At 41.4% G+C, this 576716-nt stretch overlaps 17 protein-coding genes across 44 annotated transcripts; 7 read left to right on the top strand and 10 right to left on the bottom strand.

Moving 5' to 3' along the window:
- Positions 1-79628: 79628 nt before the first annotated feature.
- NOMO2 (NODAL modulator 2) lies at positions 79629-103328 on the bottom strand. Its single transcript, XM_063414098.1, has 31 exons — positions 103054-103328; positions 102705-102794; positions 101368-101413; positions 100847-100947; positions 100617-100723; positions 100352-100424; positions 99690-99842; positions 98867-99004; positions 98246-98335; positions 97526-97631; positions 96964-97114; positions 96135-96312; positions 95772-95913; positions 94784-94915; positions 93905-94041; positions 93543-93630; positions 93039-93102; positions 92196-92291; positions 90545-90754; positions 90181-90263; positions 89024-89183; positions 88768-88894; positions 88022-88135; positions 87248-87375; positions 86504-86645; positions 85626-85709; positions 84642-84752; positions 83190-83291; positions 82859-82978; positions 82199-82291; positions 79629-81425 (listed from the first exon to the last, which is right to left on the bottom strand). The coding sequence occupies exons 1-31, from the start codon at positions 103183-103185 to the stop codon at positions 81294-81296; spliced, it is 3630 nt and encodes a 1209-aa protein (XP_063270168.1). The 5' UTR covers positions 103186-103328; the 3' UTR covers positions 79629-81293.
- Positions 103329-103437: 109 nt separating this feature from the next.
- Positions 103438-127423, top strand: LOC134559764 (ATP-binding cassette sub-family C member 6-like). 7 transcript variants are annotated; one of them, XM_063414881.1, is made up of 32 exons: positions 103798-104133; positions 104329-104543; positions 104632-104796; positions 105150-105275; positions 105880-106017; positions 106263-106388; positions 106590-106651; positions 107440-107571; positions 107888-108100; positions 108893-109070; positions 109498-109659; positions 111152-111244; positions 111638-111841; positions 112189-112335; positions 113043-113130; positions 113367-113436; positions 114096-114222; positions 114692-114868; positions 115313-115480; positions 116483-116669; positions 117034-117097; positions 117581-117698; positions 118292-118499; positions 119169-119479; positions 120135-120334; positions 120436-120562; positions 121118-121219; positions 121952-122098; positions 122557-122715; positions 122943-123109; positions 123580-123774; positions 124308-127423. In XM_063414881.1, exons 3-32 carry the CDS (start codon positions 104770-104772, stop codon positions 124414-124416), a joined length of 4332 nt encoding a protein of 1443 aa, XP_063270951.1. In that variant the 5' UTR covers positions 103798-104133; positions 104329-104543; positions 104632-104769; the 3' UTR covers positions 124417-127423. The 7 variants fall into 7 exon arrangements, with proteins under 7 accessions (XP_063270950.1, XP_063270952.1, XP_063270951.1 ...); XM_063414880.1 differs by lacking the exons at positions 103798-104133; positions 104329-104543 and adding an exon at positions 103438-103623; XM_063414877.1 differs by lacking the exon at positions 104329-104543.
- A 125-nt stretch (positions 127424-127548) lies between these two features.
- ABCC1 (ATP binding cassette subfamily C member 1 (ABCC1 blood group)) lies at positions 127549-173671 on the bottom strand. Its single transcript, XM_063414876.1, has 31 exons — positions 173538-173671; positions 163231-163407; positions 162362-162487; positions 160978-161115; positions 159764-159889; positions 158325-158386; positions 157390-157521; positions 156137-156364; positions 155314-155491; positions 154423-154584; positions 153669-153761; positions 152207-152410; positions 149731-149877; positions 149292-149379; positions 148744-148813; positions 147920-148046; positions 146652-146828; positions 144926-145093; positions 144398-144575; positions 140143-140227; positions 139007-139118; positions 137875-138082; positions 136707-137017; positions 135656-135855; positions 135061-135187; positions 134594-134695; positions 133450-133596; positions 132353-132511; positions 130947-131113; positions 130169-130363; positions 127549-129053 (listed from the first exon to the last, which is right to left on the bottom strand). The coding sequence occupies exons 1-31, from the start codon at positions 173583-173585 to the stop codon at positions 128945-128947; spliced, it is 4551 nt and encodes a 1516-aa protein (XP_063270946.1). The 5' UTR covers positions 173586-173671; the 3' UTR covers positions 127549-128944.
- A 3496-nt stretch (positions 173672-177167) lies between these two features.
- Positions 177168-181257, top strand: CEP20 (centrosomal protein 20). 6 transcript variants are annotated; one of them, XM_063414054.1, is made up of 5 exons: positions 177168-177274; positions 177702-177899; positions 178505-178589; positions 179095-179234; positions 180810-181257. In XM_063414054.1, the coding sequence occupies exons 1-5, from the start codon at positions 177247-177249 to the stop codon at positions 180884-180886; spliced, it is 528 nt and encodes a 175-aa protein (XP_063270124.1). In that variant the 5' UTR covers positions 177168-177246; the 3' UTR covers positions 180887-181257. The 6 variants fall into 6 exon arrangements, with proteins under 6 accessions (XP_063270124.1, XP_063270123.1, XP_063270126.1 ...); XM_063414053.1 differs by having other exon boundaries at positions 179092-179234; XM_063414052.1 differs by lacking the exon at positions 177168-177274 and adding an exon at positions 177282-177426.
- A 5189-nt stretch (positions 181258-186446) lies between these two features.
- Positions 186447-242199, top strand: MYH11 (myosin heavy chain 11). Of its 4 annotated transcripts, none has more exons than XM_063414172.1 (43): positions 186447-186598; positions 192497-192855; positions 197558-197714; positions 205034-205061; positions 211855-211957; positions 213578-213598; positions 215829-215921; positions 216846-216909; positions 218113-218211; positions 219116-219259; positions 220615-220710; positions 221096-221214; positions 221385-221537; positions 221674-221847; positions 222020-222193; positions 222613-222727; positions 223342-223535; positions 223694-223815; positions 223924-223993; positions 224137-224297; positions 225113-225221; positions 226087-226218; positions 226501-226707; positions 227094-227231; positions 227890-228013; positions 228425-228596; positions 229180-229392; positions 229516-229660; positions 229754-229960; positions 230757-230861; positions 230965-231117; positions 231546-231794; positions 232026-232238; positions 232918-233130; positions 233801-233962; positions 234694-234822; positions 235325-235413; positions 235636-235759; positions 235911-236119; positions 236669-236777; positions 237399-237571; positions 238679-238706; positions 241511-241670. In XM_063414172.1, the coding sequence occupies exons 2-42, from the start codon at positions 192514-192516 to the stop codon at positions 238704-238706; spliced, it is 5832 nt and encodes a 1943-aa protein (XP_063270242.1). In that variant the 5' UTR covers positions 186447-186598; positions 192497-192513; the 3' UTR covers positions 241511-241670. The 4 variants fall into 4 exon arrangements, with proteins under 4 accessions (XP_063270242.1, XP_063270241.1, XP_063270239.1 ...); XM_063414171.1 differs by having other exon boundaries at positions 238679-238710; XM_063414169.1 differs by lacking the exon at positions 238679-238706 and having other exon boundaries at positions 241511-242199.
- Positions 242200-243383: 1184 nt separating this feature from the next.
- On the bottom strand, positions 243384-257627 carry NDE1 (nudE neurodevelopment protein 1). 3 transcript variants are annotated; one of them, XM_063414176.1, is made up of 9 exons: positions 257550-257627; positions 253057-253184; positions 252365-252518; positions 249109-249257; positions 248629-248765; positions 247428-247604; positions 246926-247017; positions 245795-245931; positions 243384-244691 (listed from the first exon to the last, which is right to left on the bottom strand). In XM_063414176.1, exons 2-9 carry the CDS (start codon positions 253140-253142, stop codon positions 244598-244600), a joined length of 1026 nt encoding a protein of 341 aa, XP_063270246.1. In that variant the 5' UTR covers positions 253143-253184; positions 257550-257627; the 3' UTR covers positions 243384-244597. The 3 variants fall into 3 exon arrangements, with proteins under 3 accessions (XP_063270246.1, XP_063270244.1, XP_063270243.1); XM_063414174.1 differs by having other exon boundaries at positions 257417-257560; XM_063414173.1 differs by lacking the exon at positions 257550-257627 and adding an exon at positions 257274-257543.
- A 3971-nt stretch (positions 257628-261598) lies between these two features.
- On the top strand, positions 261599-312586 carry MARF1 (meiosis regulator and mRNA stability factor 1). 7 transcript variants are annotated; one of them, XM_063414666.1, is made up of 27 exons: positions 261599-261841; positions 263473-263677; positions 265226-265891; positions 266874-267048; positions 267326-267552; positions 268363-268480; positions 269197-269369; positions 270179-270613; positions 271141-271310; positions 271416-271577; positions 271814-272003; positions 272693-272871; positions 273749-273829; positions 274162-274398; positions 275152-275271; positions 275597-275772; positions 276018-276238; positions 276906-277048; positions 278307-278440; positions 278965-279167; positions 279646-279873; positions 280667-280897; positions 280987-281199; positions 281921-281981; positions 282078-282218; positions 282745-282915; positions 283054-285518. In XM_063414666.1, exons 2-27 carry the CDS (start codon positions 263531-263533, stop codon positions 283284-283286), a joined length of 5235 nt encoding a protein of 1744 aa, XP_063270736.1. In that variant the 5' UTR covers positions 261599-261841; positions 263473-263530; the 3' UTR covers positions 283287-285518. The 7 variants fall into 7 exon arrangements, with proteins under 7 accessions (XP_063270736.1, XP_063270735.1, XP_063270737.1 ...); XM_063414665.1 differs by having other exon boundaries at positions 263470-263677; XM_063414667.1 differs by lacking the exons at positions 261599-261841; positions 283054-285518 and adding exons at positions 261850-262332; positions 311726-312586 and having other exon boundaries at positions 263470-263677.
- BMERB1 (bMERB domain containing 1) lies at positions 291085-335360 on the bottom strand. The gene is made up of 6 exons (XM_063414672.1): positions 335001-335360; positions 311365-311488; positions 296633-296706; positions 293736-293850; positions 292594-292676; positions 291085-291225 (listed from the first exon to the last, which is right to left on the bottom strand). Exons 1-6 carry the CDS (start codon positions 335104-335106, stop codon positions 291113-291115), a joined length of 615 nt encoding a protein of 204 aa, XP_063270742.1. The 5' UTR covers positions 335107-335360; the 3' UTR covers positions 291085-291112.
- Positions 335361-341335: 5975 nt separating this feature from the next.
- Positions 341336-348793, bottom strand: MPV17L (MPV17 mitochondrial inner membrane protein like). 2 transcript variants are annotated; one of them, XM_063414671.1, is made up of 4 exons: positions 348424-348793; positions 346987-347057; positions 345613-345642; positions 341336-345372 (listed from the first exon to the last, which is right to left on the bottom strand). In XM_063414671.1, exons 1-4 carry the CDS (start codon positions 348722-348724, stop codon positions 345289-345291), a joined length of 486 nt encoding a protein of 161 aa, XP_063270741.1. In that variant the 5' UTR covers positions 348725-348793; the 3' UTR covers positions 341336-345288. The 2 variants fall into 2 exon arrangements, with proteins under 2 accessions (XP_063270741.1, XP_063270739.1); XM_063414669.1 differs by having other exon boundaries at positions 341336-345468; positions 348424-348790.
- A 1434-nt stretch (positions 348794-350227) lies between these two features.
- Positions 350228-374940, top strand: PDXDC1 (pyridoxal dependent decarboxylase domain containing 1). 2 transcript variants are annotated; one of them, XM_063413983.1, is made up of 23 exons: positions 350228-350378; positions 356023-356096; positions 356590-356655; positions 357795-357878; positions 358828-358974; positions 359494-359683; positions 360219-360287; positions 360787-360865; positions 361338-361422; positions 362236-362284; positions 362380-362481; positions 362644-362769; positions 363476-363526; positions 364313-364376; positions 365206-365294; positions 365955-366060; positions 367033-367204; positions 367867-367985; positions 368819-368940; positions 370754-370846; positions 370936-371032; positions 372170-372274; positions 373047-374940. In XM_063413983.1, the coding sequence occupies exons 1-23, from the start codon at positions 350358-350360 to the stop codon at positions 373307-373309; spliced, it is 2373 nt and encodes a 790-aa protein (XP_063270053.1). In that variant the 5' UTR covers positions 350228-350357; the 3' UTR covers positions 373310-374940. The 2 variants fall into 2 exon arrangements, with proteins under 2 accessions (XP_063270053.1, XP_063270052.1); XM_063413982.1 differs by lacking the exon at positions 350228-350378 and adding an exon at positions 350394-350415.
- Positions 374941-375188: 248 nt separating this feature from the next.
- On the bottom strand, positions 375189-382201 carry NTAN1 (N-terminal asparagine amidase). 2 transcript variants are annotated; one of them, XM_063413986.1, is made up of 10 exons: positions 381914-382201; positions 380850-380952; positions 380697-380762; positions 379654-379762; positions 378625-378698; positions 377505-377558; positions 376685-376738; positions 376069-376166; positions 375699-375812; positions 375189-375502 (listed from the first exon to the last, which is right to left on the bottom strand). In XM_063413986.1, exons 1-10 carry the CDS (start codon positions 381992-381994, stop codon positions 375323-375325), a joined length of 933 nt encoding a protein of 310 aa, XP_063270056.1. In that variant the 5' UTR covers positions 381995-382201; the 3' UTR covers positions 375189-375322. The 2 variants fall into 2 exon arrangements, with proteins under 2 accessions (XP_063270056.1, XP_063270055.1); XM_063413985.1 differs by having other exon boundaries at positions 375345-375502; positions 375699-375849; positions 381914-382141.
- Positions 382202-383744: 1543 nt separating this feature from the next.
- RRN3 (RRN3 homolog, RNA polymerase I transcription factor) lies at positions 383745-398502 on the bottom strand. 2 transcript variants are annotated; one of them, XM_063414043.1, is made up of 18 exons: positions 397239-398502; positions 395138-395241; positions 394610-394666; positions 393699-393788; positions 393478-393607; positions 392994-393053; positions 392473-392536; positions 391931-392000; positions 390203-390301; positions 389499-389594; positions 388926-389061; positions 388046-388176; positions 387302-387432; positions 386827-387011; positions 386435-386543; positions 385863-386015; positions 385564-385651; positions 383745-385170 (listed from the first exon to the last, which is right to left on the bottom strand). In XM_063414043.1, exons 2-18 carry the CDS (start codon positions 395228-395230, stop codon positions 385012-385014), a joined length of 1851 nt encoding a protein of 616 aa, XP_063270113.1. In that variant the 5' UTR covers positions 395231-395241; positions 397239-398502; the 3' UTR covers positions 383745-385011. The 2 variants fall into 2 exon arrangements, with proteins under 2 accessions (XP_063270113.1, XP_063270112.1); XM_063414042.1 differs by lacking the exon at positions 397239-398502 and adding an exon at positions 395370-395527.
- A 143-nt stretch (positions 398503-398645) lies between these two features.
- On the bottom strand, positions 398646-402276 carry LOC134559360 (transmembrane protein 238-like). Its single transcript, XM_063414044.1, has 2 exons — positions 401798-402276; positions 398646-399150 (listed from the first exon to the last, which is right to left on the bottom strand). Exons 1-2 carry the CDS (start codon positions 402172-402174, stop codon positions 399141-399143), a joined length of 387 nt encoding a protein of 128 aa, XP_063270114.1. The 5' UTR covers positions 402175-402276; the 3' UTR covers positions 398646-399140.
- A 2453-nt stretch (positions 402277-404729) lies between these two features.
- RSL1D1 (ribosomal L1 domain containing 1) lies at positions 404730-409506 on the bottom strand. The gene is made up of 9 exons (XM_063414450.1): positions 409393-409506; positions 409126-409265; positions 408236-408374; positions 407481-407629; positions 407246-407347; positions 406569-406662; positions 406350-406484; positions 405407-405613; positions 404730-405165 (listed from the first exon to the last, which is right to left on the bottom strand). The coding sequence occupies exons 1-9, from the start codon at positions 409426-409428 to the stop codon at positions 404821-404823; spliced, it is 1347 nt and encodes a 448-aa protein (XP_063270520.1). The 5' UTR covers positions 409429-409506; the 3' UTR covers positions 404730-404820.
- Positions 409507-415194: 5688 nt separating this feature from the next.
- On the bottom strand, positions 415195-436402 carry GSPT1 (G1 to S phase transition 1). Its single transcript, XM_063414117.1, has 15 exons — positions 435936-436402; positions 426224-426271; positions 425807-425848; positions 424868-425095; positions 423810-423843; positions 423259-423336; positions 422229-422409; positions 421716-421870; positions 420621-420761; positions 419783-419876; positions 419365-419445; positions 418631-418804; positions 418104-418193; positions 417607-417775; positions 415195-416929 (listed from the first exon to the last, which is right to left on the bottom strand). The coding sequence occupies exons 1-15, from the start codon at positions 436234-436236 to the stop codon at positions 416877-416879; spliced, it is 1869 nt and encodes a 622-aa protein (XP_063270187.1). The 5' UTR covers positions 436237-436402; the 3' UTR covers positions 415195-416876.
- A 140-nt stretch (positions 436403-436542) lies between these two features.
- On the top strand, positions 436543-447268 carry TNFRSF17 (TNF receptor superfamily member 17). Its single transcript, XM_063414777.1, has 6 exons — positions 436543-436699; positions 441602-441659; positions 441775-441865; positions 445621-445672; positions 445816-445947; positions 446703-447268. The coding sequence occupies exons 1-6, from the start codon at positions 436543-436545 to the stop codon at positions 446957-446959; spliced, it is 747 nt and encodes a 248-aa protein (XP_063270847.1). The 3' UTR covers positions 446960-447268.
- A 571-nt stretch (positions 447269-447839) lies between these two features.
- Positions 447840-548421, top strand: SNX29 (sorting nexin 29). 2 transcript variants are annotated; one of them, XM_063414094.1, is made up of 21 exons: positions 447840-448447; positions 453836-453900; positions 454666-454718; positions 455153-455277; positions 456380-456560; positions 458314-458384; positions 459238-459486; positions 461437-461806; positions 462540-462658; positions 465358-465439; positions 465934-466016; positions 473034-473097; positions 474324-474452; positions 481434-481516; positions 484150-484256; positions 489439-489555; positions 490358-490413; positions 491341-491422; positions 503141-503281; positions 517672-517811; positions 529265-529589. In XM_063414094.1, exons 1-21 carry the CDS (start codon positions 448441-448443, stop codon positions 529275-529277), a joined length of 2337 nt encoding a protein of 778 aa, XP_063270164.1. In that variant the 5' UTR covers positions 447840-448440; the 3' UTR covers positions 529278-529589. The 2 variants fall into 2 exon arrangements, with proteins under 2 accessions (XP_063270164.1, XP_063270163.1); XM_063414093.1 differs by lacking the exon at positions 529265-529589 and adding an exon at positions 542983-548421 and having other exon boundaries at positions 447841-448447.
- The last annotated feature ends 28295 nt before the right edge of the window (positions 548422-576716 follow it).

Here is a 576716-nt window from a genome sequence, read left to right as displayed (position 1 = left end):
TCAATGCATGTGATCAAATGTCTCTCTGAATGAGTCTGTTGGATTAATGAAGCAGTGTGATGAATTAAATGATATTCCAACAAAGAGCAGATGATGATATTTCAAAATGGCAAAGGTTTTTTTCTCACATTCTGGTGTTTTCAGTGTCATTCAGTATTAGGCACAAATTCCAATTATGAGAGGATTTGAAAGTTCAAACACAAGGCTTCTCTGATCATTAGTGGGGCTTGTGCCTTAGGGCCACTTTCTGCAGTCACAGCTGAGAAGACAAAGATATAGGGCAGCACAGCCTTAATCCACATATAAACCAGAGCCAATACTTGGAGAAGAACCAATAAACTTAGCAAATTATTCTATAAAAAGGAAGAAAATATAGAAATTCTACATCTCATTCACAATTGCTCCCAGAAGCACCTCCTGAAATGCAGCAGCTCTGAGCATAAGCTGTCTCACACTGATAAGATTTGAACTTGGAATCTTTTGCAGGGCTGGAATAGGAGGGTGCTGGGTTTGAGAAGCTTTTTTACCATTTCTTCCCAGCAATTTCCATAGACATATGCTGGCAAACATCTTTTAATTCTAAATACCTCTTTCTAGCTTTTGTATTCTCCCCTAAAAAATGTAAAAAACAACTAGACATTGCACTCTGACAAGAAAAAAACAGATCACAATCTTAACACTTAAATAATTTGACTCTGAATATCTCCAAGAACAGCCAAATCAAAGGCATTTTGCAATCCTTAGCTTACTTTACCAACACCAAGCTATATATATTACCACAAGTGCTGGCCCCTCAGATTCACTCTCACGTTTTGGATAGGATTTCTTTCTTATGAAATTAAATCTCCAGAGTTGCACTATATTAAATGTGTTGACTCTGTTATTTACACTACCTTATCAAAGCACTTTACTACCACATGAAAGGTATTTCCAAAATAGGATTTGCAATCACAATGCCATCAGATGTCCTTAAAACCACAGTGAGAAGAGTTTGAGCAAGCCTAGGCTACCTACAGGACTTGTAGCATTTCAGGTTTGTTACAGAAGGACTCGGGCTCCTTTTGCATTTTGCTCCCCACAGAAGCAGAGCGTGCTCTCTCAAATAAAAACAAGGCAGAGACAAACCTGGCTCACACAACTAAAGTTTTTACAGGTGAAAACACACACAAATATCAAGATAAAATACACAAGATTCTGAAGCTTGTCCTCACTGCGTTGCCCTGGCTGAGGGTGAGAAATGACAATCTGTCAGCACCAAGGAGCAGTGAGGAGCCAGGATGCAACACTTCTGCCTTCTTTCTGCAGCACTATTCCCAAATTTAAAGAGTTTAATCCTCAGCCAAGAAAACAGAAGTGAGAGGTCTTAATGTGTGGCTAAATGGGAAAACTCCCTGCATTTACCCAGATTTGTATCTTCATACCTCCAAGTACACATTTTAAAGACCTCATCAACTTTGTCCTAGTATTGAAAAAAATCCCAGAACTCAAAGTGATGCTTCAAGGCTGAAATCAGGGGAGACAGAATGATGAGACCAGACAGTTCCTTGAGTTTAAACTGTTTTTTGTAACCCACAGCATGCAACACAGAGTAATCAAATGAGTTATTGACCTAGGTGGTACATCTTGATGGAAAAAGGTTTTGGAAGAGTTTGTGTAGAAGTTTCTTGCGCAGAGTGATTCACTTAGCCCTTAACTGTTCTATTACTGAGACAATCTAACAGAGTTAGGACTGGGATCTCCCATCTTCATGGGGGACAGGCTTTTCCATGCACACTTACTCCAAAATCTGCCTTATTTGTAACACTGTCCAGAGAGCATCAAGGAAGAGTTTCATTAATCAAATCACTGGAAACTCATGGTGAATTTTTTTTCAAAACAAGCCACAAACCTTTGGAATTCAATACATTGATCATGCTCTTTAACTTCCTTTCCTCCCTGTTTTAGCATTTGAAGCGGTGTTTTCTTTTGTGTCTGGCTATGTTAGAATAATCAATAAGAAATTATACTTTTGCTTTTTGCATTCCAACAACATATTTCTTACTGATTCATATTGATTGCAAAGCAAAACCAGAGAAAATGAATGGAAAATTTTTACAGTGTTCTTAATGCTGCCATCTAATACTGGAGAACTGCACTGCCATTGCTAACCTAGTTTAATTTGCAGAGAGCATTATTTTTAAGCGTGTGCATGTGGAGTTGTGTGAAGATTTTTGTTGTCAGTAAAATTAATTATCATATTATTAATTTTACTTGAGGCAATTTTCTTGATTAAGAACCAATGTTCTCTTTGATTACTCCAAGGGAGGAGTGACCACCTGTGACTGCTTTCTGTTGCTCTCCTATGGGTGAGATTCATCTTAGGTCCTCTTTTAAGTGACAAAAAATACATCATTTTTCCCCCTTTAAAAAGTGCTGGGCTGTTTGTCTTTTCCCTGCAACTGTACATCTTTTACACATGTAAAGACCCCTCTGCACTTCCAGTGAGGAATGAAATTCCCATCCCAGCAGGAGGCATGTCACCTTGCTTTGAAGGGAGCCTACAGCACCTCCCCTTAATATTTTCTAGGGAAAAAAAGAAAAAAGCTGCAGAGAAACACTGTCAAATACTTTCCATTTCTTCCCTTTCCTAGACTCCATTTTTTTCTCATCTACTTTTTGGGGAGGCACTTGCAAGTCAATAAAAAAAGTTATGTCTAATTATGCGACCAAGACAGCAGCAGGCAATGAAAGCCTGCTAGATAAAAAATGGTATTTCTGTTCAAAGTGTCAGTAATATACCATTGGAAAACTGATTGTCATGGAGAGTGGAAGACGGGAGTGGGTGAAATGATAGCCAAAGCATATTTTTTGGATGGTTTCCCCAGGAATTAATACACTGTCAAGTTAAAACTGTCCCCCTGAAAGGCTGCACCAAGCTAGAGAATTAAAATTTGAATGGCTTCATTCACATTAACATTACAGAGCAGGATTCATCCAGGGAAAGGGAGAAAAAATGAAAGAAACTGGTTTTTTCCATCATCATCACTTCAGGCTTTTTTTATAAAAATAAATGTCTCAAAAATAAGTAGGAAAAAATAGCAACAGCAAATTTGCATCCCAGAGAAAAGTTAATGTTTCTACTTGGCTAATTCATCACTGAATAATGAAATGCTGACAACAGTGACAGAGCATTTAAAAAGTTTAACTTGCAAATGCACCAGCACAGATTTCCACTAGAGCTGAGGATGCCAAATGCTTTTGGAAACCCTTGTGTCCCTTGTTTAGTGCTAAGTTGGAGCTCAGCCCTTGGAAGTGCAGATCTAGTTATGGACCATCACCAAAGTCAAACACTGATTTCCTTTCCAAGCTTATTTCTAAGTGAATCAACAGTGTCAAGAAAAAAAGCTAAAAAGTATTAGGAATTTCCTTCCTATAAAAAAAGCACCGAGTAACAAATTCATCACCTTGCCACTTTGGTTTCCTCCCATCAAATGTCTCCTACATACAACACAAAGGGAAAGTCACCTAAATACCAGGAAGGTTTAAATCAGTGCAGAGAGAGCAGTATGGAAATCAATATGATAGTCCCCTGCCGATATCCAAACAAGATATGAACAGCACAAAAGAATTTGAAATATGGTGGAAGTAACATGGTAAAAATTATTAATGCAGTTAGGGAATTTTCTCTAAAATTCTACAGTCACCTGGGAAGATCTGCCTGGAAGAACATGACTGCTACTAACATTCCAAATCATTTCAAATACAAAATAATGATCAAATCTTAGGAGGTAAAATGACAAGTTGCTTTGAAACAACTTTTACAAAAAGAGTAAGAGGAAAAAGAATTTACAAATAAACTGTGTGCTTTGCTACTCTAGGAGGGAAGCGGTGAGTGCCTCCTTTAGGAAGAAACCACACAGTTAAGACAAACCCGAGGGGTCAGACCTGTGAGGAGGGTATGACAATGGTTAAAAACCAAGAAATATATCCTTTATTTTCCTTTTTTGCCCTGTTCTTGGAGACCAAACTAAAAATCACTTTTAGTTGCCTGAAGATGCAGACATTGATGTACCAAGACTGAGCAGACAGGGCAGGAGCTCCCACCAGCCTGGTGTCCTTGAGCCAGGCACCAGAGCCCTTGAGAAGCCTGACCTCTCCTCCTGCAAAGCTCAAAGGACACAAAGTTTGGCAAAATGTCACCCATGCAGCAGAGAGACTTCCACACTTTTTGCTTCCCTGTTTATTGTACCTTGGTGTTTTGGAGTCCTGCTCAGATGGCATTCATGCATATAATTGGAACAGCGCCTTCTACATGTGTTGGTGAAGTTTTCAATCCTTCTGCTCCACCTTGGGGCTGCTTGGCTAAAGTCAAGTACTTCCTTACAGAGCAGCAGGTCCAGAGGAATCTGCACTGCTGAGGAGGGACACAGAATTTTCCCCAGTGGCCTAAGTCATTCTTAACCAGTGTTTTGCCTCTTTATTTACAGCTGTGCTTGACTAAGTTCTTCTGCAACGAGCATAAAAACACCTGAATAATTGCAACGACATGCAGTGATTGCACACACACTAATATTTCATGATAGCATTATTTTGTACCACAAAGCAAAATGAAATTGTGGCAGGGTGTTATGAAAAAAAATCTCCAGAGCTCGTACCTGCCTCTGGAACTAGCACATAACTCCTCACTGAGCAGTCCCAGGCAGTGATCAGCACAGGGCCACCTTTCTTTGCCATCAGGAGGTTTAGACACCTCTCTCTCCCCATAAACCTCTGACAGCTGCTGAGATGATTTTTTAAAATAGGTACAAACTGAGAAAACCTTCACTTGTGGAAAGTCTTTAAGAGATGATAGACAGGAAAAGTGGAGTTCCTGTTCTGAATATTCCACAACAACTACCAGAACAGCGTGCAACCAGCTAAAAATAACTCATATAATTAGACAGCATGCACCTTTTTTTTCAGCTTGCGGAAAAGAACAGATCTGAGGAAGCTGTCCTGCTCAGTGTGCTCTCAGGTAACCAGTTGTTTGCCATGGGATTGCTGTCTAAGATCCATGCCCAGCCAGTTCAGTGTGTCAGGGTTTCTGCTCTGTACTCAGCCTGACCTAAACACAGATGGGGCTAACCCAAACATCCAGTGTTTCCCTCTCGTGCTTCTCTTGACAAGCTTTCCACCAGTGGCAGAAGAGGACTGGTGTGGTGGTTTGCTCAGGAGCCAGACCAGCCCCTCCTCTGGCACAAGAGCCTCAGCCACAGCACACTGAGCTGGCAACTATTCACAAAAATAGCAACATTTGGTCCCCTATCAGAGGACACATCCCAGATGTGTCTGGGGAATCAGACTTTGCTGTAAGAAATGTTTTTAACCAACGGCTGTAATAATATTCTGAAGTTCATTTGATTAATATTAATTTACTGTACGCATATTTTTATTTTTCCTGGTAAGACTTCTCTAAAGCAGAAAATTAAACTATTAGGCCAATATATTGGCATGAGCATAGTTGCAGTCCATGTACAAGTGATTACAATTAAGCCTATAACCACAATTATTGTTACAATAACTGTATTTCATGAAAATCAGTAATAGATTATTAATGCTAAGGCCTTTTGTAGTGATTCAGACATGGTGCAATTTTTAGCTCAGCAATTACTTTATATTTGGTATAAAGCTTTTCTAACTCTGTATTGCTAAGAAACATGCAATATTTTTATTAATGTTAACATTTAGTACAAACATTATGATTTTACAATTACCACTGTTACCTGAGAGTTTACCTCCTTTATGTGGTTGCACTGGCTGAACAAAAGATATAACTTCACTGTGTGAACGTTATATTTTTTACATCTTTAGAGCACAGTGCCTGCAATGCCATTGCTATTGATTTAAAACACTGCTATTGCAGTTGTGAGCAGAATTCAACCCAGCCTGAGTCCCATTGTGAATGATGCCATAAAAGCACATAAAAAATGACATTCCCTTCTTCAATCTCTTTTTATGATTAAAAACGGGCTTTAGTTTGGACCACTGGATTTTGAAAACCACCCTGGACTGACAGAGTCATTTTAAATAAGGCCTTGTCAACAGCTTCATTTCTTTCCAACCAGGTGTGCTGGAACTGGCACCATCTCGAGACAATTATGTCATCACCTGAAAAAAATAAATGATCTTTTGCATACTCTGCACCTAAACCATGTATGATTTGAAAACACAAAATCATCCCCTGAAGTTCCCCTGGTTTCTTCCAATTCAGATTAAAAAGCACTTATGTATTTTGAGAAGAAAAAAGTGTTGTACCATCTTCTGGAATGGCTGTCAGAGTTTAGCACAATGAATGATTCACAGGACAGTGAAGTCAAAGTGCTCATAAACTTTTACAAGAGTGGAATTAGACCAGAACTCTGTGTTACAGAAAATGTCACCCTGTCCAATTAATATTCTCCTGGGAGCAACATTATAATAAAAGAAGAGAATTTAGCATACATGGCAAGGTATGTACAGCAAGTCTATTACTTCCAAGGATCTCCTGTCTTATTACAGAGGTATTTCAGTCTCATTACCCTTGGTGCTGGGGAGGTTTCTCGCAGTCTCAGGAAAGGCTGGAGACTTGCTGAAGGTCATGCAGGAAGTCTCCAGCAGCAAGGTGGGAGCAGAGCAGGTACCAAGTGCCCAGGCCAGCTGCTGGAATGTGCTGATCCTCCTGGTAATGTGGCACCATTGCTGTAAATGGGATCATCACCATTACCACGTTAGAGAGATAAATGAGCCCTTGGAAGAATTAGAGCTGCTTAAATGACCATACATCATGCAGTAACAGGCTTCTTCTCATCACTTTTACAGAGGTAGAATCCGATTGTCATGGAGAGAAATGTATTTAATTCCACACTAGGAAGTGGGAAGGCAAAGTTGAGTGCTTTTACATGCAAATCTGAAGAAAACTTATCAGCTAGCATTTCCAAAGCTGTTGTTGCATATGCAAGAGCCATGATGATATTTTCAATTCTGTGTTACTCATCTCTCCCACCTTAATTCTAGGTTGTTAGAAACTCCATGGAGGGGGAGGAGAGAGAAAGCTGTGAACGCATACATTTTGCAAAATATCATCCCCAGGAACAGAGAATGCTTTTCAAAATGTTTCTGAGAATGAAATATGTCTTGCAAGATCATAATCAATCACTGATAGTACCTCATCTGGAAATCCAAGTGAATAGAATCATGCTGCAAAACCTTCCCACCAACAATGTCTGCAACAAAGCAGACCACGAAGATTTGTGAGCATGCAGGACAAGTCACAATATGTTTATTGAATTCCTTCCATCCACGTTTTGATGACATCTAACTCCAAACAGGGGAGTCAGGTGTTGCACCACATGTCTATCCTTGATCTGAAAATTGAGCACAAAGCAGCAACAAAATGCACTCCACCAGCAGGCTTTTTTCTCCTTTTCCTGTACAAAACCTGAAAAAAACCAGCAAGCAGCTCCTCCTAGCACTCTGCTGGGGACACATCCCTTCCATACTCTCCAATACGAGATTGCACAGTTGGGTCCAACACCGTTGCTAAAAGTCAATGGGCAGCTTCATATTGACTCAGCTGCATATTTAGATTTGCAGCACACAATCTATTCTTATCAGTTACCATCCCTCGAAGCAGAACTGTGCATCCAGAGCTGGGATGGCAGGAGGCTCAGAGCCCTGGGGCACACCCTGGAGAACAGGGGGAGGTAACCTGTGAGCACACTCATGGTTAAGAATGGAATGGAAACATGTCTCCAAACCAAAATTCCAAAGGGAAAAGAGAGGAAAGTGGTTGTAAGGGTATTTGCTGAAGTGCTGATTGTCCAGATGACTCTACCATGCTGTAGCCCATTTCCTGAGAAGCCTGAGAACCCTCAGAACAGGGCACCCTGCAGGCATCAGGACTGGTGGGGGTGCACATTTTGCCATACATCAGGTGCCACACCTTCGTGTTGGCTAAATCTATATTATACCCTTCTGGTCATACATCATTAACTCAAATAACTTTTGAATTGGAGTCGACTTCTAGGGGTAAATGAACCAAAGCCTTCTCTTTTATTGCTTGTTAGAGCCCTTAGCAGGCGAGAACTAAGAATTTGCTTTGCTGACAAGGTAGTAAATCATTTCATTCAGTGTAACACTGAATAACCACCATTACTGTTGCCACTTTGCAGTAATCTCTGTTTCCCTATAATTTTATTTATTGATGTAATTTTACTACAATATTGAATATTCCATTCTGTTTTTCAAAGTTGGTTTTCTTGAGTAAGCACATTTTCTTAATTCCTTATTCAAAATTAAGGTATTTTCTAACACTTCCAATTAATGAAATATGAATATTTCTCTGTAAGTTTAAGACAAATAATAAAGTCACTAAACCGTATGCCTTTGTCAGATGGATATGAATATGTCCAAATTTATTCTGTTGAACTCACTGGAGGATATCTGATCCTCTAAATTGATAAAACTCAACACATGCTGCAATTACACTCTTCAGAAAGCTAAACCTGTGGCTACTGAGAACATTTGATTAATAACAAAGATCCAGCCAAAGTTGTGTTTGATATTTATATTTAGTTATATTTACTGGTCCTTCATCAGTTTCACTTCCTTCTTCATGAGGTCTAAGAAAAGACTTGAAAAGCATGAATCAGCCCTTCTGGATATGAGGAATAAATGCTGTAAATGATGTGAAGTGCTAGTACACTGTCATTCAGGCAGTCTGATGCAACAGCAATTAAAAGGTTTTGAGCCCACAGTTCTGCATTTCAGTCCTGGCTGCACAGAAAGAGCCACAACATTGATATCATGTCCAGTGCTACAGCACCCAGGGCACAGGGCACAGAGACACATGTTGGTGTTAAGCCACAGAATTAAATCCATCCACTCAGGAATAATAAACTTGTTTCTGTAATCATCTACACTCCGAGGCAGATGGGAAAAGTAAACTTTCATAAATACTTGAGATATTGGATTTTAAATTCAAGGGACTAGTCCTGAACTGCCACGTGTGAAGAGCAAACCAGAAGCTTCTGGGCAGAAGCTGATAAGGATTAAACAAACCAATTGTTACAGTAAATGTAAATGTTCCTAACTGCAATTCCTCCATTCTGGAGACAGAGCACTGGTCCTGCAAAGATGTCTCCAGTTATTCACATGTGTGTTGACTCTGCTCACACTGCTCTGAGCTGGTGGTGACACAGATATCCCCTTCTCTGTGCTCTGCTGGGGTTCACCAAGAGGTAATGCCTTCAGCATTAAATATCAAACTACACTGGAAGAGCTTTAGAGACAAAATCAGAAGCTTTAACTGCAGGAAGGCTGGTGGAACACAGGTCTGACCACAGAACATCCCCACCCGAAAATCACTGCAAAGCAGGCCTAGTCAGTAGCTACAGTGTTAACCTGCTATCAAGTCCTCCATTTCTCTTCATAAACACGAGATCCTGTCATCATTTTCTTTTCACATGTTGGCATTTCAAATGTGTTGCTTACAAAGGTCATCTATGTTTGGGGAAAAACAGTTTAATTGATTTTATTATTGCAGAAAAATAGAATAACCACTTGCACCTTCGTTTGCAGATAAAAAACAAAATTAATGGTTGCATACAGCTGAATTAAGCACTTAAAGTTCAGTCTACAAAATGCTGACAGTGTAAGCTTAGATCAATACCAAAACAATTTACACTTTAGGAGCACTGGCTCTGGCTATTAACTAGTAATTATGCCAAGTTTGCTGTTAAATTGCTTTAACTGTTTCCAAGGTGTAACTGAATTATGGCAAAATTCGTTAACACTGTCAGAGTGGGAGCTCCCAGCACAGTCCCAGGCATGTGACACCTCCCACAGCCCCAGCTCAGACTGGTCCCAGCTGGTCACTCCATGGGGGCACCACTCCCCTGAGCCACTGCTCCGCTGCAAACCTCGGACATTCCAGATTCTGGGGCTGCTGCACGCTGCAAATTATTCAGCAGGGTGGAGAAACTTCTCCTGGGTGAGGAACTGCAGCCAACACGAGCCCTGCTCAGCCTCATACTGGCCCTGAAGCAGTACAGGAATTGCTAAATTTTTTCCAATATTTTCACAACTTGTAGGGAATTACAACTAAACTTTGGATTTTAGTCTAGACTTCTAGTCTTCAGACTAGAGTCATGATCCTTCCCAGAAAACAAAGTCTAGAGCTTGGCTTTGGCCCCCTGCAGGAAAAAAATGTTAGTAGATGAAGTTCCCAAACAATTACATAAAGATATAACCATTTCAAGTTTACTTATAAGTGAAAGCAAGGTTTAAAATCACAATAAGTTCCCATTGTGCCCTGCATTCATCCCACAACAGCTGCTGAAATTAATCTCCTCTGTCATGGAAGGCTCAGTTTCTCCTTCACATATTACCCATGTGATGATGAAAAATGCAAAAAGAAGTTATGCCAGAGACAGATAAAGCAGAGCAATGTGTGAGGAAATCAGCTGTTAATCGAGTTGGTCCAGCCAGGCCAGGAAAAGGAGAACTAATTGCCTGCCCAGAACCTGCTCTGTCCCCTGTGTCTGGCTTTAACAAAAATACATTGTCACACTAATCCTGAATGTAACTGAGGAGTTTGTTTAATAATGTATAAATCAATGTGTACCAAAGACTTACCTGAGTGTACTACAGCATGTTCACACCATCATCTCCTCTAATTAATGACTCCTGCTGTGGGCTTCACCTCCCTCTGCTTTTCACCGTACTCCAACCCAAAAAGCAGCCAACACTTTATAAATAGAGCATGCACATTCAAAAGTCAAAAAACATCTTAGTCTCATACCTGCTGATTATCTCTATAGCTATATATTTGGCTTTCTTGTATGAAAAATAAAAACTGATGTGAAGAAACAGCCCCAACACTTAATAGACATCAGGTCCCTCACTCACATCTCCCTCAGCTGATGAGTTAACATTACCCACCACTGCACATGGGGTTTTGACAGCTTATTAAGACCAGCTTTAAACAGAGAGAGGTAGTATCAGATAAATTGATTGGGTGAATATGGCTGAATGAGACGCTACAGAATTTCATCTGCAGAGTTATTTTTAAGCTGTATAGAAAGCCTTGGTCATTTATTTGCTGAAAAGGGAAAAGACCTTCAGCCTGTTTGCTGTTTTTAATCAGCCTGGTTTGTTGCCAAACATATTATTTGAAGACAGTGTCAAAAAAAAAAAAAAAAAAAAAAAAAAAAAAAAAAAAAAAAGACATCACAAGGTGAGCTCTCACAACAGAGCTCAACTAATAATGTGATGATAATGTTTTAGAGTGGAATGGTTCTTTAGCTATGGGAAACATGATTTTTGAGGATGAACATATTACCCAGCTGGGTACCTCAACTTAGGCGACTTTCCCTGTGCCATCCACAGCAGGAGGGAGCCACAGACTGAGCAACAACAGCTGAAGTGTTTCTTTGGCAGCCTCTTGTGCACCCTGTCTGCACCAAGCACCAGGAAACAAAGCATTTAGCAGTTTCCTGTGCTGGACAGCATGAGAACAGCTGAGACTGACAGCACCTCAAATTTTAGTCCCTCCTTTTGCTTCTCCATCTCTTCCTTTCCTGTCATGTGTTACATCCATCTCTTTGCACCAATTCTGTTTGTTTCAAAAGGCTGCCCTGCCTTTAGCAAGTGCCATGGACCTCAGCTGCCTGTCCCACTTCCTCACGACAGCCACGACACAAACAACACCCTCAGTCACTGCTCCTGCCCAAAGACATCTCACCTGCCCTAAATTGGGACTTTTCACCCATCAGATTCAGAATCTCAAGACACAAACATCAGAAATAATTACAAGTAAAAATCTGCCGCCATGTCTTGAAGTGAAACCATTAATTCTGATTAAATCTTTTTTTTTTGCCACTGATTTCTACTTCCCCTGAAAAATATGGCATCTCCTGCCTCTTGTGAAAGGCTTTGACTGACAATACAGAAGCCAGAGAAATAGGAAAATTGTCTCACCCAGGACTTCTAAAGTCATTTAGTCTGAGGAAAATTTTATTTATATCCTTCTGATAATTGTAGTACACACTTTCCAAGCAGAAATGTCTCAGACATTCAAAAACAAAAACAAAACCAAAAAAACAGAAAAGCAAATACACTGTCAAATATGTCAATTTCTTGGGCTGATTTTTTTTTCAGAAACGTGACCAGAAAGTGCAAAACCAAGACTGCCAAGTCGATGAGAATCCCAAAACCTATCTTCTAAATACTGTAAATTGGACACTTACTTGGGCTTGAAAGATTAAAAAAAAAAAAAAAAAAAAAAAAAAAAAAAAAAGAGGGTCTAGACAAGACAGATTAGCTTTGCAAACTAGAGTTCTTCCTTTACATAAAATAAATTTCTTGATAAAAGATGAGGTTGTTTATGAGGCAGAAAATTTACAATTATAGCAAGACACTTGCAAACAGGGCTTAGCCTCAAACACTATTGGGAAAATAACAAGTGCTTTTCATTACTGGGGAGGGACTTCATTGCTGACCTTTTGTTTTTGGAAGTGGCAGTGATGAAATCACTTTCTTGTGGCTGCAAACCTCACTGCAAAGAGCACAATAGGTGCATTTTGCTTGTTTTCTCTACAAATATTTCTCCTGACTGGAGAAAGTATATTTGCCCAGATCAGTACTGTCCTCCTGCTTTTTTTATGCTTTTCCCCTACTCTTTCTTCACACTATTTTCCATCCACCTTACCAGAACTAGACAGAGGCAGTCCCATGTCTGCATATAACTGCTACATAACTCTGCACATCAAGGGAAAATCATCCCTAGGCAGAGATGCTCCATAAGGGCCCAGCATGAATAAGTCTCCATGATGGGCAGATATTTTTAGGTGCCACTTAGGACCTTTCCTGCATGCTGCAGATTTACAAAATCAGCAAGGCAAGCTCAGGAGGAGGAAGATTGTGCCTGGATCCCCTAGAGGGAAAAATCTTGTGAAGACAGAATAATTCATTCGCACCTCTTTCTCACTCCCTGCCACTGACAAGTTGCCAAAGTCACAAATCCCAGGGAGTGCTGCCAAGTTGCTTTTTCTTGGGAACCATTTTCAGGGTGGCTGTGGGACGAGCAGCCCTCCGTGCCTGGTGCCAGCCCAGGCAGCTGCCTGGAGAGAGGGCAGTATGTGACAAGGCTGAGCAGGGTGCCACAGCCTCTCTCCAGCAGGGATTCCTGGCTGTAGGACAGCCTGGCTGCCTGGGCTGGCTCCAAGGAGCTCCTGGCTCTGTCCCCCCTGCCTCTGCACAACGGGGCTGTCGCCTGTCAGCTGTGGCATTGGCAGAGACTGGCTGCTGTCCCTCTGCTCCAGCAGCCTCTCTTCCCAAACACCAGGACAACGCCAGCCTGCAGTTCCTGTGCAGGCTGTGCTCCAGCTCACTGGAACAGCAAGAGCCACGGGCACCAAACCACTTGTGCCCACTCAGGCAGCATCCCTGACCTGCTCCAGCTCCCAGCTGTTCTCCCCAAAATTCATCTCACCCAAGTGAGCCACTCAGCAGTGCCAAATGCCTCAGAAACCCTGCAGGGCCATCTGTAACACCACTCATGTAGGGAAGTGTGACTCCAAAGGTGTCTGGAAAGAATAGACCCCAGAAATCCTTGAGCTGCACTGGAGACCATCTCTCCCTCCTGGACAGGAGCCAGCATGAGCAGCAGTAACAAACTGGAGCACTGGGCTGGCAGGGGTGAGTTTGGCTGAATTTAGGGGGCCTCTCACAAAAGTCACATAATAAATTAACTTCTTGAGTGATGTAAAGCTCCCAAAGTAATTAAAAGTTACCCTCAAGGGTGAGGGTGGCTATGCTGAGCTGATCATCCACATCTCTCTACAGTAACTGCATCACTTAGGAAGTCAAACCTGTGATCAGCTCAGTTCAGAGATCAGCTAAGTCAGTTCTTGCATAGAATATGTCAAGTACCCAAAGCCTAATTTATTTTTTGTTATTTAGCATAAAGGAGGTTTGACTCCAAAGGAGTAGGTTCATTATTCATCAAATACTCTTAGAAAACTTTGTCAAAATAAATAGTCCCATGGCACATGTATATTTCTCTGCTGCTTTTCCTGTGTGCTAATAGATAAGGATTGACTTTGTGAAATTGCTTCAGCAAGCTGAGAATGTTGCATGAAGTGAGAAATTCTGCCCAGTGCACAGAGAATATGGATGTGTTATATGACTTGCTGTGCATAACACAGATACACAATATTCATCTCAGAGCAGCAGCCAGTGTAAAGCCTTCAAAGCCCAAACTGTTGTGCACACCTGATGCAAAAGCCCTGCAAAGCTGATGGCTCACTCCTCATGGAGTCCTGACAGCAAAAGGGAGAGGTGGAAAAATGTTTATAAATAAACAAGAGGTGAGGGAAAGCGGAGGGTACCAGAGGGCAGCAGGAGAGAAGCAACCAAACAGCATTAAGAGTATAAAGAGCTCTGTAAGGATCAAGTCTCATAATCATGAGCACCCTACATGTGTGGAGATGCACAGAAGGGATTCAGCTCCAAAAGAGCACAGGAGCAGCACAGCTGTGTGTGAGGGCCCGGGGAATAGAGATCTGAGCAGCACTGCCAAGGCAGGAAGGGGGTGTGTGAGGCAGGGCCTCAGGTCACACCACCTCAAGGGGCACAGAGGAACACTTGTAGTGACTTTAAAACATACCTAACTCTGGGATTTCCCTCCTAAGCCACTAAATTGCTACTTACTGCTCTTAGATGCCCACCATATATTTGGCAGTACACAGGAGAGAACAGTAAAGGCATGAAGAGTGTAACAGCTGCATCCTGTGCTTCATCAAACACTTAATCCATTTTCCCTGTGCTCCTAACTGTGTAGGCATCTGAAAAAAAAACCTACAACCACCTTTGTGGGAACAACCTCCTCTTCCAAACGTGTGCTGCTACAAGGAGCCTCCTTAGCTACACTGCACCTTTCTCTTTCCTGCCACAAGAGCACAGAGCACTGAGCTGCAGCACAGCTCCCCTTTTCCCACCAGCTCCATCTGCCCAGGGGCAGCGCCTGAGGCATCCCAAGCTGGCTCCTCCACCTGACCTGCATCTCCTCTCTACAGGAGAAGGGATTCTGTCTCCATCTGTACTGGGATTTTGAAAGTGCATCTGCCCAAGGGCTCAAAGAGAACATTACCTTGTTCTAAGAACGATGCAGCTGCCCCTCTCCTTGGCCCATTGCTTCCCTGTAGCAGCACAGGTCTCCTTTGATCACTCCTTGCCCCACACTCTGCTGAGGCTCTCAGTCTCCAGGGACTGGACCAGTTTATTTTGCATTAAGAGCATACTCTGTGAATGCAAAGATCTGCTGCATGCAAAAATCAGCTTTGTATGGGAATGGAGGTGTGAAAACAGCACTGAATAATAACAGCTGAGAACAAAGTCCATGCTGACCTGCAGCTGACCTTCCTGCTCTCAGTCACACAAGTGAGAAGTCCCTTTGCAAATCCTTGCTGAAATACCTCCTTTTCCAGGTCCCCAAGAAGATATCAAATGCCTAAAAAGCAAAATCACATCCTTCCTTTTTGTTCGTGCATATGCAGGACACATCCCTTGTGCCTTTGTGAGGGTGTGTAAACGAGTTTTCATGTGACCTGGGAGCTTGCTGACCAGTCAGTGACTCTGTGCTCAGTGCCGTGGGCTACCTGACCTGCATTTCAAAGAAACTAAACAGTTCTGTTATTCCAGAAACTCAGCTCATTACAGAGCACTGCTCTCACAGCAATCTGTGAGCAGCTCAGCTCCCAGGGCAGATGGAAAGTCAGTGGTGCTGCACAAGTGAGATGCTGCTTGCTGGTGATGCTAAAATTCTTGTGGAAAACTAAATAGCAAGACATGCTCAGCAGAAAAAGAACAAAACAATCCAACTTGATGAAAATTCTGCGTCTCTGCTCTAAATAATGCTGAAAAAAATTAGAAGCTAACAGTATGATCCTTTTTCTTCTTCTATTGTCGTTTTGCTAACAAATGACACTGGGAATTCTCCCATCCAAAAACCATCTATACCACCCTTCACCTCTGATAAGGATTCCCAGCCCCACAGCATTTCTCATAAATATCTGGTGGTAGCCCCATCAGGTGCAATTAAGACACTGATTAAAAATTAATCCCACATTGTTTGGCTTTCAGGGAACAATTTGTTTGTTTGTTTGTTTTTTAACCTAAGGTATTATGCAAAGGTATCCTTTAGTATTTACAGGATAAAAGGAATGTAAGTTAAAATCAATTTTCTTTCCATTTCAGCATCCTGCACATTCTCATGGTCTTTGGGACATCTGTATAGAAGTTGTCACAAACTTCTCTGGAGGAAGAGCACAGCTAAGGGAGTTCCTTGGTTGAAGATTTAGCATTAATTTTGTGGGCATGTTCATTCTGGGATTTGAAGACAGACTTAAAAATCTTTGGTCCAAAAGCAAAACTGAAGCTAGGCATTTAAAAGATGTATGTATGTATTAGGCAATTACTTTTCCTTCAGTTTTCAAAATGTTGCATAAATTGTTAATAACTCCACACTGAGGAAATAATTTTATCATATATGATTAGCTATTTTCTGAAGGAAATAGCAGAGTGAAAAGTACAAATTGACAGAATTCTACTATTTTTCCTCTTTAGAGTTGTAGATCAACATATTCATCTCATCTTCTTCCCTCTCTAATTATCATGCAATGGCATGTCTTGAAGAAGAGAAATGGTATGTGCATTTCTGTGACAAGTGAAGCAATTCTCTGACGTGTAGCTACAAAATCCATGAGAATCCATAAAAAAAAATCCAAATAAAAAATTTAAATAGCACCAGTTCTTCATACTGACAGAGCCTAAAATTAAAAACTGAAAGTCTAGAATAACTGCACAGAATCTACACACAGAACTGAAAAGCTGAAGAGAGCACAGCCTCATCTCATTTTATGTGATGGTTACTGCCATCCATCCAGCAGCACCTGTGATAGCCAGAGCCACAAGTGCTGAGACAGAAGTTACTCATTTTGGAATTCTCATTTTCCTTAAAGGGCTCAGAGGAAGAAGGATAATTCAGCAGTTTGCAGCAAACTGGCCACATCCTGAACAAAAGCATGCAAACACCATCTTAATTAACAGCACACAGTTACCTCTGCTCATCTAACTTCCCAGAGCCTGATACCAGCCTTGGCAGGTTTTCATAACAATAAAATGCAATAAATAAATTTATGTCCTGAAGGACTCTAAGCTGCAATGTCCCAAAGCCATGCAAGATAAATGATGTCTTAACTAATTTTCTGATTTATTGTTCCCCCAACTTTGCTCATTTTGTCATGAGAACTCATTTATTTATTTGGCAGATAGCTGTGTCAGCCCTGTTAATAGCCACTATTACCATCACATGAGCATGTTAGTGAAAACAAGTGTAGTTTCATTCTGATACTGACCTCACAGCGCTTCAGTTTTATTACAAACACGAGATCTGTCAGTAACAAAAATTGATGCACTTACCCACAGATTCAGCTTGTCTGCCACTAGCACTTCATTCATTTTTCTTTTGCAGAACTTCATCTTTAAGCAAGGGCAGATTCATAGTTCAAATTACTGCCTTGACACATCGTCTGTTGCTTTGTAAATTTGTACAAAAAACATAATTCCCACAGTCTTTAGGAGATAAAGGACTACTGATAACCATCACTGCAGGCATTGTGCTGATCTGAATCTATCTTCAACTGTGTAAACCTAAGTAGCTACTAGAAAGATTTCCTCATCAAACATTCAGACTGAGAATAATCTGCATTGAGTAACCCCATTTAATGTTAATAAGATGCTTTTAGGTGTCAGGACTCAGCAGATGGATTTTAGGGTGAGATTTTCCAAACCTCAACTGTCCGAAACTGAGGACTTTTTAGTATTTAATGGAGTATGTTTATGCCAGTGGTTAGAAAAATACTGAAACTCTGTCCACTCTGCCACTTGAAGTGTCTATATTTAACTGTATTATTTCTGAACATGACTCTCATTCTAGATGTCCTTGATTTGGTGCTCCTAACACATATAAATATATATATAAATAAGCACACATCCCTTCAAGAATTTTGTAACTGCTTGATGTTTCTCAGTTGAGTTCTCACTTCCCCAAATACAATTATTTGTGGGTGATCTAGGTGATCACTCTTCTTGGTTGCTTCTGGAAGAAGTCAACAGAACTGAAGTCAAGCTGACACTTCTGAGCTTCTCCTCTGCTGGAATCTCAATTCAGTGACCAAATTGACCAGGCCACACAGAATCAGATCCTTCTTAACTTAGGGCCAACATATGAATGCCTAGAAATTGTGGCAAGTACTGTAATGCCACATTTTCATGTACTAAGAAAAATATAAGAAGGGAATTAGCTTTTTGTGCATTGTCATTTCCTTTACACGAGATTTAGCCATGCTATCCCTCAGGATTTTCCTGCAGTAAAGCTTCACTATTTTCTCTTGGCAAGAAAGAGCTACTGATTTTTCAAGAGCACCCTCAGAGTGTCTTTGCAGCAGTTAGGTGAGATTCTTGGAGTATCTGCTGTTGGAACAGTCTGCATGGCAGGAGCAGGAACAATCCTGGCTCATCTCCTAACACAGGGAAACCAAACCAGGGCAGGACACCTTCCCCTCCCATCCCACCTTGTGCAGCTCTGCTCAGAGCTTTGGGCTTCATTATGCAAGGGAGAAGATAAAATTTGTTTACTATTATACCCTCTAGGTACCTCAGATGACACAAAATATTCCAGTGTCTCAAAGTGTTCTCTGAGGGAATGAGTTACTGGTGTTGTTCCTGTGGGGTTTTGATGCAACAAAAGTCATAGCTGAGCTCAACCATAGGACAGCAATGTCCTCTTGGAGGATGCTGGGTGTTTCACCTCGACTCAATCCATCCCATCTTCCCAGAGGCATTAGAAAAGGGGAAAAAATAACATAAAATAAAACACAAAACCACACAACAACAACAAAAAACAAACAAAACCAAAAACAAACCCAAAAACCTTGCAGTAAATCAGGTTAGTTGCTTTCTCAAGAGGCAATATGTGTTTTAAAAAGCCAGTACGTTTTATCCCTCAGAGAGAAGGTTAAGTACATTTTTTTTTCCGTTTAAATTAACATAACTAAAACAGCAAACACTACATTGTTTTCCTTAAACAATTTGTCGTTTTACAAGGTGCAGTTTGCTTGGGCTGTATTTTTGATATAGCTATGTGAACAACTTGCTTGCTTTTTCAAAACAATTTACAAACCTTTCTAACTTTCCACTTTGCCCAGAAGTTGGTGTGAGCTGCCTACCAACAGGAGAGAGACAAGAAAATAATGAAACAACAGCCAAAAGTCTTGTATTCACTATCATCCCTGTATGACATTCTCCAAAGCCAAAGAAAGCAGCTAATCATTGGAAACCCTTCTTTTTCCACAAAAGTATATTAAAATCAACATATGCACATGCAAGCCACTGTGGTTAGTGGGTGATGAACTGCTTTGTGCTGGATTCTGCAGTTTGTACAGAGCATTCTGCCTTCCCCATTGCTTTGCAATCTATCCTGTTTTACTGTCATAAACACCTGCAGCTCAGACAACTGCATTTAAAGATGGGCTTAAATGTCATGAGACTGGCCAAAAACATTCTAATATCAGTCTTAAATTAGAGCCTGAGCTGGGCCCAGGGAAAATGCCATCCCACTGCGAGGCACACCCGAAGGAGCGTTGGGAGAAGCTGCTCTGCAGGGCAGGGAGCTCGGGAGATGGACCAGCAGGGGACAATGCCTGGAGAGATGTGTGTGCATTTACACCTAAAGGAGGCATCAAGCAGGGGAAACCGGGGTGAAAAGCATGACCTGTGTGCACAGCAATGAATGGCAGAGGTGCTTTCATCCTGCAGGACTGGGCATCTCTGGAGGCAGGGGACAGCTTGGCCCCAGCTGCACAGGGAGAGCTCTTCTGCATTAGTACTGCCACAGACCCCTCGAGGGCTGTGACACACAGCTGATGCCAAGTGCCCAGTGCAGCCACTCCTCTGGAGCAAAAGGGATTTTCTCACCTGCCAGGCTCCACAGGGGTTGGCTCTAACAGTTCTGACATCTCAGTGTCACCACTTGGTTTGGACTGAGCAGCACATCTGTTCTGCTCTTCTCCTGTAAAAGATCTTTTGTTGTCTCGCACAGCAGAGATCACATTAAGCCTAGACTGACTCTCACTGCAACATCATCCTGCTGGATGAAAAACCCTCCATCATGTACTGTATTAAAGATAGTACTGACATCCACAGCAGAAACAGGGGCTGGGTGACACCTGTGTGAAGTTGATTCATGCCTTGCTAAAGCTGGGTCTGGTCCAGCTGACACAGTCAGCAAAGCTACTGCACTGCCAGTTTAATATTTTGCCATCTGCTAACTGAGAGCTCTGCTGCCTGCTGGGTCCCATAAAGACTTTTATTTATTACATTATACATGGCAACATCTGCCACAGGATTTAGCTCAGCTCAGCTTCCTAATTAAACAAACAAACACTACATCTCCTGTACATGATTGGGTCTAACTATTATTTATAAAATCGGAGACAGGTATTTAAAAGATACACATTGTCTGTTCCAGATGAATAAGTACCCCTCCCACCATTTGGGGAGGGACTGTTAGAATAAGCTTAAGGTTCTCAAACACTCATTTCTACCACAACAAAGCAACCAGAAGCTATTCCATTTGTTGTTGTTTTGCTCTTATTTTATTCCTTAAATTATTCAATTTTACACTAATTAGAAAAATCAGATTATTTCAAATTCTTGTTAGCTCCTCTCCTGAGTACTCTCTGTAAAAGCAGGGGAGAACACAACAGCCTCCCTCTGTGTTTGACTTCAGAGAAGAGACCCTGCCTAAGCAACATCACTATTCTGCCACCACAAAAGGCACCATGAGTGCACTGCCCAAGTCCACCTCAAACTTAATTGCAAAGGGAGGAATCCTTGAATATCACTGGCTACACACCTACAGCAAGGCTCTCCCATCTGTTCCAGTTACCTGCAGTTAAATCAAACTGGGAGAAAACCTGGATGAAATCCAGGCCTAATGAATGCAGTAGGAATGTCACAAGTTCTTCATTTTTTTTTTTTTAATCAGTCCTAAACAGAAACTTGAATTTTATTTCAACTTCAACCTTTCTTTTGCCAATCTCTATTCTTTTAACAAATCTCCTATTTTAAAGATTAAAGGGTATTTACAATTCCAAATACACCAGCTCTCAAAAAAATAATTTCCCCAGGTTTAACTTTGAAAAATCAAAGGGATAGTATAGCAGAACTAGTTACATTTTCCAGTCTTCCACTCTTTCATCTGTGTTCTTGTTTACTGCATTCAATTGCAAAGAAAACAAAAACAAAAACCATACCCAACCACAAACCAAACTAAAAAAAATCAAGCTACTACATAAGTCCTCTGTAGGAAAAACAACAACAACAACAGCAACAACAAAAAAACCACAACAAAACAAAAACCAACCAACCAACCAAACAACAAACCCAAAATTTCGTAACTCAAATTCTTTAAAAATACATATATCTTGGTTTCATTTTTAGCCAAGTCCAGATGCCCCAGGTGCCTCTGTCACACCAAGGCATTTTTTTCATTGTCTTTAAAAATTTGGTCTCATTCCTCTTTAATCAAGAAGCAGAAGCCATTTAATCTGCACCACAATGATAGGTGTGTGTTGATAGGTGTGTGCTGCCTGCCAGCACCCCCAGTCCCTTGGGGCAGAAAGTCATCCCAGTCAAGAAAGAAAATAATTGCTTTATTTATGAAAGTAACATTGATTTTTGTCTGTTAAAATCGTTGCCTTTACAGTATTTTTGCAAAGTCACTGATCCCCTGGATATTTTTTATGCCTGCACCTGGTGTTGAGGTTGGTGGCCACCCTCCCTCCCCCCACTGCCAGGGCAGGATGGGGATCCACAGGCTAAACCCAGACTAAACCCAGCAGTGCAGCTCCCTCAGGGGCTGGTTCAGGGCCACAGATCCTCTCTGAGCTGCCAAATGGGCACCTCTGCAGCCACAGCACTGCCCCAGAAATCAGTACAATATTGCACAGACTGCCAAATCATCTGCTGTTAAATAGCTCCACACACTGAGATATTCAGGAGTGATTTCACAGACTGCCCACCCACCTTCACCTCCCAGCACTACAGACACTCCCTACCTAAGGATAAAAAGCTCTATTGTACAACTCACTGTGGGTGAGGAGCAGAAAAGGCCTCAGCTCTGTGCTGACCAGAAATAAACAAAACATCTCTGAGCTATCAACCCTGTTTCCAGCACAAATCCAAAACAGCCCCTTATCAGCTCCTGTGAAGAAAACCAATTCTGTCCCTGCCAGAACCAGCCCAGGGATCATTGCTGGGAGATGTCCTGTGACAGGATTATCCTCTCCTCACAGGAAGACAATTCCAAGAAGGTACACGCACAATTTATTCTAATTATCTCCCACAGAAAGCATGAGAGATCTCTGTGTGACTATACAAAATTCTAGTCATTGCACAAAGAATTTTCTCCATGTAATAGATTCCTACTTTTTGCAGGGGCAGCTACATTCAGTAGGTTTTTCACAGGAATTCCCTCAACTGTAGCTCCACTAAATTCCTTTTGGTTCAAAGAACAGAACTCAGTTCCCAAACCCCTCTCTGACCCAAAGAGCCCTACATCTGTATCATTCTGCAATTTTCATCCACAGATTTCCTTGAAAGCACTGACCTAGTTTTTTCTCGCCAAAATACTAAATAAGAGTGAAAAGAAAAGAAAAGAAAAGAAAAGAAAAGAAAAGAAAAGAAAAGAAAAGAAAAGAAAAGAAAAGAAAAGAAAAGAAAAGAAAAGAAAAGAAAAGAAAAGAAAAGAAAAGAAAAGAAAAGAAAAGAAAAGAAAAGAAAAGAAAAGAAAAGAAAAGAAAAGAAAAGAAAAGAAAAGAAAAGAAAAGAAAAGAAAAGAAAAGAAAAGAAAAGAAAAGAAAAGAAAAGAAACAATCCTATCAAAAAACATACTGGAACTGCTGGGACTTTCACTTCTGAAGTCATACAGAATACAACTCCAGAAAATGGCAAGTGAAACTTCAATCTAATTGAAGAGAAAATTGGCAACAATCACAAAGTTCTCCCTGAAATGGCTGATTCAGTATGCATGGAGAAGCTAGATAAACATCACATGATCTCCCTGGACCCTCTAGACATAAACAATGCAATTAAAAGGAAACATTTACTTCCACTCTTGATGGTATTACCTGAGGGATAGCAGATGCCAGATAGTTCAGTGTTTATTAGAAGCAAGTAGCAAGTTTGGCAATTGGAACTGGCTCAACCCTCTCTCACATTTTTGTGATTTTATAACACCATATGGTCACTACAGATCTCTCTGACAATCTCCTGGTTTAAGTTGAGCTGTTTCACAGAACATTGAAACTGAAGTTAAGCATATTGAAGAGAGAACGGTAAGCAACAAAGATATTTCAGGGAGGGCTGCAAAATCCCTGAGAAATGCAGATTGCTGCTCGAATCAGTCAATATTTGTTAATAAAATGCTTAGTGCCTTTGGACTCTGGGTGTATGCAGGACCCCAGGCTCACAAAGCCCCAGCAAGGCTGCTGGGGTGAAGCAAAGCACCCTGAGGTGCTGCTGTGGTGACACAGCAGGGCTGCTGAGAGCCTGGGAGAGAAGCACTGGCACAGAAACCAGCCTGACCTCCACTGACTGCACTGACAGCCAGTGTTCCACTGACTGCTTCCAGGGAAATTCAAATTACACCCGTGCTGATGCTTACAGAGATTGGCCTGCTCATGGTGGAGGCTGCTCCTAAAACTGCACGTGAGCTCTGATGAAAACCAAACTGAGCTGGCAGAGCACAGGTAACTCCAGCCATGGTCAATTGGCTCATTAGGTGCCAATCAAATGCCACTCACTTCCCAGGGAATTGAGGGCAGCTAGAGCTCCAGCTAATCAAGTCCTACATTTACTGGATTATCAACAAAATGTATTTTCTAAAAACACATCAACATGACACAGCAATTGGTTTTGCCAGCAACATATTTAACTGTATAATTTATTGATCATATCTACAGCAAGGAAAAGAATTCACAAGTCCTTGCTCCTCCATGGCCAAGAGCATAAATATATAAATCATGTGAAACAGAAAAACTCAAGAGAGTATTTAAAGCTTGCTCCTATTTTAGCTCCACAGATTTAAACAACTTGACACTGTGGTAATGCAATGGGTCTGGGCCTCATTAATTTTTAATCAGCCTTTATCCACCATAGCTTTTGAAACGAACTGTTACTAATGACAAGTCATATGTCAGTCTAATGAATGGGATGCAAACTTCCATTAAAATAATGAAATTAGCTTGTTTGACTTTTGTTCCAGTTCCATGGCACTCAGCCCCAGGTAATTAGAGTTTGCACTACTTGCCCATATTAAAGTCTGTTTATTTACTTAAGGTCTTTAGTCAGGGCATCCCAATTTAGCTCATATTAGCTGTTTTTTTATGAATCTGAGAGTATTTGTCTTATTAACAAAGAGATAAATACATGCAGGCAGTGCAAAGTGCTAAAACATCAATTATGCACACATGGAACATTGTGAAAAAACAGAATAGAATAAGCACACAATCCCCAGTGATATAAACACATTCCAGCATTTCCCTGTGGCAGCAGCAATTACTTTTGGAAAAGAGAACAAGCTCTGAAAGGCATCTTGGCTGGGTATAATTTGGCCTCTTCCAGCAACCTTTGCCCTTTAGGATCCCAAGTATAGGCTAAAAGAAAAAACAAACCAGATTTCCAAATCTTACTGTGCTCTAGAGTGCAGGAGTCATGACACACTGCAGTGACCTTATTTTTAAACGTGTATCACTCTGGCTCCACATGTGCCCCCGAGGAATGAAGGCCTCTCTGACTAACTTGCAGAGAAAAGCTGTTAGCAATATGTTATTACATAAAAATATGTTACAGCATCAATAAAGTCATATTCTAACTTTGCAACAGCTTCATCCAAAGCTCCTTCAGCAGGCCCCTACATCCCATAATCACAGATAACATCTGAAAGTGATGTAGATCAGCCCTCTAGAGATGATTTTGGGGCAGCTGAGGTTTTGGTGGGAGCCTGCTCCTGTGCACAGGAGATTTCACTGCTGACAGAGGACTTCCTAAAGAGCAGCCCCTCTTTTGTAAGACTAAAAATAATCTGCAATAAATAACCTCAAGTGCCAAAGCAAGATCTGTTAAGGGAAGAACCATCACTAAAGCTACCTGAGAAATGAATACAAGTCTCTGTTGACTCAGAGAATGCATTGGAATCATTTTTATAGTTTTAATGTCTCTTAGATTCTCAGTGGACTATTCTGACCTGTCCTGAGGTTTACAAACAGTGACTCTGCAGAGTCAGCAGCCAGTCCTGCCCAGCCCTCCCAGGCTGTGCCCCACGGAAACCAGGCAGGAGCTGAACCCTCTGCACACACAGGGCCTGCCCTGCAAACAGGATAAAATTTTCCCACTCAGCTCAGGGGCAGAGCCAGGAAAAACCATGGATTCTTTTGCTGGCATGGGAGAGCCATAACTCTGTGTACCAGACACAGAATATCTCACCTGAAGAGCAGACAAACAAGGAATTTAACAGAAGACACCTTCTTCAAAGAGCACCTGTATCACCTAAACCCAAGTTTTTCCCCAAAAGTACACAGAATACTGATTTGTATTCTCTCCCCAGTACTTGAACTCTGGTCTGTGAAAACCCATGGAAGACAATTTCTCTCTTCTTGCTCTGACTGATGGATCCTCACCTCTCCCTACCCAGATCCCTCCAGATGTCTCCAAAAGATCTTTTGTCTCATTGCTAATGGGAAAGTACACAGCTTTCTAACAATCTGCACAAGATGAGGAGAAAAACATCTTTGCCTTTCACATGTTTATAAATTATGTGCTTGCAATAAATTGTATTCACAAACACAAAAATCCATCATTATTTATACAGAAATTCCCACTTGCTGAATTCATTCTCAAACTGAGCACAACGGGAATATCTGTGAAACAGAAACTTTTTCTTTCTTTCTTTCCTCAGACACATCCAGCCACCTATAAACAGAGATGTGGAACAAATACAAGCCAGGAAAGAGCTTGTGATTTAATGTGATTTAACAGCAAAGACTCTGAATTACCCCAGCTGACAGCAGTAAAAAAAAAAGTAACCAAAGAAACGTAGGGTGAGTGCCACGTCCAGTGACAGCCACCATGTCAGAGCTGACATAAATGCTGATTCTCCCAGCCCAGAGCCTGACACTTGAGACTGGCAGTGCAAAAGCCAGTTTGAGACTATCACAGCCTGCACTGAGGGCTGTGCTGTGTCACACAGGGCTGACTGCCTCATGCAGGAGGGATCAAGGAGCTGCCTTCCCCTCCTGCTCAAAGCACACGAGGCTTCACGACCTGCTGGCTGATAAAAGCCACCCTTGAATACATTTGTTGGGGTTTTTCCTGAACACGTAGAGTACACAAGCGTTAAAATAACATTTTTAAAAAGATAGAACAAAGGAAAAACTTTATCGGGTCTGCTTTCCTCTCTGTTGCTATCTTCCTCCTGAGAAACAAAAGCATTGACTTTACCAGATACTCTTCCTGGGAGAGCCAGGCACAGAAATAAGCAAGCTCACGTTCCTGGTTTGTCCCTCTCCCCACAAGGCAGAGGACACATTGATCTCAGCTAATTTGATTTCCCTCAGTCTGCAGTCTTTCTTCTTTTCTATTACATTAGGCCCCAATCCGTCTTTCAAATTACCTTTGGCAATTAACTGAGGTGGCTAATTCAGGGGCTTAATTGCTCTCTGTTAGTCATGTAATCAATGTAGGCAAACCTCTGCATTAGCATACCAGGTAACTCTGGTATAATAGTTAAAATTTTCAGTTAATAATAGTTAAAATGATTCAGTTTTAGGGTTTGATTTTTAGGGTTTGATTCTTATTAGAAATAAGTCCAGGTGACTTTCCCATATTAATGCAAAAGCTTAGCACAGCAAAGAGCCAAGCTCAGACATCCAGGGACCTACACCATCACTTCTACTGAAAATTACTTCCCCTTTCACCAGGGCCCTTTACAGAAGGTCACACAAGTGATTCCTGAGAGAATTCCTGTACCTCAGTATGTCAGACAGGGTGTTCCTGTGGCTGAACTCTTACCTGATGCTTTAGGGAGGATTTAGAAACAGATAATCACATGTACAAGAGGTCAGTTCCCAGCTCTCATTAGGTCAAAGTGAGATTGAACTCTGAAGCACAAAGGATTTTTTTTATTATTTTTTGTAGATTAAATAGTCCAGTTACTTCTGTAGATTCCCAGTTCTACCCTGCACTTTTGGATCCCAGTTAACCCTCACAGCAATGAGTCCTGTGCAGTGGGTGAGAATTAATTTCTTCTGCCATATCAGAATTTCCTGAACACCTGATAAAAGGTGTTCAATAATATTTGAAGGTAAATGGAGAAACAATAGTTTTAATTTTAAAAGCATCCTTAATCAATCATCAATTACTTTTCAATTACCATAAAGGAATCATCTTTTTAAATGTCTCTTTATGTAACTGTTCCCTCCTCCCCAAACCTGCCCCAGTTCTGCAACAAATTCAGGGACAGACAACTGCAGCTCACTGTGCACTGACATCTTCCCAGCTGGATCATCACTTGTCACATACCTGTGCATGGAAAAATTGTATTTTTTTATTGCAGCTGCACATGAAGTACCCCACAGTGACACCTCAGTGTCAGACCTGGGCAGATATTTAAATCTTAATATGGTACATTGTGTAGTTTAAGTTTTTCCTCTGGTATGTACAAGCAACAGCTGCATTTAGCAAAATCTATCACTTTTCACTTGTTTCACAAATCCTCCTGAATGAAACCCTCAATTCAAGTTAGGTCTCAAAAAATTAATGAGTTGGATTTGCAAGAATTGCTGTATTTTTAAAATAACATGAAACTTGTAAAGAATAATGACTGCAGAAACAAATAGCTAAAATAAGGCATTTAGGAAATGTATTTGCAAAGTTCTGAGTTTTTCTGTAGAGCATGCTAGCAGTTAGAATTATAAAAACTAAGATGAAATAGGAAAAATATTTCCTTTCTTCTGGCAATGCATAAACTGCCTTTATTTGGAATTACTGCCATAAATTTTCAGCACTGTCAAACAAGCCTGCACTGTTAACAGCATTCAGTGATTACTGTGAAGAGTAAGGTTCATTTATAACATACCATAAATACATAAGGAAAATGAATTTTTAAACGTCATTAAGCAGTATTCCACAGCTATCTAAAAAAACCCAAACCATTCTTTTCCTTGAAAGTTGTTTGTAACATTTACATTTTGCTAGCTCAGATCTAAAGACCCAGATCTGAAGTCAGCCTGAAAAGAAAAGGGCTTCCCACCAGGCTCCAGCAGTCCAAATGCTGGATTCAAATGTGTCTGAAGCATCAATGCCTCAGCTCAGGGGACACCCAGTCACATCTGTACACATTTCACAGAATCACAGGATTAGCCAGGCTGGAGCAGACCTCTGAGATCAAGTCCAACCTATAACCAAACACGACCTTGTCAACCAAACCTCCTTCTGCCTTTGCTGCACAGGTAAATTCTCTTTTTTAAAGGAGCAGTGACTTGAACAAGTTTATTTGCACAAGTTACCTGCAAATTGAACACAATATATAGTCAGGTATTTTATATTTTGCCACTCTTCCTGGACCCTCCCACTTCAGAGGGAGCTCATTTCTCTGCAACACTTGGTTTTACCTTTCTGTCAAAGAGGAAGAACATAGTCAGGAACACCTTCTATAATACAAGCAGTAGGGGTTCACAGACAGCGTGTGACCATACACAGATATCAACTAATTAACCTTCAGCATTTAATTAAGCCAGTGTGCTGAACTGAGCAGACAGCTGTAACTGCAGATTGCCTCAACAATTGTACAGAAAGATAACTTGGTGTGAAAAGTTGCTTAATTTAATTTTTTTAAAATAGAACACAACAATACATTTATGCATGTTCCCATGGGTCCCCTTGTCGGTTTTAGGATTCTCATCAGAGCAGTGAGGGCAGTGTAGGTGCACAGACACCCATGGGAGCAATGCCCACCTTATCCCTTGGCCCCACTGAAACAGGGAAATGGGGAAAATCCACAGGACTGGCCTGGGTGTGCAGGGCTGGCACAGACCTGCCTCGGGATTTCTGCCTCACCTTTCCTGCTAGCACTAACTCCCTAAATGCCAACCATAAATTTACTTAACAGGGTTGTAAATGCCATGCCCAGATTTGCTCAGTCTTCCAAGAAGTTCCTGGGAATGCAGACAGCATCATTTTTATTGCTGCAACAAATAACAATGAATTTTCATCGTTCCAAGGTTCTGCCTACAACTGCTCCAGGCAGGCAGGCAGGTGTGTGTTCCACAGGCAGCATCCTAAAGCTCCAGCTTCTCCCAGCTGCTGTCAGCCCAGCCAGTAATTTCCAAAAGGTATTAGAATATTCATAGCCACTTCCAAGCAAATTAGGCATGGGCAGTAAATCATATGAGATTAACTTGGCAAAACATTTTTATCCTTTCATGTGCAGCTGTTCAAATGTCTGTAGAGAAGGAGATTGTTTCATTCAGCTCTAATATTTGGATTTACCTTTGCAACACAGAGGTGGGGAAAGTATGAAGAGAGATCAAGAAACTCAAGTTTTACTCAGTATGCAAAATAGTGGGTTTTTTTAAAATCCCTAAAGCAAACAGACATACTTGCATTATAGACATCCTCCCTGAAAAAGGAGTGGGAAACCTCAGGATAAGAAGAGATCAATAAACACAAGGTTAACAGCAAGAAGCAATAACAAAATAAAACCAAACCAAAAAAAAAAAGTGTTATTTTACTTTAAAACCTACACAATAAAAAATGAAAATGCATATGGTAAGCAGCAATGGATTCCACCTGCCACATAAACACAAACAGCAAATAGCAGGCACACTTAAAACTTGGATTCTTCAGGTATTTGCTCACCTGAGTTGAACTGAAGTAAATTCAACTCAATTCAAATTCAAATTTTTGTGAGACTATTTTTTTCTTAATTGAATTAGGATTTCACTCTTCTAGCTGTTCCTAAAATTTAAATATAATCTTCTGTGGACATGGGGTGCCAGCTCTGCAGCTGGACTGACTTGCACTTGTATGCTCTGATACAATACAGGCAAATAGATATCTTCTTATACAGCAATAGAAAGAGAATTTTTGCTCATTGACCATCCTATGCTTCCCATTTCCCCCCACACAAAATGGACATGAATCTCTGATAGCACATCTCATGACTGAGATTAACCAAATTTAATTAACTCTGCTCTGACAATGAACCTTTGATCACCCTGCTGTTCCACAGATTTACATGTGCTGGCAAAAGGTACCTGTGCCACCCTCTGAGCTGTGAAAATACTTGCACAAACCACAACTCAGCCTTCCCCAGAGTCTGCAAGGGGAATTCCTGCCCTCCTCACCTTTCATGTGAAAGGAGTGATGAGGGACATTGAGGCCACACAAGAGCAGATATTTTATCTTAGACACCTCAGTTCTGCTCAAACTTTCTGTGTCTTTGCATTAAGCAGTCTCTGTTTGAAGGAGTGTCATATATTCCATAGTTTATTTCAGGATACTCGGATATGTTGTATTAGAGCATACTGACCACTCCTGAGGAACCCAACTGTTCCATGGTAACATGAAATTATCACCCTAAAGGCCATGAACACTTCAGCAAGAGCTTCTTCCATTGGTGCTGAATATACTTTGGGTCAGGCCCAACAGGGGGATATTAATTACCAAGATTTCACTAAAATAAAATCTTTTCTTAACCTACCATCTCCCTCCAAGTTCTCTTCCTTCTACTCCCAGCTGTCCTGCAGCTATCAGGATTGAAATGTGGTAGCAAACTCTTCCTCCTTGACAGAGCCAAACCCATAAAACAAGTATTTAAATGGAGAACAAAGCTTATGATAATTTTTTAATTATGATAATTTTAGCAGCAAGATACCATATTTCAGGTGCAAAAGTGTGCACCAAGGTTAGAATGCTGCTGGCTTTTCTCTACAGAAAAAACAAGATCATTTGCTGCATATTTTAGGGCAGAGAAACCAATGCTCTTGAGCTCCTGGTTCGTTTGCTCAAATATAATTACCCAGCTCTGTGAGCACAAACAAGACCTGTGCCAGTGAACAGAGCAGCTCCTGAAGCCTCTCTGGTTCACGAGCCAAACACTAACAGGGTTAATGAACTTGAACCTTGAGTCCAGCCAACATAAAACACAGAGGAAAAGCAACCTGTCTTGTAATGTCCCTGTCCAAACAAGTTAATATTGTCCTTGTCACACTCCACATCAGCCCAAGGCCCCTTGTTGAGCTCTCCTGGGGAAGGCTGGGAGAAGGTCAGAAACGAAGAAACTGAAATAGCTGGTAAATTATTTTTTATACAGTGAGAAGCTTGTTTGGGCTGGTTTGAGAGCTGGTTTGGGCTCACCCAGTGCCTGGTCAGTGCCTGCACACAAGTTCTGTGCTCAGTCTTGGTTAGCCTGGCTGTGGAATTTATTCAAGGAAAAGGAGCTGCTTCCACTCCGTTTCCATAACAACAACCCTGAGAATTTTTTCTTCATGTGAGTGAGTTATTGCTTTTTGTGCCTCCACAGTCTAGGCAGAAAAATTAAAATAATATGGTCTCAAGAAAGACAATCAAATCTTCCAATCCTCCCAACACTCCCACAGGCAGCAAATTCTTAGATTTCATTACTAGAGGTATGAATGGGTTGAAAAACAATCCTCATTATTTATTACGGAGAGATTTCATTTCAGCTAAAAACTTCAATTAAAGAAGATTCATTTGATGACCATGTTTGTGTACACATTAACAGGAGAGAACAGCCTAGTGTATTACTGCCTATCTATAGTCTTTTGAAAGCAGCTTTGGGATGTTTATCTATAAATTTTTTGGCTCTATTTCTCTCTGTAAATTACTTCAACTTTTATTTATTGGTGATACATTCAAAATATTTTCAGTGCTACAAAACAAGTAATTTTTCTAGAACACAAAGATCAAAATCTATACAAGGCAGATATTTAAAACATAAAAACACTGGTATATATCTTTGAATTACTTAAGCTTAAGCTGTAGTGTGTGCACCAGAACCCCACAGAATAAGTGCAAGGCTACCAATATAATTTCCATTGAAACAGCAGTGAAACTGCTCCTGTGGAAATTGGATCTGATTTGAGAGATGCTCGTCACAAAAGGAGGACACTTCAGAAGAGTCTTGAGCTGAACAGTTTGGTGACTGACTTTGTTCAGAAAATATTTGAGGATATCTGTGAGAAATTCTAAGCAGTCCCACCAGTGAGAAGCTGAATGTGTTCACCTTGTTTCACATCACTCAGCCCACAGTGAAATATTTAGGAGATGTGAAATGAACATAGAAAGCAGCTTTTCAGAAAAAAAAAAAAGGGCATTCTCTTTCCATCTCATTCAGTCTTGTCTCCTGAATTACAAGAACCACCAGATCCCCACATCACACAGTGCTCCTGGCACAGGACATAGATCATGAACAAAAGTAACAGCACAGGAATTTCACAGCACAGCACAACTGGGACACTTTTCTCAAAAACAGGCGACACAGTGAGACAGATCTCATTGTGAACTACAAATGGTTGCAATTCCACCGCCTTCCCTGGAAGGGTTGCTACAGCAGCTGAAAACTGGGCCCAGCACCAGACATTTTTATGATTGTGGCTACCCTGGGGTTGGCTCACAAGGGGCAGCTCTGATGGATGCTGGGCTCCTCTCAGCCCTTGCAGGCAGATGGGTTCACAAGCACGGCATTTGTGCTGTTATCAGACAAATAACAACATCACCCACAGAACAGGGAATGTTCCAGGGGCAGCTGAGCAGGGGAATCCAGCTCTGTCAACAGCAAGGGCACAAAGGGTTTTCTTCAAAGAGAAAAGAGGAGAGAGGAGGAAAAAGAAGCAAAGCACCTGTTGACTGAAATATGGTCAAAATATGAAAGACCCAGGAGAAGGCACAAATGTAAGGAAGCTCTGCCAGGTATGGTGCTTGCAGTCACTGCTCTGTAGAGCACAGAGCTGCCTGCACTGCTGGGCTGGCAGCCAGGAGCTGTGTGGGGCTAACCCCAAACCTGGGTGCTCCACGAGGTTATCAGGATTATCAGGGCAAGGAGACCAGCTCTGAGGAACCACCAAGCCTGACCCTGACCCCTACAGGGGAGGGCAATAAGGGTCACTGAGGTAGCTGAGCAGTCAGACCCACTTTATAAGGCTACACTTCCAAACCCAGTGTCTGAATATTCATGCTTACTATGAGGAGAAAAAGATTATTTCCATTTAACCCTCAAGTATGTACTTCAGCCTAATCTGAACTTTCAAACACTGATAAACTCGGAATGATAGCAATAAATTCAAAAGGCAGTGTGTTCTTAAAAGGAATGGGGGAATACAAGGAATTTGGCTGGTAATTTACACAGGAATAATAAATGCAGAAGTCAAACAGGATCTTCATTAGGAATCATTCTGGCCAGAGGTGTAAGTGAACAAAGCCATGCAAACTGTCTCTCTGAAGAGCAAGAACTGATGTCTGTGGGGAGAAAAAGGATCAGGAAACCATGAAGTGGCAGGAGCAGATGGGTTTTTTTGAACTGAACTTCACTTAGTTCCAACCTCTCTAATTCCCATTATTATTTTAAGGCAGAAAAAGTTTTCTTTTTCCAAACATAATTGCCTTGCTATTTTCTGTGGTATTCAAGTCTCACATTGTATTCTCCATATATTATTTTTGCTCCTACGTTATTTTCTTTTTTATAAAATTTACCAAGGCTGATTCTTCTTTCTAATCTCTCTGCAGTATCCTATTCCACTGCTAAAATGTTGCCTTGAGATGACTGATGACATGTTTGACATTGACATTTTATTGGAAAGAATATAGATTGCATCTTTCTTATCTGTTCCTAAAGCTTTTCCTCCATTCTCTCACAACACATTTTTGGGGACAATAGTTGCATCCCCATCAATTTTCTCCAATTCATTACATACTTCTTTGAATATTGACTTTCCAAAGTTTAATATTTGTGCGCCATTACTCTCTGTACATATTGTATCCTCATGAATATTTCAAATCCAATAGCAGTATGATCATTCAACCTTATAAAACCTCACCAGCATCTATCTTATCATACAGGTCCTGCTTCAGTTCCTGGGATTATGTCCAAAATATCCTCTGAGATTGTTTTCCCTTATAATTTGTATAAGCAAGTGAACAAACCCTTACACTAACACATGTATCTTTTCTCAAGCATTAAGCAATTATTACTCCAGTCAAACTTGAAGTAATTGAAATCCTCTGTCATCAGTGCACCATCCCTTTAATGAGTCTCCACAGGTATTTTTTGATTTTCCTGCTCAGGATGGTACCTTTAACCACTTCTGGACTCTATTTTGACTCCAGCACCTTAAGTTTTTTCTTTGCAACTGGAGTCCCAGGGACAGAAGTTAATTTCTCCATAAGAAAACAAGTATTAAAAGAAAAGGCAGCAAGACTGCAAAAAGGAATTTGTTGGCTTGCACCCAGCTGAAACCAACATTCACCTCCTGCAAACCACGCAGATAAACAATTATTTACTCATCCATTCCAGTTTAGGTGTCTGTTCTGTGTATATTTGGTCTGGAGGCTTGGGGAGGAATGTTATTGATCCTTTTAATGGGTAAGGACCTCGCTAAGTGATAAACTGTCCACCCACTTTCCTTAATTAAGAAAAATCCAATTACCATACATAAGTGTGGATTGGGAGACTGCAAATACCACCCATCAGTCTTCAGGAGTTGGTACATCTGGCAATGTGTTCCCAAACCATCTGTACAGCAGAGGACTCATGAAAAATGACAACTTCTGTCCTGGACTGAAGGACAGGCTGAGTGAGAAGCACCAGCCTGTGGAGATGGTCACAGAGCAGCTCGGGATTGCCCAGGTTCTCATCAGGAGAGGGATGTGCTCAGAGAAGGTGTCTGGAGTGTGAAGCAGAGAGTTCTCCAGGTCCTGTGGAACAGCCACACAGATTGATCTTCTCCCCTCAGTCCCCAAGAGAAGATGAAATGAAAAAAGCTCCTGGAGGTGTGGAGATGTGAGCAGCCCTGAGAACACACAGAACACACAGAGCTGCGGGGAGAAGAGGGCGCATCCCTGCAGGTGATGTGGTGCCACACCCTGGAATTCAGGCTGCCAGAATGACACTCACAGGGGCAGAAGCCAAGGAAGGAACAGATCTGCAACACAAAATCAAGACTGGGGCAAAAACAGGGATTGCCAGCCCAAAGAAGAATACACAGAAATCTTGGAAAAAAATAACAATGGAAGAGGAGATCCTCTTAAATAATAAAGCAAACCCTCCACTCCTTGCTATACTGCAAATCAAATTCAGGGCTCAGAGCAGAACAGGGCTTTATTTCATCTCTTACTTCCATTCCTGAAGTTCAGTCTGATGGTAAAGTTATTCTGCATTGATCAAAAGAATCTTCAGAAGGAGGACCACAGAAATTTAGATCCTCCTCCCCTAGGATACAGTGAGTAAGTGCTGCCATGCCTGTCATGCAATTCTTAGATTACTCTAAGAAAAACAAGAAAATAATTAAAGTCTGCTTTATTAAACAGGCTGACTTAAAATTTCTTTTAAATTTTTTCTTCAATCATTAAAAACACCATAAAGGAGGCAAATTGCACTGAAAGGTAAACATCTAGTAAGGCAGACAGAGACAGTAATAGCAAGACTGGCAAGCAAATTTATAAATGTGAATAATCTATATAGTACCAAAGGAACCATAGGAGTCTTAAGTAGTCAAAAAGATTCAGAAGACTGGATAGTAATAGAAAAAATGGAGTAAGTGGCCATATGAAGAAAAAAAAAAAAAAAGAAACAGGAGGAAAATGGGAAAATCACTGTAAATGCCAGGGCTAAAAGCAAAGGGTAGGACAAAAGGTGCATCATAAAGGAATTATAGGTAAAGCTGGGATATGGCGTTCTAGAGAACTGCCTTATACTTGTAGCAAAGTAGGAAACCAGAGTGCCAGGAGGGAGATCAGGCCTTAGGGAGTGAGAACTCCACCAGGCAGTGTCAGTGTAAGGCTGTAACTCAGACAAAAGCCACCACAACTGCAGTTACAGTCACACTGCAAGGACTGGTGCAGAGCAGGGAAGGTCTGGACAAAAGGATGCAAAACAGAAATAAAATGCATCACCTTGTTCTGGCCAGCTGAAGAAATCAATGAAAGTTAGAATAGAAACCTGTCCACTTCCATACGAAGTTTACATTATAAGCCTTTTTTTGGATATGAATAAAAGCCCCAATCTGTACCTCAAACTCTGTGAACACCCCAAAGGGGTGGGTGGCACCCAGGGGCAGGATCCTGTGGACACATGGCTGTGACCACTGTGTGATCCTGCTCAAAACATTCACATCATGCCAAATGCAAATGTGTTCTCCCTGGTGTTTGTCTCCTGGAGCAGGAACAAGGTGTGCTCTAATCCATGGGATTTGCAAAGAACCGAGAGAGCCAGCAAAGAAAACACAAAATTAAGAAGGGGCAAGAGAAAGATGCTTCAAACACCAAATTTTCATGCCTTGATTCATTGATTTATGTGGTGGACAAAAAGCCATTCACCAATACCCTCTGCTCCCTTGTCTGCATAATTCAGTACAAGCAGATAACACCAGCTGAGGTGATTTGTGAAGCTAATCTACGTTTTGCAATGTTGATGGTGGATGCCATGCTTGTCTTACATGGGTTAGCTCCATTTCCTTTAAAATCTGAACTGAATTCACTTCCTTGGACTACTACAGGTGTATTTCATTGAAGGGCTGAATTCTAACCAAATGAAAAAAATACCTATTTAAAGATGCACACAGGATTCAGCCCCCGATCCCTGAGCTCAGCAGAGCAGGGGTGAAGGCCACAGGCACAGAGAGGGTCTGGGCAGGGTGCAGGCAGTGATCAGCTCCTGTGTGTGCCATCCCCAAATCCCCCCTGTGTGTGCCATCCCCAAATCACACCCCCTGTGTGTGCCATCCCCAAATCCCCCCTGTGTGTGCCATCCCCAAATCACACCCCCTGTGTGTGCCATCCCCAAATCCCCCTGTGTGTGCCATCCCCAAATCCCCCCCTGTGTGTGCCATCCCCAAATCAGCCCCTGTGTGTGCCATCCCCACATCCCCCCCTGTGTGTGCCATCCCCAAATCCCCCCTGTGTGTGCCATCCCCAAATCCCCCCTGTGTGTGCCATCCCCAAATCACCCCTATGTGTGCCATCCCCAAATCCCCCCTGTGTGCCATCCCCCAATCACCCCTGTGTGTGCCATCCCCAAATCACCCCTGTGTGTGCATTCCCCAAATCCCCCCCAGTGTTTTCCATCCCCAAATCCCCCCCAGTGTTTTCCATCCCCAAATCCCCCCGTGTGTGCCATCCCCAAATCCCCCCTGTGTGTGCCATCCCCAAATCCCCCCTGTGTGTGCCATCCCCAAATCCCCCCTGTGTGTGCCATCCCCAAATCCCCCCCAGTGTTTGCCATCCCCAAATCCCCCCCTGTGTGTGCCATCCCCAAATCCCCCCTGTGTGTGCCATCCCCAAATCCCCCCTGTGTGCCATCCCCAAATCCCCCCTGTGTGTGCCATCCCCAAATCCCCCCTGTGTGCCATCCCCACATCCCCCCCTGTGTGTGCCATCCCCACATCCCCCCCTGTGTGTGCCATCCCCAAATCCCCCTGTGTGTGCCATCCCCAAATCCCCCCTGTGTGTGCCATCCCCAAATCAGCCCCTGTGTGTGCCATCCCCAAATCAGCCCCTGTGTGTGCCATCCCCAAATCCCCTCTCCTTAGGGCACACTGGGAATAATTCAGCTTTCCCTGCTGCCAGGGATGAGCAGGGAGCGTGGCTGGAGGTCAGAGGGCAGGGCTGGGCATTGATGCCTGCAGCAGGGTTTATTTCCTTTGCTGGCAGGCACTGACTGTTCCTTCTGCTGAAGGAAATAGTCATGGAAATGCTGCCACCACCTTAATTACAACATCTCCAGCTTGGTGCCAGATTAATGAGCGGCTGTGGAATAACATTTTTAAAGGTTGACTAATGATGGTGTAGGTAATGGCTGAAGCATGAAGGCATCTGCACCCAGAAATGCTCCAGGTTTGGGCAAATTTGTCCTATTACATTTGAAAATATGACAAAGAAGAAAATAAAAATGTGACTTGGGAATTGGGAAACTGATTTAAGGCATTTTATCTTCTTATGATGATCAGATAGGGGAAACCACCAACACTTAAAAGAGAATATTTTTAACCTGAAAAATCCCAAATATCACATCTTTCTAAGAAAATGCAAATGGATGATTTAGGACACCAATAACCATATATAAATGTTCTCTATTTCTTTGCAAACAGTGAAATAAGGAGGAAGTTTCTGACACAAGATTATAATTCTATTTCACTTTTTTTTCAGCAACACCAGCTTCCACCAAAAAAATGAAAACCAAATAGGAAAAAAAAAGTCTGCATAAAATAAAGATACACAAACATCTCTGAAGTAAAAAACAGAGAAAAATGACATTAGAAAGCTTTCCCATGTTCAAGGGACAAGTCCAGCAAAACTAAGGAAGATTAACTGCTCCAAATACATCTGTGGTCAAGAACCAGGAAAGGAAATAAACAAATACTTCCAGCTCATCTCTATGCATCATAAAACAAATTAAATTAGGTTTTTGTTCACTGTGTTGTGCAAAAAGTAATTTTATCAAGAGTCATTGTGATGAAGTCAGGCTGCTTCTCAATCACTGCACAAACAACTTTTTCCTCAAAGGTTGTCTTCCAAGGACATTTAAAATACAAACACATGTTTATGCCTTTCATCTCTAGCATGTTTACTTCAAATGTGTGCTGGGATACTAAATCTCCCAATATTGTTGATATTGTTCTAGTTTATACATTTTATTAAAACTAAAGCTGCAGGAATTCTCACTGGCATAAGGGAAAGTACACCTTTTATGACTTCCTACTGGCAGGATCAAAAGACATCTTGAAAAACAACCAATAAAGCTACAAATAGGAATTTTGTGTATTAGCCCACAGTTTCATAAATATAATGGAAGAGTGGATATGAAGCTGATATTTACATCTCTTCAATAAATCCAGAATGCCAGAAGTACTCTGAGAGTGCTTAAAAAACCTCAATTACAAGTTTTGCCAGGGACAGACTCCTTATGAACTTGTTCCACCTTCATTTAAGGAAGATGCAAAGTTTTGCTTTTTCTCAGAGAATACCATTTTCAAATGTTTGCTTTATTCTCTGTGTAGATACATTTCCTATTCATAAAGTCCGCACCTTACCCTGACAAGCTTTAAGTGCTTTTTTGGGTTTAGTAAGCAGGTTAAATAGTTGTCACATTTTCAAAAGAGATGCAATGGTAGATGCAGAAGTACAGGAGCAATTTTCAAGATGAAAGCTGTGCTGCTAGAAATGAGTTGGCATACATAGATATATAGATATATAGATATATATGGCTGTAGACAAGAAAGATTGATAGATCTATATTAAGCTTTTGCATTTTTGACAGTAGGATAGAAATATGCCAAATGATTTAGAGATCATAGGGAAAATATATTTGGAAGAGAAACTTGCAATAAAAACTTTTCTCCAAGAGAAAATCCTACCAAGCAAAGACATCTGGGAAAATTTTCAATTACAAAGTTGAGGAGGGGGAAAAAGAAATGTAAAAACATGGAAGTGATTTACTGACTTCAGCACAGTCAATTAATTAACAGAAAGTGAGCTTTCCACCTAATTCAAGCTTCATTTTCAAAAGGACATAAAGTCCTGTGGCAAATATTTTTTTAACCACAGCTGCTGCTGTGTTAACAATAGATGTTTTCAAATCTGCTGGATGTTACCTCTGTGTTTTACACTGGGAGCTGTTCAGAGCAATGCAGCTGGAAAGTCAGGGCATGCACAAGGGATGGAAGAGCTGCTGGATCTGAGCAAAGCTCAGCACTCCCACCAAGGGCTCATGCCCAGCTGGTGAGTGTCTGCTCAGGACAAAGGCTTTCTGCAGACACACTTTTGTGTTACCCTGCTTTCCTCACAGGCAAACAGCGCTGGAATGCTTCTCACACTGGCAATAAAAATGTTTCCTGGGAATAGATGATCAGGTCTGGCACCTCAGGCCAGAATCCCCCTCTTGTGCCCCTGTCAGCCTGCACAGCTGGGGCCAGGGGCACACACCACCACTGGAACACTCCTGCCAGAATTATTAAACTGTTCTCATTGTTAATTTTGTTTCAATTATTGAACTGTTCTTATCTCCACCCGTGAGTTTTACTTCTTCCACCCTCAGTTCTCCTCCCTCGTGGGGTGACAAGGAAGGACAAAGAGAAGTGAGTGGCTGCAAGGTATTTGTCATCTGGGGTTAATCCACAACAATTTCCATTCCTGACATTTTTTTAACTAAGTGGTGCACTTCTTGTATTTTTTTCCTGGGTGGATGGATGGCACAGACTTAGCCAGATAGAACAAAGACTTAATAAATATATAAGATTACATTATGCAATTACAACAAACATTCCTAACTGTAATATTGAACTTATCAATGGGATACTCTTCTCTAGTTAAGAAAGCCTGATACTGGGAAGTGGAAAGAATCACTCCGTTTGCAAGAAAAAGACAACTCTGGCTGTCTGTCCTGAAAGAGGAGTATTTTTGCACTTCTCTACATCTGGCAAAATAAGCTGAGCAAAGAGCAGTGTTTGTAAGATAATTGAAATTTATGGTTACAAGCAGAGAAAGACAAAGGTTAAAGACATAATTTTAACAATACATTGTACTTCACATACAAACCCAAGTGTGGCACCCTGTCATCTGCTCACTGCAATCTCTGCCTCCTCCCAGACTGAGCAAACAACCAAAACCTGTAAATGTATTGCTGCTAAAAACACAGGGGAGAGCTACAGCAACACACTCTTTCCATCAGTTAATCACACATTTGCTCACAGTGACCCACTTTCAAATCACCTTGGGATAAGCAGGAAAGGATTTTAGTAATAGACTGCTAACAAATGAAAAAAAGAAAGGTTAAATGAAAATTCAAGCCCTCTTTTTGTTTTTGCAAAATAGTCATTACCCAGCTGAAGAGACAAACAAAATTATCAAGCACCAGTTACAAGTTCACTCATAACCAATGGAAAAGATCTAAGGTTGGAAGCTTTAGTGTTGATTCTCCTTAAAACTTGAGGATAATGGCATTTAAAATTGCAGAATTATTGTGGCTTTATGTGTTCAGCCAAGGCTGGAATTCACCAGATGATGGGAGAGCTGTGCAGGTTTTCCCAGCTAAGCACAAGTGAGAGCTAGAAGAATTCACAGATTGCAAAGAATTATTTCAACAGTCACAGTATTTAAACTAGTAACCACAGAAAAAAACCCCAGCAATCAGGTGCCAAGACTGAGAACTCCTCTCTTCTTCCCTTTCTTCTCCCTTGTCTCACAATAAACAGAGAGAACTCCACTTGAATTAAGAATAACTTATTTAACATCAGAAGCAGAACAGGATAAAGGCTTAGATTAGATACAAAACTACCCAAAGGTACAGGCTAAGCTGTGGCAAAAATCAGTAACCCTGTGAACAAAATGTTCAATTAACATTAGAAACAATGCACATGTTAAGAGTTAGAGCTAAATCAATCTGTCATTTCTTCCATTTCAAATCTGTATTTGCATATGTAAACAGTGCAGCACTCACAGATTTATCTGAAATAAAATGAGAAAATGGGCAATTTCCCTCTAGAGGGGCAGATGTTTAAGTTGTTCTTGTGATTTTTCACAGATGTTCCCCTCCTAGTATATTTTAAATGGGATTTCTATCTCAGCTCTGAAAAGCCATGTCCTCATGCCAAAATGCAGGCAGCTGCTGGGGGCTGTGTGCACATTTTGTGATACCTGCACAAGCAGCCAGGACCAGGGGAAAGGATTTTGTATCCACATGTACCCACAGGTTCCCAGTGGGATGTGCCCCACTGGGCTGCTGCAGCTTTTCTGTGGTGACTAAGGACATCACTACCTGATCTTCTCCATAAAGAGTGAAAAATGTGGCTTTATTACAGATATTACAAAATACCATGAGGCCTCAGGGCGTGGGCTCTCCTTGTTCTGAGCATTGCACAGCCCTCAGCAAGGAGCTTCCAGGATAAAAAGAAAAGGCTGAAAGCTGGCAGTGCCCTTTCTGGTGTTCCCACACTGGCACAGGGGGAAGGGACACATTCCTGGAGCTTCCAGATTGCTAACACACGTGCTTAATGCCAATATCAGAGCCACTGGTAATTAGCAACACACAGCCCTCCCTCACTGCTCTTGCACCCTAAAGAAGAAAATGACATTTTGGAACACGATAGAACAGAAGGGGTAGGACAATCTTCTTCCTGAAAGTCCAAAATCAAGGACAGGACATAGAGGGAGAATGTGAAAACCTCTCCAAACCTTCTCCTAAAATAAATAAATGAAAAATATCAAAGGGCAGCCTCGTATGTTTTCCTTAAATCAGCTTCTTCACAGACTGGGGGCAAGGTGGGTGGGAGAGCTGCTCTCTCTCAAGGTGTGAGACATTCTTGAGTGTCCAGTTCATCCTGCAGGGCACTGTCACTCAAACAGTCTGCCTGGAACCACAGACATTCCCCCTGCCAGGCAGGGTAAAAAACAGAGTGAAACCAAGCAGTGAGAGTATCCTAAGCAACACAAACTGCACTCCAAAATAGCTGCTTCACAGCAGTTTTAGTGCTGATTCACTTGCAGAGATGTTAATCAGAAATACCATCACCTAAAGCTAAGGGCAGGCAGTGAGCAGAGAATGGGCAGCACAGGGAAAGGAAGGCACAAGATCATTTTGTTGGCCTGTCTTTGCCTTAGCAGCTCCCAAGCTCCACAGGAGACAGAACCAGAGCCCAGAAGGACATCAAGACAGAGACACGGGCAGGAAGAGCTACTACAAATCTGAGAGAAATAAAAATGTGCACTTCCTGAGGGGAAGGGGAAGAATGGAAAATGGGTGTCTGCTGTGCATTTCAGAGTGTCTGTAACCTGCTGTGCAGGCAGGACCAAAGCAGCTGGACCAGACTGTCCCATTGCATCTCCTGCAGGCATCTGGAGCAAGGAAATAAGGGACTGAAGAGTCACTAAGAACAGGTTGGGGAAAGACACCTTCGAGAGTGACACCTTTGAGAGTGACACCTTCGAGAGTGACACTTTCCTGTTCCTGTCAGCTGGGCATGAGCAAGCTTGTGCAAGAGAGCAATGGGACTTGAAAGCAGCAGAAAAAGTAGAGCAGCTTTCCTACAGCCCAGTCTCTTGCCTACAAAATTCCAGGCTCCAGCAGTGTGTGACCAACCTGGTATTTCACAGTCATGGATCACCTTCTACACAAAACTGCAGTAAATTTGATTAAAAAATTGAAATTAGAACAGAGAAGGGTGAAAAGTACACACAGCTTCATAGTCACATTCCTCTGCTTCTTTTTCTAAGCTTTCCCTCTTGCAACACCAGGAATGGCCAGGGAACTGGAGACAAGGTGGAGGGTGGAGAATGCTGGAAGGGACTCCATGAGACACAGATCCAGTGTTTCAGGATCTGTAAAACCTCCTGTGAGACCATCTCAGCAGGGGAATGGAGGCAGAGCAGCTGTACACGGAGGCTTAGTGAGCTAAATAACCTTTGCAAGTTGTCCCATTGACAAAAGGAGGTGGCAAGAACACGGATGCCTAAACCCTGTTAGAAAGCAGACAAGATCTGTATTTTCATCATTACCAGTTTGCAATCACACATAAGCACTTGGCAGAGCACAATCACCACCTTTTCTTGCCCAGCACCCTGGAGTCCTGCTGGAAGCTGAATTGGAAAAGCAGTGCTTGGGGAAGAGGAATGAGGTGTCATTTATTTATTCTTTCTACTGCAACTACCACAGCTCTTCCAAAGAAGTTCTCTTTTCTCAACTACCATTTAAAATCTGTTTTTCAGATGAAGAAATAGAAGGGGAAAACTTGGTGGACACAAACTCTGCAAGGGCTCCTGCTTCCCAGAGTTTGCCTGCAGGAGTTAACTCCCCTCCAAACTTCTTATTAGCACCACCTTTGGCTTTTAAAAATAGTATTTTCCTCTCAAGTCTATGATCTCATTTATCCTGGGTCTGAAGTTCCAGCATGAAATTTATCACATCAGAAGCTTGACTACCCTGGCAACACTCTGACAGAGCTACAAATACCGAGCAAGAGACAATAAGTGATTACTGGAGAGAGACCTGTGTTTAGAGAGAAACACTGCCTTGCATGAAGATTCCCCACCTGAAACACAGCTCTCACTCCAACTCTAAAAACTGCTCTAAGAACCAAATTTTGTTCCTGTTTTCTTCCCCTCTGCACAGATTGTAGCAGATGCATTGCAATTTGGGAACTGGCAGCCTGAAATTATTTATTTGGGGAACCCAGTGCCCAGTCCTTGGGGTGAGCTCCCTGGAGTATTGACCAGCCAACAAATGGATTGGGTAGGGATGAACATCCCTCCTTCCCTTGCCTTGTCCCCTGCCCAGTCCCAGCAGAGGATCAGCCCCTGGGCAGGGGTGGGTGACAATAATTAATGGAGCTGGCACAGATCCTGGTGTGACACGAGAAGAGACAGCCTCCAAAACACCCCCGAAGGAAGAAGGCATGGAAGGAGAACTTCACTGTTTACATCTCAGCACCTTGTACAAGGTGTTCCAACACAGACCCAACACCATGGGTGAACAGGACTGAAACCTCCCCAATCCCATTGGCCAAACCACAAAAACAGCCAAAATGTTTTTCTCTGAGAACCAGAAAGGCAAAACACCACCTGCAGAAAGATTGTTTAGGGAAAGGATGTTTGCCAAGATTGCTTTGGGGAGAAGCTTTCCTGAGAAGTTTTTCCCTTGGGAAAGGAGTCAGCAGCTACCAGCAGGTTAAAATCTGTCAAGCCCAAAAATATGAGGCCCACACCCAGGTGTGAACTGTGCAGGACCTTGGGCACACAGGGAGGCAGAGGGGCTGCCTGGCATCACAACCATGAGCAGAGGCTGTTTGAGATGCCCACCGTGCTGGGAGCTGCAGCCTTGCCATGCTGCTTTTCCCAGCCTCAGGTGTTCAGGAGGAGGACAAGCAGGGCTGGGAGTGCTCAGGACAGGAGCTGAGAGCTCCCATGGACCAGGGCTCCCATGAGCAGTCAAAGCAAACAGATAAATGCATGAGAACCAAAACTGCAGGGTTTCCTTCTCTGGAGTTCCACAAAAATAATTCAGTTGTAATTGGAGAAGCTGGGGATTCATGGAACATTTTCCTTTCCACCAGGCAGATGAATCTATGATTTGTATTCTCTGATTTTAAATGAGATTCTCACCCATCTTCAGTGGATTTGATTGATACAGCACATGAGGCCACTCAGTAAAATGATACAGTGTAGATCAAAGCATGAAAGATAATTTTCCCTGAAATGTATGTAGCTAAGGGTAAGTTATGGCTCTTTGTTTCACAGTTTATGGAACACAATTTCATTTAAAGCCTAAATCTGTCATTTCAGCATTGTTTATCAAAATGCATCCAATACCCTCTCCCCCAGAAGAATGGTGTCAAGTCAAAGGCAGAAAATCAAACCCATACAAAGACATTATTTCAAATATTTAACCATAAAATAAACCAGCTTGTGATTTGCATAAATATTATCCACATATGATGCATTTGATGCAAGCAAAAGCAATTCATCTGCAAGTTAAATATCCAGAGTGGCAAAAGGTGCTGTAAAATTTATGAGAGAAAGAGTGCCTGATGTACACCTAAAGATGCCATGAACTGCCTTCACCTGCTTGGATATCTATATTTCATCACTTTGGCTTTTGTCATGCAGGAGCTGAAGAATATTCACAACAATGTTCATTTTTAATCTTCTTTCTTCATTACCTGATTTTTGGCTCACTGGCATTCTGGGAGTAGATTTTTCCTCAAAATTATTTCCCTGTCAAATTACTATGTGCAACATAATTAAAGCCACTCCATTTTGGATTTATTTTTGTTTGGTTGGTTTGTTTTTTTTTTTCATTACAGAAACATGAGGATGGTTGGTTTTAAAACAACCTTGCAAACAACCCTGGCACTTCCCTTCCTCCCAGTAAATCTGCATCACCCCTTAGAGTAAATGTTTACAAACTTAATAGGCTAAAGTGAATTTGGGAGAAATTCCAGAGAGAAAAGAATAGTCATAAGAAAACACATGGAAAGAGGGAGAAGAGAGATGACAAAGATAAAACAAAATTCATACTACTCTATGCTCATATTTTAGGGTTTTTTCTTCTGTAAAATTTTCAGTGTAAATTTAATTACAACACCTTTCTGGAGAGCAGTAAGTTTCTGTCAATCACTTCAGCCCTGGTACCACCAAAAGGGAAATCACATGCCAAGTCTGCCTTCTGTTATCCCTGTGGATCCTTCAGAATCACTTTTGTGTTCCACCTGGAGCTGTTCCACTAAAACACACCCAGCTCACAGATTAAGGAGGGTTGAAGTCACTCGTGCTTTGATCCTTCCTGAGGAGCAGCTCCAGGGGATGCCCTGGCTGTGGCCAGGATGTTTCTGTGGCTGTTGGATTTGCTGTGCCTGGCAGAATCCTCCCTGCAGGGCTGTGATATGGTATGTGAGGTATGTGAGGTGTGATGATATGATAGGAGATATGTGTGATATGATAGGTGTGATATGTGAATGATATGTGTGATATGATATGTGTGATAGGTATGATATGATATGATTGATATGATTGATATGATATGATTCATATGATATGATTGATATGATATGATTGATATGATATGATTGATATGATATGATGTCATCACAGGTCACAGGTACATACAAGTCAATGACAATGCAGTGTCAAAGGTGCATTGATGGTGGTGTGATCTGGTCCTGCCCTGCCAACCATTAGAAAACCAAACCTCTCACTGGCTCAGTCACCTCCAAGGGACAACAGCTAAAGGAGAGGATCCTGCAGCCTTTCCCTCCGAGGGAATATCTGTGCTTTCACAATCCAGCCACGCTCACAAACACAACAGATCCAGTCAAAGCATATCCAAACATACTCACCTTAAAACATGTTCATGTTCACTTAAAGCACTCGCTCATGTCTCCAAGCTCAGAGCCAGGCATTGAAGAAGACATGAAGCATTAAGGTATCGTGCAGAAGCAGTGTTCAGATCTAGTGGACAGAGGACAGATGCTGTAAAGAATGCAAGGCACAGTTCAGTGCACTCACATCATCAAGGCTGACAGAAATTCAAGGAGTGCACACCCCTGAAACCCACTGTTTACTGGCAGCCTCGGGGGAATGGCAGGCAGAGCTCTCAGGGCTCTGGACCAGGTCATTCCTCCTCCTCAAGCAGAGGCTGGAGGAGGGGAAGGCTGGGGCTGTGCAGGTGAGAGCTTCTCCCACAGCAGCACCTCCACCACAGTCTCCATCCCCCCTAAAGGCTTTCAGTGGGGAGGGAGGCATTTCAGAAAGTTCAGGCTGAGGCCCCTGAGGAGATGGAGTGCAGAGAGAAGCTCTGCCTGCTCTTTACCCCACACTCTGGGAGAGCAGTGCACAGTGAGGGATGCACTGAGGCTCTGTGTGCAGCAGCTGACCCTGTACAGAGAAATTCTGTGCATTTAACACCAGGACCTGGACAGGAGCAGGGATTGCTGCTCTCAGAGGGAAGTACAGACACACCCCAGAGTTTATGTGCCAGTCAGGCAGGCAGCACTGCCCTTGGCTGGGACACCTGGTGTTCAATTTAATTAAGCTTCAGGAAGGGCAGAGGTAAAGAGAGGAACTCAGTCACCAGCCTGTGTCATTTCCCTCTGCTTCAGCACCATGGCTCTTTCCCCTTTCTATAAAAATATGCAAAATTCCCTGGCTGAAGCATGAAAAGGCTGAACAAACCCCACAGGGAGCCACAAGAAACACACTGCCTTTGCAAGAAACTTTTGAGAAGGAAAAAAAAAAAGAAAATAAATCATTTTAGATGCACTAAAATACTGTGATTAGTCTATTTGCAGATTCTCTTGCCCTACAAGGCAGCCTGCAGGGCAGTCAGCCAGCCAAGGTATTTAGGCAAGATATACCAGAAAACAGGATTTTTCTTCTAACACAATTTGTCAATGGAAACAAATTCATGTTATTACCAAGCATAAAACCCTGCACGAAGCTATAAAAGCAGGGCTTTTGTTCTGCTGCACAGGAGGAGAATCAGGGTTGCTTATTTCCCTGTGAGAAATGCCTACAGGAATCCTGCAGGGGGTTTTGTTAACAATACACTACTTTAACTATCAGCAGAGGGGCTTCATTTTAAATTTCCACTTAATAGGTTTGTCAGATTTTATAATCAGCTAAAAAAAGGTCATAAATGGCCACAACTCATTCAGCTACTTAAACTAGACAGAAAATTTTCCCTTGTCATAGTTTAATAGCAACGCATAAATATTAAATCTAAGTCAACCCAAAATTAGAGCAAGGTAAGAGATGCACAGATTTTCACCCTTCTGCCCAATGTCTCTTGATGGAAACATCACAAGGGATTCCTTCCTGTGGACAGAAAAAGCAGCCATACTTCCAGACATCGCTTATTTTTGGTGTGGAGCCACATCAGTTTGGAGTCTGAAGCGCTGGATAACATCTGGCAGTCCCTCCCCACCTCTTCAGCTAAATCTCAGGTGCTTGGTTATGTGCAGCTTCCCACCTGCTGCATCCCCCCCAGCAGGCAGGAGTGGTGGGAGCTGCCCAGAAACACAAAATCCCTGCAGAGCCCTGGAGGAAAAGCCTGGTGGGATGTGCTCCTCCAAGTCCTGCAATGGAACCAAAACCCCTCACAGCTTCAGCACCACTGATCATCTCCAGTCCTCTACATTATCTAGAGCCTACATGCTAATTTAAATTTTTTATTTTAACCTCAAAATGTTTTTCCTTTCCTTCTTCCTTCAAATATGTCAAAAAAAGGTGGAAGCTTTTTGGGATCTATATAAAGACTTTGAGAAAGTGGTTTTTTTAATAGGTGGAAAAGTGTTATGAATGCTTTTGGTTCCCGACCATTTCAAATGTCAGATTAGTCCTATCTATTGAAATGATCATTTCCGTGTTAAAAAGTAAAAAAACAAAAACAACAACAACAACAAACCCACGACCCTCTGTGTTTATTCATCTTCAACACACGCCAGAGGTTCAGGTCCAAGCTACCTTGCACCACTGTTCAGCTGGAGGTTCCACATCTATCTGGTCCAAAATCCCTGCTCTGTTTCACAAACTACACCACACAAATGCACTCCTGCATGGCAAGCATCAATCCATAAAATCTTTATCTGTCTCACAGTATCCTCTGATGTTCAAGCAAAGCCATTTACCTTTTCTTCTCACAACAGCAGGCTGTGCTTGCCAGCGTGAGCATCTGCATCACACCTGACAATAAATGGGAGCCACTCCTGGGAAATCCAATGATCTAATTGAAACAAGCAGGCTGTCTGGAAAAGCATTTATTATTCATCGTGGCTCCATTAATACTGTATGGCAGAGAAGTGATCACATTGAAAAGGTTACTGTCAGAGGAGTAAGGAATCTCTTTGTCAGTACAGGAAGGTCAACATCTAAGGCTGGGGCTGAGCAGACAGTCATTTATACACAGCATGGTGAAAAATGACAGAGCTGGAGAAAGGCCCACCACGGGAGCTTCACTGTGAATTATTCAGCATTATTCTCCTCTTCGCCATGGAACCTGACAATAGTTTGCATATTTTTAAATTGCCCTGATAAGGCCATGAGGAATGTTCTACTGATAAAAGTGCAGGATACAAATGGGTGCTGGATTTACTTAACTGCCCACAATAGATCATCTTGGCATACTTTTCCCTTTAAGCAACCAAATGGAGGGAAAAAAAGCAAGCAGTGTTTAACTTCCAAGTGTGTATCAGACAAATGTTTCTGTTTCAAGATAAAACATGAGATATAAGTGAGAAAAGGACAGCCCTACCAGGAAACCTTTTTCATATGTGCAAATGCATGTATTAAAAAAAAATTAAAAATCAAAGTAATTTAATTTCTTACACTAATTTCTTACAATAATTAAGAGATGACAACACACCCTAATAAATAGTGGATAGAAGTGTTTAAGATGGGGAGATAAGAATCTGGAAGGAGAGTAACTATACCTTCCTTCCCCAAACTCCATCTGCGTCAGAATAAATTCTGAGGTCTCTACACAAAATGTTCCTTCCAGACAGGACATGACACAGGATGTGAGGGATCTTTCCTGGAAGCATTCCAGCTCACACTCCTTTCCAGTAGCCAGGATTACTGCAGGAGGAAGCCAAAAGAACCTGAAGGGGTTGGATTTTCAGCATGACGATGCTCCCTGTGTCTCTGGCCTCTCTCCCCCTCATTCCAGGTTCCCAAAGCTGTGCTCAGGTGAGCAGCACCTACATGAGCTGCACCAGGCAGACCCAAGCTGGGAATTCACTGCTTTCACCATTACCAGATTTGTGAAAACGCTGTCAGTGGTGCATTCACTTTAATTCCCAGGAAAGACCAATTTCCTTAGCTTAACCTGTGAGAGCAGGGAGTGGAGGGAGGGGAAACCTAACATCTTGGAAAGGGATAACACCTAATCTGCTAACTTGCTGATAATTAATTAAAATGTTACCAGTTCTCTAATTGAAAAATGTTGACTGTATTCCCTAGAACCTTCCATTATTTTTTTTCCATTACATTAATCATTACAGGATACCTGCTACACATTACCCCTTTCAAACACAATCTTCCTGACAAAGAAAGTCAGGAATGCTGGCAAGGTCAAATACCCAGCTGAACCCCAATGAGAGCAGGCAAGCAGTGATTAGAGTGCTTGGTGAGATTTAGAAAGTGTCAGGCTGATAAATGGTGGCTTTCCAGATTTCAGGCAGAGCACATGCAGTGCAGTACACAAGTCAATACCTCCCCATGAATAATGTATTTGCCTGGTGAGGGGGTCCACATGCAGCCTGTTAGTTCTCTCCCACCTCACAGGAATTAACTTAAGCAAACAAGCTTTAGGTAGGATCTGTTTGTATGAAATACAGAAGGAAGGGGTTTTTTCTTATTTAGGTGATAGATGTTCCACAACACCTCAATCCTCTCCCTTTTTTTTTATGAGTTACCAAGATTTTACTTCTCGTTATTAATAATGGCTTTAAATATACACTTAATACCAGTGTACTGCAACTCCTTCTCAGATGCACAGAACCCATCACAACATGAATTCAGACTCACCAGAACAGTGAATAAACATTTTTCACAAGCATTTCTGTAGATGGTGCAGTGCAGGAGTTGCCAGTGGTTTGTGTATTAATTGATACCTTTGGAGACCAGGGAGAGGGGAAGGGCTCTGAGGTGTGTTCCATCACACCCAGGAGACAGCTGGCATCATTGACATCTCTTTCCTTTTTTCTACCTGCTCATCATTGTGTCTAATCAGTGTGAGTGGTCACACACTGGCAGCACTGTGGGTAGGAGGTATTTCACTCACTCTGATGCAGAGGAGTCACTGCAGAGACAGAACAAGTCTGCAGCCACGATTTAGGGTGTGCAGCACATGGGAGGGGTGCTCGTGATGGAGCATCCACGTGGAGAGGTGTAGCCAGTATGGCATGGAAAATGAGACCTCAGGGGAGTACTGGGGGCTGGAGCCCTGGGGGAGCCAGAGATTGAGGCCACTCTTAGCCCCTTACAGAGAAAATTAGGCAGACTGGAAATGAGGAGGTGTCTGCTGCAAAATAACATTCAACACTAATATTTTCCCAAGGTAGAGCTTTGTGGGGAAAGCAATAATTAATATCATCCTGTGCACAAAGGCAAATGAGGAGCACAGGGCTCTGATGGCAAAGAGAGCCTGTCCAGGGCACAGCTGAGCTGGGAGCTCACCTGAGAGCTCTTGCATGGCCAAGCTAATCATGGACTTCAGCCTTGTGTTACAGCAGAGCCTTATTATTCCTTATCTGGCATTCCCTGCTTGGATGAACATGACTGGGCTATGACTTCCAAACAAATTATTGCCCCTCTTCATTGTTTTAAAATGATCCTTACCCACAGAGAGATTATTCCAATGAGTCAGAAATTAATAAACAAAGAAGTGACAAGCCATGTTTGCTGATGGCACATCTCCAGTCACAGCCCTTGCTGCCACCTTCAGCTGTTAAAGCTGTTTAATATTTATTAAAGAAAAACACAACTAAAAATCAGGTAACCAGATGAAGATCCACACTAAACAAGTTACACTACCTCTAAATTTTTTTTAAAAAGGGCAATACTTCTGCTACAGTGTGCACAGGAATGGAAAACACTTCCTCAACCAGCATGCCACTGGACAGGAGGAGGAGGGAGCAGCAGCTGATGGACCCCAACAGTTTTGTGTGCTGGTGGAGAAAGGATGAGCATCAGCAACCTGATTGCCATGAGCAGCTCCAAAGGAGTTCAGGGCTTCAGCTCACTGCCATTCCAAAATAAAACACCAAACATGCTATTTCAAGGAACTGTGGATGCCACTTCTCAGGACCAATATTAATTCAATTAACTAAAAAGAAAAATAGAACACACCACAGTTATTTGTTTCCTTTCCCAAACTTTAGGAAAATAGGCCTTCCAGCTGTGCTCTGTGTACTGAACATGCCTGTTCAGCAATGCTTTAGTGGGGAAACCTGTGCAAACTTCTGAGCTGTGTTTGTGGTGGTGCATTCAGGTTTTCAGTCACTGGTGGAGTTCATGGTCCCTGCACATGTCCCACAATATATGGCTTGTCCTACACACACAAAGCACACACCATAACTGCAAACACTCGCCCATGGGACAGACTGCTTTATGGCTTAATATGCTTATGGTTGTAATAAAATTTATTTTAGGAGAAAGCAGTAAAACAAAATTTAGAGAGTAGAATAATGGGATAATTATGCTCTAAAACAAAATGGGCTTTCTTTATGTCACCATTTCATAAAGTCAAAACAATTTATTACAGCAGTACCTCAATAACCTCACTGCCTATTGGTCAGTTGCCACTTCCATTATAAATTCTGCTTTTCAAGACTTTCATAGAGAGCAGCAATTCCAGCTTCTATTAAACTAAAACTTGCCATATCGACAAGTTATCAGCACAAATGCAGTTCTCCACACTTCAGCTGCCTAAAATCCATTTTTAGGATCAGGATATATTTGGGGAGAGGGAGTCTGGGGTAGAAGGTTTGCTTGCAGGAACACAAGTGAACAATCAGGTAATATTAGCTGTAGAAATATCACAGCCCTTTGGAGGTTCTCAGTGTTTCTGGCATTGCAAGGATGAGGAAAGGAACAGATCCTTAGGCTGTTTGAAGGAAAGCCCATGGAACCAAAAGTAGGGGCAGTGGGGAAGAAAGAGGAAGCCCAGTAATTTATGTACTAGGAATAATCCTGTACCATGTGTTTGACAGCTTAGACAGGGAGGCCATGCCTTGAATTTCCCATACATGCAAAATTTTTACTCTCTACAAGTTGAGGAATTGAAAGCAGTTTCTTAAGCAAAGAGGAGACAAATGAAGCAGAAAAAGCAAAATACTTATAAGCACCAATAGGCTGTCAGCTCTGTATCTGAATCCTCATATAAACAGTAATCTCATAAAAATTAATAACAGACATTTCCTCAAGAGAAAGTTAGGAGCATTCTGTAACACTTAGCATGCAAATGGGACAGTAGTAACACATGCACTCAGGCTGAACGTTTGATAAGTTCCAAGTTTTTGAAATGAGTCCTACAGAAACAGATACTGTCATTTCTCATTCCTCCAATTGTTCCTGGCTCCTGCCTCCTTTAGAAGCAGCTGGAGGTTCAGAGTTAGCTCTGGGATGCCTCCCTCAGCACAATCTTTCCCCCTCAGCACAATCTTTCCCTTTGCCCTCCTGGTTTGGGCAGAAGCAGGCACAGACAATGAGCCCTGGGCTGGGAAACTCCAAACCCCACAGGCTGGGCAGCCCCTGCTGCAGGAGGAGATGCTGCTGGTGGCTGCAGCAGTGCCAGGCAGGGTCCAGCACAAGGAGAGCTGCACATCTGAGAGCCAGAACAATCCTGCAGCCAGGGACAGAACCTTCCCAGGATCCAGCAACAAAGCAAATCTTGCAGGCAGGAAGAGCCTTCATGATCTCATTTTAGCAAAACAATTTGCAAGCCTATTCCACATGTTATTTCTGACCATGTGCATGCTTCTTTTGTGCCTGGCTATTAAAATTGAGTTGGCACTCAGCACCTCCAGTATTAATCAGGAATCAGTAGCACTGTCCTGCTGGAGACATTCTACAGAGAAGAATGGTACTACAGGGTCATCTGGAAAATCACTGCTTCCTTCCCCACACTGTGGCAAGGCTGCAGGGAAGTCCACACAGTCTAAACTTCCATATTAATTCTGAAATTTTCCAATTTACCACTTCTTCACATCAAATATAGATTCGTTTCTTTAATTGCCCTGTATAAATTCATAGCTGAAATGTTTGACTTGCCCAGAACAAATTGTCTGTCAGGGTGATGTTTTGCAGCCAAGCAGATAGCTTAATTGGATATTTAACTTAACTGCAGGCTTTGTTTCTTCATATTTCGAATCTTATTCCTTAGCGTTTGCTGAATTATGCATTCTGAACACATCTCTAGATTGTCTGACTTTAAGTGAATGTTCTGTTATTCTTTGAAAATAAACATGTTTCACTGTTGGCTTCTAGCTCCCTGCCATTCCTACATGATTTCCCCATATTCCAAAAACCCATGACAGGCAGTTCATGAAACATAAAGCAAGTCTGCTGCCCCCAGTTATTTGGAGAATTCCATCTAGAAATATTTATTTGGAGATAAGGAGTGTCCTGGCAGTGGAGCAGGGCACTCCTGGATAGAGCAGAGGTTTGCAGGGGTCCAGCCAGTGCAGGCTAACCCAGCTGGCAGAACAGGACACCACCCAAAACTCCTGCTGCTCCTATCAGTCCAGACTTCCCATGTCAAGAATGTTTATTTATGGCCATAAACTTCCCTCGAGGGCTCAGTGGGTGCATCAGCTCTGCCCCTCCCACCAGAGCCAGAACCACTGCTCACCTCCACGTGCAGGCAAGCCCAGGAAAAACAGAGGGAGCCAAAGTTTCACCCTCTCTGACTTCCCATTGAGCTTTCACCAGGAAAAGCAAATTGCCATTTCAGATCCCAGCCTCCTTCTCCCTTGGCTGCTCTCAGGGTGGAGGGAGTGCAGTTCACTGGCAATTATGAACCACTCAGTCCATACAACACATTACCAACCTGCCAAACTCACACTCAATGGCCATGTCATAATCAAAGGAGGAACCTCTGCAATGTCCCTGCTCTCACCAGATCCTGAACATCCTCCTGGTGAAGATTTTTTGTATTTTTGTGTAATGATAAGTACATGAGAGAAAATGGAACATATCCTCAAAATTTATATCCCATAGCATATGGCAAATTGAATCAAGAGCTTGGTAAAGTGAATAAATTACATAGATTGGGATGCTTCTGATTTTATTATCAACTTTGTCTTTGGGCATCTGTTCTGTTTGAAAGCTGCACAACTTTTGCTGATGATGGCTTCTCCTCCTCCTGCTTAGCACAGTGTGTGATTCCATTTTCTAGCTGATTGGACGTTTGATAATAATTTTTCAACATCACTTATTCAGACATTATTGATTTTCAATTGCATCTAATTGCATGGCACTCAGAACCTGCAGGTAAGAAGCTTTATATTCTGTGAGATGAGGTCAAAATAATAATGTTTGAAGTCCAGCAACAGTCAGAAAACCCACTTTCATAAGTCTTTTATGCACCTGTAAGTACAAATACTTTTAGTGCCCCAACTAAAGCCAAGCAGCCCTCAAAGGTTCTCAGAAGGATCCCAGCATTAACTCACACCTGGATTTACAGTCAAAGCAACACTGGTTCTGCCTAGGACAGTCCACTGACACCCATCCAGGAGCTGAAAGCCATTTGCTGAGCTGATTTTTTCACTTTTATACCTTATTATTAATGACAGGACAACCTTCACGACTATTTGATAATTTGCTTTTAAACAAGTTTTACTTCATATTTTTCTTTTACTCTAATTACATGACAGAACTTGGCCTTTTTCAAGCAGTTCATTGCAATGCAATTTCTGATCTCTTCTTCAGGGTTGGAATACAGACTTCTGAGAATATAAATCAATGTGGAATGGAACAAATCTGCTCTACAGAACAGGGTGCACAAGATGGACTGAGTGTTCATTTTTAGTATGAAGGCAACTTTAATTTAGCTGGAAAGCTGTGTTGTACCCTGCTTTGATAAAAGGCTTGCACTGCACACAATACATCTCTGGAAATGCCCGTGTAGTTAGAACAGGAGCAGCAATGGTCTCATCAGTTCAAAAGCATCTGATGAAGGGAACCACAGTCATTTGACTAAATCCTGATAAAAATTAATAATGAACACCTACTGAAACCAAGACAGAGAACATTATACAGAGTAGATGGTGAATGGCACTATCTATACACACACAGAGCTGAGATGTTGCTTTTCAAACAGTTAATGAATAATTAATGGTGCACTTGATGAAATAAATTTGCTTATTTTCATAATTTCCATACTGTCAAACCCTTTGCACCTACATTTAAAAAAAGGGACAGGAGAAGGAGAAGAAAATGGCAATTTGTTTGAAAGGCTGCTTCATTAATATTCAAGATCATCCATTTTAAAGCAGCCATTTACAAATCAAACAGTCAGTGTGTGCCATTTTGCATACCAACGATATTATAATATGAACATCAAATTTCAATTACAAGCACATGAAGCCAAAATCAGCTCCCAAGCAAAAGGAGGATAGATGAACAAGCATGCTCTAAATTCTTAGTGTTGGACTTGATAGAACTTTTGAGCTTTCTCTCTGCTCCAAGAAAATTATTCCCTTGTCCCACAGGCCAATATGAAGAATGTATTTGGTTTCCCTAAATGGACCTGATTCTTTCCCACTTTACAGCAATTTCATATCAAATGAAAGGAAGCAAACTATCAGAAAATGAGCTCAGCAGCCTGGCAAATGCTTTTGTTCATGTTTTCCCACACACCCTTCACAGATTTTACCCTACCTACTTTAGCAATGAGATTACTTAAAAATATTTATAACACCTATTTCTATAAAATCCTAATATTAACTCCTGGACACAAAGCACAGATAAAATCTTCTTGTAGGCAGACATTCAGGAATAAGTGTCCTCAATTCAGAGTGAAACTTCTGCATTTCTTTTAGTGCACAGGCTTAAGAATGTTCAAGACAGTTTTATTCACCCAACCAGTACTGCTGACCTGCAGAGCACGTCACATCTGAATCTGATGTGGGTTAGGTCCCATTCCATTCAAAAAAGAGCTGCCAACTGATTTTTGTTACCATCAGAAGAGCCCATGTTTTATTAAAATCTCTCCCAGAAAAGTTATTTAGTCCTGTTTTAGCAATACAAGTGAAAAAAAAAATATAGTAGTGCCCTGGCTTTTATTCCCATGAATGCCTTTTAATCAAGCAACTTTTCACTCTTCTTTTTATACACTAAGTGGATTGAATTCATCTTTTTCACTTGAAGATACATTCTGAAACCTCTGAAGCATTTTATGATTTTTTTTTCCAAACCCTAGAATTTTGAACTTCCATTTTAAAAGTCTCCAGGACTACTTGCAGCAGATGTTTGCCTCTTGTTCCCCAGATTTCTGCTCATTATTGCCCAGAGTGCCAAATGCTGCTCTGGGGTACCACACTTCTCCTGGTTGTCCAGGATATTCCCCTTCCACCAGTCCCCACTGGATTTTTTCCCCCAGGATATACATTTCATTCAACATCTCCCACAGCCATGTCTTAACCTGCATGTGACAAAAATCAGGCTTTATTTAGCACCACTCACCTGTCACTCCCAAGCTTTTACATTATTTTGTGACCACTGAATAAACATCAATCATCAGGTCCTGGAACACATCCCAAGCAGATGATGCCCCATTGGCCTCTGCCTCTGAGATTTCTCAGTTTGCCCATTCTTATCCATGGCAGAATCAAAGCACTGTGGATTTCTAAATCAAATATCTTTAAACAGTTTAAGGAAGTTAAATTAATGCAATTATATCCAAACTTATAATCTCAGGAGAAAGCTCTAGGCTTGCCTAGGGGTTTTTTTCCAACAAAGCCATGTAGATGGACTTTAATTAAATCCTTCTACTTATAGAATTGATATTTCCCAAGAGCTTTTAGGTTTTATGCAACCTTATTAAAAGTTACACACATTTCAAAAATTCTGCTTACAACTGTTCCTTTCCTAGAAACAAAAATTGTTGCTTGTACCACCCACCACTCAAGGACTCTCCCCTTTTCCTTCTATTTCCCCTTCCACATCCTCACTTAAATATTTTAGCAGTTTTTTTAACCTGTAATTTACATTTACCAGCTTGAATCTAACTGCTGTACCTAAGAAAATTCAGATCTTAGCTGTAGTTTGAATAACAAAATCTGAGAGTGGACCTAGAAAAGCAGATTTTTCTGGAAGAAGAGAAATTTCCTTTTTCCACAAAGTTCACTCACAACAGTTTGTTCTTTGGTCGTGCAAGCCCTTTCTAGGGTAAGATTCTCCACAGGCTGAAACATGAGGAGCTTTTCTTGCTGCATGAGTCACTTCCCTACACCAGCACAAAAACCTCTGATGTTAGTCAGGATGTTCCTTATAATTATCTGGAGATGCAGATCTGCATGAATAATGCATATATTGGGTTGGTAACAGAACCAAAACATGTATTAGAAGTTCATTTGACTCATGCAAAAAGTAGAATGTTAAGGTTTTTTAAAGGAATACAAATGTGAATTCCCTTTTCAGGGAAAAGTTCCCTTTCAGATCAAGCTCTGAAGGATATTTGAGGACCAGAAGTTTAAGAACAGCCTAACTGCAAACACCCATTCCAAAGGTTTAACAGCCAACACTCCTGAAAAGTTTCCTGCCACTTATGGAATACTGGATTATGTCTGAGAAAAGACACAACACAAGTTTAGGAGGTCTGTCTCCTAAAAAAATCCAGCAAATTTCTAAAAAAAAAAAAAAAATTTAAAAAAAAAAAAATTTAAAAGTAAAATAATAATAAAAAAACAGTCCCAACTGCACATATATCTGTTGATTCCCTATTTTTAAATGCCAGTGCAGAGCTCAGAGGTGCAGCAGCAGTGTGGGCTCCAGGGCTGGCAGCAGCTCTGGTGGGGGCTCTGCCCTGCTGGGGACAGGTGGGAAGAAGTGATCCAATCCTTCTCCCTGGAAAATCCCTGCAGCCATGCAACAGGCCTAAAAGTTCTCATTCTTCATGAATTTTCATAAAATAATTTAAAGCTGAATCAGTGCCAGCTCAGGGTGTTTACACAAGGCATTAAAATAATTTCCATACAGGGACACTCGATGAGGCTCTGCCTGTGCAGCCACATCACAAAGCTCCTCACTATTGCACAGCTCCATCTAATCCCACACAAATCTGGTTATCAGCTGAGTCTTCACTCTTCTGTACCCTGTTTCAGTCCATGCAATTTTAATTTGGGCTATTTGGATTTTCCCAAGGTGTCTGTGAAGAAAAGGGCTTAAGACAACAATTAGATTTCAAAGCATATTTAACCAGACAGGGCAGCTGCATTTGCAGCCTGTCCATGTTCTGTAGAGAATTAAGTTCCCACTGGTAAGAGGACAGTTCAAACATCAGAATAGAGAAATGCATTTTTCACAAATGGGAGGGAGCTGTGAAAATGCACTGCTTTAGGTCACCATCTGTATTTCAGGGATGAGACCTGAAACTGCCTCCTTCTGCAGTTTCAGCATTAATGCACCAAAACTGCCAATGAAATGGTCTTAATACTCAATTTAGATCTTAAGTGTACTTTTATTCATAAATAAAATAAATTATAACACATATAAAACATAAGAGATGTGGTTCATTACACAGGAGTATAGTTAAATCTGACTGGGCTCCTCTGAGCTTCACAGAAACCACAATAAAATCTTCTTGGAATAAAAATAAATAATGTAAAATAAATGGCTGAGCAAATTAGATTTCCTGGTGTTTTATCTAATTAATCCCCCCTTAACTCAAATTTCTTAGCTTTTTAATTACCAGTTAATCTCATCCATACAATTAGGGGCTTTTCTGCTCATAGGGGCTTTTTTCTTTAAAGTTTACCACAATTTCAGTGGGTGTGGTGTTATGGGGTTATTGTTTGGCTTCTTTTTTAAAAAAGGGTCTGGCTGATTTCCCTTCATGGGCATAATATTGGAAACAATAACAATATACCCTCCCTGCTTGAAGATATTACTGTCTAAGAACAGCAAGATCAGACCATTTCTAATGCTTTGTCCCTGATATAAGAAAACAGCAAAAATCTTCCAGGTTGGCTATTGACCAATTTTACTGTAATGCAGAGAGTTCTTAATTAAGCTTACATTGGGATGAATTGCAGAACATCATTTGTGGATATTATGTAAGAAATTTTAAAAGCAAACACAACATTTTCCCCTTACTTCCCATACTTAAGCCAGAGATTTAAAACAGTATATTTAAAGTGACCCAAATTTATTCTCAAAAAGGAAAAAACAAAAGCCACAAAGCTGTTTGAATATGATCTATGCCATCTACCCCTAAACACTCAGGTTCCAAAATGCTGGTCTGCTGAGCTGATGTCTTGCCAATACAAATCACAATGCTATTTTTGGTTATTTATGAACAAAGGGGGACTGCAAAGCCAGTACTATTAGCAGCCTTCATTCATTTTTAAGTGTCTCACTCTTGCAAGGAAATTGCATTTTGGCACCAGGAACATAATTCACAATGTCATGCTCCAAATCAACTCCCATCTTGTTTGGTTTACAATGCTTCAACCAAAAGCTAAAAAATATAACTTCAAAATTGAAATTTAAATAGTATAAGGAGTTTTTCTGGTCATCCAAGAATGTTTCCCAACATGAATTCCCCAGTATTTACAAATCCATTTTTCCTGCAAGTGCAGTTTATACCTCCCTTACAGTATCCAGCCATATCTGTCAAACACAGAATACCTCTTGGGCTTTCCTAAAAACACATTAATAAATCACAAATTCTGCAGACAAATTAAATTTATTAAGCAGTTCATGCTGCTCTCAAGGAGCTGCCTGTACAACCAACTCCGTCCTACCTGGCTGCAGGTAGAGAAGAAAAGCAGATTAACAGCTGTGGGTAGGGCACATTTATTGGGTAACCCAAACATCCCACAAAGACCTCACCTGTTTTCATTTAGAGAAAAGAAAAGAGTATTAAACTGGTTTTCCACAAAATGAAAAAACCTCATAAATAAATGGGCAAACAAGGTAATTGCTTGATGCATTTAGGTGCCATTGAATGATGTCATTTGATGGCTGAACACCTCCCGAGGTGACAGAGCCCAGCTGTCCCTGGTGCCCTGCACATCCTGCTCCTCTGAGCCTGCTGCAGGTGCCCCAGGAATCCTGAGCCCCTGGCATGTCCTGAGTGCCTGTCCCAGCCCAGACTGCACCCAGAGCAGCTCTGGGATTTTACCCAGGGAGGGGCAGCAGGGGGTGGTGCAAGGGGAGCATTCAGATTTAAAGTTGTTTAATCTTCACCCAGGATAGATGTGAGGCAGTGCTGCAGGGCTAAGCATTATTTATTCTAAACATCTCCTGGCAAGAGACACTCCCAGCCTTTGAAGTGTAGTAAAAAAAAAAAGGCACAATTTAATATAAACTCAAGATTTATCCAAGCATCAGAAATTTAGAAGGAGGCATCATTTATCACGGTCTGGAGGCTGGGAAACTTCACTGCAGGTGCATTTATCCTGGCAGTATCTCTGATATCTTACAATTCACCTCTTGAAGGGTTAGAGTTATTCCACACACATAAGCACTTGCCAGTAAGATCTGACATCAAAATTAAAATGCAGTTGTGTAAGTGTAAACAACACCTCAGAGCCAAAAAACAGATGGGGTAGATGTTAGCTCAAGAGCTATACAAAAAAAGCTTAAACAGGGAGAGACTGACATCAAAAAAAACACCTTAACTGCATTCCTACTTCACCTTAGGAGGCATTTGACAGGATTATGTAAAACAATCAAGTTTTCCTGGGAAACCATCCCAGCAGATCACAGCAATATGCTCCATCTGATCTCACCATCTTTTCTGGGCACTTGTGTCAATCTCCAGAGCCATGAGGTGGCAGCAGGACAGATGCAGACATTTCATATATTCTCCTAAGTTTATTGTAGGCAAAGATGAATCCAATCATGCACAGTCACTAAAGTTTGACCCTTTGGGAGAGTCTGCATCAGTGGCTGCAGTTCAGATACACAGGATTTCCATTTGAGTAAAACCTTCACAAAACCTTAGGTGTCCCTGCCCACGGGAGGGCTCTGGAACAAGATGTTCTCTGAGCATCACCCTCCAACCCAGATCTTTCTAGAACCCTTCAGCTGCCTCACATTTCAGTCATTCAGATGGATCTTACATATTCCCTCCCACTCAAACCTCTGAGCCTGTGACCTCTGCCAGGTCCCTGGGGTCAGGGCCAGACCCAGACACGGAGGGGCTGAAATGCAGGAAGGAGAGAAGCTGAGAGTTTTAAGAGGAAAGGTAATGAGGACAGCCAGGTTCTGCTGGATTTCCCTGCAACAGTGACAAGTTTCAGGCAGGCAGTTCCAGTTTCTGATACAGCAACACCAATAACTTTAACCAGACCTGGTATCCCCAGGGAGGGCACAGAAGAGGCAGGGTGTGAGGAGGAGGGGCAGAAGGCCAGGTAGGATGGTGTGTGCACAGTCAGGGGGTGTGCACAGTGTGCATCATGTGTGGTTATAAAACCTGACCCTCTCAGATAACAACACCTCTGATAACCTATTCCCAGAAGGGCTTCATGCAATTATGCAGGGCAGAACTCTTAATCAACATTAAGGACACAAATGCTACAAAACTGATGCTTGAATTACACACACTGAAATCACTGAATGTCACCCATGCCTCAGCCATAAAAATCCCAGAAAAGGAGAAGAAATATTTGGTGTGCATTCAGGATGATTCACCTGGGCTTAGATTGCTCAAACAGAAATAGCTTCACTCTGAAGCTCTCATATATGAGATTTACCACCAGGGCCCTCCACATTTAAAAGATTCCACTAGTCCCTTTGCAGCAGTTGTCTCACCAGAATTATACAGAATTTTGTAATATCTCTGCTGAAGAGGAGTAACATTTGTGTTCATGCTCTGCAATATTTCATTTGTCATAAAAATCAATAGAAATGTCCAGAAAGGGCATTTTGTGCTCTGAATGTGCTAATATGACATTCACCAGGCCAAATTAATCTCCAAGAAACCACAGGCTTCCTGGAGCTTTGATTCAAAACGAGAGCCCAGTGTGTTTCTCTCCTCCCCCACCATCTGCAGCAGGGGAGATCCCACCCTTGGAGATGTGCAGCTCCCAGCAAAGCAGTTGTGACAGCTCCACTTCAGATTTGCCAGCTCTGTCTCAGTCACTCACTCCCAGGCTCTGGGTAAGAGACCCAAAGTTTGTCTCCTGTGATTCACTCTCCACCATCCTCTCCTTGCCCTGCATCTCCACTCCCCAGTGGAGTTTCACACACTTGGGCTGTGATTCCTGCAATCCCATTCAATTTCCAAGCTGAAAACTCCACCCTGGACATACCTCAGCTCCCCCGAGGGATTTCCAGGAATCCCATGCATTGATGGGATCCAAGAGCAGAAGAGGACCTTTGATTTGGTGAATTCAGACAATTTAGAGTGGGTTTATCACAAACCCACTGGCCTCAGATCTTCAGGAGAAGCATACTGGCTTCAGAGCCCTGGCCTGCTGCCAGTGGGCTTGGGCAAATGAAAAACCAGAACTCAGGAGATCTGCAGTTTCCAGAGGAGCAGCACCAACACAACATCACATCCAAAATCAATGATCTTCCAAAAGGCTCAAAGGATGCAGTGACAAGTTAGTGGTCACTTGCAGGCTCTGCTAAGGATTTTTCAATAAAAACACAATAAAGAGAACAGGTGACCCCTGAACCATCAGCTATAAAATCATTTCAGATCCTTTCCAAACCCTTCTGCCCCTTTCACGGGGCCGTGTCCTGTCCCTGTGTCTCAGCCCTCAGAGGGTGCCCAAGGGAGCAGCTGGCAGCCCCCAGCACTGGCTGTCCTTGGCTCCAGAAGCACAGAGGGGGTGGGCAGCTCTCCCACAGCCAGCCCTGGGTGTTCTCTCTGCAGCCACCCTCAGGTTTAGGACAGGGACCCCAGCAATCCCTTCAGCTCCAGTGCCCTGGAGAGCAGCTCATGAGAAAATAAATCCACAAAAGCAGCAAACAGCACCCAGCAGCAGCATTTGTTGCAAACCATCCCTGCTCTGTTTCCCAGCTCCAAATGGACCCACTTTTCCCTTGGAATTCTCCTTCCTACACACCAAAATCCAGGAGCTGTGCCCTAGAGGATAAATTACCCCAGGCACAGACAGAGCTGAACTGAGGATCAGAGCACCCTGTGCAGGGGACAGGGCAAAAGCCTCATCTGGGTGCCCCCAGAGCAGGTTCCTTGGGTGGCCAGAGGGAACAACCTTCCTGCAGTCTGTCCCCAGGCAGCAGAGCACCAGCTCTGCCCAGGCAGGCAGCGAGGGAGAGGGAACAGCCCTGAACCAGAGCTCAAGAAACAAGAACTGCCTGTTCCATCCCTTCAAAAGGCAGAACCCGTGTGTAATACTGTCCTGGTGCCTTGCTGTTGACCCTGGAAAAGCACAAGGGTTTTGATCTCATGCTGCATCATCTCTAGAAAAAATGAAGGGCTTTGGTTTAGTGTTAAAAAGCTTTTACAGACTAAATTTACAATTCATCTAAAACAGTATCTGCTCCATCAGCCACAGTTCTGGACAGGTTAATGCCAGCCTGTCACATTTCTCCATGAGTAACATCCTTATCTTGCCCATGTAATTCAACTATTGTACATAAAAGCAGTGAGGAAAAACCCCAGAAGATGGAAGAATGTTAAAATAAAAGAGAATTAAAATGCATTCCAGTCAAGAATGCAAGTGCTCAAAAAACGGCATACTACTCCACAACAAAGCTGTACAAGCAAATTGATTATTTTGGTTCACTGACAGAACAAAACCCCAGTTTTTACTGACTGCAGAGGGTTAATTTGCCCTTCTTACAACAAAGGTGGATCCAACCCCAGTGCAGTCACAGGTGCTTGTTGCTGTCACAAACTGCAGGAGTTCACGTAGGAACACGAGCATCTCACAAACAACTCCCTGCATCTGTGGACACATATTGAGGACAGAGCACAGCCATGCTTTCCAGGAATTCTCAAGAGACCTAAGGCTTAGAAATACATTTTTCTTTTAAGTGTCTTCATTTAGTGTAAAGAAAATTCCACTGTCAGATAGAGGGGGTGGTGAAAGCAAATTTAATAATAAAGTTCAGATGTCAAAGCTAATCTGTTATTCTAAATTTTAAATGTGACATTTTGGAAATTACTAACATCAAACAGATATTATTTAATTTCAACATCTGTTTGGAGGTTTTCTCTTCCACAACAGCTATTTCACAGAGAACCCACCCTGCATCTTCCTGAGGATACTATAAATAAAACACTCCAAAAAAGTCTCTACCCCAGTGATTCTCTTTTCCATCACAATTTGCCTGCAGTGTCATTAAAAAAAATAATCTATCACACAACAAAACCTAAGTGGAGCTCATGTGTTCAATCAGCACTCCCACCTCACAGGAACAAATTCTATTTTCAATAAAGTTAATTACTTTTCTTAACAGTCCTCCACTTCTGCATTCACAGCTCCCATTTTAAGCCATTGTATAAACTTCTGCCAGGGTAACCCCTGTTTGAAGCAGATTAACACAATGAAAGTATTTTAAATTGATTGGTTTATGATTTATGAAGGATCAGAGCATGGCTGGCAGTCAATAAGTGCCTGCTATTTAGGAGGAAATCTAATTCTTTGGTACATTTCCAGTTAAAACTGTGAATAGTCTGTGTTTATACAGTGAATATTGAACCTCCCAAAATGGGAGAGCTGAGGCTGCTGTGACAGGAGCCCAGGGTTTGGGGGAGCAGCCAGGTTTGAGAGCAGGTCTGCCCCTGACTGCCACAGTGCTCTGTGCTGCCAAACACAGGAAAAACTAAATTAGTAGACAAAATATATATGTGTGTGTATATAAAAGCCGTGATATAAGAATCTTATCTATTTTTTCCCACTGAAATATGCAAATTGTTCTTCTCCTTGACTGCAATTTCACACAAACCCAGTGCAATCAGGAATTTCAGGATACAGAACAATTAAATCTTCCCCCCAGGGGTGACTGGGTGGCCAGAATGGGCAGGATCCACCCTGCCTGCACTGCCCAGTGAGCCCCACCTGCCTTCTGAGGAGCCAGCAGGGGTTTTATTCTCAGCTCCACCAGTCAGAACCCTAAGAAGAAATCATGCCCCCTTTTCACTTGATAATCCCATGTCTTTGGACTGACACTACGGTGATCAATTAATTAGGAAGATCTTATCTCTCCCTGGCTTTACACACTGAATAGTTACTAATGACTTCTTTTAATTCTCATAACAGATTTAACTGGGAACAGTGAATAGCTAATCCATACCTTTTAAAGTCCCCCATAAAAACTACAATGCAATCCATAGGGACTATTTATATGCTAAGAGAAGAGTTTGACATCTAAATGCACTAAAGATGAGAAAAGAGGATATTAATTCTTATTTTACAAGTGTCAAGCTGTTTTTCTAGCTTTTAGAACAAAGAAAAAATGGTAGATCTGAAGACTGAGCCAAGCTGGTCTATTTATTTAATAGGAAGAACATCCTTTCTGTATCAAACTTGTGCACAGAAACAACTTTGTCATCACCACATACTTACCCATGGGGTTTTTATTTTGCAAAATTGACCTGCTAGGAAACCACCCAGGTGAAACATCCTCCCCATCATGGCAAGCAACCAAAAGGGTAACTAACAGAATTACAAGCCATCAGCAAAGCCCTCTTTTCACATAATCCCATGGCCACAGAGACTGAACACATTTTGTTTAGTTCCCTTTTCCACCATCCCACAGGCAGCAGCAGCCAAGGGATTTATGGTTGCACAGTAAGGAAAGGCAGTGTCATACTCCTCAACATTATATCTCATTATAGCCTGTCTTCATCATTATATCTCATTATATCCTGTCTTTGGCTTTTATTGACTGACTTGGGTGCCTTACTCCATTTTGTGGTCAATATCATTTCCAGCTGCAGACAGCAAAATGCTGCAGTTTTTAATAAAAAGAGCAGATGTTGGGTGTTGGTGTGCACTCCTAGCTCTGTCATTCAGTAGATGTGCAAGGGTGTATTCTCATCTCCAAATGCATTCCAAGTGCAGTTATACAAACTGCTCAATATTTCTGGATTAAGTAAAACAAGCCTCTTGTGGCTAGAGAGATTTGTTCTTCTAAGTATTTAGGTTGTTGGGCTAATTTCCTTTAGATTACCCTCCACCCTTAATATTCCTCATTGATAAGCCAACACTTTGTGTATCAGCCAAGGAGTTCCTCCCATCAGAGTTTTGCCAGGAGCCCCCTGCACTACAGAAATCACCTCGTTCAACTCTTCTGCTGCATGCTCTACAGTATTTGTGGTAATAAACATTTGTCACTAAAAAGGTGACTGGGGAAATCACACTTTATTAGCAAAGCAAGCTTCCTGCTCTGCACTCAAAAAAGCATCAGGTCTAATTATGAATTTCACAGGAACTGTGTGGTACAGTAATTGGGATGAATTAGAAGTGCCTTCAGCAAGCTCCATTTAAAGAAAATTAAGATAGTGAAAAGTAGTATTCATTATATTTAGCCATTAGTAAATATTTTCAACTAATACAGTAACAGCGAAAAAAACCAATTCCTAGAAGAAACCTTTCGGTGTTTCCTGTAATTATTGAAAATCAAAATATATTTGGTGGAAAGAAAAGTAATTATTTGCTTGCACTGGCAAACTTTGCAGCTATGCAGGGTTAGGTTTTTCCCCAGTTAATGAAACATTGCTCCAGGAACCAAACTCATTGCTCATTTATTTTCTCCACACTTATTCACTCCTTAGATTAACAAGCCATTATTCTAGAACCAAAATATGCTATCAGTGTGTAACTCTTAACACTTACTGCAATGATGCACAGGCATTCATAGAGCTGCACACTTTCAAAGGCATTTATTGCTAATAACTGCTTGAAATGTGATGCTCCTGCATCAACAGCCAAGAAGGACAAAAAAGCCACCAGGGAGGCACCAATTGCCAATAGGCTACAGAGTGTTCACTGCTCTCATTTAGCTCTTTCTCTTTTCATTCAGGAAAAGAAAGCCCACAGCAAAATTAATTCCCACAAGCTTTTTTGATTTGGAATTTTTTTTTAAATTGTCACATCTAGTCTGTATATTAGATGCAAGATAAAGTAGCTACAGCATCTTGTGATAACATCACATAAAAACCAGTGTCATCATAAACCTGAGCATTTCTTTATCTCTGATGTGATTTGTACATTTTGTCCTTGCAAGTGTAAATTACCTTCTTGGCCCTGTTGTTTTTTCCTTTGCAACTCTTATCACTGGAAGTCATCACGTTATTATCATCCACCCTTCAGAGACTGCCAGGCTGCTGATAACACACGCAGTGAAGGCTTCCATCTCTCCATCTAAGGATTGAGGTGGGCAGGAGGGGGCTAGAGGAGGAATTGTGCCATTTGAAAACATAATTGTCAGTGGCCACCTGGCCTGTGTGCCAAGCATCTCAAATTGGAGCTCAGGTGTTTCCTGTACCACGACTGCAGCCCTAGAGACAATCACAGTTGTCATCAGGTGCTAAGAATCCCCTCATTCCATCAGGCAAATTTTAATCAAGTGTGTTGCTGGAACATCAAATCTGGCCAAAAACAACCTGAGGCAGATTTCAGATGGGATTTTCAAGGGCTCCAAGGAGTCAGGCACACAACTCCACACAGGATTTGCTTTTATTAGAAAAGGACTGGCCTCCCTCCCCAGCTCCAAATCCATCCCTGCATTCAGAAGTTCCCCAGGGTTTCTGTGCTCCATCCCTTTCCAGTAGCTCCTGCTAAGTGGAGTGCTTGCAGGCTGAGCTGGGGGCTGGAAAACTGCAGCTCAGGTTTAATCCTGAGGTTTAGCTTATCTCAGTTGTGAAGGAAATGATGGAGCCTGAGTGTGCGGAATGTGTGAGGAAAACATGTACCCAAATAATTATAATATGTCATTAATGAGGATTAAACAGTAATAAAATTACTTGCAGAGGGTTCAGTCAATTGCTGGTATCTTTCATGTTAATTAATACTTGGCACTGTATAAATACTCAGAACATACTTTATTACATTTGTACAAGACAGATTCCAGAGCAATTTTAGGTACCTGCTAATGAGAAATAATGGTTGTCTGAGCAAAGCATTGGACTGAGCTGAAAGACAAAGCTTTGTTCCAGAATTCAAGAGGTGTCCATGATTCCCAAGAGTGTCTTTGACTCCAAAGCTTTGGATTCCAACCCATACTTAGTGCAGGTTGTCAAGCTGCTCAAGGTGCCAGAGCTCTGCCATGCACACAGTACATTTTTGTGTATGTTTTGTGGGTTTTGTTGGTTTTTTAGGCCAATATCCTGTCTTGGGATTAGCCCAGAAATGCATCAGTGCTGTGTGTATGAATATATTGATCTCTCTGGTGCAGCTTTTCCACTCACCAGTAAAAGACAGGCTTCATTCATTTTTGAAGATGTAAATATAAGCCCTTCTCTCCAGACTAAATGCTGAAATGAGTTTGTCTGGCACCCTCATCTCTCAGTGACCACCACAGCAGTCCTCATTGCAGCACAAATCCTTTCCAGAAGGGACAACTGGGGCCTATTTAGCTTCAGTCTGGCTGTGTGGAATAATTCATTTGGACAGTCAGTAATGCTGCTCTCTAAAATGCCAGCCAAACACTCTCAGAGACTGGAGAAGAGGCCCAGAGTAAAACACTGGCTTCTCCCCTGCTGTGCCCTTCAGGGGTTTGTTTAGAGCAGTGGGGCACCCTGCATGGGCCTGGGGTGCCTGCAGGATGAGCTGACCTGTCAGGGGAAAGTTGTCCCTGCTGCCCCTGCACCTCCAGAGCCCCAGATCTCCCCATCACTGGGTGCAAGGGGTGCCCTGCTGAGAGCAGTCAGAGGGAGGTGCAGGACTCCAGGCTGCTCTGTTCCAAAATGTGTTTATTGCAGAGATGAGGCTACAGCAGTCCTGGGTCTGGGTGAGACAGAGCCCAGCCTGAAAGCTGCCAGCTACAGCTGACAGGCATGCCTGAGAGACACTTAATACATTAAGTTACAATACATTCTGTCTTTTTCTGTACTGAATATGCTAGTTTACAACATCCAACTAATAAAAGACACATATCCTGTAGAATCTACATGCAGCCTGTTAGAAGTCCTACATTACCATACTGTGTTACATTTTAAACCCTAAGAGCTGCTCTCTAGACCCCTTTTTTTCTTCTCTGCCAAACTGGCAGGGTCTCCCTGACCCCTGGACTCTTTATCTTGCAGAGGCATCCCTTCTGTTTGCCAAGGACATTGTTCAATCCACAGGGACCTTCCCTTCAGCCCATTCAGCCATTGTCTTCCCAGTTGTTCAGTCACTGACTGGCTTGGAATCTTACACATCAAAACCAGCTCTCATTTCTATTTCACTTACAGGTTTCATATTCTCAGATTCTTTTGCCAAGCAATCATGTTTGTAAGATTTCCCTGTTTCACCTTCCACAACAGCTGGGGAACTCTGCCTGCTCCTGCCCATGGAGATCATCCCCTGCCACTGAGGATTTCTCCTGTCCTTTTCCCAGTTACACTGCAGGTCACCCACTCACTTCACCAAGCTGGAACAAACTGCCAAAGTCACCCAATGAAGGGGAGAGGGGCAACACCCTCTCCTTGCCTTCAAAGGGATAAAGTGTTTGCTGTAGCAATAAGATTTCTGAAAGAAATTTGGTGCTCAGACTCATTTTTATTTTCCTACTAACAATGTAACTGTAAAACTGAGGTCAGGTTGGCCTTAGAGGCCAGTCAGGATGCTCCAATTCTTCGTGCTGTAAGAAAACAACCAGTCCTCAATAAAGTAGAAAAAACTCATTTTTTCCATATCCTCCCTAGATCATCAGGATTTTTTCTGGTCCTGCTGAGCTCAAATGATGACAGCACTAGACAGGTTATCATCACTCTGTCAGAGATGCTTCAAGCTGCCAGCTGCTGCTACTTCAGCCTATTTTCCAATAACCACAGCTCACCCTGCTGCCTGCCAAAGCCTCCCATTGCTGGAACAGCCACTGCCAGCTGGCAGGGTTCCTCCAGGGAGGAGAAGGGCTTTGTTAATGCCTGCTTCAGCCCTCCCCTAGAGGAAGTGTCACTTAGTGACAGGTCCCTGTCAGCCTGGAGTGACTGGCAGGCTCCTTGCATTCCTCTTGGGAACTCATTTTGTTAATATGTGCTTAAAACTTCTAAAAGCCTACAGGTCAAAAAAGCTTTAACAGCAGCTCTCTCCAAGCAGAAGGACGAGTTAAGGTTAACTGCTTCCTTAATGTGCAATAGTAAAATAGATTTACATAGGGAAAGTCTCCTGGTTTTCAGCAGCACTTTTCTCCTAGGGTAGCTCCACCACAGAGGAGACGTGACCTTGTTCAGGCACCCTTTGAACTAAGCTCAGGAAACCTTTCAGGTACTGCTTGCCCAGAATCAGCTCACTGAAGGAGCTTTCTCCCTGCAGCAGGGAGGAAAATCAAACATTTTGTTACAGGGTTTTGCTCAATAATGAATAGGTTTGGTGAGCAAGCACAGAAAACCTGGCTGGGACCAGATTGCACTGGTACAGCCCACAAGGAAAGGAATGGAAGGAAAAACACCACAAACCTGCAGCAAACAGGAAAGCCTGTCTCAAGCAAAAATCCATGGGATAGAAACACTTGCAGGGATGTGATTTACTCAGGAACACCAATACTCACCAGACAAAGCAATACATGAGCTAAATGTTTGCAGTCTGGCAGGACACACTGGATGCTGTGGAATAAATGTCAGGATAAAACAGGAATTTCCCAAACCAATTTAAATATTCTTAGCAATAAAAGCATAGTGTTAGGGGTAGGACAATACCACACAATAGCCCTATTTGCAAAGCCTGAAGGGTCACTAAATGCCTGAGCAGGAATGCTCACTGCACAGAGGGTTGGCAGCTACATCCCCCCAAGGACAAGAGGAGACACATCCCAGGCACCTGGGGGAAGCAGCAGCCCCCACAGCACAGGCAAGGCAGAAACCTGAGAAAAACGTGCTTGGGGGTGTCCTGGGAAGGGCTAAGAGCTGGACTCTGTGTTCCTGGAACAACTCAGACTGTTCTGCATTCTGTGCTTTTGTGGGAGGGAAAAGCTCACACACCCTGGAGCTTGCTGCTCCTTCCAACTTCACCTGCTGCCCCAGTGAGAGATTTCACCTCTCCCTACAAACCTCACGTGGAACCCATCCAGGATCTCACTCTGATCTGGGGGTCCCACCCAGACACCCCTGCTGCCACCCCTCCAGCACTGGCTCTGTGTGGGACACTGGGACATGCACAAAGCACCCTGCAAGTGCTTTAGATTCAATTATTACAGTCATTAAGAACCCACGTCAAGATTTATCTTCCTCCCATGTCCCCATCAAACAAATTGTATGCTAGTTTCCAGTTATTCATTCTGCAGAAGCCACTCCATCAGTGAACTCATACAGTAATTTTGCACATTAACTCCACTCCTGCAAGACAGATTTTTTTTTTTCCCCAATTTTCAGAGAGGGGCTGCTCAGCCAGGCAGAGGCTCTGCTGCCCAGGCACTGCCATGGTTCATGAGATCAGACCCTGCACCACACCAGAATGTGCCTCCCAGCCAGCTGAAAATAAAAGTGACCTCGAGCCAAAAACAGGGGCCTCTGAAGGAGTTTTGTCACTCTCTGAGCCAGAGGAGAGTGTGTCTTAGAAAAACCTGATCCTCACAGCAGGTGCAAGTTCCACCCCATCCTCAGAATGGTTCAAACATTATTGCCAGCTGAGTATGAAGATCACAATGAGGGGAGGAGTAGACTGAACACCCAGATTTCCAGGTTTCTTGTCAACTTTCCGTACAATTAATAATTTATTTTTAATAAACTGAAGACATTTTTGGTTATGTTTTTGATGAAAGACTGCAATATTCAAGTGCCTCAGAGCAGTAAAAAAAAAAAAAAAGGCAAAAGGAACATTATCCAACATAGTGAGACAAAACTCAGAGAAGGTAAAGCATAGGAAGGGAAAACAGCAGACAGAAATGAAGGTGCCAATACAGATTATGTGGGAGAGCAGAAATAAAAGCAAAGATCTTTTCAAAAACCTGTGTCCCTGTCCTAAAATCGTTATGAATCTGCCTCCGTTTTTTCAAGACAACTCCTTCCTCAACTTCCAGAAGAGGAGGAAAGCAGCACCAGCTGGCAGTTCTGAACTCTTTTCCTGCTTGTTTCCATTATTTGAAAGGATGCATTCCAATAACTCTGCATTATTTCTGGTTGCACTATTTGCCTCTGTTGAAAAGTGCATGAGTAGGAGAAATTCTAACAGCTCTGAAAAAAAATTAAAAGCCTCATTATCATCCTCTACAGGTTCTGAGCTTTCAGTCAACACTCAGAGTCAGGAGATCTTGGTATGTCATCCCTTTAAAAGTTCTGCAGCAGAACCAGGGTGGGCAGAGCCTGTGGCCCCCCATGCCTGCCAAGGCAATGCTCCTGAGCTGATGCACACTGATGTTATACTCAAGGGACTCTACTCTTCAACATAATGAGAATTGTATCTCCATTAGGATGAATTTCCAGACTAAAGGATGTGTCTAATTTTATTTTAATTTGCTACGCAAAGGTAATTGACTTGATACTGAAATTGCTGTCACTTAATGTTTATCATATTCAGAGCTGATGAGCCACCTGAGGAGTAGGAATTGCTCCTCTCAGGTTTGATTTATTTATGAAATCTTTTCTCCTTACTACAAAGGAAAGAGAAGAATCTTTGGCCCATGCCCAGGACACACTCTGAGCCTGTTGTGTGTGACATACCAGGAGTCACAAGTTTGTACATCACATTTCCAATGCAATCTGCAGAGATGTCACACTGCTGCTGCAATGGATACGTTAAACAGGAATTCAGTGGTGCAGCTCTGTTTTGCCTCCAAATTAATCCATTCTTTGGCTCTCCAGTACAGCTCATTGCCCTGATCTGCTGCTCTGCACACATCAGCACCAGTGCCCAAAACCTGCACAGCAGCAGTGTGTGCCCAGCCCAGGCACAGCCCAGCACCCACAGCTCCTGCTCCAGGAAGGATCAGAGGTGTTTAATCCTCAGTTCCCACTGTACAGCAAGGCTTTCCTCTCCTTCCTGCCAGCATCCAACCCCAAATATCCTGCTTGGCTCACAGCTTCTCAGCTTGCAGTCCTGAGGGGGAACATGGGCACACTCAGGATTATCCAAGGCAGCAACACAGACAGAAGTTGCTCTAGATCACACCTGACAGATGATCTTCCTTTTAGGTCACAGCAGGTCAAGATGAAATATTAACTTTCATTTAAAAGTTACATTTTAATTCTTGTGTGCTGCCTGGGATCCATCCACGATTACATCCTGCTAAGAGTCCTCTAAACTACCAGCCTAGACCTGTTTTTGTTTTCTGTTTTGGGGCATGTGTTATTGGGGTGCCTATTAAAACTTCTCTGCTTTGAGACCAAGAGGGAGGAGGTAGAAGGCAGAACATCTGAGAGACATCATTAAAAATCCTCGAGTTACTGCATAGCAATTTTGAATAGCAATATTTACAAAGGTCTAGGGAGTAGCAGGTTACACATACTGCAGAAAACACACAGAGTTTGGGGAATGGCAGCATGGCTCAGTGCAAATGGAGAGCCACTTGTTAGTACTCCCTGCTGGAGGGCATATGTCATCACCACATGGCAACTCAAGGAAGTGTGAAATAGGATCATTATCCACTCCTGCCCCCCATTCTGAAATAATGATAATGAAAACAATCTATTCCTCAGTCCTCCCAGGAACAGAGAGACTTGGAGAGGAACAAGAATATTAAAACAAAAAATACCAGGGGAGAAAAGTGATTTTTCAAACTCCAAAGCAGTCTACAAGCTCAAACACTTCCCTTGCAAGTGCATTTTCAGTTTAGTAATAATTAGCTCCCCAGTCAGGAGGAGCAGTGGTCAGAGCAGCACTCATTTCCAGCGAGTGCAGCTCAGTGCAAAACAGCACCTGAGGAGCCCAGAGTGAGCAGTGAGCTCAGGGCTGAGCACAGAGCCCAGAACACGTTTGCAATGTGGGAGCTGTCCCAGGATTACAGAGCTCAGGAGTTTGCTGCAGGCTCTGCCTTCTTCCCAAAGGACTCTCCAGAAGACACAGCAGGAACAGGGCAAGTCACACATGCAAGGGTGCAAGTCTGTAATTCACTGTCCACAGAAGGCAGAAGCCAACACCAGTGAACTTTTTTTTAATTAAATTAAAAGATCTTGTTCCTTTAACATTATAGTATAAAATTTACTATAAAAGACATAAAAGTTATATATAAGAAAAAGTTACTCCATCACTATGTTTATTTCTAATCTTTTTAAATGTGTTTTATTGAAATCAACACATTTATTAAATTATCACCTTTTAAATTTTTTTTTATTATTATTATTCCCAGTGCTAACCAGAGTACTCTACTTGGCTTCTGTAGGAAAAAAATGTGATTACATGCAATAAAGTCACCAAGTATTTTCATCTGGAATATAAATGGAAGTAACCTTTCCAAATAGAATATATTAACATATGCCAGAGAATCCATTGGTTATTCTGAGACTTCTTTCTTTCAGTCTTTAATCACTAATGCTATCATTTTAAAGTCAGTTTTACAAATGACTAAAGGACCAATAGCTCTCCTGAGAATGTGGGGTTTTTCTCAGTCCTGACAAGGTCTCACAACTCTGTTATGTTCCAGTTACTATTTTTTAAGCAGAATTGTTGTCCCATTCCCTAAAATGATAAACAAAGCTGATTCTTCGGAATTCTATTAAGCTCCTTGCAAATGAAATAATCCTCATCTGAGAAGTACAAATATGCAGGTGGCCTATTATGTCTTATTCTTTCAAGCAGAAGAAATTAGAAGGAACCAGAAACTAACAAATACCCCTAGGCAAGGTTTGCAAGACCCTGAAGAAAATGGAGAAGCACATCTGTTGCTCTTCATCCCTTGCACTATAGAGAACAAAACTGAGAGAATTCCCCCAAAAAGGGGTGGTGAGAGGAGAGAGGAAACTGAGAAAGTTGTCAGATGCTGAGGAGCTGCATTGTCACAGTGCCTTAGAGACCAATTCTCTCTGGTCTACCTTCAGCCAACAAAGCTCATGCTCCTGGCTTTAGGAGAAGATGCAAAATTAAGGATTTCAGTGCCATAAATGCTTTGTCAGTCCCTTTTTCCAAGAAGCACCACGCTGTCTCCTGGAAGGTATATCCAGAATTTTGTCCAGAGCTGGTGTGGGGAGAGGATCCTGAGCAGGGATGGTGTGCCTGGGCTGGGCATTGCAGCACTCGGAGCTGAGCTGGGCCATCACCCTCTGCTCTTGGTTGCCATCACACAGGGGGCACACTTCAGTGCTCAACACTTGGAGTGGGAATTTGTTGTGTTTTACCACAACCCTATGCTGAAAAAAAAGTAATTGGACTGGCTGTGGTGAGAGAGCTGTGAATAAACTGGTCTTAGTGATGGGGATTTAATTATTCTGGTATTGACAAAAATGAGAATTAAAGGAAGAATCAACCTGCCGACTTCCACAGGCAGTAAAAAACAAGTTTATCTTTCAGTGTGTATTGAGCTCGTAGCTATGATAAATTCAATAATGGTCTGTGGGTGTTTAGTGCTTTATGATAACATATCATTTGGCTTCAAGCAATCATGGTCTTGGGCTATGAAGCTAACAAATAAGACTTCAGACAGCATTATGGTGCTAAGCTCAAATATTCCCAGAAAGATGGGGGGAGAACAAGGAAGAAGTGATTTTTAAAGCAAACAGAGTAAATAATGCAATCAGGTTGATCCCAGCAACAGCAAAGCTAAAAGTGATAATGGAAGTTACTGGAGTAAAGCAACAACATATCAAATATAGACAGAAAGCAATTACAAAAGGTATAATAGAAAATTGAAAGGACAAGCTAACTGATGTAAAAAGCTCACAAAAGCTCTGTAAACATTCAAGGGGGAAAAGTTGCTAATAATAATCCATGAAGGCTCAGGGAATACTAATCAGCCTTGAGCTGTTCTTCATTTGTACAAGGACATATGGACCCATTCCAGGTTTAAATAAATGACTGAATGACAGAGATTAAACTCATTGATGTTATTTTCAAAAAAAAAAAAAAAAAAAAAAAACAAAAACAAAATAAAGAGTAAGAATTCTGGCATCAGTCAATAATGCACCAGAAATAGATTTACTGGAGTTTGAGAGATTTTCTAAAGCCATTAATCTATCTGCAAGGAAAACATGACTTACCACACATAAAGTGAACCCACCACTGGGTGTGATGTGGGCCAATGCTGTTGTGCTCAGCTCAGGAAATTTGCTGCCTTTCAGGCCTCTTTTCATCACTCATTTTCTGCATTTACCTTTGCAAGAAGCCAAATTTAAATTACTTTCAGAGTGGACAAAAATAGAAATACAGATGCTGTACAAAGCTGAATAGCAGGAAAATTAGACAGCAGTCATCTCAGGGTTCAATTCCACATTCAGCCTCAGCTTTCCTGGACTCATCAGATTTCTGGCAGGATTTCTAAAGCCATCTCACCTTCTAAAGCCTCACTGCCTAGTCCACGTTTCCTCAGCACAGGGGTACTCATTATTTATTAGAATTGCTGCTTCTACAATTGCACTTCCAGTGTCTGAGGAACAAAGTTCCCGTGAAGATGAGCAGCAGGAATCAAATTGCTGTCTCAGATGGGCAATGCTGAAGGCCCACAGATTTGCCTGTCTATTATACAGGAAAATACACAAGGATAACCCCACAGCTCTGAAGTGCCATGTCACAGCATGGCCTGTTTCCTAAACTTCATCTCTTTCTCTCCTTGGTGGGTGTGAGAAGCTGGCAAGGTTCGTGTTCTGCTGAGTAAAAAGTAACCTGGTAGGAGGTGGGGAGCCTCGGTCACTTTATCTGTATAAAGAAACAACACAGATTTGAGAGGTTTCCTCTTGAAATTCTGCCCTCAGTGGGAAAGGAAGCACTGAGCTCTCTATTTTAAGTATTTGTTTTCTTGCATTTAAAGCACCTAAGGTTTTTCTTAATTGCTATATCTCTAACACTGATGCTCATGCTAATCAAAAACACTTGTTCTTGGAGTGTGACAGACAACTAATAAAGAAATTTAGAAATTAAGCTGAATCATCTATAATGAAATTGTAAAACTCAATATTAATGATCCATTTCAATCTTAAACAATTGAGTTTTGGGCATCACTGATAAATCAGCCAAATATATGTAATATTCATTGTTACTTTTGACAGAAAAGTAAGTAAAATGCAATGCTATCTTTATCCAGAGGGCCTTTCTCTCATTTCCCACAAAATTCAGCCATTTGCCCATATTTAGCTCACCAAGCAAATGAATTAATCATTTTTTCACTACTGTGCCTGCACAAAAGAATAAACAATGAGTCTTGAAAGATTTCCAGTAAGTCAACACAATGTGTTAGTCCATCCTGCATTTATTCTTTGTATTAACATAAATTAATGAAAGATGCAACAAGCAGCTTTAACTGACATTTTCAATCATCTGGACAGGGCCAGCACTGAAGTCCTAAGAGCACAAATCAAGCCTTAGATAAGCAGGATAAGAGCACCGTGGGCACTGCAGCCAGCAGGAACAAAGGCAGTGCTGACCCAATCCCCCATTTCTGCACTGAGGCTCTCCCAAAGGAGATGTACAGACCCTCTGGCAGTGCCACGGACACACACCTGTCTGTCTGTCTGTCCTGCTTCATGCTCCTGGCTCCGGGCACTGCACAGACCACACTCAATTTTCTGCCTGTGTATCTGATTATTGGTTTCTATAAATAATTGAAGATACTGATTCCTTGGCATTTAGTTCTGCTATAGAAAATTATGCTTTAGTTTTCTCTGTTTTCTCAAAGAGTACAACTTCTCTGCCAGCTGAGGAACTTCAAGCTATAGTTTTCATTATGAATTAACACTTCACCACAGTATAAACCTCAGAACATGGGACTCATAGTCACAAGTGTGATGCAGAAGGTAAAGAAAAGACAATTTTGAGACACAAATTCTAGATTTAGAAGCAAACATTAAATTAACAAGATTTGTCACTTTTCCTTTTTTCTCTTTATTAATAGCAGTTCCAAAGTTTAAGTTCACTCATCAGTCAGTCTCACAGTTCAGAGATCACAATATCTGGAACTCCTCTGAGGCACATGGACGTGTGCATTTCTTCCTCATACATTCCCCAAAGTAGCAATAACTTTCTTAACATTCACCAGCTTAAAATAAAAATGTACTGAAAATGTACAATTTATTATAAGTCTTAGAACACCTTGTCTTTTACCCACATATTTCATCACAGCAACACAAAATTCAAAGTCATTAAGTAGAGCATGATAATTTATTAGAGCTTCATCTCAAGCTCTATAATGCTTTTTCAACATTCTACATTCTTGTTATGGTCCTGACAAAATTTCCCTCTGAGAGATCAGAATCATCACCAAATTAAGTTATAATTATTTAGGCCCAAAATCTTGCAAAGTGCAACAAAAACAGTGTAAAACCTTCAGCATCCAAATTTCTAAAATGGTAGGGTTTGTAAGCTTAAACATTTAAATGTAAGGGGACTTTTATTTCAAGTACTGTAAAAGAGAAACATTGCCACTTACTGGCAGTACCAATGTCTTTGCAATATTTGTAGGCATTTATGTGCATCTTCCAATGCTCTGTTAACCTTTATAGTATTTGTCAATAAAAAGCCCCATTAACATTTAAACTGTGTATGTCCAACTACCTACTTCAAGTAGGAATCAAAAGAGAACCTGTTATTTATTACAGACTACATTATTGGGATTGTACATATTGGAGATTTCAAAAAACTCACATTCCTTATAGATAAAACCCAAAAGGTAAAAAAAGGTTAAAAAAAAAAATCAATCATTAATTGGGAAAAAGGCTAAGCATGGCCTGAGCAGGAGATGTGACCATGGTGGGTAAATGGTAACACCAAGAACACAGTACAGCTTGGGAAGGAGCAGTGCAGCCAGCTGAGCCACCTCAGGAACACTGGAGGTATAAAGAGATCACACTGGGCAGGAAATTAAAACTGAAGCACTGCTTTTGCAGTAGGAACATTAGAACTTACTTGATATTAACAACTAACCTTACCTGACATCAAGAATTTGTCTTCATTGGGCAAAAATTTAATCAAAGACAACATAATCACTGGACAAGAACTGAAATCAGACAGACTCCTCAATCAAGCTGCTGAACTGGAACTGACAAAGACATAATTCACCAGTCCAGCTATGTTTCCTAAAATTCTGTTTCAAGCAACACTGATTTAGTAGAATCCTTGTGTGCTGCTTCTGTAATGTGGGTATTTCAAAAGGTAAGGAAAAACTATTCCAGAATCTAGAAACTGAAATCAAGTATTATCAATTATCACTGCTTTTATAAATCATTAATAAGGACAGCATGACCTGTTCCAATGAAAAGGCAAAAAAAAAGCATTAATTGTCTTCAAGTATGAGAGATGCACTCACAGTGAGAGCAGAGGCATTCATTTAATCACTTTACAACAAGGAAATCTATAGACTCCATAGAAAATTTACAACCAATACAGAGCTAACATGACAAATGGTGCTCATGTAGCAAAACTAGAAAATGTCAAGTCTGCAAATTCAACAAAAATGTGTTTTAGTGGCTTTGTCTCCTCAGGCTCCAGTGTGACAGAGCACCACTTCCTCCCACCCCTCCTTCCAGCTCACGTCCGTCTCGTCTTCTGTTTCTTCGTTTGTCTCTTTGCATCCTCTGAGCCCCCAGTGTCAGAGCCTGCCTGGCCAAGAGCACGGACTCCCTGCAGCCGAGCTGTCAGCTGCAGCAGCAGGGGAATGAGCTGGGAAACAAAAAAAAAGGGGAGGAATTTGTGGTTACAATGGTGTGTGAGGTCTGAATGGAATTGTTCTTCAGACATGTAGCCTGTAACAGAATCTATTGCATCGATGGCACATCTACAAAGACATCAGAACATGGCACCAAAGCTTGGAGAGGAATCAAACCAAACTTCTGGGAATTTCTGATAATCAAAACCTAATGTGATTGTCTGAGAGGAAATCAAACTGCACAGACAAATTTAATTTCTCTTCTTGGTAAAACAGAAAAGTCATATCAGAAAAGACTAGAAGAGCACAGCTTGATAACAGAGGGGGTTGTATAGCAGGTATTTGAATTCCTCTTGAGAGCTTTTGAACTAGGGAGGGTATAAAGGGTAGGGTATAAAGCTAAAGAGACCAGACTTGAAGACTTGCAAGACGGTTTCAAATCTGATTGCTCCTACAGCCAATAAAATAATTATGTTCATTCCTATTATCACTTAGTCTGGTTATCTGAATTTTAATGATGCTTATTGTTTTGTTCTCAGAGCAATCAAATGAGAAGCCAAAATTCAGCCACAGCACAGGAACTCACCTTCACATTAAGCTTTTTTAAAAGAAGGTAATTGTCAAAAAACCTGGCTACATTGTGGCTTTTCTTATAATATATCACCTAAGGGGATTGTGACTGCACCTCCCTCTGGGTAACAGCCCAACAAACCCTCACTTAGCACAGTGCAACACATCCATTGACAGGACAATGATATCTGGGAGAGCAGCACCACCCCTGCCCCACCTTGTCGTGGTTGTAGCCAGCCAGCAGCAGGAGCAGCGTCAGCGGCAAGGCGATGTAGGACCCTTGGGCAATGTCTTGTTCAGGCAGCTTCCTCTGCAAACGGCACAGCACGGATTTTATTTATTTGTAACAGTTGACTGTGGAATCCCTTAGCTCCAAGAAACATCAGCAAAAGGATCATGAGGCATACCCAGCCCTTCTCATCTGACTTCCTCCCAAGTGCTGCTCTAGGATTTACTTTATTTCCCACTTCCAAGCCACCCTCTGGAGCAGTCACTCAGGTATTACCCCTTCCTGAGGTGTGCTGCTTTGTAAAGCCAAGTCACTGCTGGTCAGTCTCCACTGACAGACAGCCTGGTGTGCTTTGATTTATCTGTCCCGTGCTGCCCACACCTGTGTGACCCCACCAAAGCCAGCACAGAACCTTCCAGGCACATCTGCACCCTTCATTTCCTCCTGCTGCTCCATGTGTCCCTCCTGTTCCACTGGCAACTGAACACACAGCAAATCTAAATTGATTGCCACTCTAATGCCACTCATAAACCTCTTTATATTTACACGAATAGAAAGCTTGGCCAAGAGCACAAAATACATGCAGGTTGTAACACCAAATACTGCTCCCAAGGTGATCATTGGAACATGGAAATATTTAGTACTTACAGTGGGACTGAAGACCAGTGTAATGTGTTTATGATATCCTATGGCAGTGAAAGAAACCTGAGGCAGGGTGTAGTCATACTGTGATTTAGACAATGTAGAATCCAGTAGCACCACGTAATTCTGTGGGTAAAAAACACACTCAGCATCAGGAGCAGTCCAAGATAAAATCATATTAAAGGCAAAGGTCAGTTCAACAGGCTTCAAATGTTCTAAGACACTAGTTAGTCCAGCATGAATACAGCTCTGCAGGCACACCACAAGTTACACTGCAGTGTCCTTAGAGGGAAAAAAAATAAAGTGTTCTAAGCTAATTTTCCAGCAATATTCTTACCTCACCATCTCGGAGTAGTGGTGGGAAATGAAAAAACAGGGACAGGCCTAAGTTGACTGTATGAATTGGGTTGTCAAGATTTTCACTCTTGTAGAGCTTCACCTGTAAGTGAAGAAGAAAGCACAAATCAGGTATTTCCAAGCCTGCACCACAGTAGATATTTCAGACATCCCACATCTTCAGGGATAAAAGCACTTCAAAATTCATCATGTGTTTATATAAACAGAAAGTTGTCAAGCAAGAACACCTGGAAATGTTCTAATCTGGGATGTGAAAAGTCACAGAAAGAGTCTTTTTATAGAACCTGAAATAATTTAGGAACAACTGCAGTCTGACATTTTCACATACCCAGTGTATGAAGAGCAGTCTGTGCTGTTGATCACAAAACTGCTCTCACTTATCTGGATCCAGCCTTAGCACATCTTTCAGAGACAAGGATGTCTGCACTGGAGGCCAGGGTGATGACATGCACCCATCAACAGCTCACGTGCAGTCCATGCAACACAAGGCCCCAACTCATATGAAGCAGGCACAGGTTTGGGTAACTTCCATATAATGAAATTTAGATATCAAATCCTATTTGCTTAGGCTGAACTGCAAGGGTTTAAATTTCCCCAGAAAGATGAGAGTCAAGCTCAGGGGCTCTTCAGTAAGGTGACACAGATTCCCTTCACACCTGCTCTGAGTGTTGGATCCTTTGGATGTCTCCCAAAAAACCCAACAGCTCAGCAATGAGATCTTGGCAGGTGAGATGCATAACAAACTAGTGTGAAAGAAATCCAAGCACTGCATTTAGATTTAGAGGTAACACTTTATGGAGCTTTTAAACCTGAGAAATGATCCTGTAATTCCTAACCCCCTAACACCTCTTGCAGACACTTCCACCATTTGCTCCCTAAGCCAAAATGATCAGAGGTGTTTAGCAAACTTTTTCAGAACACAATACAGTGTTTTGAATTTTGAAAATTTCAGCTTTCCTATTTGTCTCATACTGTCTATTATTATGCACTTTTAGATTCACATGTCCTGCGGTATCACTGTATTCACATGGTATCTTCAGGTTCTGACATACAGGTCAAAACTTTCAGATGTTTCAGGAATTAATGCAGTTCTCCAATACAAATTACTCATTTCAACCTTGCTGTCTTGAACTCTCTACAGACAGAGCATCCCTAATCAGAGATATAAGTCCCAAAATGAACAGGTCAACCAGAGAAAGTATTTCTTCAACATATTCCCATGAAAAATGGAAACATTAAAACAAAGCATCAGGAACACTGCAATCTTCATTCTATCTGAAATTCAAATTCACCTTCATTAAACTATTAGTTCTGGTTTGAATAAAATGTGTACTCTGGCTACTGAACCATTTCCAGTGACCCTGCAAATAAAAAAAATCACTGTGAAAGCAGTAACAAAAACACTTGACAAAGATGAAAGGCTTGAACTTACACATAATGTGGAGAGATATTCAGAAGCTGTAATTACATTTCCACTTAAATCAAATTGATTAATTTGCCGGAACGCTATAATATTAACATCATCAATGTCACTGTTCCCAACCTGCAATGGAAAACAGACTCAGGTTTTTACCAACACAGAAACAGTTAACAAAGGACAGCAACACAATTGTTAACACAAATATCGCTAATCATTTTCAATATAAAGTGATTTTTGTTCTGTATTAACCACATGGAAGCTTGAAAGCTTTCCCACTGCACGTCCCTCTTCTCCAGAGTGCACAGCTTGCAACTGCAGACTTGGCATTATCAGCATGAGGTTCCTGACATTAAGCTAAACTAAGTCTCAAAAGCACAAACTATTCTGGAAAAGGCTGAGGTACATCCACAGGACTGCCTGATCTCAGAACATTGGTCTCAGTATTTTGCATCTGTGCTGAGAGATGCACAGAGATGTTTATACAGTTGATTAATGTGGAATATTTAACAAGATTCCACCAGTTTTCAACTCAAAGTTATTACTGCATTTTATAAAGACTTGCTAGTCCAAATTACAGCTTGACCTACATCAAGACTGCATGATTTGGACCCAATAAAACAATATCTATCAGTCCATAACTAAATACAACTGTAGGACCATAAGACAATTTATGACTTCCTCAAGCTACCACTGCTTTGTTCCACATCACAAAGAAATGTTGAAAGGTATTCCATACATTTATTCTCTTATTCCTGGATGCACAGTTTTCATGACTGTGAAAGAAACCTTTTCACTTGTTTACTGTTTGGGCGTTATCTCACTTCAGTTTTGAGCTATGGTGCTGACACACAATGTGGGGCCTGTTTTTGGGAGCTAACTTGCTGAAAGGCACTTGTCTAAACAGAATGCCTTCACCACATTGCTGCTGACAGAACAGACAGAATGCCTAGACAGACCCATTTCATATTTAAGTGATGCTACAAGAGAAAAAATTACCTCAATTGCCCGATGCTGTGGTAAAGCTCTTTCAATGTGATCATTGCCTTCAGCTTTGAGTTGGACATGATACACACAGCCAGGCTGAAAGCAACATTCAGATGATAAATCCCAACACTGAATAACACATACTTTAATTTCAAAGAGCAGTAAAGGGAATTTTCTAACATTCCATTTAAGATACTGCACCCAAACAGATTTAACTCTATGCAGTTAAAGTTTTTCCTTATCTCAAATAGAAAATTTAACTCAGTAACACTATTAGGAGTGTTTACTGTCAGAAAATAGGAAAAGACTATACAGAACTTTCATTAGTTTGTTACATCACAGTATTAAAATAAATCATCTGCTGTGATGAAGGAAAACACAGGATTAAAAGCAGATCAAACACTGCCTTTTACTTGAGGAAATTGTTGACTCCTTACATAATGGTGCCATAAATTCAGCTTCCCCATTCCCTTACTTCACACACATCACACTCACACCCAATATCCTGCTAAAAACAGGCTGTTGTATCTTCACAAGAGAAATTAAACACTTCCCTGGATTCTTTTACCTATGAAACTTCCCTGCTGGCCACCCAAGCAGTGACCAGGGGATTGTGTCGTGTCACACCAACTGCTCAGTGTCTGTGGAGGTTTGTGGAGCACAGCATGCTGCCAGCAAGTTCACACACTTACACAAGCTCTTCTTTGCCCCTTTCATCAGACTCAATGTTCACTACATGACTGTGTTTCTTCACACAGAGACTCAAGGGAGTCTGAGTTAGCAAACATGATGGGAAAACAGAAACCAGTGGCTACTGAGCAGAACCCATCTCACTGCTCCACTGTCACACAGACAGAAAAGTGAGTGACAGAGAGCCTCCTACTCCTCACCCGAAGGCCACGGAGCCTGAACTTGCCCTCTTCATCAGTTATTGTGTCTTCTCCATAGATGCTGCAATCCTTCTGTCCCACAGCTTCCACTGACACTCCCTGCTCAGGCTCTCCGTTTAAAGAGGAAACTGTGCCGTAACAGCTAAAGGTATAAAGAGAACCAGTTGCTATAGATGTGCTGATGCTGATTTAATGCATATTTTAAAGACATTTTATTGTTATAACTGATGGAAAAAGTACTTAATGTACTTACCACAGCATGCAGAATGCAAGAGGTCTTTATAATGTGTATGTAAAACAGTTTAAATCATTAAAATTTGCTGCAGTTCAGAGCACAACTTTAGGAATCCAAGTTCCCTAAACTCCAAGAACAACAGTTGTTTCTTACCCCTGAGGGCAAGGAAGGGAAGGATCTTGAAGTCAGGTATCTGAATTGGACTATCATACCTAGAACAGTCCTCTCCTCTCCCATCAGACACAGCACAAACCATTTCCAGCCACTGAGACAGTGCTTTCATAGCTATATTTCTTCCTACAGCTCTGCCATCTGGGCTTAGCTATACATCCATATCCAGGAAAAAAGGCCAAAAGAAGTACTTATACACAGCATGTTTAAGTTAAATTGAGACTAGGAAAGTCTCCTCCAAACCTGCAAGAACAGAGCTGTGCTGGGAGGAAACACAATTGGCAGAACACATCCTGATACAGCCCATAGAATCTTCCATGGATTCCAGCCCCACTGACCTGTAAGCTGTTCTGTAACCAGTTATCTGGATTTTGAGATTTTGTCCTTCCTGCACTTCAATCATCTGTGATGATGGTTCGAACCGAAATTCTTTCATCATGGGTTTAAAGTAATATTGACCTGGGCTCTGCAAAGAGACACAAAACAAGCTGTTTACTCACAGTGATGCAAAAACTCACCAACTCCAAACAAATATGCTTTGCAAGAGCTCTCTGAAACACTGATGTCCTCTGCTCCAACCACAGGTTGAACCTGTCCCAAAATGTGAGCAGTGACAAACAGGGAGCACATTGGGCAATAAACTGATGGAATTCCACCTGATGGCAAAGTGTTAAGAGACAAAGGAAACTACAGCCCTAAAACCTTACAAGGCCTCAAGGACAGGAAAGTGACCACAAAAGAAGGATGTCTGCAAAGAAACTACTCAAGCATGTCTACACACATATAAATCAATAATGTAATTAGATTTCTTTCCCCCTAAAGAATCTCCAATGATCATCAACAAATTGGCTTCTTTCATGTTTACAGACTGCAAATCAGTAAGTGAGATCAGTCAACACCATCTATGACCTGTTGGGGAGAAACCCCTTGCCATGTTTGATTTCAAATCTTTCCCTTGCTAAGATTTTAAGTGCTGTTTATTCTCAGAGATCTGCATTTCTCATCATGGGTTAGGGTGTCAAAGGACACCTGCCACTCAAGAGAGCCCTATTTGGGAGGGCAAAGTAACAGCCCCCCACACAGCCACGCTCAGAAGAATCATTTCAACTTACCAGATTGGAGAAGGTCAGCATGCCGTTATCCTGTGTGAGGAGGTTGGACCGAAACACCCCTCCACTGAGGGACAGGAGAACTCCAGCAAGAGCCTGCTCATCCTCTGATTTGATCTGTTTTTGAAAACCCAGTAATTTAAAGTGTAAGTGAGGGTTTCTTTATGGAGAAGGGTTCAGTTGAAAGGTCCTTGCAGAGTGCACAGGTGGGCTGGCTGTGAGAATCCAGCTGTGAGCAGAACTCACCACATCTGTGGTGCCCCCCTGCCAGAGCCCGGGGCTGCAGCACCCTGTGCTCCCACGGCAGTCACACCCATGGCACAGCACACTCCACGCTGTGCCACCACAGCAGCCACTCTGTCCCACCCCACAGAACACAGGGGGGACAGAACAAAGCACCCAAAGAACCAGGCATTAGCTGGACCAGACCACACCTACACCCTGAGGGATAAAACTCCTTAAAACAGGGTGGTCCAACTCTGAAAAAGCAAATAAAGCCATTCTTCTGGACTGCAGGCTCTAACTTTCAGTCTATAAACCTTGCAAAGTGTCTTCTGCATCACAAGTCATGGTCTACAACTGAGCTCATCTACTGAGATTTGTCTCCTCATGACAAAAATTATTATCCAAATAATAATAAATTATCCCAAAACCCCACACCCATTTGTCTTTGGAAGACAAGGATTAGATTTTTGCCTGTCCAGCTCCAACTGCACACACTATAGAACCCAAAATGTTGTGAACATTACCTCAAATGTCACCCCAGCAAGAGCAAAAGCTTTGAAGTCTCCAACTGTTCCTTCTACTGCAGTCAAAACAAAACCTTCTTTCTGAGCAGAGATTGTGTATTCCAAGTCACTGTGGAGTGGCCCAACGCTTCAAACAAAAGGAGAACAAAACTTGTTTCAGAAATCACATACACATTGGATATCACATACACATTGTCAAGTAAGCACTGTGTTTTAACTAAAGAATCCAAAGGTTCAAAACAAATCTGTTCATTACCTGTAAGAGCCTTTGTCATCAGTGAAAACTGTGATGAGTGCAGAAGTTGCTCCCTTCTCACTGATGACAATCTCAACACCTTCCAATTTAGGATGAATTCGCCCTTCCAGAAATAAGCCTGCTTTTCCATGAATCTCTATCAGCTTGCCAGGACAACTCTCTTGGTCATTGTGAAGGGGATTTAAGATAAAGAAAAAGGTCAAAAATACACTTGACACTGGCTTACAACAGGAGTTTAACTACTTCCAAAGTCATCAGTGGGTGGCCTTCTATCTTAAAACAAGATATCAATCCACACAATTTCATGGCCTCTTAACACATCTTACAACATCTGAACAGTACCAAAAGGAGTAACTACTTTTTGAAGTTATAAACACATCCCCAATGAAACCTTACATATTTCTGAAGTTGTTGGACGTCTCAGTGAGTCATATACACTGCAGCCACACGGAGACAATGGCAATGAAATTTCCTTCTAGCCAGATTATGCTGAGCTTCGACCACATTTTTTGAGTTCAAATTCAGGTCAGCATATGTTATGTTTAATGACATTCAGCCAAGTTTTATTTCCCTCCCTCAAATGCATTTAGAATGTGCAAACGGAGTCACATGAAAAGAGGCACTTAACATTTCCTAGTGATTTCAAACAAAATATGTTCAGTTAAGGACCTGAGGACAAGATGGACCTTGACCAAACAAGCAGCATCAATAATTGATGATAATCCTGACAATTTTTAAGTTTATTTTTTTGTGAATATTTTTATTACTGTTATCTAGTGGGAAAAAAAAAAGAAAACTTCAACAGAAACTTGAATTTGGTAACAAATTCAAAATATAAACCCTGTTTTTACACAACTCTTTTTCCAGGTCACAGTACTATGAACAATTCTGAGAATCTGGTGTAATACCCAGAAACCTGGCCTTCCTCTTGTGCCACGTGGATTTTCAGCACTTGGGAGAATATTCTGCTGATAAAAACGGTACTTGCATCCTCTACCAAATAACTTCCAAATTCCAGAATTAAACTGGCCCAAAGAAATAGCTGCAACTGAAACTTCCCTAACATTACTTTTTGACTTATTCATATGTTTATCTACACAGATACATTTCAACCACAAAAATCTAATCCTTTAAAATAATAGACTACTTATATTTACCTCCACTAACAACTGCTTCCACATAAGGTGGGTAGAAAAGCAGCTCTTTTGATGATGGTGTTACAGTAATTTTCTCTCCAGACCTGTAAAACACAAATAAGATATAATTAGAAGAAAATTCAATATGCAGCCCTCATGTAGAACAGAGTGCAAGAATGCAGCTAAATACTCCAAGAAAAAAGTACCAACAACAATCTAAGCAAAATTCTTACTACGTGGCACTAAGATTCCTTGCAGCTCAGAGTCACCAAAGGCACCCAGCCAGCAGCTCTGTCCTACCTGGAACTGTATCACTGTTCTGTTTGGCAGAAACTCCACACAACAGCACAGAGAACACATCTTGTCCACTGGAGATTGCTATTACCTTGCCCAGTATGAAAATTCATATAGAAACGGTCCTTGGAGCTCCTCCACCATCTCTTGCACGGGTGGCTTTGTTCCTTCCTCCTCCTGCCCCTTCTTCTCCCTCTCCTGCCGGCGGCTCTCGATCTCCGCCAGCTGCTGCTCCCGCCGCAGCTCCTGAACAGACTTCAGGGGCCCTAAAACCAAGGCAGGTTCACTGTCAATGGATGACCTGAAAACATCAAAAAACAAAATCATCTCCTTCCATATGGAGAGGTAAGAGCTTGTTGTATCTGTTAACTACTGCATTTACACAACTGCAGATAAATCCCAGGATATATTTTAAACCCATCCCTCTTTAACTGCCCCGTTTATTCTGGTAAGAGCACTGGAATGGTAAATTTTTAGGCAAAAGGATCAGTTTGCCAGAGTAGCTTTAACAAGGACCTGAACTAAAAGAGAAAGGCTGAAATGTCAAACCAGAGAACAAGCTTAATACAGAAAGGATGACTTGTACAAAATAAGTAAAAAGACTGCTAACCAGTCTTATTTTTAAAACATACCAAGCCATTATCAAGAACTGGTGAGGATCAACTTTGTGTTTGGTTGAGGGTGTTTGGGGTTTTTTGTTAACTGAAAGTTAATGGGTCACAGCCATGGATCTGGTACATAAGACTGGTAAAAACAAGTGGCTTGCTTTTAAACCCAGAGCTGTTCCCTTTATGTTGATGGCACTTCACAAATTGGACTTCAGCTGAAAAACCTGAGGCAGGACTGATCAGAGATATCTGTGGCAACTACGCTGCCTTCAAAGCACTAGCCAATAGTCTCCAAAAACCCAACCAGCTGAGAAGGTTGGTACAACATTCACCTCCTCACTAAGTTGTTTTTAAAATCCTAATGGCTCTCTGCTGTCTCAGTGTCTCCTTTCCAGCTGCTGGAGTTGCCCAGCAGTTGCAGTGATAGGGTCATTAATCTTGGAGAACTTCAGGCAATGCTCTGCAGGTAATGTTCTCTGAAAAGATTTTTTCTGCATTCAAAAAAGTTTGAGAACCCATAGTCTAGAACAAGTAGACACCAGCAGAGTATCAATAAAACACTCAGCATTATCAGACACTTTCAGGCAGATTTGGCACCTCATACAATTAAAGCTGTTCACACATCAGTGCTCCCTAGTGAGTTGTCTGTTCAGCTAAACATAAATTGGTGCATTAGTGTGTAATCACTCTGCATGCTTTTCCTTTTATAGCCCTCCTCACACTAGTTACAATGCTCTAAAGCAGCAGATTCTCATTCTGAGGAAAGAGAAAAGGGAAAAAATAGATGCCAGTGCCTTAAAGAGCTCAGACCTAAGCTAAAACAATACCCTCTGAATTCTGAAATATCAGTGCATTAATATATATAAAAACTCAGAAAATCATTCATTTTTACCAAGACACAAAAGCAGGGAGGGCCAATGTTGAAATGATGAGAAAATGCTCAAAATGAAGCTGGATTTATCTCTCTTCAAAGTACTCAAAGCACATCTTAGCATTAAAAACCTCTTGCAGCCTAGGCTAGGATGCCATCCCCTTAGAAAGCAGCCACTGCAGTACTAAAACTGGAGTAAAGCTTTATGAGGGAAATTTCTTTTTCTTCCACTTTTTATAGCCTCACAATTTCTTTGTCCTTACTTAATGGTGACAGTCACATCCATCAGTTTATCAGTTACAATCGTGCCAAGGACATGGTGGCGAACTGCAGTGAGCGTCAGGATACTGGGAGAGGACCTGCAAACCAAAGGAACAAAGACATGAGCTCAAGGTCCCCTTCCCAGATAAGCAAATCTTATTTAGCAGAGTTTGTGCTCCCAGCCCAGAGACTGAAATGCTCCATAAAAGACGATACAGAAATTACACAGCAAAGCTGTAGTGCTGGGATGGTCATCCATTGGAAAGGGAGCATTTCCCAACTCCAGCCCCAAAGCAACTCCTTCCTTTGTGCCTTCTGCTTCGTCTCAAGCTAAAGCTGATTTGATTGATATCATATGTCAAAGTGTCATTAAACACATCACCAGACCACAATCTATAAATAACTAATTAAACTTGCCTGACCAAGGAAGATCAGCACTGCTTGCTTGATAAGAGTGCTAAGGGTGAACATTTATTCAGCTTGCAAAAAATGGGGTGAGCAGAATCGAATCATCAGAGGGTCATGGCACCAGTGACATGCAATAGTGCCAAGTGCCTCTTAGGAATCTTTCTGTCCTATCTTTTGCCTTTCAGCTTCCAGAAGAGACCAACAGTTTTCACTGAAATAACTCTTCTCTGTTACAAAGCAAACCCAACACTAAATAGATAGAAAGCTGACAAAAATACCCATCTGGAGTAACTAAAGCATCTTTAAACCCTATCATCAGTTGACTTTTATTAGAAAGGACAAAAGAACACATCCTGTCCTGCTGAAAGCAAGCAGGAGGAGGGAGCTTTCTGGAAAACCCTGCTGGAGGTGTAAGGTGAGAACAGTCACACTCTTACGTGTCGTAGGTGTAATACTCGTGCTCAAACTGGTGGCAGGAGCGCGGGGTCACCTCATACACACCTACAAACACAAGGCAAAGAAAAGAATGAGAAAGCCATAGCTGAATTCTCCAGTCACACCAGAGCAGAGCTACAGAAACACTACAAAATCTAACTAGGTATCTGCTGCCTTTCACACAGACACCTTCTAATGTGTCTGACAAATAGAACCCATATGAATGAGATTATTTTAACATGATCTTCCTTCATCAAAGATGAAATACTTCCATCACCAAGAAAAAAAAAAGTAACATTTTATTTCTGGAATATAGATTTGGTGAAGGACTAAATAGCAGAAGAAATGGAGAATTCTAAAAACTTGGAACAGATAATTTATATACAGATGTATTAAAACAATGCCTTTCAGAAACCACAACAATTTTTTTTTAAGTTCCCAGTTCCCAGCAGTATTTGCTAACTGGCTATTTCTCATTTTTTAAACTAGTATTTTACAGCTGTTACCTGGCTTTGAAAGACAGAATCTATTAACTCCTTTGGACAGGTTATAAACACCAACATTCTCTGGTCCATTTCCATCCTGATAAAATTCCTGTGAAGCCACAGCACAATTCACTATTAGCAACTACCAAACAACAAAATGAAAACAGTTTTTGCCTAAAGATACACCAATGCCATCTCTTTTGTAACACCTAACATCACAAGACCATTTTACCAAACTTAAAAGATACATCCTGAAGCACTCTAAACATCAGTGTTCCCATGCTCTGTGGCCCTCCAGAGACAGGAGAAAGCCTTGATTCCAAGCATAATCCTGTCCACCTTCCCAAGGTCATTACAAACACACAAGAACATTTCCTACGTACCAGTGTGATTGCATGAGAAAGAGAACACCTCAGCATATATCCAGTCTGCCTGAATTCTACTCCTGATACATCTTCCTCCAAGACTTCCAACTCCAAAGATTTATTCTTCCAGCACCAGTCTTCATGTACAATGCTTACTAGAATATACACCACACAAAGCATTTTAGGAATGTAAAACTGAGTAAGTAAGGGCAGGTTTTGTGATATAAAAAGTTTGTGTCCCTCTAGCTTCCCTGACAATCATCTTCAAATATAAATACAGGACAATGCCTGTAATAACAGACCTGGCTCACTGCAGCATCACCAGGAAGCCAACACATCTATCAGGAAAGCTGTGCTGTGAAAAGGAATGATGAAGCCTGCCCACCCTGGAAGGCTCCTCAATGGCCACTACCACTGTGACAGGCAAAGCAGCCTAGAGGACATCACAACCTAACCCCAGCTTAACCTGGTGGCAAGATGTTCCCTCTCCTGTATAAAGAGTGCAATCTATATTCTCCTTCTACACCCTTCCCTGGAAAACAATTTATTTTCACAGGCCAAGGCAGGCTGGCCAAAATACATATTGTTCTTAGGAGCAACACTCTGGAAGCAGAACTAGAGTGTGTCCCTGTTCTTAGGCTAGTTTATGACAAAGCCCACTTCCCCCACACCAGCCATGCAGACCCTAAAACTCAAGGGAGCAGCAACCTTTGGGCTGACAGAGGGTTAAACATCCAACATTAAGAAAAGCTGATGCACTGTTGTAGGGTATTTTTCCAGATTCTCTCAAGTTTTACACCTGTATTGGGCATAACTGCAAATGGTATCCATGATAAGTGCTCAGATTAGGTCACAAACCGAGCCAGCGAGGTGCCCCCGAGCAGTTCCCGCTCCTACCTTTGTACTTGCCCGGGAGCACGGCCTCGAAGGCGAAGGGCAGCGAGTCCCTGCCCGCGGCCAGCTGCAGGCTGCGCTTCTCCCCCTGCCGGCTGAGGGCCTGCAGCGTCACCGTCAGCTCACCGCACGAGTCTGGGGGAACAGAGAGCCCGGGGCTGCACCCACAGCCACACCGCACGGGAACCAACACTGAAACGCTGACTCCCTCCCGGCAGACAACCTTCCCAACTAAAACTTGTTATTAGGCTTAAAACCACAGGTTTACCAGTGGTTTTTTGCATTCTGCAGGATTTTGAGATTGCTAATCATATTCTTTTATCTAATGGCAAGAAAAAACCTGAGATCAACATTAAATCCCTCAGTTCACTTCACTCTGCAGAGACTTAAGAGCCCAGTAAACACCTGCGGGACAGAACACAAAGTGCAGGGAGGATTCAGAGAGGAAAAAGGAAGGGTAAAAATGATAAAAATCAGGCTCCAATCATCTTCTGAAATCAGTGGTAATCAAGGAAAATGGCAGGAGAGAGAAACCTTGGACTAAAATAAAGACAAAATGCTTATGAAAGAGAATAGACATTGAAAGTTTCTGCCAACAGCTTGAGCATCTATCCTACAGTTTTAACATGCACTGCTTTTGTCCCTTTTTTTTGGTAAACTTTTTTTTCACCTCCAGTACTTCTCTGATTGATGTACAGTATCCCAAGTAGCAGTCAGGAACATTTCCTTCCAGAACCCAGCCATCTTCTGAGTAAGGAAGACTTCCTTATCCCTAGCAAGTATTAAAAGTAGGTACATAACTTAACTCCAAACTTTGTTAAGGTTCCTTATTAGGCCACAACCTCTCCCAAGAAGAGCTGCTTTTTCCATTTACATTTACTGATCTGCTGATGGGACTAACCACTGTAGGTGTCCTGATGTCAACAACACTCACACATGCAGTGCTGAAGTTCTCCATCCCATTGCCATTTCAGTTTCACAATGGACTTACCTAGACAAGAGATCTTCCCTGAGACAGATGCCAAAAACTGAGAGAAGGTCACATCCATCACTGGTCTGTCAGTAACAGTGACAGGGAACATTTTGGGTTTCAAAGCCAACCCTGCTCTGGTCTCAGCCTCTGGAATAATTACCTGTAGAGTAGATGACATCAAGGCATCACCACCTTTCAGACAGTGGTCCAAAAACAGCCACTCTGCTGTCTTCAATGCATTTATCAGAAATTAGAAAATGGAAATCAACTGTAAATCCCAGGCAAAGCAAAACCAGCCTCTCCAACATGCTTTCCAAAATTTCAAAATCTTCTAAATCACCATGACAGTCCTACAATGAAGAAAGGAAAGCTCATTCTTACCTGAACATTGTATGTACCCGACTTTGCCTTGAAACAAAATGCTCCATGAGGGTCAGTTTCTGTTGTAACCAGTGATGCTTTGTCTTTGTCTTCAGGTATCATGGTTACCTTGTATTTACTGATCTGTTTGACTGTGTCAGGGAATCGGGTAACCGAGATGCGGCCACACACACTGAACCTGTTAAATAAAAGCCAGTCATCAGAACAAATACCTTGATTTGACAAAGATCACAAAAAACTACTTGTTTTAGAACTTCCTTAAAAAGTAAATCTCACTATGTTGAGGCAATAACACAGGATTGTACAAGGTTTCTCCTGAAAGAGAGATTTGCAAGCAACTTGCTTCACTCTTCCCTGCCACCAACCCAATCACTTCAAGACTTTTTCCTTTTTTTTTTTTTTATGCTAAGCAGGCAACAGATTTAGGACTTTCTCCCCTCAGGTTTTAAATAGTTTCAAATGTTTTGTGTCAAAAACCTCAAATATGATAGGTAATCCATTGGAACACAACCTTGGGACACCTACACTTGTGAAAGCACAAGAGAAGATGACAAATAGGAAGCTGGTAAGTTTTGCTTATTGCCTTCAACAGCACAAAATATTCAGTTACTGAATAAATTATATCTCATTATTTAGCAGCACACGGGTTTTTTTCTAATTGGCTGCACAAAACATGCACTCATGCTGCCCTATTTACCTTGAATCTCTTCAGCAACATTTAGCTCCTGACAACATTACACAACTCTGTGCATGGCATGGGAAAGGATCACCCATTTTCACAGCCTCATCCACACATCAAACTGCATTTTCACCCTGCACCAGTCCTTACCCTGTTGCAATGATGTTTGCCAGCTGAGGTGTATTTGGTGCAATCTTCACAGTAATGGTATCAAAAAACAGGTGTTCTTTCCTGGCATGAATTGTGTATGTTCCTGTTGTGATGTTCTCAAGGCGGAAAGAGCCATCAGCTTTTGTCTTCACTGTAACAAATAACAGGAGTTAAAAACCAGAGCACAGGTTGATCTTATGTATCAACACATCCAGAGGGCATGCACTGCTTTAGGCTATTTCTAATTCATATTACACAACAAATAGTTTTATGCCTTTTTACTAGATGAACCTCCATTTCCGTATTTCACAGTACAATTTGGCATATGGTTGAAAGCAATTAAGATATTTTCAACTGCCAAACAAATGAACATTTAATGCTCTCATCTAAACCAGAAAATGCAAGATTTATCAACTGCATGAAATCCACTCTAATTTTTCAAATAAATTGCAACAAAAGCAATGTATTATCCTGAAGGGTTAATTCCACACCATACACTAGCCCTGTACTTGAGTTTAATAAAGGCTTCCCTGTAGCAACAAAGATCTAGAGCACTGCCTACCTTTAATCTGATTGTTCAGAGTCACAGTAGCATCAGCAACTCCTTCTCCTTCAGGACCATTCAACACCCTGCCTGTGACAGAGAAGCCCATCACATGGAAAACAGGCTGAAATAGAAAAAATTAACATCAGTTAATTTTGAGCTCGGGGCTCAGGAAATGCAAACACACACCTACAGCAATCAACACCAACTGTTTTCTCTCCACACACGTATAAAGGAAACTTATTTACAGCTCTAAGAAAAAAGTGTACCAGGATAATCACAGTGAAGGTACAGACTGATCTGCAGGCATACTGTTCCCCTAAGTACACAGCACACATTCTCAATTTATCTGCACTGGTACAGCTCACAGGGCTGCAGTCATATTGTCATTACACAAGGCACTCTGCAAACCAGAAAAACCTACAGGCCCTTCTCCAGAGATGTGACAATCTCAACAAGAAAACAGAAGCAACCTGGAAGATTACTGCCTGTTTGCAATATGGACATGACAGTGAACACACAGACAGCTCTGCCCTATTTTGTTTTTTCTAGGAAAAGAGACCACAGTATAGCAACACAGCACAGTACTAGAAACTGTCCTCTACCTGCTGTGCATAAACAAGTGTCTTCAACTTCTTACAAAGAAGTTTTTCCACAATACAGCTGCTTTCTGCTAAAATCAGTTAGGCTTTACAGCAATGAGTGGCACAAAAGGATTACTCCCTCTGCAGGCCTTACCTCGATCTGTAAACTGTCATGCTCTACAAGGAAGTCCAATCTAGATGGAGCAACATCAAAGGTGATTCTCTCTCCCCTGTAGAATGGAATCTGAAAGGAGACACATGGCTTTGACTCCTAAGCTGTGATGACAGAATGGTTTTCCTCTACCATTTTTCATGTGCTTATCACCATTAGACACCTCTACCAAGGGTCAAACAAGCTGCAAAACCTCCTGGAAAAAATTACTCAGAGCCATGGAGACACAAATACAGGCAATATTTCAAGACTGATGAAAACCATGCAATTATCAGAAAAGATAGAAATTAACCCCGTAGCCAGAATACAGCATATTTGGATGTGCAAGAGCTTACAGACAGGAGACTGTATGATTGCTAAAAGGATTGAAGGAAGGAGAGAAGCCTGAATCCCATTTGTTGGGCACACAGACTGTTGGGCACAGGACCATCACTGAAGGCAGTGCACAGAGAACATGCTCCCACACTGTCCAGTTGTAAGAAAGAGAATGGGAAAAAAGGGAAACAGCTTAAAGCAGAGGAGGTGGCAATAGCACACTCTGGTTTAGAAAGTGAAAGTTAACAACCCACTGAATAGACAAGCAATGAATTTCTAGTCACTTACCACAGTGTATTTCCCACTCGGCAGAGAAAGAAAGCTGAAAGATCCATCTTCTTTTGATACAACATTGCACAAATAGGATAAAGACTCATCTTTTGATTGGAACCCATCCACAGGAGAAATATTGCAGCCCACAACATCCTGCAGTAACAAATGCAATACAATTTTTTATCTCAAAGAACACAGAAACTAATTGGGGGGGGGAGGCGGGATATAGGAGGGTTCCAAATACTCAACAGTGAATGAGTGATGGGAAGTATAAAACCATTTTAGAGGCAAGGTTTGATGACATGGCTTAAAATTCATGTATAGATAAAAGAGGAAAAACAGCAAATAATCAACTTCATGGTAACAAGGACAGAACACTGGGAAATTCAACATCCCCAAAACTCCACCATGTGCCTTCACATGTGTCTTAACTGACTTCAGTTCTGTGGACAGGGTTAACATTGCAGAACAGAGCTCAGCTCTGACCAAGAGTCTCACACTCATTTCTTAACACACTTGTAAGGGGGCAATAGAAGCTGTTGAACTTTGTCTTCCCATCAAAAGGGCAAAGAGTAATTAAGATGTCATGCTGAAGACAAATTACAGCTACTGTACAATGAATTATGAAATAATTTCACAGAGGTCACATTAGATTACAAGGGCCTTGTTGAGGGGAAAAAAAAAACACACAAAAGAACCAAATGCAAAAATACAGTTTGAGAGGTTGTACAAGCCAGTGAAGGACAGGTGAGTATCAGGGCAATATGAATCTAGAAGCTATTTGGTTCTTCTTATTTATAGCCATGCTCGTATTGAAAAGGTACTGATCAACCATTACCTCTTTAGAGACTGAAGAAGAGAAAAGGAGGAACATGACCCCTTTCATGGGCTCCCCATCACTCCTCACAGACCCAGAGACGTTGTAGCCTGCAACAATCAGGGGGCTGGCAGCGTAAGCATTGGAACTGGTCACCCGCACCACTGTCCTCGACTGAAACACAGAAACAAACATTTTCACCAAAAGCAGCCATCGAGGCTCATTTACAGCACCTAAAGGATAATCAGAGACTGCACATTCAACAACAGCAACAGAAGCCAGAGCAGCACAACTCAGAGGGTCCCCAGGCTACTCAAGACATTAAGACACTAAAGCAAAGATACTTTCTAAAACAGTATTTTCTCTGCTTCACTGATTTAGGAAATGGTCAGGATATCAGAGCTCCTCCAAAAACAAGCAGTCTGGGAGGGAAGGATGTGAGCTACAATATTCTTGCAAAACGTACAGGATCAGAGGATGAAAAGCAAAAGCCAATCCTTCCCTGGCTGGCTTCACCATCTCCAGACTGGGTCTGTGTGAGGCAGTTTCTTGACTTCTTGAATTGGATGTAGAAAAACTCCTGCCCACCCACAGAGGCCCTTCCTCACACTAACTGACCCAGACAAGGTCTAGCACATCCATCCTCTCTGAACAGGCAAACCAGAACTTCTGTAGGTTCTAACCTCTTTCAGCATCCAGGTGGGATGGGACGCAAAGATTTCATATTCACCAGGAAGCACTTTAAAGAAAGCAAACCTGCAAGGCAAGAAAAGGATTATGTCTCTTCAGAAACAGACACAAACATTTGTTCACAGAAAAACAGTTCAGACTCTATTCACATGATAGAAAAAATACTTCAAAACTCTTACAGTCCCAGTCAGTATGGCTGCATTGAAAGGATCTTGTGCAAATGAACAGATGAATTAAGTATGCACCACCCACACTCACTTTCCTCCAGGTTGTGTAATAGTTGCTTGTATGTTTATGTCACTGCCAGCATTTCTCAGTACAACCTGAACTCCAGCAGGACCTAATGTCTGACCTTTGCTGAGAACCTGTCAAAATAAAAAGAAACAGAAGTATAAATGAATGAAAATAACGTGTAGAGCTGAGCCTGAATGTTTTCATGAAGGTTGAATTAGCATAAAGTGGAATAAATAAAGACAAAGGAGTCTAACCTTTCCGTTCACAGAAAATCCTGTGAACACAAAGTTAATATCACCTCCCTTTGTGCAAATGTCATTAATGCCATCCACATGGATGTCTACGCTGGTTGGTTCTGGAAGAGAAGAATGATGAAAGAGCACAGTAGTTAGTGAGAGAGCAACCACAAAGAAACTCTGCTTCAGCTTCACACAACTGTCACAGAAATGTATTAATTCAAGCATGGCAAGTGTTGCTCTGAAAGTCTTTCCTCAGTGAAGTTAAAGCACCCCCAAATCCTGATGCTGAAAATCCTTTTTCCCTCCTCCCACTGCAGGCATTTTTGTCAAAACCCCACATTCCTTCAAACCTGTTCAGGGGTTACTTTGTCAGTGTCTACCACCCTGGTACAGTAAATACATTTCAGTTATTAAACCTTGCAGTATAGTTTATAGGTTTGGAAAAGTGCTCCATTTTCCCTGCCAGCTGCAAGTTAGAGGTAAGTCCCACACTGCAGATACAGTGTCCTATTGTAAGAAGACATACAAGCACTTACCAAAACTCCACCCTAGGGGAGGCTCAATTTTAAGAATGAAATCCCCCTAAAAAATAAAAAGCAGTAACTGTCTTCATTGATCTAAATACAATTCAGCTGAAGGATGAAAAAGAAAGTCAGAACACAAGCATCATGCTGCAGAGAGGAACACAAGACTCGAGTATACCCTTCCCCACCGTTCTCCTTTCCCCCTGCTTACTCTGATACTCTGTTCAAAGCAGCAGCAGTATCTACCCAGACAGGCTGGGATGCTGGGCTCACATCCAGCCAAGAGAAGAAATTAAGTATCACCATGTTTATCCTGCTTCCAGCACAAACCTGGCTCACAGTCAAGCAGCTCAGGGCTAGGAAGTGTTCAAATCCACCCTCACCTGCCCCAAGAGATGGGCCCTGAATCAGCCCTTGGTATTTCAACTGGGTAGCACTCAACCATTCTGCCCAAACACAGAATGACAAAATTTCAATCCTTTCAAAAGCTCTGATCCAAAAGGGATCAATCAATACAGGGATCCTTTCATATCACAGAGCACCACGTTTTCTGCCACATATATTCTTAAGTGCATCCCTGAAGAAGCCCAAAGGCCTAAGAATGAAATCACCAGGACCAGAAAGCATGTTACATTCTTAGATTGGAAGAGAAGGAATTATTTGGTGGCTGGACAAGATGACCTTTAAAGGTGCCTTCCAACTCAAACCATTTTGTGTTTCTAATTCTGAACCCTAAGTTAATTAGCTCCTTAAAAGAGCAGAACACCTTGCCCATCAAAGAGTATCTGGCATTAATTTAATCTAATTTTAATGTAAACACCTTTCCAGTCTAAGTAGACATCAAATTACTGATACAGTCTGAGCTTTCTGGTTCATTATTTCATCAAAACATTTTTACTATCTGCAGTTAAACATTCAGGTTTTTTTCAATTCAGTCATATCAAAACACCTTCTCATGTACATTTACTTCCATTTCTACAGGTAAAAAATCTGAAAGCTTTGTCTGTACTCTATAGGAGCTGGTACTTATTGTGCAGTATTTGTACAGCTGCTCTCAGCTGCTGGCAGGAATTCAGGCTCCCAAGGCTGCAGTCACTCCAATAAACAGCACAAATACAACACTGCAGCTACAGTTAGCTGGTTTTTCTCTTAATAATTCGCACTGGCAAATGAAGTCTTTGCATTACAAAAAGAAACAGTTGAAACTTTGATCCAAACCAAACTAAATGATGTCCTGATTCAAATGTTTCATGGGTGGGTGTCGCTCTGAGATTCAATGTGCCGGCAGATGGAGGTGGAGGCAGCTGCTGCCTCCAGCAGAGGGGACGGTGCAGGTATTTCTGTCTTACCTTGTCATAGAGGGGAATCATGAAATACCCATTGTTCGGAGCACAGTCTGTCTGGTATTTCAGAGTACCGTGTTTTGTATATAACTTAATCTAAAAGAGGCAAACAAAACAGATAGAAAGATATTATTTAAAAAGGCGAGGAGCGCTGGAACCAGGCTCTCTCTAACCCAGCGCTGTCACACAGCAGCAGCCGTGCCGGGGACAGCGGGACACGGCTTATGGCAAAGGGGCTGCAGAGTGCCGGGGTGAAGAAGAGCCGCAGCTCCGCCGCCACCTGTGCCCGCGGCCCGGGCGGCAGCGCTGGGCACGCCCGGCAGGCAGCCGGGGCCGGCGGGGCAGCGGCGCCCACCTCGATCAGGGAATAGTTGATCTCCACATCCGACTTGACGAAACCGCCGCAGCCCACGACGATGTCCTCGGAGCCCCGCGCCAGGGCGCAGCACAGCGCGCAGAGCAGCGCGGCCGCCGCCCGGGGCCGCATCCCCTCACGGCCGCCACAGCCCGCAGCCAGCGCTGCCGGAAGGGCCGCGCCGGACCGCCACAGCGCCTCCTGCCGGCCCGGAGGGCGCCGGCCGCTGCCCGGGGACGCCCCGCTGGACACGCCCCGCTGGACACGCCCCGCTGGACACGCCCCGCTGGACACGCCCCGCTGGACACGCCCCTGCCCGGCCCCGAGCCCGGCCCCGCCCCATATCCCCGCCCCGAATCCCGGCCCTGCCCCGAGCCCGGCCCTGCCCTGATCCCGGCCCTGCCCCACGTCCCCGGCCTTGTTCGATATCCCGGTAATGCCTCCAATCGGGATTATGCGTCCCCTCCTGCACCTTCGCAGCCTTTGAAGGCGTAGCTGGTGCCAGGTCACTTGGACAAAAGGAGCTGTCGCCTTCAGCCTCTATGTTCACCTTTTGTGATCGTAACTAAGGTCAGATAATTTCTACAATAGGAGTTGCTCAATAAAGAAAAGAGTTTTGTGTTTCAAGCATTGCGTAAAGTTATGGCAATATGAATATGCATTAAACAGGTGGAGAATATGTCTTAGGTGGGCGTGTTCATGTAGATTTTACTGCATTAAAAAATATTGGTGTTGCCCTCTTGGCATGCTAACTTTGTGAAAAGAATAAAGAACGTCTCCTTTCTACAATGCCCTCAGTGTCAGTGCTCCGAGAGCTCCTGTAATCGGCCGGGGCGGGCTCCGCCTCGCAGCGCGCTGCCGCCGCCGGGGCCGGACTTTGGCCGCAGCGGGACGGGCCGGAGGGCGCCGGACGGGGCTGTTCGCTGGTGCCCCACGGAGCGATCGGAGCTCTGCCCGGCAAGGGAACGCCGCCGGCACCAGCCGAGGGTGCCGGGCCGAGGGTGCCGGGCAGAGGTTCCCGGGCTGAGAGTGCCGGGCGGAGCGCCCATGGGTGCGGGCACCGCGCTGTGCGCGCCCCGGGTGAGTGAGCGGAGCCCCGCGGGCCGGTGCGGAGCCCCGCGGGCCGGTGCGGAGCCCCGCGGGCCGGTGCGGAGCCCCGCGGGCCGGTGCGGAGCCCCGCGGGCCGGTGCGGAGCCCCGCGGGCCGGTGCGGAGCCCCGCGGGCCGGTGCGGCTCTGAGGGGACGCTGCCGTGAGGAAAGTTGTGTTTCCGGCAGGGGCTGCCGTGGCGCGGACTTCGCCTCCCCGGGACGAGTGCTGGCCCGCAGGCCGAACACACCGCTAAGCTGCAGTAAATGCCATGAGCTGCGAGTGAGGACGCAGCCCGGAGCCACTACAGAAATACCTTTAAAAGGGCTCTAGTGAGGCGATCAGTCCGGGCTCGCAAGGATTTCCATTCCCTAAGTTGACAAACTCCCGTCATAGTCTGCAAGTCATTATCTGCTTCCTCTTTCCGTCGTGGTATTCCTGTCCCCAGCCTTGCTGTGCATCATGTCCTTCACTTCTGCTTTGTGTTTCAGGACTGGAACCAGACATGGCACGGACTGCCCTGGTGCTTCGAGAGCTCCATCACTGCCTGGATCCCTTGTGCCTATCTTTGGATCTGTTTTCCTTTCTACTACTGGTACCTCCGACACAGAAACAAAGGCTACATCAGGATGTCCCACATCTTCAAAGCCAAAATGGTAAGGGTAAAGCATAGGGTTTGGTCCTAAAATCATCTCAACTTTGATGCAGAGCTTAACTTTCCTAAATTATTAATTCTTTCCTGATGAGCCATCTCTGTGGGGTTTTTTGACATTTACCGGCTCAGGTCAGTATAAATCAAATAAAGTTTTAGGAAGATATGGCATGATATCTTCTCTCCTGTTCTTCCATGTGATTCCCTGACACTTCCCATAACATTCTCCCATAACAGTCCCAAACCTGATTTTCCATCTCTCCAGTCTTACTGCCCAGGCAGCTCGGATCATTCCATTTGGTAGATTGTCTCAGCATTTCAGTTCATCCCAGTGTGTGTTTTTTGTCTCTGCCCCAGGCCCTTGGATTCATCCTGGTGATACTGTGTTTTTCTAACGTCTTCTTCATGGTGTGGGAGAAAAGCCAAGGAATCCCACGGACCACAGCATTCTTCATTAGCCCTGCTGTGGTGGGAGTCACAATGGTAATTCCTCCCTGGTTTGTCTGCACGTGGCCAAGCTCAGCCCTCCTGGGACAGAGCTTGTATTTCCCATGGTTATCGCCATCTCTGAGCACAAATTGGGCTGATGGGGAGTGGGGAGGATGCACTTTGTGCCTCTCTCTGTGTGACACATCAGCAGGTTGGAGTTGGCATCTCCTGGCAGGAGATGAGGTTTCAGCAGGGTTTAGAAAGAGGTCTCACAACAATGAGACAAGATTTCATTTCTCACAACCACAGTATGTGATTTAGTATGGTTTAGAATGAAATGCGATTTCTGTTCAATAAATGGGTGCCTATTCTCCCCTTCTGTCATTGCATCTTCCTAGCCTAAATCCTTCCAGCCTGTTGGCCCAATTATAATTTTATTATTTGCCTTCTCTGTAGACATTCTTGAGTGCAAAATTGCACATACAGCCTTTCAGTGTTAGCCTCTTAGGAACAATACTGCAACTCTGAACATCTTGAAATGTTTGGCCTAGAAGCCAACTGATTTTTCTCTATTTTTCTCTGTTCTCATTAATTTGATAACAATGTTTGGCATTCCATTACCAGGTATTTATTTGGACAAATCTGTACCTCCTCACAGGTGCTTGCCTTGTTCCTTACCCAAGCAGAAAGAATGATGGGCATCCAGTCTTCAGGAGTCCTATTGATTTACTGGCTGCTCTCATTTGTGGCTGCACTTGTGATGTTTAGTTCCAAAATTCAGCATGCCCTGGAAAGAGTAAGTGAGATCACGTTCCTTTAATGTGCAGACTGCAAAGTCTCTAAACAACAGGGCTGGTTTTGTCTCATTGACTGCAAGGGGGAGAATGAAATTCCTCTTTTAAAATATGTGCTGAGAAAAATTATTCGTGACACTTGATATTTGTGTTGGATGTTTATTTGTAGAGGTAGAATATGACAAGCTCTTTCTCTGCTGGTTAAACATGAAGGTTCTTACCTCATTTTCAGTATTCTGTTTCTTAGGGCTTCCTGGAAGACCATTTCCACCATGTTACAACTTACCTTTATGCTGGCCTGGTGCTAGGAGAAGTTGTGTTATTCTGTTTAGTTGATCACCCTCCCTTCTTCTCTAAAGCTGACAACAATCCTGTAAGTATAAGGTGGCTTTTCCTAATGCTTTCCTTCATTGCTGAAACAGGATTTTAAATATATGGGGATACACAGGCACATGAGTATCTGGGTGGGTGGGATAACTCTGCTTTTCCTGGGGAAGCACAGAAGGGAACTAAATTCATCTGACACATGCCCTTTTCTATATTTAAATATCACACATGTTTTCTCTCCTATCAGAATCAGTGCCCAGAAGCCAGCAGCTCTTTTCTTTCCAAAATCACATACTGGTGGTTCTCTGGGTAAGAAAACAGAAGATGTGGTTTTGCTACAATATCAGAAAAAAGCAGCAGCATCAGAGATCAGAGAGGGTGCAGATGGCAGCCAGTAGGAAATATCTCAGCCCCTGAGTTAGCTTATGGAGTGAGGATTTAAATTATTTTTTTAAATTATTTCTCTTGTGAGGTATTCTCACAAGATCAAATTATAAAAATGTAATTTGTTTTTCTCAAAATAATTTAAAATGCAAATTTGTGATTCTAGGTAATTCTCTTCTGCCTCCCAACTTGAGGAGGCAGTGCCTCCAATGCCTTCCCAATCTTGAAATAGATCTCATCAATCTCAAAAAATAACTGTACATCAACCACAGCCCTCTCTGCCTGCCAGTTTTGCTGTAACAAATGCTGGGAAAGGGGAAAACAGTGAAGAGGGCATGGGCCCAGCGTGCTGCTGAGCATTCAGAAGTAAAACAATTATATTCCTTAATGTCCACTGTGATCAGGTCTCATCTGCCTTTCATGGAGCCCAGAGAAAGTTAAACTGAACTTTTTTCTCCACTGCCCAAGACTCAGTGTGGAGTAGAAATTAGGGCTGACTTACAACTCCCCATTGTGCTGACAGAAGATAGCCTGGGGATTGAAAGCAAAACTGCTGTTCCTGGACATGCATCAGGACAGTCGTGAGCAGGGCTGTGATTCAGTGCCTGTGTGTGTGCTCTCTGTGGTGCCCTGCCTCGATGCCCCTGTGCTCTGCAGTGTCACACACACCCCAGACCTGCTGTGCTCCCCTGACTGCAGTCTGTGTCCTCCAGGCTCCTCTGGAAAGGCTCTCAGCAGCCCCTGGGGCTGGATGACCTGTGGGCAGTGAGGAAACAGGACTCCTCTGAAGAAATTGTTGCCTGGGCAGAAAGAGAGTGGAGGAAGTGTCAGAGCAGGACCCAGCAGTGAGTATTTGATCTGGAGAGCACATCATGGGCTCAGCTGGGCAGTTCTAGATGATCTAAGCAAATACCCGGTTCACAGGTACTGGTGTGGGAGTCTCTCTGTGCAAAATGCACTTTCAGGTGTTAAAGTTTGCTGGAAAACATCCTTCCACTCCTGGAAGCATAGAACTTTCTGTGAGAGGGGTCAGTTTTTGATGAGCTTTTATACTGGCCATGCTATGAGACCCAGTGTGAGATATTTAGTGATTTTTTTGACAGTACAAAATTCCCAAGCTTTCTCCAGTTATAGGTAACTTTCTCATTGTTTGTCCTTCAGGAAAATGGAGTCTGCTACATTTAAAAAGAGTCAGAAAACTGAAAGTGGCATAGCAGAAGCTGAAGAGACAGAGGCTCTACTGCAATCAAAGCACAGTCAGAGCGGGCCCTTACTGAGAATGTTTTGGAGCATGTTTGGAACTTACTTCCTTCTCAGCACTGTCTGCTTAGTTATCTGTGATGTCTTCTTGTTCTCCACCCCGAAGGTGTTGAGGTTTGTGCACATTTTTTATGTATTTCTGTCACAGGCACAAGATTGTGATTGCATGAGCTCTGTGTGTCAGCACCACAGACACACAAACAACGACCTTTTGAAATTGGCTCTTGCTGGTGAAAGGAGCTCAGGTGTCATTTGTGCCAAACCACTGTCAAGTCAGGAGGAAAGGACACACTGTGGGAAGCTGTGCACACTGTCTGCACTGCTGTGCTCCAGCCATTTGACAACTTCAAAAAAACAGGAGTTATTTGATGGTTCTATATATCACATCACTTGCCACTTGTTGTAGCCTTAAGGTTCCATGTTCCCTGGCTAGTAAAGAGCACAGCTGCGCATCCTACACATCTTAAATAGCTTTTGTTAGTTGATAAATTCTTTGTGGATTCTGTTGGTACAACACCAACCCACATTACATTATATTTTCATGGGCAAAATCCTTTCTTAGTCATTAAGATTAGGAGAATTTCTGGAAATGTCAATGACTCCCTTAGATTACAGCTTCCACTTTGCATATTTCTGACAAATTCATGAAAATCAGGAGCCATCTTTAACACTGAAAATGAGGTCTACTCAGAGAGGATGCTGAGATCAGAGAATGCTTCAAAACCACAAGTGGCTAGATTTCAAAAATCAGGATTTTATATGTTCCAATTCTTCTGCCATTTACTGATAAACCTCAGCCAGGGAGAATACAGAAAAATCACCAATACTTCTGCCAGTTTATTTTTGTGTGTCTGATATCTCATGGGTTCTTTGTGGACTCAGCAACATTTTGCTCCTGTCTTGCAGCCTTTTCCTGAAGTTCATGGAAGATGAGGCAGCCCCGAGCTGGCTGGGCTATTTCTGTGCCTTCAGCATGTTCCTGCTGGGCTGTCTGCAGAGCCTGTTTGAGCAACGCTACATGTACATGTGCCTTGTTCTGGGGATGAGGCTCAGAACTGCAGTAACAGGGCTCGTGTACAGGAAGGTGAGGCTGCAGCTCCTTCTTTAGCTTTGCTTTTTTCTAGCCCTACCTTAGCAGAAATGATGTACATTGTTCACAGCAATGTCAGGGGAGATGTTGTCAGTTCTAGGATGTAGCTGTCCTGTATTCATCTCTGAGCTGTACATGGCAGTACATTTTTCAGAGCTTCCTTAAGAAGGAAAAGCCAAGAAAAGGAAAGATCAAAAATCAACGTGAACTTTCTTGTGCTGTAGATGATGGCTGGGGGAAAGGAGTAAATGTTTCATCTCAAAGTGAAGTCACATGGCCCAAGTAGCAGCATGGTTTCAACACCTAGGATTTCACATTTTTCTCCCTCTCTTTGTTCTCTGTGAGGAAAAGAATGTTGTTTGACTTTTGGACCAAAGCTGTTGTTTGATGCTGTCTTTTCTTTCTTCTCTGCACTGTCTAGATCCTGGTTATGTCAAATGCCTCAAGGAAAGCAGCAACCACAGGTGAAATTGTTAATCTGGTCTCTGTTGATGTGCAGAAGCTAATGGATCTGATTGTCTATTTTAATGGGACCTGGCTGGCTCCTATTCGGATTATCATCTGCTTTGTCTTCTTGTGGCAGGTAAAATATGACACTATTTATCAATCCCTTTCTAGTCTAAATACCAAAGGAAAAGGGAGGCTTCAAAATTCTACCTACTGGTTTGAATTACTTGAAATCGCCATATTTTTCTTACCTCTGTAGCATGGTGCATTCACTTTTCTTTCTGAAAGATATTTTTGTTGATACAGAATCCTTGTCTGATCCTTCAGTTCATTTTCTCACCTGTGTATTCAGCATTAAGTCCCTTTTAGGAGACTGAGTATGGTTATTGTGAGCTGACTGATAAACTCCTGCTTCAGATTTTCCTGTCACCTCTCTTTACAGCCAAAAGGTGGTGGCCCAGTGTAGGCTGAAAGTCCAGTTCCAGCTCCTTGGCATAGTCCCATAATGGGGAATGATCTGAAATAGCAACTTGACATACTTCATCCTGAAGCCTGATTACCACAAAATCAGTGAAAGAGCTTGAAGCAAAGTTACATGCCATTCAGAAAGAGTATTGGATGCTTTGAATTTCATAGGTATCAAGGAGTTTAGCAAGGAGAGAGCAAAACCTGAATTAGAAATCATGGATGGTAATCTGTAAGATCCGCTTTTAATCAATGTATGGTATTTCCTCAGTAGTACAGAGCCCTGTTGTTCAGTCCCTGTTTTTGGCAAATGGAAGTATGAGCAGTATAGGGACAGGTGATTCACAGGAGCTTTCCAGAGGCCCTTGAGGGCTTCCTTTACTGCCCAGGATGGATTGTGCCTCGTGCCTGGCAGGATGCTGTGACTGAAATCAGTAGCTGTGGTACAGACTGGTGAGGAGTCACCATCCCTTTTCTAATGACGCTGACAAGTTGAATGTGGCTGGAGCATAATTCCACTTTCTCTGCTGGTGTTTACAGACCATTTGTGCAGACAATACCTGTATCTCTGTGTCCACCAACACTCCCCTCTCCAGCCATCCCCAGGGAGATGCAATAACCCATGAGAAACGAGTGCTGATATATAATTGTAATGAACGCTAGGATCCCAGAGCCGTCCCGAAATGTTGGCACGGGATAATGCCACCATATCATCTCATGCAGACAAGCTGGGTTATTTACACTGCAAGAATACTTCGTGGAGGGTTTGGGGTTGTTAAAGCAAACCCGGTATTGTCTGGGTCCCTGACTGTGTGCAGCCACAAGATGTCCTTCTGACCGCAGCCAGGGACTGACAGGGAGAGCCGGGAATGGCTGGAATTGCCAGCGTGCCTCTGGCTCGGCTGCAGCAGCGATCCAGTTCCTAACAAGGGAGCGAGTGAACTCGGCACAGCCTGATGACAGCAGTTATCCTGCCTGGGGAGTTAACAATCCACAGCTCAGGAGCACAACTCCCGGGAAAGGCAAAGGCAAGACTGCAGTGAAGGCTTAGCCACAGGGATGTTATGCACAAATTCAAATAAAAGGGAGAGTAAGCAAGGGAATGAAAAAGTCTTTCCTAGTCATCACCAGAAGTTCCTCTCTTTCCTTTTGTCTCCTGGCAGCTTCTAGGGCCATCTGCCTTGACTGCAGTTGCTGTATTTCTTTTTCTTTTGCCTCTGAATTTTGTGATCACCAAGAAGAGGAGTCAGTTTCAGGTACATTTTGCTTCATGAAAATCAAGTGGTTTACTGACTTATGTGATTACTTAGATTTATTATTCATGCTTACCATGACTGACTGAAGTAACACAGGAGGATTTGGAGCCTGCAAAGTTTATTCAAATTTAGAGAAAGCTCTTCCATGTTCAGCCTTTTACAATGTTTGCCCTACTTTTCTGTTGTTTTTATGTACTGCCAGTAAAAATAAAGCTCCGAAGATGAAAAGTAAAATATTGCCCAGACTAGAAGATTCTTTAGCAAAACAGTATACACAGCTCAACTGTAGGGAAATTTATTCAAGACTTGGAGGAATAAGGTATTTTTCTTCAGAATAATTGCACCATTAAACATTCAACCTGTTAAATGATAAAACTCAAACATTTATTACAGGAAACCCAGATGAAACATAAGGATGAGAGGGCCAAACTCACCAATGCCATTCTCAGTAACATTAAAGTAATCAAACTGTATGGCTGGGAGAAAACATTCATGGAGAAAGTGCTTGGAATCCGAAAGCAAGAACTTCAGGCCTTAAAAAGATCTCAGATCCTCTTCTCAGCATCCCTAGTTTCTTTCCATTCATCAACTTTCCTGGTGAGTGGATTACCTACATAAAACATGTGCTGTTACTTCCCGTTTTCTTTGTACTCCTGCCTGGACAGATTTTTCCTATGGACAGCTAAAGATTTTATCTGCCTGCAGGAGCTGGAGGCCACAGGAGTTGCTGTGGCTGCTGCACCAAAACCTCCTTAAAGCAGAACAAACATCCAGTGATCAAACTTGGTGTGTCACCAACACACCAGACCTTTGCCTATGGTACCTGCAGGACAGGCACCTAGAGGTGATAGCCTGGATTTAGCCAGATGGCTCCCAGAGTCCTGAAGGGCCTGTCACCCTTGAACCCTTCTGAAGTGCTTTGCTTGTGCTTTGCTCCCTTTCAGATCACATTTGTCATGTTTGCTGTGTACACCCTGGTGGACAACACACACGTGCTGGATGCTGAGAAGGCCTTTGTGTCCTTAACACTGATCAACATCCTCAACACTGCCCACTCCTTCCTGCCCTTCTCCATCAATGCTGCTGTCCAGGTTAACTGCAGGCCCTGTTCCTCTTCCTTTGGCCATAAGGGGTTTTTTACTTATCCTCATTAACAGGTAAAAGCAGGGATTTCTTAGGGCTCTGCACATCAGCTATTTAATTGCCATTGTGAAATGGTGCAGTGCAAGGGCTTGCAGCTAAAGGTAATTAATGGAATTGCTTTTCAGAAAGGCTTCTTTATATTGACAAAATAGTCAGCAAGAATTACTCCTAAATCTTTTGTAGTTCAGCACAAGCACCATTAGATCTCAGAGGGGCTTCCAGTTCTGCTTTTAATCACAGAAATCAGAATAGGTGGAGCAAAATCTCCATAGGGGAGACCCTGGTAGTCCAGGCCACAGAGAAAAACAATTCATAGTTCAGGAAGAAATGATGAAATTAATTTCCCTCTTACACTCCAAGACTGTCATAGATTTTTCCTGTACAGAAGCAATCACCGGAAAGATTACAGGAAGAATTGGACAAAAAAGTACCAATTTCACTGAACCAGAAGCACAGGGAAGGATATGAGGAAAACGTTTTCCTAAGCTAAGTGGAAATAAAGGCAGGTAGCATAAGAAGGAGCTGCCTTTGACCATCTAAGCCTACAGCATCTGCAGCATAGCACTAGTCAATATTCTTATTGGGTCTTCACTTTGGGTTTTTGCTCCCTTTCTACTCTAAATCTCATTTTCTTCTGTGTGCTGCTTCATTTCAGGCCAAAGTTTCCTTAAACCGCTTAGCAGCTTTTCTGAATCTGGAAGAACTGAATCCTGCGAGCCCAAGCAGAAACACTTGTGGCTCTGGTGAGCTTTTATGTTAGCACCTTTGTCTTATAAGAGAGTAATTTCCATGGTTCAGCTTCTAAGGGTATATACCATAGTCAAGAGAAAAATATTTGCCCCTTTCTGCCACTTTATCTCTCTGGCCTCATTATTTCTTACAATGAAAACTTATGGGGTGATTTACCCCCTCTTTTCATTGGGACATTTCTGTAGCTATCTTTGCATTTACAAGTGGTCTGTCTTTCTTCATGTTTCAGTACAGGCAAGTATCACCATAAGAAATGGGACTTTTTGCTGGAGCAAAGAAACTTCTCCTTGTCTTAGAAGGTACAGACTTACCTTTAGTCACCTCTCAATACTGTAGGTCGGGCTGGATGTTATGCTGGATAATTACTCAGAGCCCAGATGAAACCAGGGTGGAATATCCAGAGGCTTCTGAGTTTGCTTCATATTCAGTGTTGAACTCTGAAAATTATAAAATCAGATAAGACATAATATTGCTTTTATGTTGAGGAGCACATAAATGAGAAGGTACCTGTATCTGGATGTTGCCTGTATCTGGATGAAGACTGTTTTCTTGATACAGTTTTCTTGCCCAAATATGAAATTACAGTGATTTAAGGTCAAAAAAAATTAGAACAGATGGAATGCAGTTATTATATATGACACTACTACGTGCTTATTTCAAAAGGCATTGACATTTTAGAAAAGCAGAGCTTTGAAAAGTTCTGATGTTCAGGAATGTTCTATATCCAGTGCTTTGGGCTAGCCTGTCTCCAGAGAGGGGATCTGGGTATGGAACTCAGATGAGGATGTGGATGAAGACTTTCTGATTGGAGGTGTCTGAAGGGATGAAATTGGGATTTACTCGATACATACCCAACAACAGCATGAATTTTGACAATGACTACAATTCTTTATTACAACTGTTTTCTTTTCAGGAAGTGTATCTAAAATGTGGTAAGAGGCTGATCTTTTCCCCACAGCATAGAGCTCAGCGTGCCCCAGGGCTCCCTGCTGGCCGTGGTTGGGCAGGTGGGTGCAGGCAAGTCCTCCCTGCTGGCAGCGGTGCTGGGCGAGCTGCAGGCCACCGACGGCTGTGTCATCATGAAGGTGAATTTTCCCCTCAGCATTTGCTTCTGTAATTTGCCTGCTTCCAGGAACTGTAAGGTATTAAGCACGGCATTAAGTACTTGAGGAAAACCCATTTAGTGCTGAATTTTAACACAGGCTGTATGTATCAGTCCACATTTAATTATCTGAAGGTGCTGCAGACCTCTCAGATGAGCCTGAACTCTGGGGATAGGAGCTGGAGTAGTACTTCAAAGATCCAGTTCTATTTCCCCCTCTGACAGTGAGCTGAAGTGTCATCCTGGTAAATGGCATCCTGTACTTGCACCTCTGTTCACTCCCCTGTAAGGCAGTAACAGTGCAGACTCACATTTTACAAAGCCTTCTGAGAACTGTCAGTGGTGATCATTCCACACTGCCATAACTGAGAGAGCTTTTCTTCAAAGATGGGTTCTCACAGTGTCAAGTTGAGCTTAGGGAAAAGTTCTCTAACATTCTTCTACTTTTATAGGACACTGCAGCTTATGTCCCCCAGCAAGCTTGGGTCCTAAATGCTTCAGTGGAAGATAATATTCTGTTTGGGAAAGAGATGGATGAAACGTGGTTCAATAGAGTGACAGAGGCTTGTGCACTGCACCCTGATTTGGAGACCTTTCCTGCAGGGCAGAAGAGTGAAATAGGAGAAAAGGTACTGCCTTGGGTTTAGGTTTTGGCCAACTTTTCCCTCAGTAGCTACAACTTCAGGTGTCCTGCTTAAAACATCTGCCCCTGAGTAACTACAACTTTGGGAGCTGTGATGAAAACACAAAAAAACTGAACTCACGAGAGGCAGGTGCTCAGGAATTTCTGGAAAGTTGGGCCATGATGTAATTTAATTTATGCCACCTTCTGACAGATTAACCAGAGACATGAGAGGTGTTTTAAGACAAAAATCCACACATCCAGGTTGTTCTTGGGTGCTCTTTTGCAGGAGTTGTTCAAGAGACTCTGCCTCTGCAAGAGCCCAGTGTGGAAGGAGGGAGGGAGATGCATGGATTTAAAAATCAGGAAATCATAAAGATCCAGTAAAAGGGAGGGAGCAGTCAGGAAATACGCTGTAGCTTTGCAATAAACAGAACCCATTTCTTTTCAGGGAATCAATCTGTCTGGAGGGCAGAGGCAGAGGGTGACCCTGGCTCGGGCCGTGTACCAGAAGGCCTCGCTGTACCTGCTGGACGATCCGCTGTCCGCTGTCGATGCCCACGTTGGGCAGCACATTTTTGAACATGTCCTTGGGCCCAGGGGTTTACTGAAGGACAAGGTGTGCTATGAACCTGAACTGTAAACAATTGCACAAGGGCTTTGGTTAGCAGAGCCCCCAAAATGTTTCCAGGAGGGTGGGTAGCTCAGTTTATCAAGGCTCACAAATGCTTTTACAGTGGCAGCAGGGGCCTGAGGAACCTCTGCAGGCCACACAGCACCTGCAAGTCCTGCAGGGAGTCTCCCCCAGGAGGAGGAGGACTGTCTTTATCCTCATGCAAACCACATGCCTTGTGTCAGCCTTACTTCCACAGCAAATTGACAGCTCTTTTGTTCTTCTTACAGTTCTTCTGTCAACATCCTTCCCTCCTTTTGAAATTTATTTCCAGCACAGTTGAAAAGAGCTGCCTGATCTTTTCCAAATTCTATCACCATGATGTCTAATCCCATTACTTTTGAACAGTTCAGTGGCATCTTTAAAGTTCTCATCACTTAAACACTTCTCCTCCATTCTTTTTGCACTGGTTGTGTTTTGTTTTTCCTTAGTATTCCTCTGCTGTCAAGCAGTCTGGATAATAAACACGGTTACATGAGAAGGGATGCTAGGGCAGCTCTATACTACAAATTGCCTAGAAACACTTGATTCAATTTCACATTACAGAAGGAAAACAGGAAGAAGGCAATTTCTTGCATTAGAAAGTCCAATTAAAACAAACATACCTGATTATAAATGCCTTTCTCTCCATGAGGACTGGTTGCAAGCATCAGAATATAATTATTGTATTGAAACAGGATGACTGGCTAAGAAGAATGTATCAGACTTAAGGTGTACTCAAAGGGCTTCACTGTATATTAGAAATGCAAAAATGTCAATCTATCTAGGGAAAAATTACTTCTCTTATGTCCTTTCCTCCAATTATCTGTACAAATATGCTCAGAAATTTAAGTAAAAGGAAATGCCCTGTAATTCCATTCAGGCTGATGAATTTTTGAGGCCTAAATTTGATTCTGAAATACTGATACCAGTACTGACAGCAGAACAACTGTTCCCTCTTTATCCAAGCAGACTCGTGTGCTGGTGACTCACACAATTAACATTTTGCCTCAAGTGGACAACATTGTTTTTCTGGTGGATGGAATGATCTCAGAAACTGGTTCCTACCAAGAACTTCTACAGAGAAATGGGGCCTTTGCAGAGTTTCTTCGTTCACATGTTACTGCAGAAGAGAAGCCACGTGCTGGTTTTCCAGGTAACCCAGATGGGTTGGAATCATTCTTCCTATCAGTCAATTGTTCCCTTCATATCATATCTGGTTTATTATGGACATTTAAAGCAGAAATCCAATCACACTAAGCTGTTGCTTTGTGTGGGGAAAAATATGCCTGTCAAATCAGCTGACTCATCAGCTCAAAATTGGTTCTTGAATCCATATTAGTAGACAATCATGCAGTAAACTATTACCTACTGTATGTGCCATTCTTCAAGCCTCACCTTGATATTTCTACCTTCAGAAACAATTTTTAATGAATCTTTCCTCATATTACCTGTCTTTCAAAGGCTATGTAGGACAAAACAAGATTCTAAAGCATTTAGAAACTACATTTATTTCACAGCTATGGGAGACACCAAAGGCACTGTCACCACTGGAAATGGCTCATCTCAGGAGAAACCCCTCAGGTAAGCTTAAAGCAGTCTCAGGCACTGAAGAATTCACTCCAAAAGCCCATGCAAGCCTACATGGAGGCTCTTGCTGAGTGTGATACAGGTTTGGGATTGAGCTGTAAATTAATAAGAAGAGTAAACACTCACAACTGAAGAGCAGGTAAAAACCTGCTGCTGAACGTGGGAGTTGACTGACATTTGTTCTGTATTTCACAAGGAGGCAGAACAGAGCTCAGGCACAGGCTTCTTGCTCCATTTGGTTGCTGATCCCTTCCCTGTGGGGTGTAAAGTCACACTCATCCCAGAGCAGCCTCAGAGAGTGAGTGCTTGAAGCCTCTGCTCCTCAGTGGCTTGACAGAGCCCAGCCCCCGTGACAAACAGGGACAATGGCTGGGGTCACTCTGGAGGACCCTGAAAACTGCAGCCCCCAAAATAGGCATGGATTTAGGGGTGGATGGGTGGCTAAAAATTGAAAGGATTTTTGTTTTCTTCATGAAGTGGTGATTCAGTAAAGTCTGCTGTGGGAAGGGGAACCATTCCTGTGAGCCAAGACTGTACCAGTGCTGCAGGCACCAGGGGAGGATTAACCAAGGCAGAGACAACCCAGCACGGCAGGGTAAGCACTGCACCTTCCTGCACATGAAGGACACATTCCATGGGGACAACACACTCAGGTCAGCTCCCTGCCTCAGCCAAACCACAGCCAGGGGACTCAGCTGAGCCATACAAGTTTGCCCTATAACTGAGACAAGGACATATTACACTGAGAACAAATGAGGACAAGAAATCAGAACCCCCAAAAGAGGCAGCTTTTTCTTTAGGGAAGCCCAGCACTCGCCAGACTGGAATCCCCTCACTTCTCCTGATCAGCAGGCCCCCACACCAGCACCCAGTGTGAACATGGCACTTCTCTCAACACCAACACCACAGGAAAAACCACTGCCTGACATAAAGAAAGCCTTACATGCAACCCAAAAGCAACATGAGCCTATTGCAGAACATCCATCAGCTGATAGTGATCATTAATGATTTCTTTAATTACGCCTTCATTATTCATCCATGAGGAAAACAAAACAAGAATCAACACGGTTGCCATGGCTGGCACATATAACCGAGAAATGCCATAAGAAATCACTCCTTGCTTCAGAGCTGCTTTTTTCTGCTAACCACCTCCATCCTCCCAAGCTCTCCTCCTCGTTTCCTCCCCAGGTGGGTGCTGGGGTGTATGGAGCCTACCTGCAGGCAGCAGGCCGTGCCCTGTGTGTGTACATTGTCGTGTCCTTCGCGTGCCAGCAGGCCGTGGCCTTCTCGCGGGGCCACTGGCTCAGCCTGTGGGCAGAGGACCCTGTGCTCAATGGGACCCAGCAGCACACACAGCTCCGAGTTGGAGTCTTCGCTGCTCTAGGAGCGGCACAAGGTTTGTTTCAGTTGCTCACCTAATTTTTCTCTCTATTCCTGCCTCCCTTTCCCATATCCAGGATGTTTTGTCAGAGTATAAACTAGTGCGTACCCTTGGGCTTTCAGGTCCCTGGGCTTTTGGCCCCAATCCTAAACATTTTTTATCTCTTTTCATCCTTCCAGCATAAATTAATCATATCAAAGTGCAAGTGGGGGCTTTTCTCCATGCTGAATGAAATCTTGGCTTAGGTCATGTAAAAGAGAGAGAAAAGAGGAGAAACTTGTGGACTTTTACATTTCTTTATCTTTTTCTTTTAAAATAGCTACAATTCTTGTAGTTACTCTATTTAAAAAGAAAAAATATCACTGAGCAATTTAAAGTAATCCCAGTCAAGCTTATTTTGTGATGAATAAATAATTTGTCCTGCATGTTCCTGAATCCATGCCCCCCATCAAGCTGGCTTAGAAAGCCTTTGGCCACTCTATACCCTACAGCAAGGGCAGCTTACCCTGCAGCTCTGAGGCTTGGTTTAATTCCTGCTCAAGAGAGACTGAATCCCTGTTGCACCTTCCTGAATGCACGCTGGTGCAGCATTCACAGGACTCAGTGGCAATCACCATCTAGCAAAGGAGAACTCCAAGGTGGTTTTGTTCAGACCTAGCACTAATCGTTTCTTTTCTCTTACAGCCCTTGGCAGGTTTGCCTGCACAGCAGCAGTGCTGCTGGGGGGTGTCCTGGCCTCACACCAGCTCTTCCTGCAGCTGCTGAGCAGTGTCATGAGATCCCCAATGCTCTTCTTTGAGCAAACACCTGTGGGACACCTGCTGAACCGCTTCTCCAAAGACATGGATGCTGTTGATTCTGTCATCCCTGACAAGCTGAAGTCTGTTCTGGGATTCTTGTTCAACTTACTGGAGATCTACCTGGTGATTGTGGTGGCTACACCGTGGGCAGCACTGGCCATAGTGCCCTTGACTGTTCTTTATGCAGCATTTCAGGTAGGAGCTCACAGATACACACAGAGGAGAGGCTGAAGCAGCACAGCCACATCCCTGCAGAAAGCCTCCTTCCATTTCTTAGGAGTGAAGGCAAGCAGAAATTAGCTTCATCATCTCAAGTTGCATCTGAGCAAGAGTAATGTCAGTCCCTTTCCCATATCACCTCAACCTCAAAGAGCCCTCACAAAGAGGCTTGTGCCTTTCTGATGTCTGAAACAAATCCTACCTAGGGCTGTATCTGACATCTCCATTAGTGTAAACTGCATGAAAACCAGAAGCATTTTTCATTTCCTTCAGAATTCCTACACTACTTTTTAATATATCCCTGTTTGCCAGCCAAGACTGAGCAAATACATCTCTGTTCTCCATCGAGCAAAGGGCTCAGCTGCAGGAGAAACTGAGTGTGGAGCTTTTGTGGGTTCACAGCATCCTGGCTCCTTTGCCCCAACCACAGGGTTATTCCTAATAAAGACAGGATATAACAGAGGTAGGAACATTGCCTCACCTTTTAGGGGCATCTCCTGCACAGAAGGTTTTGTAACACAAGGATAGTACGTACTATTGCACTGTTTGAGGCCTCCCCAAATTTCCTGTGGAAGTTTCCACAGAGGCACGAGCCTTCTAATGACTCTCCCTTCCATTCCCCCTGTACCAGCACTTCTATGTCACCACCTCCTGCCAGCTGAGGCGCATGGAGGCAGCCAGCAGGTCACCCATCTACTCCCACATCTCAGAAACCTTCCAGGGCAGCAGTGTGATCCGTGCTCACAAGGACCAGCAGAGGTTTATTTCAAAGAGCAATTTCCTAGTGGATGAGAACCAGCGGATTTGCTTCTCTGGAGCTGTTGCTGACAGGTACAAATCAGCCCAGCAGCTGCACGAGTGTTCTGTAACCATGTGTTGGGAGAAGAGGAGAGGATACCCAGCAACAGCTCTGTGCTCCCCTCCTCCTGCAGGTGGCTTGCCACAAACCTGGAGTTCCTGGGCAATGGCATCGTGCTGTTTGCAGCCCTGTTTGCAGCCATGGCCAGGACACAGCTCAGTCCAGGAACTGCTGGCTTCTCCCTCTCCTCTGCTCTCCAGGTAACTCAGTGTGCAAATAATGCCATGCTTGCCTTTATCAAAAGCAACTGCATTTTAATGTCCATTATGAATTATTTCTGTGCCTTTCTAGATGCCTTTTCTTACCAAATCCTGCTGTCATTGCTGAAACCCAGAGCATCTAGAGCACATGGCTCCTTAGGGAATGCATCTCATAAACACATGTATGGGCCATCCTCTTCCTACTGCTTCTGAACTTATATTTAAGCCAAAGCAAGCCCTGGGCAGCTGAAGCGAGGTCTTCAGCACCTCTCTTACCTGCTGGTACACTAGTAGCACAAGAGCCTAAGAAATAGCTACACTGTCTTTTAGCATCCAAGTCAGTAGCATTTCATTCTCTATAAAAAGGCTGAAGGGGCTGGACCTGGCTTTCACTTCAGCATTTTAAGGTTTTCTGATGTAATCTGATTTCTGATAGAATTAGCTGATGAGGAGATCTTTAGAAATAAACAAAGTAAGACAAAGTACCATGTTAACTCGTGAGCACAGGTCAGGGCTCATTTTATCTGCCCTAATGCTTCTTTTCCAACGTGGCAGATCACTGGTGTTCTGAACTGGATGGTTCGCTCCTGGACAGACGTAGAGAACAACATTGTTTCTGTGGAGAGAGTGAGAGAATACCTGAGGACTCCTAAGGAGGTAGCTAATCCACTATTGACTTTACTAGAAGGAGCTGAACATCTTTGCAAACTCAATGAGTCACTTTTCTGTTGCACTTGAAAAACATCTAGTTTTCCCCTTCTAAAGGGCCAGTCATGTTTCCTTTAAAGAACTGTAGAATTTGGGTTTTATCCAACTGCCTAGACTCGTTTTATAACCTCTGATCATTATTTCCTTAAGACAGTTAGGCATTGGATTGCCATTAAAATAGCTTCACTTGTTAACACTCATGGAATGAGACATTTCCTGCCCATATTTGGAGTATTTATTAAGTGACTTCAGATGTAACTCTCTGATAACTAAGGCTCCTAGATAGCCTTTTAGCTGCTGAAGTCTCCAGTGCAGTAATTTTTGTTCTGTAATCATTAAAATTATATCTCCATATGCTGCCCTGAGAGAAGAGGCTTTCACAGTCCTGTTTATAGAGGCATATAAATTTTTTTTATTGAACCACTCAGTGTCAGAACTCTGACATGCAAGCAACGTTCATCCCCATTTTCAGTAAAGAAAATCTGACCAGCATCTTTGGATAAAGAAAAAAGCCAACATCTGCAGTATGAAAGTTAGAGGCCTTTTTCTGGTTTTGAAACAGCAAAGACATTGGAGGGCAGTTGGCACAAGTGTCTTCATGAATTTCCCATTCCAGTATTGCCACTTAATTGGATAATTTAAATCAGCCTTCAACACTGCTCTTTGTTTCCATCTCTTCAGGCACCCTGGACTCTGAATGGCAAACTTCAGGGGCAAGTTTGGCCCACTGAGGGAAGGATTGAATTTAGAAACTACAGCCTGTGCTACAGGCCAGGCCTGGAGTTAGCACTGAGGCGTGTCAGTGTGACCATCAACGGGCACGAGAAGGTAAAAACCTCTCCTGTATCAGTGTGAGCAGTGCTGGGCACTGCCCAGATCCAGGGGATACAGCCCCTGCCTGCACCCAGCGACAGCAACCTGGCAGCTGCAGGAAAGCAGGAGCCCATCTCCCACACTGCACACCTTGTCCAGATTATTACAGCAAAGGAATTTTGGCACTTTTTCAGTCTAGTTCCACATCAAGGCCCTCTTCAAACTGCTAAGTCTTGTAATTATTCTTCCCATCAAAGGCTTTTGTGGTTCCTTTTCATACAAAACAATTGCAAACTATAAATGCTTGCATTTAAGAAAGTATTGCCAGACTATGTGAATCACAAACAGCCCTAAAGATCTGATCCATGCAAAGCTGTCTCTCATCAAAAGGCCAAGAGGAACTATATGACATGTTTGTCTAACTGAGGAAACAATCAACATCAAAACCAAAGTCCTTCCATTGCACTTTACAGATTGGCATCACTGGCAGAACAGGGGCTGGGAAATCCAGCCTTGCAGTGGGGCTGCTGCGACTGGTGGAGGCTGCAGAAGGAGCCATCCTCATTGATGGACAGGATATTGCCCAGCTAGGTCTCCACGACCTCAGAACCAACATCACTGTCATTCCCCAGGTATGAAACTCATTTCCAAAATCCTTGGCTGTCTTGAACACCTGGGAAGGGTTTATAAAGATTCCGTGAGAGGTGGGACATTCAACAGTTTCCAAGCTGGAAATAACCTCTGTGCCATGTTCATCTGCTATTTAATATAACATTAGTCACAGATCCCCACCCAGCAGGCAGGACCCAAGAGCTCATTTTTATAATTGATTTCAGGAGTTGTTTGTCTCTGTGCTCAGGATCCAGTTTTGTTTTCTGGCTCCCTAAGAATGAATCTCGACCCATTAAACCAATACACTGATGCAGACATCTGGACAGCTTTGGAACTGACTCAGCTCAAGAACTTTGTTGCAGATTTGCCAGAGCAGCTGGAATATAAATGCACTGACCAAGGGGAGAACCTAAGGTACCTTTATCTGCAGAAAGACAGTGGCAGGGCAGTGGCAGCCCCTGGGCTAGGACAACAGAGCTGGTTGGATAAGGAGGCTAATTCTTTAAAAAAAACCAAAAATTCTTCAGTGATGTCCAGACTGCAAATTGGCCCATTACTGTCCTGTTTAGCAGCATGAAATCAAACCATAAAACACTAACGAAGACCTTTCAGACTTAATCATTGTGGTGGTTTGCACTTGTGCAGTACTTAAAACCCTGTAATCTGTTCCAAGTGCAGCTCTTCTGGGTGCCATAGCAATACCTTCCCCTCCCTTCCTTCGGCTGTTTCATGCTGTTACCTAGCTGCAGTGCCACCAGCCTCAATCACTCAGAGAAAGGGAACAGTCCCCTTTTCATTACTGATTTCAAATGAATCATCTGTTCTGACCCCAAGGAAAAGTGACTACTGACCTCAGCTTACCATCCCTCTTCCTGCTTTTGCAGCACTGGTCAGAAACAGCTGCTTTGCCTGGCCAGAGCAGTCCTGCAGAAAGCCAAAATCCTCATTCTGGATGAAGCCACAGCAGCAGTGGATTTAGAAACTGATGCCCAGATTCAGTCCATGCTGAGGACTCAGTTCAGAGACAGCACGGTGCTGACCATCGCTCACAGGGTGAGCACAGTCCTGGACTGTGACAGGTAAGGACATCCCTGAGCAGGGGCACACAGGCAGCTGATGAGGCTGACACACCACCGTGGTGGTGAACAGCAGCTTCATTGCTGTCCTCTGTGTTTAAACCTCTGAGCTTTGCTTTAGAGTTTGGAGGATCTCTCTTAAGGCAGCAGGGCACCAACAGGTTAATCAGAGATCCTTTACTCCCACACCATGCCTTTCATGCTGTGTCACAGCCCTCTCCCTCCCACTGACAGCAACACCATGACTACAGCTCCTTGCATCACCTGAGAGTTGTGAAACTAAAATACCCAATACCCCTTCACAAATCTCACTCCAGTCTCAGCTGCCAAAACCCCTCCTCTCAAACTCAGCACTTAAACAGTCACTCATCAGAAACCCTTTCTATCCTAGCACTGTTTCCCAGCTGAAAAGCTGTGGGAAAGCTTGGCTGAATAACCAGCAAGGACTGAAACCTATTTTAAAACTAACTAGAAATTATTAAGTTTATTATAGGTGCTGGTGTACCCCAGACTTACCCTTCTTTTAATGTTCACAGGATTTTAGTCCTGGAAAATGGCCGGATAGCAGAGTTTGATACTCCAGAACACTTAATAGCTCAGAAGGGACTATTCTACAGACTGATGGAAGAATCAGGCCTTGCATGACTCACGAGTATCCCATAGCACCACCATCATCAGAAGTAATTGACCTCATAATTGAGTTATTTTGGTTTCTCTCTAAAATGGCTGACTCAACCAAAGCTTGCCAGAACTGCAGCGAGAAGATGCAAAGGGGTAACTTGGGATACACATTATTTCTATAGGAAACTCAGCAATTCCACTCTCCTTATGCTTCCAGATACCAAAACCTCACTTGACAGCTGAAAATGAGCCAGTCACAACTTACTTTTCTGGTATAAAAGCAAACAAGCCAAAGAGAAAGACGACAGCATTCCCAGTTTATACTGTAAACAGAGTCCAAATATCCATCATACCTCAAGATTTCACAGATTATTTTTAAAAGCAAAGAATATCTTATGGAGAGCAAGGCAGAATTTAACTGGTAGCAAGAAAACTTAGCTGTTTTCAGTTGATCTGAAGCTCCAGGCAGAATAAGTGTTGTATTTTGTCAATGTCCTAAGGACTGCTCACCCGGGCACTGTTGTTACACAGCTGTGGACTCCAAGGCAGCAGCTGGAGCTCACCATCCAAAGGGCACAAACACTGGGGCAGGAGGAAGAGGAGGCAGGATGCCACTCAGCAGGAGAGCCCGGCTGGGGATCAGATCCCTGCTCCAGCAGGAGCCCAGCAGTGCAGGACAGGAACGTGGCTGGCAGTGGCAGCAGAGCATCCATCACTCCTTCCACCCAGGGCCTGGGGCATTCCCACTGCCACGTGCAGGTGCTCACAGCAGGGCACGTCCAAACATTGACACCATTTCCAATTCGAATTTGGCCACGAGGAATTGGCAGGGTTGGAAGTGCCCTCCTCTCTGACCCCTGCAGCACACGAGGAAAGCAGCAGGATCTCACCTGTTGTCCTGATGGTTCATTCCTGGTTTTCTCCTTGAGTGCAAGCTGACTCTTGCATGTGCCACCCTGGTGCTGCAGAGCCTCTGGCATGGTCTCCTGTCAGATGTAGCTTTGACAAACCAAAACAGAAGCAGAACCTTGGGCTTCCCACAGTGTCTGCAGCCAGAGCTGTCCCCAGGTCTCTCCTCAGGAATCACAGGATAACAGTGACAGACAAACACACTCTGTGAGATACTGCTCTTTACTGTGACTTTTGTTAAACCATCCCTATTTTTCTAGAGAGCTGAAATAAAAATAGAATCGACTGTTGAAATGGATCTCTTCAGTAAACTAAAGCAAATAGGAAAGGGGCAAGGGGGAGGGAATGGGAGAGTTCCTGCTGCAAGAATCAACCCAGACTGGCAAAACCCAGCAGTTCATTCTCCAACAGCTGCTCAGTGGCTGCTCCACCCAAATCAAGAACAGTTTCTGCTGGGGAAGTGCCTAAGATATTTAGGTCCAGTGCCTGCTGCCACACTGGTGCTCAGGTACCAGGAAAGAACTTTTTTCTCTCTACTTTCTCCAGATCTCATACGCGAGGGCACAGACAAAACAATTCCAAAACCAGATACAAGTTAGGAGTGGTCCACAAAGGTTTATCAATGGATCTCAAAACCTGAAGCATTTAGAAAAACTGAGATAAAAGTTAGGTATTTTTCCTTTTTAACTGAGGCCAAAGAAGAACAGAATTGCCCATGTTGCTGGGCAATTCTGAAACAGACATCTTTGAGCATTCCATAATCTCCAATATAAACATCTTCAAATGTTCGTTTTCTGTTCCTAAGTTGGTAATGAAGAGGGAAGGCAACAGGAGACAATAATGAAAACAGTTTTGCACTGGTGACCTTTGAAAGGGCACATTTTTGCTGTCAGCTAACCCAAACTAAGAGCAAGCAAAAATACCATCAGCTTTCACACATCAAGTTGTGCTGGAAAGGCAAAAGAAAAGCAACTCCCAAAATTACATATGAAAAACCTGCCACGTTCCAGATGTGCTGGAGTGTCCAGAGATATGTCCAAGTACTGTGATGAATCTGAAGCTCAAGTCTCACAGGAGTTATCTGGAAGTTGGTTGAAGCAAAATAAATAAAGGAGTTAACACTTGGAGATATCATGAGGGAAAGAAATGCTACCTTAAAAAAATCCTTGCCCTATGATTCCAAGTTTAAGGCAATACTGAAACTGCTGAAGCCAGAAAATAAATCAAATGTGTCATGCATTGATTTACACCAAGTTCATGCCAAACACACTGTGCAAGTGGCACTCCCAGTCCCCAGATGGTCACAAGATGCACAGGAATGCCAAAATGTTAGAGGTGTCAGTGACCCAAAGCACAGTTGTTCCTGTTGTCACAATGTGAAAGGATCTTCGTGTGGGTCACGACTGCAAACACTTTCACAAGTAGCTCTGTTCACACACATGAAATAGAGTGGTTGTTGCAGGTCTTAATAATTCTGAGCTGGTTTTTTGGCAGAATCAGCTTTTCCAGATGTGAGAATCTTCCATGTTGCAGTAAATAATGTCAGCCAAGATACATCAACGTGCACTGAAATCAGATACAGTGAATTCAGCTGTACAGCAGCTCCTCTCCCTTTCCTTGCCAGGGCTCTCCTAGGATGGGGTGGAAGGGGAGGATGCAAAGTGTTCCTGGAGGATGACTGATCCCGAGCAGGAAAGGTGTCTCTGGTATTCACAGTTCCTCCCCTGGGTCTCTGCAGGGAGCTCCATCTCCACCTCAGTGTACATCACCAGCCACAGGCCCCCTGCTCTGCCCTGCACTCTGTTCCTATAAACCACGTGCTCTCCAAGCATCCTCCACCCTTCTGGCCATCACAGTGCTGCACAAGGGTTTGGGGATTTGAAAAAACTCACAGCTCATCCCCAAACTCCCTTACTAGCTCCTGCTCGTTCCATTTCCACAGAGAACATTCCCAGCAAGCTCAGGATGTGGCAGACACAGGCCATGGACACCACTGGGGGTGACAAAGGTGCCCAGCACTGTGACTCCTGCTCTGCTGACCCATCACTGTGACCTGCTCTCCTCAGCAAACCACAAAACAATCCAACTTTATCACAGCAGTTATCTACACTCAAGGCTTCTTACCCACCACCCTAACAACCCCAGAATGATTACTCTAAGCAGGACCAACAATTTCTATATTCAAGGCAAAAAGCTGAACTGACAAAGCAAACCCTTTGTCAAACACAAGGCAAGAAATAACACGTGTTCTTTCAAACGATTTTTTACTGCAAGTTCTTTGCAAATATTTGCATTGTCATTACAAAAAATACCAAAGAAATTTTCAGTCTATTCAATTTCATAGAGTCATAATTTACAAAAAAATAAATAGCTTTACTCTAACGACAACAATTGTCTAGTATTAAGGTCAGCAATATCAATCACAGAAGTCCACATTCTCAGTGCTGAGCATTTGGATCCATCTGACTTAGTTTGCTTTCTTCCAGCATTTTCCTTTAAAATAAGACTAATCAGAACATTAGAAAAGTAACTTTTTTCTTACCACAAAAAGATGAAAATTCAACATTGATCTTGAAAACCAGACTCTGTTGCCATTTTAATTGTTAGACCCTTCCGACACACAACTTAAAAAACACTATTTTTTATTTTTTTAAATAACTGTAACAGAACATTTTCCCACAAAATTTAAGAGTCAACAGCAGCAGCATGAAGGGCATGTTTCTTTGATATAAGGCTAATGGTCCTTGATGTGGCAGAGCTGCTGTGAAAGCACAGAACTGCCAAAGCCAAGGATGGTACAATCGACGTCACCCTGAGCCTGCAGGCTCTGCCCAGGCCAATCCTCGGTGCTCAGCCTCGCCCCCACAGCAGCACTGGGCACCCAGCCCTGAGTGAAAACATCAGGGATGCACACAGCACCACACTGCTGCAGTGTTTGCTTCTGGAGTGATTGTCATTGTGGACATGCTTAAATACTGCTTTGAAGTTGACTGCGCTTTCTCACATCAGCACTGCTGACGTGACGGAGAACTCGCTGCTCTAGGCTGTAAACACATGAAACCTTTAGGACAATGCATAAAGCATTAACCATGTACAGTAAATGCCATAATGAGAAAAGTCTGGCACACGTTTTATTTCACAAGAAGAAAAATCTTTGGACTATAGTATTATATGCCACAAAATGTTCCAAGTGCATCCCACAATAGTTGGCTCATGAAACGAGGAATCCGCAAACAAGCAAATAACTAGCATTTGCAAAAATGTTTTAAACAAAAAAAAAGGGGGGAGAAACTTCAGAATGTAAGAGCAGATGAGAAGAAAAAGCTTTTCCGAACTTCTCTGATTAATCACTCCGCCGTAGATTTGAGCATAAAATGACAGGTTTCAGGCAAAAAATAGGAGTCTCTGAAGTGTCTTGCACAGTGGATGAGCTTCTCCTAAAGGTGGCTAAAATCAATACTAAGGAGAAATAAAAAAAAAACAACAAAAAAATTTGCATCTTTATGTTACTTCCATTGCCATGCTCTGGCTAACTTCACTGTGTCTGAAACTCAGCTGTGTGGTTCAGTCCAGCTCAGGGGAAGTTGCAGTTCTCCAAATGCACCACCTCCCTCTTCCCACAGTAAAAAGCCAAGTTCAGATGCTACACCAAGCCTGAATCTTTGGCCATGCTATAGAAAATGCCTTTTTCCTGAAGTAGTTGGTCTGGGGTACCACACTCCACCACTTCTCCTCTTTCCAGGACTAAAACTCTGTAAAACAAGGAGATGGGGAAAAAAAAACCAAGACAGAACGGTCACAAGAAGATCCAGAAAGCCAATGAACATGGATATATGTGTACAGACAGAGAATGCAGCACAGCCATTACATGCAAGTGAAGACAGTGCTGACTGTGAACAGGCTGGGGCTCTCACTGTCCTTCCCCACCTCTCTGCAGATGGTCTGTGGTGCATTGTTCATGCAGCACATGGTCACCCTCTCCTCCTGCAGAGGAGATGGCACTGCTCTCTGAGCCAGCAGAAGCCAGCTGGCAGCACTCCTTGTCAAGGTGTGTGAGGGCCTGTAAGACCCTGCAAGGGCTGGGATAACCCTCCCTTAACACCTCTCCACACACAGCTTCTGTGACAAACACAGACATTCAGCTGGCACAGGGAAGTGCACGAAGTCAGTGGTCAGCTCACTGCTCAAACACTGTTCCAGCTCCCCCAGGGAAGCCAAGGCACTGCAGAGATGGTCACCAAGCCCCAGGCAGGGGCTGCTGCCCGCTGTCACCACTGCCACAGCTGAGCTGGGTGCTCCCCTGCTGCCTCCTCTCTCTGATGTGCCACTACTGACAGCACAAACAGAGGGCTACAAAAGCTACTCTGAAATCCTACCACTGGTCACGTGGCCATTCTGTGATAGAAGGGACAAGAGAGCCTAAAACTGAAATGTGAGACAACAACGTGAGCCTCAATCACACCTCAGCAAGGCAGCCAAGCATGAGGGAGGCTGTATGAACTATAACCAGAAGGGATGGAAAGTGAAACACCAAATAAACCTCAGAGGGCAGGATCTGCCCCTTTGGACTCCCTGTGCTTTCTGTGCCTAAATTAGGGCAAGACCCAGGAACAGACTCCTGTCCTTGCCTCTTTCCCCTTGCCAGTTTGCCCAGGCAGAACAGCACACCAGCAGTGTGACAGAGGGACAAGAGGAGCTCCCCAGGCCAGCACCAGCCACCACAGGCCACAACACATAATACCCTACCCCCAAAACAGGGATTCCAGCAGCTCTGTGCAATAAACACCCAACCAACACAAAGATTCCCATGTGAGTGGAGCACAGTGCAGGTCACACAGTCAGCAGGGTAAAAGCAGCACCACTTTACCTCGTGTAGTCCATGATTGTGTTCAGACGATGGGCTATAGTTAATACAGTGCATTCTTCAAATTGAGACTTTATAGTTGACTGTATGAGCTTATCTGTTTCGAGATCAACAGCAGCTGTGGCTTCATCCAGAACCAGGATTTTGGACTTCCTGAGCAGAGCTCGTGCCAGGCACACCAGCTGGCGCTGGCCCACACTGCACACATGGGATGGAAGGTGGGGAGAAGAGTCAGAACAAGTTTAGAGCATTTGTTAGTGTTCATTTTGAAACCTGGCAATTCCTGGTTCTAAAGATCAGGTGGGTATTACTATTTCCCTGCAGAGTATCTAACAGCATCTGAAACTACATCCCCCTCAAATGAGGTCCTGGCAATGTAGTAAGAGAATACGAGTGGTTTCAGCATAACTGCATCAGGCTGATTCACTGAACCAGTGCAGTGTTGAGGACTGGACTTCAAATGGTTTCTACAAACTGAACCTATAAAACCCTGATATAAGGTGCAAAAAGTAGGTGAACAGCTTCCTTAAAATAACTGCTGCTGCCTAAATGCTTTCCAAGGCTGCCCAAACCTCCCAGCATTCAACGTATTTCTTAAATTATTTGAAATTCCCAAACTCAAGAGCTGAAAACATGTTGAATAAAACCTAGTTGGTTGATTGCCTGGTCACACATTAAGAATTCTCCAGCTGCTTCCCCACATTCTCACACAGGGCTGGGCCATTAGAACTTTGACAAGCACACTCATGATTCAGTTCAGCAGAGACTTTCTCTGACCTACCTGAGGTTCTCACCACCCTCAGCACACTCATGATTCAGCTTATCAGGAAGGGATGATACAAAGTTCTTCAGGTGAGCCAATTCCAAAGACCTCCAAATGTCTTCATCGGAGTGTTGGTCGAAAGGATCGAGATTCATACGCAGAGAGCCAGAAAACAATATTGGATCCTGGTCATGGAAAGAGGCAATTGACAATGTACACACACCATGGCACCTGCTCCAATAATATTTCTTAGATAACACAGGGAAACAATGTGAACAGATGCAGTTGCAAGCAAGCTAATATACTGAATTTAGGAGGGAGGGCTCGTTTTTTCCAATAAAAATTATTCTCCCTCCTTCTTATTCCTTACTCTTCTTGGGGGCCTGACATCTTCCCTTTGCAGATTCTTGCAGTCCAGACCTTTCCATTAGTCAGTAACTCATGAATTCAGAAGAAAACCCCAACAAAACAAACAAACCAAAACACCCAAACCCCAGCCAACTTTCTTTTTACTGGCCTCTAGGCTAAAAAAGAGGCCTTCCTGCTCAACCTTCTGTCAGCAGGGACTACCAGGTCAGCTTTTCACTTCTTAGGGAATTAACCCTATTTACAGATAAATAAATATTATTTATATTTAAATAATATAAATAGTAAAATTAAATATTTCCAAACTCTTCAGCTGCAGTATGAATGAAATTACTCCTTTTTTTTTCCTCAGGACAGGAAGAAATACTACTTTGGAAGTACTGATGCAAAACAATCAAAAGGAGAAAGCGAAGTGCCCCCACAGATTTCCAAAAGAGGTGTTGCAGAAAACCTTTTACAGTGAACTCACTTGTTTTTGCCAGTGTGCTGCAATGTTAATTCAAAACATCACATTTTATAGTCTTACTTTGAATCAGAACAGGCAATAAAGGCTAGACAGTAAGGACAAAACCACTTGAGACTAAATCTAATGCTCATAAAGCTGTATTTCCAAGCATTTAGGACTATCAAACCCACAGCTGTGGGCTAGACTGGGATGGTTATGTGCAGGTTTCTGTGCAAGAACAGCACTGATAGCACACTCTGTGCCCAGTCACAAAGGGGTCCCAAGCAGGTGGGATCAGCCCTTCCCACTCAGGCTGAGCTGTCTGGAGTGTGTAAGTGATCTGCTCCTGAATCCAAAGGTTCTGCTTCCACAGCATGGCTCAGCCACAGCCAAGGTCCTGCTTGTTACCTGGCACAGGCAAAGTGAAACCAGCCTAGGGAAAAAAGCTTGGTTTCAAGTCCAGGAAACAGCAAGCTGAAGTGACTGAACTTCATAGCCCACATCAGAGGAGGAATAACAATTTTCTCTTCAGTACTTCATGGAAAGAGCACTGGAGTGCAAAGAGAGTGCAAAGAGCAAAGGAGTTCTGGTGGTGGCAGGGTTTTGCACCTACCTGAGGGATGATGGTGATCTTGAACCGCAGGTCATGGAGCCCGATCTTTGCAATATTAATCCCATCAATAATAATTTCACCTTCAGCTGCTTCATTAATCCGAAACAAACCCAAAGTAAGTGAGGATTTTCCAGCTCCTGTTCTTCCAACTATTCCAATCTGTTGGGAAGAAATACAGGAACAACTTACTCTGGGAAAGAGCTAAAGCATTTCCAAGCATTTCCACCTGAAACCAACGCATTGCCATGCTTTTGTGGTTATCCACATATCAACAGCATTCACTTTCACACTATGTTTTTTACTTGCCAGTCAGAATGAAGTCTTGATCAATACTTTTCAAATAAAAGAGATTGATGCTTTGGTTGGCTGATACACCTCTTGCCATCTGCCCATTCTAACCACCTGAGGTAGCATTCTGCCCAAATTTGTAGGTAGAAAGTGCACTCAGAAGAAAACAAATGCCCAGTTGGCTACCACAAATAAGGAAGCTGGACAGTAAATCTGTCATACACTGTCTTGCACAGTACCTTTTTAAGCTGCTGTGCAAGATCACACAATTAATAGACAGCACAGAATCCACACAGGACTGGGGTGGGACATGGGTGAGTGCATGGGCAAGGAACCAGGGGGATAAACACACCCATCAGCTTGGCCAGATCCAGAGAAACTGCTTTGAAATCCCATTTTTTTCCTGCAGTTTCATCTTGCAGCTTCTGCTCACTAGATGAGGCTTCTCCCCTCTACTGTAGGCTGTTTTCCTGAGATTATAATTAACTTAGTCTCTGTGCAATCTACTCTTTGCTTATAGCAAACAAATTAGCAAAATTCCCTGGGAAGGGGAGACAAGACAAGATAAACCTCACCTCCCAATGAAACTAGGCCAAATGATACTTGGCAGCCCCACACAACAGTGTCTCTTTACCCACGATGCAGAACACACCTTGCAGAGGCTGAGAGCCCACAACATCTGCACCTACAGCAGGGCTGATACCACAGAAGCTTTTCTAGTTCTTAAGAATCCCAGAATCCCACATAACAGCACAGGGTTAAACCTCTCTTCTGTGAACTTCACACTCTACTGTGAATTCAGTCCTTACCTTTTCACCCCCATTGATGGTAACATTTATGTTTTTCAGAACCAGGTCCAAGTCCTCGCGGTAGCGCAAACCGTAACCTCGGAACTCCACCTTCCCCTCCTCGGGCCAGCTGCTGGCTGGGGCTGTTTGCTCAATGCTCCACTCAGCCTGAAAGAGCCACACAGACATCTCTGATCAGCTCCTGCTTCAACCAACATGGGCCCAGAGGGCTCAGGTTACAGTTAAGAAAAATCCTTCTTAGGGGATAACTTGCAAAAGGAACTGTGATGAGAAGAGAGGGAGAGAGTTGCTTCAAGACAGATGAAATGGTGAGTAGCCAAAGGCTTGGCTGTCTCAAGCCCCGCTTGCTGGATGAATTTTCCTCTTGCCAATGGCAGAATCATGCAGGCAGCACACATTCAGACAACCTGTCTGTGCACCCCACCACAGCAAGGAAACTCTGGGGCAGCCACATGTGCAACTAGAGGCAGTAGAGCTGAGACTCTGCACTAAAACATTAAAAAGCTGGTAAAAAGCTGCTGCCTCAGCCTCCCACAGAGGTGAGAAAGGAAAGAACACACCCTACTGCATTCACTGCCAAATAAAAAGGCTTTTACGTGTATAAACACTGGTCTGCTACCAGAACTTAAGGAAAAAATCTAGGAAGCATCTTCATACTGTTTGGTTGCAAAAATAGTGACCCAGATCAGGGTCAAGTGAGAGGCAAGGCAAAGAGAAGACTCAGGGAACTCTGTACCCATAAAGGGAACAATTGCACATGAAATGAGTTATGTGCTTTGAATCAAAACAAAAAAAAAAAGAAAAACCTTTGTATTCCCCACACTGAGTGCAAACAGAGAAGCACATAAAAACACGATGGTTAAAGTCTTAGGAAACCAAAACATTTGTGCTGCCCTACTGCTCAGCCTTGAACAGAAGAGCACATTTCCTAAATAGCACTGTGTAAACACCAGTGGATACACCACAAAAGCACCAACGGGAACTTCCCACAGAGACCCAGGCTGTCCCTGGCAGGCACTCCCAGCCCTGAGCTCTGTCCCACCCCTCAGCTCAGAGCACAGGCCCCTCCGCCCCGTTCAGAGGGCAGCTGAGACCTCAGAACAGGGCACGGGCTTCCCCAGGTGTGGTGGACAACTCAGTGTACCTCCTTCTCCATTTCAGCATATTCTTTGACTCTTTCAACAGCAACAATGTTGGTTTCCAGCTCGGATGACATGCGAACCAGCCAGTTCAAGTACGCTGTAATCTGCAAGGAGGAAAGAGTGAGAGAGCAGTTCACACTACACAGGTTACCTGCAATAAATGAAAAACATGGACCAACCAAAGCACTGCAATTTCACAAAATGCATAACCACAGGCCAGTTCTTGGCTGATCAGTGCTGGACAGGAAGAAAGCCTAAATGCCTTTAAGATGCACACAATGAGACTCCTTGGCCATGTTCCCTCACAGAGGGCAGCACAGAAGAAACTTCTCAGCATCTTCTCTGATATCATTTGTAATTATTTTCTATGTTCCTTATATTAGTTTCCCATCCAAAGCCATACCAAGGTTCTTTCTGATGCAGTCTAACGATTCAGAGGTTTTGCTCTTTTTGGAAAAGGCAGAATTACCTGCAGTGAGTAGGACACTGAGAGGCCAACCAGCCCCGCGCTGAGTTTGTTGCGTGCAATGACTGCAAACAACGCTGCAAACAGGACAATGCAGTTCCCCACGTACTCCAGACGGACAGCCAGCCACCTGCAGGACACAAAAACATCCTTCCACTACTCCACCACAGAGATCAGGGATGTGGGCAACAAATGGGCTGTTACACATCTTTTTTGTAAGATTAAAAATATGGCATATGTGTCCTGCTAGTGACACAGGCGCTGCAAGATCTGTGAGGTTCTGCTTCAGCAGCATGTGAACCTAGAGGCATCCAAAATTAACAAGTCTTCCAGGTGCACAAATTCCTGTCTTAACTACAACTGCTTTCTGAACACAGGGATCAATAAACCAAAACTTTAAAAAGAATATAACCCAGAAGCAAGGCAGGAACTCTCGGAAAGGTGAGAGATGCAGGAGTAATTTTAATTTCATCGCAGAAGTTTGAAGGAAACATCTCTGCAATGGATTTATCCGCAGAGAACAAGTATGCCAAGAGCTGTGACTGATAAGGAGCACAGCCAGCACATCCTCCCCAGGTCGCTGCAGCCCCACGGGTACCTGTTTGCAACAATGCTGGGGTAGTAAGCCTTCTGGTTCTCATCCACCTTCATGTCGTTCTGCCTGATGAATCGCTTCTGCTCCTCGAAGGCGCGGATGACGCTCACCCCCAGCAGGGTCTCGTTGAAGTGGGAGTACACGGGAGAGCGGCTGACGGACTCCAGGCGCTTCAGCTGCCGCGACGTGGCCACGTAGAACCTCTGCAAATCAGGGCAGGAGAATTATGGCTACACCCACACTGTGTCTGGAAGGACAAGGGGAATCACAAACAGCCCCCGCTGTCTGGGCTGGTAGTGGCAGAGATTCAGCTGACACATGGGAATACACACCTTCTCCAAGGTCTGAAGGACAATTAGGGACACTCTGCTGCCTTTAAACAGCTGCCCATCAACCCATCTCATGCCAGAGCCATTTTCTCCTCTTCCTTTTATCATCAAGTTTAGTTCAACAGTATAAAACACACATATCACCACTTTAAGGTGTACTAACGGAGCCAAAAGGATTTACAAATTCAAGAGCCAAAGTCAAACCCCAGCTGCTTCTCTTCGATCTGTGCTGGCTCCACCAGTTTCTAGGAGTAAAGCCAGAGTGAAGCAAGCACACCCTGCCCACACAGGACAGAAGTGAAGGGCTGCCATCCACTCTTTGCTCTGTAGACAATATTCTGATGAAACAGGCACATGAGCAATACACACACATCCCTCTACAGGCTACTCCCATGTTTGGAAAGAAGTCTTGCAAAAGCCCATGTTTTCCGTATTTGGGCTCTGAGCAACAAGCTGTGCAAAATTTGCCACAGAAACTAATGGTATTTTTATAAAGTAGGTATTAAAGGATTAACTTTTGCACAGAAGTCATTTTACACTTGACAACGGAAGGAAATGTCGTGCTACCATCAGATTATCAGTAAACCATGCAAAGCACTGTCAGTCAAGCATGACTCAAATCCAACACATTAAAATCCCTCCTCGTGCAGGGTAAGAAGTGTCTCAAATAACAGAGGATGTGAATAACCAGGCTGGTCCTAGTTCCCCCAGGTAACACCCTTTACCTGCACAAACAAGTAGAGAAGTCCCAGGGGTGGAATGATGACAGCAGCTATGGGTGTGGCCAGCAGGATGATGATACAAGCCCCAATCACATTAAACGTGGAGCCCATGAACATCTTGATGATGGGTGGAATGGTGGAGTCAATGGTGTCTATCTCCTTGGAGAAACGGTTCACCAGGTTCCCGCTGGGGGTACGCTCAAAGAAACTCATGGGAGACCTGAGGACGTTGTGCAGCAGGTTAAGGTGCAGGTGGCGTGATGCCAGGATTCCTCCTATTGACACAACCATGGAGTAGCCAAACACAGCAATACCTGAAAAGGAGACTCATTATTAACTGCTGCCACCTCTCACACAAAGCATTTTCCTCGTTTTGTCATCACTCAGCATTAGCATGTCTCTAGCACAATAATCCTGAGAACTACAGTTCACTTCAGGCAGACTTAGGAAATATGTCAAGTAGTTATAAAAAAAATAAAACCAGTCAAAATATCATATCCTTTTATGATAATAAAATTTAATCATATTCCTTTTATGGCTTCTCCATTACAAAAATTTGTAATTTTTGTATTTCCCTGAGCAAAAATCTTTCCCTGAGCAAGAATCACTGAATTTGCACTAGGCATTTGTTTTTTAATGTGGGATTTTCATAGCAGTTCTGAAGTGGGGTACTTGGACTGTTGGGTTTCACAGCAAACAAACTCTAAACCACAAAGAGGACACAAAACAAAACATGACTGAAGCAGCCTCTGTGCAGTGCCCTGGGTGGAGCCACAAGCAGCCAGAGCAAACCCCAGCCAGGGCAGTTTGGGCTGCAGGGAGGCAGCACAGCCACAGCCTGCTGTGACAAACTGCCCCTGCAGACCACGCCAGCACAGTTTGCTGACAGGCCAAGGAGACACTTGTGAGATCAGATATTTTGTCACAATTCTGGCTCATCAGCCAGCAAAAAACTTCTCACTTTGAGAAATGTCATTTACAAACGAAAGGAAAAACACTTTTTGTAACTGAATAATTGTATATGTTGGTTTGCTTGCTTTTTTTTTAATTCAAGCTTTTAATTCTTCCATGAAGATCCACACTCAAATCCTTAGCAAAATGCTGTTGCAGGCACCAAGAGCATTAGAAACACTGAATCAGCAAATCTTAAAATACACAAGACCAAGCAAACCTTGAGAAATTCCCAGTGCTCCATATACTCCCAGTCTGAGAGTTGTGTTCTGCTGTGTCCCATTGACAACAGGATCATCTGTCCATAAACTCAGCCAGTAGTTGGAAGCCAAGGAGGCTACATGATTACACATGAAGAGGAAAATGGCCAAGAAAGACATAAAGAGTCCAATGGCTTTCATGTAGTCCCAGTACACTGATGCCTTTACCTGGAGACAAAAGACAAAAAGAAATACTCATTTTGCAGCTAAGTCTCAAAACCAGCAACTCCCCTTGTCCAACACCTATTTAAAGTCAGTATCCTTCCATCAGGCCATGAAAACACAGCAGCTACACTCCAGAGAGCCCTGCTTGGGAACACATGCTGCAAAGCTTTCTGTGGAGACACGCCAAACCCAACATTCCCCCTGGGCAGGCACACATCATCCTTCCCCTGTCATCCAAGGGAAGGGAGGAGCAGGGAGGGAGCTGCCTGAAGTAACACAGAGCATCAGTGGCAGAGCCAAGCACTTCACGGAGGAGTTCCAGTTTCTGGCTCTCTAACCACAAGATTATAAAGCCTTTAAACCAACCCTTGCTCCACATGGCTTGGATCCTATGATCTATCTTTAACCAACAACAAGCAATCCAAGCTTGGATTCAAGCAGCATTGCTAGGAGCTGTAAGTGCCACTTTCCCAGGAACCTCAGTCTCAGGTTTCTCAAAAAGCCCTGGGTACCCTGGGATTAGATACTTATGTCTACAGTGGAAACTTGGCTTCAATTCATCTGAGTCCACTGCAGCTCACTTAATGAAACTGCAGTTTTCATTAGGTCACCTAATTTGTCACAACCTCTCTCCAAGGAATAGCTGCAAGGTTTTCATTTCTCCATGTACACTTTGATGTGGTCAGGCCCATCCTCTCACACAGAAATTTTGTGTTGACATTCCTGCTGCAGGCAAACATGGGGCTCAGGTTTGGGAGCAGAGGGCACAGCAACACTTCCATCAAGCATTACACAACAAGCAGCAGTTCAAGAATTCACTCAGCCCACTCTCACATCAGTTACACGGTCTTCAGAAGTTGTTTTCTTCTGAAACAGATTTTTCCAGAATTGAAAGAGGGCGCAGGAAGTGGGGACTGGAGTCCTTACCCTCCCAGTCTTGGCTGTGTCAGCCTCTGTCAGCTTCCAGGAATTCTTCTCAGCAAGTGGCTTCTGCAGCTCTGCTGTGCTGCCCTGGTGCTGTGGCTTCCCAGTGTCCCTGCTGTACGTTGAAGAGTTACTGAGCTGCCTGTTTGAAGACATTCATTTTTTAATCTTCCCTTGACACAGGAGGAGTGCTACCTCCCAGCTAGGCTTTGACAGTCCACAGCTCCATGTCAGTGGTTCACACTGCCATGGAGATGTCCTAAGCTGCCCTCATGGGGCCAGAAGTCCCTCGAGTGTCCCTCCTCCCCTCAGTGCACCCTCCAAACCCTCCCTGACAGCACTCAGTACCTGTGTTCAGGTGCAAGTAACAGGGTCACCAGATAAAGAAGTCTTGGTTGCACAATCCCACTCCACAAAGAAAACGCTTTGTGACCATTAAGAGCAGCCTTTCCCAACCCCATCATCAGCACAGCAGCTGCTGCAGTGCAGAAAGGGCACCCACATTCCCCTCAAAACACCATTTACCTCCCAGGCACTCATTAGCTTCCAGAAGTACAGTGTCTAGAGCACCATAAGAATAAGGCAGAGCCTAGGAGATGGTTTTGGGAAGGTATGATCAGAGAGATTGCAAGCAGAATAGCAGCTGGGTCAGACTAAAAGCCCTCTTGGCACTTCATCCCATCTGAGAGCAGTAAAATGCAGAAACCTTGGGAACACACACAAAGCTGGACTAGCCAACGCAGCACTCTCCCTTTTACACAAGCCAAACCCGTAATATCTCACTACTACACCAGAGCATCTTCACATGGAAGGAGTATCAGGAGAGTTGTGTGAGTGCAGACGTGAGTGTGCAGCAGTCTGTGCCAGCCTGGAGCGGGGCTGGAGGTTCAAATGCCACGTGGCAGCAGCTGGGAGCCAGGGCAGCACCCAGGCACCCCGAGGGACTGAGGGCAGCCACTGCAGGAGGGACCTGGTACAGACACAGCAGCCACAGCCCTCTCAGGCTGCTGCAGCCAGCACGATGTGTTCTCCTCTAGCAAATACCATAGCCAGCAAATGGTGTGTTTATTCACATCTGAGTGACTGGATGGAAAGGATGGGGGGCAAGAGCAGAAAAAGAACAAAAGGAGAACACCCACCTATGTATCAGCTTTCCAGGGGCTTCATTCACAAGGACTCCATTCTCCATAGGCCTGCCTTCCTTTGCAGATGGACTATTTGTATCTGACAGGGTGAAAAAGTAAACATGAAAATGGTTAGGCAAAGAGACACAAGCATCTCATTTCAATCCTAATCACCAACTGCAGTCTTAACATGCAAACAAAGCAGGGAACACAAGTATTTACAGATAATAATAGAAAATTGGCCAGGTGAAAAATCAATACAGTTCAACTCCCAGCAGGGTAAATTGCCAAGACAGGAACATTTATTTTTCTAGAAAATATAGGTCAGTAATAATGTAATATAATTATGAGGACGTATTTTATGTTCAAGCATGGAACACCAAGTCACATGTGACCCACTCCATGGAAACAAACCCAACACTCCAGCCACTCCTTTTCAAACCACAGCTTCTACATAGTTAGTTAAAAATTATTTTTATTTTAAAATGCAATGTGAAGACATTCTTCAAATGATGGAGTGAAGCTGTAAAAACAGCAGGCATGTGCTAGTAACTTTGAGTCTTCCTGCAAAGCTGAACAAGAAGAAATGTGCAAAATCCTGGTGTTTCAGGCAATTGCGGGAATCAAATCATTTTAAGCAAGAGATCTTCCCATGAGTTGTTATCCCACAACATGCCATTTGTACCAAGATGCAGCACACACAAGACAAGTGTCTGAAACACTCCAGAAAACCTGTCAGCTTGAAATATTAACCTTTTCTGAGCAGTTTAATTCAGTGTAATGCAGTGCCATGAATCAAACTTCTAGGTTCAGGTTATGTCAATTTTCCTTATAAAAACCAAATGTCTGACTCCTAAAGAGTTAACTGTCAGTACATGGAATTCTGTCTTCATGTATGGAAGTTAATTCAGAATTTGCAACAAAGAGTTCTGCATTTTTTGAAGGACCTATGCACAGCTTATGCAAAGGTATTGACCTGAATATGCTCAAAAGATACTGAGGAAAATTTGTGTAGATCAAGTCTGGCATTTTCATGTTTTTATATAAAGCAAAATATATGCATAAAACAGATCAGCAACAATTAAGTGTGGGCTGCTTTCCCTCCTGTGTCTGCAAACTGAATACTGGCTCATTACTCTAAAAACCCCAAAATAAAATGTTCAGCATGGTCTTAAAAAGACAAAAAGCAGAAAATGTGGAAAAAGTTCAATTATTTAGTTCTTATTTATGTGAAGAAGATCAAACCAAGATGGGACTGCTGGTTATTTTAAGCACTTGACAGCATTTGTTTTGAAAGGTTCCCATAATGAAAAACAACAATTCCAGCAACATACTGCCATAGAACATTGCTGAAGAAAACAAAACCACAAATAAAAATAAACCACCCTCCCCTAAAAGCTCAAATTTGACTTCATGTTGTAGGGTATGAGGATTTCTTGCTTCTGCTGCATTTAGCTCTGAGAACAAAAAACAAAATGCTCGAGACTGCCATAGTAAATCTGACATTTGCACTTAGGGTATAAGCCCACTAATGAGGGTTGTGCTGAAAAAATTACCCAGAAATTATAAAAGGGAATGAAAAATACCCAGAATTATAAAAGTACCCAGAATTATAAAAGGAAACAGCTGTGAGTACTGAATCCACATTTGAGAACAAAAGGGACCCTCAAGGCTCAATCCTGACTGACACTTCTCCTGGCACACTCACTACACTTCTAGGTCCAGGGTGTCTCTTCGAAAGCTAATTTAAAGTTTCCTCATGGAAGCCTCTGAGACACAGAACTGCTGCTGCTGAGTTACCTACAAGCTGCCACACAGCAACTGCTGCAGCTCACACAACTAAGGACATGCAGGCCATGCAAATACCTTCTACTGTGCAGATAAATTCTTCTAACAATGACTCAGGCTCTTGTAAATAAACTGCAGCTACTCATATTACTCCAAGGCAAGCACTAATACAAAGCCACATGGCAAACAGTTACCTGTTTCCAGAGGTTGAATCGTTCCTTCTAATGAAGGATTTGACTCTAAAAGCATACATAATTAACTTTTTTCCAGAATACACTCTGTCATTTTCCATCTTTAGAACCTCACATCCAAGTAGAACAACCCAAACCACAAATCCCAAGGCAGAATCGAATTTGCTGAAATGGACCTATCTTTAATCCCAAGCCACAAACACAGTTTTCCCAGCCAGAGAAAGCCCACGAAGCTGAGGATGGGAAAGGCAGCAGTGCAGCACACAGGCAGAGGCAGCCCTCAGGAATCCCAAAGGGGGAGGAAGGCTGGGAGGCAGCAGGGATCAGAGCTGCAGCCAAACTCAGGGGCTGGGCAGGAGGAGAGGCTTCCCCACCCTCGGGGCAGCAGATGGATTCCAGAAAGCACCAAGCCACCGGGTCCCAGGCTGCCACCAGGGAGCTTCAGACACAGGGGAGCCTCCCTTGGGAAGTGGGTGTGCAGACACCCTCCAGCCAACTCAGCCTGACTCCATCACACACTGCTGTGCTCATCCAAGAGCCTGTGATTCTCAGAGAGGCTGACCTTTTACACATTCAACAAACATGAATATTATCCCCATGAATCAGACAAACAATGCCTCTACTTTTCACTTTTTACCACTGGCAGAAGATCATTTGACTAAAACTGATGAACAAATTTGCTGCCAATGGGCCAACCCTGTGACAGAGCAATCCCCTCCAGATCACCAGGGTGGTACTGAAGTTAGAAGTGCCTCTTACTAGAAAATTGCAGAGAAGCACTGGCTCACTTTCCAAAAGAAAATTCAGTAATTAAATGGAAAAATAAAGTAATTTAATTTAATGAAAAGGATTTCAAAACCTGCTTTTCCATATTTGAAAATGGGATAAGACAAAGACTAAAAGAACAGGGCTATTAAATGAGGCAGATCTTCATATTTAAGTTAATTTGTGAACTGCCTAGGGAAGCACAGAGGAAGTTAATTTGCCTATGAGTTTTGCATACACTGAAGACTGCAACAAGTCTGACTGTGCCCCAAGAAGCTACGGAAAATACACAGAATTTGACTTGATTCTGCTCCCACAGTGAGACACCCACCCATGCAGTGTGTGCTGTTTAGAGCACCCACCCTAACCAGAATCCCAGTCTGCAGAGCAACAGCTGGGAGAGACCTTTCCTAGAGGAATGCAACCCACAGCAGGGCAGCCTGAGCTTGGGCTTTGAGATGACAGATCATCCCCAAATCCAGCTCCTTGGCAGAGGGAGCCAGCAGAAGATGCCACCTTGCACAGGCAGGAACAAACCCTGCCCTCTCTCAGACTCCAGGGGCAGCCTGGTGCCAGCCTGGATTGCAGAGTTTTCAAGAACAGGGCAGAGCATCCCAGACCTCCCACAGGCAACTCTGCCACGGGCACCAGGAGCAGCTCCCTGCCAAAGGAAGTTCTTCAACACATCTTTAACACTTGCCAGCTGCATCAGTGCAGGTAAACGTGGCACCATTTCCACTCTGCCCCTGATGGACGCATGAGGAGCACCCAAAAACCACCTCTGTGTTCCCTCCGGGGAATGGGAAGGAACCAAAGGTTTTCCCAACAGATGACAAAGCAAAAAGCAGGCTCAGGCTCAGGCCCTTCCCTGTTCCAAAGCCTTCTCTGCAGCACTCAGCATCTGCTCCCAAACTTTTGTCATCAACTTAACCCCAGCCAGCACCATGCAGACACCCCCTGCACTTCTCAGCAGGAAATCACCACAGGCAACCCAGGGAAGAAAACAGGCTGCAGGCAAAGACTGAGTTCCCCTACTAAAATCCAAAACTGCAACTGTCTGTAGATAAAAGAAAAATAAATCTGAAGTGTATTCCTGTACCAGTGCAGCTCTACAGCTGTTTTGTAAAGCAGAAGCAGGAGTCAAGGACAGCAGCTAGAACACTGAGCTGCTTCCTCCTCCTCCCCATCCCCAAAGGAATTAGTTGCATAATGAAGACCCATCTTAGCAGAGACAGGAAGGGTGTATAAACCCCAGCTGCCCTTTATGCAGTCTGGCTACCATCTGAATTTTGCACTGAGAGGAAACTTTACTACAGAGCTGTTACACATTTCCCTAATTTTAAGAAAGAATGTGTGTTTAACCTCACAACCTTCAACACCCTCAAGAAATAAGCACCTCTCCCAATACAGGCAATGACAAGAAAGAGTAATTTCTTTTAACTTTCCTACCAGTCCTACAGTTTTTCCTGTAACAGGACTCACTTATTAACATGACAGACATCAAGAGAGTTTATCTGTGAGCTTACCACTGTTTTCCATGGTCTGTTCAGCATTAGCATATGTACGAAGAAACTCAGCAAAAGCCCCATCCTGCTCCAGCAGCTCCTGGTAAGAGCCCATCTCAGAGATTTCTCCATCAGTCATGACCAGAATTGTGTCCATTTGAGGCAGATAGTTAACTGCATGGGTTACCAAAACCCGAGTCTAAAAGGCAAAAGAATAAAAAAGGGTTTCTGTCATCTCAGATCAGTGAATACCATGGTTGAACTACTGCACTTTACTGCCTGAATTCTGTGTATAAGAGAAAAGTAATGAGGGACAGGTATGCAGCATTTTTAAGAGAACATTGTCTTGATTTTTCCATCAAATAATTCTGAATTACAAAAACCTTTCACTACAAAAATGTCAGGGCTTTATAAAAGTCCTCAAAAAATTGCAGAAGGACCCTTTCATTTTTCAGATGTTAGAAACAGAAGTCTAAATATGCAACTTGACAAACTTGGAATCCTTTGAACTCAGCCAAGAAAAAGAATTCTCAAGACATTATAACATACTTTATTTTTCAGGATTCCTTTTGGTCCAATAACTTTTTCAAAAATATGTTTCCCAACATGAGCATCAACAGCTGATAAAGGATCATCAAGTAAATAGACATCTGCATTGCAGTAAACTGCTCGAGCAAGACTGACTCGCTGCTTCTGTCCTCCAGACAAATTCACACCCTGGGGAAACAAGAAAACAGGATTCTTTATTTACAGCTGAAAGAAGATGTACTGCTATAGTTTATGAAAGACACAAGTCATAGGTGGTTTATTTAAATTAGAGGAATTTCAACAGTGCATGAAACAGATCTTCACAAATCATTTCAGTACCACAACAGCATAAGCAATCAGTCCCAATCCTTTTTGCAAGGAAGTGTCTCTCTTCTGTTCTCACTGTCAGTGAAGGGCTAGCCAAAAAGAAATAATATTTGCTAGTCTTGTAAAGCAATTAACCCTGACTGGCCCATCTAACTCTGCACATTCAGAGGCTACTTTTCTTCTCAGCTGGATTTCTACAGTGTGATTCAAGGAAAAAACTCTGTTCACACTGCACAGTGTGACTGGCCTGCTGACCAAGGAGGAAGAGAAAGCTGCACCTTCACTGCACGTGGGGCTGTCAGCTCTGTGCCCAGCTGGGAGCTGCAGCCCCCTGCAGCCAGCCCTGCAGCCAGCCCTGCGCCCAGCCCTGCGCCCAGCCCTGCGCCCAGCCCTGCAGCCCCCTGCAGCCCCCTGCAGCCAGCCCTGCAGCCAGCCCTGCAGCCAGCCCTGCAGCCAGCCCTGCGCCCAGCCCTGCGCCCAGCCCTGCAGCCCCCTGCACCCAGCCCTGCGCCCAGCCCTGCAGCCAGCCCTGCAGCCAGCCCTGCGCCCAGCCCTGCAGCCCCCTGCAGCCAGCCCTGCAGCCAGCCCTGCAGCCAGCCCTGCAGCCAGCCCTGCAGCCAGCCCTGCGCCCAGCCCTGCAGCCAGCCCTGCAGCCAGCCCTGCGCCCAGCCCTGCGCCCAGCCCTGCAGCCAGCCTTGCGCCCAGCCCTGCAGCCAGCCCTGCAGCCAGCCCTGCAGCCCCCTGCGCCCAGCCCTGCAGCCAGCCCTGCAGCCAGCCCTGCAGCCAGCCCTGCAGCCCCCTGCAGCCCCCTGCAGCCCCCTGCACCCAGCCCTGCAGCCCCCTGCAGCCAGCCCTGCAGCCAGCCCTGCAGCCAGCCCTGCAGCCAGCCCTGCAGCCAGCCCTGCGCCCAGCCCAGTCCCTGAGAGCAGCAGCTCAGGGAGCCCAGCAGACACACACACACCCCCCTGCCAGCACAGCACCATCCATGCACCTTTCCAAACCCCACACCACACCTGCTGTGCTAACCAAGGGCCAGATTTGGGGTGATGGTTGTTCTTGTGGACTGTGATTCAGATTTTTTGGTGGGGTTGGAGGGGTGTCTGCTTGTTTTTAATGAAACGGAAGGGTTCAGATGATTTTTCTCTTCCTGTTTCTGTATATTTTTCTGCTCTATAACCATGGCAACTTAGAAACAATTAAAAACTGTCACTACAAGATGGTTCTGTATTTGTAACTGAGGACAGGTTTCCTCCCCTATGAGGCTTAAAGAGAAGGAAAAAACACTGTTCAAACCTGCCTCTTGCTCCAGAGGATCTCTGCTCTGAATGTTTTAAATTCAATACAGCTTCAACATAAAATAAGAGTCATAGCCTTAACTACAAGCAACAGCACTGTTATGGTGGAGTGGGTATTGAAATACCTTTTCTCCTATTTCTGTTTTGTCTCCTGAAGGAAGAATCTCAATATCAGGCAGCAGGGCACAAGCCTCAACCACACGCTTGTACCGGCCCTCACTCATCTCCCTTCCAAAGATAATGTTATCTTCCAGAGTTGCATTTTGGACCCAGGCTTGCTGAGGAACGTAGGCTACAGAGCCCTGCAAGAAAAATAAAGTTCAGTACTTTAGACTAAGCGTCTGCACAGAGAACCAAGGCACAGCGGGGCTTTGTGAGGCAGGCAGTGTTAATCACCTCACAAATTACCTACGGTCATTTCCAAACAAAGCAGTTCTTGGGCTCCCACCTCCTCCAAAATGTTATTTTTATAATCCTCTCTACAAGTGAATGTAACAAAGTGCATTGGTGGAAAATAAAGGACTTCAAACAAAATACGATTAACATAAACCTGGAGGAAACATTTGTTTAGAGAGCGTTTGCACAATTACTGCGTGTCAAAAGTCATTACTTCTTTCATATAATTATAAATTATGTTCTGCACAAAAGAGTTTAATCTGGAATGCAAGTGTTTAACAAATGCACCCCTCCAAGAGATTTCTGCAGAAAGCAGAGGAAGTGGTTTTCATATAAAAGTCACTTCAAAGGAGGAGACTGAGATAATGGCAGAGTATTCTGCTTTGAGTATCAGTTCTGCCTTCTCTTTCTGCACTAATAATTAGTGATTCAGATCTCAACTACTTTATTTTTCCACAACAATTTTGAAGGTGGCCAAACCTACAGACTTTTAAATGCGACAGATTTGTTTTGCTCTTGAAGTAATTTTCTTCCCAGGTCATTTTTTCCCTGTTAGCTCTGTGCAGTTCTATGTCTAACAAAGACCAAACTGCACCAGCAGCTTTTCCCATGTTCAGGTATCTGGGTGCACCCTCTGTCCTTGTAATTCTCTGTTGTCTGAGAGGTAGAACCCAACACTGCTCTTCACAGAGAGTATGTAACAGGATCTCCCCCGCTCACACCCAGCTGCTAACAAGACTCACCAGAACACTCATCTTTGAGTGTCCATTGGTTTATTTGGCCAAATCTGACACCAACAGATTTGGATTAACAAATTTGGATTGCTTAACAGGCAATTACACAGCGTGCAGGCTAAGGCACATACATGGTTTGCCATGGGAGCAGACTAAAAAGTGCCTTCCTTTGAAAGGTTCTTCCCTCTTCAGACCACTTGGAAATCTAGAATCCCTCTGGCGATACCCACAAAGAGCTGAACAATTCTCCAGACATGTCACACCTTGACCACCACGTAGCCTTCCATTTTGTCCATCTCCCCCAGCAATGCAGACAGCAGTGAAGACTTTCCACAGCCAACTTGACCAACAACAGCCACCAAGGAGCCTTCAGGAACAGTGAAATTAAGGCTGAAATAAAGTGCACAGAATTCAGCCTGAGACTGTAACTGTTTGAAAAGCCAAACCTCTCACTCAGAAAGCACCTAGTTCTCCTCACACTTGGAGCATAGAACATAATCTTAATATGTAATTAGCCAAAAGGGGAAAAAAATAGAAAGAAAAAAAGCACTGTGACCCAACCTTGCCAAGATTTCTCTCAGGTGCTCTATGAACACAAATGTAAATACAGCGGTTTTGTCCCACAGAATTTGCCATTTAAGGCCCAAGAAAAAGCAGCCAAAGTTAAGGAAGGGAGCAGGGCACAGGGAGGACACAGCATCACTGTCTGCTGTGTGCAGCCCAGGATCAAGGACAGCAGGATCAGGCTGTGGATGGAGCAGCCTGTCTGCGAGGGGCTGCCCTGGCTGCATCCCCGAAATGGAGCTCATCCCATCTGCAGCACGGAGCCACAGCCTGAAATCCCCAGCAGCCCTCTCCTCCAGGATCCCTGCATCTCCTGCTGCCCCCCTCTGCACTCCATGAATGCAATAAAATAAATCCCTCTAGTTCATAAAGCCCCAATTGAAAAAAAATATAGAGGAGTGGTATTATTTGTTATCCTTCTTTATGGCAACACACTCTTCTCCATATGTACTTTATAGTTCAAATAGAGATCATTTATGATGCAGCAAGCTTAAGCAGTGGAATAAAGGGCACCAATCTTTACCTGTTCAGCAAAGGAGGATCAGCTTTGGCCCAGCTAAACGTTGCATTCTTCACAACTATGCATCCTTCAGCTGCAAAGAGAAAACTTGTATTTATAAAAGTACCAATGCAAGCAGCTAAATCGTGTGGTCACAATCCAAAGTCAATCCAAACTCACATGGGCAGAAGTATAAAGCTACTTTTTCAGGATTACAACAACCCACTGCTCACCAAAAACTTGTGTTCTGCTATTACTGAATTTAGCAAGACAGCAGAGGTTCCAAGGCCACCCTTACTCAGGAACCAGGAGGTACATGAATGTCAGCCACACAGACATAACAACTAATCCAGCTGCATCTCCAGCACTGCAAAATCAGTAGTGGAGAGGAAAGAAACTACCTGAGAAGGAAGAACCTTTATACAACTTTCATTTTACAAACCCCCTTCTCTGTTGTCTGGCTCAAATTTATCAGCAAAACCCACCAAAAATGCAGTAAATTTGTTTTAGAAAGCAAAAATAAACCACCCAAAACCTGCACACACTGATTTGCACCAGGCAGAGAAACTCACCCCCTTTGATGGGACCCCTGACGATGCTGTCTGGGTCCAACTCTTCATGAGACAGGAACACCCTGAGGCGCTTCAGGGAGACACTGGCCTGCATGGAGAAAGGAAGCAAAACTATTTATACCCTGCTGGTTACACTGAAGTGCTCACTGTTTTGTGCCACATACACAATATATCATTATTATGCACTCCTAATCCCTCCTTAAATACATTGCACAGCTGCTTGGATAGCCAAACCTTCACTCCCTAACCCACAGGAAATAGGGGTGATATAAGGAACACCTATCCACCATAACTGGGATTATTTTACCCACAGGAACTGCAAGGTCCCTTCCAGAGGTGGCCACATTTCCTCAGTGCTCCTCCTCTAAGCAGGGGAATGTAATCTTTCTACCCAGGGCCTCCTCCTGCACAAAAAACCTGTTAATGACTGAAGTCTTACTTCCACTATGTTGCTGATGACCATAGGCAGCATGTTCAGTGGAAACCTGAGGATGTTGAATAATGCCAGAGAAACAAAGGCCTTCTGAGCATCCAAGACATTGTTCTTGTCTATCAGGACATACACAGCAAACGTGGACAGGGCAACCTGGAACCAAGAATAAAGGCCATAGTGAGGGCCATGTCTTAAAGCCACCAAGTCACTATAAACCAAAGAAAGAGGAATGATCTGATAACTTTCTGTTCCTGACAACATTTTTTGCAAAACAAACATATGATTAAAATCTGCTGTTGTAAAAAGAAGGTGATGGCTCCTCTAAAAAGAGGCAAGTGCTCGCTTTCCTCACACAGCAAAGATGAAACCACAAATGTCCCAGGCTATTTGTGGTCACACAGCAGGAGAAGGAAAGCAGAGGAATGATCACTGGCCATTTTTCCTGATCTCTTTCAGTTTCATGACACTGCTCAAAGTATCAGACACTGGATCAGTAACATATATTGACAGAAAATTTAGAAGCACTCCAATAATATCCTATTTTACACTTTGTAGAGACCACCACAACCCTAGATTTCCAAATACAGCCCACTTTATCAAGGACAAGAAACTTGAAATGTTATTGCATTGCAAAGATGAAGCCTTTTCTGTTGGGAACTGTTTCAGTTTCATACTGAACAAGAAAATTACACTGAGCTATTGTTATCATGAATCATAAGCTATAAAAATAATTCCAAAAATCCATATACTCTTTTTTTTAATGTGTTGAATAAATTATAGTAAAATTAAAGCAAACCAAGTAAAAGCAGATGTTTGCTTTCACAACTATTCCCTTCATAGTGTTTTCTTGTGTGATAATACCCTCACACCTCAGCATATCACAAGATCCAGCATCTTTTTCCCACAGACTGCCACTTTAAAACAAGAAATCATAAACCTCTGGCATCCTCCCTCCTAAAAGACTTGAAATAATGAGCTCTCCACCTAAGGAACAGTCTCATCTAAGCACAGCATCCATTGAAGGCAGCAGTATTTCTGTTAAAAAGCTGACTGCTGTGAAGACATGCACTGTTCCTGGTGCAGCAGCTGACTCAGCTGTGCCTTGTACAGTAGCTTGTTTGTACAGCCCTTGGTTTGGACAGCCACATCCCAGGGAGAAAGACCTCCCCTGGAGATCAAAAACAAGACAGGCCCAAAGAATAACCTCACAAGCAGCATGTCTGCACTCTCATGTTACCAGCAATTAGTCAGACACACACCCTTATCAGCACACCAAGCAGCAGGGGAGGTACAGCAAAATAAATGGTTCCCTGACACTGTCACTAAAGAAAGTTTTTAAAAACTCAGGCCTTGGAAACAGGAAGGAGTAGAGGATATAAAAGTTTTGAATGTCAAAAGTGCTTTCAATAGGCACTTGCAATAATTTTTCTCATTAAAACATACAAAAAAACCCCCAAAAATCCAAGAAACAAGATGTTGAAGAGCAGCCTTGCACTTTGGGTTGTGCAAAGCCCCGTGGTGCCAGTGCCACACATCCCCCGTGTGTGCTGGAACAGAGCTGCACATTACACCAGTCTGTTCTCTCCACAAAACAGCATTAGGGAGTCCACCTGCAGAGTTTTATTTAGAAATTTCATTTAATAATGTATTTATATTATGATAATCTCAGACTTCTTTTAGAAAAGCATTCAGTTAAGAATGCAGCTGATGTTTCCTGCCCAGGGCACTGCTTCTCTGCCTTTCATCATGCCCCGAGCTTAATGTAAACACTAAAAATGTTTGCAGGGAAGGAATCTGAGCCTGGAAAGTACACTTAAACACCTTCAACTGGAACAGTACATATTTTATCCTAATGTAGTCATGGCTTTTAATTCTTTCTGCGGACAAGAGCAATGGCCCCTTGTTCTAATAGGGTCTGAGGCAATTTTGATGTGATCTCACTCTTCTCTCCCTTGTATTAGTTGAAATGTAAGCTAACCACAAACATGGGAGGGATGTTTCACATATCATGGATTTTTATTTTTTTAAGTAGGAATTTGAAGCCATCTCAGGCTACACAATGGTTTTGCCTCTTCCCTCTTGTTCTTACACAGATGCTGGGAGAATCCTGGCCAGAGACACTCCTGGAGCACAGCATCCCATTCAGTCAGGAACTCTTATGTAAGGACCTGCTGCTCTCAGAAACACACTGAAATTAGGGAGTTTTTAAATTCTCCTAAATCTGACCACATATTTCATCTTCGATTCCTCAAGTACTCTACTAAAACAGGAGGGGATGCAGAGGAGGTTTTTATTTTCCAATACTTTGGCCATTAACGTCTAGCATCCATCCAACTGGAATGTTACTGAGTTTCAAAGAAAGCACAGAGAAGTGTGACCCCTAAGTGTTCAAGGACCCAACATCATGGAGGGCATTTTGGTGCTGCCTTGGAAAGCCCAAACCCAAAAAAGCAGAAAAGACTTCTAGATTTGTTTCACTTACCAAAAACGGAGCACAAACCCAAGTGAAGGTTGCCATTGCAGCAAGGTAAGCAGATTTTTTTAGGACTTTGAGTTCTTTCTGTCTGATCTCTAATACCTTCTCTCTAAAGGCTAATTCCCAAGCATAAAGTTTCAGAACTTTAATCCCATTGAGAATTTCATTCATCAGCTTAATTCTGTCGTCTTTGCTCTTCATTTGAGCCACCTAAAAACAACATTGCAAAAAATAATTAACAGAGCACAATACTTGGCAGAACCTCAAAGTTCTGAGCTTTGTATTTTGCAATGGCAAATTTACCTCATTATCATCTAAAGCTTACTAGCTTCCCAAGCAGGAAATCTGAGATACTATCTGAACAAACAAATATGCAGAATTAACAAGACGTTTTCAACCAATTGAAAGAATGCCTCATGTAACTACAAATCCAAACCAAGATCAAAACAAGTGTGGTATTGGTTTAAGTGTGATTAATCCTGCAACAGGGAGCCCTGGGACTCAGGTACAATATGCAGTTAAAAAATAAGCCAGTGTAAGATGTGCAGCTTGAATGTAACCTTGGAGCAAACTTCCTTTTGGTTCATTTTCAGCACTTTCTGATGGTGTAATAAGGTAAAAAGCTTTCCATTCAGCCATTCTTAAGTTTTCATCTTCCCACAATATTGTCATGAGGGCAGTGCAAAGCTGAACTGCTGTTGAGGCAGCACAGGCAGCCAGCAGAAGGCACTGGTACAGCTGTGGCAGGCCAGGTATCCCCACTTCTCCCCTGCATGGGAGTATGCTTAATGGGGTATTCTTAATGAATTTCTAGAGCTAAAAGGTTTCACTCTGATATATCAGTCTCCTCTGACATTCAGTAAATTCAGCTAGTAGTGAAGTCTGTACCACAACACACATGGTGGGGCTGTTGGAAGTGGTTTTAGTGCCACAGAAAACTTGAGTTTGTCTATGCTTACTTATGCTCACTCTCTGTAACAAACTGATCCTCACTAAATAAAATCAAGAAGGATCAAAAACAGCCAACAATTAAGATTTCTTCACCTCTCCAGGAAACAAACAAAAAAAGGAACAAGCCACACATCCTGGAAACATGAGTATTTCATTCATGGCCATTAGGTTCATTAGGCAGACAGTGGTTTACCTTTGCACTTTAGCTCTTAGGCAAATTAAAAACTGAACTAATTCCTAATAATTCAATCACTGGACATCCCATGAAGCTGCCTAAAGTGCTACCTTGGTCCTCACTACTGCAGGTTTTTAGACCATTACATACAGATAAGCTGCAAGGCTGAAAAATATTTTTATTTTTTTGTGTTTATTCTGAATACACAACATCTCTGACCTTTCTTTCCCTTTGCTTTTTTTAAGGGATAGATACAGAGATGGAAAAAAAATAAAAGGAAAAACCTCCAGGAACAAGTCAAAGAGTAGGTGTTCCTTAAAAGCACTATATAGAGGTGCTAACCTGATAGGTTTTTGTCTTCATTGCCATCACAGCATTTATTGGAACCAGGAGGATCATGACAGCCACACCTGCCAGCACAGGAGGACCTAAATTCTGAAAAGTATGTAATTGTAAGCATTTATTCAACCAATATTTTAAAATCTTGGCTCAAAGTAATGCATACATTACAAAAAAATTATTCTGAAATAGGCTTTCAGCTTGGAGGAAGATCAAGTAGGAGCTTAGGTTAATATCTATATACTTTGACTCTTGAAACAAACAAACATATATATATATATACACACCCCATATAGAAGTACATATAGATCAATCTCTCCCCAAACAGTTCTCTATACACACACAAATGTTTTAACACTTTCCACTTGCTGCTGATTTGACTGCTCTTCTGAAGAAGAGTCTGCCCAGTGCTGTGTGAACCACAAACAGCAAACATCTCATAAGGCTCCTCTGAGCACAGAGCCAAGAGCATTTTTATTCAATTCAAGGGACAAGTGAGATACTCCAGGTGCTGCAGTCCCCCAAAAGATGACAGTCCCCCTCTGCATCCTCCCCAAACGAACTCAGATGTGCAAATTCAGAACCTCCTGCTTCCTGCCTCACAGCAGTGACAGAAGCAGATCTGAATGGCTTCTTTAGAGACAGCATTTCCCACTCACTGCTGCAAGCCCTGCAGTGCTCTGAACAACAGCCCTGTGCAGTCACAGTCATGGAAGGAGCACACTGCCAAAGCCAGGAGACAACACACAGAGCTCACCCGCCACAGCAGGTACAGCGCCAGCAACACCTGGAAAGGGGCAGACCAAATCATGTTTATGTACGTGGCCAAGTCCATGAACCTCTGAGCATCCACAGACATCAGATTCACAATCTCACCCACAGTCGAAGTCTTCCTAGCAGAATTTGTGATAACAAGTGCCTATGTGTAGATAAAAAATAAAAAAACAAAACAATATGAGGACACATTTCATCATTTGCATTTTCTCCACAGAATTCAAGTGCATTACAGAACCACTTCTTTAAAATTTCAAGCAATCATTTTCCTCCTTTGTATTCTGTTTACCCTGTACACCTTGCAAAATGAAAGTTGTACAGTTTGAATCAATCAGCTGGGTTTAAGCTAACACAGAATAAAAGTCAATAAGCAAACTTTGGGCTATGGGCTGCTGGTTTTATTGCTTGGAGGTCATTTACTTGGTTTGTTACATGTTCCTGTTTTAGTGTAAGAATTGGAATCTTCATTTCCCATGACACATTTTTCTCACACAGGGCTATCAGTCCACAGCTTTCTAAAATGTTCCAGCTCATTCTAAGTTGAGATGGCACTGCTGGTAAATCCCAAATGAAGCTGTAGATGTAGATGTATCTTTAATTTCTGCACCAACTGAAGCACTGCACACCCCAAGTCTAAATTAGGAAAGTTTTCTTGACAGTGAGAAGAAGCGTATTAAGTAGCAAATTAGAAAACTGCCCAGGCTTAAAGGCTTTTATTTCCAAATGTGACATGCACTTATTTCTTTTAAGAGTTAAGAATCAGCATACCAGAGTCTCCTACCTTACTATTCAGACTTCAGTGATGCATTCTCAGAGTCACAAATATTGCATATTTGTAGTCACAGTATTGTTACATACTTAAAGAAACACCTACCTTCCGATAAATGACACCAACAATGGCTGTTTTGAGCCTCATTCCAGTTACAAAGCAAATATGAAAATACTGGTGAAGAATCAGTGTCTGAAGACAGGCACAAACAAACAGCAGCACTGTATAAAAGTAGCCTTGCCAGTTTGGGGCAGCTTTGTCATTTACAAAGTTGAGCAGCAATCTGTGGAGAGAGAATTGAGTTCTCTTGACAGGTGGAAAACAAATGTCATGGTTTCAGCCTGAGGTTATTTCAAACATTGTCCAGGTCATGCAAGCACCTGAGGTACCAAACTTAGACAAAACACAAACTTCTTAGAAACTGGAGATCATTTTGTATGAGCACACATCGCTCCCTCCTCAACACACCAGTCTGAAACATAAATAACACAGCTGACATGCACAGCATTCTCTTGGAGCTCCACTGAAAAGTCTCAAACCCCCTCCAGCTGAAATATAATCACTTGCAGATCCTTAACTTCATAGCTCAAAGCAATACAACCCCTCCCAGCCCCTCAGCTCCCTGTGGCATCACACACTTGATGTGTAGGCACAGAATAATTACAGATTAGAACTGAGTAAACTCTCCTTCTATTGCTGATTATGTTCCTGTCCTGCCTTCCTGGTGCTGAAAAGGAAAAAAGGTCAAACATTTATTGCATGACATTGTAATTTGAAAACCAATGGGCCAAAATCCTGTTTGTCCATGTATGACATCTCCTCCTCGTGGTATCAGCTCAAGGCAAAGCAGCTTGGGGAATGAAATACCAGCATGTTTTAAATCCTGTTCACATACTTTTAATACAGTAATAAAGTATATAGGTCTTACTTCAGAATTGCTGGGCCTGCAAACATCAAGAGATCATGTGCAGCTTTAAAAAGGAAGCTCATGAGAAAATATGGTCCAAAGGTTTTGTATAGCACCTTGAATAAAGATGCTTCAGAGCTCTTCTGAGATGGTTTTATAATCAAAGCTTCAACCTCTTCTGTCACGTCACCATTTGAGTCGCCTGATTTTTGCTGCTTTTTGGGTGCATATAACATGTTTAGTGGTTGCCTGAAAAAAGATTAGGTAGAGAATATAGCCTTTATTCAAGCATAAAGCCAACTGGAAAAATGTTCACTATACAAATGAGATGTAAAGGAGCTGCTCATTGTGATTCTTAACAGTTTAACTGAGTTTTACTGTCAAACATTTTTAATCATACAACGTAACTAAATGAGTTGGCTGTTCAGAAATGGCTTTCTTTGCTTGGATAGGTAACATTGCTGTAAATCTCTCCCTTAAGTCTGCCCTGGGGAATGAGGAATAGAGCTGTAACTCACAAGCTTAAAGAGCACAGGACATTATTATCCTAGAACCCAGTATGCTGAACTTTAATCAAAATCAATGCTTCACTGTACTGTCAGAGTTTAACAACTGAAGTCAGGCTAATGCCAAGACTTCCCAATGGACTGAACACATTCCTCTCTCACATCTGGCTTATGCTAAACTGCTGCTCTGAACTTCTGAGGACAAGCTGTATGTAAAAGGCACTGTGTAAGCAAGCACACAATTTTCCTTCAATGAAAAGGTGCTCCTATTTGCAGCAGCCAAGGATGATGAAAGCAGGATGGAGACTGCAGGCATGAAGTCTTTCTAATTTTAGTCATCTGGCTCAGATGCTCAGACTCCCTATATAGTCAAAAGAAAGGAGTAAGCTGCTCACTTTTACATCCTGAATTACCCTCCCGAGGCTTTGCCAACTACAGAGGGAGCCCAAGCTCCTAAATCACACAACAGAAGTTTGTGTCCAAACATTCCCCCCCGGGGAGAAAAACCACACATCAAAAGTCACAGGAATAAGTTTTGGATCATGAAAGACTAAGGGAAAGTCAATGCAGCTCTCCATAAATAAGAATCACAGTGCCCTGCTTGGTTCCTGCTCTCTGTGCACCCAAGGCCAAACACAGGCAGCCACAGGGGCCTCACAAAAGCAAGTTTGGTAGCAAATGACAAACACCTCTGAGCAGAGGCTGAGTCACTTGAGCTTTTAAACCTCTGTAGCCTGCCAAACTGAAAGCCAGGATAACTGAACTTACCTCTTGGTCTTTGACCACTCTTTTGCCCAATTTCTAGCCAAACCTGGCACTATTTCCTCTGATTTGTCCTCTTTATTTAATGACCACAAATCCTTGGCTTCTAAAGGGCTCCGATAACCCTGAATCATCAACCTGTATTGGAAAGATCAGCAATATTTAAATTTAAACACTAGAAATGTTTGTGTATACACAGAGATAGACATATAGATACAGCTGCACAGCCCCAGAACAGAGCCAGGATTAGTGCCTGCAGCAACACAGGTCCAGATGCTAAAACACACATCCTCCTGTCTTTACTGGGAGAACAAGATACCAAAACTTCTAAGGATCCAGGATATGCCACTGAATTCAAATTCCAGGGAAAATAAAAGAAAGGATGAAGTGATCTCATTTGAAAATCAGCCAGGCAATTATATTCCCATGCCTAGCAAGTTTCAAAATCTTTATTAGCCTTTAATTTCACAAAGCAATTCCTTTCATCTAGCTTTCTGTTGGAACTCTGGCCAAGTACCAGCCACAACTATACACCAATATTATTTTACATGCTCCTGTGTTTTAGCTCACAAGTCATACAGCATGAGTAAAATTAAGTTAATGGAAAAAAAGAGCCTATTAGACAAAGAGAGGTAATAGTTTTCAATGTCATAGTTTCTAAATATAGCAGACAATTTCTCCTTCCTGTATTTCCCAAAGAATGCTTTTTTATTATATTCCTTCATCAAACATCTTAAATAGAGACTGGCAAAATTTCAAAGACTCTACAAAGGAAGTAAAAAAATGTATTAATCAAGTTTTTAAAAAAACTAATTTAAGCTATCTAGAAAACAAACAACCAAAATTGTTGTTGCATTATTATTCCTAATTTAACTCTGAAAGCAGGAACCTGAAGTGCCATCCAACTTGAACCTGTGCTTTATGCAACAGTTTGATCTTACCCAGTGATCCACCAGAATGTGATTCTGGAGAGGAAAGAAGCACTGAACTCTGGGCATGGATTCTAAAGGAGAGAAAAAGAAATCAGTCCACATACAGAATGACTGCAGGGCCAAGAGAAACAAGCAAAGCAGAAGAGATGTTTGTGCAACTCCTTTTGTTTACAGTATTTTTTCACATTACTAAAGTTGCCATTGATGCTGCTGAGAGCTTGTTCAGCTCCAGCAGAGCTGCAGGGCTGTCAGCAGCTCCAGCAGGGCACACAGGAATAGCAGTGCTCCATATCAACAACACAACAAACAGCTGAAGGAATTTCAGAGGCCAGTGCAGGCCATGCAGAGTCTCCAGTGCCCATGTCAATGCAAGGTATGCTGCCATATGAGGGCACAAATATGTTAATTGGGTTAGTTAATGAGGAAGGGAAAATTCAGTTCTCCTGTTCTAGCAGTGAAGTGCTGGGACTCCATCGACACAGATGCACAAATGAAAAAAAAATGTAATTCCATAAAAGCATCCCAAAACACCCCTTAGGAACCCTGCACCTCATTCATCAAATATGTATGGGAAACTAAAGTATCAATATACTCCCAATCTGGCTGGGTTCAAAGAGCACAAAGAAAGCCTGGGAGAATTTCAAAGGTATGAAAAGTTCATTTACTGGTAGAATTTCCCTGCACATTTCTCTCTTCCCTCTTTCAGAGCTCTGAACAGCATCTAAAGAATGCTAAACCTACTCCTCAGGCACAACAAACCACTGCTTTTACCATCAAACATTACTGAAGCAACTCAGTCTATCTACAAAAGTCACCAAACATCATTAAAGCATTGGAATTAAAAGAGCCAGAGCCAAGTGTTTCAAACATTTGCCATTTTTAACTCATGTTTGTGCAGCCTGGCTTCTCCTGTACTGTGTTATAATCTAGCTACACAAAACAGAGTCTTGTATTTCCCCTTTTTCACAGAATTTTTTTTTGCAACCTTTACAGGAAACAATAAGAGTACGTAACAGACAGATGATTTTGTTTCTTGGAAGGGGGTAAGAGTTTCACATTTCCAAAGTATCCAAACACTTGTGGTAAAATGATTGCAAACAAATGCAATACCATTAATTAGTGAATAAATAAGTGTTCAAAGTCAGAGAAGGGTGAGGGGGCAAAACTCTCAGTGTTCAGCCACTCCTGCTTTCCTGACAGAGAATCTTCTATTTCAGCAAATACAGGGCATACCTTCAACAGCACCAAAATGTAAAAATATTCTGAATTTTACATAAAATCATTGCTCTTTTTCTTTATATTTTTTAAATCTACTTGCAGGTGGAAACTCTAAGTTTAGGAGCCCACTAACTGGACTTGGTTTGCATAAAGCCCAAGTTTAAAACATATAAACATGTTAGATTACTTTTAAAATCTAAAAAATTTCTAATCTTTATAGACTCACTCACAGGATCATTTATTGTTTCAGAAAACAAAGGTGGTTGCTCTGGAAAACAACACAGGATGAGTTCTACTAATACCAGGAAAAAGTAGATGCAGAAGGTGCCAAAACGAAATGTATCCTCATCAGCACCCTGCAAAGGAAGGTAATAATAGTCCAGTTAGAAGGCTTGAGGAATTTATTTTAAATAACATGTTATGATTAAACAGAAAACAGCTCCTTACTGCAAATTCTGCAAACTACTCACCCCCATGCAAATTAAAGTCAATGTCTATTTTGGTAAAGGGAAGGTAATGAGAGGAGAGGATGTGAAAGACACATTTATTTTTATTCAATCACTACCATTAAAAGACAAGCATGAATTTCTCATGTAAAAAGTTCTCATTAACCCATGGTTTGTGCCAACACAGCCCCAGTTTGAGGTCAGTGTATTCCTTACAGGAGCAAGACATTTATGCACTGGGTAGCAATGACTATTGAAAGCAATTTTTTTAAAAATTAGGATACACACAGAAGATAAGATTTAGAGGAGCAGATTTTACGTTACACTTTGTGTGCAAAATTCAGAGGTTCTCTCACTTTTTAGACTGGGACTGATGTATAACATATAAAGCCAGAGAAATCAAAGCACAGGGATAGATGGACACACAACTCCAGTAAAATCCCATTCCCAACAGCTTGAAGACAAAAGTTGGCTGAAAGTTCTCAAAATTGCCAACACAGCTTAAAGGTTTCAAGAAACAGAAGTGCCATTTTCAGTAGCTCCACAGTTAGTCTGATATTTGAGGTGGTCTACAGGGCAAATTGGCATAAAAATATTTCACTTTGATTTTGTCCAAGCAGGTGAGAGCACAGCAGCACTGAACAAAGCGTTTCAGGAAATCCCCTGCAGAGTCAACAGGAAGGTGACGTCACTCCCAGCCAGAGCAGTTTGATATCAAAGATTACACAGAATTTGAGAGTACTCAAGCAAACACATCCGCTTTCTCCAACAGCCAACCCAATTTTCTTGCCAAATCCTGCTACAGTTAAATTCACTATGAATTTATGAGCATTTCAAAACAGAAGACATTAATTCTTGCTTCCTTTGCTGTTACAACCCAAGGAATGAAGGTACACTAAATGAATCATTAACTGATTTGACTGGCATAATTACCAAGCACCTACTCTATCAGTGCAGCATTTAGGATTATTTAGTGAATGAGGCTAAAAATCACTTACCGTATTTAAGGCATGTTTTATTTTGGATATAAAAATCAGTGTGGCACATAACAATGAGATGAACCAGAAGATCGTCATTACACCTGAAGACTGGACTCCTTTTATTCTTTCATATTGTATTAAAAATGTGGCCAGCAACTGTAGATAAACAAGGTGAAAACATAGTCACAAATTAAGTTTTACAGTATGTTATGCACATGTACAAGGTATCATGCTAAAGTCTGATTATTCAACATTTCTAATACAGTATCTCCCAGACCTTGTAAACCCCTGGAATTTTAAATGCAATTCAAAAATACATTTAAATAGGAAATTCTCTCAGTAAAGATAAGGAGTGGACAAAAAAGGAAAAAGGAATATGCATTACCTAGAAATAAACAATCACATACAAAAAAGTACTGTCAAAAGCTGCCAACCTTTACTTCTCTGATTCTATATCACAAATCAACATGGAATTATGGCATTTCCTGGCTAGTTTATTTAAAAATAAATAGATTTTTTTTGCATACAAGCCACAACACCAAACAACACTGACCAAGTATTAGTCTCTTTCTGTATTTTGCGTGTTTTCAGAGTCCTTTAGGAAGCTGGTACATCTCACTTATCTACTGCAACATGCATTTTCAATCAGCCTGAGGAAAGCTTGACAGTGTCATTATTACATGACCACAAACTACTTAACAGCTCTTGCATTTGTCAGTATGTTTGAGGGCTGTTTGGGGTTTTTGTTTGGTTGTTGTAGGGGTTGTAATGTCCCCTTAAGCACCATGTTTAGTCACTATGTTCCAGCTCTGAGATAAACCTAAGGCACCTGACAGCAAATGACTAGCAAGGCATCTTCCTGGAAATGCAGCTTGCAGGGATTTTGGTGTGAAAGCAGAAAACCCCAGCACATCTAGGTCAAAGGAGGGAGCTGGGGACACCTGGGTGACTTGTGGCTTTCCAGGCTTTCCCCTGTGCCATCAAAGATCACACACACTCAGTGTTATATGAGAGTCTGCAATGAGATACTTCACCAATCTCCCCCCAAGTTCAGTGGTTTGTGTTAATCTAGGTTGAATCAGCTCTCTTGAGCTGATTTCTCTACCCATGCCTGAGCCAAGCCATTAAATGGATGCTAGCTCAGGCCCACCAAAGAAAGACAACTGAAACTGCCTTGGGTGCTGATGTGCCACACACTGAGCACAGACAGGTGAGAGTCTGCTTTTTCTCATTTCTAATTAAAAGAAAGCAGGTATTTTAGAGTCAATATTTCACAGCTCAACTACACAATAAGTCTGTATATAAAGGCTGCAGCTTAAAGGATTGCAGCACTGTGAATAACACCAAGATGGTGTTATTGCTTACAGCTCTGCATGGACAACGGCCAAGCAGAAGAACTTACCATTGTTATACCCAGTACTGTAGGGCTAACGAGAAAAAATGGAGCTTGAAAAATATTTCGACTTCTTTCCCAGAAAGAGTAGAAAAGGTCTGCCCAGCAGACTATCCACAGTATTAAGCCCAAAGCCTGCAATAAAAAAAGTGTCTTTAATACATCAATTCACAAAGATAATGTAGCACAATATACAGGTGAACACTAGAGATTTGTGTTAGAAGGAGCCATAATCAGATCATATAATTTGGACAATTCTACCACATGCACAGAAGAAAAGCAATTTGGCTTTAATTACTGAATTCCTACTAGAAGAAAAAAGTTTACTGATTTTTAATACCATGTAATTCAGTCTATTGTGAAGCAGAAAGCTCCTGAATAACATCCTGGAGAGAAAAAAACCCTCTCCAATACACCATGTTATTACAGCCCTTCTTAAAACTTTGCACTTATTCTACAGGGAAGAAAAAAACCAAAGACATTGAGAACACATTTCAAAATAGAAGTGGAACAGAACACCTGCAGCAGCTCTAGAAATGTAGGCTGTGTACCTTAAAAAGCTGACAGGACAATAAATTCTTTTATGATAGAAATAAGGGTCTTGAGATTGAGTTGCCTTAAAACATTCTTCTCCAGCTGGTCTTTAAATGGATTTGCATGTTTGTTGCTATGCCAGGGTAAATTTCAGAAAGTCTAATAAAAGGGCAATGGAAACAGGAAGGGCTGGGAAATCAAACACAAGCAGAACAAATAAGTTATACCTGAAGTGTGCACACAGGTCAAGACTGATGCTCAAAACAATGCAGTGCTAAAACACAGCTGAAAAGAGATTCCAGTTTCCAAACCAGGCTGGAAGGTCTGGTTTCACAGTCACGTACCGTTTTGGCTTTGTTAAGGGTTGACACTTGGATGTAGCCCCTGTCATGATGGCGAAGGTACAGGAAGTACACTGGGAAGCAGAGCCACAGGTAAATGCAAGGAATCCAGACCAGGACTGTGTTCTGAAAGCACAGGGTGAAGTCTGGATCTTCTGTGTGCCATGTCAGATTCCAGTTCTGGGGAAAGAAAACAGGCCAAGTTACAGAAAAAGCCAACATTGAACTTTAGTATTTGAAAATCAGAAATAGGAACTCAGAAAAAAAATCAACAACAATTTACAACTGCTCTGAGTTAGCAAAATCTCTCGCAGCAAATTTTACCTTAAAGTCATTGACCTCGCTGAAAAATTATCACATGCAACACTTTCTCTCAAGTGCTGTAGATTTTTGACTCTCCGACAGAATAATGCAATGCACAATATTGCAGCTGTAGATGGACTGCAATTATTCAACAGCCAAAGCATTGCTCCCAGGCTTCTGTTCAAAAATCACTGAGCCAAGAGCAGCAATCCCATGCCCAAAGGCTTGTTGATTATAGTGTTAACTTCTCACTGGCAAAGCATTTTTTCAGGCAGTTGCACAGCTTACACTACACAAAACACCAGTACCACCACTGGGACATGATGTCAGTAATCCTGCTCCTCTATAAAAGCCTGAGGTGGTCACTGAAACAGGTGCCATTATCCACATTTCATAGATGAGGAAACAGAACCAAAAGGAGCTGGAGTGCCTGGTCCCTTTATTCCAACATCAAAGCCAAAGCAGATCCCACTGCTCAGAACCACCACACTTTGATCCTTGTTTGTCCCCTTGTTCCACTGAATAAACAGCTTCAAACACAAAGTGAACACAGATCTAAAGAGGAGCGGAAGATACCTTTTCCTTCCCCATTTCCCCCAATTTCTATCAGAATCCAGAACTTGATACAACAGACAGCATACACCGGACACCCAGCTGTAATTTTCCTCCTCTAATTCCACAGCATTCTAAAAATTCTCACTCCATATAATTTTTTTTTTTTTTTACAAAATCTCTGAGCTTACCTACAGCAAATTCAAGGGAATTAACACTGGTAGAAAGTCAGAATGCCCAGTTATGTTTGACTGTGTCTGTGTAGGGGTCACAGCTTGTTTGTGACAAGGCAGTGGCTGTGAGACGCTGTGGGCAAGCCACATGCTTACTGAGTTTCCTGAGTGCATAACTCATCAGAAAATTCAGCTGAGTCATCCTCAGCCACCACACAAATGCTTTTGGCTTTCCGAGTCTCAGCTGCTCTATACAGCACAACAGCCAAGAAAAAGTCTTATGACTCTGCAGAACAGTTTACAATTCACAAATTAAGATAGCTATAAGATTATACAAGTAAATCAACAGGATGTAATCAGCTTTACAGGAAACAAACAAAAGCACGTCAGTGCTTTTACTGAGTAAACTTTAGGAGATCTACTGTTTAGAAGGTTAACTTATTTTTCCCTGTTTGTAAATGCTTGCTATAAAATTAATCTGGCAAATACCAGCGAGGTCAGGGCAGCAAGGCAGGTCACTGCCACGTGGCAAAATAAAAGCAAGAAGTGCTGTATGCATGACTGCTATGCATACTGGCTGGAGGATATTTAAAAACGTGCAACCTTCCATTTGACTTTCATATTTACAAGGTATCTGGAGGTGTTTGTTTCTGCATAAAAGGCAAGAGAGTGCCATGCAATGGTACTTCAGGGTTCAGAACAGAAACGTGGGACAAATGGGCAATTTTGGGCAAGACTTCTGCTAGTATTTAACAGCAACATCAGTTCTTTCATATGTTTCCAGGATTGCACCCAGAAGCTGCTGGTATCAAGTAGGAGCATGCAGAGCTTTAAAAACACTTCTCTGTACAAAAGAAATGGCAGCACACAGGTGAGATGCAGAAGCCACTTCCATTTGACATTTATCTCAGGTGGCAAAAGGCAAGGAACAAGAGGCACGGGGGGCACTGGAGGGACACACCAAGCAGGCAGGGACTGCCTGTGGGACACATCAGCAGCAGGCTCTCAGCATGAACAGAGCTGGGATCCCCCTCAGTGGGCAGAGCCAAGAGCAACTCGATCCATTATAAAAGGCAGGCATGCCCTAAATTCTGCATGAAGGACACCACAGCTTTAGGAGATTCCACTGCAGCTGGAAAACGTGTCACTCTCATCATGCAGCCAGCATTCACATTTAAATTACAGGTTTAGTTACACAAGTCTAGGCTAGTTCTGCCAGTGGAAAGTACACGCTTCTCCTTTGCTTTATAGAAACACAGTTTCGGGCTTATTTCCTTCACAAACAAAATGCAGAAACACTCACTGAGGCAGAACTTTGTATTTCACAGACATCAATTATCAAATTAATGACTTTTTCCTGACTCAAGTTTTAGAAACACTGTTTTAGCAAGTTCTATTAAAATATGAAGTTACTCCATTTTTCTCAGCTCAAAGATTAACAATTTTTACTCTAACCAATCATTTAACTCTTCTACTTTGCAAAATCACATCAAATGACATACAAATACTGAAAGCCTACACAAGCTAGCCGCCTCCTGCTATAAAGGAAGAGGAGGAAAAAAGGGGAATAAGGTCCACAGCTGTTAGACTGGAAGCAGCCTTTATTTTAAGCTGTGACTGCAGGAACCCACAGCAGAAGAAACAGTCTGATCTTTGCTCCTTTCTTGGTAGATGTTGGGAGAGATACACTTTGGCTTAGTTTTAGTGACGTCCAGAAGAACCATATCTCAGATGCTAAATAGCTTCTGGTTGGCTTTTCTTTTCAAAAATTCCTTAACATTTTTAAAGTTTCCCAGAATAGCAGATGGGTATTTTTAACTTTACCTGACCTATTTCTCAGTTTTCATTTCTACCATCAGCACTATGATTCAAAAATACCAGTCCACAGTTCTAGTGCCCTGTAGCATGTTTTCTCTCACAAAAAAACCTTCCTATCATATCTGAAACGAAACCCTCTGTCTACAAGCAAGGCAGAAAAAATGCTTGGCATTCCCCAGAATCAAGTGGATCCATTCACAGGTATACCAATTACTTAACAGTGCATAAAACCTAGGAAAATTAAGAACTACACTAATTCCTGTCTAAAATTTCAGGAACAGGCAAGATAAAAGCATTGGCAGTAGAACTGTAAGATGAAGTTGCAACACAAAAGGCCAGTTATTCTGCCTTTGCTGAGGGAAGACAGCCCAAGGACAGCTGTATGCCTCTGGTATGGCTAATCTGAGGAATAACAGGATTTGATGCTGGCTGCCTCTCCTGGCAGCCAGGAAAGGCTGTCAAGTGAGCAGCCAGCGGTTGCTTGTTCTCACATCAATAATCCCACTTGACCCACAGCATATTTTAAAATTCTCACTGGCAGAAAAGGAGAGACCCAAACTGCTTGGTTTCATGCCTGCTGTGTGTGAGCGTACTGGAGATGCAGGCTGCCAGCTACACTTAAATCCACCTGCATGAACCAAATTGTGACTGAAAAGTGACTTAAAACACTACCACACAGCTATGTAAAAAATTAAATTACAAAACCACACTGGAATCTTAACATCATGGTCAACACTTACTCCTTCCAATGGAGTTTGACACTGACATCGTGTACCCACTATTCAGTATCAACCACAGAAGAACCACCTCCCTTTGGCACCAAGATAAAGTTTCTCAATCTTATCTCCCCAACAGTAAAAGACTTTCTGTTTAATGCAATGTTTACATTTAGTTGAGTGAAAGTAATTAGCTCTCTCAGGCACTAACACTGTAATTGCAGCTGACAATCTTCATTATAATAGCATCATCACTTTCCCACTGAAATAGGAAGTCTTACAATCTGCCAGCTCTAGATACAGGATTGAAAAGTCTCCCAGTGTAGCACCTATAAAACCATGAGCAGACTGAACCACTCTCTCTCAGTGCAGGCTAAAAGCCAATGGCCTCGTGACATCTATCTGGGACAGCAAATTTCCTGCCTCTCCCCAGACAGATTTGGCAGATTTGGCTGAGCCTACAAAGCAAAAGTAGTGCTGAACAGGACCTCTCTCTTTAGGGCTGCTTTAAAGGAACTCTGACATTGCTTTGAAAAAGTCCCTGATACCTGATAATGCCATCTTTGTTCTGCCATTCAGGTTTTGGAGTCGGATCATGAAACCTGTGCTGAGGCTCACCATTTGTCAAAGAGCATATTTAGAATGGACCCTAAACAAGCATGATCACGGCACAATCCTCACCAGCACCAGATTTGCTCTGCTGTGCTTACTGCTCACACTGCATCACAGGGTGTGACAAGTTGCTAAGGCAAGCAACAGGTATTTGTACAAGAAAAGTACTCCAGAATCCCTACAAAAGTTTTCTAGCTCAGATTCCCAAAATACCACGTGCAGACTGAGACCTCAGAAAAGGTAAGACACCATACCTCTCCTTCATATCAAATTCTGACATCTAAGCTTTATTCTTAAAGTATCCTAATGTTGTCAAAGACAAGATTGTTAGAGCAAGAAGTGGGAAAGTTACAAAAAATAATAATCGCATAATAAACAAGGGTCCTAAATTTTTTTATAATTTCTATAAAGAGGATTTAGGGGGGGAAAACACCACTGTTTCTAGTGACAAGAAAATGCCCTTAATTTCTCATAATATTTTCTATTAGAAATGCTTTTAGCAAGTTATAAATGGTTTAAATTTACGTTCTCAACAGTAATGACTTACATAAGGCAGATTTGACTTGTTCAAGACAAGGAAAAGCCTCTACCTTCCAATAACTGAACTGGTCCTGAACTTAAATCAGGCATCTGTACCTCCTTGTTCCAAACCCACAAATTATTATTTCCTAATGTTTACAAAAAGTTGAGATCCTTTATTATAGAAAGCATTGCATCAGCTGGAACTTGTGTAAAATTCCAAGAAAAAAACATATCTTTTGCCTTTTTTTTCCTTTAGCCTAAAATAACAAGCAAGTGCTAACAAATTGCCACAGAAAGGACGACCTGCACCTGTGGAATTTACAAGAGCTGAGCTTTGTAATCTAAGAAGCCAAAAGCCACCAAACTATGGCTATTTTTTGTGTCAGAGAAACTTATAACAGATTATATTAGCACTTGCAAAATTAAAATTTAGCCTCTCTCTACAGACAATGCTGCATTTCCAAACCCTGGCATATCTGCAAGTATCGTGACAAAACATTTGGCCACTTAACAAAATATTTACCACTTCTGGTTTCAGAACCTAAGGATCATTTTTACCCTCCTGCAAAGTTTTTCACTGAAATCCCTGTTACCTGAAAGGATACAAGAAAAGGATTCCTGCTCTTATCTCCTTGCACCGAACACAGGGCTTCTGCTTAATAATGCAACAGCTTGTACCTTGAGTTCAAATCAAAGTTTGAACACATCTGGGTAATAATCTTACCACGAGACGAAGGTAACAGCTTAAGTTGGGATAAACTGTATCTGAAGCTACCACAAATGCAAAGAGTGGGAAAACAGTAATGCAAGGAATTCTGACTCTATTAAAAGTAAGCAAAAGGTCAGCACCCGGCAGTAGCTTTTTAGAGATGTGACCCAGGGTGACTTCAGCCAACCTGGGCTGACCTTCACTCAGCCCCAGTACAGCACAGTGTTTTAATGTAAACTGCATTGTAATTGCATGAAACAGCACAAGTTATTCAGGCATTTTGCAGAGTTTTTTTTCCCCTCATTTAACTTTTCTGAGCAATTCTGAGTTGCCAGCTGTAGAATGACAGGTCATCTGTTCAGAAAATCCCCATCAACAACAGATTATCAGGCTTAATTTCCCTGTATTTTCCTTAGATTGATCTGTTCTGGCTCAAGGGATATCCATTTCATTTCTAATCTAAGTTTAATTTTTCTGTGAACATTTAGATCCCTGTTCATAAATGGAAGAAAGCTGACAAATAAGCCTCTGGCTTTCATCACTAAAAAACACAACACATGAGAATCATGCAATCTGCTGTTAATTACAATAATGCACCATTTGTGTAAAGGTTTCCTTGTTTATCACTCTGCTACTCCTCCTGCTGTGCACGTATGACCTTCCTGTGTCAGCAACATAAGCAGTTCTGTGACCTGCACGCTCCTTAGCAGAGACTAAACCCAGAGCTTTTATCAAGCTCACCCAGTGCCCTCCCACAGCACCTCCAAGCCCCTCCCTAGCTTTGCCACAAACACACTGAAAAAGCACCACAGACATATCTTACAGAGCAAAGAGCTGCAGTTCCAAGAGACGTGCCAGCTCACTGCCTATCTGACGTGTGACGGCACAAGGCACGGATCTTCAGAACACCAAACTGCTCCTTACATAAGAACACTGCTTTTTCTTCACAAGTTCAGAAGTCTATTTCGGTAAAACTACCGGTGTCCTCATAAATAACAAGCACAGCAGCTGTCTATGTCACACAGTATCGCTTCACAAATGTCAGTTAGTAACTGCAATGCATTAAAGAATATTAATACTTTCTTTTTTCTAAATAAAATTCTATCAAGCTACATTATGGATCTCTCCCACTACAACAATGTCAAACAAATACAAAACATAATGTCTTTGGACAAACACTAAGAAAATACATTTATTTAGGCAGATAAACATGCCCAGAAAGCCTCAGACAGAACTCTACACAATGGCAAAGGAGGCAAAGCCTAACCCCTCCAAGTTGGTCCCTAGATTTTGTGTGAGGTTCTGCCTCACCTTCACTCACCCAGTGTGCTTTTCTTCTGTAGTTTGTTTTCACACAAAAAGTGCTAAACCTAGCACAATGTGTGGATACCCCTTCTTTACTAACAGTGAAGAGACCTCAAAAAGCTTCCTGAACAAACAGGGAAGAAACAGGCCAGGGTTTACACAGCCAGAGATACAGCTTGAATCATTACAGGACTCTGTTTTCAAAACAGAACAGAGAAGCTGAAAACTTGCTTTTTTCCTAGAAGGGATTGCAATTACTTGCTTTCAATCATTTCTCAACAATGAAAAGCCCAACTAGAAAACAGTAGAAAAAAATTCTGCTAAATTTCCACTGAAATAAAGAACTTTTATCTAAATTATTTAAAAAACATAGTCTGCCTGTGTGCAACATGATAAGATAAATGGTTTTTATAAATATAAACCATTTATCTCACATTCCCTTAAGTATAAGCAAGAACCTCAAAAGTTTCAGATGCATATTTCCCAATTCTTTTTCATAAAACCCTATCGAGAGCTTTGAAATCTCGAAGTGTCACAGAAACTGTTAACCTCTTCCTTCAGCAATTTCAAACATGAAAAGACTTCTCTGAACATGACACCGCAGAGTTTACAAGCTCTGAAAAAAACTGAAACCAGGATTTTATTCAAAGAAAAATCAGTAGATTACTTCAAAATGCGCATGCACTGAGACCACCAACTGTGCATGTGCAGATATCTCCAGACAGGCAGGTCAGGAGGCCAAAGTGTACTGTGAGTTCTGCATCTGCTGTGACACTTATCCTGCTTACCTGCCACCACGGGGCTCCTCACCCTGCTTCACCCCTGCGACTTTGTGTGCTGCCACTGAAACAAGGCAGGCTGTGCTCACACAGCAGTGATATTCCAGCCAAAGCTATCTCAGGGTGCCAGGTCACAACAGAGTTTTACAGCTTGGACAGGCCCTTACATTCACTGGACTGGAATGCAAGTAGTGCAAAACGTTACCCCAACTCCACTACAGTTTTTCAGGCTTTTACTGTTATCAACAGCTATCGGTAAATAGTAACTCATCTTGCACAGCTGTACCTTTCTTTGTATTATGGATGGAATATTCATTCCAAGACATTCAGTGATGCTAAAGCAAGCAAGGGTTAACAGTACTTGTCTAAAAAGGGAGTCTAGTTCAAAGGAAGCAAGATGCAGTAAAGTTCTATAAAAGAACTATAAGCAGTAAAATCTGATTGCAGTGAAGTTAACACACTGAATAGGGGCACAAAGATAGGTTAGACAGTGAGACAGAAAAAAAATAATGGAGTAAAGAAGATGGCAATCTTCCTTGGGTTGCTGACCTTTCAAAGTAAGTATTAAATAAAACCAATTTGTTTAATTCTCAGACAAGAACTTTCAACAATAACATTCCTTGGGCGTGCAAACAAGAAAAATCCTGGCCAGCAAAGCCTAAGAAGATTAGCATACAGTTTTAAGGATCCATTAGGTCCTTTCAGCCACAGTCTCCCCCACAATTTAAAACTGGGCTGCCCACAACTCAGGATCACCTTTGACAGAAAACATACCATCTCCTTGAAGCCAAGTTTGCCAGAAATCCCTCTGCTCCACTAGCAGGGCTTCAGGACCAACCAAAATATCTGATGCAGCCACCACAAGAATGCAGTAACACGTGCCACTGTGTATCCAGCTCTCACCCAGCTCCGAGAAGCACAAAAGTGCAGTCCAAAAGCCAGGAAGAACAGCAGCACAACCACAGGACATACCTAAAGGCCCAGTAAACACTGCATATACCCAGACAATTTCTGAAAATCCACCACAACTTCAGCTTGAAATAGCAGCAATAATGGAAATGTCAGAAAAATCAGCCAGAGTACCCATAAGCACCCGAAACAGCATTTCTACCCTCCCTTACTGGGAATGATGCAACAAAGTGGAAACCCAGTGTTACTCATGAAGACAAGTTCAGCATGAAGGAAGATTTTTCCAGGCACATCCAACCCTCACTGAAATGCACAATTATTCTTCTGCAGGATCAGAAGAACCTAGAAATCAAACAACCACACCCATAGGGCCTTTAGCTGGAAGAAATGAAAGGCAGAGTCCATGTGATTTGGAGAAGGATGACAGATCCCAAAACGCTGGGAATCAATGCAACTAGTGGAAAAAAGTATGGAGTAGTTTTTACAAAAAATACCAGAAATGGCTGTAATACACATGACAACAGTTTTCCTACTAAAAGAATCTGCTGCCAGAAATGCTATATAAACTAGTTGCTTCCAACATACTAAATGTAGTTCTTGTAACATCTAACCTGATGTTACACTTCCACAGCTCAAAGAATGAGCTGGCAGCTCTTTTTGCACAATCCTACTACTCTCTCAAGTCGGGTTTTCCATAAACTTATTCTGAAACATGTATTCTCTTAAGCCCTCCAAATGAAAAGTCATTCTAGGGAAGAGAAAAAAAAAGTATAATGACAAGTCACAATTTAGCCAGTTCTGAAAAACCTGAGAAATAGCAGAAAAGATATATTAGTATAAGCAATATAAAAGCAAGTTAGCAGAGTCACTTTTGATCAGCTGGAAAAAACCTAAATGTCTTAGTCTTGGTAATTTTAAAATATCTACTCAGTAATATACTAAGGGTTCTTGAGATAAATAGTACAATGATATTTATTGAGACATCTGATTCTATTTTATTTTTTCACTAGTCAGGCAACTCATTAGCTCAAAACTATTTGGCAAACATCCGATGAATACACAAGCAGTTCTTTTCCCTATGTTGACTTCAGTAGCTCTCACTCCACATTTATTTTCCTAACTTCCAGCTCTTCCCTTCATCCACACAGCCTCCTCCTATACACCAGTTTGCTCCCGGGATGAATTTTCCTGCGGTCCCAGCAGCCTCGCTGCCGCCAGGACCCGCACAGGAACCCGTGTCCCAGCTGAGCAAGACCCCACCGCAGCACGCCCATCGCTCACCTGTGCACAGCTGCCCTACGGCTCACACACAGCACCTGCGCTCACTGTTCATTAAGGCAGAGCGAAAATACTGCAGTACAAACACGCGATACAGCTGCGGAAAGCGTGGCCTCCCTCAGAGCGGGCACCGCTCTCGTGTGCCGCCAGACACCGTTATTGTTGTTACCGCACGGCCCCGAGGAGCGCGGCCGAGCGGCCAACGCGTGGGCAGGGACCTGCAGCGGCCCCTCGGGAGCTCGTTCCCACTCTCCGGGGCACGCATCCCCTCGCCAGTTCCCCTCTCCAAGCATCTCCCTGCCGGAAGCCCCGCACACGAGGCGCGCTCCGCCACCCGGCCGTGGGGACATCGCGCCCCGGCGGAGACCACGAGCGGCCGGCACGGCCCGGCCCGGCCCCTCCGCCGGCCCGCGGCCGCTCCGCGCCGGTGCCCACGCCCCGCACGGCCGGGGCGCACCGCAGCCCCCGCGCTCAGCCCAGGGCAGCGCCTGCCCCGCCGGCTCCCACTGCCCCGCTGCCGGGCCAGCCCCCTCGGGCTCCGTCACCACCCCAGCCCCACCCGGCCCCCCGCCATCCCTCCGTGCCGGTACCGGCAGCCGCCGCCCGGCCGCCGCGGCCCCGTCCCGCCGCTCACCCAGAAGGATTCGGAAGGGTCCCCGCCGCAGAAGCTCTGGATCCCCATGGAGCGCGGCGAGGCGACCGCGGGCTCCCGCAGCAGCGCTTCCCCGTGCACAGCTCTCCCGGCCGAGCGGCGGCGGGCGGGGCCGGGCCGGCAGCGCCAGCCCGGAGCCCTGATTGGCTCCGCGTCACGGGGATGCCGAGCCCGGCGCCGCCGCCGCCGCCCGCGCAGCCCAGCCCAGCCTCGGCGGGGCGGGGGCGGCTCCGCGCCGCGTGCGGCACCGGGGCTGCGCTCGCACCGGCGCCCGGCCCGCGGGGCCACCAACGCCTCGCATCGGCCCGGGAGCATCGGCCACAGTCCGACGCGTGCCTTTGTTCAACGTAGAAGTGCCCCGCGCCCCCGGCAGCGGACCCGGGGCGGAATCGCTGCCCCCGGAGCACCGCAGGCGCGCCCGCCTGCTCGGGTCAGCTGCCCAGCAACCTCCAGGGTCCTGCGCCTCCCACCCGCACCGCACCTGCCCGCCGGGCTGGAGCGGAGCCAGCGGTGGGCATGACGGCATCTCTCTCTCCGTGGCACTGTCCCGGCCCCTGGGAACAGCATCCCCACGTATCCGCCGAGGAGAGGTACCCATGCCCCGCTCAGAGGCACCCGGGCCCCGCGGGACTGAGCCAAGGCAGGGTCCTAGGGAAGGCCCCAGGGAAAACCTAAGCTCACCTTCAAACAGCTCACTTCTCAGCGTGAACCAGTTGTACTGGTTTCAATGCCTTAAACTAGTTCAAGTTGGCTAGCAGGAACAGAACCAAAACAACTTCATCCACAACCAGATTTGCATCAAAATATGGAGTAGTTGAGCTAACTGCACAGCCCTGTGGTTGCACTGGGTTGTGTCTCATGGTGCACTCTTCACATCCTATTTAAATGCACCAGTTAAATCCACAGTCACCTCGCCTGACTACTGTACCAGAATAGACCAGCTAGAGCATGGTGGTACATATGTAGGAATGGCATCACATGCTGCAGGAAATAGCAGGGTGGTTACATAGTACTCTACAGTAACATCTGAAATCTTTAATCACACAAACCTCAATTTAAAGTGCTCTTGTCCATGCAGGGCAATTATAGTAACAGACAAAGTTGTTAAAAAGAGACAAGTCTCGTTGGTTTAATGTATAACTTTACAAGCATCATCGCACATACAACAAATATATCACAGACTGCTTTATTCACCTGCACTTCCAGAGCTGCAGCTTCAGAGCTGTGCTAGTGGTGGCCAGTTTGTCCATCCGTCTGCAATATTTCTGTCTGTTCCCCCCGATCCCGCATTCTCAGGGCATCAGGTCAAAGAGCAGCAGCAGCAGCAGCTGAGTCCAGCCCAACCCAGCTCCCATCTGCATTGATGAATGGAGCAGAATCGTCACTGAAAGATCAAACCACACACATTTGGTCTCAGAAGTTCTACGAGTTTGTCAGTTTAACCCATACCTTAATCCGTACCATGTTAAAATCTTTATAGTATTGCTAGAAAACAGCTAAATGTTCAAGTGTGATTCTCTTTATATTTATATGCAAAAGACAGTAAATAATCATGAAGAGTGTCTAGAAAGATATATTTTTACTCATGTTTTTCTCAAGATATTACTGTAAGCTAAATTACTAACAAAGTTTAAGTTGCACATTCCCAATATTTTTCTTTCAGCCTCAGACTATCCCAATGTCACAAATTGTCATGCTCCATGTCTATGTTTCTCCTCAGATAATGATTCCTGGATTTCCACCTGAAACTAGTTCTCTTCAGTTCTCTTCCAATTAACTCTATTTCCTTGTAAACCAAAGCACAGTCAAAATAAAGAGTAAATAATTAATGTGAGAGGAAGCAAAAGAGTTCAGAAGAAAAATGTAAGATTCAAAATATTTATTGTGGAGGAGAAAAACCAGAGCTGTCACAAGGCCAAACTTGCAGAGATACACAACCAAGGTCTCAGAGTGCCAGATGTAACAGCATCTTTGAAAACACAGATTAATACAAGAAATAGAAACTGAAATCTTGTTTTAAAAGGAGATTCCCTTGCAAGCAGAAAAAAGAACCCCATAAAATTCTATATGACCTTTTCTTGTAGGATACAAATACAAGCAGGATAAGAAATTGACCCAGTGTGGAAAACTGCAACAACTTATCAACGGGAAATCAGGTATGATAGAACAGTGACTCACAAGGTCATGGAGCAGTTTGGAAGAATGCAGAATTGAATGTTTGGAAAACATGTTTAGACTGTGAAAATGCTGTAACATTGAACACAAGCAGCTGTTTGTCCCCGGAGTCGCCCTGGGGATCCATGCAGCAGGCTCAGGGTGGCCAGGGACAAGCACTGCTCTGACTGATGGGCTAAGGAAACACATTGACTTCACCACTTGTGATTTTCCTAAATTTTATTTATTGAGCTCTACCAGAGATGCTTTGGAAGACTGTCATATAAATATTTGCTTTGAGAGGAAATGTAAAAAACAAACAAAACAAAACAATCCTAACAACCTCCTCAACCCCAACACTTAAGTCTTGTCTTAGGCTTTACTGCCTAAGCCGACTCACATTTTCCTTCAAGCCCCAGCAGGCCATCTCACAATAGCAAATCCAGTTTGTTCACCCACACCAGCTGCATTTCCTTCGGGAAATACTTAATGCATTGACAAAATAAACACTCTTGACTCATCCCAGCAACACAGAGCACACACATAAGCCTCCAGACACGCCAGGGATCCTCAGGCTTGCAAAACACCCCGTATACAGTTACATTTTGGCACGTCTTTTTTATAAGTTCAGCTTTGGCAAGTCCTTTTAATCAACAGTACATCTGTCACGGACTCGGTGCAAAACTCCTCCGCCACACACATGCGAGAAATTCTCGCTCATTTTCCACGTTTCCTTCCCCGATCTTTGCCAACCTCTGAAAACAGAGGGAGAAAGCACGGCAACCCTGCCACTGCCCAGCTGCCGGGGCTGGACTGCGGGCGGGCACGGCAGGACACCGAGCGGTGGCTCCAGGGGCAGCACACAGGCGCTGCCGATGCTGGTTATTCTACCCCGGCACGACCTTGCCCGCGGGCCGCTGGCAGCAGAGCCGGAGGGGCCGGGCGGGAGCCGCTCTGTCCCTTCAGGGCGCTCCTGGCCAGCCCCACGCTGTCCCCTGAGGAAGCTCCCGGCCCAGCCCCGCGGTATTCACTGAGAAAGCTCCCGCCCGGCCCCGCTCTGTCCCCTCAGGGCGCTCCCGCCCAGCCCCGCGGTGTTCACTGAGGAAGCTCCCGGCCAGCCGAGCTCTGTCCCCTCAGGGCGCTACCGCCCGGCCCCGCGCTCTCCCCTCAGGGAGCTCCCAGCCCAGCTCTGTCTCCTCAGGGCGCTCCTGCCCAGCCCCGAGCTCTCTCCGCAGAGCGCTGCCTCCCAGCCCCGCGGTGTTCACTGAGGAAGCTCCCGCCCGGCCCCGCGCTCTCCCCTCAGGGCGCTCCCGCCCGGCCCCGCTCTCTGTTCCCTCAGGGCGCTCCCGCCCGGCCCCGCTCTGTCCCCTCAGGGCGCTCCCGCCCGGCCCCGCTCTGTCCCCTCAGGGCGCTCCCGCCCGGCCCCGTGCTGTTCCCCTCAGTGAGCTCCCAGCCCAGCTCTGTTCTCCTCAGGGCGCTCCCGGCCGGCCCCGCGCCTGCGCAGAGCGCTCGGCGCCATCCGGGTCCCGGCGCGGCCATGGCTACGGTGGCGGAGCTCAAAGCAGGTCGGGGCCGGGGCTGGGGCTGTCTCGGGCCGCCGGGAGGGCAGGAGGGCGGCCCGGCCTTCCGCGGCCACCCCGATGGGTCTCAGAGCTGCCGCGGGCGCTAATGCCGTCCCTCGGAGCTGCCCCCGTCATGTACCGTGGGCTGCATTTCGGTATACTTCAGTGCTAAACGCATCTTGGTGCAGTAACATCCTACTTCTTAAATTGCCAGAACGTATGCTTGCGACTAAAAAAATTTGCATGTGCGATTTCTCTGAAGGCTTAACGTTTATCTGTGACGTGCCTGGACTGGTGGGTACTGGCACGTGCACAGGTGCAGATACCTTATCGCTGCTGCCCGCAGAACTGTGTGTTTGTATCGGGGCTAATTAATAAGGCTGCTTGAACGCGTTTGCTTTTAAATTAAGGCGCCTTTTCACGGTTACAGTTTTAAAGGACACCCTGGAAAAAAGAGGAGCTCTTGCCGAAATCAAGGCGAGGATCAGAGCTGAGGTGTTCAACGCCCTGGACGACCAAAGCGAGCCGCGGCCGACGCTGTCCCGGGAGAACCTCCTGATCAATGAGCTCGTTCGGGAGTACCTGGAGTACAACAAATATAAATACACGGCATCTGTTCTGATTGCAGGTATTGGCGATGGATTCGTGTCATCCCTGCAACAGTAATCAGTGATTGTTTGGTTGACTAATTCCACTGATATTATGGAATTAGTAAGTGTGACAAGCTGCATGATCTTGTCTTCCCTTGGGAATTAACAGGGTGCAAACAACCTCTCCACAGCTCTACTTGCAGCGTTAACCCAAATCAGTCCATTAGTTTTCAAGAAAACTTACTCTCTGCTCCTTTACCCTGGAGGTAAATTGTTTGACTCAGTAGTTGATGCAAGAGCAAGAAAACTTGATAACAGCCTGCAAACTCAAATTTCTTGAAATGCCTGAGAGTAGTAGTTTAGAGAAGGAGTTGTTTGCCTGATTAATTTATCTTTATGCTGTAAGACTTCTTTGATATTTTTCTTAGATTCTTTAAGAGTGAAGATAAAAATTGTAATGTGCTATTGTAAATTACTCCAGTATGAATGACTGATGCTTAAGTGAGTTCCCTGGAATTACAAGACACTGTTAATTGTTAATAGTCTAAAAGGGAGGTGTGTGCTCTCATGATCTTTCAAAGTCTTCCATTAATTGGTGACATTTTTCTTACTGGTCTTAAGATTCAGGGATTTTATTTTCCAGAATCCGGTCAGCCTGAAGTGCCCTTGGATAGACAATTTCTTGCCAAAGAGCTGAATATAGTTGAAGATGCAAGTGGAAAATCAGTGTAAGGAGGAATTTTGGAGTGCACAGTATATTCTATATTCTGTATACCAGTATACCATACTATATTCTGTATACCAGTATATTTTTCTCTTTACTGTTATTACAAATCACATATGAATGTTCTCACCAACTGAAATGTGGCTGATGCCAGGCCTGTTCTGATATGCTGGATTCAGCTTCAGGATGCCAAAAATGGGCCATTTTCAGACATAATCCAAACTAACACTGAATTCTGCCAGCACAGTGGCATTCTCCAGATAGCACCCTTGTGCACCAAAACACAACTCTCTTACCAGTACAGTCTGCTTTCTACTCAAAGTAGATCTGCTCTTTGCACATGTGAGTTGCTGTATGGAGCAATAAAAAGATTAAAGTCATTAAAGACATCTGTACATATTGTAGAAGTAAATATTAAGATCTGAGAAGTCCTGGGGGAAGGGTGTATTTTTAATGCTCAATATTTCATAGACTTTATAGACTACATGTGTAATTTCTCCCTTAAGCAGACCTCTCCTGTATGGAATTCTCACTCATTTCTTATGTGCTGGTAAAGAAGAAAGTGCCCAGAATATCCCTCCTAAAGTGTCTTTGCTGACTTATCCAAAGCAGAACCTTGGCAAAGCACCTGCTGAGAGAAATCAAAAAGGTGGGTGCAATGTCTTTTTTGCAGAACTTTATTCTGTGACTTTTATAGATTTCCTGTACCATGCATAATCATGCAGCTGGACACCTTGTACCTCCTGCTCTATGCAAGGAATGCTTTCAGCTGGCACCAAATGGCTTTACCATTCCCTTAAAAGTTCAGCTGCCCAGATTGTACTCTCTTACATTATTACAAATCTGAAAAGGGTCAGCTAGAGACAGTCTTGTTATATTGTGAAATTAATACAACATTATAACCTAAATTCTCAATAAAATATATTAAACAGTGGGCATATCTCTGTTTCTTATCTGATCTAACCTAATTTCTATAGAAAGTTCTTAACTCATTAGCTGTCAGTTCTTTACATGGGCATAAACCTTTTCTGAGAACATCATTCATATCCTATTTGCCACAAAAGCTTAAGCCCAAAGTACTTTGCTCTGTAGTAAACGCTGCTAAATCTTACTTGCCTTTCTGGCCTGCTTTTGGACTGGTTACAATTAATACCACCTAAGCTAGAGAATGAAAAGGTTCATTGGTCCAGTTTTTCCCTTCCAAGAGTCTGCTTGGCATATTACTTCATTTTTTTACAGTGAAAATTTATTACTTTCCCGTTAATACTACCAACTACTTGGTTTGTATCCAAAAGTTTCAAAAGTATGAAGCCTGAGGTCTTATTGACATCTAAGAGGTGTGAGAAGCACTAACAGTTTTTTAACAGTTAATTCATTGAGACAATGCTGGTTTTCTTCTGCCAGAAGAGGGGGCTGAAGAAACAAAATTTCCATAGCAAAACTGCTGTAAATCACATCTTTGTTAGAAAACAATTACTCGTATCAGAAATTGCTCAATTTTTAAAACAAACCGAGTGTATAGGAGAATTGTTGTTAAAGTAAACTTTTGTGTCTACTGACTCTACAGGGTCACCCTGCCCTGTTGACTCCAATATAGCTTCACATGGAGATTTAATTGGCTACAGTTAGTTACAGAATTCAGGATTAATCATAAGACACAACAGCACATTGCTGTTAGAACTAAACAAAAGCATATTTTTTTTAAGGTTTTGAACCTTTAAGTAAATATATTCTGAAATTACTTTCTCCTTGTGTTTGTGGAGTATGTTAGTGGAGACCTGAAGGCAGTGGGTTTAAAATACTAATTATCCATCTCTTTTCATTAGGCTGCATATTCAGGTAATCAAGTCCACTCAAAAACTCAACCTACCAAGTCTCCTGTTTAACATCTAACTTGCTTTTCTAACACTTTGAAAATGATCTTGTTTATTTAGATGTGTGAGTATTCCAGCAGAGAAGGGATCCTGGTGGAAGATGTGGAATATGGTGTTTCTTTACCTCATTCACTACAGCTGAATTGGAAGTTCTCTGCAGTCTAATCTTAGTGATGCAAAGCTTTTATCCTCTACAGCTGCTTGGAAACATTTGTAGAATTGCTTGGGTTCTCTATGATGATATTGTGCATCAAAATTGATAATAGTAGAAGATAACTTTGGACAAGTAGAGGAACACACCTTGGACCTCCAGATGCGTGAGAATATTTTTGTCTGTGTTTCATTTTCAGACAGAATTCCAGAACCAGGAAGGATGGATGGCACAAACATCGAAGAGCCTCTTATTTTACAAAGTAAAAAGAGATGATAACTTTAATTTTCTAATTTCTCATTTCAAGGTCTGTCAGATTTAATTTAGGACATTCCTTCATTGCATAAATTTCTCCAATAAATCCAGTGGGACCATTTTAGCTTTTAACATCTACTCACAAGACAGGATGACAACGTCATACTTGTTGTCAATTTAAAAAGTGTTAGGAAAGCTCTCTTTCCCCAGTGCTGATAGAAAGAAAACTGTATAGGGACTCACATTAATGAATCCTGTGGTTAGAATTGCACCTGAATGTATTTGGTTTATCCAATAAATTTTTATATAATAACTTATAATTTCTGCACTTATATCTTTGTGTGTTTTACCTGTGTTTCTGAATAAAATTTTTCACGTTTTTTTTTTCTGTGTGTGTGGTATTTTGAGAGTGTTCAAACTAAACATTTTAGTCATTCTTTTTAAAAAGAAGCTGCAACTTTCAGATAAGTAAGGGAAAAGAAATTCTAATAGAAAATTGAAGTGATTTAGAGGGATGGTTGTTTTTAATTTTCTGGAAATGGGGACTATATTTATCTTTATGCCAGCAAACAAATGGGAGTAAGTTTTTTCCATCTGGAGTTGCTATAAATTTTATGGTGTAACACTGGGTAAATGGGAAGGAACTTCTGGATTATTTTCCCAAACAACACAAAACTCAAAGTCAGGCAAAGCTAAAAATAAAGTTGATAGTAGATTACTGATTCCCAGAACTCTTTTTTAGCTGAGGTATTTACATGTTTTGAAATGGTAATTTATTTTAGAAGCCAAACTTGCAGGGGTACATAAAAATAACATCTATTTTCTCTCTTCTCATTTTAACAAAATGCATAAATGTTAAAATTATCCAGTGGTACTGAGAGGAGTTTTGTAGAAATAAATCTCTAGAGTCGTGTCCTTAAAAATGTTTATTGTTAGATAAATAGTACAGTGGAGGGGGGAAGAGACAAAGAGAACCTGCACTTTGTGAAGCTGAAAGGACCCCGAGTTGTGCACACTGTGAAATTTTGCCTTTACCTTGGTTGGACCCAGTTAGGGATACTTTTATTTCTCCAAGCAGCCTGCACTCCAGTGTGGAATTGCAGAGAGGCTGCCTTTACCCATGTGAAGCCTCAGCAGTGAGCTCATCTCCTCCCTGTGACTGGCAGTGCTGGCAGCTCCCTGCTGCCTCATTTGTGTCTCAGGACTGCTGCCAGGAGGGGAGGACGTGTGTTTGCAAATAAACCTCACTCAAATCCATCTGTGAGTGCTCTGCAGCAGTGACAGCTGACCACTGCATCAAGCCAGGGCCTCTCTGTGTGCTCTGTGCTCACACCTCCATCACCTTCAGCTGCTGGGCTGAAGAGACATCCCAGAATTTTTAATTTGATTTTCTTGAAGTTCAGTGCTAGACCCATGTTTTTCCATAAAGCAGTGGATCAAATTATTATGTGCATTTGGATTCTGAATTGTCTTTTCAAAGGCAAAGAAAAAGGCTCTGAAAACAGGAAGGCTCAAACTTTTGCTGCTATGCAGATATTTCAGTGTAACCAAAGCCACTTCTGCTTTCTGTCTTCTCACCACAGATCATTCAGATGCTGCCCAGGTGCCATGGAGCGCCCTGGGAAATGAATTTTTAGAGGTAGAAATGAAATTTTTGCCCAGGCTGAAGAAGGCAAAGGGATGTTTGGTACTTTTCTTTCCTAAGCACACAGCTCAGCAGGCTGCTCTCTCCACAGTCAGGAAAGCAGAGGCTGCTAAGAGGACATCCTTCACTGATCTTTGAGGTAAAGGTGTATATTTGAAATCAGAGACAAAATACATTTTAAACAAAGGGAATCTCTGGGCTATTTTCTCTGGGGATTCACCCACTGTACTGACACTGTTTTGGTACAGCGTGTGGAATTTGGCCTGTTTGCTCTGGGTAGAACTTGCACTTCATCTAATTCCCAGTGCCCTCACAGCCCACATCTGAGGGTTGGAAACAATCTCTTATTTCAAAGTATAGTCAGTGTACAAGCAAACCAAAGTCAAAGTCTATTTCCAGTGATGTTTATTTACAACAAAGCTTTGAAATATGTCTATGAAAATATACTGGTCTAATCATATTATTAGTAGTGTAGCATTTATCGTGACAGTACATGAAGTATGGCAGTATCTTTCAAGATGCTGACGTACAGCAAGTCCTCTGAATGTCAGACTGCTTGCCTTGCTACTGGGTGAGGAGGAATTGCAAAATCTTTCCCACATGGATTCCTTAAAATTTTAAGGTGAGATCAATATTTAGATCAAAATATTTCACAGTTCTAGAGTCACAGGTTCAGGTTTTAGAAGAAATTGCCACCTGGGTGAGCATACACAAAAATTATTTTCTTAACTTCAGAAGTTGCATAATTACAGCCCGGGATGTCTTGTATTAACAGCCCTTATTCTTTCTCCTGACAACAGAAAATTAAAGAAAAGAAGAAGCATATAGAAGTTTGGGGTCTTTAAGTAGCAAAATGCATTTGGGAATTTTGTTGGAGGTAGAACATTAACCGTGAGCATTATGGAGGGAATTCCATTAAAAAAGGCTGTTTGTTGTCTAAGCACGTTATCACAAGTAAAAGTGACAAGGAGCCAGTGAAGTCTGGTGTGGATATCAGATCTGGAAAGCACTTTGGAAGAACTTAACCCACAAGTTTTAAAAATAAAAAATTCTTTAAGACCAAATTTTTGCTCTCCCCTCAAATAAGAGCAAACTGTGTCTCTAGACTGCAGGGCAGCTGTGCTCTTTCAGAGGTTTTAGTTTCTGTCCTGCACAGGGGAGATTTTTTTTAAGCTTTATCAGCTGCCTCTGGGGAATCAGTTACATTTTCCTTCCTGAGCACGGTCGCATCAGGCACCCAATCTCGGTGTCACCGGCTCAGTTTTCCTTGGGTAATCGCCTTTAGGAAAAGAAACCCCCAAAGGTTTGTTCACGCTTGCAAAGACACCCTTTCAGCAGCAGCTGATTCACACCTGCTCTGTGCACTGCACAGACTTCACCTGACCACCTGCAGCCAGCATTAGGCACAAACATCAAGCAGTTGGTGAATATTTTCCCTCACCAGACTGTTCTCAAGAATGATTGTCCTGCCTTGGACACAGACTGTCCCTCCTGTTGCAAGGGCACAGCTTGACCAGTACAATTACCTGTTCTAATTACATTACATTACAGAGAAACATGGTTGGTAAAACTTCAGTAAAAACATATTTAAGCAAAACAAAAATTGCTTACCTGATGCTTTATTTAACAAACTAACATCACCATCTGTGCTTTTTCATTTTCCCCTCTCTTGTGTTCATCTTGTTAAGGCAGCTAAGAGTTCACTTCTTTCCTTCTTGGGTCCTCTTTCTTTTCCCCAAGTACAATATTTACAGTGCAAATTCAGTAAGGAGATATTTAAGGGTAGGCTGCTCAATACTTTATTTTTTTTCTAGAAAGTAATTAAAACAAATCAAGGGGGTTTAAACAAAGCTTATTGTCACAAACTCATCATCCACTGGGAATCCACAGCTTTCACTTTGAGGCAACTTTGTTTTAAAACAAACACCACAACTTTCAGGAACCCCCAACCAAGCTATCAGATTAGTATATTCTTACATTAGCTTTTAAATGAAGCTTGGAATCCATGCTTACATTTATCAGTTCCTACCCCACATGGCTTGAGAGTGCAACTCTTTCAGTCCCAGCAGTAATATTTTTTTGGACTTCCCAGCTCCATTTAATGTCACATCATATATCACCCTCCAGCACTGCTGCTGTTAAACTCCCTCCTCGGGCAGCAAGCCTGCGTGTGCAGTGGTTTGCAGACCAGCCAGAATAATTTCCACTCCTTTTTAAGCTACTATTATAATGTGTCTGGTTTTGTGAAACAGCTACATGTGTTTAAAAGGAACTTCTTAGGATAACGTTGATGAATGTTAAAATGATCATACTTTTCAGAGGATTCCCTTGCATTTCATTGTGTTTCTAATTAAAAGCTAAGTTTGCAATCAAGAAACTGCAGGGGAAAAAAGTAAAATAGGGTGAAGCACCCTGCCCTGCAAGGAACTTTCTGCTAACAAGGACAAGTTTCCTGGATTTATGTCGTGGTGATCATTTCCCTGGCTCTGCTCCAACACAGTCACACATGCACAGGTCTGATATGGCGCTGCTGGCTCCTGGAAGCTCTGCATGGCTCCGTGGCAGCCCCACACCACTGCAGACACCAACCCTCCCTCTGGCAGGACAGGCTGGGACCTCTGGGACTGTGTCACTGCCCTGGCAAAGCTGGTCTTCTCCAGCTGAGGCCCAAGCTTGACCCTGCAGCGGGTATTTCTGAAATGTTGCACAGCAGAAACCCCAGGGCTCTTTCCCGCTCTCCTCTTTGTCCAAATTTTTTCACCACTGGCCAGAACTAGAAGGGGCTACAGGTCTATCACACCTGCAAGTTTCTGACCCAGTGACAGCAGAGGTTTTCAGCCCAGCCTCCTCTCATAAGTATTTTTTTAGGATGATGGGACCAATATGAGCCCCATCCATCTTCCCCAGGAGGGTTTATTTTCCAGAGAAGACAGAGCTGTTGATGTCAAGAGAAATAATTTCACTCAGGCCTGTGCTCAGATCCTTTGGGTATACACCATATTTAGTCTGTTGCTGAGAGGGGGTTGTTTCGGTATTTTGTATTTGGCACGTCGATGGGAATTCCTAGAGGATCCTAGCTTTCCCTTTTTGGGATATCTCCATCCACAGGTCCTACTGCACAAGGCTGTTGGCTACCAGGGGAGGAAGGAGGGGGGACAGCTGGGGACTGAAGGTTTGGGGGGTGTGGGGAAGGTTTGATGAGGACCAGATCCCTCCCTAACCCCTGCAGGTCTGGCTCCCAGCACCCTGTCCTCCCTCCTGCCAGCACAGTGCCTGCTCCCTGTTCTGCCCGTGCATCCCAGGGACTGTGCCCCCAGCTCTTCATCCCTTCTCTCCTACATTTGCAGACACAAGGAGGGATTTCAATTCTTATCTATGAGCAAGTATTGACAGTCCTCTCTCAAGAACTGAGCCGCACACTGGATCGCAAAAGAAACTTTGGCAAATCTTCTGGGAAGGTGGCAAACAACCCTCTCATATCCCAGCGGCAAAGGAGGCTTAAACCAGCCCGAGGCTCCAAATGTCACATAAACACAGCGAGACCCAGAGCCACCTCCACCCACACACTCCTGCTGTGTCAGGAATAACCCTCTCGGCCCAAGCAGCCCCTCAGCTCAGGGACTCTGCTCCAACAAATGCACTGACAGTGGGTAGGAAACATCCTGTGCCCCGGCCGTGACCTGTCCTTTGCCCTTCTAGGCACAGGGCCATGAGGGGCAGGGATACTGCCAAGGCAGGAAGGAGTTAAATGTCCATGTGCTTTGTCAAGCCCTGAACTTGTGATTTAGGGGCACCCCTTTCATACATCTTTTTGAAAGCCAGAATCATCCTGCTTCCCCTAAAAAGCGGCTCAGGGCAGGGGCCACAGCCCCGGGTTAGGCCCTGCTGGGAACGAGGTTCTTGGCTCAGGCTGTGTTTTTTAAGCCAGGTACCAAAAGGATTTTCCAGCAGGACGTGGTTTCCAGGGCCCCTCCCCACTGACAAGATTCTCCTCCTCTATATAGGGAGGCTGCAAAGGCAGCGAGCCCTGGGCTGTCCCGGCTGGTGGCTGTATCTCCAACTCGCTCTGCTCCCCCCATCGGACACCTGTAAGTACCACGGGGCAAGGACCCTGCCGGGCACCGGGCTGGGCTGGCACACTCTGGGATGGGCACTCTGGCAGGGAAACCCTCACCCTGCTCTGCAAACTGCTCTGAGCACTAACCTGGCACTGAGAACAGACCCGCCAGACCTGCTCAGAGATTTATCCTGGCTTGTTACTGCTTGGGCTCTGCTTAACACTGTGCGTGCCTGAAGGTGGGCACGGATGTTGTGCCTGCTCCTGGTCACTGCTAACCCTGCCATAGCTGGGTCGAGCCTAAAGACACCGGCTGCAGAGCAGGAGCGGGGCTCTGAGCCGGCAGCAACACCCCGCAAGGTGCAGGACACAGGTGGGCACAGGTACCTGCTGCAGGCAACCACCACGGGCATCTGGGCATGAAAAACCTCTGCTGCTGACCTTCCACAAGTGCTCCTAACCTCTCCGTCCCAATGGAGGACTGCTGAAAGAAACTGCAACCAAATAAAACCACCAGTTCATCGGTAACTTGTTCTGTAAACAGGAAAATATGCTTTAAAATTAGAAGAAGGAATGGAATCGCTTTTACATAAATGCCCCAGCATTACATATATATGTTTTTAATATGCTGGGAACAAATTGGAAGCAAACTAATCTGACAATTTACTGAACTACAGTAATTTTAAAGGTGACATGCCTTTTTTTTAAATGCAAAATAAAGCAACAAACTTGTAAGAAAATCTCGTGAGTAAATTAAGGCGACAGTAGATGGCAGTGCAGAAAGCAGCTTCAGCGCCATCCCGGAGGTTCACGGGCTTCTTTCACCTATGTGTCTGTGTGTCTGTGTCTGTGTGCATGCACACCTATAAAAATGTTGATATTCATGTGAAAGGCATACATGTTAGCAAAATCAAGAAGCATCATGAGATATTTTCAGTACAAGAGAAATCAGAAGGCTTGCCACTATCTAATACATATGTATGAGTAAAACCTTTTCTAAAATACACTTGTTGAAAAACAAGCCCACCTTGTCCTTCACTCCCAGCAGGATTGTCTGGATGGACCTTCTCACCTCCCCAAGCTCCCCCTTCCCTGCAGCCTCTCAGGCAGGGCTGGGCTGATGAACCCCCCTAGAGCAAAGCCCTGATTAAGTTGTCACTTCAGTTTAGTGCCCAATTCTGCCCTGGCCGTGTTCTCTTGGATGTAAACAATGAATTTTTATTATCTCATTTGCAATTGACACGCTAGTCCCTAAAAGGTATTTGTTTTGAATTTGTTATCATTACATTTTTACGGAACGGCGAGTATTGAGCAGAACATCTCCATAAAAGGCAGTGTGGGGATGTATGCAGAGATCCCAATGCTTTGGAGATCACAGAGACTTCTTAGTTGCAAATCTGATGGCTTTTATGCATGTTAATTTTAGGAGAAGCCAAGAGTCAGAGACACCTTTCCAACTTGTGCAAAGTCCAGTTAAATTATGGATTATTTGTGAATTATAATCAATATACAGAATTTGATTTCATTAATAGAAAGACATTACAAGAATTTGAAATATCTCGTATTTTCCAGATAAAGGAAATCTATCCCTTTTTTTTCCTTCTTTTCTGATTTTCACAGTTTATAACACTGGCAATAACTAGGGAAAATTTCTTTTGAAAATTAGAAAATGAATCAAGTGTTTAGTCAGAGTTATGTAGTAACTCACATTAACAAAGGTGAGAAGACTTTATTAAAAACTGAGGCACTTACAGACAATTTGATTGAAGTACATGGAGAATGCATTACCAAGAAATGGTGAAAGGCCAGGAGGGATTGATAGCAGTGCTTGTGATAAAGCTCCCAGTGCTGGGGAATTCCAGTTCCCAGATGAAGGTCACAAGGTTAGGATTCACCCCTCGATTATCTTTGGATTATCTTTTTTTCCAAGCAGTGCCCAGTTGGATGATTCAGTTAAGTACTGGAAAAGTAAAAGATAAGGAAACTGGAAGGATCATAGTCAAGAATTACTGTAGCCCAAGAAATGCAGTTTGAGTCCAGAGCAGGTTACTGCTACCCTCTTCCATCAGAAGCTACTCATGAGAGCCAGGACTTGGTTTTTGAAAATAATTGGTTATATGTTCCTCTGTTGCAATAATTATTCCCTATACAGAGGTGATAAGGCTTTATATTGACATGCACATCCTGCAGAGGAAGGGAGAAGTGTCCTTTATCTTTTCCTTAGGAGAAAAGCAGTCCCTCCAAGCTCTGACTCAGGAGGCAATTCTGCTTGGCCAATAACCTTTTAATTAAAGTGCACTTCCTGGCAATATTTATATTTCATCCTTGAAATAATATACTCAGGATAAAGTAGTTATAAAGAGAGCATTCAGCTTCTGTCATTAACGAGAAAAGGGAAAAGACAGTGAAGATCAGCCAGATACCTCCCTAGTGGGACAGCAGACAGAGGAACAAAGTGAGCTGTGGAAGTATCCATGTATGTTTGTGTGTTAGACAAGTACAACAAATGGATCGGGTTAGGTGTAATCTGGCACAATTCTGAGGCAAGAAACTTCTTATCAGTAGTATTTTTGTGATTGCTTTTCCTCCTCCCCTTCTCAGGATAACTCACCTCTGGGTATAAAGTGTGCACTCTTATATAAGATTTGGGCTAAATGGATGAGAACCTTCTGCCACCTCCTGCACATGCACAGGGGTCTCCATTTGTCCCAGCCAGTCCTAGGGTGAAACCCAGGAACTGGCTCAGGGGTCAATTTTGCTTTCCCAGGGGATGTTCTCAGCAGGCAGTGAGGAGTCTCCCCTTGGCCCATTTCCCCAGTATCAATCACATCCTGGCCCAGTGCAGTGCAGTCTTGATCAGAGATGGGCCAGCAGATACAGTGCCAATTACTAATCAGAAGGCTTCAGCATCTCATTAGCAGCTCATTAGTCCTCACTAGGACAAATTTAGTTGACTTTGTGGAGTTTATATTTTACCCCTTCCATTCAGATGGAAGGCCTCCCTTTATAATGAAAATAAATATTTTTATTAATAAAATTAATATTACATTAATATTACATATTGTATTAATTATTAATGCATGGTAATAAATTCAATTATTAATAGCCATTAATCCACATTTCATAACTGCATTTCCTTTTTTACTGCATAGTCAGAAGCTGCTAAAACTTTATCCTTCATTCCAGGGGTTCAGTCATGAAAAGTTCTTTTCACATAAATCCATGTTTTCTCCTCATTGTGTTTCAGAGGAGTTCTGGGATCCAGCTCAGACTGTCTATTCACTAGTTCTTGTAGGGGATCTATTCTTACCATATTCAAACTAGTCCTAGGGACTGGATTATTCCCTGGATTTAGGGAGTAAGAACCTGTATTTCCAAGTTCTGCAGTTCATTCCACCTTACATACCTTCCAAATGGATCTTGCTTTGAAAAAGATTGAATTTAAAACTTTCTGCACCTTGCTTTGTACATACAGGAAGAAGCAGGAGAATGCAGTCAAATACAGACAAACCAGCCAGCTCTCAGTTTCATGCTAGAATTTGTGGAAGATGTTTTTGACTTAGCACACCACAAAAAAATGAACTTTTCCTTGGTCCTTGGGCAAGAGAACAGACAAATCTCTGGGATGTCCCACTGTGAGATGTTTTGCAACAGGCCAAAAGTTTTAGCTACAGTTTTGAGGTGGATGGTCAGGATGACTTGGCAGTTTGATTTTCATCATCCTTTTCTGTGGGCAGCCTCAGAACAGCAGGATTTGATACCATGAAGCTCAGCTCCGCAGTTCAGTCACATTTCTGGTGTTTCTGACAGCAGCACCCAATTCCTATTGCTATAACAGTGCTGTCACCTGGCATTAGGCACAGGCAGCACTGTCCAACCTTTGTGATGCCTCAGCATGGCCGTGCAGGTGTCTCCTGGCCACAGGACGGGCTGAAATCCCCGTCCCCACTGCTGCAGCAGTTCCTGCCACGCTGCTGGGGCAGAGGGGTGCAGAAGGTGCCTGGGCTGCTGCCACAGCAGTGGAGAGGCCAGGGCAGCTCCTGCTGCTCCCCAAGCCCCGAGCCCGGAGCTGCAGCCCTGGGGTGATGCCCTGGGCAGTGCCCCCAGGGCTCCCCTCGCAGCAGCTTCCCCCCGCAGCCAGCTGGAGAGCTCTGCTGGACAGAATACCATCTCCATTATTGGAACTGTGCGGCTCCACCAGCCCTCTTGGCAGCCAGGGAGCATTTTCTGCCTTAATCCACGCAGAGGTCAAATAGTTTCCTCTTGCTCTCTTCCAAGAATCCCCTGGGAGAGAGCAGAGCACCACATCCTGCAGATGCTCCCTCAGAGCCTCGGCAGCGGGGCAGGGCTCGGGGGCCAGTGGCAGTGCTCAGGGTCTCCCTCACACACTGCACCTTCGTGGATTATCTGGGTGAATTTTCCTCTTTGGGATTTTTATCAAGGCTCTAGAACAAGCACATTTAGCTGCCTTTTTTTTTTTTCTTTTTTTTTAAGACAAGACAATTGTCAAGGGAGTTTAAAGAGCTGGGGCTCTAATTTCCACTGTATTTCAGTGGGATGTCATCTAACCTTCTTAGGCACCTCTAAAAATCTCAGTTTTGTTTTTAAGCTGTATGTCACCTTCTGCATGATCTATGTTTCCTTCTCAGAGCCCTCAGAGAGTGTGGCCTTGCAAAAAAACCTTCATCTGTGGGAAGGTTTCAGGGACAAATATTTGGAAAGCAAGCTCTGCTACTCCCAGAGCACAGGGTGTCCACTTGGCTACATACCACAGAGCTTGGTGGTTACAAATACTGTCCTGCTTATGGGTTGACTGCTGACATCTTTAGCAGTCAGTTCTCCTTGCTCCCTCCAGATTCATGTTTGTTTGAATGCTGTAAATACTAAATTCATTCTCAATAAGGACATGAAACAGCCTCTGTCTCCTAAAGATGTTTTTCTTGGGCACACTCTTTGCAGCTCCTCCCCAGCTCCCCTCTCTGCTCCACTGCACAGCAGGTTTCCCAGCCAGCACACTCTTTCTGCCCTGGAGCAAACCACAAATCCTCTGTGTCCTCCCTCCTCAGTTTAGACCTGTGCTCCCATGGGACAGAGCAGAACACTTCCAAAGCTCCAGCACTGTCAGCACTGACCCTGCAGCCACATCCAAACTCCAGTGGCCAGAGCAGGAGAGCAGGAGCTGCCTCCTGTCTCAGCACTGTGCAAAGCAGCCTAAGCTCTCCCCTGGCTCTCCCCTGTGGGGCAGATACTGCCAGCTGCTTTATCCACGTGTGACTGCAGGACACGGATGCATCATCCCTCCACTCTGAGCATCACGGGACAGAGTATCTTTAGCTGAGGCAATTTCCAGGCTTGTTTCATTTCTCCTCTCTCTCATGGGATAGACATTCACCCTTCATAAATGATCAGCTCCTACTGTCTGACCCATGGAGAGGGGCTGACTCTAAACTACGTCTCCTTCACCAGCAGTATTGTCAACAACATTTTTTTTCTGCTTTTTCTGTTGACCTTGTCTTATTCTTCTCCAAATGAAATGGTATCAGTGATTAGAAATAGTCCTTTGCAAGAAAGGTTCATTTCTGTCCTTGTTGGAACACAGCCTGGGAACCATTCTTCTACTGTTTATTTCACTATTGCACTGACATTTCAGTATGCACCCAACAGCATTTGGGTGATGGGAAATTTTGTATTTGAAGTCAATTAACTTCGTGGTGGGCAAGAGCTGAGGCTGCAGGAAGGTGTTCAGGTCCTGGTGCAGCTCTCACTGCACAGGCAGTAGGTATCCACATGGAAATGTGAGATATGACACAGGACCTACAGTGCTTTGGACCTACTGCATGGCAGATTTGACAGATGTGTTTTGTCAGGAATGTCTCCACATTTGCCTTCCTTTATCCCTTTAAAGCAGAATATTTTGCTTCCTCAACAGGTGTCTGCTGAGTCAAAATGGCTCAAAAACCTCTCAGCGATGATGAGAAATTCCTTTTTGTGGACAAAAACTTCATCAACAACCCACTCGCCCAGGCTGACTGGTCAGCAAAGAAACTGGTCTGGATTCCATCAGAGAAACATGGATTTGAAGCAGCAAGTATCAAGGAAGAGAAAGGGGATGAGGTGACAGTAGAACTGGCAGAAAATGGAAAGAAAGTGACACTGAGCAAGGATGACATCCAGAAGATGAACCCTCCAAAGTTCTCCAAAGTGGAGGACATGGCAGAGCTGACTTGCCTCAACGAAGCCTCTGTGCTGCACAATCTAAGGGAGAGATACTTCTCAGGTCTAATTTATGTGAGTACACCCAAACACACGCAGAGCATTTGCTGTTGCATGTGACCATGTCCCAGCCACTGTCAGGGACACAGGCCTTGTGTAACACTGCCATGCAAGTACTAACCCCCAGCAATGGCATTCCAACCCAGAAATGGTTCAAATTCACTTTATTCCCTCCAATTCTCCTGCTTCTTTGATAATTGCTTCTTTACTTAAGTAAATTAAAACACATGAAGTTTCTTCCACAAAATTTATGGAGTCTGGGAGAATATCATTGGCTTGGGAAGTACTCTCTGATAGGAGAACAAAACTGAGTCCTGCTGTTCATAGAGGAAAAAAACTTATAGGGACTTTTAAATTAATTCAATGTAAACCTAAACAATTTTCCAGGAACTTGCAAAAAGAGCATACAGAAAAGACAAATCATGCAGTTTTTCTCAGGCAAAACTCCCACTGAAAGGCAGCTGAAAAGTTCTGGTTTGGTGGTGCTGGAGTTAAACCTTTATCCACACATGGATAAAGGGACAAACCCACTGGAATTCAGGCAAGAGTGCTTGCATGTACCAGTGTGTCACTGAAACAGTCACACATCCTCTAAACCTTCTTGTCCCTCATGTTGATCAAGTTAGAGATCAGGCAAACCTGGACAAATTACAATTTCTCTATGTTGATGTGAGTTATGGCAAGATTAGTCTGTGTTTCAGTCCTCACAAGTACATGAACACAAGAATATTTGGACATTGATAACCCTGTAATCTGTCCACATCAACAGTTAGCAAACAGCACAGTAAGAAAGCACAAAACTTTTCCAATTAATTTAGCTGTTATCTTTGATTTTTACAGGAGGGATTCCTCTGCTGTGCTGCAGAAAAGTTATCTACAGTTTCAATCTATGAAAATTTTACTTGCATGACAGACTACTGATGAGTGAAAGAAAGTACAGAGCTTAAGTAGAAACAGTAGTCAAAGTCTTATTGTTAGTATGAGGAATGCTAAATTGGAAAGCAGGAAATGAAGCAGAAAATAAGATAGTTATATGGGCTACAACAAAGGAACTACTTACTTGTTATGCGTAACTTCAAAGAGCTAAGCTCAAGATTTTTCCTTCAGGAATGTACTAAAACGCACATTATGAAGCTCCTGAAAGAAGCTAGACTTCCCATCTTTTGTTATTTGAGTTTATTGGATTTTAAGTTTACAGGTGAACACGTGGGCTCACGTGCTGTTATATCAGAACATGCAGCCTTAATAATTAAAATAGACTTTTTCTGGAAGTGTTCAGCATTGTTGCAAGAAATAAAAGAATTATTGGAAGGTTAGTGGGATAAAATCGGGGATTGAGTATTTCTTTGTTGTTGCTCTCAGCAACACTTTGCATAGATGTTCCAGGGTTTGCATTATGTTTACTTTATGGAATTTTCACTTTCTACAGAAAAAGGAAATTAATTTCCAGGAGTGGATAATGCAATTAGAAATCAAAGAGTTTTTCATGGAGGCAAAAATAGAAATGTACCTGAGACTAGATTTTAAGATGGTAAAAGTTTCAAAGACATTAATTTGACTTGTAGTGCAACAAGTTATTTGTATTTTCAGTAAGCAAAACCTGCTTTACACTTCACACAATGCTGCCCTGCTAGATGTTGTCATACCTTTTTAAAAACAGAGGGGCCTCTAAGGAGAATTTGTGTCTCACCCACTTGCAAAACTAACTGCAAACAACCATCTCTTGGCTTTGCCATGTGTTGCCTAATTTGCATCCCTTGGAGTCCCACACATTCAAAGAAAACATGACCTCAACATTTTTCTCTCCAGAGCATCACTGACGCAAATGGGGATTCCCAAATTTGCTAAAGAAAAATAATCAATCCAGCTGGGGGAAAAAAAGCATCTCCCCCTTGCTTTTGTATTAAATATTATTAAATAAAAAGATTCAGTGCAGAAGTTCACAGGGTGACTGCACACTAGAAAAACACTCTGGCCTTTTGCTTCATCACAGATAATTAGGATAGAAGGGCAAGAAGAAATATGAGCCACTAACTCATGTTTCACATTGCTCAGAACAAAAAGAGTCTGCTTTATCCACACACAAATTGCACCAAAAATCATTATATAAGCATGGAAAACAGCAAGGCAACTTCAGTGGATTTGAGACTAGAATCAAGTTCCTTGTGGTACTCATAGGCAGTACTTGTTCAGTCTTCACTGAACCGTGGAAAATGCTCTCTTTGGTACATAAAGCTAAATATGCATATTGGAACTGAGCTGGACTCCTCTGCCCAAAGCTCGATATTTACAGTGCAGATTGTATTTGTGCCAGTCTCCTGTAAATACCCAGCAGCAGCAGCTGTCAGAGGGATACACAAGCCCAGCACTCCCTTTATCCCCAGGATATTTCAGATTATGTTCTTCCTCCAGACCCTCTGGGGGAGATTCAGCCGGGGGTCTCCCTCTCAAGACAGGCTGTGCCCAGGGTGAAGAATTTAAAGCATGGAAGCTCCAGTGCCCCCACTTTCAATCACACACTTGGCCGTGTCAAAACATCATCTATATTAATCTAACTCCCCCAAATCCTTGCAAAGCAGACACCTAAAGCTACAATCAGCCAGAATAAAATGGACTCATTACATTTCCAGAGGTGACAGATTATATCAGTCACAGTCCAGTTAGAAATGAGGGTTCCTGAACTTCATCAGCTCCAGCTTTTGCTCTGCCCTAACTCCCTGCTTCTTGTGCCTCAAAATGAGCTCTTTGAAGGTGTGTTACTGTGTGCCTGGGTGTGCAAACAGCCCTGCATGTGGGGAGTCAGGGAACGCCTGGAAATCTCAGGGAAGGGAGGCCTAAATAATTGCCTTGATTTCCTCTCCTAATTTTTCACTTGGGTGGGGATGATTTGTTGAGTGTGGACAGCAAATCTGTTTAAAAAGTGTCTTGCTGTCCTTTCCATAAGGGCCTTGGTGCCATTCTAGGATAAAGCTGTCACTTCTCGAGTGTGTTATCAGGGCAGTTCATTTTGACACGAGCAGCAGTTTCACTGTGACACCCCCCGTCAATGAAAATCCAGCCCAGCAATCCCCTGCCTTCCACACCAGGGGTTCAGCCTGGGGATGCTGAGAACAGGAGAGGGTTGGAGCTGGCTGTTCCCGGCCCGTGGTGGCACAGGCACAGCAGCCCAGATGTTGCAGCACAGCTGGAGCAGGAGCGCTGCCCTGTGTGCTCAATACCATATAAAGCTCTCCGGCTGTGCCGGCCCTGCTGGGCCTTGCCTATTATGGTCAGGAAAGGGAAATCCTGGTGGCCGGAGCCCCCCGGTGCCGCTGCCCGCCCTGCCCGGAGCCTCCCGGTGCCGCTGCCCGCCCTGCCCGGCGGCGGGGACAGCTCCGGTGGGCACAGCCCGGGCTGGGGGGAGCATCCCCTTACCCCGCGGAGCTCTCCTGCACACACACGGCAACTACAGCAAATCAATTTATTTATTTATTTATTTATTTATTTCGTGTATTTATTTATTTATTATTCATTTATTATTCATTTATTTCTTTTTTATTTTTATATATTATATTATATTATATATATATTACACCTATTTTATTGATTTGATTTTGTTATATATATGAACATGTATATAATAATAAAATCAAAATCAAATCAATAACAGTAATAATTTTTTTTAAAAAAAAACAAACAAACCACTTCTGCCTGTGTCAGAAACAGCATCATTTCATTACTTCTGTTGTTTTCTTTTTTCCCCCCCATAAGCCAGTTTAAATATCACAGTAGTCCTGCTGTTATGTTCTCATAACTTGGGTGGCTTGGTTTTTTTATTATTTTGGGGCGTTAAATTTTCTTTTTTTTTTTAATTAAATGCCCTTGCAAATTTCTTACTTTTAGCAACTGTTTGTGAAATACGGCTTTTTATCTATTATCGTATGGTATTATTTCTGGTCCAGGTCAATAGCTGGAATATTTAGAAATGAAGGAAAAATAAAAACTAACTAACTAACTAACTAAATAAATAAATAAATAAATAAATAAATAGAAAGCACCTGGATGAACATCTCTCAGCTAGCAGCCAATATTCTCGTTTAAGTATATATTTTTTATATTAATAATTTCATTATTTTCTAAACAAATCACATTTTTCCTTAAGTTTCCTGCAGAAATAGCCGTGTAGTGAAGGCATGATTTGTCTCTCAAGGCGTATTTGGAACTTGAGCAATTTTGTCAGGACTCTCATCAATCATTGGTACAGGCTATTCACAGAAGTGTTTTTGAAAAAAACCCTTCAAACATCAATCCAGGCTTCTTACCTATGATCTGAGTTTCCCAAGTTTGATGCCTACATGAGCAGATATTTATTTCATATTCTGATAAGAAAATACACATATAAAGAAAAATTAATTGTTACAGTTGTCACCATACCCTTATGTGTGATAAGGGCATGGATTATGTTCTATGAATAACTGAAGTTAAGGAGCTCTGACATCTGATCATGGTGTTTCTAGATTGCTAAATTCACCTGCTTCCCAGCAGCTCACTTATTAGAGATAGTAATTTGTAATAACAATTAGAAACCACCCATCCACACACATTCCGAAAATCCCTGCTCCATTTGTCCCTCTGGGCAGAGCACAGAGGAGCTCTGCTCACTGAAATCCCCATCCCAGTGTCCCAGCCTGGGCATGGCCCCTGATGCTGAGCCCAGCTTTATTTGAATCCCCTGCAGACTTACTCGGGTCTCTTCTGCGTGGTGATCAACCCCTACAAGCAGCTGCCCATCTACTCAGAGAAGATCATCGACATGTACAAGGGCAAGAAGAGGCACGAGATGCCACCACACATCTACGCCATCGCCGACACAGCCTACAGGAGCATGCTGCAAGGTAGGACAGCCCTGGGTGGGACAGCCCCAGGTGGGACAGTCCCAAGGTAGGACAGCTCCAGGGTAGGACAGCGCCAGGACAGCCCCAGGTAGGACATCCCCAAGGTAGGACATCCCCAAGGTAGGACAGCCCCAGGGTAGGACAGCCCCAAGGTAGGACAGCCCCAAGGTAGGACAGCTCCAGGGTAGGACAGCGCCAGGACAGCCCCAGGTAGGACAGCCCCAAGGTAGGACAGCCCCAGGGTAGGACAGGCCCAGGGTAGGACAGCCCCAGGGTAGGACAGCTCCAGGTAGGACAGCCCCAAGGTAGGACAGCCCCAGGGTAGGACAGCCCCAAGGTAGGACAGCCCCAGGGTAGGACAGGCACAGGTAGGACAGCCCCAGGGTAGGACAGCCCCAGGGTAGGACAGCCCCAGGTAGGACAGCACCAGGGTAGGACAGCCCCAGGTAGGACAGCCTCAAGGTAGGACAGCACCAGGGTAGGACAGCACCAAGGTAGGACAGCCCCAGGTAGGACAGGCCCAGGGTAGGACAGCCCCAGGGTAGGACAGCCCCAAGGTAGGACAGCACCAGGGTAGGACAGCACCAAGGTAGGACAGCCCCAGGTAGGACAGGCCCAGGGTAGGACAGCTCCAGGTAGGACAGGCCCAGGGTAGGACAGCTCCAGGGTAGGACAGCCCCAGGGTAGGACAGCTCCAGGTAGGACAGGCCCAGGGTAGGACAGCACCAGGGTAGGACAGCTCCAGGTAGGACAGCCTCAAGGTAGGACTGCAGCCCTGCCCTGCCCGTGGCACAAACACCTGGGAGCCCCACACGTGCTCCTGTGAGCTCCCAGCCAGGAAAGGGCTCTCACAGGGGGCAGCGCTGCCTTTCCAGAAGTTTCAGAGGAATTCTTTGGCAGGAGCAGCAGTCCGCAAACACTGTGACTCAAAAAGGAAAAACAATCCTTTTACCCATCTGTGTCGAGGCATGTGGGAAGGTTTCAAAGTCAAGCAAATAGTTTTGGCAAATACGGGCATGGAAAATGCTCCCCCTCCATGAGTGGAGCCTGTTCCAAAGTTAGCTGTGAGTGCTGCTGGTCTGTCGGCATTGCTGCTCTCTGCCCCCAGCAAAGCAGAGTCAGACTCTGCTCTGGGACTCCTTTCCCTGCTGCCTGATGTCCTGGACCCTGAGTGAGATGTGCTCTGTTTTCCAACAGGGATAGCAATGAGAAGTGGGAAAGCAGACGGGCCCCAAAGGGTGCAAACAAACCCCCAGAATTCACAGTGCTCTCCTCCTCCTGCAGTCACTTCTGGCACACTGAGGGGATTTTTTTCTGAGGAAAACCATCATTTAGGGATGAAAAAGCTAAAGTGATGGATACAGGAGGCTGCAGCACCTGCAGACTATAGGGCATGACCAGGTGCCATCTCACATCGACCTTGGGTGCTACAGGAGACCAGGAGCTCTACAAAATATTTTGAAGTTTAGATGCCCTCATAAGAACCCTGTCTCTACAGAAATTCTGGCTGACAACTATGGCTCAGCAAGATTCACAGGCTTGGCCCTAAAGTTTAGGACTTCCCAGGATTAGGATGTTTTTCCTTCCTATGGCTTCATGACATTTCTTTTCTGGAGCTATTTCAATTCCTTTATTTAAGTGCATCCCAGAAGGCAGAGCTACAGTGCAGCAGAGGAGGACCAATAAAGCAACAAAATTATCCTGGAAACAGACCATCCTACACACTATGTGATATAATCATAGTTATAAAAAACTTACTTGGCAGAAGGCCATCCCACTAAGCCACAGTCACATCTCTGTGCTCCAGCCTCCCTCCTGAGCCCTGTGCTCTGCATCCAGCACTGTCCAGGGCTCCGAGCTGGCCCTGAAGCCATTCCTCCCTCTGATCTTGTATTTACGCAGCAAGCCTTGAGGGGAGATCTGGAAGAAGCTCCTGGCTCCTGCAGACCATTAGCAGTTGTGCAGGGTACTGTACTTGTCTCTAAAAATGAAGTGTGGGAAAAAAAACAGAAAAGGGCTATAAGCTATCTGTAGGAATGGAAAAAAACCCCATATGACTGCAGCCTATGCTGAAACAGAATTGTCTTGTCCTGACAATACAGGGGTTTTCTGCCTGAAGTGAAACTAGTCTCAGCCTAGATGAGCCTGATCCAAGCAGCACAGGGACATCTCCCACTCCTCTCTCTCCCTCCTGTCCCTCCCAGCACGTTCTCCTGAGCACTGGGAAGCCACTGGAGCTGGTTTGTCCTCACTGTGGCCATTAACTGCACATGGAACAGCATGAGCTCAGCTGTGCCTCCCAGGCTGGGTGCTGCAGGGAGGAGGCAGCAGGAGTGCAGGCTCTCATCAATCCACTTCTGTTGGTGCTCAGAATAATTTCCTGGCCTTACTAGTGGGGAGTTACTCCTCATTATTCATGTGCCCCCACTGCAATTCTTCCTGGCAGCAGAGAGGAGGGGGAGAGCAAGTAGAAAGGAGCAAGGAGGGCGTAGGTGATCAGCTGAACCTTTAGGAGGATTCTCTTCCACTGCTTCCCACCCCAGCCAGGCACAGCTGGCACAGCTGGCACAGCAAGTGGCACCACCAGAGCTCCCAGCACAAGCCCAGGACAGCCACGTTTTACTTACACATGTCATCTTGGAGTCTCTCCATCTCTGAAGAGGGGCCCCAGCTGCTTTTAAAGCTGTGCTTTTGTTTGTAAAAACCTACTCGTGTTTTGTGCATAGAACTAAACCAACCCTTGAAATAACTCTGGTTATTCAGCCAAAACTCTGTTCACGTTGGAGTGGGGAAAGTGGGCGTGAGCGCAGTTCTGTGTGAGCACACAGCACGTGTGGGCACAGAGAGCTTCAGGAGGCTGTGAGCATGTTTCCAAATGGAATATAAACAGAGTTTCTTACTCATAAACACGGATCAGAGCGCTAAATGTTTTCCCTGTGAGAACTCAGTACTGCTCTTTATCTGGAAACTTGCATAGTTTCTGCTTGCCAAAGTAAAATATGTCGTAGATTCACAAGACTGAGGAATTCTGGTATTTCATGACCAGGGCCACTTGGCCCGGAGCAATCAGTTTGTTCAGATGTCTCAGGGATCCTTTATCTCGTGGTGAACCAAGCCTGCAGATCCCTGGTCCTACTGCAGGTTCATCAGCTGGAATCACAGCCCTCCACATTGTCACCCTCCCCTGTGCTGGCACAAACATCCAGCAGCAAACATGAGCTGTGCACACTGCATTCCTCCTCTGCTTCAGAGACTTGGTTAATGTATTCTTTAGGGATGATGTTTAACTCCCATCAAAGCTGTTCTGATAAAAACACTTAGCCACAGCTATCAGCAATCAGATAATCAGACTTTCTTCCAACTATGCAAAGAAGCTGACATCTCCCAGGACACAGGAATTATCAAAGAAGTTGGCTGGGCAAAGATAAAATTTCCACTTGTTTCAAGTGGTTCTGAGCACCTAAAACCCTTCTGCAAATCAGTCATGCTGTCTGGTGCTCAGCCAGGAGTGCTGGATGTCTTGTTGAATCTGCTGATTACCACGTCACTGATGCAGTTTGATCACTGCCCAGGCACAGCCGTGGGTGCTCATTTCCAGCCAGAATGGGAATAAACTTTCATTGTCTTTAATCTCAAAGACTGAGAGCTCCACAGGAGCATTTGTGTGTGTGTCCCCAGGAGCTGCCAGGCTGACCTGGACCCTCCTGGCTGTGTTTAGAGACTGGCTGTAGATGATCACTGCTACACTTGGAGAGTGTAATCACAAAACATCCCCTCTGCTCTCTCCTGTGTTTGGGATGAAGCAGGTCCATAGGGAGGGCTTGATCCCCATCCCACCAGGATGCCAGCAGAATCCTTCATGCAGCCACGATTCAGAGCTGCTGCAGGTGGAATCCACCCTGGCGTTCTGCTGTGCCCTCCTGGGGGCTGTGTGGGCTGGGAATGCTGGCACAGCAGCAGGGAGGAGGCACTGCAGGCCAGGGAGGGCAGCTGGAGGTGCTGGATGTCCCTTCCTGCAGCACTGCCAGCTTCCAGTGATGGGGAGGCTGAGACACTGCTCAGGGAGGAGGAGCAATTCTGCTGCCTTCTGTCATCTTCCCTGCAGAAACAAAAAATGAGTGATAGACAGTACAAATGTGAAAAGTCATGTTATGTAGAAGTAGTAAAAAAGTTTTTTGTATCATTGGTTAGGACTTTATTAAGTTTTGTGGCAGTAAATCATCATGGAGAAGATATATGACAGTTTTCTGCAGGTTCAAGGAGATTATTTTCTGTGGAGCCACTGTTTTTAATGCAAGCTTGAGTTAAAAATGGAAAAACAAACAACCTGGTAGTTACTTGGAGGTATGGGAGGGAAAGACAATTCCCAAGGCCTTAGCAAAGGAGGCTGCTGTGAGAAGCCATCTGTTTACTGTGTCCTCAGCAGGACTGTACAGAAATGTCCCCTTTAGGCAGTGCAGTTATTAACAAATGTAAAGCACTAAGTGAGTGGAGGAACATGGTTTCAGTCTGGTTTTTTTCCTTTTATGGTAAAGCTGCCAGCTTGCTGCTTCATTGTGATAAACCATCTGATTTTGTTTGTGATTAAGCAGAGCTAACTGGTCTATCGAGAGCAGAGGGGCAAGAATTCTTACAGGCAAACTGGAGGTGTTTGGTGAAAAAAGTAAGCAGATTCTAGAAAGAAAAAAAATATCAACTCTGCTGCATGTTTGGGAAAGCTGGTGAGGTTTATAATGTAAGTGTAGGTCTCTATTAAAAATTGAAGGGAGAATAAAAAAAAATGTTTAAACATCTAATATATAGTAGGTAGATGATACTCTCCCAGGTAGGGTCAAATTTTCTTAAAAGGCATTAACCAAAAAAATATTCTAATCTAGAAGACCTATTTTATTGCTTTTTAAGCCCCAGGAATTATATTTCAGGAGTTTTATTTATACAACTCTTTCTCTTCTGATAGATCTAGAGTCTAAAATTGCAGGCTCACAAAATAGGGCACAGTCTTTTCTGTATAGAATGAAACATTCCAGAACAGAAATAGGATTTATTGAATGGGGGAGCCTTTGAAAGTAAATGAGACCAGTATCTGCAGCTCAGGCCATGACAGAATAGGACTGAACTTCCTGATACGTGTCACCCTTAGAGCTGCAGTTAGAGCTGATGGAGGAGACAGAGTAACATCTGGAATTGTCCCTCTGTGGGTGTGCACTGCACAGTTTGCCAGCATGAGGCTTCTCCCGTGATTAACCTGTCCCTGAGGACATTTGCTGCAGGTTCTGACCTTCCTCATCCTTCCTCTGCTCTCACACATCCCAGGCACTCCCACACCCCCGTGGTGGGCCAGCCTGTGAGACACCTTGGGGAGCATTCCCCCTCTGAGGAGCAGAAGGAGGGCAGCAAGGAGGAGTGAGAAAATACTTGGCTTGGACACCAGCTTTTTCTAATGTTCCCTGAGCTCAGAAATTCCACTGGCAACTCAGTATCAAAAGTCACTTTTATTTTCTTTATGGTATTTATGGGTTGGTGATGCAATATCAATATATGCCCATGGTTTCTATTTACAAAACAATGTATTTTTAGCAAAAGTTCTTCTGTGGTCTCACTTTTTTAACTTAAAAGAAAGCCTAGCTGATACCCTGCAGTGAAAAACAAACATGGCTCACAGCTCCTCTCCTCCCAAATGTGTATGTGGAAGAGTCCTGCAGTGCTGATTGCTGACAAATACCTCCAATGAAAATGAGGAATGAGTCATTTTGTCCCAATTTACCAAACAAAGCAGTTAAGTGGCACCATTTGTTGTGTGGTGATCAATAAAGCGGTTAATGTTATAGCTACTGAGGAACTGGGAGTAAAACAGTTGTTTAATATCAATCCAAGCCATTGCAGAATCCTCTAATGATTTTCCTGACTGGCTGTGGGCCAGGAAGCAGCTACAATTGGAGAGCTTAATAAATTGGTTTAAAGGGGTTTAAGTGATCTCATGGTATTTATGACATAGAGGGTCAGCAATAGGGTGAGCAACCAGGGGTGAGAACTCCTTTTGCTCAGAGGGTCACTGAGCTCTGAATCTCTGAGCAAAGGTTGGTGCTTTGGATAAATAATGCCAAACCCTACAGCAGCACTGGATTCTGCCCAGTTATCTGCCTCCAGTCTCAGATGTGTAAACTAAGCACACTTTTCAAAAATGTATTGGACCTGCCTGGGAGTTATTTTCCTAAGTCAGAAGATTTTTTTTTTACAGTCTGTAAAGGCACACTGACAGTCTCAGTGAAGGAAAGGCAAACCTCAGTGCTGGGGCTGGCTGCTCAAGGCCTTATTTAAGTCTGATTCCAAGTAATTCCAGGGCTGGAAATACCACACCTCACTGGGAACCTTGCCCTGGCGTTTGACAAGTGAAGGAGACAGCTGTACTTTAGAATGGATCACAGCAAACGTGCTCATCCTGCCTTTTGGCAGAAAAATCTGTGTAAAAGTTCTGAAGGCACAGAGAAACTCCAATTCCAAAGGAGTAGGCAGGGAGAATTGGTCCAGGAGCAGGTGATGGAGATGGGAGGCAATCCCAACCCTTCCTGCAGCATCACAGAACACTGGGCTGAAACCTCTCACATGCCTCACATAGCAGATTCTTTGGAAACTTTGGCCCTCCTTTTTATAAATCTTGATCCAAAGTGTGTTTGATGGTCTGTTCATAGTAAAAACCATGAAGAATACTTACATACTTGTTGACATGATCTTGTATAATCTAAACTATGTTGTTTTATCTTGCTCTTTGGAAGATCTCCAAAGAAATTACTTGCCCTCTTGATAAAAGTTGTCTTTTAGTCTGAAATGAAATAGAGGCTAAATTATTCAGGTATTTGAACTGCTTTGCTTTCAAAAGTCAAAGCTTTGCATGACCAGCTTAAAACATTTTAGTTGTTGATGCCTTATCTGTCCAGACTTTGTTTCGAGTGGGCTGCTGGCCATACTTCATAAGCATAGTAAAAACTTGAGTTTCAGGTCTGAAATTTTGTTATAATCTTCTTACAGAGAGCCTGATCTTTTTGCTGTCCTCATTACAGTTCATCTCTAATGGAATTTACAAAAAATATTTTTGACCTCTTAACCTTTTGTTCATTTTTTGTACAAAATATTTCCATTAGAAGTGGTTATTTAAATTCAAGGGCAAACTAAATAAGATGTGAACCCAGTACTTTTTACTAATCATGGCTGGCCAGATTTTAGAAAGTCTAGGCTGTTCAATGTAAATCCTTATATTTATAAGTGCTTTTGTCAGAAAAGCCATTTTCCCTAATTAACGGATTATTTTTCTTTATTCACAGATAGAGAAGACCAGTCTATCCTGTGCACGTAAGTAAACTCATCTATTTTAGTATATCTCAGTGTCACAGTATCTTTATTCCAATTCTGATGGAAAGGACACATTCTCCTCACCTTCAGTAAGCTTGAACTGCAGTCCCAAACCTACTTCAGTAGATAGACCTGATAAAGGTATCAGTGTCACAGGAAGTCTTTAATGCATAAAATTATTTCTTTAAATTGACCTGAACTTAGAGATTTAACAGTTTACAGTGAAAAACTGAGTAGTTTGATTATTACTCCACAAAATCCCACGGGTTTGTCATTCCTGCCTGTTCTGAAAAATCACTCAAAATGTTGAACTGAACAAGGATCTCCTGCTTGACCCTCAGTTTTAACTCTCTTTCCATTCTTCTGGTGCTTATTAGTCTGTTTTATTTGCTTGAATGCCATCAAGAATGCTTTTGACAAAATTTTGTCTTTGTTAAATGAGGCATTTTCCACTTTTCCTGATAAAAGATAGGATTTGATTCTATGTAAATGCTGCCACGTTTGCAGAGCTGGCATGTGTATTATTTATAGCAGGTTCATGCAATAATGCTGTAATCTGTCAGGTTTAGGTTATCTGAGAAAATGTGGCTACTGACTGAATATGTATTTACACTCAAAAAAGCACTGCTACTGAGCACCAGCCATAACATTACTTAACATAACATTATCATCTCATAAAAATTGTATCCTGTGTCTGGTACCATAAGGGCTATCATAGCTCTAACCTCTTCTTCAGGATTTCCAAGTGTACAAATCAAAAATCTGCCCCCAAATGGATTAATACCAAAAAGAAATCTAAAATCCCTGCAATGATGAAGTAAAAATTGACCATCTCGTTCTTCCCAGGATGAAACATGTCATGGTTATGAAGACTAATTTACAATATGCATTTCCTCCTTCTATTTCTGTACTTTAGTTTATTTTTCCGCTAGTAAATCTTCTTTTAACTTTGGAACAGTGGTACTTTCAAAAGAAAGGGACTTTCTTTTGAAAATCAATGTCTTTTGGTTCATGAAAATGCATTAAAGGAGACACTTCTTGCAGCTACCATTTACTGAAACTAGCTGGCCATCTTGCTGGAAACCTAGTGTTTCACACCAGTAATACATAAAATAGAGAAAATTAAATGCTTTTTCTATCCAGTAATATATAAAATAGAATGAAATGCCTTTCTCATTTTGAAAACAGCACAGCAAGTGATTGTCCAAGATGTTTAGAGCAATTGCTGTGTGTTGGATGTGCATCACAACCCACAGCTTCAAACAGTCCTCACACGACTTCTGGAGCAGAAAGATTGGCCAGGCTAAAACCCGTGGACACAGCTTTAACCACTGCTGGTTTAACATCCTTGTTGGCCTTATTTGGCTGTGCAGAAAGAAGAAAGTTCACTTGGCTTTCAGCTTGGCAGCTGTCAAGTTGAAGCAGTTTGCAGTATTTTATAGAATTGTTAGAAATTATAAGAAATTATCTTCTGGCCTAAAATACGTGACAATAACTGAAGACTTCATGGCATTGATCAGGCAGGATTTTTTCTTGAAATAGCTCCAGGCTTGAACTTTCCAAGGCCTGGTACCTAAATTAGTAAACACAGCCATAGTATGAAGTTTTTTGTGCTGTAAATATAAAAGAATAGCTGAAAGGATTCATATGGATCCCCTGCAATGCTCCTGGGACACAGGCAGGGGTCAGATCTGAGAACTGAGCCTGATTCTGTGTTTCTGACTATAAACTTACCCATTCTCAGGTCTTCACCCTCAGCTCATTAAACCTACCCTCATGTGGTTAAGTACTGTTTGCATTCTTTTTCAGTCCCTACCCTTTGTGTGATTAACCATGGTATGTTTAAAATCTCCATTTGTCTTCAATGCTTGTGTTTAAAATCTCCATTTGTCTCCAATGCTCGTGGGTTCCAGTGCTTCCCCAGAATCCTCTGTCTTTCCAGATTTCATTATTTTCTCTACATTTCATTAATAATCACTCTCATGCTGCCTTTGGCCTCCTCTCCTCTGTGCACACACATCCTTTTGCTGCTAGCTCTTTCCCATGGGTAGCATCACTGAACATGCTCTGGTGTCATTCCCTTGCTCTCTGGCCCTTTGCAGTCAGCCTCAAAATCCCACATCTTACCATGCACACTTACAGCACAAAACCCTTCATACCAGGGCTGTGTTTATAGATATATCTGTGGCTGCATTATTGTAACAGAACACAATGTAGCATAACATATATAATACATAATATTGCAGTATGTATTGCATTAATACATAATTAAACACAATACATATACAATATATAATATACAATACATATTGTATATGTATTATACATCTGAAATATATATTGTATAATACATCTGCAATACATATGAAATATGAAATCTTACTCTTTTATGTGTCTGAAAATCAGGGCAGATAAGACTTTTCCACCCTTGTGTCTTGGTGTCTGAGAGCCCTCACTGCTCTGCCTGGCTTTGGGATCTCCTGAAATTCCTGCCTGTGACTTGGGGCTTTTCAAGCTTCCTCCAATGTCAGAAGAAGCACAAGCCCTCAAAGGAGATTTCTGGCCTCTTGTTTGATTTCTAAAGACACAAAGGGATTCTCCTGGAGTTTTCAAAATGTTTTTTACTAAAAATTCCACAAGTGCTTATTTGCATAGCTAACCACATGAGAGTTTCAACAATTTCCTCATAAACCTGTCTGATCTTGGGGTTATCATATTTTAGCCACTTCCTGAAAAAGTGGGTAGAGTATTTTCTAGAAAGCAAATGTTGCTTAGAGGACTGTCCACAAGTCCCTGTTAAAAATAAAGCTACCTTAAATGAATGAGAAAATCTGAGCAAAGCTTGGGGTATTGTGAAGTCCACGGAAACAAGTACTTGTGGAACACCTGTAGCTATAATCAAGTACTTTCTCATTACCTTTCTGTTTTTTAAAACATGCATTCATTTTGAACAGCTTCTATAAAAACAGGGAAGTAGCAGGGTCATATTACCACTAAATTTGATTCAGGAACAGACAAAACACTGAGTGGGGCAGTGCCACCCTGCCCTTTTCCCCTTCTCCCCCTCTCTCTCTCTGGGCAAGCTCTCCAGAGCCTCACCCAGCCATGGGACTCCAGCCCATTTCCTTCCCTGTCAGAACCAAAAACATCCAGAACATCTTCAAACTGCAGAGCCCCATTAGCCCAAGGCCTCCTCCACAAGAGAGCCGAGCTCCCTTTCCCAGCTCAGTGACTCTCCAGGGCTGGAGCTGCCTGGCCCCTGTCCCACACGGACATCTCGTGGGGCTTGGCGCTGACCCCGCTCCGTCTCCTTTGGGAATTGTTTTGGAAGCAAATCCCGAGGACTGGTGGCTTCTGAGACCTGCTCCAGTGGGGTACAGCTGGTCCAGGACAAGGTTTTTCATTCTGTGTGCACATCTCACGCTCAGGGCAAGGGCTGCCAAGCCCTGATGGGATTTGGAGCTCCTCGTTGAGCGCCCTGCGCACGGGGGCTTCCCGCAGAGCCAGCACAGGATCAGGGATGTGTGAACGGGCAATTCTTGTGGTTCACTGCTTACTGAAACAAGGGCTGAAAATAAATGCTGCTGGGGCTTTCCAGATGATTCCAAAAGTGGAATTAAGCTAAGTCTCATATCATAATATTAACATGGAAAGCTTTCAAATTTTCAACAACAACCGAAGAAAATACACTTTTAAAAGTGATTTTTCTCAGTTGTTCTCAAATGTACAAGAGTCCTAGTTGCACCACAGGCTCAACCCCAACAGTGGGGCCAATTTGCTGGTGTCACCTTGTTCTCCTTTGGAAACCTGTTCTAGCTGGGATAATTCTCATTTTAAGTGAAGGTGATGGAGTAATGCAGGGTTTTGTAGTTCAAGAGGTACAAAACCTCTATTATAGCTGAGCACTATATATGTGAGTTTATGTGCTTTAAATCTTGTGCTGAGGTCCTAAAACAATGCCTGGAAAGCAGTGAGGGAAGGATAAGTTTAAGTTACACCCCATGATGTGAGAGTGGTATTTTTAACAGAGCAAGCCTGTCAGCCCAGTGGAGCCCTTTGCTCTGGGAAAGCCAAGGAGTTTCTTAGGAGGAAAACTTGCAGAGGAAGTAGCTGAAGCCCTGCTGTTGGGCTGCTCAGAGCTGTGCAATGGGACTTGCTTTTATGCTGGTTTTTTGCACCCATCTGAGCTGGGTGCAAAGAACAGCACTGGCAGTAAATGTGCTCCCTTGGGTACGGCAGGAAAAAAGAATAATTGGAGGGGCTTCAATGAAACAAATGGTCATTCTGCTTCCTAAAGATGATGGTTGGAAGAGTGGTAACAGCATTTATATGGAAACACCTACTTGGAACATAAACAAGCCTGAGGAAAATCAGCACACAGAAGAAAGGAGGAGATGCCTCCTGGCAGGAACTCCATCATGTATGGTCCATGCCAAAACCACCAGAAGATGTCTGGACAAAAAGACCCATCTTTAAAAATTCAGTCACTGAGCTCAAGAGAGCAAGTAGATTTTAAAACAGGTGGGATTTCTCAAACCATCTCACAGAGGAAATTGTTTCTGCCCCCTCAGAAATGATAGTACTTCGAGGCAGATGCAGAGAAAATACCTGTTCTGCATGACCAATTCTGTTGCAGCTCAATAGGAGGAATTTCATCCACCTGTGAACTAAGATATTCACATGCTCTCCTCCTCCTGGGTCTCCCTTGGTAATCTTCTGGCTGTTTAGAGGCATTGACCTGACCTAGCCATTCCTCCTCATCAGTACATTTACAAACACGTGGCACTTCAGCACTGAGGTGAAATCAGATGTCATGTGGCTGTGACACATCCTTCAAAGTACGAGTTGAAAATCTGATGTCTTCATCAGCTAAAGACATTATTCTTCATTACTTATTGACCTTGGAGACTTTTTTTTCCTAATTAACCTAAAGCAATTGAGGCTCTGTGTGTTTTGTATTTCATGTTGAGGAACATTTTTATTGTCTGTTTCAAAAGGAAGCTAAAGCCCCAAAACCTATCTGCAGAAAACAGGAGAGCCCTCAGCCTGTGCAGAAGCAAAGAGTTAAGGAGCATTACAGTAGGATGGGATAATTACAAGTAAAATGATGCCATATATGGTAATACTCACAAGGATTCAGGGAAAAGCCAAAAGATGGGCACTGTTGCCCTGGGGGAAAGGAAATGCAATGATGATGTGATGAACTACAAATAACCCTTAATAAAATGGAATAGTTCAAAGCCCAGGCTTTGTTTGAAGAAAGTTGTTTTGGTTGTTTTTTGGGTTTTTTTCCCAAAGAAACAAAGCTGTAAGGTAGATTTATTTGAAAAGTTTGTATGCATATGTCTTCAAATTGGTGTGCTTGGTTTGGAATTGTTCCCAGGACACTTAATTTTTATCAATAAAACATAGAAATGTTTTAGTACTGGAACCCAGGCAGAGATGAATCCAATCTCTAAACTCTGCAAATTAACCCAGGTCTTGTGAAAAGGAATCTATTAATCTCAATTATTTGTGGCTCAAACTCTAAAAGCCAGAAGAAACAGTTCTTATCATGTCGTACTCAGGCAGGAATTGTTTCTGGTTTCCTAAGGTTTATATCAATGTCATTCTGTATTGAAAGTTCTGCCCAGCACTTCTCCATATTTTTATGTCTATTTATCACTGGTCTTCTGGGAGGGAAATTAACTCCTGTATTTCCTAATTAGGAAAAGAAGCAGAACTGCAGTAGATTCAGCTAAACAGTTTCAGACTTAAAAGAGCTGATAAACATCTCTGGGATTTTTGAATGCATTGTTCTTTTATTTATTTTAAATCCATTTTATTATAGATGCAAAGAAGAAGAGGTCCAGCTTAGATTGTTGCTCCCCTCACAGCACCAGCTCAGTTGAAAGAACTCATTTGTTACATCCACACCCCTTTACCACCCTTTTTGACTGCTGAGCAGGACAGTATAAAAACATTTTTGTCCATCAGAGCCAGAGGTATCTGCGAGATATAAGATGATGTAATGTAACAATTAGAGAGGAAAATTGGCTGGAAATTTCTATTGAGAAAAGACTGTGTAAATCTGTACTTTGAAAAACCACTCTTTTACTTTAAGAGAGGGTTTAAGAGTCATAAATAAAGTTAACCTGGAAGTGTTCCAAGAGAGAAGAAGTTACCACTGCCTTCGTGCTTCCCAAGGGACACTGGCTGGAGCAGAGCTGGGATGCCAGTTCTGCTGGTCAGACGTGTCCCCACGATGTCCCTCACTGCCCAGAGAGCAGGGGCTCCTCAGGCAGGAACATTCCTGGTCCCACGGAATTCAAGAAGCATCTGAACACGAAGTTCAGATGAGGCAGGATCAAGCTGTTAGTCTACTTTAATGCCAGAGTTTGAGAAGAGAAAACCATTGTATTACTGCTGATGTTTTCTTTTACTGCTGTATCACATCGTAGTTAATGTTGTATTTTTTGGTCCTAAAATATAAGCAGACTCCCTGCCAACTCCACTTCTCATAAGTGTTCAGATACTGCCAAAGCAAGATGAAGTGCTGTTCAAAAATGCATCATGTTTTAGAATTCCCTTAAATGGCCCAATGTCCACTCAAAATATCACCAGGACAGAGATATAACTCTGATAATGCATTCTTTGCAGGCTGAAGTCAGGTGGATTTGGGAGGTGGTGTTCTGGGGTAAATAAGACCTGAGCTGGGCAGTTTCCAGCCCTGTTTTTATACACTGTACATCTACCTGGGAGAAAGACCCCTCTGCTTACCTCCATTCTCTTGTGTTATTTCCTTTTCCCTCAGAGGTGAATCTGGTGCTGGCAAGACGGAAAACACCAAGAAGGTCATTCAGTACCTGGCTGTTGTCGCTTCATCACACAAGGGCAAGAAGGACACCAGTGTCACTGTAAGTGAGCTCCTCCACCCCGCTGTCCCCACGCCCTGGGGTGGCTCTGCAGGGCAGGGACTGTGCCTTGGCAAACACTTGGCATGGCAAGAGTACACAATCATCCACAGATGTGTTCATGGAAGAAATAAAATTTGTTTGACATCTTAGGCACCAAATTAGAATGTACTTAGGCAGAACAGAAGCATTCATATCTTTCCATAGGCCTGGCACCTATGGAAATTTATATCCCAGCATGAAATCCTTGAAGGGCTCGAGTCCTTGTTTTACCCTTGATCTCTGCCAGCTGAGAAGTTTGGGAAAGCCTAACGCATTGTCCAACTGCATCACAAAAATGTCTACCAGCATTTAAACTTCCAAGGTTTTGATTGGATTTGTTAGTAAGTTTTCGTACTAACTAGCAAAGTGTCCCAGTATAAATCTTGTCTTTTGTTTTTTCTGCTGTCAGAGGTAACAATTTTGAAAGGCATAATTTTTTCCAAATGCTTTGTTCCTTCAAAATTTGTAATAGTCTTGCCTGAGAGACTCAAGTTCATTTTCTTACTTTGAACCATATACCTGCCCAGTTCCTGGAGATCATTGCCATGGCTGAGGCTCTCAGCTGATTTGCTTTTCTCAGTGATACAACTCCAGGTCCTACATCATTTCCATCAAAACTGATGCAAAAAAAATGAAGCAATTCACTTTTGTGACAAAACAGGCTTAATTCAGGAAGACATTTCACTGTGTCTCAAATACAAGATTGAGTGCAAGATAAATAATTAGTAGGGAAGTAAAGTAAAATCTCATGACCACCCCTGTGCTGGGTCTCACAGCTGCCCCTGCCCATGTGTCAGCAGAGCATGAGGTGTGCAGCCCTCCCTCTTCCACTACAGATAACTGGGATTTTATGTACAGTGGATTATAATTTGGAGAAGGGGAGGGAATAGATGTCCTTTTGAGAAGTATTTGCTAGAAATCTGTGATTAAATTTAGTGGAAACAGTCCAAGATTAATGTTTAATATTTAATGTTTATGCAAAAAAAGTCACTTATTCCTGCTGAGTCCCTGCTCAGTGGCTGGGGGAAATGAATTTGGGGTGCCAAGGCCATCCCTAACTGCAGTTGCTGCTGACTCCTCTGGGGAATTATGTGAGTCTCAGGACCAAATCTGCCCTGAGACAGACCTGACGGCAAATATCCATAAGAGAGGAGCTGAGAAAAAGTCTAATTTGTTCCAAATCATGCTGACAAATAGTAATTCAGTGATTAGGACTACTGACACTGCAATTTCAGTCATTAAAATATAATGAATAACAAAATGCACCAGAGAAGAACTAGGGATTTATCATAAAAACACTTGCCCTTGTCTGGTCATGAGAGACTAACCTGAGACTAGATCCAAATCCCATGTCTTTGCTTCAGGTTTTTTCTTTCCTTCAGTTAAAATGCTCTACTGTTAATGATATGTTAATGGTATTTATACCCTTGGGATGTCTGCAGTAGGTTGTTCATATCTGTATTCCTGGTTTATTTGCATGGAAACTGTGTACTGGTTATTTAAGTACAGGAAAAACAATAAAAATGTCTGTCTAATGGAAATTATACTGACACTTGTTTTATACCATGTTATTCAACACAGCAAGGTCCATCTTTTGCCTACGTGAGTAACTTAGACTGTTTGGTGTGTGTTTAAGGCACTGAGTGTAGATCTGCATGCTATTGTTGCACCCCAAAATTTTAAGAGAGATTTTGTTGAAATATGTTGTATGATATGATAAAAAGCAACAATAGCACCAAATGCTCTCACAAACCAACCCTAACTGTGTCAGGCTCCATGGTAAAGAATGAGGTCTGACACAGGCAGGGTCATCTTTCAAATATCACCCTCTTCTGTATCTCTGTGTGTGTTCAAATTGCCATAGTTTGAATTAATTTTCCCACGATCCTGGAAGAGCCATTCAGCCTGAAATTAAACAATGTGGTTTCTGAATTAAATACCCAAATGCTTCCTGTGCTTCAGGTTGAACTTTTTAGGACTGTTGTGAAATAATTCCTAAACCTCACGGTGTTTGATTTGTTTGGCTGCATGCTTTCCATTTGTTATTGCTTGGAATTTTACATTTCCATGTAACTGTTGAGAATTGTTCACCACCACAAAAGTTAGCATGTCCTTAACTTGCTGCTGTGACGTGTAACAGAGCAATTCCCACTGCAGCCCCTGTCTGCAGGTGTGTTACAGGCCCTCCTCTCTGTGTGCCACACAATAGCGATGCTTTGGGAATACAGGCAGGCTTGCTGGCACATTCTTGGTGTTTCTGTGCCAGGAAAATGGGATTTTTCTTTCATGAAGTCTTTTTTGCCCCATTCTGACTGCTGCCTCTCAGACTTCAGCCATGACAGTGTTGCCCCTTAGTTAATTTAGTACTTCCTTTGACAATCTCTCTCTCAAAAAAATAATTATTTCATGGTTGGCATAGGCACCTGTATGGAGCTTGGTGGACTTGGAGCTGCACACAGTGCTGGCCACCTGGAGCCAAAGTTGTATGCCCAGGTTTAGTTCAGTTCTCAGTGGAAGCAGGTGGTGTCAGTCTCATTTTAACAGACAAGGTCCTAATTCAGATGTCACCATCTGATTGCAGCAACACTCTTTGCTTATACTGGAGATTTGAAGTCTACAGAGTGTAACTGGACAGAGCTGCCCAGGGCAGAGAATCTTCAGGGACTTTTAGGAATTCATTTTGTATTCTGGGATTCCTGTATGAACTTGTTAGGAAATCTTCCTTCCCTCTTCCTCCAGCTCTTGGGTAGTAAGGTTTTTAATGATATTTTTGAGGTAGCTCTCACCATTGACACAGAAGTTACAAGGCATTCAGGAGTGACATTTAGAAAAAGGTTACCAGATTTGCACACTAATTGGGAAGCACTTTCATTTTCCAAATTATTTCCTAGATTCAAATGGAATACTGCCTTCATTTCTAATTAAAAATATTTAAATTATATCTTATTATCTATCAAGGACTTTTTCCTCTTCAGGGTGAGTTATTTGAAATAATGCATATTACTACAGAATAGTACTCATAGAATAGTGTGGCAAAGTAAATGTGAACGTAAATGATCTCATAGGACAGAGTTGAATGAAAAGTTCTGAAAAGCTGTATACATATGCAAAGTTTTTTTTCAACTTCATTGATTTGCTTAGAAATTAGGATTAGGTAAACATATAGAATTAAATGCATGCGTGTTTCATTGCATGATTTGTTTCCTTAGCAATTACCAATCACAATTAACAATATAATATGAAGTTTGTGTGTTTGCATGAGAATTCATTATCCTAGTTTGAAATAAATCAGTGTAATTCCATATTTAACCTACGTAGCCCTGCATGGATCATTATTAATAGACTTGATGAAATCTGCTTTGTAGCTTTGTGCTGCATTATATTAAAATTATTCTCAGCAAGTTATTCTAATTACATTGTCATTTGCTAGCAAAGGGTCTCAAGAAACTAACTTGGAAAAGACATACTAAAGGTTCCTTAAAGAATATCCCTTTTAAAAATTACATTAAACTGGAAAAAATAATTGACATTGAATGACCCTGGTTTTTTTAAGGAAGGCCAGTCGTGATGCTAAACAGATTAATAGAGTTTGATCTGTCACAGGCAACAAGGCTGGAAAAGGGTTATGTATACAGGGCAGCAGTCAATTGCACAAATATATAAACACAAAGATTAATAGAGAATGAAAACAAATCCACATGAAATGCAGTATTTGGCAAAAAAAAAAATTAGAGGCTTAAATTAGATTTCACCTTTCTCTCCCATGTACGAGTGTTAGTTTCAGCTAAGTAATTCTGAAGTTTAGTGTTAACTGCTTCTGAATGAATTTTAGGGTGAGCTGGAAAAACAGCTTCTCCAGGCAAACCCTATTCTTGAAGCTTTTGGAAATGCCAAAACTGTGAAGAATGACAACTCCTCCAGATTCGTAAGTAGGAGAAATCCAGTTTGGTCCGTGTTGGGGGGAGGTAAAACACCTTTTCAAACCCAGTGCACAGACAGTGACCCCATCAGAGCTTCTCTCTAAAGACAGCCACAAAACTGATCCCTTAAAAACAGCTTAGCATTCCCCTCTGAAACAGGAATTTGGCTTGATAGAATAAAGATCAGGCCCACACTTGACAGTAACATTGTCTCTCACAATTTAGCAGTCTATGTGGGACCTTTGGGAGTCACCTCCTGCTCTAGCACATATCCACCTTCAGAGTATTTGCCATTCAGATCTGTACTTCCATTTTCTTTGCACCATTGTTGAGTATATATCTCATAAGGTGTGACTGTTATGTCATAGTTAAGATATTAAATAGAAAATAGAGGGGAAAATGGAGAAAAAAAACACACGGATCAGAGTTAGAATGTTGTGAGCTGAGAGCTGTCACTGTCTGATGACACCTCTGTCTGGGAGTGCTGGCAGGTGCCTGTTTTCCCTGCAGGCCCTCCTGTCCCACCTCTGCTCACTCCCTGCAAAGTTCAGGGATCCATGTGGGTCAGCTTTAGCAGAGAGGGTTTCACAGATCCAACCCTGTTCCCTCCCTGACCTTGTGGAAATCAAAGTAGAACCAAGATGTTTTCCTATCCCTGCTTCTAAAGCCTAGGGCAGAAGGGAGAACCCCTTTCCCTCTAAGTGCCTGAACAAAATGTGGGGGGAATCTGTACAGAGGGAATAAATACCAGAGAAGGCCACTTCCTTTCAGGCTGTTCCCCAGGTCATCCCAGCAGGAGGGAGTCAAGCATGTTATTCTTGGGAGGGTGTTGCACACATCTTATGAAACAGGCTAAACACTGGCTAATATTGGAAAACCTGGCATCACCTGAAAGAACAGCCTAATTTAGATCCTCTTTTTATTCACAGGGTAAATTCATCCGCATCAACTTCGATGTGACGGGCTACATTGTGGGAGCAAACATAGAGACTTGTATCCTTTTCAGTGAGCACAGGCTGAGAGGCAGTGAGATAAACAAGCTCATTGCATGTCTAAGAAAGGCAAATATTGCTGAGGCTGCTATAAACAAAGAGGGAGGGAAGTTTGTGCTGGTATCAGCTCTGTCCTGCTCCCAGGTTTGTTTTCAGGGCTGTTTTCTCAGCTCTAGGAAAGGGAGCTATTCCCCAAACACAGCTCCAGAAAGTGGGCAGACCATACCTAAGGCAGTGGCAAGGGATGCTCTCGTGTCCAGAGGACTTTCTTGCCTGGATGCTAAATACTAACTTTGTGTCAAATTACACACCCAGGGCAGTGAGCTGTGTATCCATAACCTTGATGTATTTTTTCAGGGAAAATGGACAGAGAAATTCAGCTCAGTCTGACCTTGCTTGTCAAGTGTGTTGCCTGTTCCCTTGGCTATGTTTATGAGCTAGCATGTTTTAATGAACATATTAATATGCAGGTGGTTTCATCAGTGTTGCACTGCTCATCTTTGCATATAGAAGGAGCTTTTTGCTCCAATAAATGAGCAAGAACCATGCAGCTATAAAAGAAGTACTTTTTCCCTTGAGTGTTGCATCAAGCAACAAACAGTTTATCATTCTACTCTTATTTTAACAGCTGATCTTTAGAAAAAATCCTCTTTTAACTCTTTAAGTCTTAACTGAAGTTTTATCTTCAGCACTTTAGCTTTTAAAGAGTGAATCACTGACTGGTATTGAAATACTTACACCATTGATAACTTAATTTTTATTAGCTTATAGTCACAAAAATGATCCATAAATAAAACTTGATTTAATTGCTTTTATACCTACAATACTCACCTCAAGAACTCTTTTTTTCTAGCAGCCCCACTGAATGCTGAAAGTATTATATTGGTGCTTCATTTCAAAGTAGTATGAATTATATTGTGACTATTAGTTTCATACCTTGGATTTTAGAATAATTTAGGTCTGTTGTGCTTACTGCCATGATTACCAGCATTTACCCTGCAATAGCAAGTAGGAAATTAATCTGCTTATTGTGGTGAGGATTATACCAATACTAGAGCTCCTACCGCAGAATTAAACACATATTCATGTTAGAAAAGTTCATGGCAAAAATTTAGACAAAGCTATTGATAGCTCTGAGCCTGATGGCACAATTAAGAAAGGACTGAATCATATTATTAATTTTTTTAACACACTTGACAAACAGATTTGCTTGAAAAATCCCGTGCAATTCGTCAAGCTAAAGATGAAAGAACATTTCACATCTTTTACTACTTGATTGCTGGAGCTTCTGAACAAATGAGAAGTAAGTTCCTTGCTAATGATCCCCTCATCTCATTGAATAGTCTGAGCAAGGGCTTGCCGAAGTATTTATCTTAATTTCTGTAATTACATGTCATTCAATCTTACTATAAATATACAGCCATAGAAATAGCTATGTATTTTACCTGTAAAAAACAACTTCCTCAAGTAAATTATAAGAAATCATCAATTCCTATCCACCTGTTTAAGGCAGGTTGTTTGCAGTTTACAGGATATTTTAACTTACAGGACATGTAGACCTATTCAGATCCCATCTTGAATAATATCAAGAAGATAAATTGGGAAGAGTTATTAATTGCTTTACACAAAAGAAAATGGGGGTTCCAACAAGAATATCAGCTCATGTTTTAAAATAAATTAAGAGAATGTCTTTGCCACAGCACATTATTACACTGTGAAAGCCACAGCTTCAGATGTATTGGAACATCATGGTTCAAATATGACATGCTTCCCTAAATCACTCATTGCTGAAGAATGTATAAAGCAATGGTAACTCTGTATTTCCTCTGGCTTTTATGTTCCTTACCTAACAATCTGTTGTTTGCCATAGAACAGGGTTGAATTGTCTGCTAGTTTGGCCCACTTTGGTTTTTACTTTGTTCCATTCTTATTATTACAGGCCATGAATCCCCATAGGGAGAGGCATAACTCTGAGTAGGTTACATATGACACTAAATAAAAAAATTTTGGGAAGAAACCAGAAACTTAATACCATCAAGCTTGCTAAATAGTTATTTTGAAAGTATTTGACAAAACCCTTAACTCCTCATACAAGCAGAATCTTCCTTTGGTAATAATGTTGGGTTTTTCTGTTTCCTTAGGATAACTCATGACCCAAGAGCATTAAGCAGATGCACTTAAATAAAGCTTTTCTTCTTTTTTTTTAGACGATTTGTTGCTGGAAGGCTTCAACAATTACACCTTTCTGTCTAGTGGCTATGTGCCTATTCCTTCTCAACAAGATGATGAAATGTTCCAGGAGACCTTGGAAGCCATGAAAATTATGGGCTTTACTGATGAGGAACAGACATGTGAGAATTGTTACCAACACTGTATTCAAGACATACATCTGCAAGTGGCACTACATAGAGATGCAAATGCAGAGGTTAATTCTGTCCAGAATAGTCACTTTGCAAAGCTGATTTGTGTTTATGAAGGGGAATATTCTCATTGGACTCCCCTCCATATCCAAAAAGAGATTACTGAGTCTAAGCCAGCTCTATCAATAGTAATGACCATTTAAAGCCATTTTTCAGAACTTTCCAACAACTAGCACGAAAAAATTGCAAAATAATCTGATTTATTTTTGAAAGAAACTAAACAGGCTCAAATAGATCATATGTACTCACTGACTCAGAGAAAAGAGAAATGAAAACGAAGAGCATGAAACAACAACTAAACTGGAAGGCCTGGCAGAGACATCCACCTGCACAGCTTTCACCTCTGTTGTTGCTGGGTGCGCAGGGCCCTTGGGTGCCAGCTGCAGTGTCCCAGGTGACACCTGGTGGCAGAGGCAGCGTCCTCCTGGTGCCTCGGAGCAGCTGCAGGGGCAGCAGAGAACCTCCCTCACCTGCACAGTGCCTGAGGGATGCTGAGCCTTGGCCAGGCTGGTGCACCCTGCTCTGCTCTCTACCAGGGCTGGGGCAGCAGCATTCTCCACTGCAGGAGTCAGGATTTTACTGTCTGAACCCCTCGGATTTCATGCTCTAACATAGAAGCCCACTAGGACAGTATTCTTCTCTTGTGTAAATTAGATAAATTTACAGATCAACAAATACAACTCCCCAGATTGATACAACCTCATCTGTAACACATCAGTAGATTTTACTACCCAAGATCAGGTGGCATCACATTTATGTATATTTTAGTAATCAAACATTAATAAATACCTTTTCTGGTTTTTGACCCTAATCCCTTAAAGGTATGTATACATTTGATTTTAGTTGCACAACTAAATATCCACATGTCCCTGAATAACTGGACATTCAGAAGTGCCACACATTTTTGAAGCTGCCGGTAATTCAGATACATTTTTTATTTTAAAGACACAGACACTCTTGAGTGACTGAGCAGGGAAGATGCTACAGGCACTGTGAGTGGGAGACAGATTCCTGAGATGTGGGGATCTGCCTGGGGAGCCAGCATGACATAGCTTGAGGTGCTGGTGTTCCCAGACTGGCCCGTGTGCTCCACTGCACAGATTGTGGAGATTTTTGCTCAATCAGCTCTCAAACTCCTGCAGTTTATGGCACAGTCCTTTAAAACAAGCTTTACCCTTTCCAGAGAGGCACAGACTATCACAGGCAATAGAATGTTGTTGCAGGGAACAGAGTTTTCAAAATGTGGCCATTCTGTTCCTCATTTGTATTACCTGTTTCTCTTACAGCTATACTGAGGGTGGTGTCATCTGTCCTACAACTGGGTAATATTGTCTTCAAAAAGGAGAGAAACACTGATCAAGCTTCTATGCCAGATGACACTGGTATGATTTTCCACTTCAAAATTTAGTTAACATTAAGAAATTGATAAAACAGCAATTGAATAAGCACTCTTTATCAATATTTTTTATTTAATTGCTATTATCTATGTAGTTCTCAGGCTTTAAAATATAAACCATGCTTAAAATCAGCTCAGTTATTGTTACCTTTTCTAGTAATCTTGAATCCATAAATTGATGAATGGTGAATATGTTTCTTGGATCACAAATGTTACTTTTATGGCAAGTGTCATCTCTTGTATGTACAACAGAGGAGCTTTTAAGGAAGATAAATAATTCTGCATACTTGATGAGCTACTAATACTCACACTTACTGACCAGCTAAGAGGCAATTTAGTCTGAAACAAAATCTCACTTTTCTATATTCTAGCTGCACAAAAGGTGTGCCACTTGATGGGCATTAACGTGACAGATTTCACAAGATCTATTCTGACCCCAAGGATCAAGGTCGGACGAGATGTTGTCCAGAAAGCTCAGACCAAAGAGCAGGTACCACGTGCCCTCTGCTCAGCTCTCCTGAGGCTATTCTCCTTCTCCTATTTCTATTTCTTCTTACATCTTCTCTAAAGGGAAACATCCATTTTCTGTCTCATTTCTACAGAAATTAACAGTCAAGTGGGTTTCTTCTTTCACTTACAATCTCCTCTTACCTTTTCCAGGCAGACTTTGCCATAGAAGCTTTGGCCAAGGCCAAATTTGAGCGTCTTTTCCGTTGGATCCTGGCCCGCGTGAACAAAGCTCTTGATAAAACAAAAAGACAAGGAGCTTCTTTCTTGGGGATCCTTGACATTGCTGGATTTGAGATTTTTGAGGTATGTACTGTGCGACACAAGCTGATTAAACTCATATAGATCCTTACATTTTAATTATTTTAATATGCAAAAAGAAAAAGTGCACTCTGGAAGGTCTCTTTCTAACGTTACAAATTTTCTTCTTTCCTCTTCACAGATCAATTCCTTTGAGCAGCTGTGCATCAACTACACTAATGAGAAACTCCAGCAGCTTTTCAACCACACCATGTTTATACTGGAGCAAGAGGAATACCAGCGAGAGGGCATCGAATGGAATTTCATTGACTTTGGCCTTGACCTGCAACCTTGCATTGAGCTGATCGAAAGACCAGTAAGATTCTCTCTCTGTAGGTGGGATACTACATGTGTGGTGTAGTTATGTGTCAGTGCAACAAGAGATCCTTTATTTCCCAGAAGGATCTGTAACCTCAGGGTGAAGAAGGTGGTGTTCTGTGTTTGACTCTGCTTGTGATGGCTCTGATCTGTTCCCCCTCCCATTGCAGACCAACCCTCCCGGTGTCCTGGCTCTGCTGGATGAAGAGTGCTGGTTCCCCAAGGCTACTGACACGTCCTTTGTGGAGAAACTCATTACAGAACAAGGCAACCATCCCAAATTCCAGAAGCCCAAGCAACTCAAGGACAAAACAGAGTTCTGTATAATGCACTATGCAGGAAAGGTACTTGGCAAATTGAGCTATTTTGACTTAGGAATCTTTGATTCTTTGATACACAAAGGATCAAAGAGAAACATTCTGGTACCTGCATTGATGAGACAGGGCTTTAATTATGAAATATGCTTAATAAGTACTTTAATTATACAATACATGAAATAAAATATGCAAATCATGGTCGTGCTAAGCTTGCAAGAAAACAAAAACTACCATCACCGAGGTTATTGAAAATTTGGATTCTTTTCTAGCAAGCAGACTTTTTAAAGACATTAGTACACGTGAGAATAAATACTCAACTCTCAACCCTAGAAACTCTTTGCACATTATTTGTCTGATTTGTGTTAATACAATGCCTACAGTTCTTGGCCACTCCAGATTTCTTATCAAGAACAAATTTTTGATGTAGCACTCACTGTTCCCTGCAGGTTACCTACAATGCAACTGCCTGGCTGACAAAGAACATGGATCCACTAAACGACAATGTGACTTCTCTGCTCAACCAGTCTTCAGACAAATTTGTAGCAGACCTTTGGAAGGATGGTATGAATCACAACTCTAAGTCAGTGATGGGGTTTCAAGGGGGAAACTCCTACCAAAACTTTTTGACAGCCATCCCTTGCTGGCAGCACACAAGTGTGAACATGATAAATACAGAAGAGACTGAACTAAGACATAAGAATAATGTGTTCTAAAGACATCATTAATGAAAAAATTACTACAGAGTTTTAGCACTATCAAAAAATTTCCTTAATATTATTCAGCAAAAGAATAAAAATTAGTCATTACACTGTTAAAATGTTGCTCAGTGTGTAAAATTGTAGACTTCATTTAATACAGATTATTGTTAGGTTTTATGAAGCCTGTCATGTAAGCTCTGTGGAGTTCTATTTAATTTATGGACATAATAACATATATTTTAGGTATTCAGTTGCTCCATTTTGCCACTACTTAACAAAAAATCCACATTTTCATCTTCGACAGAAGTAGACTATTTACCCAGAAGGGCTTCTAGTACATTTGTCAGAACTCTTCTATTGCATAAAAAATATACCTGTCCTCTTTGGGAAGCTGCAGCGTAGCAATGCCAGTGATGGGTGTGATGTGAGGCAAGGATAGTTTATATAAACTGTTCCACTCTTGCTTTTCTATTTCAGTGGACCGTATAGTCGGGCTGGACCAAATGGCCAAGATGAGTGAAAGCTCACTCCCCAGCGCCTCAAAAACCAAGAAAGGCATGTTCCGTACCGTTGGACAACTCTATAAGGAGCAGCTGACCAAACTGATGACCACCCTAAGGAACACCAATCCCAACTTTGTCCGCTGCATCATTCCAAATCATGAAAAAAGGGTAAGTTTCAGATGCTCAGTTTTCAGACTCCTGGCGCATTACTCCTGCTGAGCTGCTCGCTGCACATGGCAGAGCTGAACGATGTCTTCAAACAAAGACACGTGGACAGTAACATCTTTGTAAATTTGTGCTCAACATCCCTTCTGTTCCCTTTGCAGTCTGGCAAGCTTGACGCCCACTTGGTGCTGGAGCAGTTGCGCTGCAATGGTGTCCTGGAAGGGATCCGTATCTGCCGGCAGGGATTCCCCAACAGGATCGTCTTCCAGGAGTTCCGCCAGCGGTACGAGCCCTCAGCCCAGCCTGGGCTTGGCAGTGCTGTGGCACCTCTCTGTCTGTACAGAGCCACCCAGCCTGTTTCAGCCTCCCTAACATAAGCATCTTTTGGCAGATACGAAATTCTCGCTGCAAATGCCATTCCTAAAGGATTCATGGATGGGAAGCAGGCTTGCATACTCATGGTGAGGAAAGCATTTTTGATCCTGTTGATAATCAGGCCTATAATTCTCATAAAAAAGCACTGAAACTGAACAGAAATGAGAAGTGATTTTCAGTACCCTGGACCTCAGCACTGGAGTTAACAAATATCCCTGTTTTCCTCCAGATCAAAGCACTAGAGCTCGATCCCAACTTGTACAGAATTGGCCAGAGTAAAATCTTCTTCAGAACAGGTGTTCTGGCTCACCTGGAAGAAGAGAGAGACCTGAAGATCACAGATGTCATTATCACCTTCCAAGCTATGTCCCGAGGCTACCTAGCAAGAAAGTAAGAATTTGTGCTAGCAAATAGAATGTTTTCTGCAGCAGAGTATCTGCAGGGGCCTTCAGTGTTCCACAGAACAAACTGAAGATACTGAGACATTTCATTATTATTTATATTGCACTAGAACTCATGTCCAATGAAGGTTTCACTTCAGCCCAGAAAAGGGCTGATTAGTGTAATTAATTATAGGGAAGCAGTTACACTCTGAGGCTGGTCACACCCTCTGTACAATAAGCTGAGACAATGGCTTCATTTAAACATTTATGTGTTGGTACCAGCAGGAAAAGGAGCATCCTAAGCCGTGACTGAAGTCTACAATAGCAGCACCCCTGGCATCTATAAAACATAAAATAATTTCTTCCACAGCTGCAGTGTGGAGCACTGATGATCTAGCATGATCTCAGTTAATGTACACCACAAACCTATCAACAATAATGCCTTTTTTTCCTGCATACTATCAAGGCTTTCAAACTGTCAGACAAAGAAATATGTTTCAAGAACGATAATCAGTGCAACATCTGAGTGCCTGGGTACTCTGGAAAGATGTTCACACCAAGAACATCTATACATCTGTGCCTATCCATGAAATGCAAACAGCCAAAAAACCAAAATAAAATACTAGACAACTAACCAGTTACCACCCTTCCTCAGGAAAGCACAGGCACTGTTAAAGCAACAAAAGAATTTATGCCAGACTCCCCAAACCGTGTGGCTCATCAGCAGACTCTCATGTCAGAGTTTCTTTGCCCAATGTGTGTACCTTGCAAACACTCTCTGTTCTCAGACTGAACCAATTTGCTTCACTTTTTTAATTACAGAGCTTTTGCCAAGAGACAGCAACAGTTGACTGCAATGAAGGTTATCCAAAGAAACTGTGCTGCTTACCTGAAGCTGAGGAACTGGCAGTGGTGGAGACTGTTTACTAAAGTGAGTGACTGCTATCAGTAAATCTCTCCTCAGTTTTCCAAAAGAAATGAAATGCAGATGATACCAAGGCACATCTTGTCAGGCACACTCCTTGTTCCAAAGCCCTTTGTAGCTGGTGGCTCATTAGTTTCACAAAATTTGGGGTTAGAGATACTCTGGATAGCTCTATAATGCCATTAACATTAAAGGTAGTTTTAGCTTGAGAAGAAAACAATCTAGTTAAGCAGAAATTCATAAACAATTTTGCATGTTTGGAGATTTTTTTAATTGCCACAAAATGAAATAATTTCACAGGGATGGATAATGAGAACACCGAGTAAAACTGAATTTTCTGACCATCCAGAGTGATATATCTATGGGGAACCAAGTAGTTTGGGAATTCCTAACTGGGACACTAAACATCTTCCTGCTGGGCACTCATGCAAATTAAGCCTGTTTTCCTATTAAAGAGGCTTGGATGTTTAAAGAATGGCCTTCAGTTTGGATTTGGAAAACTTTTCCTACGTGGATTGATAGCAATCTCCTCTGCAACCAGAAATAGGCAGTAACACACACTTGTGTGTGCACATTGCCTTTCTGTGCAGATGTGACTTTGTCCATTATCAAGGGATGAAAATAGGCCTGGAGACATTTCAAAAGTGGCACTGTCAGAGGCAGAGGTGCTCACAAGGCCCCAGGAATCAACAAAGAGACAGCCAAGAGCAACACTGCTGAGGCTTGGGGCTTTAAAGATGTTCCCATCAAGCTTGGCTGGACAGTATCTGTGCAGTCTTGAGCAATGACAGCACTGCCATTAGTGCCAGTCAGTCCTTCAGCACCACAAATACTGACAGGAAACACTCATAAAAACCCTTTCCATTTCCAGGTGAAACCACTGCTGCAAGTCACCCGCCAAGAGGAGGAAATGCAGGCCAAGGATGAAGAACTACAAAAAACGAAGGAAAGACAACAAAAAGCAGAGAGTGAATTGAAGGAGCTGGAACAGAAGCACTCACAGGTGATTTACAGCTCTGAGCCTCTGGGAAACACTAGCTGTTCTTTTGCTGTGTCTAGAAGGGGTTATAATAAAAGTCTCTCTCTCCTTTGCACTCATGATTGCCTTCATAGCAATGGTCCAGAGCAGTGGGTCAGTGCAGAGAAGCTCCCGGTCACTTCAGGAAAGGCCCAACATCCACACAAGAATGTGTGGTGGAGCTGCCTGCCTGGAGCCCAGGAATGTCCAGTAAAACAACCAATTTGCACTCCAAGCCTTAACTTCCTCTCCATTTTATCTGTGCAGCTTGTTGAAGAGAAGAACCTCCTGGCAGAGCAGCTTCAGGCAGAGACTGAGCTGTATGCTGAGGCTGAGGAGATGAGAGTCCGCTTAGCTGCTAAGAAACAAGAGCTGGAAGAGATCCTGCACGAGATGGAAGCCAGGATTGAGGAGGAGGAGGAGCGCAGCCAGCAGCTGCAGGCAGAGAAGAAAAAGATGCAACAACAAATGCTGGTAAGGAGGGACAAGTGACAAATACAGACAATAACTGGGACCTCACTGAGACACAACAGAGACTGGAAAATCTCAGATCCTAGGACACTGCTTGCTGCACAACCCTCTGTAGGATTTGTCTGTGCTACTGAAGGGAGGACCATCAATTGATGCTCTTTCCCCCAGAGTTCTCTTCCTCCTCATCTCAATCCTAATCTTTTCTCTAAAACGTTATTTTAATAAATCTTTCCTCCTATATTGTCAAATATTACAGATTGTCTAGTTCTTAATAAAACAACAGAATATACAACTACAGTAATAAACATTAAGCATTTCTTAAGAATTACATAAGTAGTATTTTATTTCCAGAATTCATGTTTTGTGGGTTTCTTTTCCACCCCCTAAAGGACCTTGAGGAACAGCTGGAAGAAGAAGAAGCTGCAAGGCAGAAACTGCAACTTGAAAAAGTAGCAGCAGATAGCAAGATAAAGAAAATGGAAGATGATATTCTGATAATGGAAGATCAGAATAACAAGCTAAGCAAAGTGAGTGTTCTGAGTCCACTTTCTTACTCTGAGAACAGTGAAAGTATAGAGAAAACCTTCTCTTCCACTAGAACAACAGGAATACTCTTGATTATCTAATCTCATCGACGTAGTTACACCAGGCCATCAATCCAGCCTGGATCAAATGCATTTCTGATAATTTTTCTGTGTTCATTTAAACAATTAAAAATTGTGTAAAACTATGTGTTTGATATCTGCTGTAGCAACAATATCTTCAAGCAAAATATTGACAGCAGTTAAGCACAAACAGTGGAAGACATGTCTTCTTATCCAAGAGCAGACTAAATAATTCTCTGGGTTTTCAACCAAATACTTTCAACCAAACTTCATGATTAAAACTGGAAGTAAGAATGTCTTCCAGTACTTTTCAAAAGGGAATGCTCCTGGGAACAGGGTCCTGTACTTAGCAGCCATCAGAGAGAGCTCAAGATTCCAGGAGCAGCAGCTTAGAGAACATGGAAGCCATAGACACCACTCCATGGCTCCTCTGTAACTGAAAAATTGAAATGTATCACTAAAATCTCAAGAAATACAGCATGAAAGGACAATCTCTTGGGCATTTTTGATTGGTAAAGAGTTGATTTATGATCACCAATGGCAGACATGTTTGCTAATAGAAGTATTTATTTTCCTTAAGGAAAGAAAACAACTTGAGGAAAGAATAAGTGATCTAACAACAAATCTTGCAGAAGAAGAAGAAAAAGCCAAAAATCTTACAAAGCTCAAGAACAAACATGAATCTATGATTTCCGAACTTGAAGGTAACATGAACAATAGTTTATTGAGGGTTTTGTAGAATTTCTTCTTCTTCCTTGGCACAGAGCAAAAAAGCCTAAACAGAATCTGGAGAGAACTTTTTAAAAATCTGTGAGATATTTCAAATTTTTTTTATGCTGAAGCCAATTTGATGATAATCAACAAATCCCCATGGTGCCAAACAACAAAAACCTTTTATTTGTTACATATAAAAGAGTGAAGAGAAAAATACTTATGTTGGAGAAAGATAAAGAAATTATTCTTTAGGAGGGCTAGAAACAAGGCATAGCATGTTGCTCCAAAACCACAGTGACTTGTAGTTAAATGCATGGCCACACTGGAGGCCTGAGTCTGAGATCAGATTAAGGACTCCTGGCACTGCCACAGTCTGGTGACCAAAATCCCTCCTTTTGCAGTGCGGCTGAAGAAGGAGGAAAAGAGCAGACAAGAACTGGACAAAGTTAAGAGGAAGCTGGACGGGGAGGTGAATGATCTACACGAGCAGATTGCAGAGCTCCAGGCACAAATTGCTGACCTGAAGGCACAACTGGCCAAGAAGGAGGAAGAGCTGCAGGCTGCTCTGGCCAGGTACTCACTCCTGGTCTGCACATGGTGGAAAGGCCAGGCTGGAACATATCTTGCCCCCTCCCAGACACTGAGAAGCTCCAGCCATGAATCTCATCTCTCAGTTCATCCCCTCCGTGTGCTTCCCCATTTTCCAAATGTCTTTCTGTGAAAAATGATTAAGCTATTGCTTGTCCATAGACAAATAATCTATTTTACTGAATTACCTCCAGGTATCAATGAAAACTCTTCCCATAGGCAAGGGCAGTGCTGTCGAGTACAGTGAAATGCAACAATCTACTTCATAGGCAATAGGCAAAAGTTAATTAAGAGTTTGACCTTGATCCACTCCAGAATCTCAGTGGATTTTCTCTATAAATTTAAGAGGGAAAACAGTCAACCAAAATTTGCTGAATCAACTGATTAGCATCTCTAGACATTGCACCCAGCTAAAGTACAGCTGTCTGATCTTTTTTGCATCAGTCCTCCCTTTCTTTGGCACTTTCATGCACAGAACTTAAAAATCCCTAGTGTATACTGACTTCCTCAAAGTGAAATCATTATTACTTTTTTAATTTCCAAAATGAAATGCTCTTTTTTCAAAAAGGCTTGAAGATGAAACTACTCAGAAGAACAACGCCCTCAAGAAGATCCGTGAATTGGAATCTGTAATTTCTGACCTCCAGGAAGACTTGGAGTCTGAAAAAGCTGCAAGAAACAAAGCAGAAAAGCAAAAGAGAGACCTCGGTGAAGAGCTGGAGGCTCTTAAGACAGAGCTGGAGGATACTTTGGATACCACGGCCACCCAGCAGGAGCTCAGGTATGGAGATGTAACCCAAGGGGCAGAAAGGCACATCACCAAGCTCAGTACAATCCTGAGGATTAAAGCAGGGCTGGGATGCTCCCTCCTGCTGCTGCCCCACTGATGTGTGTCACCTTGCAGAGCAAAGCGTGAGCAGGAGGTCACCGTGCTGAAGAGAGCTCTGGAGGAGGAGACCCGGACTCATGAAGCCCAGGTCCAGGAGATGAGGCAGAAGCACACTCAGGCTGTGGAAGAGCTCACAGAGCAGCTGGAACAATTTAAACGGGTAAACAGAAATCCAGCTCATTAAAAACTATCTCCTAGATAACACTATTGCCTCTTATAAATCATCTCTATTCACTTCTTCACATGCTTGTAGGCTAAAGCAAACTTGGATAAGACCAAGCAGTCACTGGAGAAAGACAATGCTGATCTGGCTAATGAAGTCAGGAGCCTGAATCAGGCCAAACAAGATGTGGAGCACAAGAAGAAGAAGCTGGAAGTACAGCTGCAGGATTTACAGTCCAAATACACTGAGGGAGAGCGTGTTCGGACAGAACTCAATGAGAAAGTCCATAAATTACAGGTAGGAAGGAGTTTGATGCTTTGCTGTGACACCATGGGACCAAGAAGCCCAGGTTATACTGTTTTGTGAGGGTGTATGTAGAGGAATTATGGCCCTGCAGCCAAAATGCTCATTTTTGATCACCTTAAACTATCTCAATTATCACCCAATTAATCAACCACAACCACTCCATGTCATGGAACTGGGAGCTTTATTCTCACCACCCCTCTGTACGTGTTGCAGTCTGCAATGCCATCACTGATTCAGTGACCACGATGCAGATCTGACTGTTTCTTTCTGTTCATTTATTTTTGGGTGGTGGGAAGATTGATAGGTATGTGGCTTTTGGAAATGTCTCAGACAGCTATTAAATAAATGTGCTCAGAAAAGATGACAGCGAAAGGGGAATGCTCACTTAATAGCTAAAGATCATTTTAAATGGTTCTCTGGTAGATGTTCAATGTCCAGATATACTGATCAAGCTTACTGTTACATCTTGTTCATAGCTGCAGGAAGTTTTGCTTTATTATTTTAAGCTGGTGGATAAATAAGAAAATATAATCAACTTCTGCCAAACTTGGGAAGAGGAGGAAAATCCATCAAAAATCCCCATTCTCCTTTGCAATTCATTGCAAGGAACATGCTATTATTGGTTTATTAATATGACTAGGTTTTGATATAGAGTAATAAAATACTGTGGTAAACTAGACAAAAATGGCATTAGATAGTATTTCAGACAAATTCAAGGAAACTAATGTTTAAGGAAGATTTTGAACGTTTGCAAATATCTGAGTTTATTCTCTCTGGCATCTCACAGGTGGAGGTTGAAAATGTCACCGGTTTGCTCAATGAAGCAGAAAGCAAAAATATCAAACTGACCAAAGATGTTGCAGCCTTAGGATCTCAGCTACAAGACACGCAGGTAAACTTTGCATCCAAGATCAGCTCACCTACAATATTCATAAAATGCACAACAAAAAGACCTAAACTAATGACTGTCTTTCCAACTGACGTGGTGACTGCAGGAGCTGCTTCAGGAGGAAACACGGCAGAAGCTAAATGTGTCCACCAAGCTCCGCCAGCTGGAGGATGAAAAGAACAGCTTGCAGGAGCAGTTGGATGAAGAAGTAGAAGCAAAACAAAATCTGGAGAGACATATTTCAACACTGACAATACAGGTATCAGTGCCATAGTTAAATCATTAGCTCCATCACTGGGAGTTGTGTCGGCAGCTCCACAGGATCTGTAGAATTATCCTGGCACAGCACACGGAATTTGTGCTGTTAGCCCAGATGGCACCAGTGGTGCTCCACAGTGAAGGCAATGGTCCTCCACAAGGACAGTCTCCCTGTCCTTTGAAGTGTCATCCCTAGGACAGACACGAATGCAAGGTAACTTAGTCTTGCACAAAAGGCCAGTATGTTCATCCTGTATCTGTGCTCTGCCTCATTTTACGAAAGCTGGGTGAAGGATAACTGTCACCAGCTTCACACAGGTCAAACTAGGAAAGCTCCAGGGCTTAGCTGTCTCCTGGCCAAGCTTTTGTCTCTCTGCCATGTTTTGTTGTCACAGCTACAAAGATTTGTCCTCTGCATTCAAATTTCAGCTCTCTGACTCCAAGAAGAAGATACAGGAATTTACCACCACAGTAGAATTTATGGAAGAAGGTAAAAAGAAACTTCAGAAAGAAATTGAAAGTCTCACACAACAGTTTGAGGAAAAAGCTGCTTCTTATGACAAACTGGAAAAAACCAAGAACAGACTCCAGCAGGAGCTGGATGATCTGGTGGTGGACTTAGACAACCAGCGTCAGCTGGTCTCCAACCTGGAGAAGAAACAGAAGAAGTTTGATCAGGTATGGACTTTGGATTCTCCCTTGCTGTGTTATCACCTGTCTGGAACTCAGAGGATACAAGGGGACAAAAAAATTAACTAAAATTTAATTATACAAAAAATGGTTAATTTTGTATTTATATGCCTTTATCAAGAGCAGAGATTCTTCTCTGTCATTAACAACTGGCAAGGCAGCTGCAATAGAAAAGCCCTGTTCCTAATGACCTCCTGCACTGACACTATCTTTTTACAGATGCTAGCTGAAGAGAAGAACATCTCAGCAAAATATGCAGATGAAAGGGACAGAGCAGAAGCTGAAGCTAGAGAAAAGGAAACAAAGGCTCTGTCACTGGCTCGAGCACTTGAAGAGGCTTTGGAAGCCAAAGAAGAACTGGAGAGAACAAACAAAATGTTGAAAGCTGAAATGGAAGATCTTGTTAGCTCCAAAGATGATGTTGGCAAGAATGTAAGTTTTGGCCTTAGAATGATTTCCACAACAATAACTTAAAATAGCAGCTAATAAAAGAAATCATTGTTTTCAGTGTGGGAAATTCTCTGCAGCACACAAATCCATTCAGCAAGATCAGATATTTCATACAATATTCAAAGGTTATTCCATTTGTGTCCATACTTTCAAGGGATTTGGAAAAGTATCTGTAGGCTGTGTTTATTTTTAACATAACTTCAAGCATGAAGAAGATTTTAATTGATTTCTAAATAATGTACTAGTTTATTACACTTCTTTGAAATTGTAAACTCTGCAAATCTTATTTTATTAGTTATATTCGACTTTGCCATCTGTTTTATATTTACGTACATACCTGCAGTAAATTTCCACTTCTGCATTGCCAATCACTTCTTTTCTTACAGGGATATGATTATATTACTTCTAATACTGAATAAATTAAATTATGATATTTGGCTAGATTAAAAATAAAAGACTGGGATGAAGAGAATCTCATTATTTTGAGACAGTTTTGCAAGTATACAAAATAAAGCTAATTTAGCATTTTCAGTGTAAATTAGTTTATTCATTGTCCACACCTTATAGTTTCAAATGTGGCCTATACTGCAGGTATACTGTGTATAACTAGAATGATTCTTATTTCTCATAACAAGTCTAATAAATTCTCATTGCTTAAAAGGTCCATGAATTGGAGAAATCTAAACGGACCCTTGAACAGCAAGTAGAAGAGATGAAGACACAATTAGAAGAGCTAGAGGATGAGCTACAGGCTGCAGAAGATGCCAAACTCAGGTTGGAAGTTAATATGCAGGCCCTGAAAGGCCAGTTTGAAAGAGATTTACAAGCCAGAGATGAACAGAATGAGGAGAAGAAAAGACAACTCCTCAGACAGGTACCGTTCCCTACTACTGCCTTTGTAAATATCTAACCAAGCCAGCTGAAAGGCCCCAGCCTAATGCCATTATTAAAGCACCTCACTATGATGAAAAAAAAAAGCATTACATTGCCTTGTACTTGGTGATTAAAAAAAAAAAAAGGAAGAAGAAAAAACGGGTTCTTGTACTGAAAAAGGCAGGGGGATTCCCTGTTTCAGTAGTAGATGCAGAGTTACTAACAAATGTAGCTATTTAACTCGAGAACCAATATAGCATAAAACACATGAATTGTTATTTCTGACATAGTCAGAACCACCTTCCCTGTATTCTCAGTGCGAGTGAAAAAAGAAGTCTTCTAATATATCTGTCTTCCCAAGGTACATTAATGCATACAAAAGCATTGGAGATGAAAACAGGATAAAAATTACTTACAGAAGTGTTGTGACAGCAAGGACAATGCTGTAGCCATCATTTTGTAACACACATATTTCCATGAATACAGAACCTGGATTGCTGAGTCCTTTCAAAAACCTTTAATTTTGGGACAAATCGGCAATCTCTTTTAACTGCCAGGGAAACCACAGTTAACAGACATACGGGGTCTGTATAAGCTATTCAGACATTCACAGAGTGTTTAGGAGTGCCCAGGAACTTTCCCAAACTGAACTTCTTTTCCTTGATGATCAGCTCCATGAATATGAAACGGAACTGGAAGATGAGCGCAAGCAGCGTGCCCTGGCAGCTGCCGCCAAAAAGAAGCTGGAGATGGATGTTAAGGACCTGGAGAGCCAGGCTGACTCTGCTAACAAGGGCCGGGAAGAAGCCATCAAACAACTTCGCAAATTACAGGTATGTAACCCCAAAAATGCAGTTTCTCCCACTGCTGTGTCTCGTACAGACACAATACAAAAGTCAGGTGACATTTGTGAACTTGATGCCCATTACAGATGATTGGTCCCAGGGGGAATTTTTAACTAGAGTGCCACATTCAAATACCAGCATTTGAACACTCAGTTTGAATGACAGTGAAAAAATTCTCAAGGCAAATGATTAAAATCTTAAATTTCATCGTGGTAGAGAGTTTCCAGAATTCTCTAGCCAATACTTATCTGCTACTGATTTACCCACATGGGGGAAAACAAAGATTCACATCTAAAATCTATTACAGGGCTTCAATCTGGCTTCTAACACTTGACTCAAGAGCATAAAATGCTGTTCAGAAATCAGGTTGTCTCTGAATTACTGTGTTCCTGTTTATACTTTAAACCTCCATATCAACTGTTCTGTCACGTGCTAACAACTAAACAACAAAAATTTTCTTAATCAGAAACATTAAGACTGTACATGTACTCAAATATTCAGAGGACATATGGACAATAGGCATTACAGAGGATGCAGTGTTCAAGTGGAAGCATCGCCCTCCTTGGAGCAGCATTTCAGATCTTTCCAAAATGTGCTACCAGATCTTGCAGAAAATATAACTTCAGCAGCATTGTAACAATGTAAATGTGTATGTCCTCTGTTCCATCCACATTTCTTTCAACTGAAATTGTCACAAATTTGTTATTCTTTTCAACAAGGCCCAGATGAAGGACTACCAACGAGAGCTGGATGATGCACGGGCTGCCAGAGAAGAAATATTTGCTACAGCCAGAGAAAATGAGAAGAAAGCAAAGAGCCTGGAAGCAGAACTCATGCAGCTTCAGGAGGTAAAGTGGGAAACCTACAGCAGAATGAAGGAGATTACACATGGCCTTCAGCAGCAAAACAGAACTGCAGTGAAGTAATCCAACAGCTCTTAGGGATTGGACTTGTAACAAGTTCCATGTGCTCCATGCACTCCACTAAAGCTGTTGGATCTACATATGAGCACAGTCAGATTGAGCCAAAAAAATTCACCTTGGAAAAGAGTAAAGATAGCCAGCCTTAAAGGGAAATGAACTGTAAGATCCAACACAAATTGTTTTCAATAGCAATAAATTCTTGAGGGCTTAGTGCTGTTATTGCTACTGTATTAAATGGCCATCACAGGCTGGAGAAAGTGTATTTCATTGTACTTCCCTAGGATTTATGACATGACCAGAATTTATTTTGTTAATAAGACAACCCATCTCATACCAGCTTTAGAAAATGTACAGTTCTCTGAATCGTGCTATAACTATTTGCACATTTACTCATTTCTTTACTATGCTCCTTTTTCCATTTCTCTAGGACCTGGCTGCTGCAGAAAGAGCTCGCAAACAAGCAGACCAGGAGAAAGAAGAGATGGCAGAGGAACTTGCAAGCGCTGCCTCTGGAAGGTAGGAATTCACCAAATTACACACAAGGCTCTGAACGAGCTACTAATGCTGCCAAGAGAAGTTTTGTTCCGTTCCCAACACCCATCTGCTCTTGACAGGACAACATGCACGCATATGACTACTTTCATTGAAATTCTAGTTCTCTTTCTGAATTACTGGCAGTTCACAATACAATCCTAACATATGGTCAGAGCCATAACTACTCCCTTTTTAAAATTCCAGGACAAGCCTTCAGGATGAGAAGCGGCGGCTGGAGGCCAGAATTGCCCAACTGGAGGAAGAGCTGGAAGAGGAGCAGAGCAACATCGAGGCAATGGGTGACCGCATGAGGAAAGCAGTGCAGCAGGTACAGCTCATTCCAGCTCAGGAACCTTCTGTTCCTATTCCAGCAAAAGCTACTTGTGGTTCTGAATATCTGGAGGATTGCCATTCCAAACTGCCACCTGTCATTTCTCTGAGAGCATGCACTTGTGACAGCATCCCTTCCCACCTTGCAGGCAGAGCAGCTGAACAATGAGCTGGCAACAGAGCGCTCAACCGCACAGAAGAACGAAAATGCGCGGCAGCAACTGGAGAGGCAGAACAAAGAGCTAAAGAGTAAGCTGCAGGAGATGGAGGGAGCTGTGAAGAACAAATTCAAAGCCACAATTGCTGCTCTGGAGGCCAAAATTGCTTCTCTCGAAGAGCAATTGGAACAGGAAGCCAGGTACTGGTCTCTCCTTTTCCATTTATTGTTCCAGTTAATGAGACAGAAAATAAACAAAGGCAAGCAAGATTTGTGCCATCAGGCTGTCAGTGCCACTAAACTTGGTAAAGTTTCTTTCTCACTTAACATTTCTGAGACATATGGCAAGTAACAGGAGTTGCTAGTTTCTGATTATGATCCATTTTATTGCTGAAAAGTTCTACTGGTACTATAGGCAAGGATCTGCCCCCTACATTTTAGTAACTGCCCTATGACTCTGCCAGGTTAATTGCCATAACACATTGTGCCACTTGTTGGATTATTCCTTGAGGAAATCACCTTGTGTTTCAGAACACATCTCCTGGAGCACCTCTAGCATACAGCAGAGACATATATGTGGTTTTGTTTTGATCAGAAGAACATGCCCTAAAGTTTTCCATAGAATTCACCTGTTAAATTCACCAAGACCTTTAATACGGGGGTCCTTGGTGCCAGTTTCATGAACCACAAGCCCAGGGCAGGTGGAGAGTACAGACTTCCACATCCCCCAACGCTGCCCTGTCATTGCAGAGAGAAGCAGGCAGCGGCCAAGACGCTGCGCCAGAAGGACAAGAAGCTGAAGGATGCCCTGCTGCAGGTGGAGGATGAGAGGAAGCAAGCAGAGCAGTACAAAGATCAGGTACAGACTGTGTCACAAGGGTCTTAGTCGAGGGCACAGGAGTTTTTAGGTTTTGACCTAAGAAAGGAAAACTCCATGCTGTGCCTCAGGCAAATGCCCCTCTAGAAAGCAGACTGCATGCTTGGATTCTATGCTGGGAAAGCCACACAGTCCATTGCTAAAATATGGGATAATATAATTCTTCCATGCCAAAAGGGCATGGAATTGCCTCTTTGGCATCAAGTGCCAAAGCACAAGTCCTTGTTAATCAGCCAATTGCAACAATCTGACTGCACAGCAATATACAGGACTGTGCACAACACCCTTGCTGCTACATGTATAGAGATGCTGGACATATTTTACATTAAAATTTTAGCTTTATCTAATGCAAAGCCATCTGCAAGCCCAAAAAGCAGAGGTAGGACCATGCAGCAAAAGAAACAATGAGGTTGTGTCTGAATACAGTAGCTATCAGCAAAATGAACTCCCACAAAGCAATGTTATTTTCAGGCTGTAAGCTTCTGTCTTTGATTTGGGTCATGTTTCAGTACAACTCTCAACAGAGGCATGAAATTAAAATGAGGAATGTGAAGCTCTGAGATCCGTTTTAAATCAAAGCATTACTCTGAAATTTCCCTTTAGGCTGAGAAGGGCAACACACGGCTCAAGCAGCTGAAAAGGCAGCTGGAGGAGGCTGAGGAAGAGTCGCAGCGCATCAACGCAAACCGCAGGAAGCTGCAGAGGGAGCTGGATGAAGCCACCGAGAGCAATGAAGCCCTGGGCCGTGAGGTTGCAGCACTAAAAAGCAAGCTCAGGTAGAGTACTCTTGTTTGGGATAGCCCTTCCCACTCACTGCCAGCCTTGAAATTTAGAGCTGAACTACAAAAGTGGAAAGAAATCTCTCGGGTGAAGAACAGACGCTGATAACGCTGCAGAGTTACTCACTCCTTGGTTAGCTTGGCACTCAGAACAAAAGGCTGAAGTTAGGAGTGAAGTGCATTTCATACTGCAGCAGCCTCAGGATTTCAGCTGAAATGAACTGTGATAACATGGCACAGGCCTTACTCTTCTCTAATCAAAATCCTTTTGGCTTAAATTGGAACAGAATTAGGTTTGGTTGCTTTTGAAAACACCCCTTATATAATGGCTGTATCTATTTGTACAGAAGCAGTCACTAAAGTGTAGAAATGCTTGTGCTTTTCACACTTTCACACACGCACAACTCACATGGAACGACTGTGAACCGTCTCAGACATCACAGGCAGCAAAAAGCAAAGCACATTAAATCATTCTTATTCCAAAGTCTCTTTGGACTTCACCACTATGGGATTCAGTGTCATCAGACCAAGGAAAAGATTAAAATGTCCCTTTGCATTTTCTTGTTAAAACTGCATGGGGAAAAAGATAAAGCTGTGGTCAGTCAGCTTCATCCCTGAGTTCTGCACTCATTGGGTTTGAAAACATGAGCTCACTGAAATAAAGAGGCTGACTTGAGCTATAAAGAAACTGCTCTATCTGCATCACTACACCATAGAATTTTGCCTTCTACCTAAGACCAACAGTAGGGCAGATGAAAAAAAGCACCCATTTACTTGTGTTCTTGAACAGTTTACCAGAGTATTTACCAGTACCATGCTTCAGTATTACTGGGTATGGATTCCCTTCAAAGTGAAGAGTTACGGATGTAGCAGCGTTTTCCATTAGCACCACCTTGGGTAGTTACATGCTCTTGGCTGCTTTATGAAGCAGTGGCTGTGTCCAGCCCTAGTACACAGAACACCATACAGCTCATTTCTGTTTTATCTAAATGTAATGTAATTGGCTGTGATGTACTTTGTTTAATTATTTAGAAGTAATTACCTACCTCTGATCATGACCATGTGCCTAGTATAACTGCCCAGGACTCTTTATCTCTGTTTCAGAGGGACACAGGAACCTTCGCATGACTAAGCAGGTACCATGCCTTCAACTTTGCAGCTAGCTTGTATTGCACAAATTTCCATTTTCTTTGGCCCTGGTTAAAATTATGTGAGGTTTCTGCAAACTGTGAAGGCTTGGATATCTTGGCATTAATCTGTTTTATCAAAAAAGACAAATATTACAATAATTTAGCTACCATCAGCTGTTCATCAGTGATACATATTTAAGTAGATTATGTGTTGACATAAACTTACCAATTGCATTCTCACAAGCTCTACCAACAGAGTACCTAAGCAAGTACTCTGATTTTTTTTTGCATGAATTTTTTTTGCACATCATCTTTGTGCACTGCCATGAAGAGTAAATTTTTTTCAAATAAAATACACCATTGATTAGTAAAATTGATTAAAAGGACTAATGAACATGGAGTGTCACAGCATGTCATGAGAATATCACAGTATTTCTTGTGCCTACTGTAATGCTGACCTAAGGTAAGAGCCCATCTAATTCACCTGAGATGTGGGAAGACCTTACTTGCATGTGATTTATCACACACCACACAATCACAGACAAAAGAAAAAGTCTTGCCTTTCAATATGTAGCACTCTGTGCCTGTATTGCTTACAAAGAGTTATTACTGAGGCTTTTAGAGCTGTTTTACAGACATTGCTTGTTTACTGTATTAAAACATAGAGCACAGACATTAAAGCTGACACTGTAACCTAGCACAGCATTATGTTGTATTTATTAGCACATTCTCTGGAGATAAGAATAATACCTGCACTGCAAAAATTAAAGAGCTATTGCTTTGTAATATTTGTATATTTTCTATTTTACATATGCTGGATTTTGCTGTGAATACACAAATATTTAAAGATGATGTCTTGTCCTTGCATGTGCCTTTTAGTCAGCCTAATATTTCCAGTCAGACTGTTACTCAAGCACCACTCCAGTAGCACTGGTTTAGAGGCAGATTAAAAACAGATTTGCTAAGCAAACACTGGTGCTGAAGGCTTGTCCCAGATACACACATTATCTTAAAGGTACTAATACCAATGACCACATGAATATTATCAAACACATAAACTTCTTTAAGAGGAACAGATATCAACAAAAGGTTTTTATCCACAGGGACAATACTAGTTTAAAGAACTGGTAAGTTTATGCATACTGCAACACTTTTAATAAATAGTTAGTGGATGATAAGGAGTTCACTTTGTGGCCAAAACTGCAGTGCACAGTTTGGTGAGACTCTTGCTGCTATTCCCTGCAGTCCCATGTTCTCTTACAGCACTTCAGTGAATTACTGCAGCACAAAGGACTCATCAGTGACTGAGTCCAGACAGCACAAGTCCAACAGGGTGGAGAGCTCTTCCTTTATTAACAAAAATTAACTAATTCATGAACCTAACTAGAATTTATTTGCTAAATAGTAATAACAAATCTCTGCTGCCGTGAAATGAGACCCTGCTGTTAGACCCTGCCAAGCACACACCAGGACAGAAATGACACACCCTTGTGTTCCATGCACGCCATCAGCACCAGAACAACCATGTTTAGTTAGCAGATCTTATATGAAGCTTTATTAGCTAGCTAATTGCCTGCTCACACTGAAGTTTAAGGGCAGAATTATGGAAAACAGACTACGTGTCACATTTCCATCTTGGAATTGCAGATTCGTGCCTCTGAACTAAGCTAGTCCAGCTAATGTTCCTACCCTCTTCTCTCATATGGAAGACTGAACTTTGGACTTACATAGGTGCTTCAGAAAGGGCACTGGCTTAGTCTTTTGCAAGGACAAGACAAGCCTTTAAATATTTATGCATGATTGCTGTACCCAAAAGTGCAGTTTCGGATCTATTTAACACCAAATTAGTATTTTGGGCACAATATCCAGTGATCATGAATTTATTTTATTGCTTATATCTGTGGTCTCAAGCCTTTACAAAGGTTTGCTTAATGAGGGGCAAGTGAGAGGCCATGTCACAAAATTGAAATGCTTTGTAGCACATTAGCAATGGAGGCCATGGGACAAACCCATTGTCTGTCTCACTTGCTCACACCTCCCAAAAAAATTAACCTTGAGGACCAAAGTGTCCCTGCCTTGGGATGTGCCTATAAAATATATGAGGATGGGAGGGAGATGGGAGAGGAAGAGGGGTTAAAGTGGGCAAAGCATTTCCTGTAGGACACTTGCACTGCTAAGCATCAGTCCACAGGTTACAACAGTTCCAAAGCAATGACTCCTCTCTCTTTTGGGAAAGAGACTGGAACTCCTCAGACCCTGGGTGTCCCTGCTGTCACAGCACCAGTGGTGCTCTGACCATGCAGCCTGTGCAGAGAGGAGCTGTGTGCTCAGAAATGTGTGCTGACATCCACAGCACTGCCCCAGGCCCAGGGCTCACGGCCCTTCAGAACTGGTGGGCAGAAATTCTGTACAAATTGCTCTCTCTGCTTGCTCCTCCACAGGGGCAGGAGGGACACAGTCCCTTTTCCCACTCCTTTCAAGTACCTTCTGTTGCAGTTCCCATAGGGGAAAACAGTGGAATGAGGGGAAGAGTGAGGGTGATTTGGGGCTGATGAGACTGTTGGGAAGAGGACAAGGACACAAGCACATTTCCAAGCAATTGGGAGTCTCAGCCTGTTCTCAAATTACAAGTTACAGAACAGAAAGTGAAATTAGAGGCCCACAGCCTCTGAAAGCCACAGCTCTTGGCTTTTCTGCATTTAGAACCATCAGCCCCACACATCCTGTTACACAACTCTACTTATTTGTGAGGATTCCAAACCTAACACCTGATTTTTTTTTTTTTATTTTTCCCCTCTTGCTGCAGGAGGGGAAATGAGCCAGCATCTTTTGCCCCACCCCGTAGATCTGGAGGCAGAAGAGTAATTGAGAATGCAATAGATGGAGGCGATGATGAAATGGATGCAAGAGATGGAGATTTCAATGGAACAAAAGCCAGTGAATAAACACGCTTTAAAAATTGCACTGCAGCAAGGGAAGGGAGGGAGGAGGATATTTAGCACTGTATAAGTCTACTCTTAGTGTCAAGGTCACATACACCCACTCCTCTGACAGATAAAAGCACAACTGCCTTGTCTCCAATGTATAGACTGATGCTACAAGTACTCCAAAACTTTTTTTACCATGAAGCGTATTTGAAAAGGTGGGGATTTTTAACAGAGTAATTCACCTTGAGAATCTTGCAGAAAGTGAGTTCCAGTAGCTCAAAAGACTTAAATCCCAGTAAACTATAGTCTACAGAGGATTTGTGAGATTGTTGCAGGGAAAAAAAGGCATTGGTCAGTTAATATTTTCTTAAACTTTCATTTTGTTTTGAGTATTCAATTAATATAGGGTTTTCTCCTGGTTACTACATCCCTGATGCACAATTCACAAGGTGGAAGTGCCTTTTTAATCACTTACTGAAAAATATAATTTGTTGAAATTAAGTCAACTGTTACAGTTTTATATGCACCATGGATGTGCTTACACACTAATAAAAGGCTATAAAAATGACTCCACTGTTCTTGTGTACAGGTGTCACTTGAAGGGAACTGGGGATGCAGCAGAGCTTCTCTAAAACTGAAATACTTCTTACAAAAGTTCATCTATAATCATTACAACAAAACCTTGATTTTCTTCAAAGTAATGCTTTTGAAGAAATACAAAAAGTCTGTACACTGAGCTGGAAGTAAAACGGCATAACCACGTGGAACAGGTTTGATTCCCTCAGGACACAGTGCTGAGGTGCCCTGGGATGCATCCAAGGGCTGACAGACACAGCAGCTGCAGAGATTTGCAGCACTCTGGTGCAGGAAAGCAGTGGGGGCCCTACCTGTCTGTCTGTGGGCAATGAACTCACCCTGTGACATTTGTTACATGCAGAAATATTCCCAAACAAAGCCTCTAGAGCAGGCTGAAACCATTAGAAACAGCAGCCCACACTGAATGCAGGGATCCAAGCCAAGCTATTCTGCACTAAGGGATCAGCATACAGTTCCTTTTTATTTTTGGAGCACTCCAGCAAGACCACAACCTACTCTTGGGAGCTACCAGGACCTACCACAAACCCATGCAGCACAAGCACTTTCAGACAGCAGCAGCTCTGTGGTCACACCGGGGCAGTAGGGAGCCATGCACAGCAAAGCAGGATGTAAAATCACTCTAAATCCAGTGCAGAAAGCTTACTTGATGCCTTTGATTGAACAGCAAGTGAACCTTAAACAGTGTGACTGCAGGGAGAGCAAATCATGCACAAACATCCACCTTGACAGCTAAAGCAATCATCTTCTAAATCTAAGCATTGTTTCACAAGTGCAGAGATCATGAACTGAGGATTCAGACTAGGCACCATTCAGCCTGCAGAACCAGAGCCCAGAGAATTCTCTCTGCTCATGAAAGAGCAAAGGAAGAATCCATTTAGAGCAATTAAGATGACAAGCTGAGCAGAGAGGGGTTAGGAGTTACTGGGTAAGACTTGATCATTGCTTGATGGGGCACAGAGCCCAGCTCTGTAAAGATGCTCAGGAGCTGGTTGTTAACACAGTTGGTGAGCCTGCATGTGTGGGAGCAAGGAGACAAGTAAGGCAGAATTCATATTAAATGGTCTTAAGCACCAAATGCTTGGAGCAGAAACAGCAAACTGAACATGCATAAACCACAGTGACAACTTGCAAAAAAACTCAAAATGCATCAACAACTCGCATTCAAAATAAGCTTTATTCTGCTCCCCATTTAAACCAACTTCATAGGTGGACTGAGAAATGGAAATCATCTGTGGTTTACATATTCTAGAGAAACAGATGCCTCGGTACTGTTTTCACAGCGCTTCCTTAAAAAAAAAAAAAACCAACAAAACAAAACAAAAAAACCCACACCATTAAAATTGTTTAGTCATGATTAGTTTTGCAACTACAGTTTTCCATAAAATACATTAACACTGGAAATGAACCTACTCCATTTAAAAAACAAATGCAGGAATATTCTACAGGGGGAAATATTATTTAAAAATAATTCTCTACTCACATACATGTCTTTAGCATAAAGGGCTTTTCAGGTTAAAAAAAGCATTTCTACATTAGTAACAGCTGATACAGTCATATAGAAATATAAAGCAATAAAAAAATAACTAACACCCAAGGCACCTTAGTGAAGGGAGGTCTGTAAAGCAGTAAAACCCACCTATCAAGATGTTAGAACGAGAAACTTGACCAGGTTTGGCCTCCTACAACCATCAGGCTTTATAAGCCATAATAGGGTTTAAAAAAAAAAAAAAAAAAAAGTGTTCATGCTATTAGCTCTGGAATCTCCTGAGCACTCTCAGCACTAGACATGTCTCACCTTTAACCATGACCTGTTCTGAATGAGAAATCATTGCTTACAGAAACATCTTCCACTACAGAGGCAGGTTTTTGTGCAGCAACATTCTGGTCAGTAAACATCCCACAAGGAGATGAGCAGCTTCCCTGCAAAAATACACCTTTCTCCACATAAAAAGACTCCTTTAATTTGGGTGACTGCAGCACACAACACCCATGGCAGAAAAGAGAGCTCCAGCCAGAACTGGTGGTGTATTAACACTGAAAGCCAAAGCCTGAGGAGCTGCACAGTGAATATTGCTGTGTTGTAGGCAGAAGGACAATGGCTTTGGCAGTGTCAAAAGAAGCCACCTTCAAGGAGCTATTTACAGCAGCTGATGCAGGAAGCAATTCCCAGTCCTGCACTGCCACAGTCAGCATTGCTTTGTCACCCACAGCACTTGCCCAGAGGCCACACTGGAAGCCACTGCCAGTTGTGACTTCTTGCTCAGTTCTCACCTACCCTGACATTGCTGTCTGCTTGCTCACTGATATTCTCTTTAAAACTTAAGTTTGAAATACACATTTCTTCTTGTTCCCAAAGCCAGCCAGGCTTTTCAGAGCAGCATCTTGACAACACTTTGTGAGGGATGGCTCACGGGTCCCGGAATGTGTGAAGGCCGTGCTCCAAACTCCAGGCGTTTCACCAACCTGCAAATGCAAAACTGAAGTCAGGGCATTTCTCCCTCAGTGTATCCATGCTCACAGTAACTGCTCACTTCCAGAACAAGCCACTCAGCTGAGATGAGAAAACAGCACTCTGAGCACTGCATGAACCCATCCTTAGCTGGGCTGAGTTTCACTGTAACACAGGGCTGCATTTCCCTTTGAGTAATGAACACTATCTTCTACAGGTGTTGGAATTTCAGTTTAGCATTGCAGCAGCAGATAGATAAGCAGCTGCAGGAATATGTAAATGCATGGGCCCTGAGGCTTTCTTGCAGGAGCTTTCATGAGGTTTCTCCCCAGGCTAGGGGAACAAGTACAATGTGGCACATTTGTTCTAAACAACACCACTGGGGCACTGGGTACCAGGACAAACCAGCACAAGGGTATGGCTAAATAATTAAGTCTGAAACAAAGTGTACCATAGGCACTTAATTTACACAGAGCCTAAAAATTGCGCAGTACAGGATCGTCAGAGTTTAAGCAGACACTGAATGGCAATTTGTAATAACCTTGCTGATTTTTCTTCATTTCATTAAAAAAGAAAACCAGTTCAAACATTCAAAGAAATGTGTACTTTGAGTTGGATAAATTCCTGTCAACTGCTACTTTAAAACACATCTTAGCAACTGTAAAGCATTCTCAGTGGACCCACTATTCACCTTTTATTCCAGTTCTCCCATAAGTGAGAATCTTAACTATGGTAAGGGAAGTCTCCTACACACCATAACATTCCTGAGACATCACTTGTACAAGAACATAAAGCATAAAACAAATTGAACCAATAAGCAAGAACTATTGCACTTTGTCCCATTTAAGCACTGATTTATAACAAAACACATCTTGCACTTGCTTCAGATTTGAGGTATTCAAAACTTGATTACAGCTATTCTTCCAATTTCAGCAGCTAGTGACTCCAAATTTTAAACTGACCTGAAACATTCAAACCATAATCCTGAATAACTGAGTTTCACATACTTTGAGAACAAATCTGTCTCTACCAAAACAAAGACTTATATACTAAATCCCAGTCCCTAAGTTCCAACACCAACAGCTGTCACTGGACCCCAGCAGAGCCCAGCACTCACCCTGTATCACACAGAGGCTGATGAGGACTCAGGCGTGTTTCAAGGACATCTCTGTTCATGTACATGGACACTGAAGGTCTGTTTGGAGACTGGTCATACACAAAGTTTCGGCAGGATGCAAGCTTGGACTCCAAAGCCTGAAGTAAACAGACGAGGTGTCAGATTGACTGTTCTCTTTCAGAAGCTGGCATCATGGCACACCAAAATGGCACTGAGGTGTGTGGGTTTGGGGTATTTTTCTTTCTTTAGGGGTGAGTTGTCCAGTAGAGGAACCTGCTAGACCCCAGTGCCTCATGAGTTCTGAATTTGTGAAGAGATGAAGACAGTCATCTCTAAAGATGAACCTCTTTCTCTAGGGAGCTGATGCTCTTCACCAGCAGGAACACAAAATCTTCACTTTCCTCAGAGATTTTCACATCTTTCTTACAGGTATAAATTTTTCAATTACTAAACATTCATATGAGCTATCAGCTTCCCTAGACATGTATTTGGTGTACACCAGAGAGAATAAGCTACAGATATCTTACTCTCTATCACATGCTCCCATCTTAGATCACCTTTATTGAGTTGCTTTCTGGCTGTATCAGTTCTGCAGCTCAGCCCATCAAGGTCTCATACAAATGCTTGTAACAATACAGCACTGAGGCATAAGGAATGAAACACAAATAATGGGGTAACTTTCCCAGCATCAGCACTACCTTAAATACCAAACTACAGCTTAGCAGGACATCAGGTCTTACTCAAAAGACCACTGGACTCTTACGGCAAACTTCACCAGAAGCCTTTTGGACAGCAGGTACCAGCCTGCTAACTTCTCTGCCTTTCATGGGAACAGATCCCTTCTCAATTTACTCATGAAGACTTATTTCTTCTGCATATGCAGTTCCAGAAATTCATACAGGGAGATCTTATCCCCATCTGGAATAGAACTTAGAAAAACAAGCATGGTCCATTTTTATTTGGAGGTTGGTCAGAAACGTTTGAAGTCCAGACCAATCCCAAGGCCACACTTAGCTAACCTGTGGGCAAGAGACTCTCTGCAGTCTCCTGAACAGCAGCACAAGTGGTGCTGGCTGCAGTTTCCAAGAGCTCCAGCTTTCCAAAAGCATTGCCTGGCAGGTAATCACTCACCCCCACTTTTCGCAGCAAGTCTCCCACAATGTTAAGTGCAGATATTCTTGCAGCTGGTGTGAGAGGGGTTGCACCATAACTGTCCTCAAGACCTGCAGGGCAGGTTAAAGAAAGGTATGTTACTCACAGAGAGAAAAAAAAAAAATAAAATTGACCCTACTGTCTTAGAGAAGATGATTCAAGGAACACGATTACAGATTACACAGGTTTTTAAAACCTTTCCCCTAAATTCGACTAACATCTCTGGGACAGTTGTGAACTAACAGAAAGTCCCAAAAGCTCATTTTATCCCTCATTATTATCCAATAGTTTAAGTCAATTGGAAATGAACAGACTATGAATAATCAAAAAAATCCCAGCCTATGAATATGGAGATTTGATTTAGGTGACACTACACTACACACTCGATTCTGTGGCTAAAGGAGGAATGAAAAGAAGAGAGCAAACTGCAGCAAAAACAAGAGCATCAAGTGGTATTTGTGAGCTGGTTCCCTGCAGTCACCTCTCCTGAACGTCCCAGGGGTGGCTATGCTGATGGGTGTCCGGCGCACTGCGGGTGTCGAGGGCACTGATAAGGAGGCCTGAACTGCAGTGTCTGTTCTTTCTGCTTCCAGGGGAGCTCTCATTGGTGTTTTGGGCTTCTCCTGTTTCTGCTGCACTGCAAGCTCTTGTCGTAGATCTATGAAGGAAGCAACACAAAGCAAGTGCTGGAGTATGCAGCCACAAAGATAAAAACAGGAGGTCATCTTTGGCTCAAAAAGTTTTTCTCCTCATGGAACTGAAGTCACTCATCCATGTAAACGATTACTCCAGGCACATCTTCAAACTCCAGATAACTAAAGGTCTTTCTATGATTGTGGCTCAAGATGTTTTAGTAGTGTTAGTTCAGTTGCTATTACCTGGCTTTCATTTTCAAACCCTTTCAAGAAGCTCCCCTTCACAGAGGGAATTAACTCCTTTCCAAATGTTTCAGGCTGGTGAGCAAAGGCACATCAAGTGCAAGGCTTGGCAACTTAGCACACCTTGGCAAAATTCTGGCTCCCTGCCAGGTCGAGATCCTACCTGTTGTACCTTTTTCTATCCTGGTTTCCACATGAAGGAAACTTGAGCTGAGGCCAGATAGAAGCCACATCATTATCTAGCCAAGGGATAGAGCACTTCTGTCCCACAGCCTGGCTGGAGCTTATGGATACCACTCAGGGGCACAGAATCAAAGATCTGAAAACAGACATTTATCCAGCTCCAGAGTCTCTCTCTTCTCACCCAGCCTTGCTGACAGACAGCAAAAGGCCAGTGCATTCCAAGACAACCAGAACCCAGTCACAGCCCTCCTGTTTCACTGCCTCATTAGTGCTTCACTGACTCCACTTCCCACAGGCCAGGAAACAATGAGGTTAATGTGTATTAAAGCTGACCTTCATGGGAAGCCACACCAGCACATGCTGGACTGGCTCAACTCCCTGAAGCTCTGATTAGAAGGAGGCTGGAAAAGACTTTTGTTTCTGAGAGTGCTCTGGAACAATGTCAGGAGTTCAAGGAGTGGGGACAGAACATTCTTAAGTTTCCTTCCTTGTTTCTGCATTTCAGATAGCAGGTTTGAAAGAAGCCAAGTTAAAACCTCAGCTCTAAGGCATATGGAGAGGACTGAACAGCTACAAAGCAGCAGGAGAGAAAGGAAAAGCTACAAATAACTTCTGTCTAACCTCTAGCTTCATCTTTCAGGCGCTGCACAGACTCCAGAAGGTTTTCTTTCTCATCCAGCTCACTCTCCAGAAAAGCATTTCTTTCAATAGCCTGGTTTAAACGCTGTTCAAAATCCTCCAGGGACATTATAGTGGCTCTGAAAAAGAGTGCATTAGGTGTCACTACCAGATCCTTCAAGCACATGGAAGACCCCCTTTCTCACAATAAAATGGACACTGTTGCATTTTTGTTTGGTTTGCTTTGTTTTATTATTATTTTATTTTAACCTGTAAGATATGAAAGAGTGCAATCAGGGGAGTGGAAGAGGTAAAAAGAAAATGATCACATTGCCCATCTGCAACGAATCTCTTCAACAGAATCATCAGACAAGTGATAGTTCAGAATGGCAATGCTTACAAGTAGTGTCACAAACAGCTCAGAGCCACCATGCTTGCAGGACAGAATAGAGGTGGAAAAAAACCCCACAGAAAGCAGATCACCTTTTTGCTCTTTCCAAATCATCATTTTCTTGCTCAAGTTCTCGAATGTATTTCTGAAGCTGCTCTTTAATAGCTCTTGTCTGTGTCAAGTCATCTTCCAGCGCAGAGATTTGCCTGTATCCTTCCGAATGCTGCATTTCAATCTTTTCCTGCTCAAAGGCAAATCAAACAGCACATCAGGTACTTAGCAACACATGTTCTCTTTTTGCAACATTGCCTGAGCCCCTTGAAAGGCAGAGACAGATGCTCTCAAGTTTTATGAGAAACATCACTTTACCACATGGTAAAACGCCAACAAATTCAATTGCTCACATACTTCTGGGCTGCCAGCAGACAAGAGCTCTTTCTGTCACTCCTTATCAAACAAAAGTGCTGGGGAACAGTTCCCAACACTCACAGCACAGGGCCATTCCTTGCCTCTCCCAGACAGCCTGACTCAGCAGTTTCTTAGCAATACACAAAGCAGAACACAGGAGAAGCCACTTACTTTGAACCCTAATATGAAGTCAGGCAGTATTTAGGAGCCAAAGTAACAAGAATATAAAAAAATTCCAAGTGTAACCCTGTTACATTCTGCTGTGGAATCAGCAAGATTCTGCAGTGCCCATGTGGTTCAATTAGCCCAAGGCAGGTCCAGAATTCAAGATGACAGAGCATTTCAGGTGCAGTTAAACTTTGGATGGGAACCTAAACCAAACTCTGTCTCCCTCTACATCACATATACAAGGGAACATTTAGGTATAGGCAAGGAGGAAGACTCAGCTTCCACATTATTTCTCTCTCTCCTGCACAGGCACTAAATGTGGAGTTAGCTCCACAGTATATGACAGGGAAAGTTTTCTCACGTGACAGGAAAGCTCCACAGCACACTGTTACAATTCTTTATACTCAACCACCTTGCTACCACACCACTTCAACATGCCGGAGGGTTCTTGGAAACTCCAAGATTGCCGTGTAAGCAACATTCCTGAACTGCTCTCCGGACAGAATTCAACTACAAAACACTGAAGTCACTGGAAACAAATCCATGCACTGGAATTTGAAAACCATGGCAAGTAGCCTAGTGTGAATGATTATGTGAACACAGCTGTTTTAGCTAATAAAATGCATAGACAAGGAGGAGGGAAAGAGATATCCATCCTGAACTAAGAAATCCTCATTTGACTGCAGTATGGTGACACTGCTGTAATTTCAAACCTCTGAAACACAGTTAAGAGCCTCTGAGCTGCAAGAGGCAGATTACTTTCAATTAGTTTCTCAGGACTCTCTAAACTAACCCTCCAAAGCAGTATTCCCATCAGTTTATAGGTAGTGTGAGCTCTGATTTTCGAGGGGGAGCAGGCACACACCCTGGGCTGGTCAGCTCTTGCCACAAGCTGTGTGGGCCTGGCAAAGTTCACTGGCATTGACCTAGATGCAGATCCCAATCCCTGATGGGCTCAGTTAACACTGCTGCTCAATAGCTTCATGAGATAAATGCTTTGCTCTTGAATTGATTCAGATAAAAGACCAGAACTGCAAGGTCTGAGTCTTTGTTTTTAGCCAATTGTAATAAACTATCAGCTGATCTGGCCCTCAATGGTGGCTCTGTTCCTTCACTGCAGGCTGTTACTGCAGTTTTCAGGCTGCATGAATAGCCAATTGTTGAATGGTTTATTTCAGGCAGAATATATTTTAAGAAAGTTATCTACTGTGAAGATTAATTTCAGATTTTCTAAAATATGGCTACCCTTCATTTTGGAGGCTCTGTATTGCTTCCTACTATTATCATTCTTCACTGTTTAGCCTGGTTCACTGGCTCTTCCTCTCATCCCAGCTATTCTAGAGAAATAAAGTAGTCTATACACTCCTCAATTAAATGAGCTATGGGTTTTATTTTTAAAACTTTGGCCTTCTCCCCAAACCCATCAGCTTCATGGGTTTATGTGGCTATCTGGAACAGCAGACCAAGACTCCATACAACATGCACAACGTCTAATATTTTATACACAATATCTAAGGTGCTACAACAAGAACAACAAGGATTAAAGCAACATAAATACAATGAAACAAGACTTGAAGGTCTTGCTATCAGAAAGCAGGGAGTGGAGGAAATGCCTAAGATGGTGCTAGAGGGACAGAACATCTGCCTGGAACAGGAGAGTTTTCCTTAAGAGAGTACTTTAGACAACAGTTTAAACAAAAGACATTGCTTATCTGGATTCATCCAGTGATTAATCACTTACACAAATACCTTCACTCCTGTTAGCTCATTATTGCATCCAATTGAACAGAGGAAGTGTAATTACATTAATCCCTGCTTCCACAGAGATTGAGCTAGCCCTACAAAACACAGTGCAGGATTTATCGGGTGACTGTAACTCATCTGTAAACAAAAGGCCTAAATCAAAACTTCAAAAAGTCATACAAATTTCAGTGACAATTTTTTTCTAAACTTAAAGAGAACTTACCAGTATTTCCTGAACCTGTCAATCAGCACAGCACCATCTCTGAGAGGCTGAAATTAGGCACTCATCATTCTTCATACTCTAGATACCTTCACTGTTTCTTAAGCCACTGTTAAGAAGCCCCATCTCAATAACATATCCTTTATGTTTTATAGTTCTGGAAGTTAATGCCTTTCTGCTGGTTCTTAGTTTCACAAAATGCTAACCAAGAGCAAAGAGAATAACTCATTTTTCCCTAAGGACAGACAGATTCAATAACAAAGCCATGACTGAAACTGTTTCATGACTCTCAATTCTGTGTTACCCACCAGCTGCTCCTTCCCAGCTTATCTGAAATGTCAGATAATAAATACACAACTATGTAAAAAGGGTTTAAAACTGAGTTTCCTTACATAATTTGAAAACACAGCTGCAGTGTTTGTACTTTGTTCTGCAATATTATCTGTGACTGCATGATGCAGACAGCAAGAAAGCTATGAACAAAAGCACTAAATAGATGGAAGAAGGAATAGAACAGCAGCTCTCTTGTCTTCGCACTTAGTCTCCACTCCACTGTGGACAAATTTCTCCCATCTGAAATCTATCCTGACACACAGCCACAACCTGTGAACGGGGCTCCAGGAACACTACCAAGGAACACTGAGCACACAACAGGCTGGCATTTCTTTACTTTTCAAGACTTTTCCTTCTGTAGTCTTCTGGTCATTTTTTCTGTAGTGCTGAGGTGACACCCAGGGCAGAGTCTGCAAACACTGCCCCATTCACCCCTGCCCTGAGGATGGGCACACAAGGTGCACCACAGCTCTCACCTTCACGGACTCCAGCTCCATCCGCAGGCGGTTGTTTTCCGACAGGAGGTCTCTGTTCCTGGACTCTGTTTGCTGCAGCTGAGTCTCCAGCTCAGCCTCATACTCTCGGCTTCCCTCCTGGAATTCACGCAATTCCTCCTGTGTACTCTCAGCACTAGAGAGAAATCCCAGCAACAGAACTCATCATAATGAGCAACAAAAAAACCCCATCTATTGTACGCTCAAGGTAAAAACAACACTGCTCTTGAACATAAAAAGCTATATGTCCTTCTCCAATACATGTATTCAATAGGAAGAGAGAAACATATGCAAATATTTCCCTGCCATGCATGGGAAGTTACCCCATAGCAAACTGGTAAACAAGTAAAACAAAGTCCAAATAAACAGAAAAACCCCAGAGTCTGTCTTCACTCTGTAGGTGTTGAGGATAGGTGGCATCTCTTTAGTTTGTCAATTGTCCACTGCCATTGCACATTTATACCACTATTCAATTCTTTTACAAACAAAGCCATTATCGATTAGCAACAGAAAGTGAGGAACAGAGAGAAAGATGAAATATTTTATATTCTTGAACAATTCTATTTAAACAGTCCTCCAGCAAGCTAAACATGCAGCAATGAAAGATCTGTGTCTTTGCATGAAGTGTTATGCACCTCATCCAACCACCTGGACGCATGAAGCCACTGCCTTACCACTGCTTGTATTTCATAGCCAACTCCTTCCAATATCTGGTTTCCTCTTCCACTGAGCTGAAGTGATGTCCTTCTGAGTCTTCCATAATGAGTCCTCAAAGTCTAAAACTACTGTTTCATTTTCCCCCCTGAAAAATAAAAGGGTCAAGCATAAGAATGAAGGCAGTGAGCAGCCTCATCCTCCCTGCTGCAGAACAGAACACCCCTCCTCCCACAGTCACTGCTCACCTGGAGACCAAACTAAAGGACAGCCTTGATAGGACTCTGTCAGACAGAAATGTGAAAGAATCCCTGCTAAATCACTTTCCCCAGTTCTCCCAAAGCTGCTGCAGGCTTACACCACATTCCCGGCAGCAAGAACCTTCAGCACCTCTGACTACACAAAAGCCCAAACCTGAGCTGCAGCTGTGCCAGTGCACAGAGAACACAAGGGAAAGAAGACATCCCACGCACAACTTCAGCTCCAAACACACTGCAATTCAACAACCCTAAAGACACCTATCATGAAATTAAAGAGAAACTTCAAAGAGACAGAGATTAGGTACTCAAGATACTGATTTCCTGAGTTAACATTTAAAGGAACACGTAAGCTTTTTATGGATGTAACTGCTGGACACGTGAAAAATTTCTTCCTATGTCAACACAGACAAAGCTACCCAACCTTAAACCTGAAATATCAAAATCCACTTATGGCTACAATATATCTAGATACCTCAGATATGGGAGAAAGGAGGGTAAAAGCTCCTCAGAGGTTTTAGCAGGATACCAGTGGGTGGGTTAGGTATGCAGTTAGGATTGCAGCAATCCAGATAATCCAGCTGTCCCTGTGCCAGCACAAACCCGGTCACAGGACACAGTCCCAAATGGGAATGACACATGAAAGAGCCACAGGGGAATCAAGAACATCAAGCTGGTCACTCCCACTTGAGGACTCAAGTATCTAAACACCATAATTAAATAAAATAAATGCCCTGTGATGTGCATGACACACTCTGTTGAACGGGTCAGCAGCAAGTATCATTTCATACGAGTTAGTCTTGACAATGGAGAAACATCAAACCTAGTGTTCTGCATAATCTGCCCATGTCCAGCCCTGGGTGACGCAAAGATTCCACTCAGACATGATCAATTTAACCTAATTGATACCAAATAAGAAAACAAATAACATCAAGAATACCAAATAGAGGTGGAAATGAACAATTCATGCCAGTGGCAATTGTCAGAAAACTGCATCACCGAAATCTAATGACTGAAGAAACACAGTTCTATCAAGTTTCAACTCCAGTTCTGCTGAGCAAAACGTTTCCTAGAGGTAATTCTGATGGAACAAAAGAAGGGATGGCTGATTCAAAGATCACTTAGATGTCAGCCCTGTCTTCTACTCTTATTTATGACACTCATAAAATACCAGAGTAGACCCTCTGAGCAGCATGTCTTAGCTAAAGAAAATGCACATACACTGCACATCTATTGAACTCTACGGAAGAAAATATCTTTAACCTGTGCCAAAACTTTCCTCTCCAAAAAATCACCTGGTATAAATAAGAGTGAGTAACAGCCACCTATTTAGTAACTCTACTGAGACAAACCCAAGTAGTCCTTACCTCTGCTACAGACAAAGTACTCGAAGTAGTCTGGCAATCTAAAGCTCAATTCTTACGTACCCAAGCAATGCCACAAAGCCCAATTCCTCTTCACAGCCCAAGTAATTATCAGATTACTGAGCAAGGAGTAAGCAGCATCACAGCTGAGTGGGGCTGGGCCTGCATACCTCATGCACAGTACCAGCTACACACACAAATTACATTGTTATTTAAAAGAGAAGTTGGAAGGTGAGAAGAAAAGTTACTAAGTCTTAGTTTTTATAATTGAAATTGACACAAAATGTTGATTAGACAAAGCTCCATGTGTTCCTTCAAACAAATAAAAGCACTGTATAATGCACTGACACATTTCCAGCATAAAGACTAAAGGCTGAAGAACACATTGGGCAAAAAAGAAGAAAAGGAGTGTGAGTACACAGTGATTTTCCAGATAGTACCCTTGCCCATTAAAAAGAAAATCATGACCAAGCATAATTAACATTCTTGACCTAGGATAGTTTATGTCACATCTACTCTGTTATTTTTAAGTGAACTGAAAGTGCTTTAATGTTAATAAGCATGTCCTTCTGCTCAAGGCACTGAGTACACACACACCGATCCTTGCGGCACACTTGAGAAGAAAAAAAGAAAAAAAGAAGAAAGGATTTTTTTCTCACACAAGCATTATAATAAATCCTGTATCTGTGCCTGGACAGTCAACAAAAATAATTCAGGAAAGATAAAGATGAACTGCAAGACATCTTGCGCTGAAAAGCTTTCAAACAACACTTTGGAACCAAAGACAGCTTCCATCAGCTTCAAAATCTTGAATATGCTCAGATCTGGCTCCTGTGTTTTCATATTGAACTTTGGAAGAACTAAAAGACTGTAGAGTAATTGGCATTTTTTGAGATTGTAGGGCCACACAGAGAAGAACTTTAACTGATCTATACAATCCATAAGGTTTTCAGGGAACCCTGTGGACCCTGTGCACCTTTGTGCTGCACCTTTCAGTGCCAGCTGTGTCTTTGTGAACATGAGATTATGGGCCCACTGAGGACATCATCCATTAGGAGGATCTCACTCTGCTTCATGGTTACCATTACTAAATAGTAATTATAATTTTAAATTATAATTTAAATATATTTAAAATATATTTAAAATTTATAATTTAAATTGTAATTTAAAATTAATTGTTCAGCTGCAAATACGTGAAAGGACAGTGGACCTGTACTTATTCCACAGACGTGGCTACTCTCCAGTGCCACAGGCACATGTTTTTTGCTGCAACATTCAAAGAAAACCAATTAGTTCCCTTCTCTGCAATACGTCTTAGCTCAAACTGTGATTTTCAAACTAACTAAAGATGAAAAATACAAACTTAAACTGAAAAATTCCAAGTTTGAGACAAAGTATTAAAGCTTTTTAAAACGTTTTTCTGAAATTTGTCTAAGAAGAGTGCAAATAAAAACCACATAAGTCTTGTTAAACTGCCTATAGAAAGGCTAGGGCTATGACTGGTTCTCTCCCCTTGATTTTTAACAACTTGGAGAAAACATGCAAAATGCCTGAAGAGAAATTAATCAGTAACTCCTCATTGTCTGGCTCACTACAAAAGCACGGAGAGCAAAAGGGGGGTGAAGGAGGTTTTAGCAATGCTTTTTTAAAACACTGGGAAAAGTGTAAAAAACGAGGAGAGAAAGGCAGAGTCTGTAGCAGGCACACACGGGCTGCACCTTGCTTGTTTTCACAGACAGGACGCCAGAAGAGACATCTGGATCTGGCCAGGCTTCCTGCGTGCTGGTCAGGGCACTGCAAACCCCCACAGCATGCAGGAAGAGGAAGCGATCATGGGTGGGGACTGCGATTTTGCAATGAGAAAAACACGCCAGCAGAAATGCTGCGGAAAACAATTTCATACCAGTGAGAGCGGACTTGCAGAATTCCTAAGGAAAAAGCAAGTGTCAAAAAAATCAACGCACAAAATTATTGAAGGAACTTCAAACTCGGAATCAAACTCATGAGGGCCCCAGCTTAGATTGTTTCAGTCCTAGAACAAAGGACTCAAAAGAACCCTGCTACGAAACTTTTTTCTTCGCAAAAGAACATTTAGCTCGTCGAACAATGTTGGCCTACCTTTGTAGCAATGCCTAATGGTCCAAGTCAAAGAAATTCACATTGCAACAAAAAAGTAAAACAGAACCACAAATACGACTGAATTATCTATGACAGAGATATGAAACTCCTATTAGACTTTTTTCCTAAACGTAAACAAACCACCTCTTTGCTCCCGAAAAGGAGTTTTCCCATCCTATGAAAAACAGATTTGCTTAAAATATTCCCCTTGAAAGGGTCTTCCTGAAACACAAGGGCCTGTTTTCTTTTGTTTAAGCCATACAAAAGAAAATCACCACAAAAGAGAAAGAAAAGGGAGAGGTCACGGGAGCACCAGGATTACTACAGAATCCCACAGCCAGCACTGAAAAGAGTTAGCAGCTTCTCCGGGGCTTCTCTAGCAAAAGGCTGAATTCAGCAAAACCCTCCTCTTCTCAGAAACCAGTCCAGCTCCGATACTTCCAACTTTCCAGTGAATCCTAAGGAAACTCCACACTTTTCTCTGCTGAAACGCCTGACCTTGATGGTTCCAGCTGCAAGCCAAAAGGTCAGCGAGGCAGCGCTCCCGGATCCCATTCCCATGCGGAGCACGAAGCCGGGCGGGGGCTAAATCAGCGGGCACGGCTCCCACGCTCCGCTCCCCGCCCCACCAGCGCCCGCACCAGCAACTCCAGAAGCAGGGGGAGGTTCAGGCCCGCGCGGGGCCGCAGGCGGGCAAGGTCCCTTGTGCCGTGTCCCGTGTCCCGTGTCCCCCGGTCCCGGTCCCGCCGTGCCGGGCTCTCCCCGGGCTCTCACCGCACTCCCGCCGCTCCCGCACCGCCGCTCCCGGCCCGGCCGGCGCCGCCTCCCCATTGGCTGGCGGTCACGTGCCGCGGGGCGCTCCGCCAATCAGCGCCGCCGGAACGCGCTTCGGAAACTTTGGTGACTTTCAAAAGGCGCCGGGGGGCGGCGGCCGTGGCCGGCCCCGGTCTCCATCCCCATCCCTATTCCCATTCCCGTTCCTATTCCAGTTCCCGTTCGAATTCTTGTTCCCGGCCCTCGTCAGCCTCGCTAACCCCCCGACCCCGTCCATGTTCAATGACCTACAGTCACCCGCACGAGGTTCCGCATGTTCTGAGGTGTTAAGCGTGTAAACCAGCACATGCCATAATTTTAAAGGCGTGATTGACCTTAAGATTATCTAAAAGAGGAAACTCTTTCCATTAATTCCTTTTTTCCTCAATTCAAAAGCCCCCTGCTGCAAAAGCAAGCAGCGAGACAGCGCCCGTATCTATTTTTAACACCAGCCCCGCATCTTCAGACCGAAGTGCCCTGTTCCCAGCCAAGGACAGGTTTCACTGTCGCATCTATGAAATATTAGACGCTTCCACTCATCTCCATCTCCGTGATGTCATCCTGCCAGAAAACCAGCGGCTGGCATCCGCAGGGGCCTTGAGCTCCCGCAGACGATGGGGCAGAGCTCGCTGCAGCCCAGGGAGCCGTGGGCTGGCCGTGCCCGGACAGGCAGGATCCGCAGGAAGGGACCCGAGCCGTGCCGAGGCTTTCTCAAGCGCCCCGGGTGTGTTCCTGCCAACCGCGCACACAAACAGTGGGTTTTGTTTGGCATTTGTTTCCGGAGCCAAAACAAAAACACAGATTATCACACGTGTATCGGCGCAGCCCGCACAGGCAGGGCCATGTGTCACCCAGTGTCACCCAGTGTCACCGAGTGTCACCTCACACCCCGAACTGCTGCTGGTGGCACCCACGTGCAGCAGCCCAGTGCCAGTTTCGTTCACCTCTGATGTAACACCAGGCCTGGAGCACAGTGTGGTTCTGAAAGGATTTGTCTAAACTGGAAACACTCCTCTCCCAAAGGCTTTGGAAGGCTCGGACTGTAACTAGGAGCATGGATGCTTTTCTATAAATATTGCCCTAGAAGCAGTCTGTCCATAACTCAGATAACTTTAACTAAAAAGGGTGAGCAGAACTATTCTACTTTCTTGTCAGGCATTCAGCAAAATAACTATATTTTCAGGTCGATGTTCAGCAGAAGTAAATAGAGACAAACTATCACACAACTATGAAGAGAAAACTAAATAAGGTATTTTAAAAACTGGGTTAATAGCGTTTGCAGTTCTGTCATTACTCAAGAATGTTTTTATTATCAGATCAGTTGCAGAAAATAAACCACACACTATTGTAGTATGTTCCCAGTAATTAAAACAAATTATACATCATTCACAAGTTTGGGATAAAGGACATTTTACTTCAACACCTCAAGCAAATTTTTGAGGTTAGTATGACTACACAGATTATGTCAAAGGTACACTGAGTATTTTTAATATTTCTCCTCTTGAAATACTTGTAAAACACAGCAGAATTTATGAGATTTCAGAGGAAGCTGAGAGCCTCTCATCCAACTCTGAAACAAAGAAACAGCACCCTAAAAAATGCCAGGGGCTGAGAGGCACTACCAGAGGCACTAATGTACACAAGTAATAAATATTCTTTAAAAAAGGTTACTGTAATCACTGTGACTGCCTTCTTTGCAGGAAAAACGAGAACACTTGTCTATTTCAAAATTAGCAGAGGAGGAGAAATTATTTTATGGATTTATTTTTAGTTTGCTGGTTAATAATTAATAACTGGCAGATCTTTATGGTGCTAGGATTCATATGCTGGTTATTTTAATGAGAAGACCACACTGATTCTTCCATGAAAATTAAGTGGACAAAAATTATCCACTGTAAGTTCTGGTAAGGTTGTAACACCTTATCTTTTGGCAATAAGCTTCTGCTGGGAAAAAACAAAGCTTTTCCTTGCTTAGAGAATTAAATAACTCATCACACCACCCCCTCTGTGGATGGAACAGGAACTGCTCACCAATTGTCATTACAAACTACTGAACTGCTTTTTTCATTTTTTTCAAATGGATTACTGACACCCATAAAATGTGACAAACGTGTTAGAATATCATATGGAAATATTGCTATTACTGAAGAGCAAGTATTTAACATCAATAAAACCTTTTTCTGTCTCTTTAAAAATGTTATATAATTCCCTGCAGTCTGTATATGCAGAATCAGATTTGTACATGCTTAAGCAAGAAACAGATTCTCACTGTTTTAAAAACCTTCTGAGATCTTGAACTGACACAATTTTGATGAAACTGTCAAATGCTCATTAACAGCACTGGTTTATTAAGCAGAGCAGAACACAGCAGCTCTCAGCCTTGGCACACAGCAGTGACACCCCCAGTGACCCTGGCAAGCCTGGCTGTGGCTCTGAGCTTTGTCACCAGCGCTTCTTGCTGCTGGCTGCAGTCACTTAGGCAAAGGTGCAAGCGAATTCCAGCTTAGCCTAATACTACAGTTATAATCAAGATACAGAGGCACCAAAAAGCAGATCCCCACCCCTGCTGTCACTAACCTCCGTCGTTGAGGGGCTCAGCCCTCAGCCGAGGAGCACGCCCAGCCCGGGTGACACGGATTGGCTGCATGACTCTGGCCCAGCCTTCCAAGGGAGCTGCTGAACTGCGAGACAGAGCCGTGTCTGTAGAGAGACAAGAACAGGGAAATTAGAAATACACATAGGGCTGTTGAGACAAGGACTATTAGCAGCACAAGGATCCAAGAGAAAAAATAGCAATGTGCAAAGTTATACAATCCTAAAGTGAGCAAAGCTCAGTTACCTCTACTGAGCTGCCAGTGTCACCACATCAACAGACCAGTGACCCATGAGGGATGCCCACAGCTTTCTGGATGCTTCTTTGGCCAGCAGACTTTGTCAAGGGGTGGGGACACACTAATGCCTAATCGTGGGTTCTTAGAAGGTTTGTGGTTTTTTTGTTATCCAGTTATTGCTTTCTATTTTCAAACTATGTATATCTGACTTGGGGAATAGCTAATGATTCCCAAGGCACCCAGAGAAAGTACAGAGAGGTCAAATATGTCTGTTAAAATAAGCAAACAGCAGATTTCTGAACTGTATTGACATTTAACTGCTGTCCTTGGGTTTGGGACTATAAACCACCTTCAAGGGAACAGACTTCTAAAAATACTTAAAAGTGCATGTCTCTGACAACCTGCACAGATTTTTTTTATGTGTGTGAATTAAGGTCTAAGTGAAACCTTAAACTCCCTGCAAGGTGTTCAGGATTGTTACTTACAAGAGCCCAATTCAGCACCCTGGTAATTTCCCTATTTCATGTCTGAGCCATGGGAACACCTGCTCAAGTAGCTGCTGGGTGGCCAGGCCACTGCACAGGATTTCCTGGAGACCCCTTTTGGTATCCCATTGTTCTTCCATCCAGTGTGCAAGAGCCAAGCAACACTGAGGCAAGATCCTTGGGTTTGTTACCATTCTGCAGAACAGGGTGTCAGGCATCTAACACTGGTGCTGCACCTTTGAGGAAACCAGCAGAGTGTTTTAAAGAAAATGTCAACCACAACAGAATGATACAGAATCAGGGGATTGGTCACTGTCCGGTTTCAGCTGGGATGGGGTTAATTTCTTCTCAGTGGTTGGTAAATGCTGTGTTTTGGATTAGGAATGTGAACGGTGCCGATAACACACTGATGTTTGGGGTTTTGCTAAATCGTTTTTGTGTTAAGTCAAGGACCTTTTTTTTTTAGCACTAGAATAACTTGAGGTTATATATCATCCTATCAGCTGCCGCCAAGGTGTTATTTAGTCTCATGCTGTATTTGTTTCTGCTTGAATGTATTTGAACAATCAGTTGCCAAGCAAATAAGGATTTGTAGTGTTCTGTTTCTGGGGACTCTGCACTCCTCCACACCCCGCTGTCACCGAGCCACGGGAACGGGTCAGCGTGGGGGGACCGCAGGAGGTCACTGCTCCCACCTCCCCGCCTCTGGAATATCTCCAGCGAGGGAGACTGCCCAGCCTCTCTGCACAGTCTGTCCCAGTGCTCACAGGGAAGAAGTTCTCCTCGTGTTCAGGTGGAACTTGCTGGGCACCAGCTCCTGCCCGTTCCTGCTGTGCCATTGCTGGGCCGCAGGGAGCAGGGCCCGTCCCTGCCCTGAGCCCTCCCTGCAGACACAGTTACACATCCACGCCATGGCTTCAGCACTTGTTACCGTGAGGTCTGTGTATTTCACCGCGGGCTCTGTGTCTGTTTTACCGTGAGGTCCGTGTGTGTTTTACTGTGTTGTCTGCCCGTGTTTCACCGCGGGCTCTGTGTGTGTTTTACCGTGAGGTCTGTGTATTTTACGCGGGCTCTGTGTCTCTTTTACCGTGAGGTCTGTGTATTTTACGCGGGCTCTGTGCCTGTTTTACTGTGAGGTCTGTGTATTTTACGCGGGCTCTGTGTGTGTTTTACCGTGAGGTCTGTGTGTGTTTTACTGTGTTGTCTGCCCGTGTTTCGCCGCCCTCGCCCCGCTCCGGGCCCGCCTCACGGCCGCCGCTTTAAAGGAGGCGGGCGAGGAGCGTTACGACAGCCGGCTTTGCGGCAGCGCGGTGCTTTGCGGCGCGCGGCGGCGCCTGACGGCAGAAGGAGCGGAGCGGGAGGAGGGAGGACAACAAAGGCCGGAGGGGCCGCGGCGGCGGCGGGCGCGGGGCGGCGGGGCCGGCGCAGGTGAGGCGGGCGGGGGGCACGGCCGGGCCCCCGGCACCGCGGGGCTGCTGCGGCAGCCTAGCAGCGGCCCCGCATGGCACGGCCCGTGCTGCGGCCGGAGCTGCGGCGGCCGCGGCCCGGGGCGGCCGGAGCCCGGCGGCGCTGAGGGGCCGGAGGGGCGGCGTGGGGAGCGGCGGGCTGGAAGCGCCCCGAAGCCGGGGGATGCAGAGGGCGAGGCGCGGGTGTGTGTGCTTAATGTAACGCTTACTCTTTTCAGTTACCGTTTTAATTCGGAATTAACCGCTGCTATCAGACACATTCGAAAGTAACGTACTCTAGAGTTGTGAAACTTGATGAACTTGATGTTGTATGCAATTGTATAATTTTTTGATAGCTAGGATTCTCCTGAATAAATATTTCTGCTTGAAAAGAAATAAAACTTTATTTGAAGTTAAAAAGAATGCCGAGATAAATATAGTGCTATGTAATGTGTTCTATGGTTATTGTGTTTAACATTAAATACGAAAGAACCTGCAGGAGTATAGTCTAATGAATGCAGCACATAATTGGAGGCTTCATTGCCAACTATAGTTTTTCTGGTACTGCTACCTTAGATTGCTCTGCTGCTTTGTGGTTCTGTAAAGCTCAACTGATGTGCAGAAGTATTTGTAGGTTATTTTAATAACTTGAAGCTCTGTTTAAATGCTAAATACGGTGTGCTTAATGCAGATGTGCTGTGTCTATGTTTCCTTAGCCAATGGAAACACAATGAATGTACAGCTCGGTTGTTCAGCTGAGTTCAGTTGCACGTGTTGTTCATTTCCAGTTGAACTGTTCCTGCCTCCTGGATTCACTTTCTAGGAGAGTGCACCGAAGGTCTGAGGCTGCTCTCTTGCGTCAGCAGCTGTGTGACTCCAGCTAATGCCGTGGACTTCGAGGTGTTTCTCCTCAGACTGGTTCTTCTGTGCCGTGGGTCACGAGGAGCATTCATGTATTAGAAAGGATAGTTAAGGCCTTGGCCATAGGCATAATGGAATTTCACGTGATTAATGCAGCCTCAGTGACAGAGCAGTAGTGGAATTCTGAAGCCCACCCTGGTTTTTCTTTGTCTTGCTTTAAGAGTTCTTTAAAGCGTGCTTTTTGTTTTTGTCCTCTTAGCAGGTGGGAAGAATGAAAGGAAGGGGGGATGAAAGGATGTTGAACCTTTTTGTTTGGCTGTATGATGGAAGGAAACAGGACGGAGAACCTCTGCATTAGATCGTTGGGATGGCTTCAGAGACAAGAGAATGATGCTAAGCCATGGCTCTGGAAACTTTCTAATTGCTTTTCTGCTGCTGAGAAGGCTTTGCCTTGTGGTTCGAAAACGGTAATTTCTGCTTGCCCTGGGGGGTGGTTGGGCTCCCGGGGCAGAGGGGATGGTGCCTGACTGCGGTGGTGTTACTGACTGAAGGGGGTGGGGAGGGGAGCAGGAGGAGGCAGCAGCTACCGAGGTAAGTACAAAACCTGCCTGGGATTTAGGGCCTTCATTTGTGTTCGCAGCACTCACACCAGGGTTGGTGAGAGCAGGCAAGCTGCTGTGCTGCTCAGGCTTTACTCTCTGCAGCTGTTTGGGATAATGCAGCTGCCTAAAGGGTCTGTAAAGAGCTTCTGGGGAACTCTGCCAAGTTATTGCTGAAGAGTAGAGTAGGGAGGGCCTGCTTCCAATTTATCTGTTCAGTTTGGAGGCAAATTTGATTCTCTGAATTATTGTTATGTAGTAGCTACAGCAGTCATGGGTACTGTTCTTCACAATGCCTTACTTTCTCCTTGTTTCCATTTCTTCAGTTGTTCCTTTTCTGTAATGTACATAATTCTATACATTTAAGATGCAAAGGGCTAAGGATTAGGAGGAGCAGTACCAACACCATTAGTAACCTGAGTAAGTGAGCTCCAGCTGTTAAATAACTCATTCAGACACATTTAATCTGACTAAGTAAAGACTTAGATTTTAGACTTAGACTTTCCATGAGAGAAATGGATGAGCATGTTGCTCTCTCCATGTGTTGGGGGTTAGGAAGGGAGCTGCCATAAAATCTGGAATTCAGTATGTAAAACAGTTCCAGACAGATTTTTGGCGGAGTTTATCTTCATGAGATGTAGCATCAAGTACAGAGGAATGAGTAATTAATTATTCATTTGTGTGTAGTAGGAAATGCATTACATTCAATTTGGAAAATAAAAGTTGTTCAGAAGTTTTGTAGCAGTGCTCTGTGCAGGTTACCTCTGCTGACCTTGACTGTTCTCTCCTTCTTTTAACCTTGCTTGGTTTTCTCTGCTGGAATTCTAAAAAACTTTCTCTCTGTGCCTTTGTCCGTACATCTTGATATCTTAAATCAAAACAGACAAAAACCACTTAGTTGTTGTGAAACTTTAGCCTTCTTTGTACCCTGCTATATTATTACCTGCTTGATGTAATTTCTAATTTTAAGTCATATGCTTTTAATACATTACTTTCACAATTTTAATACAATTAAAAAATCTTTATTCGAACTAAAATATGATTACTTATGTATCTGCAAGTTGTGAAGCATTGTGATATCAGTATGTGTTCTTACAGGAAATAAGGATTTCTCAGCCTTAGCTTAACAGTTTTCAGCTTTTTTGATTCTGTTCTGTGGACTCATTGCTGTTTGGCTTATAGCTCTCTGGGTTTGTGCTTCCAAAGTCCACTGATACCAGTACACCTAGGGCTGACACATGCAACTGATGTGGTTCTCTTAATATTTATTTATATGTTCAGTTAGTAAGGTAATAGTAGTCATAAAGATAGCACTTTAAATGTGAAATCGTAGTAGTCTAAGAATACGTATGTTTTACTCTGTAAAAGTACTGTTTGATTCATGTACCTGAATGTAACCGAGCTTTCATTTTGCAGAAAGATTACATGGAGAACAAGAAAGCTGCTGTAGAATTGAAGGATGCTTCATCTCCTCATGCTGGCTCTAAATTGTTTCCAGCAGTGCCGCTCCCCGATGTTCATCCTCTTCAGCAACAGCAATTACAGCTTTCCCCTGGCCCCAAAGTAAGCTGCTGTGCTCATGGCTCTGACTCTTCCTGTACTCCACAAATGCATTGTGGTGGTGGTGGTGGGAACCTGATTCACCCTGGCACGATATTAGACTCAAAAAGCACCGGGACGATAACTTGTCAAGTAGGGTCAGGATTTGCTTATCAGTCTGCATCCTCACTGAAGAACCCTCCAGCTAGAAGCAATCTGGCAGGAATTTCCAGTGAGTTCCCTGGCATGTGCGTAGAAAGCGGTGTCTCTCCCTGTCAGCATCTGGCGTGTTGTGGGAAGCTCCATTTCCAGGCGTGTCACGGTAGCGTGCACAAGCTGCACCCGTTCCCAGCCCTGCCGGGCTGCCCGTCCTCTGCCTATTTCCCCTGTCCCGAGTTCACCGCTGGGGCCGCGGGGCACTTGGACGAGCACGCTGCACAGCCGGAGCTGCCGCCGCGCCTGTGCGCCAACCCGCTGCACCTCAACGTGGTGCCCCCCGTGTGCCTGAAGGGCTCGCACTACTGCACTGACTGCTTGAGCAAGGTTGGTACACCCCCTTCCTCCTTCCTTACTCTGCTGCGTGGTTTGTGTCTGGAATGAAGCAGCAGCTCCTGTGGGCACGGCTTGCGTCCCCCTAGCTGCGATGCACAGTCCAGATGTGGACTTTTTGCAGCTCTTTCCTGAGGTAACATCCAGTGCAGTGGGAAGACAAAAGAGCTGTCACAGTGTTCAGCCCTACAGGGGATCTGTAATGTACTTGAGTGGAGTTTTAACTTCTTTCAAATCTAGTCATCTCTTCTTTACAGCTCCAATTAAACTGTTCCATGGTAGGGACTCTGAGAAAAGGCTAACAGCAGTTAAGATGTACCCTTGGGCAGCTGATCAATAAAGAGCCATTTGTAAGTCAGGCAATATGTCTTCTGCTACAAGGATAATCTAGTCTTGCTTTGGTTTGATAGGTCTTAGTTCAGTCTTCCCAAATTTGTAGTTTATACTTTAGTACCAATTTAGTAGAATTCAGAACTTGTTAGAACCATGCTTGAATATTACTAGGAATTTCTAGTGAAGTGATATGCTCAACTTTGCAAGATCTATTACTTAAACTTCTAAGTTTAAGTTTCCAATACAAAAGTGAAATGTCACTTTAATGAACTAAATGGTGAATTCAGTATATTTGGAATTATCACACCTTCTACTCCTCATGTGCGGGTTTTGTATACTAGGTCTCTGGTTTTTGTTGGTTTTTCTTTTAAAGGATAGATATTAGTACTACTTAAAGGTGGCATGTCTTGATATGTTGAGTTTAGTAGAAACTTTCCTTGCATTTGGAAATCTAGAGCTGAATATGCTGGGATAGGAGGATAGAAGCTTCTTTCATGCCATCATACTGTTGTTAATTAGCTTTGTAAAGCACATCTGAAGTGGCATTTGTTGCAGAAGGGAAACCAAGTGTTTCTAGCATGGAATAGCATGTGTTAATATTGTATATTAAATGAATGTGTATTCTGAAAAATTGTCCCCACAGCCAACCAGAAACAGCCTAGTTGATGCTGCTAAAATCTGGCCAAATATTCCTCCTCCAAGTGCACAGACTGCACCTGTTCCTATCCCAATCTGTAATGGCTGTGGAACCAAAGGAGCAGGAAATGAGAAGAGTTTGATACTGGCAAGCAGCCTTGGCAAATCACCACAGAAATATGGTAAACCACATTTGTTTGAAACTTCCATTTAGTGGATGGAATGGATCCTTTTAGATACCGTTACAGAGCAAGAGTTCTCTTAAATTGCATTATTATCTGGAAACTTCTATAAAGTCATAGAAAACTAAACAGTAAAATAATACCTTGTCTCTGTTTTGAAAATTCATTACTTGGGCATGTTGTTCATAAGGCTTCCACGTGCAAAGATCATACTGTGCTAAGTTTAACATTTTCCGTATTTGGAGATAAAATGAGCTGTGTTCTTTCACCTGCACAGGATCCCCGGAAGTGGCAATAACTGGCCAAGTTCTGGAAAACTTGCCCCCCATTGGAGTCTTCTGGGATATTGAGAACTGCTCAGTTCCCACTGGCCGTTCAGCTATAGCAGTTGTGCAGAGGATTCGGGAGAAGTTTTTTAAAGGTCACAGAGAGGCAGAATTCATCTGTGTGTGTGACATCAGTAAAGAAAATAAAGAAGTTATTCAGGAGCTAAACAACTGCCAGGTATCCAACCAGCACCAGGCTTGGTGCTCTTGCTTGAGAATTTGTGTATTTTGAGTGTGCCAAGATGGATTTGCATTCATTAAAGCTTTGTTTGCTTCTGTGGGTCTAGTGCATCTTTAGTTTGTGGGTGGGGTCTCTTAATGCTGACTTATTTTATTTTTGCTGCTGTGATAGTTTTTAAAAAGGAATCTGCATTTTGTTACCTGTAGGTAATTGGTTTAGCTTTAGTTTTAGCATTCATAAGTGTCTTTATCTCATCCAGTAAAATGTGGTGGCAGAATTTTTGTTATCCTTCAAATCTGTGACCAAATGATTAACCTAAGAGATCTATGGTTCTGTGAAGTTAACTTTTTTACTTTGTTAGTGAATACTGTGTGATTGATAAGGACACCTGTAGATTAGTGGTATTGTTTGGAGCACCTTTAACACTCCGTATATTTTCCATTGATGTGTTCTGTTTCTTGGTGGGCTTTTTTATAGCTTTTTGTGCTGGTTTCTATGTCAGAAATGTCCACACTCTAAATTGCAGATATGATAACAGGTTGACCGTTTCTTGGAATGTTTTTGAGGTGTATGCCTTAACACAGAACAGCAGAAGTCACCCCAAAGACATTGCTGAACTAGGGTTGAAGTTCAGTGCTCACAGAACAGTTTTTGATCCCTGTGTGTTCAATCCTGTGCATGTGTGCATTAATCTACCTAAATTAAAAGTGTGTGCAAGAGCTTGCATTTTAATTTTTTTTAATTCCATTGAAGTAAGCCCAGTTCACATTGGAGCTTTTCTTCAGAGTGTATCTGTTATTTCCACAGGTGACTGTTGCACACATCAATGCTACAGCCAAGAATGCTGCTGATGACAAGCTCAGACAGAGTCTGAGGAGATTTGCTGATACACACACTGCACCTGCCACTGTGGTTCTTGTGTCCAGTAAGTGTTTGTGGTACTCAGCTACAGTGCTGGTTTTAGTTCCTCTCTTCCATAGTATTTTTACATATGGCACTATTTTAATTTCCAAGGGTGGTGTTTAGAACTGGCTTTAACTGAGCTGTTGAAGAATTTTTAATGTCAGTGGCAGCAAAGGAAAAGCAGAGACAGTAAAATGAGAACTTGGCTCAGTTCAGTCTCTGTTATGATTTGATGCCTTTTTGAGTGTCAGTAGGTATGTGTGTGACTACTGTCTAAAGTTAGCTTCAGAAGGAAGCTCATAAATTAAAACTCATGGAGTTGTATTTAAGGTCTAAGCAAAATGTATATTTTTAGTTCTCAGAGCAGCATATATATTATACAGTTAAATCTGCAATCCACTCAGCTATTGAATTGCCATGTGTTGGCCTTGGGTTTCTCCCTGAAGATAAACAAATGTTTGCTATAGAAATACCCGGTACCAGTCCAATGCCCTGCTGATGAATTGCTCCAAGCTGCTGTTAAAAGGAAGCCCTTGTCTTCAGACTGAATGTGAACTGCTGATTTAAATAGTGTCTGAGAAGCCTTGTAGCTGTTGGTGCTTTTTCATTGGAAATCTCCAATGAGAAATAGAACTTGCTGAGTGAGATTTGTGGGATTTTTCCTTCAATCATATTTTTTATTTCCTTGAATCATCTTTTTCAAGGGCTTCCTTGCCTATTTTGTTCTTTCCCCTCCAGCGGATGTGAACTTTGCTTTGGAGCTGAGTGACCTGAGACACCGACATGGTTTCCGAATCATTTTGGTACATAAAAACCAAGCTTCAGAAGCACTCTTACATCATGCCCATGAACTTATTTGTTTTGAAGAGTTTATTTCAGACTTGCCACCAAGGTTACCACTGAAAATGCCGGTAAAGATTTTAATTCTTGATGCTACAGACATTTCCAAGTCAAATTGCAGTTTTTGTTGTCATTTAGGAGGAGAGCAGGCTGAAATTATGTGTATGTTAATTACGATGGGGAGTGATATCTGCTGTGTATTTGGCCACTCTCTGTATTTCAGTTACTACCATGTGAATGCTTTCTGCTTTCAGGCAGGAAGAATGAAATATTAGATGAGAAAGTAGTTAACTAAAAAGTGAAATAGTAAATGCACACTCTTACCAATAAATATTTTACTAGATAATGTATCTTACATGCTCTTCTTTCCCTTGCAGAAAGTTTAAGAACTTAGTTCTGCATTAAAAGATCTTAGTGATACATTCTTAACTTTTGAGTGATGGTGCTTTCTCTTGGGCTTTTGCCTTCCTCAGTGATTCCTTCTGGATATGTTGTGGTGTCTTTGTACAGCCCTCATGGCTTTTTCTTTCTTGAAATAACTTCCTCACCTATGCTTTCACAAGCATGTATAAAATATATAGGTAATTGGATAGTTAACAATGGTGCTTTCTCATCTGGAGAATTGATCAGGTGTTGATCCATTGATCAGGGACTCTGGTAGTCTATTATAACTTTAAATTATATTGAAGATTGAAGTTTGAGGATCTACCTTTGTAGGAGAGTCTTTCAAACAAATGGAGTGCTGCAAAAGGAATGATTTGTTGATGGGATGGGGTGATGAGAGGAGGGCATGGTCACCAGAACCAGTGTTAGAACTGCTGCTTTTGAACCAGAGGGTGTTCTGTCATAATCAAATCAAAATCTTCCTCCTTTTCAACAGGCTTGTCATACGCTGTTATATGTCTATAATCTGCCAACAAACAGAGACAGCAAAAGTGTCAGCAATCGCCTGAGGCGTTTGTCAGACAACTGTGGAGGGAAGGTGCTGAGCATTTCTGGAAGCAGCGCAATTCTCCGCTTCCTAAACCAGGAAAGTGCGGAGCGGGCTCGGAAGCGAATGGAAAATGAAGACGTTTTTGGTAACAGGATCGTAGTGTCTTTCACTCCCAAAAACAAAGAACTCAATGAAGCAAAAAGCTCCAGCTTTCTGGGAACTGACAAGGTCAAATCCCCCAAAAAAATTAACAAGAACACGAAGCTGTGCGTCCTCAATAAAGACTCAAATGATCAGTCTGCTGGTACCAAAGGCTCTGCTGGGAGAGGATTCCAGGTTCATGGATCTGTCATCAAACCCACTAATGTCAAAAGTTTACAGGTATTGTTGTTTTACTTTGCTCCATATTATTGCTTTTCCTTGTGTACTGAGGATTGCTGCTGTTACTGCTTTAACTTGTCAGTCCTGATAAATGAATAACTGTAGTGTGTGGTGATATTCTTGAATGAGAGCTGTGTTCATCTGTTTGGGAAACAGACAGTTAATGTGAGGGTGATGGTTGTTCCCCCTCCCTCTCATGTTTTTGTCAATTTGGAAGTACTGCTGGTACTTGCTCTCAAATTCTAGCCACTTTTGACTTCTGCACTAGTGATGAACAACAGCTAGAGTGATCCATTTTGCTTATTTTGAGGCGAAGTAGGGTTAGACCTGCAGTGTAGCAAAACATTTCAACTAATTAACAGTCTGCTGTCCTCTGCCACAGAAAATCAAAAATTCCTTGTTATGAAATACCAATGAAAACACTATTAAAGAAAAAATGGTCAGTCATCTAGCCTTCCATCAGAAAGAAGGCCTCTGGCAAGTGATGTCTGGTGCTTTTATGCTCGCCTTTTATCTGTTTCACATAGGAGCTGTGCCACCTTGAATCAAAGAACATCACCAGAAATACTGAAAACCAGCAAGAACGTTTGAGAGAACAAATTCCTTCTCCTCAGAGTAACTCTAATGCAGCAATTTCCGTGTCTCTGGCCACCAAAAAAATGGGAGCAGGAGAATCATCCTCCAAAAACAGTCAGAAGTACGTTTAAAAATAAAAAAATATGTTGATGTTAGTTACATTTTTTTTTATGTAAATTCTGCAACATAATATTTTTTCCTTTTTCTTATATATATTTCTAAATAGAAAAGAGACCTCTGCTTCCAGGAGCATTACCAATTCCCCTGTAGATAAAAAAGATAAAGATGAAACTGTATTTCAGGTCAGCTATCCCTCTGCTTTCAGTAAGCTGACAGCCTCAAGACAGCTCAGTCCTTTACTCATGTCTCAGAGTTGCTGGTCATCTCGGTAAGTGTCTGTCTGTCTGTCTTGGGAGGGGAAGTGAGACTGCACCAGTATATACATTGATTATTCACAGCTGATTTGCTTGTGATGGAATTTGTTTTGCCTGCACACATGTACTGGGAGAATCCCTTTTAAGTGCTGTATTTGTGCACTTGACATGTGTCTGTTATCTAATTTTGAGATGTATATATGAGAATTGCGCTGTTATTTCAGCTCATAAATGTTTTTATTTTACCCAGGAGTATGTCTCCCAACCTTTCAAATAGATCATCTCCACTCACATTCAATGTAGTAAATCATACCAGTGGTACAGACTGCCCTGATCCCTTTGCAAATGGTGCAGACATTCAGATCAGCAACATAGATTACAGATTGTCCAGAAAAGAGTTGCAGCAAAATTTACAAGAAGTCTTCTCAAGACATGGCAAGGTAAAGGCTCAAATTCTTTTATTAAATCTGTATTTATGTGTTATGGGGCATGTTTGTGGTTTAGGTACAGGTCAGCAGAAAGAGAAAGGAGCAGGACTTTTAAACTTTGCTAAAAGGATGGGTTGTGGGTTTTTTTTTCTTTAAAAAGACCAGATAACCACTTGTACTAGGTTTTTAATTTGTGTGTGGTCTTCATCGATCTGGTATTCTGAAACTAGGTGTATAAAATTCTTACTAAGTGGCTCATTAGTATGTAGGGATGAGACTTAAGCTTTAACAGGATAACCTTTTTAAGCTGTAAAGCTGCATTCCTAATGTCAGCTTAAAAATCAAAGTAAGAACTGTTTTGAGTTAGAAGTGATCAAAAGCAGGGGAAGTGTGAATTGGTAAAAAGCAATTATGGAAGGTGAGGTCAGTGGTCCTATTTCTGTCTGATCTGTGGATGACATTTTTCTGGCATAATCTTTACATGGGAGGCTGGTGTTTGTGTTAATGAAATAATGTGGGCCTGCCTTAGTCCAGGATCACTGTGCTTGGCTCCTGTTTGCATTGCCCTGATGGATGTGGTTCATCACACTCCCTTCCCTTTTGCTGTATTTGGCTCTTGGCCAAAGCAGTAGTGCTCTAGTGGTGACTTGCCTTGGGTTAATGTTCTGGTGTAAATGTATGAGGTGTTTTCTTCCTCTCAGGTAAAAAGTGTGGAGCTCAGTCCCCACACAGACTACCAGCTGAAGGCCATGGTTCAGATGGAAAGTCTGCAAGAAGCCATCAGTGCTGTCAACAGTCTGCACAGATACAAAATTGGCAGTAAGAGGATCCAGGTCTCATTAGCAACAGGAGCTGCTAATAAATCACTCTCTCTACTTAGGTAATAAGCACTTGGGCATCTTCTTAGTTGTCCTAGCATGTATTAGTAGCTGAGAGATGATTTAAAATACTGCTTAAAGGGATAATAGGGATGTAAAGTATAATCTGTTGTGTGACCTGATGAATGTGTTAATTACAACTAAGCTCTTTCAGTGTAGATTTTCTGTACTGCTTATATTCTGAGTTCCATCTGAATGCTCTAGCTCTCTGTTTCATAGCTGCACTACTACTCTTGCATGATACTGATATACCTTTAACTGAATTTGTGAGCTAAGATTACAACTCTATTTCTTTGTTCCTCCAAGGAAGTTTGCATGAGTTCAGTTTTTGAGGCTGAGTACATAGTTGAAAATACCAGCATTTCATTTGCTACATGGAACATGATACAGCTTAGAGTGCTGATGCTAGTGAGAATAAAAGTATTTTTTTTTTTTCACTGAAGGAAAGCATTAGGAAAGAAGTTGTCATCATTTATTCATGGAATGAAACTAGTGCTTGGACTGTAGAATATTCAACAATTGTATAATTTACAGCTTTATTTCATTCTCGCCTGTTCAAAGTTTGTAATGTAATGACCAGGCTGGTAACTTGTAATGCTGCAGCTTTGATGTTGCATTTTATAGATGCTCAGATTTTAGCACCACCTATGAAAGATGCAACACCTTCAGAGACATGACCTGATGAGTTAGCAGAAATGTTACTACTGGTACTCCCTGATTTAAATGACAGCTTTTATAGTGCTGAAATGGAAGGGAAAACACTTTGTCGTGTTTTATTTATAGTTCACAAACTGCATCTGTAAATATCTTGCTAACTTAGGCTGGAGTCTAATAACAGCAGAATAATTTTGTGCTGATGCTGACAAACTTCTCTTACAGCTCAGAAGCAATGTCCATTCTGCAGGATGCACCTGCTTGTTGCTTGCCTGTGTTCAAATTCACAGAAATCTATGAAAAAAAGTAAGTTCCTGGTAGTTTCCTCTCCAGTGCTTCTAAAAAAAAAATCTGATCATGTATGATTATTTGCAGTGGCTTAGAGTAGTAGAGTGGAGAATTATGAATTTCTGTTCTTGGGTGCTGCAGCACATTTTGTAGCCAGAGGCAATGCTGGCCAAACTGGCCTTTTTAGAGGGTTCTACTTTCACTATTTTACTCATTCTTTCTGTCAGTTACCTTAACGTTTTACATTGCATAGTTTCTAGCATATTCCTGTTTATTAAACAAAACAATGCAGGTGACAGGATTGCCTTTCCTGTCTTTATGAGGTGCCTTTATGTCCATCTCTCTCCTAGGTTTGGCCGAAAGTTGGTTGTCTCAGACCTGTACAAGCTGACGGACACGGTGGCCGTCCGCGAGCAGGGCGCCGGCAGGCTCGTGTGCCTCCTGCCCAGCAGCCAGGCCAGGCAGAGTCCCCTGGGCTCCTCACAGTCACACGACGGCTCCTCTGCTAACTGCAGCCCCATAATATTTGAAGAGTTGGAGTATCACGAGCCTGTTTGTAAGCAGCATTGCCTGAATAAAGACTTTATGTAAGCTGTGTATAAAATACTATGAATCTTACAAATATTTGAACAGCATTTATAGAGTACTAATATATTAAAAGTTAAGGTGTGTGTTCTCATGATGTGCTCTAGACACTCCCATATGTTTACAAGTATAAGGCAGAAAATAGTGAGGTGGATTTTCTAGGCAGTTCAGTGGGTTGGTGTGTCCAGGTAAGATGATCATGTTCTAGCACAGCTGCCAGGATTGAACACCTCTTTAATGGAAGCACTGGAGGGTTCCCTGCATTCCTCTGGTTGTGTAGGAAGGTTATAATGCTAGAGACTTCTATTACCTGAACTTCATTATGTAGTTGTACCTGATCATTCTTTGTCCTCCAGCTATATTTAATAAGTGATTCATAGTGAGTTGCAGGTTTCTTGAAGCTATGTATTAAGTTTTTTGTTTAATTCAACAGCTGCAAGGTTTTGCTAGTAGAGCAGTTATTAGGTGTTCATTGTTAACTGCCTGGTATGTGCTGCTAAAATTTAATTTGAAAGTTTTAATAGGCAATAAAAATATAGTCTTCTAAATGTTACTTCTGGAAATTTGCTGTAGCTATATTAGCTTTGGGGAAAAGATGATGAAAGTTGCTTGTACAGTTCTACAAGTGCTATTGCTACTAGTAGCAGTATATTATGTGCATATAAGGTAATATTTACTATCTATGTGAGCACAGATACTGTGTTAAAGCTGTGTGTAGAGTAAGCATAAAAATCCTGGACCTCTTATTTTTGCAGTGAACATGAGTTTGATCCAGATTCTTATAGAATTCCTTTTGTGGTTTTATCTCTGAAGACATTTGCTCCCCAAGTTCACAGTCTTCTACAGACACATGAGGGTACTGTGCCTTTACTAAGGTAAAGTATTTTAATTTCTGCTTTTAGTAAGGTCTGATAGGTTGAGGACTTAAAACTTTTTGGGAATTACCTATTGTATATAAACTCAGTTCTTACATAAAATGATATCCTTTATAGCAAATGAATATACTGTGAAGTGATCACTTTTAAAATTCTTGTTTAGCATAAACAGCACACTTATTTAAAATACACATTTTATGAAAATTTCTGTAATGTGTCAGTAATTTATTGAAATCTCACTCATGAAGTGTCTCAAAATAATGTTTTTGAAACAATTATTACAGTAATATTTTAGTGTATAATGGAAGCTTTTTTCCCTCCATAGTTTTCCTGATTGTTACATGTCAGAGTTCAATGATCTTGAAATGGTGCCAGAAGGCCAAGGTGGTGTTCCCTTAGAACATCTGATTACCTGTGTTCCTGGAGTTAACATTGCCACTGCCCAAAATGGCATTAAAGTTATCAAATGGATACATAACAAACCACCACCTCCTACTGCAGGTAAATATTCCTGCTTAAAACCTTTCCTCTTAACTCATTGTTTTTATGCTAAGAAATTACACTAATAAGTTCTGTGAATAAAATAAACAGGTATAATTGTTAAACTTTTTACAAGGAGAAATTTTTAGCTTGAATGTTCATACTTATTTTCTCCCATGCTGTGTAGCTTCAATCTGTAAGTAAAGTGCACTATTTAGCAGAAGAATGCTCGTGAAAGGTACAGTAATTTAACTTTTTGTTTGTAGATCCTTGGCTTCTGCGTTCCAAGAGCCCTGTAGGAAATCCCCAGCTCATTCAGTTCAGTCGAGAAGTGATAGACCTGCTCAAAAGCCAACCATCCTGTGTCATCCCTGTCAGCAAATTCATCCCAACCTACCACCACCACTTTGCAAAGCAATGCCGAGTGTCTGACTATGGCTATTCCAAATTGATGGAGCTGCTGGAGGCAGTGCCTCATGTACTGCAGGTGAGTGATGTGGCACTGGCCACTCTGACCTGGGGAATTGTAGCTGCAGCCATCTCAATTCCTGGTTGCTATTGTAGAGTAGATGCTGGGCAATTACCTAGTGCCCCTTGAAAGAGCTGCTTGACTGAACCTTGATGGCTGTGTTCTTATTTGAGGTGCTGTTTCTGTGCCCACTCTTTCAAAACAACTTCTGGGGAAACCTCAGGAATAAAGTTTGAAGCTGCTTTTAACCTATGGCTGGTGATTGGATAAAAGTTTTTAATTGTGCTGTGTGCAGAATAAGAACACTGCAAGTGCTGAGTGCTCATGAGTTGGGCTGAGATGTGTAGCCTGTGGCTTGAAGGGATTTCTATGAGAAATAACTCATGTGACCCTGTTACAAAACCCCTGTGGTCAGATTCGCTTACATCTTTGAACAGCAGGTTTTTGTAGGATTTTTGAATAACCAATACAAATGTGCAGAAGTTGCAGTAGCACTCAGGGATGAGGTATTGAATTTCTCGAGGGCATCGTTCTCAGTACAGAAAGTGGGTGGCCTCATGAGGCTGCCATTCCAGAGGCTGTCTCTGTTATGTTCTTTTTCTAGCCTACCTACACTAAAAGTGGCTTTTGAATGCCTTTTCCTGAGGGTGCTGGATGTGAGTGACCCAACCCGCTTTTCTTTCAGATCCTTGGCATGGGTTCCAAGCGCTTGTTAACGCTAACGCACAGAGCTCAGGTGAAGCGCTTCACTCAAGATCTGCTGAAGCTGCTCAAATCCCAGGCCAGCAAGCAAGTTATCGTGAGGGAATTCTTGCAGGCTTATCACTGGTGAGTTACCCTAATGAACCAAGAGCAACTGTGCAGGGCATGTCTGTTAGTGGTGATTTTAATACCTAGAGCAAGAGGAGTCAGCACTTAAAATCTCAATACGTAACTGTGGCAACTACGTTGCCTTTTCCTTGCAATTTGGTAGTTCACACTTCGAATGAAAACAAAAATTAAAAGCTCTCTGCCATATTTTATTCCTTCCTTTAGTACTTTAGGTTCATTTAACTTCATTGGGGTTGGAAATGGGTTATTGTATTTCATTAGTTCTCTTTGAAGCCATTGACTACGGCGTCGGATTGAAGCAAGTGGGTCATGGCACATTAACATGAGCAGTAAAGGGAAAAGTTAGTGTTAGGCTTTCTTCAGAAGGAAATGTAAAATGAATAGCTTAACTGCCAGGAGCTACTTTTACTACTTTAACTGGATCTTGCAGTGGCAAAAATGACAAGTAGTACCTATCTGGAACATTTTGTGCTAGCATTCTAAAAAGTAGGGGTTTATTTGCGTTTTTTTAAGAACCAAGATTGATGCTTTTTTTAGTAGGAAGCTAGAAAGTGATAGTTATGTGCTTTAAACAAACCATGGCATCTTAGAGCTATTTGTGAATCTGCCTTTGCACGTGTGCTGTTGTAAATCATGTGCCAACAGCTCCTTCTTGGGAGTGCACTTTCCTATTTCCACTCTGGGCAAAAAAAGTTATTGGTTCTTTATAAATCTACTTCATGTAGAGTCAGCACTGGCCACTTGTTGAATAAGAGTGTTTGTGAAGTGTTCTTGCTCCTGAGATGTTTTGGTTGGAGAAGTGGGAAGAGTAAAATACATTTTAATATATTACACAGTATTGGGAAGCTGAATATGATGTTTTCCAGGGGATGGTCTCTGCCTTTTCTTGACACCTGTTGTTGTTTAAAAGAGTGTATGGATGTAACTATTAAGTAAATGCAGACTATTAGAAGTGTAGCCAGCTGTATGCACAGGACAATTACATTTTTCCTCAAGCACTTAAAACCACTGGTTGATATATACAGCTCTTTGTTACACTGATTGTTCACATGATAGTAAATCTTACTTCTCCGGCTAGAATGGATTTCTAGTTTCCCTTTGTTTCCCAGGATTGTATTATTGCCAGTGTGGAAATTGTCCTCATGTTTTTTAGGATTTGAGGCTTACTCTGTCAGCTCTCCAAAAAATGTATTTTTTTATCTACACAGCGTGCAGTAATATTTGTAATTAGATACAATTTTTTTAAAACTTTTAGGTGTTTCTCTAAGGATTGGGATGTTACTGAATATGGAGTGTGTGAGCTGTCTGATATTATATCAGAAATTCCAGATACAACCATCTGTTTGTCACAGCAAGACAATGAAATGGTGATTTGTATTCCTAAAAGAGGTATGTCCATGAAACCTTCTTGTGCTGTTTCTAAATGGATTCTTTTTTGACTGTTCTAAAGCTTGAGTAACTGAAACACGTAGGAGTGACTTGGATTTTTTTTATAATGTGTTTCTACCGTCATAACTAAGTTCCTAAGTTCTAGCAAATCAAGAATATCATTCTCTGAACATTTATAGAACAGACAGGAAAACAGGTGGCAGAAAACACAAAATAATGTTACTACTTCTGCAGGTAGTTGTGCTTTCTTTGGAATGATTAGACAGTGGATTGTGTTGCCATTCAGGAAAAAATACCAATATATTTGGCTATTTAAAAACCTTCTAAAGGCCTGATAACCTGACTATTTTGGACTTCTAAACATGTAAGCCTAGTAAAGGTCTCAGTGGTAGAAGAAAAGAGTGACTTGGTGTAATACACAATCGTGCTGAAAACCAGCCACTGTGTGTGTATTGTTGTTACTGTATTCTATTGCATTTCATAAGCACGTTGGGATGTAGCTCTTGCTTTATTTTTAATTTTAGAACGTACCCAGGAGGAAATTGAAAGAACTAAGCAGTTTTCCAAGGAGGTGGTGGATCTGCTGCGACACCAGCCCTATTTTCGAATGCCCTTCAATAAATTTATCCCTTGTTACCACCACCACTTTGGGCGCCAGTGCAAACTCGCTTACTACGGGTTTACAAAACTACTTGAACTCTTTGAAGCCATACCAGATGTCTTACTTGTAAGTTCCAAAATTATAAGCTGGCCTAAAGCATTTTTCTGGAATGTGTACAGCTATTTCAGCAGGGGTGATATTTCTCATAAACTTTAGTATGAGTTATAAACTCTGCACCTGTAATGTTTAGACAGCTGTATTTAAGAAAAATCTTAATGCTATTTTGGTAAAATGGTCTGTGGTTTCAAGCACATTCAGGAGGCTGTTTGTTTACAAATTCAAACAAAATTCAGTGTCTCAAAATTTGAGCTCAGTTTTATTATAATTGTGTTCAATTTGCTTTAAAAAGTTAACTGTTTTGCTGCTTGTTTTGTTGCATTCAGAAATGACATGGTTCTGCTTGCTGTACAAACAGCTTTGTGGGTGGCTGGGTCATGGTACACAGCAGATGCCTGCCTGCAGGCCCTGAGTGTGAGCTCCAGCTTACTCTTGGTTCATCCAGACTGCATCAGTCACCTCAGCAGAGTGTCACTGTGTTCTGCAGGTACTGGAGTGTGGGGAGGAGAAGATTCTGACCCTGACAGAGGTGGAGCAGGTGAAGGCAGTGGCTGCCCAGCTGGTGAAGCTGCTGCGGGCTCAGAAGGACAATTCCCTGCCGCTGGCAGATTTGCTGCCCGAGTACAGCAAAACCTTCGGCTACGCCCTGCGCCTGCACGACTTCGACGTCAGCTCCGTGCCAGCCCTCATGCAGAAGCTCTGCCATGTTGTAAAGGTAACCTTTTGGCCCTGGCAGCTATCTTGTCCCTCTGGAATGTGTGGAGGGTTGTGTTAAGGAGTTTTGTCTCACAGGATGGGGCTCAGTACCTGTAATGTTGTTTCTGGAGTACGGCGTTCAGCCAGCAAGGGGAAATTCCAGAAGGGCTTTAAATGGAGTTTCTATATTCCTGTGGTGTTCTCTATGTTCTTCTATAGCCTTGCAGCATTCTCTGGGAATACTTATGTTTATTTAGCAAATAATAAGTAAAAGATTCTATTCTAGTACTTATTTTAACAGTACAAACTGGGTTTTCCCTACCTCTCTTCTAGCTGTGAAAAACAGTCTTCTGATAACTGTAGTAGCTTTCAGTCTTCTAATGCTTTAAATTCCTTTGCTTTTTTCTTTTTTGGCTTAGGGTTTGAGACTTTGACTCTGAATGTAAATATATAGCTGGTCTTCTATGCCAGTGGAAAAGAGAGGTTGCAATTACATGGGTGTGGGCACAATGGTTTAGTTGCTCAAGTTTTGTTGACTTAGCAGCTGGTGTTAGGCTGGAGTTTAGTCAGGACCAACTGACTTGTAACAAAGAGTAAGATCATACCTACCAGTGGACAGAAACTGCTGCACAGCTGTACAGGTCTTGTATATTTAAAGTAAATATTTCCATGTAGTAATGTACTTGATTTTGTGTGCTTTTGGCTTGGGGAATATCAGATACAGCTATGCTCAAATAAAGCCCAGATTTACATCTTACTTATAAATCAGTCTCTTCTGTGTCCCTACCTTCCTTCCCAATTAATTTTTCTAGGTGGTTGACACTGAATCTGGCAAGCAAATTCAGCTGATAAATAGAAAATCTCTGCGGACTCTGACTGCCCAGTTGCTGGTCTTGCTGATGTCCTGGGATGGAACATCCTTGCTCTCGGTGGAGCAGCTTAAGCAACATTATGAAACAGTCCACAGTACTTCACTTAATCCATGTGAATATGGATTTATGACCTTAACTGAACTCCTCAAGAGTCTGCCTTACTTGGTTGAGGTGTGTAAGCTCTTGCCTTTCTGATGTGTTTGTATCTAGAGACTGGAAGTGTGTGCTCTAATTCTTCCTCCTTTTTTTCTTTCTGCTAGGTTTTTACCAATGGTGCAGCAGAAGAATATGTCAAGCTTACAAATCTGTATGTTTTTGCAAAAAATGTGAGGTCCTTGCTTCACACCTACCATTACCAGCAAATTTTTCTTCACGAGTTCCCAGTAGCATACAGCAAATACACAGGAGAAGTGCTGCAGCCTAAAGCATATGGATGCAATAATTTAGAAGAGCTCTTGGGAGCAATTCCACAGGTGTGAAGACCTTAGATTTGCAGAATTACATTGAGATTTCTGCCTGGATTGAAAGTAGTTACACAACCACAGTCCCTCTTAGTTGGGGTGAATTATTGGAATAATTACCTTCTTCAGGGGAGCTTATACCTGTTGTGGTTTTAATACACTTCTGAGAAATCTGAAAAAATAAACCAGCACACGTGCTTTGGTGAAATTTTGCTTAACAACTGATCCTAGTAAGGCTGTAAACATTTGTGGCATCTTTGAATGAGAGAATTGATTTTCTGTCTGTGTGAATGAATGGCTGTACAGTACTGAACCCTCACTTTGATCAGGGTGCATTATTGGGTTTGGGAGTGAAGAATTCTGGGACCTCATCAGAAGTGCCATGTTCTTGTCATCCACTTATCTTAAGTGCTCTGGGATAATTTTGTGACCTAGTTTGTGGCTATAATATTTCCTTTAAGTAAGCTAATCTTTCTGAAGAGTGACAAAAAGGAATTTTTCAGCTCTGAGTTTAAACACTTTATTTCATGAATGTATATTTAGTATACTTCCTGGCACTATGGTTTGCCTTTGGTATCAATTACTTTGAGCCTTTACATGGATAGTGTAGTACAAATTAGCAATGTGATTTAGTTTACTGTTGGAAATCATGTCAGTGCAAAGCTGGATGAAAGGCAGTGAGCAAATGCTTTTTATCATGTGCTAATGTTCAGTTCTGCTTCCTCCTTAATAGGTGGTCTGGATTAAAGGACATGGCCATAAGAGAATTGTAGTCCTGAAGAATGATATGAAAAGTAAGCCATTTCAATTTTGAGCAGCATCTGTTTTCTTTTATATTTTTTTAAGAGGCAGCTTGAGTTAACTAACCAAATTAACTTGCCTTTTTGTAGCTCGTTTTAGCTCGCCTAGTTTTCCCCCTGCTGATCATGCAGATGATCATGGAAATCAACCTGCTGACAATAATGGACATATAATGGAGACCCAAGGATCCACTTCATCAATGGAACTAAATCTAGGAAGGCCTAGCAATGGTAATGCAAAGTTGGTGTATATAAGAAATTTATTATCTTAGGGGAAATAAGATAATAAATTGAAGCAGCATGAGGAAAGGTGAGTTAGTAAATCTGAACTTGAGTAAATATGCATTTTGGCTTGAAAGCTTGAATTTCTGAGTTTGTGCTTAGACTTGTGTCCTGAGCTGCTAGTCTATAAATGTGTGTGTGTATATGCATATAGAGGGGAAGAGAGCTGGGTACTGCTTCCCAGGGATTTGGTGGAAATTTAAGTCTATAGACATGAAGCTAATGAGAGAAGAGGGTCAGCAGCAGCTTCTGCTAGCACTGTCTCCTGTATTCTGATGAGAATTTACTTAGATGCTCCTGATGCAGCAAATTAATCTGAGATTAATTAACATTAAATTAGTTTGATGTTAGTATTTCAAGTAGAGCATAGTTCTCAAATCCTCAGATTTGCATCTGGAAACTACATTTACCTGTGACAGTAGTGACACCTTCCCAGCTTACAGATGCTCTGAAAGATGTTCCCTTGTTTTTGTAGTTTCTAATCAAACAGAACAAGAACTCCTTTGCCTCACAAACACATCTCCTGTTGATCTCCTGTGTGAGCCAGTTCCTTCCTGCCTGCCATCTCCCCAGCTGAGACCTGATCCCGTGGTTCTTGAGTCTGCAGACCTCATCCAGTTTGAGGAACGCCCTGCACCCCTCCCAGGTAAGAGTTTGCCTCCCTTTGCTGCTTCAAATCGGGCTGATGAGTTCTATTTAAATATTCTGTTGCCTAACAGCAGAGAAATGCTCTTTTTCTGCAAAAACAGAGCATCAGTAAATTGAGTTGTCTTATTTATTTTAGAGATAATGATTTTAACAGAAGAAGAAAAAGAGAGAATTGTTACCACAGCTCAAGAAAAGCTGATCTCTGGTTCTGTGGTGTCTGACACCACAGAGACTGCTTCAGTGCCTCCCTGTCAGTCCTCTGAAACCCAAGTAAACAAAGAAGCAACAGACAGCCCAGCCAAAAAGCAACACAAAAACAAGGTCAAATTGGCAGCAAACTTCTCACTTGCACCTGTAACCAAGCTTTAACTCTTTCTTTTTAGTGTGAAAGACAAATACCTAAGGACTGTGCACAAAGTAAAGCTGTTTGCTAGCCCATGTGTATTTTAATGGAAAACCTAGAGGAATTAATTTGTATTTAATGTATTCTGTGAAGATTTTGTTCCTTTTACACTGAACACAGCTGTTAGCAGAGCAGATTTTTTTCTATTACTTTGAAAAAAAATCTGGCATTTGTTAAATTATTCTTAAATTTTACAGTTTTTCCTAAATGTGTTCAGTAAAAGCAAAACATTAATTCAACAAACACGGAACAGATTTTATTTTCTTTAAGCCTTGTTGGTGATGTAATCATACATGTAGCATATTGTATTGTATAGGCTGTTGCTTACTGGTATCGTTTCAGACAGTATTAATGAAATGCATGATTTGTCTTTCAAAAGCCTGTTGAGAAATTTTAACTTGCTGGCCTGGGGTGACAAGAGTGAGGGGAGCTGATTGTCCTCCAGAGGGGAAACTTGTTCTCTGACCTTTCAGGTGACTTGTAACTGCATTGGAAATACTTGTCCTTAGATGTCTGTAGAAGGTTATGTGGGTCTTGTGTAAAACTTGTTTTAAATGTTTTTTTGCTGTAGCTTTCAGTTCCATTTAGGAGCTTTCTAGGACACTGATGCTTTAAGCTTCCCTCAAATTTAGTTTGGCTGGCATGGGTTTGGTTAAGGAAAAGACTGTCTTGATGTCCTGAGTGTAAGATACAGACACACACATTTTCATTGTGTCTAGAAGTGAAGTTAGGAAGATTCTGATATTTCTGAAATATGCATCTAATGCATAAATTACAGATATGGGGCAGGTCTTATTGAATTGACTGGTGATGGAAGGTACTGATGCTATTTCCACCTGTAAGGAAAGTTCTAGCTACATGTGGAAATGCTAAGGTTGTTCTGCTTAACCTTGTTTTCTATTTTTAAGCATGTCCAGTAAATGGGAAGCTCGTTCTTTGATATTCTGTCTTTTAGCTGTGTCTGTTTTTATTCTAAGACTTAACTCCTAGTGTTGGCAGCTTCTTGGATTTGTGGTATCTTGTGCTGGCTTTTGCAAGGGCCAGCTTTGGGGGAGAGGCTGAGTCAGTGGATGACCTTAACTCTAGTTAGCAGAACTGTCCAGTGTGTGAGACTTTCTACCCATTCTGGGTAACCATGGCATTTACAATGGGTTGTATTTGCCAGGCAGCAAATAAATGCTTGTAGTATTGAAAGAACCTATACTAGAAGTTTTCCACTGGCCAACTGAGGTATTTTTTTTTAGATGGATTCTATTGTAATATGCAAGAGATGGAACACAGGCTCTAATTTTTCAGCCAGCAGCAAGAAATGCCACTGAACAATGGCTATGGACAGAATTTTACTAGTCAGATTTTGTTATAAAATCTTTTATATTTAGGCAAGTATTACCAGTAGTGAGTTTATAGCCATTGTGAGTGCAAAGAAACACTGGGAAGTTTTTCTGAGCATTATGGCACAGTATTTTGAGTCCACAGTAAACCTCTACAGACATACTGCTATAGAAGAAGAAATTTAGAAGTATGTTTTCTTGAAATGTTTTTAGTGAGTTAAATGCAAAAAAATCTGCTTTCTCCTTAACTTTGGTAAGGTTGACAGTGACCAGTTTAGATCTTTATTTCAGAAGAGCATGCATTGGAGAGGAGATCAGCTTGAAATTTTATTTTCATGAGATGCAGCTACAAGTCATTTGGAGTACTAAAGAAAACCAGGTTTTTGCTTCAGAGGAAAATATGGTGTTTATCCAAGTCATGTGGTGGTTATACCACATATGGAGGTCAGCATATCTTATCTGGATTCATGTGTGATTCTGCTGAAATTGCTGTTTGAAAGTAATAGAATAATACTTTTGAGAAGTTGTGTTCATAGTGTAACAAAATAGCTAATTGAATTGCAATATATTTTTTTATCCAAAGGGTTAAATGAATGATGTGACTTACAGATTTAAAAGCATTGCAACCATGAAATTCTTTAATTGAGCAAATAAATGTACTACTTCAGATTCATGTTTGTTTAAAAGAAAAAGATGTCACTGAAGCCCTCAATTTATGCACTATTTTTTTTCCTTGGAATGAGAGAGAGAAGAAAGACTTCTTTTCTTAGCTGTCTACTTTGTTTGGACACTTTCTTTTGTGGCTCAAGTGCTGTTTTGTGTGTTGGGACCAAACAGTTGTCAATAAAATTTTCAAGCAAGCATAAACTCTTGTCCTTGTCTCAAGACCTGTGGGAAAACAAACCAACCTGCCCCAGAATACTTAATTTGCTGTGTCATGTTAAATTTAATTATTGAGACAGAACAGAGAGCTGGGCTTGAGTGAAGACTAAAGAAACACCACAAATTCTGGAGACTGAGGTTTTTCCCAATTTTTCCAATTGAGCTGTTTGCAGATGCATTCAGTGTCTTGTTCCTCTCCATGCCACATCGTGTGTAGGGTTTATTTTGAAAAGAAGCTGTGCTATTTATCAGCCTAAAGAGAAAGAAATGGAGAAAGGGGTGTAAATGGAGAAAGAAATTCAGCAGGTGCATGTCAGGTGTTCCTCCTCAGTGAGACTCCCTTTGAGATGTTAAAATTGTTGCAGATAAGGTCATGTGAGCATCAATAAAGTTAACGAGTCACTTGTGAGTTGTAATAGCTTTTTCCAGCTTGAAGATGGAAATTATTCAGGAACTACAAGTACGGCAAATTTCTTTCACTTGGAGTGTTTTGAAATTCAAAATAAAAAATGGAACTAAACAGTTTTGTCATGTCACAGCTTCTTGGACAAAAGCAAAGACCTGGATGAGCTGCTCCTGACTTTCTCTGTTTTGGGGGGAAGTTTCTTTGGGTTTTTTGGTTTTTGTTTTGTGATGTTCTCACTCAGCAGAATTATTGAGTCTGCTGGAGCAAATGTCAGGCCTGCTGCAGATAAGCAATCACTTGACCTTCCAGAGTACAATTTTAAAGTAACTACCTAAAGTAAACAATTCTAAAGTAACTACCTAAAAACTTAGTGGGAAGCTCTTCATAAACAGTGTAATAAATATCCCTCTTGAAAATAATTAATATTCCTCTTTGAAAGGAGGAACAGGTGGTTTGTAAAAACTTCCTGCAGCAGCAGCACAGACCCTATAATCACCACTCTGTAATTTCATTTTTCAGTAGTTGTAAATGTTTTTGAGTAAATGAATGAGTCAAATCCTTCAGCACCTGGTATGTGATTACCTTCAAAAGATGAGTTTGATTTTAAATACTGCTTTGGTTTTGTGCTGCAAACATTCCTACTTCTTTCATTCTCGTTTTATGTTAAGCCATCTGTTCTAAGTTAGTAAAAAAGTGATGGAAATAGCTTTCATTTTTTTTCTAAAATTAATATGGCTTGTTTAGCTTGCCATAATGTAGCAGGACAGACTAGTTGCATGGTGAGCTATGGATTAACTCCTATTATAACAGTATTTTTCTAGCAAGCATTACTTTTAATGCTGTATTCCTTCCTATATGACTGGTTTTGTTTAGTATTACTTAGGCAGATAAAGACAGAAAAAAATCCTAATTCAAGTGGTTATTAACATGGCTTGTAGTGCTATATGTGTGCTGCAGAAAGCTGATTGATCTAACTAGAGAATGCTATTTTACAAGAAATTTCTGAAATGCCACTTCAGGGTGTTGTTTGAGCATTTTTGACATGGCTGTCAAAGCACTATTATATGTCATGCCATGGCTCAAGTTTCCAGTCAGTTATTGAATTCAAAAGTGAAGAATTGCATCCTGCCAGAGGAGCTATTCTGTGTCACAAAGGAGAAAAACAACAAACTCTTCTGTTGGTGTGGATGGGATGAGGTAATTTGCTGTAAGAAACTTGATACTAGCTGCAGTCATCTCTGTGTTTGTGAACAAGCCTGCTAAAATCCACTTGATGTCTGTAACTGATGAGATTTACTTTTTAGGTATCAGTTTAAACATCTCTTGGTGTCTTACCACAATTCTTTCAATCTCCCATGAAGTGCTGCTACAGAAAACTTCCTCTCGTTAAGAAACAAAGGCTATAAAGAAAGCAGACTTAAATGTGAGGGGAGATCTCCTGTGAGACACCTCCTTACTCATCTCTCAGACTGAGTTGCTGCTGAGGTGTTCTCAGGATCCCATGTGAAGTGTTTGTGCACATGGAAGGGACAGGAGGTTCTGGGCTTTAAGGAATATTTTTGCAGTGATCCTGTTTGAAAGCAGTCTGTTTGCCTGGCTGTTTCTAGGATGGATGGGGTCATGTGAAACAAGCTGCACTTTGATAACAGTGGTAGCATTTATGCTGGGGTGGAAGAGCATTTTTTAATTTCAATAATACCATGGCTCTTTTGACTTGGCAATTCTTTTGCTACTCAGATGTGTTGGACCCTTATATTCCCAGTGTAGGGCTGGGAACTGTCTGTAACCTGTGCAGGCTCTGGGCTGTAGCAGCACAGGAAGTGCATCCCATTCCACTCCACAGCCAACTTTTCCTTCATTAACAGGAAGAAACAAAGCCTTAGTATAACACAGCAGCTTAGTTTATTTGGAAATATGTTTGACTTGGAAGAGATTCAGTAGGCCTAGGGGAAGGTACAAGAGAACCATTTGCTGGTGGAATTCGTGATTTGTACAAATAGCATTTCAGCACTTTTGTTTTTCTCAGTAGACCAAGATCCTTTCCTGAGTACAGTCATGTTTCTGTGTCAAATCCACCTTACACATTCTTCCACACATTCTTCCTTTTCCAATGCCTTGCCTTCTGCCTTCTTTCTGAAGTGATAAATAGCCAGGATTTCCAGAAGAGATACTGAGTGCTTCAATCAATCAATGTCCCTCTCTGCTGACAGTGACTGATAGCTGAAAATCAACTCTGAAATGATGCCAGTTGCTCCATATAGTCACCTAAAGATACTTGTCTGATACTCTGCTGATTTCTGCATGGGGATTGTATAATGTGCTCACAGGATCATGGAAGTTACAAAGCCCCTGCTTCTTGGGATATTCAGTGATTTAGTCTGGTTTTTAAAAATAAGGGTCAAGATTTTTACACTTAATTCCTTCCTAAGTTTAATTTGTTTAATTGCAGCCATTTGCTTTGCCATCAGCCATAAGGGCTCTGCTGTGTTCTAGATAGGCAACGCTAAACCAGTGTGGAACACAGTTGAGAATCTGACCTTACAGTCCAAAAACTCCAGGACTTTATTGCTGAGCAGCATCACTGACCCACTGCTGAAGGAACCACTTGTGCACTGCAGGCAAGCTCTTCAAACCCACCCAAATAAACACAGAAATGAAGTATTTGCTAATTAAAAACAAAAACTGGCACACAGAAAACCTTCCAGCTGAGCCAAGCTAGAACTTCTGAAAATTAAGTCCCCTCTCATTAACACTGCTGGAGTTCAAGTCCCTTTGGGGCACTGGCTGCCAGTGCTTAACTGTAAGAATATTGCACATTTCTACTTGCTGTGTTTTGTCTCGGTTTTAATTAAAGGAGATGGCTCTGTAGCCTGGTCATGAGTGTTGCTTCCCAAGAATGTCTAACTCTGTGTCTTGCTAATGAAATTTTTTCATGGAAACCTACATTGTACTCACTTCACTTTATTCCCAAGTGACTGTGGATTCTGAGCAGCCTGTAGGGATCACCCCAATCATCAGCACAGCCTGGGTTAAACACTGATATGCAGAAGTCACCTCAGGCCTTAAAAACCATGTGCAAAGTCCTTCTGGACCTTTATTAGTGGCATTCACAGCTGATCCCCCTAAGGTTTAAAGTTTGGTGCTTCACTGCAGCTTCTTCCCTGACTTCCATTTGCCTTTATTAATGACACTGAACATCTGCCTCTTAAGCTACTGACCCTTCCTGATGTCTTAGCTGGGTACAGCAAGAGGCTGTAGAATTTTACAGAAGCCAAGGGCTGTTTCTTTCCCCCCAGTGTGTATTCATGCCCTAAACAGTTTTCCCCATGCCTGTGTTAATGCACACAGGTGCCATGCAGAGTCCAAGCCACACCAGGGACAGATTTGAACAGCTACAGAACTCAATGTGTTTTATGTCTCAACAAGGATGCAATAACCATGAGAGTCAGCCTTTGTTCTCTTTCCTGCATCTTTGGTCAAAGTAATTAAAGTGCTTCATGTCTTAGTGGAAACCTTTTGTATTTTTTCCTCTTTTATCCTTAAAACTTAAGGTAGTTAGTGACATTGGTTCTTCATCTCAAGTGAATCTGCAATACTGAAATTATTCTGGAAATGCAAGTGTTTTTCATCAAATCAGCCAGTGCTAGGGATTAGGTTTTATTTGTATAAGAATAATCTGAGTTACTTTAGGTGGTGTCTATTGCCTTCAACCTTAATAAGATATTTTTTCTCTCTAAAAAAATAACTTTATCCTTTTGGGGTAACTGCTGTTAATTTTTATCCATTCCTATACTGTGGTTCCTTGGTATATAAGCACACACTTCACTTGGCTGGCTTCACAAAATGGAAGTTCCTTTTGCAAAACATTATTTTAGGAACTTTTTGCTATCTTTTGTTATTTCTAAGCCTGAGATTGTCACACTAGATCCATGTACGTTTATTTTACTATTTACACCTATCACAGTACATTTATATGGAATACCATCACACAGACAAACCAGCTACTGACAGCTAATATAAAGATATTAGATTCCACAAGGCTTAATCTGCATAGAGACCAGAAACACACTTATTGGTGAAACACAGACAAGTATTTCTGTATTTCCCTTAATTTTAAACCCATTTTATATAGAATGTGATTTTCCTGCCACAAATACCTATTTCTGTATCAGTATATTTGTGTTGTGGCCAATTTGTCTTGGGTGTCTTGTGTCTTCCTATGCTTTTTTTATGGATAGTTTATATTTCTTGTGGTCACAAAATATACAGTTAATACTTGGTTTAAGTATAGTTTCAGTAATAGTTAAATTTTGTCTTCTGTTCTTCTCCCAGCAATCTCTCAGTGATGTGTGATTTCCTACTGCATGTAGCTTGTAAAAATGGATAAAACCCTGGGTGAATATTTCTCTTACTTCATGGGAGGTGGAGATCTAAAACAGAAGTGACACAACCTTGGACTGCATCATCAATTTGCAGATTACTGGAGCTGTGCTTTGCTAAAGCTTTGCCAGGGATTTATTTCCCCTGGTGCAAGCAATATTAATTTGACTTGAGTAATTCAGGTATCATGTGGGATATAAAAATCTGCAGCTACTTGCAGCATCCTTGTCACTGATCTCATTCTTTAGGAAGAATTTGAAATGAAACTCCACAGCAAAGTAGTTGAACATCACACAAGTTTGGTATTTTGTATGCAACATCAGTTACCCTACAGTTGTTTCCTCTATCACTTGTGCTATTATAGCACTGCTACTTGTGGCTTTTGTTCTGAAAAGTAGCCAAAATAATTTGGCAATTTTTGAGTGCAGTTTGTCACGGGGGGGAGAAGTGTACAACATATTCTTATAAAATTATAGCCTATTAAAATTACTGTTTTACACCATAGTGGATAAGATATAGCCCCTTTTCATTCACCTGTATCACGGGGGTGTTTTTTGACTATTGCTGATCTCTTCTGGTCCCTGGACAGCCACTATATAGATTTCTTTTGTTTTTAGGCATGCGTGTAGAGTGATCCATGCAACAGTGAAGATCCTGCCATTGTCCAGTCCATAGATTACACTTGTGCCAGCTGCTCTTGCCTCCCTCAGCAGGACGCTGTTGGTTCCCCTCTCCAGCCAGTTCCTCTCCATGGAAACATTGAAAAGACAAGCAGGGTGGGCAGCCCAGGGCTCTACATGATGTTGCACTGTGTGGCCCCACAACAATCTTTAATAATTGCCAGCCCTGCCTTGGCAATGGTGGGCTTGCTTGGAGGAGGTTCTGCCTTCTTTTCTGCTGGGCTGCCTGCAATGTTCAAAACAGGACACCATTAGTACCACGAGCTGCTCCAGCTGTTTCTGCCCACTTAGGGTGCAAACCTTTCCCACCCTCTCTCCACCCACCCTGAATTTTTCAACTCAGGTTTGAACAATACACTTTGTGTGGTTTGAAATTGCTCAAAAAGTTTTATCTCTTCAGGGAAGGGTGTTAAGAGCAGCTAAAGGATCCACACATCTCAAAGGGAGGGTAAACTTGCATCTAATTCAAGGCTGGTGTCCCTTTTCACAGCCAGGGGTCAGATAATGGGTCCTTTCACAAAGTCAGTTCACTGTTAAACTCCCAATAAGGAAACAAAAATATTCCTAGAATTTATTCTCTCCTCAGCTTGGATGCTGTAATTAAGAGAACAGGATAAAGGTAGGTTTTCATTTTTCAGGGTGAAAAGAATGTTTTTATCTCTCAAGCTGCATTTAAAAGCAATGACAAAGTAAACTAACAAGGGAGATGAGTCATGCTCCCTGTGACTAAGGGGGTATAAATAATTAGTGATGCATCTTTAAAGGTCTCTTCTCAACCTTGTTCTTGAACTTCACGGTCACTCCAGTCCCTCTGAGAACGCCTGAGCAAGATCTTGAGCTGTGCAAAATGGCAAAATGTTTTACACAAACCTCTGCAGCTGGTGAACCAAAGTCCCTTTCTGAGAAGGGCTCTGCTCTCACTTGACTCCTGCCTGAGAGCTCACCTTGAGACAGGGTAAAATCAATCTGTGAACTTCTAGAGCTCCTGCTGTGGCTGTTCTGTTTGAAAGTTGCAGCTAAAAGCTTCAAAGGGTCGTGCAATCCACTTAAGTCTCTCAGAAACCAATGTTTGCCATTCTGTCTACAAGTGGTGTGGGTTGGGGTGATTCAAAATCCTGTTTCTGATGGCAAGGTGTAAGAAATTTGGGTCAGCTGGGGAAGGTTGCAGTCTTTTGTCTCGTTTCCATCGTGACTGCACTAAAACAGGTGAACTTTGTTTCAGATATTCAAGCATGGATCTGAAGAGGTTTTTTTCAGTTATTTTTGCAGAAAGAGATAGGAAAATATTAATAAAAATCTAACTGCTTAGAAAACCAGCTTGGTGCACTGTGTATACAAATATACTTTGCACATTTCAAACACAAAGAGCAGTTTTGAAGTGGCCATAGGTGACTGAAATTCAGTTTTAAGGGGTAATTTGGTATCTGAAGTCCAAGTGGCCAGCAGTTGCTGACACCCTGTGTTGTTTCTAGGTGATCTAGCTAGCTTCACCTAGCTTTTGCCAGAGGCTACCCTGTGAAAATGCTCTTTTAATCAGTTGTCTTTGGAGTTTTTCCTTTTGTTCTTGCTTTTTTCTTAATGATTAGGAACTCACTGGTAGGAGACTGTGTTGCTTTGTCTATGGGTTTTAACTTGGTGCGAAGGAACTCAGCCATCTCTCTGTCTTCTTCTTTTTCCCTGGTGGAAAGAGGGAAGATAAATGTTAGAGGAATGACAGTTTTCTCTGTAAATGGGACAGTAAAAGCTAGAGCACTTAGGATAAAGTCATTGATAAACAATAAACTTTTTTGCTATTTTTAGAAAGATTTGATTTGCCGCTTATTAAAAAGCAAAATATTTGTGTAAATGAAAACTGCTGTGAGGCTTTTGCTGTTTGCACACTCAGTGAGAGCTGTGGGTGCAGTTCTAGCTCAGGCTGCTCAGCTGCTGCCTTGGGCCAGCTCTCTTTGATCAGCTGCAGGACTCTGGCAAATCTTTGCTTTATCCTCTCCTCACTTGCTCAGAATTTAAATGTGTTGGAGGAGATATTGTCATTTTGGATAAATGGATGGAGTCTTTACTGCTGAAAGAGGGGGAAGTAAGAGCAAAACTGACTCTGTAGAGTGTTGATCTCCAACAAAAGATTGGATTTGGGTGCTGGAAGTGAACTTAGGAGGAAGACTACAACTTTCTTGGCAACTTTGGGCTGAGCTAGGGAGATGAAACCCTTCAGAACCTGCCTCTGTCTTGGGCTGTACCACTGAGTGTTTTTTAGTTGGTTTGGGGGTTTTTTATTGTTGTTTGGGTTGTTGCAGTATGACAGGATGGGAATAGTAGTAATCAAACTGACAACATGAATAATTAAAACAGGAGAGATTTAGATGCCTACAAACATGTCCTTTGTAGAATTCCATTTCATGCCTACTTCTTATGACAAGAGAATTCCCTGGTAGCAGCATAAATCCTTTTCTTTTAAATGGTAAATGCCCAGACTGTTTCTGGTAGGAAATAAGAGACCAAAGCTCCCTGTTATTCATGAGATGACTGAACTATTAATGGGATAAAGAGCCACAGAATTAGAGTAATCTAATTTTAATGTTTTTCCTATGGAATGGGGAGGAGCCTTTTAACTTGGTAAGTTGTTTCGAAGGACCAATTCTCTCCCATTAATGTTGATTTAAGTTTTGTCACTTAATCCATTGTACCATTAGGCTTGTGGAATGTCACTATATCAGTTCAGTTGCTCTTGGTTCTTACCGTAATCTCTCCACCTCTGCATCATCTACAAGAAAATCTCTTTTTTGTACCAGTCGATGAATCTTCTGAATCAGTTCATCCTCTCTTTGCTTCTCCATCTTTGTTTTTTCTTTTTCTGGTCAAAAACAGAGAAAAAAGTGTATTGCTTTGGGCTCTGGGGAGTGTGAGGGGGTGGTGTGGGACATTGCAGATGTCTGAGAATCAACAGAGATTGAAGTCCATGGTTTTGCAGACCTGAGTCACCAAACCCCAGCAAGCCAGGTCACTGCCTGTGCTCTCTGCACTTGCTGCTGTTGACTCTGATCAGCTTAATGGTCTGCAGGCTCTGTGGGCTTTGCCAAGTCTGCTTTTAATACCCAGTCACTCTGCAAGACATTGCTTGGAATTTTTTTAAGGGCTTTGGCAAGAAAATAGTTCAAGATGCTTTGTTAAAATCCAGTGTACAAACTCCATTTGACCTCAGGGGAAAGGAGGTCACACCAAAAGGAACTCATTCTTTGTATTTCAAGACAGCTTTGGCTGGTGAAAACACTTTTTTTTTCTACTCTGACAAGGCAGGTGAGCTGCAAATCCCCACAACTACCATCAGTTGTAAAACGTGGCAAAATAAATGCAAGTTTATTTTCCCTGTACTTCAAAAATCTGAGTAATTAATACATGTCCTTTTAATTGGCCAGTCTGGAATGGCTAGGTTGTCTATAAACAACAATTTTTGTGGCATGAAAGATGTGCCTGTTGCAAACTAAAAGTCATAAATGTTAGGGATTACAGAGCTGTCATTTCAGGCTATAAAGCAAATGTATTTAAGACAGAACTCTTCAAACCTAGCAAAAGCAGCAGAGATGAGAAAGCCAGAGGCAAATCCAACCTCACATATTTCATCCAAGTTGAAAATTTTGATCAGCCATGAAGACACTTTGTATTAAATCAAGATTTTGGGTTTGGGGCAGTAGAATTGTGTTCAGAGAACTGCACAATTCAGTAGGGAGAGCTGGGGGAAGAAGAGTGAGCTGCCCGCAGTCTGATGCACCTGAGCTGTGTTATGTCTGCTAATTTACGTTATAAGACACTTTAAATAGCTAAATTAATCAGAAACTTGAAAATAATTTATTTTAGTACAGATTTAAAAAAAAGAGAATGCTTAGAAGCCACTGCTTTTTCTTGCTTTGTCTCTTCTGGCTAAGAAGCAAGGACCTCCCTCACTTCTGAAGGTAGAAGCTAATTTCTACTTCCTTTTAATCTATCCTTTTCCTAAATTGAGATGTGCTCTCCCATTATATCCATCAGGAAACTGTCTACTAAAAATATTAATATATGTGACAAAATATTGCCTATTCTGTGTACTAAAAGACTGATTCCGTATCTACTGAAATTGGCTAAACTGTGTCCACTGAAACCAAAGAGCAGCTCTCCATACAAATCTGTATTCTTACAGGAAAATTATAATTAATCCTGTGGATTAATCCATTTGTGGCAAGTGTTTTTCTAGGTTAGGCACACGCTGTGCCAGCAGCAGCTTTGTCTCTGCTCAGACCAAGCTGCTGATCCTGCCTGGAGATGCTGCTGCTGGAACTTCCCCTGTTGGATTCTTAACTTTGCTGAGATTTGCCAAGTGTGGGTCTCTGCTTGAGGCCTTGAGACTGGAAAATCATTTCTAAAAGATAAAAAAACCCCACCAAAACCCAAACAGCAGAAACATCAAAAGAATGAAAGCTGATTAACCCTATCTGTTAGTTAATGGTCTGGACAGGAAAGCTTGCAGAGCAGAAAAGTGAGGCAAGGGGCATCATTCACAGATACCTTCTAGGATCTGTAACCCTTTCCATTTGCACAGATAACGAACCAACAGTGTTACTATTAAAAATTTAAACTGTAACATCTACTAAGAAGTATAGGGAAAGAAAAAGTAAGAAATATTATTAATCTATTTCTGTTAGGTGCAAAATGTGGCGAAGTTCTTGCACAGCTAAGAGTGGTGTTTTCAGAGTAGACCTCTTTCCTGTGTCACAAGTGACCTTCTCTCTCCTTTCTGAGGAGAAAGTTGTCCTTCAAAGTTGCACAATAAAATGTGAGGAGGAAAAATGAGGATAACCAAAGGATAGTCAAAACTTGGACTTCATAGTTAAACAGGAGCAAATTACTTCTGCAGGGTGCTGGAGGCTGTGCAGTAAGAGGTGGTGTGAATGGCCTGCTGCAGCTGCTGAGTGTTTTGCAGGATCTGCCTATTTTTTTCTTGAACAGAGTGGGGCTGGTGTGGATCATCTAAAATGGCAAAGCTGTAGTGAAGTGAAATTCCTCACTGATGGCAGCTGGAGTTTTGAGCCAAGCACTGCAGAACTGCCCACAACTCTGTTCCTCCTTCAAACAGTGAGTTTGCAGGGATTTATGGTAAAACACAAACCACAGTTTTGGGCCTTGCTTTTTGTAGAATCCTGTTGTTCATGACCCTACAAGGTAGATTTAACTACAGGTGTGACAATGGATTGGTGTAGCAAGGAAAAAATCAATCACATTCATAGTGATGATTATAAATCCTTCTCCTCTCCCTCTTTTATCTCTGGTATCTCAGCACTTGTCTTTTCTACCTGACAATTTCTGTGCCTCTTGGTTCCCTTGAGATTGCCAAGGGAGTGCAAGAAATAAGGAATGTGTTCTTGTTCGAGTGATATTTGCAGGGTTGCTGCCATGGGAGCAGTGAAATACAGCATGAAAAGAAATTTAGAGACACGGAGATTAGAGATGGGCAGGAAAAAGGGAATTAAAGACTAGAGGAAAGAGAGGTGAAACTCCACCTTGTGGGGAGGAGATTCTGATTGTTGGGGCAGGGGTGGGTGATGCACAGGAGGGGATGATGTCAGGAACACAGGTACAATCTCCTGCATGGAGACAGCCATTACCTGGGATTGCTACCAAGCTCTGCAGCTCTTGCTTAAGGTTCATAATGTCTTTGCACAGCTGGATGTCATCCATCCTGCAGGAACAGAAAAAGCGTGGTCAGACATGCAAACTCACTCTGTGCTGATGGAATTGGCCAGGTCTCACGTGAACACATCCGATCTCATCTGGGCCTTGCCTGGGACCTGCCAGCCTGAAGGGGGATCCTGACCCTCCTCACTCACCCACCTGAACAGAAAGCAAAGGGTGTTTGGTACTAAATGCCCTGTGAGCCCTTGGTTCCTTGTCTTACTGACTCCAATTTGTGTGTGGGTTCATAGCTGTCACTGTGGATCATTTCAGATGCCTTTTACTTTGTTGAACATCAGAGAACATTCTGGAATGGGCACCTGTATCCATAATGGTCCTGGGAAAAGACAGGTATTGCACTTATTGCAGCAAGAGTTTTCACCAGGGAAAGAGGAAGAGTAGCAGAGAGCCTGGGGAGGGCCAGCAGAGGGTGAGGCTTTATTTGGCACAGTCAGGCCAGGGTTTATATTCTACTACCAGCTTTTCTTACTCATAATTCAGCCCTGACACCAGAGATCTGGAGACTGTCATGATCTGGCATTTATCTGTTTTTGAGGGTTTGTGCCTTGGGTGAATGTCCTCCATGGTTGATGCTGAATGCTTCAAATCCCCGATATGTGCAGTAAGTCCATCAATGTTAACACACAGAAGACAGCTTAAAAAAAAAAAGTAACATTAGCAGAAACTGGCACCTTCAGCTCTCATTGAAGCTGCTGCTTCTCCTGAGAGCTGCCACGCTGAATCATTCCCCTGGAAGGGAGCAGCCTGCAGCATTCCTGGCACAGGTTTCATTTCAGTGTCTCAGCCCCAGTGGCAGCCAAGGCTCAGGTGTTGGCTCCAAGGGCAGCATCTGGGGCTTCCATTTTGAAATCACCCCCTGAAGAGCACAGAACCCAGCCTGTGTGATTAATTGTACATTCTCAGCTTGGATCTCACCAGCACTCTCCTTGCCCACGGGTCTCTGAGCTGTGTTTTTCACAATCCTGTTGCCTGAGCACCCGAAGGCAGCTGAGGTGCCTCAGGAGAGCAAGGCTGAGGGGTTCCAGTGTGTGTGTGAGAGTGAGCCCCAAAGGACAATGCAGGCAAATCATTGAATTAAGGGAGGAGTGGGAAAAGTAGGTGTTTCTGGCACAAACAAGACTTTAATCACAACCCAAGAGCTTTTATTCTCCTTGCCGCCTCTGCAAGGAGCGCGGGTCTCTGCAGGGAGCTGTCCTTCAGCTGCTTTGCTCTTGTTAGTAAAACATGTTGATCCTTCTATTATTTGCTGCTTGGGTTAACTCCATCGTGCCTGTTCTGCTACTTTCACTGTGCCATGAGAGCTCTTCCTGCTGCCTTTTTACCCCTCTCCTCCCAAAATACAGCTGTGAAATCCCTCTCCTAATAATCCTTACTGCTGACCTCTTTTCCTTCTTTGTGTGTCCCGTCACTTCCACTGGGATCTGCTCTTTCAGTGCCCATCTGTCTTGTAAGGCTTGGTTTGGTTGGGAAGATCAGCACGTTTGCCTCAGGACTAGTGCATGGTCCTTTGCTCTGTGTGTTTAGGACACCTGGGGGCAGAGATATTTTCACTGATGAATATTTTTACTTTGGCTCCCCATATTACTCATGCTCATCACAAGCAAAGGCTGCTTTACTCCTGAGATCCATCACACTAAATGGGACTGAAATTACTTTGATCAATTAATCTTAAACGTTGTCCTCCCAGGAGAGTCAGTATTCCAAATGTGCTGGGATGTGAGCAAGCCTCACAGCTCCTTATCTATTCAGTGTTCATGCACTTTGGGTGTCGTCTTCACTCACTTGACTAAGATGACCATGCCTAACAAAGAGGACAGTTTCTTGGCAGGAAATGTTCAATATTGAACTGCTGTATTCAAGTTGTATCAGGCCACACTCTCAACTACTGAAGAGAACAGTGAGTTTCTACAAAAGAGATCTCTGTGATAGCCAGGATTTTTTTTTTCTTTTCTGATTCAGAAGATTTGGCTTCATTCTGAGAAGCTCTGAAATACACTAATTAAAATACTTTTCTATGTCAGTTTGGCTCCCTGCCCTCGCTAAGGAACTCCAAAAAGCTAATGGCACTGCTCTTCTCTGAGGATTTTCAGGAATTTAAGATAGCAGCAGCAGTATATTCCAAGTGAGCAAGATCATTCATGTTCAGTAGTCCCTACAGTCCCTGTGCCTAATTTGTGGCAAAGTACTGGCCACATATTGCAACTTTCATTGCACTTTCTCCCCATTATTTTGGCTGGTCTTTTATCTGACTGCAGAGCGTGTAGCTGGTACTCCATATATATATATTTAGCATCTCTTTTTCCTGAGACCTAAACTTTATTCCTGCCTTGTAACACACAGCAGAGAAGTAAATCCATGGCCAAAACACTTCAGGTCTGTGACAGCTCTGTGACCACAAGAACTCCAAAGATCCTCACTCAGGTGACCTCTGCAGAGTCCCAGTTCTGCAGGCTGGTGCATTGTGCTGATGGACAAAAACTGAACCTACCATCTGCACCAATCCCCTAAAGCACATGGAACATCTTTCCTCCCATCTGTGTCAAACAGCCTTTGTGTTTCATCCATCCACAGTGCTGATTAGGAAAAATGTAATAAAAAAAGGTTAAATGACAAAAGGGAGGGCTGAAGGACATATGGGACCATGGCAAAGCTTCATCTATCTGACTTCATGAAAGCAGGATCTATGGTTGCTTGTAACTGTAAAGCACATCCCACATCTGCTAGCAAATAATACTGAATGCAGGGTGCTGCCCTAGGCAAGAGCTGCCTTGTTGCTCTTGAAGAAAAGGGAAGAAGAGGAACTCCTGGAAAAGAAAACTCTTGGAAGGCCATTCAGTCTGGTACTATGAACCTTCCTTTCTTTCCCCCCTTATGCTCTGGATGTTGGGTGTGAGTAGTTACAGGAGGCCCAGAAGAAATTAATGCTGCTTCTGAAAAAAAATAAATAAAATCTCAGTGTATTTCTCATTTGGCAGCTGGATGGTCAGCAGGGTTTGACTGAGAGCATCTTGGTATTACTGCCAGACCTTGTTAGGAAGTAAAAAGAGCTTTTGGAAATCTTAAGGAGAGCAGCAATCTGCACAGTAGAGGAGAAAAAATTCCTTTGTGTCCCCTAACCTTCAGAGGTTCTCTCTCTTCTCTGGAAGAGATGGTACATTCTTTCCAGTCCCTGTGAAAACACTTTTGAGACTGTACAAAAAACATCAGTGAAGCAAACAGCAGTTGCAATAAGGCAGTTTTTCCTCCAGAGCTGAGCTTTAAATGTCTGCCCAAGAATCCTAAACACACGAGTTATGAGTATGATAAAACATTTCTCTGGCCAGGAGCCCAAATGCATTCCTGGAGTGATTGCAGTAGTATTGAACTGGGGATGAATTCTCAGTGTGCTTTTGTGTGTTCCTGACACGCTGTCTGCACTTCTGCTTTTCTCTTTCCTGATGGCTTATTGCAGAACCCCCTCTGGATGCTTGGAGATACCACACAAGCACGTATTATTCTTTTTTCTCTTGGTATTTCAAGCTGTATCATCACAACCTACAAGCAGACTCTCTGTTTGCCAGAAAGAAACAACAAAAAAACCACAAACCTCATAATGAATAAACAGCGTGAGAGGAAGGTTTTCTAAACGTGTGACAAAATGACAGGAAAGTGAGTGTGTCGGGGAGCCTGCAGTGCTCTGGCACAGTGACTCAGCCCCATTACATGTTTCTGTGGTCCAGCTACCAGGGGAGAGTGCCCCAAGCACTGTCACTGCCACCCCGTCCATGAGTCACCTCTGCTGGGCACCATCTGCACCGAGGGGGAGCAGGGCATGCAAACACAGCAGGGCTGTGCCCTGGCAAGCCTCGAAGGCTCTGCAAGATGAGGGGAGGCAGGACTTTAAAAAGAAACATTCTGTACCAGACACAAAAGAATGGTTTTGTTTTGTTTTGTTTCAGTAGAAATTATTCCTCAACAGCTGATTTTTTTCTATCTTCTTTTCAGCCAAGGAAGAAAACCGAATTCCCCAGTGTAAGACCTAGGTGCCATCTAGAGACATGCATAGGAAAAAAAGCAGAAATTAGAGTGAAAGCTCATAGAAAAAACACTAAACCCCCCTCCTTAATGGTCAGCCAAAAAAAAGAGATGGCCAACAAGACTGACAAACATTTCATATTTGAGTGTAAGAACTATTAGTAACACCTACATAAGCATCCAATATAATTTCCATTGATTTCAGGCTGAGTAGAGCAGTTCAGTGTGTCTAGAGAGCTTCTGCCTTTGCTGAATGACTTTCACAGCTAGAAATAGATCTGTGCTCCCTCTAGCAAATCATAAGAGGTGGTCTGAGATTCCTTTGTTTTCTGTTATTGGATTAAAGTGCTTGAAGTTAAAAAAGGAATGTAGACCAGGTTTGCTGGTTTCCTTCCCTCTCTTCCTGCAGGGTTTGCAGGCACTTGGATTATTTTTAGTTCTGTTTTAATACATTCCTGCCCCAGGAGTAAAATGCTTGTAATCGCTGGGGTTTCTGAAGACTTTGATAGTGCCAGCCTAGGAGCTGGCCTGGGAATGAGGTGTCATGCTAAGTCACAAGCTGACATGACAATGTGACTGAAGGTCTCCATGTGGGGATGAAAAGATCATCTCCTTGCTGGTGTCTCCAGTGAGCATGCTGAACAACCAGCAGTGATGGAGAAATTTAGGGGATTGAAGTGGAGAGATGTGTAGAAATAGAGAATTGCTACAGAGATGGGGATGATTCTGCAGATTTGAGGGACTTCAGTGGAGGCTGCCTTTGGGTACTGCAGGTGTTTATGGCTTTGCCAAAGCTGTGGGGAATCTGCAATGGTGGAAGTGTTCTTGGGACTACAAGAGCACAATAAATCTATAGAATCATGGAACTGTTAAGGTTGGAAAATGCCTCTAAGATTACAGAGTTCACAGCTAGCTCAGCACTGCCATGTTCACCACTGCTCCACATCCCCAAGTGCCACAGGGTCCCCAATCACCATCACAGGGATGGTGATTCCATCCTGTTCCAATGTCTGATCACCCTTCAGTCAAAAAATGTTTCCTTCTATCCAATCTAATCCTTCCTTGTGCAATTGGAGTCCATTTCCTCTTGCCTTGTTTCTTGTTTCCTGTGGGAGCACAGATCGACCTCCACCTGATGCTCCTCTTCTATATTTGACTCCTTTTTGTCCCTGTCAGCTTGGCTTAGTTACTTAAATCTACTAATTATAAATCTGTGAGATCACAGGCAACATTTAATGAATACAGAACGCCTTGTTTGAGTCATTATGGTGTTTGTCACATTGTTATTTAGCTCAGCACCTGGTGCTGCTGGGGCTGGAGGACACAGAGCTGGCAATTAAGGTAACAGATTGCTGACCAGCCTGCTTGGCAGGGCAGCTCACAAATCACAGCTCCTGTGATTAACTTGCACCATTAAAGTGTCTAACTTTTCTTGTTGAAAGTGCTCCCTGCTGGAGGAGCAGTGCATAGAAGCTACTAAACCACAACTTGCTCAGTGATGTTATTCAGCTGTTGTTTCAGAGAACTGCGGATGGCATTTGAAATTCTCAGTCCCAGAAGGGTCATATTTAAGGTATATTTCACATAAATTCAGAACAATGTCTAGAGAGGCAGTCTGTTTTTCATTGTCACTGACATTCCTAAATTCTCTTGAGCTTGGCCATCTCCTCTGCCAGTTGCAAAGTTTTACTATGAATCAATAGTAACAAGAGGAGTTTTCCTGAAATTGTCCCACTGTGGAGGGGAATATTTCTCCATGTGGCAAAAATTGACTAAGTTGATTTGTCTAAAAATGTATAGACAATAGAGAAGTCTGATTTAAATTCACAAGTATCAGCCCTTTGCAGCAGCATAAAGAAGATGGAAAAGCAGAGGGCCTGGTCCATTCAAACTGCTCTGCTAGTTTTATTTTTGGAATTTAGGCACTGGAAGGAGAAAACTTGAGGTCTGGCTGTGCATTGTCTCCAGCAGAATCCATTATACATTTCCTTCTTCATTTGCCTTCATGTTTGACCTTTTCTCATTTTTAAAACCAGAAAAAGCAACTATTTGTTATCGCAGCTGAAAAGAATATAAAGGTTTCTGGTATAAAATTAAACATTGACTGTCCCTTCCAGGGCTTTTCAATTCACTGGTTACTCTCCCATTTATAGCAGAAGACGAGTGAGGAGGACCAGTGGAATCCCACAGGACAGGAGGGGCACTTGATTTCAGAACATCCTTGCCTAGAGGAAGCTGAGCTGTCCAAAAGGGGGGCCCAGGATCTGTGAGTGCCACGTGTGCCTGATGTGCTGGGGTGGTGTCAGGGGAAAAGCCACTGTACCCTCCACCCATGCAAACCAGAGCACAGGCAGCCAAGAACTGGGAAGGGAAAACCAGCTTGGGATAAAAGGTTACATCTGGAAAGACAGTGCTAAATTTCTGCATTAAAAATGACAATGTCAAAGATCAAAGCTGCTCCCTCTTAACAGCATTTTGTGACAACCAGAACACATATTCACCATAGAAAATGCTGTTTAAAGAAAATTCTCTATTAAAGAACTATTTTTCTTGCTGTCTGACAGAGACAGTGATGGAAATTTTTTCTAAAACAAAAACATCTCAATCACCAAGTTTACAATTAGTTAAATACTTTCTGAATATGTTTATCATTATACACCACTAAAAAAATTGCCTTTCCTTTCAGAGTATTTTAATGCACCATTTTTATAACCACACACCTCAAAGTGTGATGCTGTGTTTTCCTCTGGGGTTGATGGTTTGCTGTCAAACAGGGCAAAGGAGATGGGTCTGCAGGGAGATCAAACTGAACCAAGGCATTTCCTTCTTCTTGGAGAGCTGATCTCTGTACTTTTATCTTAAAGTGCACAGTCCAGAGCTTTGCAATTCTGTCCTGAACTCATCTTCTTGAGGCTTCCAGGCCACGTGAGGGGCTGGGGGACTTGGCAGAGCTGGAGCCTACAGGAGTTCCCAGCCCTGCACTGGGCACACCGACATCCCTGGGGCTCCCAGACCCCCAGAAATGCTGTCCTTAATCTCAGAGACCTCGAGCTTTGCCTGCCTGACAGCCTGCAATACAAAACCACCTTGTGCCACTTCACAGCTTGCAGTTTCCTGGTTCCTCTGGTTATTTGCAATGAGGCAAAGCTCAATGGGGACAGACAGTCACAGCCACAACTTCACCCTGGCTTGCAGAGGAGCCTGTGCCACACCAGGCAGTGCCAGGGGACAGCCAGGGTGTCCCTCTTACAGCTGGGCTTGGGGTTTTTCCTACTGGTGCCTTATCTTATGAAGCTGACAGCCTGACATTTGTATTTATTGGATAATATGCATCATCACACAACTTTCCTTCTCTGCAGCCCCCCCAAGCCCATTCTGTGCTCCTAGAGCAAAATACAATCAGGAAGAAAAAAAAAGGCAGGAAATCACAGTAAGTGATACTGTATTGTTAGGATTCCAGAACTGTGAAGAGAAAAGATTTATTGCCCCTTTCCATGAAAAGACAGATCTTATCAGAAAACACTGACAACAACAGCTCTATTCATGAACAAAAACCTCATTTTGCTGGTCTTATTTATTTACACTGCAGTAACAGCAAGGTGCCAAACTCAGAGAAAAGTACCAGATGCTGAACACATAAGTAAACAGTCCTAGGGGAATTCCCTGCTTCACCTCAGATGACAGAAAACAGTTAATATGCAGCACAAAGAAAAAAAGAGCAGCAAAAGAATCAGAAGTACCCAGGAAAGCAAAAGTCAGAAGAGCTGCTTAGCAATAATATCACCAGTGAGTTACCACTGCTATTCACACCTCTGCCAGCCTGTTTTACCTCCCCCCACTCTCCCTCCCTCTCGCCCTTCCCCAGGGTGATGCTCAGTGTGGGGCTCTGTGCATGAAGCCACTGAGGAATCAGAGCTGATGTCACATTAGTGAGACACTGTAAGAGGTTAAAGTATTCGGTTCAAAAAGGAATTAAAATCTGAAATGAACTTTGTTCATACAAAGACAGCAATTACTGCTGCCTTTTCTCACCTGAGAATGGAACACTCCATGTACACATTTTTGTAGTACTCTGCAGAATTACATTCTGAGTTCAGCCAGTCTTGAGACTGTTTCATATTCCCACTTTGTGTCTACTAGATTTACTGCACTCAAATTAAAACATGGGATTTCTAAGTTGGTTTATTTAAGGCTGCCATCACCAAGGGAATTACCCTCCCACTTCAGCAGCTCTTGTGTACTTTGGTGTTGCTTCCCTCTGCAGTGGTTGCATTAAGGCAGGCACTCAGCAGAGATACCTGTCTGCATTTAAAATACCAATGTGCTGTGCACACTGCCAATGACACAAAGGTGAGGCTCCTGTCTGACCTCTGTGGATGCTGTTGTTCTTAAGAGGAATATGGACTTCACATTTTTCTCCATGAATTTGCCCTAAGTTTGAGATTCTCCCATTACATCAAATACCCTCCAGAATGATCATAACTGACTATTCCCCCTCTAACCACTCCCAGCAATGGATACATCAATATCACAGCAGGACAACAGAGATTTATGGGGTTTTGCAGACTGGGGAAAGGATAAAGGTTAAAAAGGCAAGTAAAAAAAAAAGTAAGCCTGATTTGAAGAAAAAAAAAAGGCAAAAAAGAAATTAGGGATAAATTATGTACTCTGGAGAGCTAATGAGGCTGTGGGACTGCAAAGTCAAGTTGCAGCAAACTTCTACATAAAAGGTCTGGGATTTCAAGTAAGCAAATATAATAGTGTCAAATGGTCTAAAATCCTGAATAGAACCATGGAGAATTTGGATTATGTAGATGTTATGAGCACTCTGGAGAAGAGGGAGTCATCCACTAATGTGTAGTGAGAGTGTACAAAGACAATGACCAATTTTAATTGAGTCAGTATGGAGGTGAATTTGGCCTCTTCACAGTATTAGTTTAGTGATGTAATGACCACACAGGCATTAAGCAAATACACCATTGTATTTATAGCATTTTTACAGTTAAAAAAAGGTTTAATGAGTAAAATGTTTTCAGTAATTGCCTAAAGCAACCTAACAGGGCTTTGTTTAATATCTTCTATTCCCTATGCATTAAAAACTGCCATTCAGTATCACCTACATGGCAAAAATAACCATCCCAACACAGCTACCACAGGTGGAAGCAGCTTCCACAGTTCTAGTTCAAGGTCATCCAAAAAAGCTGGCTTCAAGCTCTGCTTTCCATCTGGAAAGCCAGCAGCTCCAGGCACTGGCAGATTTCCCACAGCCTGTGTTTCATGATGGCAGTGGATGCTGTTTTATAAGAATTCCATGCCTTTCCACAGGAACAGGCAGTAACTGTTGGTGAGATGATCTCACCTTTACTAATAATATTTACTGGGTCCCAACATGCTAATGCATTTTAAAATGTATGAATTTTGCACTACAGATGATTTTGAAGTTCAGTTTTGATCTGCTCTGTATCACATGGAGGTCTGAGGGTTTGCTGCCTCTCCCTGTCAGCTAAACTGAGCTAACACATGCATCATCCATTTTTACAGCTGTGTCTTTCAGCACAGTAGATTTCCATGCCCCCAGCAATGCAAAACTGCCTCTGAAGCCAAACACATCCACAGCAGCGACACATTAAATGTGTGACAAAGAGGATGCTGCCCAAGCAGCTCCCTCAGCTTCTGGGTCTGTTATCTCACCAGGAGGAAAAAAAGTTAAAAAAAGGAAATGGGACAGGAGAAATAGAAAGGAAGAGAGAGAGAGTGTGCATATTCTGAAGTGGTGTCTGCTTTCCTCAACAGCACAGACAGATTGAACATTTACACTGTGACCCAGAACTCTTTTTATACAGAACATTTTAAGAAAGGAGCCGAGAAGCAGAGGGGGAATGCTGGCAGGCTATAAACTGATGCTTTTGTGTACATATTGTCTCCTTCATAGCAATATATGCTGAGCTCTCAGCTATTCTAAAAACAAACCAAGAGGAGCTGGAGACAGCATATGATGGCTTCAAGCTATATTTTCATTTCCTGGGCTGGCTGGAGACGGTCACAACAGCTCCAGGCATAATTTATGGAATTTCATATTATCAGTATCACTGAAGGAGAGATGCTACAAACAGCCACAATTTCTACATAACCTGGGCATATCCTGAGGAGGTCCATCCTGGGCACTAAGCAAGGCAGGGTCTTGAGACAAAAATAGGATTTGATAATGTGATTACAGACCAAATCACAGTGCATCTGCTCTGCTGTGACTGAGCTTGCCTGAGATAAAATACAATTGTGCAATATAAATTGTGGCATTACCTAATTGAGGAAGGCTTGATTTTATAATCTGAAAATTGTCTCCTTATAAACTTCAGGTAATTTTTCATAGCAAGCAGGTATTCAGCTAGAAGTGATGTGGATTTCCTGGGTATGAAGAGTACAGCTGCTTTCAGCTGCCCTCTTTTTAAAGGAGGAAACAAAAATAAGGAGCAAAGCAAAGGACACATTTACAAAGGTTAATAACACCTGACTTGCAATAGGCACAATGGTTTGGAAAACATCATGACCTGTTAGTCCATTGCTTCAGCTCGTTTTGCTTTCTTTGTTTCTTTGTACTGATAAAAAGAAAAACAAGAATTATCAGAAAACTGGCCTCTTATAAAGTATATACTAGAGGATGAACTAATTAAATGTAGTATATAGCAAATAGATAAAAGAGTTCACCTGCTTTCCTTGCTTTTCAAATCAAAAAATTTCAAGGGACAGGCTAAGAATAAGCTGTCAGACATCTGATTTTATTGAGTTTTGTGCAGCAGAATTTAAAAAGCTGTGTTTTACAATAAAAATTATTACAAATTTGAACACCAGGGATGTCAGTTGGAGTTTCTGTAGTATATATTTTTGCTTCACTTCAGAGTTCCAGAACGTCACACTGTTTAAATGTATCTTTGTGTGACAACACTCTAAGTGCTTTAGTTTTTAATTACTAAATGAGGTCTTACATTATGTTTAGTGCACCAGTAAGGAATTTCCACTTGTCTCTGCAAGGCAGAGGAAAAAGAGTGTACAAAGGACTGCAAAGTAGTACAAAAGAGTGACAAATCACATGTACTGAAACTGCACAGATATTTATGGTCTTCACTTAAAAATATTTGCTGTTTCATTTTTAAGCAGGGTAAAACCTGTTTGCACTGTTCTCACAGATGGTTTTTTCTCTATTTTGGGGAAGGTTTTTTTTTAATACCGTGATAGGCAGACTACAGAACTATCTGTGCTTGTCTGAGAGTGAATCCTTGGTCTGTCACTGAAATCCAGCGTGTGCTGCTCTGTGGGACTGGGTGGGTACAGAGAGGCACTGAAATTGCAGCACGTTCTTGAAGATCTCTCTGAATTCTAAAATCATTTTGATGGTTCTAGCACATGCCCAGCAGTCAGTGGGTGCCTCCCAGCTCAGACTGTTGTGTGATCCATGTTGTGCCAAGGATCCCTGTGCAGGGTTTGTGTGTTTGGACAGACACGTGCTGTACCCCCAGAACTGCCAGAACAGCCTCCCTTACTGATGGCTTCACCCACAGCAGGAACAGCTTGGACATACAGCTGTGAAAATGCAAACCAACCCCATGCCCACTGCACATCTAGACCTTGCTAGGGTTCTTTTTCACTTGGGTTTGGTGGGGTATTTTACTGGCTGATAACCTAGAGCAGTTCTCTGCTTAATGTCCTTATTTCATGGCTACCACATTTGCATCTTCTTCAAGGAAAATAGTGAATTCAATTAGCAGCCTTGGAGCATATTCCTTCCATGGATTAAACCTGACAGAGGGAGAGCTTGCTGTGGTTTCCATCAGCAGCAGGTCTAGCTTGCAGTGTTCTGTTCTCTCATTCTTGAGTGAGTATTTTTAAATGCAGGGAAGAGCTGTGGCACCTGCTGGTGTGTGCAAGCAGAGCTGGCAGCCCTGTGTGCCTGTGACAGGAGGGAGCCAGGGGCACCCTGAGGGCTGGGGACACACTCTGAGCACAGCTACAGAGCACTGCTTGCTCCAAGCACAGCTACAGTGCATTTTCCTGCTTCAGGAGCTGGCTACATGTGAATAAAAGTCAGACAGACAGCGAGAAGAATGAACCATTACTTTAAAAGATGTAGCTGGAAATGTGAGCTGTGGCTGGATGTGCGATACAGAATCGTTTCATCTTGTTCCTGCTTTCATAGGAACTGTAAAAAAAAAGCCCAATTTAACCCAAGAGAATCTCTATTCTGTTGCTAACAGCATGAAAGACAAAGAAGAGAATACAAACATAGCACACAGTTTCTCTAATACTGTGTGTGTTTTATCCTTGTGCTCTAATTAAAGGCAAGGCCAAAGCAGATGCAGGAACTAGAGAAGTGGTTCTCATTACAGCTGGCCTGGCCCTCCCTGTCCCAGGGTAGGTGTGGTGCTGCTCATTAGCCCAGCTCAAAGCTGAGCCTGCCTTAAACCTGGCTGAGGAGGCTCAGCTTCATGTGGTTGGTTGTACAGGTCATTCCCAGGGGAATCTAGTCCTGTCAGAAGAAATCAGTTACTAAAATTCATGACCTACATACAGACTTCTGATCTTTGGATATTGGCAATTCATTACTTCAGAAATCAAACAGAAAAATAAAAGATATGGCTACACATAAAGTCTTCCACAATATGTCCATGAATTAGAGTTTATGTAATTGGCTTAATGAAACAGACACAAAACTTGGACCACTGAGGTAACCATGCCTTGAGCTGTTAATCTCAGCAACAGGTCATTAAAATACATTTGCCACTAAAAGGTGTTTGTCATTAAAGACAAATGTAGCCAAGCCCTTCTGCCAGTATAAACTAGCATGAGAGGCAGTAAAGAACAGGTGCTGGGTGTCACCAGCAACATGCTCCTCTCTGGCCATTTCATCCAGTGGCATTAACAAACTGAACTGAACTGCCTCGAGCATTAATGAGCACAGTCAGAATATTCTGCCACACAGCAGGGAGCAGCTGGGCTAGAAAGCTGTGTGAATACCCCTGGGAAAGTCCTCCTGTCTGCTGCAGCTGAAGGATGAGAGGGGCTATGGCTGTCCATGACTTAGAAAAGACAGAAACTGGGGCCACCTCTGGCAGCGCTGCCTCTGCCTGATGCTCAGGAGGGCTCTGCTGCCTGTGCCAGGGAGAGGCTGGAGTGCTCCTGGGCAGCTGCAGGCAGTGTGTGAGGATGAGATCTGCCCCAGGAGGAGAACAGTGGCACAGTGTGAATGCCACTTCTATTCCCTTTTCAATAAGGAAGCTCTCCTGGGTTAAATCCCTTACTCAAACACCTGCCAGGCAATACAGAGTAAAGAGTGTGAGCGTGGGGGAAAGGAAAAGAGCAGAGTGAATACCAGAACAAACAGAACAATTGCTCTCGTTCACTGGGGTTTATTTCTGTGTTTTGTTTGATATAGAAAATGTCAAGAGAAGTGCAGGGTTCAGTGATGAGGCTTCTTCCAGATTAAACTTATGTACAAACTGATAACCAAGCAGTTACTTGACTACCAGGAGCAGGAGGGACAAAACCTTTCCTGCTCACTTTATTTGTACCACTGTGGCATTACTAAAGGTCAGTGCCACTATTACCAGTCCTTCTTCCAAAGGTGTCTAAGCAGTGATTCTGGGCAGAAGTCTTCTGGGATAACACTCAAAGACAGATGTCTGTGCTGTTTGCAGAGGCTTCCAGCTTCTGGCAATGCATGAGGGCACTAAAATTAACCTCCAGTGTAAGGGTAAAAGTACCAATCCCCTGTACTTTAATATGAGCAGAAAGCCAGCGAGTTTCTTCAGGCTAGTGGAGCTCCATCAATGCCAAGGCTCTGAGTTCAGCAGGTTTTAGAGCTACTGAATTCTGGACCTGTCAGAAAAAGCATTTGTTTCTGACCTCACAGCCTAAGGACACTTCAAAATAATACACTTCTTATTAATAAGTTCTGATCTTCTAAATTTGATGATTTAGGAATATTAACCCTCTTTTCTTCAGCATCAGAATTGGATTAATATTCATGACCCTTCAGTGAGGCTCCTATGCCTGACCTTTTCGGCAATATTGAAAATCCCTCTTGGAGTATTGCTATTTAATTTGATATATCAAAAAGTGTTTTGTGTTCATAATTTAATGGCTTCCATTTAACAAATGTCAAATCTTGGCTGCTATTAGTGCAGAACACAGTGTGCTCTCTTGTGACTTGTCTAAGACCACTAATGAAGTAGGAATAAAACCTGAATTAGGTTAGGCTGTGGAAGCTTCAAATCCCCTACCTGTTGATATTTTGTTCAGACAAATATCCTTGCCACAAAGGACTGAAATCAGGTAGGAAAGATGCTCCATAGACACTTACTTTGCTAAAGTTTCCTTTTGTAAGGAAAAGAGATCCGTTTTATGTATTCTGCAAATGGTGCTGAATAAAAAAAAAGGTGCCGAATAAAAAAAAGGTAATTTCCTTTGCAACTACAAAAATCATTTCCCAAAGGCATTTTGTAAGTGCTCACCTAACTGGGATGCTCTTTATCTTTCTCCCTTTTAAAATGTCAAGCAGATAAAAGTCTTCTAAATACCATTCTTTCCTATTTTGATTAATTTTGCATAGTGTTTTCCCAGAAGGATTGATACTTACATAAACCTGAGCTCTGATTCTCTTCTGACTAAGACTTCCCGAAGTCTCTGGATCTTTGCCATCTCCAGCTCAATTTCCTCAGGCATCATTGTTGTTTCAGCCATTGAAATGATGTCAAGTTGATCTGTGTGTGGAAGCAGAGAAAATGAATTAAGCCAGTCAGACTGTCTTAATGGTGTTTTTCAGGAATGTAAATTAAATCACTGAGCTACCTAACTATGGAGTAATTAATTCAAGCAGTAAAAAATATTCTAGCTGAATGCTGTGCGGACTGGTTTCTCTATTGTTTTGCTTATTGCCTGCAATGTAACCATTTAGAAGTGAAATACTCCCTAAGCCAAAGTGACAATTCTGTTTTTAGTCAGGCTGGATCATTCCTCTGAGGAATCCCAACCCCATCCACAGCTGCAGCCACCATTCCTCACCTGACACCCCCACAGCCTGACTGCTACAAAACCCTCCCAGAGCAGCGACTCGCAGCTCTGAAGAGCCCTGCCTTGGTGCAGGCAGCACAAACCCATGAATGTTTGCCACCTTTACCCTTCTAACTCTCCACCCTCGGAGCTAAAGGCCAGCCCCAGGAGGAGCCAAGGATGAGACCAGGAAGGATGCAGGACCTCATGCTGCAAGGGTGTCCTGGGTTGAAAAATGTAACCAAAATGTGTATTCTATTGTCATCTGTTGAAGCCGGTAGGGAGATATTGTTCTTTATCTCTTGTAACTCTAGGGGTGGAAAGAGGGCGGATGCCTTCTGTTAATGGACACCTGATAACACCAGATAAGGCAGGGCCTCCTTATCTCTTCCTCCACCCATCCTCCTCCCAGGGACATCCCCTGTGAATGGGCCACTGAAGGCTCTCACATGACTGATAACATCACCTCATCCCATTGGGAGATGCTCCACCCAGCGGGAGGAGCCAAAGCCTTTCCACGGGATAAAACAGCAACCCCAAACACCAAGGGAGCCGTTCCCACTGGATTCCCAGAGGAAGACTGGAGCCTTTCCTGAGGATCATCTCTATTCCAATGGAGCCCCATCTGTCACTCTGGGAGGACTCACTTCAGGCTGCTTCCAACACCCTGACCAACAGGGTGTCAGGTTTGCATTCTGACTCTGTCAGTGGTCCTTTGTACTATTGCATCTGTCTTATTTTATTTTTATTTTATTTTTATCTTTCTTGTTGTTTGTTCTCTCTCTATTAAATTGTATTTCTGACTTGGAGTCTCACTGGTTTTGATTTCAAACCAGCACAAAGGGGCTCAGTGCCTCTCATCAGGGCATCAGAATTGGTTGAGGAGACAAAAAAGCCCTTTGCAGTAATACCTTGGCAGCTGGTAAGGCCAGGATGCTCCTATGATTATTTCTGCATAATTGATGGATTACCTCTGTAACCCAGAGAGAAACAGGGCTATGGGCTGTGTTCCCTGAACCTAAAGCAACCAATTTATATAAGATGGGTTTGGAAGAAGAGCTGCTTGGCCGCTGGAAAAACCTCATTCCAAGGGTTCATCACACTCAGCATTCACATTAAACAAGAACTTAGACACTGAAAAAATAGGTTGGCTGCATATTCTGGGACCCAAACAGAGAGATATTTCTGAAATAAGGATTGTTTCAGCTGTATTGACTTGAAAAGGGGAAAATAGAGAGGTCAAAACCTACTCAGCATAATTATGTAGAAAACAGGGGACAAAAAGCATCAGAAAATAAGCTGTTCAATTAATTAAGAGAAGACAAATTCTGGAGTCCCTCATGACTAAGCACAGCTGAGAAGAATTTCTGACAGAAACTTGGAGTAGGAATGAAACTACAAAATCCCAGCAAACAGCCCCTGTATGAGCTTAGTTCATGGTTTTCCCAAAATGAAAGTGAAGGGAAAACATTCTATACTATCTAAACAATATATATTTCCCTTGTACTTAAAAATAGGTAAAATATTTTTTTAAGTTATCCTGCTAGTTTTATCTGCAAGTTTTGACTTCATTTCTTAATGAAGAAAGTGGAAAAACAAATATTAAAAAATCACTTTTTTCAAGTTAATAGAATCTTGAGAAAAAAAAGTGAGACAGATTTTGAAATATCTGTCATGAGAGAACAGTCATGTTTCAGTAGCTGTTTTTACACTCAAATTGCAAAACTGGTCTGTAAAGTAAGGCTGTCTTGTGTGTCTGAACACACAAATGCTGCCTGTACAAGATGAATTTCCCTATCAGAAATCATTGTGTTTATTGCAGTATATTGAGCTGATGTGTAGCCTAAATGTCATGAGGTTCTCGCAGGCTCACCTCCCATTTTTACTGCTTGCCAGAAATAGAAGCAGGAGATGGGAAGTTATTCTGATGCTACCATGAGTTAAAGCAAATAATACTGGTAAATAGGAATATAAACCATAAATAAATTACACATCCATACATATTATAAAATTAGCTCTCAAGAGCTCAGAAAAAAGAAAAAAAAAGGTAACTCATTTACTTGCACTCTGCAGCTCTAGCTGTACGTGCCTTGTGTCACCCTGGTGTGGGGTCAGCCTGCACCCTGTGATTTCCACAATTCAGGAACAAACAAGCCTTGTGCCCTGTGATGTGCTGGAACAGCACAGGAATTCGTGTGACAGGCAGAATCTCCTCTGACCCCTCACAGAACAGTCAGAGGTTCTCCTTCACACCCCACCCAACGTGTGCTTGAACCAGAGAAAACATTTCTGAAAGCGATCCAAGATTGTGCAGCGTTTCCAAAAGAATCAAAAACGCAAGCAAGGCAGCAGCAGTTTGAAAGTGGAGGGAAATCAATCTAGAAAGCACGAGATATTAACTCACAGCCTGTCTGCACAGCCTGAGCTGAGGCTGGGGCAGGGAACAGAGCCCAGGTGAGGACAGTGGCCCTGCAGGGGCCAGCTCAGGGCTCCCCCCTCACCCCCAGCACTGAGATCCTACAAATCCCCAATCCCTCTGGGGCTCAGCACCTCTTCTGCCACTGTGGGTGACTGCCCCACCCGGCAGCAGCTGTGCTGAGGGATAATGAATTATTTGTCATCAAATGGTTTGAGCTCTGGGATGGGAACCACTGGGGAAGATGACGTTAACATTATTGAGCCTTTAAGTAAAGCTCTAACTCTGTCCCAGTGAGCAATGACAGCTCTAGAGCTTTGAGATGTGATTCAGAACAGCTTCACACAGAAGTCTCTTACATTTTCAAAAAAGAAAGAATGAACATTTCATTGTATTTAAAGCAGGTATGCAGTAGTCAACTATTTTTTAGCACATATTCAGGTTTTTTTCCAGTAATGAGACAAAATTCATAAAGCAAAAGTGAAGTCAACACTGAGATTAGTCACAACAAGAGAGGATGAAACTATTCTGTCTGTTCTGCAACCTCCAGGATAATTTTCAGTGACAAAGAAACAAGTAAAATGATATTACTGTATGCATTAAAATAATTACTACAGGGAAATAAAATTATCAAGCTATTACATATAGTGAGAGGGACGGAAGAGGTAAACCTGAAATTATTTATGCATAATTTTGCTTCAATTTAGATGCAGACTGGTATAGTTAAACTGGGTATTAATGATCACACTTCATCCTCAGTGTGCCAGACAGAAATAGAACAGTGGCTAGCTGTGTTTAAAAGCAACAAAAAAATAAATAGCCTATTAAGTCAGTAAGTGCAAAGAAAACTTTACAAGCAGCCTGAATTGACACCACGAGAAATGGGAGGAGGCCTCACACCTGGTGTCAGGAGTTTCAGAGCAGCTGCTGGGGGATGCTGTAATTAATTAATTATCAGAAAAGCTCCTGCTGCTGTCACTCGGTGCCACCACCTCGGGACGGGCTCCCTGTGCTCTGCAGCCATTTCAGTGCCATTTGGGGCTGTTATTGTCACTGCACAGCCAGAGGGACAGCAAGGGAGGTGTTTCAGTAACCCCAGGGGTCCCAAATCTCTGCTGCAGGAACCCCAGCGATGTCAGGGGTTCGATGTTGTCATGGCAGGATTTGGGATGGCAGAAGAACAACGACACAGACTCTCCATTCTCAGCAGGCAAAGAGCAATCTTTATTTGTTCACCATCCTTTCTTAGACATTTCAGAGAAAAGAGAAATGATTGGACACTCAGAACACCACCCCTCAAACGCACTTACGAATAAACAACAAGTTGCAAAAACACCATTTGCAAGGACAAATAACAACACCCATGGAAGCTGGCTTTACCTTCAAGGATGATGCTGTCACCCTCCTCACAACTTCTCAGGCCAGTGTGACCAAGTTATGTGACTTGGATTCCCTCAGGATCTGCCTCTGCCTGATTTCTCCCTCTGATCAGGATTTCAGCACCCATGGTTCCTGTGGTGGCAGGAACACCTGGGGCACTGCAGGTGACTGCAGCCCGCAGGCACAGGGGCACAGGGAGCAGTGCCTGGGGATGCTCAGCCAGTGCAGGTCTGCTGGGGCAGGAGCCTTCTCAGGACACTCCATCCTTTTCTCATTTCTGGCTCTGCTGCTGTTGGAAACCCTCAGCCCCAAGAGCCACCCCAGTCATTCAGTAAGAGGTGAGCTCCAGCACAGGTAATGCCCAGCTCTCTGCCCTTCTCTTTCTCAGCTCTGCCATGGGTGAGCCATCCCAAATGACACTCACTTTGTCCAGACTGCTGAGAGCTCTGCAAAGGATGGTGGCACAGGGCAGCTGCAGGACTCCTCTGATGTGGGTAGCACTCAGCAGCAAACCTGCTCTGCAGCACACTCAACTGGGTGGACAAATGGTACTCCAGTTTATGTTACAATTATTATATTATTATTATCTATTACAATTCTATATATTATATATAATTATATAATTATATTATTATATTATTGTTATATTGCTATATTATTATTCTATATTATTCTAATAAAACAATTATTTTAGGTCACTGTTCTGGACTGGACTTAAATTGAGCAATTTGAGGCCTACTTCCACTCCCTTAACCTGTCCAATGATAAGCTAATCCTTGTTAAGAAAATGTTAATTGATAAGTTTTGTTCCAAATCTGGGTCAGCACTTTTGGGGCTTTTTCAATAATTTATAGGTGAAATTCTTGAGCTGATCCTTTTTCACTGAAGTATATCAAGTGCTAATAGAGAAGAGTGCAGCCAGTAAACTCTTAATGCTCCTTCACAGATCAAAATCAAGACTCTCAAGACCACTATTAGTTGATGAGACAGCAGAAGTAAGCAGGAGGCACAGGTCAGAAATGGATGAAGAGAGAACCAGCTAGTGCCACTTAAAACCAGCATGCTTGGTGGCAATTTAAATAGTTCATAATGCAGAAAAAATATATTGTGTAGTTCAAAATATTCCAGATAAAACTATGTTCATGTGAAAAGGATCAGATTATTCCTGTAGTTTGTCACTACAATGTCACCTGGAGGCATGAATAGCCAGCCTTGCAGCCAGGCCTTTTACTAAACCTTTTGTTGTTGCGTCAGAGTTGATTTTTTTTCTTTTTTCTGTTAGATTTAATCCTTCTGGTGTAGGATGCAGTGGCCAATAACTAACCTGTGTAGGGAAAACTACATTTAATTGCTTATTTCTAACCTAGCCTGCTGCAGCATTCCATTACTGTGAATCCTAACAATGATTACATTTGGCATGTGTGTGGCACGGTATTTATTCAATGCTTTCTGATGGAATTACCATATAAATACAATACAAACAGCTGCAATGTGCTTTGTTCCTGGATTGCCTGGGAGGCTGCAGCCTTGTGCAGTTTAAAATGGGTAGATGGGGGAAAGGAGAAAAGGGGCAGCAGCAGTGCAGTGAGCTGATTGTTGTGGAGGTGAGCACATCCCACACTGCTGCTTTCACTGCCTGGCTCAGGGCAGGGTCTGGCTTTGGGAAACATCCCAGGGATGTCCCCATCCTGCTGCAGAAACACCCACAGTCCGTGTCAGGGCTTCTTTCAGAAATGCTGTCATCTCCTGGTTTCCCTCAGGGCAAGCTCTTCCCTCTGCTTGTCCATTTGTTCTCCTGTTTCATCTCTTGCACCAAGAACGGGCTGGTGATGGCACCAAGTTCAGGCAAAGCTGGGAGGGGGCTGCTGCTGCACCAAGCCTCAGTGAGCAGCTAACAGGCTGCACTGAGGCAGCAGCAGCACAAACACAATCCCTAAAGACAACAGGAGTGTGCAGAGGCTGTTCCTGGAGGAGCAAAAAGCTGATGTGCTGCTCCAGTCACAGTCAGATGTGCAAAAGTTCTCGGAATCCCTTTGCTTCCACTGCTGTCAATGGCACTGAATGCTGGAGATAACACAGCTGAATTTTGCTTCCAGCAGGAAGCTGATTTTTTTTCCCCCTTCTTATTGTGCCTGTTATAATTTTTGAATCCCTATTGGTACTTCTCCGTGAATGGAGCAACGCATTTAAGTTTGGGGATCTCTTGCACATAGAACCATGCAGTGCACTTTGGGCTGACACAAGGAGCACATCTCCTTCAGGTGGCCAGAGGTGCTTTGTCCCTGCAAGCAGAGGTAGCCAAAACTTTCAGACAAAACTGTGTCTGCTGTAAAATGCCAGAGAAGTGGCATTCAGAGTATTTGGGGGATAACACATTGGATTCAGGATATTTACTATAAAGTCAAAAAGAATCCCTCTGTGCAAAGACCCTTGTTTCCTTTCAGTGCATGAGGATCCAGAACAACCTTGCACTTCTGGAAATGTTAAATTCCAAAAATAATCAGAAGCTTCAACTGCAGTGCAGCTCCCAGGTACACAGGGGGTAACCTTAGAGCCCTGAGATATTGGCATGAACCAGGCATCAAAGCTTCAAATATTTTTGCCAGACAGCAGGGCACCCAGAAATCCCAAAGGTGTTTTTTTCACATGCTGCAGGTCTCAGTGCAAAGCTCTGGGCTGGCAGAGTCCCCTTACAGCTTGGCTGTGCAGCAGGCAGCTGTGAAAGCTGGCAGCTCTGGGGATCCTCTTTGGCAGCAAGGAGCCAGAGACGCCTGCTGAAAGCTGATTAAACACCAGGATCTCTGGAAGTGTCATGGTCATCAAATATCCCTGCTTCTCATTTGGAGAAGGAGAAAAAGCAGTGGGGGATTTATCTGGTTCTTGGGGAACTGTGGTGCATCTTTGCTTGCAGCAAAGCTGGAGCACAAAGCCCTGGCCACGCCAGCTCTGTGCTGGGTAAAGATCACTCATGCTCTGGGACAGACTGCTGGACTTGAGCAGTCCCTTGCACCTGGTCCATTCTGCACCTCCTCAGGCAAGAGATCAGAATTTCATGTCTGTAGAGGGACATGTGTGATTAATTTTTTTCTCTATTCATCCACCTCTGCTCATTCAAAACCCAACACAGATCATTCTGTTTGCCACATCATTTCCTCCACAAGAACTACTAAATCATCTGCTGTGACTGGTGATGGCTCTGTCCATCCTTCAGCTGTGGTCTGGGTATAAAAGCAGAATTATAACATTGGGATTTATTTTGTCCAGGTCATGAATACTTTCTTATTTTTTCATTATCACAGATTTACACCCTGTGACAATTAAAAGATTATTTTTACATCCTTTCAAACGTAAGTTTCTATTTCCAAAGTATTTCACTCACACTCTACCATATGACCCCATTTTAAAATTAGGTGAGCAGAGAATGTAAAAAGCACTGTGTGCAATTGCCCACTGCACTTCCAGCATCACTGCCCTGTCTGTTCCACATCTAAGAGCCTCTGGTTACAAAAAGATTCTTTTAGTTGCTTATCCTGTATGTTCTTGTTCTTATCTCCAAGCTTTGACCCTTTATTTTTTATTATTTATCTTTGCAAGAAAGCCTGTTGGCAGCAGCCTATTCTTTCCCATTTCAGCCTTTTGTATGCTTGTTCTCAGAGATTTCTCTTGAAATCCAAACCCCAGATTCACAGTGGTGAATGTTAACTCCTTCCTCTAACTCTGAAAGTCCTTTTGGCTCCTGTGGTATTACACTCAAAGAACAGCACACAATACCTGCTGTCACATCTGATGGAAGTGCCTGCAGATGCCCACTGCCCAAATAAGATTCTCAGTTGTTTTTCATCTTTTATGCTTCTGTAGAACAAGTTGCATTGCACTGAATACAGCTGGTTTAAAAACGGAACCTGAAAGAGATCCTGCTTTGAGTTTTCTCACTGAACTACATATCCCCAAGCAGAAACAGACAGTCAGGGGTAACAGTGATTGCTAATTAAGGATGGTCTTCAGTACTTTGCTAACTAGAAGTTTTACAGTTAAATGATGGTTCCAACTTTCTAATTTAGGGACAGTTTTCTGCCCTTGCTCCCTATTTAAATATATATACCAGCACAAATCCATAATGATAAGATCCATAAAGACCTTACCTCTTTAAAAAAGCATCAATTAAAGTCTTGTTTGTTATCCTGTAAAATTTATAAGCAGTAATTATTCTTGGCTTCTTTTTTGTCAGTTTATGACAGTTTCAGTTTCCTAAGTGGGTAATTATGCAACCCTTTAATCTTACACTTCCCCCAGGAAATAAAGGTCTCTAGTCTTAAGAAACTGCTCTTTGCAAAGAAAGCTTTGGTTGCAATGGTATCCTGAATAAAACAGCTCACCTGGCAAGAGCTGTTCATCCTGCCTTGACAGTAAGGATCCTGTGAATCACCACCAGGCTGGAGTTCTTGTGGAAATTTAATGTCATGCATAGGACTTAATGTGACATTCAGACTCCACTGAACCTCAAAATCTATACTGCTAGCCTATATTTGGGTTATAAATTCCATTTGTTCTACCTTGAACTTAAGATTTCAGCACTCTCCTGGCTTCTGATGCTGTCAGCTTTGTGGCACTCATCTGCTTGTGGTGGTGGAGACAGGTCCTGTGAACAGGCTCAGGAATTTTGTGTATCTGCAGGCACAGCAGGGCAGACTCAGGGAGCAGAGAAGATTAACTGGACCATTATCTGGGGCTTTACTCATTAAGATGGGATTTAGCTGTTTGGGGTCCAGTGTCCTCTGCAGACAGACTCTGCCCTACAAAGGCTGCAGACTCTTTCTCCATGCAGGAAGTCCCAAGGATCCATCCTGTCAAATTAAACTATCCCTTCAACAGAGTGCTCCAGCTCTGCTGTTCCTCCCTCTGGATCTAAGGGTGCCTGTGTGTGCAAGGAACTGCTCAGTACAGAGGGACAATTGGCTACTTAATTATCTGTAACTACAATCAGCTCTAGCTGTAAGTCTGTGTTTGATTTGGTGCTGGTTTGCAGCAGTATCAGTATGATTTTCATGGTGGTGCTTTCTGCTGCTGGGAGTTCTACTCGTTTTCTCTATTTTTATGTCTTGATTGGTGACTCACAATACTCTGGATACTCTGGGAGGACTTTTCCTCAGTAGTACCCTCTCTTGTAGCAGTTTAAGAGCTAATACAAAACCAAATTTACAGATCAGGACACAGGATTTCAGTACTCCCAGCAGTAAATGACCAAGAACTTAATATTGAACTAAAGTTTCTTTGAAAAGATAAGATAAAAGCAGCTTCCTATTAAAGTCTTCGCATAAACAATGAATAAAAGCCCCAGGCCTGGTTTGATTATGCCATAATATTGTCATAAATACAGATTTTATTCGTGTGATAAAAATTTGCAGGAAGTGCTCCTGATGTACATAAATTCAGGATATGCAGAAGGATGTCCACTGAAATAAATTACATAATGCCACTTACAGGTTGGATCTTGAAAACCCTTAGGGGCTTTGACTCTCCAATTACAGGGCTCAACCTTGCTACTTTGAAGTCAATTCCAAGACTGTCTGGGCAATTTGCATGCCCCAGCCAATTTCCATTTACTCAGTGATAACAAGGTTGCACACATCTCTTCAGCTGGTTAGAGGGCAAACGCATAAATATGAGGAAAACATAACCATGAAAACAGCAAAGGGAGTTGGAATTAATATCTCTTTATAAAAACCTTTTTAAACCCAAGTCCTATTGAATTAAAAATCCCCAGACACATTATTCATGGATTCACACACAATTCTCCACTCAGCTGAAACCAAATCCTCTGTTTTAATATGAGCTGCATCTCTGAGTTGAGGCAGTTTTCAAATATCCAGACTCTAAATTTGGCAGATAGAACTTTTTCTTTTCCTTATGGTGGCTGTGATAAGGTCACAACAGCTTGTGTCTTCAGATGCAGCCTGGCCTGCAAATGACTGCCCAGATAGCTCCTATCACACATTAGACATAAATATTGAGCAGCTCAGCGTGTCTTTACTGGTGCCTCAGGAATCCTGACAGAGTGCAAAAAGGATTTGCTCACATAGAAATTTTTCAGAGCAATTCCAGCACACTGGAGTTGGTGCCACCATTTCAGAGCCCAGCTCTCAGTGCCTGAACTGAGCCACAAACTCTCTCCAAGACAGCTACAGTCCATTTGCAAAATAGCCTGTGGTAGCTCATCCATTTCTGTTGTGCATAAAGAAGGATTAAGTGGGTTTGAGTGGGATTTAAAGAAAAGCTGTCCACATAATTAGGTCTGCAGAGAATTATGACAGACTTCACCAAGTACTATAATTGAATTGTGCAAAAACATTTTCCAGACTTCCTACTGTTATTTCCAGTTTTAAATAAACTCTAGTTTGGGTACCAGTACCACACTCCTTGTTGCCAGATGCTCTGACAACAGGATTTTTCACACATTTGGCTGGTGATTCTAGGTGAGGTGTGAAAAGCAATTTCCCCCAGACCACATTACAGGTCAGACTGGAACTAAGCAACCTAATTTGTCTTGCTGTAACTGAAATAATAGAGTGGCATTTTCCCACCTCTTTCTAGGAGATGTGTATTTCATCAGGGATTCTCCTCCTGACCTAACCAGATGGAAGGGTGCCATCATTATCCCAGCAGGACTAAAACCAGAAACTTCCCCTAATGTTCTGTTCTTCTGCTTTCTTACTCTTCTCTCTGCCCCGACACACAGATCAACAAATAAATAAATCTCTGCATGTGAGACAAATCAGCTGATTTCTCATGATACTGTTTCATATACCACATATCACAGACTTAGAGAAGATTTTCTTAATTACACACCCAGTCTGGAATGTGTTCCATTTAAAATGCTGCCCAGAGGAATTCTCAGTACCAAGGCAACATGTGACCTCATACCTCATATATAAACTCACTCCGTTTTTAAAAATCAATACAAATACAAACACTTGGTGCAAAGCTGGAGGTCTCCTCTGTGAGAATTCACCTTTCTAACAAGGCAGGTGTTAGAAAAAGGAACTTTTTCTTCATCTGAGCCAAAAATTTCATCTCAGTGCACCTCCACATCACAAAGCATGAGATCAAGATTTTTGACATATGCTGAACATACACTTCACCATGAATTAGCCACCACAAATCCAACAGATCAGAATCCTGTGTTTCTGAAGTTGAAATTTCCTACTTATGAATTAAATATAAGCCTAAGAAGAGCTAGAAACAAATTATTCTTTTAGTGATGCCACCAGCGTGAAATCTGTTGGTTTTTAAAATGAATTAAGCTAAATTGCTTCCTTTTTCCTTCCTCCTTCCCCCTCAGGTAATTTTTCCTATTTGATTCTCTGGCTTTACAATGAGATTTTCCTATTTCATTTGGTGTTTATCTCCCCTGTTGCTATATGAAAACTTGCAACCAGCAAAGAAAATAATACTGGCTGTATTCAGGAAGTGTTATCAGATAGAATGAATACACAAAACACACCCATATAACTTGTCTCAGACCACTGTTCCTACTGTAACTTCTACAGGATTAAATAATGAATTTACCTTTTGTTTGCAGTTTTAAGCTCTGTGTACTAATTCTTACATTTAATGGGAAATTATTTGTAAAAAGGAAAATATAAGCTCCATTTAATTATTTCCTCAGCACTCATTATGCAAAGTTAATGACCTTCTGGATTAAGTAAGCCTTTAGTGATGAATCTCATTTTTACAAGCCTTTATCTGAATTGATTATCTTTGACCTAATTTTGTTGGTGCAGACTGGGGTATAAAACAATGCTCAAGTACTGCTATAAACAGTTCATGCTATTTTATTTGCATCTCGTTGCACATTTTTCAGTTTGTTTGCAATATTGATTCATTGAGAAAGACACACATCTCAAAACAGCCACCTCCCATGCTGCTTGTTTCTTTATTTCACTCAGCAGCAAACACCCATTTATCCCAACCAGCATCTGATAAAGCCCTGGGTCAGCCCACAAAAATGTCATTGCCATCCAGGCTTCTTGGCTAGCACACAGAAAACTCCCCACTGTTATTAGGGGAGGACGTTCCACAGGACCTGGAACCTGATGAGAATCCTGATCATTTGTTCCAGCAGACAGAAAATGGTTTCTAGCTTGGATATTTTGTCTTTCTACCACTCCAGAAAGAGGAAACCTGGGACAATCATTAAAAGGATATTCCAGGAGATGGGATCCTGTTCCCTGCTCCTTGTATATTTTGCTGCACTGCAAAGGGCAGTGGATGACCTCCTTATGAACACACAGATTACTGCCTTACATCTAAGAAATGTCTCTTTTCCCTCGTGCAGAGTGAATGCAAACATGCTACAAGGACAATATTCCCTTTGCTGTAAATATCTATATATGTGGAGGACTCACAGGAGACAGTTTTTTCTTTCTTGCCACACAGTGATGTAACACCTTGCCAGCATGAAAACAGTTAATCAGATTTACTCTGTTGTGGCTAACCACAGTATTTCAAAACAATAAAATTAAGTGCTATGATTTTCTCCACTCCAAGAATATTTTTACAAAGATATTTTATGTCCAGACTATTCTACATAAAAGGCAAACTCCATAAAATTTCTCTGTAAGTACTGAGGAAAAAACTCACATCAGCTACTATGAAATTATGGAATGACTGCAACAACAACAACAAAAAGTAGGAAGTTGCTTGAAAAAAATGCTTTGCCTGGCTAAGATTGACGTTGGAAGAGCTCTTGTACATGCTCCTTGTTTCTGATAGGGAATTATCCTGAAATTTCAGCTCCCTTGCAGGATATCTCTGCTGAACAGACACGACTTGGACCACACAAGCTGGGAAAGCTTTTTATGCACTGGGTGAGGGCTGTGCAGCCCACAGATCCCTGCAGCTTTGCATGCACACACCCTGGAGCAGGACAGCTGTGGTTTGAGTCATAGCTGTGGCTTTTTCTTTGAATGAACATAGGAGATGAGGCAGAAAGCTGCAGTAAAGACAGGGGGAATCAAGGGGAGGGATGAATTAAACTCAGTCATTCTAGCACACTCTGCCTGTATATCAAAGACAGGATTGAACACAGGGGAAAATGCTGCTGGAGCCAGTGCAAGAGCTGGCACCCATCCTGATCAGGGAGTACATGGAAATAGTTTCATAACATGTAAACCTTCAAATAGGCTTTAATATTCACCTCCTCCCCAAATTATTGTCCTAGTACCACTGTTACATCCCTCTTGAATACTTTTTTCACTTTATCAACAAAGAAATAAAGAGGGCCACACTGGTCACTGGCTGCCTCCAGGAACCTCACAGCACAAGCAGCAGGCATTTGTCCTCGCTCCAGTGACCTCCAGTGCCTCAAGGCAGAGAAAATAACATCCCAAAACTAAACTGCATTAGTTACCTCTTTTTAGAGGTCTCTTCTGGGAGAACAGGCACTAGTCTCCTAGTAGTTCTCCAGTTATTTAAAGAGAATGCCAAAGAGTCAGGAGCTGCAAGTCCCAAAGTACCCAGCTCTTGGTATCTGCTCATGAATGCTTTCACACAGGGTGGGGGGTGTGCAGGACAGAGGAACAGACCAAGTGCTCAAAATAATCTTTTATTTTTCAAGATGAACCCGTGTGAGATGAAAACTTGCTTGACATTTAAATAAAGCACCATGCTGACAATGCAGCTGCTGTTGGATTTCCACACCCCTTTCACCTTTTCCCAGGATGCTGTGAATTGAAAATACAACCTTGTGCACTTCCAGCAGCAGTTTGTCCTTCAGAGAAGGAGGAGGACATACAGCTGTGTGCAGCCTGGTGGGGAAGTCTGCACAGAGGATGTGATCTTACAGCTCTTTCTATGAAAAAATGGATCCAAAGCAGGACACAAAAAATGAGGGAAAATTGCCTTTGAAGGTCGACCCAGAAGCCCTCATTGTCAGTTTTATTCAGTGGCACTGGGTTAGAGCTTTATCTGTAAGGAGCTATTTTAGTCTGGCTCAGGAGAGCTGCCAGGAGTCAGGAAGGCTCTGGAAGGGGTTTCTGTGCCCAGCCCTGCATGAGGCTGAGCACGACCAGGAGGCTGGAAATAGAAACTGGAAATAGAAACTGGAACAGCTCCTTGCTGTGGTGGGCACCTTCCCTCGCGTGGAGCTCCCACTGAAATCACTGCACATTCCCATCTGCAGCAAGACTGAGTCTAAGGCACACTCCAAGGAAAGCAGTTCATGCTACATCATTTCATTTTATGTCTTAGAGATTTACAAAGCAGTATTAAGAAACACACATTGCTTGTTCATTTACTTCTGTCATTTTGCTCAGTGGTCAAAGGAAACAGCCTGTGGATTTCCATTTTATTCCTCACCAGAGTCAGATTCTGATCCTGTAATACTAACAAAAAGCTTCAGCATTTGTGTTTCAAATGCTATAAAAGTGCCAGCCACAGCTGATGTTCAGGGAATTAAAACTTATTTAATTTGGTATTTTTAAAAGATTTTTTCTATATATGTGAACTTTTTTATAATTCCAAAACACAAAGTCAACAAAATGTTCACCCTCAAAGAGTCTTGTAAGACCTCTTTAGGAATAAATATATGAGTTGATAAAGAGCAGCATATGTGCAAGTGAAATAATAGTAAAATGGCCACTGACCTTTCAAGATTTCACACCTTTGGGACATTCTCCTATGAAATTATCTGACTGCATACCAGAGAGCTTGTTTCTCTGTCTCTACCCACTCTGTGATGTGATTCTCTAATAACACAGTTTTCTAATAATGATCAAAACATCTTATCAGCAGCTGGTAGGTAATTTTAGGTAACCTTAAAACCACTAGGTAATTATTATAAACATATGAGTCCAATCCAGTAAAGACTAAAACTGATTCTGGTACAGAGAACTGCTTCAGACAGTAAAGAAACTGGTTCACATAACAGATTCCCACTTCAGCAAGTAAATAAATATTGAGAAAATGCTCCTCAGAAGCCAAGGAAAAAAAGATGTTTCTCATTTGATGGGACAAGTAATATCCTGAGAGGATGAATGTTGGTATTCTTAAGGCCATGGGCACACAATGTGTGCAGTCTGACAGCAGAGTGGGAGGTCAGGCAGCAGAGAATCATACTGGGGTCTTGTTCTCCAGTGTATGAGGCACACAATATCTGCAAGGAGCCACAGGCAAAAGCTGTGTCCTTCCTTAGAGATCAAACAGCCAGAGCCAGCAGAGCCAAAACCATCTGGTTCTTTCTCAGTGAATTCTGAGGTGAAACAGCACAGGGCTCTTCAGCTCACACAAATGACAGCTGGCAAAGAAATGTTTTGTACTTGCCTTTCATCTGTGGATGTGGAGTCATTCTCTAGCAAGCTCTGTTTTCACCAAGGAAATTGCTTCTGCATACTGACTTTTGATTCCTTTTTCTTTAAACACACTAATACTTTCTTCCTCACAAGTGGCCCTGGGCAGCTGCGAGTTTGAGCTGACTGAGGTCTCAGAGGTGAAGAAATGAAGACAATTCAAGCAGAGCCTTATCTACATCTGAGACAAATGGATAGCTGGCTGTCACCTTCTCTTTGCATACGAGAAAGAAAGAAATTTCATAATTGCAGGATGTTTCAGCCCTTGCCAAGGCAGAGACAAATGGATCTTGATTTTACTGGCTTTCAAAACACCAAGGCTTGCCCTTCCCTATCACACCCCACACACTGTCTATGCCACAGAGAACTACCAGCCTGAAGGAAAATGTGTGCCTCAGAACCTGCCAAACTGCAGGAACTTCAATCCCCTCCCAGGCACAGAGGAAGCTGTATGGGAATCCATGGGAGAGGATGAGAGGAGAGAAACTACAGATTGGATAAGGAGGGTGGGGACAGAAATGCATAACTGAATTTCTGTCACTTGCTTTTGTGTGAAAAAGGATAATTTGAGGAGCAGCCTCTCGCTGTAGGGGCTCCAATGTGTTTCCTAATGATTCACTGCTCAGAGCCAGGAGATTGAAGTGCCACTACCCTGCCAGTGCAAATGGTTCTCCAGGGAGCAAATGCTCATCCCTGCCTGCCACAGGGCAAGGGAGGGCAGAGACACCAAACCCCCGGGGCACAGATGCCCAGGGGAGTCCTCACGGCAGGGACACAGCCCCAGGGTCCCTCCCCAGGGTTTTCTGGAGAGAATCAAGGTGGACAGGGCTCCAGGAGATGGAGGCACAGAGTCTGGGCCAGTTTTGCTTTTACTGAAATCAGTGAGGAAATTTCCATTCATGTCAGTGAAGCCAGGACTGTGTTTTGTGTCAATGAGGCTTCTCCATCCTTTCCCAGGGAGGGTAAGTCACTGTCTTGCTCTTCTGGCTTCAACACCAAAAACTAAAACTCAGTTTGGCCTCCTGGACTGAAAGGACAGAAGTGGTAGAACTGACTGGTGATTCCTTTCCTGGTTTTGGAGTTGTTTTCCACGAAAGATGAAAAAAATTAACTAAAAGTGAAGGTTTGGGTGGTGGAAGGATTCAGGGCAATAAAAAGATCCTTAAATACTGCTGATATTCTTACAATAACAAATTACCTCGAATTTTGGTAGCATTTGCAATCATTAGGCTTTTGCAATGAGCAGCTTGTGTCACTGGAAATCATTCATCCTCATTCAGTGACAAACTCTCTTAAAATTATTTTCTCAGATATTTTACCCTTTATGAGCTGACAAAATGGTGATAATTCATGTTTCATTGCTGATCTTGAAGGGCAACTAACATAATTTATCCAAGGGTGCTCCTCCTGATTTCTCATAGTTTGCCCTCCAAGCATACATTTTTCATCTCTGAGTTTTGAATCCATTTATACTGTGCCTTTTAAGTAGGCAGGCAGCAGAACATGTTCCATGGAAATAAATTAGCATTATTTATTGTCTCTGGGTCTATTTTACTAAGTAAGATTTCTATGAAAATGGAACATATTTGGCTACAGAAGAAAAGCCCTCTGGGAATAAGGATTAAAGAGTGCTGAGTTCTAAACTTTCTTGTGCTCAGTAACTACAAGAAAACTCTAGAAACCTCACACACGATACACAGCACTTTGCAGTGCATGTCCAATCCCAAATGTGAGTTTTTATTCCTGTTTTATAACTCACCCTTGAGGCAGACATACACACATTCTCACAAGTGGTTTCTCTGATGAAAAAACATGACATGTAACAAGACATCAGTTATCAAACACAGCAAAAAAAATTACACAGACTGAGTCCATAATCCCACAGGCTACCAACAGCAAGGACGGTTTTCCGTAGTTCAAAGTGTCCTACTTTCCAAATCGAATGCATTTTTTCTTTAAAATAAGTTTAAAGGAAATGAGAAAATTCATGAGCAACAGTCCCAAATATGACACTTTAGGTTCATCTATGACTTTTTCGGCAATGGCTGTTGACTCTGGTTTGCCTATAAACACGTGAAGTGTTCATTTCCTGCTTGGCACACACTGTGGGGCAGAGTTTTGGAAGTCATTAACCCTCAGATTTACAGGTGGGAGAAATGTCTTTGCTGAGACATGTGAGTAGATATGCAGCAGTAAGATCTTGATCCATAATAACCAACATATTTTTGCAAAATAGCCCCTATCAGAATTACTCAGAACCACAGAATGGGTCAGGTTGGTAGGTGTAGCCCTGGTTTCATGTCTGAGATGTTTTGGTTTGTGAAATTTCTTTCCCAGACGATTTGCTGTAAACAAAAAGAAATGTTTTGTTAACTATATTTATGTTATTCATTCCTTTTAGAGGAGGGACTTCTTGGTGGCCCTCTGGCTTGAACAATGTGGTTGAAGAGGTGTTAACTTTGACCATCCAAGCATACTGGTCTCTGTAAATAGTGTATAAAGAAACAACTTTTTGGATAAATGCCTTTTCTCTAGCCTTCTGAAGATTCCCCGAGTCTCTGTGGTTCATTGTGTCTTACAGTGACAGGCAGGGACCACAGTGGCTCCCACCTCCCTGCTCAGGCAGGGTCATTCCAGAGCACACGGCACAGGGTTGTGTCCAGACTGCCCTGGAGTATCTGCAGCAAGGAAGGCTCCCCAGCCTCTCTGCACAGTCTGTCCCAGTGCTCACAGGGAAGAAGTTCTCCTCGTGTTCAGGTGGAACTTGCTGGGCATCAGCTCCTGCCCGTTCCTGCTGTGCCATTGCTGGGCCGCAGGGAGCAGGGCCCGTCCTTGCTCTGAGCCCTCCCTGCTCACACAGACAGACAGGGACAGACAGACAGGGACAGACAGGGACAGACAGCCTCTCCTCTGGAGCCTGAGCAGCCCCAGCTCCCTCAGCCTTTCCTTGCTCCTCTCAGCCCCTTTGGCTTTGGTTAGATTGGGATGGATTTGGTTGTCCAGAACCTTGGGACAAGTTGGGCTGTAAGTGAGCTGCACTTTTTTGTTGAGAAACCCTGGACAAACGTAGCCAGACAAAAAAAGTGAAGGAAGGGCAAAACTCATGAAATATTGTAGGGAGACTATGGGAGCAAGGGTAGGCCATTAACTGATACATTTCTATTCTGTGGCCCTGAGACACCCACATAAAGTATCACCTGGAAGAAGCTGCTTTAAGAGTCACAGTTCCCCCCACTGCTGACCAATTTTAGTAGTAATGCACTCTGAGGCACTAAAATATTTCCAGTTCTCCCTTTTCCTTCTTTGTCTCAGTAGCTGCCTGGAGCAACTGGCTGTGGGAGGGGGAATTAGAAAAATGAGACAATGTGTATAATAGTATAAACTGGATTAGTCTCACTCTGTCAGTCATTCTCTGGGCTCTTTGGGAAGTAAATGGAAACCCAAGCTACAGCTTCCCTTCATGAGCTACAGGGGATGCAGCAATGACCTGGTGGAGGTTATTAAATGGTAGATTTTAGGTACACACTGCTAGCCAAAATCACCACTGACTTAGAAAAACACTAACCTGTGTGGGAGAATTTTCGAGCCCTTTGACTGCCATCAAAGCAGGTGAGGTTTACAACTGTTCTACAGAAAACAGCCTCAATCCTGTCTAGAAAACCCTTTCTGATTTTCAGTGTGGGAGTTCTGTCTTGGCTCCACGGATCATTCATGGCTGCTTTTCCTCTTGAAGTACAATACGAATATGCTAACATTAAAAATAATGAACAAGGTAATAATCTAGAGCTGGCAGCATCTTTCAAATCAGATGTTTTTGCTGATGACAATGTTTTGTCTAATTTTTTAAAAAGGTCTAGGGTTGACTATTAATGTTTTATTGTCACTTTCAATTTTTTGGTCACTCTCTTTTCAAAAATTTTACTCCGTTGTGGGTTTGCTTTGTTGTTTTTTTTTTTCTTTAATGGAGACATGGAAAGAATATTAATTACATTCTCTGTTTGAAGCCCATGCTCAGATGTTCACAAAGCTAGCATTCTTGCTGTTTCTGTAAAAAGAAGCATAACTGTGTATATCCTTCAATTAGCTTCTTTCCCACCTATTTAACAGATGACCTGAATACGGCTAATTCCTTTTGTGTCTTTTATCTGCAATAGATACAATTAACAATTGTGGGGAATTTACGGTAACACAAGGGCATGACTGTGAAAGAACAGCAGTGGTGGTTGGGTCATATAAATTCTTTTTGTGCCTCTGAAACTTTATTTTTCTTTCCTCTTTTTTTTTCTTTTTTAAATCAGAGTGGAAACATGATGAGCTTGGGGAACAGTGTTATGAGAGTATGACAGACAGGGTCATACTGCATCCCTGCCTGACTGGGGAGGTGTTGAAGTAACAGGAAGTTTTTATGCAAAGCACCAACATGGGTTTGTGGATGTCTGTGCAATATGGAGGGATATTATGAAAGAAGGCCCAAAGGTATTTTGTTTGAATATTTAACTATTAAATGACGGAAACAAAATATTAAATAGCCCGTGTTTTCAGTGCTCAGCAGCATGTAAATACAAACAAGAGTCTTTGTGGCTGAGAAGCTTAGAAAGATTTTGAAGTCAAAGTGAATATGGTGAAAAAAGTTTTCACATGTGTCAGCCCAGGATCTCAGTGAGCCTGGGACCTGTTCTACCTTTCTGCTGTTGGAACAAATCCGAGTGATCTCAGAACCAGATCCACCCCACTGGTGCTGTTCTGGAGTGCTCCCACAGCTCCTTGCCTGGACAGAACCTGTGCTACAACACCCACAGCAAGAAGGGAGAGCAGGCAAAGCCTGTGAAGGCTTCATGCTGCTGCTGAGCGTCATGATGGGAATCTCCTTCAGGGTTACTGAGCTGTAACAGGGCCCCTTTCCCCTATTCTCCACTTTATATTCCAGAATAGTCAGAAAGGTGGATCCCTGCAACACAGGAGTGTGACAGCTCACCTCCAATGCTGAGTTACCTTTCAAATGAAAACAATAAACAAGTTTCATGGTGCACTAAATTGCATCAAAACACAACCTTTGCAGTTTTCTGGCATTTCTGCTTCCTTACGCTGACTCAAGCTGGAGGATTCAGGGTGAATTTTGCATTTAGCTCCAGCCCTCAGACAAACTGCAAGGGACAAAAAGCTCAGCAGAAATGTACCTGAGAAGTGCAGTGTCCAAAAGGAGGGGGAGAAACTGCTTTGTTTCTCTGTGGCTCTTTGCCTGGTGTGCATGCAGTTATTTAATCAGGGCATTATGAGCCTCTGCCAAAGGCAAGACAGATGATTCTAAATGAAGCTGTGCACTCAGTAATAAGGACTGACCAAAGTGCTCCAGTGCTCTGCTTCAGAGCAGGCTCCCCAAATGTTGTAAAAATCATTGACTGGGAAGGCTGTAACCATCATTATATGAGCCTGACAATTCATGAGCTTGTCTTTTACATGCATGCACTAAAAAACAGATGAGTTGCCCTGTACATAGTAAACCACCATTTTTAGTGTTCTCTAGTCCCTGGAAATTCCCTCCTATGTGTGTAAAGAGAAAGGCTTCAGGGACTTGTTAAAGAGACATCTTTAAACAATCTGCATCGTATTTCACTTGCACAGCCACTGGAGATCCTGACACAGTCAGGGCATCAGATCCTCGGCTACTCTGAACCAGCTTAACTCCCCTGACAACCTGAAAGAGGCCATTGCAGGGTAGAAATACGAGTGATGTCCATCCCACTGCTGTGGAGAAACTCATTCTCATTTATAACCAACACCCAGCACTGCTTTCAGCACCACGGACAGAGAGGGTAGCACAGAGCTCCCTTCCCGTCTGACAAAAGAGGAGAAACGGCCTGACTTCCATGACATTCCTCTCCCTGTAAAGGACACAATCAGGATGCACATTCTCTTGTGATAAGACTGCCCTCACATCACCAGGCACTGACAGGGAGCAGCAGGGTTGTACAGATACACAATTTCTGCCTCCAAAGACATCCTGATTTAATGCAACAAATCCTCAGAGTAAAACAGGGAAATTCATATGCAGTAATAAACTTCTGCTTCTGTTAATACTCTTACTGAGCATTTCGTATTTCAAACAATATGCAAATACCACAGGCTAATGATTAACATCAGTAAAAAAGGGGATGGCAGTTTTTCAGCTCTTTCACAGACAGACTGGAGACCACTGTCATCATGCCATGCAATTTAGGATGACTGTAAGGAAGCATTACAGTAAATAGTAAGACCTATTTATTTTAAATCAATGCAAAAGTGTGACCAGAAGTCAGTGTTGGCATTTAAATAGCAAAGATAGGCAGGAATCATCTAAACTAGCTGCTATAAATAGCATTTTCTACAGTATTTAAAGAAAGCTGAAGCCTAAGAGCAAACAAAAGAAATCAATTATTCAAATATATAATCATTTTCTGCTTTTCAAAGAACAGGTCATGGTCTTCAGATTAATTCCTATTCCTATCTAAATTGTTATACACAAATGAATATTCTCATTAAACAGAAAGTAGTGTGCAGAAGGGCAGCTCAGGGCAGAGGCAGGGAGCACACCTGGACTTTGGGTCCTAGTCTTGCCAACAGCCCTGGTGCTGGGCATCGAGCTGTGATTTGGGTGCCAGTTCAATGCTGAGCACAGATTTTTGAGCAGATCAGATCTCCCTCTCAGCCTGCACACCGCTCTTTGCCCAATAGACCACCTTTTGTCCAAAGCTTGCAAGACATAACCTTTCCTGGCACCTCATATACCAGCTTTTATTATTATTATTATTACAAGTGCTGCACTGCACTCAGCTCCCGAGTGCTGGAACAAAACCAGGCACAGTTATGAGAGGGAGAAAAGCACGTCTGCATCCTGCCAGAGAACCTGCAAAACTGTTGCATGTGTCTGACTCAAACCAACTCAGTCAACAGCGATTTCAGTCTTTGATTCCATTTTAGAAAGTGTGGAGATTCTCAGTCCTGAATCTGTGCCAGGCACTGCAACAAAACCAACACTGCAACTGAAGCATTAGTTGGAGAGTTACAGCCTGTCATCAGCATATGGCAGACAATAACACAGCCACGAGAAAATGAAGCTAGAGGTGAAGTTTCATTCAGAACACAGCACTCTGAAAAGTAAACATAGCAGATGCACTGGCTAAAATCTGCTAGCGAGGTGCTGCAAAGCCATGCCATGTTTAAAAGCATCCAGGTGAGACTTCATGATGTACATCAAGAGGTGGAGGGGGAACCAAGGATATCAGCAACCCCAGCACCAGCCAAGCTGAAGGTGTCACAATAGACAGCACACAAAGCTTCTGCTTCTGTGGCCAAATCAAACACTTGATAAAGTCACAAAATATTTTTCTTGATACTGTCTACTACAATTTTTGTGACTAGCTTTTCAAGATCTCTTGCTTCAGTGGTTACCTGGAAAATTATACAGTGTTTGCAGGCTTATTAGGTTGTAAAGAAGACAGTCCTGCCAGCACAAGAATAATAGCTGTATCTTAGAGACAACAAGGTCCCATGGATAACGTGAATTAGAAGTGATTTATCTTTTTAACTACTCTTTCCATCCGCACTTTGGACAGGTTATGTCAATTGTTGCTTCCTGGAAAATTATGGTTTCAAGCAAGCTCTCCCAGCACAGAACGTTTGTTGAGCTCATCAATCCAGTGCAACCACCGAAGGTGTGAATTAAGTGCTGTCTTGCTGCACCCTCTGCCTGAGATAACGAGGGAATAAACTGGCCGTCATCTGTGCTTTCCAAACGTGAAACACGTTAAAGACTACCAATATTTATGAGGATCTCTATATTAAATCCCACCTACGAAACAAGGGGGGACAGCAAACGTCCCGGCGATTCCTCCCGGGCGCCCCGCTCGCGGCTCGGCTTTGACCGTGCCGCAGGAAGGCTGGAGCCCCCTGTGCGCCCCCGGCACTGCCCCTCGCTCAGCACCGGCCTCGGAGGGCGACACGGTCACACGAACCCTCCTCCCGACGAGCCCGCGGTGGCCTCGCCCCGCCACCGGGACCCGGGACCGCCCGGCCGGCCGGACCCGCACCCGCGGCCCCACTCACTTCTGCCCAGCGCCTCCGCCTTCCACTCGGTCTCCTCCACCGCCCCGTAGCGCCGCGTGGGTCTCTCGGCCTCGGCGCTGGCCGAGATGGACCTGCGGAGCTCCATGGCCGCGCTCAGCGCTGCGCGGGGCCGGGCGCTCGGAGCGCGGCGCGGGGCCCGCGGGCGGGGGGCGGGCGGGGGCCCCGGCACATGCTCAGTGCGGGGCCGGGGCGGGGGAGCCGCCGCACAAAGCCGTGTCACAGCTCGCACATGCTGCACGCCGCCCCGCCCGCCCGGCCGGCCTCCGCTCGGCTGGGCACTGCCCGCCCCGCCGTGCTGCCCGCGGCTCCGCGGCTCGCTGCTGTGCCGCTGCCCAGCCCTGCCCCGCCCTGCTCATCCCTGCCCTGCTCATCCCTGCCCTGCCCCGTCCTGCCTCCCTCAGTCCCGTCCTGCCTCCCTCAGTCCCGTCCTGCCTCCCTCAGTCCCGTCCTGCCTCCCTCAGTCCCGTCCTGCCTCCCTCAGTCCCGTCCTGCCCTGCCCTGCCCTGCCCTGACACATCCAGCCTCGCTCAGCCCCATCCAGCCCTGCCCAGCCCTGCCCTGCCCAGCCCTGCCCTGCCCAGCCCAGCCCCGTCCTGCCCTGCCCTTCCCAGCCCTTCCCAGCCCTGCCCAGCCCCGCTGAGCTCTCCCGGCACGGCCAAGCCGCTGGAGCAGGCGGAGCTCGCAGTCCGCTCGCTGCCAGGGCATGGCAGGACTGTCCATCTTGAGGCCGGTGCAGCGCCGAGCACATTTCTGACCCGAACACCTGGGGAATAATGGTAACAGCCACAGCCACTCATGGCTTTTGCAGACCAACACATCTCAGGCTCCTGTGCATGCAGCCTCTGGCTTTCTTAAATGTCCTGCACTGACTGGAATGACACCCATTTCAGAATCGCGCTGCCAGAAGCCAGAAGGCAACATTCAAACAAGTGATGCAATTTTGTGTCTCTCATTTTTCATCATCGTGCAGCTTTGCTGCTTATGCAGCCTGCTGGGAATAAAGGAAATGACTTTGCAGGAAGCACAAGTGTGGTGATTATTATTGTCATTACTAAGTTTTTTCTTTTATCGTAGGGGAGGTTATATGGATGAAATCCCTGAACAGCATTTTACAATTGGAGACTCCCTTTCCCAGTGAGATCACATTGCCCTTTATTGTGAGCAGTATAATTTCTGACATGAAGACAATGAAGCAGGAGTTAGGCAGGTCATCCAGTGCTCCACAGCAAATCAGGGGTTTAGCACTTTTTGCCTCATTCATAAAGAATCGTGGGGCACTCTGGGTGAATACTGGGAAAGCTCATTTGTTTGTCACCTACTTTTGCCTGCAGAGTCTTGTCTTTAATAATTAATACTTCAAAAATACCACCTCTGGATTCCGTGGTACACTTATTAATTGGACTGGCACACATGGATGCTATTGTGTGAACACTTTGGTTTGAGGAGTGCTTCACACGCCGGAGGCGAGAAAACCTCCACATTGCTTTTAAAGTTGTAACTGAAAATTTCTCTACTTGTCTTCCTGAGAATTGGAATTAGCCAACAAGACGAGCTGGACAGTTTCAGGACATCTTCAGGGCGCTCTGAATTTCCCTGTCAGCTGTGCTCCCCAGAGATGTGCCATGAACTGAGCACCAGACGTGCTGGAACAGCTCCTGTCGGCTGTGAGCGCCTCATCCTCGCTGCCTTTGGCCTTTAGAGACAGAGCCCAAACAGAGCTGTGAGTCAAGCAGAAGAGCTGCTGGCAGGACTCTGCACAGCTGATTTTGGGTGACAGTGCAGCTGCCTGCTGGGGTGGGCTGGACTGACTCACTGGTAGAAATGAGGAAAACAAGTGTGGGAGGAACGAGAGTCCATCTGGGATCTGGATGAGAGTGGGACTAAGGGAAGCAGGCTGATCAGGGAGAAGGGCCAGTTTTCAGTGGATCTGAGGACTATTTAATTTCAAACCATCCTTTCAAATTTTTTAGGTAATTACAACCCAACTGCATTGTTTAGGAGATGGGGGAGTTATCCTAGAAATAGTTGAATATTTAAAGCTCTGCTTTTGTTAGTGTGGCTGAAAAACACCCACTAGCCATAAACACCAGTGCAAAGAATTTCCTTACATAAAGCAAAGAACATATAAGGTGATTTATTGCAATTAGGAAGTTTTCACCTGCCATTTTGAAAAGTTACAAAATCCAGTGAGGTTCCAGTTCTCCAGATAAGAACAGGTGTGTGGAAGCCACTCCACTGAGGTCACTTGCACAGAAGTTTTGCAAGAGTAGGGCCCAAGTATGTATCAATTATTTGCTAATGTAATATCAGCACTTTTGTTAGTGTGACTCTGTCTGGAGCATTGCTGCTGCTGCATTTGCCAGTGGAATTAAATTTCTCTCCTACTGATGATGTCTTTCAGTGGACCTAGCAATATAAGTTACAAATGCATTGCTTTACTTGTGAAGGCTGGTCTTCTTCTGCTGAAAGCACTGTTAATGCAGAAAATACAAAAATTCAGGTCTCTTCTCACTGCTCATAACATAATGCCTGGTAGAGAAACAGAGCTGCACTTTGCTCTTGCAGTCATTTTCCCTGACGGCTTCAGCTCCCATTTCTCACTAAATCCTGCCACCAGGAGCCATAGCTGGGCAGGAACAGCTGGCAAATCCACTCTCCTATCTCTTGCTCTCTGGCCTCTGTCAGACATCACAGATGCCCCATGGCAGACATGACTTACTTAGATTTATCTCAGCTATTTTTTGTATAGAAAGTCAGAATACACAGCACAAATTCAGGAGATGCAGCAGCAAAAAGTCAGGGCATAAATGTCTGGTAGAAAGAATGGGAACAATCTGTGCACTTCAAAAGCTGCAATTCTGACCAAAACATTTCCTGATTTCAGAAACATACTTTGCTAAACTCTTTCCTTTTCCATTTTACTTTTGTCTTAGTGAATTCTTTCTACGTCCACTGTCTTTTTAAGGTACAAATTTCACAGAAAAAGCTGCCATAGCATCTGTCAGATACATTACTAATACCATGGGTGGTGAAGTTGCCTGTGTAAGAGTCTTATTTTTGGCATTTGGAGCCAAGTCCAGTGGTATGACTGGACTGTCTGTTGTGCAGGTGAGTCACTTTGCAGGTGTCTTTTGCATCAGTGATGGGTGTCCATAGCTACAAGGAAAAACAGATGTTTGAGTTCAGTAAATTTAGGTGTAGAGATAAATTGGTCTGGGCTATTTTAGACTTGCAAACACAGCAGGCAACATGTAATATTTCAGTGTGTATGTGGGCACATTCATTTTGAAGTAATAAACATCCCATGTAAATTTGGCAAACAGCTCACAGGCACAGCTCTCTCAGGGCCTGAGCCTTTTCTCATTTCACATAATCCAAAATGTAAAGGTGACTTTCTGCAAGCTTCCATTTTACCTACCCAAGCTGGTGTCTCACAGAGAGAACTCAGAGCTGCCTGCAGGCTGTGAGGCACCCAAAGAGACTGTGCCAGTGTCTGGCTGATGCACGTCCCTGTGCAGTGTTTGTGCTCCACTGCCCTGCATCCTGACAGGCAAGTTCCCTTCTGTGGGCCATTTCACCACTCCCTCACTGGAACTGGGAGCTATAAAGTCACTGTCCTGACTGCTGAAAGGGTTCCTTTACAATTTGAATTTCTCTCTGCATTTGTACCTGTGTTCCATTGGATTTTTTTGCTAATTTCTGCCCCAAAACAGTCCACTGTATGGACAATTTCCATGTTACATCAGGTGTAGTTATGAACACATAATAATTCCTTACTGTATGATGACCATTCTGAACTAGATGTAGAACTAATACAAAATCCTTCAGTGTCATTGGCATGTCATGGCTAATCAGCTACAGTTAACAGTCTTGTTTCATTTTGGATATAAAAGTATGTGATGCATGAAATGGGAGCAGCTGAACACCTTAGTGGGTAAGTAAAGGTGGTTTTTAATTCCCAGAGAGGTGTAAGCAATGGCAAAACAAGAATACCACAGAGCACCAGTCTCTCAGAGGTAGATTTCTCCAGGCCAGCACAGAACAGGAAAAAACCAAACAACTAGAGGTGGAAAAAGGAATCATCAAAACTTGTATTTTCTTCCCCAAATATTTGAGCAATGAGAGGAAAGCTGCTGTCCCGGCAAATCAAAGAAAGAATAATGGGAGTTTGTTCTTATGTATGCACACACTAAGGGCACATGATAGTTACAGTAAATACTAATTCCAGGGAAGAGTTGTAACTTAAATTACTGTGCCACCAAGTTACACCCTGTAGGACACACAATTCAGAATGAAGCTGACACTTCCTCCACAGATAAAGAATCTCACGTGGTGCAGAACTTTGTGTGCTTGGTTTGAGTCCATATGGGCCAAACCCTGTATTTATCACAGCCATCTGGGTGCTTTTGCATTTTGGTTCTGTTGTAACTGGATGAAGCACAGTGACAGAAATGGGGAACAGTTCTCATTCCAGTCAGTTCCCATTGTCCCGAGGTCTGTGGTGACTGAACTACCTACAAGGCTACATATCCATGCTCCCTCTGATCCTGTCAGTCTTGAGGGTGTAAAAAGCGAACAGTGACTTACCAATATTCCATTTTTAAGGTCTTCTTTAAGGCAGAGGGGAGCATTCATAGGTGTCCCCTGTTCCATCACTTACACAACCCCCAAGTCACTGCTGTCATTTTTCCCCTGTTGTTTCACAGCCCCACTTCAGACTGGTTTTCCCTGAACACAGCAAACAAAACCACCCATCCTTCAGTCTCTGAAGTCCTCTCATGTACCTGTTGCTACAGCAGAGCTGTCCTTGACAATGTCTTTTCTGACCCTACTTCACACCTCATTAGGCTTTTCCAGGCCCAAGATTTCTTTCAGCACAAAAAGGTGTAATTGCTACTAGCGTTTCATAGCAGGGAATGATACATTCTGCTATATTCTTTGTACTGAAATGTTTTTCTATCTGGATACAAGGTGCAAGATTTTTAGGCACTACCACAATCATTAATGAACTGCAAAAAAAAAGGGAAGTCAGTGTTTATTAGCGTGGATGATGTTGAAAAGTGAATGCAACACATACAGAGGTGTAATCTGCATTCTTTGTTCTGGTTTAAAACAGATTACAGTAACTTCAGACATTGTGGATTAGCAGATGCATGTGAATTCTTAGTGCAACTTGGACACTAAGAGAGGACAAACAATCGTTGGCTCTTTAAGAACAGGAATATTAGGCAGAAAGAGAAAAAATATTATCTGAGGCATATGTGAAAGTCACTGGGATTAACAGAGCGTTACTGTCTACATTTCAAACTAGAGGTGGCACAGCAAAAAAGGGTTTGCAAATGAGCTTCAAGAATGATATTGCAAAGGGCTAACAGAGCTAAACCTATTATTGTTTATCCAAGGAATAAACAAAAACTCTGCTTACCACTACGTGCACACAGAAGGCTTTGCCTGCTGTACCAAGTCTTTAAATCTTGTCAGAAAGAATGTTATTAGAATGTTAAGGCTAGATTGATGTGGGTAGGTAATGAAATTTCATAAGGACACATAAATCATTTCTTTGAGACACAGAAGATTGAAGTGTTTGGGTAAGTTCCTAGAAGATGGCTTTGGGCTCAACATCATTGGTTGGATTCAGGAAGAACCCTTTGCTTTGCATTACCCAAGGATTCACACTGAGTGATCTTTTTTCTCCCTGTTGGCCATGAAGTCTGTAAAACAGAATTTTTCAACTTGAAGTCTTTCCATAAAGCTTCCTCCTCATTCTAAATATACAAGAAGTTACAGCAGGCAATGGAGGTGGTGTCTCTCTTCCAGTTGTGGAATATATTACTGCCTTCAGCCTCAGATCTTCTGAACCATTTCCTTCCCAAGAGTATCCCACACAAACCTGACTGTGTGAAGTCCTTCAGGAAGGATCCCATTTCTAACCTTTGTTCTCTAGAAAAGTTGCTTATATCTTTTTCCTCCCTGAATTCCTCCATTCATTTTGCAAATATATTAATTATTGAAGGAAATAATTATATCAATATTTTGCATCTTTTTAATGAAAGTCCACTGGCTTCAGCATAGGACTTTGAAGATGGGAGTTCTGTTCTGAATTTATTCAGAAATGGCAGATGACTTAATGCATGTAACTAAACCCTAAAGGGAGTGAATAATCCTCGCTTAGTTTTCACTCTGCTGCTGTGTTAAGGTCTGTGGCATCAAACTGAGCTTTCTGCATGTGGTCCATGAAGATCCCATAAGAACTTTACATATGATCTTGGCTTTGTTTATACACACACGAGACAAAGACAGACAGAGCCAAAGAACAGCATTTAATGTTTATTAAGCCTTTGCAAAAACATAGACAATTTCAGTCAAGTTGAAAGTCATCATTTTAGTAAAATTCAAGTATTTCTTGCACATTTCACTGGATTGGCACTAGCAGTAGAGGCAGCAGCACAAGCAGGATGCACTGGCACTTACAGCAGAGAATTGGAAGGCTGAAGCTGCATAGATTTCAAAGGTTGTTCTATATAGAGAACTCAACATATCAGATATGGTAACACACTAGAGGCAGCTTCACCTTCACTGCAGCAGGAGCTGGTTATTTAATGCTGTGTTATTGGGTGGATGCTTCTGGTGTGAAAAAGACAGAGGCCTTCTGGAGAATTTTCCAAGAAGGATGTATTTAGCATACTAGTAAGCACAGAAGGTTCATTTACATAAAAGATTCGCAGTAGAAAAATAAAATTGGAAATTCTCATTTTATCGAATTCAGACTCCACATCTCCACAGCCATCCAGAATAACATGGAGCTGGAAGTGATATAAATGTCTGCTCATCCCATTTGCTCTTGGGGAGGATCTATGACACAAAAATATCACCTGACTGCAGGCCTAAAAGCTGCTGGCAGTGTGTTGCTCCTTCCTGAGCACCTGTGTGATGTATAATTCTGCTCCTCCTGCTGGTTGGGGAAATCTCCATGTTCAGCTGGCAGTGAGATCAGTGCAATTCCTGGAAATAGTCATAAAGCCCTTACGACTGTTTTTGAAAGGGTAGCAGAGTGACATTAGGATAAATTTTGCCCATCTTTTTCTTATTTCTTTTTTTATTCTCCCAGGAAATTACTGAGTTGCTAGAAGAAGCAAACAAGAGTTAACATATGTGTCAAATAGGGTTGGACTGGATGACCTGGGATGGACATACAGATGTCCTTTCCAACCTCAACCATTCTGTTATTCTGTGAAATTAATCTTCTAAGCCAAAAAGGTATCAAGAAATAATGAGGGCTCTAACAACTGAGGGATTAAGTCCTCAAACTAAACTGTCAGAGGAAGAAAATCTTTAGAAGGTCCATTAATTTATGCACACTGAGAAATTGTCCCAACACAACTTCATTATTTTGCATGATCTGGGTCTGAAATGTTTGTCAGACCAATCACTGCTTATAATTAAACAGGAAAAATCACAAATTTTTTGATGTGAAAAGGGATTTGTGTTACTTTGCTGTCAAGTGCCTTAACAAGAGAAACAGAGAAAGTGAAAGGATTATGCAGGATCTAAAGTCTACTGAAATATAAGAGCCACAGGCTTCCGTTACAGGAAAGAACTGTGCTTCAAGTAATAAAAAATGGAGAGAAATCCTGAGCTCCCCAGGCAGAGAAACTTGAAGACAGAACAGGATTTAGCTCAAATTCCCAAGCAAAAAGTTGGCAGCACAAAAGCAAGAGCAATAAAGCACAGCTTGTATAAGCTTTTGAGCCATTTAAAATAAAATATGGATCTTTCATTTATTAGTTAGTCCTGATGAAGAAAAGCATCAGCATTATGCAGATCATGAGTTATAAATTCTTGATTCATCTGGGGATAAAGTTTTACCAACTATACCCATGAAAAAGATATTTTTCTCTGAGTTAGAGCAAAACATCACATACTCCTTACAGCAAACCAACAGCACTTCACTCTCCTTGTAATGACATTATTTTCCAGTTCCCTTCTCCAAGTGAATGCTATTAATCATTAAACACGTAAGGCACAAGCAGAAATAAAAATAAATAGCATCTGTAAAAAAAATTTAAATACTTAATTAGCACACCTTACCTGAAACTTTTAGCTCTTACTGAATAGAACAGACTTTAGAATACCAGTCTGATCTCAAAAATATCAACAGAAAGAAAACACTACTGAAACTGCTTCTTTATCCTGAGGACTTCATACACACAAGAAGAGTTTAACAGCTATAGCTGTCTGAAGCATCTGCTCACTCATTTTTTAAATAGACAGACAAAATGTTAGTTCCTCTGTGCATTTCTATTCCTCCTGGGAATGTCCAGCATCAGGACTGCTCAATTCACACTTTGTGATTCATGCAGCAACATCCAGCAGGGGAATTCAACTCACCAAACATAAGCATCTACAAAGAAACTATTGACACAGCAGCCAGTCATGATGAGCCTCCCTGCTAGAGAAGGAGAGAAATGGCCCTTACAGTGCACATTTCAACAAACAGAGCTTAAACCAATCAGCCAAGCTGGAGATGCCCATGCCAAAGGTGTCAAAAGTCAATTAAAATGAATTCCACCTTGAGGCTGTAGGCAGGTGTGCTCTTGCACATCTGCCTGTGCAGCTGCAAATGGAATTGCAGTGACTTGTCCATCTGCAGAGGGAAGGCACCTCCTCCACTGCCTGCCAGCAGAACAGGCTGTGGGAGCAGCCCCCTGCCTTCCACCTCCTCCCACTGCTGCAGTCCTCTGCTCAAAGCCACACAGGCACTTTGCTTCACTCCTGACCACTGGGTTATGCTGAACAAGTTGATTTTACCTGAAATAGATTGGGCAGTGCTTGCATGATCCCTTTCCTTTCTCAGCTAAGCAGCACTGGGCTCCTACAGTGACAAATAATTGTTAGCAACATGTTGAGTAGTACAGCTGCTGGCCAAAAGAATGGATATTTATAGCCTAAGCAGGCTTTAGTACACTATTGAGACAAGACTGAGGAATTCAGACATTCCTCAAAGTTGCTCATTATTGTTGTAACAGAGGAATGAGTCTTTTTAAAATCAGACCCATTAAATCAGATACTCTTTCAAGCTTACCATTTAGTAACTTCAAGGCATAAAATCCCATTCTAAGGTAGCAAGGACTCCTTTACTGGTCTGAACTTACTGCAGTCACAGAAATTTGCACAGTTCCTGTTTTGAGATACATATGCACATATAAAAAATACCCGTATCCAGACCTGATCCTCAAGTTGACAAAGCAAGTTCATCATTAATTTTCACCTTCTCCTAGTCTCCTATGTATAATAACCCAGTGTCTTCTACAAATAGGAATGTTGAAAAGCCATTTGAGGAAGAAATGGAAGCTCCTGATATACATATATATATATAGCTGGATTCTGCCATTCATGTTACCTTCCTTCCCACATTCTTTTTCTTCAAATTTTTAATTATATCTTCAGCATGATGAAGCAGCTGAAAAGAGTAGAGGAGTCAAGACTCCCATGTACCCTTGGCCCTTGAGGAGCAAAGGGAGCAGTGGCTGTGCACAGAACAAAAGCTCCCTGCAGTGCTTGGGGGGATTCCACCGTGCAGGAGCTGCTTACGACTGACCCCAAGGGTCAATGGGCAGCACCCACCCCAAAGGGCTCTGACCAAAGTAATCTTTACTCTCCCAGCTAAGACAAAACAGGTACAAATACAGTTCAGGTTTGTATATCCTACGAAATAATTCATTTCCTTTATAAATTTTCATGTAGAATAAAACAAGTTGGCCCCATAGAAAAGTGGGCTCTACAAACAGAGCACTTTTGTTTCCTCTCAATGAAACAGATTCAATGCCACTTTTTAGATATGGAATCCATTAAATTTTGTTCTGCAAAGTAATCTTGCACTGATAACCATTGTCAAGTCTGACAACTGATGATTTAATGTTCTAGTCCCCTTTTTCTAGCAATTACAAGTTGCTTGAAAATTAAATTACAGTTAATATTTCTCCCCAGTGAGCCAGTGACATGATGTGCAAATGCTTACACTGCCCTGCAAGTCAGTTGTTCCCAGATGAGATGGGCTGACAGCATGAAAATAATTAAATGTCAATATACAACTGGCCTCTTTTATGCAAAATAAACAGGCACAAAGACAAACTGTTCCACTGCTTATACTAACCACCAAATGTTGAGATAACTGCTTATTTTAAGCACAACAATGAGGCTGCAGTGTGATTTACTGACTTTCACAAATCCAGTTTAGCAATTTAGAATGTGTTCAGAATAAAAGTTCTTATTTGTCTGATGATTCTTCATCTGCATTGACCTTCTCTCCTTGGAGCCACATAAATGCTGACTTTGCTGTGCCATCTCCACTCTGTTGGGAAAAGCAAATGAAGGAAGCCCAGGCAAAGCCACAGAGCCCAGTGTAAGCTGTTCTCAGGTGAACTGGGATCAAAATGAAGTTTGACAGCTGTGTTGGAAGGAGAGAGAGCTCAGTTAGGGCTCCAGGCACTGCTACCCACCCAACACTCCCCTGCCTCTCCCGGGGTCACACATGGGGCTGTGCAGGGTCTTACAGCAGGGAAAGGCTCACAGGGTCACCCTGAGAACTCACCTGCACAAAAGGCCAGTACATCAGTCCTGTCTGAAAGGAAAACAAATCATTTGTTATTCTTACAGATTTCAACCACCAAGATTCCTTTTTTCCACATTCAGTGAATTTGAGCAAAGTTAACAAAAGCTGTTCAATTACAAAAGGAGTTCCTTAACCTAGAGGTTGCCATATTAAACTTCTACTCATCTTTACGAGCCTCTATGCTCTGAGCTTTTCAAACACATTATTCTAACTCATTTTAGATACAAAACCCTAAGCACAGTTAAGTCTTCACAGACATCTGACACCAGACACAATAAACGCATTTACCAGATGGGTGAACAAATGTTTAAACATGCGAACATTTGTTTCAGCCATTAATGAAAAATACCACTGAACACTATTTATTTCACACTTGCAGTGCTCCTTCTTACTCATACACGTAAGGCATATTTAGAAAAATCAATGGATAATTTACTCATAGAACATAAGGCTGATAGAAACCTTATGTTTTGATAGGCTATAGTGGGCACTGCTTTTAGAATCATCTTCCATAGAAATAAAAATAATCTTTTTCCATCCTACCTATATAGTTCTACAATATGAAGAGAAAGTCACATTGCAATCGCATTTTCTCCTGTTACTTTTTTTCCTGCTAATTCATTGTTCTTCTTGCATCTGAGAAACCTTAACATTCTCAGCCTGCTCATCTCTGAGGTAGCAGAGATAATTTTGTTTTGCGTGTGCAGAAATGCAAATCAAAGCCAGCTGCTTATAGCAAAGTCTTCTTAAAACAAAAGGTTTTGTTTCTGAAAGTGAGAAGATTGTCACTGAAAAGTACAGGCTAAAAATGCTTCTCAAAGAAGGTGTCTCTGTAATTAATGATTTTAATATGTGTGCATGTAAGTGTTGTCAATAGTACCACTAACTAAACCCTGGTGCGTGGGTAGTTCTTAAGACAAAAGATAAAAAAACCCCTGAATCAGTGTTGTATTGTAGGGCTGCCATTCAAACAGAGCTGGGTGCAAGTGTTAAGCATATAAACACTATATTCCATTTTTAAATGGCATCATTTCACCCATCTAGCAGCACTGCCTAACCCAAACGGCCTTTACTTCACGTGGTACTTCATGCTGGTACTTAAAGCTTCCTACACATAATCAAATAATGAAAAGAGAGAGAAAGGAAAAGGAAAAGGAAAAGGAAAAGGAAAAGGAAAAGGAAAAGGAAAAGGAAAAGGAAAAGGAAAAGGAAAAGGAAAAGGAAAAGGAAAAGGAAAAGGAAAAGGAAAAGGAAAAGGAAAAGGAAAAGGAAAAGGAAAAGGAAAACTTTTCAAATAGTTTATCCTTTCTTTGTTTTTGTTTAGCTGTGAGATAAGCAAATTGCTTGCCTCACCTTATAAGTATTCCAAAATTTCTTTTTACAGTCTGAAAAGATGTCCTCTTTCCTCTGAAGGATGCTCATACCTAGTGGTAAAATATTTACAACAATCAGAAAAAACGCAAAAAATGAAATGTTCACATTTTCCAGTGACATCCCAGACCCTTCTCAAAATATGTTATTGTATCTTCAAAAGAAAAGCTAATATTGTTACAAAACTACCATTCTGACTACCTGATAGTGCTACATCAAATGTTTTCATCCATTGACTTGACTCCCAGCACTGACACCTGAGATCAGCTGGGATTTACTGGGTGTACAGGTGTTATAGCATCTCTTTCTCTGCCACACCATGCACCAGTGGTGTAGTGGTGGAAAAGAGAGGATGGAAGCACCTTTCACACTCATGAGAGAGAGAATAAGGCATTTTGCACATAAGCAGGGGCTCCTTTGACTGACTCTGGGATCTTTCTAGGTATTCCCACGCCTTGGGGTTATCAGTATCTCTCAATGGATACATTATCCTAGTGCTACCCAATTCAGGGACTTTTACTATCCCTTTTCTGGTCCTTCAGAGCCTTCTGGTCCTTGGGTAATTCTCAGCTTAAGTTGTGATATAGTTAAGTCTCTGAGAGGAAGTATCTGGTGTTTGACTTTTTCTACTTCATTCCTCTTCAATCACAAATTGAATGATTTCCCTGTTGGAGTGATAGAATGCAGATCTCCCAATACCAGACAAAAAGAGGACCTGTCTTACTCTTCTACCACATCAAGTTTAAGTGAAATGAGAGCATTTAATTACATTAGTCTCACCTATTAATTTTCTTATTCCCCCATGTTTATTTCTGAAATAGATACCAGACCTCTTTAAAGTATCTTGTTACTTGTTAGCTTCTGAGATTAGCCATTAGGAGCATGCTTTCCTTCTATGGACTCCCACAGCAGAAGCTGGTTCACTGAACGATGGCACTTCCTGACATTTGACAGCTGTGTTTTGGAAAATGAGAGAGCTGATGCTGAGAACTGAGCACAGCAACTCAAATCAGCACAGCAATTCAAACAGACATGGATGCCACAATCCTTGCAAGGTGCTTTGTATTCTTTGCTGCTCATTAAAAGCTACGGGCCCCACGGAGCTCAGGGCAGGCCTCCTTTGGTCCAGCACCCTCGGGGAAAGCTCTGAAGTGCCCCAGGCGGTTCAGCATCCTCGGGGAGAGCTGCAGGGGTCTGCAGAGCCCCCCGGCCGCGGCCCCGCTCCGAGCGCCCGGGCAGCGGCGTTTGGGGGAGCGGGAGCCGCGGGCAGCGGGAGCCGCGGGGAGCGGGCGGGGGTCCCCACGCAGCCCGGCCTCCTCGGGGCGGATGGCGGTGCCGGTACCGCTGCCGGTACCGCTGCCGGTACCGCTGCCGGTACCGCTGCCGGCGCGGGGCTCTGCGGGTACCCCCGGCACTCACCCGTGTAGAAGGCGAGGACGGCGACGGGCGCGCCCAGGAGCTGATCGCAGAGCACCTTGCCCAGCACGGCGGGCGGGCGGCGGCCGGGCAGCGCCCGCTCCAGCGCCCGCAGCCACACGTAGCTGAAGTTGCCGTGGAAGGCCAGGGCCACCAGCGCCACTCGCCGCGTCTGCGCCCAGTCGGGCGGCTGTCCCCGCAGCCGCTGCTGCGCCGCGTCCCCCGCCGCGAACAGCCCCCCGTAGAGCAGCACGTTGCAGAGCCAGGGGAAGCGCCGCGCCCCGCGCAGCAGCGCCCCGGCCATCGCCCGCCGCCGCTTCCGCCTCTTCTTCCTCCTCCTCCTCCTCTTCCTCCTCCTCCTTCCCGCGGGCCCGCCCGCCGCCCCGGGCCCGCCGCCGCCCCGCCGTCCCCGCGGCCCCGGGGCGCTGTCCATGCCGGGGAGGGCCGGTCCCTCCCCACGCCGGGCCCCGGGGTGGTGGATGACCCACGGGTGACGGCAGGGCAGCCGGGCGTCGGCTCGTGGGCTCGCTTCTCCTGTGCTTATGCACTCACCCCCAGGATGTAGTGACTGTGCTGCCTGGGCTTCGGTCTAAGGAGCACCATGGGGTCACTGGGCATTAGTGCCGCAACCACTGAGTGACAAATAAAAACTGGGCACTGTTTCCTTGTTGTCTTTTTAAAATCATCTCCTTGTTGTGTGCTTACATGAGTAGGTTACGGGTTTTTCGTCTCAATTTTGCCCTTGTTTTGCAGTCTGAGCAGGGGCAATGCACACCTGCCGAGCAGCAGCAGCCCGTGGGGTTGCTCTGCTTTGCCCTCTGCTGCTGAGACAACTTGAGATGAAAGCCACAAGTGATGTGAGGCTATTGAAGAGACTCGTGTACGCAGCTTTGTACACACAGGAGCAGTGTCACAAAGCGGAGGGTGAGGTGACACCGAGGTGGCTCTGTCCTGCCAGACAGCCCCCTCGGCCTGAAGAAAAGGAGCGACCCGGGAGCGCCGGGAGCTCCCCTTGCTCCTGGCAATGGGCTCAGGCTTGACCGAGGGAACCATCTCCAGGCAGGAGGTGGTACTTCGCTCTGTGACCTGGATTTGAAACGATCATGAATTCTGCCATGAACGACTAAAAATAGGCATGGCTGTCTTGTAGATTTAAGTAAATTTCAATCAGAGTGTAGAGCGCGCTGCCCAGCGCTGTGTCAGGGTCCAGGGGCTGCCCTTCCCGGCTCCTCATCCCAACACATCCCTGCGCAAAAGTGCCGTTAAATAACAGCAATGGCAATAAAACACAGCAGTAATAGCACGAGGGATATGTACCGAAAAGCAACTCCAGCTTGGAAGAACAGAAATAAGGCCCAGGAAAAGCCCAGGGTTTGGGTCTCCGGGGGCTGTTTATCGGATGGCAGCACACGGGCAGGTGCGTGCTGTCCGCCTCGGTTGTGCAGCGTTCCAGGGCGGGACCCGTACGCGCAGGAAAGGCTTTAATGCCCCCGTAGGCGACAGCGGGGTGACAACCGAGAGGTTCACGAAGGCTGGAGCCACGCAGAGTCCTGCCGGGTTCCAGCCTGCCACGACCCGCCGCGGCGGGGACTCGAACCCGCCAGTACAGGTTCCGCTCCAGAACCGGCACCCATGCCCGCCCGGCCCGCGCTCCCTGCGCATGCGCCACTGTCTGTCACTGACCCGGGCTGTCTCTGGGACTGTTCCACCAGCCGATGTAGGGGGGAGAACTCAGGCCGTGCATGGAGTGGAGGGCCGGCCCCGCCGAGCCCTGCGCAGTGCTGCCGCCGCGCACCCCCCCAGACGCGGCGCGGTGGTGCGTGCGGCGAGGGGCGGGCCGGTTGCCCAGGTGAGCGCGCGAGCGCGGCCCGCCCCGCGCGGCCCCGTCAGCGCTGCCAGCGTGGAGCGGCCGGGGCGGCACCGGCGGGCCCGCGGCCATGGACGGCTCCCTCGAGAAGGTCTGCGGGGCCGCGCCGCCAGCAGCGGCCGCGGCGGGTGCGGGTGCGGTGGGGCCGGGGCCGCGGGGAGGGGCGCGGGCCGGCGGCGGCCGGGGCTCGGTGCGCGGCGCTGCCCCCGGAACTGAGGCGGCTTTGCCTGCCGGAGCTTTGGGGCAGCAGCGGAGCCCCCGGGCGTGTCTCCCCCTGCAGCCGCCGGTGTGACCGTGTCCCGGATCTGGAACTAGGCAGCATAGCTGTCAGGAAATGCATTAGGAGCGGTTTTTTGTTTTCTTTTTTAAAAAAAGGTGGAGCTTATTTCCTGTGAGTGTTAGCCTTCAGCAGGACAGGAAAGGAAATACTGCTAAATAAATTATTATTTTCCCCATTTTTTAAATCGAACCGGAGGCGTTGCCTGCCCTGTGTTTGCTGTGCTGCCCGGTGCGCTGTAGAAAGCAAATATTGGTTCTGCAGAGTGCCGGGCAGAGCGTGCTCGCCCCTGTCCCTGTGAGCCCGCGGCTGCCCCGCACCTGTGCGGGCCCAGGGCGCTGCCCCGGCCCTCGGGGGCTGTGGGGACAGTGCCTCTGGAAGAACGCGCACTTTGTGTGCCTAAAGCTCCGTGCACACGCCCCTCCCTGCGTCATTTACTATATGCAGCATGCTCGGTTTTGTGTGATCCTTGGGGTGGTCCAGAGAAATTTGAATGGGGTGTGCTCCAGTGAAATGGTTAGGAAATATCCTTCTGACGTGGCTAATGGGTTGGTGGCAAAAAAAGTTTGATATATTACGAGCTTCCTGAAGAATACACTGTTACAGAGTATTTGTTAGTGTTTAAAAGCTTAGGTTTTTTTGCTGCTGTTGACAGAAGTGACTCCTGCCTGTTCTGAAACTTCTTCATTATTTCAGTAAAACTTCATTGGAATAGTTTGGAGTATGTTTTCTATGAACTGGACTCAGAGAACACTCGTATGATACACGGTTATTTAAAGAAAGCGCATTAGTACAGGGCAGGTGTAGTACTGACCAAGATTTTTGTGTGACTAGTTCATCATAAGAAGCAATAAACACACTGTAAGAAGGAAATACCTAAAAGAAGTCCATGTTTTGATTGTTCTTGATGTGAGGAATAGTCTATAATGGTCTGCAAAAACTTGCATGTCTGATTTTTCCATACATGCAGATAGATATGTGTCAAGAATTATCATTCGATTTACTTCCTCTCTTGTTTATCACAGCTTTTTTCCACATATGTGATAAAAGCTGTAGTCCTCTGTATAATAAAATGCCATAATGCAATTATGGTCTTCTAGATATTTAGCAGTAAGTGCCCTCCTGGAATAGTCTTTGGTTGAGATTGTGGTATATCTGTACAATTTGCAGTTTATCAAGGCTTGGGCATGATATGTCAGAAGTCTTCTCCCCAGATATATTTGAAATTCCTCCAATTGGGATACATTTTTTTCTGCAGAGAATATCTGTCCACTTATCTCGTGGACATTATTTGTTATCATAATAGATTTGAGACTGTCTTTTATTGAACCATGGATTCTCTCCTTGCTGTGTATTTGTACATGTAGCTCTGCAGGTGCCGGTAATGATAAGTACTTTATAACTTGTATTAACATTTGTTACAACTCTGTATTTTTCATAACCATTTTGGTACAATCACCTCATGATCTGTAATGCAGTGAGCTTGTGTGACTGTGGTGATTAGGGTCTAGCAAATGGAAAAATATTTTTTTAGCAGATGAGAAACTTGCTGAGAATTGAAAATATTGCACAGTAGGACTGCAATGAAAATTTTACCATTGTGGAATCTGACACACAGGTGTGCACACCAAAAATCTCTTTGTTTGATTTTGCCAATTAACTTTGTTTCAGCAGAAATGTTCTTGCATTATTTTTAAGGTATTGTGTGTCATAAGTGATATAATTACAATTCATTTTATCTGAATTCAGAAATCTTCTGTTGGGCTGAACTTGTTTAAATAATTCTGGAAGCCTGTGTTAGATTTCAGAAGTTTTCCTTAACAGAGCTATTCCGTTTTTTTTTCCCATTTGGATTTTGGTAGAAGTGACCAATCTTCTGAAAGATTTAAAATTTCAAGTTAGGTGACTTTGTCCATGGTAAAATAGTGCAAATTATTTCCTTGTAGCCTCTTGCTGTCTCTACAGCAGTATTTTCCCTAAACATGAAAACTGTTTTGGTTTCTTTCTCAGCCTGTGGCTCTTTTGTTACTGTGCTATTTACCACAACATCCTGGTAAGTTTACAGAAAACTCATGGCAGCAGAGCTGGATTAAGGTCCTGCTGCATGTCAGGGGAATAAATAAAGATTAAAAGACCAAACATCTATAAGGAGAAGCCTTGTGATGACACAGTGCCATTTTTATTCAAGCCAAACAGTCATGAAGTGTCTGCTTTTTTTTTTTTTTTTGTTATCTTAAACTTTTCTTACCCTGGACAATAAAAACAATATTCTTTTGGCTGAAGAACAGTGATATTGTTTAAGATGAATTTACTGTTGAAAAGAGGTTTTGGTTTTTTTACGGTAAAACTTTCTTTTAAGGCATTATAATAATGTAGTGGGAAAATGAGCTCCCATGAAACAGGGAATGAGCTATACCTGCTGCTTTGCACAATATTAGTTTATGTAAACTGTTTGAAGTTCATCCCTTTATTTCATTAGGAGTACAGCCTACAGAAATGCAAAACCAAGGCTGTAAAACATTGGTATAGAAGTAGCATTCTCCCTTTTGAATTTGCAATTAATTTTCAGTCGTATCATAGTCAGAGAATGGCTCCTTATCCTCTCCCCAGTTGCCAAGTGACTCCAAGGTGTGACATCCTGCCTATAAAATCATAAATAGTTCAAAGTACTTAATAAAGTAGTAACAGATAAGTTACAGAACAGGGAAGTGACTACAAATCAAAGCTGTTGCAGGATAACCTTGGGGAGTTGGACTAACACATTTGAAGGCAATGGATGATAAAAGTCGAAGCAGGCTGAGCGAGGTGTGTCAGGCTCTGTGAGGGGCTGAAGGAGGCAGGAGGTGTTGGGATGCTGAACCTGGCAGGGAAAAGCCATGGCTGGTTCCTCCTTAGAGCTTGGGAGGATTTGCATTAATTGTAACTCCCCTGGTCAAAGGCTGCCTGTGATCAGGGAAGGACTGAGTGCAGAAACTTCCTGCAGCTGCTTTAACCCCCAAACACCTGTGCTGTCCTGTGGGGCAGGAGGGAGGGTCCAAGAACTCCTCCCACAGTCATTTTCAGTTCAAGACCATGAAAAAAAATACTGTTTATTACTGCTCTTGTTATTAAAGTGTGTTCAGAAACCTCTCTTAACTACATGGTTTGTTGCTGCAACTTTGCCACACCTATTTTTCTTGCTGCTTAAAATAAGCAGAAAGTCTCCTGCTTCCCACCTCCATGCCCTTAGTAATGTGAGCAGAGGAGGAGCATCTAGAAAGTTCAGCATGCAGAAAGTAAAGGTGGGCTTTTTCTCCTTCCAAAATTCACAGGAGAAAATAAGCTGCTGCATATCCACTTAGCAACTGGAAAAAATCAGAAGAGATTAATTTTCCAATTCAGCTCATATTAGAATTCAAAGATTTGTGGATTTCATAGCATTTTTTGGAGCTTAGTGTAACTTAGGAGTTTTAAAGCTGCATTTTATGTAGTTTCTGGCATCTTATTGGCAGAAGGATTTAATGAGTGTGTAATTATTAGTGATTGAGATAGGATGAGTCACAAGGTAAGGATGTGTAGTTTTTAACATCTGATGTCATTTCAGCAGGTGAAATTTATGTTTGTAGCAAACAAAAGCAGCTCAGAGCCCTTTTTGTAATGTTTTGTAATCTTTAGTCCTCATTTACAACAGATCTATATGAATATTTGCATGTCATGCTGAGGAAGGTTCAAACAAGTAACTGCCTTCCAGCCACTGATCATGTTTTTATGGCAGCCCAAATTAAATTATGTGAGATAATCACAATCAGTAGATTAGTCCAATCATTTACTCCCTTAAGAGCTTGCAGGAGAAAGAAAAAAAAAAAAAAACCCAGATTTTTTTTTTCTGAACTGCTTTCCAGAGTTTCTTTGACATGATGCAACTCTGGAAACCACTCAAAACGTAAGGACATATTGCCAAAGATCAGTTTTATATTTTTCCTTTGGCTATATCTGTTTTCTTCTGAGTATTGAATGCTTGCAGTGGCTGTTGAGTTCTTTTAATCTGTGCTGAGGTCTGGAACTTTTTGTATTTGTACTGCTTTGTCACTCAGTGCTTAATTAGGTTGTGGCACTCATACCTAGTGGCTGTTGTACAAGTCAGTGTAAAAGTGTAAAAACCTATTTATTGCTGAACGCTGGGAGTTCTGATGGTAAAATATTAGCCAGTAGTTGCTCTGTTCTTTTGTTCCTCCTCCAAACATTTGTTACTGGCCCCTTCCAAAGCCATGGAATAGAGAATTGTCAGTCTTGGTCTCATCACTATGCCCATGCCCAGCTACTGATTCTTTCAGCCACCTACCACTTGCTGTAATGTGAGTTAAATCTCAAAATATTTGGTTAAAAATAGTCTTTGGACATATGGTAACTCTCAACTTAATTATTTTTCCTTTCTTGATTGGTCTTCCGGATGAAAATAGTGTAAAATCCTCATGTAAATGAAGCCCACTACCTTCTGTGATTAAATTTACTTTTGTGTCTGCATCTGCCTGTGGCATTTTTTTTCTTTAAACAACCCCTGTCCCTCCCCTGTCCCCCCAGCCTTAGCAGCAGCCTGCAGGGGTAACCAGCAGAGTGTTTGGTGTGTGGGTGATGCCTTGGTGTTGAATTTGTGGGAGGCAGGGGAAGGGACTCGGCAATGGGGTCACTGGAATATCTCAGGGGGTTTTGCCATCTCACGTGATGGGGCTTAGCAGTGCTGTTGCCTTCTACCCTCACACTGGGGTATATTTATTTCTCAGATATAGGTAAATCAGGCTCTGCCAGATGATACATTCCACATTCTCTGGAAGCTTCTAATGGCATCTAATCCTAAAATGGATGAATGCTCCTGTCCAGGTGTCCTGTGGCAGTGTCACAAGCTTCTGTCAGGCCTCTTGGGTTAAAGTTTATGAAAGAGACTTCTTCAAAGCCAGAGCAGTTCTTTGGGAAATACTTCGAGCTTGTCATTGGTTCAGGGCAAATAAGTTCCATAATTTTTAAACTCTTCCATCCTGGCAATATCTGTGGCAGTATCTGATTTCAGCAGTGAGATCAGGAGTTTTGGCCTGTTCTGTTCAGCTGGGGGATAATTGCTGCATGGCAGCCTGACTTAGCTGCTTGCTGCAGGTTAGTTTCACACTTTTGTCTACATAAAGGGAATTTCTCCAGTTAGTTAAGATTAAAAAATGGTTTAAAGGTACAAAAAATAAGAAAAAATAGATTTATAAAGGTATTTGGGTTAGGTGTTTTCTCATTTGTAAAAGTCTGCTCGGGAAATGGCAGGGAATGATGCCATTTTACTTCTCATCTAAGGCAGTCTCAAAGAATACTTTCTTGTCTTTCTAGGTCCAAATGTTGAGTTTTTAACCCCTTCTAGGATTTATTAGATTGCAGAGAAAGCAGTAAGACAAATGAATTGTGACCTTTTATTGAGAGTTGCTATCTTTTTTTCTAAAAGATGGTGGACCCTACTCTAGCAGAAATGGGGAAGAATCTGAACGAAGCCATGAAGATGCTGGAAGACAATCAGAGGTGTGTGCAAAGGATACAATAACAAACAACAGCTCTTTGTGCTAAGGGGAAGATTATTTTGTCACTGGCATTAAGCAGAAAAACCCCTCATGTTCCTGGTAGTTTAAGGTCACATTGTCATTCTGAACCATCTTTGTTTCTCAAATGCTGGGGTTTTTAAAGTAAATGTATACATATTTATGCATGTTGTCTAATACCCAAAACAAGCATGTTTTTCAAATTATAGGATTTCTTTATTATTATTGCAGTGCAAGTAATTTTTGATTCCTGTATACATGAGATTCTTCTCTAAGCTTTCTGCTAAAGAACTGGGGGACTCTTTAAATCAGTCTGAACTAAACTTTTGTGTTGATCTCATCTGATTTATTTCTGAACCTGTTGTCAGTGAAATAGATACGTCTCAGTATGTATTTCTGCAAGTCAAAGTCAGTTACATATTTGATGTTATCAAACATAAACGAAATACAGAGTTTATTCGGTGTCTTTTACTTAGGAAAGTGGAGGAGGAAAATGAAAAGAAATATGCACGGAAGGATATTCCTGGACCACTCCAAGGCAGGTAAGCAGCAGCAGTTTTTAGATAATGCTCTTTTCAAAATCTTAAACTGCACATAGCATGTATGTCTTCCAAACAACTTGTATTAATAGAAAAGTTACCATTTTTCAGGCACCATAATAAAATTTTTCACATACTCACACAGGGGAAAAGAAGTAATACTATAATCATACCAACTGTTTTCATTCTCATGTAGAAAAGAGAAAAAAAGATTACTTGTCCATGGTGACTGAAATTTTGAAGTCTTGGAATCTGATTAAGTAGTAGTGCCTACAGCTATGATTGAGACTCAAAGTAAACATAAACTTCTATTGAATTAAAATACCCAGATTAAAAAAAAAACTGAGACTGATAAGGTAGAGAACAGTAAAAAAACAAACCCCCCCCCTCAAACTCTAGAAACTCCCCACCTTTTCAGCACAGTTGTCTTTAGAAATTAAACTGAGCTCTTGTGCATAAGGCAGGTAAGACCATTGTACCTGAAAATGAAATTTTAATTTGGTTGTGTTCTCTGTGGGAGATGATCCTGCAGGAGCTCAGCCTGGCACTTCAGAAAATACTGCAAAAGCTGTTTAAGTCTCTGCTGTGCAGAAACTAACCCTGGTTTTGAGTGGAGACACTGAGTTATCTTCCCTATGAATAAAAAGCAATTTCAACTGTCAACGTAAGTTCTTATACTGTAAATTTTAATTGGAGTTATAAAAGTTGAGTTGTTGTGGATCTTTTCCAGTTTTACCATGTCATGTGAGAAGTCTAACTTAGTTTGTATCTGCCAGAAACTGAGATTTGTAGGGAATTGTTTAAGAGATGTGCTGAGTTATGAGCTGAAGCTGATTCATGTGAAGCCAAATGTGGATCCTTAGCTACTGCTTTGGTTGGCTGTGTAGCAATAAGAATTCAATGTTGGCAGGTCAGGCTTTTCAGACCAGATTTTCAGGTATCGGTAGATTTGTTGCTACTAAACAAGTTGGGTTTTGACCTGATTCAGCATTCTCATCTTTGTGATCAGTTTTTCTGAGACTGAGGAACCATTTCTGTTGTGCTCAGCATTCAGTAAAAGTGGAGAGTCCCAGATGGGCTCTTTTAGATGCTGGTATTTCCCTGTTTGTGGCTCTGTAATGGGGTTTTGTTTCCCCTCCCAGTGGCCAGGATATGGTGAGCATCCTGCAGTTGGTTCAGAACCTAATGCATGGAGATGAGGAAGAGGAAACTTCACAGTCCTACAGGTACAGCCAATATCAGTTACTGTATGTGGAAGGCACCTGATTTTTTAAATATTCTGATTACTGTAGAACTTACTCAATTTTAAGTTCTATATGTTTCAGTATATATAATTTTTCTCTATATTTTAGTATATATACTTATATACAGAAGTATATATATTATGCATTTTAAAGTGTAAAATATTGTGCCACCAGGTAACTTTTTAAAGGCACCTTACATTGTATAGTGAAGCAGAATAATGCATAAGGCTTGGCTTTCTTAAAATTACAAAGCTTCCATTACTAATTACTAAATTGAGTTATACAAGGGGGTTGTTTCTCATGTGACAGCTCATTTTTTCCACTTTCTGAAAGTTGTTTTAAGTCAGAAAGTCTTAAAGCTTTGAATACCAATAGATTTTTATCATGTATCTCTGTAGATTTTAAAACAAAAGGAAATAGCATTTGTTTCCATTTTTCAGTATAATGGAAATAGTACTAACTGATCTGCAGAGGATTATTGAAAACTAACATTCAAAAAAATGCTCAAGATTAAAAAACAAAACCCAAAACCAATAAATAAAAAACCAACAAACAAAAACCCCAACAAACAAAGAAAAGCTGTTCCTCTAAACATAGTAATGTAAGTGTCCTGAGTTTTCTGTGCATGGGAGAGAAGGGTATTGAGGCCTTTCAGGTCCCAGTGCAGATGAGGTGCTGAGCTCAGCTCGTGTTGGCTGGTCCAGGAGCAGGGGCTGTTCTGTGAGCAGCTGGGCCAGTGAGGTGCTCTGTGTGCACTGGCAGCTCAGTGTGTCATCCAGGGTGGCTGTGATACACTGCACTTCCCTCTGCTAAATATTTAAATTGCAAGTCAACCAATTCTGCCAGGCTACATTAAAAATCCATAAACCCCATCTTACTGTGCTGCCCATGACTTGGATTTGGTTGGGAATTCCTCTGTTCTGGCTTGCAGACTGCAGAACCTTGGTGAGCAGGGTCACATGGCTCTACTGGGACACAGTTTGGCTGCTTATATATCTGTGCTGGACAGGGAAAGACTGAGGAAGCTTACAACGAGGATCCTTTCTGACACCACTCTCTGGCTCTGCAGGCTCTTCAGGTGAGTCCCTGGGTGTGACAAGGTAGTGATGATTAAAAATGGATGTGACTTGACTGAGGATGTCAACAAAAGAAACCACTGTGCCACAAACTTAGAAATCCTTGGAAGGTCTGAAACACAACCTTAACCTAGCCTAAAGAATGTCAGGTTGCATTATCTTTAAAATTAGCAGTCCAGAATTTAAATCAATGTTAAAAGCAGAATGGAGACTTTTGTGTGTTTCCTCCCACACTCCACTTTTAGTAAGCAAGGTTTTGAACTCTAAAGGCAGTCTCAAAGGAACCCAGATGTTTTTTTCTTTCTTACTGTCTCTGAAATGAAAATATATACTAGGCTTCTCTCATTGTTAATCTCAGCCGGTCTTGTAGAAGTTTTCTTTTGGTCTACTTTAACCTGAGAAAATTGAAAGTTTTTTATTGTCTTCTCCATCCTGTGGTGAACTTTTTTGTTGGTCAGTTACTTTAGTTCCTAAACTGACTGTTGGTTTTGTTGCTCATATTTATTTGGTTTTTGCTGCAGGTATGAAAATGGATCAGCCTATTATCACGAAGACGATCGTGAGGGTCTCCTAAAAATCTGTCGCCTCGTGATTCACACGCGCTATGAGGATTATACCCTGGAGGGGTTTAACGTGCTCTACACCAGGCAGCCTGTCATCTACATCAGCTCTGCAGCCAGAACAGGCCTGGGCCAAGCTCTCTGCAATCAGGTACAGTCACTTGAGCTGCAGTTAGAACCTACCTGGCTTCATATTGCCAGCTTTGGGGATTTTGACAACTTATTTTTACTTCTGGTGGAAATAACAGCAAAGGAAGCAAAATCCATACTGAGCATAACGTCACCTGTAGTGGACTGTACATTTAAAATAAAATCATTTGTCTGGGAAAATGCTTCGAGGTTTTTGTACAGCCTGTGTTTTGCAGCAGTGATACAGTGGGAGGAAGAGAAATTTTCTGAATATTTCCACTGAAAGGATCCTGCATGCTAACTTTTTAAAAAAGGAGTGATTGTTTCTAGGTTGCATTTTGCTTTACATAAGCTGTTGGTCATGTGAAATAGACCTGAGCCCAAACATACATCATTTGTCCTGTGCTTTTTCCTTATTAATTTGAGTTTAAGTTTTAGCAGAAAATTTACTTTATAATGTAATATCAAGGTTTCTCTTGTCACACTGGTTTTTGTGGCACTCTGTGAACATGTGAAAAGAGGATTTCTCAGTTGAAATTCCATCATTTCTGTTGCAGCTAGGGTTGCCCCTTTCCTGCCTGTGCCGTGTGCCTTGTAACACTATGTTTGGATCTCAGCACCAAATGGTAAGTTTGTCTTCCCTAAGAGCTCTTTCTGTGCTTTGGTTGGTTTTTAAGCCTTATTAAATGAGTGTCCAGTATGCTGTTAGGAAAAGCTGTTAATACATTTATTTTTTCAACCTCTAAGTCTTCTGTGTTAAAGCTGTACAAATCATAGATGGAAATTTTCTAAAAGCAGTTTATTTCTTGGTCTTGTCATTTGCAAAATATTTTAAAGGCTTTTGAGTAAAGTGCTTTCTAGTGCAAAACTTCTAGAATAGGAGTAGTTGGAGTACTTTCACAAACTCTGTGGTGTATTTGTGGTTTATTTTTCACAAACGCTTTATATGGCCTTCAGATTATTTTACCTTTGAGAAGAAGAAAGTGCAAGCCAAAAACAAAGACATTGAGAATATTTCCTCTCAGAACTTCAGAATGCTGTTCATTTTCAATGTTAATGCAGTTTCCCAGTTCAGCAGAAACAATTCAGTGTTTGACAAACACATTGTTTTCTTACTGATACCAGGATGTTGCTTTGTTGGACAGACTGATTAAAGATGATGTTGAGTTTGGAAAACTGCCTTTGTTGCTTGTAGCCAATGCTGGTAAGTGCTGTGGACAAACAATCACAAAACCACCCCGTGCTATTTCATGAGTACATATACATATTTTCCTAAACATCTCAGTGGTTGCATATCAAGAAATATCAGGAAATATCTTAATGAGCACACAATAATTACCTGTCCAAAGGGGATTTTATTTAACTGATTTAAATTTGGATTGCTGTTACAGTTCTGCATATGTCAGTTGATGTATTAATTTGACTGTAACTTTAGTGAGTGCAGATCTCTTGTTAAATCAGTTTTACATTAACACTTCAGAATTTTTTGATAGATATGCTATCAACTTTAGCTTAAAAAATTACATTTTTCTTCTAGTTAATTAAACACGTGTAGAAAATCTGCTTTAAGTATGAATGAGGGAGGTGACTGTTATTGCTTGGGACCTGGGAAGTGATCTGAGATGTTACTGTGGTAGAGCTGATCCTCTGCTCCTCCTTTTCCCTGCTCAACCCAGGGACTCCAGGGGCCGGGCACACGGACAAGCTGGGCCGGCTGAAGGAGCTCTGTGAGCAGCACAAGATGTGGCTCCACGTGGAAGGGTATGCAGCTGGAGACTTATTTCTGTAACTGCATTCAGTAAGAAAGTCTGACTAACAGCACCTAATTGGACAGCTCACAGAGAGCCACAGGGCCAGCTTTGGTTTTGTCGTAGTAAGCATTTTATGTGGTTGTAATTTTGTTATTGTGAGACAGAAATTGATTTACATACACAGGAAGAATTAATTGGAGAGGTAATTTCAGCAGAGATCAGTGATTACTTTTATTCAGATGGTAATCTTATCTGCCCTTGCTTTGAAGAGCTTGAAATATGAATAAAAAGACCAGGGAGGCCTAAAAAGACCTTCTAAGTCAGGGAGGGCATTTCACAATGGTTATTGAGGATGAAATGACAATTCACTGAAAATTGTCAAGAAGGCTGCAGCAACAGCAGTGAGCAACACAACTGGGAGGGGGATTAAACCAAGAGAAAAAGAAATACCAAGAACTTGCACAATGTCAATGAAGATTCCAGTGTTCTAAAATGACATTTTTGAAGCTTAAATAAAGGCTGTTTCTCTTGGTGTTTTGTAGAATAGCTGTATTTGCATACTATTTATTTCTGATGCCAAATTATGGATGTGACCTTGGGTGATGATTTCACCAAATGTTGGACTGAAAATTTTTAGAAGTAGATTTTTACTTTTGAGTTTTCAGTCTTGGAATACCAAGTAGCAACATATCCTGCATTGGTAATGAAAAATATATGAACAAAAATTACTTCCACATCAATATGAAATATTTAAACTGCAGATTAAAATGCTGTCTCTTAATAAATATTTAATATATGCTAAACCCACTTTTTTTTTTTCCAGTGTGAATCTGGCAACTTTGGCTTTGGGTTATGTCTCCTCTTCTGTACTGGTATGTTTCACTAAATCTAAAACTTTAAAATGTGCTTGTGTGAGGTTAATCAAAATACATGTGGCTTATGTTGTGCTTATTGTACCCAACTTCAGGCTGCTACAAAATGCGACAGCATGACCCTGACCCTGGGCTCCTGGCTGGGGCTCCCCGCCGTGCCTGCAGTGACGCTCTACAGACACGAGGATCCCTCCCTGGTGCGTGCAGATCCTCACTCACCATCCTCGAGACCCTGGCACTGTCATTCTGACCACAGTGTGCTGCCATGTTCTTCATCTGAATTATCATTTCCAGAGCTGGCAGAAGTGGCAGCATTGGAGAGAGGCTAACGTTGGTTTGTTTGTTTGTTTCCTCCTCAGTCCCTGGCAGCGGGGCTGACGTCCAGCCAGCCCGTGGAGAAGCTCCGTGCCCTGCCCCTGTGGCTCTCCTTGCAGTACCTGGGCCACGATGGCATTGTGGAGAGGATAAAACATGCCTCACAACTGGTGAGCAACAGCTCAGCAGGGATTTATGACGGCTCTTGACAGATCTTTATGGTTATTGTGATGTGCTGTGGAAGACTCAAATGAAATACTGCAGTTGTTGACAGTGTAACATTGGGTCATACTGTTACACCCACGATGAAAGACAGGAAAATGTTTGAGGCAGTGATGCACTTTTACTATTAGATTGTATGTATATTTTTATAAATGAGAAAAAAAAGTCTTCGTTCTTCCTAGACAGTGAAGTAACATCATAATTTCCTTTTTTGTCACTTCTTTTAACTATTTTTCCTTGAAACTCTTCAGAGAGACTTTATTTTCCTACTCGACTTGGCATCATATTGATTTAAGTAATAGTAATTTGCTTTTAGTAAAAAGGACTTCAAAACGTTTCTTGAGGTACAAGTGCAGTATGTTTGGAGTCCATACTGTAGTAAAAGTTAAGGTCCAATATAATGTGTTAGGTATAAAATGCTGTGCTTATATACAAAATATTATTTTTTGAAGGTCATACTTTGTAGTCAGTGTTTTACTAACCCCAGAAAATATTTTTCTATTACATTCCAAATTTACAAATAAAAACTGGATGAGTCTGACATGTTGGAGGGATTTGCTCAAAATTGTGACTGTTTAACGTTTTTCAGAATAATTTTCAACTTCTAAAACTGTATTTCTCTCCTCCATTTATTCTTCTGCTCTGGTCTTCTAGAGTCAAAGGCTGCTGGAAAACTTGAAAAACCTGGATTTCATTAAGACTTCGGTACAGTCTATTTTTAATACCTTGGTTGTATATCTTTGTCTCTGCCTGTTAAATGATAAGAATAACTTTGACTAGAGTAAATTATTTAAAAATATTATGTAAATCATAGCCATTGTTTTCAAGACACTTGGGATCTTTCTAATGAAGTTCTGCTGTTCAGTGAAATCTCATGGCTTGTGTGTGACCTCTGGATTGTGTTTGTTCTGTTGCTCTGTACTGGTGCACCAGAGCATCCAGAAGTTGTGTTCAGAGTTTAATTTAATTCCATTTAAAACCCTGTGAAATTGTACACAAAAAATATCCCAGCTGAGGTTTTAACACCAGAAATAGGTTTATAAATTACAGCTTATATACTCATTCCAAATTCAGTTTCTGTGAGATGTCCTGTCCAACAGGGTTTGGTGATTTTACTCCCTGACCCCTGAATTTCAGTTGGTATTTGATGTATAGAAAATGTAGTCAGCTTACTGAGTAAGCTGTAGAGTATTAATGGCCTTGGGAGTTCAAGTTACTGTATCCCTTAGCCCTCTACTTAAACACATCCCCAGTTTTTGGAGTTGTGAAGTGTAGCCTCAGATTGTCTGCAGAAGTAGCCCAGTCTGTTTCTCCAAACTGATCCAAAGCAGGATCAATTAGAATCTTACTTTTCCTGCTGGAACTTCTTTGATGTTTCCCAGTGATTCCAGGGTGATTTCCAAGGGAACTCAAGCTTTGCTCAGCAGTGTAAGGAACTTTACATGGTATCAAATCTTTTAAAAAACAGGGGAAATTTTTTTTCTTTTGAAGGTTGAAGATGAACTGAGTTCACCTGTGGTGGTTTTCAAGTTTTTCCAGGAATATTCAAACAGAGGTATGTGACTTATTTAAAACCAAACCACAACCAAAAAAAACCCCTCTATACAGTATTTTAAACTACTAATTCACCAAATGAATTTGAGATAAATGTGATGTAGTGCACTTCTCTCGTGTAACGTGCTGTTAAAAAGGTTGTGAATGCTGGTCATAATCTGTGACAAATCATACACGTGATAGCTGCTTTTTTTAGACAGACTGCAGTGTTTTAAATTTTCATAACAAGTAATTTTCTGCCTTCTTGAGTGAGAAGATTTGCATATGATTTGGATCTTGGGAGCAGATGATGGAAGTCTCTTACAAGCTGCAGGCTGGTTATGAGTGTATTGGTGGGGAGAGATCTTGGTTTGTTCAGGTTTTCTGTTCCTTTCAAACATTTCACAGCTCATGGCAAGCACAGTGTTGCTGTGGTTTACTGATTACAGTTCTGTTGCAATAATTTTAAAAGCAGCAGAACATGTTGGGAACAGCTCTGGAAATGCTGTCACAGGTATTAAATATTGCATCCTACTGTGGTGAGATTTTGCTTTGTGAAAACACTGGTTGTATTTCCATTGGGGCATCTTAACCTCAAAACTCAGAAATATTTTACTGGGGTGTTTTGGGGTTTTTTTTGAAAATTATTACATTCAACTCTGTTTTACTTCTAGTATTTATCATATTCAACATATTTTTACAAAAAAAAAATTCATGTTCCTCTGCTCCCAGTGTAGATGTGCTACTTTAGCTAGGAAATGTAATTGTTTTTTATCCAAATTTTAGGTTGCTTTTTATTTAATTAAGTAAATAAAAATCCACTTCTGTTATTCTTGTGTCTTTGGATTCAGATCAGACCTCACATGCTGCACAGGCCTCAACTATTCAGCACCCCATAATAAGCAACGAAAGGCACATTTATGACACCTTCAATCAGTGGGTAAGAATGGATGCGTTTTTCTTTAGGGAAGGGGAATGACAGTGGAACAGTCCAGGGGGTCATCAGGAGCTATAAACCCTTTGTTAGAGTAGTTTGAAAGATATTTTCCATCCAATTTCCTTTGCAAAACTTGTGGCTTTTTAAAAGATTCATTTGCTCTGAAGCAAAATTGCTTTCACCTTTCTCATCATTTTACACATAGTTACTACTGAAATCATCCCTGAATCTTAAGCTGTTGGTTTTCCACTTTCTCTTGTGGGTATATATGAAAACCAGAATTCTTTTAAATCAGCCAAATGTTCTGTTGCCAATGTCTGTGTATTCTTGAAGAGACAGCTGCCTTTTCCAGCTCTGGAGTTAATTCTAGAAGCCTGTGCTGGCAGAGCTGAGCACGTGGTTGGTTTGGATCCCTTGTGCAGTAATCACAGCATACCTAATGGCAGTGACAATTTTGCAGAAAATTCTGACTCGTAACACTTGCAGCTTACCCAAATTTTCACAATTTTAAGGATCTGTCGAACTCAGTCGTCTCGCCCGCAGGGTGAAGTATTTTGGTGCAAGAACTGATTTTGAGAGCAAACTGCATCTGTGTTGTTCCCCGAGCTGAGGCAGGGCCTGCAGGAGCCATGCCCAGGTCCCTAACTGTGCTTGTCCCTGCAGCTGGGAGAGCAGCTGGCACAGCTGGTTCCTGCCAGCGGGGTCGATGTGGTGGAGCTGGAGGACGAGGGCACGTGCGTGCGCTTCAGCCCGCTCATGACCTCTGCAGGTAACGTTCCCTCCAGCCAGCCCCTTGGGAATGCCAGGCTTTGCTGTGGAATGGGACTGCAGCCTCCTGGGGTAAAAGCACATGTGCTCGAGAAGCTCCTCAGAATAGTCTCCTGTGGGGAGGATTTTCTTATAACCAAACCAAAAGCACCTCAGCTTTATCATCCTGCTGTTCTCAGCGCAGGATGCGTTAGTGGGAGCTCAGGTGTTGTGGGTCATGTTGCCTCACTGCCTCTGCAGAGAAAGATTTCCTGGTTACTTTTTAAACTCATTAAGAAAAACAGGTAAATTCCTTCTCTCAGCTGCTTAACACCAGATGCCTGACCTTTCTTCACAGGTGTTTCAACACTGTAATGGTGCTTGTGTTCAAAATAGAGTTACTTAGCTAGAATAATTATTTACTAAACCTCCAGGGTTTTCTATAATTACTGGTGATGGGGGATATAAGAAAATCTGTGTTTTGGAAGGGGTCTTGTACTCACAGTTTAGGCTCTGCAGAAGCGCAGAGCAGTGTGCAGGGCTCAGGGGGTGCACAGTGTCTCCTGTTGGCTTGTGTGGGGTGAGGGGCTTAGGCTGTAGAACAGCTGACACTCCTGAGAGAGGGTCCTGGTGTACACAGAACAGGAGATTTTAGAAGAAAATGACTTGATGCTGTGATGTTTTGTTTTAAACCAGCACAGAAGCTAATTCATGACCGGCTGGGCTGTGGAAGAGGATGTTTGTGCAGTTTTTTTAGTTTGTAACATGAGAAAATCCTTTTTATTAGGTTTTTATGAAATCCTCACTTCCTTTCATTTTGATGTATCAGTGCATAATAACTGAACCAAAAACCTAATTACATAGACCAAGATCTTTAATACTATCTGGAAATTATTGTGATTAACTTGCAGAGCAGCTCCTTTACAAATCCTTAATTCACTCATCTGTGTCACGTCCATCACACTTATCACACACTAACACTTCTGCTCTGCAGTTTTAGGAACTGAAATACAAGACATTGATCAGTTGGTGGACTGCTTAAAAATGAAGATACCGGTGTTGACAAGCACACTGCAGCTGAGAGAGGAGTTTGAGCAAGAAGTGAGAAGAACAGTTGGCCTGTTGTATATTGAAGATCTTGGCTGGCCAGGGTTAGGTGTTGTGAGGTAAATTATTTTCTTCATGTTGTATTTGCAAACACTGTGCTTGAGCTGACAGGACCACGAGGTCTCTTCAGTGGTGATTCAGATGTTTCATCTGCTGATTGTTATCTGGCTTTGCACTCAGTTGAAGCTTTTGAGTGCTTTTTAGGAAATTGCCTTTGTAAAATTGTTTTCTTTGATTATTTCTTAAAGAAAAGCTGAAGAGTTGCTTTGGGCACCAGTTGTAACATTGGAGGCAGTGTGTGTGTGTGGGGGATATGTAATGAGCAAGTGCATCCCACTGTCTTTAGCCAAGTATAACTTCTATTTTTATCTATAATGGTACTCATTGATATGCTATAGACTTTAAAAAGCCCTCCAAGTGTCTGTTCTGATCCTTTGATGCAGCCCTCTGGGAAGGGTTCTGTACAGTCAGAACAGTTCAGGTATAATCAATACAGCAACCAGAAATCCATTGTGTTGAGTTTGCAGCAGCAAGCTCAGCCCACCCCCAGCCCCTGATGATAAATGGCAATAAACTTGCTGGTAGGAGCTGTAATGTTCTGAGGCTTTTTGTTTGTAAAATCATTTCTACAGGAATTTGTAGAAATGTGCTAAATGCTAAATGTGAGCTTCCTCTGTATGTACTGTAAAGTGAAATTACTATCTCTTGGCTTGGTTTGAAGGTACAACTATCACAGTGATGGGAAGAATGATGACCTACAAGAAAAAGAACTAGAAAAAATCAATACAGAACTTCTGAAAAAGTTAAATGACCTGGAGTCGGATCTCACCTTTTCTTTGGGTAACTGCACTATTTAAAGAATTTCTGTTCAAGCCAGTAGTCATTCTCCTAGCTGTGCTAGAATGATTTATAGGCCATTATAATGCAGAATGAGCTGCTGCCCATGTGGTTATTGCAAAAGGAACACCTGTACCTGTTCCCACCTCCCCCATGTTGCAGTTCAGGAGTGTTCACCAGATGAGCTGCCCTCAGAAATCCTTGTGAAAACTGATGTGTGGGCAACTCGACCAAGAAGGGTTTCCTTGCCAGAAAGAATAAATGCTGCAGCATTCCTGTGTGAATTGAGCCTTTCTCAAGTAGTGCTGGATCTAGTGGAAAGCACATCTCATTCCAAACTCACTGGCACTGATGGTTTCACTGCTTTCTGTGGCTCAACTAAAAGCTTTAGATGACTTTTGTGATAATTAGCAGCATTTTCACATTTACACTGTGCCACATGATAGCTGAAAGTATTAATTTGCTTGTTCAGAACTCTGATCTTTTTCTAATCAGCTGTCAAAAATTAAGTGCCCTACGGTTGTGGAACCAAGTAATCTGTAAATGGCAGAAAGTTAAGGAGTTTAAAGCATATTCAGCACTGATATTTATAATACAACTCCTTGACTGTATAAAATATCCACTGTTTGTCGTGCTTGGGGCATGTTTCCTGTCTTTGTAAACCCCCAGGGCTGAACTTTCTTGGCCTGCATAATTTGTACCCCCACAGATCCTGCCCTTAGGTACTGGAGGGGGAGGTGTACTGGGATTTCCAGATTCTCAAGCACGAGCGCCGCAGCCCTTGCAGGATTGCAGATTTGTTCAGCACAAAGATCTGACTCTCCCTGTGCCCCCAGGTCCGGAATTCGGAGGGCAGAAGAACTGTGTTTACATTGGCATGGTCACAGAGGACCTGGACGTGTCAGAGCTGGTTGAAACTATTGCAGCAACAGGCAGAGAAATTGAAGAAAATTCAAGAGTATGTATTAATAACTCACAAAATATTGAAGCACCTTTTTTTCTCCCCTTTCATATTGGCTTCAGGACATGGTTTTGTTCATTGTGAAGGTAAAAGTTGTGTTTGCCTGCAAGAGTTTTAATTACTGGATGGAATAATCTGTCTACATACAGAGCATTACAGGTTATGATATTGTGAGGATGTCTGGATTTGTGTTCATGGTCCTGTGTGCAGTACTTCTAATGAAAACCTTCAGTAGTACTGAAATAGCATCACTTTATCATTCAGATTTTAAGCTGTCAAAAAACAAAAGTGTAGGTTGCTTGAGAGCTGGTGTTTCTCTTCACTGCTAGATGTGGTGGGATTGAGATTCTTTATATACCAGCTTTAAGATAAAACTATGCTCGAAAATGTGTGGAAAAACTTTAAATTGGTGTCTTAAACCCAGAAATTACAAGTTACCTATTGAGGTAATAAAGCTGATGATGCAACTTCTATTTGTCAAAGCATTTACCTGAATGGAGTTCTCCAGATGTTCTCTAAAGTAGAATTCCTAAGTGACCTGCATTACATTTATCCCTTCATTCTGCTAGTGTTGGGCATTTAATTTTCTCACCTCAAAAATAAATAGAACTTCAGAAATCCTTTGCCTATTTCTGCTTATGGGAATTTGTTGATCATGTCAATGAGATTTTTTCTAGCAGTGACTTCCTGCCCCTCTTGACTCCCTGTGCTGCTTGGAGGGTGACATGAGGAGTGTTTTGTAGAGCACCTTCACTTGTTTAGCTCTTGTGGTGGAGAGGTTGGAACTGAATGGGCCCCTTGGATCCCGAGGGTTCCAGGGAGGAACGGAGCTGTGGAAGAGTCAGAAGGGTGCAGTCCTTGGGACCAGTAAATCTGCACTAAATCTGTGGATCTTCAGTGTTTGATCCAAAGCTGGGAAGCAGAACCCATTTGCCCCACTGGGATAATGGGGGTTGGTACAAGAAGGATTTTACAAAAACCCCACATCAGTCCAGCCTGTCCTGAGCCGTGCAGTAAAGGCACTGAAAGGCAGGGCCAAAGCTGAAGATGACTGGGCCAGAAACACAGTGGTTCTTCCTGGCACTCTGAGTTCCAGCCCACTGCCCTCCCTCCTGTAGCCAGGGAGTGCCAGGGGTCTTGAGCTGCCGTGTTCCTGGCTGGCCCCTCCCTGAGGGAAAAGGAGCAGCTTCCTCTTGTCCTTCTATTAGCTGACAGCGGCATTTTGGAGGTGTTAAAACTAACATTAATATATGGAAATCGGCATTTGTCTCGCACAAAGACGTTTGCTCCTTCCTTGCCCCTGCAGCTGTCCCAGTGAAGTGCCTGCCCTTTGCAGTATAAAACACTGCTGGGGCTGCCACAGGGATCAGTGGCAGTTGTTCAAGAGCCTATATGAACCTATAGGCTGATGCATTACTTGTTACTGTGAGGCTGATTTAACTTCCGGGTGTTTCTAGGAACCAAAAGGTGCTCTATAAACATAAACATTCTTCCCGGACATTCATCTGAGGAACATTTATATGCTAAGCAGGTTTTCAAAGAATTTGGGTCACAGGCTCATTTCTAAGTGTAAAAAAAAAAAAGTACCATTCCTGTTTAAAATTACATTATTTCCTCTGGGTTTAAGTGTTAAATATTCCTGCAAGTCCTATGTATATTCTTTAATTTATGGTCATAATAAAATAGAGATTATCACATACTGTCTTAGATTAGAAAAATACCTGACTACCCTGTCTCCATCCTGAAAACCTGAACTGAAAGACAGTTTCAAGTCCAAATAATACATATCCTTATTTCTGGGTTTTATTAGCTGTTGGAAAACATGACTGAAGTTGTTAGAAAAGGGATACAGGAAGCACAACTTCAGCTCCAGAAAGCAAATGAAGAACGACTGCTGGAGGAGGTGAGGCCACAAGCACCAGCCCTGTGGTACCCTGAGGTAACTCACGCCCCTGGGGGCTCTTCTCACCACTCTTGGGTTGTGCTTTGCAGGGGCTGCTGCGCCAGATCCCCGTGGTGGGCTCTGTGCTGAACTGGTTCTCTCCCTTCCAAGCCTCGCCCAAGGGAAGGACGTTCAATCTGACAGCAGGTAGGGCTCGGGGCACCCGCAGCTGGCTCAGGCTGGCACTGGGGCTGTTCAGGGCTGCACTGAACCTGCAGCACAGCTCCTGTGCTGGTTTGGTCAGGAGTGACATCAGTTACACCTCTGGGTGTACAGGAACACGCTTTGCACTATTTCTGGAACACCCAGTAAGAATCTTCTACTCTCTCTCATATAGTTTACATTTTGTTCCTGCACGTTGAATCATGTTAAAAAAAGCCATGACAGACACTGGCATTTATTAATAGAGGAATCATTCCTGTGACCTCTGGTTGCATATCCTGGAGGAGTTTGGGGGTGTAAATACATGAGCAGGGGGTAGCTTGGCCTTAGCACAGTGCTCCTCAGGTGAGTGCACGTGCATCCTCTCCGTGCTTCCAGGGCACTCCTGTTCCACTGTGCCCTGGACAGGGTGTCTGCCTGGGGTCCTGGTCTGGGGTGGCACTGGCTGTTGCCGTCCTGCTAAGGGCTGCTCTCTGTGCTGAACTGCTTGTGCAGCAACTGGAGGACACGTTAAAGCCAGCTGGGGCCTGCCCCCAGCTGGGCTGTGTGGAAACAGCAGTAAACAGAATGGTGCAATGTGGAAGGCTGTAGTTTACTCTCAGACTTGTAATTTGTGTCTGGGGATGTAGAAAGAGCTGCTTTTACATCAGTGAGGCCAATGTACCTACATAATACTTCCTGAAATTATAAATTTTCATTGTAGAAGTACTGTGGCAGTCATAGGAATGAATTTTCCTGGGATTTTTTCCTGAGTGGCCCCTGTCTGTGTGTGTGTACCCTGCAGGGAATGCTTCCTGCTGTGCTCAGGGCCTTTGTGACTCAGGATGCACCCAGTGGCAGGTTCTTAGAACAGAGAACAGCCCATTCCCTGGGAATGCTGGCCCTGCAGGCTGGATACCCCTTCCAGCTTGCAGCTGGGAAGATGTCACAGGCCAGGCAGGAAGGAAATGGGATTAGAGTGGAGCAGTGTTGTGAAATGAGGGTGAGGGGAAACGATTCACGTCTGACGTCTCAGCACTCCCATCCCTGGCTTCTCAGAAAGGCATCACGCCCATGTGCCAGTTTGAACTCAAATACTGCTGCTTCTGAAGTTTTAGTCAACTTCCTTCTTTTAACCTGCAGGCTCTCTAGAATCCACAGAATCTATGTATGTATCAAAGGCCCAAGGAACAGGCAGCACTCCACCACCAACTCCCACTTCCAGCCTTGCAAAGCAAAGACTTCCTGGTAAGTTTCTGTGTCCAAGTTTAATTTCTAAAACTTCCCTAACTCAGGAACACCCACATGATTTTCCGTCTTTTGTAACATCTGGAACCAGAGCTCATCTTCTACCACCTTAAAAACCTTAATGTACACATGGCACAGAGCACTCCCTAAGCTGTTTTCTCCCTATGTATTCTTCCTGTGACTACAGGAAGTTGTCCCATTAACTGACAACTGCCCATGAAGCCTGAAATCTTCCTGGGGAATACTATGAGGTAATTGAGCTTTAAAAATGAACAGGTAAAGAAGCCAAAAGTTTTATTTGAAATAAAAGCATAATAACGTAGTCATGTACTTCAGCACCTGCATTTCTGTGGCTACCAAACATTTTTTGGCCTAAGCAATTCTGAGGTGAAGATCTGTTAAATCTATGACATTAGTAATTAATGCTGATTTGCCTGGCAGGAAACCCAGTTTTAACTCACCTTTTGGGCTGGTGGCTTCCAGCCTGTGACTTTCAGTGCAGTTGTTTAAGCTGGAATGATTTCAGTTTGTGAGCAGGCAGCTTGGCTTCAGCTCAGTTTTCTCTGTCTCTGCACACACTGGAGACAGTAACAGGTGCTGTTACTTTGCAGACCTGTCTAGGTTCTATGTTCAGGGTCCACAGTAGCACACAAACAAAAACTACTTTTCTGCTGTTCCAAAATTCCACTCCTTCCTTTGGAAATTGAAGTTGTGCACTCTGTGTTTGTATTTGCTGCCTTCATGGGTTCTGAATGCTTCAAACACTCCACAGGTCAGAAAGCTTTCAAAAGGTCTCTGAGAAGCTCTGATGGGTTCAGTGAGACCAGTTCCATCAGCCACTGTGAGGACCTGGACAAGCTGGATCAGAAAGCCCCAAATCTCTCCCCTGGCCAAGAGCAAGGACCTTTGGAGGTGGAAAAAGCAGAGGAGCAGAAGGAGGTGGTGCAGGCAAAGACAGAAGACACTGAGGACATTCACAGTGACAAACTGCCACCAGACTGCACCGAGGTAGAGGACCAAGCAAGTCAAAGATAAAATCCAGTGTGGATTTCAGACTGTGCCAAGGAGGCCCCTGCCCAGGGAGGCAGAGTGGAAATGATGCATTGAAAATGTGAACAGTGCCACACACAGTACAGTAATAACTACTGTAACTTATTAACTGGGATTTTGCACAAATATACATTCCCTCCCCTGGGACAGAGATTTGTCTTATTGTACACTTGTTACAGTTGCTTTAATCATCTCCATGTTGGTGTCACCAAAGCTGTAGTGAAATTTAAGTGCTCATAAACGTTTGTAAAAACACTTGGCAGTTATCCTTGCTGCAGGAATCCACGCATGACAAGTTGCTAACTAACCACTCAGCCCTGTACACGATGAAAAGTACAATTGCACCCAATAATTATAAAATTATCCTATGTTACTATATAAAAAACAACTGCCCGTTGTTCACCTTTTTAGTATTTAAAACTCAGTTTAGGCTCTCCTGCAGAACATCTCCTGAGTCACCCTAGTTCTGTGTTGCTTTTTTATTACCTTCCCCCAGCCTGCCCCAGAGCCGTGGGGTGGTGGCGCTGTGGAGGGACGGGAGGCACTGAGGGGCACTGGGCCATCTCCCCTTTGTCCCTGCTCTTGTCCCACTTCACCCCCAGCCACGGCCCTGGGTGCAGGGGCACTGAGTGAGTGAATTTTCAGCCTTCTAGACAGCAATAGTGCATCTGCATGCCAGGCCAGCATCCTGCTCCTGCCCTGGGGAGGAGCACAAGGCACCGTTCTTTCCTTTGCACGGCGTTTACACACCAAATACTGAACATGTTCATGCAGTGTAACTGGAGTTCTTTCTGTTGTGTATTTTTAAAGATAGCTGTAGTAAAGCTTGAAAAACCAATACATTTGTGATGGTTTCGACACTTATTTTTTTGAATAACAGTAACTTACCTATGGTAGGAATTGTACAGAGTCAAAAGAAATTATTTAGGTTATTTACATACAGCATAACTTCAGAGTGTCTGGGACTACTTAATGCAAAAGCAAAGCTTTGAATAAATCAAAATCCAATGTGTAAAGGTGTTTTCCCCCAAATCACCTTCCTCACCTCACTGCAGCTTTTCAGAGCCTCTTGTGGAAAAGCCCTCTGGCCACACTTGCTTTCCCCAAGTAACCTGATGGTGACACAAACCCTCCCCTCCCTCTAGAACAGAATACCAGTACTGCAGTTTGCTCCGTTTGGGTTTTTTCCTCTCTCCCTTCCCCTCCCACAGGTATCCCCTAATACCATAATGACAGTAGTGGTAATGGGACTTACTTTGATAATCTGCAGAATTTGAGGGTTTTGAATTCTACTGGCACCTGCTTTGACTCTCTGCTTCTGAAGCCTGCAGTGCTGGATGCCATGCACAAGGTTAATTTTGCTTGGGTAATTTATGTAAATCAGTGCAATTTTTTCTGAAGTGCAAAAGCAATTAAGTTGACTAGTCTTCCTTCTTGGTTTCTTTAGTGCAATGAAGTATGTTAATAACACTAATTTGTTTGGGATAAAAGTTATCCCCAGAAAGATTAATTTTTAATGTTTTTATATTTGGAAATGTTAAATCAGTAGTTTTGTTGGAATGAGCTTCATTCTTTAAATACTTACCTGAATGTTTCAATAAAGATTCTTCAAATTATTCCTTTGGAATTAAGTTATTGTTGAAGGACACTTCCCTACATTCCAGCAAGCTCTTTCTTTCCCTCTGTGTGCAAAATTGTTTAATGCAGTGCACACCAGTGCAGTGACTCACCTTGGTAGTCTCCAGCGTTTTACCTCTATCTATGCCCATCAAATACTGCACTGGAGCAACAGAACCTAAACAAAGCCAAATTCTTACTTCAAAGAAACCCTAATTTCTACATAAGTAATGCAGAAAAAGCAAGCTACTTCTATCAAAATATTTTATTTTGAAAAGCACAGGAACAATGGGATTTGTCACCAGCAATATGCTATTTGCAACAAATTGCTCTTCTTGCAATATTTTATTTCCCTAAAGAGTTGTGTGGGTGGGTTCCAGGTTAGATTTTGTCAGAACAAACCTGTTCCCACAACCCTTCTTCATTTTTTTTGTAGATGCGAGGTTTCCTGTCAGGGAACAGGGACCGAGATGGGAAGGGATGTTCTTTTAGAAATGTTAATGTAGATCTAATGTGGGAAACAAAGTGGGGGGGCTCAGCCAGGGGCGATGTGGAAAGGTTCTGAAAAAGAAGATGGAAGCAAGAGCTGTCTGACATTCAGGACACAACGTTCTCATTATCCTGCCCTTCTAGATGGTTATTCCCCACCCTCCCAGGGACAGCAGTGCACTGGGAAAAGTTGTGACAGACCACAACACCCCTCTCTCTACTCAGCTAGAAGGCAAAAAACCCCAACCAACCAGTTTGTTTCAGGTACCTGTAAAATCTGTGCATCGTCTTGTTCCAACCAGAAATCCACGTGTGGGAAAGGCCCCCAGAAATAAGGCCCGATCCGGAGCTGTTCTGTCTTTGCATCGTAGATGTTGGTCAGCTGTAACAACACAGGGAGGCTGCACAGGCAGCCAGGGCTCCCACACAGGGAGAGCTCCCCTCAGCCTGGCCCGACCCAGCTCAGCCCTGCCTCCCTCCAACTGCACTGACAGCCCCCAGCTCCTCTGACAGACACAGCCTGAAACGGCAACAACAAACCCAGAACACAGAGAGCTAACAAAGGATCTTCTCCTCAAACTCGGGACGTTTCATTGGCCCTGACTGGTCTCCCCATTTTCCCTGTTCCTTTTACTCACTGGTGCTCCTGTTAAAACGTGGGCTGAACGCAGATCCTCATCCGGCCCTTTCTCTGGGAAGGTTGCAGGGAAAATCTCTGCTGTTTTAACATTTACAGCTGGTAGGAAATAGAGATTAAATACAGTAAGAACTGATTGTTTCAAGGCATTTCTTTACAACAGCCATGTCCCCAACAACACTGTTGCAGAACTGCAGAACCCTTCACACACTTGTATTTCTCAGACCCCAAGCCTGCAATAGCACATTTCTACTTCATTTCCTTTGGCAGCATTTCAATATTCCAGACATGAGTGAACTAATTAGAAAAAACACTGAGTAATCAAAGAGAAGAAGATTAAATTCTAAGCATAAATGTAGTGCAGTAGCTTGATGCTGATGAACTCTTAAGTGCAGTTAAAGGAAAAAAATCTGTTTGCATTTGTACACGGCCTCTCCTATGTGTGCAATTCCCCAGCTGTGGCACCGCAAGAAATGCATTTTTACCTATGCCTCTGACAGCAGTGTGCAACTTTAGGGTGGACTTTCCTCAGCCATTAAAAGCAGCCCATTTACTACTGGAATCTGAAATGCAATCCAGTTAACAGAAGAAATTCAATTCTAATTTAACTAACTCACCTATTCCATAAATGATTGGAAAGTGAATATCCTGTTCTTCTCTGTCATTTAGTTCTGTAACAAAGAAAAAAAAATTCAAACTTGTAGGGCTTTGGATTTAGTCTGAGCAGCATCTGTTTAATTGTATGTTGTTGGAGAGCACGAGATCTGATGTTGCACAAGACAGAATTAACAAAGGAAGCTTGAAAGAAATGCGGAAAAGAAGGCAGAAGTCAGTAACAACACACGTGGGACCTGGAGCTGCCTCCTAACAGAACATCCAACTCCAACTGCTGGAGCCTGCCTGGAGTCCTGCATGGACAATTTACAGGATAAAAACCACAGTGCAGAACCACCCTGATGCCAAGGTTCAAAGATGTGAGTCACCAACATCTCTGACATGGAAAGAGGATGGAAATGTGACCTCAACCTAATACAAAGAAAAGGAAATTACTTCTCCACGTGACATCGCACACTCTGAACTAACTGAAGTTTGTGAATTAACCAGCAGCCCAGCTGAACAAAGGTCTGTAAGTGCCCTTCTCAGCTGTAAGATATCCACAGGTACAGAGCCTGTTCCTTGGGATAAACATGCCAAAATACCCTGGCCATGATTATGAGTTGGTTGCAGTGCAGCAGCCCTTGTAAGGAGTGAATCCCCCCTGCACTGGCTCTCTGACATCACCACACACACTCCAGCAGCAAAACTGAAAATTACACATCAGTATGGGGGACTTGTGCTGTTCTTTCTTACAGGACAGAGGAAAAGCCATGTCTGAGAAGCCCCCTGCCCTTTTATTTCAGGAAATGTACTCCCAAACCCAAGGGAACATCTTCTTACCTGTTACACAGAAAGTCACTAAATGAACATCCTCTGGCTGGAGGTCAAACGCTCCTGTGACAAGGACAGCAAAAACGTCAGTGAGTGGTGGCAGGGCACTGCTGTCTGGGGGTGAGGGGCACACACCTAAACCCCTGCCCCAGGCAGGGCAACACTGCAAACAGGCTTCTGTACATTTCCTTCAAACTAACAGGAATTTACAGAGAGGGGCCATTTGTAACAGCAAAAATCTGCTAAGAAAGTGCTCTGCCATTTCCTCCTTCTACTGACACTGGTTTAGCTCTGCCTTTCACCAGAAAATCCCTCTTTTTGTTTGAAGTTGTGATAGCAATACAGCATTACTGATTCAAGTTGTACCTTGATGCATGAAAATCAGAAGGTTAAAGTAAGTTAACCAAAATACTTTGTTCTGCACAGAACTCTCACATGACACGTAACACACATCACATGTCATAGCCACAAGGCTGCAGCCCAGGGCCTTTAGTTTCCCTTTTTGTTTACCCCCTTAAACACCTCCCTCCAATCCTGACCACTGCCCCATCCCCGCCTCCTCCCCACTGCAGTGGGGCAGAGACCTCTCCAGAAGTGAGAAGGTGCTTGGCACAAGCCAGAGCACTCCCAGGTAAGCAGGCACTTTCCAATTGTAAATAAAGCACTGCCATCACTCCTGCGGACTATGGATTTTATAAACAGACCTGGCATTTTTCATTAGACAATTGCAAACAGTAATTACATTTTACCTCATCATGTTAAGGCATGAACTGAGTGGTAACTAATGAACCATCCATATGTACAGATTTGGAGAGTGACACTTGCCCAAGATCCCACAGGAGATGAACAGGAATCAAGGCAGGAACCAAAGCCCAGCTGAACTGCACCCAACTCTGCACACCGAGTGTGAGCCAGGGAGAAGTGACAGCATCAGACCCTGTGGCCCAGGCTCTGACCACGGGCAAGCCCCAGCAGCCCAGCCCCTCTCAGGCAGAGAAAAAGACCCTTCAAAGTGAATCCATTTCTCTCCAGTAAATGACTGGGCACTCAGACTACAAACAAACTACCCAAATCCAGCCAGAACTATTTTTTTTTTTTGGACATGAGAGTGGAAAAAACGTGAACTTACTAAGAAGCTGATTAGTAAGTTTTTGTGATAACTGCCTATCATCATTGAAACCTCCAACTAGGTGCACTTCCAGCCTAACAGAGATGGAATAACAGGAAACAGCAATTAAAAAGACATCTCAAAATGAATAGCTCTACAAAATAATCCCCAGCCCGAATTGCAAAGCAATCATTAGAGAAGCCTCATTTATTACAATCACATGCACCAAGCTGGTTTGCATTTCAGAGCAAGTTATGATAATTCCATTCTGAAAACTTCAGGGATCACCCAGGAAATGGCACAGGAACAAGCCTGAAGAGGCATTAAATACATGCAGTTCTATCCCAGGGGTATCTCTCGCATCTCTGGTTTGGACTGAACTTTGTAATCATCTTTCAGTTAATTAAACTTGAAGATTTTTGTTCCCTCCTCACAACTATTCTGGACCATGCAGCAAGGTTCTTCTCTAAGCAGTGTCTATATAAAGTCCTTACAAATCATGAATCTAAGTTCATGAGCTAGCTTTTGTTCTTAATAAACTACAGGGGCAAAAACCTGCACATCCAGAAAGAAGCTTGTCTGCTAAATTAAATTGTGTTTCAGAGCTTTTTACCCACTGTCCTGTCCTCCACACATTTTTTTTTTTTAATGTGAACTTACAAAATTTTCTGATGGATTATCAGATACTGAAAAGAATTTACAAACACTCTGAAGGGAAAAATATAATATAAACCAAAAACCAGTTATATGGAAAATTTTGGAAAATCTCAAACAAAAGTTAAATAAGAAACAAGCCCCATGGTGGCATTTTACAGAGACACTCTTCAGAACAGAACCGTGCTTTAAACAACTGCTAAAAATACCCCCAAAATCATCATCAGGAGGTAAAAATCAAGGAGGTAAAAACCTTCACTTTGCATGCGGCTGCTGATCAGGAGGCATTTCCTGCACAGCTCCCTTGTCTGAAGCCCACAATCACCTCACAGCTCCCCGCCACACGAGCTGCAGAAGCTTTGAGAGCAGCAAACACAAGGAGGGAGCAAAGCTGACCTGCCACAGCCTGGGGAGCTGGAGAAGGACTTCACAGAGCTCATGATCAGCGACACCTCGGCCTCGGTGTCCGAACCATCGCAGTGCGTCAGGCACGTGGCTCCACTGCCTGGGGACAGGGACACCAACAGGGACTCAGTGACAGGGACACCAACAGGGACTCAGTGACAGGGACACCAACAGGGACTGAGTGACAGTGACACCAACAGGGACTGAGTGACAGTGACACCGACAGGGACTGAGTGACAGGGGCACCGACAGGGACTGAGTGACAGTGACACCGACAGGGACTGAGTGACAGGGGCACCAACGGGGACTCGGTGACAGGGACACCAACGGGGACTGAGTGATGGGGACACCAACGGGGACTGAGTGACGGGGACACCAACAGGGACTCAGTGACACCAACAGGGACTCAGTGATGGGGACAACAAGGACTCAGTGACGTGGACACCAACAGGGACTCAGTGATGGTGACACCAACAGGGACTGAGTGACAGGGGCACCAACAGGGACTGAGTGACGGGGACAGCAACAGGGACTCGGTGACAGGGACACTGACAGTGGCAGTCCCCAGAGCTGCAGGGGGGAGCTGCCCCACCACTGCCTCCAGCAGGGGCCCTGACTCCACATCCTCTGCATGGGCCATTATAAAATCAGCACAGCTCCCGTGAGGGGTACAAGTGCCCTCTGAACAGGACCAGGCAGTGTCCCTAATGTCACAAATCCAGGCACACAGGGGGGATCTTTCCACACCTTCTACCTCTGCAATGTCCAAACCCTGCGCTGCCAGACTGCTGGACACAGCCCAGGGCTGCAACACCCCCGGCCACAGGGGCAGAGCAAGGTAAAATCTGCTCAGGGAGCAACAAGAGCACTGAACCTCTCACACTGAACACACCAACCCTCTGAGAGAGTCTTTAATTAACACATTATGTGACTTTTGGGGATTCGGGTTTGTATTAATGTAACTGCCACATAAACCAGTACTAATTCCTTATTTCAGGGGTACAGGCTTTGCTCTGGACATCCTCTAGACATACCTGTGTGTCGGAGCACAACTATGTGGCAGGTAGTGGCATCATCTGATCCCAGAATGGAAACAGAACCTATTTTAAAGGAGGAAAACACTGTAAGAAATCAGCTCTCACAATCACTGCTTCAGGACAAGAAGAAATGTTTACGTTCCTACACACCATCTTTAGGGGTAGTCACTGCAAACTCTCTCTGCTGGACATAGAGAAGGCCTTTGGGTTCCACAATCTGAGCAGGCTGACTTCTCAGAAGTTTTGCCTTTTCCTAAAGATAAATGATAACAGATACTACAGTGGCTGAATTCTCAGGTGTATCCATTACTTCACAGAAACATCACCTCTGAAAAGCAAAGGGACTCAGGTCAGAGAGAAACATGTGTGTTTTGTACTACAGAATATGCTGAATTCTAAAGTTTTTTGCTTTGCTGACACTGATCAAGCTAATAGTTAACTCACATCATTCCAGAGAGACACGAAACACCTTTCCCTATGACATGGACCATAAAATGGAGGCATAATAAAAAGCATTTGGACTGGGCAAAGTTTACATTAGCTAGTACCAGAACTGATCTCAAAAGTTTAATCAGAACAGGAAACTTGAAATACAGGAGTTTCAGTTTTCTTCTGCCATAACCCAGAATATTTATTTTGCACTTATCAAAATACAGTTGTTCGTTAGCTTGGCTGGTGTGTGGAAAACCCGGATTCCTGGGCAATGACTACCGCAGTGCTTCATCACAGATCTGCGGGGACGAAGTGAATTTCCCTTCTGGGCTCAAAAAACACTTCACAGCTTTATCAAATTTGCCCCGGTTTTCTGCATAATCTCAGGGTCTGTAAAGAAACAGCTTCTGATGGGAAAAACAGCTCCCCAAGCAGCTCTGCTCACATTCCTGGCTCGCATTCCGCCGTTAAATGACAACATTCATACCCCGGAAGCAAGGTCAGCACCTTCCAGAGCGCCCACCTTGACTTTTTATCGCCAGTTTTTGTCATTTCACGCAGAGAGGGCCCGCCCGGCCCTGCCGGGGCACCCCCACCCCGGCGGCACCGTCACCGATTGATTTATTTTCCACCACCCCGCGGGTCTCCGCTGTCAGAGCGCGGGGAACGCGCGGGGTCGAGGCCGCCCCTGCCCCGGGTCGCTTCAACCCGCGGCCGCCCCGGCTCCGCCACCCGCCCCGCCCGGCCGCGACCGCCGTTTCACCCCGGCAGGGCCCCCTCACCTCGAGGTGCGGGTGGGCGCGGATCATGTCCCCCGTGGGCCGGGCCAGGTCCACCCGCGCTCCGTTAACCAGCAGCGGCATCTCGGCGGGCCCAGAGCCCCGAGGCGGCTCCGCTCGCTGCCCAGGCCGCGCCGGGCCGGGCCGGGCCGGGCGGCGCCGCGCGGGGCGCCGGGAAAGCGCCAACACGGCCCCGCCCGCGGCACCGCCCGCGGCTGCACCGGGCTGGGGCTGGGCACGGGACCGGGAACGAGCCCCGGGGCTGGGGCCGGGACCGGGAACGCGCACCGGGGCTGACCGAAACACGCCCGGCCTCGGCGGCCCCGCCTCACGATCTTAACACGGTCACCTTGAAGAGATTCCCCCGCCTCTCGCCACTGCGGGGCGTCCTTAAGTTGTGGTATGAATAGTAACACTTATAGCCACAAATTGACAAATCACTGAATTATTAAGGTTGGGAAACACCGCTGAGATCATCGAATCCGACCTCTGTCTGAACATCACTGTGTCAACTGTACCATGGCACTGAGCACCTCATTAAATGCCTCCAGGGACGGTGACTCCACATCCACCTGGACAGCCTATTCCAATGTCTAATCGCCCTTTCTGTGAAGAAATCATTCCCGATGTCCAACATAAACCTCCCCTGACAGTGTAAGGTTACATCCTCTTGTCCTTCACTGGGTACCTGGGAGAACAGGCCGATCCCCACACCACCACCCTCTGCCCAAGCAACCACCCAACCACCCAAGCAATCCAAGGTGGATTTTCAGACAATTGCAAAGATTACTGTTTTTCCTTGACCAGGATGTTTTTCTCCAGCTGTCTGTGGAAGACACTACAAGAACTACAGTAGCAGCAGAGTTATTTCACCCTGCAGGGAATGTGGACAGCCAGGCACACACACAACTGCCCACAACCCTGAGACAGGAAAAGCCAAGACCTGAGCTCAGCCTTTCCATCCATCTTCACAGAAGTGAACTGTCCCTGGAAGTGTTCCAGGCCAGGCTGGACTGGGCTCTGGGCACACTGGGCTCGTGGAAGGTGACCCTGCCAGTGACAGGTTGGCTGGAACTAGATGATCTTTAAGGTCCCTTCCAACCCAGGCCCTTCTATGACTTTATGATTCTATAGCAGATTAAATGCTTTCTTCAAAAGATACATTGCATTTCTCATGAGGTAAAGCTTGGGATGAACATTCTTCTCACAGCTGTTGGTATTTACAAAGTCTCTTTAGCAAAACACCAGTACCTGCCAGCACACCTCCTGTAATTACACTGAGCAAACCAGAGCTGTCCCAGCAAAGGTTCCAGAAAAACTTAAACAAAACTGTGTAACTTCAGTGCAGACAGGTCAAAGCCTGCACATTACACTTATGGGGTTTTTTGTTTGTTGGTTTGGTTTGGTTTTGTTTTTTTTTTTTTTTCTTTCCATGATCCATGGAAGCTCCTGAATCACATACCTGGTATTACAACTGGGAAAGTTTTACCTATCTTCATTTTGGAAGTAGTGTCTGAAAGGCATCTGTCAAAGGATGTTTTCCTTGCTGTTGATCTGAGGGTTCTTCCGTGCCAGGAGAAAATGCAATTATTTCAGATAGAAATCTATTGTTTATTACTCAGGACTGACAATAAAGAGCACTACAATGAAAACCAAAACCTCTCAGTTTATACCATGAAGAACAGATCCACTTACACACTTTGCAGTGTCATCCCCAAAACTCATTTCTGAAGTCTGTCAGAATGAGCACTGCAACTCTGAGAAGTCAGGCGACACAGAGGGCACCTCAGTTACATACAGAAATGTGGTTTTCTCAAGGATGATAAGAACTGCACTGTTTGCATCAAACTTTATTGGCTCCAAATATAAATGTTGTCCTGAAAGCCTCCAAGTTCAGATTCTAAAGAAGGGCAATTGGAGTTTAGTCTCAAATGCATAAAATTTTCAACTAAATGTTACACGAATAAAATTTCTTATTTTTCCCATTGTTTGTATTCTTATTCAAATCTAAAAGCCAGCAACCATGAAAAGGAAAGACACCTCTGTAGAGAAACTTTACACTGACTGACAGACATATTGACAACACAAAGACACCACTGACACCATCACTCCCTTTCCACAAGGAAGATTTTCTTTTCTATTTTCAGCATACACATATAAACTTCAAATATGGCAAATAAATACCTGTCTCGGAGCGCTTCACAAGCACCCCAAAGAAAACTATCTACAAATAATACATTCAGCTACTCCCTCATTTTCAACACTTCCAACAACCACCACTTTTACATGTCTGAACTTTCCTAGCTGGGAGAAGTGTGTGTCAGCTACAGATTTAAGGAGGGATAATGCTTTCTGTCTGAGTGCACTTCCCACTAGCAAGTGGCTTCACCAAGTATGGTTCTACAGGAAAAGCTGAAGAGATGTGTGTGGAAGAACCACTGCCAGTCTGGATTCATGCCCTGCCTATTGAGAGATGTCCTGGTTTAGGGCAAATTTGGGAGGAAACTTCCAAAGGGGTCCCTCTCTAGAAAGCAGATTCAAACAACATAGCCACTGACTGCTTTATCCCAATACAGACTAGGTGAAACTAAATGCAATCAGTACAGTTTTTTCCACTTTCTCGAGCCCCACATTGGGTACCAATAAATGGTGCCCTAGGACAAGAAATTACACCATTAATTTGAAACCACCTCAAGAAGAGTCACCAGAGTCAGAACACTGACAGTGGAATTCTAGCCCCCACACAAATCTGCAGGAAGGAACACCAGAATCTCACCTCTGATATATAAAACCTTGCAGAGAAACATTAGTAAATGAAGTTCTGAAGAGTCGGAAAAAACTATTTAAAAAAAAATCCTTCTAAGTCATAAAAACCATTTCAATGTGAAATTTGTAAAATATCACCCTATTTATTCTCTAAGCTTCTGTAGCAACATATGACTTTACTATAACATATCTGTAGAAATCTGGTGACTAAGAAACAGTAATTTTTCTTAAATGTAGTTACTTCAACATTGCCAGTTTGGAAAGTTGAGTCAAGTCTCTTTCCAAAGCAAAACATTGCACACAATTTTGAACCTTTTCCCTCCTGGTTGTCCGTGTCACAGTGGGTACGGCACGTAACAGTCTGCAGGGGAGCCAATGCTGCTCACAGGGCTCCGTGTGTTGGACTCGTAAGAATTTGGTGCAATTTCAACCACACCATCATTTTGAGGAGTTTCTCCTTTCAAAAAGTCATCGTCTTCATCTTCAGAAGTACCCTGCAAAAATTTAAAGCGATCAGTGAGAGCAAAAAAAACTGTCAAACCTTAATAGAGACCTGGATTTACACTGTGATTGTCACAACCAGTTGGAATGGTAAGAGAGTTTGATGTACTCTGATTATGAAATATGGGAACTAAACAACATCTACAGGGTGGATTTTCCAGTGACATCATGATGTCCATTTTCTGAGCACATTCACAAAGCTTTCACAGGGCTCCTGTGCTGCAGAAGAGGGAGAAGCGCTCTCAAGGCAAGAATGGATCAATTCCTAAAGCTTCCAAATTACAGTCAGTTTCCCCTAAATGTATACTGTACTCTATCTACTTTAAACAGTATTCTGCAATAAAAGCAGCTGATAGTTGAAATGTGTTTGGATCAGGGAAGATTACCTTTTTAATGGGTTTCTTCAGATTCTCAAGTTCTTCAGCACTCAGTTCTTCCCAGAACTGATACACTGGATCAATGGTCTTCTTTGATCTGAGAGAGGAAACAAAGCCCAGAATGAGTTACTGTACTCACAGTAGGGGTATTTTAATTTAAACCTTTGTAAATCTGGTTAGAATGTGGAATATGAAAGGTACAAAGGATCAGGGAGGAAAGTGAATGGCAGAAACACTGACAGTGTCCTACATGTTGTATTCATTGTTTTCTAGAAGGCACAAAGGAGTTGCTCCCTTTTCAGTTCTACCTTTTGAGTATGTAGGGGTCAAAGGGGAAGAAGCTGTCGAGGGGGTTGGTGCAGGTCTGCACAAGGTCCCCCCCAGTGCCACTCCGCACAACGGGGATGAACTGCCTGTTGTTCCTCTCAATAATCGTGTAGCAGAACACCAACTGGTATTTCCTTTAAAAAAGGGAAAAAAGAAAAGATAAGCTCTTCTGGCACACCCAAAGCAAAATTTTCAGATGGATGGTATGAAAACACAAAGTTATTTTTTAACAAATATCCCTTCTATCTTCCATTTTCCAACTGATATTAGGAGTTTGCAAGATAGTCACAAGGTAAGGAGTCTGTTCTCTTCCTCTAAGCTCCTATAAACTTTATTCCAAGTACAACCACACTGCCTCCAACACAGAGCAATCCATTTCATAGGATTGCAGGATTCCGTTGAAACTGATGTAGGAATAAACTTATCACACCTGGAATATGGGCAGTATTACATCTCAGGTAATATTCAATACTGTGCCTAACAAAACCCTGTGCTGGTTTTAAATACACACAAATTCTGTACCAAGCTGAAACTGAAGTAAATGAGCAGGTACCTGGTAATGGCAGCAAACAAGTTGACAACAGAAGGGATACAAATCTTCAGGGGGTTTAGCTGACACATGACAATGCGCTCAAAATTCAAACTCTGCAGATATGACAGACCTTCAAAATAAGAACAAATGGCCAATATAAGGTGGGTTATCATATAAAATCAACTTATTTTTAAGAATTTCCAGTGTGACATGCCTGCCCTCTTCACACCACCACAGAAGCACATCCTGGGGCACTCTCACAGTGGAGGTCTGGCCCCAACATGTGTACAAGCCACCTCATTTTATTTAGACTACAACATAAACTTACCATCAGATACTTGACTGAACTGACCACTATAAAACACAGCAACAGTAAAACTTCTGATGAATCCTTTCAAACCTAATACACTCACCTTTCCTTAAATTTCCATCCAAAAGTTGTTTATGACGGAAAATAAGTGTATAGAACACTGCCTGACACGTAGAATAGAAGGGCCCATGGAGAGCTACATCACAGTAGGCATTAGTTCCTGTATCCTGATTATCAATGTATTTATGCAACCAGTTCACCAGAAGATCCAGACATGCTTTCACTGTACTGTAGTGCAGGGAGAAAAAAGAAGTGTAAAAATAACACCTGAAATGGTTTAGAAAAGATGTTAAACAAATATTCAAGAATCTCAGCGGTTATAGAAACACCGGTAAGGAAATCTCTTTGTAAAAAAAAAGATTTTGCAATACAATACTGAAGCATTATTGTTGAAAGGACAAACCAGACTCTTTATTCAGCCTTACTGAAAAAGCATTTGGAACAGAAGACTAATTCTCTACTTAAGCTCCACAACAGCATAAATTATTTGGTTCTGCTCATGTATGAAAACAACTTACACAATGGGAATAAATTTAGCTCTTGCCAAGAAGCTGCCAATATAGCTCCCAGCAGTCTGCCTGATTACTGAAGGATTGTTTGGATCCTGCAGTTTCTTCCAAAGATGGTCTAAAAATGCTTCAGCCAATCCCTGGAAAAAAAGATACACAGAAATTGTGAGATGACACTGTTTAGTAATAGATTCCTAATACTCAATTCCCATAATTTCCATAACCAAACCATTACAAAAATCTACCTACAACTGCAGTAAATAACCACTCCTACACATGATGGAAGACACTCATTTATGTGTCTTTTTCTATACTCAGTTGTGAAAGAAAGAACAACAGTTTGTAGAGAGAGGTGGGAAAAGGGAGGGGTGGAGGAACAACAAACAGCAGACACAACCTTCAAACCAAAGAGCTAACAGACAGCATCTTTGCAATAGTTTTGGGATGCTGAAGAAACTTGTATCCCATGTCTTTGGTGCAAGAATCCAATTGATTCTTGTCAAAGAAATAAGTTTTAACAAAGTTTGTTCCTTCCCACTTGCTAAGATTCCATCTGTAAGTGGTTTATGAACAACATGGGAAGAGCAACCATAAGGAAAAAGAAAGGAGTAACAGGGAAAAAAAGCAAAGACACTAATGAATCCTGATGTAGTTGCTATCTTCAGAGTAGAATCACAGCAGGGAACTGTTTTGTACAAAAAAGGATGCAGAAATGACAGAGGACACTGCGTTTTAAAACCAGCTTTTACTCACCAATTTAAAGCTACAGATGTAAAACATGAAATACTGCACATGACATGAAGCATGGGTTGGTAAAATGAGCTTGTCAAAAACAGAAACCAGATCCCGATACAAATCCTTCGTGTTGCTGATGTCGAGCTTGCCTACACAACAGAGAAACAGAACAAAATGAGCCATTGCAGGGGTTTTCCTGCCCTCGTGCTGCAGAAGTGGTATTTGTATCTTTCTACACCAGTAAGAAATATGTAAGGAAAAACTGCCAACCTGACTTCTCAGTTTATCTGACATCTAGTTCAATTCTACTGCTTTTTAAGGTGGTGTAAATGAAGAATCTCTCTGTGAGCGTGCACATAAATAAAGCTGCTAGACACGCAAACTTTGCAATAATGTGTTAGCTCAGAAGAACAAGAAAAAAACACTCAGAAATAAATTAACCTGACTTGTGTGGAGAAGATACAGCAAAATGATTTCTAAATATTGTTTTAAACATATAAATCTAAGGAATTCAAGCCCTTAATACGTAACAATGAAAGGTTCTTTTTTCCCCTGAAACAAAGCCCACTGATTGATGTGTCTGGTTGCTTTCATCTATTTCCAGTCCTTGTCATGTTGAAAGGATCAACAGTTCTAACACTCAAGTAGAGCAAATGATAAAAACATTTATACCCTACCACAGCTTGGGTACAGTATCATATTAATGGGATCAGACTGTCTCCCAGTGAAGACTAAACCTCTCAAGTCCTAACTGTACCTCTCCCAGTACGGGCAGAGGCAAGAACTGCTAATGGCAGAGTTCTGCTCTATCTTGCAGTACAGAAAGCAAGAACTCCTCTCAAGTGTTTCTTACTTGTTACCAAAACAACAAATTTGGTTATAGAGCAAATGTTCTCACCATCCGCATGGCAAACATCTTTAATGTAGGAAAACAGGATGGTCATGAGGATGTCCAGGCGCTCTGCAAGTGGATGAGCCATTCTCTCAGTACTGGGAGAGACAACTTTGCTTCCTTTGCTGTCTTCATCTTCTTCCTGGTAGATAAAATGGCACATGCAGCTGTTAAATACACAAATCACAGAGACAGCAATTACAGGAAGAGTGAAACTAAATTTATCTTTCAGCAATATGCCAAAGTTTCATCTTTTTTTTTAGCTCAGCAGTCTCTCATTATACAGTATAAGCAAATTTTTGCACACTAAGCCAACTACCATGAATTCTTTAACTAGCTGTATTGCACAGCTGCTTGTGTTTTTACACAATCAAATTGATTTGCTGGATGTAACACTGGGTGTTCACATGAATAAAGCCAATACCTGAGAACACATTAATCATTTGTCAGCTCTTCAGGTTTGAAGAGCAGTGTGCAGTGCAGTAACAACAAAGTAATAATGAATTTCTACACTTAGTTCATAGCCACCCAGAAGTGATCATTTTACTAAAACAATTTTAATAGAACAAGATAACCAACCATGTCAAAAAGTCCCTCCTCTGTAGATTTTTCCTCACTAGAGGAGTTATTGGCAGTTTCTTCAGCATCTTCAATATCTTGCTGTGGAGTGCTAACCTACAGTTGCAAACAAGAAATTAATTTCTATAAACCCATGACAACAATATGAAATCAGGTTTTTTAATATTTATATAAAAGACTTGACAACATGAGTAAGTTCGTGACTAGATTTTGTCCTGGACTAAATAAACATTTTAAAAAAGGAATGATGTTCCATACACAAATGTACACTCTAAACTTTCTGAAACTTTACCTCTCCCACATCTCCCCAGACTATTACACAGTGAGGCAAAAAGCCAGGATTATTTACAGTGCTACTCCTCCTGCCTCTTTTAGGACTGTAATCCTTTTACTTCAAAGAGATGACACAACCAATCAACCATAGAAAGGGAAGCACATTCTTTGCACATTAGGGCTGAGCACCACGTGATGGTTATTTGGATTCTGGCAGAGATTCCAGGCAGGGTGTAACAGTACACACCATACAGTTACCCTCAGGTGGTGGAACATCTTTATCCTGGGAATGAAGTGCAAATTTGGCTGGGTTTATACTCATGATCACAAGTGCATTTTTCTGTCGAGTCTAAAACTGAAGCATATTTCATTTCCTAGTCAGTGTATTTTAATGCCAACCTTCCAAAAAAGGTAACACAGAATAAACTTACATCCAACTTCAGCAGCTTTTCAATAATAAGCTCCAGAATCTGAAGCCTTAGAGTTGGAAGATACACAGTAACTCGCAGCAGGTTGTGGACATAACATTCCTATAACACAAAATTAATTGGTATCAATAATAATGTTACCAGAAAGTCAAATTTCTGCAAAGGACTTCTAGAAAACAAGTTCCTTAATTTGTTACCTAAAGACCCAGAAATAGGTTTAAATAGACTGTGTTCAATCAAGAGTAACTTAATGTACAAACTAAACATTAACTTTCAGTAGTTAAGCTGTGTCACCATTAACTACTTAATCTGCTATTTCCATGCAAATTTTGCCTACTACCTCTAGACAGAGTGTAGAGTCTATAAAAAAACTCCATTTTCATAGGAGTTTATGTCTAAACTTTCTTTAGGAAAATGAAGGGTATGTTTTGCTGTATCCATAACTAGCTATGTATGCTTGATATGAGACCCAACACATCTTTATTTCAGATTATTACAATATAGCAGCAGCAATTCTGAATTGCACAGCTATGCCTCTTCAGTCATTCTCATAAATCAGGCAGCTTGACAGACAAGTTTTGTGAGCAAGCATGGGCCCACCCATGTGTACGCTATGTACAAATGCAACGTTGCAACTTTCAAAAGGCAAAACTGTCAAGTCACTGCATAAAGTCAGTTAAGTGCCACATTTAAGTACACCACAGTCTAGCTGTGAATAAGCATTGTAACACAACCTTTAATTACATGAGCACATATGATTTTTCCACAGGCCCTCTTACTCATTTTTCACAGGCTTGGTCAGTACATAAAATGGATAGAGAAAGTTTAATGAGAAGGTAAAAATTGTAAATATTTAACAACAATGTATGGACCATATTTTATTACACTTCATTTGAGCTTTGCCCTGAAAACAGCTATGTGTTTCTTCACATCTTGCTCCTTGCCGAGCTGCTAAGCAAATAAATCTCCTAACACCATGTAAGAGCTATTATCCCCCCATTTTACAGATGGGGAGCTGGTGCTTAAAGTTATTTGGATTAAGACAACAATGGCAAAAATATAAATTTAAAAAAAATTGCACTATATATAAACAACTGTGGATTTTTGAGCACTCAATGAGTTTGAAACACAGCTTTAATTGCGCTTAGCTGGAGGAGCAGGGCTTTGCCTTTCTGCAACATGGAGTGCCAACATATCAAGTTGGAACAAGTAAATAGAAAGATCAAACAAGAGCCATAACCTGTCAAAGGTTTCCAGCCTGTTTTTCAGCACACAAACACTATGCCAAAGCTGTAATAAAACCACTTGGGGCTTTACTCTACTGGCAATTTGGATTTCACCTGTAACATGCATTGTCTCTTGTTTGCTTATCAAATTCCCAGTTCCTCTGACAAAGACATTCCAGGTCTCCTTACCACACAACCTGAGACCCCTCATAAAGGACGTCCATGGTGAGCACTGATTAAGAAAGCAATCCAGTGGAAAAAATACGTGGTGATGTCATTAAAGATGAGCACAATGTCCATGCACAAGGAGCTCAGAATGCTTGGACAGCCTTACACTAAACAGACACAACCCTATACATGGTTATTATATATCTATTATTATATATATAACAATATTCTTCAAAAATCTGCATTGACTGCCATCAAATCAATTGTAATACTATACAGAACATCTACACATTTAGAATAACAGGTGAACAAATTAACAAAAAGTCACAGCTCTTACCAGAGTTCTTTCTGATTTATTAATGAAAGGAAAAAATTCCACAAGTATTGGCATGAGAAACTGTGGTGTCCTGTAATGGATTAAAAGCCAAAAATCAGACCTAGAAGTTATAGGTTAGCAAATATTGAACTCCAGCACTCTAAAGATGTACTGGAATAAGCTTATTTCACAGGAACTTTATTTTAAGGTAAGCAATTGTATAAAATGTGGTTTGGCAAGGATCACTGGACAGATATTAAGTGGCAAACTTTCACAATGCACTCGTTAGAAGCCACTTCAAATATCACTACAGAACACAGAAACCTCTATCATCACCACTCTTCCTGCTTCCCATTTGTTAACAGGATTTTCAGCTGCTGATGCCTGACAGAAACTTCATAATGATTGTATAAACCATTCTACTAGTTAATGAATACTAGGGAAAATCATGCAATGAAATGAGGTATTATATACTTCCAATTAAGGGAGGAAAAACCCCATCAGTTCACAAGTTTTAAATCTGCAAGGAAAGGGCACACAAACCCAAGGGGTTCTATACTTACGAAGGAACATATCTTGCAACAGTTTGCAATGCTCTGTGGCATGTATTGAAGTTTTCAGAGATGTCTAGAGAAAGAAAAAAGAATTCTTATGCACTTGGTTACAGAAAACTAAATCAGGAACCACTATAAAGAGTTAATATCAATTACAAAATGGAAAGATTCCCAAGGAAACTGCATTTGACAAAATTTTTTGGGGGGTGTACACTGAGGTAAATAAAACAGAAATCAATTAACTCCTAACTTTTCTTTGGCTTTGAAACAATCTAGGACTATGAACATTTTCCTATGCATTCTACTCCTACAGACACTGCACCAACAGGAATAGTTTGAAAGTAGTAAGGAGTGGGTCAGCACACCATTGATTTGAGTACAAGAAAACCTTTGACTTGGGAATCTAAGGATCTTTCTTGATGCTTTACTTGAACTCAGCTCCATTTCTTTAGTAAAAAAGGAGCAACATGCTCTGGATACATTTTTCAGTAAGGACACTACAGCAGCATATATATATCCTCTATACTCACTTTCATCATCATCATCAGAATCTGAAATATCCACATCATCTTCTCTGATGGTTATTCGAGCTAGCAGAAAGAGATTATTATATCAAAATTGTATAAATCTTACAGGTAACAAATTCAGTAGTATACACACTGGACGGCAGTCTCCACAAGGACTAAAGCATCAAAATTAGCTGTAAGGCTTTCTTAAAGTCTATTTTATTTAGAGAACCAGGAGGTTCTTGAGAACATTTCACATGATCCTCACTTCAGCTTTCAGTTTTTTAGTAGTAAGAATACTATACAGTTCATTCATTCCCAAGACATCTTCAGAACAGGATCCATATTAGCAATATGTCTTCTAGTTACAGAAAACTATCTGTATCACAATCAACATGAAAAAACTCAATAACCCAATAATTAATTGTGTCACAGGTTGTATTTATAACAAATTTATCTACCTAGGGATTTTGATGAGCAAACAAAGATTAAGAGAGAAGTAACTCACGGGGGACAAACTGTGACACGATCATGCGGAGGCACGGTCTGAGATGGACAGTTTGTGCTGACACAAGGTTGCCAAGAAAGCCCAGATATTCTTCCACTACCTCTCGGCTCCTTCTCAACCATGGCAGCTTCTAAAAGCAAGCAAAGATCAAGATGTTAAAGAAGGACAAGGCTTTTGAGGACTAAACTCTTAATTTTCCCATGTAGCAAACAGATATTTACCAGCAAAATGTTCACCAGTTGTTCAAGCTCTTTGGTCAAATATGCAACAGAAGCTCGAAATTCATGCAGCCAGTTAATGATCTGGGCATCCTTAAAATAAGCATAAAAAATAGGTAACTATTTCCATAAACAGTACTACCTATTAGCAGAAAATAACAAAATCCTTAGAAGTCAAAGATTAAGACTGTACACAGAAACTGTTTCCACACTAACATGTAAGGAATTTCTTTCAGTTGTAAAGTTCTTGAATGCAGAATCCAATCATGCCAACTCCTAAACAGCCTGCCATGAAGGCTTCAGACAGACTGAATAAAGCCTGAAACCTCCCTCACACAGAACATAAAGGAACTTAAAAGAAATGGTATTCTATCATAATTTTCTCTTCTCTTTTGCTTCAGTTTAAGCAGAAGGGACATTCAAGTCTTGAAACAGCAAGGTGGGTAACTGCAGCTATACAGAGGAGCTGTGAAACAATACTTCTGGGTATAACTACTAAATGCATATGTACATTATTGCCTAATGAAACCAGATTTAGTGAGAACAGAAGGTAAAATTCAATGCAACTTGAAGGCTATGAAAGTCAGAAACCACAGTCTGATCTAAAGAAGTGTCTTTACAATCAAGCATCAGTGACCTAAAACGATGGTATCTGGAACAGACTCAAAGGGTAGAGCAGTCAGTAACCACGAGAGACCATTTATGAAGATCCTGCATACATGTATGTGTATAAACAGACATTTTTTTCTCCATTTTGAGTTTTAATTCTGATGGTTCACACCAAGAAAAAAGCTGTTAAATACAATTTAAATGTTTAAAGCAAAGGATTTGTGTAAGCACCCGAATGACTCGTCTGACGATCACACTCAGACAGACAAACCTTAAATCTTCAGAGCCCGGACTATCAGTCTTACCTTTATGTCTGGATCTGACAGCTGATGTTTTAGCAACTCAAAATCTGTGGTGTCACCCTAGCAGGAGAAACAAAAATAAATTAATTACTCGCCTTTTTTTTCTTCAGTAAAAACTACCAGTTTCATCAATGTATCTGAACAGCCAGCTATTGCTGAACAGGTACATCAAACACAGAGAGGCAGCTCGGGAGGGCTGAAGCGGCAGTAACAGGGGCTGTCCCAGCAGACAGCCAAGGCTCTTGGCTCACTTTCAGCTGCTCTCCCTGCAGACACAGCTGGATCCCTGTGCACACTTCAGCACAAGCCAGGTTTTACATTCACCCGGCCACTCAGGTTGACTCACGGGGGAAATCTTTTCACTCGCACAGCAATACCGGCCTGGCACAAGCCCACAACGCTCAGCCGCCTTCAGTTTTTTCCCTCAGCCTTCAGGCAGGCTCTTGCGTAAGGCGGAACGCGTCCTCTCACGGAACGACCCCAGCCAGCAGCACCCGGACGCAGCGCAGGCCCCCGAGAGGCCGCAGTCACCTTTTCGTACTTGAGCAGGATCTCGCTCAGGGTCCCCCCGAACCGCACGGTCTTCCTGGGCGGGGAGCTAATGAACTCGTCCGCTCCCAGCATGGTCACGGCGCCTGCGGGAGGGGAAGCCGCGTGAGCACCGCTCGGAGGCCCGGGGCACCTCTCGGGCCCCTCCTCAGCAGGGAGAGCCGCAGGGGCCGCCGCTCCCCTCCCGAGGGTCCCCCCCGCTGCCCGCCCTTGCCTTGCGCCGGCGGCCGCGCCCGCGCTAGCGGGGCCCGCGGCGCCGCGCCCCGCGCCCGGCGCGTCCCGGCTGCCCGCGCTGCCACATGCCCATGCCGCTGCGGCGGAAACGGCGCGGCCGGGCGGAAACCGCGCCCCGCGGCCCGCCCCTCGCACCGCCGGGCCGCCCGCCCCCCGTACCGCCCCTCGCACCGCCGGGCCGCCCCCCGCACCGCCGGGCCGCCCGCCCCTCGCACCGCCGGGCAGCACCGCGCCGCGCCGCCGGGCGGCTCCACGGAGCGGCACCGAACGGGGGCCGGGCGGCGGCACCGAGCGGGCACGGAGCGCCAGGAAGGGAGGGAGCAGCCGCGGCGCTGCCTCCGCCCGCTGTGGTGCGGAAGGGCCGAGGGAGCCGGGCAGGGGCACGGAGAGGGCCTTCCCCGCCTCATACGCGGGATGAAGCCGGGCAAGAGGAGCGGGAAGCTCTACTCTCGGCACCGTCCCGGTTTGAACACTGACTCCCGGTAGCGCTCCCAGGTCCCGGGGTGCGTGAGCAGAAATCCAGATTAATCCCCAGGGCCATGGTGGAGCGATCCCATCACGGGATCCTTCACACGCGAGCGCTCCCCGAGCCCTTGGGCAGCTCCCCGTGAGCGGTGGGAGCCGCGGGCTGCCCCTCACAGCCCAGGTGACACCAAGGGCACGGCCAGCCTGGCTTATCAAATAAAAACTGAAGGGATAAAGGATAAACTAAATGGTCCGAACAACTTAATTGAGCTTAAAGAGGGACAAGAATCTGCTCTAAACAAAGCGGAGTTTGACCTTGGGTCAGACCCAGTAATGAGTTTGCTAGAACAGAGACACAGGAACTTCAAGTGAGATTTCTGGATGTTTTCATCCTCCCTGTGTAGGCTGGGTCTATATTAAAGCACCAGTCGTTAAACAAAATGTGTTTTGGTCTTTTCTGTCTCAGAGCTAGTAACTGGTTTTGCCCCCAAAAGACTGTATACACAAATTCTACTGCTAGAGCAAGCTGGTTAAGTATGAACAGAGCCTTGCATTTCCTGTGTAGTTCTTCAGTAACATCCAATCCACTCAAAACTTTGGCTGAGTATGTAACATTTACTTCACCCATTCACACAAACTAGCTACAGCAACACGTTGCCATTATATGACCTAGCCCTCTCAACTTGCTGTACACTTAGGCTTCTTTTCTACACAAACTGCTACTGTAATAGTTATGTCGCTCCCAGCAACTCTTACAAGTCATATCAAACAGATTTTTGTAGGCAACTAATAATTTGTTACTAATAATTTAACCTTTCCCTGATGAAGATGTTCCCATTTAAGTAGACACTACATACTACATGAAAATTTCCATTAAAATCTAACAACCATTCAATCCATCTACATAGTTAGAAGCTGGGGGCTGGTGGTTTTCCTTTAGTGGAATGTAAGATGACATTTTGAGTTAGTTTTAAGGCTTAACTAGATGCAAAAGGCTCCTGTAGCCACACTTCAGGAACTAGTTTGGTCCTTTGTGATTCTGGCTAAGATTCTAAACAGCACACATGGGACTTCCCTCAATGGCTAGAGGAATTCTACTTTTAGCTGTACAGTTTTGTTCACTAACAGCAAGCAGTCCTAAACACGTCCAAAAGCTTCCTTCCAGCCAACAATGTAGAAGTTCTTTGAATGGACTTTGTGCTGCATTGAGCAGAGCTGATAAGGATATCGTGAAACTAAAATAGTGTTAAATATTTGTTAATGTGTAACTGCAGATGATTCCCAGTTTCTGTTTAGTATTAGCCTTCCTGATTTAGAAGGCGAATTGATTGCATGAAACAGTGACTGGATACATTTTCAAAAAGAAAATAGTTACAATACTTACAGCAGGCATCATTGCTCCACAGCAAGTACTGTCTCTCCCATGGTTTGGCTTCATCATCTCAGTAACCTTCTGGTGCTTTAGGGCTTCTCTGTGGTTCACATCCTCCTTAACTGATAGATCAGCTCCTATATTTCACTTTTAAAACATATACAATTCATACTAGTAAACTAACTGGAATTACACAACTTTTGAGTGAAGTTCCACTCTAGCTACCATCTTATGCAACAATCATTAAGTACTGATACTAGATTTAAGATTAATTACATTGTAATACACAAAGAATGCAAAGGCCTGCTCAATTCACTCTAGTAATTATTATTGCAACACTCGAGTAGAAAATTTTGGTTTTCACAAACTAAGTATGTGAATTACATGTATGAGTTTTGGCATAATTTATAGCTATTAGTAATCATTCCACTTATTAAACATCATATTTCATAACTCACTTTATAAATGAAACTATGGGGAATCAGAAGAAGCAACTTTCTCTGTTCAGAACCATGAAATGAAAAAAAAATTGCAAATGAAAACTGATCTACAGGTTTTGAGGGAGGAGCTTCTTTGGTTTGTTTGGTTTTTTTTAATCAGACCATTGTAACACTGCAGTGGTGTCACATTGCAGTTCCATTAAAAGGAGGAAACAAATTGCATACACCTCCTAAAAACTGCAGATAATAAAAGAGAAATCACATTGCAGACCTTCAAGTTTAGTGTTCTTCTGAATTTGTTAAACGATAGAGCATTTGGGAAACATTTAAAAATTAGAATATGCATAGAGATGAAGCTACTCCAGTAATCTTACAAGAAAACACTGAAAGACGTTTCAAGAGTTCACAAGGAAGTACAGCCACAGTGTTCTTAGTAAACATTCTCCTTAATTCCATCTCTGGCATTCAATGAGGTGTGGCATAGAACAATCGTGCATTGAAACTTTAAGACCTACCAGTATTTGCTGATGGTGGCATCAAACTCTTGATTTATTTTGATTAACTCTTCAGTTAGTTCAAAAACTGAAGAACTCCTGAGGAATTTCTCCACACAATTTTATCATTAGCACAGTTTTAGATATCATTAGCATTAATATAAATCTTTTTCCAGTTATTGTTAAAGTTTTATAAAGCCTTGGAGTACTGGTTCATCAACAGGGTTTCTTTTGGTCGTGTTCCATCCCTCAAATGCTTCAGCATTAGGAAAATGATTTCCAACCTCACTTGACTAAAAATGCTTCTTGCAAGAGTCATCACATTACATCATTTGTAACTCCAAAGAATGTATTTGTATGCCAACATCACTGATGTTACTTGTCTACTTATAAAATCTCAGATTCCAGGTTATTTCAAAATAACAACGAAACTTTACAAAGACACTGTAAATTGTGTATTTACACTATAAACAACTTCTACTACATTTGCAGCTTTGCGTCAACAGTTTAATATAGACATTTTAAAAGCACCCTTACAAACAAAAGTATTGCACTGGCATTATAAAATTTCACAGTAAGTTTAACTTCTAGGCCTTGGTAAAAAACAGTGCAAGAGCTTTTCATTGTGCAAGAGCTTTTTATCCAAACCTTCCGGGTTATTAAAAATAATAATAATTAAAACAAAACAAACCCAACTATATGACAAGCTGCAGTGATTTTTCGGTGAATCAGGTTCAATTTTTTTTTAGCTCTCACTTCTTGAAGAGATTTTTGGGATCTTTTTTCACCATTTCAAAGCATATCCAGTCCAACACTGAAACAGGTGCATTTGGCAGAGATATGGCTCCACGTGTCCATTTTATGGTGAGTCCACAATGCTTGCAGAGATTATTCCACAATTGTTTTGAGTAGGAAATCTCTTTCCATAATTTCCAGCATTTCCCCCACTTTTTGGGGCAGTAATGTCAATAGTCATGTCTTCAACAGATCCTGAAGATAACACATGAAGAAAAGGTTACTCCAAAATAGTCTTAGAACAAATGGCCAGATAACTCTAAACTGTTACTGAAGGTCAATCTTAAAAGTACTTTTCCTCATGTTTAACAGCCAGTTGGGATCCAGAGGAAAAATCCATCAAGTCACCAACCCATCTCTAATAGTGGCCAAGTGTGATGTCTCAACAAAGTCATAAGAACATGGCACACAAGTAGTATCTCCTCAGGATACCATCTCAGCTGCCACTGACTGCCCCAGATCTTCCTGAGCCAAACACATTATCTTTACATCTCTTCTGCTTTGTCCTTTGGATTTTTGAATCAGTAAATTTTTATCTGTCCCACTGTCCCATGCCAAGTAATCCCACACTTCAATTACATAGCACATGACATTTTGTTTGTTCCTGCTTTGCCTTGGGAGGCATGCACTTCATGCCTTTCCCATAGTGACTGTATAGACTTCTAGAATTTTATATTCTGCAACTCTTTTCAGGCTTGAGGATCCTATTCTACTTGTTATTCCTTTAATAGAAGCATTCTGTATCACGAGAATTCACACCTTTCTCTACTATAAAATTTTTAAGATGGGAAATCAGAACAACATGTAGTGTTCCTTTCATAACTTCAACAAGTTAATGCTCAAGAAGGTTTCCAAATGGCCAGTAAAGTGAGGGCATTTGGGGTTTTTTGTTGGGTTTTTTTTGGTGGTTTGTTTTTTGGTTGTTTTGTTTGGTGGGTTGGATTTTTTTTTTTTGTTGGTTTCTTTTTTGAGGGAGGGAGTTTTTTGTGTGTGGGGTGGTTTTTTGTTTCTGATTGTGTATGTGTGTGGTGCTGGTTTTTTTTCCTCCTTGTCCAGACAATATCTGCCCAAACATGTTTAACTCGTTTGGTTAAGTTCATAAATATCTCCTGATGGGGAGAGGATTTGGTCTATCAGCAAGGAATGATCTGATTCAGACAGTTGTTTATGAGAAGTTCTAAGGTACTTCAGATGAACTTACTTCAAAAGGGAACTCTAAATTATCTTTCAAGGTGAAACCACGTTATCCTTTGTTTCACCTTGCAAGTAAAATCCAAGAGTTTATGTTCCAATATGTAGCATACCTGCTGTACACCCCCTCTGCTTTGGTTCCTTCTGAATTACCATTACCAAAGTTTGTTTACTATAGCAACAGAAGCTGCCATTTACCTGGGATATCTTGTACTAAATCACTATATATACATATTTATATATATATATATAGGACATATGTATCCAGTTACAATCAGGAATAAGACTTGAAATATTTCAAAATGATGGATAACTTTCACTACTAGGAGCTCATTACAACAGAATACATATCCATGCACACACATTGCATATCAAGAGATAGGTTATCTACTGAGCTCAATACCTGCAATTGTCATGATCTTCAGATGGAAAGGTTCTGCATAGTCATTTATAAATGCAAAATCTTTCCCTGCAAATATGGACCTGCCAATTTTAGACCCATTTCAGAAAAAAGAGGTCTGAAAATAGAATGATTCATTTTCAACAGCCTATTTTCTAATTGCAGGTGTAGTTAATAATAAACTAAAGAGCAGCAACAATCCTTGAAAGTTGTATTGCTGCTGTTCTTTCCTGCCTCCTACAAGTTTTCTGTTAAACAATAATTATCTATACTCAATCTCCCTACTATTAAAACTTCCTCTCAAGAAAATTTCATGGCTTTCATGAAAGAAGATAATTTCCACATGAACTTTTCTGTAAATCAACAGTGTCTTCAAAATGTAGTTTCAAGGTGAAGCAGGAAAAGCTGATCTTGTCTATAATGAATCAGAACAGTGAGATGTTTAGAATCCTTGAACAGTTCAAACAGTACAAAACTGTGTTTACAGTTCCTTTAAGAGAGGATTTTACATAGTGAAGTGAAGGCGTGACTTTTCCCCACACACATTTTCAAGGCATTAAGCATGCTTTTCTTTCTAAATGAACATGCCATATAAATTAACACACTGGGGATATTTTGAAAAACTTCCTGTTTTTCCACCATGCTTTGAAATTGGACCTAGACACTTCCTTTATACATCGGATATTATCATATCTTTTGTAGATGACTGAGGTTCAAGACAAGCAGTTTAACTGATTATTGCAATTACGAGTTTCAACCTCTTACCTACAGCTCTGCCCCCAAGTTAAATTCAAGTCAGCATTTCACCTTTCTTGTTCTCCAATGAAGCAACGTTTCCTGGTGCTAATGAGGGGGCTTCCCCTCCCAAAAGCTGGTGTGGGGTAGTGGTTCATGGCCATTTCTGGCAGCATTTGGTGGCTGTGAGGATCAGTTCAGAATGCCACGGCTCCTGTGCTCCACAGCTCGCCGCTTGCCAGCTCCACCACGCTCCCCGGGCTTCACTCCTGCTCGCCTTTACCGTTCTTAGACAGCTACAGAAGTGCCTTCCCTGCCTAATACCATCTGTGCAATCTTTCCCACTCCTTTTTTTACCGTCTGAGCTGAGAAAGATTCCCCACTACTTTATTTTAAGAAGCGTCAGCTGCGAGCAGGTGCTTTAACACAGCAAGCGCTAAACCGAATCTCGGGCAAGTGAGCTCTCCCAGGCTCTGGCCGCAGTGGGAGCTCCCAGCCGGACTCCCCGGCTCTCACCTGCCGGGCTCGGCGCGGCGCTCCCCGGCGCGCTGCAGCTCCAGCTCGGCGGGGCGGGCGGGGGCCAGCGCGGCGCCGAGGCGGAGGCTGAGGCCGTGCACCAGCCGCCGCAGCAGCGTGTCCCCGCGGCCCTTGGGCGCCGGCAGCCCCACGTCGTCGCGCAGCTCCTCGGGCGGCACCTCCAGGTTGCCCGCGTACCAGAACACCCACCACACGAGGCTGAGGAAGATGCCGATGCCGCCCGCGTAGATGAGCAGGTCGGAGAAGAACACGTCGGCGAACACCCCGGCCAGCAGCACCGCCAGCCCCAGCGCGTCGAAGGCCAGCGCCAGCCAGAAGGCGGCCACGCAGCGGCCCAGCCCGCCCGGGGCCGCCATCGGGAGCGGCGCCACCGCCGCCTCGGGCCGCGCGCACCTGAGGGGAGGCGGCGGCGGCGGCGCGAGGGCGGCGCCCACCTGAGGGCAGCGCCGGGCCGCGCCCTCCACCCGCGGGCAGGTGCAGGACACGCCCCCGCACCTGAGGGCACGGCCGGGCCCGCCCCCGCACACCTGAGGCCACGCCCCACACACCTGAGGGCACGGCCCCGCACACCTGAGGGCACGGCCGGGCCCGCCCCCGCACACCTGAGGGCACACCCCCGCACACCTGAGGGCACACCCCCGCACACCTGAGGGCACGCCCCACACACCTGAGGGCCCGCCCCCGCACACCTGAGGGCCCGCCCCCGCACACCTGAGGGCACGCCCCACACACCTGAGGGCACACCCCCCGCACGCACACCTGAGGGCACGCCCACACACCTGAGGGCACGCCCCCGCACCTGAGGGCACGGCCGGGCCCGCCCCCGCACACCTGAGGGCACGCCCCACACACCTGAGGGCCCGCCCCCGCACACCTGAGGGCCCGCCCCCGCACACCTGAGGACACGCCCCACACACCTGAGGGCCCGCCCCCGCACACCTGAGGGCCCGCCCACACACACCTGAGGGCCCGCCCACACACACCTGAGGCCACGCCCCCGCACACACTGAGGACACGCCCCGCACACCTGAGGGCCCGCCCCGCACACCTGAGGGCACGGCCGGGCCGCGCCTTTGACCCCGCAGCTGCGCGGGGAAGGCGGGCCCCGCTGCAGGGAGGGCGGGCCCCGCTGCAGGGAAGGAAGGCGGGCACACGGCGCCCTCAGCGCTCGCCGGGCCCCCAGGCCGCGGCGGTGGGGCTCGAAGGCTGATCCGTGGTGACCGCCGGCAGTCGGGATCTGAGGCCGCTCTGGGAGTGGCGCAGGGGAGCTGTGCCAGCTGAGGCAGTGCCACCTCAGGCTCCCCTGAAGGAACGCACTCGAAAAAGGTGGTCCCCTGATGAGCGTCCACTTCGTTATCTCTGCACTTGTAAGGAGAGGCAGGCTGGTCGCAGACAGCAGAGATCTGCAATCAGTTACAAATGCACATCTGCAAGTGCAGGTAGACTCCTTTAACTGTGCTTGAGGCTTAAAAAGAGCAATTGTTATATAAGGTTGACAAACAGAAAACAAGTCAATGCAGGATGTAAAATTCAGTAAAACATTTATGTAAAAGACAAGACACATATTTCGGTTCACCCTTGTGTTAGTTAGCGACTTCATATATATTTTTTTACACTCCCAAGTCTTCAAGCACGAGAATTGTATTTAAATGTAGGATCTCCTCTGCCTGCTCTCACAAGGGCCTTATATCTAACATCTTATTTGATGATGGATAAGCCACTGTTACAATAACTAGAAATATCAAGCTAACAGGAACTATGAACATGCCTAATAGCATAGGCACTTTCCACATTTTAGTGGAAATAGTGTGCAAAGAATGATGCTTCTGAAGAAAACTACTCCTCCAGTGACCTTGAGTGCTATTGCTTTACTGGGATTACAGACTCAATTCCTATCACAGCTTTTGGTTCACAAAATAGTTGAAAAGTTACAAAAACGTCAGGGTTGCAAAAGGTCAAAAAAAGTTGACACCACAGACCAAGCAGAATATTTTCATATTCATTAGTGTTTACCACTTTTTATTTAGCATCCACTTTCTTTCTAGGTAGACAGTATCTTGATATGAGGATGCCCTAAACAGGAGATGTGGTAGGGTTTTCTGAATGACAAATTAGGCTGGTTACTTCATCTTGTCTCTTACCACCTTTTTCCTATTTGGAATTTTTACCACTAGGACTTTTCAACACAATCTGCCTCGTATTCTCACTCTGCAAAGGACAGACAAGTGATCATACAGAGATCAACTGGGCAGTTCTATAAAATTTCAAATATACCACCCTTCAGTCCTGAAGTATGCATTTTTCATGCCTTAATAGGACAAGTTCACCTGGCTGACACAACTGGAATTCACACAGCCTTTGGCTTTTTTCAGATGGAAGAACAACGGTTCTGTGACCATCATGCAGGAAGAATCTCAATTGTTTTGGTAGCAGAAATAAAGGCCAAAACTACAGGTAAGATTTTGCTTGATGTTGTAATATATATATAAAGCAAAACTGTCTCGTGCCTTTTAACTCACAAATACCCTAGGTAAAAACATCTAAAATTCACAATGTAGGGCTTAGTATCAGGCTGCTAACTTAAATATCAACCTGTCCTTATTATATTGAACAACTTTTTTAAAAAACGATAGCAGTTTTTTCACCTTTAAAAACACATGTAGATTGCTGCTCTTGGCACGTATGCTTCTTGCTCCAGAAAGACAGCATTTATTAAAATATTTCTCAGCTTTTTTCCCCTGGGATAAACCCCTCTCTGCCCTTTGACACTTGAAAAATATGAGTGTTTTTGGTCTAGGCCAGGAAAGTATAAAAGGTGATAGGGTCATTAAGACAGTGATTTGTACCAGCTTGTAAATTAGAAGGAAACCAATGAAACAATTCTTGGTTAAAAAAACCTCCTGGGATCAGATTTTCTACAAAGGTATTTTACTTCATCAAGAAATGTTTACTGAAAATACACCACAGAATGATGATACAAAATGTGTTACAACAGCCAATGGTCACTGTGACTGCGGCACGGGAGCCTTTTTGGGTGCCTGCTTCGGTGGTTTTGAAGACTTCCTGGCTGCCTGGATTGACTTGCCAGCTTTCGGTGTTACAAAAGACTTTGCTTCAGGCTTTTTTGGAGTCTTTTTCATGTCTTTTCCTTTTATTCCTTCCTTTGGCTTGCTGACTTGCTTGGGTTTTTTCTCTTTTGATGGCATCTGCAAGTCTGCACACTCTTCTGTACCCTCAGGTTTTGATTTTGGAGCATCCACCGCTACAGATGGTTTCTTTCTCTTTCTTTGGGATGTTTTGGTTTTCTTGCCCAAATTGTCATCTTTTCCTGGACTTGGGCCCATTTTCTGTATTTAAGACAAATGAAAAAATTACCATTCCACCCAAGAAATATATCTCCTCTTTTTCAGGAAGAAGGATCAGTGAAAATCATTACAAAATGATAAATACTTTCAATTGATCTGTGCCCTAGTATACTTGAAGTGTGCTAACACATACTGTTCCCTAAGGAGCAATAAACAATTTAAACAGATCAAAATCTTTGGTTTTAACTGAAATGCAAGTTTCTCAATATTATTCAACAATTACCTTCAGGTCAGCTGAGCTCGTTGTTTGTATAGGCACCAGTTGTGGAATTTCTTCATCATCACAATCCCCTGGTTGTTGGACTACTTCTGCTTTTTCTTTTACCACAGGCTCCTGAGTACCTGCAGCAGCTTTACTCTCTGCTGTCACAGTGACTTGACTTGATTTCTGTTTTCTAGGTGTCCTCTTCCCTTTCTTGACTTTTGCCTTCTAGAATTAATTAGAAATGCATCTCAGACAAATTCCCATACCATTGCTAAATGGATAATAATTGTTTTAATGTGGTTAAAAATTAGATGGTGTAGCAACATTCAAGATTCTTATTCAATAGACCTGGGCTAATCAACCATATGTAACACATGAAAAAATGCATTACATGCAGAAGTTTATTATAAATAGCTCACAACTATAGTAATGTTAACATTACAATCTCTAAGTTGAATATCCATGGTCCAAATTAATTTCAGACACACGAATATAAGCAGAACTCAGTACAAAGGAATAGCCAATTATTATTTTTTAACAAGTATGACCTCCTCCTATATACACAAATATATGAGCCTGAGAATTATTCAGATGCCACTGATCAACCAACAAAGAACAGATGCATAATCAGAATCCACATATATGTATTTTCAGAAGGCAAACATGGATAAACAATACAAGCAAAGCTCTAAGAATGAATGTCAGGTCCCCTGAGTTTAGGTCTAGAAACACTTTATTTCCAGTTTGCTTTAAAACCTGTAAGGGCGTTTCCATAACTTCATTCTTATTACTGAGTATTTGAAACATGAGGCAGGAGTGTCTGACAAGTTTTAGCCTTAAAAGCCTGGGATCAGTTGCTAATGCATTTAAACCCAACATGACAATGCATAGAAGGAAGACAAAGAACTAGAACTAAATGTACCAATTTAATTTATGCAAAGTTTGAAGACATTTTGGTTACCTTCAGTTCAGTTTTCTTAACAGACACAGACAGTTGTTTGTCAAGCTCATCCAGGTTGGAGATATTTGCAGCAAATATTGGAAGTGCAACTGATTTAAGTGTTTTGAGGTGAAGAAGTTTAACATTTTTCCATTTCTGCAAAAACAAAACCAGTATGTTATGTAAAAACAAGGCTGAAGTATGAACCCATTTGTCTGTAACACAGTCAATCAGCAGTACCTTTGGTAACTTGGTACCAATCACTTTTGCTGCTGCAATGATGTTCTCAAGTATCTCATCCACTTTCATCCCAGTGTGACCAATGCGTGTTGTACTGAAAGAAGAACCAAACAATTATTATATATGGGCAAATGAACTTGTTTCAAGTTACTTGTTTAATTTAGGCATACCCAGAAATGCAAAAAGCTCACTTATGTGCAACTACCATAAAGGAGGGATGGCTATTGCAGAAATCTTTTGTGATAACAGAAGGGATTCACCTGTATTCATCTTTCCATATCTGGATATGCAACTTCTGCCTTACATTACAAAGCATTATTACCAATTCAGATCCTTTCACATACACAATACATGAAAATAATCTTATTAGAATATTTTAGAAATAGAAAAATACTATTAAATTAGATTAAAACTAAGATTGTACATGCTCTTTGACAGTCACAGATGCCTAGAAATTCCTTATGTAAAAGGAGACAAAAGCCCTTAACTTTGCCGTAAAACTTAAGTAGAACTACTACTTTAACTATATAGGTAAAGGTTCAAACCACCCCCATTAGGAATGGCAACCCCTAACATCTTCTATTCACATATCAAAGGAATAAAAATAACTCACTTAAAATTCCTACAGTTCAGGTAGAACCATCCTTCAAGTGATGCATTAATCTATTTGTACTTACTAACAGCATCCTTTGTTGTTAACTGAGAGTACAGTCCCTTGGATATGTTTATCTAGTTCCTTGGCAAGATCTTTGGCTTTCAGGTTTACAGATAAAGGTACCCTAAAAAAGAAAGAGAAAGGGGTTTAAAAAAATTATCAGAAAATCCAAAAGAAAACCAATTCTTCCATTACTAAGAAGACTCTGATCTTAAAAAGATAATGCAAGAATGGATTTCCAAAGTTTAAAGACCTACTTTTTCCTTTCATAGAAGTGTTTTCCTAGATGTGAGGGCAAAAGCCTTCTAATTCGGTCATCAGACAGAAAGAGATCGAAACTGTTCAGGAGGCGCCGCTTCGCTTCGAACATTTTATACTCCTTTTTCAGGGTTTTGTAAGAGATAATCTGCAACACAAGCACCAGTTTAGTCCCTGCTGCTGAAAACGCAACCTGAAATCCTTCTCAGAACTGCACAGACTAAAGCTGAATAACTGATAGTCCATCACAGTGCATTCCTTTAGAATGCTGTACACTATCAAAAAGAATCAATTTCCCACTGTTTTAAAGAACCAAACAATATGCATCTTCTAGCATAGTAACATCAAACAGAACTGGAGTACATGAATAACATCTAAATCAAGGTTAAATATGACAAGTGGTTTTATAGTTATATTGCTGGTAGCTTAAACAATCCAATCCAGCTGCAAAGGGCTCAAGTACTCAAATGTCGTGAGTTTTCCCAGTTGGTTACTCAAACTAGATATTGAACATTTATCTAGAAATTTTATCTGATTACTGAAAATCCTGTTTCAAACTAAAGAAATTATTTTGAGTAAACTTTGCATTTTAGAAACACCACAGTTCAAGTAGTCAGAAAAATCTTACTACAGAATGTGAATGAAACAGCAAATGAAATGAAACAGCAAAAAAGAATAACTACTTGTATTCTTTTTGGTGGTATAAAAGGAAAGAAATTACAGTACTGTATTATACCATCTAGCACCTCCTTACCCGGCTAATACTTCTGACCCCATTGCGGAGTAAAAGTTTCTTGTACAGATTTTCAGTCTGTTCTGCTGATAAATTCGGTTCATCCTTTGTGAACAGGCAAACCTCAGCTGTTTCTGGTAGAATGCCATGGGGCAGTGGTCTACAATGAGAATATGAGATGCATAAAGAATGTCTAATAAGAGAAAGAAGTTTAAGAAGTTTTCCCTAGAACTAGGACTACGCTGAGGTCAGTATCATTTAACAACAACAACAGGGAAGTGCCTGCATTTACACTCTGTTAACTACTAAATATTTTCAGTGGAACCTACACTCGGTAAGCATACAGAACTGTAAAAGTGAACCCATGGAACATCACGGCTCCAGTTAGATACAAGGTGGAATCCTCTATCCCACCAGCAGCCTTTACCACACCAGGAGGAGCCTCCATGCTCCTCCCTTCATTAGACAAAACTTTGTAACACCGCGGCCCTCATACATGGATGTAAACTTTCTCAATACAGCACAGCTACAGTTTAAAAGGAGACTTCTAATTCATATTCAGGTTTGGCTATCAAAAGAAATAAGTCTTACTAATGACTTGGTGGTGGTGTGTCAAGACAAAAGAAGCGATCTATGTTCTCAGGTTTATGGCCTGAAAGGCGCGTACCCTGTAACTGGCACCCAACAGAACCAGTATTCTCCGTGCGAAAGGTGGCTCGGCCTAGCTCCCATAATACAAAAGAGGGGTAAAGCAGCGTTCTGGCCCGGCAGCTCTTAGTCACGGCATGAAAGCTCCCAGGACGAGGCCGTGGCAGCCAAACCCTTAAGCTCAGAATCTGCAAAGTGCTCTTTTCCAAGCCAAAGGACACGAGCAACCCCAGTAACCATGCGGCCGCACAGCAATGTCTTACATTCTGATGACTTTTGCCACCTGCGGGACCTTCCACACCGTCAGCACCAGATGGACGCTCTCGCCCTCGTTGAGGAGCAGCTCATCTCCCTTGTTTTTTTTTCTGGCAAAAGCCACGAGAGCCTCCACCGCCTTCTTCACCTGCAAAGGCACCACAACGGCAGAGCCGCGGGTCAAGCCCGGCCTGGCCGCGCTCCGGGAGTTCCCGGCCGGCCCCCCGCAGCCCCCGGGAGCGCCCCGGGAGTTCCCGACCGGCTCCCCGCAGTACCTGGGCACGGTCCAGGTGCTCCTTCTCTTTCGCCATGGTGCCACCGGTGCCACGTGCGCCCGCCGCGCCTGCGTGCGCGCCGCTTCCGGGGCACGGCGGGGCCCGTCCGGGGCGGGGCGGAGGGGCGGGGCAGGGGGCGGGACAAGGCGGAGGGGCGGGGCGGGCCCGAGGGGCGGGGCGTGCCCGAGGGGCGGGGCCGGGCCCCGCGGTGCAGTCACCGCTCTCGCTCCTGCGCTCGGCTGCAGTTGCGAACCGGGGCGGGTGCTCCGTGTGTGCGGGAGGGACAGGACAGGGCTCGTCCTGTGCTTGCCGGCAGCTTTGGCCCAGCAGGATCACGGGCTCACCGGACGTGGAGCAGAGTGCCGGAGGCCGTCAGTCCATCCCCTTCGGCACTAGGGCCAGCCGCGGGTCAGGCCGGAGTGCTCAGAATTGTAGCCGCTCTGTCCTCACAGTGAAAAACGTTTTGTCGGACTCGCCTTGTTGTATTGACGGTGCTCTCTTGGTCCAGCCCCGGCTGCTGCTGGTCCCCTTTGCTTCCAGGGGCGGCTCGTGGTTAGCGTTCTGTGCCCCGGGCGCTTTCCAGCAGAGCTGTGTCCCTGCCAGTCATTTCCCAACCTGTGTTGCCGCAAGGGGCTGCTCCTTCCCAAATGCAGGTTTGCGTTTGCGTTTTTTGAGTATTGGCGGGTTTGTGTTGCCGAGTCTTTCCAGCCTGTCCAGGTCCCTCTGTTCATGACGGTAATGACTGATCCCAAGTTTGATGCCCCCTGCAAACTTGATGTGACCATGCTTCAGGTCACTGTTAGAGATACTGAATAGAACATGTCCCGGGATAAATGCCAGCAGTACTCCATTTGCTACTGCCCTTCAGGAGGAGAACAGCCATTATCTCTGCCCTCCAAGCCCTGTTATCTGAACAGTGGTTACCATTCTAGTGGACTACCCAGCACAGCATCATGTTTAGGAAGAATTGAACGTGTTCTTCAGATTCCTTCTTTGAAGACTATCCCTGATTTTACCTCCTGTATTTTTGTCCTTTTGCACTGCAGTGCTGTCATAAGTTCCCTGTTTAGCCATGCTGGTCTCCTGATAGATTTACTTGTTTTGCTGTGTATCAGGAGCTGTTTGTGTGGTTAGAGGAGGTTGTCCTTAAAGAACCTGCTGCCAGATTTTCTGAGCTCCTTTGCCCTTCAGAGCTGTCTCCTGTGGGATCCTGTCCACTGGTTCTCTGAACAAACCAGAGTCTGTCTCATGGAGTCAAGGGATGGAATTGTGCTGCTCATTTTCCTCACACACTCTGTCTTGAGCATGGCTGTTTCCAGGTCACTGCCACTGGGACAACCACTGATTATCACATGTCAAACCATTTCTTCCTCATGTGTGACTAATAAAGGGAGAACTGCTGCATCTCTAGTTCAGAAATGCATTGACTGACTACATGGAAATAGCTTAATTGTGGAATGCTTATTCCATTGAGCTCCATGCTGGATAAATACATTGTTCTGAGATAAAATCTAGCCTGGAATTACTTTGGTCTCATTCTCACAGTGCTATGTGTGCCCTGGCAGCTTTAGGTTGTCTGCATTCATCACACATGTAAGCTGCTCTCTGGATAACACAGATATGCATAAGCAGGGCTTAAACAAGCATGAAATTAGGAGTCTTAGTCATTCACTCTTCTCTAGACTTTTTCCCCCGCTCTTTGCCTTTCTATGTATGGTTTTATTTCTTCTCATCAGATGTCTTCCAACAAAATTTGTTGCTCCATCAGTGTGGCCAGTGCAAAGAGAAACTAAAACACCCTAGTTTCTTGGCAAGCTGCTTTATGTAGTGGTTTATATTTTCTTTCTGCTGTTAGTGTTCTTGGAGCAATAGTGGAATAGTTGATGGCATCAAGGCCTATCCAGACTTAGGAAAGAACTATACAGACATACACTGACTTTAAAGAGTGAAAAAGAAAATCCTAGAAAATGAAAATTTTCCTTTCCTATTGGGTTTTTTGAACAAAACCAAAACCAAATCAAAACAAAAAAGCAACTGGCTAAGTAAAAGAAAAGCCGTCCTTTGTTGCCATGTTGTATGAAGTACTGATTAGAGAAATTACTGAAGGTGAGGATCATGCAGGATAGCCAAGGAGGGCAGACTCATTAAAACCTTTTCAGTACTGCTGGAATTTCTGTATGTGATACCAGCTGTGGTGCTGTGTATTCTGATAATTGTATTAGCCTTGCTTCTATCTTTGCACATTTTAGGGCAGCTTTATTTTAATAAAACATCAATGTATTAATGTGACATGTTAAAACAAAATAGAAAAAGCTAGATGACTGGAACATCTCTCTGAAAATGAGCCAGGCTAGTCTTGTAAGTTATCCTTGAACAGCATATTTGAAGACAGACTTTACTGGGTCAGTATAGAATTAATAGGATAAAATGGAAGGGACTATTATTAGTGACTCATATTTTAATTTTTCACATATCTGTCTCATCCAACATTCTTCTGAACAATTTTTGGTCTTACATGACTAAATTTTACCAGATGTGGTTTAACTGACTTATTCTAATCATTTTCACTTGAAAGGTACTTGGCATAGCTAACAGAGCTGTCATGGAAAAACTAAGTTAATCTGTGAATAAGAAATATTTCAGATTAATACAGAATGCAATGAATATAAACTATAAAAGAGTGCACTTTTAATTCAGCAATGTCACAAATTTACAGTTATTCCTACCAGGAAATGAGGTTTGTTACTTTTATTGGTGTTTTTGCTGTACATTGTCCTGCTGTAGCTCTCAATTTAACTTTTTGGGTCATGAAAGTATGTATTTTCCTTTAAATCATTTGTGTCACTTATTTAAATGCTAAGATCGAAAATAATTGTGAGATGTTCTACCTCATTACTTATTTAAGATGTTCCTTTATGTGCCTAATTTTATACTTTCCCACAGCGAAAGGGTTGTACAAGATGCAATTGTTTCTGCTGTAAAGAGATCCTTGAGGTTTGAGGCTATTCAGGTTTCAGTTCCCAGCTTGTGTTCCTCCACAATGCCAAAATCCCAGATCTCTGTTAAGTGTAGTTCTTGCAACAAAACCAGCACAAGGAATATGCAGAGATTAAAACAGGACTAAGAAGTGCCTTACAAGAGAGCTCAGAAGAGAAATCTCCCCCCTTGACCAGAGTTCAAGCACTGTTTTCTTTTGGGTGTCCTGAAAATCAGGAATCCTGCAATCAGCTTCCAAGTCATTCACAGACACCACGAGGGCTGTTCCACAGGACAGAGCCTGGCACTGGACAAAGCTGCAGAGCTTTCTTGTTGTAATGCTTTGCCTTACACCCCTTCTAGGGGTGTAACAGATGACAGGAACACTGCCTCAAATACCTTCTTGTCACCCATCAGTTAATCTGTCACGTCTCTTATTACTCTTATTAAAAATTGGGGGACTCTTTGGGTGTATGGAACTGAGAGGAGATGCAGAAAAAATTACATTGGAAGGAAAGTCAGTTAAAGGATATGGATTAGCAGAAGTTACATATACACAGACAACAGATTTTGGGTTTGTTAGCATAAATTTCTATTTTATATTAAGACTAGAATCCTTTCTAGTATTTCTTCAGAGGAAAAGTAGTATCTTGTCAGGTTTATAGTGTGATAAAATAAACACAAGGAAAGAAACAGGTTCACAATATAAAGTCTTCAGTAGTAACTCCAGTTTTGTTGGTATATTTTTCTGTACCAAATGCTCTGTAGGGTATACAAAAAGAGCAGAATAAGTGAGAGCCTTTCAGTAGCAGTTCAGGAAGAAAACAGCCTTGTCTGGAGTACACATCATCTGCTTTAACAGCATCACTGGAACAGTCTGCAGTACCAACCGAAAAGCCAGAGTAATACAGATCAAACCCCTGGGACATTGAAACAATCTTTCCTTCTTAGGTAATATGCAGTAATAAACACTTATAAAAACACATTTCTCATCATTAACATAATTTTTAATATATAGACTGGTGCCATAAGTAGGCTAAAATAGAGGTTCTTCATTGAGCAATTTTCGCTGGGCTTTTTATGCCACTGTAAAAATCTGTAGAGGGGCATAAAAATTGCAACCAGCAAATATCCCTGTGGATAAACCTCCTTAAAACAGCTATTTTTCTTACAACACTATTGCACCATCATCAGTAGCTTGCTGTTCAGGAATACAATTTACTACCAGAGTAAGTGTTTCAGGAACTGGTGTCATCATGTTTGTGGATCAGTTCAAGGCAGCTGGAACAGTTTCATGTAGACAATTGATGGCAATGTTACTCAACTGATACTGCACCCATTCCTCCAGCTACTGTGCTTTACTTCTGGGAGCTTGCAGAGACAAGGAATTATTTTCCTGCTGCCAAATAATCAGTACCGCTGCACATTCAGGTTGGTTTGGTTTTTTTTTTTCAATTTAGTATTTGTTACATATACCAAGGTTTTCAGTTCAAGGACATACAGGGTCTGAATTTATAGAATACTAACTTTTGTTTTTATAAGCTCCATCATGGCTAAGCACTCAAGCCATATCTACACTACAAACTTTGGCTGACAATCAGAGAGAAAGGTGTGATCCTCATCAGTACCACACTGCAAATGCCATTATACCAAGGAAAAAAAAAAACCAAACCAAAACAACCTCTCCTTTCTGCAGAAACATGCTCAGTTTAGCTCTATGAGTTAAAGCTATGCCATGGGAATATCCTGCCAGTGTCCCACACAAGCACAGTTACCCTGGCAGCGCTCCTAGGGGTGTTGTATCTTCAACTTTTTTTTCTCCTCATTTTCCCCCCTTCCTTTCAGCTGTTGTGGTTGCATAGCTCCTTTATTTTTGTTTCATCTTCAAAGCAGCATACCACATTGTCACAAAAGGAAGTATTCGAAATGGTCATTTAAAAAAGTTTATTACATCAGTGAATCAGCAAATAGTATTTATTTCCAACAAAGCCACATTATCTTTTTGTCCTCTTTCATCTAGATTTAGCTGTATTTAATAGTAGCAAAAATGGGACTATAAAATGTAGAATGGAGATGAAATGAAAAAGTTGAGATGTAATCTGAGGACTATTCAAATACAATGTACTTCCAGCTCTTCTACCCAAAATGCAGCCAATTCATGTACATTTATGCCTTACATTTTCATATATTTGCTATAGAATGCAAATATTTTATACCCAAATAAAAACCTCCTACAGGATAGGAGGATCTTTTATTGCATAATGTGGATTCTGTTAATGAATTTTTAATAATACAGCCTCTCCTTTTACAGACAAGGTGACATTAACTGGAATTATGGAAATGGTAATCAAATGCACTAGATGGGATGAATAATGGAAATACTCAAACTTTCTATCTACTGATACTCCAACCCATCAGGTGATTGTTAAATTTAATATTAAATACTCAGTCCAGCCTCAAAACAGTGAAGTTTTAAAATCCCACGTTAAGTTTGCTCAACAGTGGAAAACTGATGCTGGAGCATCATGTAGTCTTCAGATACACTTCAATGCCTTAAAAAATCTTTTAAAAGACCTAACAATTTAGGAATCTAAGTATTCTCCAATAATGATCTTTGCACATTTCAAATCCATGAGTTTACTTCAATAAAGCAGTCAGATATCTTGAAATCTTGTCAGTCCAGAATATGAATAAGACAGTAAGTTTCCTTGGCTTTTAATTTCTTTATTAGTTTAAGATCCAAGGAACTGTGGGTTTTATTCACTTGGTAGAAAAAAAAAAGTTACTTTTAAACCCTGATTTACCAAAAAAATAAAAGCCCAGAGATTTGCAGACATAATAAAATTTATTTAAATTCCATGCATTACGGTAGCTACAAGTGTAGTCATATGAAACTGAAGGACAATAACTTCTTCTGTCCATACAATGTAGCTGTAAGTGAAATGAATGGGAGTTCCACAGTTACAAAGAAACAAACAAAACAAACAAAAAAAATCCCAAAAAGGTAAATCTGTTTCAGTTTTGAGTTTCAATTCAGATACAGTCACTAGACTGTAAACTTTTGGGGGAGAAGATGGGCTCACCAATTTTACAGCTGAGAATATTTAGTTAAAGATATTCTGAAGAAGCTCAGAAGATACCTTTCAATAATTACTACTAATACTCTGGAAAAAATGAAAAAAATCCCTTAGCCTTCATCCTAATTGTTAGAATCAGGACAGCAATTGCAGACAGTCCATTTTCAAAGTGCAGCTAAATAGGGTTTTATTATGCAGCTCCTTCAAGTTGTACTGAGTAAGCTTTACTTTGAACCAGTTTTCCTTTAATTTCTCAAGAAAAGCTTCACTGGTCCTCATAAGCTTACATTGCTTTTTGATATGCAAAAATTTACAGACTGTGCTTGATTCTGACCCTCCTATATTTCAGTATGTGCAAACTCTTAGGGATTTAAATAGTCTTTCTCCCTTTCAGTTCAGACTGATCTTTAAAACAGCAAGGATTATCCGGCCCTCTAAATTAAAGACAGGGTGAACTGAGTAATTTATGTAACTGGCACTTTTTAATTGGCCCAGTTCTCCCACAAAATGTAGCTCTTATAAATACTAATAGGCACTATTGCCACAGATCTTATTTTTGCAAGTTTCACTGATTTACTGGTTGTTAGCATTTGCTGCAGTTAAGAATTTAATAATGCTGAATTTTTATAAAGACACAATATGTAGTTCTAGCCTTCAAAATTGACTTACTGTGTCTAGTAATGATGTTAGGTCAACCTAAATTTGCTGAAGATATTAACAAATGTAAAGCTAATGAAGGTGCCACATTTGCATGAATGTTTTTTAATTTTCAGAATGCATTCAAGAAAGGGAAGGGGCAAACCTAATTATTTTAATACAAACTTGGTTGAGTACCCGATTGCCTCATTTAAAACTGTGTGTGTGGGGAGGCTGAGGAGTTTAGAAAAGTCCAAGTAACCAAATATCTGGGTTACTGGGAAGTTAAAAAGCTAATGCAACTGTGTTACATCCGGATAAAAAACATTATTCAAAAGCAATTCCAATACCGAAAAAGATTTCAAATTGAATAGTTTATTAACATGGTAGTCATCTTTGTAACATGTGCACACACACTCGCACACTCTGAATGATCTGCCTGGAAAAAAGAGGTCTTAAGATAGATGCTGGGGGAAATTAAACATTAAAAATCCTTTAGGTTTTCATAATTATAGGCAATTATGTCCACATCACTTACAAAGCTATTGCCGAATCTTTCCAAGGAAGCAGAATTTGGGAGAAAAAAAAAATTCTTTTTGGGAAAATTCAACAGTGGCATAGCAGAGCTCTCAATATGAGAAAGCTGACATAATGTGGACCTTTGCTGTGAAATTTGTCTTTGCAAAATATGGGGAGAAGTTTATCAATGGGCAGAAAATAAGACGGCGGTGTGAAGTAGGCTTTTGCTGAGTCGATTTTCCTCACAGTATTGTGCGGGGTCATTGAGAAAAATGCTTAGTCCTTCTCTGGAACCAGTTTCAGAACTTTTCCAATTGCAATGGTCTTACCTAAACCAAGGAGACAAATAGCAGAGTTATATTTACTGTGAAAGGAATGTAAAGAACATGAAAACTTGCCCGAAAATACCGTCTCTCAAGTATTAGAAATCACAGAGAATAAATGATGATGTTGTAGCATCAGTGTATTTTAAAAGCGTGATAAAATTTTAGAAGTAGTAAGCCTGCTATTCTGACAGCAAAGAACACAATGTGGATTGTGGAAAGCCTGCTTCTCCACTCATCCAAGGAGAAGACAAGGCAGAATCACTACCAGATCTGCTTACTGCTTTTCAAATAATCTCTTTTAAACGCATCCCACAAATCTGTGAGTTTTACCAGGGTGTGCATGTTAAAGCCCAACATACAACCCCCCTGATATTTTTCAACTTGAAATAGTGAAACTGTGGTACTCGTATTGCAGGTGGACATTCCAGGACACATTAAAAAAGCACTGCTGGTTATTTTTCAAGCTCAGTCTTCTGTTTCACAATGCACATTTCTGTACATTATCCAAATAAATCTGTCTCCCTGTTACTAGCAAGGACTATGCACAATGCCAACAATTTGCTTACATTTACTTTTCCATTGTTACCCAGAGAGTGACTTCCCCATGATAACAGCATTTTAATGCCTCCCTGCAATGCAGTTTCTGCAGCAGTCAGTGCCTGCTGCTGGAGCAGCCTTACCCTCATCCCTTAAGGTGAAGCGACCCATCTGAGGGAAATCTTTGAATGTCTCAAGGCAGATCGTTCCTGCTGTCCTTAAACGGGCAATGCAGACTTGATCTTGTTTCACAAAGCGGGGCCGTGTCTTACTTTTTTCTCCTGTTTTTTTGTCTACCAAGCAGATTAAGGCCTGTGTAAGAAAAAAAGTAATAGCTGTGAGTGGTAAAATATGGGTTATTTTTCTTTACAAACAAACAGAATTGGTCTAACAAAGAATATACTTCTAAACAAATACATGAACAAGTTTGCATGATTTATTCAGTCATGATGTACACTTTTCCAAAGGCTAATGCTAACAGTAACAGCCATTTCTGTTTGTGTTAGGGCACAACCAAGAACTCCATTCAAGGTTGGAGCTTTGTGGCTTCAGTTGCTCTACAGAGGTGTGACATGACAGAACTCTTCATCCCAACAACTGGATTGTTTAGACTCACATCACAACCCAGAGTGACACTTACTGTTATCTCAACTTCTTCAATACAGGTGTGGATGTGCAGCACTGCATTATAACCTGGGCAGATAATGGATTTGTGCTCAATTATCACTATCTGTAAAACAATTCAAAATAAGTGCATTTTTCCTAGTTTCAATTATAAAGAACAGAGACTAGTCAATGCAGGACTATATTAAAAAGTCTATTAAACAATATACACACAAATTTTTGTCAAAGAGCCAAAATTTATAAGTCACTAGTTTATAATACAAAAGTAAAAAACTGAAGAACTGGCCTGATGAGGTCTTGCTTTCACCATTATAAGCATCTAAAACTTCACTGAGAAGTTACATTCAAAACAACTTATATTTTAAAAACTCAAATTAAAGATGTCAGTGTTAAGTATGTATGTTATTGCCCATTTAGAGATATGGCAGTGAATATGAAATCTGAAGTGAAACTTCAAACTACTGAAGTTTTAGATTGGGCAAAATATAAAATATTTCCATGGTTTTTACCCCTCTATATGGCAATTAAATGTTGTTATTCTACCTGGGCATCAAACGTGCGTCCAGAATGACAAAGGTTGTTGAGATCACAGAGAATAAATCCTGGAAGGATCTCTTCCTCTTCAATTCCCTTCAGTCTGATCTTTAGATTTTCACCTGGGGCTACTGAGTCAGTTTCTACATCATCAGAAAGGATTCCAAGAACTTCCACATTGTGCTTAAAGAAAACAAAAACGTGGTTTTGCATTGTGAATATTTTAGTCTGGTACAAAATAATTGTAATGTAACAGTATTTCAATAAATAATTCCATTGCAGCTTTTTTTTAATAAGTTCATAATATTTAGTTCTGTAAAGCTTCAGAACATTTAAAATATTTAAATGATGAATTACTGATACTTGAAAGTGTTTTCAAGTTTTTTTCCCTTTGGGGGAAATAAAAAAAATGAAAGGGGAGAAGAAATAAACTCGAGCAATATTAACCCACAGCAGGTAAAAGTCTTAGTGGGCCATGTACAAACATGAAATAAAACCCAGTTGAAGTGTGATGATTTGTAGTCCAGCAGCTGAGTTTACTAAGGCAGGAGAAGCCAAGTTCTGAGTGCTGAGCAGCTACACACACCCCCTGTCTCAGAAATACCACCCATGTAAAACCTGAGAGCTTAGCTGTGTTCAATGGAGCAACACAACATTCTCTAATCTGAAGTAATGAGAATCTTTAAGAACCAAGCTCTTTTTCTATGGCAGTGAATTTTTTAAGTATCTAAACCTTACCATACCTTGTTTGGCATCATCACAAGCTGTTGTCCTTTGCAAATAGAGCCCGACTCCAGCTTCCCAAGGACCACAGTGCCCATGTCCTTCACAAAAAGAAATCATTACATAGCAACTGAAAACATTTTCCTAAAGAGCCCACTCTATTTATGATTTACCTCTGAGTTTGATTACTTAACTCTATGAATACCTAGCACTGCTAAACTTAGCATATTGGAAATTGTTCTCATGAAAGATTACAGATTTTAGGAGTTTCATATAATGCCAAAATTATTTACTTCCCCTTCCCTCCTTTATTCTACAGTTGGAAATGTAACATTAACAAAGAAAAAAGATACCCTCTAAAAGTATAGTAAATAGTCCATTTACTGCTTTCTAAACACTGTCTCTTTATACTTTCTACGTTATTATTTTAATCTGTACCTTATATTTATCCACAATTGGCAGTCTGATTGGTCCATCAACTGAGCGGTTGAAGTTTGGCAAATTATCCAGGTATGGAATAAATGGTAATCCACTAAAAGAGCAGAAGGCATTTGTTTCAATTTCGTGAGCACCCTTCCATTTAAAAAAATTACTCAGAATGGATAAATGCAGTCCAACAAAAGGAATCATTTTCATCTTGTCATCATTTAGAACAATGGCCTCTAAGACAGCTAAATCTATTATAACATCCCATCAATAGTGTACACTTGACCCCAACCAATATATTAATACCCAGGAAATGCATGTTTTAAAGTTACATTACAGGCATATTTTACACAAATTAAATTATTCCTTTGAGACTCACAACAGATGTGTAATATATTTTGGAAATACAAAACCATAAGCTAGGTCCAAATGTGATTTCCATTAATTCTTTTTAAAGTACACTGAACAATATTTAAAAACATGACATCCACTGAGAGCCATGGCTTGTCCCTATTTATAATACAGCTTCAAGCAAACTGTTCACATCAAACAATTACTCATCCTAGCAACGTCAGCTGCTGCATCACTGGCAAATTCAAGTGCTCGTAAGGCACTGAACTGACACAGCCAAAGAACACTGCTAATATTTTACTAATAATCTTCTGCACTCTGCAAATGCTTTTCATTGGCATGTGGCATGGCTGTGTTCTTGTTGCTCTGGTTGTATTTCCTCAAGCACTTTGGCACACAGCTACAGCATACCACACTCTGCTACCTCCCAGCTTCACTGAAGCATTTACTTTTATTGAAATAAAGCTAATATTCAAGTTGCTCAATTTAAGATACATACATATACCAAGGACAGAATTCTGACTGTTCTTTAAGGTTTGCTCCAGTCAGTCCTGAGCAGGGCATGAAATGAATGTCCTTTTTGGGATTGAAGCCAACTTTCTTCAAAAATGGCACCAGTTTCTCTTTACATTCCTCATATCTATTAAAATGACAAGCAGATCAAGGTAAATTCCACTTATTCCAGCATAACATAATTCTGTGCTTTAAAGAACATGCAGACATTTCAGTTCCATCAGTTAAGTTACTGTGTGAGCAGCAAGCAAGCCTAATGAAAGTCTGGAGGCCTATTTGCACCTCCTCCCCAACCCTGCAGCACAGCTCGGCGTTGTCTATTCCCCCTCATTGCTCTGCTCTGTAAAGCACCCCCAGGGCTCTCCACACACCTCAGTGACAGGGCTGGGGGAGCAGCAGCACCAGCTGCCACTGCTCAAAGCAAGATCCAGGCCAGCACAGCAGGACAGACCACGCAGACACCTCTGAGGTCATGCTCCACGCTGGCACCTCAGTGCTGGCTTGTTCTCCTCCAATCCCCCACACAGTTTCTGGAGGTTTCATGCTATTTATTTCTGTCACACTGCCTCCCCTCAGTCTGGGGTGAGTTCAGGAATGTCAGAAGGTTGGGGCAGGACCAAGGCAGAGAGCTGGGCGTGCCTTAGTCTCTTAGTGAAGCAGGCTGACATCCCAAGGTTGCCCAGACCTCCCATGAAAACTTCCACCGCTCTGGGCAGAACACACAGCAGGTTCTCTGATACCTCTGCAAAACTCGACCGCTGAAAACACAATCACTTCCTTTTTTAGACTCAGGATAAAGTTTCTAAGTCGACAATTAAACTGTGCTAGAATGCATGGGTTTGTTACACACGTCTGCATGGATCCAAGGAGTGAACGTTGGAGTGTAGAACTTCCAGCTTAATTGAGAGGCACTGCCCTGGGCACTGAGCTTCTGGTGTTCCTGCCAGTCTTATAACCTCTGTCCTTAGTCCACCAGTCAATCATTCTTTCACCAATAATGGGATACAAAAATTACTTAACGTAGGAATTATTTTATTGTAGTATCTGTCAATGAACATTAGTTTTTTAACATTAAACTCACCTTTCATTACTCCAGTTTACAGTTGGATCATCCATTTTATTAATAAGAACTATTAAATGCTTTACACCTGCTGTTTTTGCTAACATGGCATGTTCTCTTGTTTGTCCACCTTTCTCAAATCCAGTTTCAAACTCTCCTTTTCTTGCAGAAATAACCTAATTAATATTAAAGATAATATTTTAATAAAAGTTCTATAATTCTCTCAACAGAACAATCAACAATACTGTCTTATTAAAAAGACTTTGGGTAGTCAGGGCTAGTAAAAGCTTCCAAAATGCACTGGTATATCCTCAGTATTATCCATTACTTTCTGCACTGATATGTAAAAAATCACATGACACCTGTGGACAGCTTTAACAAGCTGTTAAATTACTCCAAAACTCACTCATCTCAGTAAACATAACATTTGAAAAGTCTGCCTGCTGTAAGTATCTAAAAGAACAAAGAAGCAAACAAAAATCAGAAGCTTAATTCCACTGGTATATGCAAAATAAAAGTCTGATTTGTCCTTACCAGCACAGCAAGATCAGCTTGAGAAGCCCCACCAATCATATTTGGAACAAAGCTCTTGTGCCCAGGAGCATCTAAAATAGTGAAGTGTTTCTTCTCCGTTTCAAAATAGGCACGACCCACTTCTACTGTTTTACCTTTGTCTCGTTCTTCTTGGTTTGTGTCTAAGGCCCACGAAAGGTACCTAAAAAAACCCAACCCAAACACTCTGTTGTATTAATGTTTATTAAATCTGTATATCATTTGTTAGTCAGAAGAGACTTTTTTTGCTTAATTATTTTAACCACCCCAGCATTGCTAAATTCTAGTATTTCCAAGAGCAGCAGTGACTTTAACTGACTGATTTGTGTGTACAGTGAGCTGCAGAGCCCATTGCCAGCTCTCCTGCACACACCTGCAAGTTAGCTTTCAGTTAGAGAAACTGAAATTTCCAAAAGTTACTTAGCTCCTTCAGGTTTTGAAAACTGGTGAATATAAAGAAGAAAATACTCTTATTAAGGATAAAAAAGTGGTAATAACTCCCTTGAACTGGTTTAACATAGCAGTATTTTCCATGATTAACAGCAGCTTGCAGACACCCTTAGCTTTTATTTTGTAGTGACTTGTAGTGTGTGAAGAGATGCTGCTTGGACGATGGTTGTTTGGTGAGAAGAACTGTGTCACCCTTTCTGACCCCCCTCTCTCACAGGATTCAGTGAGTTCAGGTCATTGCCCTACCCCTAAGGAAGTCTTTGGCTGCTCCTTTTCCAGAGCCCTTTAAACTCCTGTTATCCCCCAGCCAAAAAGAAAAAACTTTCAAAAGGGAAATGGATTTTGCAGGAGTGGTTTGAAGCAGAAATCAGGCTGCTCCATGTGCTGTATAAACACACATTGCCCCCCAAAACCCAACAAAACCCAAACCAAACCAGAGGCCCACAGAAAATCCACCCAGGACAAGAGCACCATCTTGCCTGGAGGAAGCCAGGGTTACTAGACAAAGACTAAAACCAGTTTCATTGCAGTAAAAGTGCTGTTATCTTCACAAAATTCATACCATGTTTCTCTGTTTTTTTCTTTAGCTTCTCTTTCATATTTTTCAAGTGTTCTTTTGTCAACCATTCCTGTCAAATACCTAAGAAGAGGGAAAATAAAAGTACAATTTTATACAAAGCAGAAAGTTATTTCCAAATAGTTAAATACTTATACAATCCCTACAGATTATTATGATTGGGAAATAAATATAGTCGTTTTTCTTAATCTTCATAGAAAGGACAATGTTTCACCAATGGTATAAAGCAGTTTCAAACTTCATTTTTAAAATACAAAGAAAAACAGCCATGTTCTAAGAAAGTGATTAATTTTTAAAATTTGATGTTTGCTTTTGCATAGTTACTTATATTAAGTGAAAATCCTATAGCAATAACATCAATGTGCTGGAATTAAGACAGCAAGTACCTCAATTGACAGGGATAGAAACATTCTGTTATAAAGTTATTAACATATGCTGATCAAAGCCACAAAGAAAATATTACTCATTTTAATTGATGTATTGATGTTTTTTAATTCAGAAGAACAGGAAATCCCAAAATTTAAGAGTTTCCTTACATTATTTGTCCTCCAATAGTTGACTTGCCAGCGTCTAAAAAAAAATTAATTCAAGTCATTAACAATGTACAATTCTAGAAACAGCAGACCATTACCAACTAAGTAATCTAGTTTATTTCCAAAGGATTTATTTTTGAACAACAATCTAAGTTTTTGGAAGCATCATGCACCTTCCCTTGCTTCCATTATAATTTGTTGTCAATTAAATTACACCAAATTTTGAATATGTTGTTTTTATATATATAAAAACAGAATTATCTGTAACAAAAATGCCTCACCAAGCAGTGATCCAGCTAAAGCCAGGGTCAAGAGTGTGGGAAGCTCTTGCAAAATCCCCTTCCCTGCTTCCTTTCTCCCTTGTCCCTAACTTGTGTGGGCTGTTCCTCAATAGTGGGATGTACCTCTGCCCACAGCCCCTTTAATCCGTGTGACTCCATTCTGAATTTACCCAAGGACTGAATTACAGTACTTTCAAGCTGATAAGTAACTACAGAAATGAAAAGATAGAATTTACTGTATAACTTGTGATTTAATAATTCTTCTCTACTTCGCAATTTTGTAAATCTTCGTAATTCTACTTCTACTTCTTCACAAGTTTTTGTGAAGTTTGTTGAAACAATTAAATGATGATATTTTGCTATAAATGGTTCTTTTAACCACGAATTATGTTTATCTATTGTTTTAACCCTACAAATTTTAGAACTTGGAATAATAATTTTTGAATCTAATAGCAAGAACATTTTTTATTTAAAATAAGCAGAAACGAAGCATCATTTTTCTGGTCATAAACATTTTAGATCATAAACACAGATGTGTCATGTCACTTCAGCTCTTCTCACAGGCACTGTGTTCATGTCCAAGAGAACATATTTTAGTCTTGGCACTCTACCCCTGAAAGACCTTTAAATTTTTCATTTTCCAGAGCAGCTTTGTTAGAGTGAATGCTCCTGTGAGCCTCAAGACATGGTGACTACAAAGAACAGCATTAATTCCTAATCCTCTCAGTTCTAGATAATACACAGACAGATCCAATTGCTTCACCTTCACTTACAGCTTACCTACGTGTCCAATGAATACTACATTTACGTGCTCTTTTTTAGGAGCACCTGGAGGTGCTACAACGGATTTGGGTTTTGGTATTTCCTCCTCCTCTTCCATCATTTCCTGAGCGCTCTCTTCAGAAGGCCCCGCATCCCCTGCGGGGCCACCTCCGAGCTCTGCTTCACTGGGCTCCTCTTTGTGGTCCCATGACTCTTCTGGGGACATTTCTGTCTCTCCATTTTCCACTAAAAATGAACCAATTTGATATAATCAACAGATAAAGAAATTAAAAAGAATTACCCTGGGGAAAGTCCCTGCCCCAAAGGTGCAATCACAAGGCTTTAACTACCAGGTCTGTTAACATTTTCGTATAGAAAAAGGGACAACTGCTGCTTGTTTCTGAAATTAATTGCTAGCTTGTGTGCTGACATAAATCTAGGATACGGAAACTTCTGTTTTAAGGCAACAATTTTACAAAGAAAAAGCAAATCTGAAGATCCACTCAGACCAGCACATAGTGTGAATCCACAGACACATACTACCCCATGTTTAGAAAGCAAAGGAGAGAGGGATTATAGTTTAAGTTCACTCATAAGCCATATAAAAACAATGAGAAAGATACAGTTTCCAAGTTCTGATTGTTCACATTGCTGACCACTTTAAAGTTTATTGCTAATCACCATTCCACACATGTTAATGGGGCTATTTTGTAATATGAAATTATTTTTAATAAAGTCCTGATCATTTTACAGAGTCCAAGTAATCCAGTTACAGCTCTCAATGTGTACTAGTGTTCAATCACCTCTCTCCTCATCCTAGTATAAAGGTACAAAAAAAACCATTAATGACTATTTGTAAGTAAAGGCTCTACTATTTTGTTTGCAGTGATTCAGCAAAAGCCCTGCAGTAGTACATTATAGTGCTATCATAGTGAAAAAGAACAATTCTCATCTTACCAACAGATTCTGAAATTTCCATGTTAACAGCAGCATTGGAACCTAGGAGAAAAATACGGGGAAAAATGAATCATTAAAGACACATACTTACCATACAAATAATCAAGAACAAAGAAAAATGAGTGACTAAATTAATAAAAGGATAATTCAGATGTTTTGGCACTTGCCAAAGCTTTTCAATATACAGGTTCATTTTGAAAATTCTGCTTCACGCCAGTTTTATGATCTTCCATAAGCCACTTTATGAGCCTTTCTCAACTGCCTATAAAACTGTAAATAACTACAGATAATCACACTGCCTTACAAAAGTAGTATGAGGATAATGAAGATTGGAAAAGGTTCACAGAGATTTAAAAGAGGAGATTATTTGCAATATTTTTTTAAAAATCGTGTAATGAAGATCACAAAAACAATTACCTTCACAAGAGGCTGTCTGCTCTTCTGGAGAAGGCTCTGCAGGTGCACCTGCAGAGAATAAAAAGTTTATCTTTAAAGTACAATGTTGTGACCAATTTCCAAACGTTGACATAAAAGACCATCTCCCAACTTTATTGCAAGAAGTGTATGGAAAGAATAATCACTTCCCTCCCTGCCAAGTGGTGCTAAACACAGCCCCTAAGCACAAATACTGCTGAAGAACATTGCCTAAACATGGTGAAAATAATGTACCACTTCTAAAAACAACCCATTTTTTCTCCTGCATGGAAAGATACACTTAAAGCAAGCAATTTTTCTATAGGTAGTATTGTACCTGCCCATCCTTTTTGTGCAGGCTGGCTATTGGTAAGTGTTAGTGTCTAACTGGTGTTTAAAAACACCAAAGCAGTTTCATTGTATCCAAAGACACAAGGTGGTGTCACAACTGCAGGGCAAGGGTCTGCCAGCTGCTGCTTGCAGCCATGCCTACACTGCTCTTGTGCCTCACTAAATATTAGAAACAAGCTATTAAAAGCAAATTCTTAACATCTTCTGCAGTTGTTAGGGTCAAGAGATTATAAACTCATTCAGATGCCTGGTAAATTTGCCAGTCCTCTTAAACACCACAGCACAGTACCATTAGGTGGGGGCAATCTCACCAGTCATGTGAATCCATCAAAGCCACACGTATTCTTTTTTTTTGGATAAATTACTCAACTCTCTCATGCATTAAACCATGCCACTACATTTTATGCTGAGGTGCAACTAATTATTAACCCACTAGGAATGATACATCCCAAGTAACACCACTCAATGTCTTGGGATGCTATTTCACACGATCAAGGGGCCTTCTGTAACTATCCCTAAAACCTTAACCTATTTAGTTTTCTCTTGGTATAAGTTCAACCTCATAATGCTTAGAATGAAGTTCATTATCTTTTTTTTTACCCACATACAAAATTGATACTCTCTGTTTAGCTGTACTCCAGCTCTCTTTCCACTGAATTCTGAACACAGATCTTGGAGCATCACTTGCTTTATACACATGATGGGACCTAAAGATGAAACAAATCCCCTCAAAAGAACAGAACCACGCAGAGAGGGACCTGACTCTAAGCCTCTTTGCTTTCGCACTGTTTGCGTATTTGCTGCAGACTCCTCTAAAGTGGAGCAGCGCCGGCAGAGCTGGCAGGGGGCCAGAGGACAGGGCTTTGCAGGCAGGGTGAATGTGGGTCACAGCACAACACCAGGGCCAGCAGCAAAGCGGGGAGGGGGCACAGCAGCGCCCCACTGGAACCGCTCCCTGCCCTCCCGTGTTGGACCAGACACGAGCCACAATCCCCAAACAAACCAACTAGACTTAAGGAGAATGGTTTAATATACTCACTAAAAGCATTAGAATAGAATGCCCTCAGATCCTTTTAAAGAAATGATCCATCATTCCTATTTGGCAGCTGGAAAAGGCTCCAATCAGCCCATTTTTGAGTGTGCTAAGCAGGTGGCACAATACCTAGGTATGAACCTAAAGCCTCCCTCCATTTTGTAGCACATCACAAGGCTGTTGGCTATTTCACACATACTATGGTTGGGATGCATAAATATTTTAATTATAAGATCATTTCAACAAGCTTTTGATTTTACTCCAGAAGTTTGTCTATAATAAAAAATGTATCAAATGGCAGTATTAATGCACTTGCCTTGAAACAGAATTTATACAAGTGGTTGGAGAGCTAGTTAATTTCTTAGAAATATATTGTCAATCAATAGCATTCATATAAACTCAGTTTTTACTTTCTGGTCTGCAATACAGCAGGTACACAGACAGGAAAAAAATTTCTTCACAACTAACAGAGAGGAAGTAGAAAAAAAAGTCCCTCTGTAAAGTTTGTACAGGTCTAGCACAGAAGAGTCAATAAGATTGTGCAGGGATGTTAAAGAGTACTACTGCCACACGACCAGGGGGCAACATATATTCAGCTCCAACCACAGCCATTAATTAAACTCTGGTCACTTTGGTACACAAATGGCAGATACGCTTTATTTCAAACATACACTGTTTCTTCAAAGCAGAAAGAAACATAAACTACTCACTAAAAAAATTATTGTTAAGAAACCAAGCAAATAAACAAAGAACCCTAGTTTCTAAACTAACGTGTTCTAAGTGACACAAATAAACACTCTCCACAGTAATTGTTTACTTCTGATAAACAATTTCAGGTTATGTCAGGTTATTTCAGACATTGGTACCTTTCAGACAAAGGCTCAGATTTACCATTTACTCTGAAGTCAGCAGTGCCTGAAATGTGCCTTAAGACCATCCCTGAAAAACAGAATGCAATCCTACTGCTTCCTTAGACCACAGGGCTGGTGCATTTTGGTCTCTCATCTCTTCTCATTTGTGAAGATCATTCAGACAGGAATCTTTTATATAAGAGGGATTCAAAACGTACTTTGTAGGAAATCTGGTTTTCAAATCAGGACATGCCTGAAGAGATGCCAATTTTTTAATGCCTCACGTTATTGGATTTACACATGATAAGCAACTGTTGGGTTTTACACCTAACTCTACTCCATCTCTCCTTCAAGCCCTAAGTCAAGAACTGCTGTTGCAGCCTTATCCACAGTATTACATGGAGTGAGTGGTTTATCTTTAGTCCTGCTCAACGTCAGAGCCTTAGGACATTTTTTGGAATATCTTTGTTGTCAATGCCAAAGGCAAAAATGGATACAGATGCTGCATTTATCTACTGGTGCCATCAGACAATGACATTATGTAATTCAGAGTCTTGCCCAGAAAAGGTAATTGTGGGGATTTTTTAAATGTAAAATTCACTGGAAGAGTTTGTACACTACCAAAACAGAGTCCAAAACTGCACAACTTGTAACACACGGTGACTGATTTCTTTAAAATGCCTCTCATGTCCTAAAGAATCCACTCTGCCTAATTCATTCACACAGCATTCTACAGCTGATGAGTTTGTTGCATATCACACCGAGTTTTGTACTTGTTTGCATTTTTGTTGCACAATAACCAAAGCTGCACGGGTACAACAAATATGAAGTTATCATCCAACTTCTGAATATGTTTTAAAAGACTACAAGTCAGTATTAACGTATTAGAATGCTTGTAGATAAACAACAGAATATTGCTTTTTAATTAAATTTATATTAGAATGCAGCAAGTTTTTTTTGTACCTGTTCAGCTGGCAAAGCAGGAATCAATACAATATTAGAACAGTGGCTAAAACTCAGTATTAAAGTCAAACTCAACTGCTAAGCAGTAGTGACAATCTCCATCTCTACACAAACCTCAGGGCTCACCAGATGCACAGAAAAACTTGATAAAGGTGTCCACACAAGTGAGAACTGCCCAGTGGTTAACTGGTAATTCCTCAGCAACAGTTACCTGAACCACAATGCAAATGCCTTCAAAGAATTGATGGGAGGCATAAATTTGGTGCAATACACAGCAGCACTCCCGGCCTGCTCTGCTGCTGGAGTGATAAGAACCCAGATAGGACTGGGACCTGACAACTGGGGCAGACTTCAGAGTTAATGAAACTCTGCACCACACACCAGAGAGATTAAAAAAGTAAAATAATTAAAAAGGCAAATTCAGCCTGAAATAAACATCTAGTCTACAAAATTTAGATGCCTGTATAATGAATTTGTTATTGCTTCTCTAATACAGGCATCAAGTTCCCTCACACGAATTCTTGAGGAGTGAAGAACCACATGATATCCACCTTAGGATTCCCATCACCTTTTTGTATGTGTAATTCCAATACCTGAGTTCAGCACATATTTACACAACAGTCATACAGTCTCAACAGTTTTCATGCACTATATAACAGATGTCTGTCCCCCCTTTTTTAAAAATGAAAGCACAAAGGGAATTACAGCAGAGTAAAAAAATAAAAGTCTGCATCGAACACACACAGCGTGAAAAGCAGAATAAAAAAAAAAACCCAAGAGATTCTTAGATAACAAAAACACACAAAAATTACGTCAAACACCAATAAGTGCTACAGCTAAACAAAGTGCTTTATATTCAATACATAAAAATGTACAGAAAGAAAAGGTTTTCAGGAGTTCACTGTAAGGCAGTTGTATTGAAACTTAGACCCAAAATTATGTTTTTCTCCTCTCTGCCCTGCTTTATAGCCTATGCCCCAGCTTCACTAGTGGACAAACCAGTTTTTAAAATGCATCCATGTAAGAGCAGCTTCAGTAATTTAACATGACTCTGTAAAATTCACCAAAAAAAATTACCACTTGTTTCATATTCATAGGATTTTTTTTACATGTTAGCTTAGTAAAAGACCCACCTTTTTCCTTCCCCAGTGAGGACACACCTTAAGTTTATCTTATCTAAACCTGACATGCTTCTTAACAACTAAGTTTAAGAAAGCTTATGGGGATTTTCAGGGAACATACTGAAGACCTCTTTTGCTTAAGGCCAAGTATTTGTGCTCAGTTGATAACTAGATTTTTAAGATAGATAATCAAGAAACCAAGCTCAGTATTTCAACAGTTCAGGATTCCACTCTAAGATCTCTCATAACCCAGTATCTTTAGTATAATCCATATTTTTAGTATTGCATCACCTGTCCTAAACTAACTTTTGTACTGAAATACAATCACTGTCATTTTCCCATAGACCTCTTTAAAACATAGTCATTAATTTAATGGATTCAATTATGACTGCTTTATTCCTTCACAATAAAAACCACAAAATAAAACCATCTTTCTATCTTAGCTTCATACCATCAGCTGCTTCTTTTGCTTGCATATCTCTCATCACAAAACAGGAGAAAAATGCCAAAATTCCTGAAGTGGACTTGTAAAACCAGATTACAAACAGAATCCAAGAATTATCCCAATTTATTTTTGGGTTCATTTTGATAGAGCTATCAAGTTTTAAGATAACATCACGCTTTCAAACACATTGAAGCAGCAGCCCCAAGCAGAGTGCCAAACACAGGGTCAGCAGGCTGCCTGCAGCCCCCAGCACAGTGCACAGCCAGCTCCCAGGGGTTTGTGTCTTGTACTGGAGTCAGGCAAGGCCACAGGGGTGATGAATTATTCCAACAGGAGCAACACAATCCTGGCCACCTTCCTGGGGACACTTTAGAGGTAGACAAAGGACATCTGTGTAACACATTGGCACCCTGAGTGCATCACACAGGTATTTTGTATCTGATCACCTGTCAGTGCCAGGACATCCAGCCTTTCTCTGCACTGACTCTTTCAGAAGTGGTTGTGCAGCTCATCTGTCTAGAGAAGCTGATACAGAAGACTGCTCTAGATAGTCAAGTGCCAACTCAAATCAAGATTTTCCGATAAGAATTTATCCCATATACTGGCACTGACAATACAACCCTGATTTGCTGCCATGGGAGCAGTTCAAGTTTGCAGTTCTGAGGGATTAACAGTAGCACTACCAACACTTGCAAGGAAATCATCAGCACATGGCTGTTTCAAGGCATGTAACCCTTTAACAACAGCTTATTCAATTGTGGGCTACTAGTCTTAGATGAACCTTTCTCAGCAAGTTCATATGCAAAGTGAAGTCTCTTGAGGACTGAGATGTTGAAGAGTCTCACGGTGTAAAATGAGATAACAGGCTTTGGGGAGCCCAGTGGTACAGATAACTCATCATCCTGCTCGGGAAACTACAGGTTTCAAAACTGAAGCAGAGGATACTGAAACTCCACAACTTTTGTCTGACATATGGATGTCACAGCTGCTATGAGGTCAGAAAAAAATGAGGGCAGGGAAAAGAAGGAAGAAAAATGCTATATCCATTTATTTACAGCACTTGAAGGCTGAGGATGTCCAGCTGCTGGAATGCAACTGTTTCAGAAGTGACTACTGCAGGCAAGTGAAATAAGGAATGAAGCAAACAGGAGTACTGAATCTTAAGCCAGATGTTTGCTTGGCTCAGGACCGTAGGTGCAAGTTGTTTAAACTGTAGTCATTAACAAAGACATTTAGAAATTCCTTTGAAGTGGTCAAGAGAACTACCAAACTAAACAGTAGCCCTAATACTACCAAAAGGACAATGCTCTTTCCTTACACCAGCTGCTGTGTGTCACTTTTTATTCATATTATTTTCTCTTTTTCTCTTGCTACTACCACTACATACTTCAAATCAGCGAACAATTCTGGTTGGAAGGGATCCCAGGAATTAACTAGTTTAGTCTCCTGCACCAAGCAGAGTCAACAGTGAATAGTTAAAAATTATTTCTGAAAAGAAAAACTGACACAAAATATAGTAAAGACCATACAAGGAGGCTGTGATAAATTTTACCATGAATCCCATGAGTAGTCAAGAACTATGACAAAAATTGAACCACAAAAATGCAGATTGGTGTAATTTGATGCTGCATTTTTAGAAATGTTTTGATTCTCTCATGCCCAATTTAAGAAAATAAGAATCTTATTAATTGGGGGTTGGTGTTAACTATTCCCTCAGAACTATGCCTTGATACAGAAACAAAGAAAAAAACACCCAAATGTAATTATCTCCTACATACACCCACAAAATTAACAAAACAGTACAAAAAGAAGTCATAGAAGCTAAAGAGTGAAGTTGCAAGGCACAGTTGTGACTATGAATGTTTAGAGGCCCTAACACAATCAACTGTCATTTCATTAAGTATTACACCTAGCCTTAATTTAGTTGAGTTTGCTAGTCCAGCAACTGCCAGAAGTAGCACATATCTGTGACACCCTTCCAGGTGACACCCTTCACCTGGCACATAACCCTGCTGCAGCCATGGCTATCACAGACAGAAAACCAAAAATCTTCACATTTCCAATAGAATCTAGCAAAGAGAGATTTCACATAAACAAGTTTGACTTGGACACAATTTGATAAAAGCAAGTCCTCATAGCTACAACATTTAGAACATACTGGTTTTAGTATATTCTTTAGGTTCAAAAATGTAAATTAGGTGCTTTTCCTGTATACTCAAATGATAGTTTCAGAATTATTTTGGAATTAAATTATCCCTGAGCAGAAGTTATATTGGTGGTAAACATCAGTCAGCTTTCTTCCTAATGTACAATTTCCAATCAAAAGAAAGCATGTGTAAACCAGTTTTAAAGTAAGCTATTAGGAATGCAGGTCTCAGGAGTTTCCCAGTTTTAGAAAGTTAACATCTTCTTCCATAAATGGCTTCTGAGAGCTCTCCTTCTGTGCTCTAAACATTAATGACAGGAATTTTATTAAATTAGAAACATTATGTGTGCACGAAAGAAAACACTATTACACTCTGCAGCCACACAATGGAACCAGTCCTGTGGAATTTTCTATATGCCATGCTGCTACCACACACTTATCCTGATCTATAATGGCCTTTCAATTACTAAGGAGTTATGACTCGAACAAAACCTCACCAAGAGAAAGTTCCAAAAAGAAAAGCATTACTAGAATGTAACTTTACACCACTGAAATTCCTAAAGTGACACCCAACTTTTTAGATTTCTTAAGGTTTAGATTAATCAAGGCTAATTTATGTTCTTCCCACTACAAACCATGTAATGAAGAATGAGTGTCACAGAGCACCTAATTCCCTACGGGAACAAAAGCAACCCGGGTTGCTGAAAAGTAACCTATTCAGCACCATTGTCTCATCACGTGTTGTTCTGACTTATTTCCAGAGCAAGCTCCACCTAGCTCTTCCAGCCAGGAAAGTAGTTGTCACCTTGTACAAACATCTGCAATTACCTTCTGTAACCAAGCACATCAGACCTGCAGGAGTCCCTAACAAGTACAGTAGTCCAGTTAAGAAAGAAATTGAATTTTTTTAACTGCAGATTTTTGTCTGCCTAATCTTAGGGATATTAAAGCTACTCAGAGAAACTCAAAATCCTAAAACTTAAAGAAGATACAGCAATCAAGGTGAATTCAAACCAGGTAGATTATAGCACTATGTAGAAAATGTACTCAGCAATGAAGACACAAAGCAAAGTTATCCTGATCACTCCAGAAGATCAGATAGCTTTCAAGACATCCCTAATTTCTGGAAAGAAAAAGCATCATAGGCTACAGAAGTAGCAAAAGAGTAGAGAAAAACAGAGTGAAGAAATAATGAGTAGGTGAGGAGATACAGTTTAAATTCCTACAAAAAGATAACAATAAAAAGCCTTAGATGAAACCTTACAAAAGCAGCCAGGAGAAAAAAAATAATTATTCTAATAATATTCAAAACACTAAGAAAGCTTTCAGTCACAGTATTGATTACATAGTTAAAAAAATTCAAACCTTCGATTCAGATTGCAATATCTAAAAAATACAGGAATGGATTTTGAACATTAATCAAAGGTGCATCACGTGTTCATCATGGCCTCAAGCTACCCAGTCTGCCTCTACATCTGTGAACTTTAACAAATACATTTATTCTAAATGGAATTCAAGAGTCTGCCCATGGCTTCTCTGAAGTTTATTTTAATGCACTTAGACACTGCTTGGCTGCAGAGTGCATGAGCTACGACTTCTGCTAGAAATCAGGAGTGCTGAACAGCTGCAGAGAACATCTACACAGGAATAGGTTAATATTTTGCTACAAAAATATTAAAGTGTCATATATAAGTTACAGATTTTAGTTGTAAACAACTATTAACTTTAGATACTAGAGAGATCAAGATCAATTCATATATTATGGCAAAACACAATAAATAATAAGCCATATCCAACAGGAAATCATGCCAAACATAATGTAACAAGTACTGTCTTTGGTGAAATTAAATTACTAGATAAATACCTGAAACACTAGCTTGTTTCATATTATACCAATAAGGATACAGAAAATTATAGGAAAAGTTAGGAAGATCTCAAACTCCTTAGCTGCAGGAGTGACATTAAAATACTATCACAAAGTTAAGCAGCATATCTGATGTTTGGGAGAACCTTCAGTTTGGAGCTGGAAATGAAAAAATAGCTCTCCTTTAATTTCCCATATGCAAAGTAAATCTAGTATAAACATTGATTGCATACACAAAGATCCTTTGAAATGAAAAGCAGGGTAAATTTCAGGTTATTCCATTAGGCGAGGCCAGCTGGACCAAACTCCCTTCCCTAGTAATCCTTTATCGGCATTAGGTTAGGAAAAAAAAATAAATTACTTGATATAATCTTCAAAAAGGCATTTAAGATACATCTGAGCCATTGGTGGCTGAAGCAGTGCTTTTCTCCCCAGCAACACTAAATTTATTACCTCCAAGATCTTCGACAACTCCTAGAGTATTATATGTTATATATTACATATGCTACATATATTATATTTATTTTACATGTTATAGGAAGAGAAGAGCTATGTGGGTTTTTCTCATCACGGGTGACCCTTTGCGAGCACACGGGATGCACAGGGAGCCAGATCTCCCCGGTCCGTGCTGCTCCCCGGGCACAGCCCCGCACCCCGCCCCGCCGGGGTCCCCACGGGGGCAGCCGGGGCGCCCACAGCGGCTCCCCCGCCGTGCTCCACGGCCCCTTCCCCAGCCCCGCTCTCCGCAGGGCTCCCCCGCCGTGCCCCTCCCGCCGGGGAGACCCTCCCGTGACCGGCCCCTGCTCCCGCCCCCGGCCCGGCCCGGCTCCTGCCCGCCCCGCGGGGCCCTTTCCCGGCCGCCGCGGGCCCGGCACCCTCCCAACATGGCCCCCATCCCTCCGTGCCTCCCTCGCCCTCCGCGGTGCCGGCCCCGCGGTTACCGAGCGGCGGCGGCGGCGGGAGGCCGGGCGGGGGCGAGGGCGGCGGCAGGCCGGGCGCCGGGCCGCCCCGCAGGAAGGACGGCACGAACTCGGCGGCGTGGACGTTGGGCACGAAGGGCTTGGCATTGACGTTCAGCTGGCGGCTGAAGGCCGCCCCGAGCAGCTCCTGCTGCGCCTCGGCCTCCGCGGCCGGCGGGGCGCAGCCCGGGCCGGCGCCGCTGCCCGGCTCGATGTCCGCCTGGTCCCAGCAGTCGGGAGCCGAGTCGCTACTGCTCCCGCTGCCGCTCCCATTCGCCTCCATTTTGTGGCGGCCCCACAAGGCTCTGCGGCCCCGAAGCGTCTCCCGGGTGAGGGGGGAGCCGGCGGCGGCACCGACTCAGCACTCGCTCCGCCGATTCCGCGTGTGCTCCGCCGCCCCGACGCGAGCGCAGTGTGGCCTCTCAAGCCGCCGTACCCTCTCCCGGCAGCCTCTCCTACCGCCATTGTAGTAGTTTTTATCTCCCTCGGTCCTCCTGCTACTGCACGTCCTAGGCGCGGCATAAGAACTACACTACCCGTCACAACCCGCGCGCGCACCCGCCGCCCGCCTCCCTAGGACAGACGGGAAATGGAGTTGCCTGCGTTCCTTGGGCGCTCAGGAACTGCAACTCCCGGCGGCCCCCGCGCGCGCCGTGCGTCCCCGCGAGCCAGCCCCGCCCCCCTGTCCAGGGGGATGCGGGACACGGAGTTGGCGCGAACGCCTGAGGCGGGGCGGAACCGCCCGGGTCAGTCCCAGCCATGCTAAAATCACACCAAACCCGTCCTGGAGAGCAGAGGTGCACAGACACAGGACAGAGGCGAGACAGAACCGCCCGGGTCAGTGCCAGCCACGCTAAAATCACACCAAACCCGTCCTGGAGAGCAGAGGTGCAGAGGACAGGGCGGTGGTGGCAGCAGAGCTCCCGGGGAAGCTCTGGGAGCACACGGGATGCAAGAGGGAAGGCTGCCGTACCTGTTCAGCCAAAAAAGGACATGATGCATGGAAAGTTTCAATTTTAGTAACTCTACAGGACACTTTGACTGAGTTGTTACCACGTAAAAAACCCCATCCAGTTAAGCCAGAGTCAGGAGCACTTTCCAAATACTGAGGCCCTCCCTCCACTGGTAGGACTCTCAGAAATTTAAAAAAACAAAAAAAACCAAAACAAACAAACAAACAAAAAAAACCAAAAAAATCGCTTGAAGTTAAGCATAAGGAAAGAGCGTGGAACAGAGGGGAAACAAGTAGATTTTGGTTATGGGGCTGTATGAAGCTGTGGCAGCATTTTGTCTCATAAGGTACAGTGTGTTTTTAACTACACAAAGCAAATGCTTGGGAGTTTCTTGGAGTGCTGACGTGCAAGAACCAAGTCACCTAGAGCATTATTCATATTAGAACACTGTAGGACAGATTACAGGGTTGCTTTGAAAGCAGGTGTCTTAGAACCAAAAATGAAATATCTCAGTTTGGTACAGAATCCAGGGCAGTTTAGTTTGGAGAACAAAGTCCTCCCAAAGGGGCATTTGTGTAATGTAATCCTGACATGACAACCAGAGGGTTTCTGGCTGCACATCAGCAGCAACATGTGGGTCATGGACAAACAAAACCTTATACATGTGTTAGTGGAAATATGGGGAATATTCCTGCTGATCATATCCAGGGAAAACATTAGTGTGCAGAGTAGCACGTAAGAAAAAAAAATCCCCACTAACAGCACAGAAAATGCATTTTGGAAGAAAAAGTATCACTCATAATGAGAAACTAAAAACATATCCTGAGTGGAAGCCTTTCTTTCAAGCACCACCAGAACCTAAAGAATGAGTTTTAAAGACCTTGTGAAACCCACTCTCTGGTTATTCTCTGGCACATAGTTACTTTGCAGTTTTCAGATATTGTCAGTCTCTATTATTCAAAGGGAGTATAATTAAGGAAAAGTGTCCCCTGTGCTTCTGTTGTAAAATTTGGAATTTTGTCAAACAAAGTCCCAGCTGTGCACGGCATGTTTCTGTTTAACAGAATGAAAAGTAGTATGCATTGTTTGGGTTTGTTTTCATTCTAACCTTTGCTTGTTAGGTGACGTTTATTGACCAGGAGGTGTCTGATACATTTCATATCATATGGAAACAAGGTAGCACCATTTCAGCACTCAGAGGTTACCAGTATTGAATAATTGATAAAACTCCAGTGGACAGCAAGCTCCATGCATTCTGCTGACAGAGTGACTTGTTACTGAACACTTTTTACTGTCACTAAGAGCATTTAACAGCTCAGGTTTATAATGAGTGCAACGCTGTACGGCAAGCTTGTGTTTTGTTTGAGCCCTGACACAGCCCGTGGGTCAGGAAAGCCTTAACTGGTGCTGCCCTTCCACAGCAATTAAGATGTGCCTTAAGATGAGCAGCACACAGAACAGAGACAGCAATTCTTGTACACGTTTTGGCATTCTTCTAGAAGGTTTTTGAAATGGAGCTTCCTTCTGATGGCTCCTAAAGCACTGAGTTGTGAGAATTATTTTTGTGTGTGTGGGGGGAGTAGGGTCAAATATGCATTTGATCAGAGGTGCAGAAGTGCACATTACCACTGATTTCAGGGGAAAAGCATTAGCTGTGTTTCACAACCTTTCTTCCTTCCCTGACAGGCACTTATTCCCTAGGTACTTGCTAGGATATATACAATTAGTCCACAGAATTTCAGAGGATGCCAGATGTCCTTCAGAGTGTACAAACCTGTTTTGCAGGCTGTCACACACAGGAATTGTGTAAACTCAAACCCTACATTTTTAACAGGGCTAGTAGTTTGTTTTTCCACTTCGGAACAGCTGGTACTCAAAATAAAAGTGGAATTATAATAATTTTACTGGCAAAATATCTACTGGAGTGTAAATGGACCTTTTATAAACCATTATAAAAGTTTTTCTTGCTTAAATCTCTTCTGCATCAAAATGTTTAGAATAAATGTACCAGCTCTTCTTTTAATAAATAGTAAAATGCTTTTCTTATTGAAAACCCCCCATATAAATCCATCCTCACGTTATGACTGACTTAAGTGATCAAGACTGTTTAAAAAAGAAGGGTCTGGCCCAGCTTAGGGTAACACATAAGGACTGAGGTGCAGGGAAATTGTTCCCCCCCTACAACTTCAATTCTGCTGTCCTTGTGCTGCCTCTGAGCTGTTAGACCCTGTGCTGAGTCTGTCCAGCTCATTAAATTTAGTGACAGAACAATCCACTTTTTCTTCTGGGCTACTCAGATCAATCAAATAAGAGGCATTTGACAAATGCCAGGGCTGCTGTAAAGTAAGAATGGGGAACAGGACTTATGTTTTGGCGAGAGCAAATTATTTAATACAATAAACCATCCCAAGGCAGCTTCACCACTAATTTGCTGCCTGTGGTGAGTCAGTCCTCACCTGAGCAGCACTGAAATGGAGGGCTCTGTTCATGTGACATTAGGAACAGTGGCCTTGCTTCAGTAATAACTCCCACCCAAGCTCCCACAAGCACTTTGCAGCCTGGCAGGGACACCTATGAAATACCAATGCTTTAGCCATGTGAACTGAAGCAGAAGACAAAGATGTATTCCACTAGAAGGCTCCTAACAGGTTAACAGCTTCAACAAGTTACTTGCTGGCCACCAAGAAATAAGTTTTTAAAATTCCATAAACTACCAACAGCCTTAAAATGGAGAGTTGTTTTAGGGTGCTGAATTACCATTTAATTGAATCAGTTTACCTTGACATCAAGTACTTCCTGAGCTACTGCAACATGGGAAAGAAACATTTTGGCTGAGACTGGGAGGAGCAGGAAAGGAATACAACCTCCCTTTCTGGTGTGGCAGCAAGCTGGGGTTTGAGTGACGCCCTGTGAGCCATGCCCTGAAATTTAAAGGTATTCAAATATGTGCACCTAAATTAGTAGCCTGATATTTAGATTTGCTTTGAAGTCAGAAAGAGCCTTTAAAAACAAAGCCAAAGGAACAAGTTATTTACTTAGGAAAAAGAAAAGACAGGAGGTTTGAAGTAAATTATTAGAAGTTTGACTAGGTGCCCAGAATTTATAAACTAATATTCTTAAACCCTGGCAAATTCTCTTTCCAGGTAGTCTGTGAAGATGTAGCTGAGACCTAGGGAGTAGAAAACACAACAATGTTTCAGCATGATGGCTTCACTAAAAACCAAGACTCTCCTAAGCTTTACTGGGGCTCCTGGAAGTACAAGTGAATAAAGAGGCTTCTGTATTTACACAAGACCATGTCTAATCCAAACTAAGATATCTTGCCCTGGAAACATCTTTTTACTGATTTGTTGTTCCAACACTGCTGTTTAACAACTGCTCTTTCTGCCTGTTCCTCTCCCTGTGCTGGACATTGACAGAACTGCAGTCCATGAATTCCCTCATAGAAATGTATTTGAAGCTATTTCATTGGAAGAATTTCAAATAAAAGTCTTCAGTTTTCCAAATGTAGCACCAGAGCATAAGCTCTCTTTCACAGTCCAATCACAGAATTACTCCACGTCTGCAAAGGAATTTAGAACTTGTCTCACATGTCATTGTGGGTTGGCAGAGTACTTTGGAGCTGGATTCTTCTTTTTGAGAGCTCCAATCTAGAGTTAAAGCCTTGTTTAATAGCTCCTTTTGGAGCAATTAAACACATACTGCAGGCTTCAAAAAGGGCATAAAATTAATTGGCTTTGCTTTACATAGCAAAAGAAATACATGGATTGCTACACAAAAATGCCAAAGTTTATAATTCTCTGTGTCCAGCTTTTCAGCTCTCAAATACCTCATATGCTCAGCTCATTAAAAACAGTCGTGTGTGTCTCTCCCTTCTGTGTGTATACACAGCCTTTATTCCCCCTGATTGTGTAGCTCTAAAAATAAAGACTGAAAGATCTTTTCGCAAGTGCCATCCCTTTTTTCAGGTGACTCTAATTGGAGGCTCAGAGTTCTCAGCCCTATTGCTTAGTTACCCTGCATTGTTTAGATCTCAGATCTGTCAGATGGGTTCTCATTGCATCTCTTTGAATGCAGAGGCAGTGCAGTTCCTTCCTAGACAGAATTTCTTCTCTGGTTTTGATACCATGAGACTCCAGACTGAAAAATAGGAGAGGGAAAGTAGTTTAGGTAAGTAGTTTTTCTGTCAAAACTGTTTTGTGGGGGTTTCTTGCTATCAAAGAAACAAAGATGGGGATTTAGGTGAGCACATTGTGAAGAACCTGTGAATAGTTTATAAACCTTATGACAGTTAAAATGTTGTAAATAGCAGAGGAATTGCTTAATGTGGAAGGAATGTGCTGAGCAAAGAACGCACAGCCAAGGAAGGGAAGAATGAGATCACTTCAATGATGTAAGCAGTGACTGAGTTAGCACTAGGAAGGTAAGAGACAGGAGGGAATCTGTTTTGAAGAAAGGCAGGGACTGCGTTTCAGAGATCTGAAAGCCAGGGGTAGGATTGGTGGGAGGAGGCATCACATCAATCAAAATACTGAAGCTGCTGAAAAGAAATCTTGTGAAGTACAATCCAGACCTCTGTTTCTCTATTCTTGTGCTTTCTTTTAGATCAGCAATATTTTGATTAGAAAATGAACCTTTTGTTTCCTTAGAAGCAGCATGGCCAGCAGGACCAGCGCAGTGACCACCACTGCTGAGGCCACAGCTTGAGTGCCCTGTCCAGTTCTGGGCCCTGCAGGACAAGAAGGACATTGAGGTGCTGGATCACGTCCAGAAAAAGGCAACAGAGCTGGGGAAGGGGCTGGAGCACAAGATGATGAGGAGTGGCTGAGTATTATCATAGTGTTTATTCAGACCCTTTCTGGTTGCAGGGACTCCCTGACACGGAGAAGCTCCGAGCTGCCCTGTCCACTGCTGGATACCATAATAACTCTAGGGCAGACCTCCTGCTTTATAAATATGGTCAGAGTTTTATAGCACTTAAAATTTATGTGGCAACTTTTGCATGCTGTCTGTCTCAAGGGGGAGTGGAATAGAAAACTGGTTCCATGTGGGATTTTCCTGTACTTTCTTTTCACCTTCTTAATTCTCTGGAATTCCAGTTGAGGGAGCATGTTGTCCATTAGAGATCCCTTAAGATTTTAGTTTCAGTAATGACTAAAGCAGAATGGCATTATTGTTATGAAGGAAGAATAATAGTGTCATGGGATTTTTAAAGCTGTTCTTCTATGGCTAGTTAACATGTTAACATTGTTGCAGAAAATAATTACTTCATTATGGAATTGTGAGAATGAAATAGTGAGCTTGTTTCTAAATAGGCATAATTACTCTAGAAGTATTCTGTGCCAGTATTCTTATTCCAGAGACAGCAATTTGCATGGGGAATTATTCTGGAGTAGTGGTGGCTAAATCTATTACAATTTCCCTCCTATCCTGAGAGAGAGAGCACACACTGGCACTGTGATGCTGTACATGAGAATTTGAAAAAAGTGAATGTATGATACTCAAACCTCTGAATAGCTAGAGAATTTGACTAAAATTACAAGAACAAAAGTTCTTGTTATACTTCAGTGTATGCCAAACACATAATTCATAATTGCTCCTGCACATTTATTTTTGTTGTAACTCCATTACTCCTGTTGGCATTATACCACGGATGATTTTTAGTTTATTTTGCCCACCTGCAAAATCACTAAAATAGTAGCATGTAGGAGATTATTTTTATGAAATATGTTTACATTCTGTAAAAACTACTGTACCAACATAAAAATGTCACTGACAGTCTAACAAGCATTGGCTTAATCCACACTTGCTTGCACAATTCCTGTTTTATGCGTTGTCCTTAGGAGTTACATAACTATTCTGGCACATGGAGAATGTCAGAAAAATGAAAAGGTATCTTCTTTCCCCCAAGGGTTTGCAGTCGATTCATACTGCTTTCCTGGGCTCTGCACTTCCTCTGTTCCATAAGCTGGTTCCTAGCTAAGTCAGCTTTGAACACAGTGGGGGATAGAGAAGCTGTCTGTGATTTGATTGACTGTGTTTATACCATTGTTATTTTAATCACTATTTTAAAGGAATATTTTTCTCTCCTGTTGTTTTGCTCTTTAATCTATTTTGGAAATACTCGATGTAGCACCAGCAACATCACTCTTTTCAAAGCTGTGGTCTAATGAAAATGTGCTGAACCAAACAGGCAAAATCCACATTGTTCTTGTTTTTGCTCTGTGTGCAAATGACATGAAACAATATTTTGTCTAAAAGCAGCATTATTCTGTACAGCTTGTAAAAGCTAATGAACATGATGAGCCTTTTAGTAGCTCCATACTTTTATTTACTACCAGTCTGTACCCCATTCCTAGAACAGCTTATCTCCTCCCAGCCATACAGTCAAAGCATGCACTTAACAAAACATGCATTTATGAAAATAACTGTTTCAGAAAGTTTTAACACTGCTTTAGGAGATGAGTGTCTGTAAGACTGCTGTTCCTTGAAGTGCAGTAACATTTGAGGAGAAAAAGTGGTGTTTTTAGTACGTACATCGGTCTTACAGATTTTTAGGATTGTTGAGGTGAGGTGATTTGCAAGAGACTTTTTTGGGGGGATTTATTCTGTAAATAGCTTTAGAGAATTGGAGAGGATCAGAGCAAGCCTGTACTATAAGATTTGACAGTGTAGGTCAGTTGCCTTAGTGAGTGGGAAAAAAAGAGCTGTGCCAGCACAAAACCATCAATGTAGAAACAACTATACAACCAAAAGAATTCCTTTGTCAGCCTAGCTAATGTTGTTTGTGAAGGGAATGTTATAGTCCTAGCAGAAAACCCTCTTTCTCTTGGTAAGTGCTATGTAATTATGCCAGCAGAATTTCTGAAGTACAGTCAGGCAAAAAACTGGCACAAGCTCGAACAGAGAAACCCTGAAGCAGTGCCAGAACAAAACCTTGTCGTTTAAGTTATGTGTGGTAAATAGACCTCACATTATTGTTCTGTGACAGATGAATTTCAATCCTGAATCATTGACATGCTGATATTACTTACTTTGATTTCCCCCCCAGAGTTTTCATTTTATTATTTTGGCTTGGACAGTCACAACAGCTTTTTTCAAACTGAATAGTGAAAGATAAAATTTTTCTTACCTTTTCCAGGTGACTGATTCCTGTCACATAATATCAATTTAACAGGTTATAAACAAGAACTGACAAGGATTTCTGGAAGTCTTTGGTGTCTCCAGATGTTTAACGAAACCGATGCTCAAATTTGGGTTCATGGCAGGAAATGCACGGGCTGGATGTTCAGTGCTAGGTTTGCCCATATTCTGCCAGAGCAATGTGGAGCTGGAGGTGCTCTGTGGCATAACCCACAGCCTCTACCCTTATTTTCTCCTGTCACACCTAAATCAGATTCATCAGTTCCTGTTTATCCACTAATCTTGAAGAGGGAGGAAAGGCTGTGATAGAAAGCCTTGAGCTGTGCACCTGGCCCATAGAAACAAGTGCAGAAGCCACAATAAGCATTTCCATCTGCCAGGGACTAGAATACAGATCTGTTAGACTGCTCTACTAAAAACAATTTGTGTATTCCCACATGGTGCATTTTGGGGGAAAATAAGCCTCCTAGTAATGTCTATGAAATTACAACTCCTTATACAATGTTTTCCTTTTTATTTCTGTAGTCAAAAAGGCAATTAACTTAAATATGATAAAGAGAGAGCCTGTAATTCTGATCAATCTGTGGCAGTGATACTGGATAGAGGCAGTTACTGCTAGCTGCTAGAAATTACTGGTTAATTTTGTATTTAAAATAAATTCCATTAGAATAAAACATCAAAGTGCAAGTTAGTTGTGTAAACTATTTTCATTGTGGCAGTCTGTAGTCAAAGCTTTTTATTTTTCCTGTGAGGACACCAAATACATTTTCAGAAATGTTACATTCACTGTATATACATCTACCTGGCTGGGAAGATGATGTCCTATAAACTTATTTTTCCATGCTGGGTACTGCAGTTTTAGCCCAATTACAGTTCTGTGTTACGGAAAAATCAGTGAAAAATGCAGATAATGTTTTGAATCAAAATTGTAAAATATTAATATAACACTTTCTTCATGGTTAGAATGTAATATTATTAAATTTCTCATAGAAATGTGGTAATAATAATAAAAAAAGCTAAACCCCCCAAATGAGCTAAGTAAAAATGCCAATCAAACCCTAATAGACGACAAATGAGGCTAATTCAGAATTGAGGAGCAATCACCATGAAATAAAATCCCAAAGTTTTAGAGACAAGAGTAATTGTTATGAGCTGCTGTTTGGAGATCTTTCTTCTCTACAGTTTGTAGTATTAACACCTGCTCCAGAAATGTCCTCTATAAATAGCCTTTTCTGTTTCAAACAAAATTTACATTGAAAACTATCTTGGTGCAGCTGCTCAGGTTTTCTACGATTGTGAATTGCCAAAAAAGGAACAGTAATTCCTTGGGGACCTCTGAGTCAAATCCTTTTTCTGTAACATGATCCCATGTAGTGGAGCTGTGATGGAAGTCCATTATTACTGCTATCTGTTCTTCTGCTCAAACTGAGAACTGAGAAGCCTTTTGTAGATGATCCTCGCTCTTTTACAGTATCTGTGTCTTTGTAGTTCCATAATTACTGCCCCTGATGGCACAGTGCCCCAAAAATGAATACTTTGATAATTTGCTGCTCTCTTGTACTCCCTGTCAGCTCCGGTGTTCCAGTGCACCGCCGCCCTCATGTGAGAACTACTGTGAGAAGAGTAAGTAAATTCCTGCAGTGCTCTGTGGCTGTGCTGGGCATCTTCCTGTTGTACTTTACATTCAAGTTTGATGTGTTGGACATGTTTACTGTACATCAGTTATTGTTTATGATTAACGTAATGCATATCTTTTATTTCATAAGGTACCGACTCAAGTGGAATTCTTTGGATTTGTTTGGGCACAGGGTTGATTTTAATACTCACTCTGTTCACCTTAATAGTCTTGTTTAAATGGAAGCACCTAAAGCAACTAAAAGAAAAACTGGAAAACACAGGTGAATAAATAAGATTCTTCATCAAATACTTTTAGACTGTTGTACATTTTTGCTAATCTTACCATGTAAAAACATTGTGTATATTCCAGGTTCTGATAACTGTCTTTGTTGGATTGTTTGGTATTCCTCAAATAGTCTCCATGAAATTATCATAGTTACTAGGGAATAAATATCCAGATGCTGACTTGAAAAAGCAGCAATTTCTCTTTGTTGGTTCTGGATCTTGTCAGGATTGTGATGTATATTCATACTTGGCTTACTTGCTGCTGTTTGAGAAATCATTTGTCAACACTCAAAAGCAAAAATATTTTTAAGGGTTTCACCCTCATTGAATGCAAAAGGAATTCTTCCCAGGCAGAGGATACACATTCAATATTAGCTTTTCATTTTATAAGACTTTAAATAATTTTATTTAATATTGTAGTCTGTGAGAAGCACATGTGATATATTTTGTGAAGGTGAAAAAAGTTTTTTTTCTATTTTACAAATACCGTATTTGTGAGTTTTCAGACAATAAATAATAACTGATTAGAAAATATGTGTTGGATTACTTCAATGTCTATTCTGAAGTAGAGGGTTGTATTGTCGTAGAACAAAATATTACCATATGTAGCTACATCTTAAAACTTTCACTGTATCTTGAATTTTCACTGAGGTTAGAACATAGTTGGACCATAATGAAATTTGGATCTTTAATATCTCTTTGTTTAGTATAGCATGATGTATATACTAAATTAACTTCTGTATATTTACAGACTGCTCTGTGGAGCCGAATAATGTTCTCAAGGCTAATACTGAAAGCAGTGTGAATACAGAAGAAATCAGACACACACTTCCAAGTGAAACATTAATGTATTCAGTGGAAGAATGCACTTGCAGTGACTGTGGCTTGGTAAAACCTCAGACTGGCTGTGAAACCTCATTTCCATTACCAGCTACTGAAGAACGAGCTACTGTTCTAGTTACCACCAAATCTTTTGATTATTACAACTACGTTCTGGGTGTTGGATGACTGGGAGAGAAGTGTACTGAGTAATAATAAATGAGCTATTCCAGTATAGCTGTTAACCTTAATACTTGCAGGAAGTGGAGAAGGTAGTACATCATCCTTAGAGATCTTCCTTTGTGCTTGCACTAATGCTGTCATATTATTTCTAATTCATGTATTTCATTAGTCAAGTATTTCTACATTATTCTCAGGCACTCAACTTACTGGAATTTTTAATTTCAGGAAGTTCTCACAGAGGACAGCTTTTTCTGCCTTTAGAGATTGCACCAACTTACAGCAGATATATACAAAATAAACAAGTTTGCAAACATATATGTTCATGTTAGACTCCGATCTTGTGCCAAAAATTACTTGATGGTACATAAGGACTGCTCCAAGAGGCAGAAATGAAGACCTTCAGTACATCCCCAGTCTTGGAAAGAGTAATGTCAGCACTTTAAATGGCATGTTCTAGAGATGGACTGTGGAGCATGGAGGCCCCTGGGCTCAGGGGGTATCTCTGGGTCACCCTGGGGGAGGCTGTGGGGCTGGGGAGCACAGATCAGAGTCACAGAAATGTCCTGAGGCACAAGGAACCACAAGGGTCACTGAAGTCCATGGAGCTCCTGGCCTCACTGCAGTCCCTGCAATCCCATGTATTTCCTGGTGCTGCAGGCTTCCCTTTCAGTGGCAAGTGTTTTCAGACTGAGATTTCTCTTTTACCCATTTTTTTAAACTTACCTTTGTTGTATTTACAAGGATAGGTGTTTGGTCATGCTAGACTACTCTGTGGACTAAAATTAGGAGTATATTTCTGTCATCTTGCCTTCCAAGCATTAATGTTGCTTTCCTAGTATTAGGCCACAATTTTATTCCTGGAAAACTGCAACAGAAGCAACAACCACATAAGCAGCTGCAACAACAATCGACTTTATTTGCAGCTAACATTCCACTTCATGTTCCTGCATGAATGACGAAGTGAAGTATTTCATTGCATGAAATCTACGAATGATCAGTCGCAGCATCTTTAGGAAGCTGACACAAAGATTGGGGCGAATTGGGATTACGAGATCTCTGTGGTTTTGGCCACACAGGGCCAACACCTCTCAAATAAGCGTTAAAAAATTAGAAAATTTCTTATTATCATAATTTTGGGGGTTTTTTGTTTTTATTTAACGACCCTTTCCGAGCTTTCACGCTGCACAGCCCATGCGGCAGCAGAGGACACTTTATCTCCAGTTTCTCACCCTTCCTTTCCCGGTGTCGCGTTCCTGCCCCCCAGGCTGCCCCAGCCCGGGCGGCTCCGGGCGGCTCCGGGGCCGGGCCGCGCTGAGGGCGCGGGGCCGCGCCGAGGAGCCCCGGGCCGGGAAGCGCTGCGCGGCGCTCCCGGGGCCGCGTTTACCTTCCGGGGCGCCGGGCGGGTTCCGGGGCGGGCGGTGGCTGCCGGCCCGGCCGTGGCTGTGCGGGAGAGCGGCGGCTCCGGCGGACGGAGCCCCGCGGGCACCATGAGCGGTGAGTGCGGCCGGGCCGGGCCGGGCCCCTCCGCCCCGAGCCCGCCGGGCGCTGTGGGGCTGGCGCGGGCAGAGCGTGCCCGGGGGCCCGGGCGGGAGCGGCGCTGCCCTCGTTCCCCCCGGTGCTCCCTGGTGCCGTGCTGAGGCACGGGACACTTGGGTCGCTTAGCACCACACCCCGTTCCTCATTGCGGCTCCCCGAGTCCCCCTGAAGTGGTGTTTTACCCCCTTTTAAATCCTAAATCCTGCCCTTGAGCGTGGCACTGGCTCACAGCACAAGTGATGCTGGGCTCGGGCATCTGTGTTGCCTCAGCTGTGCAAAATCATAGGAAATACTCCTGAGGAAAAAAATGAACAAGAGAAAATAGAAGTTTAAAAAATTAAAAATATGAACCCAGGAGCATGCAGTCGGTGGGAGAGGTGAGAACCAGCTCTTGTGGAAAAGAGTCCCTGTTGTGTGTCCCTGAGGGCCGGTGGGGATGTGCCTGTTTGGATGTGATTTCTGTGGTAGAGGGAAGTGGTGCGGGGGGTGTGCTAAATTTTGAGGGTAAATGTGCGCTAAATCTTGAGCTTTTGAAGGTGTTTGTCAAGGAAATACTTGAAACTTTGCATGAGAATTGTGACCCATAAGCTACAGGACTGGAGGAAGCATATTTCACTTGAATGGGTCAGCATGGAGAGTTATTTGTTAGGATAGAGATGAAAATTGTAATAGACTTTTCTTCTAGATGTAAAGCATAAGTGGTATTTATTTAATATGTATTAAAACACATTGGCAAGGATTTGTTTGGGGCTTTTTGAGAAGGGAGGTGCTTTAGTAAACATTTTGATGGGTCTCTGTGTACATCTTCAGCAGTGGAAGTTGCAGACAACACTCTGCACCTGAGAATTGGATCACGTATTGATCTCCCACCCTGATCTAATACATGGTGGTCTTTGTAACCAAAGGCAGGAAGAAAAAGAAACTGAGGAGTTAATTGGAGTAACGAAATGCTGCATCCCTTATGGGGAGCAGTAATTTCTGAAAGTGAACTGAAAAATAAAATCACTTCACTGGTATTTTTCTCTGTTTTGTTCTCACCTTTATGGTAGGAAGAAAATAAAAGATTTTTGTGGAAGAGATGAGGCAAAAAAGAGATTATTGTGGGGAAACCTGTTGTGAAAAATGCAAGTAACAGTGAAATCTTTCAAAGCATGGGAAAAAAGTTTCTCAAATGTTTCAGATCTTGACACAGAATAGACTAAATCCTAAATACAAAATTCATAAGAGTCGTAATTTTCATATGGAAAACCTCAGCCCTCCGATGATAATTTCAAGCTGGGAATACCCTTGTGCAAATTTATGCAAATGAGAGCCTAAATCTTCCTAGGAGACTAATCTTTGAGAGCTCTATTTGGATTCTGTGACTCAAAAGACAAGGTAACACCTCATGTGGCATAAAGCTTCATCATATAGTTATTATTATTACCTTTAATCTTGGGTTTTTTTAGCACAATGAAGAGATACATGTTTATGAGAAAAGAAACATTTAATTACTTAAAATCGAGTAATGCCTAAGGTGACATTAACAGTAGTGGTTCAGTTGCATGGTAACCACCCATGTAAAGCCCCTGCCAAGAATTATAAGGTATTTCCAGCAATTTCGATTAGACAGCAAGATAGAAAAAAAAACCCTAATGTTGAACTTTGACAGACTTTACTGTTACACAATGCTGTACAGTATTTAGAATAATATAAGTCAAACTGATCAGAACAGAGAAATACCTATCATTATCATGCTTGTTTCAGATGAAGGAGATGGCTCATGTTAACTTCTCATCAATTTTAACCATATCCTTCTATTGCCTGTTACAGCACTGGCTGTACTTCTATAACCAATTTTAGCCCTTTTAACTAACAGAGCTGTTCCTAAAATACAGATGGAAGAACTTATTTTCTTAATGGCTATAGTTATGTTTAATGTTTATTTTCTTTAGCTACAGTGTATTTCTAGTGGATGTGAAGGTAACTTCTTGTTGATGTAAGCATCACCTTAATATTAGTAATGCTGCTTACTAATTACATATTCATATTTTTTTGTACAGTGCTGAGTAGGCTAAACTTTAAAGGCAAATAATACAAGGATACAAGATTTAACTGCTTGTCAAGGATTGAAGGTGCTGTCATGTGTTTAATGATGATTTCAAGAAACTCAAAAATGCAACTCATGGTGGGGGGATGAGGCAGTAGAATCATAATAATGTAGTAAAAGGTAGCATTTAAATTAGGTCTGTGTTTGTTTTGTCTTAAACTTGTGCCATCAGAACCTGTATTAGAGCAAGCAAAAGGGATTGCAGTCTGAAAATTTGCATTCAGGACATAAATGCAAGTTATATAAGAGCAATAGCAGATTTATTTATTTTACTTATATGCTGCCTGTGGTGCTGAAGAAGGCTTTACTTAGAAGAACTGGATGAAAATCCTGCTTTCCTTTACTTGCATGCCCGTTTGCTGCTGCTGTAGGTGTGGATGTTTGTGTCAGAGTGTGGAGAGAAGTTTGTTTTAAAAATTGGAAATCATGACCTTGAACAACAGAAAATGAAAAGGGTCACAGAGGCAGGTGCAGTGCCTGAGCCTATTTTAAACCCTTTTTGACTGAGTAGATGTTGGTGGGAGGAATCTCTTTAAGTTTTCTTAGGTGTTGCAACCTTATACTTGTGTTTTCACAATTATTTTTAGAGTCATGTATGAACTTCCTTTTTATGACAATAGTCTAAATGCAGCCTTTTTCTGAGTAATGCTGTTTTTTATGCATTCTTTGTTTTGTATTTGTATGTGTGTTGCTGCAGTTTTTAATCAGGAGAAGGGTGTTTTAGTCAGTTTGTAATATACTGTTAGTCTTTAAATCAGCTGGAGTTGATCACACTTAATTGGTGCTCTTGTCTGAAAATATGCCTTTTTTTTCCTAAGGACTTAGTTTAGAAAATGAAAATGTGAAAGAATTAACTCTTCAAGAGAGTTAGTAGAGATTTATTTTTACCTTCTACCTACTTGAAACAAAACCATCACCAAATACTACCATATTTTCTAGGCTTATTACGAAGAAAAATATGCACTCAGCATGAAAAGAGACACAATTTAATCTTTCATTTAAAAAAAAATAGACTTTGTGAATATTCTTTTTCTTCTACCTGTAGAATTTCTGTTAAGCAACAGCAGTAGAAGAATTTAAGATGTGCATTGAAGAGAAACCTCAGCTAAGCCCTCAGCAGACACATTGCATAGCCCTGTTAATGGTGAGGAGGATCTGAACTGCTTCAGGAATTATTGGTTGTAATCTCCTGCAGTTACGATTGTTAGTAGGGCAAATTTACAAGTAAAATACAGAGAAAATACACATTGCACTCAGTCTGTGTAAAGTTAAGGTTGTTTGGTATCTAAACCATGCTTTAGTGGTTTAGAACTTTCATCAGTATAGTGAACTTCAGTAGGTGTTCTGTATTTATGCATTTTTTTATATTGATTACAGTCTGGAATCTAGTTGCAAACCTTTTCTGTTACCGAATAGCTACAAGGAGTCTAAAGAGATGTGAATTTAAAAACTAACACGCATTGCATTTGGATGACAAACTTGGCCCACCAGTATTTTCATTTGATAGATGTTTTTCTGGTCATGAAATTATTAATTGCAGGCATTTGTTCTGATGTTGTCTCAAGCTATTAATACAAAGAGAGATACTGTGTTATGCCTCTTCTTGCAGGTGTGTAGGTAATGTAAGACTGTAAGAAATAATAGAGAAAATCTGCAGAGTTGTGTATATTCACTGTTACTGAACACGAGGGGTTGCTCTAAAAGTTGGGATTGTTTTCCTTATTTTATGGTGATGTGATTTATTATAAAACAAATGGATACATAGGCACATATACATCTCCATTTTGGCAATGTGCGAGTGGTAAGAATATTGAATATTGTTTAATAAATTGCAGTCTCTGAACAAGCATGATGTGGAATGGTAGGGATTATATGAATTTGGCCTTCTCTTCACGCTGGCATAACTGGCATAGTTGTTAGGAAGTTAAAACCCGCTTGGTGTGGGGTTTGTTTCTGAAGTCCTGGACTGGCACGGAACATTGTTTGTGTGCACTGGAGTGCTTGACTAACAGCCCCAGACCTCACACATCACATGTCTGCACAGTTTGAGTCAGAGTTCAAAATGGGAAGCACAACGTCTTGAAAATGCACTGTAATCAGCAAAATCAGCATTGGGAAGCTTAGTTAGCAGCTAGGTTTGCACGTTCTTCCTGTTGTTTTCGTTATTCTGGCATACTTTCTCTGTACACTTACATATTACATGAGTATATATATATTTAAACAAAGGCAGAATAACTTCAACCGGACAAATTTTGTCCTGTCCTGCTGGTTTCAAAGCAAACTGGTTTGAATGGGATTATGAAGATGGGAAATTCTGGGATTTGGACCTCACAGTGTCAGATAGCAAGAGGAAGCACATATCTTTGATGTCATCTCTCTTTACTAGAGGGCTTGGTGTGCGGTGTTTGATTTTCAATGTCGGGAGGAAATTGCTCATGCAGAGTTTGGCTAATTGGCTCTCAGTCCATATGTACATTGGTTGTGTGTTCTTTGAGAGAGAAAGGGGAATAGAATGACTTTAACTCCAGACATGTCACAGAGGTTTCTGATGGAAGTTTTGAAATTAAGATCAGAATAAAGAAATTACAGAGGCAATTTAGGTTATCTAAATAATAAATTTCACCATATTCATGGGCATTTATAAAGGATATTCCAACAAGCAAAGTATTATGCTATTGTTGAAATAGCTTGAGAAGTTGAAGGTTGTTTTGCATAGTTCCTTATATAGTAACAAAATAGATTTTATAGGTGTCAATCAGAAGAACTGTACTGGTAGTTAAATTTTAAGGGATTTATTCTAACAGTTGCTGTCTTTTCACCTGACTTAAAACTCTTTCTGTCATAAGATTTGACAGTAAGAAGATACTCCTGGAGTTTCATTCTTGTTTTCCATTCTTTTCTAGTGCTGTGATGCTGTACTACAGTGTAGTTGTGCTAAGAAGCTCAGGGCAAGCTGTGCATCAGCTTGAATAATAATTCTGTATTTGGTACTGGTGAAATATATCTTAAAAATATTACTAAAATAAGAATCTAGATGATATTTGAAACAGTATTGCTGCCTGTTAGAGAAAGGCTACTTGAAACCTCATAGCAGTTGATACTGCATCATTTTACTAAGAGAAAATATATTAGTTAATTTAGTGGAATAATTGGCAGGGGAAGAAAGTTTTCAGGGCCCAAAAGAAAGAAGTTTGTGTTGGCTTAAATGTATTTTAAAAAACAATTTTTTTTAAAATGATGATTTTGTTGGATTTCAGGTTCACAGACCAACGACACTAAAAGACAATTTCTTCTAGAACGGCTGCTGGATGCAGTTAAACAGGTGAGAAGTCCAACACACATTTCTGCTGTGGCTTACTCAGAGTTGTCATTACTACCAGGAACTGTCTTTGCTTTCTCTTTAACAAAAAGAAGGAAAGGAAACAGAAGAAATTGTGGCTTTCATGTAATACAACTGAGTTTTTGTCTGCTAGCAAACAATTGTGCAGTGTTTATTTCAAATTCTTGTTCTGGACAGGTTATATTTGAAATAGGTCTGTTTTAAATATATGTTATACTATAGAATATATATTAGGAATATATGTTCTGGTAATCCTGATATGACTGAACTAAATTGCAGTGTACTGCAAAGTCTAACTTAGTTAACATTTTAGAGTAGCAGCTTCTTTTCTTTGCACTCTTTGGGAGAGCTTGGGAGGCAAAGGAATGCCTCAGAAGTAAGCCAATGAAATGTTTCACAAAGAGTGGTTCTGTAATTGTAGCACTGAGCTGGGTAGGAGCCATTTTTGCTTTTGTAGGTGCACATTTAAAACTCAAAAGTGGTAATTTCCACTCAGTTTTCAATTTACTGGAGGACATGCAGGTGTGTTGCTCTGGCTAGCAAGGGTAGGTTTGAACTGCAAGAGCAGCCCATTAGTGTAACATGATGCTCTAGAGCACTTTTTGGATGCAGGCTGTATTTTGCAGTGCTCTATTTTGTGCTGCTTCCTTTTTTGATATGACTTTGTTTTATATATATAAATAGTTCAGAAAATTTGTTTAGTGTAACAAAAAGTTCTTAAAATTTTTTAAAATCTGTTTATTGCAGTGTCAGATACGATTCGGAGGAAGAAAAGAAATTGCTTCAGATTCTGATAGCAGGTAAAATAGTCTAAGATTAACATGCTTAGATTTTCCATCATAGTGACATAAAACATATGGCACAAAATATTTGACATGCTCAAAAAATTGCATTGCATGAAAGGTAGGTGATCTGAAGCTGAAATAACATGATTAACAGCCCCTCTAGCATGTGAGGGTGATTTCTCAAATTGATTCCCAATTCTTCTGAATGTAACCTGTGCCTCAGCTTTCAATCATTATGATGAGCCTGTGGGTATAAGTAGATTATACTGCTTGCAAATGATGAGATTACTGCATAGAAGGGGTCTTTCACTGCTTATAAGATAATGGTTCACCTTCCATTCCCTATTCAGAGAGCTGGAATAAAGTTGCTGTATAGAAACAAGGTTGATTTTCTCTATGATTTTTTTCATAGTTCCTTTTACATGAATTCATTAAAACTTCTATTGCAGAGTGACCTGTTTGTGTGCTCAGTTTGAGGCTGTGTTCCAGCATGGCCTGAGGAGGAGCCGGGGATTGGCGCTGACAGCAGCAGCAATCAAACAGGCAGCAGGTTTCTCCAGCAAAACTGAAACGGGTAAGTTGCTAAGTGTAACTATCCTGTTTTAATGAGTTCATCTGTTCAGTCAAGTGATATAATTTCTAGTAGAAGTTTTAAGCATTGCACCAAATGCAGATTGTTTGTGGGATACTTTACACTTGGTGTGTTGTAGAAGTAGCAGTGAAAATGACTGTTGCTTCTTGGTCTAGTTTAACTTGCATTCCAGTTTCTCTAGAAATGTTGCTGTTAGGAAATTGGCACTTCCTACTGTTGCATCATATATAGTGGCAAATTTATTTTGGATTCTGGCAGGGATCAAGGTTGTGTAATTGTGCTGTTAAGTTTTTAAAACAATGTTTTCATTCTTGACCTTGTCTTACTCAATTCCTTAAATGCCATATTCTATATAGGTCAGTTATGTTTAACTTCTAAGTATTGATGTAATTTTAGAAAGAAAAATTATGTTGCTTGTATTGGTTGAGTTGGTTTTTGTTACTTTCTCCACATTCAGGGAAAAGATTCCTTTTCTTTTCACCTTGAAGTTTCTCTTTTTTAAAATCAGAAGGAAGATACTGATCAGTGTTTATCAATATTTGGGAAAAGGGCACAGAAAGGGTTTTAGTGGAAAGAGATATTTTTGCCATTTTAATGCAACACTTCTGTTTTCTAAAGTAACATGAATTTGTTATATGCATGTCAGCAAATTCTGGAGCTACCTGTTCCTTTGGACCTGCCTTCCAATATTTCACGTCAGCAGTAACATAGAGTTCTAAAGAAATCTTTTCCTTTCCATAATATGTTTCCAGTTAAACATATGAACCTGTGGGTAAAATACTAGCTCAAATGTGCTTTTAATGTGAATTCTATGTAAAAGTGTCAAATCAAATCCTTTAATTTGCGTGGCTTTTTCAATGAAGTGAAAAGTTCTAAGTGCTTAAATAGCCCAAGTTCTGTAGGAATAAATAACCTGTTTAACTGGTGGTTTGCACGAAGGGGGTAAATGATTCACTTTTGTTCAAAGTTATATTGTTACCTGTTTTTTTAGTAAATTTACATGTAAATGTATTCAGCTATGATCTTAGTGGTTTTCTTGGTGGAGTGGTTGTCCTTCTCACTATTACCAACCATTAAATTGCAGAGCCCGTGTTCTGGTACTATGTGAAGGAGGTGCTGAACAGACACGAGCTGCAGCGCTTCTACTCTCTGCGGGCCATCACCACAGACATCGGCAGAGGCCGCGCGTGGCTGCGCTGTGCTCTCAATGAGCATTCCCTGGAAAGATACGTTCACATGCTGCTTGCAGATAAGAATCGCCTCAGGTACTGTCTGATACCTTTGTAATGCAGGAAGTGTTCTGACAAATGGGGACTGGCTGAAACCCCGGGCAGCCAACCAAAAGGCAGAGCTGTAGTGGTACCCCCTATTAATTGCCGTGCCTGTCAAGTCACTTAACGCCATTCTTTAACATTTTTGTCAGCCATTAAGATAGTGGCTTGTTCCTGTATGTGACTTCTTCCCTAAATCCCTTCCCTAAATCCGTTCCCTGTTCTCTCAGCAGTTTTGCTCACTGCAGCCTGGACACCGTGCTTTAAGGTGCCTCTCTCATTGCACTGAAATCGTGCACAATTGCAGTTGTGTCTGATCAGTTCATCAGTGGTAATTGCCCGTTGCCTTTTGGAGATGCCATAATTGCAAAGCTCCAGCAGTGCAGCAGTGGGGAGCTGCAGATTACTGGGAAGTGGTTTGGTAGCAGTTAGTGAACCTTTTGTTACAGTTACTGCGAATAACTTACTACACGTTGTGAAATCCTAAGGTACTTTGGAAGTGCAAAATGCACTTAAGTTCATAAACTGAGTCCTGCCATTTTCTCGTATGTCTTCAACTGCTTTTCTTTATGAAAATTTGAGGTGTTTTCCATTTTTTATCAGTAACTGTTGAGCTTGCCCAAACCACTTGATCAAGTCCAGTGGATTCAGCAGAAAGGCATTTTATTCATTTGCATTGATTAATGGATCTAGTGGATAAGATTATTGCCCAAACTAAGTTCATTAGTACGTCCTTTTAATTTCTAGTTTGTTCCAGTCATCTGTAGCTTTCTTGCAAAACAGATTTTGAAGAAATCAAATAAAGACAAATAAAATAAAGAAAAAGGTCTGAAAACCATTAAGCAATTAGTGACTTGGATTGCTATGTCACTAATTACTCTCATGCTTGTAGCAATACTTGCACAGTATCAGGATTAGCAGCACACTGCATTTTAATGCTATTTCTGAAAAGATTTATTCCAGAATTTTTAAGACATAAATGTTACCCGAATTCCAATGGGATTTACAGAATCAGTTTACATCCCCAGTTATATGTTTTGGAAACTTTAAAATGAATCTGTCAGAGTTAATATATAGATTGAGGGTTTCTTTCTATCTGTTTTGTTGTTTAATTAACTGAATGCTTATAGTTAAAATACAGCATTGTGGTACTAGAAAGAACTAGGCTTAAAACAGCTAAATTTATGTGTTCACAGTGAAAAATGTGGGGGTTTTATATCCAAATTCATAGTTTACCCTAACTATCTGGGCTAGTTGGTGTGGGTTTGGGTATTGAAACACAATCAATTGAAACACAAGGTCACAGAATCATAGAATATTAGGATTTGGGTTAGAAAGGGCCCTTAAAGATTGTGTACTCCAACCCTCCTGCCATGGGCAGGTTGCTCAAGATAAAGGGAACCTTTTTGTTTCTGTTCACATGTTCTAAGCTTATACAAAACATGTATAGCAATAGGTATGGAGAGATGCTGTGACTGCTAATGCAGTGTGAACCCCCAGGCCCTGAGTTGCTTTTTTCCCCCTAAAAACATGCAGAACTAAAACTAAGGAAAAAAATACTCTTTAGCATGTCTTTATAGAACCATCTGAATAGTTACCAATTTCAGAACTACAGGGAGTTACTGTGACATAAAATTTAATCCTTTGGGGTGCTCCTACTTATTGTTTAGAGTTTTCTTGTCTTTCAGAAGTGAAGTGTATGTTACTATAAGACTGCATGTCCTTTTTTTCCCCCTTTAAATTACAGTGTCTTCTATGAAGACTGGTCTTTTATGATGGATGAAGAACGCTCCAGTATGATCCCCACAATGGCAGCTGGTAAGACTTTCTCTTCAGTATTGCTGTTCTTGGAAAACTAATGCCTTTTGGGAAGTTACATCTGTTTCTGGTTGTGAGGAGTTTCTCTAATACACTCTATTTATGTGGAGAATGTGTGTCAGAGGCACAGCCAGGGTGAACAGTCAAGGTATTATCCAGTTTATGCTATGAATTGATGGATTGCTTAAATCCTGGATCTGGCCTTGCTACAATTCAAAAATCTTCCACATCATTTTTTTAACTCTTCAGCAGTCAAGGCTAACTTAGAACCAGTGCAACCAGAAAGCAAAGTGGGTTATTCCTGACTAGAAAAGAATAATGAAGGAATTTTATATTAAGATGCAAGTTACAGGTAACTACAGGTAAGGAGAGTAAGAGTAAGGAATGATAAATAATTTACTTTTCTAGAGGTCAGCCACAGAAGTGATGTATTATTACCTTTTATACCCCTTTTCTCAGAATCATGGTCACATGCTTCATTCTGCAAGACAAGGTTCGTGGTTATTTTTGCTAATAGAATATAGGAACCAACAAATACTGAAGTTGCAGTGAATTGGGTTTAAATAAAAGGTTATGATTAAATGAGTTCACAATAGTTTTTGATTATTTAATGTGTAGCTGAGCAGCCGTCACGAAGAATTCAGAACTGATTGCATCAGCTTGAATATAATCTAGAAAGGAATGAATGGTACATCAAAGAATAAGAATTCATGCATTGGCAACTGTGGGAAATTTTTGGGAAAAATGTTTTCCATGTCACAGTTTTGTTAATCCTTAGCTTCTATGTTCATAACTTCCATGTGAAGTATATGGTGCATTTCTGGTCTCTTTTTCCCCTTTCTTTTATCTGAAGGTCTGAACTCCATTCTTTTTGCTATCAACATTGATAATAAGGATTTAAATGGGCAGAGCAAATGCACACCCACTGTGTCAGATCTGTTAAAGGAATCCACACAAAATGTCACTTCCTTATTGAAAGAGTCCACTCAGGGTGTCAGCAGCCTCCTCCGCGAGATCACCGCCTCGTCGGCCGTCTCCATCCTCATCAAGCCTGACCAGGACTCTGACCCGCTGCCTGTGCTGTCGAGGAATGTAAATGCTGGTGAGCTCTTCTGGATGTTAGTGCCGTTCACAAACTTGGAAAACATTCAAGTGTGTTTAAATAACTTTTAAATTTACTTCTAATGCACTATTGTAGAGCGCAAGTCTTAAGTGCACAATGTATACAAACCAGTTGAGTGTGTAATTAAAAGCATGAAATTGGAAATATTGGGTGTGAATACTGGATGGTAACTGTGTTTCAGCATTCTTGTATCACTGTGAAAGGAAGGCTAAACTGTTTTATTGGTAGTGCTTTGCTTGTGACCTGAATTTCAATTTCTTGTTCATAAAATTATGCTTTGAAGTTTGTGATGTAATGATTATTCATTTTTAATGTTGTCTTTTGGTGCCTTGCCAGTCAGACATATTTTTGTTCTATATCAGATAGAAATCTTAGCTTGTAATCTGCTTCAACTAGTGACTGTGTTTACAGTCTGAACTCCCATACAAAGCAGATAATTGCCAAAATAAAAATTTACTCATACTCTCTATACCTTTAGAGTTCTTAGTGTTACAACCAGCTTGTGTGATGTTAGTTACTAACAAAGACCCAAAGTCTTAATCTCTTGGAATCTGAAATCAGTCAAAATGTGATTTTTATTACATTTTTTTTTTCCAAAAATTACAAAGTAATATTTTATTATCTTTGTTTCTGGAAGTTAAACTAAAAGTTTGTTTTGCTTTGTAAACGTACAAAACTGCAGGAAGATTTATGTGCTTTTCAATTAAGAAACAAGGTTTGAGTTTAGGCAATAAATTGTTTGGGTTGTGAGAAAAAAGCACAAACCCCACATGAGAATCTGGTAGGAATAGAAGCTGAGATGAAATTTTTTTTCTATTGGCATTGAAAATAGACTTTGTCTTAAACCACAGTTTTTAGAACAAACTTGTGGTAAGGCTTTTATTGTATAGCACTTAAATGAGATTAAAACCGTAGGTGCTACTTGACTTGGGATAACTTTGTTAGTGTGGAATAGCCTTGCAAGATGAAACGAGACAATAACTGAGCAGATGGTGCATGTGACTCCACAACAGGATGTACCTGAGGTGTGCAGCACGTGTATACAGAACATGAAAGGTACACCTTCCAGTGAAATGTCACTTTAAAACAATTGAATTTATTCAAATGCAATTATATGGGGAACGTTAGGGCAAGTCAGGTGTTTCCAGTAGAGTCTGTTCATTGTTGGAATTCTATTTGCAACCAAAAGGGTTTTAACATCCTTTTAAAAGTATGTTAGTGTGTTTTGTGGACATATAACAGCTGGACTTGAATTAAACAAAGCAATTTGGTCGCAGTGTGAAGTGTCTTGGTGAGTAAATTTCTGATACTTCTTCGAGTGCTTCCGCTTTGCGTTTAGCTTCACATGCACATCAGATACAGTGAGAATAGGTAATAGTGTAAAAATAAGTGCTGTCACTGAGTACATCTGGTGTAATCAGAGAGAATTTCACTGTATTTCTAGACCAAGAGCTAATTAGCTGAAAACTGACTGTTCAATTTTTAGAGTTTAGACAAAACTATTTGATTACAGGTTGTGGATTTTGTTCGTGTTGTGAGTTTGTTATTTTCAGTTTTTCCTCTGAAAGTGCTTCATGTTTTCTCTATTGTGCAGACCTGCTCTGCATTATAAACTAGGTGTAGTCCATGGGAGAAAGTGACAGGAAGACTAACTTTTTATTTTAAATTTAATTTAATGGGTTTGTAGGAGGTTTTCTCCAGTTTCAATTGAGTCATGTTGTGAATGCATCTCCAAAATGCGCTCTAAAATCTGAATTATGTAAGGCATATAAAATAAAGCTGGTAATTAGAGATTTAAAACTTATGGAAAGATAATGAATTTTTTTCTTGATTAAGAGTAATTTAGTACATGAATTCTTTTAAGAAAAAGTCAGGTTTCATTTATTATTTCTCTTTTCTAAACTGTGTAAAACTTTGTATTGCTACTAGATTTGAAATATAGAAAAGATCGAAAAAAGAAGAAGAGAGTGACTAACATTATCTCATTTGATGAAGAGGAAGATGAGCAAAACTTGGGGGATGGCACAAAGACTCTGATTACAGGAGAAAGTTCAGAGGAGAGTGTGGACAGATCTTCAGTTCTTGCATTGTCCTCATCTGAAGGCACTCTTGGAAAAAATCTGAATGAGAGTGACAGTAACCATTCGTGGAAGAACAATTCCCTATTCATGAATGGAGAGTATGAATACCAGAAACTGGATGTGAAGAGCATCGATGATGAAGATGCAGATGAAGATGAGCTGTATGGAAAATCATTGGGAAGTAAAGGCACAGAAGGTGGAACTGAAGCTTCTGAAAAGTAAATATTGGTGCAGGAGATAGTGGTAAACTTTCCATGCTTCCCCTCCACCCCTCCCTTTCCTTTATGGGTACTGGCAAATTGATATGTTGAACTGAACTACAGATTCAGATTTTCTCTTATTTTTTTCTCTCCCTATTCCTCCCCCCCACACACCTTTTTTTCCTCTGTATTTTCCTTTTTTTTTTTTTCCTTTTTACTGTTTAAACAATAATGGGCCACTGCAGTGATGATATTTTGCTTCTAAGTTTCACTGAAATCCCAAATTTTGAGATTTCAGGTTTCTTGTTCTCCTTCAAGTTCTCAGTTGTTAAAACTGTGGCATGATATAGCTAGGCTATAATTCTGGCCTACTTGATATTTTCATATGATAATGATTCTATATTGACTTCACATTAAAAATGTGTATTTTAAACAGAATAAACTTGCTACATCAGAGTGCAGGTGGTTCAACAAGGTGGGACAAAACTGAGAGAGAAAGAATCATTTTAGATACTAATATGTTTCTTTATTTCTGACAGAAATTCATGTAGAGAAAAAGGCAAGCACTGCTTGTCTCATCTACTTTGGAATGTCTGGTCCTTAATGAATTAATGTATGGATGACCAAGAAATTGGCAGGCAGATTGAAATAAAGATTTCTCTTGCAGTGTTATCTCTGAAAGAAATATAAGCATTATGAACAGTAATTCTGGCTGTATAAATAGATTGGTTTGTTTGTTTGTTCTAAACAGGCCTCGTGAAATAGTCACATGCAATTCTCAGATATGCAGTTGGAGTCCTCTGCAGGTCCTGAATGATGACTCAGATGTTCTATTTCCTGTCAGTGCTGTTGGCTCTTATTCCCAAACAGGTGGGCATTTGAATTTACAGAATTCCAGCAACCTTTATTCTAACATGGGACAATGGTAAGAAATAACAGGAATATACAGACACAGGAGATACTGCATAACTGGGATGAAAAGTTCAATTCAAATTTATTCCAGTTCTGAATCAGAGTTTTCCATCTGAGTAGTTACTTAGTTAAGGGGGAGTTATCAATATCAAAATAAACCAGAGTTTCGTTGGGATTAAGCTGTGGTCTTGTATTTTATTGAAGTTTAGGATAGTTGTATGAAAAGTATCTATATTCGTTTTCTAGATACCACTAAGCTGCAAGAAGCTCCAAATGTGTTTGGAAAGTTGAATTCGAATTAATCTTGACAGATTGGATAGCAGCTGGAAGCAATTCAAAAGAAGCTATTAACTGTTGAAATACAGGATAAGGAATGATTGACTAGGAAATACTTGCTCAGAAAAGGATGTGGGAGTTGTGGAATGGTTTGGGTTGGAAGGGATCTTCTTGTTATGTGTCCAAGAGTTTAAATGCATTGTTGGTTGAAGGTCTGTGAGAAAGTGTAATTCAGTTGTGTAAGTTCAGTGACAAAAATGTGAATCATAAAATAATGCTGTACTGCCCTCTGCTGTATTTTAAAACATGTACCTCATAAGAAGTGCCAGTGGTTAAAAAAAAAAGAGGACATGTAAAATTTTTTCTCTTGGCTGCCGTATTTTTCAACTTACACGGGAATGGATTTAGAAAACATTGAGTAGTTTGTGGCACTGTGGTCTCTTAAATGTAAAACAAAAGCTGTTGGGGAACATCCACAGGTTGAAATCTGGAATACAAGAATACCTTCCTGTTTATGGGGCTGGTGTGGAGTGGGAACTCACAATTGCTGTCAGTAGATGTCACAAGGCATCAGGAGCATGAGTTGGGGTTTTTGATCAGAAATCAAAAATCAGCAGTGCAAGGCAAGACTTGGTTCTGGAGGCACATGACCAAAGAGGACCTCTGTCTATATTTGTATGCATCTTATCCATAACTGTCCCAGGGGTTTACTCTTACAAAGAAGACACCAACGCCTCTTGTTTTGTGTTGCTTCATCTCAGAACTGTTTTGAATGCAGTACTCAGCCTGCTGGAGATGATCATCAGACCCATTCAGATCCTTCTGGGCACAGGACAGGCGTTTTCAGTCCTTCTCTGTCCCTCCTTGTGGTCTGTCGTGCAGTGAGAGTGGCACAGCCTTGGGCTGGTGAAAGGAGCCAGTTGTGTGAGGAAAGCCCCCAGACCCGCTGTGTGCTGTCCTGGTGTCACCCCTCTGAGCAGAGGGAGCTGATGGAGTGTGCAGGGAGGGCTGCCCTGAGTGCCCCATGCACAGCCTGTGCCAGCCGCTCAGGGACAGGGACACACACGGACCCAGGCACCCTCAGCCACTCTGACAAGTGCCTGAGATTGAAAGCTGCCTTAGGCACTTGTTTGCCTGGCTTTGGGAGCTGTGCTTGTGCTGGATGAGTGATGTCAGGAGGAACATGCATTACCTTATTGTGAGGGCAGTCCAGCCCACTAACTGGCAAACTCATTATTATCCTGATATTTTTGTTAAAGCATGCTGAATGAGCTCTTGTAAAATACAAAGTTTAACCCAATATTTTGCTTTATAGGTCTTAATACCAATAAATAACACACACACAAAGACATATATATATATTTGAAATAGCATAATCTATAGTGTTGTATGTTAATATGTGTTTTCAGTATTAATCTGTTGCAGTGCTCCAGGGATGTGTCAGGGCATATCATATCTCCACACAGCTAGAAATGAGAAAGCCTCCGTCAAAATGCAGTTGCTTGGAACTAAAATGGAGTATGTATTTTAGGAACTGAGCTTTAGTAAACTCTACAGCTTCTAAAATAAATTTTCTCCTCCGTAGAATTTCTGACATAACTCTATTTCCCATTAACCTATTTTCTAGATCTTTTAGATCTAGATCTAGATTTTTTAAATCTGTTCTATTTAGGATTGTCTTATAGTAACTTTGTAGCCCTTGCATCGTGAGATGCAGAACACATCAATAAAATATGATTTTTGTTTGTTTCCACCTGAGCTTCCTTAATGACAGGCTCAGTGATGTGGATGTTTTGCTGCTGACAGTTGTGAGTCTGTGGACAGATGTGCATTATTCATGCTTTTTAAACAGTATCTCATCTCTCTGGTTCCTGGTGGTTGGTACAGGGGTACTTACAGGTACATGAGGAGCCAGAGAAATGCCATGGTGCTCTGTTGGGAATACAGAAGGCACTGGTGTCTTTGCAAGGTTTCATGTGCTGAGGAATAACCGCAAATTCTTCTGCAAGTCACAACCAGATTTGTTGTGAGCATGAGGTGTCATGAGGTGCTTCAGCTTTGGGGACTTGCGCCAAAAAACTTCAGGAAGAAGTCTTCTCATAGTTTTGTAACTCTGTACATATCAAATATACTTTAGGAATTGTGCAATGCAAATTTCTTTATGATGGCTGTGTTCCTAAGGGACTTAACAATCCTGCTGGCATTCATGGTCAATTTGTAGAAACCAACTTTGGAGACAGAACTAAAAGTGTTTAAAAGCTTTAGCAAGTTTAATGTTTCTGTTTAAAAATGTAACTATCTAACTTCTGGATTTATGTTTTTCTTTTATTTTTTGAGTAGTGTAACCCAAAGGAACCTAATGCTTGTGCATTCTACTTTAGATAACCTGGAGAATGGAGAGGGGCAGGAACATGCTGTTCATCCGGTAGAACTGGTTCCAAGGAGATCTGAGCTTCCTTACAGGTATGTGCCAAATATGTTTGTCCAAAAAGAAAAAGCCTTCACCCTGTAGCTGCCAACTTATTGTTACCTAATGCACTTTGTACTGGAGAACCAACCAGTCATCAGGGTACTGCTGAATGTGTTTGGAAAGACAAATGCAAAAAACCTACAGTTGCCTTTTGACATAGTTTCATACACTGAACTTTTCCTAATTATCTTGAAGAAGTTACTTAGTCGTGTCAAATAACAGACTTGTCCTCCTGATTTTCAAAGTAGATTTTATGTTACTTTTTAATGTTATTTTTCTACTCCATTCTCCATGGCCTTTTAATTTGGAATTTTTGTGTGTCTGCTTAAATCAGACTCCCAGGAGATGCATTAAAGGATTGTTCAATATATTTTGATTAAATATGGGTGAATAGGATAACAGTTCTAGTTTCTGGAATGCTTTTTTTTAAGTTTTGAATTCAGGATTTTGTTTTCATATATTGATTATACTGTGCTTTTATGACTAGAGTGGAAGTCAGTCCTCCAGCTCAAGTGAATACTTTAAGCAGTATGTTGCCTTCAGCCACTGTGCCAGAATCCATGACAATTAGTAAGTACTTCCTTGACATATCTTGATTGATGGAAATAACTTTGAAAGTCCTGTAGCTCTTTCTATTTCTGTTTCAATAAAATCCGCTTAAAGAGTCATAGAACACTTAATTTCTGACGTGTTGGTCATGTTAGTAATAACTGCTTGAAAAAGATTATTGGCAGGTTATGCTGCATTGCAGCTGATATATCCTTATATTAAATGCAGCTTCAGTAGTTAAATGAAAAATAATGGTTTGATTAACATCTTTAAAATTCTACAAGTTCTGAAAAAAGTGGGTGTTGGTTCTGATGTAGTCTTGCTTATTATGCCTGTTTTCATCAACAGCTAGCCAGAAACAAACAAACCCCACTCTTTCTGTGGTTTTGATATGAAAATCTGCTCCAGACATAAATGGGCTTTCATATACAAAAACCTGAGTTAAGATTAAGGGGGAGGACAGTCATGGTTCAGTGGTATTAAGAGCAGAGCTATTCAGGATAAAATAGTCTTTGCTGCAGAGACAGATTGATAGAAACACAAGCAGTTTGTTTATCACATATTTGTTCTTTTTTCTTTGCATACACTTGTAGAACAAAGACTTAGTTCTCAAACTGAGTGTCTAAGCTTGTAAACCAGTGTGTGTTTATGTTCCTCACTGTACAGAATGTTCTGTAACTGAACTGGCTTTATTCCTAGAGCTCTTGGGTGTGTGTTTGTTTCTTCTTATAAATTTCAGTATGTACAAGTTTTAAATTATGATATTTGGGAAGTTAGAAGTGATGCAGCCAAGATTCTTTTCTGCAATTAATTCATGCAATCATCAAAACGAATGCAATCTTAAGATACTCTAATCTCATTTTCTAAAGTTATATCCAAATGGTGTATCAACCTGTGTTAAAGGAGATAAAAGAAGCATTTTCACTGGGCAGTGTTTCAGGCTCTGCCACCAGTCTGCTGACTAAAAAAATCTGAAAAATCCTTTCTTGAAAATTACGTCATGAAGTGGCAAACTGTTTGAGACTTCTGGGAGCCATAATTGAAGTGTGGAATGGACTTACTGTTCTTAGATACAGTGGTACTTAGCTCACTAGATATTCTCTGCTAATGTTAGTCCAACAACATCCCTTTGTTCTTATTTATTTCTCAGAGAACTGCAGGGCAGTTTTCTGGTGCACCTGCGCTCTGTTGATTCTGCTGTTTGTAGGGGAGCCAGGTACCAGCAGGGGCCGCAGTTGGTCTCCTTCAGTTGCTCAGTTATTTCCCAGTGTAGGTAAGACAGCTATAAAATAGAAAGAAAATCTGGAGATTTGCAATTCTCAATACTTAGCAATTCGTAAATGAAATGAAAACACAGCATCAACAGAAGCATGCACACTATCATTAGTTTCCCATTTCAGAGAAGGCTTTGGTGAAAGGAAGGGTGGGAAGCATGTCAAACCCATCTATAAAGCCAGTAGAACACCTAGTAAATAATCATAATTATAATTAAAATTCAGCTGACTATACATTTATAGAATAAGTGAATACCTTTATAATAGATGATCCTGGGTGTGTTGAATAAAAATGCTTTTTTCAAGTTTGTTGTTATTGGTTGTACATTTTCTGCAGGAGGAATTCAGTGCTATGACAAAGTTCGACACTGAAGCTCTTTCTCTCTATTGCAATTAGCAGAAGAATTATTAAATGCTGAGGCTTATAGCTTGGTTGCATAGCAACTGATTCTAACACATCAGGCAAGAAAAATGGAATGCAGTAGTGCAGTGAGAAAAGCTGTGAGGTCTCCAGTGACTGGATTTTTGTGTTTCTTACTTCTGAAGACAAAGCCTGAAATGGATTTTTAAAAGATGATATTCTGTTCCTGCTTTTGTTCCAACCTATTAGTATAGTAGTGAACTTTTCTTGCCTCTCTTGATATGCAGGCTAGAAAGGTACGTTACGAGAAGCTATAATTTAAAATTCCTGCCATTTTAAATTATTTTCTTGAATTGTGTCCCATGCATTTGTAAGGTATAGGTTAACTTAGCAGCAGATACATCTCAAAAACTACTAATACCACTCAAGAGAAATCCACAGAGCTTTGTGTTTATGTCAGGCATAATTTGAAAACTGGCCCTGCTTTGCAGATTATTTTGTCATAACCAAGTTTATAAAGAGTTAAGCTGGTCAGAAGTTTTCTATTTATGCATCTACTCTACTATGTAAGTGTCAGGTTTTTAAAAAGTTGTCTTTATCTTCTTGTATTTGAATCACAAACAACACTGTTTCAGGGGTTGCTATTGGAAGACTGTATTTTCAGCATTATTTTTCACCAGAACAATCTGTCTTAACTGCAAAAGTCTCCCCATTTTGTTTTTGCAGTAGAAAAAAAATAAGTTCCAAAATTTTCATTTTAGAAGGATGCTACTTGTGTTGTTTTTTTACAAGGTTCTTTTATTATAGTACTATTTTTAGGAAATAATTGGTAATTTAGTTTTTTCACTATCATTTTCTTCAGTTTTTAGAATTGAGCTTAACCACAAAGGTTAGGAAAGGTTATAACATTGTACATGCTCCATTTTTTTCATATATTCTTGAGAAATCCCCGAGCTTTTCATGGTCACTGAAGAACTTCCCTGAGTAATCAAGTCTCCATGTTACATTTTTATCGTGGTTGTGTAAGTGAATGAGGTGTATGTTTTTGTACTTTCTGTGTGCTCTAAATAGCTGCTGACCTGTTCTGTTACCCAGTGGCTGCAGGTCACTGGCAGGTTCTAAATTCTTGTGTCTTCTTTGAAGGGACAGCTGCAAAGGGAGGGTGTTGGTATTTCATCAGGGAGAGGAAAGCTGCAGTTTACTTTACAGACTTGGTTTTCACCAGGACTCTTCTATACAGTAGAAGGCCAACACAATTTGTTTGCTGCTAAAATTTGTCCTGTGAATAGTGACATGACAGGATAATATTTACAAGACTTTTGAGCACTAAATTAAGCCTTAAAAGGCAGTGTTCATGTAGGCAGCTTAGGGAGCATCAAGCTCTTTATGTCTTTAAAGGTCAGACTTCTGATTTAAGATGGAACTAGTCTGCTGAAGTCTTATTTGTCTCTGAAAATATCTGTGTAAATTTTCACTCATGAAAATAAAAAAAAAATAGAGATTCCTGTAAACTGCTCCCAGCCCACCCTGATATTCTATCTGCAGGATTGCAGAGGAGGCTGCATGACCTTGTGTACTCTGAGGGATGATTTCACTTACAGCTCATTCTTCACAACAGGTGATTGCAAATCATACTTCTCCAATCTTTGGCTAAATAGCAGAAGAGTTGTGAAACTTATGACTTTTCTGGAGGTTGCTGGAAACTGGCAGGTGTTTCTCAAAGCATTATATTTTTAATGCTCTGTGACCTTATGGAAGCTTTCTAGAAGCTAGATTTTGCATGAGGTATGGAATGGAATGGAATTAAAAAATGTTTTAGAGAAAATAGTCACTTCACAAGTAATCAGGCACCACAGTTTAATATCAGCAATAAAAGAATATTGTTAGTGTTTGGAAAAGTGAGGTTTAATATGAAAAAATTGATTAGTACATTACCTGATTTTTATATTATCTTTCTTTTGCTGATAAAGAATGGATTTGAATTATTGGTTTGTGTATGGGATTTCTTTTTTCAAGAAGTTGTTGCAAAACCATCTCTTATTAAAAACTTTACTAGTTATCATCTTATCTCTCTTTATGGAACTCAGGTTATCACTTCACTTCTAGATATATTGGTGTTGAATGCTGATCCTTAGTAACAGTAAAGTGTTGCTTTTCATTAATATTACTTTACAGAACATAAATGTCATCAAGCACAAAACAGCTCTGAAGTAGGAATACTTGGCCATCATCCATTGTTTTATTAAAAAAAGAAAAGAAAAAAATAGAAGGGAGGGGAGAAAGATTGAGGTTGCACAGTCCAGAAGTTAGAAAATGCCAAATTTATGGTTGCTGCTACAAGTCTGACATTTTTTTCAAATTTATTCCCTTTTCTAACCCACACAATGCATGAGACATAAGTCTGCTGGAAAAATTAGGTTATGATCATACACTCATCTTGAGCAAGTGTAACAGACAGACAAAAGCTCTGAACTGGGGATGTTCTGGCAGGCTTGAAAGGAGTCTGCTGCAGTGTATGATCCTGGATTTCCTTTGCATTCAGCTGACTGCTCTGACATGCTGATGAAATTTTTCAGGAAGCGTAAGTGAAAGTAAGAAACTAAAATTTTTGAAAGTTTTAAATATTATACCTGAATTAAATAGGATGGTTTCATTTTAGTTCTGTTCGTTTCCTTGCTTCAAAAGATCATGAAATTAAGGTTTCTGATTTTTCTTCTTGGTAAATTTTTACTCATTTAATTACACTAATAATGCTTTACTCTTTTGTATTTACTATGGATAGAGAGGCTAAAGAAGTGTTGATGATAAACTGTATAGTTCTTGTGTTTGTTTTGAGTAATTTATAGAAAATATGACTCCTTAATACTCACCACTTTAAGAGAGCTCTAGCCATGGAGCAATCTTGCTGCTCAGGTAGGCATGGGCTGGACCAGCCTTCTTGGAATTCTGGTTGCTTAGCCCAGACTGGTGATTTGTGTTGATGCTTTCATCCACACCTCCACTGGTACCTGTAATTGAGCTAAATTAGCAAAAAATACTGAGTATGAAATGTGTTTGCATTTGTGGTCCTAAATTAAGCATTGATTTTTGCCCTAAATGCGATAATGAAATTTGGAGTTTCTGCTTTATTGTGTCTCTATAGTATTGTCAATTCCATGACTCTCAGAAAAATAAGGCAATTGGAAATAAATAAGCAATTTAAATTCTTCTGTTTCAAGAGGGGTTTTTTCTGCCTCTTTTGTGCAAACCATGGTCTTCAGCAGAATCTTGCTTTTGTGCTCTGGTTGTGTGTGGCGGGGGGAGAGGGGAGTGAGAAAAAATGGGATTTCAGGTCTCAACTCATGCAGAAGATTCTGGATGGAAAAAGGAATAGAAGATTAAGTTATTATGCAAGTTAAGGTTACAATTTGAATAGACTGGTAAAATTGAAATAATGAAGACAATTTGTAATAGCTGTATAAATGTTAATGAATCAGTACACATTAAAACACTGGGTACACACACAGGCAATTGCTGCAGAGTGGGCACCCTGTGCAAGTGCAGAGCCGTGTCTGAGCAGCAACAGCTTTAATTTATTCAGAGTTAGAGACATAAGAGCAAGTACTTGTTGATTGTGCACTGTCATATTGTAATGGCACACTTAAAATATTTAAAATACCGTCGGCTTGATGTATCCTTGAGGAGGATTCTGGATTCAACATTATAGTTCTAGATCTTTGTTTTGTTATGGTGTGTCACTGTACAGAAAGGTTACTGTGGATCCTTCTGCATGTGTTGTTTATTTGTATGATGCTCTGACACTTCCTGGATTATTCCATTTTCTTCATCCCTAGAGCAATTGTTTTTTTCACAGACAGGCTGATGGATTGTGGTCCCTTGTGGTAGTATTTAATACTCAGAAATTTCACTATTTCACTTTTGGTTTTTCTATAAGATTTGAAATTTTTTTAAGGTTGCATAAGATATGCTAAGTTACTCTAGAAAACTAATTACTCTTTCTATGCTGAATTAATGAAGTGCAATCTTCCTCTAATGACCTACTGAAATGTTTCTTGCTAATGTCATTTAGCTCTTACCGTGTAATATGGGTATTACGGAGTGGGCAGAAAAATGATCATCTGCTTTCTCCCTGGCAAAAGACACAGGAATGTCTTGGAAAAAGTCTTGCATGAAGAAATTTGGGTTGGCTGATTTCAAATGATGTGAGAACTCTGCTGAACCCTGCAGTCCTGCAAGGGTGGGGTTTGTCTGCAGATTACCAAAGCCAGACTGGAATCACGATGTCTGCAGCATTGACTGATAGATTTAGTTGACATAATACAATCTTTTACATTTTATCCACTACTAGAGTTCCTCAGACTCCATCTGGCCCACAGGGCAATGTTAAGTTTTTTTTTTGTTAAATGGGCAAAAACTTCTGTAACTATAGAAAATACTAAGAAAGATAAAGGTAACTCTGTGAACTGAATGTAAAGAGGAAAGTTGTCCAATGGCTTTGCTTGCTTGAAGAAATCAAGTAATACCAGTTCCATTAGTATGTTTTCAGTAAAAGCACACAGACTTTACTGGTGTCTGCATTGAATACTTGCAGAACAGAGTTGGCTGATTTATTATATATAAACTTTTCACTTAAATGTTGGTAGGGATGGTTTAATATAATTGTGTCCTTGTAGCACTCATAAAATTATTGATTAACATATGTAAAATTGTTAATGAAATTGTTTGAGCTGACACTTCTCTGTATGGTATTTGGCTGTTCTGGTATCATGTTATACCTAATCCAAAGGACACCTTTAAAAATTCTAAGATTCTGTCAGTTATTTTTAAATTTTTTTTATTCTTGATTTAATGACAGAAAGTATTTTTAAGGTATTTGTAAAAATCAGAATTTTATAGGAAATGACAAGGTTCAGAAATCTCATCATCTTCAGGGCTGAGCTTGTGAAGCAGTGCCATGAGGAAGCAATGACATTATCTCTGCTCCCATCTTCCTTAGCAGTTATTTCCTGGGTCAGGATTTACAGCCAGGAGAAGAAGCAATTTGGAGAAGCTGAACAAGGAACAGTGTATCTCATTAATAGGCATGTGGTGAAGAGGTGCATTCTGCCCTACATCTGTGGTGAAAACAAAACAGCTGCAACCACAGGCACACTTGTAAACATTTGTATTAAAGCCAGATGCAGACTAATTTGATTTGATCAATACTTCTGATGCGGTGTTAAATAACAACGCTTTTGAAAGATTGCTGAAATTAGTGATGAGATTAAGAGCATTTTATGTGCTTTGCTGAATAGCAAATGGTGTTGGCATCATCTTAAGTGTGCTGGCTGTGTATATGACTTCTAGATCTGAAATGAACAAAAATGTACAAAGACATTAATCCTTTTTGTTCCTTCTTTGTAGATGAACTTCGCCAAGCTATCGTGGCCATGATGAATAGAAAGGATGAACTGGAACAGCAGAATAGGTAGTTTGCTTTTTTTTTGTCAAGAGGGACTGTAATTTAAAAAAAAAAATCTGTTCTCTAAAAGAAGCTGTCCTTTCTGTAAAGCTGTACATAATATTTATGTAACCTTTTTGATGTATATATTTTTTTTCTGTGAAAGGTTAACTTATTAATTCTCTGTTTAAATGTTGATACTGAAGAATAGGGTTTTGAGGGCAGCTTTTTGTTTTTAGTTTCAATCAGGTAACTCTTTGTACCTTGGGAGCTTTGCAGTTGTAGTTTTTTCAAAACCAAACCTTATAGCTAGAAGATTCTGAAGCTTTCCAAATGAGCAAAAGTTTCTCCCAGTGCAAATATTCAGAAAATTTCTGATTTTTCCCTTCTGGTGCAAAAGTGATGTAGGATGGCTGACAATGTAGTGCCGAAAGTGACTTTCATTGATGACTGTCTTTATGTTCACTTGGGGCAAAATGATGTAAATGTAGAAATGATCAGTTGCTTATATAAAATGCTGTCAAACATACATTGTATTTGTTTAGTTTATTGAAAACATAGTTAGATGAATGAAAATACAAATGTATTCAATGCTTTAGTAGGGCTATTTTGGTAATTCATGTTTTCCTATAGGTAGGTATTTTGGGTTTTTTAATGCTGAGCCTACCAACAGATCCTGTTTTCCTTCCTCCTGTTCTTCCCACTCCCATAATTGCAAGTTATTGCCTCATTCAGCTTTGTGGGCTTTTTTGGCAGAAGGACCAGGATGCTTTGGGTTTTACCATTATGCATCATGCTGACCTTTGCTATCTCATCAAGGGTTTTTCAGAGGTCTGTAGCAGTGCCCTTGGCAGAGGCAAGAGCCCTGCCTGTCTTGCTATAAATATATTGCTTATAGATTATTCCCAGGGTGCATGGACTTGCAGTGAAGTACTGAAAACAGCTTACAAGCTTTCTTAAAAAACAAATTCTTTTTGCATGCTGGTACGGTAGATCCTGTAATAGGTTGTGCTTTGGGTTTGTTGACAAGATAGTAATACAAATTAGTAGTAAGCATTTGCAACACCTTTTTCCATGTAGCTTTTCATATCTTTGTATAATCAGATCAGGTGAATTTATTAAATCGAGTAATGAAATTTTAGGATGACATCAGTGGTATCATTCAGGCAACCTCCTCTGTGTTTCTTAGAGTATACTCTAATGACCAGGTACTGAGTGCAGTGTTCTAAAGAGAGGCTGCTGCCTTCTTGCAGATCCCTGCGGAATCTGCTGGATGCAGAGATGGAGCATTCTGCAGCCCTGAGGCAGGAGATGGAGAACTGCAGGAGGAAGGTGGCAGAGCAGGAGGAGCGCCATGCTGCAAAAGTCCAAGCCTTGGCACGGTAAGAAGTGCTGAAAATGTCTCAAAGAGTAACTGCAGGGGAACAAGGGAATAACAGAGTCTGTATACAAGGGAAATCATTTTCAGGTAGCTAAGTTTGCAGAAGAACAGATGTGAATTAGGACTAAAAATCCAATTTTAAGCAATAGCTGTTGTGAAGCATTATAGACAAAAGAGCACCAAGTTCTGAACTGGTGCAGCTGTTTTTCCCACAGCTCCAGGAGGGTGAGCTGGAGCAGGTTTCTCAGGACCATTTCCAGTCAGATTTTGAATATCTGCACAGGTGGAGACTCCCCAGCCCCTTTGGGCAGCACTGTTGGCAGTGACCTGTTGGCAGTGCTGTTCCTAGAGGATCCAGGCTGCTCTTGCCTTGCTTTGCCATGGAGGGGTGTTGAAGGCTGGTGCTCAGCTGCCTGTCCCCAGGGCTCCCAGATCCTCCTCCACAGAGCTGTGTGCCAGCCCTCCAGCATGGCCTGGGATTCCTGAGCTATTTCTCCCCAATTGCAGGGTCTGCATTTACCCTTGTTGAACTTCACAGGTATTTTCTGAGTCCAGTTCTCCAGCCTGTCCCTGTCCCCCTGGATGGCAGCACAGGCACTCAGTGTCTCTGCTCCTCAGTTTTTGTTGTCTGTGGCTTTGCTGAGGCTGTGCTCTGGCCCAGCATCCAGGTGAAGTTAAGGTGTTAAACAGCATTGGCCCCAGTACTGAGCTGCCCTCAGCCTGACTTTGTGCAACAGAGAGATGGAAAGGATTTTAACCCACTCCTTGTCTAAAGGGATTCAGCTTAAGAAAGACTTTTGAAGGTAAATGCTGCTGTAATAGTGTGATTTGCCTCTTACAATTCAAAATAAACTCTAGTGTAACCGTGATGTGTAAGATCTTGGGAGTGATTCATGTATATAGTAAACAACAAACAATCCAAGAGTTAAATAATCTGCCTTACCCAGAGAGAGGTGTTTGTTTTGTGCATGCACAGGCACAGTGTGTTTAGTGTCAATCACAAAGTACCACAGCTGAGATTCCTTTAAGCTTTTTATTGCCCATTTGAAAATGATAAATATAAAGCTTTCTTAAAAATAAAGGTATTTAGGACACTACTAATTCTGCTTTTGATGACATCAAACTGAACTACTTGCTTTGAGGGAGGGAGAGATATGAATAAGTGGGTTTGACATTCATGTGCTGTAAGGCAATAGAGACAATGCAAATACTTCATCATTTAATATTCATGTTTCAGGTTATAGGAGTTGTATATTCATATTTCTTTGACTCACTTCCCCCACAGTTTTAGAATTTGCAGTGACATATGGGTGAATCAGATATTTGTCATGCACATACCTCTTTAAAGAATAGATAAGGAGCTTTTATAACCAGACCTGAAAAGATGCTCACTTCGACTAATGAGGTATTTTTAAACAAGCCTGTGTAGTTCCTCTTATTGCTGTAAGGTGTGTTGTGTTGATTGCTCTTCTGAAAGTCAGTTTGCCTTGTCATGTGATAAAAACAATGTTGGGAGCTGCTGAGGCATGATAAATTCATGTGTCACCAGTTACTTTGGACTTGGGAGGCATTTCTTTAATGATTCATTGCAGCTCATTTTCTAACATAACATTCTATCCTAACATAAGATACTTTATGAGTAGTTTCTTTGGAATATAGGCTTTTTCCCTAAATTTTTGTTGGTTCACTTTATATGCTGTAGGTGATGCTGCTGCAATAATAAGAGTAGTAAATTTTTTAAATAAATAATGTTTTAAACCAAGAAGGTGAGCAAGCTGAATAATCTAAAGAATTTGAAGTAACAGAAATTTGGAATTGCTTTGTGAGTGTTGCATAATGCACTAGGTGAGTAAGAGGAAATTAAGTTTCAGATGTTTTGAAGTAGTGAAATCTCACTGTTTCCCTTGAAAACAATTGATCACATGACCAGAGTAGAAAATTTTCCTCAGTTGTCATGTTCTGAATATTTTAAAGCAAGGGAAATCATTCAGAAACAATCTGACTGTTGTGATTTGATGAATAAATATTTTTCAGATTATGAGAGCTGATATTTATGTGTGTCCCCAAAGCTCTTTTGAAGAATTTGACATAAATAGCTTCCTGAAGGCTTTGAGAACACAAATTTCAGTGACACATCAGTCAGTGCTGAAATGATGGCTTCTGGAAATCTGCAATTATTCAGCTGTTCTCCTGGACTCTCCCAAGAGTCTCTGGCCTCCTAGACAAAATGCTAGTTTGCTGAGAGACATTTTCCCAAGTTTCCCAGTTTCTCTTTGAAAAATGGAAGAAGTCTTAGGTCAGTTTAGTTGCAAGTACTGGTAATCTCACTGTTCCATGAGAAGTACTTGAATATTTCTTTCCTGACAGTTGCTATCTTGTTCCAGAAGGAGCAGGCTCATGTTCAACCTATTTGCTGCTCTTCTGATAGAATACACTCAGTACTCCCTCTAGTATAATGTTGTTTTGGGGTTCTTTTGTTGGGTTTTTTTTGTTCTTGTCAATGAACCATTCTCAAATTGCATGGACATATTGTGCCAGTGGCTTCTTGGCAATACTAAGGTTTTTTAATTGAGATTCTTTTTTTTCTGTGTGGAATACTATTACGTCCCTTTGCAAGGCAAAGGAATTTATTGAAGTTGACTGTGAAATTGGATAATCTCAGATTGCATATTCTTAGACTATATTCAGCAATGTTGGAGGAAAGCATATTACAAAGGACAGGCTTTGTAGCAAGAAAAGCAGATAGAGAAGATGAAAATGCACTGTGTGGGGAAATGAGGGATGAGAATTTGGTTCTACTTTATCTTACATACCTCCTGTTTACTTGTAGATTCTGTAACCTAATATGCCTCCTCTATCTACTGTCTGTGTTACTTAAGCTACATTACTTCTGGATTTGGCATTTTCTGTTATTCTTTTTTACAACACTTCTTTCACAGCCATAGCCCTTCAGTGATGGGTGAAATGATGTGTGGTACCTCTTGAAATGATTCCATCACTTCCCTTAAGCATCTTCTTAGAGAGAGGAGAAAACATCTCTTGTTCCTGCTTGTGAGAACTAATTTGAATATTCCTATATTAAATGACTTCTTCTTCCTGCTTAGTTAGTTGGTGACATGTCACAAGTCATCAGTAGCTCCTATACACGAGAAAAAAATACTGGAAGTGGAAGTCAGCCCAATTAGCAAGGGACAAAAGAGCTTCCTAGAGGGAGCAGGAGGAAGAAGTGGATGAGGAAGAATATTTGGCAGCAGGGCATCAGTGAGGGCAGGAGGAGGAGAAGCAGCTGTAGCCTGAGGAGGAGGAAGGGGAAGAACTAAACAAGGTGAAAACCACCCAACCTCCACCTCTGAGTGAGCCCCCAGGCAAGGAAGAGATTTCAGTGATGGCCCTGCTTCAGTGAAGCCCCAGCCCATGACAAGCAGTGAAGTTTAGCACATTATTCCTCATTACAGGTTTTTCTGGAGATTGGTTTATTATGTAATCTCATTATATTGCACACACTTCCACTTCTGTGAGTAACAATTTGAATTTTCCTTACTTAATTGTATTTGATGACAATTGACTGTGATCTTTCATCTCCTAATAGTAGAATCATTCCGGTTAGAAGGCATCTCTGAAGTCCCATAGCTCAGCCCCTGCTTTAGGTTCTATGTGTTGTAGCAGGACATTGTTATTTCAATTAGTTCTTAATTACTGCAGGTTCTCTCTTATTGTTTGGATATTTCATACCTTTGTAGTATTTCCTAAAAATGTTAACTCTTTAATCAAAACACAGACGTCTCTTGGATTATTGTAGTTTGTTTGTTTTGTTTTATTTTGTTTTATTTCATTTTTCCCAATGCTGAATTTAGGAATAAGACACTTTTCAGGAGCAGGCTTCACAGAAAGCACTTGCTAGAATCTGATATTTGTGCCAGAAACTTAATTGCATTCAGGCCACTATACTTGAGATACATGAGAAATTACTCACTTTCATATTCTTTTCTTACCATGCTCATTTCACAGAAGAATTTTTATATTGTTTTCAAGGAGCAGATGTGTGGTGAAGTTTTGTTTGGGTGGGTTTTTTTTTTTCTATTAAGATCTGAGAAAATAAAGTCCTATAATGCCTCTTTGTCTGCAACAAAACCTGAATGCTATATGTTCATTCACTGGATGCAAAACAGGCAAGTACGTGTTTCCTAAACACAAACTTGTTTTATGCTGCTGAAAAAATTACTATTCTGACAGAAGTTTTGATTTTCTTTCTGACAGGGTTTCCTCAAATGCTAATTTTTAAATAATAAAATAGAGAGGAAGTGTCATTATTTTTGATTCAAAATTAGGCAGGGAATTGAAGGTATTTGACAGCTTACATTTAGTATATAAATGATCATTCCTATATATATGCTATAAAGCTTAATCAACAACACTCACTAGACCTGTGCTATTTGAGCAAAAAGAGTAATTTGTAGGAATACTACATTATCATCCTCTATCATTGTCATTTCCCCCTATATCAGCTCATTTTACCATCTGTCTTTATTAAATGGAAGAAGTGATCAGGCAGGGAAATGTGTTATAATGATGGTTTTGGAGAAGGATGTGCTTTTAGTGGTGCAGTTCTGCCTTTGTTTTTGTGGCTATTTCAGCCTTTTTTTTTTTTTCTTCTTTTTTTTTCTTCCTTTTTCCCCTTCGACTTGTACTGACAATCTTGTTGCTTATTCTTCAGCACAAAATGTGGAAGTGTTTGGAGCGCTTTAAAGATGCTGAAAACATTGTGTTGATGTCTGGGCTCATAAGAGGTGAAGAGTTCTGCTTCAGGTTAGGTGTTGCAGTTTGGATACACTGCAGAAGTACAGCAGGGCCTGCATACAGAAGCATTTAACATCCTTCAGTCTGCAGATCTGACCCTTAACTCCTGGACAGGAATTTCTCCTCCTGTGGAATACTTGTTAGGAATATATCTGATAAAACACCTCTAGAACTCATTAAAGACTTTTTAATGAATGCTTACTAATTGTTTTTTAAATATGCTCTGAGTAAAAGAACTATATGAATTCATATACATCAGAATGAGCCCTCTTTGAAATCCAACTAGGTAGTAGTAATGAGCAAGAGATGTCAAAGAATGAATGCCTGAAAAAAGGCATCTTAGAAAATTGTGACTGGGCCATAGTATCTTGCTTTGAATTTCAGTCTTGTATCAAAAACCTTAAGTGAATTAAAGTCTTTCTCAACTTCATCTGTAAAATTTAAGTCAATTTTAAGGCACGGTAGTAAAAAATGGATTTTTTAAAATGCTGTCACAGTATTGACAGAAGGTACTGAGTCTATTCTCATATGTAGAAATGAGGTGATGCATGGTTATTTCATAAGAATTCTTAATACTCAGTAAATTGTAACTGTACACAGTTATTTTCATGCATACATTCTTACAATTCTGGTGAGAAACCTTTTTGTTTAGCTGTCATAGAATCTTCTCATTAATTAATTATTTAAGTTTTTTTTAATAGAGTATATAGGATTAAACTGTGTTTTTGATGTTTTTTCCCCTTAACCTGAATGTCAGCATCTGTCTCTGGTGGAAAAACTGATTTGTTCTTTGTAGTCTCAGAAATGAAAAATATCATCAAACGCATAAAATCATCAAGGACTCTTAAAATTCGATCGGCGAGCAATCAATAGCTTCTCAATTATTTAGCAACCTCCTACTAAAATGCTGAATAAAACTGAGGTAACAAAGTTCAGCAAGCTGAGTTGAAATCCATAGGAGTGGGAATATCGTGCCAGTCAAGGCTCCTTGTAGGAGCTGTGTAGCATTGCTCACAGCAGTGGTTGTGTGTGTATTTTATGTGTGTGTATATCTAGTAAGATAAGGACCATCAAACATACTTACATTTTTTTTGAATATTTCTAATTCTTAAATAAATTCCAATTAATAAATTTACTCTTTTTTTGGGTCTATCATTTATTCACAGCCTTCTGTGCTGTGTTCCATGTCCAGGTTCTGTAGTGCCTGGAGCACGGCCTTGGCTGGCCCAAATTTTCTCCTCTCTCTAAAGGCTTGTGGGGTTCTCTGTGTGTTGTGCTGCATTTGTGGCACCTATATATTTCTACCTCTATATTTTCTTAAAGAAGAATAGAAGTTTTGTCAATTCAGAGTCTGGAAACACATTTTTGTTACATTTCTTCAGTATAAACATTTCTGTCATACTCACTTAACTGAATGGGCTTAGAACAGATAATTGAATTTTCTGATATGTAATTTGGCAACTTTCTTTAAAATCAATTGATTTGAGCCCTTATTATATCCACCCAAATATAAGCTAAGGTGCTTAATGTTGTTAAATGGAGCCATGGTAGTGCCTGGTTTGAATTCTTGTATACTCTAAAGAGAAGTGAGACAGGCACAGGCGCTGAAATATGACAGCTGTAGGGATTACCTAAATTTCTTGTCTTATGGTTTTCATTTAGTAATGGTTTGTGGAAACTTTTGCCTTGAATATTGTTGCTGAAGTGCTGCCATTTTCTTACAATGATAAAGCCTGTTTCTAAAGCTGAATTATTATTTGCTTGCAACTAGATGCAAACTAGTAAAATAATGATCTCATTTTACATTGGCCATTCTGAATTTCCTTGTGTAGTATCCTGTCCTTATATTTTAATTGATTGTTGATTTAGATAACTGTGTAGTTTGTTTGCCATTAGTATACCATAGTATAGAAAATCTAAACTAAACAGTGATTGGAGAGTGTTTGATTATGAGATAATCTGTTTCACTGATGTGTTTTTGTGGTCCTGGAAAACTAATTTTCCTGCTGCTCTGCTGCTGATGTATTATTTAATGTGTAAGTATTTCTTTTTCCTTGCATCATGGTGACACAACTTAGGTAAAGTTAATTATAACAGAGTCTGCTTGTTTCCTTTGAAAAGGACTTTTCATCTATTTTGAGAAAACAGTAATATTTATTTATTCTGTTTTTTTTTTTATCAAAAGAGAAAATGAGGTGCTAAAAGTGCAGCTTAAGAAGTATGTAGGAGCTGTCCAGATGCTCAGAAGAGAAGGTCAAACAGTGGAAGGTAAGGCTAAAATGAAAGGGGGAGAAGAATCCATGCACAGGGTTTGTTTTTCTGTATGTTCCATTGAGGGAGTAATATCTCCCAAAAGTAAAAATAACATATTTGTTATATTTTCCTTTTCAGAAAAATACCGATGAAGATTTTTATACTAATTTTTACAAATAATTTTCTGGTAATTAGGGTAGTCTTACTTTTTTCAATAAGAAATTTTCCAGAAAAAGGTGCCAGCTCTCCTGGTGGGACCTGAATTTCCACTCGTTACAGAAAGTGTTCAGAGAGCTGAGGGGGGTTTTCAGAAATTGGCACCATCTGTCTAATTTTTAAAATTGTGAATATTTTGGTCATGTAAGTGCCTGTATGAATGAGTACTACTGTTCTTAAGGGTTAGCCACTGTACTTATCTGGAGTTTCAAAGCTTCATTCATCCCCAAAAGGATATTTGTTAGTGAGAACACATGTTTTTACTTCCGACTTCTCTGGAGTGTAGTGATTCACATTAAGAATTATTCACAAAAACCATGGCTTCCTATAATAGCAGAAATTATCCTTCATTAGGTAGTGACAGTTTCCATGAAGAGTGTAATTATAGGAAAAGAAAAAAAAACATTCCTAGGCTAGCTATATTCCACTGTGTTAAAATTATGCAGATTAGTGAGTGATAAGAATAGAAACTGAGTAGGATGGTCAGATTTTATAGATGAAAAAGTGGGATGGAACAGTACCAACATTTCTAAAAATGAACACATGTATGCTTTATGCTGGAAAGATATTTAATCGATCCACAGTAATTTTCTATAATATTTATCACTAGTGAGCAGAATAAATTTCAGCTACATGCAGTATTTATAATAAATTTTTCTTACATCCTGACTTCGCATGTTGAATTTTTATAAAACGACATTTTTTTCCTTAGCTGCCATTGAAAGTTCAAGTGAAATTTTAGTAGTACTGGGGTCTCTAAGTACATAAGCATGTAAATAATTCCTGAGAACTAGCTGTAAAAAAGGAGTGAAACAAAAGAAGCTTTTTCTTTTACCAGATTAATAGAAACTATTGCACCCATGGTTTGTATACATAATGAGTAATTTTAATTATAATTAATCTTCTGAATGGTATGAAAACAAAAGTCTTAAATCTGGTGTAGATTTTAGAATACAGATTTTCTGTGACTCTTTTGAAAGAGTCAGAATAAATTGGACTTCTGCTGTTATTTTTATCACTATAAATAATGAAGACTCTACATGTTTGCTGCAATAATCAGATCAAATGCTATTGAGTATGGCTTTTAAATAGTTTCCTAAAATAATAAATGAAGCTCAGCTTGATACTTTGCCTTGTGGAGACTTAAAAAGGCCAAAAAACCCCACTCAGCAAATGTGATTATAAATAAATTACCCAAAAGTCAGAACTATCAGCTTTCAAAATGAGTGATCACTGCTGTAGCCTGGGTTGTTGGATATTGGTATTTAAATATTTAATAAATGAGCATCTTCATTTCTCAGCCATCAGCAGGAGTTGGCTCTGTACCATTTTTTAAACCTGCTTAGATAGAATATTTATATAAAAATGCTGATCTTAGAAGTCTGGCTGAAGAACTTGAAGCAACATTTACAAGAAAAAGATCTTAAAATAGCCTTCAAATTCACTTAAATAATAATAGACTTCTAAATTCTTCCCCAAAGCAAAAATCAGTTCCCAGGCTCAAGAATATTTAGTCAGATAAATTGTGGTCTCTCCTATCTACCTTATAGTGGTTGTATATATAGTTCAGATTTTGAAGAATAGTGAATATATTTGTTCAGCTTCTATTAGGGCTTTACTTTGTGTTAACTTGTTTTCTTAGAAATTCATGAGCTGTGAGGAAAAGTTGAATTGGATTTTGTTTAACTTGGAGGAGATTTACTTAGAATAGGGCTTAAAGTGATCCTCAAATATGTAAATGATATCTGGGAACAGTTATAGAATAATCTGTAGTTTTCATTCACTACAGATAAAAGAAGTAATGGGCTGACATGGCAGGTGAAGGAAGTTTGATTAGCTATCAGAAAAACCTTTGTGAGAAGAATATTTAAATTTAAATAGGTTGTGCAGGGAAGCATGGTATCTCCCTTCTTGGGAGTTTTTAGGAAGAAATTAGACAATTACCTGTCAGGAGTGGAATAACTCGAGCTGATTCTGCTTGATGCAAAATCATGAAATACTGGATGAAGTATGAAATGTTCATTCTCAGCCCTATTTTCTGTAATTTCTATGATATGTAAACAGTCTGTGCAAGTAATATGAAATGATATTTTGGAAACCCAGTTAAGAAAAGGCTTAAAAGAGAAGTGCAAGCTTAGTTTTAGAAGCATTTGGGCAGGAATTTCAGGTACTACATATATTAGACAGCTGTAGTCGCAGAACAGCCAAAGGCTTTGGTTTACGTTTTTTACTGTTAAGATTCCAATCTAAATATTTCTTACAGGAAGAGGTCCCTGCAGAATCTGTATTTTGGTACTTGTAATAGTGTTTAATATTATGGTCTGTTCCAGTGTTTTTAATAACTGTTTCTTACAGAGCTATTATTTCTAAACAGGGTGTCTTGGATGTTTACGGAATTTAACTGTTTAATTTGAGGTGTCTCTTTGTTATAGTTCTGCCAAACATTTGGAGCACTGATGGTGAATTTACAATTCCAGAGCAAAAGCAAGTAGAAAACAATGAGGAACTGGCCAGCTCTTACGAAAGGAAATTGATTGAGGTAAAGTTTGTACTGCACAGATTTTATGGAATCGTAACTGTAAAACAAGGTTGGAAGCTTAAATAGTTTCTTTGCTTAGTTGTTACTTTTTTCCTTCAGGAATGTAAAAGATACATCTGATTTTTTTCTTCAAAAATAAAAAAACCTCACATAATTAAAAGTACTTTTCCTAATAGGATTACACTTTTATATGCTGATACTTAAATGAAGGTTTAGATAAATAAGCAAGTTCCTGCAGGTTTTAACTGCTGGTAGTGAAGTTGAAACCATCACAGACAATAGATTTGAGGTTTTGTGTAAGTTACAGTACATAAATACAGGCATAGCTGTGTTGGCAGTGGAGCTTTATTTAAGATCAGGACGTAGTGAAATCTGTATTTTTTTTCTGTGCTTTCATGCTGGTTTCTGATTGCACACCATGTTTCATTTTGTATTGCTTATTGAATACTGTAAGGAAATGGCTGATAGAAGCTACTACTTCTTTTGATATGACCATGTTAGAAAAAGTTCCTAAGGCAAGATTTACTTGTAAGATTAATGTAAAATCCATTAAAGGAAAAAAAAGATAGATTAGGGTTTCATCCTAAATTTGAATACAAATTCTTTTTAAGACAAAAGTAATGAAATTTAGTATCTAATTGTAATGAAATATTAGTATCTAATACCCATATCTGCTATTAAATATTAAAAGAACATTTTTATAAAAGTAAAACAATTCTCTATGACTTTCTCTTGCCCAAAATACCCTGAAATTGGATACCCACATTAACTGATTAACATGAAGATGACTAAAAGTGCAGGTCATGGATCAAAGACCTTCATACAGTTCTCCTATAACATTCATACTTGGTTATCCTTTTCTCACAGGACAATGTGAAACTAATTCTCTCCCTAAGGAGAGTGAGGAGAACTCCTTTCCTCTGTTCTGCAGTTTGTGCTGCGTGCTCAGGAGTTTGTTGCTGCCACCCCTGAGTTTGTGGCAGTGTCACTGGTGACACAGCCCTGGCTGTGACCACACCTTTCTTGCCAGTGATGTTGGGAAAAGGGGGAATAATCTGTTGCACTTACGAGTCTCCAGCAATATCTTCCCATACCCCAAACAGGATGTGACCCCTGTGACAGCCTTTTTTAAGGTTCTGAGCGTGGCAAGCAGTGTCAGTCTCAGTAAACACTGGTAGGACTGGACACAACTGACAAAGACTGGGAATTCTTGCAAACATGAATAAGAATTTCATTAGATGTGCACAGTTCCCAGTTTGTTGAGGGATGAAAGCTTCTGCTTATATTCTACTTGTTGGTTTTGAGGAAACCTGACTTGTGCTTACCTTGTGTAGTGGGAGTAATAAACCAACCAAGCAAAAATCCATACAACAAAACAAAACCAAAGGCCAAATTTTGGGAGGAAGCTGCTGAAGTGGTTTTTCTAGAAGGCAAATTCAAGTGGCCCCTCCTCCAACCGGTTCGGGAGATAAACCTCCTTTGAGAAAAGTGGGAAAAGACCTGTTTATTTAACAAGCAAAGCGTTCACAAGCATAAAACATGAATAATATTAAACAGTAAAATCTCTCATTGTTCTGAAGAGATGGCAAATTCAGAGAGAGAGTCCTTTTCATGGGGTGTAGCTTGGCTCCCTCATTCTCTCATCAGTCACTCCCGCGCTGGAGTTCAGAGTCCCAGGCCCTGGTGGGCCACAGGCACAAGCTCCCGGTGTTTTTCTAGGATTTCAGGCTGATCAGTTCCAAGAAAAAGAAAAGCCACAGTCTGGGGAACTTCTCTGCCTCAGCTAGCTAAAAACTGACTAAAAGCAAGGGAAGCTCTCTGCTGCTGTCCGTGTGAAGGATGCGGGGCAGCAAGTGCAATGTCTGCAAACAAACTCCGTGCATCTTCTGTCCTCCCTTCTCTCCCAGAACCAGCCTAAAAGTGCAGAACTTCACACAGAACAGCAAAAACAGACAGCTGGGGATACAAGCATCACAAAGCCACCCTGGGACACAAGCCCAAACCAAAGCAGCTCAGTGCCAAGCCTATTCCTGACTAGCCTTTCGATCAGTCTTGGAACAAACAACTTGTTTGTAGATGGAAAGACTGAGAATAGAAAATGAAAGTTTTGAAATGGAAAGCAAAGTTTGAGCATTTAATGACTATATCAGTAGATTTTTTTGAATCATCTCTGCCATTTTGAGTTCTACTGTTTTTTACGTGTAGAAAAATGGAGTTGTTAATAGGATGCCTGCTTTGTTTTGCAGCCCTTTGGCTTTGTTTCTTTTGAGAAAAAGATGTGTAAGAACATTGATTTTTGAAAAGGCAATCTTCTCATGGAAAAAATACACCCATGCTTCCACTAAGAGCAAAAAGAAGCAACTTCAGTTCTGTCTAGAGTGTCTTGGGAAACACATTGTTTTGTACTTTTTGACTATTGGGGAAAAAATGCCTATGCCTGACAAAAGTCATTAATTCACATGCAGCTTGTGCAAAAACTTCTATGAAGTCTTAGTTACAAACAATATTAAAAAAAAACTTGGGTTCCACTAAAACACAGTGTAAAAAAATACTATTTTTTATTGTAGCAAGTTTTTATTTATTTTATTTTTATTGTTGCATTGTTGTTAAATATCTTTTTCTCTGTCCAGAAGTGTGTCCCTCCAAGATAGATTGTATTATTAGATGCTCAGTGAAACATTCCTAGCCTGTTTTAAGTTACCTGCTCGGTCCTTTGCTGTGAAACATGAAGTGATATTTTCTTTTTCATTTCTCTGGAGACTGCTCTCAAGTGTGGGCCTGCTGGGCAGTGTAACTGCAGTGCTGTCAGGCACTTAGGTTTTCTTTTGACAACTCTAAAGAGTTCTCTTAGTGTGGAGCCTCAGGTGTTTATTTTAGCCTCACTTCACCTTCAAGAGAAGAGTTTGGTTCTTTAAACTGTTTTCTCATATAGGAAGGAGCAAATCTAAATGATCCTCTGTCCCAGGGGATTTGACTTAGCTTATTTATACTTTATTTTTTGCTTCAAGCATATTGTTATGAAGAAAAACAGCTGTAAAGATGATTGAAGTCCCAGCAGGGCAATTTATTGCTTAAGCTTCATTGTGGATTGAGTAAAGGAAGATGTGATTCTGTGAAAATGTAATGGAAAGGATATAGTTATAAGGAGAGCTCTTTATTGTTTTGGCAGACTTTGATGCAGGAAAAATTAAATAAACTTAAATTAATATTGTTATTCATTGCTCCTTTTGATTTGCTGTGTTGGTAATGCATTTTTCTTTGACAAGGAAAAATATTAAAATAAGTTAATTGCTAATAAGTGATACCTGCCAGTTGTCCTTTTGATAATACAGAACAAGAGATTTGGTGTTTTATTGGCTGTTAAATTTCGCTTTTATTATCTAACTTTACTAGGAGTATGTATAAATTTTTGCATTACAGTGTTTTGAGAGAGTTGTTGAATTTACATATTAATTGAGTCTGCAAGTAGAAAGTTATTTCAAGGACATCCATATCAGAGAGAGACAAAATAGTCACAAATCAGTCTGGATTTTGTTCTTCTGATAGATAGACCCTGAAAAATCAAACATGTTGTCAGATATGCAAACTACTGAGATTTGTATCCACTTGTAAATTTTGATACTGCTTTTGATAACCAGCAGTATTGCAGCTTTTCTTTGTGAATTTGCAACTAGTTGTGTGCTGTATCTCTGTACCTGAAATGCAAGGAAGTTCTGCCATCCCCCAGGCTACGTGGAATTAACAGAATAGCTCCTGTTAATATTAACCTGGTATTCTTAAATGTTACACCTCCCACTTTAAATTGGAATTAATGGTTAAGCTAGTATGGAAAATGATTTATGTAGAGTTAATAGTATTCTATTCTATTCTATTATTGTTTTCTCTAGTATATCGTTGGCATAGTTTAGCTCTCTTTTGCATATATGTTGCAGTGATGAATTATTGGATTTGAAGGACTCCCTCTAATATAAAAAGAAATTGGAAAAGAATGCTTGAAGTTCACCTCAAGAAATTTATTTTTGTTTTTTATTTATAACCAGTGTCAGATCCTGGCTTGTCAAAATGAAGCTGTTTTTTTCTGTTTGCTTTGATTCTGTCAAGGATGCAGGTTTATGTGGAGCAAAGCACAAAATTAAAAGCAGGCACTAAATTAAACTGAATTCAACTGTTTTATTTTGGGGAATTTCCCTGGGGAAGAGAGAGAAGGCAGGGTAATTCAAGGAAAGGAAATAGTGAAATTCACAGATAGTAATGAACTGCTTCCAGAAGGAAAACTCTGAACTCTTAAGAGATTTGGCAGTAGTTCAAGTCCCTGTGCTATTGTTGAGGTGCCTGGATTGAAATTGGTGTTGTTCAGCTGTGCTTCCATGCTGTTCCCCTGCTGCCTCTGCTGTTCTCTAGCTCTGGCTGGGGGTATGAGGAGGAGGGGGCATTCCAGGAGTTGCTGTGGCTGAGGAACAGGTTTAACCAAGCTGCTGGGAGGGCCCAGCAGTGCCCACTGTGTTCAGTGACTGCTGGAACTGCCCATCCTCCTCACTCCCCTGCCCCTGGCACTGTCAGATCGTCCTGCATCACTTGCTGCTCTCTTGACTTAAAGTGCAGAGCCCAGCCACAGCCACACTGCGTGTCCAAAGAGGCCACTCTGTTTGCCTGTGAGACCAACCTGTGCCACAGCCTGACTCTGGTATTTAAACTCCTCTGACCTCTCGCAGGTTTGCCTGGAGTGATTGACTTCTACCTCCAATCCTATTAAAACACCCAACTAAGAGTGAAGAATGCATCACTTATGAATTATTGACAAAGTTTAATGCAGTTTGTGCATTTTGCAGTACTCCCAGTTCAGTGATTAGTTTGTACCTGTTGAGTGCTGTGTTCATCAAAGAATTAAACCGAGAACAGAAGTCAATGAGTGTTTTGTTAGAATCAGTTGTCATGTGATTTTGAGTGATAGGAATAAAATTTGACATGAAGTTGTATTTTGTCCAATTCAGTATCAAAACTACATTTCAAGGCATGAGTCAAAATTATAGCAGTATCTGTTCTTAATGATCAGTTCAAACTAGTGCATTAGCTGTACTTGGAGAGTTTGGTAAAAAGAATTGATATACATGTAAGAAATTAAATAGTGTGAGGTTTTTTTCCCCAGTTCAGAGCACAGTTATCCCTTGGCTTTGCTTTTCAGGTGGCTGAAATGCATGGGGAGCTGATTGAATTCAACGAGAGGCTGCACCGTGCTCTGATGGCCAAGGAAGCTCTGGTGTTCCAGATGAGACAAGAGCTAATTGATCTGAGAGGGCCGGTGAGTGTTTGGTGATTGCACTGGAGAATATCCCTCTGGAATGGGCTCAAACATGCTACTCATGAGGAAATATCTATTGCCTTGTAAGAAATAACAGGTCTGTGAATGATTAGCTTTACACAATTCATTTCCTCTTAACTATTTTAGATCATGCTTTAGATTTTACATTTTCCTTTTAAAGGAAAGAAGATACCCTTGTATGTTTTCTCTAGTTATAAAATAAGGTAAAAATCCATTTCTGTTTCAGTTCTAAATGCTCATGCAATCTAACAACTGCTCCTTCCTTTGATTCTGCAGGTATTAGGCCATCATTGCATCATTATGAACTTTTGTACTTAGATACTGTTTTGTAAGAGCACAGCTGAAATAAAATGCTCAGATGTCCTTCCCTTAATGGAATATTGGTTGTAAAACAAAGTGATCAGTAGGTTTTATGTGCTTTGTATTTTCCCATAAATTGCTTATACACACAAAGTACTTTGTTTTAGCATCCTTTGCTCATAAAGCCCTAATAGTGATGCTCCTTCCTGAGCTTTTTATCTTTCAAAATCACATGTTTTTATAAACCCCAACTTGTTTCTTTACAAAACTGTAGCAAACTCTAACATAAAGGACTCACAAGGGTGATATGTTGACAATCCTCTTGCAGGATTTTGTTTTTCTTTTATTGCTTGTCAGTAATAGTTTTTATTGGCATTTATAAAATTGAATGTTGAATTGTAATTTCCTTATAATATTATGCTTTCTTAATTGAAAACATAATAGCCACCGTGTGGGAATTATTTCTGTTTTGTAAATATAGGTCCCTGGAGATTTGAGTCAAACATCTGAAGATCAGAGTTTGTCAGATTTTGAAATGTAAGTTTCATAATTCACAGATTTTTCTCTTCATAGTGTCTCTGGGAGAGGAGAACTAGCAAACAGATTAAATAATTTGCTTTTCCTATATTATTTCCAATAGCTGCATTCTTAGCTGCGGTGTTCCATGGTTAAAAAGTATGGAGAGCTGCACAGTCCATGCCCCAGTGTAGTTAATAATGCTGAACTCAAGGAGTTTAGATTTAGGAAAATTCCCTTGGACTGCTTTTTAAGTGCCCTAGGTCTTGGTATTCTGCCAAAGCACCAAGAAGTTACTGCTTTTAGTGATTTGGGTTTGATGGGTACTGGTTGCTATTCATGTGATGGACTTGCTCATTTTTACAGAATAGCTCCTAATCAGTGCTTACAAAAAACCCCAAACCTCCACAAACAACCCACCCCAGATCATTCTAGAGTGTTGTGATTTGGAATTTTGCCTTTAGCAGTGAAACTAAAGAATCTTGCTTTTGTGGATGAGGGGTTGAAAATGTAGCTCATGTCTTGGAATCACAGAAATTTGGAGATGGATGACAAAGTGGATGGAAATGGCTTCTGCGTAATTGTGCACTGCTCTTCTGTTATTTAATGAACTTTACCTGAGGTTTGTGGCTGAAAATGTTGAATTTATTGAGGTGAATAATTTTTGCTTCATGTGTATAATCAAATGTTGTCAAATGCATGCTGTGAAAAACAGCCCCAAACCCCAGAAAACCTGCAGAAGGAATTGTTTCAGTTGGGTTAATTTTAGGGAACATTTTTAGATTCAGAACATATAAAAAGTTCAGGCAGAACTCCAATTTTTCTATTACTTCATTTGAAATGTTAAGTTTCTTTGTTGATCACTTTGATCATTATCTAAATCATTGCATGTAGTTGCTTTGCAATTCTTATACATAAATATGATTCCCTATTTATTCTCCTCTGCAGATCAAATCGTGCTCTTATTAATGTTTGGATTCCCTCAGTCTTTCTGCGTGGAAAAGCTGCCAATGCATTCCATGTTTATCAGGTAAGTGAGCCAGCTTAACAGGGATTTTGTGTATAAGTTTCTGACTGAAGTAGCACATTTTAATAATTTAAAGCTCTCCATATAATTTCATTAGAGATCAGCTAATGAGCAGCAGCAGTAACTTCATATATATTCATCCATAGGATTGTGTTGATTATTCAAATAGCATATTTTGACGGTTGTCTTTTAGTAGTTTAATACTTCAAAAGCGTGCTAATAAGATGACTCCATTGGTCAGGAAGTGTAACAATTCAATATTAATCAGTAACACCTTCTTCAGCATGCATATACATGTTTTACTTCAGCTTTGGGGATAACAGTGACCAGAAACATTGCTTGACAGACAGACAGATGTGGTTTGTTGCAGTAGCTCACTTGAAAACATCTTGAATAATGAAACAGTTCTTCACTGTGTGTTATTGAGCGTGTTCACACTGTGTTCTGCCTCAGGCTGGTCTGAATTTAGGGGTTTGTGCTCCAGCCTGACTTGTAGTTGAAGCATTGGAATTTTACACTGTTGCTTGATTCCTGGATTCTTGGTTTCAGAGCAGTGACATCCTGCATGGATAGAATGGCAGGGTGAACTTCAAACACTCTCTAATGTGCTGTCCCAGCTGTCCCAGGCTTTTTGTATTTCTTTATTTGTGGATTGTTAGCAGCTGCAAAATTTCTCTGCTTTTTTCAGCCACATGTACTTCTCAACAAGATGGCCGAAGCTGTTAACATTCCTCTCACACTGAATGATGTTTTTTGTAGAATTTTGAATCATTTATGAAGTGTTGGCAGGTAGTTGAAAAATATAGGAAAACACCCACCTTTCGGCCAGTAAGAGACAATGAAAAATAAGACTTGAGGTAATAGAAAGAAAAGCCACCAGGATGGGAGCAGTTAGTAATTGGTTCAAAAGCATTGAATAATCCATCAAATTGAGATGCACAGGTGTGTGAAAACCTAACTTGTTGACAAGTGTAATTATTTTTGTCTTTCTGGCTTTCACAGACACAAGTCTGCCAACACAGAAATTCTTAAAAGCATCCTTATCTCACCCCACCTGTTACCCTAATGATGTTGCAGTTCCATGTCCACTGGAAGAGTCTGGTTTCTGCTGCTTCTTTCCTAAGTTGCTTTTTGTTGTTTTTCATCCTGCTTGAGCAGAGGGGGTGGACCAGATGCCCACTGTGGTCCCTTCCACAATACCTTACCCATTCTGTGAATTCTTTGAAGAATTTAATGGATTTAAAATTTTACTTGTAACTGGGTATCAAATTAGGTTACTAAAGAATTCAGCTTTTTTTGTGCAGTTTGAACATCACTGTACAAGTGGGATTGTGAAAGCCTGAAAAGTATGAGGAATTCACATATACTGTAGGTGTTCCACACATTCAAAAGGAAAAATGTTGAGATAAATCAAGCTTCACAATTTGTAAGATGTTCAGAACTTGACCCAAAAATCTGCTGAAGTGAGTAGAGAGTTAGATGTCGCTTGTCTTTAATGGAAAACAAAGAACTTGTAATTGAAGGCTAAGCCTCTTGAGAACAGGAAAAAAGGAAGCAAAATATTTCCAAAAGATTGAGAATTCTGAAACTACAAAAGGACAATTTTGAGAATTTTATTAAGTTTTTATGTCTACACTATAAATTTGTAATGTTGGGCATTCACAGTGTGCAAAATTCTGTTTATTGGTATATTTGAAAAAGGTACAAGTTCTTCTGAATATGTTCCATTCATTATCTTTTCACACTATCTGTTTACAGATTTTTTTAATGTGAAAAGTTAAATATAGCTGTCTAGAACATCGAATGTAGTCAGACTAGTTTGTCTTCAGTTACAGAACAGCACAGGATATCATAGAATTTTCCAGTGAATAGTTGAACTTCATCTTTTAATAGCTAGGAGAAAAAGCAAGGAGGAATTACCTGTGGAAGTGACTTAAAACTTCTGTAATTCTTGTTAAATTTTGATCATGGCACCTGTTGAGCTCTTTCCTTATGGAAGAATACATTAATATAATTCCTGCCAGTTTTTGGTCTCAGTAACAGGAGTGTCACTGCCCCTGTGCATGTGAAAAAGAAGTATTTTCCCAAATATTATCCAATTGTGATGAAACATTTGAAGTGAGTGCCACCTCTCTGATCAATTATACAGTCATGTGCTTGCTGGATATATATTTTACATTTTATAGTTACCAGGAAAGCAATAATTTAGAAAACTTCAGAATAGCTTCAATAACAGCACTGGGCATTTATCTTACTAAATCTCTGCCAAAACATGTGCTCCTGATTACAAAGAATTTGATTCAGTGTTGAAATTGTGGAAGAGGATATTTACCAGGCTACCAGTATGTCCTAAACAGACTCAGACTGGGAGTCCAATTAGGGTAAATGATTGAGCTCATTTCTGAGAATCCTTTTATTCATAGTAAACTGCCTTATTTTTACTGCCTTATCATTTATCTCTCCAGTGGCAGAAAATTAAAATGCATGTATAACTCTTTGTATCAGCTCCATGAGAAAGGACTTGTGTCCATCAATATAAAGGAAAGTAGCAATATTGCAGAATATTGGTGTGAGTGAGATTATTACCAATACCTTTTGGAGTTCACATTTCTCTGGGAGAACTTGAGTGAACAGATGTAAAAGCTGACTTTTGGTTGTGCTGGTTAATGCTGAGAAAAAGACATCAAAGGAACTTTGAAGAAAGCTAAAGTGTGCCAGCTGGAACAGGCAAAGTTTAAAATTTTAGTTTGGTTAAGCATGATTTTTAGATATGCTGAAGACTCGTGGCTGTACTTAAAGGTAATTAGCAATTAGCCCTCAGGTGCTTAACCCGACTGCAAATCAGATCATACATGTGATACTATCAAGGTAAGGTGTTGCTGCTAAATGAGGGTGCTAGAGAAGGGCATGAGCCTTGGCCCTTGCTTTTCCAGAGGCAGTTCATGTGAGTGTATTTCTGAGATAGCTTGATCTCTTCTGCATTTTCTATTATTAGACAGCTACAGAGATTGTCCTTCTCCCCCTCCTCTGATGAGGCACCTTGTTCACCTTTGCTGATTTGGAATTGTGTGTCTCTGGAGCACTTCACTTGATGGAGAGGGCAGGGCTGTGCCAGGGGACAGTTGCTATGTGACATTTACTGCTGAGGCACTTTAGAATGGTTGTGCCTCTTCTGTCCCTTTTTGCTTATAAATAGGTATTTTGTAGCAGAAAATAAACTACTGTGTACATATCACTTGCCTTGGAAATGGCCAGAAGAGGGTGGAAACAATTTCACAGCATCTCTCATTTTTTTTGTGTCACGTTAACATCTGTTTCGGATGTTCAAAATCAGTACATTTTTCATCCTTAAAAAAACCCAGATGTTGCTCTTCAGTAAATATAGCAGGAAAAGTTTCCAGCAGAGCATACTTGTCACACAGTTTCAACCATCAAGTAGTTTCTTTAATTTCTGTTAAGGATTAAGGATTCTGGACAAGCTCAGAAATAAGACTGTGGACTCTGAAAGCAAGCAGCATTTTCTAATGAATCCTATTAGATGTGGAAATTTCAATCAGACCTCTGTATTTGTAGAGTTACACTGCACTCTCACAGCAATGTTTAACTGACAGAATTAACTGGTTATGAATCTTAAGGATTTCAAAACAAGCTCTGGAAACGTAGCCAAATTTTATGCTCAATTTGAATGGCTGAGTTCAAGGGGACAGTTGTGAGGAGCAGATAATTCAGTGCCCCAGTTTGGCACTATCTGTTACTGTCTTAAAAATTAACAGAGCTGTGGATCTGTATCATTCCACTGTGGATGTTACAACAATTAGAGGGTGTATAAATTTTAGGGGAAAAGCTATTTAGAATTGGATGTGCACTTCAGTGCAGTTGTTGAGTTCAGTTAAAAATATTTTTTCATTTGTTCTTCTCAGAATATGAAATAGTAACAGAAAAATGCATATTTTTTAATCTCTGTTCACCATGGAGTTGCTATGGGTTATTTTCATTCTGGATTATTCCTTGTGGAGAATAGCAGATTGTCTGTTTTAAATGAAATGCCAGTTGCAGATCTTATTGAATAAATAAAGCATAAATCTCCACATGCAGTGCACCAGGAATTCAAAGGTGAAATAGCTGAAAAGTGACTGATAAATAGCTTCTGGCTTGCATACCACAGATTTTGAAGTAGCTAATCTGACATAATTTTTAAAAGGATTTAAATAGGTCTAAAAACCGAGTTGTTACAAGTGATGAGGAAAGGGATAGACAAATAGAAAACGCTATTATGCTGTGTATAATCTGTGGTTTATCTGTGTGCAGTTCTACTCCTCTTGAAAGAAATATATCAGCTGCAAATAATATGGGTAAAAAAAAGATTTTTCACTGGAGGAGCATATTAGAAATTCTCAGCCTGCATGAAAGGCAACTGAGAGGGGAATACAATAGCAATCTTTCAAATCATGAAGGAAATGGAGACATTTTTAACTATTTCAAAATGCAAATTGGAGCATCCATTTAAACTATTGCCTTGCAATTTCAAAACAAGTGCATGACAGTGGTTTTCTCCACAATGTATAATTGGGGGTAATACTGGAAGTTTTTGTGGGTCTAGAGAATAATTGAACTAATTCAATTCAAGAAAAATCAATCCCAACACAAAGATGTGACTTCTTTGTAAGGAAATCCCTGGATAGCGATATTTTGTAAATATAAATAATAATATGAATAATAAATACCACTATACCTTGTGTTCATATTTAAGTGTTCTGGATAAAATACATTTCATAATTCCCAAGGAATTTTTTGAACCATTGAGATCAGTGTGCCTTGCTGTAAGAGCAGGGTGCAAGAAACTCGGAGGTCATTTTAACTAAACATGAGTTGTCTTTGTAATGTTATGCTAATAATGACTAATTTAGTCCTAAAATGGAAATACTAAGTTTGATGACAAAATATCTTTCCTTCCAACTGATGCTCACCTTCTGTGCACAGCAAGCTCATTCTGAATGTTTTCAGAGCACATCCTCTCTCTTTGTACTTGCTCAAGTTTGTTTGGCTTCAGGTTTAGATCTTGGCTCTTGTCTTGCCATTCATTAGCACTGACAAATTACTAGTACAATTAATTTTGCACCTGAGTAGAAAAGTTAATTAGATGACCAATTGATGTCTCTATTACCAATCAACAAATCATAAGGATTGTTTGGACTTCACTGGATGAAATTATCCAGGCTGTGACAGGAGCTCAGACTAGACGCTCATAACCATGTCTGCAAGCAAGAACGTGAGGCAGAAGGTTCAGAGCTTTATTGTCTGACAAAGTTTCTGATGGCTGCTACTGAGGGGCAGACTGATTAGTTATAAACATTACAGGACAGCCATATATGGAGAAATAAGGTTGTTTTGTTCAAAGTCACACTTGAGGAAGCCTAGTTTGTTAGGCAATTTAAATATTAGATGACCTTTTAAAGCCAGGGCCATGGTGGCAAAAGTCTTCTCTAGTTAGAGAGAAACAACCTAGTTTCTCTAGGTTGCTTTCTGATGACTGCTGTTTGTGATCTCTGCAGTTTGATGCCCATCTTCTTTGTGTGGCAGACATTGCTTAGTCAGCCTACCATTAGAAAATAATTTCTTGTCTAATATATTCATGGACATAAAGACAAAATCCAGATCAGAATTAAAAAAAAAAAGCATTTTCATTTTACCTCTAGATGGTGATAGATGCAGTTTCTTTAGTGTGTGAAGCAAGTTGATTATTGCAGTGATATTATTTTGTCATATTTCTCAACCGTAGAGTGTCTTATTTTCTGTATACATATGGATTCCACTTTCCTGTGAAGTGTACAGCAAATGCCATTAGTCATGCCTTTTGTTGCTATAATTACCAATGCCTGACACTTAAGATAATGAAACTGAGATTTTATGATTCCTGAAGTGATATCAATATTTAAATGGCTTCTTGCAAATCCGCCTTGTTTGCAGAGCAGTGAACACTTTACATTATAAACCAAATAAGTTTAAAGATTAATATGCTAATCAGACAAGACTGTTACTATTTACATATGAATAGGATACCCTAAGACTATAATCAATAAACATTTCTTACAGTTTCTTTATTCTTTTGACTGTCTTCAGTCTTGCTGTTTAGTATTGACTGACATATTTGCTTGTAATATTTCTTTTTATATTACTTTAAATGATATTTTAAAACCTAATGCTTTCCTCTGCACTTCCTCTGTGAAGGAAGATAATACACTTTCCTATGAATGGGCTTTTATCACAGGATTATTTAAGTTGTAAAACACCTCTAAGATCATTGAGTCCAAGTGTTCCCCGGGTGGTGCCAAGGCCTCCAGTAACCCGTGTGCCAGAAGCCACATCCTCATGGCTTTTGAATTCTTCCAGGTATGGTGACTCCACCCCTGGTGTGGCAGCCTGTGCTGGCCAGCCTTTCCATGAAGAAGTTCTCTCTAAAATTCAATATAAACCTCCCCTGGCACAGCCTGAGGCCGTTTCCCCTGTCCTGTCCCTGTTCCCTGGGGGCAGAGCCGGCCCCAGCTGGCTGCAGGCTCCTGTGAGGGAGCTGAGGGCAGTGAGGATGAGGAGGTTCCTCCAGAGCCTCCTTTCCTCCAGCTGAGCCCCCCCAGCTCCCTGAGCTGCTCCCCACGGTTCGTGTGCTCCGGCCCCTTCCCCAGCTCCCTTCCCTTCTCCGGCCCCTCAGTGTCCTCGCAGTGGAGAGGGAAAAATTTTCACAGAAACAACATAAAAGAGACAGAGGAGAACAGAATCTGATAGCCAGAAATATTTGAGGAGGACAGTGCCCAGAAAATACTTGGAGTGAGAGATGAAACAGGGAAAGCACAGTCCAGGATCTGCCAGCTGGGCCTGTTGACCTTGAATTTAATCACAAGCCAGCATGGCCTTGGTTTTCCTCAAAGGTTGAAGGTGGAAGGCAGTGGACTGGCAATTAAGAGTTGGAAGGTAAGCAACAAACTAAACCCAAAAATTAAACCCTAAGTTGCATTTTATTTTCCTGATACATGATGAATTGGATGACTTCAGCAGCTGCAGCACTAAGCAGGCAAAAAGGAGAAATAAATAGTCTTCTAATCATATTCCATTTCAGTGCAGCTCAGGGCAAGTACAGAAGAAAATGAACTGGAATGATTGAGAGAATTTGAAAGAAAGATGTGGCTCATGGCATTCTCAGAGTGATTTGAGAATACATGAGCCAAAAAGGTTGAATATTCCACTTTTTCTACAGTGGGACCCAAGAATGTATCAAAGAAGTGTAAGAAGAAGCATAAAGCAGAAAGATTTTTAAATAAGTGGGATGGAAGGAAAGTAGAATTTCTATTTCCAGACTATTTTATGACTACTTCAAAAAGAAGCAAATAATTTATATCCAACAGATATCTAAAATAAATAATACTTATTATATGTATTTTAGAAACCGAGTGATGAGATAGCCTGCTTTCCCTTGCCTGAGCACCCACAAGATTCTATTTGGAGAAAAAGGCAGCACTATTGTCATTTTACCTATTTTCTCTTCTGTAGAAACTTCTTTCCCTGCAGTGGTTGTCATGCATTGCAATGACTGTGTGGTTCAAAGTGCATGTTTGTGAAACGACATTAATTATCTAGGGTTATTATAAGTCATATTTCACTGTCAAAAGGAGCATATTATGCTATTGAGTGATTTTTTTTTTTTTGGTGCTGATTTGATTTGCATATAAAAAGACAAAAAATATTGATTCCATGCAGCAAAAGTGGAGGCAGTACTGCCTTTATTCTCTAGTGGCCAGTCACTTTAGTGCTGTTTTGGTGAATAGAACAGAACTGTGACTGCAGAAGCACAGTGATCGTTACTCTGCATGTCTATAATTGAGTGGATAACCTAAAATGTGACATTTTTTCTCTTTAGTGGAGCACTATTGGCTGTTTTTAAGGTTCATGCTTTGATATGTGTCATGTTGTATATTTGACATTGTAGTGTTCATTTTTATGAACTAAACAACAGAAACTTGAAGATTTAACATAAATTATATTCAAGTATTTGTAGTCTTTGTGCAAGTGGGTAAAGTGGTCATATTGAAATAAAAGCTTATTCACTCTAATTCCTGTTATGTCTCTGTGGCACACAAAAAGCTGCTCCTATCACAGCTGAAAAGTTTCATTGTTCCATTTGTTTTTCATTATGCAGAAAATTCTTAAATTGGATCGTTTTCAAAGGGGGAACTTAGCTATAAATGCAGGCCTGCAGCTGTCTCAAAATATAACTTGAATTTGTATTCATTTCTCACACTTCAGAGGTAACTTTGGAGAATTGAGCTTGAATTTATATTCTTAACAGAATCCTATTGTCCTGAAGTGAAGTAAAATGAAACTGGTTCTTGTTTTTTTTCTTGAATACTTCTTACTTCTTCTGTGTGTTTTGAGTGCAGAAATACATATTTTTGGTAAAACCCAAGTAGATTGAAATACATTACTCCCATTTCATAGTTTGCTTTTCTAAGAGAAAGGAAGATATTTCCAGTCACCTGAAAAGAATTATTTCTTAAATGCTAAACTTTGATAAAAATCTCTTTAACTTCATGTTCCTGAATAATTGAGATGTACATTAAAGTTGAACCAGAGTTTTAAGAATCAAAAAAACGTTGTTATCCAAAGTGTAAAACTATGGGAAAATGGTACTCCAAGATTTGTAGTGTAATTTAAAAGCAAATGTTAGGGAAATATTCACCAGTCAGCATCAAAAATTAATGGTGCCAATTAACATATTCTGGTTTTCACATTGATTCTCTGAAGATTTTCAGCATTTTGGTAAGACTAAGTTAGCAGGTAGTAGACTGATAAACACTATTAAATTATTACTGTTATTGCTTTTACTCTCCAAATCTGACTTCAGACATGTTTGTGATGAGAAAATAACAGACTAATTCATTAAACATATTTATTAACTGAAGTTTTTCTTAGCGCTGCTGTACCTCATAGCTACAGAAAGGTTACCAATCACGGGAGACCCAAGAGGAAAGTGCTCCTAAATTGCAAGCAGAAACTACTTAATGATTTTTTTTACATTCAAGACAATAATAAAGTGAAATCTTTTGTCTACAAGTAAATATTCTAGCAGTGATTTTGATTTATTCTGTGCGTTTTCATTACCCTGAAAATTATTTAAGTAGGTTAGGAATTGGATGGTATCAGGAAAACAGGGACATCAGAAATTAAATGAAATGATTTAGAATTAATCTTTTAAATTGATCCGAGAACAAGCCTGAGAGTAGTCATTTCAACATTCTATAACATGGCCCTAAGATAACTATATGTGTTCAGTGACCAGACTACAATAAGTTTATCCAAATAATTTTATATTTAGTATTTACTTAGTTTGATTTCCTAACTGGATTTGCATTAAGTGTGTAGCAATCCCTTGGATTGGGACCAGTATTCCCCTCTGAGACAATAGAAGTTTACCTGTGTGTTGCATCATGAGGTTTACTATACTTTTCATAGTCTATCAGTTTATTGTCAATAAATTCAATATGGCACAGGGCTCCAAAGGTTGCATTTTCATTTCTTGCTGTCTAAATGAAATCAATATCTGGGTACGTAGAAGAACAATAAGAATTTTTCCAATAGTTTTATCAGAAATCAATCTATGTTTTTGCAGTCCTAAAAAATTTTTATTACAGTGTACAGGATTCCTTAGTTAGTTAACTGGGGGTTACAGCTTAACAGGTAATGTTGAACTGCATGATTCACCAAATCACATGTGCAAAGATAAGTGCTTAGTTGAATTAGGATTTTCATATTAAATAACTTAGTTAAAAATAATTTAATTTTTTTTTGTTATCCCTGCCCCCCACAGGGAAATTGAAACATGAATCTTGGGAATGTATACAGAATTCCAAACCGTATACAGAATTCCAAACTTCAACTGGTTGAAGTGAGAATAGGCAGGGAGAGGGCTCAGAGCTGGGTGAATAAAGATTTTAATATATTTTTAACTACATTAAATAAATTTGATTAGAATTATGCAAAATAGTTGCATTTCATATATTCCTTCATTTGCCTTCAAAGATGTACTCAATTGTTAAAACAGATGGTCCTGTAGGTGTTTAATTATCCTGGCTTTGTTTTCAAAGTGAAAAAGGAATCTGAATACTTCTTGCAGACTTACTACTGTGGTTCCATCATTACAGTGCCTGAATTCTTGTTACCAAAACCAGTTGAATTGTTGTTTACATATGCATTTGTAATTCACAATACTCTGAATCTTTTAAATTTAGATGGGCTTATTTTGGAGTTATAGTGTTCCTTTTTTGGAATCATAGTCTTCCTGTAGAAAATGTATTAATGTTTGCTATACTGAAATATTCTAATTTGACAAAATTTGCATGATATCTGTATAATATATTGTATTTTGTTGCAAAGAGGCCTCCTATAAATTTGAGAAACTAGGTATCTGAAAGAGAACTTCACAAAGACCAAGCATGGGCAGCTTTTGTGGAGAGGACTTTCAGTTCATCTTTGAAATACCACCAGTCCTTAGAAATTTTGAATTTTTTCTCCTAAGGACTTGCAGTATCTCAGGGAGAAGGACCATGCCCCAGTCACCAGGAAAAGCTGCAATTCAGTGTTGAAATTGGCCACATCAATATCCAAATTTTATTTTTATCTAGTTTCCACAAAAATACAGTTGTTGCTGCCCACTCTTTGTGTGACGGGGGTTGGTGTTGCTTTTTTACCTAAGTATTCTCCTGATATTTGCCTTACAGTTTACTGCTAAATTACTGGGGGGTTTGGAGCTGCAAGGCAGTGTCTCAGTACTGTTACAACTTAATTCCTGATGTAAAATATTGAGGTTATTAACACAAACACACACACAGAAGAATGAATAAGTTACAGATTCCATTGAAGGAGCAAAGGGAAAGGTCACTCTGGATCTTAAATTCTGATGCTTGGTTTATAGTTTCTGACTTGTGCTGTTTCAGCATTCTTTTAAACTGTGTCATTCCCTAGGAAAGGGTGAAATCTGAGTTTTCTCTAAGTATATTTCACTTCTGCATGACATTTTCCTAGAGAAAGCGAATATTTAGCATGTAATTGGTAATAGGCTCATGAAATAATGAGCAGCAAACAAAAACAGAATCACAAAAACTACAGCTGTGTTAAATTATACTTAATGTCCTATACAAGCAGAAAGAATGAACTGTGTTTATTTTCCAAACAATAAAATTCCTAGTTTAGTTTTCAATGTAATTTTGTTAGGAAGTAAATTAAGTTTCATACTTCAGATAAAATTAGGTTTTGCAATTCTGATGCTACAAAGCTAATTTACAAAGTTGAAAAACTGTGTTGAGGACATAGAAATCAATTTCGTAGTGGTATTAAATTATTTTTTCCTTTGGTCAGAGTAGTAGAAAATGCTGGAAACCATGGTAACCAGAAGTGCTGCCATGGTTGCCCCAGAGTCAAGTTAAAATGAGCAAGCTGTGTTTGTCTTGATTAAAATAAGAGAAAGAGGAGGAATAGAGAGAAGGGAAAGAATTGGGTTAATGACCTGGACAACAGCACCAGCAATTGCAGTGAGACACGGAGCTGTGGCTGTGGGATCCTGGCACTTGTGCTGCCTCACAGGAAGGTGCAGAGCCAGGAGGCTTTAGGAAGGGAAGGACACACATCAGCCCTCTTTGTCCTTACCTTATTCCCTTCCCTGTCTGTGTTTTGCAGGTTTATATACGGATAAAGGATGATGAGTGGAATGTCTATCGAAGGTACGCTGAGTTCAGAAGCTTGCACCATAAATTACAGAATAAGTACCAGCAAGTGAGGACTTTTAACTTCCCACCAAAAAAGGCCATTGGAAACAAGGTACTTGAGAGAACTCACTGTGTCAGTGAAAGTTGGGGGAAAAATCTCTCTTGTTCATACACAAAAAATGAGATGACATAAATATTTTCACACTTGCTAGTACCCGATATTTTTATAGACTTTCCCCCTACCAGCTGGAGATTCACTGATGTAGGTAATGCATTGGTTTTTCCACTTACTGAGAAGTTTTATTGAACATACATACATGTATTGATGACATACACAAATGCACAAATGCTCAAAAACTAGATTCTATATGTAGAATGGAGTCTCTTCTCCATTTCTCTCCAAAAAAATGCCAGCAATTAACACTGGTGAGTAATTCATTAAATATTTCTGGAAATTTCAAAAAGTATCAATTTGAATTCCTTAAATTTCCTGCACTCTTCCCAATATTTTAAAGTTCTTTAAACCAGCTTTTTAAAGGCATGTAGGTACTTAATTTCTATAATCTGTGTCTTTTTGTCTTAGCCCTGCCATTTTAAAATGGGAATTTGTGTTTTCCTATCTATAGGGATTTTGAAATGAAACAGTAAATATTGTAGTATGTATGTAATAAATATGTAGTACCATGTAATAAAAATCTCAGTCATCAAAACTTTAAACTGCTCAAGAGTGTAAATACACATTGCAATATACACCACAAGTACAGTAAGGATTGAGAAGTAATTGAAGTAATTTTCCTTTCAGAGTAGGAATTATCTGAAAATTTTATTCAGCTATCACAAGTAAAATCTCCAATAAACTGGAGATTTAAATTGTGCTTATGACTAAAAACATATTTACTAAACTGCTGGGTTCTTAAATTAGAGTTCTGAAGGTTAATCAAATTTCTTAGCTTTTACATAGGATTCTCTTTCTACTCTTGTTTTGCCTTTGTATTACTGAGTGCTTGTATTAAATATTTAAGAAGCTCCAACTATAGTGATCCATGTGGTCATCAAAAGATAGCTGACATGACTGCAAAACTCAGATCTTTGTGACATTGTGTTTGGTATAAGACCACAGTAATACATATATTATTAAAATGCCACAATCATCCTTTGTGGTAGAAAAACAATCATTGCTCATTTGTATGAAGTAATATAAATTTTCAAAAAGAACTAGAAAAAAGAAATTCCTTCTGGGCATCCAGACGTCAGTGGATGTGGATTATGAATGTCTAAAGACAGTAACTTTGACTTCCAGTGATTTCCCAGGTATTTTGTAAAAATGAGTAGGTAAGTTTGGCACATGTGAAATGGCAGTGATGCACATGATCTGGGATGGGTGGTGATATATAAAATATATGTGAAATCTATCATTAAAATCCATAGGGCTGTTTGCTTGGCATAAGGTCCAGTTAATGTATTTCATTGCCTGCTGACTGAGGAAATGGAAGTACTTATAGAGCTTTTCTGCTTTTTTTTTCATCTATTAGAAGACCATGCATTTTTCATTTAATTTTTAGTGGACAGTTTTGTAATGGAAACCAGGCATTTTCTTTGTTACATAACTAATTCTCCTTTTTTGAAGTGATGGAGTGTCAGCCACTTCAGTAAATTACAAAAGACGCCTTTTAAGCTTTTTTTGATACTCTTTCATCCTTAATTACTTTAAATACTAATTGAGTTACAACTCCAGTTGCACAATTGATGCATACAAAATTATCAGTTGAGCAACTCATTAAAAAATTTGCATTGCTTATTCGTTCCGTGCTTTAGCTTTGAGCCAAAATTCTACCTTAATCTTGCATAAACCTACAACTGCTTATCAGATCTCAGAAAAAAGGGTTTTTTCTTTACAGTGAGAAGTGGGTGCACTCCTGAAAGACTCCTGTGGTGAGAGGTGGGGCAGTGGTGTGGTTGTGACCTGGAAGTCACAGAGTGACACTTCCAGCTCAGCTGTGCAAGGCTCAGTTTGTCACACAGGAGCTGATCTGCACAGCACATTGGCAGGCAGATTTTTGTCCTTTTAGTGGGGCTATTCTCTGTGTGTGCATTGCCCTTTGGAGTTTGCTCCATTTTGTTCAGTACTCCTTGGAAAATAATTGTGCATGTGACTGTGCCAAAGGCCCTGAGATGGCCCTGCTTTGCACAGCCAGTTGAAGGCTTAAAAAGAAGGTTTAAAAGTTCAGTATAAAATTAATCAATTCATGTGGGAGTGTCTGTCTTGGAATTCTGCAGAACTTTTAGTTTAGGATGAGGATTTGTGTAGAATGTTACACATGGAGGTGTTTAGTAATGAACATTAGAAGAGATATCACCAGTACTACTTTTTCAATACTGCTTTTTAAATTCAGTGGCTACCAAAGCTGGTTTACCTTTAAATACGCAGTTAGTTTTCAATATATATTTTTTCTCTCTGATATTACTTTTGCTGGTTTTGATAGAATTGGAGCTGTCTTCTCACTTCTAGATTAATCAATACAATCTTAAATCAATGCTTAAAGAACAGTTTCAGTATCTGAATTCTGCTAACAAAAGTATCTCTTACATTAATCTATGATTTTCATAGATTTCATCCTTTGCAACTCCTCAGTGTTATTAGATGCCCAAATAACATACTGGTAAAAACTAGTCCTCCATGTGTAAATGGCTAAAAGTGATCATTTTTCAGCTTTTGGTAAATGGCATTGATGCTTTTTATCCTTCAGGTGAGTACCTGGATGAGTTTATTCACTGCTTCCCTTCAGTGCACTCTGTACTGTGGGGCTGATGAAGGTGATGTGCTTTTTGTAGGTGTCAGAGGCATCCAGAGGTCTTGCTGTAATTGAAACCAGCACTGGATTTTGTGTTCAGTTACTTGTTCCAGATTTAGGGAACCTCCAGGACCATAAGAGGACACCAAATTCTGCAGAATGACCTGGAATCACTCTGTACACTGACAAAATACTGTCCAGTGCTTTGCTGTATTTGAGCTCAGAGGAAGGAACTTAACTAGAAGAGAATAATGTAGAATAAAATACAGAGAAGTATTAATTTTCATGCATATTATTCCTTTTTATTGCAGGAGGTCAGGTTCAAATATAAATTTGCAGAGTTTGACATTGGGAACATGCAAAAAGAAAGCAGAATTTCAGCTGAATGAGGATTTAAAAAAGTGTGAAAATCAAATATTATATATATTCATCAACTAGCAGTGGAATTTGAAAATATTTAACAATTATAACCCATTATTATTAATAACAATATAAATGTTGATAATTATGTTTGCAATGTATTTTGTGCCTTTTGTTTGCCTTCAGTTGGGACAATTTATCTTAAAAGTTCATGTTCATGGTATTTCAACAAATTATGTATGTAAGTTTAAAAACTAGCCTTTAATGCTTGAGGAAACCTCAGTTTAATATACAGAAATCCAATTAGTTGAAAAATAACTGAAAAAAGGAAAGAATACTGCTTTGGACAAGTAACCTTTTTACAATTACAAAGAAGAGTGTGTATTTGCCTTTGAGCTTGGTAACCTCATTTTCAGCACATTAGTTTAACATTTGAATTTAGTAAGTTAGAACTAAAATAAAGCATGGAAGAGAATAATTTGTTTTATAAATGTTGCTTCGAATCAAGTTAGGAATTTACTGAAGGAAAATAATAATGCTTGCAAGAGTCCATGTATTAATTTTCATCTATACTAGTCCCCATGCTATGTATGTTCTACTGAAGATCTTTCAGTGCTGGTAACAAATAATTGTCAAAATCTTTATGAGTAATCCTGGCAAGAATAAGAGTTCCTTATTCAATTCATCAATTTTTTGTTTGAGTTAAAGAAGAAATATATTTGTTCCCATGTGCTGTGGGTATAAGAGAAATGTCATATACTCAGCATATATTTTAATTCTTTTTTAACATGCAGACCAATTTCTTTAAAATGTATACATTTCAACTGTATTGTTAATATTTGAGCTGTTCAGGTTTGTAATTTTAAAAAATGTTCCCCTGTCTGTGATTTGCTCAGTATTTTCAATGTGGCTGTATATACCAAGATTTGCACTTTCAAACTGATTTTTCTTGCGTGAGATAGATTTTTTCCTTTCAGCAAGCCTTCAGGTACTTTGGATCTTTTGAACTCATCTGTCCATTGTCACTATTTGTCTGTAGCTGCTGCTTTCCTGTCAGGAGTGCCCAGGACAGGCTGGGTTCATGGGGCTGCACTCCAGGCCTGCAGTGAGCCCACTGATGGGAAGCTCATGAGGAGCACCTTGATACAAATTGGGAAGGGTTCCCTGTATAATTGCATACAAATATAATTTAACCTTTTTCATTTAAGATAACATTTAGCTTACATTTGGCTTCTGAGCCTTTGCTGGTGTTGTGTTGGTGTCTCTCAAAATAATGATTAAATATTGATACATGAATATTTACTAGACCAACTACCCTATTTTTTTGAATATTGCAGCATTCTTAAAATCCCAGTTGCTGCTTCTACATTGGGCAGATTATAGTAATTGAGAAAAGATCTAATTAAGAATCCTCTTGCAAGAGCGTTGTCCCAATAGAGGGCATATCAAAATAGAAGTGGTTCTTTAGTTCCACCAAAGACCTGAATTCAGTGATTGTGTAAGTGAGGAGAAATTGAATCAGGTAGCTTTGCACTGAGTGCTGACTTGGCTGCATGATATCCTCTGCTTTCCTTTAAAACGCTGGATACACCCCATATGGAAAGAATACACAGCACTTTGCTGAGATCAGAAGAGTGACTTTGCTGTGACTTCTCAGTTGCATTGGGGGAACAATACAGAACTCGAAAATAAGTTTCTGTCTCAGAGAAAATGTTGAGAGCAATGTAATTCATCATTTTTAGCCCATGCAACTGAAGCCTATGAGCTGTATTTCCAGCCATAGCTTGTTTCATGCTCGAATGTTAGTTCAGTAAAATGAATACGTACTTTTCACCTGTCAGTGGCTAACCTAAATTGTAGATTAATTTGTGTATGTCCCTATTTTAAAAAGTTCAAGTATATTATATGCATGTGTTTAAAAAGATTCTGTTTGTATATACATGAGTATGCATATGACAACGTCAGACAGCGTTTGGGATATATATGAAGCTGACTTCTGGAATTTATCTTGTGATTCTGCAAGTTCTGCTCTCCAGGATCTCTACCTTCCTGCCATTTATCAGTGGAAATCCTGCCTTTGCTCACAGAGTGCAGATGGATTCCTTTTCGTTTGTTCCCAACAGCAAAGCTGCTTTTTATCAGTGTTTGGTCTTTTTGCCTGTTGCTGGAGATAGTGAAGGGTTTATAGGCTGCAGGATAACTACTTTAGTATTAAAAAGCAGAGAAGATAGAGATTTTATTGCAAGTAAAAGAAAACAATAGAGCTTGCTCTTGTGCTTATACTGTTTATTGGTTTTTAAAGAAGTCTGTCAAGTAAAGAGTTGCCTGGCTCCATGTGTGTTTATATATACGTATGTATAGGAAGGAATTTGAAGCCATTCAAATTAGAGTTTGGGTGTTTATATTTTTGCTGTTCAGGGTTTCACATGGTGTCATTGCTGTGTAACCCCTGTCATGCATTTCCCTCCTGTAAAAGCTGATTGCTGTTTTTGGCAAGCAGGACCTGTCTGTTCACAGACAGTACCTACCCCCTTTAAAGCTGCTTTTAGACCAGATGATGGAGGAACTGAAGTCCCTTTGGAATGGGATGCAAGGAGAAGCAGCATGATAGGAACAAGGTTTTTTAAGGAACACACACACTCCTCCCACATAAAATATGCATTTGAAAATGGGAAGTATAACAATTCCTGTAACTAGTACATAGACAACAACAGAAGACGTGAAATGTTTGAAAGAAGATGATGCAGGAAGATTCTTAGGGGAGGAAGTGATTTCATTTTAGATTTGGGTGTTCTTCTGTCCAAATTCAGTAAATCAATTCAAGACATATCCTAAAATTTAAGTATGTGCTTGGCTTGCATTGGAATCAGAAGAACAGATATATGTGCTTTTGTCCTCTAGGGGATTTAGGAGCTCATAGAAACTGCCTTGCATCAGATGAGTTTGTCAAAGTCAGACTGTCAGGGGGAGCTGAGAAGAAAGCAAAATTTGTGGTTAATGCATCTGGGACAGGGGGCTAAATAATGTTTCTTGGTCCTAAACTTTGATATCCAATGTTTTCAAGTAGAATTGGTAGAAAATTATGACTCTGATGTTTCAGAATTGGGATACATTTATTAAAGGAGAAAAGCCTTGAAAATATAAATCCTCAAGTTATATATTAAAAATTTGGAGTTAAAGATTGCTTTCATTAATGCTGCTCAGGTGTGATGTAATATAGAAGCTTAAATTCTGCATTATTCTTGATTTTCTAAGTAAGTAGGTTTTAATTTTCAACCCTCTTAGTGGACTTAACTAGTGTATTGAGTTATTTTCGTGCTGTCTTTTGCCTTGTGGGTTATAGGAAAAACTGTAGCTAATATATATTTGACAGATATGCTTGTTCTATAGTGTGGGTAAAAGGAAAAGAAATGGACCCATTTGTATCGTGTTCAAACCAAGAAAGGAATTCAAAGTCATCTCATATATAGCTGTATGTGATAATTCTGTAATATAACACAGTTTTTGTGCCATTCTAAAGCCACAAAAGAAACTTTGTCTTGTAAGTTCGCTGCATTACTTTGTAGTAGAAAAGGTCAATTCTCAAAGAAGCTTTAAAATAGCAATTGGGACTAAATGAATACAATCTGGTTTTCAATATGTAACTTGATTGTAGTACCATACAAATAGAAATAAAAACCAATGTGACTCCTGGCATAGTCATTAAGATTTCTAGTCACAGCACACCTGTTTCCTGGCACTGTCACCTGCACATTAAGGGGGAATACAGGATATTCAGATTGTGAATCCAGAACCTCTGGGTTTTCTACTGCATAAGACTGCAGTTGATATTTTATGTATACAGCACTTAGAAAGAGCATTCAATTCTTCTTCATTTCCATTTTTTTGTCATATCAGTATCCAAGAGAAGAGAAATAAGTCAGCAGGAAATGGTTGGCTTTTATATGACAAATACTTTATAGTAAATGCTTCCCATTGTGTGGCATGAAATGTCTGGGTTACCTGAAACTCGGCATGAAGGTTAAATCGAGCCGAGTGCAGAGCAGCATATTTCATTTTCAGGGGTTTAATTTAAAAGGTAAACAGTTCTCCAGCTCGTGCTTCTCCATCTCCATCAGAATGTCTCACTGAATTAATCTGTTCATTTGGTGCTCAAGGGCACCATTTCAATGAAATAGTGAATTGAGTCATTTTCTTTTCAAGTTACAAAAATTTCCTGCTAATTGCTGTTGAAGTTTAGGAAGAAGGAATACAGACTATTTAGGGTCTACAAAACAAAACTTTGCCTGTCAAGAGATGTTTTTATTCCTGCTGTCTTGTAATGCTATAATCAAGAGAAGCAATTTATTCTGACAAATTATTGAATATAGAGCCCATAGAAACAGTTCAGATGGTGTTGCTTTGCATCATGACATTGTGGGGAAAAAAAGGAAAGTAATTTACATGCTGCTTGGACAACTGCTAGATAAAAATATGGCAGTTTTATAACAACTCATGCGTCATTTAGATATTCTAGTAGCCTCCTGGTATAAAATGAAAATATAAAAATACATTTTCTATATTTGTTTCTTATTGTGATGGTGATACTAAATTACCAAGTTACTTGGATTAATAAACTTCCTTTCAGAGAAATTTTAACAGGGACACCTAATTACAAAAACAAAAGTAAACCTTTCTTTTTTTGAATTTGAAATTTTACCCACATATTTCCCTTTCCTTACATATCAGTGTGCTTGATTTCACCTCTCTTCTCCTTCCCAATATGTATTGTTTTATAAATATTGGCAAATTTTAATCTTTCTTGCTTTACAGCTTTTTGGACAATCACAATTACTAAAGATATTCAGTGTTAATTTTTTAAAAGAAAAACTAAAAATTGAATACTTCAAATCATGTGAAATGCTGAAGGCACTTCCTGCGTGAAAAATCTGGGTTTCTTCATTGTATAATGTAAAATATCTTTGCATGAAGGCACAATAAATTATGGGCACTTAATATTCATCATTAATTCAATTTATATTTTAGAAAACAGAATCATCCCATCAGTATCTATCTGAATAATTTTTTTGTTAAAGAAAAATCTAGACTTTTATATGAGAGTAAAGTTTTTATTTCATTATTGATTTTTTTTAAGGGAAAGCATCACTGTAAGCTTGCTGTATATATAAGGTTTTACACTGTAAGCACTGTATGCAGCATGTTTCTAAAGGGTTTTAAGGGTTTTTTTTGTTGTTATTTTAAATTTAGAGTCTGTATTGGTCTTCAGGGCATTTTCAACCAGATTAAAGAATGAAATTAAGAAAGAAAACTGCAGTGTTGGAGAGAAGCACTGAACTGAGACACATTTTAACTAATATTGTTGATAGTTATTACTGTAATATAGGCTAGTGAAAAAATGGATCTCAATTTCATAAACTGTTGTGTTGTAGTTTGCAGAATCTCCTGAATAAAATTATAGGGTAGACCGCTAATACTTTATCTGAGGAGAAAACAGAAATAGTGTTTCCCTATTCAATAGCTGAGGATGAGATAAGCCCTAGGGGTCTTGCTGAAGTTTTTTATTGATGCTTTTTAATTAACAGTTGATTCCTGACCAGTTGACAAATTAACACATGGTTGGCATATGTCTATAAATAACCAAATATTTAGATGACACTGGATTTTATTAGCATAACATTTTCTAACAGTGGCATTAAGTATAACACTAAAAAGAGATCAGTTTTAGATTTATTCCCAAGCTTTCTTTTTTCTGTTGGCATATTTACTGATTAAAATGTTGCTTTGATTAAATAGGTGCTTCACTGAGGGCATTACAAGGCTGTAGCTCACCCACAGCATGTCTGCTGCTGGATGGCTTTGCAGCAATGCCTTTTTCAAACTACTTTATCTAAAAGCACTTTCCTGGTACAATTGAAATGAACCCAGAGGTGGAGATGGAAATGCATTGGCTATTTTAGTAGAGAAACACAGAGTAATAATTACCATTATGTAGTAAATCTCTATTTAAAGGAAAATAGATTTCTTTTCAAAACTGACAGTTCCTTGATTTCTTCTTTGTATCTCTTCCTCTTAAATTCCTGTTTGTTCCACTGAACAGTAAATGTGCAAAAAATCCCATGCTGGGATGGGGAAAATGGCAATTTCATGTGTTGTATACCCTTGTTATGTTGTATAACACTGGCCTGGTTCTGCCATACAGAAGCTGACAATACAAGCAAGATGGAAATTTTAAGCTTATGTAGTTTCAATAATTTTGAGATGATTTTTTTGTGTAATATAATGGCATCTGGTATATTCAGGATTGGAAACTGTACCTTCCTAACAGTTTTATGATGCAATAGTTATTGAAGAACAGATGTACTGAAGTTATATTTTACTGTGACCTGTGCAAAGGTGTCAGCCTGTCAAGTGCATATTTGCTATATAACTTTTAATTACAAACTAGTGAGAATGACTCAGCAACTGAATATGTAATTGCTCCCATCTCAGTTTCTGATTTCCAGCTTCATTTTGAGGTTAGCATTTGGTGCCTCATAAATGAATAAAAACTGATATGATAATTTTGCTAAGACTGGCTGGCCAAGATGAGGGAAAGTATTGGGCTACATTAGGATAACCTGAGTTTATTTCTGCGTTTGCAGGTTCAACTTTGAATGGCAGTATTGTCAGCTTAGTTTAGGATGGGATGCATAGTGTGGTATCAGAGGCTGATTAAAGTTCTAGAGCCGTATTTCCTTTTATTTCATATTTCCTTTTATCTTAATTGATTTGGATTGAGCCCTCAGCTGTTTTGTTGTTTGCTTTTGTTTGGGTTATTTTTTTCCCTGGTGCTGCCAGCAGGAGGTTGGTTAAATGCTAAGGAATGGTTGGAACCTCAGGAGCAGTGAGTTTGATGTGATTGCAACAGCACCAAGCCCAGAATCTAGAATTGTTTTATGTGTCCTTAAATCATGGCAGGTAACAATGGCAATCACAGCATTTCCAAAAGCTCCTGGAAAATATTTGAAACATCTTAACTGAGCTGTCCCATTAATAATGAAGACCATCAATGTTTCACCATCTGTTCCATACTAACAGTGTGTATAAAAGACCAGCAGTTGTGTGAAACAATTTAAACTGCAAGTGGGAATGAGCTTGGCTTGTAATGAAAAACTGCAAAACAGCATGACAAAATATGCTACATCAAGACTCTGCTTCTTAGTTTTACACCTTAACATCATCTTCTCATATATGTTGAGAGTCTATAACATTTCCATTGTCTCTTACAATTTTTAGAGTTTTGTAATTTGATACTAGCATTTTGCCATGGGCAGAAGAAGTGTGGCAAATAATCAAAAGAATCTCATACAACATTTTGAGAGAATTTTGGATTAAAAATATTTTCTCAGCTGTATTTTGATGCTTCTGTAATCTAAAGGACTTATGCTTGTTAACTGAAATTTTGTGGTCTCTTAATCAAAACTGTGTGCTCTTGAGCTGTAGGCTAATAAATTACTTTCACTGTTAGTGCAGAAACAGTAGCAGATTTACTTTTTAGAAAATATGCCTAAAAAACTTCAGTGAAGTCTTAAAAGTGAGTCTTTATTTAAGTACTGTTAAGTTATCTTTCTGTGTATTTGTTTCCCTAAAAATGAAATGATGAAATCTAATCTTTAATGATGTGAAAATGCAAAGTTTTTTTGCAAAGTGTATATGTTTGTAATTTTAACAAAATTACTTTGTCCTCAAGGTATATACACATCAAGTGTGCATAAATGTGTATATTGAACCCTAGGGGAAGATGATGTTTTCTTGGCTGTTTTCTGTGTGAATACATGTGCAAACGTAGGCTTGTGTCGACTCATACAATCACCAAAGACATTTACTAAAAGTAGGGGGTGGGTGTCACTGACACAAACCCAAATCAAAAAATTTCCCTTTATTTTTTGCTTGTAAATAAAAGTAGGTGTTTGTTTACGAGTTGGAATGTAAAGTACTACCTAGATTTCTGCTGTGGATAATTGGGTCCGCTAAAAAGAAGGTTATAGGTACTTTTTTATAATTTAAAACTGAAAAAATTGGCCAGGCTTCGAGCCAGTTGTGTTTTTCTGCTACCAATTGTTCTGTTTACTATATTGTGACAAAATCTCTTTATTACTGCAACAGCTTGGCAGTAACAACTCTGTGCTAAAATCATTGCTCTGAGTAGCAGACCTGCTGTTGCAGAACGCACGTTCAATGATAAAGTGCAGACCTGGAGCTGAATCATTTTGACCTTCGTTTACATTGCTTCTGGTGAGGACAGCGAGCCTCAGTACATGGTACAGAATTTCATGGTAGATTGCTTGGTGTTTGTTTTACAGATCAAATTTGTGTCAGAGTAAAAGAACATTTTTAACTCTTTTCAGGCTGGGTTTTTGTTTCTGGGTCGTTCTGCCTTTTTCTTGGACAAATGGCAGAAAAATAGCCATATTATAAGCACTAATTTGATTATCTGTAAACAGCAAAAAGTGCATTCCCTAAGCGTGTTCTGGCAGTCTTAATTAGAAAAGTCCTTTGTGGGTTATTTTCTGTAGTCAAGGAGACTCTTTAGGGTAACATAAGGGATAGAAAGTACCTACCTTCAGCATTTGGCTCCTGTGTCTATAACAAAAGTCCTTCCTGTGAAAGATGATGTTTTTAGTTAAATACATTTACAGTACAGAAGTTGTACTAAAGGAATGCAGCTTCTGCTTAAGAGAAAACTTAAACATAACAAATTATTTCACTGAAAATACTGTTGTTGAAGATTTGTGACCAAAAAAACTTCACGATTGAAAAAGTTGCTGAATGTGGTATTTAAAAATGGAGGTTTTCTAGTCAGCTTGGAAACGTGACTGACAGAAGTGATGGAGGTAGAGTGAAGGAGGTGCAGTGGGCGTGAGGCAGTTCTGGGGAAGGCTCTGAGCTGAGGCTGGGCCTGCACTGGGACTGGGGCATGGACCAGAGCAGGATTATCCTCCCCCCATGGCACAGCCCAGCAGCCCCTGGGGGAGGAGGACTCCAACTGGAACAGGCTCAAAAGTCACCTCTGCTCTGGGTAAAGCTTGAGAACCAAAGCTCTTCCACAAACTTTTTCATCTTCCCAGACATCTCCCATGCCTCCCTGTCTTGTCTTCTGCCTCACACAGCTGGTGGCAGCAAATAAGTGTCCCTCCAATGATGTGGTACTTTAAATCCTTTAAATCATAGGCTGTTCCTTGAGCCTCATCAAAGAATCCAGTGGGAACCAAAATCTTAGTGAAAAGAAAAAAAATAGTAACATAGGTGTCAATTGTTTAATGAGCATTGAAAAGCACATTTATTCATTATTATAGTTCCATTTTATGGCAGTATTCAATCATGAATTAAAATGTTTTTAATGTTCCCAGCAGCCTGTATAGGCTTCAGTTCCACACGTTTGTCCTCCTGCAGCAGGGCAGGGAGCAAGCTCTGCTCTGCTCTGTCCCAGCAGCAGCTGCTCTCAGCTGTGGCAGTGGGGCACTGACCCTGCAGAGGGGTTTGGGGGGAGTTCCAACAGCTCAGCTTTGCTGGTTAAATAAAGGATGAGTTTCAGATCACTTGCAACACAACTGGTGTGTGGAGTGTGTGTACGTTGCTGAAAAAACATGTGGCTGATAAAAATGAAATAGCAAAGTATATAATATGTAGGGGGTTTTTCATTTCCTCTTAGATCTTGATTGCATTAATTTATTTGATTAAGGAATACATTAATTAATTTTGCATTACATTACTTCATTGAATGAAATATATTAATGTAGAACTGGAATGTTGAAACAGGACTGGACATCTGTGTAAGTTCATATGTAGAAAAGAAAAATAAAATGAATCTGTATATATTTTGGAATTTCATTAATTTAATTCAGCAATGTAAGCACTCCTTAAGTTTTTGAAGTCTGTAAGTATGGATGTCTTCAGCAATTTCTTACATCTTACTCGATTATGTCTCTACAATTATGTCTGATTTGTTATTCCTAAAAATATTCCTGTTCCTGGTAACTTCTAATGGGAGGGAAGAACAGAACAAAATGTCAGTGAAGGTTCTAGGAATGCTACAGGAGCATCCCTGCTTTGATGGTGTTATTCTGTTCTATCTAGGGAAGCAATAACTTTCAGATTTGCATCCCATGCCTGGCAGCATGGGCTGAACCTTTTCCATACAATGAATTTATTCAGTGTTGTCAAATGTATTTATGGTGTTTTGTTGGTGGGTTGTTCCCCCCGCCCAAGAAACAAGAAATAATTTCAATACCTTTTCTTACAGGCATAAATAACACAGGGTGGATAGACACATCTTTTAGATAATGGTTGGTTTTGAGAGCTGTAGTTGTCTAATAATAGGTTTGGCTTGGTGCCTAAAGAACATACTGTGACATTTACACCAGGTGAGCAGCGCCAGCACTGCCGAGACAGAGCACTTTGGCTGGAGCACAAAGCATCCAGCACTGATGTCACTGTAAACCTGTCAGAGCTGCCCACTCCAGGGAAATGTGTCACCTTTAGATTACAGTCCACTGTAATTGTGATCCCTCACGGGGAAAAGCCTTAAAGTATATGTAAGTTATGGGAGGCATGGCATCTTGCTGCTTGTGATAAACTTTTAAGCTCATCAGCAGAATGTGGAGTTTATGGAACTATTCTATTTATTTGGACCAACATATAAAGTATAAAGTCCTGGATCTAAAATGCTACAGAAACTTTTAAAATTTTAATTAAAATTAAAAAACACTTAAACATTTTTATGAGAGTAAACATTTAAATGTAAAACATTTTAATGAGAGTTGTGATATAATATTAAAAGAATCTACTATATGAAGACATCATCACAAAATAATAATTAATTACATAAAAATGCTGGACAAATACTTATCCATTCTGGAGTTTGTGCACCCAATATCTGAAAAGTATGAACTGGGGAGACATTGTGGGAGCAAGTCAGCATTTCCTCCTGCAAAGACTGGTAATTCTGGATTTCAAAAAAATGCATAAATTGTTATGCCACAGCCTCTGTGCTGCTGCTCTGCTGTTCTGCTCTGCCTCTCTAAGATTGCAGTGGTTTATGGTCCAGAGAAGACAGATTCTGCCAGGGAGAGGATCTGACATCCTGTCAGTGGATGTTTTTGTGAAACAGGTTTTATTAGGATTCATGACTTTCCTTTATCTCTAAGGACAGAGTTAAGGGGCTTTTGCATATTGCCAACATATTTATGTAGCCATAATAACAGAGATTATCAAAAGATCAATTTTTATGCTTACTAGGACTGTTTAGTTGCATTATAAAGTTGAGAAACATGTTCTTTGTGCCATTTATTTTTTTCCTCACTATTTTTAGGATGCAAAGTTTGTAGAAGAGCGACGCAAGCAGCTACAAAATTACCTAAGGAATGTAATGAACAAAATTATTCAAACGGTGCCAGAATTCACAGCCAATCCCAAAAAAGAGACACTTATCCAGCTGATGCCCTTTTTTCTGTAAGTATCTGTCAAGTACTCAAGAAAATATTAAGGTTTTTTCATCACAGATTAATTTAAAATATAATGCCAGCATCTCCAAAATCTTTAAAACAGTAGTTTTTTGTTTGTTTTTAATGGAAGGCTCCTGTTCAGACTGCAGATGCTTTTGTTATATTTAAAGGAATATATGACATATGGAGTAATTTTTTTTGTTTAAATGGTGATTCTGAATGAAAATCACAGTGTAAAGTGTAAAGCTTTCAGAAATATCTAAGTGACTTTAAAATCTGCATCTATACACGCTCTTCAAACATTACATATTTTCAATTTCTTCTCTTTGGCCTTCTTTAATTTTGTTTCGATTTTGCTTGTGTGGGGTTTGTATTATTTTTTAATCTTTGTTTATGGGGAATAAGGGTAGAGCTCTATTAGAATCCTTACTAACCAAATAAAAAAGTCAAGCTGCTGAACACTTTTTAGCTGAGATTTGCAGTCTGCTGATGCATGTTGTGATTTCATTAATGTTAAAGTTGAATATGTCCAGAAATAACAGTGGTCTGTTAAGCATCTCAGACTCTTTGATATACCATCACACAAGGGGTATAATCTGGTAAAACTATCCCTTTTCCCTTTAAACGTATTTCTTTATATATTTGTAAATGATATTTAAAACCATTTAGGAAATAATATTAATGAAATCTTTTTTTGAAAGTCGTGTTCTTTCACTAGTAATTTTTCAGTGTAATGGTTTTTAGTACTACACCTGTACAAATTATGTAGAGATTGAACACTCATTTACACTAAATCCTTATGTGAAATTTGCTGTCCACGAGCCTCTGCACAGGGATTGTGCATCCATGCCTGTGAATCCATGGGTGGATTCATTTGCAGCTTCAAGACCAATTTGAAATGAATATGTTTCATCACAGCACACATATTTAGTTGTATTATTGCCTGGTCTTTTGCAGAGTGTGTCAGATTTTCAAGTTGAAATTGCATTTCAAGAAAGCTCTATTTATTAGAAAATGTAATAGATGAGTGGAAGAATGCCAAGATGCATTTTGTGGCATTCATGAGTTTCCAATTTTTCTGTGGATTTGAAATCAATTTGATGAGACATCTTGCTGATGGTGGTATAAATGGTGAAGTGATGTTTGTGGGGAAAACTTAAGAGACTTGCCTTTACTCCCTAAGAATTTATTGTCTAGAATTTGACTAAGGGCTGTAAAGATGGAAATGGTTGAAAGTTCCAGTTGAGGGGCTCATGTGTAGCTTTTTTTTGAGTAATTTTAAAAAATTATCCTTTATGCTGTACTTAGTTTTGATTTTTAAAGAAGAGGGGGGAAAATGCAAAATATATTTGCAATTGTAAAATGTAATTTTAAATCCAATTATACTCCTTTTCCTGTGTTGTTTTTTTTTTAATCTTAAAACCCTATTGTTACAGAAATAATTTATTACACTGTTTTTTGGTTCTGAGAAACAACATATCAAGAATAGTATATTTATAATCTCCTGGCCACTTATGTGTACAACAGCAAGGGAGAAAAAGTGTCCTCTTACTGCTCAGCCCTAAACAATTGCTTTCTGATACTTCATCTTACCTCTTTTCTAAGCGTGTAAGTAGAATTTAGTTCTCATGTTTCTGTTTATTAAAGGAAGTGCCAGGTATGGGGACCTGCACAGGACAAGATTAAAATCACAATCCATGTAATGGCTTCTACCACTGCTGCACAAGTCTGAGTGAACACTATTTCCCTTTATAAAACCCTTCAACTCGATTTCTTCCAATAAATGTAATGCAGGGAGAGATTCAATTAATTTCACAGAAAGAGCAAAGTTTTATTGAGAAGGCAGCACGTTTAAATTCCAAAATTCAAGGGGTACAATTTAGTTAGTGAAGCATTGTGATATAAAATAATGCAGTTATCTCTAAGGAGAGAGATTTGCTGAAGGAAATTGGCCAACACCATTTATCACCCATGCATCACCCACCCCTGTGATGCACTGCACTGGTGCTAACCCTGGTGTGGGTGTGCCACAGGTGGCAAAAAACCTGTTTATTTTTAGAGGGTTTTTTCAATTTGGCAATTTCATAATTCTTAACACATTGCATAAGACAATGGACTGGAATGTTCTGTGATATCTGGACATTATGGCAGAGATTCTGTTCCTTCAGAACAGAATTATTTCCTGAGAACTTTTTGTTATATAACAAATGTATCAGCATTCTCTCTTGGCTAGAGTAGATACTTCTCTCTGGGAATGCCAGTGGGATTCTGGAAAAAATCAGCTGTTGAGCAAAATAACTATATTCGTCATCTAAAACAGCAGACAAAATAGCTTTTTAATGCATCTTACTACTGAGATATCAGACTCTTCTGCAGCTACAGCAGCAGCATTAAATAAATAAAAAGAACTTTTCTAGAAGATGCTCCTTCTATCAGTGTCTGAAAGTGCCATCATTTCTAGGCTATCATTTGAACTCTATGGCCGTTGTTATATGAGAGTCATGACCTGGCACTGCTGGGGATTTGAAAAGCATCTGAAAGAAAATGCATTTCAGTTCCACTTCAGATTGCCAACTTCTCCAGTATTATCCTTCTGTAATGGGTTTTGAACTTCATCAACAGGAGACTTTAACTATCTTGGAGTCTGTGAATTGTTTATTACATTAATCAGTTGTAACCTTTGTACTGTACCTGCAATTCTTCTATTCTGTTAGGTTTAATAATATTTTAATATAAAACACTGTAAACACATACAAAAATTCTGATACATTTAATTTTCCTCTGTAGCACAAATGTATGTACAGTTAGTTGCATCTTTATCAAGCAGTAATTACAAAACATTGAGGTAGTCTTAGGACTGGGCTGTAGACAGTAGTGACACCTCAGTCTGGGGAAAAAATTACAGTCTTGATAAACACTCTCCAGAGCATTAGATCTGTCTGTTAGGAAGCAATGAAATAGAAAATTAAAAAAAAAAATCTGGTCCTAAAGAGTTCCTTCTCACTGCAAAATTACGTGACCAGGCTTCAGTGTGCAAATTAAAAATCCCACCAGGGTTATATCTGATTAGGCATCCTATAGACAGAAATTACAGGGTCAGTTTTAATTAATCACTTCTAAGACCTGATTGTGGTCCTAGAATATGATTATGATGAACAGAACATAAGATTAATATCTCTAAGACTGAATCCACTGTTAATTTAATGCCAGAATGAATATTACCTAAAATTTGTATTGTGAGTTTTTTCCTTTGGGAATTCCTCCCTTTCAAGTGCAGTGGTTCCATACAATCAGGCCCAGATCTAACAGGGAAAAACATTTAAACTGATCTGCATCCAACAGCCTGGCACTCTTACTGAGGAAGGAATTTCTTTTATTTTGAAACTCAGCTAACAGTTTGCAGTACAATAATGTGAATGAGTTTGCTGCTCTTCCCATCATGGGATCAAATGCTCGTGGTGACTTTTGGAAGTGTCTCTAGTTCTCAATCCTTGTGCTGTGAACTGTCATTGATGTACTTTTTCTTTCTCAGTCTCCACCACTTGTAGTATCAGTTTGTATCTTTTTCAGTTTTGACACTGCATTGGCTCAGTCACAGGGTTGGTCAAAGAGTTTCCTTTTTAGTCCACTTTCATGTCTTCATGTAAAAAATAGATTGCTAAGCTGCTAATTTGTCTGTTTGCATGCTGAATAAAAAATTCTTTGCAGTATTAAAATTGACATTACAACATAAAATTTCCAGTCCACGTGGAGCAGAAACTAAATCAAGAATTGGCACTGCTGAATTAAATTGCTATATCTGCTACCTGGTGAAGGCCTTTCTGCTAATATTTACTAAAATAAACATTTTTTTGCACTTACGATTGGTTCATTATGGATAAACAAAGCTGATTATAACAAATACAGTTGTGTTATAATCACATTTTTATCAATATGAAAAATTATCACACACACTTAGCTCTTTGTAAATAAAACCAGGAGGGATCTTAGGCAACAAGAATCACAATTCTTTGGACCATATAATTGAGTCTTTCAATATAAATTATGATATAGGTTGTATGATTTCAAAAGCTGTAAAAAGTTGGGAAAAGGAATTCTAAAATGCTGTGATGGTCCAGTTTTCTGTCTCTGTGGTTTCTGTATAAATTGTCCTCATTTTTTAAAAGAGATTTTCTTTCCATCATCCTCATAATGGGCACAAACTGAAATGCAGGAAAAAGAATAAAACCCCTTTTTTTTTCCACTGTGAGGGAGATGGAAGCATCTATCAGTTTGCCCAGAGGTTGCTGACACTCCACGTTTGGATTGGACAGGACACAGCCCTGGGCATTCTTGTGGGGTTTGGCTCAGTGATCTCTGCAGGTGCCTTCCAGCCTCAAATCGCCTGTAAATCTAGAATATAATCTGAACTCCAGTTGTGTTTTACACCCACCCTGCACAAAGAAGGGTTGGCTAAATTACAGCTCACACAGTGTTTGTTACCTGTGGGCAAAACAAAAGTCTGGGCATGGGAAGCTCCTACAACACAGACTGCACTTGGTAGCTGTGCAAAGCCATTCAGTAGGAATATTGCCACCGTGCTGGTTCTGTTGCATTGGCAGTGCAAATGTTTGGATAAAAATACATGCAAGAATGGTATAAACACAATTTGGTGAGTTTTTTCACACATTGCTGTGCTAAGTACTTTTTTATCTCGTATTGTAGGCCACAGGTACATGCTACACTGGTTTCTAAATAACAATTTTATGTTCTGCTGAGCTGCAAAGCTGGACATTTATCCCCTTGTGGGAGCTGCTCAAACAGATGCTTGAACAAAAGCAGGGAATGTGCTCAGTAAGTAATCAGCAGGTTCTGTTGTCTGCAGGAGGTGTTTGAACACCAAAGGAGGCATCAGTTCTTTGTGATGATTAGTGGATTGTAATTTTCAAAAAATATGTTGTCTCCATTTCCCCTGGGTAACATTACTGGCAGCATATTTGATAGCAGAAGTTGTATTCTTGGGTGTTCTGTGTCAGTTGTCTTTGAGTCACCAACTTAAATTGTAGTAAAAAAAAATCACTATTTGTACCTCTTTCTCATTTTGTAAAATGCTTCCACCCTCTTAGAAGATAAAGTTATGAGAAATGTGATAGAGAGAGACTGATAGGCAAATTTCAATGCCAACCAATCAGCAACTCAAAAAAGAATGTCCTCCTGGGAATACTCCTCTCAGATTTATTTAGCAGTAAACAGTGTCTAAAGCCAATATCTGCTTTTGGTCTTGTAGACAACAAAGTTAAAATACTGTGGAAGAATAGATGTTTGTTCTGAAAGGATTGAAGGATTTTGGTTTGGTTTGGATTTGGCAGTTTTCTCATCTCTATTTCAGTTGTACTTGTCAGTGTGTCATCAAGAACATTTAAATTAGAGGTATGAGAGGTAAAAAGAACATTAACTTCTCTACAATACCATTGCAAGTATTAAAATGTTGGTGCCGAGTAGAAATGAAATAAATCTTTTAGGAAAGTTACTGTGAGGCACCTGTGAATGTTGTATTTCTGGGTTCATTTTAAAGAAATTAACTATTGAGCCTTTCAAAGTTAGTTTTGAGATACCTTAGAGGAATAAAAACGTTTGCTCAAACTCAAAGTTAACTATAGATTAGTGCAACACTTATATTTCATTCAGTAATTTAATCTCCACAAGGGATAGGTCATGTACAGCACATGTGGCTCAGTTTTAGTGTAAAGAATTAACCTAAACCTTCTCACAGAAACATGAATATTATTTAAAATAAGATTTCTGAATACACAGACATGAATATATTTGCATGTGAACATAGAGGTGTGACTATTCTGCTGTTACTGCATCTTCAGATAAACAATGACACAAGCAAACAAGCAATCCCTGAAATGCTGTCAAACAATAATTGAAGCAAAGTAAGGAAGTTTTAAATGCAATTTTGATTTGGTTGATTTCTCAACAACTGAGCTGCTGATGGCATGACACTTCTCAGAGCCATCAGGTGCATTTCTGTGCCTTCTCCTAGAAGGAGTGGCTGCACTCAGTGGAGCATCCTGCGGTGCTGTGGCCAGCTCGGTGCTGGAGGGGACAGCAGAGGGGACAGCCTGTGTCACCAGCTGGGCATTGCATGGCCTCAGTGCCTCCTCACCACATCCCTGCTGTGCTGTGTGACAGGAATAAACTCTCTGATAGAATACAGTAAGCACTCTGCAATAACATTTACATGAACAAACTGGAAACAGCATTTGCTTAAATACGGGACTTCTAATTAGTAAAGCACCTTCTAATGCCTTAAACATGCTAATGAAACTAATTTATTGCTGTGTTGATTGATTGATCTAATGTAGAGACGTTACACAATATTTATCTTTCAACTGAACTGTGTTGCCAAGCACTGATGATTGTTGAAGTAAAAATATCTAAGATACCTAAAGTTTGATTATCATGTTCAGATAATGCAGGAAGTTTCAGTGCAAAAATGTGATATTCTTTTGTGGAATTTTTTGTTGATGGTAGAATTAAAATACTTGAATTTGAGTGGATTGTTTTAAACAAACATAAGAGTTGTCTCACTGTTATTCTTGGGTTCTGCATTCCTCACTTTGTAACTGACAGTTTTGGTTTTAGTCTTTCATAACCTATGATGCTTGACATCAGACTTAAAAAAAGCATCATGCTTGTTTTGATCTAACTGAAATGTGAAGAAGTAGGGCAAAAATTGTTTGGTCAAAGTATATGAAAATTCAAACTTTCATCACTTTCCCTTCTGCCAGAATTTCCTGTTAGATTGTGTTTTGTGGTTTTGGACATATTGACATTGAAGATGTGTATTACATGGCATTCTTCAAATGTCTTAAATTTTTCCTTTCCTTGCTCTGGTAATTGAGAGGGTTTATGAATGTTAGAGGGAAAAGAGGAAAGAAAAAATACATCAGCAGGAATAGCAAGAATGATAAAGTGGGCAAGAAAATGCTGGAAGAAAGAGCTATGAGATGCTTGATGTTAAAAGCAAGAGGGGTTGAATATAGTAAGGAAGTGTGGATAAACACTGGTACTTTAGGCTTACTAGAAGCATTTGGCTTTATGCAGCTAGGTTTATCCAAACATATGAGGATAATATGATTTTAAGTTTTCATTTTATATTAGATCTATCTGGGCCTTGACAGGCAATTTGTGAAATAATTAAAGATTTGTATAGGATATGAAAAACTGACACACATTCCCATTAACTATTCAAGTCTATCAGGGAGCATTTATTGTAAATCTGCTGCTCCTTTGCACCGGGTAAAGAGCTGTCCTGCATCCTCTGATTTGTTCAGAGCAAAAGTGTGGAAAATTATAATATAATATAAGTCAGAATATATGTTCTGATGTATTTAAAAACTATTTTTGTAGTTGCCGATTTTCTTCTCAACTGTTAAAGCAAAAAGGACTAGAAAATCTCTTTGGTTTTCTTAGTTCTTTATTCTTCTCAGCTGCATTTCTATGGGTTGTTTCTTTTCCAGCAGTTGGTCTTATTAAATTTGCCAGCAGTGTCCAATGAAAATAGGTTTAATTCAGGTGAAAGAATCTGTTTGTCTCTCGACTACAGTTTTCTTCCATTTTCCCCCAATTTCTTGCTCTCACTTGCATTTTCTCAGTGTTGCAGTTTTAAGGCACCTCCGAGTCAGAAGTGTTTGAATATTTAGAAGTACAATTGGAAGGACTTTGTCCTGCAGGGATGGATTATAGTGAGAGTATTACAGAAACACATCCCCTTAAGCTCACCCTAATGAAACACCTCAGTGCTGCAGTGTTCCAGGGCTGACACACCTCAAAAAAAAAGGTGTTTGTCATTTTTGTCTTGGTGTGATGCTCAGTAAAGCTGGGATGTCATTCAGCAACGCCATGATGCTGAGGGGGTTTGTGTATTGTATTTATTGCCCCACTGTTGAGCCTTACCATTAAAAAAAAAGAATCAACTTCACTTTGAGAGAGTGTGACTTACACCAATTACCATCTCAATAAAGACAGTGAGGCTTGCTTTGCTGAGTTAATTGCTATGAATTGTTCAACAGGCCTCACAAATAGGTGTTATGAGCATATTTCCATCAATTAGATTTTTATCATGCTTCTTTATATTCAGAGTGACCTTTACAGTGCTTACGAGAAGAATAATTTAGTGCATACTGTACAAGGATTGAATACTCTCCAGTCACCATTGGAAACATTTTAGGGCTTGTGATCTTTACAGTCACCTTGGAACTCATTTAATGCTGCCTGAGAAAATAAGAATTATGTTTAAAATTACTGAAACAAATGATAGAGAGGCTGTGCTATGATATTTCTTTTGCATGTGCACAAATGTACAAGAAATGCTCTCCATTGCATTGGTTGAAAAAATGGGGCAAAAATAGAAAGCAAATAGATTGACAGTAACAGTTATAAAGCCCTTTGTGTGTTGCTAACTGGTGTGTATTGGTTTCCTTTATAATCACACAATTTATCCAGCTCTGAAACAAACAGAGATTATGTTGAAAACAGCCATGGTCAATGTAAGAGCAAACTTCAGTGATGTACAAAAGGAGCCTTTAATTGTGCTGTGCATTTTGTGATGTTCAATTTCTATCTGTCTTTTGCAAGGAACTGGCTGGATCAGGATGTTTTTGAATTTTTTTTTCCATTGGGGCCCATGAATTCTATCATCACTTTCTATCCTTTTTTTCTCCAAGTTAACAGACTTTGTAGTGAAAGACCATTCCGAGGGACGAGTTGTGATTCTCAGCAGCACATCCTTCTTCCTTGCTCCTTTGCTGCTTGCCAACAAACTCAGCGAGTCCTTAGCAAAAGACAGGGTTTCTAAACTCTGGGGTTTGTGTCTAACACACTGAACTTGTAGCAGTGCAAGAAGAGGTTAAGATTTCCTGATAAAAGAACACAGAGCCAGTTAAAGTTTTGTGTCATTACAGCAGTGAGCCTGTTTCCTTGGTTACAAGTCACATGCACTCCCTTGTTAAAAAGTGAATTCTTTATAATTCAGGCATTTCTGTACTGAGCAGGTGTTTCTGAAATTGGTAGCAAAAAATGGGCTCTGCAGCCAGGAAAGAAAGTTTCAGTTTGGAGCTTGGGCACACCATTCCTGTCAGCGTATTTACTGCACACTCATGTCTGGCAGGGAGATGCCAAGGTGGATTTGGTTAGCTAAATCAGAAACTGTTTCTAATTTTAAACACACAGAAAAATCCTGCTTCTATTTTGTCCATACCTAACTCATAAACAATGGATCCAATATTTTTTAAAGCTCCTTATGCCATTTTTGGATCTGGAACAAATTTTTGCATGCAGGCTATGAAAAGTGGAATGCTAGAAATGCTAATATAGTTAAGTGTGCAGGACTTCAAAGTCCTGTCCTCATTCTTGATAGCATAAAAGCACATTACTGTGGAATAAGGGATGGAACAATCAGTTTGCTTTTTGTTTTTGCTTTCAGCTGTGTTGACAGCCATCTTGAGACCTTTTCTTTGTAGTGTGGTGTGGTTGTCCTAAGTGAGTAAAAGAATAAAGATATTCTTATCAGATGAGCCATATGACAGCTGTACTTGACATTCAAATATAGAATTGCTGCACCTTTCTTGTAAGCAGTGTAGTTTCTACCAATATTCTCATTTTATTCCCTTCTGATTATCAGCACTGCTTAATATATTAATGACATACAGGAGTAGAATTTAACCCAAGAAGATGTCATTATCATAACATGTTAAAGTGCACAGCATAGTGTCAAAGTGTTAGTTTAAATTAATTTAACAGCAGTGCATAAAACCAGAAAAGTCCAGATTGCAACAGTCTGCAGTTGTTCACCAGAGTCATTCTTTTAACTGGAGAGAGTTTGTTCAATAGGAACGTTCAAGTGAGGTTTTCAGCCTGGAGGAGTGTACTGGAAATACTGGAATTTTACACAAAATATCTGTGGGAAGGTAGAGCAATAGAAGAAAGATTTGTCAAATACAGGTTAGGATTTGCCAGTGTCACACTGTGATTGAGGTCTGGGTGGCTCAAAACCAGAGTGAGCCAACAGGGACTTGAGTCCTATATTGTAATAAAGGAAATATGAAATGAGGGCAAACTGAATCATGAATAGTGAATTGATTTGAAAGAGATAACTTGATGTTGTTAATGCAGGAGGGAATTGGCTTACATGGGGAGCTGTGGGAATGATGATTTCTGGACAACAGACCAACACAGAACCAACTTAGCACAGGAGTTTGCTGAGAGGAGAATTGGGCATGAACAGGAGCAAACAATAGCTGGGTTTTAGTGGGTAACATTGTTGTGGCTGTCAGTGTGAATTATTATAGAAAGAAAACTGGAGAAGGTAGGGAATACAAGAATAAATGGGTAGAATAAGAGTAGAGGAATGCTGTGAAATTATTAGGAGCAAGAGACTGAATGAGACAGTTTGGATTGATTGAAGAGAAAGTATGATAAAATGAGGTGAAAAAGGGAAAATGGTGGAAAAGAATTTAAAACAGAGAACACTCACACAGGATTTATTTTGCTTTATTGCATTTTACGCACACATAGAAGAAGCCATTTCATTAGAAGGGTATTGGGATTTTCTGTCATTTTTTGAAATGGCTATGGTAGCTGAACTAGCAACCAAAGGTGTTAACCACAGGCACAGAATTTTTATTTAAACACTAGGGGGAAGGTATTTTGTCTTCCGAAAACAAGCCTTGAAAAGAATATATATGGGTGATTCTGGAATTTCAGAATATTCTTACTGTGTATAAAGATTCAGCTGCCCACAGGATCTCGGGGTGAGAAGGTCTGGTGCAGTGAGCACTCTGCAGTCAGTGTTACCCCATGTACAGAGCAATGGAAATGCCTGGCAGCAGGAGACCCCTCTGCTTGGGCTGTCTGACCAGCTGGGTGGGAATTCAGTGTTCTCTGTGCTGGGACAAAACTGCCTCTCATCCTTTAATCCTCAGCTCTGTAAGCTTCCATTCTCTCCATTTCATACCCTGAATATATTTTTGTTAAGTGCTTTCAGTGTAATTCAGGATGATTTTTTTAAAGTACTGGAAACTTGGAAAATGCACAAGCAAACATCTCCTATCTTCAACTTCATTGTCTGCATACTTTAAAATCAATTTTTGCTCATGTAAACATGTAGTAAATTTGGAGGTAATTTATATGTTGATCCTTTCCATCCAGCAGTATATGTACTCTGCTCATCCTGAAACGCTAGAATCTGGATTTCCTCAGTAGGAAACAACTTCTTTGTGCAGTTCTAAAACTCTGCTGCTCTTCTTCCTTGGTATCAGGATACTGCTAGCAGATATATGAAATTATGAAATGTGCTTTTGTGGGGCATATGCAAACACTCAGAAAATTAAATCTAGGTGGCAATTTCAATAATATTTAAAATACAGATGTTTGTGGTATCATCTGTGTCGGTTTATTGTGCTCATTCTCCAGGCCTAAGGTATGAGCTGTGTGGAAGGATATAGGAAGGAAATCCTTGGAGAGCCAGCCCCAGGGGACAGTCCTTTGTGCTGTGTCTGTCTCCAGAAGCAATGCCACGGTGTCGTACCTAAATCTGGGATAAAAAAACCATTGACATCAAAATTCTCATGTTTGAAACAGTTTGACATCTCTACAAGGTTGATAAAACTTTCCTAGTAAGGACATGCGACATATTTCTACTTGAATGGCTAAGAAATATAACAGGGCGTTTTGTTTCTTTTTCCCTTCAAATAATAGTAATTGTCAAAGGTTTCAATTCTTTTTTGTTCATTAACAAGTATACATAATTTGTAAAGGAAGCTACATCTAGTTATTTCTTTCTACTATCTTTGCACTTGTGTAGTTACTTCTTTGTACTATGTAAACCAGTTTTTGGCATGATTGTCTGAGTAGAATTATTTTTAAAAAAATTGGTTCAATTATACACTAATTTAATGAAAAAGTTTTATTTTCTGTGTGTTATCCTACTTTTTCTAGTAAGTGGCACTAGACATGTCTGGACAGTTTATTTCCTAGTTATCCTCTCTGTCTGTAACAATTTGCTCCATTATTCTGCTGGAATTGACTTTTCAGAGGAGGAGAGCACAGAGGAGTTTGCAGTCAGTCAGTCAATAGCTGAGAATGTGCTAAAATGCTGGGAGTGCAAGCAAGTGCAGATGCCTCCGTGTTCCTGCTGTCCTTGCTGTGTGACAGTGTCCACCTTCCAGCATGTGGGAGCTCTTACACTTTGAACTACCAAAGCTGCTTCTTTTTGTCTCTTTTCAATCAAAGCCCCCCAAATTAATACAATGTTTTAAAATGGGCACAGAATTTTCAATATAAAAAGCCCACAAATATACAGAATTATATTGCATCCTAATGCATATTGTTAGGTAGGATCCAGGTTGTCCAAGAACACTAGACTGGCCAAAAGAAAAAAAAGTTATCAAAGTGAATATTTTAATTTGGTGGGAAGAGAATTTTCTTCTCAGTATAATTTTTCATGCTGCTGAGCAGGTGAGAGTACCTTTAATTGCCTCTGTAATGACTGCATGATGGGACATGTGGATGGTAGGAGTCATTTACTGATAGCTGTTCAGGACTGGCTCAGGTGCCTCTCTGTGTCACACTCACACCCCACAGACACCTCTCATGGAGCTGTATAATGTTCTTTTCACAAAATTTCCCCTTCTTGAGCCAATTTCCTGGCCTTACCCAAATCTACATGAGTTCCCTGTAATGAATTTGTGATTTTTAAAGCTAACTTTTTGGCCTACTAAATGCTGCAAAACAGTTCGTAATGTTTATTCTACAGCTGCACTTAAACTAGCTGATCTAAAATTGCTCGTTAAGTTTCTCTTTCTGGAGCTTATTTTAAGAAAATTGCCAGCTTTAGATATTCACAGTCAAATCTCAGCATATGAAGATTGCATAACAACCCGTTCAGGAGATGTATTTTGGAGAACTTACAGGTAGGGAAAGGGAACCATCTGCAGGTCCCTGACAGAAAACAAGTTTCCAGCAGAAAGTGTTTTGAACACTGTGGATGTGAACATGTTGTTTTGTAAGAAGCCATCTGGTCACTCAGAGCAATCTGTGTGTGAGTGCAGATGGATCCAGCTCGGGGACCCAGAACCCCGAGTTCCCTCTCCTGCTCCTGGGGACAGGGCCTGGGGACTCCCCCTGTGAGGATGTGCTGACCCTCTGCTCCAGCTGAGCTCCTTGGGAGTGGCACAGTGCTGGAAGGAGGAGCAAGTCCCCAGGTTCCTTCTCCATCCAGCTGAAAGCAGCGTGCAGATGGGTGGGATGGCTTGGAGCAGGTGGGATGGTGAGCTTCCCTTATTGGTAACTTCTCATAGCCCACAACTCTTCTAGTGATGCTTTTTGAAATTAGAATTTGAAATATACAGCTGAAGAGGGAATTATTTCTTTAAATATATGTTCACAGAATGAATAGAAACCGATTAATGGAACTGAAAGAAACCAAACAAAATAATACCGTATTTATCATATACTTCCAATTTATAATATATTTAGAAGTTTTATAGCATGCAACTGTGGCACTTAAAGATGTTTTTGAAGCCATTCTATTCTCACAAAGAGTGAGATTATTTCTACTCCTGATTTTCTCTGATGTGTTGAAAGGAACTTAGGGGCTTCTTACTCACTTTAACCAGTCTGCATGATGAAATATATTACTGAAACTACACTAGTGTGGCCTGGGGGATGTGACCTCCACGAAACCCAGTCTGGAGATTTGTGAGTTTAATTCTCTACTTAGTAAAATCTTACACAGAGTCATGAAACTGATAGACACAGTTTATAACAGATGACTCCTGGTGCAAACCAGTTGCTGAAATTCAGTGTATGTTCAGGAGAAAGACTTTAATTTAACATTTTCAGCTTGAATTCTATTAACAGGGTAAGCTTGATAGAGATACTTGCCAACACCACAGACCATTGAAAAATCACTTTTCTTGTACGAGTTTGTAAAATGTGGGAGAATAGAAGGACTCCCAGACCAGCACATGTGCATTGGATGTACAAAGGTATCACCTCCAGTGAGAACAGGATTTAGGGGATGTGTTCTTTGGGAAGCAGGGTCTGAGTTCCATGACCTACCAGGTTGGCTCTGTCTCCTTCTGGTTAGGGCACAGAGCACTGTTCTCTCTTCAGTCCCCACACACCCATTGTTGTGCCACCAAACTGCCTTTCTGATACTCTGTGAAATGGAAAAGGCCATTTCCACGTTATGTGGTGCAGAAAAGCAAGGACTGGCCCCTGTAAAGCCCTGCCTGTGCTCATTCCTGCCTGGTGGCCGTGCCAGTGGGCACTGCTGGTGTTTGCACATCAGGTGAACAAGAGCTGCTCTGCATTCACCCAAGGCTCTTTCATATTGGGTGCCTCTCTGTGACTGCTGTAAACGCTTTTGGCACAGGCTGGCATTTGCAAACCGTTTTGGTGAGGTGGATTTCTGTCGTGTATTGTAAGAGATATTGCAAGCTGAGCTCTCAGATGTGAGTTTATGATGTTTGCTCCAGATCCCCTGAAATGTCAATATCTCAGAGCAATTGCCCTTGAGAAATCTGTTATGCAGAGGAAAAAAGGGGAATAATTATTGAAAATACACTGTTCTTTAAATCAGAATAAGTGTGTGCAAATGTATTCCCATATGTAAATTTTACATAATTGCTTGAATGGCAGAATTAGTAGAATGATTTTTTAAAAAATAATTTGCTAATGAAACAACATGACTTTTTTTCCTCTTCATGTAACTGTTAGATTTGGAGTATCGCAAGAAAACCTATTCTGCAATGCTTATTTCACTGGGAATAAAACCAAAGATTAAGTTTAATTACTTTTCCACAGTGGAAGAGATTTTGAGGAATGAATGAGGCTGTGCTGAGGATGGAAAATAAACTTTATTCCTTTCTCTTAGCATATGAAGCAGTAAGGAATACTCACGAAACTGTGGTTTAGAACAATCTGTTTATACATCTTATATTGAAGTCTTCCAGTGCTTATTCATACTCCTCTCTGTGCAACTTTGACAGTAATGGATAAATGGATGCATCCATTCAAATACATAAAGCAAATAATCTTCATAAGGGAGGTATCTTTGTACTTGTGCATGTACTTGGCTTTAATCCAGACCATAACAAGCTTGTTTATGCCCAACTGCATAGTTTTTCAAAAGGAGGTGGGTTATTTCTTTTCCTCATTTGAACTTGTATTGAAAAATATTGCAGCAGCCATCAGTTTTTCCTGTGAAAACAGCAGGAATTAGCTACAGGCCATCACTGAAATTCAAAACATCCTGCAGAAGCTTTGTTCCTTGGTTTTGCTTATCTGCCAGCTGTAAACATAATCCATTCAATTCTGTTGTATTGTGGATCCTATTTTTGTGGTGCATTTTTATTATGTTTGGTACTTGTGTGGTGGTAGCAGAATCCATGAACAGTTAGCTGAAGTATCCTAGAATAACTTGATGTAATTATAGGTACTTGTGTATTAATAACAAAAAATTCATAGTATGCAGGCTTTGTTGCCTGCCATAGCCCTTCACATCATTAACCAATGAGTAAAGAAAGTGATTTTGGCTGGTTTTTTTTTTACTTTGGACTGTTTCAGAGGTCTCCAAGTACATCCTCTGGAGATACAAATGAGGCCAAGTGTCAGTTCAGAAATGACAAATGGCTTGAACTCTTGAGGTCTGTGCAGGGTAACAGTGGCGGCTTCCCCAGGCAGTGCTGATCTCTGTGCAGCAGCAGGTTTGGCACAGACATCCATCCTCTCTGTGCTTCCACTCCTGCTCCTGCATGGCCCAGGACAGCACCCAGCCAGAACTTTGTGTATTGACAGCACCAATCTGACATCAGGCACTGCTGCTCTGTGAGGATGGAGCCACAACAGCTGCACATTGCCTAATGCAGGTCTGCTGTAGAGCCAAACAGGCTTCTTCAGGTTACTCCTGCTCAGATAACCCGACTTTAAACAGAAATTCCAGGAAGGATTTGTACTGGGATGGCTGGGGTCACCATCTCCAGGAACAGACCAAAGTAGTTTTTCTTCAAATCTTCACATATCAATTACACACTGCTCCACAGTTTGATTATACCAACAGCAGTACGAAGGTTTATTACTAGATTAAGATTTTAGAAGTAACACAATTACATTTAAGAGTTTAGTAGAACTCATGACATGTGGTAAAAGAGACCTCCTAATCTCTGGGTCTGAAAGACCCCAATAGAAATGTGGGCCTTGAAAACAGCAGAGTCGATTTCTTACTATTCCATGTCTATCTGACTTCTGAAATCTTGTTTCTCAAATTTTATTCTTATCTTTAGGAACTCATAAATTAAGTCTTTATAAGAGATTTAATTTATTCGTTTTAATACAATGAGTCTGGTAAATCATATATGTACACTGAACAGCTCTAAATGTCTGACTCTTTTAGAAATCTTCCAGTAGAAGACTCCTACATAATAAAAGAGATAAATCCTAAAGCATCAGCTATTGAGAATAGCCAAGTATGACCAAAGGGAAAGAAAATGGTGTTAGCTTGCATTGTCAGGCAGACTGAATATTTTATCATATTTTTACTGTTAGTGCTACAGCTGAGTCAAAATACATCTAAATCCTGAAGGCTCCAAGAAAATCCAGTGGCCGGCATTGCTGAGCTCAGGGCAGGGACAGATGAGAAGGTTTCCTGTGTGCCTGTGGAGCTGTCCCTGCAGTCGGGTTCTGTGTGTCACCTGAGCAGGGCACAGCCTCTCCTCGCTGCGTTCAGGCCAGCACAGCCCCGCTGCTGGAGGAGCTGTGGGCAACACTTCCCCCCTGTCTGCTGGGGCTGTTCTCCTGCTGGCAAAGCAGAGCTGCCCCAGCAAAGATAAAATTCTGCGTGGTCTCACAGCCTGGTACTGCTCATGTGCACCTGTAATACTGACCGGGGACACAGGTGCTTTACTGAGCTCCTAAACCAGGCAAAGGGAGCTACTATTTAGTTCAAAATTTACTTGGAGCCATAAAATGTCCTCTGACAAAGTTGACTGGTCTTCCTAAGAGCAAAACCTTCATGTGACCAAAAGCCACAAAACAAGAGAAACAAGAAGGAGAATTCAAAGGTAAATGAGGGAAGTGCCTGCCTCGTGATCCTGTAAGAGCTTCCTTCTGGGACAAACTCAGCTGGCCTCCAGCAGCAGATCCTTTGGGCAGCAGCAGCCATTTCCAGGCTTCTCCAGGAGCTGGAACTGAGAAGGTTCAGCAGCTCCCAGCTGCCAGGAATGTCACTCCAGCCCTGCAGCTACACCACAGTGGTGCCAGCAGTGGGACAGTCACGGCTGCTCACTGCTGTCCTAAATGGATTCTTCTCTAATGTTCTGGCAAAGGAGCAAGCTTATTGCAAATCTGATTTATTTTTATTTGGAACTCATTGGCAAAGTCCTGAGTTATATAAGGACCAAGATGATACACTTTTTAAAGGCTCTGAATCTGATGATACCTGGAGAGCTGACCCCAAATTTCAGGAGCTCCTGGCCAGCAAAGCACCGTGCATTGAACTCCCGCTGGAGTCAGTAGCAAATTTTGCTACTTGTTAACCTAATTTGGAGTCGTAATGAAAAAAAAGGATGAGCTGCATTTATCATATTTTCATTTTACAGAGAAAATAATTAAAATATTATTAAACAGAAAATGTGATTTTGGTTGCTGGTTCCTGTGGTTGTCTTTTTGCTGGCCAGCCTGATGCTTGTTCAGCTTCTGTCTAATCCATCACGATGGCTGCATCCCAAGCTGCTCCTGTAGTCATTTACTAGGCAGTGTCATTCTTCCATGAGCTTTCATTTCTGTCTTGGATTAAATGTAAACATCGGTCCCTGTCTTCATTACCAAGAAGAAAGTCAGCATTTCCCTTGTTATTCTGTTGATGGTTCTCATTTATTTACATATTTCCCCATCTTGATTACTTTTGTTTATTTAGCGAGTACAGATCTAATTCCACTATGCCAAGTCTCAGCCCTCTCCCTGTGATTATGTTGCCAGGTGCAGATGTACCATTTTCTATGGTTTTTCTTATCCAACTCAGTGGGAATTTCTTTTTTATCTCAGGAAAACGAAATAATGGGCTAAAATGAAGAATAATTTAAAAGCTCCCAGGGGCTGAGATTATGGCCTATATTTTTGAGGTTTTTGGGTCATGGATCGCTATTAGTATCAAGCTTATGGCTGGAATGCAGTAACATGCCTTTAGTATTTAAAAAATAAAACCCACAAAGAGTGATTGCTGTGGAGCAATGTTCTTCATATTATTATTGCCACCATATTTTCTAGAAAAGTTATGATTATAATTCCTGGAGCAGTTTTTAAGTTTGTTCATTTTTTTATATTCATAGCTGTTATTTTTAACATGATATTGATTCAGCTCTGGATCTGTCCCTGGGAATGGTTACATCAGCTCTCTCCTGCCTTTTGCACATGTTAATATCATGTGTAATCTTCATGAGAAATGAAGATACTTCAGAGAAGCAGCTGATACCTCTTAAGTTGATGGAGCAATTAAAATTGAAGCACTTCCGTGGAAGATGAAAACAACATGTTTTGATCACAACTTTTCTCTATCTTCCCATTTGCTTCTATGGTAATTTTAAAAGGGGCTTGTCCTTAAAAATAAAAGAATAATGGTAATTGTGCAGGTTTTTATGATGGGCAGTTTGCTGCAAACTCAAAGCAAAGAGCGCTCAGTTGCATTATTCCCTTGGAGACTATTTAAACTCAGTGAAAGCTGCCCCTGCCAGTGCTTTGGGCAGATATTCCTGCCTGGCTGAGTATGAACCAGGAGTCAGGGAGCACGGAGGGGACAGAGCAGGGACACAGCAGCCAGCTCGCTCCACCAGGGCCCTGCCCAGCCCAGAGCTGGGGCACCAGGAACTCTTTGCTCCTGAGCCTGTGGAAAAACAGGAGAGTGGTGACTGCTGCTCTTCCCAGGAGCTGAAATCAGGTGGTGCTGAAGGCTGAAAGTAAGGCAGGAGTATGCACCAAGTTCTTTACTGCCATTAGTCTCAGTACATTAGTGAGCTCAGGATCAGGTAAATGATAGGCATGAACAGACAGGAAGAAACATTTTAAGCTTTCAGATTTTTCCTCTCATGATACTGGCAAAAGGAAGCAAATTGGAGGAGATGATAAATCTTTCTCTTTTTTTCTTTTTCCCAGTGCTTGGGATGGAACATGATTAATTATTTGCATTTTGTGTTCTGTGTAAACTAGAGGTGGAGATCTCAGGGGTGTTAATACTTAACCCTTTTTACTGCCTTCATGTGTTCTGGTGTCCTGAGAAAACATTTGCTTTGTTGTTAGGCCCAGTGCCAATTGTATTGATTATGTGCTGTTTAAAAGCTAATTTGGTAATTAAAATTGTCTGCCTTCAATGTCAAAATTGTTGTATGCAAACAGTTGGTGAATATGGAGGAGGAAGTGCCTGGCTGGTCACTGTAATGCACTGCTGCCTCTGCACGTGGAAATTGCTACTTGCCAAACAAAAGTCTGAGTTTATTTTCATGTATATGATGCATTGTGCATCCTAATGCACGTCTTGTGCCTTCAGTTACCTCAGTATGTTCAATAAAAATGTATTCTACTTGTCTGTGCTCTCCTTAAAGATACTTACTTACTAGCAGGAAAACTCAAATCCAGGTATTCCCTGAACATTGCTCTTCTGAAAGCAAATCCGACCTTTTGTTGTTACATAAACAGCCCTGGATCATGTTGTGCTTCTGAACCACTTGTTCATGAAATCCCCTCTCGCTGAGTGTGGTGGATGGTGCTGCTCACACAGAGCCACCCCTGACAGGAGGAGAATGAGGAGAGCTGAATGCTGGGGATCTCCAGATGGAAGTGGATGGAACAGCCAAACGTCCTGCCTTTCAGCTGAGCACAGAAATACAAAACCCAAACATATAAGTGATAAATAAATGTAAATCTGTGTGTAGTGGTTTCTGTCTTCCTATTGTGCTGGGCAGGGGTTTGCCAGAGCACAGTATTCATGCATTCCATTATTCTGTCTGGGGCGTCACAAAACATGGAGAGTAACCATTCCCAAATGCAGAGGTCATTGTGCTGTGGAAAGCCAAGGAATGGGAGTATCAAGTATTGCTTAGATGGAAACTGATGAAAGGTCACCTTTGCAGGGTTCTGAGCATTTCCTGAGTGGAAGAGTGTATACACAGATATTATTCAGTTACAGAACTTTTAGATACAGTAACCATCTTGTTAGTCCAACTTCAAAATGAAGTTAGTGGGGAAAAAATATTGGGTTATCAGAGTTATGTACAGTGTCATGGTTTACAGAAAAATTCAAATATCAATGCAGATGATGAGGAAAGTCTTCATACTTTAATGGAAATTGAATTGTAGCATGTGAATGTTCAAGTCAGGGTAATTTGAATTGGAAGAAATGGAAACATGATTATATGTCACTATTTCACCAGAAGAAGAGATCAAATATGTCATGAGTGTGGAATTGTGTACGTGGAAGTAGAAGGAGCTGTACATTAACCAAATGGTTGGACAGAGTATTAGAATTAATGCTTTTCATTTCTTGAAATTTCATTTCAGATCTAATCTTGATGGGAAATAATTATTCATTTTGTAACCTGACAACTTTGCTCTAATAGTGTCTTCAGGATTTTCAGTGTCGAAGTGTACTATAGAGGGATTCTCCTTCTATCTCTTCTGTTAATAACTCACTCTTTAAACATCCAAATCAGACATTTGTATTAATACATGGAGATCAAAGTTTCTCATTAATAATTATATTTAATTTCTACAAAGTTGGGAACAGCAGCAGGAAATGTGTCTCCAATTACTTTTATATTTCACCACCTGAAGGAAGGATTTTATGCAGTTGACTGCAAAGCAGGAGTGAACACAGTGTGTGAAATGTTCTGGTGAGTTCAGAATCTTAGTTAATAATGCCACTAAACAGGTGTCCTCCCTGATTTTAATTGGCAGAAGGTGCTGAGATACACTGCATTGTCAAGTCAGATTAGTTCTCAGTTTCTAATGGGGATCTCCTGATGTGGTCTGGCATTGCATAACAGCACCACATGAAGTGTTGAGGTTATAACCAGAACTAGATTATTGTAATGACTAACAAAGAATTAATAACAGAAGCTGGCAAAAGTCACCAAATTTATCTGGCAGTGAATGCCTTTTTTCATGAGATGTGTTTAATATAACTCAAGTAAAACTAGAATTATTAATTTCTCCAGAGATTTACGTGTGTGATAAATCTATAGATAGATACATGAAATGCCTGATCCTGAGCTTTGCGACACTCCCAAGATGTGCTTATTACTTCTGTTCTCTGATCTCTGGCTGATACAAAAGTATTTCCAGTTGCAGATATGTTATACTATTTTTATCAGAAACTTCTCTCTCTAATTTTATCCTGAAGAATAGACAATGAGATGGGAAATAAATTTCTTCATGTAAATGCTTACATCAGCCAAGAGAATACTGCAGTTCCATATACTGAGTATGTAAAGAAAACCCCACAAAATACAGTTTACATTTGGATACAGGGAGAGCAATAAATCAAAGGTATGAATAAACCAGCAGCTGATGAAAAGGACCGGTTATTTTAAGCTATTTTCTATAGATGCACCTCAGGCAGAACTTGACACCAAGACAAAATCAATGAAACTGAATCGTTTGCCAAACAAATGCTGGGCAGATCAATCAGGATTGCTTAAAAGCTAAACAATGACCCGCGGGAAGGAGGAATTGATTGCCTCAGCAGGTCGCTTTTTTCTTCAGAATGGGCCAAGGTGAGAACGTAGAAAAGAACTTGAGCCTTTAATAGGTGGACATTCCACTGCTGAACAGGGCAGTGCCTGGCAAGCCTCTCTGCCTGCAAGGCTTGGCCTGGAAAATTGGACGGTGCTAAGGCTTCTGTGGCTCAGAAGGAACAGAATGAAAAGCAGAATGTTTTATTAAAGCCAGACAGGTGTAGCTGGGACAGGTGTAGGCTTAGACAAACTGCAAACTTACCTCAGGGTCTTGGGGGAGCTGGGCTGGGAGAGTTTCTGCAGCACAGCTACTCCCTGGTTTAGATTTAGGTATTTTAAATTTGCATTTTAATCTGAGTAAAACAATCAACTGGAGGTGGACCCTAACTCAGCTCCCCCCGACTAACCTAGGGACTGTTTTTACTGAGTGTGACAAATGAGAGGATTTGCAAACCTTGTAGGTAATGGCTTATTCTTCATTTTCCATCCCAAACACTGGGTGGCAAAAAGATTTGTCTCAGTTCCATCTTCAAGTGCATTTGCCAGAAATAGACAGAATCATTTTAAGGTCTTCATGCCTCTGCCCAAGAGTTCATGGAATATTTGACAAGTTGAACTGTCAGTACATTTAGAAAGTGTCTTGTTCAGTGCCAGAGACTGTATAGGTATCATTTGACCTCTAGGCCAGAACTAAATTACTAAATCTAATAACAGGAGACAGAAGAGAAGGGAGATGAATCTTTTCCTCCTTTGATTACCATGTGTTTTGGGGGGTTGGTCATTTTGGTAAAAAAGCCAGAGCTGAAGCAGGCGAGTGAGATGGGTGTTTCTCCCATCAGGTTTGGAAGAAGGGAGGATGAAAAGGGGGCTGAAAGTCTTAAATTTATGACTCTTTTTTAATACTTGAAACCTTTTCCCCCTGTACCGTGGAAGCTGATCAATTCAATTTCAGCTCAAATTTTCTTTTCATGCTAGATGCATGAAGATGCAATTCCTCAGATATACATTGATTTCTGTAAACCTACATTAGATAATGATGTGTCTTAGATTGTCATTATAAAAATTAGCTAAGACATTTAAGATAAATTAATCTCTCATTTAGTTATTAGATATATCATGTTGTGGAGTAGCAGCGTTTCAATTAGCAGAATTACTTGCAGTTTCTGTCCTTTGCTCACAGACATTGGTGTTCATGTAATTACCCTAAATGACCTGATTACCTCAGCCCTGCCTGGTAGTGCAGACTGGTATTAATTCATCTCTCTTCATTTTAGGGGAGCTCCTTCTGCCTCTTTTGCCCTTTTCCCTCGGAATAGCTTTGCTCCATTGGGCTGGCACTGATGTCGTTTTGGGGACATGCCAGCAGGAGGAGCTTGTGTATTAAAATGTGCTTTCCATAAGGCAATCACCAAATTACAGTAATTGCACCGCACTGGTGCTGCAAGGTAAAGCACCTTGTACCTGCCAAGGGTTCCCGTGTGCCTGGGACAGCCAAAGCTCTGTCAGCACTGGCCATTGCACTGGTGAATTAACCCATTTTAGACTGAGCAAAGCCCAGTGAGGGGAACATTTAATTCTATTCCATTGTATATTTGATATTTAGGTTATTTTGTTTACATGTTCGGAAAAATACATATCTTAAAACAAAATCACAGTCCCCTGAAGCCACTGTCACATGCTGTCTTTTACAAGCATTACAGTATCAACACTGCATTGCTCAATTTTATAAATAGTATAAAAATTATGAGTAATAATATTCATGTTACTAAAAGAAATCCATGGTAATGAGCACAGCTGAAATTGGATTCACATGATCAGAATTCTCTACAGCAACTTAGCATTGCTGAGTTTCAGAATAAGAAATCTTGGGGCCACAGTTGGAAGTCAAATTATCCTTGGCTACCAAGAATTAATAACATAGGCTAAATTAATTTTTAGACATTTTATTTTAGTGACAAGGAAAATAAGGAATTAAAGATCTAACTTGTTAATGTGGTTGTTGAAGGAGGATGTTTGCTGCAGGTATTTTATGCATTTTTTCACACAAAGGACTTCTTAGTTACCTTGGAAGACTAAATACTGTAATGGTGAATCTCAATTTAGGAAAATCCTTTATTTTAACTGAAGCTATTTCAGAGTTTTCTGCTTAGAAATTTAGCCCAATTAAATACTCTGCCATTAAAAACCCCACAAAACTTTATTTTCTGTTGCTTGGCATCTGAATTGAACATAACTTCTCCACAGTGTTTTTTTCTCCTCCCATTGTGGGGGTGGCTGTGTGTGCACTGCAGTTCTGAGGCAGTGGCCGGGCAGGACAGCTGCCCGTTCCTGCAGAAGTGCTCTGCTGCCTGCAAGTGAATTTTCCAGTCAGTCCCAAGGCTCCTTAAAGGCTTTTGCTTCGCTAACATCTCTCCCATGTGGATGCTCCAAATGCCTCCGTGGGGCCTGAGTGAGCCTGTGGCAGGAGTGACTGACCTGTGTGTGAGGAAGGTCATTCTACAGGAAAAGAAACTGCACAGAGAACTTGGGGGATTGTTTAAAAATATATCTGTGTTTGTTTAATATGGCCAGAAGTGCAGATGAGCAATTTCTCCTTTCTTGACTTGTTAATCACATTCTGAAGATAGGTATTATAAGGTTGGGGTTTTTCACTTATGAAAATAAGCTTGGCATTGGATGCTGTGTAATTTTATTGCTTAGTTGAGTTGCTAAATGTAAAACTTAGTTTTATTTATTGAACTGTGTGTAAGCAGTTTAATTAAAAACCATATGGATTCCTGTTAAAGAATGGCAAAAGTACAATGCTATCCCTTTATACTGTAGTTTTCCGAGGAGTCTATAGCCTGAATATCACCTAGGTAAGCTGGAATTTTCTGTTACTGCTTGTTTTTGAACTTAATGTACTTCTTCTCAGGGTCTTTTGCAAAAGGCTCATTCATGTAAGACTGTAGTCTGTTGTGGGTCAGGAGAGACTGAGGAATTGAGGGATGTATTACCAATGTACTTCATCATGTAATGATACATCCATCCATGATTAGAGGATTGTTAATTGAGCATCATCCAAGCTCTTGTCTATTTTGCTTGTACTTTTATCACTTCAAAATGCTTTTCCCACCATTTCTGAACTGCAACTCATAGAGATCCGCTTTTATCCTGTAACTTGCAATCTTCCATAAAGTATTGAGAGTTCTACTAGTTCTCATTTCTGAAAGAGCCCATTTTGTGATTCACACTTGAGACACCAGTAGAAAGAATGCAATTCCGTGATGTTGAAGATGTGTGCTGTACTTCACAGTCATGTGCCAGGCCTTCATAACATCTGCTTTCTTCATGTTGGAAATAACTACGCAACAATTTACATATAACATAAATCAGCTGTTCTGTGTTTATTTTTTGTCTCTGTAGTGACATCCCAGCCTCTGGAGAAGCAGTGAGCAAAAGCAATCGCTCGAAGGTGACCACGCGCTTCCCCAAACTGTCCCGCGGCCACCCACGGGAGCCCCGCAGCCTGGAGCCTCAGAGCGGTGACCTCTGACCCTCCACGAGTGTCACTATGGGCAGCGCGTGCTTTAAGTTGTGCTGTGATTCCTTCCTAGCCTGTATTGATAATTTAAGCTCCTGAAGAGACTACAGCTGCATCAACTTAAATCCTGAAAAGAGACATTCATTACCAAGGGTCATATCCTGATTAACGACTTTGGAAGGCAGTAATCACTTTCTCAAAAGAATACGAGGGCTCTTCACCAGAGCTCAGCAAACTGATGGCATTTCCTTTGTTTTGTAAAGCTGCACTGCACAAATTCTCCTTTGTTGCTCTGAAGTCCTTCTGTCACAATGAATTCCTTGTTTGTATTATGTTGTCCCTTTTTCCATGTACAGTTTTCTGTTCCAGAGAGATATGGGCTTCACGTCAAGACAGTTTTTTTCCTTAGAAGAAACTTTATGATTATCACTACTTAATATGTCAGAAGGATGTGCTTAAAAGCACCTCACTAATTTATTACCTTTTGTAAATAGAAAGACTGCGTTGGTTTGGTTTTTTTTATTGTAAACCTCTGACACGCAAAGGTTTTTAAAAATATTGACAATGTAGAGGATGAGAAAAACATTACAGGTGGAAAAATAGCTTTTGTACATTTCTAGATAGATATTCTCAACAGCATTCATTTGTGGAAGTAATTCTTTAAAATCAGAGAATGTAATAATTTTTTAGTGAAATTTCAGTCTTCTGTAAGGCAGGTGCAATATTATTCATTTCTACAAACCACCACAAGGATATACAAAATTAGTGTGGTACAAAACAGTGCTTTTAAGTCTTGGATTATATTTTGTTATTAATTTGTTGCTTGTGTTACAGAACAGTCCATCATTAACAGGGCAGGGTGGAATTCCTAATCTGATTTTGTAAAAGCCTTCACATGGTGATACTTAAAAATTGCCTGTAATGAAAGTGCCTGTTACCCATCACCTCTTACTGAAAATTAATTTGTAATGCTACTACTGTAAGAGTAACTAAAAAATTGACAGGAATTGTTACAAGTGATGGAAGTCCTGACATGGATTAACTGGAATCCAGTTCAGTATCCATTAGCTGCACTGCCGTAGGCAGTTAATTATGCTTTTGCTATCTTCTTCTCTTCATTAAGTTTAAGCAGTGTATGTTCAAATTTTCTATCAATTGTGTTCTGGTTTTCCTTTATGTAAGAACATCTTTCCTCTCAGAAGTTTTTTTGGATAACGTTAGTTAAATTGATGTCTCTTGTCATTTTATTATCCATTCATTATATGAAATTTTCACATCTTACATTCTTCTCCAGGAAAAAACAAGCTGATGATGAAAAACAGACTCTGTACCTCAGTGCTTTACTGAAGTTCCAGCTTGCTGGAACTTGTGTTCTGCAGTCCTGTGAGCAGAGGGTGCTGTTCAGGCAGGTCAGTGATTTTCAGTGGCACCGCTCAGGTGGGAAGGGCTTTGTTAGCCCAGTGAGTGGCCTCAGCAGTGCTGCATTCCCACCACTGCAGTAGGGAGCTTTGAGATTGCACTCAGCAGCCAAATGTGGCAGAGAGGAGTGGAATTCACTCTCCAGGTCAGAAATTTCAGTAGGTGAAATACCACAAAGTAAAATCATGTCACAGAAATGAAACAATATTTCCCAGTCAGGAAGAGATCTCAGTTACCACACAAAGAGAAAAGCCCAAAGGCCAGCCTGGAAGCTCACTGCTTTGTGTTCATTAACAGATTAATTACTGTTGGTGTTTTGTGTTAGTTACAGTTAGACACTTAAGAAAGGAAGGTGAGTAGACTGGCAGTTAAGTAGCTTCTCCAAACTCTTCAGCCTGATGCACTGCTGATGGTTTAATTTGTCTTTGTTGGAAAGAAAAGTAGCTATAATGATGGTCGCACTTTGAAACAATTTTGACTCATTTTTCAGAAAGTGGAGACTTGGTTAGTAGAAATATGGCACGTGTACTAACACTGAATTGCAAGTAAATTTGAAAGAAAACGCCGTGTGGAAACCTTTGTGATGTATCTGTTACATGAAGCTGTATTCATTTTCAAGAAATAATTCATAGATTCAAGTACTTCTTTTTCAGCAAGCTGCAAATGGTAAGAAATTTCATTTACTGCAGACTGAATTTCTTTTCAGTTGTTTAAAAGGAATTTTGTGTATCTGCATTTGGCTCTTAAAATTATTTCATTCCTGATTATCTTGCTTCTTGTAATTTTTAAAGTATGTATGTAGATCCCATAAAATACTAAAATTGTTTACTGTGTACAAATTGCTTTTTGTTAACTTTAGCTGAATTGTGTATCAGCTGCTAAGATTACAGTCTGCAAACAATGTTCACTTGGTGATACAAGATACCATGATGGGTGCATTATTAATCCATTTAAAAGCTCAGCTGTGGTTTCTCTAAAATCCCAGGAAATAACGTGAAAGCCTTTATTTGCAAGGTGGCATTCCCACTTTATACCTGTGGTTATGAAAACTACAGAGGTACCTGCAGGAGTGCCACTAGGTCCCTACTGACAGGAATGCCCAAGTTTTTACCACCTCAGGACATTCTGTAAGGCCCTGTCTTACAGTCCTGTATATCTACTACAAATCCCACTTCTGTTCATTCAGCAGAACCGTCAAAGCCTCTTGAAGAAGGTTGACCAGTCGGTATTAAGCAGTAACATTATTCATCTGAAATACCTGTAAGTGTAACAATGGTTCTGCCATTGAGAAGATTTTATTGGCTTATCCTGTTCACCCAATTCCGTGCAGTTACAATTTTTGTACAGCTCTAAACTTCCTTTGGCTGACTCACAGCTCTTAATCCCCCATCCATGCTCAGTGGGCGGCTTGAAATGAGCTGCTGGTTCATTCCTAATGAATTATTAATTAATTCATTACTGACCGTTCCTGCTGGCACCAGTGGCCACAGCTGTAATCCCAGGACAGAGGACTCAGGACAGGCTGGGCCCTGGAGCTGTTCCTGGCTGGTAGAGCCAGCCTAGAGCAATTTGTGTTCTTGTTTGTGTTCCATTCCTGCTTTGTCTTTAGATCCAGGGCTTCTCCTCTGCACCCTTTAGTGACTGTTCAAAATAAATTGTAAAACAGTGGCACAACTTCTACTGCAATGCTTCTGTCCCATCACCTCCACCATGAGCCCTTCCCTGAGGAACACCGAGCAGGCAGAGCTCTTCCAGCCTGTGCAGATGTCTCCAGCAGTATTCACAGATCGACTATGGGTTTTCAGAATCTCTTTTATTTAGAGATTCTCTCATTCATTTTAGAGAATGCAATGTGTCGACTTGGCTTTTGCAAATTAAATCAAAGTTCTCAATAATAATAACAATAATAAATCTCCAAGGTTTCTATGAGGCAGAATATTGACATAGTTATAAAGGCTTAAATTGATATGTCCATTAAGTCACATATTCTTAGGAAGATAATAATTTCAAAGCCAGTCTTTTTAATGGAATATATTGTTGATGTGATAGTTGTAATCAAATTATACTACCTTACAGAATCTACTGCAAGTCATAAACCACCGTGATTGAATTAATACAAGCATTTAGAGAAAGAACAGAATGGTATTAAAGATTACTGGCTCAAAATTGTGACCTATTGCTAAGGTGGGGTGTTTTTTTGTAACAGTCATGTTTTATTGTACAGAATCATATCTACATGGTAGGTGTCAAATTAATTAATACAAACCCACTAACAATGGGGCTGACTGACTCAGAGCAGCAAGCTAATAATAAATGAGACTTGGTGAACTCCCCGTGAACTAATGATGCTTCTGCCAGGACATGGTAATGTTTAAGAAGCTGTATTTTGTTTCTAGAATCAGTAATTGGTGCTTTCTGATGTTGATGTCAGTCTTCTTCCTTCAAAGAATGCAGGGATCTCAGTTCTGCTGGAAGTTTCGTGCCATTTCAAAGGTTCAAACCCCCCCACCCCAAACATTTTTCATCTAATGTCTTGGAATTCTGAGAACAGATAATATATACCTGTGGATAAAGTACAGTTACCTGCTTGAAATTACAATGAGAAACCTGTGGAACAGCTGTTTAAAAGAAAAAAAAAACCTTTTTGACCAAATCCTGCTGCTATACACCCATGCAAATCTTGGAAGCAGCCCTGGGCTCTTCCAGCTGGAACTCTAGGATATATGAAAAGAAACCTGTTGCACATGAAAACGCATTTTTCTCCTCGGAAACAACAGTAATGCATCTGAACTGGATCTTGAGTCACTTCTGGAAAAGTTATTAAACAGTTCAACAAAGTAAAGGATTTTTCTCCTTCACTTTCTATAGGTTAGGGTATTTCAGTCAGCCCCTGCATCACACAGAATATTAACTTGATTTTTGTTTTTAAGTTTTGTAGTTTCATAGCATTCTCTATTCAAAGAAACACTTCACTATAGGAAAGTATCTATATGAAATACAAAATATATTTAAAAATATCAATTAACCTGCTTTGTGTTTCACATATTGAAAGGAAGATAAACCACTTGTTCTACAGTGGTGTGACACTGTATATTTCATTTATTTCTCACTCTACACTAACTGTATTTTATGATCCAGTTATAGAGAACTTAGATTATTTATAAATTCTTTCTACAAAAATGATGAGCGCATACTTCTAATCAATATTAATGGCTTAGGTTTTCGTTCAAAATGGCATGAATTTATTCTAGACAACAGCACTGAAATGTTTAGAAAGCAATGACTTTTCCAAATTTACGAATTGCTGCAAAAAACTGGACTTTAAAAAATACTTTTTTATCACATCAAAACAGAATTTATTGCACTTCCCTGTAGGGAAATGAGTTCCTTTAACAAGATTTCAGAAATTATCTCCATGCCATGACAGTAGTTACACTGTGATAAGTGGTTTTTTGAGTATTAATCATTTAAGACACTACACATTATAAAAGTGTAAGTGTGGTTGAAAATACAGTTCTGAAAGGCTGTGCTTTCCTTCTTAGTAAACATGAGATGAAGAACTCGGTGTCCTGGATGTGGGACCAAACCTGTTGGCAACTGAAGAAGCTGAATTTCCCTTTTAATTTAGGGGAGGGATTTTTGCTGTTGTTACTATTAAACTGTAGAAAAGATATTAATGAAGCATATATATGTACAGTATTCACGTAAGTGTTAATAAACTGTAATATTAACTTGCTATGCTAATGTTTACATAATAGAATTTTTAGGCAAATGTGTATATATAAAATTTTCTAATTACTTTCTTGGGTTTTTTTTAATATCCTGTAGTAATTTTATTGTAACCAGGTTAAAATATGCTACTTTACCAAGAAGAAAATAAAAAATAACATCTTTTCTTTGAAGTAGAATGTTTATATATCCTATTTGTCCCATTTAGCTGTTTTATAATTGCTTCTTTGATTTATGTTCATTTTTTCAATGTGTTCCTAGAATGATGTATGTACATAACAGACTTCGTTAAAGTCTTGTTTTTTCACATGAGAAGTAGTATTTGTTGAAAGCCATCTTGAACATTTCAGTTTATAATCACATTAGATAAATCGCTCAAACAGGAGGGCAAACAATGCCAGGCAGTGGCACCACATTTGTGGGGTTTGGCTTTTTTAGATTCAGGGTCCACATCTGAATGTTTTATTTCCTTTTACTGCACCATGATACAGTTGGCAGTTCATATCCAATTCATCACTGTGTCATCACTGGCACTTTCATTTCCAGTTCAGAACTGGATGCTTCCATGTCATGTGAAAAAGGAGGTTTTAAAAAGGAGGCATTATATGCATGTAATCAATTTCCACCAGACAAAGCTGCAGTTAAACAAATATCAAGTGCTGGTAGATTCCTCATACTCACAGAATAACCTGCTGGTTAATTCAGTCACTGCCATTATAGAGCGATCTAATTAGCTGAACAGTTCATGGTAAAAAAGGACACTTATTGTAAAATTCACAGTGATGTTTATCTCCATCTTTTAAGACCTGTTGCAGGTTAGGTGTCATTATAGGAGTTAGAAGACAGAACTTTTCTTCCAATTAGTCTTGGCAGTCCCTAGGATTTTGGTTTTGCTTTTCATACCTCAGTTACTTAAGATCATAAAGCAAAATTATGCTGTAAACTTTAAATTAATAGTTTCAGGCAAAGGGGTTTTTTTCCTTTTCTGTCTGCTGGAGGTACTAGAGCACAAATAGCCCCAGGCTGTTGATGGGGACTGTATGAACTCTCTGAACCGGGGTGGAGTTTGAACCCTGCAGAACAAGTGTCTGTTCCCAGTGGGGGTTTCTTGGCCACCTGAGCTTTATTTCCTGCCCACCAGCACCTGAGCCTTGGAACTGCACGGGAAGGGTCAAATCTGATCCTTAGGGGAAAGGAGTCCCAACCCTGGGCTGGGGAAGGCTGGAGAGCACAGGGTTGCTGCTGTAACCCTTTCTGTGCTGGATCCCACTGCCAGGATGCTGCTGCCACCTCTAAAATCCTGGGAAGGGATCATTTGAAAGGACTACCAATCCTTCTGTGCAAAGCTTCAGGCTGTGTTTAGAAAATTGTAACAGCTTGGCATTTCTACATGGGCCTACAGAATTTAAAGTTTTTCTACTCAGGAAAGGACCTGTGGAGGATTTACTGCTTTTTTACTATTATTATTTCCCTATTAATTTTAAGGAAATAAGAAAAAGCTTTATACAAATGATCTGTCAGAAGAAAGGGCAAAGATATTTTTAAGATAATGCTTAGAGTAAGATTTTTGCTACTGCACTTCATCTTTCTGAATGACTTTTTAAGTATTGTGAGTGAACTTACTGTATTCCCAAATTTAAAATAGATAGCTGACATTTTGATATATTGTAAGTCATGCTTGATTTTGTTCTAGAAAATCATCATGCAGATTGTGTCTCTGTGTGTCATGCCTATTTTCTGAATTATTCTTGCCATTTTTTGACCTGCACTGGGACAGCAGGCTTTTATTATGTGAGATTTCTAAGACCCATGGTGATAACTTCCTTTTTATTTCCAATTCAACAATATCCATGCCATTTCCAACATTTCTTAATTTCCCAGTATTTTAAAGATGCTCAGCAAGGGCATATACTTCATCCCCATACACTGTCATTCCTAATGTCTTTATTTTTAATGTCACTTTCTAGCCTTATTCATATGCAGCTTGTAATTGTCACGTGGGCCCCTCATTAACAGATGTGCTGCCTTCAGAGCTTTGTGCTGAGCAAACTCTTGTGCTCTGGTGAGCCTCTGTACTTGCACTTTGTTAAAAGTACCAAGCCTGTGGCACCTCAGGCTTGGTCTTTCTGTGGGAAGCTCTTTGAGTGCTTGGAGGTTCACTTTTTACACCTGCTTGTGTTGAGTTTGTGGTATTTTTGGGGTCTGCATTGGATCACTAAGATCTGCCCTTCCCCAGTTATCTACAATTCAGGTATGACAAATTTACTCTTGCATAGATAGGGGTTCAGCTCTGATTTTAACTACTCCATTTTCCTATTAAGAATATTTTCATGATTAATTTTATTCCTGGTGCTGCATGTTCTGAATCAGCTGAGGTTCATCAAGGGTTTGTTTTACTCAGTGTGGGTTCTACACCATCAACTTTTCATGGGCTTGATGCCAGTTTGGGCCGTTCACATCAGAGCTTGACTGCATGACTCTTGTGGGTTCCTTCCAGTTCAGAATATGCTGTGATTCTGTGGAACTTGCATGACAAAAGCTTGTTTTTAATAATTCCAACTAACATCTGCCAGAGCTGTCAAAAACAATGCCTTTCTTTGTGAATTATTGCTATTATAATATAGATTTCATATTGCTATTACATAGCTTCAATTTGTGAAAAATATTTACAGGTTAAGTGACTATAGGAAGAAAAGATTTAATCAGGTTAATACTAATTTTAAATGCCTATTTTTTGTTAGTATTCTGCTTTTTGTTCATTGTATTCCCTATTTTTTCAAGTGCTAATTCATCCATGAAGAAAGATGCTTCAATATGTGCCAATTACACTGACAGTTTCTACATTTGAGTTTCTAGTTGGAAATTAAATTATGTTTATTAACATTCTCAATTTTATATAAAATCACTGAATCATTCAGGTTAGAAAACACCTCCAAGATCATCTAATCCACCTGTCCCCCCAGCACTGCCAAGTCCCTCATTACCCCATGTCCCCAAGTGCCACATGCACACAACTTCTCAATCCCTCCAGGGATGGTGAGCCTGCTGCCTCCCTGGGCAGCTGTGCCAGGACTTGACAACCCTTTTGGTGAAGCAATTATTCCTAATATTCCATCTAAATCTTCCTTGGGACAACTTGAGGCCATTTCCTTTCAGTTGCTGGGGAGACTGGCCCCACCTGGCTGCACCCTCCTTCCTGGGGAGAGTGAGAAGGTCCCTCCTGAGCCTCTTTCTCTGCAGGCTGAGCTCCCCCAGCTCCCTCAGCTGCTCCTGGGGCTGCAGCTCCTCCCCAGCTCTGCTCCTTTCTCTGGACACGATGCAGCACCTCCATGTGCAGTTCTTGTCATGAGGGCCAGAACTGGACACAGGGCTCAGGGAGTGGCCTCAGCAGTGCCCAGGACAGGGGGACACTCACTGCCCTGGTCCTGCTGGCCGTGCTGCTCCTAGGAAAATTTTGAGGTGCCTTCCAAAGAGGGAAGAGAGGTTTATAGAGAGTAGAAAATCAAACATAATTTAATATAGACAAGTAACATTCTAGCTACAAATCAAAGCACATAACATCTCAGACATCTATCATTGGAAATATATCGTTTCCACTGATGTACACAAGCAAGTGTATTTCTTAACTGTAAGACTAAATAAAAAATAATATTCTTTATATTTGAGCTGCTGAGCAGTTTGAAGGATTTGTTTTTCAGATCTGAGCTTTAGATACACACTAATACTTCGTAGCATACAAATTAGCTACTCACTCAGCTTTATCGTGAAGCAGCTCAAATTCTCAGTGGGCTTTTGTCTAATAAGTGATGGAAAACAGTTCTTTGTGCACCCAAAGTGATACGTATGGCTTCAAGCAGTAAAAACATGAGAGGCATTTTTGCAGTGGTACTTTAATTTCAAACAATGCATTAGATATAATTGTCATTTTTGGAAACCATCTGGTTGATATTTTTTAAAGGTGAAAAAAAAGTGTGAATTGGCAGATGAGATACATCAGTACCTCTGAGCAGTTGTACTGTACTGGAAAATACAAGATAATGGGATACTAGAAAAAGGGAAAATAAACCACGTGTTCTGACCCATCAAGAAGCAACAGAAAAAGTGAGTGAGGAATTCAATGTAGGGATACTTTTTAAAAAGTTTAAAATTGTACTACATCAAACTGCCACCATATGTTCATAACGAGATAAAACAAAGTGGGTAATGGATCTGTTACCGAGTCTGCCAAGCCATAGGACCCTTTGGATGTGTCAGTAATTAACAAATAACATCTGCTGTCAACTGCTGTACTTAATCAGCATGGGCAGGGTTCTCCTCCCTGCATGACAGAGGGTACTCTATGATAGTCTGCTTTTCCTCAGGGATTGAAAATGTCTTTGACCACGCTGCTGGATGCAGAAGTCCTGCTGAGATGTAATTAATGGGAAACCTGGATGTGCAGAAACAGCAGAACACAGCTAGACTGGCACTATCAGTGTGGACTGAGAGCTTCGACTACCTTTGATAATTTTTCTGTCAGATAATTCCTGACGGCTGTAATGCCCTACTGTGTTTACAGATTGCACCTTCAGAGTGGCAGAGCAGCCTTTTCAGATATGCAGAGAGACTAATGATAACCCACTACCTCATTTAAGGAGACAGCACAGGTATCTTCTTGTTTTTGCTGATAACAGGGACATGAAAATATGTTAAGGCTTGTTAACTGACTCCTTGGTTACAGAGAAACTGAGAAATGCAATGCACCAATGCACCTTGAGAACCACCACCAATATATGGGAAATTAAAAGATCCTGAAGGTCTCAAAAGAAGTGAATTTCAAAACTTCTCTGAGTTGCAGTAGTAGTGGAAGTCTGCAGGAGCTGATCTATTTATCCTACCACCCATTTCTGAATCCATCCTGTCCTGAGAATTCACAAGGTTCCTCCAGACCAGAGGAATACTGGATGCACTGAAGTAGCTCTGTGCCCTTTAAGTGCAGCTAGTACAGAGAAATGGGGATTTGCAAAGGAAAGAGCTGACCTTTCATTCATGTCCACATGTTTAAGAATGGATTTAAATACAAATCTTAGAAACCTTGAGCCAGAACAACAATTCAAAATAATGAGATTTTCCTTTAATCTTCATCAGGGCTCATTACACAGATAATATATTATTCATTACATAGATAATGAATATCTAATTAGCTGAGATAACACTCAGAACTATCTAATAAAAAGTGCTTAAATTGTTAAATAATTTTTGTAAATTTAAGTAAATTTGTTTAATCACAATTTGTTGCTGATGCAGGTGTTACTGTGCTGATGTGAGTTTTAAGCATCCCCTCTGCTCTGATCAGACTGGTCTGGGTTGCACAGAATAATTCAGTTTCTGTCATTATCCCTTTGCTCTCCCATGAACTGAGATAACAAAATACCAGCTTTAAATAATAACTGTATTAACTAAGACAATGCAGTATCAAGACAACCATGGGGCTGGACAGTGTACACAGTCCCACTGTGAGGAGCAGTGTTCCTTTGTCCCTCACTGCTCTGCTTTGCCAGCACAGGCAGTCACCTCCCTCCTCTGTCCCATTCAGGTGGCTCAGCAAGCTCGTAGTCAAACACCTCTTAACCCACCACTGACAGTAAGTGAAGGCTGAGAATCCTCACTGCAGTTCTGCTTTGCACATGGACTGCTCTGCTGCCACTTAAAGAACAGAGACCCCTTACAAGTTGCACTTCAGTTGCTTAAAAAGAAGGTGTGTAAAATACAAAAAATATTGTTTGACCTGACAATGTAGTTCTATTTAAGAAACAGAAAGTGTGCTGGATAATATATGCGGACACCTCTGTCAAGAAACCCCATGGTGTTTCACACCCAATTATCTGTGACCACCTCTGGTTACCATAGCAATTTTCTATTAATTAGAAATTCACCCTCTGCTCATGGCCTATCTGTGCTAAAGGATGAAATTGTGTTACACACTTGGGCATTTTTTTTATTTGTTTATACTTTGACTGTAATTAACTGTGTCAAATGATGTCTCTATCCAGTAGTGTGCTGGATTTTTCACTCAAACATTGATTGGAATTGTAATTCTTCAATGTGTCCTTGATCCACTTTCAGTCTGTGTATAAGGGGCAGGCCACGAGGAGAGAGGGCAGTGATGCTGGAGGTGTTAATTCATGAAATAATATGGTCAGTAAGGTGGAAGCAGCTCTCTGACTGCTGCTCAAGAGGAAGGACTCTGGGAAACCTTCCACTTGCATTCAGGCTCAAGTTGGTTTTATAACATTTTCAAAAGGAAGGAGTCTCTGCCCATATAGAAGTATTTGATATTGTGTGAAGTTGCCCATAAGGTGGACAAAAACCACCACAGGATGTTTTTGTGACAGATGTAAGAGATTTATTCCTTCTGTTAGAAAAATGAGAGGAATAACTTACATGCACTGTAAGAAGGCAGTTCTGAAAGTTGGGCATCATACCAATGCTCGGGGCACAAGCTCAAAAGCAATGGGTATGACCCTAAACACTCCTTCCTGGAATCCTGGGGAGAGCAGAGACTCATAATTCTTGGAGTTCACACCAAAACTGTGGTATCAAAAATCTCTGTGATTTCTGATGTAAGTATAAAACTTCAAAGTACCAACACCTCTTTCTAAGATAAACTAAATCCCCAAACAAAATGCTACAGCATGGATCAATTCTTTCGAGGGAACGGGACAAGAATAGAGCATGATTCAGAAATGTACTCAGTGCATTTATAAGACAAATTTAAGAATTTCCTAAGCAGATTAGAAAAGACAAACTAGAATGAACTCATGCATTGCAAGGTCCAGAGAGATGGGTTTAGAATGTTTGATCCACTTGTTGCATCATCCAAGGGCGACAGGCTTTCACTCTTTAATCTGGAGTTCTTGGGCTGCAAGATGTTTAGGACTGCACTTTGATATGACAGAACTGAGAGAAAGAACATGAAACATTCAGCTTAGAACAGAAGGTTACCCCATCTGCTACCTTTCACAAAGGTCTCTACTGCAGGCCCTGACACACAGTGAGAGGGGCTCTAGCATTTATGTAAACTCATCAGCCAGGTTGGAGGGCAACGCCATGTGGAGAAATTGTCACTTACTGTGGTCTATGAAGCTCAGATAAATTCTGTTATATCTTATTAATATGTAATATGCTGAAGAGCACAAGCAAAAGCAGTCTTACCTTCTGCCACACATTGCACCATGGCTCCAGATTCTTGTGTCATACAGTTTTTTGGTTATTGCTCACAAATGCCACTGTTACTTATGAGCAGGACCAGGACCAGACAAAAAACAGCAGAAGAAATCCAAACCAGTTTCAGCTTTGTGGTCATGATGTGGACAGGAGATGTCAGCCAGGTGAGAGCTGAGCTCAGTCAACTTTTATATTTTTATTTAGTGCTTCTCCCAGCTTATTGAAATACTGGATTCAGAACTAAAATACAGTTGTTATTTTTTCTGAATGTGCCTGGCATAGAAAGAAATGGTGTTCTGAATTTAATCTGTCTGAAAACATTCTTTAAATGTGTAATAAATAGTTCTTAAGAAGCACTAGTAAATTGGGCAATCGGCCTGTATCTTTAATTACAATTTTAGCCTTAATAATTATTCTTGAGTCAGCTGTACAGCATTATTACCATAAGCAAACCTGCCTATTTTAAAATCTAATGTCACAGTGCAATTGATTAAGGTAAAAAAAGAGATTATCCAGCAGTGAAAGCTTCAGTGACTGCTCAGGGGAGCAATCAGCATGTATACATATACGTTTGCCAACATTCTCAGTATAAACTAAATGACTCGTTATATGGTATCCTTGTTGTGCCTGGATTCTGATTTTCTATGAGTCATCCCTTGATTTACTGAAATAGAATAAGATGAGTAAGAGAGTCAATTTTTAGGAAAAAACTCTGCAAGCTGCGTAAGGTCCAACACAGTTACAGAGGGATTATTCAACTTCTCTGTGCTCTTTATTGGCTCTGAATTTCATACCAGAACCCTCCTCCCATTGGATATCTTCTGCAGGGAGGAGTTCTATAAAAAACCTCATGAAGAATCAGGGTCAGTCTTCATTACTGCATAGACCATAACAGTTTTCTTTCTGATTAACATTTTCTATTGAATTTGGATTCATCTGTAACTGCAAAATTGCATCACGTATAACACTGTAAAGGCACATTGCATGTCTGTGATGAAGGAGATAAAAGCAGTTTTCTATTACCACCACATTAAGCTGGGATTGGATTTTGCATTATGAGTTATCATCTTATTTTACATATTGCTAAACAGAATGTAATGTTCCATTTAGATGTAACTGAGTTGGAATGTGAGGGAATTTTAAGCATTTGTATAAGGACAAGAGGAGGGAGCACATCTGACGTTTAGATTTTTAGGTTGTCTTCAATGTATAGCATCCTACAATTATCATACCGATGTTTTTCACTCAGAGGTGAAAAATCCTGTGCAGTACATTTGACTATGCCATCAGGAATTGTTTGAAAAATCCTTAATTGCAGCAGTAAGAAAATGAAATAGCAACAGTATCCCACAGAGAAGTGTCAAACCTGAGAATCCTGTGGCCCTGCAAGGGGGGAACCACATACTGATACAGTTCTACAAAGTATAAAGCCATACTAAGAGGACATATTCTTAAGGCTGAAGCTTTTCCTCAAGACTCACTCTTTTTAAATTATTTAGAGTAAAAGGATCCTAAAGAAGTTATCTACTCAACATCAGAACTAATGGGAAAATGGTAATGCTAAAGTTGTAGTTTTATAGTATTTAGTTCAAGATAAGGTACTGTGAAAAATATTTTTTTTAAAGAACAGTTAATAGTTTACCTTTGCTTTGATTTGTAAAATCCTTGTCTATTTGTGTTTCAGCTGTTCATGGTTATGTAACTGTTCCCATGGCCCATGGAAATCAGGTTCAGTGTGAGGTTAAATGGGACCTTGTGGAAGCAGGGCTGTGACCCAGGATGAAGGACTCGCATCACTCCCTTTGTTTTCCTGCTCTGTAAATCTGCCTCTGCGCACACGGGTGCGTAGGAAGAGGAGAGCAGATGTGAGGGAAAGGTCAGGGATGCTGGGAAGTCTGTCAGGCTTTCCTTTTACTTTCCATGAGGTCTAGATGACTCCTTCATGCAGATACATGAAAACATTTCTCAGTGAACATTAGTGGTGTTTATTTTTAGCAAAGTCTAAACCAGGAAAGAAAGGAAAGTACAGACCAGGTGGCATGCACATACCAAATGCCATGCAAATCCAGTGTTGACCCACTGTCAGTGTAATATTCAACTATCAAGATTCCCTCATATATAAACATATTTTCTATATCTGCATCAAAGAACTGAATATCTGAAACTGCTCAACTGAAACAATTTGTGTGGGGGGTGTGCAGTTTTAGTAAATCCAAATTACAATGTTTCCCAGCACACTGGAGAACACAGAATTGCTTTGTGGCTGCACATCTTTTGTTAGATTTTAGTATAGTAAATGGTTCTGAGTTTGACATTATAACAAAGGATAATTCTATGAACAGTTCAAGTTATTATGTTCTATTAGCTATAAGCAAGGGATAAACTGTGATCATTTTCCCATTAGAAGTGGGTTAGTTGAGGCTGTAATGGAGTACACAATATTTTAAAATCAATGCCACAATAGATTAACTGTACCTTCTACTGAGAGACACTGAGAAGGATTCCCAGTACCTGGTTTCTCCAGATATGCCACATTCTGGTGACAAACACCCGGGAAACTCAATCCGTGGGCTGAGCTTACAGCTCCTCCCCACAGGTAAAGGAAACCAGCCAGAGTTGCTTTGTCTAAAGGTGACTCTGGCTGCTGTGACTCTTGGTCTCCAAGTTCTCTTTGTTTCCTATTTGTTACCTTCCTTCTGCCTGTAGGTTAGAGCTTTACAAGGACATCCACTTAAAGGGGAAAAAAAACCCCAACCAGCTGTGTGACTGGTCTATTCTGATGTTCAAAATGTTTCCCAGAGTCAAAGCTTATTTTTCTATTTCCATGTGTGTTTCTCTGTGTTTCTCTGGCAAACACAGGTGCCAACTGATCACTGTGGAACTCGGTACAGTCTAATGCTTTTCTCGCTCTGGTGTGAGGTTTGTACGTACTGTACTCACATTTTCCTCTGTTTCAGCCTGGTGTTACACAGCTTGGAAAGCAATTTGTCTGGACTGCTGGCTGGCTGAGCAGTGCACACGGTGTGTGCTTGCTGGCTGGCAGCCGGCAAGTCATCTCAAGGATACCTGTTCTGCAAGGAACCAGAAAAGGTTGTTGTTACTGTGTCCTTGGAAAGGAAGGCTGGCAGCAGGCAAATGTTTGCATGGTGCTCTCTCTTTGTGGCAGTGCAGGAACCCAAAAGTGGGCTTACACCTGTCCAGTGCGTGGGACAGACACTGCCATGGACCACAGCTGCACACAGGCAGATAGGCAGACACTGTTTTGGAAGGAGGGAAAGGATATTGGGTGAGTAAGTCATGGAAAAGATGACCTAGAGCTCAAAGTTTGCCAAATAAGGTAATCCCAACTCCATCCCTCCAAGAGTATGTTCACTATGAATTTACAAGCCAATTTTCCTTCTTTGTCTCACAGAAACAGCAAATTTTTATGGATGGCAAGGAGTCTAGTTTTGACCTAACATATTCTGAAATACAAGTGAGAGTGAGCTTGAACAATCCAGGAACATTTAACTGCAAATGGTGAAGTGTGGAAGAGCCACAATTGTTGCTCAGGTGATGCTCCCTTGTTTGCAGATCAGAGGTCTCATTACAGTCAATCAGAAGAGGGATGGAAATGAAAACAAACAACTTTCACTATTCTTTTTTGTAACAAAGTTGTGACTCAGAAAAAAGGCACTGACTTCCACTGGTGAAATCTGTGCAAACATATTTTCCTTCATTACGCCATTGGTGTAAAGGAATTCCAAGGTATTTCCAAGGAGTTTTTAAGAATCAGCTCATGCTCTGAGGCCTCACTTTGAGTGGTTACATACACCCTGTACTGCCTGGCAGCAAACATGAATGGCATGAAAAAAGGTAATTCAGGGAGGAAAGTTGTTCATTCAGCAGTCATACAATTCCAGCATGGAACCCACTGGCATAAACAAATGAAAGCAATTTCTGTATGTACATAAAGAACATAGTGTGAAATTCCCATTTGTAAAGTGGTTTAATGTACTACAGAGGCTTTTTAGTGTGAAAGAAAGGCATCAGGAGCAATTCTGAAACATATAAAGCTGACTGATCGTCTATAATGCTCCTCAAAAAGAGCCATGTGAGAAAACAAGGCATCAATAAAGGGTATTGTAAAATATATCAAAGCAGCATACCAACAGAAAACCTTCTGTGTATTTAGTCCAGTATTTAGAAAAGGACTTATGCTCTAGAATTACAGTCAAGTAGTAAAACTTTGTGACTTCATTGTTTCCTACTATTCTTAAAGAAATAATCTTTCTGATTTAAGACACATTAAACCCCTTAAAAAAAAAAAAAACCCCAACCTTATTCAGGCAGTGAATTCAGGCATTATTCAGATAGCGAGTTATACTCGAAAGCATTCATAAGCAATTGCTCACTGCGTGAAGCAACCAGACTTTCATTCAGCATGAGAAACGGATGCTTTCCCTCAAGAACCGTATAAAGATAAAATCAGGAAGTGCCACCTACCTTTCATCTATTTTTTGTATTCCCTAGATCACCTTATTAACACAAATATCACAGTTCTTGGAGATTTATAAAAGTAAGCCTCATAATTCACTTTTTCAGGATTTGGTGAAAAGCACATACAATGTTTCTGCCAGAAATTCTTGCATTTTCATCTTCATATTAAACAAAATGGCCAATTTTAAAACAAGTTTTCAGGAAGTAAAATTAATGCATTTAACCATTGTGTAAATTCTGTAAGATTCAACTTCTCAGAAAAATAAAAGTCCATATTGTAAAAATACAAAATAGATATATGCTAGAAATAACATGGTTAGTGTTTTTAATGTATTATGAAATACAAATCAGATATACATTGCCCAGTATGTAGGATTTTGTAACTATTAATAACTCTAGCTTCATGCCAATAAAGCCTCAATCTATAACTCATTTGTATATTAATCTTTGAGATTAGATTAATATATAATAATCTGTATATTAATATTTTAATATAGTAAATCCTTGGAGAGACAAAGGAATTAAATTTTGGTAGGCAAAGACAGAGACTCTACATTTGCTGGTCAAATCTTAGCTCCCCTTGGGGTTCTGATTTTGTAACCCATTAGGCACATTCTTGGTTTTTACTTTTCCTAAAGAACACGACACATAAACTTAGCCTGAACTTTGAGATAACACTTTTGTGGTTTGTTCCTCTTGCAAATTGTTGAGTCATTTCAGTATGAGGCTGGTGCAGGAATGGATCCATTTTCAGGCAGGAAGAGAGGAGCTCATGAGTTCACCCAGACCCACAGGAGTGCAGTGCTGCCCCTCCTTCCCTCACCCCAAACTGATTTTACATTGTGTGGAGTGAAAGTTGGTCACAGCTGAAATCTAATCACCTACCAGACACTAAGCCAAGACAAGATGCCAGATTTGATGGCTTTTGTACTGTCAGAAAAACTCCTGCAAGGGTCTGGAAGTAGCAGGAGTAGCCAAAGTAGAGGAGCTACATCCCTGCCATTTATATTTGAGTTACAGCTTGAGTGACAAACTCAGAAAATGCCATGGTTGAGTGACTGAAAAGCAAGCACTAGGAATGCACAGAACAAGAGGAGCATGCAATAATTATGGTTGGTCTGCATAAAACCTGAAAAAAACTACACTGTAGAATTCAATCAGTCTGTTGTGTAAACCAGAAATTGCCTTAAGCAAAAAAAAATGGAGTAACTTCCACATTAGGGAGCTTAAGCTATAATTTAGCAAAGTTAAAATTCATGTAATCCTATCATCCTTTATAAAACACTGGAATTAATATTGTTTGAGAAAATAAAAAGTTAATCAATACCGCACCTAGGAAAATTAATACTGTTCACACAAATAAGATCAGCCAAAGGCAGCATGTACATCTTAATCAGGGAACACAAAAGCAAGAGCTCTGGGGGAACCTGGAGTGGTTGTCTAGGAAACAGCAACAAAAACCCCAGTATATGAATTCTGCTGCTAACAAGCAGTCAAGGTTCATGAAGACAGTACAACTTTTCAAGGGGAAAATTCTGAGAATTAGAATACCTTCTGAAAATTCCCAGATAACACAAAGTTTCGGAAATGTCACATAATTTAGACAAATAGGTATGATGCAACAGACAAAAAAAAACCCTGCAGCATTGTAGATAGCCTGAGCCAGTGGCCACACCTTGCACCCAAATTTTGCATTTTTATGAGTGGCTGGTTTTCCTGAAACCATCTTCACATCCACATGTAAATAAGCACTAATAAGAGTCTGACAGTGATGTATTTACTGTAGTGTTAAATCTGTGCATGGTACTTGTAAGAAAATGTTGAGAGCCAGCACAGAGTATTGTACTTTCCCAGTTGTAACAGGCTGGTGGGATGAGGTACTGGCAAAACATTATTAAAATGTATATATTTGCTTGGTTTTTTAATTTCATGCACATCTTCACTTTCTGCAGATCAATCTGGAATGTCAGACAACTGCAACACATCATATCCTTTCATATCAGATGCCCTTGGGTTTTGTTCCAATCAATTATTGGTTTCACTTGTGAAAAGCCAATTGAGAGTTCATAAACAAAAATTGAATCTTCAAATTATGTTACTATCCTGGATATCTGTAGTGTCCAGGGGTCAGCATTAAAGGATGAACTTTGTGAATTGCCTGGTCTAACAATAAAAAAGAGCAAAGTGTCTGGGTTTTTTTCTTCCCCTCCAACTTGCAGCAGGGCAGTATTAGAGCAAGTTGAGAAATTTAAAGTGTTATTGATTGCAACATTTTTTTTCTGTCATTTTCTTTGACAGATATTTTGGAGCAAGGATATTGGTACCTGAAAAGAGTCTTATAACTGTAGTTAAGGAACAGTTACCTGGGTAATATTACAGCCCTGAGTGGCCTCCTCTCCGAGCAGCAGGTGTGTGTGTTATCTCCGTGGCACAGGAGGAAAGGCGGATACGATAAGCAGTAATGCAAGTTTCCCTGACACATTTGGTGCCATCCTCCTAAATTTCAGCTCCTCTTGGATACCTGGTGGGGTCAGCCACGCCACCTGACGGAGACAGGGCTGAAACCTGAACAGAGCAACACGGGCACAGATCCGTCCCGTGGCCGGAGGGCACACGGCGTGTTCGGAGTCCCGGTCCTCAGGCTCTCGATGAGCCCGCAGGCGGTGGCACAGGTGGCATTCGGCTGCAGGGGAGTGACAGAAAGCACAGGCGGGCCAGAGCCCGCTCCAGCGCCGCTCCGCACGGAGCCGAGCCCCCCCTCAGTGCCTGGAGCGGCCTCATGTGCCCTTCAGCCGCTCTCTTTGCCAGCTGAAATCGAAGTTTCAGACTTTGCCACAAGCTTTCCTCCCTGCACGAAGCATCTGCCACGTTTTTGGCTGCGGTGGGGTTTCCTCCTCTGAAAGGTCACCCCAGCTCCCAGCAGCCACTGCTGGCTGCCGATCAGCGCTGCTGCGGAAACTTTCCTATTCATCAACCTGAAGTTTTCCCATACTCTCTTCCCGCGGGGTGCCCTCCTCCAGCAACCTTCTGGAAATTAAAACCGGGATGATTTTCCCGTGCTCACCCCGCCGCAGTTACAGTGAAGGGCAGCGGCTGCCCCCGGCCACCCCCTGCCTCAGCCGCCACAAGCCGAGCTGGGGGAGCCGGCGGCCTCCGCAGGGATTGGGAATGCGGCGTCTGCCGCGCCAGCACCTCCAGACAACGCGGTTTGGAGCAGATCCCGAGGCTCCCTCCTCGCAGCGCCTCACAGGCATCGTGGGAGTGTGCTCGCGTTTCCCTCACAACCGCCCGGGTGCCGTGCCCGGGTTTCTCTCACGAGCGGCCCGGCGTTGTCCCGGGGTGCCCGGTTTGCCTCACAGGCGGCCCGGCGTTGTCCCGGAGTGCCCGGTTTGCCTCACAGGCGGCCCGGCGTTGTCCCGGGTGCCCGGGTTTCTCTCGGTAAAGCGTTCCCAGCCCCGGTGGCGGCCGGCTGGGTGCGGTCCCCCGGGGGAATCGGCCGGGCAGTTTCTAGAACGTCTGAGGGCTCAGCCCTGCCCTGCCCTGAGGCGCCCTGCTCTGCCCTGCCTTGCCTTGCCCTGCCCTGAGGCGCCCTGCCTGCCAGCCCTGACTTTCCCTGGCATGGAGGACCTTTATAAATAATAAAACACAGCTTTTAACCCTAACGTTTGTGTTGCCCGCGGGTGTCCCCACCAAGGTTACAGAGCTCTCCGGGGAGAAGACGCTGTGGGAAGCAGTGAGTGCCTTGTCCCCAGCGAGCCGCGGCCGGCCGGGGCGGCTGGCGGCTGAGCAGAAAGGCAGCAGATGTTTAATGTCTGTCTGCGAAATGCGAAATGCCACCAGGCTCTTCACTGCTCAGCCCTTTATGGTAGTTCCCTTATGGCTGCCTCGCTTCTTTTGTTCTTCCTTGGCAAGCTAACCGAGGAAGGAACTCGTGAATTAATAGAGGAGGAGGTGTCAAAATTTAAATGATTTTTTTCTTGCTAGTATTTACTCAATTTGCAACACTTGTCACTGAGGGAGGTAATATAGTTACTCATAAAAGAGAAATCCGGAGACTTTTAATGTGAGAATTGGTTAGGCAGGAGGCTCTGGAGGAAACCTGCCTTTTCTCCCTCCTCAGGAATGTCAATTGTTACCCTTTGTCCCAATGGGTGAGAGTCCACTGCTCCCACCATTAATGCTGTTAGCTCATTTGGCAAACGGCTCACTTCTTTATACAAAATATATTGCAAAAATACTTTAACTAAGTTCATAATTGGTTCTTGAAACTTAAAATCACAACTCATTCTTAAACAGATATTTGTGCTATAGATGAAAACCTTCAAAAAGCCTGGAGACCAGAAACCTCTTAGCTCTTCAAAATTAAGCTTGAAACCTTTGTCCTTTCTCTGTTCAGTCCATGTTACAGACTCGGTGATCTTTTGTCTTTGAGTATATTCATTTTTCCCTTGGTACTTTACTTCAGCAGCACTCACCAGGCAAATTAATCTAAAATGAAGTTTACAACCCATGTATCTGAAGTTTCCAGCTCTCAGAAGGACTTGATTTGTGTAATGGGACAGGATTTAATTCAGTTGTAATTTTTAATACAAGTTTAAGTCGCAGCCCTTCATAATTCTTTAGCCAATTATATCTAACTGCTCACAGATTATGTATTGTATCTAGTTTCTGTCAATTGTATAGAACCTCATCAAACTGGTAAATACAATTGTCCTCAGCTTTTGATAGACTACAGAAGGAGACACAGATATGAATAACTTTCGTAGAATGACAGATGGGACTGCAGCAAGAATCTGGCCATTATGTTTCAGTTGCACTAATATGTTATGGATCAGCATTACAGAATAAGCCCATTAACACTGTGGAGAAAGAGGAAGTCATTGGCAGAGCAAGGAAAAGAATTTATTAATACTATTTCCTAATCCTTCAGTCTAAACACTAAACCCTGTTGTCATTAAGAATTCAAAAATGGAGAATATTGTTATTCCTAAACTGTGATCATGCATTTTTGTTCAAGGTTTACCTCACATTCTGTAGGTATGGAAGATTATGGAAGATGTTGAAAAAGCAGAATTTCTTAAAGGAATGACAATCTGTCATGGAAAGGCTGCTTTATTTGCAGTGTCTGTGACTCAGTGGACTGATGATACTGTCACTTCTTAGAAATACTGAGTGGAAGAGGCTACAAATAAAACAAGTCTCTAGCTTACCAGTCATATACAAGGAATGGCTATCTGATAAAGGGAAATTATATAACTACATAAGCACAGCATTCTTTATGGAAGCAGCCCCTGCTGTTCTCTTTACAGGGCAGGTGAAATGTGCATCAGATTCAGGTAAGTGCATGTTTAGTCTATACATTTCTGTAGGAGAATCCTGACCCTGTCCATCTTTCATTGTGAAGGGTTTTGGACAACTTCTGCATTTGAAAAAAGAACAGGTGTGAAGTGAATGAAAAATAATGTCTGGACCATGAGGAGTTACTTAATTATTTCTCAAAACATGGAACAGAAATGAGTTCTAAAAACGTGGAGCAGAACTCCCCAGCATCTGCAGCAAAGTGGTCTAGAAAATCTTTCACAGCTTGATGTGCAGCATAATAGCTGTGGAGCAAGAAAATCCCATGTGGTTCATGTTCATGGTGTCTGTTATTACTGGTGATTAAAAACCCCACAAACAAACAAACAATAATCCTTGATTCTTGTGCTAATTAGTGTATGGCATACTGCAAACCACCAAGATAACTATGGTTGATTTAGTTAAGAAAATATAGTGGTAAACATGTAGAAAAATTATATAGTAAAGTAACACTCATAAACCTCTAAATATTGCATTAAAAAATATAAATCAAGTCCAGTATTGGTGTCTGCTGCCTTTAGTGGTCCATTACGATTCAAGGAGCAGAGGCAGTCACAGGCCATGTTTTCTCACTGAGTATTGATGGGCTGTATTTGTACACATTGGTTGGGAGTGTTTTGGATCATTGCAGTTCTGCCTCTTGTGAAGTGTAGGTGTTTGCATTCCTGACTCGCACAGAGCTGTGAGGGCTTGGAGAAAACAGTCTCTGAGCTGGTGTTGAGTGTGCGTGTGTGGGGCTTTCTTTAGCAGAACCAGAAATCTTTGCCAAGTTCTCGGGTGATGAATGAACTTGCTGAAAGCAGAGGATATAAAGGTTAAATGGAAGAACAAAGGTAGAACAGGGTGTGTTTCTTGAAGGTGAACTATAGGGGAGTTCAGGGATTCAAGAATTAATCATTGGGTCCTGTGCATGTTTATCACAGGCAATTATTGGGTACATCACTGCTGCCTTGGAAGTGCTGTGTCTTCTCTCCTCCTTCGCAATAACCCAGGACTGGATGCCAGTTTTCTTCCTTGTTCTCCTATGTGAAAAGAAAGTTTGTGCCTTTCCTATGAAGATCATGAAAAGGGTAATTTTCCCCTCTGGCTTTCCTTCTGTACCACTGAAGTAGAGACATTGGGATGACTCCTCTAGAAGACACAGCTCCACCTCTTATTTCCATACTTTCTATACATAGCAAATCTACTTTCCTGTTTCTCTGGGAGCTTGGGGAGATTTCTTTAGTGTTTTAAAATGAAACATCATTTTCTTTTCCACATGAGAGCACCCAACCTGATCTTCTGGCTACATTAGGAAAGAAGTGTTATAAAACATTCAGGCATGGCATAATAGCCTCTGATGGATGTTTCCCATGTCAACAATGCTATTTGAGACCATTGCCTGAACCCCTGTTTGCACGATTTCCTGCTTCAGAGTGAGATTAATTCTGAAGTCACTTAGTATGAATTTTAAAAAGATAGGGCATGAACAGAAGCAGACTTGCTCTCCCTTTTAATATTGGAAAAAATGTGTAAGTAGGCCATGAAGAACAGGAATTGTAATGAAATTTGGTGGGTTTTCCAGTTCCTTTAGATTTTACATTTACTGAGGTGAGTCTTATTGAATAAGACTCGTTATTATCATGCTTTTGTAGAGTTTGTCTTCGGTGTTTGTTTGGAGTCAGTGTGGGTGGTGTTCACAAATATCTCTGGTGTTATCTTTGGATGCCACATTTCTTAGATTTTCATTCTTGCTGTGGTTACTTGGTCACTTTGACCTCTCCTTACACTGGCAGTATTTCCAAGCAGTTCTGGAATACCTAATGCTTGTGATCTAAATCTGACACTCTTGGTAATGGAAAATTTGCTTAGATACATGATTTAATATTAAAGCTGCAGAACAGAAATATTCACATATGATTCCTTTTAAAATAAGCTCTAGTCTTTGTAGGGTTTTTGCAAAATATGTGTACACATTTTCAAATATTAGGCTTCCTAAACTATGAACTGTACAGGGGAGCAGGCTTGCCATTAGCTCTGTTTTCTTGTTTTTCAACGGTAAATAGAAAACTAACTATTAAACTGGAAATGGCAAACAAAAACTGTAAAGGGAGAATATGTAGTCCAAACTCTGGCTTCTGGGGAGATAGAAGGAAAAAGGGAAAGAAAATAAAATATCCAGATTTCCCAGATTTTCATTTAAACCCCTTCTTGTCCATCTGAGTGTACTGTAAAATGTAAATCTATTACTTTGTATTCCTTTGCTTTTCCAGATGCCTTGCTTTTTATGACACATACTGGATTCAAATTTAGACTAAGCTTAGTGACTTCTCCAATCTTTTATTTCAGATTTGCATATAAACAGAAAATATACAGCCCCAAAAACAATGCAAATATTATATCTATGTATAATTAGCATTAAGACAGTTAAAAAAATGGAAAAGGGATTTATGGTTTTGCTATATGAAAAAGCTATTTACCATTATAGATCTTTACTGAAAGTTGTTGTCATCTGAGTGGTGTTTTTGGAGATTGCATACTAGGGATGGAAAGAAATACACCTCCCTTTTGTCATCAGCTCTCCTTATGACAACAGGGAATTGTCTTGCTCTGTCCTGTAGTCTAAGATATCAAATAGGATTTGTTTATTCACCTGTGTGGCAGTTACACTTAGAAGTGTTTCCATCCATTTCACAGAGCCATCAGTAATAACAAAGTGTTGATATGTTTAATACTACAAGACAGACTGTCTCACCGTTCCTGTTCACAGGATGCTGGAGGGTCTGGGAGGCTCTTGAAGTGTTCTTAACATTATTTCTATATTCTTTAAATGCTTTGCAGGATTATGTAAGACTTACTTGGGTATTACTCTTTTTTTAAAAAAGAATCTCATCCTCAAGAAACTTCATGTTTTCTTGCAAATTTATTTTTAGTTAAAGTAATAAAACTTAGGTGTCTCCCTCAAGGAATTTCCTTTCAGTTTTAAAAAAATCCAACCTTACAAGAATTGCCTTTTGATAGGTTTTCCCCTGTGCTTGCTGGCTTACAGAAATCTGAGTAGGTCTGGTTATCCTGTGAGGATTGTGTTTCGTGTCTTAGATTTTCTGAGCTGTTTACTGCCTATGATGGACCTTTCAGACTTTGCACCTTGTAACATTTTTGTGGTGAAATGTACTGGGAGAATATTCCTGAAGGATACATTTTGTAATGCAACTTCAGTACATGCTCAGTGGTGAGTATGCTAAATGAATTTGGTTGCTTAGATCCACCACCTGGGGATAATGAAACCCTGCAGTGCGGAAGAGAGGCAATAACACCCCACTGTCACCCCCCTGTCCATTCCTTGGGGGTTCTGGTGCTGATCAGAAAACCAGTAACAGTAAAAATGCACAGAGAATCTTGTCGGGTCACTGCACAGTAGCATCCCCAGGTTTTTGTTTTCTGTTTGTGCCACTGAAATCTCCTTTCTCATGGCGCTGTGTTGGGTTTTGAATGCGAGACTGTTACACTGCACTGTCCCTGTGTTTATCCTAAGCATTTGCATGCAGTCCTCCTCTGCTAAGTGAATTCTTATGGGGGAAATGGCTCCACTGGTTATTGAATTCCAACTGTTGAATTTTTCTGGAAAGCATCACTGATATGTAACTGGGTTTGCCTATAGCAGCTACACGAGCTCTGCCTTGGTGCCAGGATAGGAGAGAAGCATTGGGATCCTTGTGTCACCTGCAGGCTCCCTGCTGACCTTTTCCACCTTTGGGGTGAATGGGACCACCTGCATCTGTTCTGCTGATGACACATCTTGGCTGCTGCAGATGGGGTGAGCAGGATCTGACCTAGGAGCACCTGTGGGAAAGGTGATAAAGTCTTGTGCCCAATCTTTGTGCAGACTGTCATTTGATGAACATCTAGCCAGTCACTCTCGACAAGTATTGCTTTAAGTGACCCAGAATTTGGGTTTTTTTCATTTATTTTCCTTTTATAATCAGGCGGGCAGAAACATTTGCTTTGATCAGTCATCTTTCTATTTTCTTATTCCTTTACCCGCAGGTATCAGCTTTTATCATTTCCCACAGCTCTGTGCATACAAACACTATAAACAAGTAGTAGAGTGTCTGAGTCATCAGATATAGTTCCTCAGGGAGTCTTGCAGAAGAGAAGTAGATCCTGATTTTTGCTGCTGTTGCTGTGCTTATGTTAAGAGTCCCATGACACTGGCCTGGTCCTCATTTATAAGGAGAAAAATTCATAACCAGATGAAGAAATCAGGAAAATCAGAATATTTGTAATCTCCTGATGGGTCTTATGTGCCTGCTAAACAACAGATACATATATAGCAGTAACTCTTTCCCATTGGGTTTTAAAGCAAAAGTGGGAAATAACTGATGTCATTAACAATGACTAAATTTGCATATTTATTATATTATGCCAATGAAGAGCAGGACTGTGAATAAACTAATGTTATAACTGGCAAGGGATGCTTTTTGGCTGGTGCCTTATGTGGAATCTTATTGCTTTGACAATTGCTGATTTGATGCCTTCCCAAATGCTGCTTTTTCAAATAGCTTCTTCCAGGGAAGCCTCCTCAAAAGATTCCCTCCGGATTTTATAGCTCCTGCCATAACACGAGTTATGTTTTTGCCTCCATTTCTGCTTTCTACAGTGTTCTTTGTATTTGAGAAAGTATCTGAACTCATACATGGATGAAATACGGAAACATTCAATGAAGGTCCATAAAATTCGTATAGATCATCCTTCCAATCTACTTCCTTAGACAGCCTTGCAAACTTGTGATGTATATGTATTCCAGACATTGTTTATTATTTCTATTGTTGAAAGAGAATTATTGAGGAGAGAAAAATAAAGCCAGAATTAACCTAATAGAATCTTTAAAAAAGTACTTTGTATCTCCAGAAAGCATAGAGGCAGATAAAGCATGTTGATAAGCACACTAGTGCAGGTGAAATCAGATTTAACATCAATACCATATGGTCATCAGAATCTGGTGTACTGTAAATTATTAAAGATAATCTTGACAGTTGCTGCCTGCAGCTTGTGGTCTTGAGGTGATAAGAGCCTTTGGACAGAAGTCCTTGGCTACTAATAATTCTGTAATGGTGCTGGATGTGCACTGCCTGTGGCAAGGGCACTGACTTAAAAAGAAATCTAGTGAAATCCAGGACAGAGCAATGAGGAAAGAGTAATTAATATCTCATAACTGAGATTATTCTGATGTGAGCTGAAATATACATGAGGCAAAAGGAGCAAGAACTGAGAGATTTCTACAGATTTCAAGAATTGCCAGTACTGGGAGAGGCCTACCAAAGGATATGGATGCTTTGGTCACCCGTTTGCAGTGAACTGATTTTCAAAGCTCAGCACTAATGTGACATCTCCCTGTCTTCTGACTGTCGTGTTGTCCATGTGGTGTGTAAAAATGAAAATTCAGGTTGAAATTCAGGTTGATGTTAGGGAGTTTTAGCAGTACCCTGCATGTGACTTTGTAGATTACATGAAGCAAACAAAAAATAAATAACAGAAACCCCCCCCCAGAGCTCTTTCATTTATCTTATTGTATGTATATGTTTTGTTTCTGCAAAATTTATTAGAGAAGAAAGCAAGTCAGAGTTTCTTCAGGTGTGCTTAAGGTGTGCCCTCAGGGGAGTGTGCTTTTAGCCATAGGAACTTAATAGATATAAATTACTTTCCCCCTCATCTTGACAAAAAGAATTGCCAGACAAATTTTGTATTTCTACAATAGAAGACTTCTAGAAGATGAAATACAAAAACATATCTCTGTTTTTAATGCGTGGATTTGTGCATTCTAAAAGTTTAAAACCATGGATATTCAAAAGCTGTGATCAGTAGATCCAATTGGCAATATCTTTGAACAAGTAAGAAAGACAGGTTTTTATGACATGAATAAAAATAACTTTCTAACAAGTAGATTCTTACAAAATAACCTTGTCCTCATTTGCTACAAAGGACTTCAATCTCTTTTTCAAGTGGAATGGAATTTTTGGAGTAAAATTCCAGGTAGTTGTAGGTGGTGGGACATCTGTTGTTTGTGGGACATTATGTTCCAGTTTGCCAACTTAAACACTAGCCAGAAAATGTCTGCAAAATAACATGGCTACCACAGTGTGAAGCCAGGTCACTGAACTTCTAATATCATTGTATTTTCTTGAATAAAAATGGAACAATAAGTGGAACTGCGATTAGAGGGTGCCAAAGTTAAGATTTTATTTTTCATAAATATTTTATGCTGATTGTCAAGGGAAGAAGAGGTTATGTGTTTATTTCAGCTTAAGTGCATGCTCGGAGCAGGGTCTGGGTAGATGACATCCAGAGGTCCCTTTCAAAATAAAATTTTCTCTGTTTTAATGCCTGATATATTAACAAGAGTGTCTATATGGAGGACAAGTGTGTCTGTATGTATAAAACAAAGTGAATTTTTTTAAAATCTTTGCAGACAACAAAATGTACAAGTAGGGATATCGCAGGAATGTTTTTTGCCTCCAAACTCCTTCTGCACCTGCACAGTGATGTATGAGAACTCTTTCCTGTGGCAGAACAGCTCATGGAGGCCCAGAGAGGACACACGTAGGCCACACTGCTTGGTACAGTTCCCAACACCTCTGGTAGGTTGTGCTGACTTTCATTCCTTGGTTCATTTAGCCTTCTCAGGGTATTCCCAGACCATTGGCTGTTTAACAAAGCACATTATTGATATTCATCTGCTTTATTACTCCTTGACCATGAAAGACGGTCCTGGGCACTTCTGCTCAAGGGTTTTATTAAACTCTTCCCTTGAGAGTTGATGTCCATTACAATCCTTGCTTACAAAAGGACTGGTCACAGAGCAGGTGAGTCTGGAATCAAAGTTTTGGGACCAGTTATCCTGGACTGGAGTGTGGATCTTGGAGCCTGAAAGCTTTAGGATTTCTTTTTGTTCGTTCCTATTGAAATTCAGCAAAACAAAGTGGCTCTACTTATTTGAGACTGGCATGCATATGAATATTCTACCCAATAGCAGTGTGAAGGACAGTATAACCTGCTGCCATGTGACATAGTTCTAGAGGTGGTATATGAATATGAATTTATTTCAATGATCTAAAGTTTCTTCTTTTTTCCAGCATCTCAAGAAATAGAAGTATTACATGTGCCTACAGCTCTAATGTGATTATGTCTCCAGGGGAAACCAGGATTTAACGTGTTGGACAGAAACTTTAATATATAGTATTATGGTCTTGTTTACTGTATTTGCAATCACTGTTGGGTTGAAAACTTGATCTGACTCTAAAAATAACATATATTTCATTTTTATCTAAAAAAGAGAAAAGTGTTCATTGATCATCATGAAAGAGGTAACACAGTCAGTGAGGCACATTGTGGAAGCATAATTAGTCAGATGATGATCTGTCATGTGCAGGAAGAATCTAACAAATTTATCAGTGTGTCTGAAGCAAGTTAATTTGGCTGCCTTAATCTATGTTCCATATAATCATTATGACAAAGAGAGTAACCTAGTTTAATTTTAATGTTCAAAAAGCCAGGAGAAATTGTCATTAGTTAAAATTAAGAATAGTTCAAATCAGTGCGATAATATCAAAACAGTGCCCTGAAATATCATTCTAGCCTCATTTTTCCAGAATCCAAAGTAGTAAAAATTCCCAGTAATTTTGTAATTTAGTTATGATCATAAGCACTCTTTAAATTGGATTAGAAGTGGAGTTCCAGATTAATGTTTCTTATTACACCCCTTAGGCTGCTTCTTTTTTCAATATTCTGTTCTGATAGCCCTATATGCTGACAGTTCTTGTATATACAAAGGAGAAAGCTATTTGGAGGGCAATGGTTAGGTTCATCCTAATGGATGGTTGTCAAAATTACTTTTCCTGGAGTTTTTGGTCTGTAATTCTCAGTGAACTCAGTGATACCACAGGTCAGTCTCTATTCAGATGAAAACCCCAGTGTCTAAACATGGCCATTTGAAAACAGAAATGTATAAATATTTTTGAAAATTTTAAGTCTCTAAGCCAGCATTTGCTTTCACAAGTGTCACCTTTCATATGCAGATCTGTTTTCTTCTCTCCTTGCAAAGTGAAAATGACCAATCTTAAATAACAGCAGATACCACACTGTAGGACTTAAGTAACTGTAACCAGCAGACAAAATAACTTGCAGCTACTCTGATTCCATTCCTTTGCTCCACAACACGTGGTTATTGCAGTTCCTGACCATCTTAAAGATATGATTCTGAGTCTGTGCAGCTCTCCTGCTCCTTTCAGTGGAGCACTGAGGCTGCCAGAGCTTTCCAAGCCTGGCTCAGAGGCTGGCAGCTTTGTCAGATGTGTTCAGTCTTCCATGTTCTATATCATCCTCATTGTTTGCCAGGACTTTTCCCTGATTTGACTGCAGAACTTAACTGGGATGGAATCACAGGACTAGGAGGGATGACTAGTGCTTAGTTGACTTTGAAAACCTGGTGTTATTGACTGGGGCAGCATGAAGAAAATCAAGCATTTGTCGCCAAAATGTTTAAAAATTATTGTAAAAATGCCTGGCAAATCTTCTCCCTAAGGCAGGCAACCCTCTTCTGCCATTGGTCATCCCCAAATCTGCCACCAGGTAACTGATGTAGAGGACTAAAGGTGAGGGTACCCTGTTTGTGTGTTTAAGAAATACTACAACAGACACAGAGCTTGAAAAACACTGTAAATGTTCTGGACCAGAAAAGGGTTCTGCTGTCCTTTCTGGAACCACACACACGCACTGTCCTCCAGAGGTGCTGCCCTATTTTGTGCCGTCAGCCCTCAGAGGGATGGAATTTGGGGAGACTGAGAGTACATTTGCTATTGGCACAGAAATAAATGTCAGCCTACAAATTCTTCCATTCTATTTAAGAAAACCTATTTTTCAGCACAATGGTGGCAAAACTTGTGCAATTCCTCTTGTATGGCTGAGATGTACTCTGTAACATAGAAATGTTAATGCTTCCTGCTGCTTTTAAAATCTCTGCTTCATTTTGACTGTGGGTTTCAATCTTTTCAACAAATGCTTTTTTTTTTTTTTCACTCAATCACCCAGATTTCTTTAGTTGTATTATACCCCCTGGAATGGAAAGAAAAGGAAATGTTGACTGAAAACTGCTGTCTGCTAGAGGTGAATTATCCAATCAACCTTTCTCAAGACAAATGTTGGAAGGAGCTTCACCAAGATTTTTACAATTTGTAGCTCATTGGCAAAGTTTAATCAATAGTGGTGTGAAGGCTTTCAGCTGGGCCTGTGTGCAAAGATCATGGCAGCTGAAGGTTTCCCTGGAGCATGCTGGTGAAGAGGCTGGCTGTGCCTTAAAGCACACTGTGGTGTGGTTAAAAAAGTGCTTGTGTTGAACAGAGGTATGAAAAGGCCTTTTTTTTTCATGTTTTCTCCCTCCACGTGCACACATTTTCAAAAGAAATCTTCCCTGCTCTTCAGAGAGTGCTCTGAGCTGCTGGCAGTGCCATCAGGAGCACTATCAGCCTCACAAGTACCAATCCAGCCAGCTGATCAATGTGCTTTATCAACTGCCTTCAGCTCCGGAGCTCTCTCAAGGGCAGGGGCTCCTTTGTCTTCCAGGAGTTCAGCCTGTCACCCCCACAGATCACCTCTCTGCAGCAGAAGGCAGTAGATCTGTACTGTTTCTCATATCTCAAGGCACTATTTTGCTTGCTTTCTCCCAGTTTCCCTTTAAACAGCATCATCCAGCAGAGAGTGGAAAAGCTGCTGCTGAGGGTGAAGTCAAAGGCATGTGATGAGTGCAGCAGCAGTTGGAAGCATCCCTCACTGGGAGTTTCTCTTTGTTAACACCCAGTGCAGTTATGTGTAAAGATGAGGGGGAGTTCTAATTATGCATTTTCTGAACATAACATCTCATAAGATCATTGACAGCTAATCAGAAATTTCCAAACTTGTTCAGCATTTAAAGACACTTTGTAACCAAGTGTAAACTTCAAATTAACACCTTTATATCAAACCTTATGTAGATTCTGTCTTCATGGCCCTTTAATGAAAAACACACTGGCACTTCAGAGGATTTGAAATGCTGACTAGTTCCCTCTTGCTCTAATTCCTTTAGAGAAAACACAAGAGCTTTTAGAGAAGGTTCAACAATTGAATTCACTAATTAGACCTATATACATAAATATGTTCCTAGCATTTGATCTGCCTTAGTTCGAAGTAGTAAAGTTTTCATTTTAGAAGCAGGGTAAGGAAATACAATTATTTCCACATTTTGTTTGGGGCTAATATTAGGTAATAGATTTCCCAGTACCATTGCTACTTTTACAATGTGCCTGGTGAAATTTAATGTCCAGGAGCAGAGATGATGATAGGCTGACATTTCTGAATATAGGCCTACCAAATAGTTTGATACCAGGTCAAGTAATGAAATTAAGATATTTTGGAGGATTATGAAGATTTTAATTTCCTTCTCCTTTGATGTCACTTAGAAAGGGGCTAACAATTCCAGCACATCAAAACGTTTTTGAGTAATGTTTCTTAAGGCTTTTAGAGTCTTAATTTACTGAGTGAAATTTGGTTCTACTTTGCAAAGGCTGTAAGACTACTCAAACACATAAGACTTTCTTACTAAAAAGCTTTCTTTGCTAAATAGTTATTTTTATCAAGACTTTTAATGCATTAAAATGCATTAGTCACATGTCTTGTTCAGTACTCAGCACTGAAATATCACCTGCTCAGGGCTGAGGTGATAAAAAGGTGCAGTGCACATAATTCAGTAGTACATTAGCAGCTGTCATGGTACCAGTTTTCAGGCAGAGTTCAGTTAAGGAAAGTTCTGTTTGAGGAAAAAAAATCTACCTGTCTATCCTTTCTTCTTCTTGCTTCTTTATTAAACCTCTGAATGTGGAAAGCCAGCTGGACAATTTCCCTGTCTACTTCTGGGCCTAGGTGTTAATTTAAAATAATTGTATTGAATTTAAGTTGTCATAATTACTGTCTGAATTCACAAGACTCTCCTGGAAACTCAGCTTACGCTGTTCCCTCTGTGGTGCTTCAATGTCTCACCCTGCAAGAAACCCTGTGCACAGCTGGAGGCTGTTTCTGCAGTGAAACCATTGGACATAATTTAGTTTTCTGGTAGTATTAAAGTAATGAGTCAAAGATGAGCATAAATGTTGAAGAAAAGGTACTGCAAGTTCCCCAGCTGAGAAATAAATGGTACTGATGGATGTGCTCTATATTTGCAAGGGTTTTACTGTGTTGAAGAATGCAGTTTCTAAGTTGTTTTTGTTTTAGCTTGACTCTTATTAACTGAGAGATTTCACAATGAAGCCATTTTCCACCCCTGACCCGGCAAACACTGATGTTTTTAAGAAAATGAGTCGTTAAAATTTCTTTAGAACTCTTTCCTATGGCCTTGTATGAGGCCACTGCAGTATTTTCC

Source organism: Prinia subflava, chromosome 17 (assembly GCF_021018805.1).
Source record: "Prinia subflava isolate CZ2003 ecotype Zambia chromosome 17, Cam_Psub_1.2, whole genome shotgun sequence".
In the NCBI taxonomy this organism is placed as follows: Eukaryota; Metazoa; Chordata; class Aves; order Passeriformes; family Cisticolidae; genus Prinia; species Prinia subflava.
The sequence above is the reverse complement of the archived record's forward strand: the minus strand, read 5'-3'. Positions and strand labels throughout refer to the sequence as shown.

What these genes read in the sequence shown, in the direction of transcription:
- GSPT1 (XM_063414117.1), bottom strand. Translation starts at nt 436,236, where the DNA reads ATGGAGGCGAATGGGAGCGGCAGCGGGAGCAGTAGCGACTCGGCTCCC. An exon ending in GCAGACAGCCTCTTGTGAAG is followed by an intron (nt 425,849 to 426,223) that starts GTAATTGTTTTT and finishes TTTTTCTCCTAG; the next exon opens with GTTCCAATGCTGCTGTTAAC. An exon ending in GAATTCTGTCCTTGGTATAT is followed by an intron (nt 419,877 to 420,620) that starts GTATGTATCTTA and finishes CTGCTCTTTTAG; the next exon opens with TGGATTACCATTTATTCCAT.
- RSL1D1 (XM_063414450.1), bottom strand. Translation starts at nt 409,428, where the DNA reads ATGGCGAAAGAGAAGGAGCACCTGGACCGTGCCCAG. An exon ending in TTAAGAAAACTGAACTGAAG is followed by an intron (nt 405,614 to 406,349) that starts GTAACCAAAATG and finishes AATTAATTCTAG; the next exon opens with AAGGCAAAAGTCAAGAAAGG. An exon ending in CGAGCTCAGCTGACCTGAAG is followed by an intron (nt 405,166 to 405,406) that starts GTAATTGTTGAA and finishes TCTTAAATACAG; the next exon opens with AAAATGGGCCCAAGTCCAGG.
- CEP20 (XM_063414051.1), top strand. Translation starts at nt 177,378, where the DNA reads ATGCCGTCCCTCGGAGCTGCCCCCGTCATGTACCGTGGGCTGCATTTC. An exon ending in GTACCGTGGGCTGCATTTCG is followed by an intron (nt 177,427 to 177,701) that starts GTATACTTCAGT and finishes TCACGGTTACAG; the next exon opens with TTTTAAAGGACACCCTGGAA. An exon ending in GATGCAAGTGGAAAATCAGT is followed by an intron (nt 178,590 to 179,091) that starts GTAAGGAGGAAT and finishes TTCTCCCTTAAG; the next exon opens with CAGACCTCTCCTGTATGGAA.
- PDXDC1 (XM_063413983.1), top strand. Translation starts at nt 350,358, where the DNA reads ATGGACGGCTCCCTCGAGAAG. An exon ending in CCAGGGTTAGGTGTTGTGAG is followed by an intron (nt 367,205 to 367,866) that starts GTAAATTATTTT and finishes CTTGGTTTGAAG; the next exon opens with GTACAACTATCACAGTGATG. An exon ending in AAGAACGACTGCTGGAGGAG is followed by an intron (nt 370,847 to 370,935) that starts GTGAGGCCACAA and finishes TGTGCTTTGCAG; the next exon opens with GGGCTGCTGCGCCAGATCCC.
- BMERB1 (XM_063414672.1), bottom strand. Translation starts at nt 335,106, where the DNA reads ATGGAGCTCCGCAGGTCCATCTCGGCCAGCGCCGAGGCCGAGAGACCC. An exon ending in GGCGGAGGCGCTGGGCAGAA is followed by an intron (nt 311,489 to 335,000) that starts GTGAGTGGGGCC and finishes TTCCACACACAG; the next exon opens with ATCAACTTGACATCATTTCA. An exon ending in GCAGAGGTGGAGAGATTACG is followed by an intron (nt 292,677 to 293,735) that starts GTAAGAACCAAG and finishes TCTTTCCACCAG; the next exon opens with GGAAAAAGAAGAAGACAGAG.
- ABCC1 (XM_063414876.1), bottom strand. Translation starts at nt 173,585, where the DNA reads ATGGGGATCCAGAGCTTCTGCGGCGGGGACCCTTCCGAATCCTTCTGG. An exon ending in CCCAGCATTGTTGCAAACAG is followed by an intron (nt 135,188 to 135,655) that starts GTACCCGTGGGG and finishes TGTGTCCTGCAG; the next exon opens with GTGGCTGGCTGTCCGTCTGG. An exon ending in ATGCTGAAATGGAGAAGGAG is followed by an intron (nt 133,597 to 134,593) that starts GTACACTGAGTT and finishes TGGCTCTTTCAG; the next exon opens with GCTGAGTGGAGCATTGAGCA.
- MPV17L (XM_063414669.1), bottom strand. Translation starts at nt 348,724, where the DNA reads ATGGCCGGGGCGCTGCTGCGCGGGGCGCGGCGCTTCCCCTGGCTCTGC. An exon ending in CGTCCTCGCCTTCTACACGG is followed by an intron (nt 347,058 to 348,423) that starts GTGAGTGCCGGG and finishes TTTTACCACTAG; the next exon opens with GTATGAGCATCCTTCAGAGG. An exon ending in AATTTTGGAATACTTATAAG is followed by an intron (nt 345,643 to 346,986) that starts GTGAGGCAAGCA and finishes TTTTCCTTTCAG; the next exon opens with ACAGGACTGATGTACTGGCC.
- TNFRSF17 (XM_063414777.1), top strand. Translation starts at nt 436,543, where the DNA reads ATGGAGTTGCCTGCGTTCCTTGGGCGCTCAGGAACTGCAACTCCCGGC. An exon ending in TGAGAACTACTGTGAGAAGA is followed by an intron (nt 445,673 to 445,815) that starts GTAAGTAAATTC and finishes TTATTTCATAAG; the next exon opens with GTACCGACTCAAGTGGAATT. An exon ending in AGAAAAACTGGAAAACACAG is followed by an intron (nt 445,948 to 446,702) that starts GTGAATAAATAA and finishes GTATATTTACAG; the next exon opens with ACTGCTCTGTGGAGCCGAAT.
- LOC134559764 (XM_063414877.1), top strand. Translation starts at nt 104,101, where the DNA reads ATGGGTGCGGGCACCGCGCTGTGCGCGCCCCGG. An exon ending in CCGCGCTGTGCGCGCCCCGG is followed by an intron (nt 104,134 to 104,631) that starts GTGAGTGAGCGG and finishes TTTGTGTTTCAG; the next exon opens with GACTGGAACCAGACATGGCA. An exon ending in ACATCACTGTCATTCCCCAG is followed by an intron (nt 122,716 to 122,942) that starts GTATGAAACTCA and finishes CTCTGTGCTCAG; the next exon opens with GATCCAGTTTTGTTTTCTGG.
- NTAN1 (XM_063413986.1), bottom strand. Translation starts at nt 381,994, where the DNA reads ATGCCGCTGCTGGTTAACGGAGCGCGGGTGGACCTGGCCCGGCCCACG. An exon ending in GCGCCCACCCGCACCTCGAG is followed by an intron (nt 380,953 to 381,913) that starts GTGAGGGGGCCC and finishes ATTTATCTTTAG; the next exon opens with GAAAAGGCAAAACTTCTGAG. An exon ending in ACTTACTAATCAGCTTCTTA is followed by an intron (nt 377,559 to 378,624) that starts GTAAGTTCACGT and finishes TCCTTGTCACAG; the next exon opens with GAGCGTTTGACCTCCAGCCA.
- MYH11 (XM_063414169.1), top strand. Translation starts at nt 192,514, where the DNA reads ATGGCTCAAAAACCTCTCAGCGATGATGAGAAATTCCTTTTTGTGGAC. An exon ending in TATGATTTCCGAACTTGAAG is followed by an intron (nt 228,014 to 228,424) that starts GTAACATGAACA and finishes CTCCTTTTGCAG; the next exon opens with TGCGGCTGAAGAAGGAGGAA. An exon ending in AGAAAGTCCATAAATTACAG is followed by an intron (nt 229,961 to 230,756) that starts GTAGGAAGGAGT and finishes GGCATCTCACAG; the next exon opens with GTGGAGGTTGAAAATGTCAC.
- NDE1 (XM_063414176.1), bottom strand. Translation starts at nt 253,142, where the DNA reads ATGGAAGACTCAGAAGGACATCACTTCAGCTCAGTGGAAGAGGAAACC. An exon ending in ACTTGCTGCGAAAAGTGGGG is followed by an intron (nt 245,932 to 246,925) that starts GTGAGTGATTAC and finishes TGTTTACTTCAG; the next exon opens with GCTTTGGAGTCCAAGCTTGC. An exon ending in CAGCCTCTGTGTGATACAGG is followed by an intron (nt 244,692 to 245,794) that starts GTGAGTGCTGGG and finishes TTGCATTTGCAG; the next exon opens with GTTGGTGAAACGCCTGGAGT.
- MARF1 (XM_063414666.1), top strand. Translation starts at nt 263,531, where the DNA reads ATGATGGAAGGAAACAGGACGGAGAACCTCTGCATTAGATCGTTGGGA. An exon ending in ACCACCACCTCCTACTGCAG is followed by an intron (nt 275,773 to 276,017) that starts GTAAATATTCCT and finishes TTTTGTTTGTAG; the next exon opens with ATCCTTGGCTTCTGCGTTCC. An exon ending in GTCTGCCTTACTTGGTTGAG is followed by an intron (nt 280,898 to 280,986) that starts GTGTGTAAGCTC and finishes TCTTTCTGCTAG; the next exon opens with GTTTTTACCAATGGTGCAGC.
- NOMO2 (XM_063414098.1), bottom strand. Translation starts at nt 103,185, where the DNA reads ATGCGGCCCCGGGCGGCGGCCGCGCTGCTCTGCGCGCTGTGCTGCGCC. An exon ending in CACAGCATCGGGCAATTGAG is followed by an intron (nt 84,753 to 85,625) that starts GTAATTTTTTCT and finishes TTTCCATTGCAG; the next exon opens with GTTGGGAACAGTGACATTGA. An exon ending in CTGGCTACAACCACGACAAG is followed by an intron (nt 81,426 to 82,198) that starts GTGGGGCAGGGG and finishes TTTGTTTCCCAG; the next exon opens with CTCATTCCCCTGCTGCTGCA.
- RRN3 (XM_063414043.1), bottom strand. Translation starts at nt 395,230, where the DNA reads ATGCTGGGAGCGGACGAGTTCATTAGCTCCCCGCCCAGGAAGACCGTG. An exon ending in AACTGGTGAACATTTTGCTG is followed by an intron (nt 393,608 to 393,698) that starts GTAAATATCTGT and finishes GCTTGCTTTTAG; the next exon opens with AAGCTGCCATGGTTGAGAAG. An exon ending in TGAAGAAACCCATTAAAAAG is followed by an intron (nt 385,171 to 385,563) that starts GTAATCTTCCCT and finishes AAATTTTTGCAG; the next exon opens with GGTACTTCTGAAGATGAAGA.
- LOC134559360 (XM_063414044.1), bottom strand. Translation starts at nt 402,174, where the DNA reads ATGGCGGCCCCGGGCGGGCTGGGCCGCTGCGTGGCCGCCTTCTGGCTG.
- SNX29 (XM_063414093.1), top strand. An exon ending in GGAACTGAAGCTTCTGAAAA is followed by an intron (nt 461,807 to 462,539) that starts GTAAATATTGGT and finishes TGTTCTAAACAG; the next exon opens with GCCTCGTGAAATAGTCACAT. An exon ending in GAACTGGAACAGCAGAATAG is followed by an intron (nt 473,098 to 474,323) that starts GTAGTTTGCTTT and finishes GCCTTCTTGCAG; the next exon opens with ATCCCTGCGGAATCTGCTGG.